This window comes from Haemorhous mexicanus, chromosome 19 (genome assembly GCF_027477595.1).
Source record: "Haemorhous mexicanus isolate bHaeMex1 chromosome 19, bHaeMex1.pri, whole genome shotgun sequence".
Lineage (NCBI taxonomy): Eukaryota > Metazoa > Chordata > Aves > Passeriformes > Fringillidae > Haemorhous > Haemorhous mexicanus.
The window spans coordinates 9,909,026-10,402,284 of NC_082359.1; the positions used below are offsets into that span (position 1 = coordinate 9,909,026).

The 493,259-nt window shown below is 51.3% G+C and overlaps 25 protein-coding genes across 54 annotated transcripts; 13 read left to right on the plus strand and 12 right to left on the minus strand.

The window, feature by feature from the left end:
- Positions 1-28,296: 28,296 nt before the first annotated feature.
- On the minus strand, positions 28,297-39,336 carry MVK (mevalonate kinase). Of its 6 annotated transcripts, none has more exons than XM_059863301.1 (10): positions 39,201-39,336; positions 38,971-39,118; positions 38,104-38,251; positions 36,968-37,123; positions 35,044-35,147; positions 34,183-34,228; positions 33,274-33,364; positions 32,770-32,886; positions 30,078-30,231; positions 28,297-29,759 (listed from the first exon to the last, which is right to left on the minus strand). In XM_059863301.1, exons 1-10 carry the CDS (start codon positions 39,276-39,278, stop codon positions 29,608-29,610), a joined length of 1,194 nt encoding a protein of 397 aa, XP_059719284.1. In that variant the 5' UTR covers positions 39,279-39,336; the 3' UTR covers positions 28,297-29,607. The 6 variants fall into 6 exon arrangements, with proteins under 6 accessions (XP_059719284.1, XP_059719285.1, XP_059719286.1 ...); XM_059863302.1 differs by having other exon boundaries at positions 28,297-29,803; positions 39,201-39,318; XM_059863303.1 differs by lacking the exon at positions 38,971-39,118 and having other exon boundaries at positions 39,201-39,335.
- A 181-nt stretch (positions 39,337-39,517) lies between these two features.
- MMAB (metabolism of cobalamin associated B) lies at positions 39,518-42,614 on the plus strand. Its single transcript, XM_059863595.1, has 9 exons — positions 39,518-39,602; positions 39,716-39,774; positions 39,852-39,945; positions 40,051-40,108; positions 40,548-40,620; positions 40,779-40,876; positions 41,148-41,212; positions 41,806-41,865; positions 42,012-42,614. Exons 1-9 carry the CDS (start codon positions 39,520-39,522, stop codon positions 42,097-42,099), a joined length of 678 nt encoding a protein of 225 aa, XP_059719578.1. The 5' UTR covers positions 39,518-39,519; the 3' UTR covers positions 42,100-42,614.
- Positions 42,615-47,506: 4,892 nt separating this feature from the next.
- On the minus strand, positions 47,507-69,119 carry UBE3B (ubiquitin protein ligase E3B). 2 transcript variants are annotated; one of them, XM_059863588.1, is made up of 28 exons: positions 69,063-69,119; positions 68,508-68,590; positions 67,900-68,095; positions 67,443-67,563; positions 66,614-66,673; positions 66,174-66,278; positions 65,997-66,093; positions 65,252-65,337; positions 64,487-64,569; positions 63,848-63,953; positions 63,068-63,188; positions 62,291-62,468; positions 61,837-62,006; positions 60,869-61,036; positions 59,928-60,099; positions 59,229-59,347; positions 58,507-58,621; positions 58,047-58,146; positions 57,489-57,608; positions 56,992-57,168; positions 56,794-56,904; positions 55,873-56,010; positions 55,673-55,738; positions 54,262-54,320; positions 51,639-51,821; positions 51,089-51,200; positions 50,706-50,798; positions 47,507-50,098 (listed from the first exon to the last, which is right to left on the minus strand). In XM_059863588.1, exons 3-28 carry the CDS (start codon positions 68,058-68,060, stop codon positions 49,907-49,909), a joined length of 3,213 nt encoding a protein of 1,070 aa, XP_059719571.1. In that variant the 5' UTR covers positions 68,061-68,095; positions 68,508-68,590; positions 69,063-69,119; the 3' UTR covers positions 47,507-49,906. The 2 variants fall into 2 exon arrangements, with proteins under 2 accessions (XP_059719571.1, XP_059719572.1); XM_059863589.1 differs by lacking the exon at positions 69,063-69,119 and having other exon boundaries at positions 68,508-68,644.
- KCTD10 (potassium channel tetramerization domain containing 10) lies at positions 68,555-82,798 on the plus strand. Of its 3 annotated transcripts, none has more exons than XM_059863593.1 (7): positions 68,555-68,695; positions 71,681-71,894; positions 76,689-76,858; positions 77,341-77,427; positions 77,842-77,894; positions 78,668-78,863; positions 79,466-82,798. In XM_059863593.1, exons 2-7 carry the CDS (start codon positions 71,687-71,689, stop codon positions 79,682-79,684), a joined length of 933 nt encoding a protein of 310 aa, XP_059719576.1. In that variant the 5' UTR covers positions 68,555-68,695; positions 71,681-71,686; the 3' UTR covers positions 79,685-82,798. The 3 variants fall into 3 exon arrangements, with proteins under 3 accessions (XP_059719576.1, XP_059719575.1, XP_059719577.1); XM_059863592.1 differs by lacking the exon at positions 68,555-68,695 and adding an exon at positions 69,388-69,488; XM_059863594.1 differs by lacking the exon at positions 68,555-68,695 and adding an exon at positions 69,389-69,477.
- A 13-nt stretch (positions 82,799-82,811) lies between these two features.
- On the minus strand, positions 82,812-101,126 carry MYO1H (myosin IH). The gene is made up of 31 exons (XM_059863591.1): positions 100,974-101,126; positions 100,139-100,254; positions 99,609-99,807; positions 99,094-99,174; positions 98,503-98,682; positions 98,065-98,163; positions 97,350-97,463; positions 96,975-97,046; positions 96,195-96,314; positions 95,830-95,897; positions 95,404-95,509; positions 94,812-94,892; positions 94,417-94,508; positions 92,978-93,072; positions 92,527-92,573; positions 92,246-92,326; positions 91,507-91,612; positions 91,143-91,260; positions 90,766-90,879; positions 90,382-90,458; positions 89,833-89,901; positions 89,178-89,262; positions 88,511-88,670; positions 88,062-88,145; positions 87,519-87,612; positions 86,939-86,994; positions 86,332-86,467; positions 85,498-85,565; positions 84,962-85,059; positions 83,939-84,038; positions 82,812-83,395 (listed from the first exon to the last, which is right to left on the minus strand). Exons 1-31 carry the CDS (start codon positions 101,097-101,099, stop codon positions 83,372-83,374), a joined length of 3,066 nt encoding a protein of 1,021 aa, XP_059719574.1. The 5' UTR covers positions 101,100-101,126; the 3' UTR covers positions 82,812-83,371.
- Positions 101,127-128,898: 27,772 nt separating this feature from the next.
- FOXN4 (forkhead box N4) lies at positions 128,899-144,136 on the plus strand. The gene is made up of 9 exons (XM_059863741.1): positions 128,899-128,981; positions 138,416-138,579; positions 139,343-139,452; positions 139,541-139,681; positions 139,830-139,957; positions 140,704-140,800; positions 141,454-141,661; positions 142,913-143,272; positions 143,886-144,136. The coding sequence occupies exons 1-9, from the start codon at positions 128,899-128,901 to the stop codon at positions 144,134-144,136; spliced, it is 1,542 nt and encodes a 513-aa protein (XP_059719724.1).
- A 1,909-nt stretch (positions 144,137-146,045) lies between these two features.
- Positions 146,046-167,891, minus strand: ACACB (acetyl-CoA carboxylase beta). Its single transcript, XM_059863307.1, has 53 exons — positions 167,723-167,891; positions 166,890-167,335; positions 166,097-166,223; positions 165,576-165,714; positions 165,201-165,310; positions 164,959-165,040; positions 164,438-164,536; positions 164,058-164,167; positions 163,696-163,806; positions 163,329-163,538; positions 162,849-163,019; positions 162,454-162,615; positions 162,105-162,268; positions 161,432-161,582; positions 161,250-161,353; positions 160,598-160,679; positions 159,909-160,054; positions 159,682-159,832; positions 159,471-159,605; positions 158,909-159,055; positions 158,644-158,832; positions 158,239-158,339; positions 158,071-158,159; positions 157,870-157,994; positions 157,478-157,591; positions 157,282-157,395; positions 156,837-156,926; positions 156,625-156,743; positions 156,258-156,395; positions 155,766-155,844; positions 155,567-155,674; positions 155,332-155,388; positions 154,714-154,755; positions 154,430-154,645; positions 154,191-154,346; positions 153,688-153,891; positions 153,073-153,228; positions 152,695-152,817; positions 152,102-152,371; positions 151,681-151,778; positions 151,416-151,536; positions 151,126-151,236; positions 150,773-150,916; positions 150,572-150,692; positions 150,330-150,426; positions 150,080-150,176; positions 149,739-149,874; positions 149,256-149,433; positions 149,031-149,143; positions 148,368-148,522; positions 148,049-148,219; positions 147,418-147,554; positions 146,046-147,296 (listed from the first exon to the last, which is right to left on the minus strand). Exons 2-53 carry the CDS (start codon positions 167,324-167,326, stop codon positions 147,170-147,172), a joined length of 7,134 nt encoding a protein of 2,377 aa, XP_059719290.1. The 5' UTR covers positions 167,327-167,335; positions 167,723-167,891; the 3' UTR covers positions 146,046-147,169.
- Positions 167,892-168,154: 263 nt separating this feature from the next.
- UNG (uracil DNA glycosylase) lies at positions 168,155-172,925 on the minus strand. 2 transcript variants are annotated; one of them, XM_059863310.1, is made up of 7 exons: positions 172,768-172,925; positions 171,933-172,127; positions 171,762-171,857; positions 170,923-171,020; positions 170,516-170,604; positions 170,019-170,197; positions 168,155-169,450 (listed from the first exon to the last, which is right to left on the minus strand). In XM_059863310.1, the coding sequence occupies exons 1-7, from the start codon at positions 172,855-172,857 to the stop codon at positions 169,310-169,312; spliced, it is 888 nt and encodes a 295-aa protein (XP_059719293.1). In that variant the 5' UTR covers positions 172,858-172,925; the 3' UTR covers positions 168,155-169,309. The 2 variants fall into 2 exon arrangements, with proteins under 2 accessions (XP_059719293.1, XP_059719292.1); XM_059863309.1 differs by lacking the exon at positions 172,768-172,925 and having other exon boundaries at positions 171,933-172,308.
- Positions 172,926-173,002: 77 nt separating this feature from the next.
- On the plus strand, positions 173,003-175,879 carry ALKBH2 (alkB homolog 2, alpha-ketoglutarate dependent dioxygenase). 2 transcript variants are annotated; one of them, XM_059863201.1, is made up of 3 exons: positions 173,003-173,311; positions 173,934-174,132; positions 175,115-175,879. In XM_059863201.1, exons 1-3 carry the CDS (start codon positions 173,098-173,100, stop codon positions 175,449-175,451), a joined length of 750 nt encoding a protein of 249 aa, XP_059719184.1. In that variant the 5' UTR covers positions 173,003-173,097; the 3' UTR covers positions 175,452-175,879. The 2 variants fall into 2 exon arrangements, with proteins under 2 accessions (XP_059719184.1, XP_059719185.1); XM_059863202.1 differs by having other exon boundaries at positions 175,128-175,879.
- A 766-nt stretch (positions 175,880-176,645) lies between these two features.
- USP30 (ubiquitin specific peptidase 30) lies at positions 176,646-190,253 on the minus strand. Its single transcript, XM_059863200.1, has 13 exons — positions 190,236-190,253; positions 189,667-189,776; positions 188,537-188,722; positions 187,344-187,447; positions 185,940-186,038; positions 185,203-185,245; positions 184,855-184,949; positions 183,711-183,770; positions 182,624-182,710; positions 182,066-182,146; positions 181,072-181,291; positions 180,383-180,506; positions 176,646-179,652 (listed from the first exon to the last, which is right to left on the minus strand). The coding sequence occupies exons 2-13, from the start codon at positions 189,764-189,766 to the stop codon at positions 179,415-179,417; spliced, it is 1,437 nt and encodes a 478-aa protein (XP_059719183.1). The 5' UTR covers positions 189,767-189,776; positions 190,236-190,253; the 3' UTR covers positions 176,646-179,414.
- Positions 190,254-190,423: 170 nt separating this feature from the next.
- Positions 190,424-209,535, plus strand: SVOP (SV2 related protein). Its single transcript, XM_059863547.1, has 16 exons — positions 190,424-191,390; positions 193,507-193,667; positions 194,959-195,044; positions 195,955-196,053; positions 197,333-197,404; positions 197,757-197,881; positions 199,324-199,387; positions 199,932-200,057; positions 201,071-201,199; positions 201,536-201,609; positions 201,904-201,980; positions 203,137-203,244; positions 204,543-204,654; positions 204,901-204,982; positions 205,212-205,301; positions 205,737-209,535. The coding sequence occupies exons 1-16, from the start codon at positions 191,356-191,358 to the stop codon at positions 205,923-205,925; spliced, it is 1,629 nt and encodes a 542-aa protein (XP_059719530.1). The 5' UTR covers positions 190,424-191,355; the 3' UTR covers positions 205,926-209,535.
- A 1,642-nt stretch (positions 209,536-211,177) lies between these two features.
- On the minus strand, positions 211,178-219,959 carry DAO (D-amino acid oxidase). Of its 3 annotated transcripts, none has more exons than XM_059863548.1 (11): positions 219,868-219,959; positions 218,048-218,301; positions 217,798-217,912; positions 217,392-217,468; positions 216,919-216,984; positions 216,529-216,583; positions 215,991-216,095; positions 215,433-215,515; positions 213,860-213,977; positions 213,226-213,324; positions 211,178-212,894 (listed from the first exon to the last, which is right to left on the minus strand). In XM_059863548.1, exons 2-11 carry the CDS (start codon positions 218,239-218,241, stop codon positions 212,760-212,762), a joined length of 1,047 nt encoding a protein of 348 aa, XP_059719531.1. In that variant the 5' UTR covers positions 218,242-218,301; positions 219,868-219,959; the 3' UTR covers positions 211,178-212,759. The 3 variants fall into 3 exon arrangements, 2 of the variants coding, with proteins under 2 accessions (XP_059719531.1, XP_059719532.1); XR_009488829.1 differs by having other exon boundaries at positions 212,760-212,894; positions 213,860-214,030; XM_059863549.1 differs by lacking the exon at positions 211,178-212,894 and having other exon boundaries at positions 213,174-213,324; positions 213,860-214,030.
- Positions 219,960-220,837: 878 nt separating this feature from the next.
- Positions 220,838-254,825, plus strand: SSH1 (slingshot protein phosphatase 1). 2 transcript variants are annotated; one of them, XM_059863296.1, is made up of 15 exons: positions 220,838-220,947; positions 225,382-225,422; positions 238,219-238,322; positions 240,043-240,107; positions 240,833-240,954; positions 242,253-242,321; positions 242,717-242,782; positions 243,962-244,156; positions 244,469-244,562; positions 245,613-245,741; positions 246,372-246,418; positions 247,605-247,751; positions 248,342-248,542; positions 249,268-249,862; positions 250,294-254,825. In XM_059863296.1, the coding sequence occupies exons 1-15, from the start codon at positions 220,882-220,884 to the stop codon at positions 251,563-251,565; spliced, it is 3,213 nt and encodes a 1,070-aa protein (XP_059719279.1). In that variant the 5' UTR covers positions 220,838-220,881; the 3' UTR covers positions 251,566-254,825. The 2 variants fall into 2 exon arrangements, with proteins under 2 accessions (XP_059719279.1, XP_059719280.1); XM_059863297.1 differs by lacking the exons at positions 220,838-220,947; positions 225,382-225,422 and adding an exon at positions 235,491-235,729.
- Positions 254,826-257,892: 3,067 nt separating this feature from the next.
- On the plus strand, positions 257,893-261,810 carry LOC132336388 (uncharacterized). Of its 2 annotated transcripts, none has more exons than XM_059863823.1 (2): positions 257,893-259,983; positions 261,759-261,810. In XM_059863823.1, exons 1-2 carry the CDS (start codon positions 258,606-258,608, stop codon positions 261,788-261,790), a joined length of 1,410 nt encoding a protein of 469 aa, XP_059719806.1. In that variant the 5' UTR covers positions 257,893-258,605; the 3' UTR covers positions 261,791-261,810. The 2 variants fall into 2 exon arrangements, with proteins under 2 accessions (XP_059719806.1, XP_059719805.1); XM_059863822.1 differs by lacking the exon at positions 261,759-261,810 and adding an exon at positions 261,513-261,728.
- Positions 261,811-266,440: 4,630 nt separating this feature from the next.
- Positions 266,441-305,495, plus strand: CORO1C (coronin 1C). 3 transcript variants are annotated; one of them, XM_059863824.1, is made up of 11 exons: positions 266,441-266,552; positions 283,165-283,364; positions 292,611-292,733; positions 297,675-297,804; positions 298,547-298,728; positions 299,256-299,375; positions 300,229-300,333; positions 301,204-301,349; positions 301,854-301,911; positions 301,995-302,240; positions 302,959-305,495. In XM_059863824.1, the coding sequence occupies exons 2-11, from the start codon at positions 283,170-283,172 to the stop codon at positions 303,076-303,078; spliced, it is 1,425 nt and encodes a 474-aa protein (XP_059719807.1). In that variant the 5' UTR covers positions 266,441-266,552; positions 283,165-283,169; the 3' UTR covers positions 303,079-305,495. The 3 variants fall into 3 exon arrangements, with proteins under 3 accessions (XP_059719807.1, XP_059719808.1, XP_059719809.1); XM_059863825.1 differs by having other exon boundaries at positions 266,548-266,568; XM_059863826.1 differs by lacking the exons at positions 266,441-266,552; positions 283,165-283,364; positions 292,611-292,733 and adding an exon at positions 295,792-295,931.
- A 929-nt stretch (positions 305,496-306,424) lies between these two features.
- On the plus strand, positions 306,425-309,007 carry SELPLG (selectin P ligand). Its single transcript, XM_059863827.1, has 2 exons — positions 306,425-306,888; positions 307,617-309,007. Exon 2 carries the CDS (start codon positions 307,622-307,624, stop codon positions 308,828-308,830), a length of 1,209 nt encoding a protein of 402 aa, XP_059719810.1. The 5' UTR covers positions 306,425-306,888; positions 307,617-307,621; the 3' UTR covers positions 308,831-309,007.
- Positions 309,008-310,954: 1,947 nt separating this feature from the next.
- TMEM119 (transmembrane protein 119) lies at positions 310,955-315,100 on the plus strand. The gene is made up of 2 exons (XM_059863762.1): positions 310,955-312,130; positions 313,757-315,100. Exon 2 carries the CDS (start codon positions 313,779-313,781, stop codon positions 314,523-314,525), a length of 747 nt encoding a protein of 248 aa, XP_059719745.1. The 5' UTR covers positions 310,955-312,130; positions 313,757-313,778; the 3' UTR covers positions 314,526-315,100.
- Positions 315,101-316,329: 1,229 nt separating this feature from the next.
- On the minus strand, positions 316,330-318,455 carry ISCU (iron-sulfur cluster assembly enzyme). Its single transcript, XM_059863763.1, has 5 exons — positions 318,305-318,455; positions 318,118-318,231; positions 317,795-317,905; positions 317,106-317,184; positions 316,330-316,731 (listed from the first exon to the last, which is right to left on the minus strand). The coding sequence occupies exons 1-5, from the start codon at positions 318,386-318,388 to the stop codon at positions 316,637-316,639; spliced, it is 483 nt and encodes a 160-aa protein (XP_059719746.1). The 5' UTR covers positions 318,389-318,455; the 3' UTR covers positions 316,330-316,636.
- A 459-nt stretch (positions 318,456-318,914) lies between these two features.
- On the plus strand, positions 318,915-333,530 carry SART3 (spliceosome associated factor 3, U4/U6 recycling protein). Of its 2 annotated transcripts, none has more exons than XM_059863760.1 (19): positions 318,915-319,126; positions 319,596-319,722; positions 320,371-320,475; positions 321,434-321,618; positions 322,626-322,731; positions 323,477-323,601; positions 324,017-324,172; positions 324,970-325,108; positions 325,466-325,573; positions 325,966-326,043; positions 326,249-326,307; positions 326,758-326,867; positions 327,080-327,192; positions 327,686-327,762; positions 328,145-328,310; positions 329,063-329,505; positions 330,161-330,313; positions 331,395-331,487; positions 332,459-333,530. In XM_059863760.1, the coding sequence occupies exons 1-19, from the start codon at positions 318,959-318,961 to the stop codon at positions 332,534-332,536; spliced, it is 2,589 nt and encodes an 862-aa protein (XP_059719743.1). In that variant the 5' UTR covers positions 318,915-318,958; the 3' UTR covers positions 332,537-333,530. The 2 variants fall into 2 exon arrangements, with proteins under 2 accessions (XP_059719743.1, XP_059719742.1); XM_059863759.1 differs by having other exon boundaries at positions 318,916-319,126; positions 331,395-331,585.
- A 479-nt stretch (positions 333,531-334,009) lies between these two features.
- Positions 334,010-339,313, minus strand: FICD (FIC domain protein adenylyltransferase). Its single transcript, XM_059863761.1, has 4 exons — positions 339,264-339,313; positions 338,461-338,790; positions 336,784-337,231; positions 334,010-336,005 (listed from the first exon to the last, which is right to left on the minus strand). Exons 2-4 carry the CDS (start codon positions 338,738-338,740, stop codon positions 335,393-335,395), a joined length of 1,341 nt encoding a protein of 446 aa, XP_059719744.1. The 5' UTR covers positions 338,741-338,790; positions 339,264-339,313; the 3' UTR covers positions 334,010-335,392.
- A 10,527-nt stretch (positions 339,314-349,840) lies between these two features.
- On the plus strand, positions 349,841-361,851 carry CMKLR1 (chemerin chemokine-like receptor 1). Of its 12 annotated transcripts, none has more exons than XM_059863242.1 (4): positions 349,841-350,102; positions 354,611-354,779; positions 356,722-356,812; positions 357,256-361,851. In XM_059863242.1, the coding sequence occupies exon 4, from the start codon at positions 357,335-357,337 to the stop codon at positions 358,421-358,423; it is 1,089 nt and encodes a 362-aa protein (XP_059719225.1). In that variant the 5' UTR covers positions 349,841-350,102; positions 354,611-354,779; positions 356,722-356,812; positions 357,256-357,334; the 3' UTR covers positions 358,424-361,851. The 12 variants fall into 12 exon arrangements, with proteins under 12 accessions (XP_059719225.1, XP_059719221.1, XP_059719220.1 ...); XM_059863239.1 differs by lacking the exon at positions 349,841-350,102 and adding an exon at positions 351,253-351,673; XM_059863245.1 differs by lacking the exon at positions 349,841-350,102 and adding an exon at positions 351,253-351,673 and having other exon boundaries at positions 357,259-361,851.
- A 2,168-nt stretch (positions 361,852-364,019) lies between these two features.
- WSCD2 (WSC domain containing 2) lies at positions 364,020-387,053 on the minus strand. Its single transcript, XM_059863234.1, has 9 exons — positions 386,829-387,053; positions 377,732-378,652; positions 374,916-375,030; positions 373,494-373,678; positions 372,639-372,760; positions 371,345-371,519; positions 370,202-370,366; positions 368,366-368,566; positions 364,020-365,612 (listed from the first exon to the last, which is right to left on the minus strand). Exons 2-9 carry the CDS (start codon positions 378,105-378,107, stop codon positions 365,260-365,262), a joined length of 1,692 nt encoding a protein of 563 aa, XP_059719217.1. The 5' UTR covers positions 378,108-378,652; positions 386,829-387,053; the 3' UTR covers positions 364,020-365,259.
- Positions 387,054-401,341: 14,288 nt separating this feature from the next.
- RPH3A (rabphilin 3A) lies at positions 401,342-423,996 on the minus strand. Its single transcript, XM_059863618.1, has 19 exons — positions 423,843-423,996; positions 423,444-423,458; positions 422,464-422,598; positions 414,925-415,054; positions 414,657-414,743; positions 414,157-414,319; positions 411,620-411,757; positions 411,425-411,517; positions 411,173-411,250; positions 410,915-411,115; positions 410,197-410,276; positions 409,578-409,652; positions 408,641-408,750; positions 407,953-408,079; positions 407,473-407,529; positions 405,950-406,101; positions 404,885-404,966; positions 404,304-404,400; positions 401,342-403,979 (listed from the first exon to the last, which is right to left on the minus strand). Exons 1-19 carry the CDS (start codon positions 423,917-423,919, stop codon positions 403,849-403,851), a joined length of 2,028 nt encoding a protein of 675 aa, XP_059719601.1. The 5' UTR covers positions 423,920-423,996; the 3' UTR covers positions 401,342-403,848.
- Positions 423,997-456,900: 32,904 nt separating this feature from the next.
- PTPN11 (protein tyrosine phosphatase non-receptor type 11) lies at positions 456,901-477,500 on the minus strand. Of its 2 annotated transcripts, XM_059863128.1 has the most exons (16): positions 477,343-477,500; positions 472,964-473,086; positions 471,683-471,877; positions 470,479-470,671; positions 469,299-469,415; positions 468,693-468,806; positions 465,972-466,068; positions 465,382-465,461; positions 465,131-465,289; positions 462,255-462,386; positions 461,062-461,216; positions 460,440-460,507; positions 460,158-460,309; positions 457,796-457,908; positions 457,466-457,567; positions 456,901-457,145 (listed from the first exon to the last, which is right to left on the minus strand). In XM_059863128.1, exons 1-15 carry the CDS (start codon positions 477,354-477,356, stop codon positions 457,498-457,500), a joined length of 1,782 nt encoding a protein of 593 aa, XP_059719111.1. In that variant the 5' UTR covers positions 477,357-477,500; the 3' UTR covers positions 456,901-457,145; positions 457,466-457,497. The 2 variants fall into 2 exon arrangements, with proteins under 2 accessions (XP_059719111.1, XP_059719112.1); XM_059863129.1 differs by lacking the exon at positions 457,466-457,567.
- A 262-nt stretch (positions 477,501-477,762) lies between these two features.
- On the plus strand, positions 477,763-481,672 carry RPL6 (ribosomal protein L6). The gene is made up of 7 exons (XM_059863440.1): positions 477,763-477,902; positions 478,465-478,713; positions 478,805-478,903; positions 479,279-479,422; positions 480,312-480,360; positions 480,876-481,060; positions 481,476-481,672. Exons 2-7 carry the CDS (start codon positions 478,465-478,467, stop codon positions 481,626-481,628), a joined length of 879 nt encoding a protein of 292 aa, XP_059719423.1. The 5' UTR covers positions 477,763-477,902; the 3' UTR covers positions 481,629-481,672.
- Positions 481,673-493,259: the final 11,587 nt, after the last annotated feature.

The following is a 493,259-nucleotide window of genomic DNA, read 5'->3' on the forward strand; positions in this document are numbered from 1 at the left end:
GAAAAATTCAACCTATTTCACCAAAATCTTGGGTGAAAGCCCTTGTGAGCAGAGCTGGGAGCTTAAGGAGTAACCAATTCCAGCCTGTGGAGCATTTTCTATCCCTGTTAGTCCTGAGGCTCTGATGCCACCCGAGATAAGGTGCTGACTGACAGGTGATTCGGTTTTATCTCACTGTCTCACTGGCAATGTTTCACATCCTGCACAGGGCTGTCCCACAGCCTGTTTGTGCTGGAGTGCTCAAAAGCATCACTGTGTGGAGGCAAGGCCAGGAGGTTTCAGGGGGTCCCCAGGCTCCAGCTGCAGAGGGGACCCTCTGTGGGCAGAGCAATAGTGCCACTCCCAGGGAGGGCTCGGTGGGCACAGCTGGATGCTGTCCTGTGTCTGTCACCTCCTCCCTGCTGGTCCCCAGGGTGCCAGGGCCATCACAGGGAATTCACCAGCTCCTTGGCAAAGCCTTTTGGCCCTGTGTGTGACCATTTCCTGGAAGAGGACACGATCAGGGCCAGGTCTGATGGTGCTGCTGGGCTCGCTCCTGCCCCATCCCTTGCACATGGTGCTCCCTACCTCTCCCACACAACAATATTTTATTTCCCTCCCATTGCTCTTTAACCAATTTCCTTCTGCCCCAAAATTCTCAGTTGGGGTGTTTAACTGCATTTATGGAGCAGTGCTGGGGTGTGCTGCCAGCCTGGGTTACAGGGTGGTCCCTGCCAAGGGGGCAGCCCCAGGAAGCTGAGCTATGGGAACAAAAGGAGAGCGAGCTGGAGATTCCCAGGAGATCTTCACCTTTAACTTATTTGCTTCTTTCTCCTCCAAATCTGCTGACATTTGGAAACAGGGAATCACAGCAATTTGCTTGTTTCAGCAGGTTCCCCCTCTCCCCTGTGCTGCTCCCAGCTCTGCCAGGCTGTCAGCAGCCCCAGCACTGTGGAATGCACCAACTGTGTTGGGAGAAGGAAGGTGAATGATCCCTGAACCTTCCACAGTGGGACAGAGCAGTGCCCAGGGCACCAATCAACACCCAGCGGCTCCAAGCAATGCCACGTGGTGGGACCAGAACCCCTGTGCCCCCCATCAGGGCTGCCAGGAGAGCTGGCACAGCCCCATGGCCTTTCAGCCAGGGAAGCACCTGATTCAATCCTCCTGACAGTCAGGAATTTCAAACGATTTATTAAAAATGTATAGAGCTGGGTTGTCGGTGTCGCTGCTCTGATAAGAGCTTGTCTCCCATGGCAGCCGCCAGGTTTGTGTTCCCCTCACTCAGCCTGCTCCAGGGGGAAGGATCCTTCCACCTGCATATTAATTTTTGGCACATTGCTGCAGGCAAACCCATCCAGGTTCCATGAGGTGCTACAGCTGAGCCATGACCTCTGGGAAGGCATCGCTGAGTCCCCTGCCCACACCTCTGCCTCTCCCCTGGCCAGCCTGGCTGTTGCACTGTGGCCAGGACAGCACCAGGCTCAGCTCTTCCTGCTCCCTCTGCCCCCTTTTGGCTCCTCAGGATCTGGGGGTCCCTTCCTGGTGACTCACAGCACCCAGGGAAGGTTAATGGAGACAGAGAGAGCACAAGGAACTCCATTCCCAAGTGGTGTATTCCAAAGAAGGAGAAACGGGACATCGTGGCAGCTCTGCTATCCATCCATGCCATCCCTGTCCCCGTTACCTGGCACTGGGACCTGCTCGTGTCCTCAGCAGGGTGTGCCCAAGCCCGTTGCCTCCACAGCAGATGATCAATTTAAATCAGGATTTTCTCCTGTTTTTTCAGAAAATTCTTTCTCTGCAGCACCCTGGCTTTCCCTGGAAGCCCAGCTGGCAGCATTGGGCATCCCCAGCCCTGCTTGGGCTGTGATTGTTCCATGGGACCACCCTCACCATCCTCACCATCCTCACCATGCTCAGCCTGGGGCTGGGGATGAGGCAGACGGGTCTCGGTGAGCGAGACATCCGTCACCATCAGCACGGCTCTGCCTTTGTGTGACACCAGGACTGTGCAAATCAGGCTCAGTGTGCCCCCGAGCCAGGCTCTGCGTGGAGCCAGCCCCAAAATCCCTCCTGGAAAAGGCACAGCACTCTTGGGCAAGAGCCTTGTTGTTCCAGGATAACGGGAGCCTGGCAGGGCTCCCACGTGAAGGCTGCCAAGCCCAGTCGATTGGCAGGACCACCCCACCTCCTGTGGCATCCTGCTCCCAGATCCCACTCCCAGAACCCTGCTCCCAATATCCATCTTCTGGAAGTCAGCTCCCAGCACCCAGCTCGCAGTGCCATGTCCTCAGGAATGTGCTCCCAACATCCCACTCCCAGCATCCCTCCTCTCATAGCCCAGTCACGCCACCCTCTCTCCCAGTTTTGAGGCCAATTATGGCTCAGAAACTAGCACGGTGCCCAGGTGTACAACCCCAATTAGGCTTTGCTTAAAACCAATTAACCACCATGATAAATTTTCCATTTCGGAGCAGGTTTCCATGGGACAGCTGCTGTCCTGCTGGGCCTCTCGGAGCTGGGTGCCGGCACAGCTGCCAAAGCCTGGGGCTGCCCTTGATGTGGGGGGGACACTCCCAACCCCACCTCTTCACCCCGGGGTGGCTTCCCAGCCCTGAATCCCTGTGGATGGTGCTGAGCAGTGGGGTGGTCCCTGTCCCACCCCTGGGGACGCATGGGGACACCCACATCGGGCTGATGGCTGTGAAGGGGTGCTGGAGGCCTTGGCTCCTGCTGCATCCCACAGCAGTGGGGATCCCATGGGAACGGGGAGGAGGTGGCAGCTCTGGATGGTACCGGACATCTCCGGGCTCTGGGGCCGGGGGGCCCCGCGCTTGGCTGAGCTTTCCGTGTGCTGCCGGTGCCCTCCCGCCGCGGGCTTTGATCCGCACGGCCAAAGAGCAAAGGCAGCGCCTTTGTGCGCCGGGAGGCTTTGAAGTCTCCCAAAATGGGGCACAGGGGAGTGACTGGCCCCTCTCTGCCGGCCCAGCCCCACTTTCACTCCCGTTTTATTTCCTTCTTCCCAATTAGGAGCCACCTCCGGCAATAAAACCTGTAAACTTTCCCTGGCTGGGGCTGGGGACTGTCACACCTCACAGAACCCCCTGGGGGTCCCAAAATGCTCCCTCCCACCCTCTGTGGTCACACTGATGTGTTCCCCCAGCACAGGACTTCAAATGACTTCCCCTGCTCTGGGAGGCAACAGGCAGGTCCTGCCCAGCGGGTGACACTAATTATCTCTGTCCTTAATTCTCATCCCGTTTTTAATTTCCCATTCCAAAAGCAGGCGCAAGGAGCGGCTCTTTTCCAACCCCCCCTTTCCCTTTCGGTGGCTCTGCTGAGCCCGGGAGGTTGAGCGGAGCCCGGTGGGGACGTGCAAGCCTGGGTTTTTTTGTGAGAAAAATGCGCATTGATCATTTCTGGGAATCAGGCTGTGTTTTTTACTCTGAAGCATCCATTATACACAGCTGCTTAATTGACGAGCGCTGCCGAGTCACCTCGGCTGCCGGAGTAAAACAGCCTAAAAGCTCCAGCGCAGAGGAAGTCCGCGCTTTATAAATTGATTCAGTGGGAGAGAGAGAGAGCGAGTGAAAAAAAACATTAATTACAGATGCTTCTGTGGGCACTGTTTTATGGCAGCGAGACCAGGATGTGGGCAATTCTCCTAAATGTGCTGATTAGACAGCACTTCATGTCTGGGAGCACATTAAATGGGCTCTGTAAAGCTATTAAAGATGCAGCGCCATAAAGAATTGACAAGAGCGAGCGGCAGCGGCGCAGCCCTGGGCTCCTGCTGGGCTCCAGCTCAGCTCCTACCCCACTCCTGCCCTACTCCTGCCCCATTCCTGCCCCAGGCCCCTTCCCAGTTCCTGCCCCACTCCCATCCTGGGTTTCTGCCCAGCTTCCAGGACCTTCTCCTGTCCAGAGGACAGACCCCCTGAGACCAAACAGGATGAAAGTCAGGGGGCTTTGGGTGCTGCTCTGGCTTCACCCCCAGTCTTTGCCCACCCTGGGGAGGGGCAGGAGCCAGAGAGGAGGGAGCCATCCGTGCTGTGGCTCCAGGATCTGCTCCCAGCAGGCCGGAGTGACCGCAGCGCGGTGGGCGCGGGGCCGGCCGGGCGTGCGATGTTAACACAGCTCAAATCAATTTGTCAGGACACAGCTCACCAATTAGCACTGCTGGGATTATTACTCATTTGCGCACTGCAGGTTTCAGGGAATTAATCAAGGGCTCACAGGTAGCTGGGACAGCCGGGGAGGGAAGGGTGATGGCAGCACCCAGCACAGCTGATGGTGCCTGGAATCGTGCTGGAGGTGTCCGGTGTTTCCCTGGAACCAGGCGGATTTAGCCCTTGGAGAACACCCCAAAATTACAACCATCCCCTTCCCTGGAGCCCCACATCCCCACCCACACCCCAGCGGCATCAGATCCTGGCTGTGGTGGGACATGGAGTGGAAAAAAGTGAGCCCAAGGCAAAATGACACTTCCCACATCATCCCAGGGAGGTGACACTGAACGGTGTCACCCAGCCACACCTGGCTTGGAGAGCTAGCAGGGCCCTGGTCCTGGCATGACAGTGGGGGTACTGAGGGAAGTAGGTGCTGATGCCAGGGGTTTTTGGCACCAAATGGGTCACCCAGGCAGGATTGTGAGCAGGAATGGAGTCACAACCAGTGAGCAAACAGTACAGGAATTCACAACCCAGGCTATCAACTAAAACAGTGTGGGCTGAGCTGTTCACTGCTGGATCCCACTCTCCAGCACAGGGATACCCACCTTCCCAAGGCCCCTGTCCCTGTCCTGCTCAGGGGCACACTGGATCCAGGTGCCCTGGGGGTTACCCCGGCTCTGGCCTGGCTGGGGCTGCCTGGGCTGCCTGGCTGTGAATGCCAAAGGGAGCTGGGAGCTGGGAGTTGTGTGCAGTGCCAGCTCCAGCCGCCGTCCCTCTGATGGATAATCGATCCCTCCGAGCCGGGGAGAGACACCCTGTCCAAACGCATCAGCCTCGAAATGCCAACCTCCCTAATGCGATTTTACAATCTCCTATAATCGAGTGGCAGCAAAACTTCCCCTTCCCCGGGCTCCCCTCCCATCACAGGACACGTGGATTGAGGCTGCATTCCCCTAGAGCCGTGCTCTCCATGGGGGTCAGCTCCCCTCTGGGATGCGACGTGGCCTTAGGGTGCCAGGAGCAACCTTCTGCTAGCCCCCAGGACTGATGAACCTCTGCCCCAAAATACGGCCATGCTGATCCACAGCCATCCCAAATCCACCTCCCTGGGGTCCCTGCAGCTGGGTGAGCACCCCTTGCCTTCCCAGCCCCCCAAAATTACAAATGAAGCCCCAAGCAGTGCCATGGGTATTTAAACCCCACCACAGGCTCCACAACCTCTCCCAGGGCCCAGGGGAAGGTGCAGAGCTGTCAGACCTGAGATCCCAACATTTTTTTTGTGGGAACAAAGCCACAGCAGCCCCTTGACCCCGTGTAAAGCCCAAAGTCAGGCTGGGGGCTGCAGGGGGGTCTGGCAGGACCGTGAGGCTGAGCCTGCTGGGAACCCCAGCGCAGCTCAAGGTTAGTGCCGGTAATTAAGGGCTGGGATTTGCATGCAGCAAATGACTCCAGCTAATTGCAGGTTTAAAAGGAAAATGATCGGAGAGAGGATTGTTTGCAAAATTGGGGCACAGCGGAGGAAGGGAGGTGGAGGAAGGGACGCTCTGCTCGGCTCTGGAGGTCACCAGGCTGGCTGAGCCATCACTGCTGGGGACAGCACAGCTGGGTGGCCGTGGCAGGAGCTGGCAGTGCCACGACGGCCCCGCAGGGTTGGACTGCCGGGTCAATGAGTCCCGAGGGATGCAGAGTGACCCCCAGCTCTAGAGCTGCTCCTTTCAGAGGCCCCCAGCCCCAGGCCTGGCTCCCAGACCCCCCACACGTGGGCAGAGCATGGCACTGTGGCTGCTGGGCCACCACCAACTTACACCCCACCCCTCCAAAAAAAAAATAGTTACAAATGCCAAGGTGCTGAATTGATTCATTTAATTTTCCCTTCTCATTTGATCAAGAGCAGGGTGACATTTGGCAAAAGTTGCTGATGAGGGATTGAATGATTAATTGTCATGACAACCATTCCTGGTTAATGACAGGGATGAGATTGTGCCGGCATAAAAGCCGGAGAGTGGCCTTGAGTGCCGCGGTGCTAAATTACCAGGCATGTCACTGTTTGTGCTTTTGGTAAAACGTGGCCATGCGTTTCTAATGAGAGGTTAACTGTGTCCCCAAAGTAATTACAACTGATTGAAGAGGTAGTTAGTAATTAGAGGATTAACTGTAATGAGTCTCACCTGCAGCTGTTGCCATAGTTACAGTATTTTAGATGATCGGAGTTAAAATAGGATGAGGTGCTGGCAGAGGTGGTTCTGCCCCTTGGGGCACCCTGGGGACTTGGGTGGGCTGGTGCCCCCCCTGCACCCACTGCCCCATGGGGTGTCCCATGGGCTGGGCTGGGCATGGAACTGCCAGGGAATCCCATCCCAAAGCCCAGGATGCCGGAGCAGAGCATCCCCCACCGCCCTGCCAGCCCCGGGCACCGGTGTGGAGCAGCAGGTGGGAGCCCCAGGGCTGGCTCTGCCAGCAGGAGATTTCCAAGGGCAGGAAAGTCACCAAAAGAGCTCAAATCCTCAATTTCTGATAGCCAGGGCTGGTTCTCTCTGGGAGCTGGGAAGGGGGGAGCAAAAGCAGGGACAGGGATGTTCCCAGAGCATCGCTGGCTTCCTCCAGGGTCCCTGAGCTCTGACTGCACCAAAGTTCCACCTCCACTGCCCAACCTGAGCTTGTTCCAACTCTCCTGATTCTCTGCTTCCACGGCTGACAATTTACAGGCCCATGTAAAGCCTCCAAGTACAGTATCTTTAATTATTCCATCCATAAATGATAAGAGCCATTCATTTCAGGGCTCTCATTACGAATTTATACCCCTGTTTAATGTGCTCACTAGCAGCAGACATCCCACAGCTCGCAGAGAAATATTGAACAATCCTTTCTGGAAGAGCCAAGCGGATACCAACGGAGCTATTTTGGACTTGGGAAGAGAGATGGGCAATGCAGGGGGGATTTGCCTTTAAAATCAAGAGTGAGCTCCTCGCCCCAGGGAGGTTTGGGGGCTCCAAAGTGGCTCAAAGCTTTTCATCCAGGTGCTTCCCAAGTGATTTATATACATGACTATAACTGCGGGGAGGCTTTTTGCAAAGGCTTAACTTGAAATTAAAAACAAAAAAAAAAAAGAGAGAAATCCCAAATATTCACATTTCCAAGCAAATACGCTGAGTTGCTTTCACCTTTCATGATTTTTTTCCTGGATTATTTTCCAACACAAAATCTCTGTGCTCCCAGGTTGGAATCAATCCTTCCTACACCGTTTGCCTTTGGGAGCTGCCACCTCTGTTGTTTCTTTTCCACAGGGACAGGGTGTTCCAAGTGCATTTGCCCAGTTTTCAGTTTCTCAGGATTTCAAGGCATTTCCCCTCCTGTCCTGTGCTGCTGGTGATGTCCTGAGTCCCACAGGTGGGACCACAGTGATGGGGAAAAGGAGAGGGCATCATCCCAACACCACATCCATCAGCCACGCTGGTGTTTTCCAGCCATCAGTGATGGAATCATGGAATCCCAGACTGGTTTGAGTGGGAAGGGACCTTAAAGCTCATCCAGTTCCCCCCCCCTGCCATGGGCTGGGACGCCTTGCACTAGACCAGGTTGCTCCAAGCTTATCCCCAAACTTTGGGCCAGGGTATGTCTTCATGGAGACTTTCAAATCACTTCTGCAAAGCCTAGAGAGAAAACACAGTGTCTGCTGTAAATTGGCAAAAAACCCCAAATGTAACCTAATTAATGGGAATATTGGCTCTCAGGTCTTGGGGTTTTATCAACAAATCTTAAATTTAGAAGCTGCCAGGGCTCTTTTAAAGAGGAATTAATCGGAGGTGCTGTAATTGCCCATGAGGAGTAGCCACTGTGAGAGATAAGCTCGTAATGAGCTGTCACTGCCAGGTGGCTTTGGAGTATGAACACCCAAATTAATAAACAGGGATAATTGGAAGGAATCAGGAAGCCTTGCTGGTCCCTGCAATCCCTGCTGGAGCTGGAGGTCACTGGGTGTGATGATGGATGGATGGAATGGGATGGAATGGGATGGGTGGATGGATGGATGGATGGATGGATGGATGGATGGATGGATGGATGGATGGATGGATGGATGGATGGATGGATGGATGGATGGATGGATGGATGGGGAGCTCTCCAGGTGGGATGTTCCGTGGAGGGGATGGTCCCTGGTTGTGATGCCTGGTGGGTGGGATGCAGGCCAGAAGCAAAGCCTGATGTTTGGGATGCTCAGTGGATGGGATGCCCAACAGGTGGGATATTCATGGGACTGGATGCTCAGTGAATGGGATGCTCACCAGGTAGGATGGGATACCCAGTGGGTGGGGCACCCCCTGGGTGAGCTGCTCTCCAGACAGGACAGCCACTGGATGTGATTCTCCCACAGGACACATGGAATGCTCACCAGATTCTCCTGGACACCATGGGATGCAGCATGCCCTGCTCCCCTCCCCTTCCAGCCCAGCTCCCACCCCTGCCCTGGGCTGAGCACCCAGCACCCAAAGCATCCCAGCCACGCCAGCTCCACTTTCCACTGAAATTAAAAATATAACTCATGGAAGCCCTTCCACTTGTGCTGGGCTCAGAAAACACCAGGCTCCCTCCCCCTCCTTTTTAATAACATCCAAACTGTGGAGCTAAACTACTTGACAGAGGCCTTTAAATATGTGCAAATATATATTTGGACTCAGTCGTTTTTTTTTTTCCCCCTTTTCCCGGAGGCTCTTCCATTAGGTAATATTTGTTGCCAACATTAATTTCATTAGATTTTCATGGCATTTTAATAGGAGCCCCGGTGGTTTTTTGCATATATTAGCATGCCGGAGGAAGGAGAGTCACCAAATTAGAGTAAAAAAAATCTGGTGTAGAGGCAGCGAAGGGAAATTCCTGGGAGTGGGGGAGAAGGGGAGCCGTGGCATTCCAGGTCTGGCATTCCAGGTCTGGCTCTTTCCTGTCGGCTCCAGAACCTGCCAGCCCTTAATGAAGACATTTCCACCCTGATTGTCAGCGGCGAGCGGAGCCTGATTAGAGCCCGAACCCGCGTGGAAGAGCTCGCAAATTAAGTACGTGTTGATTATGCAAACTCGATCCCGGGTTTATCCCTCATAAATAAGGCATGAGCCGGGCCCAGCTCTCCGAGGGCGATATTTATTGTATGCAAATCGGGCACGGGGCTGGGAGGAGAAGTAATCAACTGTTTATCAGGCGGGGATTGCCAGGAGCTTGGGAATAATCACCCGGGAAGGGCTGGGATGGGTGGAGGAGAGGTGGGATGGGGGCGGACAGGGGTGGCACCGGCAGGTGACCAAAATGCCCGCGGGCACCTGCCTGGCACCGAGCCCGGGGGCTGCAGGGGCAGGGTTGTGAGGTGGACAGGGATATTTTGATGTTTAAAGGGATATTTTGGGGTGTATAGGGCTATTTCGGGGGGTATAGAGATATTTTGGGGTGTATAAACTGGCACAAATCCGGGTGTCTGCAGGGAGGGATTTTAGGGTGGACATGAAGATTTTGGTGTCTAAAGGGATATTTTAGGGTGTACAAGAGTATTTTACTCTGCAGGGGGATATTTTACTGTGTATAGAGGTATTTTGGGGTGCAGAGGAGTATTTTAGGGTGTACAGGAATATTTTTGGGTATTTAGGGGTATTTTAGGGCACATAGGGATCTTTTGGGGTGCATAGGAATATTTTGGTGTGTACAGGAGTATTTTACTCTGCACAGGAGTATTTTGGTGTATATATAGTTGTATTTTAGGATACAAACAGGTATTTTAGAGAGCACAGGACACTTTGAGCGTGCACAGGGGTATTTCAGTGTGTTACAGGTACATTTTAGGGTGTGTAGGGGTATTTTACTCAGCACAGGGGCATTTCATCATCCACAGGTGCCTGCTCCTGTGCTCAGCTCTGCTCCATTCGATGCCATGCAATTCCCAGGAGCTGGGCTCCAGAATGTCCAGCACCTTCAGATATCCCATGAGCTTCCAGCAGAATGAAAAATGACATTTAAAGTTTTTAGAAAAACCATCCCTGGCAGCCTGTGTGGTCCTGCCCACGGTGCCCCTTCAGGGAGCTCTGGCAAGGAACCTGTGATGATGATAAATGCATCCAGGGCGGGTTTTTCTTTTTTTTTTTTTCATTTTTTTCCCTTTCCCCCCACATCATTTTATAGGAAATACATGTTGGAAATGAAATTGAAATGAAAATGAATAAATATTTCATAGAATACAATTACCGTGGCTCAGGACCAAGACAACTGCAGCAGCTCCTGCTGCACACAGCACGTTTGCAATTCAGTGGCAAAGAATTGCTCTCTGGGCTTTTAATCTGCTTTTTTGCCAACACAAATAATCCCCACAGCCCCCAGCAGGGAGGTGCCCATGGCAAGGCCTGGATCCAGGCATTCCCCACCACCCCAGGGGCACCTTGGGTGCACGCTGGATTTGCCACCCCATTAAAAAAAGTCAAGTTGAATTCAATCCTTCACCATAAAAGTGAAAAAGAGTGAAAACCCAGCAGGGAACAGCCTGGAAGGGCTCAGCTTCAATAAAAGGTGACTTGGTGTCTGCCCTCTCCCTGCTGCTGCAGCTCCCGCGGAGCCAGGGACAAACATCCCGAGCTCTGGGACACGGCGTGGTTTCCAGCCACCACCAGTCAATGGAGAAGAAAAAAAGCTTTTTTTCTGGAGCACAGCGGGAAGTGGAGGATTTATGGGAAACAATTTGGTGGCAAGAGCTGGGTTTGTTTGTTTGCTTTGGCGGCCAGGGCTGTGACAGCAGCTGGGGCTCGTCCCGAGGGATCCTGTTGGGATATCCCAACTTCTCACCAGTGGATGCCCCAGCCGGGGCTGGCTGGCCCTTCCTAGATCGCCAGGTTTTACATTGTGATTTCAAGGTTTACCCCAGAACCCCAGGTTTCTCCCCTGAAGATTCCCTCCCAGGTGTGTCAGTCACCTCTCCTTTCTCCACCTGACCCCTTCCAGCACTGTCTGTCAGTCCTGGAATTCCAGAAGGGTGTCGAGTGATTGGCAGATTCAAAGGATGCTCTCTACCCCCTGGGGAGCATTGGGCCATCCAGGTGTCCTTTGTCCCTTGAGACCTCCCTTCCTGTACCTGGTTGGTGGCTCCCTTCCCCTTCCCTGCCCCTCTCCCCGGGGTTAAAGGAACAGCAACCACACGGTTTGTGAGTTCTGTTGGAGCTGGTGCTGGATTCAGAGGCCTGTGCGCCAGAATAAAAACTCTGGATCCAAACCCTCCATCAGAACCGACTCCTTTCCTTCCCCATCACCTCAAAGCTTCTCTGCCAGAGGTAAACCTGAGGAGCGGCTCCTCTTAAGGGAGGAAGCTCCATCCCAGCACCACCAGAGCTCCTGCAAGCCTGGACTTGTCTCCACGTGCTCAGCTGCAGCACCCAGCCAGCTAAAAGTGTCTGTGGGGTGAAACACCACACACCCAGCCAGCCAAAAGTGTCTGTGGGGTGAAACACCACACACCCAGCCAGCCAAAAGTGTCTGTGGGGTGAAACACCACACACCCATGGCCAAAAGTGTCTGTGGGGTGAAACACCACACACCCATGGCCAAAAGTGTCTCTGGGGTGAAACACCGCACACCCAGCCAGCCAAAAGTGTCTCTGGGGTGAAACACCACACACCCAGCCAGCCAAAAGTGTGTGGGGTGAAACACCACACAGCCATGGCCAAAAGTGTCTCTGGGGTGAAACACCACACAGCCATGGCCAAAAGTGTCTCTGGGGTGAAACACCACAGTTGCCGCTATTTGGTTCAGCACCAAGGGCCAGACAAGCTGAGGCACGTCCCGTCCGGCTGTATTGGTAATATTCCATCCACCCATCCTCCTCCCTCTCCCGGGGGACACTCGGTGCTGTCACCCTGAGGGGAGGCTTTGCCCGGGAATTCTCCCCATCCCAGGCCTTCAAACCCAAGGAGAAGAACACAACCCCCGCACCCATCCCCAGTCCAGCCCCCCCGAGCTCCCGGTGGGGCTTTGATGCCGGCGGCGGCGGGAGGCGGGCGGGAGCGCGGGGCCGCGGCGCCGCTTTGAACAGGAATTACAGGGAAAACTCAACAAAATGGCACAGCCGCGGCGGCGGCGTCGTGTTCTCCCAAAGCAGGAATAAAACAGACGCGCAGACGGTGCTTTGCAAACAATTTAATTTGCCTGATGCTTTGATATAGATGAGGATGCGGCGAGGCGGGCGCGGGGAGAGATGAAACGCGCTGTCGGAGGGAGGGGGGGCTGCGCCGTGTGAGATGTGCTGAGCACCATGAGAGATGTGAGATGTGCCCGTGTGAGGTGTGCCCCTCTGAGGTGTGCCCCGCACGGTGTGAGAGGTGCCAGTGGTGGCCAAAAGTGCCTCTGCCCATCTCCCACCTGCTGAAGTGACCACAAGCTCCTGCAGGACTGGAGCATCATGTGGTGCAGGGACACCACTCCAGTGCCACTCAGGGACATCCAGTGCTGTTCAGGGACACTCTCTGTGGCCAGGGCAATGTGAGATCCAGGCTGCGACAGCAGCCAGGGCTGGGGCAGGTGCAAAACCTCATATCCTGTTGGGATATCCAAATATCCCCAGCTCTGAGGGGACATGAGCCAGTGTCACCCAACCCTGCCCAATGCCCACACCGGGCTGGGTCTGTGAGAAACCTCCACCTCCCACCTCCTGCCATCGATGCCAGGGTGACTCCAAGCTCCTGCAGGACCAGCACTGCACCGTGAGCATCACGTGCTGGGACACAGGTGCCACTCAGGGACACCCTGGGTGCCACCCAGCCCTGCCCGACGCCCACGCCGGGCTGGGGCTGTGGGAAACCTCCACCCCCAGCAGCTAAAGAGGCAGGGCTGGGAGCGTGTGAGGAGCACTGCTGTCAGATATGGGGCACGCTGAAATATTAATGGAACTAACATTTCAATTACCTTTTATCTGTACAGGCTCAGGCTGCGGCGAGGGGGTTGGGGCGGGCCCCCCCCGCGGGCTGTCACCCAGACATTCATGCTGTGCTGGTTCTTTTTATTGGTTTTCATCACTTTTGACATTGCCAACAATGAACCTTGAAGTAAATTTTCAGTAGTGACTGTGTCAGTGGAAAACCGTCTCCCTGTCATTTTTCTAAATTAGGCAATGATTCCAGTCCTTGGGGCTGGGGTGGGAGGGGGAGTGGTGGGGCTGAGCAGCAGGAAGGGGTGGCCATGGGGAGCCTCCTCCAGGCCCCCCCAGCCCCCAGCAGGACAGGGGGACTGCCACCTCCTGCAGATGCCCCTCACCTCCCTCCTGACACTGCCAAACCTGCCCTGAGCTGCCCCAGCTCCAGATGTGCCCTGAGCAGTGCCCAGATGGGCCCTGAGCTCCTGATGCTGCAAAACCTGCCCTGAGCAGCACCAGATGTGCCCTGGGGCAGGGCCAGCAGCAGAGCCACGGTCCAGCCACCCACCCTGGCCCCCCATGGCACCTGTGACCCCTTCTCACCGTGCCAGCAGGCTCCAGCCATCGGTCACCCCGTACCCTGGCAGTGCCACCCTGTGTGACAGCCCTCCCCAATCCAGGGCTGGCTCCCAGCATTTCCTTGCCTTTGCTGGTACTGGGAGCACTCAGGGCTGCAATGCCTCCTCTCCACCCCCACCCATCCCACCCCACACCCCTCGGTGGTGCCAGGATCGTCCTTCAGCCTGGCAGAGCCCTGGCACATGGGCACACCTCACCTCTGCTCCACCGTGGCCCCTCCTCGCCCCGGGGGGGGAACTGAGCAGAACTTTAATTTTAATGTTCATTGAGCATGTAAAGGGGAAAAAAAAAATCAATTTAATAACCTTTCTTCACAAACAGTGCCTGGAGGCTGCTCGGCACACGCGGCTCCGGGAACTTCACAAAGTCTTTTGTGCCGTTTTTTATGGTGGGGATTAAACGGAGCCGGGAGGGGGAGCAGCTCTGGCGTTCCCGAGGGGAGCTGGGGCGGCTCCAGCCCCACATTGGCAGCACCAGGTCCTGGAGATGAAACCAAGAGGGCGCAGAGGGGTGTGAGGGCTCATATACATCACCGGGAAAAACTCCTCCCTTGGCTTTTCCAAGAAGGAATGCTGCCCCTCCATCACCCACTCCCCAAAAGCAGCTTCAGAGTACCCCGAGAGTGGGGCAGGAGTGGGGGGCTCTGGCTGGACACCCAGGGAAGGATTTTTTATCGAGTTCAATGTGATTCCTGGAGAAATCATTCAGCAAATGTAGCTCGATGCAGGGCAGGAGCCCTGGGGCTGTGGTGGGAGCAGTTTGCTTCCCAAAATCCAGCTCCAGAGCCGTGATGGAGTGATGGGCACCATCCCCATCCCTGCAGCACCGTCCCCACCTGCACAGAAACAAGTGTTTGCCATCAGCTTTTGATTACAGCCTCCTTGTCTGCAAGTTTCAGCATGGTTACAAATCCCAGTGTTATTCAAATTGCATCAATTATTCAATTCCTGCTGCTGGGAGGGTGATGGGAAGGTGGCTGGCGCTGAGCAGCACCCACCCAGCCTCCTTGGAGCGATTTCTGATTCCCACGGGATCCCTTTGATCCCGTTAACCTGTGCCTTTGGCTCCTGTGGGATCAGAGAACTGCTCCAGAACCACTTCCAAGTTCATATCCAGAGGCAATTTGCAGTGCGAATAATTTGAATAAACTTTCTGTTGACTTTGTGAGCAATTTCCCCAGCCCAGCACCTGGCACCCACCTCGTATTGGGCTTCAACAGCAGGGGGGGAGCGATGCCAGGGTCCTGTTCCCCCCCATCCCATCCCCGTTCCAGCCCCAGGGCAGGGCGATGCTCCAGAATCACTTCCAGGGGGAAAATCCACTCTCACCACCAGCACCGCGAGGGTCTTGGACCCAAGTGCCACCAGCACAGGGATGCCACCACCAGCCCTGCCGTGCCACCCCCTCCCGCCCCGTTTGTGCCCCACCGGGTGTCACACAGACACAGAATTGTCGCTGTCATCACCCGTCCTGCCCTGAGGAGGTGTCCCTGGGGTTTATGGCACTGCCCCAGGCCCTGCTTGTCCCCAGGGTCGGCTCTGGGGACACCGGGCCTGTCCCTGCGGGGACTCTGGGTGCTGCCAGCTTTTCCTGCGGGGTGCTGGGGGCCAATAAATCACATTTCTGGGGGTGCTGCTAAAAAGGGGGCTCAGGGCTCCTCTGGGGTGATCCTGCTGCAGCATTCCCGGGAGAGGAACAATCCCGGATTCTGTGCATCCCCCCTCCTCACTGCCTCTATTCTCAAGGCTGAGATTCCCGGTGGGATTGAGGAGGAATAGGAGGGAATGCTCCGGGGAGCTGCGAGCTCCAGCATTCACCCAAAGGACCCACGGAGGCTGAAATATCCCCTTGCTGCTCCAGACTCTGCTCTGCACACCCCCCACTTCATTTCATTCTTCTGGAGGAAGCCAGAGGCAGGTTTTGCCTGAGATCTCCAATATTGGTTCTTTCCCACTGGGAAATTGTATAAAATTCCAGAGAAAACGCCACAGACCCAGAGCTGCTCAGAAATTGCCTCAGTTAAATGAAATCGAAATAAAATCAGAGACGTGGATGACATGCAAAGGTGGGTGATGGCACACGGGTCCCCCTCCACCCCCTCCCGCCCTGCTCCATCCCCATCCACCCCCAGCATCCCGACCCCTCTCCTGCCACCCCTGTGTCGCTGCCTCCCCTCAAATGGGGGCCCAGATTTCTTTGCTTTCGGTGACTTTTTCCAGGCACGAGGATGATTAACACATCAAAAGGCTGTTTTGCTTTGCTTAACAATATTATCTGCTTAACTGCCCCGTTAATTGAATCAGGCAGCGTTTGTTTGTGCAGGGGGAGTCACCCCAACAAATCTATTTTATTTTGATGACTTTTGTGTCCTATTAGTGGTTTTTAATGCTGGCTCTGCCTCGGAGCAGAGCTGGGCAAGGAAAGCAGGATGGACGTGGAGCGATCCCAGTGTTTTATCCATGAGATCCTGGCTGCTGGATTCTCTCCAGCACCTGAGGGTGAGGCCGGCACAAGGGGCAGGGATGGGACCTCAGGGAGGACAGAGCCATCCCTGCTGCCCTGCAAGTGCCAGGTGAGCTCCTCAGGTGCCCTGAGTGTCCCCAGCCCCTCAGTCCAGGCAGATTCAGTCCCTGTCCCAGGTGCCAAAATCCCTCCTGCCTCCACAGCTGGCAGATCCCTCCAGGGCCGGGAGCAGGGACAGGGACAGGGTCTCAGCCAGACTGGGAGAACGGCCCCGGGGGTCCCCCCCAAAGCACCCACTGAGGTTTCCCCCCGGGCCTCTGAGACCCCCCTGGAGCCCCCCCGGCCCGCTCTCCCCCTCCCCTCCCAGGGCTCCTACGCCTGAACTGCACGAAATCAGATTAAGGGCAGCAGACAAAGCCCCGCGCAGGAACAAACACGGCGGGGCGGGAAGGGTCCCGGGAATGCGGGGCCGGGGCCGGGAACCGAGCCCCGTGTCCCCCGCAGGGTCCCTGTCCCACACCGGGGGACACAGGGACATCCCCCAGCTGGACGCGGAGTCTCCCAGAGTGCCCGGAGGGTTCCCAGACCCTCAGGAGATGCGGGGATGTCTCAGGGGTGATGGGGACACGTGAGGGCAGCTGGGGACAGTGACCCCGGGGCAGGACCCAGCCAGCAGGCTCAGGAGCTCACGGCTTGGCCCGGGCGAGGCAGAGCCGGGGTTTTGTCCTTCCACTGCAACCGGGGCCGCCACATCCCTGTTCCCTTTTCCTCGGGGTCCCGGTGTTCCGGCCGGGCTGGGCTGGGACAGGCGGGGGACAGGCGGGGGACAGGCTGGGGACAGGCTGGGTGATGCTGGGAGCGGAGGAGACGGGATCGCTGGAGAATCCAGACAGCAAACAATCTGGCTCTGAAAAGAGCTGCTGATGCCTCATTAGCAACTTTGAAAAGCATCCGGTGAAAAAGCCTCTGCCCTTGTGCTGGGGGGGTTTCTGCTCATTCCTCCTCTTGTCCTTGATTAATAAGGACATTTGCATGTAAATTGGCTCCTGGATCCTTCCCAGCGGTGCCGGCTCGGGTCTGGCCCCACCTGAGGCTCTCCCGGTCTGCACCCACTGCCCTGGGAAGGTCTGGCACGGCACGGCTTTGTCCAGGCTGGCACATGGAGCTGGGACACGAATCTCTCCTCTGCTCTGCAGAAACCGGTTTGAGTCACCAGTGCCTGCAGGGCTGGGACACGGGGCAGGGACACAGGACGGGGACATGGGGCAGGGATGGAGGGCAGGAACATGCAGATGGGCAACAGGGTTAGGACATGGAGCTGGGACACAGGACAAGGACACAGAGCTGGGAAGCAGAATGGGGACACAGAACAGTGAGAGGGAGCAGGGACAGAGTGTGGGGACTCAGGGTCCCCTGGGAGAGCTGCCAGCCCAGCAGTGCCCGGATTCCTGCTGCTGCTGCCCAGCCGTGTGAGCAGCTCTGCTGTGGATCCTACAAAGGCTTTTCCAGTCGTTGGAAGTCGCTCCCTCTCCCGCCCGCACTCCCCTGGGATGGCATTTTCCAAAACAAATATTTGCTGGATGCATACGGGGAAGTGCCTCTCTGCCAGTGATCCCTCTGGCTGTTTGATGGCTGTTCCCACATCGTGTCGTTTTAAAAGGCAACTTTTTGTTCATCGAAAACACTGCCTGGCTCCTCCCTCTCCTCTCTCCCACCCTCATCAGATGAGGGGTAGGACAGAGGGGACAGGCCATGTGCCACCAGCGCTGCCCACGTGCCACTGCTGCTGCCACTTTCAGAGCAGTGGTGTGAGGAGGAGCAGAAACGACCCTGATGTGGGAAGGTGGCACAGGCAGCAAAGCTCAGCCATGGCAGGGAAAGGGGACAGTGGGGGCAGCCAGGGGACAGGGGTGTCACCTGCACCCTCCCATTGGGTACAGCCAGACCCCTATGGCAGGAGCTGCTCCTCCAGGGTCCTGCAGAGCTGGAGGGGGTCTCACACCCCCAGAAGGCACAGCCAGGCTCCATCTGCACCCTGACCCAGCCTCGGGGACCCCAGCACCCATCAGGGCCCGTGAGGGGCCGTGAAGCCACCAACCGTGTGACAGCAGTGCCAACAGGGACTGGAGGAAAATCCACAGGAGAAGGGCACTATTTCTAGCTGGGCACAGAGTGCACTGCCACTGCTGTCACTGTCACGGCCTGCCAGCCCCTGGGCGATGGATGGAGGGGGCCGGCTCCGCTCCGGGCGCGGCGCCGCGGGGATGGCCCGGAGCCAGCGCTGCCACCGCTCGCTCGGGTGACGCTGATTTCCCAAACACGGGACGGCGCTCCCCCGGCACAGCGAATTCCCCAGCCCCCGCTAATCAGCAGCCAGCGCTTAATTGGCACATTTCTGCCTGGCTGGGGTCTCTGCCAAGGAGGGAACCTCGGCGCTGCCGGCAGCCGTGGCCTCCCGTGCCCTCGCTTGGGACAGAGCGAGGACAAACCGGGATGACCGCGGCCACCCGGAGCGGCTTGGCTCGGCCACATCCCTCAGCCTTGGATGTTCCCGTGCCAGTGGCAGCACCGTGTCCCCCCGAGCAGCCGTGCTGCGGCAAGGGTGACGCCGGTGACGCCGGCGGTGGCGCTGGCGCGAGCCCCCGGTTGTGTCGCTCCCAACCTGCCAGCGCGAATCAAAGGAGCTGCCACGCACGCCGCAGCCCTTTCTTCTCATATCACTCACACCACTGCCACGCTGCATTGTGACAATGGGGTGTAATTAAGGTGTCAGCATATCATTTAGCCTTTTCAATATAAAACCGGGAGAGAGACAGGCTGGGAAATCTGCGGTGTTCTCTTTAATGAGGAATGTAGGGGGGAAAGAGGAGAAGTGGAGGTATTGGCTTGGCAAGGGTGGGACAAAAGGCACCTCTGTGGGGTGTGGGGTTCTGGAGGATGCAGGGCACTGGGCTGGCACGCTGCTGTGCCCTGCTGGTACCATCCTGTCTGAGAGGGAGAGGGGACCCTGCTAGGGCCAGGCACTGCCAAGGCTCTGGGAGCATCCCTGGGGGGCTGCAGGAGCCACCAGCACTTGGAGAAAGGGACTGGCAGTGCCATGCAGGGCATTCCAGGCGTGTCCCACCTGGAAGTTGTGCTCAGATGCCACTCCCACCCCGTGGGGGCCTTGCAGAGCTCTGTGGGACACAAACGAGCTCATGGCATGACCAGTGACAAGGGATGGAGCCACGTGTGTCATGAGCTCACTCTGGTGCCACAGCAGCACCAGGTTTGGTCAGTGCTGCATCCACCACATTGCTGGTGGGGCCATCCTGGCCCTGTTAATATCTTTCCCGATTCCTGGCAGTTCAGACCATGGCTGCATCCCCCCAAAAGTGACATGTCCCTGGTGTCCCCACCATCCCGTGGGCACCGCAGCGCTCCGGGGCCGGCTGCAATCCAGAGGGCAGCCAGCGAGTTCAACACCATCAATAATCCCTGATGGCTACAGAAAGAGCTTTCCCGAGGAATAAATTCTTGCTGCATCAAAAGGAAGCTGCAAATCAATGCGGGAATCGCTCATTCTGAACGATGGGAACTCGTCTCGCTACAGTGGGAAGCGTTAACTGGGAACGAGGGGGGGACACGGGGCCGGAGCACCAGTCCCCTCCATAAAGTAGGAACAAAAATTAATGATGGGCTGGAACGGGAGCGGGATGATCCATCCCGGTGTCCCTGCACATCCCGCCGCCGTGCCAGCCCTCGGAGCACGGCTGCAAACTCCTGACCCTGCTGCCTACGGAGCAAATTCCAAATTCCATTAGGATTTTTTGTTTTGTCTTGTATGATCCCTGACAACTTTTCCGTGCGGCGCATCCCGCTCGGGCCGGGCGGTTCAAAGCCGCAGCGGTGGTCCCGGAGCTGCCTCCGCCTCCATCCCCGCCTTTGTCTGCGCCGGCTCCGGCTCTCAGGGCACTTTGGGAGAGATGGATGTGCGGCCCCGCCGAGGCAGACATGTTCCAGGCGAGATCCTGGGAAGAGGTTTCCTTAGCAACAATAATGAAGTGTGAGCGAGAGAAAAGCTCTCCCGGCTCTGCTCCCTTGTCTGGGGATTCCCAGCAGGTTTGGGGACCCCAGGAGGAGGCATTCCAAGTGTCCGGGATGAGTGCTGGAGCGGAGTGGAGCTGCTGCAGATCCTGGCATCGGGATCAGCCGGCAGAGGGGATCTGGGTGCCAGCGCTGTGTGTGTGGAGAAGCCAAACCAGAGCAGGAGTGGTGACCCTGGTACTGCCTGAGCATCCCATGGAGCCTCCTCACCTCCCAAATCTCTGTGCTGCCTCTGCTCAAGAGGATGGAGATGTGCCATGGAAGCAGCCCCTGAATCCCAGCTCCGGTGGGAAACCCTGGAATGTATGATCCCATCCCTGGCGGCACCAGGAGGCACCACCTGCCTGGCAGCTCCTACTGGGGGGCTTGGGAAGTGGGATGTGCTGTCCATACTCCAGGAAACACCTGCTGGAGCAAGGGACAGGGGTGGCTGTGCCAGGACAGCCCCTGCTCCATGCCCCAGGTCCAGCGGGACCCTCCAGACCCCTCAGGGAGCTCCAGCCTGATCCGTGCTCCAGCTTCAGCTCCACGCCCCCTCCTCGCGGCCGGCGGGGCCGGGGATGGCACTGTGCCTCGAATCACAATTACAGTAAATAAATCCTATTAGAAGGACTTTTACTACCGCATGCTCCTCATTACAATCTGCCCGAACCCCCGGCTCCTGGGATCGCCCTGGTAATGAGGCCGGGATGGATGGATGTGGGGAAATTAACGCTGCTACAAGTTAATTTGTTTTTATTAGCACGCGGCGGCTGGCAGGGGCTGGGGGGTGGGTGCCATCCCGCTGGAGCAGCGCAGGGATGAGGATCCCTCGTGGCACCTGGATCACTGCGTGTCACCGTCCCCTCAGCCACAGCCTGGCTGCCCTTGGCCTTGGGGACAGCACTGTCTCACACCAGGGCCGGACAGGCAGATGGCAGTGAGGAACCAGCTCGCTGGATGAGGTCACATCTCATTAATAAAGGCTAATTAAGAGTAAATCATCAAAAAGAGGGGTTGGAGTTGTCTGAATAATCCACGCAGGTGCTGCTGGTAATTAACTCAGGGCTGTGACAGCTCCTGTGGCACTGGGGGGTCACCAGGAGCATCCCCCTCCCCATCCTCTGCCTCGTGGCCACCAAGTGTCCCCTCGTGCCCCCTGTGGCAGCGAGAGCCATTCCTGTGGGAACAGCTGGGCCTTCCTTGGGCTTGGAAAATATAGATCCCACCGTTAATAATACATACATTTATTAAAATTAAACCACAGGCAGATATTACATCCAGCGGCACTGAATTATGGATAGACCTCAGCCCAACCTTTGTTTTTAATTAAAAAGCCCCTTTCAGTAATTCCATTAAAGCAGCAGCTTATGTTTTCCTCCTCTTCCCCCCTTTCAAGCGCAATCCGGCAGCGTTCGGGTTGCGCTGATGAAACGGCTTTGAAGTTTCATGAATTGCTGATGTAATTGAATAAAAATAATATTAAGGGGAGAGAAGGGGCGGGGGGAGAGACAGAGACAGAGAGAGAGAGACACTTTTCTCTAAACCTAAATCCTAATGAAATCACCTTAGTGCTGTGCCTAGCGGAGTGACAGCGAGCCGCTGGATTTGCGCATATTCCCGTAATCCTAAACCCATTAGCCAGGAGGCTCCGTGCAACCACATGTTGCGGATTACAGCCGGGAAAAAGGCCCCCACAAAACCCCAAACCTGCCTTTAATTGCCAGGGGGAGGTGCAAAGACCCCCCCGCCCCCCGAGGGTGGGAGGTGCAGCTCAGATCCCCCTTGCCAGCAGCTCATGAATGCTTTTATTAGGGAATTAAGGTGGGGAGATTTCCAATCATTTTGCTGTGTGCTGTCATTAATGGAAATGGGAATTTTTGCCATCCCTCACCTGCTTTTGGAAGAGCAGCTGTCCCTGGGATGCCCGGCTGGAGGGGATGTTTGGGATGAGATCTGGTGGCTGCTGGTGCTTCCAGAGGCCAGCTTGGAAGGGGACCACAATCTCTGGGATTGGGAAGAGAAAGAAGCTCTCCTGTCCATGGGAGAAGAACCTGCTCTAGTAGAATGTCTCTGTCCATGGCATGGGGTTGGAACGAGATGATCCCTAAGGTATCTTCCAACCCAAACCATCCCAGGATTCCGTGATCCTATGACAAACTCGCCTTTCCTTTCTTCTCTCTCTCCTAACTCCTTCCTTCCCAATTTAAGCTCCTCTCCAGGATAATGCAATAAAGACATGAAGCACCTAATTTTCGGTGGGGGACAACAGACGCGACGGTGTATTTACCCAGTCAAACCATTATGAAATCCTACAATTAAGGCTTCAATCAGATAAATGCAATTACATAATACGATCTTATACGATATAATTAAAAACATCTGCAATCAAACCGAAGCCGATGGTACAGTAATCCTTAATCAGAAATTACCCAGCTCCAACAGAGAGGTTCCATCCCAGAATTTGATGGGACAGGGTGGTGACGGTGCCATCCCTCACTGAGGGAGGATGATGGTGGCCATGGGGAGCTGGAGGGACCTCTGGGCTAACCCATCTGGTCCCTGCCATGCTGTGCCCCCAAATCCATGCCCACCTCCCCTGGGACACAGGCTCAGCAGGCACGGTGGCACACAGAGGTCGTGCCACAAACAAGAAAGGTGTCTCCAGCCCTGCGAGGGTCTCAGGCTGGCAGTCCCTGCCTGCAAAGTGACCAGGGATTTTCACTGGGAATGGGAATGGACATCAACATCCACTTCTGGTTGTGCTGGCCATGCCATCCCCCATGCTGCTGCTGGCCAGGATGCAGCTCCAGGGCGTTGTGCCCAGCCCTGGCGAGTCCCCACAGCCGCCGGCTGGCACCAAATGAAGACAAATGGGTTGGGTGACACATCAGCATCCATTAACGGCAGCGCCGTGTCGGGAACGCTGGGGACGTGCCAGCACCAGCAGGAGGAGCAGCAGCGCTGGGGCCAGCACCCCACCCAGGGGTCACAGGGGGTCAGCAGGGTCAGCCTTGGGCTTCCACACCCCCAGCTCAGCTCTGCCCAGAGCCCACTTGGAGCTGTTGGCAAGAGGAGCTGGATGGGATCCAGCCCTGGCAGCACGGCCCTGCCACGTCCCCAGAGCTCTGAGCTCCTCACCCCTGCAGCCCCAGCTCCTGCCCTCCCTCACACCTGCCTCTCACAGGGAGCTTTTGGGGATGCACACAAGAACCCTCCTTGCCAGTGCTGACTCATCTCTCAGGTGGCTTGGGCATCCCAGAACAGCACACGGTGGTATCCCAGCACTGGAAGGGTATCCCAGCACTGGAAGGGTATCCCAGCACTGGAAGGGATATCCAGCCCATGCAGTGCCTGTGCTGCAGTTGTCTGGGGGGGTCAGGAGTAGCCTCAAGATGAGGCTGGAGCACCGACCCTGCCAACCTTTTCCACCCCCTGACCTTTCCCCAGCCCCTCTCGGAAATGCCACGGAGCTCCTCACCCAGCCAGACGAAATGTCAGGGAAGGTGGATGGAATATTTCCAGCCGCTGAGCTGGGTGCTGCGGGGGGTTTTCCCCAGCACTGTGAGTGGCTCCAGAGGGAGCAGCGGCCGTGCTCCAGCCTGTCCCCATCCTTGTCCCCATCCTCATCCCTGTGCCATCCCAGCGCAGGGCCGAGCCGCGCTCGGCTGGCTGCGAGCGTTTAAGCAGAATTGAGTGTGTGTTCAGGCACTTTCAAACACAAGTAATCTTCATCTGGGAGACGGGAAGTGAAATATGTTATTGCCGAGCACAGTAAATTACCCGTGCCAGCCCCGGCGGATAAAACATCGCCGTCGCCGGCCGGCGCAGTCACTCACCCGCGCTGGGCCGCCACCGCCCCATCAATTACAAAACAAACGGCTGCTGGTCAGCCTGGACACGGCACCGGGACTTGTGTGGCCACCGTGGCACCGGGACCTGCCCCAGGACCAGGCAGGCACCCGGAGTTGGTGGATGGATTCCTCCTGGAAATCAGGGGAGCTAGGGATGGACTGGCTCTTCCAGCAGCTCCTCCAAGCAGCTTGTGGCGGCTGGCTCAGCTCCTGCTCCCCGGAGTGGCCCCAGCGGGGTGTCCTTGTCATCGTGGTGATGCTGCTTCGTCAGGGCTAACGAGCTGCCGAGCTGCCGTGGCGGAGGAAGCACCCGGGGAAGGCGGAAGGCGGGAGGCGAGCTGGCAGCTCCCTCTCCTTTATTTTCCTGGGAAAGACCTTCAGAAAGCCAATCCCGAGCCCATAAAATAAATAAAATAAATTCCTGCAACTTTAACAATCATTGTGTTGGATTTGGGAGATGTTATTCCTCGTGACAGACAAGGGCAATTATCTGCTATCCGCCAGCAGTTTTAGCCTAATTTCATTACTGCTGTGCAATTCTTCCCGAGCCGCCAGTCTATCACTGTCTCCCAGAAAGGATTAGCCGGCACTTTCTTCATCTTCAAATGAATTTTAGCTGTCATGCCCTTGATGAATAGAAGAGGGAGGACGGTGAACCCACGCCGGTGAGCAGCAGCCTGGCTGTGCCACGGCGCCAGCACCGGGACCGTGCCGGAGCATCACCAGAGCTGCCTGGATGTGCCCTGGGATTTCCTGCCATGCAGGATGAATCGGCCACAGGGTTTTCTTGGAGGGCACCCTGGAAATGGGCAGGGCTCAAAGCTGGTGCCCGGCATCTAGGAGGGATTAAAATGACAGGATCTGTAATACAAGGAAATAATGAACACGCCATCCTTCCCCCTCGCCAGGAGATGCTTATCTGTCAGCCCGGGCCACTGAGGGATAGAGAAAAGCAATTTCAACTTCAGAGCAGAAACTGCAGCGGATGTTGCAGGGAGAATGTCCAGGAGATGGTGTCCCAGGAGGATCCACCATGGTCCTGGAGCTGACGGGAGAATTGAGGCTTTGTTTCCCTGGCCAAACTGGAATAAAGCACACGGATCCCAGCTCAATGTGTGCTGGGATGCCTTGTCCCCATGGCCTCAAGCTGTGCCAGGGGAGGGTCAGGAGGACACCAGGAGAAGTTTCCTGATGGAAAGGGTGGTCAGGCCTTAGCAAGGGCTGCCCAGGGAGGTTTGGAGTCCCCATCCCTGGGGAAGTGTCCAAAGGTGGCCTGGATGTGGCACTCATCGCTCCAGGCTGGTGACAAAGTAGGGATAGGGCACAGCTTGGACTCGATGCTCTTGGAGGTCTTTCCCAAGCTGAATGATCCTGGGATTCTGTGAAATAACAGAGCCCACCAGTAAGAAGAGCCCAGCTGGACACCCAGAGGGGGCACAGAGCCCATCCTGGGTCCCCCCAGGACGTGGGACGTCACCTCGCGTAAACGGAAGCTCCGGAGCCGGGGGCTGGCACCGGCCCAGGGCTCCGTTATTTTTGTAAACGTTCATTCCCACCCGGCACAGCATCCTGGCAGAATATTTTAGCACCTTTAATGCAATTTCCTTCTCCCTCTGAAATATCATTTTAATAGAACCCAGCCACACCGTGTACCTGCTCCCTAATAAACCTCTGCGACTTTAATGAACTAAATAGCAAATTACTTTTTTATTCAAGAATGAAATTTCATCATATTCATAATTCATATTTTATTTCAGACATCTGCTGCTGATTACATTACATTTAACTAAAATTAGATGATGCTCAGAATGTAATTAAGCCCCTGCCAAATTCTCTGGCCCACCAATACCAGCCTCGCTCAGCGGGGGCCGCTTGGAACCTAATATGTAATTAGGAGCTATTTTCTAGCTGTTTTTAAAGTCTGAAAATTAGCTGCCTTTATTAATCACACAGACAAATATAAAGCAGAGCCAACGCTTGCTGAAATTTCTAAAAAGGATTTTTTTTTAATTATACACCACATAGCGCTGAGACTCATTTTGAATGTTGATTTGTTGTGCACTGACATTTTGACAACTAGTTCTCAATTTGTCTGTCGTAGTTAGGCAACAACAAAGCAGACGGTAATACTTAACTTTCAAAACCTTCAGCGTGCTGGGAGGGGAGAGGGATGGGGGGGAACAGGGGGGACGGGCTCCACACAAGCCCTGGGAATGGGGGAGCCCCAAAATCCCTAGGGATGGGAAGCAGAGAGGGCAAGGGAGGTGCCAGCTGCACAAATCCCTTAAAAAGGCTCTTGGGGGGGGGGTCCCTACTCGCCCCGGGGACCTCCCAAACCCTCCAAGTGTGTCTGAGGACATGGCACTGGCCCTGCAGGCCGTGCAGGGGGTCCCAGTGCCACCTCCTGTCCCCAGGAGGGACCCCTGAAGCAGCAGGAGCCTGGGGGTGTGAGCAGCCCCAAGCCCCGCGTGACTGTGCGCTGACATTTCCTCTCTCTCTCCCTGACCCTGTTCCTGCTCTCTCTGTGATCTCCAATAATGTCACTGCCTCCTCAGCATCTACTCAGCGGAGCAGAAAGAAGGCACTGCTGACACCGAGTGCAAACAAACAATAATACCATCTGTGCCTGCCAGGCCGGGCGGGGAGTGCCGGGGTCCGGCTCAGGGGAGGACGTGCGGAGGGGGCAGGAGCCCTTTGGGGCACTGGGACATTCCCCAGGGATGGGGGCAGACAGCCCAGCAGAGATGCTGCCCCAGGCCCTGGCTATGAAGGACAAGGACGATTTTAAAAGGTATTTTTATTCAAAGTGTTCTCCTTTTTGTTGTCACTAAACACCAGTGACCCCCAACTCTCACCAGACCCCCACGCTCTGCAATTCCTCAATCCCTCCTTTAAGCTGGAGCACAGCCTCCCCTCCCCGTCCCTGTGCTGGCTATTAGAGGCAAATCCAGGCTCGTTAGTCTTGCTGCAGAGCTCGTAATGTGAAAAATGAAGCTCAAGAAAAATTAGCCAAATTACCAGGCTAATCCTTCAGCAGCAATCGCTGCCCTGCTGCACATCCGTCCCAAGGGGTGCCTGCGAGAGGAGGGGCTGATCCGTGGGGAGAACACGCTCCACAGGCTTCAGTTTTGCTTCCAAAGCAGCAAAACACACAAGAGACATAGCTGTGTCTCCTTCTGCCCCACTCCGTGTCCCCGTGGGGCACCAGTCCCATGGCAGCAGCTGCTCCTGCCTCGGGATGAGGAGGGGCAGGGGTGCTTTTGTGTGTCCCAGGGCTCAGGAGTCACAGCAGGAGGTTGGAACTTGGTGTGAGTGAGGGGTGATTCCCGTGTGGAAGGTGGGGTCAGGAACATCCCAGCCACCCCTCGGGTTATCCCTCTGGGTGTAGCAATGGCCCTGCAGAGCGTTTGATGGAGCTGGTGAAGGAGGAGTTTGGAAAGGATGGAATGGGCACTCCCGTGCTCACAGATGGATGTGAAATCTGTGCTCACTCCAGACTGGGACTGGCTCCAGCTGCTGACTTCGGCAGATCTGGTCCCTGTGGCACAGGGAAGGCAGATCCCAGCAGTGCCTGTGTCACCCTGGGCCCTTCCTGCACATTCCAGTATGGGTCACCCTCCTGCCATGACACTGCCACTAACCTCCCTGCCCCGGAATGTCACCTTCCACTCTGCCACAGAGCAGAGCGGGATGAGCAGTCAGGCTGGACATCTGGAGGAATTTCCTCATGGAAAGAGTGGCCCATTTTGGGGAGTTTTGAAGTCCCCATCCCTGGAGGCATCCAAGGAATGCCTGGATGTGACACTCAGTGCTCTGGGCTGGGTGAGAAAGCGGGGGTTGGTCACAGGTTGGACTTGGAAAGCTTTCCCAAGCTGAATGACCCTGGGATTCTGTGAATTTCCCCTCAGTTCTAGTCCCCAGCCCTCAGAGCCAACAAGGCTCAGCCCCAGACATGCTGTTTTGAAGGGAAGTTCCCCGTGCTGGATCTGGCATCTCTTTGTGCCAACATCACAAAGTCGACACATGTAAGTGGTTAAAGTCAACACGCTCCCAGATCTTCACATTGATTACACTGTATTAGAAAATGGTAAATTATTTATCAGCCTTTCTGACTTGTGATTAGTGTAAAGCAGCTCTCAGATGCAAATTGGAATTGTAATTAGACATGTAGAAAGGCAGCATCTGAGACCTGCTTTCCTGAAGCAGTGTAAGGTGCTTTTTTCCTTTTGTATCCAGCATAATTATCAAAGAACACTTTGCACATAAAAAACCCATGGATTTATTAAAACCAGAGACAGTTTTACATGGGATCAGGGAACTAAAGCTGGTCACCATGATGCTGGGAGTTTAGAGCTAGAACATCTCAGCTTCTCACACTTGATTTTTTTTTTTATCCCTGTGCTGGAAGTGGAAGGCAAATTCCCTACCTCTGCCAATTCATTACTCAGCTTTGAGTGAAGCGATTCTTGAACACAGCTACACTTAAAAACCCACTTAAAAAACCCACTCCAGACAAACTGAGTGATGATAAAACCCCCTTGGCAGGTACAGCAGAGACCACAGTCCCTCAGAGTCAGCTCATGACTCCCAGAGATTCTGGCCTCAGGCACTTCCCATTTGTCCTGTGGCACAGCTCATTAAAATTTCAGGAGTAAAAAATGCATTTACATTTGTGTAATAAGTGTAAATGCATTTAGGTTTTAGAGTTTGTCAGCTGCAACTTATGGTGAGCTTTTGAGGACGTGGTTTGGGTTTCTTTCCCCTACTTAATTACACCAAAGTAAACCCAACACCAGGCAGGGTCAGGGACATGCTGGTTCAAGACTGAAGTGTGAGAGAACAGCTTTTACAAGGAGGAATTTTAAGCCTGCCCTTGGCCTGGAGCTGCCCTCCTTGCAGGTGCTGTTTGAGCCAGACTTGCACATGTGAATAAAAACCAGAGCCTGACTACAGGACTCTGCTTATCAGCCCAGACAGAGATTAAGGAAAAGAGTGAAAATCAGTAATTTTACTAGAATTGTGCTTTATCTCGCATTTTAATTACCCAACACCTAATTAATAGCAGGGAAGAGCTGTATTAAAGGTTTCCTCTTCACTGGGAATATAGTCCAGAAGAAACAGAGACCTGAGCATAAAGCCCTGAGCTGCCAAAGATGCTCTTCACCCAAAAACATCAAAGCACCATGCACATCCACCTTGCCAGCTCCCACAGGACAGCAGGGATGAGGGAAGAGACACCACATGCATCTGAAGCAGCAAAGTGTCATTATCCACCCTGGAACCCAGCCAAGCCCCTCTCCTCCTGCCCCTTGGGATCAGCACAGCAGTTGAGGAAGGAAATTCAAACCAGGATTTTTGAGAGCTTTGGTCAAACACCGCTGGGTGGGTGCTCCCAGGTCCCCACTGCAGCCCCAAATCCCAGTAACACCAGGCCCCAAACTGGTTCCATACCCACATCTGGAGGCCCTCAGCCACACAGGAGAGGGGGAAGAAGTTTCCAGGCATCTGGGCACACAGAGCTCCGAGGAGGTGGTGCCAAGAGCTCAGGGCTGCCAGAGGCAGCAGCTCAGCTCTGGGTGAGCGCGTGCAGCACTTGGGCACTCAGGGAGGAGCAGGAGTGCAGGGTCACCCCGGGGGCCCCAATCTTGGTCTCCCAGCATTCAAATCCACAGGCACACAAGTCTTGCTTGGCTGCTTCCACGGCCAGCGGGGAGGTGTCTGCCAAGAGCAAGGCAAGAGCAGCCAGCGAGTCAGCTCGGCCACTGCAGGGAGAGGGAAAGGGCCATGGCTCCTCCAAACACAGCCCCTGGCATAGGGCCAGTGCCCTCAGGGGCTGACACACATAAATGAACACTCTGAATCGGCCCTGGATCACACACTGCAACCCACAGTGCCAGGCAGTGCTGGGACACATCCCACCCATCCCTCCAGAGCCAGAGCAGGGCTGGCAGTGATTCCTCTGCCCCCAGACCTGTCCCCCCCCCCCCCACCCCAGAGCTGTGAGGAAGAGGAAGATGCCCAAGGGGCTGTACTGACCTGGTGGCAGCAGGGTGATGCCACAGCCACCCCCACCAGCCCCAGTTAGTTTGCTGTGTAGGTTGTGGGATGCTGTCACCTGGCACAGCCTGTCCAGGGAGGGGTGGCCCACTCCGAGCACATTTAAGTGGTGTTGGTTTATGTCAAAGAATTCCTGAAAGCAACCACAGAGAGAGGAGATGAGCACACATAGAGACAGAGGCTCTTTACAGCAGTGGCAGCCCTGCCTTCCCAGCCAGCCCTCCACAACCACCTCATTTCTGCAGAAATTTGGCCACTAGCACCGAGGAGCAAGGTCAGGCCAGAGTCTGAGCTCTGAGCTGCTCATGTGCCCCTGTTCCCCATCACAACTTGCACAGTGACAGGGGTACAACAGCTCCTGCACCTTCCAGGAAAATCCTGAACACTGCAAGCTGCCAGCAGGAATTTTTTCCAGAGCTCTCCAATGCCTCCTGACTGCTTCTCCTCTGCCCTGTCACTGAGTGCTGTGCAGGAGGCTGTGCAAGGCCCCTTGCTGGCCGTGGGAAGGGCACTGAGCCAGCAGCTCTCATCCCTGGCTGTCACCCTGCCCTGCTCTGCAATCCATCCAGCAAAGCCAAATCCAGGGACTTCTGACATGGCTGAGGTGTCGCTGGGGAGGTGACACAGAGGGACATCCCTTGGTTTGCTCTGTGCTGCACTTCTCCCTCCTCACGGGCAGGGCCTGGGCTGGGAGCCAAGGAGCAGCACCATGCTGGGAATCTGGCACCCAGCTCAAGTGGGGTCGAGAGGGTCCGTCCCTCTGGGAGCAGCACAGGCCCCTCTCTGAGTGAGCCCACCCTCCTGGCAGAGCTGTGGGAGCATCCCTGCCAGGCTTCCCAGCCAGCCAGACCTGCTACTCCTGGAGAAAGCTGCCCCAGCAGCAAGGTCCAAACGGCCCGAGGGATGGACAGCACGGCACAGAAGTGGAAGTCACAGCTTCTCCCCTCCCATCAGGACAGTGAGGAATTCAGGAGCAGAGGGAAGGGCTTGGCCTGTGCTTGAAGCAAGTCTGAAGCAGGGCCAGGAGCATACACCCTGAGCACCACAGGGCCCTCCCAGCCCTGTGCTCTCTACCCCAGCAAGCAGCACTGAGCTGTTCCCAGCCTGCAGCTCCCCGTGAGCCAGGAGGGGCTCTGTGCACAGGGAGCACAGGGCAGGTGTCAGCCACATCCCCTTCCCTCAGCTCCACCCAGGAATCCTGCCAACCCCACACAGGAGGGGACACTGCAGAAAGAATCCCTCTCCCTCCTCCAGAGCATTTCTGTCCAGTGTTTAAGAACTGTGCGAAGAGCAAGGAGTGGGTGGCAGGCAGAGCTCAGCCACCACCCACTCCAGGCTGGGCAGGACACACGTCCATCCAGAGGCCTCTTTATATGCCTGAGTGAGGGCACAGCACTGCCTGTGATGATCCAAGACACCTGTCATCTCCTGATCCAAAATCTGCCAGGAATCCGATGACAGCTTATGACACACTAGACTAGTTCCATGGTTCAAACACAGCGCTGGCCAGAGCTGCACATTTCAGAAACAGCCCAAAAGATGTATTTATATATTTGTGTGCTGCATCTAATCAGCTGGGCCTCTCTGGGCTCTTCAAGCACAAGACAAAACAAGAAGATTCAAGACAGGAACCTGCTCACCGCAGTGCTGCCTCCCGGGTGTGGGACACAAGGATGCTTTGGCATTTTCCATGTGAGGAGCTCAAAGCACAACTCAAATTATCCCCTCTCTTCCCTGTCCCCTGACACTTCTGACAGCCTGAGGATGTGGAATTAAGATGAGTTGTGTGAAGCTGTGCTGTGAACAGACCTCCCTCAGCTGATGGCAGCTCAGTCCACCGTGAGGAGTCCAGAATCCCACCATCCCCCTGGTGCCAAGGGAGCAGGACTCTGCTATGAATCCCACGGGAACAACCCAGAGCAAGAGCAAGGACAAGCAGAGGTCCTCCTGAGAGCCAAGGGGAAGCATCCAGATGCCAACAAGGACGAGCATCAAATGGTTCCTGAGTGTCCAGGTTGGCTCCCAGGGCCAGGCCAGGTTTGCCTCAGCTGGGACATGGCCACACATCCTTCCCCCACGGTGCTGTGGAGCAGCATTACAGCACTCTCAGCACTTCTTCCACTCGGAAGCCTGTTCCTCCCCCCTCCCCAGCCTCTGCTCTCTGAGCAAAGCCAAGACAAACAGATCTTTGTGTGCATCTCGTGCATCAATGTCAGGTCAGCTCTGGGCACAGCTCTGTCTGTGGCTCTCTGGAGCCAGGATGAGCCTGCAGCACCAGGAGCTGGCTGGGAACCAGTCAGTCCATCACAAACCAGCGGCTCTGGGCTCTCCTCACCCCAGCTCTGGCAGTGACAGAGCTGTTGATTCACAGGCAGCGACTGCCAGTGCCGTCGCACTCAATGTAAGAGAAACAAACCCTCCAGAGCCACAGGTCTCCAGAGCCCCAGGCCTGCCCCTCCCTCCCTGCACACAGCTGGGAAGAGGCACCAGCAGCAGCTTCTGTCTCCTGGCTCCAGGAAGGGCATTAAAAGCAGCACACCCAGACCATGGTTTCACTTAGAACTGAACATTTCCTGCTATCACTTTTTTTTTCAGACCTAATGTTCTTTAAATGACATTTTGATGTTCAACAGTAACAGTGGCTAAAAATACTGGCGAGCAAGCCCCTTACCTCCAGCACAGGGTAATGCTCTGGTGATGGATTTGCAGGCATCGCTTCCAGAACACTTTGGCACTCCTGAGAAATGGCATCGATGGAGTCCAGCACCGGGTTCATTATGGCAGGGAACTGGAAAGGGGGAAGAAGGGATGTCAGGTGCCTGCTTGCTGCTCTTCCAGTACCACTGGGAGGAAACTGGTCCCAGTCTCTTTGAGCTGGGCTATTCCTCACTCATTCCCAGAGCAGGGCGATGGTAACCTGCTCCTGGCTGCAGAAAAGGGAGGAAGAGAAGGCCAAAGGAAGGAACTGCTCTTTTCATGGTTGTAAATTGGTGATTTTAACTCCTGTTAAACTGGAGGAAGGGAAGAGATGAGCTGAAACCCCATTCCCAAGCAGCTGGGACACAGGAATACAGTGGCTACAGGAGAGATGTACCAAAAGATCCTGTGGAACCTGCAGTCCAGGGTTATCTCCCAAAGGTTATTCCCCACATCTCCATCCCACAACCAACTGCACCTTCAGGATCTTCTCCTTTACACCAGCCACCAGGACCTTGGTGCTCCGAGGGACTTTGGTGTTGGTCAGCAAGATCCTCAGTGTGGGCACCCTGGAAGCAACAGGAGAGAACCCCAGAGTGCTTTGGATTGGAAGGGACCTTAAAGCTCATCTCATTCCAACCCCCTGACATGGGCAGGGAACATCTCCTGGCCTCTTTCCTTCACACTCCCCAAGGCTATAGCTTATTCTGCCTCAGAAGGCCTCTTTGAGCAGCAACCCAAGATAAGGAGTCCCATTCATTTTACAAAACTTCAGCAGGTGTTTCAGTGCTGGCTGGGTTCAGGCTTGTTCCTCCTGGATACAAGGAACAACTGTACTAGAGCTATAAATAGGACTGTAATGTATTTACTAAAATCCATGTTTTTCAAGCAAATTTTTTCCTTTGAAATACTCTCTCTACAAGAGTAGCCAGCAGTGGCCATTAACTGCTAATAGAGCAATTTCATGCACTGTGAAAGATTTTAATGGAGTCAGATTATACTTCTCTGGCAGGAGGCAGATGGAACACTCAGGACCCAGATTTCTCTCTGCCAATGGGTTTTCCCACCACCAGGTAAGCACAGAGTTCCCCCTCCCCACAATGTCATTTGCTGCCAGGAGCAGATCCATTCCTGCTGCCCATAATGCCATGAAATTAATATTGATCCTTTGTGCTGTGTTCATCTAATGTCAGATAATGACCAAACACTTTATTGTCCCCATCCATTCCAACAACTGAGGGCTGCCCACACCCAAAATGGGGCTGCAGAGCCCTTCCCACACTCCAGCCATCTCCCATCATCCTCATACCCTCCAACACCCACCCAGAGCCTCTCTGACATGTTCCACCCACCGTGTGTGAGGGTTATTTTTAAACTCCAATATTACCTCTTTAACGGTGTGATTTTTCCTGCTTGGTATCTCAGGGCTCCACCTAAAGTAAAATACATGTTATTGTCTCAGTGGAGAGCGAGCTGAGAGATAACACAGAAGGTCTTTCATCTTCAGAACCTCACCCAGAGCCTGTGACAGTAATTGCAAGAAACACCAGCTAAATGAACCATGTTCTCCAGCAGCACAGCACTGCCTCACCCTGCTGCCTTAATGAGAGGGTCTGGCTGGACATGCTCAACCCAAGGCCTTTCCTTTTGCTCTCCTCTCCTCCAGGATCACATCAAATAATTTTTGAAAAGGCAAAGAGTTTGGCCAGCATGAAACCTTCCCTGAGAAAACAGAATCCAGCAGAGCAAAGCACATGGGATTCATGGACTGAACTGGTGTGCACTGGTGCCAGCAGCCATCCTGCAGCATGGAATTTCATTGTCCAGAAGGAATGTCTCACTTGGCTCCTACCCTCACCAAGGCACTATGATTAGGTCTCATTAGAAAGATTATTAACAGTCTACAAGGACACTTTCAAAACACTGGGAAGTCTCTGCTAATTGAAACTAAATGACAGCTGTCCAACTGCATTTTCCCCTGCATCATGCCTGGGACAGGATTAGGTTTCTTTGTTCACTGCAGAATGTTTAAATATCAGTTATTTGCAGCAAGGTCTCTGCCCTGTGGTACCTGCCTGGGCGGGACAGGGCTCTGGTGCTCCTGCAGCCCATTCCCAACATTCCAGCTGGCTCCAGGCCCAGCTCACAGATGGGGCTGACTGAGACAGGGGAAGGATTTCCTGTGCACAGGCCAGAACAGGGAGCTGAATTTGGGAGTTTCTGCCCAAGAAGCAGCAAACACACCTACCCCAGGTGCCAACAGCATTGTCCACACCCGATGGATTGCCATGGATCACCTGCTCCCCTCGGAAGGCCCAGCTGTTAATCAGTGTCAGCTCTTCGTCTGTCCACCTGGAAGGCAAGGAAATAACTCCAACCAAACCACTCCAAACCAGTGGATAGGGAGGGATCAGGTTCAGGGGAAGATCCCAGCTTTGGCCTGGTGTAGATCAGATTTAATGGAACTCAAGTCCAGACTCATCCCCACCTCACCAAACAGGGTGTGTTACCACACACACTGGAAAGGCTGAGGGAGCTGGGATTGTTCAGCCTGGAGAGGGGAAGCTTTGGGGTCACCTAATTCCAGTGCCTGAAGGGGCTACAAGAAAGATGAGAGAGACTATTCACAAGGCCCTGGAATGACAGGACAAGGGGGAATGGCTTTAAGTTGACAGAGATTGACAGGTTTAGATTGGATACAAGGAAAAAATTCCTCCCTGTGAGGGTGGTGAGGCCCTGGTTGGGCAGGGACACCTTCTACTCTCCCAGGTTGCTCCAAGTCCCATCGAACCTGGCCTTGGGCACTTCCAGGGATGGGGCAGCCACAGCTTCTCTGGACAGCCTGTGCCAGGGCCTCACCACCTTCACAGGCAGGAATTCCCAGTATCCCACCTAATCCTGCTCTCAGTCTGAGCACAAAAACACACCTCTGACCCTCTCTGCACACCACAAGTCCATTCAACAGTACTCCATGCTGGGGCAGAGGCATAAATCCAGATTTTGAGAAAGCCTTGCAGCATCTTGCAAGGCAAGGCAGAAATTCCAAGAGTCACCTGCTATCCAGAAACTCTTCACCTTTACTCCTGCTTCCCTGGGTCTTGGCTGAATGTCCTTATCCATGTCCACACACCTTGCATTCCACCTGCCAGGATTTAATCTGGGAGCACTCAGCAAACAGCTCACAGCAGCAGCCTCAGGAACAGGAGTAAACCACTTGTTTTTAATCCTCTTTGAGAGGCTGCAATTCCTCCCGACACAGGAGCCTTTCTATCCTGCTGTTCTTTTCTTGCCATGGGAAGCAAAACCCTTCTGAAGTCTGACACCCCCAGCTCTCGGCATGCCAGCTGGAAGGCAGGAATTATGCTGGATCCATGCTGAAGCCATGGAGGGTGAGCAGGGAATGAAGACATCCTTGCTCCAACCCTTGCAGCTGCCCTTTTATTCCCCAGTTTGGGAGATCTGCTCAAGCACAGGGGACAAAGTGCTCCCAACAAGAACCTGTTTCTGGGTCAGGCTGCAAGTTCTGGTTCAGAAGCAGAACACAGAACCACCCCCCTTGCTGTCTCACTCTCAGCCCCACACAAAATCCCACACAAAAGAGCTTCTGCCCCTCCAGCTTTGATTTTTAACAGCTTCAAACAGAGCTCCCTCTCACAGGGGCACAGCACTCCAGGCTTCCAAAGGGGAGCTCCAAGGGCAGAAGGAAAGAAACTCTCTTTCATCAGGTACTGATAAAAGGGAAAGACAGGCAAGAGATCAGGAGAAAATGTAGCACATGCAGAAAAGAATTCATGGGAAATGCAAAAAAAAAAAAAAAACCCAGAAAGGATCCTCGAGAACTCAAAGCAAAATCTGGAAGATGCTCAGAGCCAGAGGAAACTGAGGTTGAAAAATTTCAGTGTGTTTTATTAGATTGAAAAAATAAGCCTTCCCCCCCCCCCCCTTTTCAGGTATGTTTATCTTACACTAAACAAGGGAAACAGGGGGAGTTTTACAAAGTCTGGGACAGGGCTGGGAACACTGGGCATGGACAGGAGATGGGCTCAGATGGGCTCACTTGTGGTGACAGCCAAGAGAGACCAGCAGAGGTGGCAGTGCCAGAATTCATGCAGGCAAAAGGAAAGGTGGGGCACAGGGAGCAGAGCTGTGCATGCCAGGCTGGAATTCCTTACCTGGCTGTGGATTCTCCCTCCTGCAGTGGGCAGGAGATGGCTCCACACAGCATGAGCAGGGCTGCAGCCAGGCACACAGCATAGGCAGCACTGGATCCCAGCCCTGCTCCCGTGGGCAGCTCTGACCACACCACGATATCCACGCTGGGAACATCCCTGGAAAAACAGACACACAGGGACTGGCACAAGCACCCTGAATTCCACCTCCAGACACAGGGACTGGCACAAGCAACCTGAATTCCACCTCCAGACAACATTAAAAAGGCAAAGGAAGCCAGTTAGGACTGATCACAGGGAAAGGTGGGTGAGAATTGGCAACATCAGCACATGCATCTGACACACTGGGGCTGCAGGAGGGCTCATTCCTGAATGGAGCCCTTGTGCTGGAATAAAGCCCTCCTGAGCTGGATCCATGACTGGCACAGCTTGTCAGGCTGCTAGAAGGGGCTCTTGGTAACTAAATACCTGAGCAGCAGCATAAAGAGCCCCTTCAAATGTTGTTATAAATATATTTCTGAATGAAGTGCAAACATCCCAAATCTGTAATTGCACAGCCACATCCCACTGGAGCAAGAGGCTGGTGGGGAAGATGGAACAAGGACATATCCACGTCCCTTTGCTCCACTGAACACACCTGGGTTGTGTTACTGACCCCAAACTCAAGCTCAGAAGCTTTTCATGGCTGCTGGGTGACAGTCCCAGTGCCACCCTGACACTGCAGGGAAATCACAACCCAGCTGCACATCCCAGCTCTTTATCCTTGGATTTCTTGGATGAGAAGATCAAAGTTGGGCTCAGCTTTGGTTTCTGACACTGCCCTGAGCACCCATTTAGTCACTGGGGCTGGGCAAGGCTGGGAACTGGAACAGCCCCAAGTTCTCAGAGTTTTAGGCAGATTCAGCCCATAAAGAGATCAGACTTAGCTCAGACAACAAATTCACAGTTTATTTCTGTTTTCCCAGCCTAAGCCAGGATGACAGGAGCTGCCTGCTGGAGGGAGGGGTGTGTATGTTGTGACTGTGGCATGAACTGCTCTGGTTTCAGCCCTCAAAACTAAGTGAGAGCAGAGACTCCCAGCTCACCTGCCTGAAGCACCCACCCACCACCAAAATTTTGGGGCAGGAGCAGAGCCTTACCCATACTTAGCAGAAATAGCCAGGCACATATACAGGAAGGCAAGAGTAGCAAGACTTTCTGGAGCTGAGGCCCCAGCAGGGATTCCAGCAAACTCCCTCAGTGCATCCAGCTGTTCTACGCTGGGGGACTTGGACTCATCACCATCAGCTATGGAAGCAAGCAGGGGAGAGTTTAAACACTTAAAAACCAGGGAATCGTTACACTGAGAGCAGTATTTACAACAAAACCTTCTGTTACAGCAGGCAGAAACAGCTGGGGCCAATTCCAGGTTCTACCTGAGCATCTGTGATAAAACAAAAGCAAAATCTCCAACAGGCACTCTGAAATCCCAGGGTTTCCAGACTCCATATTTCCAAATGTCTCCCTGCCTACACCTGCCATTGCATCCATCCAAAATCACTGTGGAAAACATGGCAAGTCACAAACTCTTCACTAAAGGATGTGGATTTTGGAACTGGGATATCCTGGGGCTCCAGCCAGTGCAAGGTGCTGCAGAAATTCCTGTGAGGCCTGGTGTGGGACAGACAGGCAGGAAAACAGGCCCAAGCTGGCTCGAGACACAACAGCACCAGAACAAGTCCCTGGAACCCAAACCAGGAGGGGACAGGGCCATGCACGGACACCTGAGCATCAGCGGGGTCACAAAGTGAATGTAAGTAACGGAGAGGGGCAGGGACAGGTCAGTGAGCAGGGTCAGAGACAGCGAGGCCCCGAAACACTGCAGGCGGACAAATAACCCCACTGAGGTCCCTGCAGAGTCACCCCACGGGGGGGTCCCAGCACGGTCACCGGGGTGTGGCAGGCACCGAACGGTACCGAGAGCCCCTCACTGCCCCGGGGCAGCTCCTCTTTCCCCCGGCCCTTGCCTGCGATCCGCCCCCGCAGGGCCCGAAGGCTGGGGGTGTCCCAGCTCCTCCGGACGCCGACACCGGGCAGGGAGACGCTCAGCCGGCCCTCAGCGCCGGGCCGCAGGCGGAGAAACGTCCGCAGGTCCAGCGCCACGGCCAGGGCCACCTGCGGGTGGAGAACGGGGGTCAGCGGGGCTGGGCAGCCCTTACCGAGCCGGGCAGCCCTCATTTCCCCGCCGTGCCCTCACCTTGCCCAGCACCACGGCATGCTCCCCGTGCAGGATCACCTTCCCCGGCGCCGACACCGCCAGCTCCCGCGCCCACATCGCCTCACAGCTGCCTCAGAGCCCGCGCCGACTGACAGCCCCACCCACCAATCGGGGCCGCGCCCTGCCCCGCCTCCCTGCGCTCAGCCAATAGCCAGGCGCCCTGCGAGGGCGGGACTTGCGGGCGGCCAATGGGAAGGGGGCGTTGCGGGGTGGCGCGGCGCTGGGGTGACAGCGTGGGCTGAGGGCGGGACGGCGGCCGCGCGGGGTCACGGCGCGGCGGCGACGGCGGCCGGCAGGGATGTGGCGGCGGGTGGCAGTGGCGGCGGCGGGACGGGGCCTGCCGGGGATGGCGGGGCGGCGATGGCGGAGCGGGGCGGGCAGGTGAGCGTGGGAGGGCCGGGACTCTCTCTCGGTGTCGTTAAATCGATTTCCTCACGGTGTGCCGCCCCCTCACAGTGTCCCCCGGTGTCCCCTCACGGTTTGTGCCTCCACAGCCCCGAGCGCGCCGCTGCCGAGCGGGCCCCGAGGATCTACACGAGGACGGGAGACTCAGGTAGAGCCCGGGGGGCCCCGGGGGCCGCGGGCAGAGCTCCCCAGCCGGGCCCTGAGCGCCTCCCGCCCTTCCCAAAGGATTCTCCAGCACCTTCACCGGGGAGCGGCGGCCCAAGGGCGACCGGATCTTCGAGGCCCTCGGAGCCACTGACGAGCTGAGCTCGGCCATAGGGTAAGGACCGGCTGGAAGTATCCAAATCACGTGGGAAAAAACATGTTTGTTATGATTTCTTCATTCCCAGCTAACTCTGTTTTGGTTTTTTTCTCTCTACCCAAGGCTGGCTGGTGAGTTTAGCAGTGAAAAGGGTCACACGTTTGTTGATCAACTTCATAAAGTGAGTATTAATGATAATCTTCATTCAGTGCAATCCCTTACCTGTGCTATTAAAACATGAACGCCTTAATTTTAGCCACAGCGCTCCCACTGACACACAGGAATTCAATACATTTAGTATTTCAATATATACATCTTTAAGACTCCCTTGATTGATTTCTTAAGAGGCAAATTGTTTTAACCTAGAAGGTAGCTGGTAGATCAAATTATTAGCTATGGGCAGACAGATTCATCTCTAGGTTTATTCTAAGTCAGATTCACATTAATGAACACAAGTTTTGTTGTAACAAAGCTCCAGGTTTGAAACTGGGACACAAACCAACCACAAGGGCACAGCAGTGACACAGGTCCTGCCTGTGAGTTTGGCTGATCAGCTCTGCTGAGCACAGAAATGCCAGAAGCCACGGCTGGGAGAGACAGGAGTTGTGGGTTTTGTCCAGGTCCAGTGCATGCTGCAGGATGTGGGCTCCAACATTGCCACGCCACTCTCCTCAGCCAGGGAGGCTCACCGCAGTAAGTCCTTCCTTTCCTGGGGTGGCACAGCCTGGTCTGAGTGGTGGGATGCTGAGTATTTGGTTTCTTAGGGCTTGCTGATGCAAGAAAGCAAAATGAGAGCTCAGCTTGTTGTCTGAATCACTTTTTTATACCAAATTCTTCTCTCCCCTCTGTAGAACGAACATTGTTCAGTGAGAAGCCCATCCTGGAGCTGGAGCAGTGGATTGACAGCTACTCAGAGCAGCTGCCTCCCCTCAGAGCCTTCATCCTGCCCGTAGGTGCTGCCTGTGCCACTCACCTCCGTGGGGTAGCCCTGCTGCCCTGTGTACCATGGGAAGACAGCCTGGGAGGCTGCAATTTCCATGGGCAAACACCAAGAGAAAAGCAGAGACAAGGAGCTGGGAGTTACATCTGCCCACCCTGCTGCACTGGGACGTCCCTGCCTTGCCTGGCCATGGCACAGGGATCAGTTCCATGTGTGTGGGAGGGCAGGGGGGGCTGTCCCTGCTGGTGCAGACCCTGAGTGTGTTTCCTTGCTGTTCCAGTCTGGAGGCAGGAGCAGTGCTGCTCTCCACTTCTCCCGAGCCGTGTGCCGCAGGGCTGAGAGGTGGTGAGTGCTGTGCTGGGATCACCCTGAGGAAAGGGCATGGGGACACCCCAGTGACCGCAGACCAGGGCTGGGCTGGGACTGGGGCTCCAGCCAAGCTTTTGTGTATTTAGCCCAATTCCAGGAGTGCAGGAGGCACAAAGCCAGGCTCTGTTCTTCCTTCCCCAACCTAAACCTTCTGGGATTCTGCAGCCCCATCCAACCTGGCCTTGGACACTTCAAAGGACCCAGGAGCAGCCACAGCTTCTTTGGGCACCCTGTGCCAGGGCCTCACCACTCTAACAGGGAAGAATTTCTTCCCAGTATCCCATCTAACCCTGCCTCTGGCAGTGGGAAGCTGTTCCCTCTGTCCTGTCACTCCAGGCCCTTGTAAATAGTCTCTGTTCAGTGGTTCCCATGGATGAGTATCCTGAGAGGAGTAGAACAGAGGGCTTCCAGGACAAACACAAACATTTCTGGCATCATTTACCCATCCCAGATCCCCCTGGGAAGCAAAAATCCTTCACTTCTGCAGGAGTCAAAGTGGGGTTTGGAGTGGGAAGAGGCTCCAGCCTTCTGGAAAATTAAACACCAGCATTTCCCTTTGCTTTTCCCAGCGTGGTCCCTTTAGTCCAAGCAGGGGAAGCAGATCCAAACGTGGCCAAGTATTTAAACAGGTAAAAAAATAATATCCCAAACCATTCCCCTGTCCTACTGAAGCATTCCCTTAGTTCTGGGAATAAAACTGGGGAGTTTTGCTTCTCAACAAGCTTCTCTTCTGGAATAAGATCACTGGTTTTCCTGCTTTTCCCTTGCTTTCCAGGCTCAGTGATTATCTCTTTGTCCTGGCACGTTATGCTGCAATGAAGGAAGGGAAGGAAGAGAAAATCTACATAAAACCTGAGCCCTAGCTGGGAGCTGGAGTGTTTTTCCCTTGATCGTGGAAAACTAAATCCAGTTGACTGCGTTTGTCCATCAAGGAAGGGAGAGAGAACAAGCCTGGATGGGAAATGGGAGCTGCCAAGGATTTCCATGTGAAAAAAACAGGACCCTGTTGATAAATCCTGAGAGGAACAGAATCACAGAATATCCTGAGTTGGAAGGGACCCAAACACACCTGTTCCATTCCCTGGGCCTGGCCCGCACATCCCATGTGGGGATGGCTCTGGAGTCACTGCTTCTCCCTGGTGGGAGTTGAGGCAGGAGAATTCCATAACATTTTGGAGATGCCTTCATTTCCCTGGGCAGCAGCAGGTGCTGTGGGAAGGCTCTGACAGGACTCTGAGGGATGATGAAGGGAAAACAATCAGGAAAACAATCAGCTCCTCCTTTGAAGTCACAGTGCTCGTATGGAGCAGCAGCTGGAGGCATTTGGGAATTGTGTCCACAGCTCTGAAATAATAAATGTGAATTTCCTTGTACCAAAGGGCCACAAACTGTCACATTTTAACACCGAGCCCCGTGAGCTTTGCTGCTCCAAGTCCCTTCCAATCCATCAGCTCTGGCTGGAGCTGAGCTGTACAGATTTACAGGAATGCACCAAGAGTTCCTTGGCTCTGGCTGCCTCTTGTTGTGCATGTGAGGAATGTCCCTGTGCTGACAATCCAGGGCATCCTCTGCCAGGAACGGGGCTCACAGGATGGAGGGGGTGAAGCAGGAAAGGCCAAATCCCAGGGTCCTTGTCTCCATGTGGAGCTGTCCCTTGGGATGGTGGCACCAGCTGCCCCTCCAGCTGGAGGAGCAGAGCCCAGGGTTTGGGAGCACCCAGGGCACTGAGGGTGCAGGAAAAGGGGCTGAGGTGAGGAGCAGGGCCCTGCTGGAGCTGGGTGAGAGGGGCAGCACCCCGAGGGCTCCTCCCAGGATGTCTGTGCTGAGCCTGGAATTCTTCTCCACAGAGCCCTTGGCAAAGCAGGCTGGAGAGAGCTCACAGCCACATCACACACACAATTCCAGATTTGCACTCATGTCCAAGCTGTTTCCAGCTTGGAAATACAACTGGGAAATACCCATGTGAGCCTTGCTGGTGTAATTTTTACCCCCTGGGAATGCTGTGGGCTTCAAGGTGGTGATGCCCATCCAGGGCTTGTCCTGCTTTTAGTGGGGCAGCTTTTAAATCCATCCTGCCCCTTTTCCCATTCAATTATTTGAGCAGAACCAACCTTAAACTTGTTCTCCAAGGAATCTCTGGCTCTCTGTCCCTTTTTGGGCAGTGAGGAATGCCCAGGAATGAGTGAGGAGTGCCCCGCACTAACAGATCCCCTGTCTCATCACTCACCTGGGTTTGAGGCAGATATTTCATGGCTCTTGTTAATGCACATTTTTCATGGAGTAATTTTCCACGCCTCAGCCTGGAACACATCCCAGTGACAAATGCTCTGGATTTGGATGGTCCCATCAGCTGCAGTGTCACCTCAGCCATTCCCTCTGCCTGCTCCAGCCAGTTTTACGAGAGCTCTGGCTCTGGGACTGAACCTCAGGAATCAAGAGGCTTTTCAAGTTTAATTTAATAAAATCCTTTGCAATATAAATTCTTCATGAATGCTCCATAAATCAGTTTGGGGAGGGATTTATAGTATTTCCTTTTTTTTTTCCAGCTGGGGGGAAGAAATCTCACTACTGTTTTGGGACCAAAGCTGGCATTGTTTGGATTGCAAGGAGAAATAAATCAAGCTGCTACACTTAACATGATAGAGAGATTAAATTTACTGGGGTGCTCCCAGCTGCCCCCTCCCTCTCCACCCACAGCAATTGTTTCTGGAGGGCTGAGGCAGAGGGAGGTGCTGGGGTGACCCTTGGTGTGTCACTAAGCAGGGCTTGGCTTTAGGAGGGAGTTGAGACAAAGCTGCAGCTCAGCAGGGCTGGCACATTCTGCCCTGAGAGTTGTCCCCAAGGTCACAGGACAGCCATGGGCTCTTGAGCTGGGGGGGCTCACCTGGGGAAAAGGAGGCTCAGGGGGGACATTGTGGCTCTGCACAGCTCCCTGACAGGAGGGGACAGCCAGGAGTGTCAGGCTCTGCTCCCAGGGAACAGGGACAGGAGGAGAGGAAACTGCATCAAACTGTGCCAGGGGAGGGTCAGGTTGGACAGCAGGAGGAATTTCCTCATGGAAAGGCTGGTCAGGGACTGGAAGGGGCTGCCCAGGGAGGTTTGGAGTCCCCATCCCTGGAGGTGTCCAAGGAATTCCTGGACGTGGCACTCGGTGCTCTGGGCTGGTGACAAGGTGGGGATCAGGCACAGGTTGGACTCTATCTTGGAGGTCTTTTCCAACACGGATGATCCTAGGAGTCTGTGATCCCTCAGGCTCTGGCGCACCCTCCTCACCAGGCTGGAGTAGAGGCACAGAGCAGCTGAGCTGCCCCTCCTCCCGACCCCACAAGGTCAGCCATGCAGCACCAGCAGAGTGACCAAAACAAAACCCAGCCTCTAAATCCAAATAAACCTCCCTTGCTCTGGGCTGGCAGTTGTTTTTCCAAGCTCTTTGTCTCTTCCCAGCCCTCCCAGCCATACAGCATAGGGATTCCAGTGCCTGCACCTCATTAATATCACAGGGGAAGGCAGATGCTTTGTCCAGGCTGCCCAGCTCCAGCGCCCAGCAACATTCCTGCCTCGCAGGGTGCCTGATCTGGGACTGCTCTGGAGCTGCCAGCACAGCCATATGTTGCTAAGGGTCGTTTATTCTTGTTTGTAAAATGTATGGCTGCTCCCAGCTTCCACACTGTCAAAACGAGAAGAACTGGCCCCAAAATCTCTTGCTGCATGATTGGATCAGACGCCTGTACATCTGTTAACGCTGTAGGAGCTGTAAAATGGAATAAGTTGGGCTATAACTCAAGCACCTCGATTACCACCACGATGTGGGAGCAGCAGAGCGGCTGCTGCTCTGCCAGCAACGACACAAACATCCATTGTGCCAAGTCAGATGTAAATTTACACAAGGCAGCATTTCCTGGGCCAGGGCTCAGAAGGGAGGAGAGGGATGAGAGCTCCCACCTCGACAGGGTGTGCTGGAGCCCCAGTCTGGTGAGTTTTGGGGTGCACAGCCCTGGCAGTGGGGAGCCAACAGCTCCACTGGAGATGCAGGAGCAGACAGGACAACAGGGCAAGTCCTGTGGGTTCACAAGCTCCTGAAATCCCCTTTCAGCCTGGAAATGGACAAGGAAAAACCCTCCCCACCCTGGAGCAGCCCAGGGCAGGAACCATCACCTCTGTGCCTGACAGGAGCAGGTTGAGCCTGTCTGTGGAGGAAGGGGCTGTCTGGGACCCTCAGCTCCCCCTGTGCTGCAGCCTGGCCCAAAGTGCCCACCCCAATGCCCACCTCACCCCAGTGCCCCGTCCCTGCCTTGGCAGGGCAGGCACAGAGAGGCAGAGGGAGGGCTCAAACCACCCCAGGGAAACTGGAGAGGGTCAGGATTGAAGAACCTGACCTCAGAAACAGCCACAAAAGCAGCTTGTGAGCACCAGTTCAGTGCCATTTACCCAGGTGGTGACAGTGCCAAGTGCCACATGGTGTGACCAGTCCAGCACCTGCTGCAGGAGCTGCTGCACCTCTTGGCAAATGGGAGCAAACACAAAAATGAGCTGCAGAGACATCAGGGATGTGGAGACCAGAGCATGGCACAGCCTCCTCTCCATCCTAACCTGGAATCTAGCATGGGGCACAGGTGCAGAACAGAAGGATCATACAGAGGGAACACCAGCCTGGGTGTGAGCCAGGGGTTTGGGACAGCCTGTAGGAGCAGGAGAGGGGCAGCAGGAGCTGCTGTTTGCTCCTGAACACCCCATGCCTGCAGCAGGTTGGGACATCCAGCTCTGCTCTGTACCAGCACTGAGGGAGCAGCAGGCTCCAGGGATCTCTCCCATCCTCCAGAGATCTCTCTCATCCTCCAGAGATCCCTCCCAGCTCCTCACCCCACAGTTCCCAGTTTAATGCTCTCAAGGCCTGGGGTAGCCACAGCCACATCTCACCTCGGTGGCCCCGAGTGATGAGTGCCCAGATCCCGGCCCATGCCAGGGAAGCTGGGGCTGTGCAGGCCTGGCTGCTGCCAGCTCTGCCTTGGCAGCATCTGCTCTGGGCTTGCTTTTTGCTGTTCCTGACAGTGCCAGATGCCTCTGTGTCAAAACAGTGGCACTTGCACACTGACTGGGAGCCTCTCCCTTGCTCCCACCGCGCTCCCGCTCCCAGCAGAGCCAGAGAGGGCTGGGAAGGGCCAGGGGGCAGGAGGGCTCCAGGCAGGGATGGAGGGGCACTGAAGGGCTCCAAACCCAAAGTCAGAGGGAAGCAGCAGGCACAGCTCTCCTCCAAGGAGCCTCCAGCATCAGGCTCAGGAGAAACAGACAATATTATAATATTGTTATTAATATCAAAGCCCGTGTCAGTTCCCGCAGCTGCTCCTTGGAGCTGTCCCCACTCCTGCACTGGGGGACCCCACTTGGATTTCCAGTGTGTTTCCCTCACCACCAGTGGTTCCAGTCATCATTCCCAGATGTGCACTGAGCATTGCTGATCCCAGCATCCAAGGAGCACCAACACCCTCAGGTGCCTTTCCTGCCTAGGGTTAGGGTTAGGGTTACACCTAGGGTTAGCGTCTCGGAAACCACCAAGCCCAGAGCTCCAGGTGCACTGCAGCTGTGAAAGGCACCCCAAGGGGAGAGCAAAACTGCCCCAAGATGCCTGCCTCCAGGGCTTTTTCCTCGGAAGCAGCCCTAACCCTAGGCTGCTTTTCCTGCCTAGGGTTAGGGTTAGGGTTATGCCTAGGGTTAGCGTCTTGGAAACCACAATGCCCTTGGAAGCAGGTGCAGGACCAGGCAGAGCTTCTCCAAACATTTTCCAACATGAGCAAATCCTGCTTCAAACAGTTCTGCCAGGTCCCTTTGAGCTCAGCAAGCCTCGTATCCTCCCATCTAGAGACCCAAGAGATCCCAGCTCTCAGGGGCACCAGGAACCAGCCTGGCAACAGGAATTCCCATGGGAGCAGCAGGCTCCATGCCCAGCCTGGCAGACTCACAGAATCCCAGACAGGTTTTGGTTGGAAGGAACCTCAAAGCTCATCCCAATCCACCCCCCTAAAATGGGCAGGGACACCTTCCACTATCCCAGGTTGCTCCAAGCTCTGTCCAGCCTGACTTTGGACACCTCCAGGGATCCAGGGGCAGCCACAGCTTCTCTGGGCACCCTATGCCAGGGCCTCCTCACCCTTGGAATAAAGGCAGGTGCTCTCTGAGAGAGGCCAGGGCCCCAATGCCTTGCTCTGCTCTGCCAGGAGAATCCCACCAGCACATTCCCTGCCCTAGGAAAGGACCAGGAGACATCCAACCACCTGAACTCATCCCAGCTTTATTTTCTCTGCAGGTCAGACACACAGGGATGGAACCAAGGTCTCCATGACAGCAACTCTTGGATAGAAAAGATCCTCATGAATCTCCTGTGGCAAAACCATCCCTGGGCAGGATCCATGGAGCTGGCAGGGACTGACACAGCCTCCCTGGGACACAGGAATCAGTCCCTCCACAGGAATCCTTGCCTGCATCCACTGGGAATTCCCCAGACATTTATCACATTTTCCACACCAGCTCCAGCATGGGAGCAGTGTCTGTAGTGCAACATCTCCAGGTTTGGAGGGACCAAGCTAAGTCTGCAGTAAGATTTTTTCTAGGAATTGTACTCCTGAGGAACAAAGGGAAAAGGGGAGCGAGGATTTGATCTCAGTGTTTGACAACTTAGTTCACTGAATGCTCATTGTGCTCTAGTCAGACACACTGCACTTCCTAGAAGGAAAAAGGAGATTTTGAGTGATATTTAAACTCTGAGAGGTCCAAGGCAGTGCCTGAACCTCCCAACTACACAATCACCAACTGGTTAATGCCAAAATGTTCTACGTATTAAAAAAAAAAAAAAAAAAAAGAAATTTACTATCATCTTTAATTTCTGTGACTCACAGCCCAGTGTCCTGAACCCTCTGGATGCAGACATTCCTGTCCACACCAACACTTCCCATCACTCCTGTTTAATCTCACTGATTTGACAGAGAAAAAGGATCCTGACACTGCTTTCCAGATGCATTTCCAGGCACTGGCTCTAAAAAAAGGGTTATTTCTCTGAAATCCATCTGAAGCACGACAGGAGGAGGATGAAGCCAAGGCCATCTCGCTGCTCAGTGCCGAGGGTTTTCCAACCCCTTGGAAATCTTGGGAAATCTTGTAGTTAAGGGGGATCTTCCAGAGCCCAGGGTGTGGAGACCTGTGCTCTGCTGAGCTCACCTGGGCACAGGAATCCCATGGGATAGACCAAGCAGGGCAGCAGGAGAGGTGGGATATGGCCAGGGAGAGGAATGAAGATCCCCAGTGCCACAGGGAGGGAAGGAGGGAGAGAAAACCCTGGGCAGAAGCCAGCAGCCTGTGCAGGAGCTTGTTTCACCAGTGAGGTGAAGGGGAGAAGGTGACTGGTTTTTAACCCTGTCCCCAAAAGGGCAATGCCATGGCTCTGCTCTGTGCCAGAATCCCAGCAGGGCCAGGACAGCCCAGTCTCTCCTCCCTCCAGCCAGGGCCAGGGCAGGACTCACAGCAGCTCAAGGGACCAAAGATGGGAAGCTGCAGAGACACTTTATGAGTGTCTCAGAAATGGCAGGAAGGATCCACACCTTCCCAAGTCACCCCCTGCAAAAGCTGCCTGCTCCAGGCAAACACCAACTGACAGAAATAAGGCCAGAAAGAGACAAAGCAGCCAAAATAAAGAGTTTGGCAACAAAGTAAATGTGGCCATCACACAGAGAGCCTGCCCTGGGTCCAAACAACTCCCTAAGAAAGGGCCTGCAAGCAAAGGGAAACTTGCATCCCAGAGGGATTTTGCCAGTGGAGGTTTCCAGAGGATTTGACACATTTCCCTGGCTCCAGAGAGGGACCTGCTCCACCTGAGCACCGTGCTGGAGAGCCCGAGTGTGTGCCAGCTCCTGTCCTCTGGAAACCAAGGAAAATGAAACCTTTCCTGGTCCTGAGAAATTGAGACATGACTCTTTCTGTCCCAAGGCTGGGTCTGGCAGGAGCCTGGCAGAGGCACAGCTGGCTGAGCCCACTCCTGCTGCTCCAGCCCTTAACTAACCTCTAGCATTCCAAAGCCTTCCCAAGAGCCACAGGGTCCATCTGCTCCTGCTGAAGCTGCTGCTTCCCTATGACTCCTTCTCCAAGACACACCTAAGACCCTGCAGGAGCAGGGACACCTGGAATTCCCCCATCCTGAGAGAGCAGTGCCCATCCAGGCACTTCCAACACTGCCATCTCCTCATGGGCTCTGCCATCCGTCTGCCTTTGTGCAGCTTCCCAGACTCACTTCCAGCCAGCCCAGCTCCTGGGGAAGGAAAAAGCAGCACTCCCATGGCAGCAGCTGGTCAGCCTGCTGGGGGTCTCACTGTCACTAATATGAGTGGCACTTGGAGCATTCCTTCTGTGCTCCCCCGGGGTTTGCTTTTAAGGATGATTTCCGTGGGTGTCAAGTGAAGGGCTTAAAGTCAGGCCCATCCCCTACTCCAGCCTGGAGTTGTGCCTAAGAAAAACCAGCCCTGAGCCCAGCAGCTCTTCCCTGGATCCCTGTGAACCTCCACCAGCAGCTGCCTCTCCAGGCCTCCAGCGAGCAGTCAGCTCCCGCCGAGCTGCTCCGGGCTCCGTGTGGGAAGGGCTCCCCCTTCCTGCAGCAGCTCCAAGCCCCATCCCGAGCCCAGGCCATGCCTAGGACAGCTCGAAGCCGGTGTTCATGCTGATGGCGTAGCGCAGCTTCTCCCTCAGGATGCTCTTCTTGCTGTAGTTGGGGAGCTTGAGGAGGTTGAAGCACGTGGAGGAGGTCGGGAGGCGCCCGCCCGGCTCCTTCTTGCGGATGGTGAAGAAGCCGCGCAAAACGCTGCCCAGGGTGTCCCCTGTGTCCTGCAAGGGCACACAGCTGTCACCTCCCTCTGTGGAACGGGGCAGAGGTGCCAACACAAAATCTGGCACTGGGAATAGGGAGAGCCACAGCCCAAAGCTCAGTTTCCCACCCGTCTCCAAAGAGCTTTGCTGGTAACTCAATGGCTGACATGGGCAGGGTGTGCAGGGAGACAGGTGGGACACAGGGAGATAACACAGCCCTGGAGGAACCCAGGGAATCCAGGCAGGAAGAGTCTGGAGCTGCTCTGTGTGTGTGCAGCCATGAGCATCCTTTTGGGGTAGGGCTGTTTCCAGAAACCCAGAAAGGTCTGGGTTGGAAGGGACCTTAAAGCTCATCCCACTCCAATCTCTTGACATGGGCAGGGACACCTTCCACTATCCCAGGCTGCTCCAAGTCCCATCCAGCCTGGCTTGGGACTCCTCCAGGGATGGGGCAGCCACAGCTTCTCTGGGTACCCCGTGCCAGGGCCTCACCAGCCTTACAGGGAATAATTTCTCCCTGGTATCTAATCCTAACATCTCATCTCCCCACATTAAGGTTTCCAGGTGGGATGGAGGGGAGGAAGCTGGGCAGGGAATTGCCAAGCCCTGAGAGCAGGATGCCTACCTGGTCATCAGACACTTCCACACAGCGGATGGAGAAAGGAGGTTTGAGGTAGGCAAAGCCCAGAAGTGGAGGCCTGGAGCAGCTGGTGACAAACTGGAAAGAGCCACATGGTGATGATGGGAACACAACTGCCACACAGTGACACAGTCCCAGCACTGCTGGGACTGGCACTGAGCACCCCCCAGTGGGTGTCTGACAGCCTTTGGGGGGTGCCACCTCTGCAGGGCCATTCATGGGGATACCACAGCACCCACAGAGCTCTGCTGAGCACTTGCAGGTGTCAGGAATTCTGGTGCTCCTTCAGAGAGCATCCAGGTAACTGGAGAACAGCCCTGGCCCCACCACCCCAGATCCCAGCTGGGCAGGGATGGCTCCTCACTCACCTTGAGGAACATGGCTCTCTCCTCAGGGCTGAAGTCGTTGGCCAGGATGTCCCAGAGCCAGATGATGACACGGTGACTGCCATGGAAGCCCCCATAGTACACCGTGTGTTTCCTGGGGAGGGAAAGGCTCTGACAGGCCTGTCACTGCAGCAGGAGGGGCACAAGTGCTGGAAGGGTGGGATGGTTTGGAAGGGACCTTAAAGCTCATTTTGTTGCACCCCCAAATTCCAGTAGCCCAGGTTGCACCAAGCCCTGTCCAACAACTGCCACGGGTCAGGGTTCACTGCTGGGACTGAGCCCCCAGCACTTCCAGGGCACTTGATCAGAGGAAAGGGAAATGCAGAGAGGAATTCTGCTCCCAGGAACCCATGGAAGAAAGAACTCATCCCAAATTAGCCTTAAGGAACACATTCCAAAGCTGTTCCTCCAAGTAGGCGCAGCAGAAATTGTGACCAGGTCGCTGTCCTGACACCTCCCAGGAGCTTTGCAAAGGAAAAGCTCAGCTCCCAGGCCAGATGAGGGATGCCCAGCAGCCCCAGCTGTCACTTACTTCAGGTCCTCGAGGTCGATCTCGGCGTTGTCCCCGGAGATGAGGCGCTGCAGCTCGGGCGCGGAGAACATGCGGATCCACTCGGGCTTGATGATGGCCCTGAAGCCGCCGATGAGAGCAGAGGTCTGGCTCTTGATCTGGGTGTGCATCCGGAAATGAGCCATCAGGTGGATGTAGCTGATCCTGGGTGTGAAAAATGAGTGGTTTATGATTGGTTTTGGAGAACAAGCGGCTCCACTCGGGCTTGATGATGGCCCTGAAGCCACCAATGAGGGTGGCAGTCTGGCTCTTGATCTGGCTGTGCATCTGGAAATGAGCCATCAGGTGGATGTAGCTGATCCTGGGTGTGAAAAATGAGTGGTTTATGATTGGTTTTGGAGAACAAGCGGCTCCACTCGGGCTTGATGATGGCCCTGAAGCCACCAATGAGGGTGGCAGTCTGGCTCTTGATCTGGCTGTGCATCTGGAAATGAGCCATCAGGTGGATGTAGCTGATCCTGGGTGTGAAAAATGAGTGGTTTATGATTGGCTTTTTGCAAATATTAAAATGAGTATTACATGTGTTATGTTGAAACATTATGCTGTATTGATTTTTTTTTAGTAATGTGTTAAATATAGTTTTAGGTCGTAACAAAATGTTAAAATAGAAACTGTGCTATGTAGGATACTTTTTTTAAAGAAAGGACTAGCACCAGATAGCAGCCACAGGACACCTAAATCTTTCAGAGAAAGAGAATTTATTGCTCCATTATCAGAAGAAACGAACTCTTCCTGCCTTGCTCAGCCATGAAGATGCCGTCAGGATGAAGAGGAAGAAGTTGACACTGCCCAGACAGAATCCTGTGTTTGAATGGAATTTATGCCTCATGTATGAGGTGTATGAATATGTAACAGGCTGTTGTTGTTAAGGGTTAATCCTCTGTTAACATGGGTCCTTTCTCGGGCTTATTTTGCCCAGAAAAAGGTACCTGGATGTCCGTAACTCTTTGTTTTTATTGTCTCATAATGTCCTAATCCAAATTGTCATTCCTTTAATTATATTGCTATTTTTATAACCATTTTATTATCATTGAACTTTTAAAATTTGAAAAAACAAGTGACAGGCATTTTTCACACTGTGGGACAGGCAGGTGCCACGGGGGACACTGAGCTGACAGGGGCACACAGCACCCAGCACTGAACTGGCCCCGATGTGCTTCTCCAGCCCCAAAAGGACTGGGACAGCCTGGTCAGGGTTGTACTTCTCCCTCCAGTCCCTGCTTGTTATTTAAGCAGATGAAGGTGTTTTTCTGCCTCTTTCCCCACTCTGGGACTCTGCTCATTTCTCAGAGCTCCTGCCCAGCTCAGGGACTAATTGGCTTTAATAACTCCTTGATCAACCTTGGCTGACACAAATCCAACTCCTTTTAACAGCTCAGCTCTCCTCTAGGTCTGACCAACAACTCACTGGGCTGTGCTGCCCCATGGCTGGAGAAACACCTCACCAAAACCATGCAGCAGATCCCCACCTTCCTGCAGCATGTGGGAAAGGTGAACTTTTTGTTAGAGAGAGGCTCTTCCTCTTCTCACCTCCAGGCAAAAGACCTGAACTTGCTGATTCTTCTTCAGCAGCTCCCACACAGACCCCACCTCAATTCCACTGCCTGGGTTTTTGGCAAGGTCACCCCAGCATCCCCTGGCAGAGCTGTTTCCAGATTGCTGCCATTCCCAACACTTCTGCTCCCTCCCAACCCTCAATTTGGGTGCAAAAGCTTCAAATTTCTGCTATAAATTACTAGAGCAGCATCCAGGACTTTCAACTTTTTTCCCTGAGCTAACTTGTGACAAGCCAGAGGAAAAGCCTTTCAAATGCAAACTCCCTGGCCAGAGCTGGAGAAGAGAAAAGCCTGGAAATATCAGACTGCAAAAGCACAGATCCAGGTGGGATCCAGCTTCCATTTGTCAGGAAAGAGATAACAACCCCCAGATCACCAGTTCAAACACACATTTGCTTAATAGATATTTCATTCTGCTTTTATGAGCACTGAAGGGATAGGGAAGGGAAAAAAAAAAAGGAACAAAAAGATGGGGTTGGTTTTCAGGCTCCGGAGTTGACATTTCTGATAACGATCTAAAAGCCGGTTATCTGTGAAAACAGCCCCGGGGCTCGGTGTCTCCTCTGATTTCCTGGCTCTAAAGAACGACTGTCGAGTACATTTGAATTCAGCACTGTCTGCTCGGAACACGGTGCTTTATACAACTGCCACATGTTATCATTCTGAGGAGATCTGTCTGCTCCAAGGTGTCTTTGAGCATCTGTGCCCTCTGTGTTCACCACTGTGTGCCTGAATTGCTTTGAATCCATCTGTCTGTATCCATCACCATCATTAAATCCTGCAAAATCTCCCTGACTGGGTGCCTTTGACCTCAGAAGTGCTGTTTCAAGAAGTAAATTGTCAATTTTTATTTTGCAAATCAAATTTAATACAATTTCTGCCGATGAACTGTAACCAGAAAATTCTATTAAGATATTTATGTGCTCCTTCTGCTCCAATCTATCTCAATTCATTCCAGATGCAAGCCCAAGGAACCAGAATAAAGTATTGTGCAGTGGTGACCTTAAAAATCTAATTGCTGTACTTACTTATTTTCATTGGTAACAGGAATGGTCTTCCCTCCAGGAACAAGTTCATGGCAAACCAGCTGAGGGAAGAAATGATTGGATTGCTAATTACTGCCTGGAACCACATTGGAAGGAAATGCCATGCTAAGCTGTTACCTCCCCATAAAACATTTATTTTTACAATAAAACAGCGGGATTTAAAATTTAAGTAATAATCCTGCTTCTGCCTTGAACCAGTTTCACTTAACTATGAACAGAGTAATTGAACAGTAGGAGCTGCAGCTCTCCCACCAGTGGAGCCAGCCCTTCTCCAAGGAAGCCTCCTCTGCAGTCTGATCCATCACTGCTGAACCACACACAAATCAATTCCAAGAGCCCTGGGGGACTGTCACAATCCCAGAATCCAGAGGCTGAGCAAGCTCAGAGAGCTCAGCCTGACAGCACAAGCCAGAGTTGGCTGAGCCACAGGTCTCATGCAGGAGCTCTGTCCCTCCAGCTGGGCACTCCAGGCAGGAAGGCAGAGAGCCAGGAGGGATCTCCCAGTGCCTGGTGGTCTCCCCCAGCTCAGGATCCTCTCCAGGTGCCACCTGCAGAGTCCCCACTCCTCTTTGCCCAAGCTGAGGCAGCACATCCTCATTCCCACTTTACAGAGGCCTCTGTGCCTCGGCTCCAGGAGAATCCCAAGGTCAGACTGAAGGCCAGCACATGGAATGAGCTCAGCTGTGACATGGCTGTGGCTACAGGGACACAGAGCTCAGTCAGGGTGACCCCACCTGGCTCCTTCAGCATGACCAGAGCACTGGGAAAACAGGAGTGCCTGGGTTATTTTTAACCTCAGTGAACCACAGCCTTCAAGGTCTCATTGCTGGGCTCCATATCCCGCTCCCATCTTCATTTTTCACATGGAAGAACCCTCCAAACTGAAACCTCAGCAATCCTGAGGCAGCAGCAGGTGTCATAGATGGCTCCCCATGGAATTTGCAGCACGACACTGCCAGCAAAAAGCATTTTTTATCTTATCTCTCTCCAGATTTTCCAGCTCTGCACACACAACTTCACAGGGCTCAAGTGCAACCAAGTACCTCCAAGTCTTCCTAAGGGACTGCCAAACAGCTCTTCATTCTCTAGGCCAAGAGACCTCCTGACACACTTGGGAGTTTCCCTGACAGAAATATCTATGTGTGAAGAAAAGGAATTTCTCCCTATTTACAGGCTCTTCTTTTAAGAGGGGAACACCAGTTAGGCAGAGGAAGCATTAAACATTTTTTCAACCCTGGAAGCAGAAAAATTAAGGTTCAGAGGGGAGGCTTTTCTTGTGGAAAAAGCTGTTTTCTGCCCACAGGTAAATACTGAATCCCATGGCTGAGTTCAGAGAAGCTGAGAGGACAAAACAGAGGTAAGGTCCAAAAAAATCACTGAATAAAAAACCTACCTGACCCATCACATCTTCATCATAGGACAGTGTCAAGCCCAGGTCACTGATATCACCATCATAACGCTGGAGAACAACAGGGAAGAGGGAAAAAAAGGGAAAAAAGATCAGGGCTCAGCAGCAGAACCACCAGTCACTCCCAGTTTCTAACAAAAGGCAGCAATCAGGGAGGTGAATGACAGGAAAATTATTGCTCCAACCTTAATTGAAGTGAGATTTTTATAGAACTCTGAGTCCAAGGAGGGCAGTTCATCCACGGAGCTGTAGAAGACACTGTGGTGGTGCCCAAGGAGCTGACTCAAAAAGAAGGAAGCAAATGGCACATCCACAACTATTCCCTGTGGAGAAGAAGAATTCACAGGTAAGGTCCTGCCACACACTTGTGGTTGTGGCATCTTTGGTTACCTGCAAGGCAGATCTTGTGATGTGGAACAAGTGCAAAGAGCACTTTGCAAGGCACCAAAATCAGCTACAAACTCCACATCCTCTTAAAATCCATTAATTAGTAAGGCAGGTGCAAAAAGGCACTTGGGGAACTCCATGTGTTCTTTAAAATAATTGCATTACATGGTTTGAAGTAAAAGAGGGGAAATTTAGTGAGATACATGGAAAAATCCTTCCTGTGAGGGAAGTGAGGCCCTGGCACAGGTTGCCCAGAGAAGCTGTGGCTGCCCCTGGATCCCTGGAAGTGTCCAGGGCCAGGCTGGACAGGGCTTGGAGCAACCTGGGATAGTGGAAGGTGTCCCTGCTCATGGGAAGGGGGTTGGACTAGAAAGTTCCCTTTCAACCCAAATCATTCTATCACAGTCATTCTGTTATTTCATCCTCCTTTTTGCCTCATGTTCCTTTGAGGTATCCACAAATGGATGTTTGTAAGGTAGAACACAAAAAAACCAGGCTGGTGTCCCAGCACCATGAGGAACAATCAAGGCACGAGCCAGGTTGTACCTCCAAAATGATTTTTAATACATGCCTAAAGAAATTCCAGCCTGTTCCACTAAGAGGATCTTTATCCAAGCCATTTTTCCAAACTCCACTCTTCAACAACCCCCCCCAAGAAGGACAGATGCCCTCAAAGGCACCATCACTGACAAGATCCCAACCTGGTGCTCCTGGCTCACCTCATACACAGCCTTCCCAAGCATTTTCCCCACAAACTCAAAGAGCTGCAGGTAGTTCTCATGGATGTAGGATGTTGGGGATGGATACAGCCTCTCATCACCACTGGTGGTCTGTACAAAAAGAGAAGAGATAAGAACCCAGTGAGCCAGAATGGCTTTGCCTGCACCAGGTCACCTCAGGTGGCACCTGTGTCCTACCTTGAACAGGTTCAGTGCAGGGTCAAACACTTTTTTGATGATCTCTTCCAGGAACTCTTTGAAGACCCCATCTTGATCAATACCAGCCTCATCAACCCCCAGGTCATTGACAAACTTCACCCTGATCACTCCCTTCATGGCGTTCTGGGAAAGCTGCCGGAGCTGCTCGTACCCATCCTACACAGAGCAGAAAATCCAGAGGACAATCCCAGAGAGAGACACGTGAAACACCCACCCAGAGATGCAGCAGAGACAGGACACAGGCCCACCAAAGAAATCTGAATTTGTCATATGGTCTTGAGCTCAAAAAAGCAGCATTTTCCGAGTCAAAATTCCAGGTTTGCAGCAGCCTGCGCTGAACGAGGGTCCAGCATTCTCTTGGAATGTCAGCTCTGGGAGTGGGTCCCTCAGCAGTCACAGAGAAGGTAAAATCACACCCTCTGCCCTGGTTTTGTCAGACCAGGCTGCTGCCCCGTGGGCTGGCTCGTGTCCCTCACCTCGAGCATGCGGGAGCGGCGGATGGTGATGTGGGTGACGTGAGGGGACGCCGAGCTCGTCTCCACCAGCCCCAGCTTCTCCTTCTCCTTGGTGACCATGTTCCGGAAGAGCAGCACCCTCTGCAAAAAGAAAACAAATGGACAATCCATGGGGATCCCCATCCTGCAGGGCAGCAGGGATTTGGGAGGCTCCTGACACACAGAACTGCTGCTGGTTGTCCTGATCCCAGCTATTCCCAGTGGTGCCACTGTCACCCACTCACTGCATGCAGCTGCACACACACATCAGGTCTGTCTCAACACAGAGATCAAGGCATTTGAAGGAAAGGCACTAGGAAGGGGTGAGGACACAGATCAGTCCTCTCTCAGTGACAGAAATCAAGACATTTAGAGGAAATCTATTGGGGAAGGTGAGGATGAAGGAGAAGACTTTCATTCTGCTGGCATTTCAAAAAAAGCTCCACGTCACAAAATGCTCCAGACATGTGTGCCTCCCATCCCAATGGTCACCCAGGCTATTGATTCCCAGCCTCCACCCTCTGCCCCCATCCCACTCACATTCTTGTGGGGAATGACATGTGGGATGTACTGCAGGAGCAGCTGGGCTCGTTTCTTGTCCTTGTCCAGCTCCTGGAAGAGCACGCTGGGTTTGAGGTCCCTTGACAAAAAAAGGCAGAGATTCAGAGATCCCTGAGAAATACCCAGGTGTGCGAGAGAGGGAACAGGCAGTGATTCCAAAGATGACTGAAGTGCTCAGTGTACACACTAAGAAGGTAAAAGGGGCCAGGGACACCCAAGCTCTCGGGTGCTGAGTCAGTTTCCAAAGCACCACCTAAACCTCCCCCCACATAGAAAAGCACAACATGAGGGGCGTCCCTAACTGCAAACACAGGCAGCAGTTCCACCTCAATCCCAGAGGCAGAATGCCAATAAGGAATCCCAAATCGGGCTCCCCAGAGGATATGGGGCAGTGGGACAAGCCTACAGCTGCCCAGGATCCCTGTCCTGGGCCACTCACTTGCGCAGCCAGTGATCCTCGGGAGCGAAGCGCCGGCGACAATCCCGCTCGTACAGCACCATGAGCCAGCCATGCACAGAATGGAACAGCTCCAGGGTCTCCCCTCGGGCATTCTCTGCACAAAAGGAACAAGGCAGCAAAGTCCAGGCACCCTTGGCACCAGCAGGATTCACACCTTGATTATCCTCCCCACAGTTACAGCACTGGGGTGCTTTCCTGACCTGCACGGCCTCTGGAGGGAAGGATGTTGTGCCTCTGGGAAGAGAGATGGTCTCTTCTTTAAACAGAGCTAATCAAAGCCATCTCATTTCACATCAGAGCTGGACTATCTCAGCTAATTACCAGAGAGCTGAGCTCTACCCAAATTATACCAGCAGAGAGATTCACAGCAGATTCTACAGAGACCCAAGCAAGCTGCTCTGCCTGGTCACAGCACTGCCCTGCTCTTGTCCAACACATGGCCCAGCCTTGCTAAACCTCATCTCTGCCAAAAACCAACATGCCCATCATGTCTGTTACACAAATCCTTACTGGAAATAGGGAAGTCTCTGGATTTGGCACAAAGCATGATCGTGGCATCTGGACATCAAAAGACTGGGACATATTCCCACACTGAAGTGCTTTTTGTGCCAAGGAATAATTAGCAGAAGCTTCAAATTGCAAAATTAATGCCATTTGTGGTTCTAAGAGTAACATCAACTCAATCTACTAAAAGCACTCACCTACAATTCCATCCCAGATCATCTTAAACACAAAGGAATTCAGGAAAGAGGAGATGGTCACCAGCTCTTCCAGTTTGAATGAAATCTGCTCTTCGTAGACCTCGATGTCATCCAGAATCCTGTCAGAGCAAACAAATGCAAATGCACAAGTGTAAATTTAATTCCCTGTTGAAATTTTCATAAAGGCACATTATCCTTTAGCAGCAGCTCTTATTTCTATGACAACTGACACCCATGAGGATCTTAAGTCATAAACAACCAAACCTTATTTATGGATTTTGACTGATAGCAGATCCTAACAGAAGATGGTATGAGAGGCTGAGATACAAGCAAAGTCAGTGTTTCAGGCTTAAAAAAACCTTTTCCATTCCCAAGAAAATTATTGCCTCATTCAAAAGGAGAGAATTGTCTCTTGTGACCAGCAAGGGCAATTCTCCACCCCCTTTCCCATCTTTTGTGTTGTTTCTTTTCCCCCTCCTGCCCAGTGTTGGCACCAGCTGCAAGCAGCACGTGGCTGAGGGGAAAAAAGTTATTTTGAAGCCTTTTATTTTTCAGGAATCAACCCCAAAAGCTTGCTGCTTTACCCTGCCTACTTATCTTCATGAAGAGACATAAAACATTAAATGTTTCTCTTGAACCTGAAGAAACACAACAGCTCCATGTCACAAGTCCAGGGATCCCCATCCATGAGCTACCTACGTGATGAGGTGACGGGAGCAATCACAGAAGAGCATCAACATGGCCAGCAGCCTCTTGGATTCCTCTGTGTCGTTGTTCAAACACTCCAAAAAGAGTTTTAACCCTCCCTGTGGTCCCAGCTCACAGATGAAAGCCCACAATTTGGGCAGCAGGTCATCCAGGTAAGTGAGACCTATGAAAATATAAAGTGCACCCAGTAAAGCTCATTCTGCTGCTTGTGAAAGCTTAGAGAGGTGAGACTTGAAGCTGAAAGAGCCTTTTGCAAAGCAGAAGATGAACATGAGCATCCCATTTGGCTCCCAGGCCTGTCTGCATGAAAAGGAGAGGGACAATCACCAGGAAAGCACAAAAAAACCCCCCAAGTTTTTAGTGAGGCATCATTTGCACATCTTCAACCTTTTCCTCCTAATTCTTTTGCAACTTTAGAAAATATTGAATTCCTGTGATCCCATATCCACCTTAGGGATGAGAACACAACAGGGCTGCACCTATGGTCAGCACAAAGCACCCAAAGTATGGACTCACTCCCTGCTCTACCAACCAGACCAAAACAGTGATTTCCTCCTCCACCCCTTCCCAAGACAGGCAATTTGTTCTCAAGATGTATGAAAGCATTCAGTGTTCCCACCACAGAAAGATTAATATTGCCAGGCTCCCCCAAAAACCCTGACTCAGGTTGAAGATTGAGAGGGAGTAAGCAAGGTTTCATGAGAGGAAAACTTGCTTTAATCTGTATTCTTGAGAGTTTGTGCTTGATCAAGTGGTGCTGAATGTTATTGATCCCACGGATGATTCAGGATGGAAGAAGCCTTCCCCAGCCAGTCAATAACCTGTTGGCAGTGATAAAACTCCCAACAAATCAACAGAAATAAGAAAATCTCTTTTTTTTTTCTTTTTTCTCTCCACTGGAAAAGATTTGAGCAGCAGGGAGGTGGCCTGACCTGTGAGGATCTGCAGGCGGATCTGGGTGAGGGTGGTCAGGGTGGTTTGGTACAGGACACAGATGCTGCAAACCTTCTGCACCTCGGCAGAGTCCACGCGCTTCCCTCCCACCGGCTTCAGGATGTTCCGGACTGAGGCTGACTTCTGGAAAGCTCTCTTGAACAGGTCTGGGGGCAGAAACACAGGAGGAATGCCAGAATGCAGGGGTAGACGGGATTTTGGGAAGGAACCCTTCCCTGTGAGGGTGGGGAGGCCCAGGCACAGTGGCCAAGAGAAGCTGTGGCTGCCCCTTGATCCCTGGAAGTGTCCAAGGCCAGGCTGGATGGGGCATGGAGCAGCCTGGGATAGTGAGAGGTGTCCCTGCCCATGGCCCCAAATCCCTTCCAATTCACACCATTCCACAGTTCTATACATGCTCCACAGGACAAGGTGAAAAGGATGAGCTCTAAGTGCTCTTCCAATCCAAACCACTTGTGATCCACAGTCCTGACTGCAGCAAATAATGATCACAGGATGCTGTGTTATGGGCAACAGCTAGAAAATATCAGATTTACAGTTATTTTATCCCAAATCCTTTTCTGCAGAACCACCACACCTCACAGGTGCAGGATCCAGCTTCACCTTGCTTTCCACATGGGAAGCCGAGCTCTCATCTTCCCTTGGAAGTTTAAGTTTTGCCAAAATCATTTCAGCTACTTGAGAAAGAGATGAAAAGAAACTGCTAAAATAAGCAAATATTTTTCTAGCACTAAAGAAAGAGACTTGCCCCAGGTCACAGAAGCATTCCAAGGAGGAATTACAAATAGGAGGCATCACACCTCCACCTAAGCAGCAGCAGCTGCTGCAAGTAATTATTCAAAGCTTTTGGCATAAGTGGAAAAGTCAAAGCCCTGCAAGTCAGGGAGAGAGATCCATGTAAACACACACACATACAGACAAAAAAATCCCCAAACCCTCCAGAACTGACTTTTCATAGGAAGGCTGTTCTGAGGGGAGATTGGCTGTGCTGGCAGCTGAGCTATCTCCTGATTTTCCAGCAGTTTCTTGCTGAGCACATCATTGAAGAGGATCCGGATCATGTGGACCCCCCAGAGGTGCTGCAGCTGCTTGGTCAGCAGGGGCATGGACTCGTTCAACCTGGAAGACAGAGCAGGGGGACAGCTTAGAAGGGAGCTTGGAATAAAACACCAGGCAGTGATACTGATCCATTTAGCTCATAATCCCAACTGGAATATGCACCCACCCACAGAATAGTCTGTGCAGGAATGCTACAGTTTATTGTGCAGCTAGAACTTGAAATAGCTGAGAAATTATTCTCACTGCTCATATCAAAATATGCAACACTTTGCAACATATAAAAAAAAAATTAAAATAAAAGGAGAGGCTTCATCATCTCTCCCAGGGAGGTCCTTCCCACTCACCCATAATCCACAGTCTGTGAGAACCAGCCCAGCACAGGGTGCCAGTGGGTGAGGTTGGATTTCTTCTGGGACACGTACTTCTGGCAGTAGGAGAGCATGTGGATGAGCACCCCCACAAAATGAGCCGTCTCCTCCTCCAGCACCTGGTCATTCAGGGAGCCCAGGAACACCAGATTGCCTGGAGGAAGGACCAGCAGAGCAAGGCTTAAGGAGGAAGAGATGGTGTGGGACAGGGGTTACAGGTGAAGTGAATCCTCTCCCAGTTCCAGGAGAGGATTTGTGTCAGCAGTGATCCCAGAGGCCACCCTGCAGGAAGCCATTTCCAGCACACATCAAACCTGAGGTGACATGTCCCTTCGGCCACCTTCCCACCAACACCTTCTACAAACTACTAGAAGCTACAACCCAGGGTTATCTGAGAGTCCCAACTGGTAATCTTGTTACTTTTGCAGAAATGTGAATTTAAATTTGTAGCAGCATTTAGGGGAGGGAGATCCAAGCCTGCCACACTCCAAGACTTGCTCAGAGTCCAAGTGAAAAGCTGGCAGAGATGATGCATGACATGGATACAAGAGCAAATCTCTGGCCCTTCTTCCCTTTGCAAAGGTCTCAAATCTTGTCTGTAACATCCCAAAATACACCTCAGTCATTATTTAGAGATAATTATTAAAATAACAATTAAAAATTATGAGTCGGAGGCATCTCTGCCCCACGAAAAAAAGAAGATCTGAACCAAGACTCTTTTTCAAACCCAGCAGAAGAGGTGGAGGTGCTCACCCAGCAAGCAGAGGGTGTGACTGCCCTCCAGGCACACGCACACATCCCGGCACTGCGACTCCCGGCTCAGGAACAGGATGAACTTCCGGAAGAGATCGTGGGATTCCATCACTGCCAGGCGCTGGAACACAGCATGGAGGGGCTACTGAGCCTGGGAAGCAGCACAGTCCCACTCCTGACCTGCCAGCAGCACTTGGCACTGGCTTTTCTTCCCAAATGAAGCAGCAAGTTGAGGCTGCTTTAGTGTCAAACACTCTGTCCCACAGAATGTTTGACATGGAGCTGGGCTGGGAAATAAAACCCCTGGCAGGTGAACAGGTCATGCTGGAGATAGAGCCAGACCTTTGCAGTGTTCTGTCTGCAAGAACACAGAATTTGCCCATTTGGCACAAAACCTGCCTGTCTGCACCAAGCAGACTGAATTGGATTAGTGGGCAGCACACTTGTCACCCCCACAGAGCCTCTGCCACATAAAAGGGTGATTTTGGCTTTGGCTCTGTCTGTGGGTATGGAAAAGGAAGAGCAAGGACATGAAAAATTCAAGCTGTGAGTCGTATATGCCTTTATTATTTATTTATTTAGGTATTTTAGGGCAGATCAGCCCATCATCTCACTGGTGTTAACAACTTCTGCATTAGAAATCCAGAGTATTTGTAAGGCTTTCACAACAGAGAATTGAAACAGGCAAAGAGAAATGCCAAAGCTCTCTTCCAAGAGCTGGTAAAATGGAATAACAAGTGTCCTGGTGTGATAATCAGTCCTCTGAGATCACCCGCTTACCTCAGGGGTGAGAGTAGCAAGGTGAGTCATTATAGCAGGCACAGACATGACATGGATCAGGAAGGACCTCAGCAGATTGTCTGAGAACTGTGCAGCAACCACAGGGCTACAGAGAGAGAGAGAGACTTCAGAGCTCAACCCAACCTGGGAAAGCAACACAGCCTCCAACTGAGCCATCCAGAACTGAATCCTGGGAATTCCCCCAGCAAGAACCACAGACACAGCGAATGGGTTGGGCTGGAACTTAAAGCTCAGCCCATCCCACACCCCTGCCATGGGCAGGGACACCTTCCACTATCCCAGGCTGCTCCAAGCCCTTTCCAACCTGGCTCTGAAGCACTCCAGGGAAAAGAACATTCCCTCACACCTCTGTTCTCAGAGCAAGCTCATCCTGAACTGAACTGCACCCTCAAGTTTAGGCACACACTAACTCCTGACTCAAAGCCACTCTAATCTGAAAAAGGGTGACAGCAAAGTGAGCCATCTGCCTAAAGCAACTTCTTTCCTCAGGATGATATTCTCAATGGCACAAAACCACTGAAAGAATGAGAAGAATGAAAGAATGAAAAGTCTTGAAAAAAAACAGTAAAAAAAGACAAGTTTGGCTGCAAATCCCCCAGGCAGCTCCAGCTGACTCACCGCAAGGCGAGGGAGAAGATGGCAGTTAAGGAACCTTTGGACAGGGAAGGTCTGGATCTTGCCAAGCCATTAGTTAGCAAAATCTGGAATGGAAAAAATATATCAAAATATAAAAACCCTGTAGAACACAGAAGAAAAATACTATTACTCCTCAAAGACATTAAGGTTATTTAATGCAGAGAAAAAGAACATCAGAGCAGCCTAAAATCCAGTTCTTACAAGTTGTTTGGCAGAACTAGAAGGGCTTCAGGTTAATAATGGCAGAAGAGAGATACTGCAATGAAATCAGACACTCTGCAGGACTTATTTCCCTAGAACATGTGCTCACAGGCTTTAAAAATTAACAGGCAAGGCTCAGAGTTTGGTAATGTAATTCTTATTTAAAAGATTCATTACATCAGTTCCTTTTCCCAGCAGAGCAGCAAACAAACCCAACCAATACAATGTGGCAGCTGCAAAGTCTGGCAAAATTATGTAGGACTTGTCCCTGTCCATCTCATGATGAGGTGATTGAGCAGGATTTTGGCTCAGCACCAGTGACAGAAGGGGAAGGGTGGATTTGGTCTCAGGTGGGGACACTGAGAACTTTTACTTGAGAAACTTGAGAGATTTTTGCTTTGCTTGAGAAAAATATAATCATGCACAAATCACCAGCAGCTCATCCCTGAGACCCCAACACAGACCCAAAGAGCTCCTCAGGAACAGGGCACAGGCAGGGCTGGGGCTGGTTTGGGTGAAGCTGGGGCTGTGGCAGCTCAGACTGACCTGCAGCACGGAGTAGAAGCCCTTCTGGTTCAGGTGGCCCATGATGTTGGCACAGATGTGGTTCATGGCAGGTCTCAGGGTCTCACCTTTGGGTTAAAGCACTGATGTCACTCCCACAGCACCACAGCCCCACTCTGAATCCCCCACAGGAAGGTTTGTCACTGCCTAAGCCCTCCTGGCCCAAAGTCCTTGTCCTTCTACACAAAGCCATCATTCTGGTAGCATTTCACACTGTACTGTTTAGGCTCTAAGAGTCTCATTTCCTCCCACTACTTGTCTGCCTTTTCCACACCTATTTCCCACAAAACCCCAGAGCTAAGAGCACATTCCCGTATCCTCTGAACACTTCTTGTGTGGGGGTTTTTGGAATATTATAAAAATGCTGTAACAAATGTTGGAGCCCTAAGGGAAACATCCTAATCCCAAGGGGAAGAGTCTAATCCCAAGGGAATCCTTGTTTTGGGCAAACACAGGAGCAGAATGAATCTTTGTGAAAACCAAGGTGCAGAAATAGAAACCCAGAACAGTTTGGGTTGGAAGGAATGTTAAGGATCATCCCATCCCAAACCCCTGCCAAGGGCAGGGACACCTCCCACTATCCCAGGTTGCTCCAAACCCTCTCCAACCTGGCCTTGGACACTTCCAGGGATGGAGCAGCCACAGCTTCTGGAACTTGTGCCAGAGCATTCAGCAGATTTTAACACCAAGTCCCAAATCAGTGGCTTAAAGATTTGGATGCACCAACCTTTTCCCCGGAGGATTTTCCAGGTGGAAGTGTCTGTGAAGGTGACCAGCATTGTGAGGTGCAAATTCACCAGTCTGGAGTCCTGCAGGATGTCAGGCTGGGAAAACAAACAGCAGAGTTAAATCCACTGAGCCCTGTGCCAAATGCAGGGAAAGAAAACACAGGAATAGTCCTTACCTTGAGCTGCTTGAGGAATTCACAGCAAAACCACAGGATGTCTTTGATCTGTTTGATCCACAGGAGTGTGAGGTCCTTGGAGAGTGCCAGTGACACGTACCACACCTGAGCAAGGGGGGATGCACAGAGGGATCAGGGTTTGTGCTACTGCTGGGCAGAGTTTGGGGACTGAACCCAGCAGTGGGACCAAGATGCTCCTCTCCCCAAATTTCCATATCACCCACCCCAGAAACCAAGTGTCCTTCAACTCCTGTGATTGCACAGAATAAAAATATCCCAGGAATACTAAAGGACTTGTTCAGACTTTCCCTGTGGAATCTCCACAGTGCTCAAGGGCTTCTGAAAGCTAAAAATTACATACTAGCAAAGTAAATCCCCACACAGAGAGTTAAAAACAACCAGCAAGCCCTCCCCACTTCAAACCAAACCCCCCTGCTGACCTTGGGCTCGTTCTCCACATCCATGCTGTTCAGGATACAACGGCACAGCTTTTCAAACCTCTGGGAAAATCCAAAGGTAGGATTAGTTCTAACTACAGGAAGGGCTGGAAAAGCACAAGGAACAGCTCAGCAGAGGGAGGAAGATCTCTCTGCCTCAAATCAGTGAATGTTCCCAGCACATTCCCTACAGGAATCCTGATGGCTCCTTCCCTGGGAGCACACACATCACACTGCTGCTGCTGTGCAGGATTCCCTCCTTGAGAACACAGGGCTTTTCTGGGGTGCTGTATGTACAGAAAACTGCATTTGAGCACAGATTTCCATGGGACAGAGATTAAAAAATCCCTCACTGCTGCTGCCATTGGAACACAGCTTTCCATCTTCCAGCTGGTTTCCTTCCAGTCAGCCCTCAGAGCCTCCTGGGATCATCATTTCAGGGCTTCAGTCTGAACCCACAAGCTCAGGGCACGGTGAGAAAAGCTGTTGAGGGACAAACAGCCTTCCCTGTGCCAGCACAGATCTCTGGGAGCTGTCCCAATGTACCTGCCTGGGGAACTGGGGTGTGCCAAAATCCCCAGGCACTGCTCAGCTCCTGCAGCTGGCACAGTCACCAGGAAAAACATCCATTAAAGGATGTCCCAAATTCAGAACCACTGCTGAAAAATTCAAGGCTTCTCCTGTTTCAATCCTTCAGGAAGGGCCAGGAGTCAGAGAGAACATTGCTGAAGGCAAAATATATTTTAAGAACCCCCAAGATCACTGGGTAAGGAATTAAACATATTTAACCTGTCCCCAAAAGCATGGCAGGATGTCAGGGCAGTGTCCTCACCTCCTTGTCCTCCTTGGGATTGAACACAAACAGCAGCTTCCTGGCAATCCTGAACACAGACAGGGCACTTCTTTTACTTGAGCCACTATCATTTGTCCCAAAGAAATCCTCCACCTCTCTCCTAGCAAAGAGGGAAAAACAAAGAGTTAAAAAGAAATCACAGAGCAAAGAATTCCTTCCCTGAAGGGCACCACCTGGAAGATGCAGAGAAAGGTCTGGAAAGACAGGAAAAAGGGGAATAGACTCAAACTGACACAGCACAGGGTTAGATGGGTTATTGGGAAGAAATCCTTCCCTGTGAGGGTGGAAGAAGCTGTGGCTGCCTCACCCCTGGAAATGTCCAGGGCCAGGCTGGAGCAACCTGGGCTAGTAAAACGCGGCGAGGGGTTTGGAATGAGATGAGCTTTAAGGACCCTTCCAAACCAACATATTGCATGATGCCATGAATGCCACACACCTGATGTCCCTCTGCAGGCGGCAGCGACACAGAAACCTCCTGACCAGAGCCTGGAGCTGCACTGCTGCTCTCTCCCTCTCCTTCAGCTCCCGCCGCTCCTCCCGCGCCTGCCGCGCCTTGTCCAGGAACTGCGCCCTGGAGGATTGGCTGGCACTGAACATGGCTGGAGGGAGCAAAGGATCCTCACAGCAAACACCTGGAAAACCAAAGCAGAGTGGAAAAAACACTCAGAGAAGGGCAATTCTTGGCTCCCTGCAGGGGAGGGAAGAAACTGACAGCAGAGGGAAAAGTGGGATGGAAAAAAACCCCCAGTGACTGTCACGGGGCTGCAGTAGGGACACAAAAGCACTGGCAAGGAGTCCTTCCAGCACAGCCCACAGCCTGCTGCAGGCTGGGAGGTTTTAAGTGGAAAAATAAACAAATCAGTGGTTTTGACACTGCGCTCCACCTCCCCTCTCCAGCCTCTGTTCTTTCCTTGGTAACAGATAAGAACAACTCCCCAGCAGGGACAGGAGGCAAAGGGCACAAGGGACACTGATTTATTGCCTTTCACCAGATAAAACCCCCAGGGCCAACCAGAGCTTTATAAACGGCAACAAAGAACTCACCTGAGGGGTCACTTCTTCAAGGGAAGCGCGTGATGTTCATTCACACACGCACATGATCCCAATCCAGAGGCTTCGGGCAGCTCCTGCATGGACAAGCACATTCCCTGCCGCTGATTTGGGCACTTAGACTTTCCCTCCGCAGTCCCTTTGGACCCGATTTACCCCTCCCTGCACCCTCAAGGAAAACGGTAAGTGGGAGAAGAAGCAGCACCGCGGCTCGGCGGCGGTCACCAGCACAGGCAGCTGGAGGGGAGGGACAACTCCGTGTGTGACAGCACGGAAGGACAAAGCGACCCGGGCCGCCGGGGACCAAAGCAGGTGCCACCCCCGAGTAGGACCCGAGAGCCACCCAGAGCCCTGGAGCTGGGCTGCAGCTCCCAGGACTCGCCCACGGCGCAGCCACAGAGCCCCCTCAGCCCCTCTGACAGCCCCCGCATCCCTCCCGCAGCCCCCGTTTGCACCCCCAGCCTCCCCGGGCCCAGGCTCCCACCGCGCCGCTCACCCCGCCGGGCCCCGCCGCTGCCGGCAGCCTCCCCGCAGCCCCCAGGCGCTCACCCTCGTCCCGGCGGACACCGGGCCGGGCGGGCCGGGCCGAGCGGCCCCGGAACCCCCCGGTCCGTCCCGGTTCCCCCGCCCAGGCCGCGGCCGCAGCCCCCTCCTCGCCCCCGTGTCCGCGCTCCCCGTCCGGCCGCCAACCCGCCCCGCCGCTGCCGTTCCGCCGGCCCGCTCACCGGCTCGGCGCAGGGAGAACAGCCAGCCCTGCGTCCCGGTGCTGCCGGGAAGGTCGAACCGAGCCGGGCCAAACCGGGCCGGGCCAAGCCCGTGAGGTGGCAGCGCAGCGCGGCAGCGGACGGGGGGGCCCGGCGGGCCATCGGACGGGTTTGGGGGCGCACCCGGGCGGCGCCGGAAGCGAGGCGAGGGGCGGAAGTTCCCCGCCCGGCGCTCCCGCTCGCTCGGTCCGAGGGGCTCGGTCCGTTCATGGTGAGGGGGAAAGGGCGGCGCGGGGCGCGGGGGACGGGCCCGCAGGGCGGGGATGGGCTCTGGTCCTCGCGGGGGAGGAGGGACTGGAGGGGTGAGGGGCTGATGGGGGCGGGGGAATGGGGAGGGTGTTGTGAGCTGCGGGGCCTCGGCGGGGCAGGGGAAGTTGAGGGGGCTCCGGCCCTCGGGGGTGGGGGGGGGGGGTTAAGGGACTCGGTCGGGGGGCTCAGGGCCATGGGAGGGGGACTGAGAGAGGCGGAGGGCCCGGGGATTGCGGGTAGCGGTCCTGCCCGGGGGTGCGTGCGGGGGCCGCTGCCCTGGGGGGTGTCGGGATGAGGATTTGGGGGTTCGGCCCCCGAGAGCGGTGCGGGTGTTGAGGAGCGGCAGCCCCCAGGGCCGGGCTGGGCCAGCCGTGAGGTTGGAGAGGGGGGTCTCGGGTCTGATCCCTGGTCACGGTCTGGTTTGCGCGTGTCCTGTCCCCAGCGTGGTTTGGGGACGGCAGGGCTGCGATTTGGGGTCTCTCAGTGGTGGGATCGATCCCCTCTGGTAGTGCCAACCCATTCCTGCCCAGGCTGGGCTGTTCCGGTGCTGGAGGGAGCTGGAACCTGAGCTGATGTTGCTGCCGGTGATGATGGGATCACCTCTAGGCTATCGCTGCCCCTCCTGCTCGCTCTCCTGTGCCGCACAGCTCCGGCTCCTTTGGGAGTTTCATGGCGGTGAAGCAAAAATCCTTCGGTTCGGCTCATCCCGGAGCTGCGGGAGCTGGAGGAGCAGGGATTGAGGGGGTTAATTATCCCACCCTGTCCCATCCAGAGGAAAGGAGGCTCCAAGTGATTAAGGATTTATCGGCTCTGGGGGCATTTGTGGCTAGCCAGTGTGACCTCGGTGACAAGAAGGTGACAGGAATGTGGCTGGAGGCTGATGTGTCCGGCTGGATTTTGGTCCTCTGAGCAGTGTGGGAGGGCAGATAGGAGCAGGAAAAGCTCCTGTGTGCTCCAAGGGAAAAAAGCCTTGAAAACCTGCAGATATTCTGCATTTTAGCACTGGGGAATCTGTTGATTTCTGCATTTGAACTCGCAGGAATCATCTGCTCCACTTGTGTGTGTTGGGAATTGCCCAATTCCATCCCAGATTATTGATGGAGTAAGAGCTTTAAGCTGTGGAGTTGTGTAAGAAATGAAAGCAGTTGTTGTGGGAAAGCGTTGGCTTTGCAGTGCAAAACCCAGCTCAGCATTCCCAGGGCTTTTCCCCGGGAAAAAACCAGGGGCTGTGTCCACGAGTGACCTTCAGTTCCTGAGAGTGAAACATTTAAAACACTTGAGAACTTCACACAGAGCCAGGGGAGGAGCCGAGGTGTGAAACACCCGGTGGGAACGGGGTGTCACACTGCCAGGGTGGGGATTGTTCCTTTGAGCTGGGAGGTCCTTCCTTGAACTGGGAGCTGCTCCTTTGAGCTCGGAAGTCCGTATTTGAAGTGGAAAGTTTTTCCTTGAGCTGGAAATTGCACTCTTGAAGTGGGACCTCCTTCCTTGAGCAGGGAGCTGCTCCTTTGAGCTGGGAATTCCTTCCTTGAACTGGAAACTCCCTCCTTTTACTGGGAGCTCCTCTCTTGACCTGGGAGCTGCTTCCTTGAGCTGGGAGATCCTCCCTTGAGCTAGGGGCTGTTCCCTTGAGTTGGGAACTGCTCTCTTTAGCTGGGAATTGCACTCTTGAAGTGGGACCTCTTTCCTTGAGCTGGGAAGTCCTTCCTTGAACTGGAAAGTTTTTCCTTGAGGTGGGAGCTGCTCCCTTGATCTGGAAATTGCACTCTTGAAGTAAGACCACCTTCCTTGAGCTGGGAAGTCCTTCCTTGAGCTGGGAGGTGCTCCTTTGAGCTGGGAACTGCTCCTTTGAGCTGGGAGCTGCTCCCTTGAGCTGGAAATTGCACTCTTGAAGTAAGACCTCCTTCCTTGAGCTGGGAAGTCCTTCCTTGAGCTGGGAACTGCTCCTTTGAGCTGGGAACTTCTCCTTTGAGCTGGGAGCTGCTCCCTTGAGCTGGAAGTTGCAGCCTTGAAGTGGGACCTCCTTCCTTGTGCTGAGAACTCCTTCCTTGAGCTGGGAGCTGCTCCCTTGAGCTGGGAATTGCACTCTTGAAGTGAGACCTCCTTCCTTGAGCTGGGAGGTCCTCCCTTGAGCTGGAACTCCCTTCCTTGCAGGAAGAGATGTCGGGAGAGAGCGTGGTGAGCTCAGCAGTGCCGGCGGCCGCGACGCGCACGACGTCCTTCAAGGGGAGCAGCCCCAGCTCCAAGTACGTGAAGCTGAACGTGGGGGGAGCCCTGTACTACACCACCATGCAGACCCTGACCAAGCAGGACACCATGCTCAAGGCCATGTTCAGCGGGCGCATGGAGGTGCTCACGGACAGTGAAGGTAAGGATTGGGATGTTCCTGGTGTTCTCAACGTCCTTCCTGGGCAGGGAAAGTCACAGGGGTCACAGGAGGGTCAGGGGAACTTCTGTTGGTAGGGTTGGAAGGATGGAGGATCTCTCGTGGGTTGGGATTGTTCAGCCTGGACAAAAGGCAGGTTTGGGGTGACCTAGTTGTGGCCTTCCAGTGCCTGAAGGAGCCACAAGAACCACAGAGAGAGAATATTTGTAAGGCCCTGGAGTGGCAGGACAAGAGAATAGGTTTGGATTAGATATTGGGATGAAATCTTTCCCTGTGAGGGTGCTGAGGCCCTGGCACAGGGTGCCCAGAGAAGCTGTGTCTGCCCCATCCCTGCAAGTGTCCAAGGCCAGGTTGGACAGGGCTTGGAGCAACCTGGGATAATGGGAGGTGTCCCTGCTCGTGGCAAGGAGTGGACTAAATAATCTTCAAGGACTAAATAATCTTCAGTCTTCCAACCCAAACCATGCTGTTGTTCCATTATTCCACGATTATACAGCTGGGGAAAATGTGGAACAAAAGACAAGGGTGACCTCAGTGGTTGCCTGAACTAGCAGAAGGACACTAAGAAGTTCCAAAGGTCCTGTCAGGCCCAGGTGACACCTGGAGCATCTTTTCCTTTCAGAAATCTGACACTAAAGCTCTGAAGTCCATAGAAAAAGGTGGGAATAGTGATCAGGAATCTTTGAGTTGGGACTTTTGTGTCCTCTTGGAAGCTCAGAGTGCCATTCCCTCTTCTTGTCTCCTTGCTTATAAACAAAATATAAAACATGCTCTGAACATAGGTATAAATGAGTTAAAAGCTGATTTTTTTAAATGAAACAATTTTCTTGTGGGACTATTGACAGCTGATTTCCCTCAAACAGAACCAGTTGCAGAATTTTCATAAAATTTGGAATTTTATCTCCACATTCCCACATTGTGGGTGTGCCAGAGTTTAATTGGAAGCTCAGCTTTATTTTCACTCTGATGTTTTACCCATAACAATATTTAAGAACCTTTGTATTTAACTGCAGCCTCTGCAAAGCTGAGCCTGGAGGTTCAAACACCTCCCTGGGGATCAGTTAATTATTATTTGAAAATTTTGTTTGAATTTGCTGAAAATAGAGAAAATATAGTACAGGGTGGACTGAGTTTTGAGTGCTTTAAAATAGTCTGTTTAGAGGTTTATGATAAGCTTTCCTGAGATAAAATGAAGTGGATTTGAAGGGAAAAAATGTAAAAATACAGCCTGATTAGCTGAATATTCCTGGTTTTGCCAGAAGTCTTTATATTTAAGCTGGGGGAAACAAAGCTGTGTTGTTCCAGGTGTAATCCTAGGCCAGGATAAAGCAGGAATGTGGATGCTGTGATTTGGATCAAAGGGTCTCTGGGGTACTTATCCTGGACACAGACCATAGAGGTTGCATTGAAAAAGTCAGTCTGTGGGTCAAATTTGGAAAAAAAGTCAAATGGGAATCAGCACTGGGTCCAGTTTGGCAAAACCCCTGTCAAATGGGAATCAACACCTTGACTGGGAGCACTGGAGGAGTGGAAATGTTGTGAACATTCTCCCTTTGCTAAACTTGGGGTGGATCTTCCTGTCCCTCCCTGAAGCTGCTGTGCTGAATTTGATAATTCCAGACTTCCTGTGGTTGGAAATGGATTGGAAATTCCAAATTCATTTTGGAAACTCACCCTGGCCTGTTCTCAGTGTCCTGGGCAGGTACAGGAGGGTTGGGATATCCCATTCTCAGGGCTCAGAGGCTCTGGAAGTGCAGGTGCTGTTTGCACCCCAAATATGAGGATAACTGGAGTTTCTCCCACTAAAATACCACGTTTGGGATGTAAAATCCCAAGTTTGTTTTGCTGTGACTCCCACAGTGTGTGTGTGTGGGATTGTTCCATGGAACCAGTTTGTGTTTTAAGAGGAATTTGATACTTCCTGTATGTTGTAACACAGACACTCCCATTGCAGCAGTTCTTGCTTTATCTCCCCTTGCCTGGAAACTGGGACAATAGCACTGGGGCTGCTAAAGGAAACACTTTTTATCTGGAATTCTTCAAAATCCTCCTAATTGGTCCCACCCAAAACCTGGCACCAAACAAGATGTTTCTTAGGAAAAGAAGCCAGGCTTGGGGAGCAACTGGAAGGAGTTGGGTTTAAGCAGTCTGGGATTTGGGTCCTGCTCTGTGTCTGGGATTCAGATCCCAGCTCCTCCTCCCAGCTGAACAATTCCAGCCTGCTGCTCCTCAGGCTGGAGAACAGTCTGGGCTTCTCTGGCTGTGCATGGTAGATGATTGTTTTCAGCTTAGAAATTATTGATGAACTGTAGCAAATCAGCATATTTGGAACATTTTCTTTGGATGGTAATGAGGAGGGAGAAGGATGTGAGTTTTCCAGGTGCATCCACCTGTTTCCAATTCTCTTTTTTTCCCCGACTCCCTGCTGCTGTTTATGGGGAAGCTGTTCCTGGTCCAGCTGCTGATAAGAGAGTGGCAGTGTCCAGTGTCAGGCTCCTGTTTCACCTGCCAGGGCTTGGTTGGAAAATTGGTTTTAGCTGGAGTGTTTGGATCCTCTCCCTGAGAATTCCTGTAAGACAGAGGTGGATTTCTAAAGGTGTGATGTGTCTATGGACAAAGGCAGTGAGGGGAGGGGGGCTCTGCCCCTGTGCCCAGGTGAGACCCCACCTGCAGAGCTGCCCCAGCCCTGGGGCCCAGCACAGGGAGGAGCTGGAGCTGCTGGAGAGAGTCCAGAGGAGACACCAGGATGATCAGAGGGAAGGAGCAGCTCTGCTGGGAGGAAAGGCTGGGATTGTTCAGCCTGGAGAAGGGAAGGAGCTGACAGAAAGCTGGGAAAGGACTATTTGCAAAGGCCTGGAGTTACAGGACAAGTGGGGGTGGCTTCAGATTGCCAGAGGGCAGGAATAGATGGGATATTGGGAAGAAACCCACCTTGTGAGGGTGGTGAGAGGCTGAGATGGAATTCCCAGAGCAGCTGGGGCTGCTCCATCCCTAGAAGTGTCCAAGGCCAGGGCTTGGAACAGCCTGGGATAGTGGAAGGTGGCTCTGCCTATGGCAGGGGGTTGGAACTGGATAAACTTTAGGTTCCCTTTCAACCCAAACATTTCCATGATTCTATGTTCCATACAGCCCATGGATTCTGTGTCCCTTCCTAAATGGACCACAGGATGTTTTTGGAACATTGCAATTAAAAAATGACTCCAAAAGACTTCAGCCCACTTGTTGGCTCTGCTATGGCCGTGTGGCACCGGGGTCACTTCCCTGTGACTCATCTCCTTTGGGCTGTTTGGGGGAAGCAGAAGGGTTTTTAAAGCTCTTCTAGTGGTCAGTCTGATTTTGCAATAGTACTAGAAGTGTTTTCTCATCCCCACATGAAAATGAGCAACTCTGCTTCAGTTTCACCATCTGTAAACATGAAGTTGCAGCAGATTTTTGCAGCCTACGAGGAATCACAGAGGAGTTTGGGGATGGTAATTCTGCTCTCAGCTGGCCCTTTGCCTTCCTGTGTGCTCCAGTGAGCTTGGGAAGCAGCTGCATTTGTGGAATATGGATGTTCTGGTTTATTACCATGGCTTGTGCTTCCTCTTTATCACAGAATCCCAGAATGGTTTGGGTAGGAAAGGACTTAAAAACTCACCTTGTTCCACCCCTGCCATGGGCAAAGACACCTTCCACTAAATCTCCCACTAAAATGGGATTTCTTGCTTTCCATAGTCTGCACTGCCATATGGGCTTTTTTCTGCTCTAGTTGGATTAGCCATTAGTCTGGATCAGTCCTTTGTTCCATCCTTTCTTTCTCTAGCTTGTTGTTCCAGCCTGTAAAATCACACTTGGAGCACACTTTGTGTTGTCTGTGGACAGCAGGAATGAGGGAGCTGGGAAGCCTGGAGTGAGCTGCTGCAGAGTGTCTCCTTTTCCCTCAGAAAGGGCCGTGCTCCCTCTCCAGAATGAACCAAATGTTCAGACTTTTCCTCGTAATTCCATTCATGCAGAGCACACAGGGGCTGCTTTAACCTACTTTCCTTATTTGTCCAAAATATGACTCCTTCCCCACAAGCGTTTCCTCGCTGCATTCCTGAGCCTCAGCCTGTGAGAGTGGCCATCTGTTCACTCAGGGAAACTCCAGCCTTGGCACTGCCTGACTTTTCCAGGGTCCAGCCTGATCCCAGCAGTGAGTGGTGAAATGTGGATCCTGCACCCACAGCTTTGGTTGTAGCTCTTTTCTTCCCTGGAGAAGAGAAGGCTCCAGGGAGACCTTGGAGCACTTTGCAGTGCCTAAAGGGGCTCCAGGAGAGCTGGAGGAAAGGCTTTGGGCAAGGGCATGGAGGGACAAGACAAGGGGGAATGGCTTCCCACTGTCAGAGGCAAGGCTAGATGGGATATTGAGAAGAAATTCTTCCCTGTGAGAGTGCTGAGGCCCTGGGCTGCCCAGAGAAGCTGTGGCTGCCCCATCCCTGGAAGTGTCCAAGGCCAGGTTGCATGGGGTTTGGAGCAACCTGGGATAGGGGGAGGTGTCCCTGCCCATGGCAGAGGTGGGACTGGATGGGCTTTAAGTTCCCTTCCAACCCAAACCATTCCGTCATTCTCCTCCCACCATGGTCCCAGGCTCCAGCTGCACTCTGCTCACATTCCCCGTTCCATCCTCACACTCCCAGTTCCATCATGTCCTTCACCAGTTTGCTCTGCCAAGGCCTACAGAGCAGGCCTTGGCAGGCCTTTGCTACATTCATCTCAGCTTACATCACAGTCCTTACTGTGGCCTTCCTGTGTCCCCAGGCTGGATCCTGATCGACCGCTGTGGGAAGCACTTTGGGACAATCCTGAACTACCTGCGGGACGGGGCCGTGCCGCTCCCGGAGAGCCGCCGGGAGATCGAGGAGCTGCTGGCTGAGGCCAAGTACTACCTGGTGCAGGGGCTGGTGGATGAGTGCCAGGCAGCCCTGCAGGTGGGCACGGGGCTCAGGGGCAGCTGGGGGTGGGCAGCAGCATCTGGGCAGAGCAGGATTTTCTCCTGGTCTTCGTGTGGTGATTTTGGAGGCTGGGATGGAAATGGGAGTAGTTCATGTTGTCATCTGCTGGAGTCTGGTCACATCTAGGAGAACCAGCTTCTTCCCAGAGCTGCTGGAGTCCTGTTGTGTTCTTTGTTATGCTCTGAGGTTCCCATCTTGGGTTTGATACCACTGTCACTGATGTCCTGTCTGAGAGAAGCCCCATTCCAGATCCTGCTGTTTAACTGGGCACAGGACATTCAGTGGTGGAACACAGGAATGGGCACCTCAGGTGCTCCCTGAAGAATGCTGCCTGGCCAGCCACAGCTCCAAAGGGACAGCCTGGACACTGACCCCTCAGCAGAGATGATTCCCAGGAAATGTGGGTGTGCCCTGGGAGCTGGTGTCACTCAGCTGCTGTTTGGTTCTTGCTCCCACAGAACAAGGATGCCTATGAGCCCTTCTGCAAGGTCCCAGTGATCACCTCCTCCAAGGAAGAGCAGAAGCTGATTGCAACCTCCAACAAGGTGAGAGAGACTGGGATGTGCTATGGGGAGAGCTGGGGGTGTCCAGCTTGGAGAGGAGAAGGCTTTGGGAAGAGGTGCCCAGAGAAGCTGTGGCTGCCCCATCCCTGGAATTGTCCAAGGTCAGGTTGGACAGGGCTTGGAGCAATCTGGGGTAGTGGAAAGTGTTCCTGCACATAGCAGGGGGTGCTGATAAGACAGAGGGAAGATAAGAGTAGATAAGGATCCAGTTCCAGAAGAGGTCAGGAGGGATTGCAGTCCCACTGCCAACCTGTGCATCACAGGTTTGCAGCAACAGCAGTAACACCACTGAAATCCCACTGGGAATTTGTCATTGCAGCTTCTCTGTGGGGCCTTCTCTGAGGTTCCAGCTCAGGCTGTGCTCCCTGGAACTCATCTGTGCTTTGTTTCTTACAGCCAGCAGTGAAGCTGCTCTATAACAGAAGCAACAACAAATATTCCTACACCAGGTAAGTGATTTCAGCTGGAATTATTGAAAGTTTTTCATAGACTAAAATCTACTATAAAAGCTTCCTTTTTCTTCCCCGAGACCCAATGACAGACTGGTGTTGGCAGGCACTCCATTTTTTCCCAATTAATTTCAAACTGGAGTCAGAAGGGAGTCTGCTGCCATCCATGGAGGCTGAGCCTGTGCTATTTCTGTGCCAGAGGAGTTCCTCTAATCCTTAGGTGCAGCTGGCAGAGGCTCCTGGCCAAGTGCTGTCTGCATTCCCGTGGACTGCAGTGTGGTAGTTGAACACAGGGAGCTCAGTGAGTGGTGAAATCATCAAACTGGGGAGCCTTGTCCTCTTTCCCCTATTCCCTTATAAATTTCATGGCATAACAGTGCCCATCCAGGGTGCTGAGCTCAGGAATGGTTTGATTTGGCTGATAGGATTTTGCACCTGGGTGAAGTGGCCTTGGACAGTTGTTCACGGGGCTGTTGCTGTTGTATTGCTGCTGCTTCAGGTTTTCCTGCCTGTAGTAGTGAAATAATAAGAATTAATTACTTTGGTGTGCCCTATCCCTGGAAGTGTCCGAGGCCAGGTTGGATGGGGCTTGGAGCAACCTGGGCTAGTGGAAGGTGCCTCTGCCCATGTCACAGGGTTGCACTGGATGGACTTGAAGGTCCCTCCAACCCAAACCATGCTGGGATTCTGTGACACAGAATTCTGTCAGGGCCCACTGCTCCCACTCTTTCCACGTGCTCTGTAAATTCCTGCTGCTGCCTCCATTCCCACAGCAACTCTGATGACAACATGCTGAAGAACATTGAGCTCTTTGACAAGCTGTCCCTGAGGTTCAACGGGAGGGTGCTCTTCATCAAGGATGTCATTGGGGATGAGATCTGCTGCTGGTCCTTCTACGGGCAGGGCCGCAAGATCGCCGAGGTCTGCTGCACCTCCATCGTTTATGCCACTGAGAAGAAGCAGACCAAGGTACAGGAAAACTGGGAATGCTCCAGCCTGGCACCCTGACAGCTGAACAGGCTGCACTTTGTCATTGTTCAGCACCTCTGGAGGGTAATCAGTGCATTGAGAGTGGGGCAGCAGCTGGAGCTCATCCTGGGGGTACAGCAGGAGCTGCCTGCACTGGGCAGTTGGGGTATTCCATAAAGCCCTGTGGTATTCCATAATACATCATGATATCCATAATGTTCAGTCCAGCTCTATCTTCAGACAAGCTTGAGCATTTAGCTACATTTGGGTTTGGGAGTTGCAAGTAGATGATCTAGGGATGGAATTAAATTATCTTTAACCCAACCCAAACCATTCCCTGGCTCTTTGTAAGGAGGGATCTAGCAATGGCACACCTTCCCTGCATTCTTCCTTTTCCCAGGAGAGATCTGCCTGGTTCTGGTAAAAACCCAACTTGTCGTTGGACCCAAAAGCTGGAAGCAAAAACTGGAATAGAAAGGACTGTGCCTGAAAGGATTTCTGTGGCTGGGGTGCAGTTAAGGAACTGTAACGCCGGTGTCAGGAATCCAAACTGAGGTAACCTGGTGCCTGCCGTGATTGACCTTCTCTTCCCTCCCTGCCAGGTGGAGTTCCCAGAAGCCCGAATTTATGAGGAGACCCTGAACATTCTTCTGTACGAATCCCAGGATGGGAGGGGGCCGGACAATGCCCTCCTGGAAGCCACGGGAGGGGCTGCAGGGCGTTCCCACCACCTGGAGGAGGACGAGGAGCGGGAGCGCATCGAGCGCGTGCGGAGGATCCACATCAAGCGCCCCGATGACAGGGCCCACCTGCACCAGTGAGCCTGGGGACCCCCTCAGCTCTGGGGAAGGGGCTGCCCTGCAGCAGGACCAGGCAGTGCAACTCCTGTCCAGCACAGTCTGTAAATTGGGATTTGTAACAAACTCTAGGTTATTTGGGGTATTTAAATGCGGTAGTTGTAGGGCGAGGATCCATGAGGTTACTGGGCAGCCTGGAAGGGCCTGTTGAGCAGCTGGAGAAATGCCCAGAATTTTTAGCACTCTTGTCGTTGCTGTTTTGTGCTGGAGAGGAGGACTGGCTTCCTGTGACTTTGGTAATGATCCTGCACTTTAAAACCAAAACAACAAACAAAAGGTCAGCCAGCCACCCTCCTTCCCTCCAGGCACTCCCTGACTCTCCTGGGCTGTGGGGAAAGGCAGGGACCTGGACCCAGGGCTGCTGCACAGCTCCCTGGCTCCTAGGAGTGAGCTTGGGAGTGCCTTGGGTGACTCCCCAAAGAACAAATGGCACAGGCTGATGAGATTCCTGGAGTTCTGGGGGCAGAGGGTTCCCTCAGAGCAGTGGGAGGGAGCAGGGGCTGCTCCCTCAGGTTCCCCACAGCTCTCAGGATCTGCTCCTCCAAGGATTCAGTGGAGCTTCTGCAGCTCTGAGCCAGGGACATCCATCCCTGTTTTATCCCTACAGTTCAAGGTTAAAATTCCTCCCAAGGGAGGAGAATCAGGAGCAAACTGTCCACGGTTGCTTTCCCTAGGAGTGGTGTTGGTACTGGTCAGTGTTTAGAGCTTCTGTCTGAGCCTGGATCTCAGCTGGGGGGTTGGTTTCCAGCAGCTCCCAGGTACCAGGAGTCACAGCAGGTTCAATCCCCCCATGCTGAGGGGTCTTGGTGGGGGGCAGCAGCCCTGGTTCCCTTCTGGAGCTGATCCAGGAGCATTGCCTTGCTCTGAGTGAGGGGAAACAGGAGCAGGCAGTGACCCAGAGGCAGATATTCCCTGTTTGACTTCATCCTGAGGCTGTTCCAAGTCCTCCCAGCCATGGCAGCTGTGTGTGGAAGGGCAGAGCATGGAGAAGGCCACTGCACTGTGGTTTTCTACGAGTGCTTTTCTCTTTCAATGAATATTTTATCTACCTCCTTGTCTCCTGTTGCCTGTTGTGGAGTCAAGTGACAGCAGTGGTGGGAGGTGGGGTGTCATTCCATAGGGCTGAGCAGAGCCACAGCTGTGACAGTTCAGGTCACCAGTCCTGGGAGGGAGAGAAACCTGAGGTAGGAAGTGTTAAACTTGCACTGCAGCAGCACCCGTGGGTGACACCAGAGCACTCTGCCCTGGGCTAGAGTTTCTTTTGACCCTTTCTCTGGAATATTTAGCACTGGCTTTAACAGCCACACTCCTCTGGAGCAGCAGCTCTGTGTTCCTGCTCCAAGGATCCCCGCTCCTGGCTCAGGGCTGCTAAGGACGTGGGAGCAGTGTGAAACCAAAGGTGCTGCAGCAGCACCAGCCACGTTCTTCTGTTCCACAGAGCTCGGTGGTAGAGGCTGAAACACACCAGGAAGTGGCTGTACAGTTTTGGATCATCAAGTAAAGCTCAAAGATTTCCAATTTAATCTGAGGCCATCTTTCTAGTAACCAAAGACTTGTCCACATTGCAGGCAGCTGCTGGCTGGGGCAGGTGGGGGTGTTACACCTGTCTCCTCTCCTCTTTCTCCTGCAGCTGCTGATTGTTCACTGAGAGCTCCACAGTCTCCTTGGGGTTCAGCAGCTTCAGCTCTGTCCTGACACTTCAGGGCTTCCAGTTTGAGTTGTACTTAAACCTGTTTGCAGCACCCTCTAGGGCTGGAGCAGTGCAGAGGGGGAAGGAGCCACTGCCTCTCCCCTTGGGGCTGGGCTGAGCTGAGGGTGAGGCAGGGAAGTCCTGGATTGCTGTTTCTCCAGCACTGTGTACTTTGGCACTTACTGGTGATTACTGGGCTGTCACTGGGCTTCTCAGCATGTGGAGCAGCCTTTGGGGGTGGAGGCTGTCCCAGCAGAGGGGAACCAGGGACCAGCACCAGTCCTGCAGCAAACCCTGCTCACTCCAGCTGGGAGCTGCTCTCCAGCTCATCCCTGGCTGTGCTGACCTGCAGACTCCAGACCAAATCCAGTCCTGTGGGGCAGAGCAGCTTCAGCCCCAGGAGGTGACACCAGTACTAAGTACCTGACAGGTCACAGCTACGTGATTAACTTCTCTGTAAATAGATCCTTAACTGGCTTCAGGCTTTTCCCTTTCAGGTTATGCAAACTAAGTTCTTAAAAATCAGGGGAGGGCTGTTTTTAATCTTTGTACAGTGCTTTGTAGAGCTGTTGGTTTAGCAAGTCACTCCAGGAAAGTTAAAGTTTCCATTTCAGTTTTGTTACTGCATTTGTGGGCAAAATCTCTCTTGACTCACTCCTGAGCTCACCCTCAGGGGGTTGGAGTGGTGCAGCCAAGCTGTGCTGTCCTGGGGCCTGTCCTTTACCTGCTGTCCCTGTCCTTGCTCTGGCCACACCCTGGTCATGCCCTTGCACAAATGCTCTCAGCCCTGAGCCTCGTTACTCTAAGTGGTTTTACTCTGAGCTCTCAGGTGCAGCTGGGGCTCAGGGCAGGTGTCCTGGGCACAAGCAGCTCTTCAGATTATCCTTCCCTGCCTCCCAGTGCCAGGGAGAGCAGAGCTGGCTGCTTCCATCCTCCAGCACCAGCAGTGCCAGCACAGCCCAGGGGAGCTGAGGGAAGTTCCCCTGGGGAAGGGATTTTGTCCCCTCCCAGCTCCTGACACAGGTGGGGCTGCACGAGGAGGGGACAGGGACCAGCCCTGGTGTCCCCTTCCCACCTCTCTCCCTGTAGCACCAAAGCAGCTGCTCCTGCACTTGCCCAAGGCAGGTTTGGATCCCCTGAACAGCACCTGGGCAAGGCTCCAAGCTCCCATCCTACCTTAGAGCAAAGCATAGGTAGAACCTTTCAGTCTTAATGGAATTGTTTCATGGACAACAGCAAATTCCTGTTCTGTACAATCATTCCCACCTGTCCAGACTTCTGCACAGAACAAGCTTCAGCTGGATTTCAGTGTATGGTTGATGTTTGCAATATGTACTTTTGTTTTTTTTTTAATATAACACAATAAATTAGAAGATATTTCATATTTACATGCGTGTCACTTTATTACTTGCTTGGAGCTCAATATCCTCATGGGCTGTGTGGCTGGAGGAATTTGTGGGATGAAATATCAGATCTCCATCCTCATTAATGTCAGTTTGACCTCCCAGCCCTCCCTGTGGGAGAGGCCCCAACTGTTGGGATTCTCTCTGGTCAGTCTGCCTTGAGAAAAGCTGGTTTTACACCAGTGTTAATACTGCTCTGCATTTCCTGCAGTGCTCCTGAGCAGTGAGTCAAAGTACAGCCAGAGAAGCCTTTTGGCTAATGTCCTAATCCTTCCTGACCTCTCAGAGATGGAAATTTTACCTTGGAACTTTGGGGATAAATGTCCCTGTGACCATGTAACGAGCATCTCCTTCTGGAAACGTTACAGCAACATCAGGGATTTTATTTATCTATAGTTGAATAGTTTTAAGCTATAAAAAAAGAGCCTAAAAGATGCAAACAAACTCTCAAATCACAGCAGCCCTGTGGCATCAGAGATTCCAGGGGAGATGTGAGGGCTGGTCTCATCCTGCAGGCTCCTTTCTGTTCCCAGCCAAGGGAACAGGAACTGGTTCTCATCAAGACTTTCTTGGGGTTGACACCTGGGAGGAGAAGAGGAAGGAGCCATTAAATCAAGGATCCTCACGGGGCCTGGGAAGAGAGGTGGTGGTGGAGTTTCTATTTGCCCACTGGTACATAGAGACAATTCCCCCCATCTCATCTGCAGGATGGAGAACTCCACTTGGAATTCTTCCTTGGAGCTGTCAGCTCCTCAGAGGACCTGCTGGGGTGACAAGAAGTGCCTTCCCTCCATCCCCCAATCCATTTCAGACATAAATTGGTTGAGGGAGGTGGAAAACATCCCCTGAGGCCTCATTTTGCTGGAGCACACTGAGTTTGGGTCAGATTAAATTCTCCTAGTCTTGCTCCCCCATCCCTGGGCCAATTCCTGCACAATCCCTGGAGCTGCAGCTCCCAGCACGGTCGTGGATCACCTCATGCAGGTGACAATGCAGGTCACCTCCTGCTTTGGGAGGGGACTCAGGCCCTCCTGGACTCTCAGGAAGGGGGGGCTGGGCTCTCTGCAGGTGGAGATCCAAAGGAGGAAGCACCAGGTGCCTCCCTGGGCTCAGCTGAGGCCTTACCACTGTCAGCTGTCCAGTTTTGTCCTTGAAGACCTGAGGCTCTGGCCCCACGGTGAACACCATGGTCCCCTCCTTCCCGGAGCCCACGCGGAACCGGAGGCTGGAAGCACAGGATGGCCCTGGAGAGCTCTCCCCACAAGAGGCTTTACTCCAAACCCCCTTTATTTCTGTTCCCTGGGCAAATCTTGTTAGAGGAGCAGATCAGAGCCTCCAGCTTAGGTGAATTTCCTAAACAATTGCATTATCCCAGCGAGCCCAAGGGGTTGATGAATGGAAGGCTGCCCAACCTGGGCTTTTGAGTGTTCCTGGTGCAATTAAGCACTGGAAGCTAAGCAGATCTGACCTGGAGGAAAGCACTGAGCACACCAAATCTAATTAGAGCTGAAAAGCAAAGGCCAGGCTGGAAAGCTGGAGCAGAAGTGCAGGTTTCACCTGCCAGCTCCAATTCTCAGAGAGGTTGGAGACATGGACTGCATCCACCTGCCAGGAGCTTGGGGCTGGCACTGGGAGGAGGAATCACATTTTGGGCCTCCTCAATCCTTCTGGGAGAGGAGCATTTGTCCTGATGTGACCCACAGCTTCCCAGCTGGCTTTCCTGAGGCTAATGGGATCCCCTGTGGAACTACTAAAGCCACGACCTCATGCCCAGGTCACATCAGAAAACTGAAAAAATAAAAGTGGGTTTAAAGTACAATCACCTAGAAATAAGTTTGGTTTAGGCAGGTGAGGCATGAGCAGCTCTCAGAGCAGAGCAGCACCCCTAGCAAGGTAAAAGGACTCATTGGAATGATTTTTAATACATTGTAATGATTTTTAATACATTTTCTCTCAGTGCATCCCATTTCATCTCCCTGTGCCTCCGATAGTCACAAAAACAGAGATGCTGCTGCACCAGACCTGTCCAGCTCTGGGCCCTGTCTGCTGGGGTGATGTCAACAGTCTTGACCTAGTCCAGGGCTAAAAGGTTTTCCCATAAAATTGAGCCTGCCCAGTGCCACCCATCCACCTTACTGCCTTCCTTACCTTCCCTTCACCACTTTAACGAGGCTTTGCTTGTTGGCCAGTATGCAGAGCTTGGTCACTGTCTCAAAGATGTGCTCACACTGCAGGATCACATCTCCCTGGAAACAAAAAAAAGAGGGATAAAGTCACCTGGCATCACCCCAGCACCTGATGGTGCAGAGAAACTCCATTGAAATGACTACCAGGCAGAAGTGACCAATTTAAACACCCTCTCCAGGGATTATTTAGGATTTATTTGGTCTAAAAAAAGGCAGGAGCATGTCCAGAGAAGGGGATGGAGAATCAGCCACACCAGGAGGGGCTGAGGGAATTGTGGGGAGCTCAGCCTGGAGAAAAGGAGGCCCAGGGGGGATCTTCTCATTCTCCACCAGTCCCTGGTAGGTTGGGATTCCAAGTGAAAGTTTTCATGTTGAATAGCAAGGATGTAAAGGCTTGGCTGATTACACACTGAATAACATCAGGAATTGTGTCATTCCAGAGTTTATAAGATGGTATTGGAGGCATCAGCCCCATGAACCACCATCCCCATTTCCTACCTTCTGCTGCTTGTCCTCAGGAACATGAATGACCACAATCCCATCACTCAGGTTACTGGTGGAGATCCCTTCAAAAGAAGCCCAAATTTAGAGGGAAACCTACCAAACCCAGCTCCACCCCAGCTCCTTCCCCCAGGAGAAGCAACTCCAGCCCCACATGGTCACAGGGGAAATCAAATTCCTGAAGGAGGGCTCTGTCCTTCCTTAGAGTGAATATTCCCATTCTTAGAGCAAAACACACAAAGCTCCTACTTTGATTGATTAATTAATCTGAATTTTCAAAATATCTTCTGCAGGTCCCTTTATGTCACCCATTGTGCATAGCACAATTCCAACAGTGGTGATTTAAACCCCTGCATGAGTTGTTGCCCCAAACCTTTCCCTGGTGCCTTGTTTTTGGTAACAGAAGAGAGAGAATTATTCATTCTGCCCCTGAACTGCAGTTCCAACAGTGCCAGGATTAAAAAATACCCACAAACCAGAGCAGGAAGGGCTTGGGTTATTTTTTCTCCCCTCTATGTCAGCAGAAAGTGATGTCCTCCTGCATTTAGACATTTCAAGGAACTCTTACTCATAAAATCATCCTTCAAGGCTTTGTCCAGCCCCCAGCAAAAGAGGGACAGATCATTCCAATATCTTTGCAAGACAAAGTTTCAGAACATCATCTTTCCTAAAGGATGCCTGGCAGGACAGGAATCCCCACAACAACTCACAGAACCATCACGGAATGGTTTGGGTTGGAAGGAACATTTGGGATCATCCCATTCCACCTGTCCCACTAGTCCTGGCTGCTCCTAGTCCCACCCAGCCTTGGACAGGGACTCTCACAGGTACCTTTCAGGGTGGAATACTCGATTTTCTGTTTGATCTTGGCCATCTCCACCACGTAGGCCGAGCTCTGGGTCAGCACCAGGAGCCGCTCCCGCGCCTTGAACCCGTTCCTGTCATATTTTACCACGGGGGTCACATACTGAAAACAACGAGGTGGAATCAGCATTTCCACTCCTGCAAGCTCCTGCTCCAGGGGTTTGGATTTTCCTGACTGGAAGCAGCTCAGAGAGGAGCAGCTCTGCCTGTGGAGCTGCAGGTGCCAGCTCACAGGGATCTGGATTCCCTACACTGGGAAATTCAGGAGGCAGAATCCTGGGAATGATGGGGCCCCTGTGCCTCTGTGCCATAACCATGGGAAGTGCAGGGACACTCCAGCTCTGCTCCTGCCCTGGACAGGGCTAGGAATGTTCTTTAAGCTTTCATTAAAAGGAATCTTAACTTTTAATTAGGGTTTCAATTATTTCAATTATTTTTCTCAATTATTTTGAGACCTGTCTCAAATTTAAAAGCAAGGAAATGGTGGCTCTGCTGCTCTTCATCAGTCCCTGTGTGAGCAACCAGCTCCAGGATTCCAGTGAATGTAATTCCAGGAGTTCTGTCCTTCCCTTACCTTGATGTTCTCCCCACGGATGAGCTGCAGCACTTTTGGGTTTAGGTCATTCTCTTCTGAGGAACAAACCAGAAAGAGAAACTGGGTGTGGGTGCCAGAGCCACAGCCCCAGACAGACACTCCCCACACCCCAGCAAACTCCAGAGAGCTGGTTTAGCTCTCTTCATCCCAACTGCCTTTTCCCCCTTGGAATGCTCCCTCCCAAACTGAGGGTGGTCACCTCCAGCTGCTCCCAAACCCATTCTGGTGGCTTTTCCTGCCTGACAAGCAAATTCACACCGGGAGTTTCTGCCTGGTTTTGGGTCTGCTGTTGGTTCAGATCCTGGTCTGTCCATCCCAGCCCCCATGGAATGCTCAGGTTTATGGCTTTCTGTCCCAGAGGGATCCCAGTACCCCCAGTTTGAGAGCAATCCAGCAGTGATATCATGTCACCCGATGTGACAGGGAGGAACTCCAATGGCAGGTGATGCTGCCTCTGCCAGGAGGGAATTTCTCTTGGAAAAAGACTCTCTTTGGTCAAGCAGGAATTTACAGAGCCAGGAGGATGTGGCTGAGGCCTCCAGGGGTTTGCTGCACTCACTCAGGCGGGTGTCCAGGAAGGGCTGGCTGAGGCTCTCCAGGTACCCCTCCTTCTTCCCACTGAAAACAGCACTGGTCACCACCTTCTGCTGCAGCTGATGGGAGAAGGAACAGCCTTTACCCTCAGAATTCCACCACTGGGAACACCAGCAGGGACAATGCAAACACTGCCCCTCCACAGCATCCTTCTGCTCACACACTGCCCACCTGACCAATGGACTCTTGGAATTGTGCTGCATTTCTCCTGGCAGCTTTCTTCTGTGAAAATCCTACAGATTTTTTTATATTTATAGATCTTTTCCAATTATACGGAGAGCAGATTTCATGCCATAAATTAGGCTCCACCTGTCTGCTCTGTCCTTTATGAGGGACACTGCAGGAAACCCCTGGATCCAGGAATTTGCTCTCCTATGATGACAAGTTTGCTCTTATCCCTGAGGGACTGATTGGAGCAGCAGGATCAGAAGGTGCTGCCTGTGTGCCAGGTGGTCCTCAGGGATCACACCTGTTTGAACTGCCACGTTTGCATTCCAGGTGTTGTTACCTGCACTTTCCTCTCAGCAGTGAGCCCTCGGCAGTATTTCCTCACCAGGTTCCTCACGCAGATTTTATGGAGCATCTCAGATGTCTGCAATAAAAAACCCAGGAAAAAATAAAGTAGGGAAGTTACAAACAGCTCTGCCTGTGCCATGAGCCTAGAATCCCGTGGGATTCATTTTGTCTTTATTAGGGCTTGTGAATTCACTCTGTCAGTGCATTTTTCCTTTTTATTGCTTAAACCAACAGGGAGCTTCCTCATTTCTCTTGGAAAGACCCAGCACTGTGCTATTCCACCCATTCCCACCCAAACACAGCAGATCTTGGGGTTTTCCAAAGGCTCTGAACAGAGGATGAGCCAGCAGCAGATCATTTACTCCCACCTGGAATATGCACACACATGGCCACCAAACAGGGGCCACCTCCACCTCTCCCAAAGCCTCCAGGACCCCTCACCTCTTCCAGGATGGAGGGAGGCTGGAGCCAGCTCTTGTCCAAGACATTTTTTGGGAGGTGGTCTCGGAGCTTCATCAGGTAGTGGTACTGTGAAAGCCTCACAAAGTCCCTGTTCTCTGCACAGAGGGGTTTCTTCCGATTGATGAAGCCGTTTATGAACCTACAGAAAATATCCCATGACCTCCAGAAATCCATGGAAATGAGGGCAGGGATGGGCTAAGGATCACTGGTGTTAGCTCAGGTGCACTGAGGGTCAGCCATGGAAATCTCAAGTTTTAGAATATTCTAAATATTAAAAGGTTTTTACCAAGTTCTGTTGGCCAAACCACAGTGCTTTGGAGCTCAGAAGGAATCAGGTCTGCTTCAGGGCTTAGGGGAGTGGAGAGGGAGGATGAAGAGAATGGAGAGGCATGAGAAAAATTAGGATGAAATTCTTCCCTGTGAGGGTGGTGAGGCCCTGGCACAGGTTCCCAGAGAAGCTGTGACTGCCCCTGGATCCCTGGAAGTGTCCAAGGCCAGGTTGGACAGGGCTTGGAGCAACCTGGGACAGTGGGAGGTGTCCCCTTGATGTGGGAGGGGACTGGATGGGCTTTGAGGTCCCTTCCAACCCAAACCATTGTGGGATTCTGGGGATTCTGTGGCTGGGCAATATGGAGGGGGTAGTTACTTCCTGATGGTCTGCACTGCCCACGTCCTCTTCTTGGCTGCCCTCCGTGCCAGGGCTCCTCTCCAACAGGCCTCCAGCTTGATTGCTGCAAGAGGGAATCAGTCCTGGGCTTTGGCCTTCACATTCACCCAGCAGCAGCTAAAACTGGTTATTGTGCAGCTCTAAAAGCCAGCTGGTGGGAACAGCAAGTTTGGAACGTTTTCTTCTCCATGGTGGATCAAGCTCCACCTGGGCTCAGCATCAACCAGCCCTTGTCCCTGCTCTGCCTCCTGCTGTCCCTGCCCACAGCCCAAAAAGCTGCTTTGAGCCTGCACTTTACATCAGCCTGCTGTGATTAGAGGGGATTTTCCCCCAGCAGCTGAGGATCAATCCCTAGGTACCCCAGAATGCCCCCAGTGTGTGACAGAAGGTGCTGCTGCTGCTCAGAGCTGCTCCCATAGCTGAGGCCAAGAGCAGCTCGTAGTGTGAGGATCCAAACAGAACTAAAGGAACCTCTGGAAAAGCTCTGGGAATGCTCTGGGTGCAGCTGCCACCTCCTGGGACCCCAACAGCCCCAAGTGCTGCTCACGGCACCAGGGATTTGGGACCTCCCAAGGCTCCAGCCCCTGAGGAAAGACCCCAGCCCTAAGAGAATCCCCCATTGCAGAGCCTGTACCTGCTTTCCTCTTCTTCTGGTAGGCTCTTTTCCCAAGGAATCCTTTGTATTTGGCCTGGAGTCTTGAAACTGGAAAGAAGGCAGAGACATCACTGGCACCTGCAGGGTCAGGGGGGCGAGGAGCTGAGCTCCTGCCCTCCATGGCACAGGGGACAGAGGGGACCAGAAGCAGCCCCTGCAGGTACCATGCCCTTCTGTCCTGCTTCTCAAGGAACAGATACCCCCAGGATGAGGCAGAAGAGACCCCCAATCCCAAGGGAAAGGCACTTGGTGCATCTGGGCATGGACAGGGAGGTACTCATAGGACTGAGGAGCTCCAAAGGAGCCACATATCCACAACTCAAGGGATTTCCCCCCAGCCTGGAGCAACTTTACTGAGTTTCCCATGGATTCTGAGAGCTATGCAGACCAGGGTTGGGAGAGACCTTAAAGCCCATTCTATTCCACTCCCTGCCATGGGCTGGAACACCTTCCACCATCCCAGGCTGATCCAAACCCCACCCAAGGCAGAGCCAGGAAGGTCCCAGACCAAGAGAACTGGAACCTTACTCAGCAGGTGCTTTCTGTACTCAAAGGCATCTTCTGTGGCAAACAGGGTCTTTGGGAAACGGATGAATATTTTGGTTCTGAAAAAGAGACCAGGATCAGGTTATCCATGGTGAGCCATCCTTCCTGAGCAGGCTCAGAGCCCCCCAAACAGCTGTAATGCCACCCAAGCCTGAGCTGCCCTGGGTTGCCCAGGGAAGCAGGAGAAGCTGGAGTCCTAACACAGAAATAGAATAAATGAGGTTGGATTCAAGCTCCCATGGAAACAGGTAAAAATAATGAGGAAATGTGTGCATCTGGGGGTTTTATCTCTCTCCTTGCTCCTGTCACAGACAGGACAGAGGATCCAGGACAGCAAACACGGAGCAGCCAGAGCAAGGACTTTACCTTCCTAGTTTGTACTCCTCAGGCTTGTAACCAATGTGTTTGATGAGTCTCTCCACACCCTCTGCTGCTGGCCCATGCCAGTTCGGCCAGGTAGCTGGGCAGAGACATTTGTACCTGAAAGTTCAGCAGGACATCAATGCAAACAACCTGAGCTTTGAGGAACCCCTTCCTGAACCACCCCTGAAATTCCCTCTGCTTTACTCAAGGCAGGAGACGCCAACGCAGATCAAAACGATGCAGACACGAACAGGCAAAGGGTATTTTTAAAGAAGAAGGTGTTCTGCTGACAACTCTCACTACTGGAAGGGGAGTTTTGCTTGCTCTGCAGCCCTCAGGAGGGCAGGATTACCTGGCCAGAGGGGAAGCAGCTCTCTCACCTTTGGAGGAAGAGCTCGTACTTGCGGCGGTAGGCGAAGCCGGCGCGTCTCACCCGCAGGTGCTCCATCAGCCCCAGGTACTTCACCTGGTGTCGGATCAGGAAATCATCAAACTTCCCTGCAGCAAGAGCACACCTCCACTGGTCACTTCTGCCTGGGGAAGCTCACTCACATCCCCATATGTTGGGGGAAATCAGGAAGGAACCAAATCCCCAATTACCCCCAATTACCCAAATTTCCTGCCTGCTTAATCAAGGTGTTTGAACGCAAACACCTCTCCACAACATACACACACTGCACCCTGCTCCAAAGAAATCCCTCTGCCCATTCTTGGACTCAGCAGAGCCTTCAGGCCCAGCCTTACCAGGCTCCTTGTTCTCATTGGGTTTGATGCAGCGGATGTAGGAGGGCTCCTTGGACATCAGGATCTCGATCAGACTCGTCAGACTGTTCTTGAACTGGGTTGCAACCTAGGACAGCATCAAGAGGACTTCCTGAGCTCTGGAACTCCTCCCTGCAGGAAGGGAAATCGACTCCCTGCATCCAGCTTAAACCTGGAAGCAAAAGCTGATGGTGCATTGGTAGCCTGGAGTTTCTGGAGTGTGGTCAGTTGTGTCAGTGCTGAGCTGGAGCATTTGAGCCCTGGCCATGCAGCTGGACACAGCAGGCAGCCCTTCAGAGCCCCCTGCTCCTTGGGGATGTGCTATGGGATGACACTTTGCTGGCTGCTGTTCCTCTGCCAGGGAGATCTCAGGGGTGGATGGCAGCAAAAACATCCACCAAGTGCAGGAATCCCAGAATCCCACAATTTATAGGGTGGGAAGGGCCCTCTGGAGATCACACAGTCCAACCTCCTACCAAGGCAGGGTCACCCAAAGCAGGTGACACACAGGAACGTGTCCAGGTGTGTTTGGAATGACTCCAGGCTCTCCCTGGGCAGCTCCATGGAAAGCTCTTCCCCAGGTTGAGGCAGAACTTGTTGAGTTTTAGTTTATGCTGTGTTTTAGTTTATGGCCATCAGGACTGAGGAAGGGATCAGGGATTAAACCAAGGCTTGGGAAGCTGAGTAGATATTCAGAATTAAGAGTAAAGACAGAACTCACAGTCTCTGGTCTCCTCCTGTTGTCCAGCTCTGACAGGAGGAAACAATCCCTCATGATGCTGTTCTTAGAGTTGCACAGCACCTAAAACAGGAGGAGATAAAAGTTGTCCTATTGAGCTCCTTGTACTCCTCCTGAGAGCAGCACAGCCCTGAGAACATGCACAGTTACCTAAAGATCAGTGCTAAAGAGAAAAGGATATTTTTGTTTGCTACAGAGAGTAAATAAATCTTCTGCACCAAGCAGGTGATGTAAAAGAGCAGCATCCCTTTTTTTGTGCTTACCTCCTTCAGGTTTCTGTACAGCAGATCATTATTCTTCTCCAGAAATCCTGAAAAAAAATTGAATCAAAAGAAAATAAAAAAAGAAAACAGGAACATTCACATCCTCAAAATTCTCACTGCAGCCACATTTAAGATTTCCAGGTCAAGTGTCTGCAGAGGGCAGGTACTTGGTAATTCCTCTGCCCATCAAGTCACCATCACCCACAGCAGTTCAGGAGCTCAGGAGCTCCAGCCTGGCCATTCCCACTCACCCACAGCAGGTCAGGAGCTCAGGAGCTCCAGCCTGGCCATTCCCACTCACCCACAGCAGGTCAGGAGCTCAGGAGCTCCAGCCTGGCCATTCCCACTCACCCACATCAGGTCAGGAGCTCAGGAGCTCCAGCCTGGCCATTCCCACTCACCCACAGCAGGTCAGCAGCTCAGGAGCTCCAGCCTGGCCATTCCCACTCACCCACAGCACAGTAAGTGACCTCTCCTGCGTAGTGGAGGAGGCGGAAATCCACCCAGTCGATCGATTTCCGCGTCTTCTGATCCGCCAGCTTGCGCCTGCCAGAGGGAAAACCCAACAGAACACCAGGAGAAAGAGCAGCAAAGAGATTCCCTCAGCTTGGGGACAGCCACAGCTGGGGGACAGCTGGAAATGTGGTGTTTGATCCTATTGATGGGGCTCTGACTGTGGAGTTATGGCCTTCGAGCAAACCATCATCTCTCCCTGCTGGCAGCTCCCATAAACTCCTCAGGATACCTGGGATCTACTCATGGCCATTTGGCAGTGATCACCCATTCCAGAAATATTAAGATTTCTTCCCATAACATCCATTTAAATACATTTTTACTGCTTATGTGGGGGAAAAACCACCAGCATCCTCAACCCCAAAGCAAACCCAGGGGGGAAAGGATTTCAGACATTTTGCCCTAGAGCAAGAACCTAAGTACAAAGGAAGAATCCCAAATGTTCAAGAATAGCAGGAATATTTCAGAAAGCAAGGATTCCTGGGGGGAAAAAAAAGAACCAAACAAGAAAAAAAAGAGCAACTTCACAGCTGAAGTTTCAGCTTTGTAAGCAGTCACAAACAGCAGAGCTGAGTGTCACAACAGCACGTTCGTGTATCGAAGCTCCTTCCAAGAGCAGATCCCGTGGAAGCAGCTCCAGCACTTCTATTTAAAGCTTTTAATCAGGCAGAACAGCATTAAGGCACATTGTGGTGACAAGGAAGTTGGCTACAAATTTTCCACTTGGCTGTGGTGGAGTTCAGAGCTGCAGGAACAGTGACAGCTCAGCACTGTGACTCTCAATTGATGACTTGTCACAGCCCTTCAGCAGCTCCTGCAGGGAAGTGCCAGCACAGCTCGGCGCCAACGCGCTCAGCTGCCACCAAAATGGGATCCAAACCCCCTCCAAATGGAGTATGAACCAAAATGTCACTCATCTGAGGGAGAGGAGCACGAGCATTTTCTCTCCTTTTCGTACTCCATGCTCACACAGAACAAGATGGGTGTGAATATTTACATATCCCCCCTCAGCCTCAGGCATTTGGCTCCTTGTCACAACATCTTCAGCTTTTCCTGGAGTCCCTGGGGACCAAAGCCATCTATGGCCAAAGCCATTTAACCTTCCTGGGCTAAAATCTTGGGCCAAATCCCAGATTAGGAGCCCCTAATTTTTGGTGTGGAATGACAGACTCAAAGCTCAGCATCAGAGCAGTGAAGAGACAGAGCCCTGCTCACACCTCCCAGCACCCCACATCCACCAGTGGAGATTTCCAACATCAGACACTGGATGGGCTCTTTGATTCCCTCTGAGACAAGGCAAAGATTGTCCCCCCCCAGCCCTGGCATGGATTTGGGATGGGAAGGGTCTGGGATAGGATACAGAGGGTAAATGCATACGTCACGAAGTGGGCATGGTCTCCTACTTTCTCTTCCAGCTTTTCCAAGAAGCTCAAATCAGTCGCTTCCCCAGGCCGTAAGCACTCCTCATCCTGGAAGAGCAGGCACTGGATCAGAGCTGCTCTGAGCTCATATTCCCCCCTCAACAACAACATTTAGGACAACTTTGCTCCACAAACCCAAAGCTTCATTGCAGGGGAAGCAGAACAACCCCCACCTTCAACTCCCCCAGAATCAGATCCTCTGCCTCATCCTCTGGGTGTTTGTTACAGGAATTTGTGTTTATGTTCTGGATAACACAGTCCCATCCCATCATTAGAGGGGAAAATGTGATTAAGAACCATTAGAGCAAGGCACAGGCCTGCATTTTAATTTAGTACAAACTCTGTTCTTACCAGGATGGAGATTATTCCTTTGTGCTTCTGCTCAACCAAGTCACAGATGATTTTGTTGTTAAAATATGGGATTGGCTCCCACTGGAAAAGGGAAAAAGGAAGAGCAGTTTTAGATTAAGACCTTTTTGAAATTTTTAAAGTTCTTTGGAACTTAAATAAGATACAGCCTCAGATCCCACTGAAATGAGTGGTGTGATTAGGATCCACTGAGGGAAAAGGTGACAGCACAGTGATCCATGATCCCACTCCAGAGTTCTCCTGCTTCCAGCAGCCCACACCATCCTCTTGTTCTCTACATAAATCCTCTCCAGCTTCCCATGTTTTACACTGCTGGAATCCCTCATTCTCCAGGGACATTGTCACTGCTCAGCATCTGAGTTTTGGGGAAGGTCCTACTTCTTCCTTAAATGATGTCAATTCAATCTGGGCTAAATTGCACTTCAAAAGGGCTACAGAAAGACCCCTGCAAATCCTACACTTCCCATGGGAACAATAACAATCTAAAAAAGCAGGATGACTTTCACACTGCTGATCAAAAGCATTCAGTGCAATGGCAGTTCAAAGGGAAAAGGGAGGGGGAAATATAATTTACCTCAATGCCTTCCAGTTCATATTCCTCCTGCTCTGCCTTCAGGGTCATCTCAATCAGCAGCTGCTGCAGCTTCTCATTGCAGTAATTAATGCAGAACTGCTCAAAACTTCAGGGAGGTTAAATGAGCAGCAGGTTTCATGTGATCCAGGGGCAGTTTTGCTTCTTCCTCCACCCATTCCCATAGAGAGACCAAGCCCCCATTTCCACAGGGACCAAATTCCCCATTTTTACAGGGGCCAAAGCCCCTATTCCCACACAAACAAACCTACCCCTTGCTCCCACACTGTTACACCACGGCCCAAGGCAGAGCTTTTCCTGGTTTTAGTGCTCTGTACCCGACCCTGCTGGGCTGAGGGCACTCTCCAAAATTCATGCAGGAATGTCCTGTACCCCCAGGTCACCCCAAATCCCAGGAACAGCCCTTACCTGTTTGTGTCCAGCACTTCAAAGCCATAAATATCCAGCAGGCCAATAACTGTTTTCTGAGTGGAGTCCTGTCAAAAACACCCCTGCTCTGCCATTGCTCCTTCCCTGCAGGTGGCTGCTCTCACCTGAACTTCAAACTTTCCCTTTCAGAGAAATCTCAGTGGAGAAGCCACTTTAAGGCAGGTAATGAACTGCTAAAACTCTTTAACAGGGAGTAACTAAAGGATTTTCCAGCTCAGGGCTGGGGCATGTCCCAGCAGCAATTATCCAACATCCCAGATATTTGGTGATGAGGGTTGTGGGGCCTCTCTGGAGAAACTGCTCAGCATTTTAGGAGCATTCAAGACCCCAGACAAGAAACCAACCTTGTTGGCAAGAGAGCCATTGATTTTGTTGACCAGCCATGTGAAAGTCCTTCCATAAATTGCTTTTGCTACGGCGTCCCGGGCGTAGAATGCCAGATCCACGTTCAGTGGGCTGAGCACCTGGAAATAAAGATATCCCAGAGAGCATGAACACCACGGGGGATCAGAGCAAACCTCTGCACAGCCAGGTCACCTCTGTGGCCTGGAGAAGCAGCCACATTGTCCTACAGCACAGCACAGCCACCCCTGGACTGCAGCTATTCCTGCAGGGGGTTAGAATGGGATCATTTAAGGTCCTTTCCAACCCAAACCACTCTGGAATTGCCTGATTCTCCCTACAGCTGTATTTTCCACCAGTGTTCCTCCAGTCTGCTGTATCCCCACCTGCCAGCAGGTTTGGGGCACTATGTTTTGGTGAGTATTAATTTAGACAAAGCAGGAAAATATTCTGATCTCCTTTTACTTCTAAATTATTAAAATAAAAATATAAAATGTTCAAAGAGTGGTTTTTACCAGTATTTTTCTCTGTGCAGCCCAGTTTCCCAGGAAGCCTGTGGCCTGGGCAAGGGGAGATTGTTTGGCTCATATACAATTCCCTCCCTTGCTCAGCAATAAAACTCCAATATATTTTAGTTTAATGTCTCAGGCTGGAAGAAGGGGATGTGGAGGAGGAGAGGGACAGTCAAAGGGATCTGGTTTACACTCAAAACTGGCTCCTCACCCACCCCCCAGCTGGGGGTCTCCCAGATTAATCTGGGACTGTACAGAACTCCCTGGTACCTCCTCGGATCTGGCTTCGATCTTCCTGTGGGTGAGAGCTTCCTGCAGGATGGACAGGTGAGCACCCAGGAGCTGCAGGGAGAGAAATATCTGCACTCAGAGCACAGCCACAGGTCTCTGTTCAAATAAGCAGCACTGTGTGATCAGCAGGGCACAACTCCCACCCCATCCCCAGCCACCCCCATCTTGAAGCCACAGGAAATAAGGAAATTTCAGGGAGAAAACTCAAGGTTTTCTCAACAACAAAAGCTGGGTATTTTTAGAGTTATCCTTGTGCTTTTGGGAATAAATATTTTGGACCAATAAGAAAATCCCAGCAAGGTTTAGGTTTTCCTCCTAGCACTGAAAATTCTGAGCCCATCTGGGCAGAGGCACCTTGGAAATCCACTTGATCTGGGAGCCGTCGCGGATGATGGCGTGGCCATTGCTGTCCTCCTCAAACTGGATGTTCCCAAGGTGCAGGACACTGGCAACGATTCCAAAGAGATGCTGATAATGGGAGATATTCCATTAGAACATGGCTTCTCACAGCCCTGTGGGGTGGGGCTGATATTTCCTATCATTAATTCACAGAATTTTGCCCAGGATAAGGAGGTGAACCAGAGGATCCAGTACCTCCCCTGGCATCGTGCTCTTCACCACCCACTCCTTCAACCCCACAGAATCATGGAATCCCAGAGTGGTTTGGGGTGGAAAGGAACATAGAGATCATTTAGTTCCACCCCTGCCAGGGCAGAGACACTTTCCACTATCCCAGGTTGCTCCAAGTCCCATCCATCTTTGGACACTTCCAGGGATGGGGCAGCCACAGCTTCTCTGGACAACCTGAGCCAGGGACCCAATTTCTTCTTAACATCTAATCCAAACCTACTGTGTGGCAGTGGGAAGCCATTCCCCTTTGTCCTGTCACCCCAGGCCCTTGTCCAAAGTTCCTCTCCATGTTTCTTGTCAGCCCCTTCAGTCCTGACCACCCAAGGTGTGTCCTGTTCCACCTTTCACCCTTTTCCAGAGCTGCTCCCATCACTTCAGGAAAAGAGCAGTGCCCTCCTCTCTGAAATCCCTTTGCTCAGCCCCTTTTAAGCAGCAGTACCTCGAGATCTTTTTCAGTGAAGTCAATGATGGAAAAAGCTTTCCGGACTATTTTCCAGTCATTCTTGTCATTGATAGAAAACACTTTGGCACATCGACCCTAGGCAGCAAAAGATGAATTAATACAATTAATTGGTAAAGAACTTCTATTATCAGCAAACAGACACTTCTGGGCACACTGCTTCCATTGCCTGCTCCCTCAGTGAGTTTTTTCACTGTTATTAATCCTGAGCATGGCTCCTTTGATCAAATCTTTCATTTTATACTGGAAACCCCAAATAAATCCAACCCCTGAGTGTGGAGAGCACCACCATAAATTGGCTGAAGCTGTGCAGAGCTTGATCTTCCAACCATCCCTTATTTTTAGGGTACGAATACCTTCTGCCCAAGCTGCATTTTCCATCCTTACAATTCCTGATGAGCTGCAGCTCCCACTGACCTGGATGAGGTACGTGTACTTCTGGGGGTTACGCTCCAGCCCGAGCCAGCAGAGCAGATCCTTGTCTCCCCCCTCCAGCAGCTGGTAGAAAATATGGAAATTCCTCTCTCCGTGGTTTTGGTGGACAACTCGGGATTTCTCAATCAGGTAGCTGAGGATGTGCCCTCCCACTGGAGCTCCCTGGCAGAGCAGAGCAGGCAGATCAGCACCAAAAATACCAATAATCCCTGTGATTGCTGTTTCTTTACTCCCAGGAATGAGGAACAGGAAAAGCCAAATTCTGCTGTCATTTATCTGCCACCTTTTGTTTAAGAGTGTCCAGCAACAGTGCAAGGATTTGCTGTCCTGTAAAAGTAACCTGAGCTTTAAAACTCTATCAGCTTTCCATGGAGCACTGCCAGGATTGCCAGCAAGGCTGGAAGTTTTCAGGATGGATAACCAGTGACCTCACCTGCAAAATGCAAGGTCTGCAAAAACAGGGTCAAAAATATGCAGGGTAAGAATTAATAAATCCTGGGCTGCCTGCTCAGCATCCAGGAGGTTTCTCAGACACAGCTCCTTTTCCCAGCGCTCCACTGAGCTTGTTCTCACCTTAAAATCAAACTGGATGTCCATGTACTTCCCAAATCTGCTGGAGTTGTCGTTGCGCAGGGTTTTTGCATTCCCAAAAGCCTGAGGGCAAGCAGAGAGGGAAAGTCACTCCTCACCTCACTGGGACCAAGGAAACAGGACTTGCTGCTTCAGCCAAGTCCCATTGACTTTAGTGGGATTAAAGAAATACAAACGAATGCATTTCCATAGCTTTAAAGTGGAATTCAGCTAAACCAATTACTGATTTTTCTTATCTAACCTATAACTGAGGCCCCAAGGAACTGCTGCACAGTGCAGTTTTCTTTTATTTTCTTATAGTTCTTCCAGGTTTCAAATTAAACCCCCAAATTCAAATTTTCAAACATTAAATGATATTAAATCCCAAATATTCTTTCAGAGGCTGTGCCAATATTGGCCATTCTTGCTCAGAGCTGCAGATTTGCAGGGAGTCCCCGAGCAGTGAGGCCACCAACTCCAACCCCTCTGCACTTTTGGGTTTTCCTTTGGTTTCTCACCTCGAGGACGGGGTTGGAGAGCAGGAGCCGGTCCCGGACAGTCTGGAGCTGCTCCGTGGTGGGACAGGTGACTGCATAGTACTGCAGGATCTTCTTGGATGCCTCTGTCTTGCCAGCCCCACTCTCCCCAGAGATGAGGATGAAGTGGTTGTTGTACTCATTGCACATCACCCTGTAGGCGTTGTCAGCTATGGCATAGCTGGGACAGGCACAGGAGGGGAAACATCCATTGGGAATGGCACAGGAGGAGGAATAGCAAATGTTTCCAAGAGCTTTTACTCCTGGTTCAATTTTACAAGTTTTGGACAGGGTCATAGAATCCCAAAATGGGTTGGAAGGGATGGTAGGGATCATCTCATTCTGAGCAGGGGTACCCACTGTGAAAGCTGGGCTCAAAACCTGAGTCTGACTCAAGGCCTGACAGTAAAAACCAGGCCTGGTGACTGTGGACACCCCCCGTGGTGGCAGGAGAGCATTACAGGGAAATCTCGAATTAGGAATACCCACAGGGATGCCAGGGGAACACTCACAGGTGCGGGGGCAGCTCAAAGAAGTTCACGCCCCGATAAAGCTGCATCTGTGACACTGTGTAAATGTCCAGCTCCTGGTAGGGGTTCACAGACACGAGGAGAGAACCAATGTAGGTCTGCAGGGAGAGAGAGCCTGGTGGGACACCTGCTCCACCCCAAAATCCCAAAGGAGGAGCCAAGGGACACCTGCTCCACTCCAAATCCCAAAGGAGGAGCCAAGGGACACCTGCTCCACCCCAAAATCCCAAAGGAAGAGCCAAGTACCTGAGGATATTATCCACAAACAAATGCCAAAACTGGTACAGAGCTTGTTATGGGAGAACCAAACCAGCCAAGCAGAACTCTTCCCAAACTGATAACAAACTTCTTCCAAACTCCCCTTGGTTACGAGTAAAGCTGAACCATGAGAGCAAGCTCAGAGCCTGACAATTTAAATGCAAGGATTTGGGATCCCTTGGTGCTTCCAGGACCCTTTTCCTACTAAAGTTAACACAACACAAAATAAAATCCTCAGCCCTTCCCAGACAAACCTTGTCCTGCCTTCCTTCAATCATAGTGTTCCCATTTCCATTCCCTTCTTATTTACTGCACATCCTTTAAAGCTTTGCAAAGCAGCTCAGAGCAAGCTGAGATTTATTTTCCCAAGTTCAAGCAGATAAACTACTCCTGGGTGATCACTCTGCTGGGCACTACCAACACCTTGTTAGATACACAGAGGATACTCAGCTCTTCCTCCTGGACCTGACCAGCAAGGCCACCTCAGGGATATCTCAGCAGCCACATGGCCACCTCAGGGACATCTCAGCAGCCACATGGCCACCTCAGGGACACTTACATAGATGAGGTTCTCCTGGTAGCGCTTGCGCAGGTTGTTGAGGAAAGCAGCCTCGCTGGTGTGGGAATCCAGAAGGACAAAATCCTGCACCCCGACCTTGTCCCGGGCTATCAGAGCCCCTTCCATGTTGGCCTCGCCGTTCTCGTCCACCTCCTCCTTCTACAACATAAAGGTTGTGGGGTGCAGGGTCAGGAGGGGGCAGAGAGGGCTCTTCCCAGGGACAAAAATCAGCCTTGCACAGGTAATTCCAAGAGATCATTATTCCAGCTTGTCCAAGGATAGCAATGCCATCCAAGCTCTTCCCAGCCCAGATGTCCCAGACTCGCTGCTGTGAGCAGGAATATCCCAGTTTCCTTAAAAACTGAGGCAAACCCAGCTCTGGAGATGCAGTCAGGATCTGAACACTCAATAACTCAGTCTAGACAGAATTTTCCAGGCATAAAGTTGGACTAAACTGTGGAAGGCACCAGAAAAACCCTTCGTTTTTCTCCTTTGTACAGGTCTAGGCATGAAAATGGAGAATCCCTGGAAAAGGCTGGGAGGGGTTTGACTTGTAGGCAAAAAAGATGAATCCCACAGCACCACCCTGCACAAGGATGGGATTCCCAGTGATTCCCAGCAGCAGCTCCATGTCAGCTTTCAGTGCTGGCAGCAGATGTCCCCACACGCCAGCGAGAGGCACGGCCACTGCTGACAAAACTGATCAGAGAGGGACCTGGGGATGGTTAAACCCTGCCCAGCATCCCCCTTCCTTCTCCAAAGGCTGAGAGGTGCAAAAAAGGCTGTCCCTGACACAACCAAATCCTCTTGCACCCTCCATTTCTGATTCTTCATGTAGAAATTGAATTTATCTGGGAAATTCTCACTGCTGAGGGTCAAGCTCGATTGCCAGGCTATAAAAATAAACTGTGCTTTTTATTTACTTAAACCAAGCTGCTGATTTCATGCTAGCAAATAAAAAACCTTTTTTGTCTACCTATTTCATACACATTATGGTATGACAAATTATGGTATGACAAATTATGTCTACATCACACATATTATGGTAATATTGTGCAAAAGTTGGGTTTTCAGGGTTTCCTTTTGTTTTTACAGACACCAGGATTACCCAGTTCAGAGACAAATTCCTATCCTAAGGCAGAAATGGACAGAAATTAATTCAGTACAGTTGGAGCAGCTTACCTTGGAGTAAATTGCCTTGGAGTGAGCTCCCTTGGAGGGTTCCAGGCTTGGAAAATTAAAGGAGGAACGTGGCTGAGCAGCCAGAGCAGCTCCAGGCTGTGCTGGCCAGCCCAGCACCTTCGCTGTTCCCCTCCTGCCCTTGGGGACATTGGCTTGTCCCTTTTTGCTGCTCCACTGCTCATGGGGACCTCGTGGTTGTGTGTAAGGTTTTCACCAAGCACTGAAAGGATGGTGATGCTCTGTTTGTGCAGGGCCACGTCAGGTTCTGCCCCCTTTTTTAATTTAATTTGGATTTTTTTCCAAAGCAGAAGCTTTGCAAATTGGAAATAGGCACCAAATTGAATGTTTCTGCTGGGCTCTGGCAAGCCCTGACTCTGGAGGGAGGATTTTGGGATGAGCCTGAAGGCACTGGTGGATTTTGGGGCTCAGTGGATTTGGGAGAAGGGTTGCATAAAATAAAGAGCAAAAGACTCAACCACACAATAGCCTTTATGAATGTGGCAAACTCAGAAAAGTCAGCTCTTAAACAAGAATTTTAAGGTTGTTCTCATTTTGGTTCAGCCTATTCTTTGAATTTGTCTCTTTGAGAGTGAGCTGAGTTTTGAGATTTATGCTCAGCAGCAACAATACCACAACACTCCAGAGAGAAAAATCCCCTGAAAGTAGGTTATTTTTATAAAAAATAAAGAAATCACACCTGCACTCACTTCACACACAAGAAATGCCATTTTTTGCTTTGCTGACTGTCCCCAGCCCCAGGATACAGAATTCCTCATTTTCCTTAGCCAGGGCATGACCTGATTGTGATGACTTTTCTGTCAGAAAGTTCCCTTTTTTTTCCTTTTAATATTAATATCCTTTCTTCCCCCTCCCCTGCCTATGACCACTCTCATCCATTTGTTGTGCCTGTCCTTAGCTCAGGCTCCATTGCTTTGGAAGACAAAATAAAGGATGATTTTTGCTTCTCAAACCAACACCTTGACAGACCCCACTGCCAGTTCAGGGAGGAACATGGAAGGGGGAGAGAAAAAAAAAATTAAAAATAATAATTTTTTTTTTATTATTAATTTGCTTCTGACAGACCTCTCAGGAAAAGCCATTCTTCCTTTCTTTCCCAGCTGGGAAGCAGGAAAGGATCAGCCTGACTCCCTCTCAGCATCTGCCCTGCTCAGGTTTCCTTAACCCACTTCTCTCACGTTTATGTTAATGAGTAAATGGCACTGCTCCCCACCAGACAAAACTCCTGAACTCTTTTTCTGGGCTGTCTTGTGCCCAGATTTTCTCAGTATTTTGCCGGTGCTGATAATTTTATGATCCCAGCACATTTTAGTGCCCTGTCCCCAGCCATTTCTGGAAGTTCACTGCAAGTTTTGTGTTTCCCTGAGTAAGAGATGCCCCAGGACTCATCAGTGCACGTGAGCCCAGCAAGACACTGCTCTTTTAAAGGATTATTTCCCTTCCCTCATCACTCAGGAGCCAGGAGATTTCTTTCTCTCCTAGAGACATGAGCTTGATCAGAAAACCTCTCCCTCACTACAATGAAGGGTTTTGCTTTTCCCACAGGGATTTGTCTGTCAACAGGGAAACTGCAAGGAACTCTGTGGGATCACAGCACAAATTCCTGAGCTCTGCAGCTCCTGAGAAAGAGTCAGACAGAACAGGCCAGTTCCTTTGACAAAGTTTGTACCACTTTGAAGCATGATCTGTCAAGGAAACAACTTTAAAAAACAGAAAGATACTTTGTAAAATTATTACTTATCTTCACCGGAGGATCAAAACTTCATTTTTCAATTGATGCTCCATAGATATTTCTTTGGTTTAATGTCATAGAACAGAAGAGATGAAGGTGCAGGGGGTAGGAGGATCACTTGTGAGGCCACAGCTATTTTGGAAGCACTGGAAAAGCCCAAGCCATGCAGGTGAGAGCCCCATGGGCACCAGCTCACCCCATGGACCTTTGAAAGCTTCATAGCTCCCACCCAAGCAGGGAACTGCACCATAAGGTCCAACCCAGCAAACCCAGCTTTACTGGGGCCACCAACAGCAGAAAGTCTCCTCAAGGATCCTCCAAACCCCAAATCATCCCAGAGCTGCTGGATTTCCCTTCCACCACCCTGCAAACCCCGAGGTGGTTTAATGTCACACCTGAGTCCTGCTTTACCTCCACCCTGCCCTCACCTCCTTGTCCAGCCCGTGCTGCTTCCACAGAGTTCCCGGGGCTGGAATTGAGCCCCACGGACACCCAGGATCGTGTGTCGGGCTCTCTGCTGCTCCCTCCTTGGGCAGGGATGCGCCATCCTCCCTCTTTAATGAATTATCCAAGAGCTGTCAGCGCCGAGCCCCGGGAACTGCCGGCAGCTGCTCCAGGAGCTTCTGCCTCCCACCAAAGCACCCACGGCTGACTCTGGGGATGAACCCATGGGCTCCGACCTTCCTGATGGGCAATTTGGGCAAATCCGGGCACAAAACACATCCCATCGCTCCTCTGCCCCTTCCCACAGCTCCCGGCTCGCCTCCCACTAGAGGTCACTGCAAAACCCAATTTAAGCCGCAGTTTACAGGGATTTTCCTTCTTTTTTTTTTTTTTTTTTTTCATACGCAACAGGCAGTTTTCTCCAGTCAAAAATTATTTTCCTGCTGGACACCAAACCCCACTTGGTGCCAAATCTTCCTGCCTCTGCCCAGCTGTCAAGGACAGCAACAACAGAGATTTCCCCAATTTCCAACAGGATAAAACCCATCCATCTGGGAAATGAGCAGCACCAAATGATCTCTCCATTCTCCAGATGATCTTTCCATCATTTATGAGCTCTGTATTTAAGGAGTTTCCCACCCAGGCCCCACCTCGCTGGATGAGGAGCTTCTAAAGGGCTCCTCGTGGCAGGATCATGTTCTCCAGAAATGGGAGAGCCCTTCCTGTGCCACAGGACACCTTGGTCTTACAGCAGCACTCAGGAATTGGATCTCTTCCCTTATGCCTCAGAGCATGAGCCAGGCAAAGGCATTTCTGTCTTATCCTCAGCCAATAAATACTGGGGATGAACAAAACCTTTCAAAACTTAGAATGAAAAAGCCCTGAGTAAGGCACACTTTCACAGAGAAGTGGGAAAAGCACCTCTTTATCAGCCAGGTTGTTTAGACCCCTCTGTTTCCCTGCGGAATCAGGGTTTGGTATCAGAAACAGGGCTTGGTAACAGAAAGATAATTTTTCCCACCCAGAGGATATTTTTGTTCTGATCTCTGCAAAGAACTCTCCTTCCCAGCCCCTTCAACACTTCAAGCCTTATCTAAGGCTAAACACAGAAATCCTAAAGCCCAGTTTGGCCTGTTTGTTCAGCTCTGTCTCCACCTGGCACCACAGAATCATGGAATATCCTGAGCTGGAAGGGACCACAGGGATCATCATCCAACTCTGGCCCTGCACAGACACCCCAACAACCCCACCCTGTGCATCTCTGGGAGTGGTATCCAAATTCTGGAGCTCTGGCAGCCTCAGGGCTGTGCCCATTCCTTGGGGAACCTGGTCAGTGCTCAGCACCCTCTGGGGGAAGAAGCTTTCCCTGATATCCAACCTAAACCCCACTGACACAGCTCCAGCATCCTGGAAATTTCTGTGACACCAAACTTTTCATTTTTGCCTTCTCTCTGCAGTTACAGCCCTGAGATAAAAGTGGTGCCACAGGGAAGTGCAGCAAGTGAACACCCCTGGACTCATATGGTTCTAAAAGAGACACGAGATAAAAAATAGACATCAAACTGAAAATAGACACATGATTCAAAATGGACACAAGATTCAAAATGGACACAAGATCTAATAGAGAGCGTCAGGCTGGCCCAGCACAGCTGAGCTGGGAGCAGCACTGCTAACACACATTCCCTCAGGAACGTGGGAGCTCTGTTTTGGAAATACTCCTTTTCTGAGAGAGGCAGCAGCTTCCTGCCCCATCCTGCTCCCCTCGTGTTCTCCAGGAATTCGCTCATTAGGAGTCCTGGGCTGCAGGGATCACAACAAGGAACCCCCCAGCTCTGCTCCACCCTCGGCTCTCTGGAGGAATTGGCCCAAGGGGCCGTGACCACGGAGAATGGAAAAGGAAGATGTTCTGCCAGAGGCACTTGGCAGGGTCAGCGGGGGAGCACGGCCACGTCCCGGCAATCCTGGATCTTCCTCCGGCCGTGACCTCGGGGTCAGGACTCCAGCACTCCACAGGGATGCCCTGTGTCTGCTCCAGGAGCAGTCAGGACTCATCCAATTGTCCCCAGAGGAAATTCAGAGTGTCAGATCTTGGCAGCAGGACTTGGGGTGACACATCCCCACCCAGGAAGAGCAGCCAGCTCAGGGCAATGGGAATATTTCCCCTCTCCTGAGGAAACCTTGGTGTGGCTCCTGAGAATTCATCTGCTAGGCTTAGTTTTCAGATAAATGAGAAGCCCATAAAAAAGGGATTAAAGCAGAGCAGATCCCACCACAGGACCAAGTTACGCTCGTCCTGTCACAGCAAAGCCAACAAAACAAGATGATTTTAAGATATTTCACTGAGACTTTTCACAGATCTCTGGAAACCTCGTTCAGATTTCTAGCAGAACTGGAATGCTGAACATGGACCTTGCTCGGGAATGCAGCAGCCATGGAAAAGGGATATTTTGTGTGTGCAGGGAGGCACTTGGACTGTCTGGCACTACTGTACATGCTCCTCTAGGCAGGAGAATTCATAAATACAATTATACTGTGGAAAAATTTACACATTGTAACCTAATTTCTTTTCAAAAGAATACAGAATAAGAGGGTTTTAAGGTTAATCAACAGCCCAGGGAAACGCCAAGAGTTCTTAAGGCCTCTTGTCTGTCTCCAGGGCATGGTCTGCTATAGACTTGTTAAAGGGTGACTGTCTGTCTTTCTCAATAGAGGAGAGGTCGAGGTGAACCACTTCACTTTCATAAATCAAAAGAAAGAAAAAAAGTGAGAAAATCTCCCGAGTTCAAACATTTCTTTAAACCCCAAACTTTAAATACTAAATGGGCTTCATGGCTGCCATTTTGAAAAACATTAGTTTGCCAAAGGACCCTTTTGATTCCTATTGGAAAAGCGAGCGCTCACAGATAATCCATTGAGAATCCAAACCCCCACAAAAGGCTCCCTGAAACAATCGCGGCGCTGCTGAAGGACAACATTTTTGTGCCCAAAAGAAAACATTTTAACGCGCTACAATCCATGACACATATATTCCTCCATTTCCTTTCAGTAATTATTCATTAGAAAACATTTAACGTCACTGCGGATTTCACACTGGGCAGTCTGCACACAAAGGAGAAGAGTTGGCCCATTTAGAAGGGGCTGAGGCCGCCTTTTCTCATCCCAGGAGCTCCAAGGCGGAGGGGGCTGCCGGACACAAGGGGCCGGCTAAATTGTGCGGTTAACGGTCAAAGCCCCCCTGCCTACTTTGACACTCATTTAAAGATGACGGGGAACAATAGAGATTTGTTCTTAGCAACTCTTTCTTGTGCCACGGGGTCCCCGTCGGCCGCGCCGGGCGCTCCGAGGCCTGCGAGCGGGGCCTAGGCCCGGGCCCACCTGCCCCCGGCGCTCCCCACTTTAACACAACGAGACAGGTAAAGAATATCAGCAAAAAAAAAGAGCCCAATTCAGCACGTCAGCTTCAATAAAACAATGGCCTGTCAGGTTCATGCCAGCAGCTCGGAGTTTGGGTGGGTGCCAGCAAGCCCGGCCCAGGTTAGGCAAAGGCTTCAGAATTGCCAGTTTGTATCTGTGCTCCCAGGTTACAGCAGGCAGCCAAGCGTTCAGGCACCTGACTTAGAGCATAAAACATTTCTTTAGAGGGTTTTTTTTCCTCGTAGGAAGGGCCTTTTTGCTGTCTCAGCTTGTTCCACACGCACAGAGGTGCTGCCCAAAACTCCGTGCTCATCCCTGCACCCCAGACACGCTGGGTGAGCGAGGAAAGCAGCAGCAGTTCCACCTCCCTTGGGAAATTTAGGAAAAACCAGGTAAAACCCAGCTCAGATCCTGTCAGGCCAGAACACAGACACTGAAGTGCTCATTCTCTCAGCTGTTGGCTTTTAGATCTGAATTTCGGAGTTTCCTTCATGCTTAGATTTACTGGCCAGAGACAGCTCCTTAATGAATCCTGAATCCTTATTTATTGCAGAACAGGATGGTTTATTAGAAAACATCAATTACTGATAAACTCCATATCTAGCCTCTTTATGCTCCAGAGCATTCCCCAGCTGACAGAGCACAGGAATTTCATCTGAGAAACTAAAATTCAGAGTTAAAAATCCTGGGAAAACAGCAAGGCAGATTGATTCAACTTCTAGGAAAAAGAAGGATGGTCCTGGAGTATCTGACAGTCCCTAAGGTACAGGGAGAGCAGTATTTAACCAGAGTAAATTCATGTATTCCAAGTTCAACACACCTCCAGGGTGTTTACAAGCCTTCAAGACAGAACAGAGAAACAGAGGAAAATGGCCCCAAAAATCACATTTATGGACACAGGAAGAAGGCCACTGATAAAGCAGAGATTCCCATCTCCCATAGGAGTGTTCCAACACCCCCCAAGGACCAAACCCTTTGGGCACCAGGCAGCAGGAAGGAGCTGCCTGTGTGAGCCAGCATCAGAACTGAGAGCAGATGAGACAAATGACACCTGGGGCAACAAATCCCAGCCCAAACCCAGATTTCAACTCCAGTTCCCACAGCAAAATTCAGTTTTTATCACTCCATAAGAGCCCCCCAAAGTCAGGGGCTGCTTCCATGACATCTACACACAGGAGACTTGCAGAGGCTGCAACACAAGGTCTGATTCAGAAACTGCAGCCAAGGTCACCCAAAGCTCTCTGTGATTTAGGACAGGCCTTGCTGTGGCTCTGCTCTGTCAGGGTTGAGGGGACAGCAGTGCCAGGGCTGCAGTTTTGGGTGGGAGGAGCTGGAGGGGCAGCAAAGAGGCTGGAAGGGCTCACGGTCAGGCTGAGGATTGACTGGCAGGGTAGGATTTCAGCTGAGCCTGGAGATGCAGCCTGGTTTTTGTTCTTTATTTCATGATGGGAATAAAGAGCAAAAACCTCCTGCAAACCCCTCCAGAGAACACCTTCATCTGCCTTTCCCTGGGCTCCTGGCACACAAAGCACTTCAGTAACAAGTTTTAAATTCAGAACAGAGACATTATCAGAGGCCACAGCAGTGTTTCACTCTGGGAACTGCCACCTGAAGCCACACAATAGCCCCTGGTCTCCACCTGGGAGAAGGGCACCAGACCAGACCTGCAGCTCCAACCAGCAAAGAGTCTCAGTACAGGAGTGTCTGTAAAGGAAATAATTTATCTTCTCTCCAGAACCATCCCTTTCCTACCCCTCAAGGTAGCTTGCAGTGCACCAGAACTATTTTTGGGAGTGGGAAGGGCCTGGTTGTTGGCTCTGTGGTCATCCATCAAGGATGGATCACCATCCATCAAGGGAAGGGAAAGGGAACACTCTGCTCTTGGCTGGTTACAGCCACAGGGACAGAGGAGGGAAATGAAGAGCCACAGTGAGAGCATCCAGGCTGGTTCTAGAAAAAGAACCAACTCCAGCATTCCAAGTGTAGCAGGACCCACCCATCAGGGTCACCTAAGGGCAGCTCCTCTGGGTTTGGGTTTAAGTAAGCATCAAGATTATTCAGGCAGTCATAGGTTCCCAGGCTCTGGTGTTGCCAGCCCCTTTCTCCCCTGATCAGGAAAAAATCTGTTTTCTTCATATAGGTGAAAGTCAGCTCCTACCCTCCTCCTTTGGTCCCACCATTCTCTCCAAAATACCCCAAAACTTCTCGCTCTGTTCCTTGGAGAAGGACAACAACCACTGCTCCCAGTCAGGTCCCAGTTTGCCATTACCCAGAAATTCCTATAAAACCTAAGGAAGAGCTCTGAACTTACCCCACTTTTCCACATTTTTACAAAAAGGCAGCTTAAGGAAAGCCAAGAATGAAAGAGGAAAAAATTAATCCCCCCCCCAAAATTACTCATTTCATGTGGGATCGAGGGCAGGGCAGAGCAGGTGGAGGCACAGGAGACTCAGCTGATTCCTAAATGGCTTCTGGATGGCTGACAGAGGGAAAGGTCATCCTCTGAAACAGGGAAAACCTGGTCAATTGGTCAGAATAGCCACATTTTATTTGATTTTGGTGCATGTTTGAATCAGAAAGAGTTGCTATTCTTCATCTTGAAATTTAAATGTACCTAAAATTTACAAATTTCTTTTAAAGAGTCTCATAATTCTTTATGCATTTTTTTTAATATACTTACAGCTAAATGTTATTTGAAGAAGTAGAAATAACTGCAGTGATTTAGATGGAAATGTTTTACCAATTAAAAATAACACAGAAGCTCTTTGGAGGAAAGGGATGTGTCACCTTTATGAGACTTCCCTGGAAGAATTCCTCACTGAAGACTATTTACAGGGAATGGAAATTATCCTGGCAGTCAGACTGAGAATTTCCCTGCTGCTGGATGAGGAGCAAAGAGAGGATGTGGGAGGAAAGCAGGGAAGTGGGGAGAAAGGAGAAGGCAGATCCTGCAGCCAGTGCTCTGCCCACGTCCCAGCTCTGCAGCAGAACAATTATCCCAGTAATTATCCCAAATTATCCCAGCAATGAATGTGCTCATCCTGTTTGCTGGAATTCTGCCTCGTGTCATTAATACAGTAAATAGCCAGGCAGGGATTCCCATCTGAGGGGGAAAAAGGCCCCTCCAAACCCAATCCTTCTTGAGGAGGAATTATTCTTGAGCCTCCTGCAACCATGAGTGAAAAGAAATTCCCTCATTCCTCTATCAGCTCCAAGCCTCAGTGGCAAAGTTCTTATCCCAGTGGATGGACCCTTCTGCTGCTGAATTTTGTGTCATTGAGCAGGGGGATCCACCACCCCTGACTCAGCCAGACCATGCACAGAGCAGCACAACATGCAGAGTAAAAATCCCATTCGTGCTGTAACAAGGAAAACTCCAGGGATTTCCCAGGATTGTCCCAGAGCCAGACACCCCCAGCAGCTCCCAGCTCAGCCCTCAGGACTTCAGCTCCCTGAGAGACCCCTTTGCCTCCCTCTCTGCTGGGACCACCAAAGCAAACCCACCTTTCACTCCGTGTTCTCACCAGACTTCAGATGTGGAAGGAATTCATTGTGGCTGATTAAAAATTAAATCCTCCCTTGCCTTCGGTCACTGTATTTCTCTCTCTGCCTCAGCCTGTCACACTTTGCCTCTGCCACCTTCTCTCTGGGAATAATTTCCTTCCTTCTCCTTGGCCTCTACATCCAGCTCTGCCATCTGCCCTGAGGAGCCTGGCTCCTGCTCTGCTCCCAGCTGACCACCTTGGCTGCAGCTCCTCTGCCAGTGCCTCAGAGTCACTCCTTCCTTCCCTCCAGCCCCCCCAGCTGCAGGGCCTCCCCTCCTCCTGCCTCTTTCCAGCCCAGGGAGCAGCTCCCTGGGAAGCTTTTCCAGCACACTTGGAGCTCCCAGCACTGCTGCAGGACTGACCTTCCTGGGCTCTGTGTCCCGCCAGTTTTCCATGGGAACAGGAGGACAGGAGATGCCCAGGGAGCCTCTTGCCTCTGAGCAGGTCTCACCAGACCAATGCTCAATAAATAAACCAAGGATTAACCAGGTTATTTGCAGCAGGTGGAATGTTTGCCGAGGAGACCACAGGAATTTCAGCCTCATCCAGTTCTTTAGGAGGCAGCTCTGGACAGAGAATGTGTCAAGGTTACCTGGATGTCCATCCTGCAAAAGCCATGCCCCGGTTTTGTGATGGGATTTGATGCACATTGCAGAGCACCACACCAAAACTGTGACCTGTGTCCAAGGAGCTCAACTCCAGAACCTCAGGAGCATTTAGGAAAATTAAACTGGATTGTTTAAGAGACCAGCCTGCAGCCATGTCAGTGGTGCAGTACTGAAGAATTTCCCCTGGAAGTTTTCCTAAAGTCTGTGATGAGAGAAACTCATCAGCAGAAACCAAGAAACCTGCACCTTAATTAAAATTTGTTATGAACCTTCCCATTTTAGTATCTTCTTGGAAAAAATAAAAAAGCAGCTGGATAGATCCTGGAGTTCCATCTGTCATCTCCTCTGTCAAGACTTCATTACCATGCAAGTGAGGTGTCATCCCAGTCCCAGCTTCCAAGATATTTCTGTGCTGAAGTCCAAAAATGCCATTAGCCAGCAGAGAAGGAAAGGGAGCCTTTAGGAGCACACAGGAATCAAGGAGAAAAGTCACTCTTGCCCCATATTGTCCAGGATAAACTCAATTATATTTCTGCACCAGGAAGTTTGGGAAATGAGTCCTGATATTCGTAACTGAATTGCATCAGTTGTGTGCTTTATAAAAATATAATTTTTAGATCACTACCCCATCAGTTAACCTATAGAAATGCACCACTCAAATACAAGTAATACAGACAATAGGAATCTTAAAATCCCAGAGTGACTGGGTTAGAAGGGACCTTAAAAACACTCCAGTTCCAACCCCCTGCAGGAAATGCCCCATGGAATAAATCTCTCTGTTAATGCATCTCCCCCTAGAGCCACGATAATTTAAGTTACCTGGGTGTCCATCCTGGCTGCTGTTACCAATTATTCCAGGGAAACCATTCACCAGGGGCTTTGAACCTGGGTAAGGTCTCTCAGAACTCTGGGCAGCTGGGCAGGGACAACGTCCTCACCCCAATTGAGCACCTTTAATAATTTACTGGCACCAGGGACTTGGGCCTATGGCACTTGCATCCACTTAGTGGCCACTTTTCCAAGATAAGAACTAGAAACTGTATCTTCCTCCAGATTAGGTTGCACCTGGGATCCTTGAGGAGTCAGGGTGAGCGTTCTGTGTTAACTGCAAACTACCCAAATTAGGGAGGGCATCCTTTGGGTGTGTTGAGCTGGAGCCACCCCAGTTTGATGCCACCACGGAGCAGGTGGTGGGTGCTCAGCTGCTCCTTCAGAACCCACAGTGGCTGAGGCTGCAGGAGCTGCCTGGAGCTGGGAGCTTTAAGGTTAATAATGTATATTCCCTTGGTTATAGGATCTCCCTTCCCCAGGCTAAGACGTGCTTAAAAATTAACAGTGCAGATATCCCACAAAGGAGGAGCAGGTGCTAAGACTCCACATGAATCTTTCATGTGATTCCAACTCACAGAGGCAATTTTGCAGCTTCCCTGCATTGCTGCAGCCTTTGGGAGCTCCCCACCTCACTGGGACAGGGCCCAGGGTGGGTACAGATTACCCTGAAGGAATTGGAATAAAACTCTTGTGGAGGGTGAGGGCCCCACTCTCACATGCAGATATTGAATTCTGCCTTTTTCCTCCCCGGGGTCCTGACGTGGTGTAACCAGATCTGGGGAGAGGCTGCTCCACCTGCACCTTGCCAGCCTCACTCAGCATCAGCTGCTGAAAAACTACACCCCGAGCTCTGAGCCATTCCTACAGCTGCTTCCACAGGGAAAATATTCATTAAATTCATTCAGGATTTATCCCATTCATTCCTCTGAGGTGTGGGGACACGTTGCTGTGGGTGTTTGAACTCAGAACAGAGGGCAGGGAGCACTTACAGGACTCAGCAGCACCAAAGCTTTGGGGTAAAAATCCCAGGGATGAACTGGGAAATGCATGTTAACACTGCCAAGCCACTCAGTTTAGATCCTGAGCACCTTCCAGGAAAAGGGAGAGGAAAATAGATAAATCAATATAATATGAACTGGTGTAACACAGAGATGAAAAGCAAATAAATGTGTGTTATTGACTCTGGGGCAGAAATACTGAGGAAAACTCATTAATTCATTGAGGGATGTGTTGGAGCAGAGCTGAGGGTGTCACTGAGAGTTACAAGAAATGGAAAACAAAGGGTGCTCGTGGCCACTCAGATTCTCCAGGCAGGTCCAATTTATCCCTCCCAATCCCTTCTTTTGCTGACAGAAAATCCCAAAGTCCCTGTCAGCTTCAGGGACAAGGAGGATCCTTTCAGTGAGCTGGCCTGGACTCTTGGATGTGCCATGGACATCCCTTGTCCACCTGGACTCTTGGACATCCCAAGAAGGTGTTACCCTGTCCACCAGCACAGCTCTGCTCTCTCTCACACATTATTTTTCACAAATTACAACTGGAAGTTGCCACCAGCTAAAATAAAATCCCAAAAAGATCTTTCCATGCCATCAGTGGAAAGGGGATTGATTACTCAGGGAATTGCTTTGCACAGAGTGAGAACTGCAGAATCATTTGGGTTGGGAAAGACATCCAGGATTGAGTCCAACATGATCCTGACCTTGTCCCCAGCCCACAGCACTGGGTGCCACATCCAGTCCTCCCTTTGGCACCTCCAGGGATGGGGGCTCCAAACCTCCCTAGGCAGCTCCTTCCAGTCCCTGACCACCCTTTCCATGAAGAAAGCACAGGAAAACCAAACTAAAAGGAATTAAAAGAGAGGCAGAAATGTTGTTCTTTGCTGACAAAAGCAAAATGACAACTTTGTAGCTGGAGCCGGGGTGTTGTGATGGACACATGGAGCTTTTCAAACACTCCTTGCACCTCAGGCTTGAGACTTGAACCCAGAATCCTGCTTTCCTCCAGCAAAATCTTTTGTTTCTAACCCACATTCTTCCTCCAGCTGGTGGAGAGGAAACAAAAACAAAGCAGCCAAAACCCTCAAAAAACCAACACCCCAAAACAGCACAGAGGGAACAGGAGATCATTTGATCCTGGTAAAATCCATGGAAACCACAACCTGCTCATTTCTATGGACAGCTCATGGGATGGCTCCCAAGAAATCATTTCCCTGTGTCCTGTTCTCCCTGGCCTTCCCTCCAGCACAGCCCCAGCTCCTGGCCTGCTGTCAGAGGGACATTTCAGCAGCTGGCAGTGGCTCCCTGTCACAGCTCCTTTGTGTGCAGAGATCACCTTCAGCGATTATTTATTGCAGGAGTTCAGATTCCTGCCTTCCTGTGACATGATGAATGACTTTTAAGTAACATAATATCTGGTTTCCTCCTCTTTCACACACCCATTTCATTGCCAGGTGTCTTCAGTGACCAGATCCAAAGGGATTGGTTGCAGTCAAAAGGGAAAGAGAAATCCTTTACCACGTGTCCAGCCTCCTCTTGTTCATATTTAATGGAATTCTTGCTTGGGTTAAAATGATTATTAATTATTCACCCCCCATCTCAGTAATTCCAAACATCCCAAGTAATAAATAGCACTCCTCTACTGCTGGTAAAAATTCCCAAATATTTTGGTTTTCATTTTTTATGCTCTTCTCGAGCAAGCTGGCCAGTGAATTATAGAATATAAATGCATATATTAATTAAAGAATAAAGCAGGTTAGCAGGCCAGGAGTGTCAGGGGGCAGAACCATCAGCTCAGGATCTGAGTGTCTCATTGCTGGGAACAGCACTGGGAACAAAGTCCTGTCCTTTCAAAGCAGCCCTCAGACCTCTCTTTCAGCCTGCTTTAACATTTGAAAAGAGTATTTTTTTTGTCTGGCTAAATTAAATCCTCGACATCTTTTGTTTCTAACCCACATTCTTTCTCAAGCTGGTTGAGAGGAAACAAAAACAAAGCAGACAAAAAAAAACCCAAAAAAACCCAAAACACCCCAAAACAACACAGAGGGATCAGGAGATAATTTTATCCTGGTAAAATCCATGAAAACCACAACCTGCTCTCCATGAGCCTCTCCAAACCCTGCTGCACCTCTGGAACAGAGCAGCCACACATGAGGAAATTCTGCCATTGTAAGGTTGGAATTTGAGATTTTTACATTGCATTTAAAACCCAAACAAGTTGGGGAACAATCACATGTTGGACTGGATGGTCTGGGAGGTCTTTTCCACCCTCAGTGATTCTGGGATCAATCCAGCACAGCCATAATCCCTGAGCTTCATGTAGCACCAAGGTGGTGTTGCACAGGCCATCAAATCATGAATTTATCCCATTAAAAGTTCATATTCACAAGGCAAACGAGGAATCAGGGAAATGTGAACTTCTCTTAAAATGAACAAATCCTTCTCTGCACTTAAAATTGGAGTGGATTTTTCAGGATGAGGATTTAAAGTTTCTTCCTTACAGGAAAAGTTCATGGAGCCAGCAATGCTGTGCTCTGACTGGGTAGCTGCAACTTACAGAAATTAATTACTACAACAAATATGGGAGTAATATTTTTGTTAACTCACCAACAGAAGGGGAGACTGAAAGCCTTTAGCTCAGGTGTGAATTTTCCCAAAAAATGCTGTAGAGAACAAGTACATGTATAAAACCCAGCATCCAAACCACTCCATTCTCCCTCACCACAACCTTCCCACAAAAACACCCCCCCAAAACTTCAGCTCCACACCCACAACAGGGATGACCATTGAAGGATGACAATCCTTCCTCTCCCTGGTGTGGCTGCAGGGAATATTCCCAGCAAAGCCTAAATGCTGATGTGCAAGAGGCATAAAAATCCCAAATTTAGACCCATGGGATCATGGAAAGCTGTCATAAATCCCAAATACTGACATACAGAGGTGTGGAAAGCTGCAATAAATCCCTTTCAGGCTCACTCCTCACACAGGTCACTAAATCTGGGTTTATTTTTGGGAGGGTGCTGCTCACTGGCCACAGGCTGGACAAAAGCCTTTTCTCTCCAAGTTCAGTCAAAAGGACAACAGCACATGACAGAGCCCTTGGATCTCCTGGGATTTTAGGGTCACAGCAGGGACCTCCTGCAGGGCCAGGGAAGGAGGGGGGTTCTTAGCCAGGATAAAGCAAAAAAAAAATACCTAATGAGTGGAAAAGCTGGGAAGTTCACGCAGTTGGTGCTGTCTGCCTGGAATAGCATTTCTGGGCTGGCTGTGGGCATGGAAAATCATCCCCAGAGGTGCCATCACTTCAACTCTCAAGTGAGTGGTTGGGCTGAAAAAAATAGCACAGTTTTGGTGCTGGTTTTGGAGCTATTTTTGCTCTCCCAGCAGAAGTGATAGCCTCTGTGTGCAGCAAAAGCAATGCCAGGGGAAAAGCTGGATATACAGCATGGACAGGCAGCAAAGGAGCTTCTCCTGGCTGCAGGAATTCCCTGCTCCAGAAAAGATGCCAAAGCCAGCAGGAGAAGGGAGGCAGGACTCAGCTTGGGCTGGGAAGGGTGGCTGACACCAAGGAGAGCATTGGGAAGGAGCAGGGACTGGACAAACATTGGGTAATCCTTGCTCATTTTCTCCAGGACAATCCCAGTCTCCAGGCCTGATGTCATAGAGTTCCCATGATTAAATGTCTGTTAATTAAACACACAATATAGAATTACTAATGCAAGCTGCCCAAACCCCTAAGAAGAGTAGAGATCCCACTGTTCCAAACTGAAGGATCCTTGTCTTGGATTCCTCAAGATATTTTGGATGTGTTACTTCTCATGGGAGAGGTGCTGTAGTTTGTTTGTTTGACCTTCAAGCAAAGCTGAAGAGGAAAGTACAGAAAATATAAATATATTGAAGGAAATGTCCTTTGAAATGAGTGTTTAACCTCACCTGTGCAAAGGAAAATCCAGTATTTAATCAAAGCCTTGGTTCCATGAGTAATCCAAAGAGTTTTGTGAGGGATTAACTGCTTTGAGAACTCTGGCAAAGTTAAAGCTTCAATAACAAATGACTTGGTCTTGCAGCTGACTCAAACAAAGAGCACAGGAAATGATTTACCAAACTGATTTTCCATCTCTTGTGTGGCTGAAAACCACCAGAAAGGTGAAACAACTCCTTCCTCTGCACGGACTGGAATGTTCCTTCCCTAAGAAAATCCAAGACATGAACATTTATAATATTTACAGCAACAGGATGGTTCAATTCCATCTTTATCCAGAGGTGTCTTCACAGAAAAGCCCCAGTGATAAAAATGTTGCTTTGTGGCAGAAAAAAAACTGTGAATGGAACAGTAAAAATGCCCATGTTGAGATATTGAGAGGAATCTTCCCTTTAAATTCTGAATAAAACATCCTGCAGGAATTTGGGGAAAACTTTCAGCAGTTTCTCTGTTTGCATGACACCTCTGCAAATCTGTTTAAAACTGCCTGAACCATGTGAAGCTCTCACAGGCAGTCTGGGCTGATTAAAGAGATTTTCATCACCACCCTGGGCCCACGTTTGGATTTTTGGTATAAAAGTCTAGAGAAAAGGTCCAACAGGTGCAGGGCCAGGTCAGGTTCTAATTAACAGGAGTGTCCTCACAACCCAGGCAGGTTTTACACAACACAGAGCTCAAAGCAGCAACACTGCAAAAAGCAAAGCCTGCAAACAAACCCTGTTGTTCCATGAAACTTAAAATACAATTTGACTCTGTCATAGCCATGCAGATGAGCTATCTGCATTAAATTGTGTTTAATTTAACTCTAGAACTATAGGGCCCAATTAAAAATAATGAGGCCTGTCTCCAACTGTCAGGCTTAATTAGAGATAATGGGAAGTGATAGTTCCTGGAATAGATTCATTTTTGTCTGATAGACGAACTGGGGCAGGGGTCTTGGCAGGGGTCAGTGGAATAGACCTGCCAACAAAACACGGGTCAGTCAAGCTTAAGGAGTCTTAAGGAACCTGGTTATTAAATAAGGAAGTAGGAAGTAAATCAAATCCAAAAGCACATGAATAACCCCAACAGATTCTTTTTTGTTGTTGTTGTTTTTCCTGTTACATCCCCATATATCGAAATTCATCTGAGCATTAAAGTGCCCATTCTGAAACCAAATGTAGGACAAATAAAGGTTAAAGCTGTTTGGCAGAGCTGAAGGGAACTCAGAAAAGAAGGGCCCAACTTCATATCCCAAGAAATTCAGCAGAATCAATATTATCCTGAGGCAAAAAAAAACCGTAGCAAAACCATGGAGCTTTTATCTGTAGAAAACAACCATCAGCAATGATGATTTGGGTGTAGAAAGAAACCAAGATGTTGAAGTAAGAATGTAATAAATCAAGCAAGGCATTCTGTGGGAAGTGGATTTGTAGACAGTTTTTAGGGAAAACCCTAAAAACTCTCTACAAATCCAGTTTAGGGTTTGATAGAAAACCCTAAAAACTCTTTACAAATCCAGTTTAGGGTTTGATAGAAAACACTAAAAACTCTCTACAAATCCAGTTTAGGGTTTGATAGAAAACCCTAAAAACTCTCCACAAATCCGTTTCCCACAGCATTCTGTGTGATGAATTGTTTGCTTTGGGCAACAAAAACTGGAACAATTTGCCAACTTTTCCTTCCAAAAACTCAGCAGAGCAGTCAGAGCAGCTCAGAAGCAAAACCATTCACCCTTGAGGAAGCTCAAATGGGTGACAACTCTTGGTCACCAGACAGTGGCTGTCATTTTGGATGAGTAATTGATCCTGAGTGGGGAGGGAGCCACAAGCCCAGGGACATTCTGTGTGGGACATTCCATGTGTGTCCACACTCCAGGCACTGCAGGAACAGAACCCTGTCCTTGTCCTTGTCCCAGCAGAGCCTCTGGAGCTCGTGTTGGATAATCCTGATGCTCCCACCCAGCCTCTCCTTTTGTTTGTGTGGGAAGACACTTTTTTAATCTAATGATATCTCTCTCCATGTCCAACGCCGCTCGTGCACCGTGCCCGCGGCTCCTCATCCCTGCTCCCCTCCCCCTGTGCAGCCCAGCCTGCAAAGTCATGCTTTGAATTTAAATCTCTGCAGTGGGGCTTCTGAGGAGAGAAAGAACAGATCAGGGTCTGAGCTTCTCCCCAGCTGTTCTGGAAGAAATGGGCAAATTTCTAATTAAAGCCGTTGCTTCTCCTTGTCCTTCCCTTCTTGCTCACCAAGAACCTCTGGAGGGGACACAGAATGACAAATGTGTCACTGCTGAAATATAGCAAAGGGTCACTGGCAACACACAGGATCAATGTTATTCCCTTCCTGCAGGGTTTTATCAGGTTTGGAGGCTCTGACAGACCCTCACCCCAGGTCTGGGGGAAAACCTTCCTGAGCTGCCCTGATGGGAATCACCACGGGCAGGAAGAGCTTGGGAGCCTGAGCCACGACTCTGCAGCTGTGTAAAACTCAGAAAAATGGAGTCAGTTCCCTTAGATGTGATCTAGTTTGAAAAATCCCTTTAGAGATGTCTCCACTTCCTCTGAAGGATACCCAGCTCCTGCCATGCAGCACTTGGGATTTGGAGAATTCTGATGTTTGAGCTCAGCACAAAAACTGCTCCTGGGATTCAGGGCTGAGCTCCTGGTGGGAATTCAGGTGTGTGAGTAGAATGTCCCACCCCTGGATGTGTCCAAGGCCAGGCTGGATCAGGCTTGGAGCAACCTGGGATGGTGGAAGGTGCCCCTGCCCATGGCAGGGGGTGGAACTGGATGAGATTTAAAATCCCTTCCAACCCAAACCATTCTGGGATTCTCTAAGTACAAGGATGTTTGTCCTTAAAAAATCCCTCCTGATTAATTCATATCTTAAGATTTTAAGTTTGGAGCACTACATAAAATCAACTGAAATGTTTTAATCTGTACTAGAGACAGTTCCAGTCATGGAGCAATGACCCTGACCTTGTGTGTCGTGTATGTGGCAAAAGGAGAAAAGCCAGAAAAATCAGATTTAATGTAGGGATTTGTAAAGTTGGCCAGGGAAAACTTTTTGATGATGAGTAGAAGAAAATAAAATCAATTTTTCCATGCAGCTTCTGAAATGGTAGGAAACCCCTGTGCTTACAGAGCAAATAAAGTGTTTTTACTGTTTTTATTGAAGTAAAAGCAAAACCAAAGATTCAAATTTCCAAATCTCAAATCTCACAAAGAAGAGAATTTTATTTATTGCTAATTCTGCCTCCCTCATGAAGCCAGAGCTTGTTTTACCTTCAATGCCCCAGAGCAGACTCTTGCTTCCTTTGGAATCTCACAATAAAATCAACTTCATGGTGAGACCTCTCCAGAAGGCTCAGAAGGTTCCTCCAGCAGGTGCATCCCACTGCTCCACAGAAAACCCTTAATTTGCTATAAAGACTGAGATGTTGCTATCACTTAAATCTGAAGACTGTCACCACCACAATAATCAGACGTTTATCTTACGCTGCCGTTTGCAGAGAATTCCAAATACAAAGAAACCCAGCAGGCAGCCAAGGAATCCCCACCCCCGGCGCTCCTCTGATTAAAAAAGAACCTTATGGGGAGGAAGAGAAAGAGACACATCATTCATCCTGAAGATACCAGGGGGTTTTTCCTGCTGAGTGGCCCTGGTTTTGCCCAGGAGCCCAGGGAAGCACCAAGGTCGTTCAGTCGCCCCTTGGTCACTTGTTACTGTAGCAGAAAAATCAGTTTATTCTCTTGTGACAGTAACCCAGGGAACAAATCCATGATGACACCGTTCCATGCATTGGTGAACTTGGTGGCCTTGTAGGTCACTGGACAAATCTCTCTAAACTGAACTGTTGACAGCTCTTTGCAGGGTTCCCCCCAGGAAACTGAAGGTTAATTGACCATTCTTTCAAACCATGAAATGCTTTTGAAAATGTTAGTTTTAAGTCTCGTAGCCTAAAAGCTGATGAAGCAGTGTGTTCTGTACTGGGGTGTCTTCTAATTGCTGGAATGAAGAGTTATGGCCAGGGAAGGTGCAGAAATGGTTTAATTAGACTTGTGTGTCATGGAAGCAGGAAACAATATTCACTAAATCATGGGGCTGGTCAGGGCAGAGCTGCTGAGGGAGCAGGAGAAGCTGCTCATAATGGAGCTGATGATTTCTTGGCCATGTTAATTTGGTGATGGCCTTATTAAGAGAAGGGATCTTAACTTTTCACTCTTAAAAACCTCAGAAAAATACTCCCAGGCTTCTCTTTGCTCACTGGCTGGATTCTGATGGATGCTTCCACCCAGAATAGTTACACAAATTCTCAGAACCAGGGATCCCTGAAAACACCCAACACTCTGGAGCACAGGTAGGGGTGATATCCCTCTTTTCTGAACCAATATTCACCAAAGAGTTACAGAAACCAGGAAGAAAAGGGAAATGAAACCTGTCCCTTCTGAAAGGATTTGGGCTGCGCACACTTGGATGTTACTCTGACATCCTGTGGGGGCTGTTTTTTATTTGAGATAAAATGTGTCTGTGATACACGGAAAATATTGCAGAAATAAAAAACCAAGGGAAAAAAAACCTATGTGTTTGTTATTAACACTTCTCCACAAACCTTGAAGGATGTTCTACTTGGGCATCTCCAGTCATGGTTGACAACCCTGATGCCATCAGGAATGTTTGAGCTCTGCAACATTTCCAGTCCCAAACCAGACTTTGGCATTCTCTGTCATCTCTGTGGTTTTGTGTAAGAAATATCAATTTAACCATGGCCAGACTGGGATCCTCAGACCATCCCTGTCCCTGTGCCAATGGAATTCTCTTGCTGGGAAGCAGAAAGGATCTCTGAAAGTTGAGCCCTCAGGGATGAATTTACCAAAATATTTCTGTAGTCACTCAACATTCATTTGCCCAAAGATGGATGCAAAGAGCTCCAAAATCTCTTTTTTTTCTTCTTTCCTTTTCACCTACTAAGACAAAAAGTTTCATGTGAGCACAGAGACAGAAAAAGCACTGATTGCCATCATCTGCATTACACAATCCATGGGGATTTGCTGAAACAATGAGGGATATTAATTAAGGAAAAGTTAATTACTATGATGAAGGAATAGGTGAGACCTACACAGGATTCTCAGTTCCTCAGTTGTAAATAAACCACAGGCTACAAAAGAGCAATAAAGAGATCAAAAGTGACATTTTGTGTGCTCTGGGGCTGAAGTTGTTTCTTCCAATGACAAACTAAATTAGAAATTACATCCATCAGCCAACAGCATATTGATAGCCCTCTGTTTTGGGGAAAAAATATAATTTCAGAAGTATTTATTTCATCCCCTAAATGCAAAATAAAAGTATTCATTCTATGCTGCCATGATACACAGATTTGTTCTAATTTCATTGCTTCATATTATTGTACACTGCACAATTATAGCACCTATAAACTCATTTTGACCCAGACTAGACATGAATCAGAGCAAAATGCTCTTGTAGTGCACTCACAGAGGTTAAAATTGTGCTAAGCTTAGGTTTAACTGGCTAAATAATAAATATATTGTCAGGCTTTGTGTGTCCTTGTGGGTTGGGTTTGGGGTTCTGCCAGCTCTTAAAGCACAAACAGTCCTGCCCCTGCAGGATTTCTGTTGCAGGGGCATTTAGAAGCCCCAGGCCCATTTTTCCAGGCAAATCATGGAATCCCAGAAAGGTCTGGGTTGGAAGAGACTTAAATCTCCTCTTGTTCCACTCCTGCCATGGGCAGGGACACCTCCCAGTATCCCAGTTTGCTCAGAGCCCCATCCAGCCTGGCCTGGGGCACTTCCAGGGATGGGGAATTGCCCTCACACACCTGAATCCCCACCAGGAGCAAGCAGCACGATGGATTCTGTCCCTAAGAAAGAACAATTTCACATTAAAATCAGGCAGTGGCTCAGCTGGCAGTTGGAATTTCAGGGCTGTGCAGGGCAGCAATGTCATTTCACAAGGATAAAGAATCATTTCTTCCAGGCCAGACTTCCAGCACTTCACAAGCAGGACACCATTTTCCCTGTGGGATTGACAGAATTAATTTTGGGAACAAGAAGCTGCCAGACTCTGAAAGGAACCCCCATTTGTTGGTGTTTGCCAACTAAAGGTGCAATAAAACAAAACAATGAGGGGGGAAAAAAAAGGAATAAGAGAAGTAGCAACAGCAGTAGGAAGTAAAAATGGGATTTAAAAGGGATTTTAAAGGTTTCCCTTTGTTTGGGAGACAGTGCAAAACTTTTCCAGGGCAGATTTTCCAGGACAGCTCTCCCAGCAGGAGGCAGGCTCCAGCACCTCCGGTGTTTTCCTCACCTTGGCCATGAGGAAAAGCTTTCTGTCCGTTACATCCATGCATCTAATCAGGGATTGTGCCTTTTGTCCCACTCCCAGGCACCATCTGTGTGCTCCCAAGTGGCCAGACGAGGGCTAAACCCCCAGCCCGGTGGGATTAATCTGCAATTTCACACCAAATGATTTTTAAGGATAATTTGTTAGGATACAGTATCCCGAAATAAAACAAACGGTCGGTGCTTTCGCAGGGGGATAAAAGGAGGGAGCTTGAGGAGTTTCCTGTTTCCAGTGGCTTGGACAGAATCCATTTGCACATTTTTATTCCCATATGAATGCACAAATCCTGGGAAAAGAGCCTCTGGGTAATGGGAAGAGCTGCTTTTGATTTCTGGGGGTGAGGATAGAACCCCAAATCTGGAAATGGGATGAAGTGTAACCAAATTCCCATCTCCATCAGGGACTGAGAATCTGAGCCTGATCTGAATAGAAGATCTGAATATATAAGATCTGAATCTTATTTCAGTTCTCCAGAGGTGCCTGATAAAGGCATTGATTCATAGAAATATTGATTAATCTCCACTTCTATTGACAGCAATTAACAGAGAGAGATTTGATGCTCATCAAAGTGAACAGCTGCAGTTTAAAATGGGAATAGAATATTTCATTTCTGCAGGGAGGGGTCTGGAGGGATAAATTAAATTTGGTAAATAAAGGAAGAGCTCAAAAATCCAACCTTTCCCATGAAACAAAGCTGGCTTGATGTGTGCAAAGAAATTATTCCTCTCTAAGAAGCTCTAAATGCTTTCAGAGCTGAATTCACATCAGTATTTCCCCAAAATGTTTTAGGTACTCTGGAGGAGAGAGGTGAAAACCATAATCAGAAAAATAAAAAAGCCAAGGGAGGAGCAGGAAGATCCAGGGTTGGGACATCCCAATGTGCTTTCACAAAAAACAACAATGAATAAACATGAAGCTGCTTTGAATGAAGCCATTCTGGGTTCACCACAAAAACCACAGGTCCCAAACTGCCTGGGGTGGGGGAAATATTTTGATTTTCCAGCCTGATGCAGAGGTCACCAAAATTTTCACAGAGTTCCCATCAATCTCTGCCTTTGAAGGCTTCTCAGCTCTCTCTTGCTTCTTTTTTTTTTTTTTTCCCTACTTTTCTCCTAAAGCAGTAGAGGAGTGTGGAAAACAAACCAAACTTGTTTTATGATGACCTCAGCTGGTAGCAAAATGAATTCAGTTTGTCATCCAAAAGAAATTCCTACAGTTTAAAAGAAAATCTACAGAAATTAAAGATATTTCAGGAGAAGCTCATACAAAAGAAAGTGCATGCCTTTGAAAAACAAATCCCTATTTTACTTCTGTTGTTGTGTTGCATTATTTGTTTATTACAAAGCTGTTAGTGCAAAGAAAGGAAGAAGTTAATTGCTGAACAATGTTAATTTAAAGGCTATATGGGATTTTTCATGCCACCAAATAAATCAGACAGAAATTGGACCAATAGAAAAACCTAATGTACATTTCTCTGCTAATATTCACTGTGAAAATAACTTCAGTTGTGACAGGTGAATTTGAGTCCTTCCTTAACTGAGATAAGGATAAATACAAATACAACCAGAAATCGTCCTTATCTCGTGTTCCTGTATTTTAAATCACAGAAAGAAACAGAGCTGCTGGATCCCAGGAGAAAATACACCCCAATATTCCTTTCCATGGCATTCCCACGGACAGCATCACTTCTCCAGCCTGGCAGGAACTGGTAGAAAACACCAAAAACAAGAGGAAAAACCGCTTTTTTTAAAGTCCAACCATCAGCCTGCAGTTCTGCAACTCCAGCTTGGAGCTGACCTGATGGAACATGGAACAGCTGGAGCTCCCTGGGCTGTGGAAGGGACTGAAACAAGATGAGCTTTAAGGTCCCTCCCAACCCAAACCTTTTTGTGACTCCCTGAACTCCTCAGAGCTCTGCCCTGTCCAATCCCAGTCCAAGGGCAGGGACCCAAAACCTCCCCAGTGCCAGCTGCAGTGTGGGACTTCCCCCATTGTGAAAAAGCTCCTTGCACCAATTAACTGGAATTTGCCTTGTTGGAACTTGCTCCTGCAGGTTTTGGAGAGCTAAGCCCTTGATCCCTCCCCGTGGCAGGTGAGCAAACGGGGCAGGAGCCACCCTTTGCTCCTCACCTGCTGCAATCCTGCCCTTCACAGGCTTGCAAATCACCTGAGAGGGGAAACCAGCTCGGGCATGGAATGTCTTCCTGCAAGGAAAGCAGCCAGGGGGGAAGCTCAGCACAATGTCTTGAACAGGCTCCAAGGAGATCTGGAGGGAACCTTGTGTTTTATCCTCACCTCTCCTGCAAATATTCAGGCACAGGAACACATTCTTTAAAGTGTTTTCTGAGTCACCAGCTAAGGATGTAAGGATCTGAGATGACCTTTTAATAAGTTACAGCCCAACATTAATTAATGCAGCCTGTAATTAAGGGAACCCTTGCAACTGTGCAAACTCCATGCCTGAGGCTCTGCCAGTACTGACTTTTCCTCTTTTTTCAGTTCTTCAGAGCTGCCTGATAAAGGTATTGATTCATAGAAATATTGATTAACCTCCACTTCTATTGACAGCAATTAACAGAGAGAGATTTGATGCTCATCAAAGTGAACAGATTCTCATTAAGAGCAGAAAAAAAGATCTGCCTTCACATTTCATCCCCTCCATACTCTGTGGTAAACTGGCAAGCACAAGGAAATACATTTATCACGGATCTTGTGGGTTTTCCTTGTGCAAGGATATTGGGAGCATTTCCACATTTCACATTTGCTGTGCAAAGGACCCAGGGTCACCACAGACTTCAAACTGCCCCTGCTTAGAGGCCACTTTGCTGACAGAAGGTTGGTCCCTGTTTTGATGATGGATTTATAGGAAATACAATGTGGTCTCAAGAAAAGGCCTGGACAGTCCAAGTCAGTATTTTCTGGGGCTGGATCTCTGCTGGTGTGGGATTTGACCTGGTGTGGGATGTTTGATCCACGTCTTTCTGGTACTTGGAGGTAACACTATCCCAAATTCATGTAATTATCATCAGACCTCACTCTCTGATGGCTGAACCACGCTTTAAAAGTCACTGGTGAAGGAGGAGGCAGAATTATGGTGCTCAGAATGAATTATTCTCTTTCCAGCCTGATCCAAACCCTGTCCAACCTGGCCTTGGACACTTCCAGGGATGGGGCAACCTTCTCTGGGCACCCTGTGCCAGGGCCTCAGCACCCTCCCATCCTCATCCCTCACCTCCCGCAGCGCTGAGGCTCAGGGCGCTGCCTGCCCGGGGCTGTCCCGGCTCCGTTCCCGCTCCCGCGCCCTTTCCCGCGGCCATCCCGGCACCGGCGGCAGGGACAGGCGGGGACACCGGGGACAGCCGGGGACACCGGGGACAGGCGGCTCCGGCCGCTGCCCCCGCTCCGCTTCCCGCAGCGCCGAGCGGGGTACCGGGTACCGAGCATCCTGCCCCGACGCTGAGCATCGGGCACTTAGCACCGGTACCGAGCATCGTGTACCGGGCACTGAGCATCGGTACCGGGCACCGGGCGTTGGGCACCGGCTCCCCCGAGCCGCCCCCCGCCCTGCTCCGCTCTCCTCCCGCCGGTGCCCGTTTGAGCGGGCGGATCCCTCCCCCTCCTCCCTCCGGAAAGTTGCACAAAGTTGGGTCAATCCGGGCTTTTCCCCCTTTTTATTCGCCGCTCTCCGCTGGGACGCGCTGCCCGCCCGCCCTGCCCGGGCCGGTGCCGCGGGGCGGGGGCACCGGGGGCGAGGGCGGCCCTGCCCGGCCCTGCCCCGGCGCTGACCCCGGGCCGGGCCGCGCATGCTCGGGGCTGGACAGCTCCGGAGAGGGAAATTTAAACCGGGGCCGGAGCGCGGCCCCGCCGCCGGCCCCGCGCACCGAGCGCCCGCCGAGCTCCGGGCGGCCCCGGGGCCCCGCCCGACAGGTTGGTGCACGGAGCGGCGGCAGCACCGGGCGGGGGGTCGGGGATGGGGACCCCCGGGCTCCCTCCGTGCCGGGGCAGCGGGGATGGGGACCCCCGTGCTCTCTCCATCCATCCATCCATCCATCCATCCATCCATCCATCCATCCATCCATCCATCCATCCATCCATCCATCCATCCATCCATCCATCCCCGAGGCAGCGGGGCTGGGAATGCCAGGGCTCGCTCCATCCTGAGGCGCCAGGGCTCGTCCATCCCCGGGGCAGCGCGTTTGGGGAGCTGGTGTCCCCCTGACCCCCCGAGACTGCGGGTCTGGGGATTTTCCGGGCTCGCTCCATCCCCGCGGGTGCGGGGCTGGGGTTCTCCTCGGTTCCCTCCATCCCTGGGGCAGCGGTTTTGGGATTCTCCCGGATTTGGGATTCCCCTTCCATCCGCGGGGCTGGGAACCACCAGGCTCCCTCCATCCGTGGGGCAGCGGTGCTGGGATTCTCCAGGGCTCCCCTTCCATGACTGGGAGTCCAGGGCTGGGGTCTCCCTGTTCCCCTCATCCCCGCGCTCGGACCGCTGCAGCTCCCGCAGCTTTTCCACCCAAAATGCGACGGATGCTGTTCGGGGGATAAGAGCAGCCCAAGGCGGGAGCGCTCCCGGCTGGCTCGGTGCTCCCGGTCCCCTCACCCTGTCGGTAGCTGTCCCTCCCTCAGGGGTCCCTCTCTGAGATGGGATTATCCCCCGGGAAGTGTTTTCCTGCCTTTCCCAGCGCCAGCAGCGCACCTGGCGGTGCCGGTGCCCGGGCCGGGCTGTGCCGTGCCCGGTGCCGGGGCTCGGGCGGGGTCGGTGGCTCCCGCCGCTGCTGAAGTGCTGGATAGCTACTGCTGCTGACCGCTGCCTTCTGCTGCTTCCCCAGGAGATGATAGAGAGCGATATCCCGTCCATAATGTCAGGAATCATTAGGAATTCAGGGCAAAACCACCACCCCTCGCAGGAGTACAGGTGAGGTTTTATCCGTCTCAAAAACGTGCACTGCACTGGCACAGCTGCCAACTCCTGCTGCCTCCTCCTTCTTCCTAAGAAATCCTTCTAGCATGTAGAAATCCACTTTTCTTCTTCTTCTTTATTTTTTTTTAAAGCTATCTGAATTATTCCTCCACTCTAAATAAGATTTGTAAGGCTGATGACCAGTTACAATGCATTCCTTATTCAGAAACATTCCTGTTTAAAGTATTCACAATGGTGGCATTTGGATGAAGGCTGCACTTGATAATCTTGGAGGTCTTTTACATCCATAATCATTCTGTGATTCTCTGATTTTGATACTAACCTGTATTTGATAAATACACCTCCAAAACCTTGGGCTGACCTCTCTCTAAATTCTCTGTCCTGTGTGAGTGTTGCCACAGAAGGAGATTCTCGTTAAAATATAATAATTTAAAAGTTCCCTTTTGCATTGTTATGGAGCAGTCATGGAGAGACAAAACAAGAGACACTGGAGGAGTTTTTAATTAAAACAAGCATTTGTTTAGCCCTCCAAAACACTGACAACCTGTCAAAGACCTTTTAATATGGGTGGGAAGAAACCTGGCTTTGCCAAGAGCCTTTCATAATTTAATTTACCTGCACCACCGTGCTTCCATTTATCATTTCAAAGCATTGTTAGAGGTTACAGGAGGGTTCTGCATGAGTTACAGAGCCCTGGGTTATGTTAGGTTACATTTTGTCAAATGATGCAAAGCTCCAAGAAATACAGAACACACACGACACGTCCCAGTTCTCACAACAAAACAGAAAGCAAGCCAGAAGAAAATTAATTCCTTTTTTTTTTTATTAAATATAAAATGAGCATTGGGAGACTCCTTCCTCCCAGCCTGAGGAGTTTGCAACCTTTCCTGGGGCTGCTGCAGGTATTCTTCTCCTGGCCTCTCTCTATTCAAAATGCAAAGGCTGCAGCTCAGCCTCTTGCAGCTCAACAAGGGATTTGTTTTAGTCCCTGCAGCCTCTGGGGAAAAGGTTTGTGCCTCTGCTTTTGCTCTTTACCCAGGCACTGTTTGCTCGGGGCATTTTTCTTGGCTACGTAAATATTGGTGAAGAAATTATTGGGGATTTAAGGAAGGGTGTGGGTGAGAGGGACTTCTGGGGATGTGGATTTAAGGCTGGCTCTTCAGAGCCCTGCAGAATTCACCACCTTAACAAAGCCCCTTTTTTAGGGAGAGAACTGCTCTTTAACTCCGAGCTGCAGAAAAACAAAATTGCTTTTTGGGGGAGAAAGATAGAATTTCTCTTAGTGGAGTAAAAAGAACTCATAACTTTCTTCTTTTCCTCTTCTTAAAAACCAGCTTTGGGTCCTCTGTGAAACATTTTGAGCTCAGTTCTCTAAAGTTTTTCACCCATTTGTGATTTTTTTTACTACGGTTTTAAAACAAATTATTTGACCTCGTTTAATAGTGGCAAATTCTGATAAAAATGCATAAAATCTGAACTGCACCATAAATGCAGAGCAGTATTTGTCCTACTTCATGAGAAAACACTTTGGATTATGTAAAAGAAAATCTTTTAGACTGAATGATTTTAAGAAAAGAATAGACCTGTCAAATTCTATCAGCTCTGTTTACTCTCCTGCTGTCACCACAGTCCAAGACTGGAACCCACAGTCCTGAGTTCTCCATGGGGGAGCATCAAGGCTCCACAAAATGGGGAATGGCCTCCAATTAGCGAGTGGGAGGCTGGGGCTGTGCTGAGAATACTCTTCTGTCTCATTTGGAATCTTTCAATGGGACAGTTGGACTTGGAGGAGCCCCGGCTCGGCTGCGAGCAGGAAAGGCTGGGAAGGGAGGGGATCAAACCCCCAGACACCCATCAGTCTGCAGGCAGATTGTGCTTACAGCTGGAAAACTTGGGATTTTGGAACTTTTAATTATTTTTTATTATTATTTTTTTAAAGGAATGTGGGAAAAATCTGATTTTAACAGATCTTTGAATAGTGCAGCTCCAAAGCACCTGCAGTGAATTTGCTGTGCCTCGGGGTGGTGATGAGGTTTTGGCTGCTCTGTGAAATCCCAGGACTTTTTGCACCCCAGTAAAATGATTTTAGGCAAATATGTCTCCCAGCAGTGCAGCTGTGGGATATAAAACAGCACAGGGATGATTAAGAGCCATCAGATCTCCTCCTCTGCCCGTTTTTATGGCACTGTCACTGCCTGGCTGCAATGCAAATTCTTTATTTTAGCAGCTGCCTCTCTTAGTTTCCTACAGAAAATACCACCATATTCAGTATGTTCACCCTTGTAGGGCTGGCAAATATTTCCAATAATTCCATATTGCATTTAAGGGAACGAAAGTAGAGAACTTTAACACACACCAAGATTTTTTAACCCTTAGCACTTCATCCTTGTTAATCATAATTAATAATTTAACATGTTTTAGTGCCAGTATTTTGATTTTAAATCACAGCACAGGCAGACCACACATTTTTATGCAGTGGTGGCTCATGGTAGCTCCAGCACAAAGCTGTGCAAATTATAGGAGCCAGCTCCAGGCTTTTCCCATGGGATTTATGAGCTGATTCCTGGGAACCCAGGTTCTTCAGCTCCTGGGTGCTGTGGCCTTCAAGCAATATTTTGAATTGAAATATGGAATCTGTAATTTTGATTTTAAGATCTGATTCAACAATATTTGGTGTAAGGACCACATTTCTATTTTTTTGTGTTATTATGTATTTCCAGGTGACAGAAGCCTTGTGGAGAGTTTTGAAGGTCATGCAATGCATTTTCTATATGTTAAACAGGAATTAAGCTTTAAATTACCTATTTTTGATCAAAAGGTGTTAATCATTAATAATTCAATAGATTAGTGAATTATGTCATCCTTTAACCCATGTTAATTATCTCTTTGATTCTTAAAAAATTGTCTATATTCATTAGCTCATTAGTCTGATCAATTTTTTCCTTAATTACTTTATGTTCTCATAGTATAGTGTAAAATCAGATTAAGAGGCACAAAACCCCATAAATTCCAGACATGACAGCATTCCAGTGGGGGAAAAGATGACAAATCTCTAATTTGAGCACATTTGTTGTGCTCTCATCTCTGGGGTTTTTTTTTTTTTTTTTGCACTGGGGTTTCTGGAGAGGAAGTGACACCTCTGTCCCCTGGGATGGATGGATGATGGATGGATGGATGGATGGATGGATGGATGGATGGATGGATGGATGGATGGATGGATGGGAGTGTGCACACAAAAGGTTACAAATGCATCACTAACAACACCCTAATTGTTCCTGGAGAAAATGCCAGTGTCCATTCCTGTGACATTCCCGTGGTGTCTGACAGGCAGTGAGATAATGACTCCGAGGGCCCCAGGAATTCCAGCACGGGAGTGGCTTCATTCTTCCCCCCCCCCAAAAAAAAAAAGTGAGAAACCTCCAAGGAATCAGTCAAACTGGATTGATTTAAGTGGATTAGCACAACTGTTTCCTCAGCACTCCTGAAATGTGCTGATCTGGAGCAGTAAAAATTTGTGGCTTTTGCTTCTCCCGGAGCTGGAGGGGCTGGTTTGGAGCAGCACCTCAGGGTCCTGTGAGAGCAGAAGGGGCTCATCCCTTACCTCAGTAAGGCCAAAACGGGGAAAGAGAAAGGGAATTGGGATTTTTCCAGCATTCCTGGGGGATCCCAGAGGCTCATTGCAGCCCCTGACACGTGCAGGAAGAGGAGCTGCTGCAGGCCCAGAGATTCGGGGGGCTCTGAGAGCCCTGCCCAGGGACAGGTTGGAGAGCTGATGTCCCCTCCACCCTGCTCTGACACCTACACAAGGCTCCAGTGCTAATGAACAGCAATTCCCAAGGAAAAAGCAATTTCCCAGTCTGACCATGGTCCTGGTTTTAATATAAAACATTCCTGTAGTGCCTGGTGCTTCAGCACCTATTGCTTGTTCTGACATCAGTCAAAGAGCTGATTTTTGCGTTGTTTGGTTTGGGATTTTTTCCCAAACAGGTTCCAGAGTCAGATCCCAGCTGTATTTGGCAAATCCCAGCCTAGGGATGGTTAGGGCAGAGCAGGGAATGAGAGGCTGGGGGTGCAGTGCTGCCATCACCTCTCGTTTCCTTTTGGGTTTAAGCATTTCACATTTCACTGTAATCCAGTTTCCACTGCAAAGTGGTGTGATGGGGGCTGTAAAACGTGAGCTGGGATGGATAAAAGGCTCCAGGAGTGCAGCTGTAGCCAGTTCTTAGTGCCAAGCATCTTTGCAGGAGATTTTCAGAGAGTCCAGCATGGTGCAAGGAAAGGAGACCATCACCACCTGCCAGGTTGATGATGATTTTTAATTTTTCCTCACTAGTTTTTGTTCTGATAATACAATGTTCCCTGAGTTGAAGATAAGGAGGGACCCTCTTTATCCGTGGAAAGCTGCTTCATTTCTGTTCTGATTTCCAGCAAGGCCAGAAATAACTCAGAGATCTTGAAGACAGAGAGAGGGGTGGGATGATGGTTTGGGACTGGGTGTGTGTTGTACCTTCAGGGAGGAATCACAGACCAAAAACTCTGGGAGCTGCTGGATAAAGCAGGAGAGGAGCTGGGGCAGAAACAAGTTGGAAGGGGCAGCTGTTTGTGAGTGTGGAAACCAGAAAATAGTGGGGGGAAAAGCACCTGGGAGGCAGGAAAAAGGAGGGGAAGGGCATAAAGGGAAGGAGCAGAGCAGCTGGAATAAAGAGCTGAAGGAGATGGGGAAGTTGAATCCCCCAGTAAAACAGAGGACACTTCTCACCATGGACACAGCTGGAGAGCCACAATATAAATCTTTTCCTTGTCTTGCACTCTCTGTGCTTGCCCTGAGGATTTTGTGTAATCCCAGACAAAGGAAAACACTTCTAGAAGAGGTTTTCTTTGGACTCTTCCTGTCCAGTTGTCTCTGACTGGATAAACCATTGCAAACAGTTAATTAAGAACCCATCACCCAATTCCTCCTGCCTGTTGAGCAGTTGTGTCACCTAAACCTGGGCTAAGAACTCAGGTGGCAGTGCTGAAAATGGGAAAAATCCCTGTCCATTGAGTGAGACTTAAAACCCTGGAATATCCCAATGCAGCTGTGGGGTTTTGGCCTGGCTCTGTTTCAGGTGGAGGTGATGAGTTATTGAGGAGATCCTTACAGTCCTCAGGCATGAGTTCAGCACCCCATGCAATGTGGAGGTGGATAATCCATGGATAACTCCCCTGGCAGTGGTTCCTAAGGTGAGGAATCACCTTGAGCTCAACCTGAGGGAAGGTGGCAAAGCCCCACTGGTGAGTTCAGACTCAGATCCAGCTCTGGTGTTGAACTCCTGCAAGGCCAGGCCAGGAATGGCTCCAATTCCACCTTGTGCCACAGCAGGATGCTCTTGATGGGGGGGAGAAAAAGGTGAAGATACCTCTAGGTAGCTGTGAGTGGGGATTTTGTGCTGCTGGCAGGCTCTGGTGAACTTTGCCAGGATCAGATCCAGAAAAGGGTCTCATTCCAAGGTGTTCCTGATCCAATTACCCTGATGGGATAAATATTTTGGGCAGATTGTAAAGACTAACAGTGCCAAGGAGCATTTCTCTATCATACCCAGTTTTCCAGGCACTTTTCCCAGGATCAGCATCCTGGGATACACAGGAGAACTGGGCTGTAAACCCTCAGCACCTCTGGATTCTCATCCTTGCAGGAGAGAAACAGAAGCATGGGATGTTTTACTGCAGAGTTGGAAGCAGAGGGGTAAAAGTGGAGTTGCATCCTTTCACCACCCCCTGAAAAAACACCACCACCTTTGCAACACCTCTGGTGGGGCTGCAGCCTGTCCTTGCTGGGGTTCAGTGGCTCAGTGGCTGTTCCAGGAGCCCTGGGAATGAGCAGGGGAGGCTCAGCAGTGCATTAATTACAGCCTATCACTATTTATCTCATTTACATGCACTGAAAGGCTGCTTTTATCACAGTGCCCCATTGTGCCAGGGGCTGTGAACACCCAGCCAAAGGCAGGAGCTCTGACTCCTGGAGTTTGTCCTCCTGGAGTTTATCCTCCAAAGTGAGATGAGCAGGGTGGTGGTGGGGAACTGAATCCAATCCCACCTGGTATTCCAGCTTATGGATCTGTAGCTGTCTTGGCACTGGCAGTTTTCAGGTCAGGAAGATTGAGCCCCAGGAGATGACAGTGTTGCTTATTCCTGTGCCTGGCTCTCTCATTTTTTTGCAGTTAGATTAGAATTTCTTCACTGGAAGGAGGGCACACATTGAGCCCGTGGTCTGGGAGATGTGCTGGGTTTATGCTGCAGAATATCCCCAGACTTTTAAAACTCCTCAGCCAGGCGGCAATGGGAATTCTGTAAAATTTCACCTTCTTTAAGACATGAGAGATCTCAACATTGGTTTTGAAGGCAGCCTGAAGAACAATCCTTAAACTTGAAATAATGGAATATTATTATAATAATTATATGGATAATTCTTATCCATATAATATGGATAAGAATTATCAAATCATGGAATCACAGAATCCCGGAATGGTTTGGGTTGGAAGGGACCTTAAATATCTTGCTTCAACCCTCTGCCATGGGCAGGAATGTAATTCTGATTGAATTTGCTTTTCCCCTCATTTTTAACAGAATGCAAATCTGATAACTAGCAAACCCATTTTAAAAAAAAAGTATAGTGAACAGGCTGAGGTGGTTTTAAAAGAACTGTAAACTCAAATAGGGAAGGGAAGGGAAGGGAAGGGAAGGGAAGGGAAGGGAAGGGAAGGGAAGGGAAGGAAGGGAAGGGAAGGGAAGGGAAGGGAAGGGAAGGGAAGGGAAGGGAAGGGAAGGGAAGGGAAGGGAAGGGAAGGGAAGGGAAGGGAAGGGAAGGGAAGGGAAGGGAAGGGAAGGGAAGGGAAGGGAAGGGAAGGGAAGGGAAGGGAAGGGAAGGGAAGGGAAGGGAAGGGAAGGGAAGGGAAGGGAAGGGAAGGGAAGGGAAGGGAAGGGAAGGGAAGGGAAGGGAAGGGAAGGGAAGGGAAGGGAAGGGAAGGGAAGGCCATTGACTTGGAGAAAGACCCATTTTGCACGCTTCTCTAGTTATTAAATACTATTACATCTTCATATCCATTTAAAACAGAGCCTCAAACAGTAACAGCAATTTCCCAGTCGACACCAGAGCCTTTCCTCGCCCCTATCCGTGTCCCTGGAGCGGGACACGCAGTCCCACCTTCCCAGGGCTGGGAGCATCCCGGGTGAGGGCTCGGCAGGAGCCGCGGCTGGCCGGGAATGCGGCCCGGGGGAGGCTGCTCCGGCCCGGGGGAGGCTGCTCCGGCCCGGGGGAAGCTGCTCCGGCCCGGGGGAGGGCTGAGGCTGCTCCGGCCCGGGGGAAGCTGCTCCGGCCGGGGAAGGGCTGAGGCTGCTCCGGCCCGGGGAAGGGTTGAGGCTGCTCCGGCCGGGGAAGGGCTGCTCCCTCACAACCCGCTGGTTCTGCCTTTCCACGATGCGGGCGCTGACCCCGTTCGTGCCGCCTGGGCCGGCAGCGCTGGCGGGGCGCGGGGTGCCAGATGGCGAGGGGACGTGTGTTGTGTGTCGCCTGTCACTCGGGGCAGATTAATGGGAGGTTTGTAAAAAGGGAGCGGGTGGGGGGTGGGACAATTAAGCGGGGTCCCCAAAGACAATGGGGCCACGTGCCGCGGGCGCGGGCGTTGGGCGCACAAAGGGCCCGCGGCTCCCCCCCCACGGAACCAACTGTTGCGAACGACCCCCGAGCCTGCCCAGTTTTCAAATCATTTCATGCCCCTGTTTTCTTCCAATCCAGCCAATCTCCGAGCCGGCAGAGCCGTCACCTGATGGGGTTTGCTGCTTCTTTTTTTTTTTCTTTTTTTTTTTTTTCTTTTTTTTTTTTTAATGGATGGAAGTCCCCAAGCCTCGCGAAATAACGGCGTAACCATGGCAATGCTAATTATTGCCCTATAACTACAGTAGGAGAGAGAACGCGGGGTAGGCTGCGAGGGAGATTTGAAGAGGTTTTTTTTTTTCTTTGGCTCTCGGTCCCGTGTTGATTTCCCCCCCCTTTTCTCCTAAACAAAATCTTTTTGCAAACAAGTGGCATTTCGCTTTAAAGATCTCCCCTGCAGTGGTTCAGGGAGCCTTGATAGGTGTTTCTGGAATTCCTGAATAGAGGAGCTGAAAGCTCCAGGGCAGGCAGGCACGGGAGTTCTGCCTTGTACTTTTAAGCTGATTTAGAGTCGTGTAAAACATAAAAGATGCTTCAGCAAGAGACCAGATTTATTTAAGGTTTCTGCAGCATCACTTGGCAGCAAACACACATCAGCAGCAGACACCACTTTAACACATCTCTGAGAGCTCTTGAAAGCAAAAGAGTTTGAAAGCAAAATCAGCTGCATCCAACTAAATTCTGTTCTTCTGAGAGATAAAGATGTTTTCCTGGATCTGAATCCCTTTAGGTTTACCCTGGGTGTCCAGTGACAACTTCCTGACGTGTCCTAATTATTGCTTCACTCCTCAAGGTACCAGTGACTCCTGCAATACTGTTCCACATAAATTAATTAATTTAGCCTTTCATTTGCAAGAGTTCTTTTATCGACTTTAACGGGGAGTTTGGACCACACAGGAATTTTTGAGTACTGTAAATATATTCTAATATTCCTGTTTTGTACCATATGCTCTTATCAGAAGCAAAGCAAAACAGGTGATCAGGAGCATGTAAAAGGTGTCAAAAGCAGAGCTTTAAACCAAAAGCAGCCTGTCACAGCTGTGCCTGCTGTTGTTGCTGGTGCCTGGCAGATGTGGTGCCTCCAGTCTCAAACCTTTCATTTTGGTCCTTTACTCTGTCAAAAACTGCCTAAAAATTGTTTTTTTAAGTATCAATAACTTCATGTGTCTGAATGGAAGATATCAGCAGTTCAGTCTGTGAAGTTCTTTTTATGCAGCTGCTGATCTGTCACCTCTGACAGGATCCAGGGGCTGGGAAAAGTTTTCCCAGGTGTTCCAGCAGCAGCAGCACACACATTCCCCAGGAGCTGGGCACAGAGCTCCTTCCAAGGCTCTGGATTGCAGGGTTAGTGCAGAATGATCAGGTTCTAAGTCCTGGTTTCTCCCCCATCAAAACCAAGCAAGTGCAAATTTCTGACAGATGTGAAAATAAGGAATCAGTCGGGATTTGTTTCCAGACAGTTTCTCTGCTGGGTTCCTGGGCCTTCTTCCTCTGCAAATGCTCCACAAGAGGTTTTCCCAACCAAAATGTTCCAGACTGGACAAAAGAACACAAGAGCAGGTAAAGGGTGTCAGTAACCAGCTGTGAAACCACAGAGCACATCTGGATTTGGATACAGAATTCCAGCTTGGTGGTTCTTCCCCCTGACCTGCAGGAGCTTTGGCACCCATCAATCTCTTTCCAGGGACAATGCAGCAATTCCTGCTCCCTGCTAACCTCCCCTGCTGCTTTGCAGGCTCCTGGCCTCAGACCCATCCCAGCTGAGTGAGGATGAGCTCCCAGGGGATTTGCAGTCCCTGTCCTGGCTGACATCCGTGGATGTGCCTCGGCTCCAGCAGATGGCCAGTGGGAGAATGGATTTCAGCCTGGGGGCCCAGAGTGCCATGCTCCAGCAGACAGGTACTGTGGGATGGGAAATGGGAACTGGGAATAACTGCTCCTTCAACAGCACAGCCTGCCCTTGCCACTCCCCCTCAGGCTCCCTTTTCCTATCCTTTTACATTTTGCTTCCTGTCCAAAGACCTGGAGCCTGTTGGCTTCTCATGAGGGCTCTGCTGGTGCCTTCCCCCCCTTCCAAGAGGGAGAGAGCTCCAGCACTGGCAACACTCAGATCCCCTGGGAATTTCTGTTCAGTGCAGCTGCTGGTGCCCTGTTGGGCTGAGGTATTTTAAGTCCTGGGTTTCAGAGGTTTTCAACAGCTCTGAAATTAGATAATTAATCTTTTTGCTTTGTTTCAACACTGATAAAACAACGAGCACCTCATTTACCTCACGCCTCTTTCCTTCTTGCAGCCTTGCAGCGTGTGTTGGTTGAACTCCTTTCTTTCCCTTGTGAACATCCTTTAGGTAAACACACATCACAGAGCTCAGAGTGTCACCCTGCCTGCCTGAGAGCACAAATCCAGCTAATGCTGAACGTGTTGTTTCTCTTTTGTAAGACTCAGTGTCTGTGTCCCCACCGTGGGCTGTTAAACAGCTGCCGCCTCTCATTGCCTGCCTAACGAGTTTTGGGAGCAGCTGATGTCATCTGGGCAAGCTGTGAAAAGCCAGAGAGGTTGGATTCTCCACTCCAGAGCTTCCCTGTGCTCAGCTGCATCTATTAACCCCCTTCCCTGAGCTGTGCTTCCATGGGAGCATCCCTTGCCTTCCTCTCTCCACGCCAGGTGCTGTGGGGAACGCGATGCACTCGACGCCCGGAGCGATGATCCACGTCCAGGCCAGCCTCCCCCAGGGAATCCTGGGCCTCAATTCCATTTCAACACATGGAGCCAATGTAAGAGCAGGCCTTGGAGGCTCATTATTGCCCCAGCTCCCGGGACAAGGAGGTGGTAATTCCTTGACTCTTGTGTTTCTCTTAGCAGATGAGCCCCTACGCCGTGGGTGGGCAGCTGTCCCCTGGTTTGCAAACCCAGCAACAGCTCTTCCCTCCTCCTCCTCCTCCTCCTCATCCTCCTCCTCCTCACTCCCAGCAGGTGTTTGCCCTGGCCCAGAACCCCCAGCAGGTACTGGTATGTGCTTGTTGTCTGTCTTGAAGTACCTGCCAAGATCAAATCTAGATGTCTTTTAAAAGAAACCCAAAATGTCCCTGAACCCACACACCCACTGGACATTTTGCATCTGTCATTTCCCTTCTTTTCCCTGTGCACACAGTGTAACCCAGCAGCAATCTACAACACATCCTATGGGACACAGCCACACTATTCCCAGCCACGCCTGGCTCCCCACTCTGCCCAGGAACTGCACCCAAAGCATTATCCCAAGCCCATCTATTCCTACAGGTGAGTGGGGAGCAGGAAGCACATTGCCTACAGCCTGTCCCGGGATGGCTGTGACACTGCAGCGGTGTCTGAGTCCTTTGGGAGGGAACAAAAATCCCCTCATCCATGCAGGAGTTGTATGGAAGCTGCCTCTGAGGGGTGGCAGGAGTGAACAAGCAAAGTAATTCCTGGAGAGCAGCACAGTGGGGGAGTAACAGCACAGAGGAGTAAAATCTGAGGATCACGGGGAAGTGGTCACAGCACCAGGCCTGGCAGAGCCCCAGAAGAAGGGTTTGGAGAATCCTTTTGGGAATGTGGTGTGACTCTTGGGGATGGGGCTGTGCAGGGCCAGGAGCTGGACTCAGTGATCTTTGTGGGTCCCTTCTAAATCAGCTTTTCCTGTGATTCTGTGACTTCTGAGCCCTTAGGAACAGGAATCCCAGGATCCCAGCTGTCCGTGTCTGAAGAGGTGGGTGCAAGGTTGCTAGACCAGAAGGAGGTATGGAGTGACAGGAGGAGTGAGTTCCCAGTGCCAGAGGCAGAGTTAGATGGGATATTGGGAAGGAATTCCTCCCTGTGAGGGTGGTGATGTCCCAGCACTGGCTGCCCAGAGAATCTGTGGAAGTGTCCAAGGCCAGGCTGGACATGACTTGGAGCAACATGGGCTAGTGGAGGGTGGCAGGGGGTGGAACTGGGTGAGCTTTAAGGTCCCTTCCCACCCAAGCCATTCCACAATTCCAAGCCATTCCCGGGTTTCCTGCCCGCAGCTGTTTGATTGCCATGGCGCTGAAGAACAGCAAGACCGGGAGCCTGCCCGTGAGTGAGATCTACAGCTTCATGAAGGAGCACTTCCCCTACTTCAAGGTACCTGGGCATTCCCCAGCTTGGAAGTGCCACATCCCAGCCCCCTTTCCCCCGTGGTGTGGTGGTGTTGGGTCCCCAGGACGAGGTGAGAGATGAGAATTTGACTCCAAGTTCTCAGAAGGCTGATTCTGTTCTATTCTATTCTATTCTATTCTATTCTATTCTATTCCATTCCATTCCATTCCATTCCATTCCATTCCATTCCATTCCATTCCATTCTATTCCACTACATTCCATTCCATTCCATTCCATTCCATTCCATTCCATTCCATTCTATTCTATTCCATTCCATTCCATTCCATTCCATTCTTTGTAGTGATATACTAAAACTATACTAAAGAAAGAGAAAGGATACATGAGAAGGCTGGAAAAGGATGACAATCAAAACCCATGACAGACCAGAGAGTCTGACACAGCTGGACTGGGATTGGTCATTAAATAAAAACAATTTTCATGGAACCAATCAAAGATGGACCTGCCACATTCCAAACCAGCAAAACACAGGGAGAAGCGATCAGAAAATTATTGTTTGCATTTCTTTTCTGAGGCTTCTCAGCTTCTCAGGAGAAAAAAACCCTGGCGAAGGGATTTTTCAGCAAATATCCTGGTGACACCCGTGGCTGCTCCCATTAACCCCTTCCTGCCCCTCGCAGACTGCCCCTGATGGGTGGAAGAATTCCGTGCGCCACAACCTGTCCCTGAACAAGTGCTTTGAGAAGGTGGAGAACAAACTGAGCGGGACCTCCCGCAAGGGCTGCCTGTGGGCCCTCAACCCCGCCAAGATCGACAAGATGGAGGAGGAGATGCAGAAGTGGAAGAGGAAGGATTTGGCTGCTATTCACAGGAGCATGGCTAACCCAGGTAGGGCCCACATTCCCCATCCTGCACATCCATGGCACCACTGCTCCGGGGTTACTGTTGGGGGAATATTTTAATATTGAGTCATATTTAATGCATTTTTCAAAGAGAAGCATTTTAATGCTGTTTCTTGCCTGTTCTTCTGCAAAACTCTCCCTTTCCTAAGACATTTTCTTATTTATAAAAGAGAATTTAATATTATTTATACTATAATATTATAAACATTTTGTAGTTATATCTATTATCTATATCATCTAATATCTATATATATAGATATATATCTAATATCTATATATCTATATAAGAACATATTATATTATATTATATTATATTATATTATATTATATTATATTATATTATATTATATTATATTATATTATATTATATTATATTATATTATATGGTATTATATTATATGGTATTATATTGTATTGTATTATATGGTATTATATTATATGGTATTATATTGTATTGTATTATATTGTATTGTATTATATTATATTATATTATATTATATTATATTATATTATATTATATTATATTATATTATATTATATTATATTATATTATATTATATTATATTATATTATATTATATTATATTATATTATATTATATTATATTATATTATCATCTATATATTATCTATATATCTATACCTATAGATTTGTATTATTTCTAATATTATCTATAATATATTTATTATTTATATCTTATTTATTTATAATTCCCCCCCCCTTATTTATAACATTTCTTTTTTATAAAGAAACACATTTTCTGAGCTTTGATGAGCTCAGTATTGACAAAATCAACTGGAGTTTTTTGGCTACAAAATCAGTAACATGCAGCCAGTGATAAATTACATGTTATTTGTTTAAAAGCAAAAGGGCCACTGCAACAGTCAGGAGTTTTTTGTAGTTATTTGGGAGACAAGCAGATTTTTTTTGTACTTATAGATGAGCAGAATTCTGAGTGTTTCTCTGACCACAGAGTTCTGCATTTGGGGGTGAACTGACACCAGGAGTGGCTGGGCTGCTCTGCAGTTTCATGATCATTTCTTTAGCTCAGACAGGGATAATCATGGAAGTGGATCTGGGGAAGGAATTAGGTGGCATTTCTTTGCTTCCCTGCATGGTCACAGCAATGGGTCTCACATCGTGACCATCAGTTCATGCCATAAATGCAATTGTGCTTTGGGCACTCCCTGCTTGAACAAACATGCTAAAGCATCTCTTTTCCTCCTTGGAACGGGCAGAGGAGCTGGACAAGCTGATCACTGACAGACCCGAGAGCTGCAGGCGGCCCCACAAGCAGGCAGAGCCCGAGGGGCCCCCCCTGGGCCAGATCTCCGTGTCCCAGCTCCAGCCCCAGCCCATCATGACGCTGTCCCTGCAGTCCCTCCCGCTGCACCACCAGCTCCAGACCCAGGCTCGCCTCGCTCCCAACTCGCCAGCACCTGCACAAACTCCTCCTCTGCACACCCTGCCTGACATGAGCCACAGCCCCCTGCCCCAGCACGCCATGGGACGCGCCCCGGACTTCCCGAACGTGGCGGTGGACATGAGCACGGAGGTGGATGCTCTGGATCCCAGCATCATGGATTTCGCACTGCAAGGTACGGGGCGAGGCACTGGGGGAGGGCAGAGCTGGGGTTTGTGGGTGTGTAAATGCTGAATAAACAACCAGGATCCTCAGTGGGATGTTCTGGGATGGGGCTGGGTGTTGGCATCTGCAGGGTGACTTTCCGGGTTGCCCTCAGTGGATTTTGTACCTGTGCCAGGTGGGACAGCAAAGCACCTTCCTGGCTCCAGTGGGGGGAAGCAGGGGTGTCCAACCAGCTGGATCTGGGACACCACATCTCTCTGCCCCTGGGAAAACAGAGCTCTGCTTGTGCTTTGGGGTCCTCCTTCTGTGCAAGAAGAACTTCTCTGGTTTGTGGCAATGCCTGACATGGTCCTGGGTAGAGCACAGGTAGAGAGGTGCTGTCTGGAAAGGTCTGTAAGCAGAGGATTTGGTGATAGACACACTTGCTGCCCAGAAAAACATGGAATCCCAGGAACTGGGGGGGCTCAGACACAGAAAATCTGGAATCACAGGATTTGGGGGATCAGACTTGCTGCCCCTTGCACCACTATGGTCCCACCCTCGAGCATCAAATGAAGCCCTTTCGTCCCGGCCCCAGGGGACCTGGGGATATGCTGCTGTGAGCAGGATTCCATCTTTTCCAGGGAACATTTGGGAGGAGATGAAAGACGACAGCTTCAGCCTGGACACCCTGGGTGCCTTCAGCAACTCCCCCCTGCATCTCTCCGACTGCGAGCTGGGCACGCCCGGCCTCACGCCCGTGTCCAGCGGCAGCGACCGCTCCTTCTCCGACCTGCAGGTCACTGGCCTTTACACCACCTACACCACCCTGGACAATGTGGCAGCTGCTCAGTACATGAACCCCCAAGGCAACAAACCCATCCCTCTGCTCTGAGCTTGGCACCGTTCCACGGATCCCAAGGGACGGTTCTTCCCCGTGGTTAAAATCCGACCGGGAAGCTCCAAAGGGCTCGTCCTGCTTTGGGATGTGTTGGCTGCTTCCAGCGTGTGAGGCCAAAATAAATCAAGCTGGGACTTGTAAAACCACTTTCCCCCATGGCAAGGGCATGGACACTTGTGTTGTGGGACTGGGGAGCTCTCCAGAAGGACCTGGAAAGCAGCAGGAACTTTCACTGGAATGTAACTGAGCTAAAAACCACCTAGTTAAGGGAATTAAATTTATTCCACACCATGGTGGAGATGCTGTGTCACCACTGTCACAGAAGCCACCACAAGCCAAGGGGCTGGCCAGCCCCAAGTTGGTTGATTGTGCCCCTGGTGTGTAATTTTTAATTAATTTGCCAAATTGGACAAAGACCTCCCCCAGTTCCTGGAGATGTTTGCACCACTAACACTTTTCTGATGTAACTGTTGTTAATTTATTGTTAGGAGGTAGGAAAACAGAGCAAAACCGCTAAAAAAGGAAAACTCACCTCCCTAGCAGACCACTGTTATATCTAGATTTGTAAAAGTCCTCACCCCTGAAGGAAGTGGTACTACTGAACTATTAAACTGATCACTGGCTAGAGGATTTTAGGAATTATGCCAATTTTTAGGATTTTTTAAAAAAAATAGATTTATAGTCTTGTGTATTGTGCTTCTGTCTATTCTTGTGCTAGGCAGTATTACTATTTGTAAATTTATTTATATTTATTGTTATGAAAAGAAATTATGTGAACTGAGCACTGTTCAATTTGTATAATGCTGCAGTAACCTGTTTTTCAGCCACTAAATTATTCATCATCAGAACCACAACCATCTTATCACAGTTTTTACACTACATTTCTTTAATAAGCACTTTTGATACTGTGAAATTCATGCTTTTAAAAAATTCAGAGACCAAATATTGTCACTGTACCTTTCATAATAGTCTTTGCTAATTAACTAAAAAACCTGATTCCAATGTAGCTTTTAAAAAAATATTTCACACCCTGCTTTGTACTTGTTAACATACATTGCAAATAATGTGATGAAACATCTGAAATATGTTGGAATTTAGCATTTAGTCTACTTATACCTCTGTGATCAAAAAGTGATATTTATATCTTGGGTTTTGTCTGTTCCCGTGCATTCAGAGAATTTCCCGGTGCCGTATCCAGGTGCTCCCAGGCTTTTCTCTCCCACACCCATCCATGGATTAAAGCTGGAGGGTGCAGGATGCTGGAGTGGCCCCAAAGGGCACTTTCTTGCTTGAAAATATGAAGATCAGGGGCTTGGAAACATCTGTGCCTGTATCCTCCCAGTGCATCCCTCCACAGCAACCTCTTCCAAAGGGCACCATGATGCTCCACGTCATAATTTATTGTCCAAGGACAAATGTGATGAATGATCCTTTGCTGTGACCGGTGTCACCTACAATGTCTTTGCTTTTTTAAATAAACATTTCTTAGCACTATGCCTGGGGCATTCTGGATGTGCTGTGTGGTGCCTGCTCTAGTGTCATGCTGGGCTTTCCCAAGCTTCATTCCCTTTACAGACTCCATGGCCAAGTTGAAGGTGGATCCTTGGCTCAAATCCTCCAGGAGAGTAAGAGTTTACAGGTATTTACTGTAAGAGTTTACAGGTATTCACTCTAAGAGTTTACAGGTATTTACTCTAAGAGTTCTTCCTCTGTGGTGTCACCCTGTTCCTGAAACCCTCTGAAATGCCTGGAAAAGCTCTGGAGTGGGGACAGGGGCTGGCAGGAGGGATGCTCAGAGCTGCCCTACCCCAAACAGGTCCTGTGCCACAGAAAAGGGGCTGCCCAGTGCCAGAGACACCAGGCCCTGCTCAGGACAATGACAGAAGACACAGAGGTCAGGGAGTGACCTGGGAGCTGAGCTCACTTTATTGCCTGTCAGCAGTGACACCTTCCAGCCAGGAAGTGACTCACAAGACCCTTCCCATCCCCACCCCAGGACAGGGAGACCTCCTGCAGACTCTGTGGGATGCTCCAGCCCCAGGAGGTGTCCAACACCTTCACCCCAGGGCAATACCAGCACTGCACTTGAGCCAGCTGTCCCACCTTCCATTGCCATCCCACCTCCTCCTTTTGAGCCCAAGGTAAATCTGTGCTGGGGAAATGACACAGCCAGAGGCACTGGAAAACTTCAAATTTCCCCTCCATGACCGAGATGATCAAAGGCTACCTGAGCAGCAGGGTACAGGTCCCAGCAGGTGACAGCTCCCCCTGGCTCTGCTGCTTTCAACGAGGAACCAGGTCACTGGGCCAGGAGCACCTGGAGGCATCCTCCCTCCTCTCCATGCTCTGCAGGAGCCAGAAAGGACATGAGATGGGTGAGAGGCACAGCCAGGTCAGCCAAAGCCTGGTGGATCCTTGGACATTCCCATGGGAGCAGCTCCCAGATTAGCTCATCGAGATCTTTCCTGGGCCATCAGCTACTCACAGCCACATCTACTCTTTGCCCCCCAGTGAGGGGAAGGATGACAGAAATTGCTCTTCACAGTTTATAAAGCATCACTTGGAGGCTGCTTCTCATTTCCTGATCTTGCTGCCTGGTCAGCTTGAACCCAGCCAGCTGGACACTGGCCCTGGCCAGGGGTCTGTGCCTCCAGCTCTGTCCAGTCTCATGAGACGTGTCTGACCTGGTGCTTGTTTGAAAGACCAAGGGCTGGCAACTAAAACAGGAAAATATTTTGGATTCTTTTTAAAACCAAGTTCTGCACCAGCTCCAGATTCCAGGCTTGGCTCGGGACAAGTTCATCTTCTGCCAAGCTGCCCCTCTGGCAGCACCCCCAGTGCCAGAGGGGACTCTGCATGGATGGCAAGACCATCTCCATGGCTTAAAATACTTAAAAGCACTGGTGTCCTTTATTTAGGCACATGAGCAAGAGTCCAAGGCTTCAGTTCAAGGGCTGAGGAACCAGGGGGGCAGGTGAGGTCTGGCTGTGTCCTGGTACTTCTCCTACCCTGTGGTGATTGCCCAGCTCAGGAGGGATCATCAGTGTCCACCCTGGACAGGAGATGGGCAACCTGGGCCTTCTGTGGGCCGGTGATGTGCTGAGCCATCTGCACGATGCAGTCCATGGTCAGCTCGGGGTTGGCCTGGAGCAAGCTGCAAGGCACAGGGCAGAGAGAGGTTTTCTGAGATGCTAAAGTAAGAACTGCCTGGGCACCACCACCTGTTGTTCCCATCCCAGAGACCCCTTCTCATGCCAGCTCCCACAGGCACTCACCTCCGGATGTGTTTGAGGATGTAGTCCCGCCTCAGGTACTTGATGTTCTCCCTGATGGCTGACTGGGTGCCATCCTCCTCCTGCATGTGCTTCTCCAGCCACTCCACCACCACCTGGTTGTTGTCCCAGAGGTAGCCCTGGAGAAAGCAGCACTGTGGGAAAGGGGTTCTGCTGCCTGCAAAGCCCAAGCACCCCTCTTCCTCTTGGAGTCTCAAATCCAGGCCATGGGATTTTTCTTCCCTGTCCTGCACCTATCTGCAAGCCATTTAAAAAGCAAAAAGGTAAAACATGGTTCCTTTGCAGGTCCTACTTCCTGAGGCAGGCACAGTAACATGTCTTTCATTTGAGAGCAGCTCAAATGCTAAAAATTCCACTTTTGCCCTGGGAAGTAAAAAATGTTTATTTGGGGACCATTTTGCCATTGCTGAGCATCAGCACCCAACTGGAGTCACCTGATTTGAAGAGCCAGCCCCAGCTCAGGGCTGCTTCACCACCCATCCTCACACATTTCCATCACACACTGAAACACCACTGAAACCTCTGAATGGTGGCAGAGCGAGGTGAGATCCCTCGGGATCCCTCGGGATGCCCTGCCTGCGGAGGTGCCTCAGGGAGCCGGGGCTGGGGGTACCTTCTCAGCTCCTTCCGTCTCCATGAACCAGCGCCGCAGCATGGACTGGATGTGGATGTGGCTGAGCTCGCTGTTGGCCTTCAGCACCTCCCCCTTCACCACCTCCTCCAGCAGCAGCCGCCGCAGTCGCCAGTAGAGGAAGGAGCGGGCGCTCTTCCACTCCAGGATGTCCTGCGAAAACCGGAGCACAGCCCGGATTTGCCGGCGGCGGCTCCAGCTCCGGCGGGATGAAGGGCAGAGGGCAGGGATGTCACAGGGAAGGGATTTTCCCCCCACCTTTGCCTGTCACCTCAGAGCCCCTCCCCTGCACCCGGCTCACCGTGATGACCCCTTTCTCCTGCATGCGGCCCGGGGTGTCGTGCAGGTCTGCGAAGCGCACGGCCACCTGGTGGTACACGGGCAGCAGCAGCTCCTCCCGCGCCTTCAGCTGCTTCTCCAGCTGCTTGCGCTGCGCCTCCGACAGCTCGGGGGACCCTGCGGGACACAGCGGGCTGAGCAGCACCCCGGTGATGCCACCAGTGCATGCCCTCTGTGCTCCCATATCAGCCACCACGCCCAGTGCCACGGCTCTTTCCTTGGCACACTGACACCAGAGCCATACAAGCCACAAAGAGGTCACACCACGCTCAGTGCCTGCTACATGAGAGGAGAGATGGCATTTGCAAGGACTTTGTGGGACCATGTTGTAGCAGGCTGGAGGGACATGGGGGAAGGGAACTCCCAATGCAGCAGGAACAGTTCAATGTGGCCATGGCCATCCTTCATCTCAAAGCATGGGAAAAGACCCCAGCCCCATTGAAAAAGGCCCCAGGAGATACAGGTGTTCTAAAGCACCACCACATCCTCTCAGCTCCACCAACAGAAAAGACAAAGAGTTTTCACAGGACAGTAAAGGACCCCTGGTGGTTGCCACCAAAGTGCTTGAGCCTCATGTTTACCTTACCACCACCAATGTCCACAACTCCAAACTCCCCTTCCTTACCCAGCTGTTCAACAAGCTTGGCATAAACTGTATCAATCCTTCTCATGGTCTTCAACAAATCCTTCTTTCTGAACTTGATCTCCACTGTTCCTCCAGGCTCCAAAATGCCTCCCCTGCAAGGGAAGTTTGGTAAAGCAAGGACTGGTGTGCATGGGAGAATAAATCCTAGGCGGCTGACACACATGGATGTTTTGGATGACACACACAGGTGTTCAGGATGCTGACCTGCTCTCCTTGTCAGCATAGAGCTCCACGTGCAGGGGGTTGATGGTGGAGTCGATGACCACCCAGGAGCCGCCGCGTAGCTCGGCGTGAGGGGGGATGTACACCAGGACAGGCTGCTTGAAGTCCCGCAGGCTGTCCACAATGAAGGCACCGAACTTCAGCATCTGGTCATACATGTCTGAAAGCCAAAGGGACTCAGAGGCTGGGTGTCCCAATTGCCACTGTCCCAGCCTCCTCCCAGCTGCCCAAAGACACCTCGTCTATTGGAGAGACAAAGCACCCTGCAAAACCAGCCAGCAGGAAGCCACCAAGCCCTGGGACCTCTGCCCTGTGATCCCTCATGACCTCCCCAGCCCAACCCCACATCCCAGAGTGGTGCATACCCTGGTAGGCTGGGCCATGCCAGGACCCTGTGGTGTGGCAGAGGTGACAGAGGTTTGTCCCACCATGTTCCCATGGTGTGTGCATCCCAAGCACAGGTACCTTTCATGCCACTGGAGAAGCCTCTCCAGTTGGCAAAGATCATCAGTGGGAGGTGCTCCCGGTTGAAGTCCCGAATGGCCTGGGCTGTTTTAAAAGCAGAGTCTGGGAACCAGACCTGTCCAGCCTGCTGGATTATCTGGAAAAGACAGGGAGCAGCTGAGACTGTGCCAGCTCTTCCTGGCATGCCGCATAAAACAGCTGGAAGAAAACAAACTGCCCCAGCACCCTTGATTTCACCTCAATTAAGGAAAATTATGCCCAAGGATCATGCTGAGCTATTACTCCTCCCTTCCCTCCAGTTCCTCTCAGATGCCACCTGGCCCCAGCTGTAGCCCACTCACCTTTGCCTCTGAGTCCAGGTTGGCAGGGTCAGCGGGTATTGTCACCTCCACGGTGCGGGTCTCAACAGCGATGACGCCCACAGGGAGACCTCCCAACCTATGGCAGGGCAGGGTGGGCTCAGCAAGGCCAGTTCCCCTCCACCCCACCCCACCAGAGAGCTGCTCCCTCTCCACCATCCCAAAAGCAGTGCCACAGCCAGGGCTTGAAGGTGAGGGGCGACTCATGCAGGATCCCTGCTCTGGGCAGTACCTTGCTCTGCCAACCACCACGGTCTGAGCCCATGGCTTCATGATCTCCATGAAGCTACCCTGGTCGAAGAAGCCACTCTGCCAGGTTCCTTTGAGAGCTGCAGAGCACAGGAAAACATGGAGTGGTGCAAGGGCAAGCCCTGAAAGGTTCCTGAGCACCAACCCACAGCCAAGAGCATCTTCTGCATCTACAGGATGCATTTGGGAGCAGTGCTGCACTGGCCTTGGGTTGTTCTCACTTACTTGGATGGGGTCTCCCTGCCAGCATCCACCTGGGGTCATAGGGGACTTTGGAAGGGACAAAACCAATTTCTCTTTCAACAGGGTCAACTATGGCAGTGACAGGCACTGGGCTCTGGTTATCCTGTAAGGGAGACCCCGAGGGCAGGTCACCAGCCAGGTATGGGTGACATCCCCCACCTCCCCCCTGCAGCACCCTCCTACCTTGGGTATGTATGAGAGCCACTGCAGGATGGTGTAGACCCCCTCAAAGTCATCTGGGACAGTGACATGGGAAACACCATTGTTGTGCATGATCTGTACTCCTCCCAGCTGGTTGTTGGATGTGTAAACCTCCCGTCCCAGCACCTAGGGGAACACATGGGGCTCTGCTGACACAGGACCTGCTCCATTGCTCTGTCTGTCAGCCCAAACCTCTGCACAGCCAAATTCCCTCTAGGCTGAGGCTGAATCTCCACCTCTGTCCAGGCTGATGTTCCATGGGACAGGGAAGGAGCCCACAAAGGTAGTGGTGAGATGGACAGTGCCATGGAGGACATGCAGCCAGAGATTGGTACCTTGTTGAGAGCTGTGACACCCGTGAGGATGATGTGGGAGTTCTCCACCTGGATCACACGCTGGCCCAGCCTCACCAGGTAGGCACCGATCCCGATGGAACGACAACTCACCTGGGCAGACACAAAGGGACATGTGGGTCACTGGGGCTGCAGCACAGACCATGAGCACCTGCAGAAGGATGCTGTGAAGGGCTCAGCCTCCTTGTTGCATCCTGTTACCCCTCCCATGGTGACTTTAAGAGCCAGCAGGAGAGAGGAGAGGAGCAGAGAGGGGAAGGGCCCCACTGTACCATGCTGATGGTCACTATTTCGTCATAGGCACGGGAGGACTCCCCAGCAATGGTACCAGCAGCTCTCAGGTTTTCCACCCCAAATCCATTGTCCTTCCCAATGATGTCCAGCAGGACATACCTGCAGAGAAAGAGGAGCTGTGGTGTGGGAAGCACTCACCTGCACTGATGCGCCTGGCAGGATGCTGAGGTGGGAACTGCATCCTGGTGAGGTTAGGGCAGAGCTTGGGGTGGCTCTGTGTGTGTCATAGGATATGGGACTCACCTGGACTCTCCACCTTCCTCCACGTGCTCACAGCGCACCGAGTTCATGCTGCTGATCCTCGTGTAGTCCTGGGGAGTCAGGTACAGGTACCTGAACCCCTGCAAGGAAAGAGGAGAAGGATGACTTGAGGAGCCCCCCACCCACATGTTCATGTGGTGGCCCTTTCCCAAATCTATCCCAAATCATGCTGTGCAGCAGCTCAGGGACCAGAGCTGGACAGAGCAGCCATGCCAGCACTGACACCTTCACCTCCATCACCTGGGAGAAGCCAAAGGAACCATCCCCATGGTGCTGGGCACAGGTATGGCCTCACTCCTGCTCTAATCCCACAACTTGACATCCCAGTTTAACTCTGCTCATCCCTTCCCCAGCTAGATCCTCTGTTGTTTCCTGTGCTGCAGGAGGGGAGGTGCCCACACACCTTGTAGGGCTCAGCTGGGTCCACCCAGGCCACCTGGAACATGTGCTTGATCTCCTCAGCGAAGCCGATGCGGGCGCCGCTGTTGGCGGCGATGTAGATGCGGGGGATGCCCTCGGCCCGCGCCAGCTCCGAGGCCCTCAGGAACACCAGGTCCTCCTCAGGCCCAAAGGAGCCAATCTTGTGTGTGATGTCATTGCAGATGAGCACAATGTCCCGGCCTTTGGGGTACTCGGGGGTCTTCAGCTTCATTTTGAAAGCAACCATCCCCACCTGCCTCGAAACAGCACAAGGTTACAGGGAAGAATCTCCAGAGAATCACAGAGTCACAGAATCATTTACAGAATCACAGAATTAACCAGGTTGGAAAAGACCTCCAAGATCATTGCGGCCAATGCTTGACTGATCACCACTTTGTCAACTAGACCAGCGTACTGAGTGCCACGTCCAAGAGACACAGGGGCTGAGCTGCAGGTGGCATTAATCAACAGCCAAAATGGTTGACGAGCATCTCCCAAGCTTTAAACACAGCCAGACAAAGCCACCAGCCATTCCCACCTGCTTCCTCTGCCCAATTCCAAATCATTCCCTGCTACCTCGTTCCCTCCAGGGACCCTGTTCATCTGCACGAGGTGCCCCTGAGAGTCCAGGACCAGCTCAGTGTAGGTCATGATGTCCTTGGGATACAGGTCCGAGGAGCCCCACAGCTTGAAGAGAGCCTGTGGAGACACAGCACATTGCTTGGGATGGTTTGGCTTGGAAGAGACCTTAAAGACCATCTAGTTTCAGGAATTCCAAGAGCTCGGAATTGGTTTAGAAACGTTTCATACAACAAAAATGTTGGAGCTTGGGCTTTTTTTGTTTTCTCATTCGACAGCCCGAGAAGAGGGACCTTTTCCTCAGGTGGGAATATCTGGGGAGGGTGGGGATAAAGAGCAGTAATTCAGAGTCTCTTTCTGCTCAGCCAGACTCACCTGCCTGATCATCTCTGGGAAGTCGTACACGTAGGTGGTGCCCAAGGACTGTGCCTGGAAGCGCTTGGCCTGAAGCAGGTCCTTGGTGACATAGGGGGTGTTGATGAGCATCCCATGCTGCGGCCCCTGCTTGTCCCCATACGACTGGAACATGATCTGGAGAGAAAAGCAGAGCATTGGTTGCCTTCCCTGGATGTCATGGTGACTCTTTTTCTGGAGCACTGCTGAGCCCTGCTTGGTCAAGGCGTTTTCCCACCCATTTTTTCACTATTGAGGGGACTGTCACACTTATGTGCTGCCAGTACTAGTGACACCCTAACACTGACCATAACCTCCAGCGTTCAAAACTGCCAGCTCCACACCAGCATGAACCCAAGGAACCCAACTGGATGAAGCTCAGCATATTTTGAATAAAGCACCACCCCAACTGGATGCCGAGATATGGATGAAACCAATCCAGCTGTGGGAATGCTGTTGGAAGTCTGGGGGCTCTGGGCAGACCAGCACTGTGGGTGCACAAAGAGTTTTGCAGAAGCTCCCCCAAAGCTCTGCTGGAGCTGGCAGCACTCAGGCAGCCATGGCTGGGTTCCTGAAGTCACTGCTGGGGTTACTCACGCTGCCAGTGCCAGGGTCCCTCACTTCCTTGTAGAGGCTGATGTCCAGGTAATATCCGGACTCATTGGTGAGGAAGAGGCGAATGGGGATGGCAGTGGCAGTGGGCGTCAGGCGGATGTTGATCTTCACCTCAGCCTGCAGCACCCGCAGCTTCCAGAGGCGGTTGCCATAGCGCATCACCATGGAGCGCACCGACTCCTCAATCTGCACAGGGATGACACATGGGGGTTGGTGACCCCAGGGACAACGCTGAGCACACAATGCCACAGCTGGAGCAGCCCTGTTGCATGTCCACCCCAAACAGCCACTTAGGATTTGCTTTGGGTGAGCCCCCTCTGTCTCTCCATGCCTCCTGGTTGGGCCTGGTGCTGATATCCACCCTCTCCACTGGGGACAGGGAGAGGTGGTGGGGGGAGGCTGCCCATCTGTGCAATGGTCCTGAACACAGGAGATGAAAGAGCAACTTTTCCAGGACAGAGGAAGCAAGACCCCAAGAAACACACCTTGGACGGGTCCATGATGACAGTGGGCACAAAGTTGAGGAAGATGTGGTTGCAGTCAGTGCGCACGATGGTGTTGTTGAAGGCCACCTCCAGCTCATCCATGGCCTCCAGGAGCAGCCGCTCGCCCTCGTTCTGCAGGTACTCGAAGGAAGCCTCCTGTGATGGAGCAGGTGGCTCAGCAGGGGCCAGGCCACCCCCGCACCCTCACTGTGCCCCCGGGCGCCCCGGCGCCACCCTGCCTTGGTGATGAGGTCGGAGTGGCGCACGATGGCGCGGATGAAGAAGCGGTAGTCGGTGGCCTCGGTGCCCGCCTGAACCTTGGCAGCCCCCAGGTACAGGTGCATCTTGTGGTTGGCACAGGGGATGGCCGTCAGGTCGAAGTTGCGCATGCGGCTCAGCTCCAGCTGGAAGGCGAGCGCCGGCTCCAGGTGCCGGTAGATCCGATCCTCTGCGAACTGCCAGGCACAGCCGTGAGCCAGGGCCGTGCCCGCGCCGCGCCGGCACCGCTCCCACGGGATCTTACCTCGTCCCTGGCTCTGAACGTGAAGAACTTTGGGAATTCTCTCTGCAGCAAAAAGGAGAGAGAAGACAACGTGAATAGGCTTAGCCTGCAGAGGATTGTTCTGATTCTTCATGAAAAATAAAAAAACCTTGCAGGCTTTGTTCTCCCCCAAAGGAGAAAAGGGCTGCGAGGGATTGATTAGATTGGATTTTAGGAAGAAATTGTTCCCTGTAGGGGAGGTAAACCCTTGGCACAGGCTGCCCAGAGAAGCTGTGGCTGCCCCATCCCTGGAAGTGTCCCAGGCCAGGTTGGAAAGGGCTTGGAAAAACCTGGGAGAGTGGAGAGTTCCACCCCATGGCAAGGAGTGGAACAGGATGAACTCTAAGATCCCTTCCCACCCAAACCACTCTGGGCTTCTACTCTGTGATGGCTTCTAAAGGCACCTTAAAGCTATGGAGTGGCTCTGCAGGAACCACGTTACTGGAAGCATGAGCAGGATAAAGGATGATACAGGAGATGAATCACTCGTTGAATTGCTCATTAATTAATTCCCAGCTCCTGAAGCACAGTGGGTCTATTCATCACTCAGTGCTGTGTCTGTAAGGTATTTATAGACATCAGAATCTCAGTTGCACTCACCTGCTGGGCAATGAGGAACGTGATTCTCCGGAGACCATGTTCAACGAGGATATTTTTCTACACAGAAACAGAAGATGCCACCAGTTGAGAGAGCTTAAACATCTTCACCAGGGGAGCAAACAAAACCTAAACTGCAGCACTTTGGGGTGCACTACATGGAGAGGAGGCAATGTCTTGGAGTACAGTGTTCTGGCTTGCAGGGTTTACAAAAGAGGGTCCAGCCCCAGCAACAGACCTTGGACTGGGCAAAGGCTCTGAAGATGGGCACCAGCTTCTCATCTTCCATGTGGTCAGCTGAGCAGAGTGCAATGTTGAGGATGTGGATTGGCTCCTCACGGATGTTCTGGTAACAAAACCCTACAGTCAACCCTGGCCAGCAGCATCAGTGCTGTCCCAACACCACCTGGGGGTACCAGCAGCAGCTTCATGCCTACCTTGGTGTCCTCCTCATCACTGAGGAGCCCGCTGTCCGACGAGGAGTTGGAGAAGCACGAGATCACTTCATCAAAGTTCCTGCCCAAACAGCAGAGGTGGGGTCACAAGACAGCACATTGTGCCCACCCCCTGCGTGAAGGGACAGCACCAGGGACCCACTGAGACAGGGACACAGGTACCAGCACAATGGCCCCACCATCCCACAGCAAATCCACAGCTTATGAAATGCAGCTCTGAGCTCTGCTGCATTAATGTGCAGAGGAGTTTAACCTGTGCCATGCAAGCTTTTCCCACATTCCACGTGTCCTCAAAAGCCACCTCATGTCCCCACAAGGTACTGTACTGAGAATACCCAGTCTGCAGCTATGGTGGGAAATGGAGCTACCTCTAGCACCGCCCAGCTGCCCCCAGCTGTGGCTCTTCCACACCATTTTGCTCTCCAATGACCCAAAATGCACAAACACTGGTCAGGTGTGTCTCTGCACCCCCACCTTGTGAAGTCCTCAAATCTGCGGAAGGCCACCATGACTCCCATCCTCTGGCTCGTGGGGGAGAAGCCACTGTCCATGAAGAGCTCAGTGCTGTGCCGGGCCAGGTCAGGGTTGGAGATGCTGATAGGGACGGATATCCTGCCATGGGGAGCAAGTGTCAGCTTTGGGGAAGGCACCCTGTGGGACCACACAGCTCCCACAGGGAGCCATGACCCGGAGAGGACTCATCCTGCTCCACTGGCAACAGGACAGTGTGGTGGCAGCACCCACTTTGCACAGAGGGGATGATACAAACCCCAAAGCTTTGTGAAAAGAAAAGCTTTGTGTCCAGGGGAGCAGGACAGGTGTGTGGGAGGGACCCCTGTACCTGTTGGGGTGGGAGGAGGGCAGCATGAACTGGAACTCCACGAGGCAGATGCCATCAGAGAGCTGCCGGTGCTGCAGGCTGTGCAGCTCGTAGGCGATATAGCCCCGCCGCACGTACACCTGTGAGGGGACACAGGAGGTGCCACCTTGCCCCTGCACTCCTGGGCCCCCCCATGCCACCCTCGGGCTCCCTCTGTGCCCCTCAGGCCTCACCTCCAGTGCTGCCATGCGCACCACCTTGTTGGTGTGGTAGAAGAACATGGGAAGCACATCAAAGATGGAGGTTTCTGACAGGATCAGTTTCTGCGGGAAGAAAGCAAAATTTAGGGCAAGGATGAAGTGAGACCTCCCTGCTCCATTTAGGGGGACCCTCAATGTGGAGCTGTGCAGGACTGGTCACCAAGGTGCCACAGAACACCCAGCCCACCATGGGGAAACCACAAGAGCCAGACATGGATCCACACATCTGTTCCCTCCCAAATGGAACATGGAGCAATGGATAGGGACTGGCAGCATTGGGGTGCACCCCCTCCTCTGCTCCACACAGCCACTAAAGCAGGGCTTTGAGTGATTTTGTTTTTAAGACTAAACCACTTGCAGCCAGACCCCCTCCCCAAAGCCACCCAAATTCCCTCTGGAAAAACACATAATTCCCAACCTTCAGGTTCTCAGGGCAGTACTCATGTCCGTACATGTCGATAGCAGAGATGAAGATGGACTCAACCTGGTTGTGCCGCAGCTCGTAGGAGGGCATGTGAGAGGCAATGAGCACCTGCCAGGGGAGAGAGGAGCTGGGAGCCTGGGGGACAGGGATGGGGACAGGAATGGGATGGCACTGCATGGTGCTGGCTGACCTGCCGGGCTCTCAGAGCCACTTTGGAGTGCTCGGTCTTGCTGAGCTGTGTCAGCTCATGGAGGATGGTCGTCAGCTCATCTGTCAGCGTGGGGTCACGGCCACACAGCTGGTCCTGCAATGTCACAACCACCATGGCTCAGCTCTGGCTCCTCACTGTGTGGGATGGCTTCATCCTCCACCCCAGCCCCATGCAGCCAAAGGGGACAAGATCCAAGGCACTAAAATGGGCTCTCTTTGACCCAAGCATAGTCAAACAACACCACAGAGGGAAGATAATTAAAATAAAGCGATAAGGAGGCAGGAATGGACACTTAAGAAATGCAGAGCTGCTTTGACTCTTCCCTACCACCAGCTTTTGCTCCTGGAGTCTCAGGCACAAGTTGTACTCACAATTAACATGATCACCAGCTGGTTCTTCTTGGCCACCTGGGCATGGGAGAAGATGCTCTCCAGCACAGGGGTCATGTTGGGTTTGCACTGCTCCCGCAGGCTGATGACACACTTGTCGTAGTGAGCTGTGGGGCAGGGTCTGGTGAGCTCTGCAGCTCCTCCAGAGCCCTGCAGCTCCCCCAGAGAGCCCTGAGCCCTCACCATGCTGGAACTGTGTCTCCACTTGCAGGTAGCGCCTGAGCAGGTCCAGCACCACTGCCTTCATGTAGCCCCGGATGCCACTGCGGTACCTGGGGAGCAAAGAGCCCATCATGCTGTGAGGAGGTGCCCATGGGGGGACATGGGGGTCAGAGACAGCACGGGGCTCACCTCTGCACCAGCTGCACCAGGCTCTGTGTGTTCATGAAGAAGACTTCCCGCTCAGCCTTCCTCTGCAGCGTGGCTGCGTGGGTGTCCAGCACGTTGGCGATCTGTGGGGAGAGGGGACAAGGTCCATGGTGGCTCAGGGGCACAAGGCTGCCAGCTACTCTTTTGTTTACTCCACCCAGAGCCTTTCCCTTGTTGTTTTTTTTTCCCCAAAGTGAAAAATGCAAAGTGACAAATTAATATAAAAAAGAAAGGCACACATAGAGAAGCAAACACACATATAAAATATCAACCTCCACATATTTCCCTTGCTCATTTCATTTGTTATAAAATCTTGGCAGCACAAATCAAAGCAGGAGCTCCCAGCTGGCTCCAGTGAAGAGGATGTGAGCCCCTTTTGCCACTGACCTGCTGGCTGGGGAAGCGGCAGAGCACGGAGGTGATGTTGCTGGCGTACTGCGCCATCACCTTCCGGATGGACTTCTCCACAGCCAGCGGGATCCGTCCCGAAATGCTCGTCATGATCTCCTGCAGCTCCAGCAGGGGCAGGGCAGGGTCCCGCAGGGTCTTCATCAGCTGTGCCACCCACTCCTTCACCTGCAGGAGCAGAAGCTGGTGCTACTGAACTTGCCCTCACAGCAACTGGGTGGGACACCTGGAGCCTGGCACCCACCTTGGTCTTGAAGTAGGGCTCAGGCAGGCAGTAGCCGTTCATGATGTTGGTCAGGTTGTCCAGAACGTTGCGCAGAACCTGGTGCTGCTTCTCACCAGTGATGGGAAGGGTCTGCTGGGCTGGGAGCCCCCCTGTGAATGGCTGTGCCTGGAGAGGGCAGAGGGAGGTGAGCTGAACTGTTGCTGTTGGCAGAAACAGAGCTCCTGAGAGCTGCAGCTGCCCTAGGAACCCAGCATAACCCATGCTTTGGGTCAGGTATGAGGAAGCACCTGACATTGAGCATAGTGGATCTGCCAGAGTCTCATGATGAAAATAACATGGAAAAACTGGGGATTTTAGTGCTATAAATGCACTTTTTTAGTGCATGTGAGCTCCTGCACATCGAGAAAGCAGAGCAATCCATGTGAAGCAGCACTTGAACCCAAAGACAGCCCAAGGACGTGACAAGACCTTCACTGTGATGCCACATCAGGGCAGCTCCTCCATTTTGTCCCCTAGGGAGCACTCCCAGGGTGCCAAGTGGGAGCTGGCAGGAAGGCACGGCAGCCCCTAGGAGACTTACAGGCTTCACTTTGGAGGGATCATCGAGCTGGAGGCGGGCGATGATACAGCCGGCCTCCAGCAGCGCTCCCGGCCGCTTGACATAGTTCAGCTTCCCCGCCTCCTCCACCGCCAGCGTCATGACGATCTTCATCACCTGGGGAAGAAGGGACACAGTCACCAAGCCAGCAGCCCCAAAAATGTTGCTCCTCCAGCTCTTCTGCAAAGCTCACCTCGATCTCCGCATAAACCTTCCCCTCATCCACGTGGCCGCCGTCCTCCACCATGTATTGCAGCAGCTTCCCCGCGCAGGGCGAGCGCAACACCGTCGGGTCCTTCTCCTTCTCAAAGGTGCACGTTTTGTTGCCAATGGTGATCCGGTACCTAAGGGACAGGGAAAGGTGTCACCAGCTGGCTGGTGGCCATCGGGAAGGGGGATGGGGGCCCTGGCAGGGGGTACCTGTCGATCTCCTCTTTCATGTAGGTGGTGTAGCTGCAGCCGTCGTAGGAGAGCAGCAGCCCCCCGTCGTTGAGCCGGTGCACGTCGATCTCGATGTGCGTGCGGTTCATGATGACCACGTAGGTGGTCAGCGACTGGCGGGCCACCTGCGGGCAGGGGACACCCTCAGTGCAACCCCAAACCACACTGAACAGCGAGGCTGGGAGCTGGAGGGGCACCTCCCCATGCTCAGTGCAATGGCTGCTGCCATGGGATGGGGCTGTGCTGGGAAGGCAGGAGGCACAACATCAGGCTGCACCAAGGAGCTGTTCAACTCTGCCCAGAACTGGTTTAACTCAACTCACAGCCCAGAACTCGTTTAACTCACAGCCCAGAGCTCATGCTATACATGGCCCACCTGCCATTTTCATTGTGAGTAAGGAGTTTTGCATGAACTCCAATTAATTTGGTTTAAAAGCAAGAAAATGAAGTTCCTTAATCAACTCAGGGCAATGGGGTGTATGAAAATGTCTGTCAGGTTAAAATGAGGTTATTAAGGTTATGAGGTTATTAAGCTCATTTTTATGCTGCCCATTTTTAAAGGACAGCTTTGTATTTTTTTCAGTTTTCTCCCTTGGGACAGGAGCATGTCCCTGACCCCTTGAGAAGCACTGTGGCTGGTTTGGGGGGGAGCACAGCCCTGCCCTCACCTGCAGAATGTACTTCACACCCTCATAGATGAGCTCCACATCAACGATGTTCAGCAAAGAGGCTGCTGGCAGCACCTGGCCCCTGAAACACAATGGAGGGATCAGGCCCCAGGGCATTCCCAGCCTCTCCAAGTCAGCAGTGCTCCCAGTCCTGGTGGGAGGGCACAATGGTGACCAGAGGGGACAAGTGTCAGCTTTAAGTGACCCACATGAGCACCATGCACAGCCAGATCTGGAGGGAGGCCAGACACTGGGAAAACACTCAGATAAGGCACATGGGAGAGCCCTGGGAGTCCTCCAAGGCTGGAGGAATAACCTTGATATTCAACAACAAAAGCAAACTGCACAGCCAAGCCACTTCCCCTTGAAAACTGCTTTCCCAGCCATGGGAAGCCTTTCCTACTGTCGAGACAAAGTGACAGCTGAGGATCCAGATACCCCTGTCCCTGCCTGTCACAGCACTACTGTCACTAAATTTGTAAAGCAAAACTGGAAGGAAGACACCCCAGAAGAACAACACTTAGGTCTCCATTGTTGCTGCCCCAATCCTGGAATTGCTCAAGGCCATGCTGGATGATGCTTGGAGCAACCTGATCTGGTAGAAGGTGCCTCCCACATGACTGAGCTTCCCCAGGCAGCCCCCACTCCTCACCTCTCCAGTGTGTGCAGGAAGTCACTCATGCACGTTCTGAAAGCAGCATCTGCCACGTTCAGGGCACCACAGACAACCCCCAGCATCGTGTCTGGCTTCTCTGCCTGTGGGGGAAAAAACATAACAGGGTTTGGGTCTTAGTCCAAGGGAGGGGAGTGGTGATCCCAGGGTATCACCCCCACCTGCACTTTCTCAGCAATCAGGTGGTCCAGCCAGCCTGTGTGTATCTCGTTGTTCTGGAAGCTCTCTGTCTCCAGCAGCTTGATCAGGTACTCCACCGTGGTCCGGAAATCCCCACGGATAGACAGCTCCTTCAGGGCCACCACCATGTTCCTTTTAGGGAGAAAAGCCCTTCATTAATGACCAAGAAGGTGGCACTTGGCTCCAAGCAGAGGGAACTGGGGAGCTTCAGGACCTAGGGCAATGAGCTCCTGAGGTGATGAGCTCCTGAGCTCCCAGCACCTTTATAATCACTGCATGGTTTGGGTTGGAATCGACCTTAAAAATTCTCTTGTTCCACCCCCTGCCATGGACAGCTACACCTTCCACTAGATCAAGTTACTCCAAGCCCCATCAGCCTATCCATGAAACTGCTGCTCAGTTCCTGACAGACACTGCTGCTCATGGGCACTAAGCAATGCTCAGCAGATGACTTCAACATGTCCTTGAGGATCAGGTGGATGAACTGGGGCCGTAGCACCACCACAGTCCCAAAAATTCTGGCTTTGGCCAGGCAGCCAGGTGCTTAGCACAGCAGCACCGTTCTGTCAGATAAAAACCACTTTTCCCAGCTCACACACCAATTGTGACTCTTCCCAAGGACACACGCCCTCCAACTCATCCCGCCACACTCACGAGGTGGCCTCCTCCCGGTTTTCTCCCCATGAGAAGCAGTGTCCAAACTGGGAATCAGCAAACTCGTGCAGCCCACCGGCTGCTGCCACACTGAAGTACCCCCACACGTTCTTGCTGCTGCGGAAGTTCAGCTCCTGCACCGTCCCCGAGCTGGGCTTGAAACCCTGAGCCAAAACAGAGCAGAGATGGAGGAACTAGGACTGAGACTCCTGCAGCAAGACAGGCAAGGGGAACCCCCATGGACTGCAGCGATCCTGTGAACATTGTCTGGCTGGGGAGGACCATGCCCAGGTCAACCCCACAGGTGGCAGAGTCCCCTCGTCCCCACCCCGACCTGACCCCAGCTCACCTCCTCGGGGTTCTCGCTGGTGATCCGAGCAGCAATGACGTGGCCCCTGGGCACGGGGGGGTTGGAGGGGCTGTGGAAGGAGATGGGGGTGTCCCCCCAGGGGCTCTCCCCATACAGCACCCGGATGTCTTTTATCCTGTGCAAGGGGATGCCCATTGCAATCTGCAGGAGAGACAAAGGCCTGAGCTGCCAGGGAGACACCGACAGAGAGTCTGAAAGGAGAGTTTCCAATGGGAAGCCAGAGTAGAGGGAAAGCTGCCACACCTCTTTCATCTGCACCCTCCATGCTGGGATATGGGGCAGCTTCCCTCTGCCAGGCTCCAGCCCAATGCTTCTTCCTAAATGCCCAAACTGCCTCCTCCAACACCCCTGGAGAGAGCTGTGTGTGCAGGTACCTGCAGCTGCGCAGCCGGGAGGTTCACGTCCGCCACCATCTCCGTGCACGGGTGCTCCACCTGCAGCCGGGGGTTCAGCTCCAGGAAGTGGAAGTTCCCGTCCTCCTCGTACAGATACTCCACGGTGCCTGCACTGACGTACCCAACCATCTGCGCCAGGCGGACAGCGCACTGCGGGAGAGGGAAACCCCTGGATCATGGAATCCCGGCTTGGAAGGGACTCGCAGGATCGGCATCCCGCTCCTGATTGTGTAGAGGATACCCCCAAAACCCCACCGTGTTCCTGAAAGTCCAAACGCTCCCTGGACTCTGGCACAGTTAGGGCTGTGATCGCTTCCCTGGGGAGACTGATCTTGCGCCCGACCACCCTGGACAAGGAGTCCTGCTCAGCTCAGGGATCCCTCCCTTCTTTACAACCCCAATAAACCCAGCCCAGTTTCCCACTAAAACCTCGTGCTGTCCCTAGATTAGGCCACCCACCTTCTCCATCATCTCAGTGACAGCGGGGGCAGCGATGGTGGCAGGTGCCTCCTCAATGATCTTCTGGTGGCGGCGCTGGATGGAGCAGTCCCGGCTGAAGAGGGAGATGGCGTTGCCGTACTCATCTGCCAGGACCTGCACCTCCAGGTGCCGTGCGTGCCGCGCCAGCTGCATCAGGAAAATGGGAGATCCGGGCGCCTCCGCCTGCACCTGCGGCGGGGGAGAGGGTCGTGCTCCGGCATCAACCCCCAAAGTTCATCCCAGGATGGAGACAGAGCTGCGGCAGGAAGTGGGAGGTGCCCCGGGTGGGAGCAGGACCCTGCCGGGATGGGACAGAACAGGGATGGGGGTTCCAGGCACCTCTCACCTGCCGGAAACAGGCACTAAATTCCTCTGCTGCCTCCACTTTTCGGATGCCTTTGCCCCCGCCACCTTCTGCTGCCTTGATCATCAGGGGGTAGCCAATCCTCACAGCCACCTGAGAGGGTCAGAGCTGGGGTGACTGTAGTGTTCTGGCCCCAGCACACCACCCTGACAGCCCACACAATTCCAGGCATCCCTGAGCAGGATTATGTCAGGTGGCATTCATTCAGTGGGACAAACTGCTGCTGGCACCACCTTGTGTCACTGTGGTGTGTGCTGAGAGGCCAGAAGGGCCAGGGCAGGCAGGCTCTGAGGAGGAATCATGGTGGGCAAGAGATAAGCAGCTGCCTACAGGCTCAGCTTTACCTCCAGGCCTTCCTCCACGTCCTTCACGCAGCCCTGCGCGTACGTCTCCAGGGGGATGCTGATGGCCTGCTGATGATTCTGGTCCTCCTCAGACCACTGAGCCACCAGACCTGCAGATTTGGCCAGGGCTGTGGTCACCACCAGCTGGGATGCCATGCTGGGTGTGCCCAGGGAGCTGAGGATTACATCATTTCTCCTGTTTCCATGCACTCCATCTCCAAAATCCCCCTGCCCAAATCACCTGCTGCAATGGGGTCCCCAGTACGTGTGGTCAGATGGACCAAGGACCCCAATCCTGGTGCTTGTTTTGGGGGAAAGGAGAGGCAGGGAGGAGGAAAGAGGGGAGCAGGGAGGGTGTGGGGGCTGTGAGGAGGACTCACCACTCCCACTCCACGGCAGTGTGGGGATCTCCAGGGTCTGAGCCACGATGGTGGAGGCAACTTTGTCCCCCAGCGCCCACATGGCATCACTGGGGGGACCTTTGGAGAGGGAGAGAAGGACTGAGGGGGTGCTCAATCCACCAATCCATCCCCACATCACTGAGTCAGCCCCACCAGCCTTCTGCAAGGACTGGGGTTGCAAGAACCCCCCCAGATCCACTGCCCAGCTCAGGACAAAGCTCAACCCTTCTCCAAGGGGAGCTCAGGCTGGGAATCCCACAAGGTCTGCTCCCACCCAATGTTCCTCTGTGAACACTGCATCAGCCTGAACATTACAGGGAAAACCCAGAAAACAGCAGGATTCCTGGGAATGCCCCAGGAAACCAGCCTGAGGACTGCCACTCCATTGGTTGGGCATGCCAGAGGCACCAAAGGGGCATTCCCAGTGCAGTGTCCCTGGCAGTGACTGTGAGGGCACACACCAGCCCAACAGCCAGCACGGAGAAGCAGTGAGACCTTACCTAGGAAAGCTATCCCATTTTTCTGCAGCAGCTCTGGCAGCTTGTGGTTCTCGGAGGCGTGTCCCCAGCCAGCCCACACCGCCTGGCACAAGGAGAAGCAGCAGTGGGAGCGTTACCCCTGTGCTGGCACCTCCCACCATGCCCAGCTCCTCAGCACATGGACATCACCCCCTTCTGGGGTGACCCCTCTGCCCAGGAACTGCCCTTGGCAAGGAGGTGGGAGACACACAAATGGCCAGTACCTGGACTGGGATCCGTTTGGAAATGTCCACGATCAGCTCCACGTTGGCGTAGTTGTTGTTGTTTGTCCCTCCAGGGACAGGCACGTAGTGATCTGCCATCTTGATGTACTCTGCAAGACAGCAGGGGGAGTGATGGGAGCCAGATCTCTGTGCCAGATCCCTGAACCAGATCCCCCAAGCCAGATCCCCTTCCCAAATCCTCCATCCTGGGGAGGCTGGAGCAGGGAAAAATTATTTACTCCTGGATTTGGCTGTGCAGGAGTGAAGTGTGTGACGCCAGGCTGTGCAGAGCCCTCATATGCCAGACAGCAAAGGGCTGCCCCAGCTCAGCCCCAGGTAGGGAACTTCCTTTTTGGGGATATTTTCAGGAACTACCTGCGTTAGCCTTGAGGTCCTCGGGGGTGACCATGACCACGAAGCGAATGGCGCGCTCGTTGCGGAACATCTCGTAGGCCCAGCGGCGGATGGAGCGCATGCACTTCACAGCAGCAATGCCATTGTTGGCAATGAGGACCTGGGGGCACAGGGACAGGGGGTGGCAGGGTGAACCCTGTCCTTGCTACCCCAAGGGACAGCAGTGCAGTGGCAAGGGATGGGTGTGGAGCAAAGCAGGAGGGATGGGTTAACCAAGAGATTTCTGACTCCTCAACAACACTGCCGATGTCTGGCACTGGGGATAACCAAGGATGGGGTTTTGGCCGTCGTTTGTGCCAAGCTGCTGCGTGGGGTTCCCCCTCCCAGCCCATGAGAGCGAGTGAAACCACGGAATGAACAGCTCTAGGCTGCCATTGCTCCAAGCCTGGCAGACACAGGAGATTTGGGCAGTGCTCGAAGATGTCCCTGCGAAAAGCAGTGACCCCCTAGCCAGGCACAAGCAGGGACATGTGGGGACAGACCTTCTCGATGACACGGTTGCCCCCAAAGCGGGTGACGAACTCGGCTGGGGAGGCAACGGAAAAATCCCGCTGCAGGTCCATCTTCCTGTGGCTCCTCTTTGCCAGGTTCAGCCCCGACATACTGGGCCTGTGGCGGGATGTGGTGGCTGTCACTGAGCCCAGGGTCACCCCAGAGAGCCCAGAACCACTCCAGTGAGCCCTCCCCCAGCCCCAAAGCCCTTCAAACCCTGTCCTGCAAAGGTCACCAACCATATCTACAATGTGACTCAGGAAATTCCTTATTTGTGTGGAAGGATGGAAGAGCAGCACAGATACTGCTGGCAGCACCACCTCAAACCCAGCGTTGCAAGAGCCACCGTCGGGCTGTCGAGTGTCACAACACGTCCCTGCAGCTAAAGGTTTGTTATTTTTAGCCAGAGCAGAGCAGCTGGAGGAGGCAGGCAGCAGCACTTGGCTTCCAAGTTGTTTCTTCTGGATATATCAGCTGTGCTCTCATGGGAGCTGCCCGGTGCAGCCAGCAGGGAGTGAGCTGCCCCACATCCAAACTAGAGATTTCGGAGGCACTCCCTGCCCGGGTTGTTGCAGGTGGCACTGCTGTCGCACAGCCAAGGACACTGGCTCTCCCCCTTCAAAGGGAGCAGGATTGGGGGCATCACCTTGTGGTTCCGAGAAGCACCAGCACGTGTGCACCCCAATTTTACCAACAGCAATGTACCCACCACAAGCACCCGCCCTCCCTAACCGGGACATCCCTACCCGGCCGCGCTCCGACCATCGGGGTTGCCATCCGTACCTGATGCCAGCATTGGGCTCCACAAGGGCGCTCACGGTGGGGGGCTCGGGGACGGTACCCGCCACCCCGGCCAGGCTGCTGCGCCGCCGGCCCACCCTGAAGGCCGTGGCCATCAGCTCATCATCGGAGGAGTTGTCGTCGAAGGAGCCCAGCACGAACTTGGCGAGGGTCGGGCGGCGCAGCGCCGCGGGGTTGTACACGGCGAGCTGCTCCTGCTCCGAGCCCGCCCGCCCGGCCCGCGGCGGCCGGCCCGGGGGGCTCTGCCGGCCCGGGGGGCTCTGCCGGCCCGGGGGGCTCGGCCGCGCCGGGGGCCCGGCTGTGGGGGGCGGCCCCGCAGGGCTCTCCTCCGGCTCATTCTCCTGCTCGCACCGAGAGTTGGACATTTTGGCCCAAAGGAGCAGCAGCACAGCGAGCAGGAGCAGCGCAGCCGCCAGCATTCACGGGCCCTGGGGGAGACGGAGCACGCCGGTCACGGCTGTGCCGCTGAAAACACGGCCCCGTCCCGCAGCGCCCGGTGCCGGCCGCACTCAGCCGGAGCTGTTTCCCCTGCTCCGTGAGGAGCCGGGGGGTGACACGGCCTCGCCTGCCCGGCCCTCACGGCACCCTCGGGATGGCGGCTCCCAGCCCGGCCCTCACACCGGGGGGCGTTGAACGGGACCCCCGAAGCGCGGTAAGTGCGGTCGATTATCCCCGTCAGAGCTGGGCATGGGGGCGAGGGAAAAGCGCCACGGCCTCCTCAGCCCCTCACCTTCCCCTCAACCCCTCACGTTCCCCTCAGCCCCCCACCCTCCCCTCAGCCCTCCCCACTCTCCCCTCAGCCCTCGCCCCCTCACCATGGCTACCAGCCCCGTGCCCCCTCCGCGCCAGGTCACGCCGGGCTCCCGGGTCACTGCGGTGTCACCGGTCAGTCCGTGTGTCCATCTGTCCCTCCCCGCTCCCCGGGCCGGAGCCCACGCGGTGGCAGGGCCGCCCCCAAGGGAAGCACGGGCCCCCCCTCTCCCCGGTTGTTCCAGTTTGGTCTCACACGTGACGGTCACGTCAAGCACAAATATTTCCCTGCTAACGTGTCTGGAAAACTTCTGCTGGAGATGAGGGTGGAAGGAGGGAGGGGGACACCCGATCCTTGGGGGACAAAGGTGCCCTGGCCCTGTGCCTGGTCACGGGGACGAGGACAAGGACATGCTCATGGGTTTGGCTCCCTGGGGGAACAGGGACTCCCCATTCCACCCCCCTCTCCCTCCCTGTGTTAAAATACCAATGCAAGATCATGTAAACAAAGTAATTTTTATTTTAAAAAACACACTGGGGGACAAAAACCCAAGCAAACAAGATATACAGCAAGGCCACAGACAGTGTAAATTCACTGGTGATAGTGTTAGCTCAGAGAGAACACCAGAGGAAGGGTTATAAGGATATTCTACAAAAACTGGTGTAATTTCCAAAAAAAAAAAAAAAAAGAAAAAAAAGGCTCTTTATTTCCATTAAAGGAATTACAAAGTCAAAGATGGGCTGGAAACCCAGGAGTATGAAGTCAACACCTCTTCCTCCTGGAAATCCTAACAGTTATTGCCAACAGCAGGTAGAAACTTTAATTTGCTCCCAAGGTGGCAAAGCACAAAGTTCCCTCTTTTAAGATCTTAAAAAGATCTGAAGTAATTTGCTACTATCAGTCCCTGAATTGGGAGATGTCAATGAACAAACCTTCGCTGCTGCCATCAGCAAGTACTCCCAGGTCCTTGGTCAGCACAGCTCACCTGTCATCCAGGTGATTCCACACCCAGGAAGAACCTAAAACCTTTTGATTTTCCTGCATAAATGCCAACAAAAAATTCAAAAGCATTACCAAGGGTCTTGGTCACAGCCTCCCTGTGGCTGAAGGGAGGATTTATCCCAAAATCTTGAGATCATGGATACACCAAGCAACACTCCTGACCCTGTGTTTTTGTTACAGCCTTGAGAAGCCATTTTTGTAATAAATCTGTAGCAAAAAGCTAAAACCAAAAGCCTTTTCCTCCCATGGAGACAGCTCCATTCCCCCTAAATAGGCAAACTGGATTTGTGTGGGAAGGAGGCAGCAGAGCATGCACAAAAGCTGAGCAGCTCAGAAAGAACTGACACCCCTTCACCAGAGTCTGAAAATAAATTCCCATTGCCACAACGACCACAAATTAATCCAGAACTCTGCTGTCTGGGGTCTTGTTTTTTTGCTTCAAATCAGGCTAAGATCTGTTCCAGCAGCAGAGCTGTCCATCAAACACTCCAACACGCTCTCAAAAATAAACTTTTAAAACAAAAATATAACCATCTCTGAAAGTTTGGAAATTGATCAACACTCAAAGAGCGATTCTCAGGTCAGCAGGAGTTTCTCAGAAATGCCCCAAGCCCTGGCCCAAGGGCTGCTCCCAAGCCTCAGCCCCAGCTCAGAGTGCTTTCCAGTCAATGGGCTTCTTCCCAGATTTCTTGAGGAATTCATTGGTCTTGGAGAAGTGCCGGCAGCCAAAGAACCCTCTGTTGACAGAGAGGGGTGAGGGATGAACCGTCTGCAGGACGTGGTGACGCTTCTGGGGACAGCAGAGGAAACCATTTGTTATTCCTTCTCCTCCTGCTCCAGGGCAGGTGATGTATCCCCATTCCTTCTCCTGCTCCAGGGCAGGTGTGATTTACCCCATTCCTCCTTTTCCTGCTCCAGGGCAGATGTGATTTACCCCATTCCTCCTTTTCCTGCTCCAGGGCACGTGTGATCTCCCCTTACACCCCCTCCTCCACCAGCCTGAGACCCAAAGAACCAGCCACAAGGACCAAGACTTCTGTTCCACTAAGCAAAGACATAAATGCCCTGGCATTTCCCAATTGCTGTCATGCCACCAGCAGATTTCATATTGATTCATGAGCCCTCAGCTAGGGAAAACAGCTCTGTCCTTGTGAGACACTGCTGACAAGAGAAGCTCATTGTTGCTCCACTTTTCTTGCTTAATTCTGGCAAAGGCTAAGCTGGAGCAGAAGCAGAGCTCGATCTGACAGAGTTCAGGCAGGGAAAATTCCCAATTCTGTAAGGGAAGTGCCCTCTAGTGTCCACCAAACCGAGGGAAAAACCAGGGAGAGGGAAGGGCTGAGGAGAAGGAGGTGTACCCTGTCGATGGAGCTGCCTTTCCTCTGGGCATAGGCTCCCCAGAGCATGAAGACAAGCCCGTGCAGGTTCTTGTTGAGCCAGGACACCACAGCATCTGTGAACTGCTCCCAGCCCCTCTCCTTGTGGGACGTGGCCTGGTGAGCCCGAACCGTCAGCACCGCGTTGAGCAGGAGCACCCCTGGCAAACAAAGCACACCCAGAGGGTGAAACAAGGGTTAATCCATCCCTGCACTGCCCAAAGCTGGGCTGGATGGAGCTCTGAGCAACCTGGGGTAGTGGAAGGTGTCCCTTGGGTAAGCTTTAAGCTCCTTTCCAACCCAAACCATTCTGGGATTCAAACTTCTTTTTTTCCCTGTTGAAGCAAATTTTCATTTTAAGGTGCTCAGAAGTGATTTTCTCTCCTAGAGGTGGATTATTTCCAACCACAGGGCTGGTTTTTAGATAAATTTCTTTCCTGCTCCACAGGGAGTAAATCACTGAGTGTCTCTGAGCTCACCTTGCTTGGCCCAGCCCGTCAGGTCCCCATGGCCAGGGTGGGTGAAGCCTTCAATGTCCTCAGAGAGCTCCTTGTAAATATTCTCCAAGCTGCAAACCAAACCAGCAGAATATTTTTAATATGACAAGAGCAAGCAACACCACTCATTGCTCTAAGCAAGAAAGAAAAGCATTGATTTTAATCTTATTATTTAAGATAATAAAGCCATTTGCAGAGGCAGGGCAGCAGAGACTCTGTGTGTCTGCCTGGAAGCTTTAATGAGACTGGAAGTTAAAATTTACATCCAGAGTGTCACCAAAACTACACAGAATTATCCTTCCAGGTGATGCACAACTCAAATTTAAGCAGTTGCAAAGCACATCAATTTTCCCAGTCCTGAGCACCACAGATTTTGTAAATTTTCATACCTGGGGGGTGGTGGAACAGGTTTCTGGACACTGAAACAGAGCCCATGAGCTTGCTTAGGTCCATGATATGGATCTTGTCCCAAAATAACAACCTTTACCTGAAAGCAGACCTTGGTTAGCACTGAACTGTAGTCAGTATTATTCCCTAAAGAGTGAGGAGAAAAAGGCTTATAAATGAGCTTTATCCTAAAACAGAGACAAAAAATGCCACAAACCAACCCCTCCGAAAAACTGAAGTTAAATCCCAGATATCTCATTGCTAAAGAGCACAGAGCCCACCTAACACTAGGGATTAATATTCCTATGGCTTTGCTGCCAAAATAATGAATATAAGTAATATAATTTGAGAGCAGAAGACCAACATTTCCACAGTCACAAAAAACAACCTTGTTATTTTCCAAGTAAGTTTCATCCCATTTCAGCTTTATGCCACACTTGTTGTGGTGTTTTTGACAGCTTTTATTGGAAATAACATTACCTTGTGTTGTCTTGTTTTCTTTAATAGTCCTTTACCGATCAATTAAAATAAGAAATGTACAAGATCAAAAAACTATGAGCTAGGTTAAGCTGTTAACACCAGAAAAAAGATCAAAAGGCTCAGAGGAAGTTCTGTGGCTTGTGAGGGTAATAAAAGAATAAAATCAAGGTTTGTTATCAGACATGAAAGAGAAGGCTGGATTTATGAGTTAGGTGAGCCAAACAACAGCACCCACATCCCACTGGATCCAAGTTTAAGGGACCAAACACTAAAGGAACAAGTCTGTGCACCCATCCCGCACCTTCAGGGTTTTAAACAGCCCGGAGCAGCTCAGAGAGCCCCCCACCACGACTCTACTCACATCCCAGATGTCGCACATCTGCGTCCAGGTGAAGACCTGCTCGGGGGGCGGATACACCGTGTAGCGCTTCCTCTCGTCGGCCACGAACGCCATCAGCTGCGGGGGCAGCGGGGGCTCAGAGGGGGCTCAGCGGCCGCTCGGAGCGGGGGGGGATCGGGGAATGCTGCTCACCTCCATGAAGTAGGGCTTGGAGAACTCCCCGGCCAGCTGTCGCCGCCAGCTGTCGCCGAAGCCCGGAGGCACGTTCCGCTCCGCCAGCAGCTGCCGCGCCGCCTCCTTGTTCTTGCGGATGCGCTCCTGCTGCTCCGCGCTCAGCGTCTGGCTCGCGTTATCGCCGGCTCCCTTCGCCTTCTTGGCGGCGCTCACCTGGAAGCAGCGGGCAGGGGGGTGGCTGCGGAGGGTGCGGGACGGCAGCGGGCGCAGCGCGGAGCGGAGGAGCGGCCCGATGCGGGAGGGCAGCGCGGGGCGAAGGAGCGGCCCGGGGCGGGAGAGCAGCGCGGCCACGGCGGCACCGGCCACGGCTGCACAACGCGCGGCCATGGCGGGACACACCCCGCCCAAGGGGCGGCCCCAACGCACGCGGCTGTTCCGCGGCAAAACACAAAGCGCGCCCCCATTGGCCACCCACAGCAGCGAAAACAAACGCCTGCTCGTTATTGGTCAGCGGGAAAAACGCTCGCTTCTCCCCATTGGCTCGCGGCTGCTGGAGGGGAGGTTTTCACCTAGCAACTGTGACGCCAGTGAAGGGCTCAGCGCTCATTGGGCGGCAGCGAAGCGTGGCCGCTTGATTGGCAGCTCAGCCACGCGTGGAGCCGCGCGGGAGTTTGGAAATTGTGCCCCCCCCCCCTCCCCACCGCAATTCCCCTCAGAAAAGGCCGCCAGTGCCCCCAGCCCCCTCAGAGTGCCACACAGAGCCAGGCACGCACGTGCCGCCACCAGACCCCTCTCCTCCCTCCCTTCTCCCCTCCTCCGGAGCCGCAGGCTCCCTCAGCCTCCCGATCGCTACCTCAGAATCGCCGTCCGGCTCCGGGGACCGCCCGCGCTTCTTAGCCGGCGCGGGGCTGAAAAAGGAGTGCAGCGTCCTCTGCCCGATCATGGCTGCGGCGGAGCGGGGCAGGCAGCGAGCGAGGGTGGCCGCGCTGAGTGAGGGGCGGCAGCGGCGCGGAACGAGCGGGAGGGCGGGGCGGGACTCGGATTTGGCGCCAAAACCGCGCGCGTGCGCCTGGGGGCGTGGCCAGACGGAGAGGGGGCGTGGTTTCGTGTGCTCCCGTTTCCCGCGGGATCGCCGTTCCCGTTCTTTCCCCCCCGGGCGTCGCTCCCGGTCCCGGGTCCGCCCATGGACAGGTTCGTGGTTAAGTTGCCCCGCGGGCAGGCGGGGGATGGAGGCAGCGGCGGAAAGAGGCCGCGGCTGGAGAAGCCTGGCCCGGAGCGGCCGCCGCCGCGGGAGATCCGCGCCGAGGGGCTCAGCTGTGATTACCGCATCCTCTTCGACAAGGCTGAGGCGGACGAGATCTTCCAGGAGCTGGAGAAGGAGGTGGAGTATTTCGAAGGTATATTCCTGCCCTGTGAGCGTGCCGCAGCACGGGCTGTCCAGGGAGGCTCCGGAGGCCTCCCGAAGGGCCTGGACAGTGCTCTTGGAGACCCTGCTTGGGCAGGAGGGCGGCCTGGATGACCCCTCCGGTCCCTCCCAACCTCAGCCTTTTTTGTGTCCAGCTGTATTCCCCTCCATATTCCTCTTCCTAGTGAAGCATTTCCCTGGCCAGCCCACCCAGGTGGGTCCCAGAGCAGTTCCCAGGACCCGGGCACAGCTGGTGGGCACTGGGAGGTTCCTGCAGCCACCTGGTGTTGGCACAAGCTGGCCCTGAGAAACCAAGGACGGGCAACGGGTCTGACCCTACAGGGTTGGTTTTGCTGATCTGGAAGTGTTTGTCGAGGGATAATCCTGGAGTGGTGACTGGAATTTGTTGGAGATGCAGTGTATGAGGGATGTGATGGGGGAGGACAAGACAGAGTCCAGCTTTGCTGGGACACAAGCCCTGGGGACAGGGATAACAGCTTTTGGGTTGTCATGAGCCTCCTCATTCCCGTTTGGAGATTCCCAGAAGCTGCAGATCCAGGAGAATACCAGAGTGTGCAGACACAATACAAACCCAGGTTTGATCCTTCCCACAGATGAGATGACAAAGCTGCAGGTGTTTGGCACGTGGCACAAGATTCCCAGGAAGAAGGTGACCTATGGAGACCCTGGCCTGTCCTACACTTACTCAGGGGTCACGTTCCACCCCAAGCCCTGGATCCCGGTGCTGACCCGGATCCGGGAGCGCGTCACCGCGGAGACGGGACACACCTTCAACTTCGTCCTCATCAACAGGTACAGCCCCTTCCAGCTGCACCCAGCAGCTTCGTCTTCAAATATAACAAAATAACCCCAAATTTATATGCTGGAATCTGAAATGCAGGCGACTCTCAGGGCTTTAGCCTGTAAGATAAAGCTTAGAATTAAACACAGGGTTTAAGAACTTAGAAAAGGCTTCCAAACTTAAGTGCTAGAAGCAAGAATGTGGATTTGTGGTTTAAAGCACAGACACGAATAAAACTAAGTAAAACTAAGTTTAAAGTAAGGAAAAGAAAGTTGAGAATTTTAGAGTTTAAAATACAGAAAATATAAAAGTAGTTAGAAAGATAAACAAGAAGTTTAGAATGCAGCACTATAAGTTTATTATTATTAAATTAATCAATTTAATAATTTGATAATTAATGAAATTATTAAAGTAGTTAATTTAATTATATATCGTTAAATTAATTAGTTTAATTATATAATATATATAATTTAATTAAGTATAAAATTGAATATAAAATGTAAAATCCACATATAGTTATAATATAGAAATATATTAAAAATATAAAATATAGATATATTAAAAATAAAAATAGATAATTAAGTATAAAATAAATATATATATAATATATATATAAATATAAAATGTAAATATATAAAAGTATAAAATTAAATATAAAATAAATACATATAATATAGATATAAATATAAAATGTAAGTATATAAACTATATACATTTATAAATATGAAATATGAATATATTAAAATGAAAATATATAAGTATGAATATATAATCAATAAATAATTATACTATAAAATTATATTTTATAAATATTTTACATTGTTTTATAAAATATATGCATATAGAATTATGAAATAGAAATATATACATATAAAATTAAATATAAAAATAATACATATAATACAGAAATATAATTAAATATTAATTTAATTACGACTATTAAATTAATAATAATTCATTTAATAATTAAAGTTAAAATAACGACAAAGCCAGAGTTAATTCCCAGGTACAAAGATGGCCTGGACCACATCGGGGAGCACCGGGACGACGAGAAGGAGCTGGTTCCCCTCAGCCCCATCGCCTCGGTGTCCTTCGGAGCCTGCCGGGATTTCGTGTTCCGGCGCCGGGGCCGGCCCGGGGCTCAGGGCCCGGGGAGGATCAGCCTGCAGCTGGCCCACGGCAGCCTGCTCCTCATGAAGCACCCCACCAACGTGCACTGGTACCACAGCCTGCCCCCACGCAGGAGGGTGCTGGCCCCCAGGGTCAACCTCACCTTCAGGAATGTCCTGCCCGTGTCCAGGAGCGGAAATGTTCAGCCTTTGGGCACTGAAAAGTGAATTTAGTTCCTGCTGGAACTGTGGATTCATCTATTCCAGCAGGTGAATGCTGGATTCACCTCCTGGTCCATCACCTAATGGACAAAATCTGGTAATTTTGCTGCTGAAGCCTGTGGCCACTGATCTCTCTCAATGGCAAGGTTCTTCCCTCTGGGACATGTTGCTCTGGTCCTGCTGATCCCTGTTTTTGCTGATTGCTCCCCTTGTTTTGCTCAGGGAGAAGTTTGTTCTCAGCTGATCTTTATCTAAGCAGTGTTCCAAGAAGATGAAAATGCTCCATAGCCTGCAGGCAGCAGTTTGCAAACACTGTGAGCCACAAGCTGTGATAGTTTAAAGCTGATATTCTACAGGTGGCACTTTCTGTCAATGAGCTCTGGTTTGCTTGGGGATTTTAAATTAAAATAAAGCAAAATGAGCCTGACGTGGAGAAGGGGAGTGCTGAGGTGTGAGGACAGGGTGTGGCTGGATGAGTGCTTCACTGCTGTCTGCTTGAATTCCTCTGCTCCTGAAGGAGGCTCCTCTTGCAGGAGAAGCACAAGATTTTTCCTCCCTCGGGTCCTTTGTACAAAAACCAGGCAGCAAAAAATGCCCTTGTGGGGAAGAACTGGGTTGTCCCATTTCCATCTGAGAGTGTATTTTCCTAAATAATTATCCCTAGGGATCCCCTCCTGACTGCCTGAAAGCCATCACCTCCCACACTCACAGGGAATCCTGCTGGAAATGAGGGAATTCTGTCCAGTCTCCTAGAGATCTTGAACCATCAAGGAATGGTAAGTTCTGGGTGAGAAAGGGAACCAAATCCTCTGTAACCTGGCTTCAACCACTGGAATTACTGCTGGGCTCTGGCCTTCAGTGGTGGGTCCATTATTCCTGTGCAGAGAATTGGGAATTGATACTTCCCACTCTCTGCCACTCTGAGATGCTCTGTGGAGCTTGAAAATCTTTCTTATCCAGGGCTTGTGAAGTATTGTTTCAACCCCTCTAGCTCCCAGCTTGGTGTTTGTTTCAAGACATTCCCACACTGATTTTTCTACCAAGTTTGTTCTTTTATTGCTACTGTACAGTTACAAAAATACCCTGAAGTGGAAAAAAAAGCAACTTCAAACAGCAGTGCAGTGCTTAGACTGGAAAAGACATTTTTAAATTAACACACAAAATAAGACAAGAATAACCCAAACACAGAAATGTCATCTTGGAGCTCTTAATTCTTTACAATTTATTAACATCTTCTCCACCATGGCAGCTTGGGAGGGACGAGTTCCAGCATTTGAGCCTTGTGGCTGCACGGAGCCCTCCCAGAGGGGAGGTTTGGCTGGAAAACAGATCCCAGTGACCTCCAGAGGGGAGGTTTAGCTGAAAAACAGAGTTCTGTGACCTCTGGAAAGACAGTTCCCAGTGACCTCCAGAGGGGAGGATGAGCTCCCAAAGCTCTGCACAGATCCTCAGCTCACAGGGGGCTGGCAGGATCTGGCACAGCTCAGGGCCAGGACTGAGGTGCTGGGCTTTGCTCCCTTCCTCATCTGAGGGTTAAGCCAAGCCCATTTACCCCTCCCCACCAGGCAAAGCCAGAAAAAAGGCTCAACCCTTCCCGTGATAGCCCTTGAGGGAGATCCATAGCCCAGAGAAACAGCTCTTGGCAAAGAAACCCAGCTGCCAGATTTCAGTCCATTGTGTGCGTGTCCTCTGCCCCTCCTCCAGCACAACTAAGCTAAGGGGCTGCTCAGCTGAACCCCCAAATCCAGGAAAAACCCCCCAAATCCAGGAAAAAACCCCAAGCAGAGCATTGAGCCTGGAGAATGCAGGACAGCCACTGCAGGCACTGGAAATGGGTTCAGTTCTGAGGTGCAGGGGCAGATCTGCTGGAGGGAGATGTTGGGGTGATGGTTTTAGATGCCTCCTAGTAGGGAGGGCTGGCTCCTTCTCCAGCTCTCTCAGCTCTCCCTTCAATGGCCAGAGCAAATTTTTGGCATTTTGCATCCTTCAGGGTTTTTTTTGTTTGTTTTCTTGGTTTTCTGTAAATTAAAACAGGTTAAAACCAAGCTACTGCTTGTGCAGCACAGCCAGGAACCAGGTCCCAGTCCAGCAGTGGATTTATCAATATTTATGTACTATGAGCATTACCTGGGCCAGGAATTGTGCTCCAGACTCTGGAATGATGAGTTGTGTAAATAATTTTGCATATCCACCCATTTTACCACTCCTGCTTTGGCTGGTTTGGAGCCTCTCCTGAGGAAGTGTGAACACCCCCGAGCTTTGGGCAGCACTATGAATTCATGAGGTACAAAGTTGCCCTAAAAAAACTATTTAAGACAGTTGTTATTTGAAAACTTCACACTGAAAAAAAGCTTGTCTGATGAGGGATTTTTCTCTTCCAAGCTTACAAGGACAGAAGAGAGCTAAGAACAACCTACATATTTTATTCCTGGTCATTTAAAAGCAGGTTTTTAAAGGAGGATTTTTGCTGCTTCTCTCCCTCTGTGCTTTGGGATTTTTTTTTCACATCAAACAATCCAGAGCAGCAGAATTCCCCTCATTTCTATTTACAGGGCAGCCTGGAGCTGATGCAGGATTCCCAGATTTCTTCATGAGACCAGTAAGTGCCCACAAGTCCTGGCCCTCTTGTTTATATTCCATTTAACAAGGCCAGGGGCTGCTCTACAGCTGAGCTGCAAGCCAGGAGCATGGATCCCAATGCTGGGAATAGCAGATTCCAGCAACAAAATGGGAAGGGCAAGTCTAGAACAGTTACAGCAGCTTGGAAATCACAGCATTAAAAGTTGCAGTTGATGCTACAAAACAACTGGATTCGACAGTGCTGAAGGAAATGACAACACTGAGCACTAGCAAACACTTCCATGTGCTGATTCCAGCTAGATTCCAAAGGTATGGAGCAATAAATTAAGGTTTCAGCTCTTAATAGATACAAAATTATCTCCTGGATAAAGCAATTGAAATCAGGAGGACTTTATATTATAAAGAAGTAAAGTGGGAGGAAAATTGTGTGAACAGGGAAATCTTTTGAATGGGGGCAGTTTGTGGAGATGCCTTGACTTGATGGGTCAGGAGAAATGGGATTCCATGGGTTCATCCCATGGGTGTGAGGCATTCCCAGGACACAGTGGGCATGCAGAGGGCTGGGCCAGTGGCAATGCAGCTGCTCAGGGAAGCTCAAGGCACTTTGTGTCTTAAATCATTGCCAACAGCAGCTTCCCACTGCCCCCTCCCAGGGCTCCCCCACTGGGAAACATTGGGAATAGAGCCTTGGGATAAAATCCCTGCCTGACAGACAAAGGCTGCTCAACACATGCTTGGGGCTGGAGCAGCTCTGGGAATTTTGGACAAAACACAATTCCCAGCCATTGCCACAGGGAAGGGAACCTGGAGGGGCTGGTGCATCGTGGAGAGGTGCCAGGGGAGGGAATGGGATGGGAGGGGCTCCTCAACAGCAGCTTGACATCAACCCTTTCCAGGGCTCCCCCTTGGGAAGTGAAATGTGTGGGATGAAGCATCTCCCTGGGAAAAGTGCAGTGTCAGGACATGGAACAGAGTCTTGGGACAGGCAGAAAACACTTCTCAAACACACACCTGGGGCTGCATGGTGCTGGAACAGCAGGATCTGGGTACAAACCACAATTCCCAGCTGCTCCCACGGGGAAGGGAGCCTGGAGAGGGGGAGGTTTGCATAATGGAGAGGCTCCATCTGAGGGCTGGGATGGTCCTGAGGGCTGGGACCATCCCAAGGGCTGGAACATCCCAGGGGCTTGGATAATCCCAAGTGGCTGGGACCATCCCAGGGGCTAGGACTATCCCAGCATCCCAGGAGGTGGGATGACCCCAAGGGCTGGGATGGTCCCAAGGTCTAAGATGACCCCAAGGGCTGGGATGGTCCTGAGGGCTGGGACCATCCCGAGGGCTGAGATGACCCCGAGGGCTGGGACCATCCCAGCAGCGCTGGCTCAGCTCTGGGCCGGGCTCTGGGGCTGGGCCCGGCCGTGCACGCGCTCGTAGAACAGCAGGTAGGCGCTGGCTGCCAGCACCTCGTGCAGGCTGGCCCTGCGCACAGACTCGTCCGAGATCCAGAGCCACTGGCTGCCGCGGGCGCCCGGCGCGCGCCGGAAGGTGACGAAGTGTCCCGAGTGCATGTCCCCGTGGTGCACCACCACGGCCATCAGGCGGTACAGGTACAGCGGGGCCCTGCGGGGACACGGGTCAGCCTGGCCACACACACCAGAGCAGCCACAATTCCTGCCTGGAAAAAGGGTGTGGCTCCCCGTGTGGCTGCTCTGTGCCTGGTCTAATGGAAGGTGTCCTTGCCCATGGTAAGTGGTGGGATGGGATGATCTCCGAGTTCCAACCTAAATAATTTTTTAATCCAAACTGCTTTTTCCTGCTGCTCCATCCCTGGACGTGTCTAAGGCCAGGATGGACGGGGTTTGGAGTGACCTGGGATAGTGGAAGGTGTCCCTGCCCATGGGAAGGGGACTGCACTGGATAGTCCCTAAGTTCCCTACCAATCTAACCCATTCTGGAATTCTATGGAAAAGGATTATCAGCAGAAGACCCCAAGGGTGATTTATCAAGCGGAATCATGGCAGGTGCAACTGAAACCAAAAATGTCTGAGAAACAAAAAAAATCCATGGATTTCTTACATCCATTTGAGAATGAAGGAGAAGAAGGGCTGGAGGAAACCAGCAGCAGTGAGATTATGGCTGTTCAGAAGCACCATGAACCAGAGGAAGGAGATTTTGAGTTTTGCTTGTAACTTGCCCTAAGCCCTTTCCCAGGACTAAAAATCACCCAGAAGACAAACAGAGGAGCTGGGACAAAGGTCACATCCTGTGACTGGGCAGCCTCAGGACAAGGAAGAAGAAAGGAAAACCATCTGAAGGACAGAATTGAACAGGGTACAAATCTCTAACTTACCTGCACTCAGGGAATGCAGCAAGTGGGAAAGTTCCTGGGGACATTAAAAATGAGGGAGAGGAGGAGGAGGAAGAGGAGGCACCATTCATGAAGAGAGGTTTGGTACCAGCTGGTTGTTCTGCATCTGCCAGAGGAAGGAGAAATTCAGGGATTTAACCTGAATGCTGTTGCTAAGAACTGCATCTCTGCTCTTCATCACAGGATATGAAGGTTTTTTATTGATTTTTATATCCAAAGGCAATGGATATTTTATTCAAATTCATTTTACATGACAAATACGGAAACTGCCATGTGTCCAAAATCCCAACTAAAGGAATATTGAGTGCCTAAGGACAGACCTCCTACAGATGGATTTTCCAACTGTTTTTGACAAATTCACTATTCCCAGCATTCCCTCTCTGCTTGTCCTGAAGCCTTGGGAGAGATCCCTAACAAGAAAAACCCTGGGACATCCCAAGTGCAACACTCCTTTGGACATAAAAACTTATTTTTATGTATATATATATTTAGCAGGATCAAAATGAAATTTTCCAAACTGAACTGAACAAATAATTTGAGAATGGCAAAGGGATTTCTGTCCTCTTTGCAGAGCCCCATATCAAGATGCTGCTCATGGCTTGATCCTGCAGAGACCTTTTGATCCCTGACATGCAGAAAGAGCTGAACCATTTTATTGGCAAAAGAGGTACCTGAAGATTTCCCTGCTCTCCCATCCTTTATTCCAGGGGTTGTCTCCTCAGGGTTTTTCTGGCTGAGCTGCTCCTGGCAGGATTTGGGACCAGGAACTCGATATTTGTAGATGTCCATGACCAGGAACTCGTTGAACTGGACGTGTTCGTGTCTCTTCAGGGGAGTGCCTTGGTTTGACCAGCTCAGCCTTTGCAGGTGGATGCACAAACACTGGGGCAGCTTCAGGAAAGGAAAATCCACATTTTTCATGGAAATAAACAGCTGGTAAGTCCAGGGAATAAGGAAATGCATTTGCCTTATCCCTGTGTAAACTCAGTGGCAACAGTGTCCTTAAAATGTGACAAGAATTCTTGTGAGATTCCGGGTATCTCCTACTCCCCAAAAATTAATGGCTTTGCACAGGGGAAAACAAAAAACATTAAGTGTTATAAAGAGCTAAAATTCAAAATCATTGCTGTAGCAAGGAGTACAATATTATTATTGTTATTATTACTATTATTATTATTATTATTGGCACCTGAGGCTCCTAATTACACACCAGTGCCCTGCTGGCCTCTGCATGACAGGAATACAGAACAAAAAAAAACCATTAGTTTTCTCTTAGAAATCACACCTGATGTTTACTCACTCAGAATATTTTAATTTCTCTGAAATGAGGAATTGCTAAGGATGCTACAAACCCTGTAAATATAAATCAATTTGCTCACTGAAGAGCAAATGTAAAATTAATGTAAAATCTAAGACACGACACTGAGCCAAATTCACATTTAAGTGTTTTGCTAAATAACAGGAGAATATTCACATCCTGTAAGTGTTTAATGTTTGATGTTTTGCTGAGTTGAAGCCTCAATGCCCACAATTATTTGCCAGCTGAGTTTACTTTGAAGAACAAAACATTTGTGGTCTAGCAGCAAGAAATGGACACAACCAGCTCCAAGGGAGAAGTTACTGTGACAGGATTTAGGAGATCTGGAGGGGTTTTTTTTGCCTCACCTTTCCTAACTTTAATTGCTTAACAAATGTTGTTCTCTGGTTTTCTATGTTCTGTCCATTCAGAATTCCTTGTGCCTGGATCTGGAATGAGAAGGGAAAAGAAATGAAGGCACCTGGAGACAGGAGCAAATAATTGTCTGGTTTATGCTCAGTGCATTAATCACACCTAGGAATGCTCTTCAGAATTCCTAAAGGATCAAAATTCTAAACCAAAATCAAGCAGAAATGAGCATTTAGAGATCTCCATTCACTCAGAACTGCACTCATTTGCCTCTTCTGTTGATTTTTAAACAATACCAGAGCAAAAAAATTATCCCTGGTGATACCTGGCAACTACAGAATAAAATATTTGTAGATTTTTGTAACAGCAGTGGCAAGTAAAGCCTCAAGTACTTCATGAGGTAAGAACTCCTTGTTAAATATCTGAAATCCCAGAGGCTTTCCCCAAGCCCTGAAGAAAAAGGAGGTGGAAAGTGAAACCAGGATTGTGTCAGCAGGCTCAAAACTGAGCAGGGAGGTGAAAGGAATTAAAGTGACAGGAAAATCAAAGGGACCTACTTTGGTGCAGTTGTCACACACAACATCCTTGACAGACTCTGAGGAGATGAAGTGATGGAGGCAATGGTCCAGTGTCATGGGACGACCCTGAGTGCCAAGAAAAGCCAGAATTATTTGCAGGAATTTTAGGGTGCATTCCACTGGATTCTGGGAAGGGATTTTTAATAATTCCTTCCATAGAAAAACTACAGAACTGCAAATTTGTTTCATGAAAGAACGGAGTAAATGGCTGTGGGTGATCATGGAACTGTGGGGATTCTCCTTTAGCCTGGATTAAACATGGAAAACTCTGCAGCCTTTTGATAACAGCAGCAGTGATTCCCTGTGTGAGCCCTTCAGTGGGGTTTTAAACCACAGATTTCTGTCCTGTTCCTATTTATCTCCCAGCACTTCAGGGGTCACTTCATGCTCTCTGGCCCTCTCCATAGCAGAAATACAGCTTTAAATGGGATTTAGGCCTCCTTGCTGCCCTTCCTCATATCCTGCCCTGCCAAGGATTGGATAAAACAAAACACAAAGAGCAGAAGATGTGTCCAGATTTCAATCCTGGCTGTCCAGGAGGGCACTGCAAACAGGAATCACAGTTTCCCTGAGTTGTGGAAAGAAATCACTACCAGACATGAAGTTAACAAATTCTTACAGTCCAAAAATATCCTGCAGATGTTGCCCTAGAAATCCACAATGTTTTGTCATTTTGAAGTTTTTCAGAGCCAGAAAGAAACGGAAACAATTCCCAGTTGAATTCACCCCCTGGAAAAGCCTGGATGGGGTAAGGTGTGAACTGCCAGCTGAAGATCACCTTCCCAGGATAGGAAGCAGCCCTTGGGATATGATCTGGGCTCTTCAAATTTGTAGAATTTGTGGAAAAGACCAAACCCTCCACCAGGAGAAAAAGAAAGCTCTGGTGGCATCACCAAGTTCTGCTTGTTGGGCTCATTGGAATCTCACACCACCCGTTAGGGAGAAGGTCCTGCAGCAGCACAGGATTTTAACAGAGCAGGAAAATCAAGTCCTGAAGGAGCTCTGAGTGTCTTCTGCACCTGAGGAAGGCCCTGGGAAGGGCAGGGTGGATCAGGAGGATACATACCCACACAGCTGCTGGAATGCTCAGGGAGAGGCTGTCAAAGGTGTCAAACCTCACAGGGCTCTGCAAGAGAACATTCCAGAGCCAGCATTTATGTCAGTGATGCCTTCAGTTTTAGCTTTCATATTTTTCACATTCTGCACTGCATTAGTGTGTAACTCTGAAATTCATATCAAGTGTTAGCAAGTTCTCCTCACAGTTCAGTCAGACAAAAGAATCCTTCTCCAGCCCCAGAACCAAGGACACTGCTGCAGCTCCTAAAAAGTGTAAACAGCAAAAAGGCCCAAAAGGCTCAAAAAGTGTAAACTGAGGAGAGCAAACTGGGAGGATGGGATTTAATAACCTGAGGCTGTAATTGGACAATTAACCCCAATATGGAAATGGACCAAAAATTATAAAAGTATGAAAACTCATGACCATCTTGGGTGTAGCCCTGGCCAGGCTCTTGTACTGCCCAAGGTGTATCCTGTGAAGCCTTTTTAATAAATATCCACTTTATTCTTTAACACTCTTTAGCCTCTGTTCAAAGTAGCCTCCAAGGGATCATCAGTCCCCCAAAAATCCCAACCCAGTTCTCCCAAGGTGAGCCTGTGCCCTGTGCTGTCCTCATGGACATAATTCCCTCATGGAACAGGATCCAAACCCTTCAGTTTCCCAGCTGGGCCAGGGAACATCAGGAATGTTCTGCTCAGCCTATTCCTCCTCATTCCAATTTGTTTGCAAAGTTTTGAGAAGTAAAATACAAATGTTTTCTTGGTTTGGGTTATAAATGAGGTTTATTTTCTGGATTTTTTTCCACTGTTCAGGTTGTCTGCATCTCCTTATTTGGGATAACTGGACTTTGCAAAATGTGCTCTGCAGAATGAGCAGCGAGTCCTAAACTCACCCAGGCGAGTGGATTTTCAGGTAATATTATTAATCAATTAATTGTTAATTCATTAATAGAATAAAACAACCATTATTCTGGTTGTTGAGGCAGCTGTTACCTCCCACAAGGTGCATCACATGGATTTTTTTTTAGTCTATTTAGGGATAAATCCTTGATCATGACCAAGGGATGATGGTTCCAGGAAGCACTCTGAGTTTTGGAAATCCCTCCTCACGTGACACAGATATTAATAATAATATAAAATATTATCTATTTTACCTGGTGTTCACAGTGTTTGCAGACCATGTTGCTGGTCAGCCTTCCATGGAAAGGGTGCTGAGATTTCCAGTGGTTGGACACAGGGGGAAGACATCCTGCAACACAAAAATTGCCCTTGGATTTTCCATTCATCCACTTTCATCATTCCTATCCCACACTTTTGCCCTTCAGATACAAAATTAATGCCTCCACAGCACACTTTTGTCTCAGTGATTAATAATTAATTGAGGTTTATATATATTTTTGATTTCTATTTCAGTTCAGTACAAAGATCAATTAATATTATCCCTTTAATAAACAAAACTATCCTATGAATATTCAGAATATCCAGAAGGGATAAAATCCTACCTCTTGTTCTGCAGCTTATTTGCTTTTGGATTATTTCTGGTTGCTACAGAGGGAAATAAAAACATTTCATTAACCCTACCTCAGCAACATAGAAAAGACTCAGAAATTTAATACATGAAGTATTAAATGTGCTCCTATTTCATCCCTAATTGGCTTTTCTGGCATTAGAAAAATTGTGGCTCTTTATATTTGTAAGAACAAAAAAACCCGGTACAAAACAAATTTATAACTGACAATTGCTTGTAAAAGGAATCATTAATCTGCAGGACTCTCTGCCTCAGAACACTAAAATAGGAGATTTTGTCTTTTTTTTTTTTGGTCTATATTTTAGGCAAAACCAGGTATTTTCTATCTGCATCAAGTTTATCAGCAAGCTGGAGGATAAGATTAATTTTACCTCCATAAAACTCTTCCAGAAATGCCCTTTTTGCAGTTTTCAACCCTTTTTCAGGTGGGAACTACAGATCACAGTAATTGTCTGGAGGGACTAAATTAAATCCCTACATCCCATGGATTTAGGGATGCAAAAACCCTCAGGAAAGCAGGAACACTGGAAATTCAGAGATATTTTCCTCAGAAAACCTGAGAATTCTTTAAATTTGACTTATTGATGAGTCCCTCTCAAAGGATTAAAGAACACCTTTGAGAAGAGAATCAAAATATCCTAAATATCCACTTTCTACTTGGGAATCTGGGCAGATGACAGGAGTTTCTGAGTAGGAAAGAAGTGGGATCACCTCCAGGGAATGCACATCAAACAGATGGGTCACACGGGGCTGCCGGTCCCGCTCGTCCTCCAGGGAAGAGGTCAGGACATGGAACAGCTCATGGGCATCCTGGAAATGGAGGAAAAAGGGAAAAAAGACATCAAAAAAACACCCCAGGAGGGCTGGAATTGCACAGGAAATTCAGGAAAAATTACAGCTCAGAGCCTGGATTCATATTTGTATTTATAGTTACAACTTTATATATAATTTTTATATTTATATTTTATATTTCTATTTAAGCACATCTAAAATTTATAATATACATAATATCATATATAACATTATATATGAATATAAAATATGTAAGTACATACTAAATATAAATAATAATGAAAAATAAAGTTTCTAAATAAATATATTAAATATATTTACTCAATTATATATATGAAGTATATATTATATTGTATATAAATTATATGTAGGTATTATATGCAATTACTAATATGTATAACTTTTATATAGATATGTGTATTATTATATTTTAATTATTAGATATAATATATATAATTATTATATAATTATCAATATTATTATATACAATTACTATTATATATCACTTTTATATAGATATATATTATTATTATATATTGTAATTATTATATATAACATATATAATTTTTATTATATTGTATGATTATAGATATTATATACAATTACTATTATATATCACTATTATAGATCATATATATATATATACACACACTTTTTTTTTTAATTATTATTTGTGTTTATATTGAATACATTTTGTTGTGCCCAAAAGCATCCTAACAGCTCAAGGTACTCAACACATTCTGGGCCATATAAACTCACAAAAAACCTAAAACACTTGGGAGGAAAAAATACCTTCAAATGAATTCCCAAATCCCTGTTTTCCTGGATTTTGAGGGAAACATAATTGAAATCCATCCTTGGAAATCAGGAGTATATTTTAGGAGTGGGATAATTGATGGAGTGCATTGGAAATACTGACAAAAATTGCAAATAATTAGGATTGCTGAAAAGATGGGAACAGATCCATTATCCAAAATCAGGGATCTGCTCTGCTTTAATATTCCTGGCCCTGTTGGTAAGGACAAGGTTAGGAATTCCCTGAGGAATTCCCAGCCCACTGAAAGCCCCATTCCCAAGCTGGGGAGTTTCCCATCAGTTTTTGGAGCAGGATCCAGGTCTGAGAGCTCCACCCTGGGGGACTGTCCCAGATTGCTGCACTCACCTGCTCCTCAGAGGAGGAGATCTGCTAAGGACAAGGTTTGGAATTCCCAGCCCACTGAAAGCCCCATTCCCATTCCCAAGCTGGGGATGTTTCCCATCACTTTTTGGAGCAGGATCCAGGTCTGACAGCCCCAGCCCTGGGGGTTTTCCTGCTGCACTCACCTGCTCCTCAAAGGAGGAGATCTGCCACCTGTTCATCCTGAGCACCTCCAGCAGGCAGCTGGCATCCAGGACATCGTCCTCTGGCACCTCCTGGCAGGACAGAGCTGGGGAGGGAAGGCAGGAGTGTCAGGAGGAGCCAAAAACGGGGAAAAATCTGTATTTTATTGGGTTAAAGCAGCACCAGCATCACACCACTTCCACAGGAACATCCCAAGGCAGAAATTTCCTTGAAAAACAACCTGAGAGGGAAGCCAGGGGGTCACTTGAGGGTGTCAGAGATGAATTTAGCCCAAAAATTAATCACCTTGAGCTTAAAATCTTAAGTATTTTCTAATAATATTTTGTGTTTTACATAATATTTATTATATAAATTTATTTATATAGTTATTTATTTATTAGGTTATTTATTTATTTTACTATATAAGTTTATATAAAATTCTATTATTTAGTTTCTAAGAATAGTTTATATTCATATAATATTTTATAGTTTATCTGTTATAATATTTTATATGTTATATAATATCTATTACATAACTTTTTTGATATAGTTAATTAATTTATTCATGTAACTTATTATATAAATTATATATAATTCTATTATTTCTTTTATGATAGTATTTTACATTTTATCTTTTCTATTTTATAATAATATTTTGTATGTTATATAATACCTATTATATAAACAGGTATCAATATAATATAAATAATAATTATATAAAGAAATTATTTATATAGTTTATTGATTAATCTATTTATATAATTCATTTATTATAGAAATTATTATATAAAAGTATATTATTTTATACTAATATTTTACATTGATATAATATTTTATCTTTTATAATAATATTTTAATTTAATTTTTAGTATTTAAAACCTTGCAAAGTGAGGTTGAATAGTCTCAGGTTTTTGAGAAAATAGTAAGCTGGGGAAAACAAAAAAGCTTAAATTATTTGCTAATATTTTTTAATAGAATTCTAAATTTCTTTAATTCTATGGAACTCAACCATTCTGTGAAAGGTGGCTGAGCTTTGCCCAAGGCATTTCAATTAATCTGAAAATTAGAGAAGGAAATAAAATAGGGAATACAAACCCCCATGAGCTTCTTTTTTTCGGAAAAGAGCCTAAAAATGCCAACATTTCACCTCAAAGATTTAACCCTTGGTTTGCCACAAGAGGAGATGTGCCAGTACCTCTGAGGAGCTGCAGCAGAGTCACTGAGAGGTGCTGGGGCTGCTCCTGGGGCTGCTCCTGCTCGGTCCTGTACTGGGCTGTGAACTCCTCCAGCCACCTGATGAAGGAGGGGCAGGAGGACAAGCCCTGCAGCAGGGAATTCATGAAGCACGTGTTGCCCAGGTTCAGGAGGCCTGGCACAAGCCCTGCAAAGGGAATTGCAAGAGTTTCCACCATAAAATCCAGGGCAAACATCCTGGTTTTCAGTAGGCATGCTGTGTAATTACAGAAAAATGGGTTTCTGTTAGTTCAGTTTTCAGGTGTTTGAGTTGATTTTTGGTCTTTGAAAAATTCCACAAATTTTTTCAGTAACCATATAATTAATATATGGTGTATATATAATTAATATGGTGTATTTGTGTATAACATGGTGTATATCTGTAGTAGGTCTATAATTAATATAGTGTGTATATATAATTCATATATGGTGGTATTAAATATTATTTAATACATATAATTAATATATATAATATGTATAATTAATATATGGTGTATATATAATTAATATTGTGTGTATGTGTAATATGTGTATAATTAGTATGGTGTATATATAATTAATACATGATGGTATTATATACCAATTAATATATATAATTAATTATGATCTATAATTAATATATAATAATATATATAATTAATATATGGTGTATATATAATTAATATGGTGTATGTGTGTAATATGTGTATAATTAATATGGTGTATATATAATTAATATACGGTGGTATTATAGATTAATATAATTAATATATATTAATATATAGAATAAAATATAACTAATAATATCTATTACTATAAAATGTTATAATTATTATATGTAATGACATAATAATTATATATAGTTAATAATAATGTATTAATTAATAATTGAATAATTAACGTAATATAATTTAGTTTAATAAAGCAGTTGCTCAGCATTCTGAATCGATGCACTCAGATGCCAATCATTCCCTTCCTCGGGGGTCGCCCTGCATCCGATGGAATTCCTTCCCAAAATCCCACCCAGCCAGCTGAAAAAACGGGATCAAGGCGGTGCCGGGGTGGTTCCCGGTACCGGTACCGGTACCCCCAGCCCCCCCAGCCCCCCGGTACCTCTCCGCCGCCGTTTCCTGCCGCTGATGGGGCCCCACAGGACGTAAATCCCGGCCGCCAGCGCCGCCGCCGCGCCCCCCAGCACCCCCCAGCTCCGCATGGCTCGGTGCCTGCCACGGGAAAAACGGGAATAGGGTCAGGGGCTGCGGGGAAAACGGGAATAGGGTCAGGAGCTGCGGGAACACCGGGACAGGGTCAGGAGGTGCGGGAACCCCGAGAGCCCTCAGCCCTCAGCCCCCCCCGGCCTGCCCCGGGAACCGCAGCGCAAAGGGAATGGGGATATGGGAAAGGGGAAATGCAGCAGGAAAAGGGCAGGGGAAAAAGGAAGAAAGAAAGGGAAAGGAAAAAAGAAAGATAAAAAGGAAATGAAGGAGGTGAGGGAAGAAAGGAGGCGCTCGGCCGAGGCTTCGCCTTGACCAGCCCGAGCTCCCCCCACCGCCCTCCCCTCAAAGCCGGCCCCCTCCCGGCTCATTCCGAGCCCCTTCCCGCTCCGTCCCGACCCGCTCCGGTGGCAGCCGCCCCCTCCCCTCGGACCTGGCCCCCTCCCCCGCCCGCAGCAGCCGCCGCACCGGCCCGTCCGCCAGCATGGCCGCGCCGGAACGCGGGCGCGCGGCCGGGCGGAGCCGGGGGGACGGCAGGAGCGCGCGGACCGGCCGAGCGGCGGTGCCGGAAGTGGTGCGGGGGGGGCCGGTTATGGCGGGGACCGGCCATGGCGGCGGGCGGTACCGGGGGCGGCACCGGGGGCGGGCCCGGAGCGGTGTGGGCGGCCCGGAGTGGGGATAACGGGCCTGTTCCCGGTGTGATAGCGGCTGTGCTGGGGAGCCCTGTGGGTCTCAGGCTGGTCCCGGTGTGACGGGCCGGATCCCCGCGCTGCCTGGCCCTCACGGCCCGCCCGGGGTGTCCCGGGGCTCAGAGCTCCGGGAGAAGAGCGGGACACCGCAGTCCCGCCGCTCCCGTGGCGCTCTAGTTGGGATACTGAGGGCAAACACTCCGGAAAGGTTGTGCAGCCCTGGCAGCGCTGCCCGGGGCAGGGCCGGGTGCGGTGCCCGGGGATTCCCGGTGCTGCTGGATGTGATCCCCGGGGACACGGCCCGGGGCGGCCTCGGCAGCGCTGGCAGCGCCCGGGCTCGGGGCTTTGCCCGGCACAGCCCATCCAGCCCAGCTCGGGCAATGGGGGAACCGCGGCTGAGCCGGGCCCCGCTGAGCCGAGCTCAGCCAAACCGAGCTCAGCCAAACGCTGCGGGCCGAGCCGAGCTGTGCTGAGCTGAGCCCAGCCGTGCCAAACCCCGCTGAGCTGAACTAAGCCAGGCCCAGCCATGGCCAGTGCGGGTGAACCGAGCCGAACCCAGCTGAGCTAAACAGAGCCGTGCCAAACCGAGCCGAGCTGAGCTGAGCCACGCTGAGCTAAACCGAGCCGAGCTGAGCCAAACCAAGCCGAGCCACGCTGAGCTGAGCCAAAGCAGCCGAGCCGAGCCAGGCTGAGCCAAACCATGCTGAGCTGAGCTGTGCCAAAGCAGCCGAGCCGCGCTGAGCCGTGCCGTGCCGGGCTGAGCCCAGCAAAGCCGAGCCCAGGCGCGGCGGTTCCTGCGGAGCTGTCCAGCCTCTCCAGCCTCTCCAGCCCTTCCAGGCGCTCCATCCCGCATCCCGAGCCCGCCATGCGGGAGCGATGAGCGCAGCCGCCGCCCGGCCATGGAGGAGGATTTGTTCCAGCTGAAGCAGCTGCCGTGAGTAGCTCCGGGGGGGCTCCTGCCCCTCCGGCCGCGGGGATCCCGCCGGGGAGCGGCCGATTCTGCCGGGGAGCCGCTCACAGCCCGGCGGGCAAGGCCGTATTCCCGCCGGGGCTGCCCGGGTGGAGCATCCCGAGGGATGCAGGAGCCGTTTGTTACATAAATTCACTCATCTCGTTTGGTTTTTGGGGTTTTTTGGTTGGTTGGTTGGTTGGTTGTTTTTTGGTTTTTTGCTCGGCGTGGTTTTTACCACCATTTTTTTGATGGCAGTAAAAAGCAGCAGGGCTTGGGATAAAATCATGGGGATTTTGGGAGAGGAGACGTTGGGATCGCCTTTGCAGGGGGGTTTGGCTGTAAATAACGTTGAGCTTCCTCGCCATCCTCCTCCTCCTCCTCGTCAGGGAGGAATCGCAGAGCAGGACCTGCCCTGCCAAGGTGGGGTGGGGGGGACCCCAGAAGCCCCGTTGGGATTGGCAGCGTTTCTGGAAAGCTGCACAAGGAAAATCCTGATTTTTGGGATGTGGCTGCTGGATCTGTGCAAAAAAAAAAAAAAAAAAAAAAAAAAAAAAAAAGAAGGGCAGAAACCCAGCCCCAAACCTGATAAAATCTTTGGTGCCTTTAACCCCAGGAATTCCTTCCTTTCCCCTCAATTCCAAATGCTTCCTTTAAAACCAACCTGCTTTTTCCTAATGCTCCATTCTCAGGTGTTTTGCAACATATTTCCTATTTATAAATCATGGGCTCTGCCAGGCAGGGAAGGAATGTTTCAAGTTGGTGTTAAATATTCATGAGCTCGTGTCAATGACAGAGCACCCTGTCCCAAAACATTCCTGCTAAGTTGGACAGGAACTCCAGCTCTTTTCCAGTCCTTGGTTAGGATTGAGCTTGTCAGGGAAAAGAATCTGAGGTTATTTTATCAGAGGTTATTATTTTACCAAGTTTTTTTTTCCATTTTTAAGACCAAAACCTGGGAATAAATTCCAAAGTACCTTCCAGTGCAGCTGTTTTGGTGCTGTGAGATTTTGCAAATAAATGCAGCAGCTCCCTGAGATGTCCCAGATGTGAAAATATTTCCAAGTGTGGAACTCCCTGTGGAGTTTTTTTCCTTAGTTTGTATCAGTTTGTTTCATCTATCCCTAAATTATACACCTATATTTTTATTTTCTCTGTTGAGGAATGTGGCAATCCCTGCCTGGATTTGTGATTCTCAGATTTTGCAGGATCCATCATCTCCAGATCTGGGATGATCACAGGTCCCTCCCTGTGATTCTGGGATAATTTAATTTATTTCCAAAACTATTTCACTTAAATCCAAGGGATTTTCACTTTCCAAAGGGGAAAAAAGTTCTGCTGTGTTGCAGATAAAGTGAAGGAACTTTGAGGATCTGTTCCCAAATCTTTGGCCACAGAAGTCTTCATAAATGGGAAAAGAACCTTCTCTGTGGGAAGGGAACAAATCCCTCTGACCAAAACATCAAAGCTGTGTCAATTTAGAAAATTCTGGTTTTAAAATACAGATATTTCATTAATGACATGATATTAAATAATTCTGTTTAAGATGAAAGCAGAGTCACAGAATCATCATCCTGCTGGAAAAAAATCTGTCTATTCCCTGAATGAGCTCAGTAATTGTATTTCACTCAATAATATTTCAAATTCTGGTGCATTTCTGGAGTTTCTAATCACGAAAACAACTCAGGAAATGGAATTTGGGCTCTTCCTGCCTGGACAAAACCCCCGAAATTCAATGACACAGCAATGCCTAATTCCCATTAAATCCAGTTCCATGACACAGCAATGCCTAATTCCAATCAAACCCAGGCACACCAAACATGGATCTCATTAAATATGCATCATTCCATCATATTTTCATGACCTCAGTGGTTTTATAACTTCGTGGATAGCACAACAACAACCTCTGTGTCCAAACCCAAGGATGAGATCCCATCCCGGGGTAGGACACCTCGAACCAGACCCAAACCCAAATCCCAGCGTTCCCAGTGGAGAGTGGAGACAGGAAATGAGGAGAAACCTTGATGCAAAATGGATTTTAAACCTCCCCAGCTGGAAAATCCTCCCGGAAGGATCCATCCCGGTTTTTTTGTGCTTTCAGGGTGGTGAAGTTCCGCCGCACGGGGGAGAGCTCGAGGTCGGAGGAGGATGGAATTTCTGGAGAGCACGAGGTGCAGATCGAGGGGGTGAGGACGGAGCTGGAGCCCGTGGAGCTGGGGGATGGAGCTGCAGTGCCCAAGGAATTTGCCAACCCCACGGATGGTGAGCAGGGCTCGTTTTCCTGCAGGGAGAGCCTCGTGGGATCTCTTCATCTCAGTCAGGCTGGGTACAGGGGGTTTGGAATTTGCCAACCCCACGGATGGTGAGCAGGGCTCGTTTTCCTGCTGGAAGAGCCTTCTGGGATCTCTTCATCTCAGTCAGGCTGGGTACAGGGGGGTTGGAGAAGTTAAGGATGCCCAGATATAAATAATAACTCAGGGAAATTGTGTTAGAGCTGAAAATGGTGGTTTGATCAGCCCATTGCCTGTGGGGTGCTTTATGTGCTCCTTTTTGTGTCCCCCTGTGCTGGACACTCCTGTCAGGGAGTTGTGGATCCAGCTGCCACAATTTGAATTGTGAGTTCCCTCAGGAGCTGCTCACAGCTGGCTCTCCTTCAAGGCTGAGATGAATCTGCAGAGTTCCTGGCTCCTCTTTTCCTAGAGGACATCAGGAATGTCCATCTCAGCCTCTGCTTCCTGCCTGGAGGCATCACTGCTTTAGGAGGGAGGAGAAATTTTTGGGTTTCTCTTAGCACAGTGTGAAAATTTGGTGTTAATCTTGGTTTTGTGCTTTATCCCTTGGATTTTGTTTGGTTTTCTCCTGGTTTGTGTTGTGGAGATCTCACAGCTCTGAGCCAAAGCTTTTCCTGAGGAATGTCCTTTCCAAGCTGATGCAAGTTTTAGAACTGTGAGACTGAAATTGATTTAAACAACTCAAATATCAAAATGTGCTTTTCTTGGTCATTTCATTTTGCGTTAGAGCAGAGGAATTTGAGACGTCTCAGCACCTTCAGCTGGGACAAACTAAAGAGGTTCATGGCAGTGGGTGGGAAAAAACCAGCAGCATTTTGAACAGAAGCAGGGTTTAAGATTTGTGTGTTTTGGAGAAATTATTGATTTAAATAATAAGAGGTTGCACTGAAATATTCCCTGCAGCTCCCAGCACTGCAGTGGGCTGGGGCAGAGCTGTTTCTCCCCACAGAAAGCTGCACTCCAGTGGCTGCAGCAGTCACTCCCAGGAGGAAGAGGAGGCTGAAGATGGGCTGGATTTGTGGGTGCCACACTGATTTACCTCCACGTGATTAAAATATTCTAGGAATAATTCAAATTATTTTGGCTTTGGAAGAACACAGAGATTTTCCTGAGTAGGAATTGTATAATTACAACTAAGTAGCTTTGTTATAGATTTGAGATCTCATCAGATTAGCCAATTAATTAGTAATTAAACCAGAAAATTCTGTCTCAAGGGCTGGCTTTTCTCAGGAAAGAATCCACTGGAATTGTTTTCTTTGCAGATACTTTCATGGTGGAGGATGCAGTGGAAGCCATTGGATTTGGGAAGTTCCAGTGGAAGCTCTCTGTCATTACTGGATTGGCATGGGCAAGTAATTGGGATCAGGATCAATTCATGATCATCACTTAGAGAATCTCAGGGATTTCAGATAATGGGGGCAGAGAGGCTCCAAGCAGATAAATGCACAATAAAGCAGGAATTTCACTGGGATTTCTAAACCACCAGCAGCACTCAGCCTTGTTGTGAGGGGTAATGATGGATTTCTTTGTCTCTGAAGTTCTTAGAAATCAGGCCTTGGAAAACCATTTCAATTCTCCACTTCAGTTTGGATTCAAATGAAAGAGGTTCCAGGCTGCTCCTGCAGTGATTTTGCCACATTCCTCCCATCAGCTGCCACCTCAGTTGTCTGCATCAGTCAGGATTGCTGTTATCTCAGTTTCAGAGGAGCAGCAGCCCAGCACTTCCACACAACAAAAAAGTCTTGGTTTCCATTTTTCTGCTCTTTCTGAAGCTTTGTGTTCCACCTCCTGTGGTGTATTTCAGGATCCTGATACCTGGAGCTGTATTTACTGGCTTTTTTCCATGTAAAAAGCTGGAATCTGCCATGGTTCAGATCCTAATCCAACTGTGGAATTTGGTTTCCAGGAGTGCAAATCCAGGAATGTTTAAGGGAATAAGTTACAAGGTATTAAACACTCCTGACTGAATCCACGTGTGAAGGGGCTAAAAGCTGGAATTTGCCCTAAGGAAGTGACTGAACCTGTGTCACTGCCCAGCCAAACCTCCTCAAAACCTTTGGATTCAGCTCTTTGAATCCTCTCTGCCAGAGTTCCTAAAGTGCTGACAATCAGAAATGAGTTTAAATGTTAAATATTCAACATTTTCTTCAACCACAAGGTGGGAACATCACGGAAATGTCACCAAGGCCTATTATTGACTCCTAAATCCACCTGATTTGCAGGCACTTGTTGATTTTTGCTTTCTCTTCCCCCTGCAGATGGCAGATGCCATGGAAATGATGATTTTAAGTATCCTTGCTCCTCAGCTGCACTGTGAGTGGCGCTTACCCAGCTGGCAGGTTGCATTGCTCACCTCGGTAGGAAAAATACCTGACAGCTCCTGTCTTCCCTGAGGTCTTGCCATCATTGTTATCCAGATATTTTGCTTTGTATCCCTAAAATTAAATCTCCTCGTGGCTTTTGCAAGTGGCCTTCAGCTTGGAAGTTTTAAAAAAAGATTTATAGGAGTTTTTTAAAGATTGAAGTAATGAAATTCAGTGAGAACTGAGGGCATTTTGCAGATTTCAGGCTCAAAGTTTCATGTAATTTCCAGGAAAACCTATGAATTCACTCAGATTCACCCTAAAATTCAAACCATCTGATTAATTTTTTAAAAATTGGTAAATTTTTATTATCATGCTTGCAAATCTTTCTCTCTCCCCACATCTAAGCTCTCTGACATGCTGAGAGCTCTGAGGGGGAACAAACAGTTGATTTTTGAGGTTGGACTCAATGATATCAGAAATCTTTTCCAGCCTAAATAATTCTGGGATTATCCAGTGATCTTTGGAAGCAGAGATCTTACAGCACCACCTCCAAGGATGGTGCTGTGATGCTGGAATCCTGCAGTGCCTTTAGGAATAAGAAAACAAGTTTAGGAACCCTTTTCTCAGCACAGGCCGCTGCTGAATGCAGGGACTTTTTTCCCTGAATTTCTCTCTCCTTTGGTTGTTAATGCCCTTTGTTTGATTGTGTAAAATGCTTCAAGTGCTCAGCAGTTTGAAATGGTGTCCTTGAATCCCATGAATGTCCCATCCCTGAGTGCACCTCAGCACAAGAGTGTCACCTCTGAAAAGGCTTCAGGGGTATTTTCTCTCACTCTTCAGACTTTTGTAAACTTTTAAGGTGTAACTTTATCTCCATTCAAACCTGGGAGCTGCTGAGGATGGTGGTAGGAGGCTGGAGGAGAGCTCTGTCCTGCAGATCTCAACCAACAGCTCCTCAGCTTTTATTCAGGAATATTTTCCTTGGAGCTGGAGAGCTCTGTGTCCTCCAGGGCTGGACTCACAATGGGACAATACCAGTGTGCCCAGTCCAGGCCAGACTGGGATTGTCTGGGTTGTCACTGATGGATTTTTTTAATGCAAAGCTGGCTTGAGGAGGAGCCTTGTTACTTCCCTGCTCCAACCCAGAGAGAACTGGATGATCTTTAAGGCCCTTTCCAACCCAACCCATTCTCTGACCTCCTGCACATCTCCCTCTGTTTTGGGCTGAAATGTTCTGGTTTCACTGGAAGTTTGTGTTCTGTGTTGGCCGCACTGGAATTTTCACTTGTTAAGGGAAAGGTTTTTTTTTTTTTTCCCTGCTGTTCCACAGGTGGTGTTTGTGGGAATGATGTCCAGCTCCACGCTCTGGGGGAACATTTCAGACCAGTATGGGAGGAAAACAGTAAGTCTGCAGCTCCTGCTGGGATCTATCCCAATATTTCTGCAGCATGGACATTTCAATGCAACTGGCAGGGGGTGCCCAAAGAAGCTGTGGCTGCCTCATCCCTGTAAGTGTTTGAGGCCAGGTTAGAGCACCCTGGGATAGTGGAAGGTGTTCCTACACCTGGAATAGGATGAGCTTTAAGTCCCTTCCAACCCAAACCCTTCCAGGATTCCACATTCCCAAATGTCCACGTGTACAAAGCTGCACTAAGCACATCCAGAACTGAGCTCCTATGAAACAGAAAGCATCTGAAGCTCTGTTTTACACTTCAATTTGTGTTACAGTGATTTTTAACTCTTGCTGAACACAGGGCCTGAAGATCAGCGTGTTGTGGACACTCTACTATGGGATCCTCAGTGGATTTGCTCCCATTTACAGCTGGATCCTGGTGTTGAGAGGCCTGGTGGGATTTGGGATTGGAGGCGTGCCTCAGTCGTAAGTAAATATTCAGCACTCCACACTTCCTCATTTCCCTTTCTTTCTTATGAGGTTCTCCTGTAGGACTGAAGTCTTGTTTCTGTTCAGCCACCCCAAACCTTGGTCTTTTTGCAAAGCAGGTTGTGCCTTGACCAGCAGGATTTAGAGGCAGAGCTGAGCCCTGAGTCTGATTGTAAAACCCCAGATTATTGTTCAGTCAGAGCCTGAACTTCCCCATCTCACCCTGAGCTGGAATTTCAAACCCACACAGCCCAGACCTGGAGCTGTGGAGATGCTGGGATGGCTCAGAAGGAAAAGGAAGTGTCAGGATATTTCTCTTACCATTGTGTGGTTCCTTTCACTGAAGAGAGGGATCCATAAATTTTCCACCTGCAATAAATAACCCTGCTCTAGGCTTTTAATTATACATGTAAAGGGAAGGGTACAGCCATTCTCTCTTCTCTCTCTGTAGTCTTCCATCCTTACCAATAATTGATTTTTTTTTTGCCTTCTGGAGGTGCTATTTTGGAGCAGGCAGAGCCTGGCTTGGATTGATGGCTCACAGATTCCTTCCCAGTGGCTTCCATGGCCACTCCCAGATAAAAACCCAGAGCTGCAGGTGCAGCCCAGCCAGAGCCACTGGACTTGGCTCACTGAGGATCTGTGGCTTCATGAGAGAAAAACCAGAGCCAGTTACAGATCTCAGAGTGGATCCCATCCTCCCCGAGTCTGTTTCCTGTTCTGACTGTGACAGGGGTTTACTTGACAGAGGGGTAAACATGGATGAAGCAGGAAAAGTAGCTCCTTTCTAATATCCTTAAGCTGTGTGATTTTGGAGGTGAGTGCCTGGATCTCCATGGAGTGAGTGAAATTTCCTCCTCTGGACTGGCTCCAACAATTCCATGTCCTTCTTTTGCTGGGGTCATTCACCAGCTCCTGTTTTCTCTGCACTGCAGAGGGATCTGAGCTACACTTGAAGATGTGATTTGAGTTCTCTAAATCTCTGCTTGAATGAAATATTGTGTGAAACTTCCTGCTTTCCACAACCTGGGCAGCTCCTCAGAGATCAATCCACTTTTTAAGTTAGTAGGAATTTTGTCCCAAACCTCAAAGGAAGCAGGAACAGACTGAGTCAAAGGAATGCAAACAGAGCAAAGCCAAACCTTTCCAGTTTGAAAGAGATGACAGAGCCTGGACTGGCTGCTGCCTGAATTCCTCCTCAGGAATTCCTTCTGGAGAAGCTTTGCCATCACTCCTTGGCACAGGCATGAAACAAAGCCTCAGTGGTTGCTCTTTGAATCCCACAATAAAAGAATGCAAATTATTTTATATCAATGACATGAAAGTATTCCCCTCTTGGAGAATTGAACCCTGACACAGGAGATGGATAGGAATTCATGTTTGAACCTGTGGCATTTCCCTCTCTGTGCTGACATTTTCCTCTCTGTTCCCTTTTTTAGGGTAACTTTATATGCTGAGTTCCTTCCGATGAAAGCCAGAGCAAAATGCATTTTATTAATAGAGGTGAGTGGGTGTACTCTGATCCTCAAGGGACAAATCCTCTGGTGGTCACATCCCTTCCATCCTCCTGCCTGGAAATCCCCTCAGAGCTGCAGCCAGGCCTGGCCTGTCCATCCTGGTGGAGCTGAGTCACTCCTGAGCTTTGCTACCAGCCCAGCTCCAAAAGCAGCAGAAACTTTTCCTGTCACACTCCGCTCTTGGTGTTGAATTTTCTTTTTTCCAAATTATTTTGCACCCAGAGCTGCAGAGTGAGCACAAGAGGGGCATTGGGTGACCATGATTTTGTGTTGAAGTGCATCTCAGTGATGGATTTGGAGAGCTGACAGCTCCACAAATTCAGTGCTAAATTCAGCTCCACATCTTCATCCAAACCTGTCAGAGTCACTCAGGGCAGAATTTTGGCCTTGGAATATTTTCAGGCAGAATTTGCACCCCTGGAATTCCTCTCTCCAGCCATCCCTGGTGAGCACAGCCTGGAATGTTCCGAAGAAGAGGCCTTGGGATCACTCCATTCCTCATTTTTTTCTGTTGGTTTTCCCTCTTCCAGGTGTTCTGGGCCCTTGGGACTGTGTTTGAAGTGCTCCTGGCAGTGGTGGTGATGCCCACGCTCGGCTGGCGCTGGCTCCTCATCCTCTCTGCCCTCCCACTCCTGCTCTTTGCTGGCCTGTGTTTTGTAGGTATTCCTCATGGATTCATGTGAATTCCTGCAATTCCCATTCCTCTACCCCATTCTGTGACCCAGCTGAAGGAAATCAGGGCAGTTTTGAGCTCTCTGGTGGTGTCTTCTGTGAAATGACTGAAATAACGACCAAAAAATGCAGTGTCAACAGGGTGCTGGGAAAAACATCCCAGGGAAAGTTGTGTTGATGTGACTGTAATTGCTGGAGGACAATGCAGGGCTGGAATTTGGTGAAATCTGACCTAGAACCCTCTCCAATTTAATTACTTTGTTCCAACTAAGCTCAGTGGAATCAACATTTTATCAAAAGCTGTTGCTATTTCCTGAAATTCTCTTGAGATTTTGTCACTTCTAGAATCAATTTCCACTTAAGAATCCTCCCAAATCAGGGATAGGATCTGCAGAGTGCAGGTCAGATTCCAAAATAAGTTAACCCTGATCTCCAGTGATTTATTTTATTATTTATTAGGTGATATCTTTGCCAATGACTCAGTCTCCTCGTAGATAAATGTCCTTGTCAGGTGGTTTAGCAGCCTTTTTTATTCCTTAGTTTTTCAGGAATACCTGCAGTTATCCAGGTGATCACAAGCTTGTTCTAAATTAAAAGGAGCCTAAACTCATACATTTTATTCCATTTTATTCCAAAAATTCCATAAATTTTGGAATGCCAGGAGCATCTTGTTATCTGCCCTGGATGCTTTGCCATTCCTGCACAGAAGGGATAAGGAAAAAAACCTGCAAAAATTCCCAACAGCTCTCAGGGAAAAACCCAGAGGAATGGAAGGGAAAGAGTTCTGAGTGATGGGGAAAGTGGGGGGTTGCAGTTTTTAAAGCCTGATGAGATGATCCTTGGAATTCTTCCTTGGAATTCTTCCAGTTTAGTTCTGTAATCCTTTGTTATGTGAGAATCTGCTGGAGTCGCTGAGTTTCCCCCAAGGAAAATCCCAGATTTATTTATTGCTGGTTGTGACACCCTCCTGTATGTGTGACCTGCTCTGCTCCCTTAGTGGCTGCCAGAAAGTGCCAGGTATGATGTGTTATCTGGGAACCAGGAGAAGGCTCTGGCCACTTTGAAGAGGATTGCCACAGAAAATGGAGCTCCAATGCCCTTGGGAAAACTGGTGGTTTCCAGGCAGGTATGTACAGGTCACAGAACAGTGAAACTGAGGGGGTTTGTGAGCAAATCATCAATGTGCTGTTCAATTTTAATGTCTCAGCTAGGCAGAAAAAAGTGAGGTTTGATCATTTAGTCCTCTTTTCCACTGAGGAAGAGTTAATTTCTCATTTGGAAGTGAAAAGCAGCTTTAAAATGGGCATTTAATGTTATTTAACCTCACTGTTATTAAAGAAAACCAAACCTTGAGGTTGTTGAAGAGCTCAGGTCAGAATTCCTGGATCTGAATTCATGAGACAGGATGAAATTTGACACTTTAGCTGTCCCTCATCACCCAACTTCTGCTTGTTCCCAACAGGAGGACCGAGGCAAAATGAGGGATCTTTTCACCCCCCATTTCCGCTGGACCACGTTGTTGCTCTGGTTTATTTGGTAAGACAAAACCTAAAGGTTCAGTGCCAGCACAGCTCTAAATGGGTTTTACTGAAGGGATTTTACTGAAATACAGCAACTTCTTCCTCAGAAAAAAAAAAAAACCAAACAGAAAAAAAAAAAAAACCCCAACCTGTATTGATTTGTAATTTATTCAACCACCCAAGCATTCCAAATCAAATTGCCCTTTAATTTTCTGAATGCTGAAATAGCTTTGAGGTAGGACTTTTGATTGGTGGTGTTTCTTTTAAGTTGGACCAGCTGAAACTTCCTCTCTCATTTGCTTCCTTGCAGGTTTTCCAATGCTTTTTCATATTATGGGTTAGTTTTATTAACTACAGAGCTCTTCCAAGCAGGAGATGTTTGCAGCAGTGAGTATTGCTCCATCTTTTCTTTTTAAATATGTCCTCTTAAAACTGCTGGAATATCTTTTATTAGATCACCTTCTGCTGGTGGTTTGGAAAAGGAACGTGGCTGAGTTTTCACTTTATTTTAAATTTTTCATCATCTCTGCCCAGTGCAGAGAGGTCCTGCAGTGGTTTTGAGCCCAAAATGTCAAACAGGAAGGCAACCTTCAAGGCAGATCTGTTATCTGTTCCTCTTGATTTAAAAAAGTGATTGAATAAATACAATGACAGGTCTAATTAGTTCTGAGAGAGAGAAACTGCTGCTGTGGAGCTCCTGGGTTCTCAAGATGGGAAAACCTGCTGAGAAAAAAGATAATGGTGGGAAATCGACATCCTTTGTGTGGCAGATATTTTTTGGGGGAAAAAGAAGGTGCTTTGACTGAGTTAAGAAGAGGCTTGAACAGTTTGATTCCCCAGGGGAGGAATGATTGCATTCAGAACATTTGTAATTAGGGAAAACTGCCTGGAAGTTGGGAAATGATAAAAGGTGGATGGGGAGTGTTGGAGCAGCCCCAGCTTCCAGGGCTGAGCAGCAGTGATGAGCTCTGAGAGCTCTGACTCAGGTTTGCCTCCCCAGAGGAGGATGTAGCCCTTAAAAACCCTTGTTTTTATAAGGACATAGGGTTTTCAGTATTCTCAGAGTGTAGGAAGTGTTGGGATCCCACTTTGTGTTGGGAGAAACTGAATTATTGGAGTTAATTCTGTCCTGAGCCCTGGACTGGAAAATAATTCTGGCTGTACAGCTGATAAGGAGGTGGAATTTTCACTGAGCTGAGACATCCTGTCACAGAAAATGTTATAAATGTTCAGTGTTTTCAGGCAAAACCACCAAGCATTGCTCTTCAATGCCCCTCTGACTCTGAATTCCATCCCAGCAGCACTGCAGGCATTCAGAAGAGGAATAACAATTAAATCCAAGGGGCAGAATCACTTGAATTTCTATTCCTAAACAAACTCCCAGAAGTATTTTAAAGGATGGTGGGTGTAGTGAATCCATACCAGTCCTTCCAGTCCATCCCTTCCTAAATTTCAGCAGTAAAAATGAGAGACCCAGCAGGAAGGCTAAATAGGGAAGAGTTTGCTTCAAATATATTGAATATTTGTGCTTTTTTCCCTGCAGTATCCAGCAGAAGGCAGGAAGTAAAAGCCAAGTGCAGCCTGACCTGTGAATACCTGACAGAGGAAGATTACACTGACCTGCTCTGGACAACCCTGTCAGAATTCCCTGGTAAGGAGCAATGGGAAGCTCCAGTTTTTCCTTGGGATGGCTCAGGTGTGGCAATGGGCTCAGCAGTGGGACTGGGATGTCTGGTCTGATGCTTCCCACAGCACTCAGAGCTCCTTGCTGTAGCTGTGGATTCTCCCTGCCCTGGGATCACTCCAGAAAAAATCAGGCATTGCTCTGGAATGGGCCCTGTGTGTGTTCCAACCCAGCAACACTTCAGGAGGAGGAAAACCTCAATCAAAGGGGCAGAAACACTGGAATCTCTATCCATAAGTGACTTTCCAGAAGTGTTTTCAAAGGATAATGGGTGAAGTGAATCCATGGAGAACTTGCTCCCTAAATCCCTGTGTCCAGCCTCAGTCCTGATCCCGTGATTTTCAGGCAATTCCAGCAAATTTCAATGGACAGTCTGGCACAGGACAAGCAAAGTAGTGTGAAACAGCCATTGATCCTTCAGCTGGAGGGGATCTCCCAGTGTTAATCTGATTGAAACAACACCAGAGACAGGGATCAGGATGTTTTCACTCTCCTGGATCATCATCTCAGGGCTGAAAGCTCAAGGAGAAGTCATTTAATGAATGATAATTTGCAAGTATGACTGAGAAATATGCACAGTCATTGCTAAGAGGAGTGTGCTGCCCAACAGGAATTTTGGGAAGGATACCCAGGAAAAAAGAGTGGGTGCCTGGAGTGGTGCTGTGGCTGCAAGGTCTGGTTTGATCCTCACACACACTGAGGTGGGAGTAAGAAATGTTGACAGGGTACCTCTAGATGTGACACTGATGCTGGAATAATCCCCACTCCTGCTGTGCATCAGCTTTCAAAAGGATCTGGGAAAATTGCATTGGAGGGAAGACTTAATAGTGAGATTTACTGAGCTTGATCTATTTCCTATCAAAAATCAGGGGAGAAATAATTTGGTGAAACATCTAAATAACAGAACAGAAAGAAAACACCACATTCTAAAGAGCCCTTAAATCCAGCAGGGAAAATGGCCAGAAGTTGAGCAGAAGTTCTTCCAGTGAGCCATGAGCAGGTGTTTTAGGCATTCCCATCAGTAATCCCTGGATGGGAGTGTGGATTCATGGATTTGTGGAGCATGTAGCAGGGCTCTGCAGCTTTGACACAGAATTCCTGTTTTCATATGGCACCAGCAGCAATCCATCCCACAGCCCTGCCTGGGGCCACAAAGGCTTTGAAAGAGAGGCCAAAATTTCCAATCTAAACCACCCAGGCTGTGTTAAATCTGCTGCAACCCCTCTTTGCTGGATTCCCAAGGCTCTCCTGGTCTCTTCCCACAGGTGTGTTGGTGACCCTGTGGATCATCGACCGCATCGGCCGCAAGAAAACCATGGCCCTGTCCTTCCTTGTCTTCTCCTTCTGCAGCCTCCTGCTCTTTCTCTGTGTTGGAAGGTGAGTCCAGCACAGGGAACAAGTGGAGTAAAGGATTTCTCCATGTCCTCTCTTGACTGTGGTGGGAGAACTGGGAGTGGTGGTTTGAAAAACCGTGGGATGGTCGTGGCTCAGCTGGAGAAGGATTTAAGGCTGGGGTTGGGTTTTCTCAGCAGAGTTTGGGAGGGAAGTAAAAGTGAATTCCAAGTGAACCCAGCAGATTGTACTTAACACTCCCAAACTCTGCTCTCCTCTTTCTCCTCACAGAAATGTTCTTACTGTGCTGCTCTTCATTGCAAGAGCTTTTATTTCAGGAGGATTTCAGGCTGCCTATGTTTACACTCCTGAGGTAAGGGGGTTGTTGTGGTGATGGGAATATTCAAGGGGAGTGAGAACAGGGTGGGAAAGTCATTTTGATGACCTGTTCCCAATGGACCTCACCCCAGACTGCAGCTGTAGATCCCATTGTCATTGTCTGACAGAATGTGCTGTAGCACCATTTATTAATTCCCATTGATTTAGGAGTGGAAGGAGGAAAATTCCCACTGGGATTGATGGGATGATTTTTTTTTCCACAGGTTTATCCCACAGCCACACGTGCTTTGGGCCTGGGAACGTGCAGTGGAATGGCCAGAGTGGGAGCCCTCATAACCCCATTCATTGCACAGGTAAATCCCTTCTCCTCTGAGATTGGACACACAGGAAGCTTGGATTGATGATCCTGGAGGTCTTTTCCAGCTTCAGGAATTCCATGATTCTATGAAGGTGGTGTAGAACCTGCTTTTCTTCCACTATCTCAGGTTGCTCCAAGTTCTGTCCTTGGACATTTCCAGGGATGGAGCAGCCACAGCTTCTCTGGGCAACCTGTGCCAGGACCTCCCACCCTCACAGGGAAGAATTCCTTCCTAAAATCCAATCTAATCCTGCCCTCTGAGAATTTAAAACCACTGTCCCTTGTCCTGACACAATCTATAAAATCTCCCTCCTTTCCAGAAACCTCAAGTTAAACTTTATTCCCAATACTACAATTAAAATTGCTGTTGCTCCACTAGTGTATTTCCATGCTGAGGTGCTGTTTTGCATTCCCTGCCTTTCTCCTGCAGGTGATGTTGGAATCTTCAGTCTATCTGACTCTGCTGGTTTACAGTGGCTGCTGCCTGCTGGCTGCCCTGGCCTCCTGCTTCCTGCCCATCGAGACCAAGGGCCGTGGCCTGCAGGAGTCCAGCCACAAGGAATGGGGCCAGGAGATGGTGGGCAGAGGATCTCATTCCCCAGGGGAATCACAGGAATGATGGGACGTGGAAACCTGCTGGAAGAATGAAGGATAGGAGCAAGATGTCTCCCAAAACCTCCGAGCCTGAAGCATGGAAAGCTGACCACCATCACTGCCATCCTCACGTGTCAAACTGCAGGAGTTTGGGGTTGAACCTCAGCCAATTGTGTTTCTGCTGCTCTTTGCTCATACTCATAAAAACTTTTTTGGATGGAGAGGCCTTTGATCCAGATATCCTTGGAAGTTTAGCAGGAGGGGTTTCTCTTCAGTCTGTTGTGCTTGCATGGTCAGCTTTTCAGCTTAAAATGTCCTGTGCCAAGCAAATGCCAAGTGACTGCAGCCCAGCATAAGCTGTCATTAAAACATTGAGCTCTTGATGCCTAAAACCAAGAGGTTCATCTTTAGTGAGGCCCTGGCCTGGCACAGAGTGGATTCCATCCCTACCACTATGGATTAAATGCCTGCCTTGCACTTTTAGCCATCAAAACCATCACCAAAATGTGATTCTGTCAAACCAACCCAGGTTTTCCAGTTGGATTTTGTTTCTGGTGAAAACAATTTCGCTTGGATTGCTTGGAAATTGATTCCTGACTGTTTCTCCCATCCCAGGTGGGTAGTTGGAGCAGGGAAGGTGGTGTTTGCTGCAGAGCTGAGACCTTGTAGCAGAAATGTAAGTCACAGAATCGTTAAGGTTGGAAAAGACCTCCAAGCTCATCGAGTCCAATGCATAAATCCTCATGTTTTGGAGCAGAATTGGACTTCTCTGGCATTGCCAGGGACCTTGAGCTCTCTGTCTGTTGCTTGGAGTGAGGAGGTTCTCACTCTTGGGGATCCAGGTGTGTCCCTGCTCCATTACCTGGGCACATCCTCATGGTGGGATAGCCCCAGCCGGAGTCAGGAGCTGCTGTTGGGATGGAGCCACTCCCTGACAGCTGGGCAGGACCTTTCCTGCTGATTGTACCTGGACTGGTGACAAAGGAATGTAGCTGGAATAAATGAGCAAAACCATGGGAAGAGCTCATCTGTAATGCCCTTGGATGAGGAACATCCCTCCTTCAGGTGTGGCTCCTCAAGGGATGATCCTGCTCTTGTCAGGGAATGTAACAGAGCTCAGGTGAGGACAGGCTCATCTGGTTTGTCACAAACCTGTCCCTGGGCACAAGTCAGGTGGCACAGTCTGTGGAAATGTGTAGAGATCTGAGATGTACCTCAGTGGATGTTCAGGATTCCAGACCTTGGGACACACAACCAAATGTGGGTGAGATGGACTTGGTGAGGCTGTGGGAGCAGTGGGGGTTTGTGGTCTGAGCAAGTGACTCACCTGAACGCAGGTAAACTTGCAACGTGTTTTTACACTTGAACATTTTAAGTATCCTGGGAAGCAGGTCCCATTCCTGGGGTCAGGAATAGGTCTCCAAGTCCATGTTTGGTGCAGTACAAGTGAGCACTGTGGGGCACAGCTGTCACTGGGGGTCACGTCTCTGAGGTCACTGCAATGCTCCACCACATGCCAGGCTGCTTGTTTGGAGACTGAGGGGAAAACAGAAGTGGAAAATTCCTTAAAGAAAGCCAGGAAACTCAGGCTGATGGAAAAGGCCAAAGAGGTTGAAATTGTATGAGGGGGGATGTTCTGCTGAGAGCAGTTTGCCAAGGCACCAAGTGTCCATCCAGTCCCACTGGAGGATGGTGACTCAGTGAAGGATTCCAGGAATGGTTGGTGGAAACAGGCAAGCTTGGCTTTTCCCAGCGAGATGAAAATGAATTCAGCTCCCAAGGGATCCCTGGGATCCCTGGGCTCAGCTGTGGGTGGTGGCACAGAACCCTCTGTCCTTTCCAGCTGGGTTGGTTCCCTTTGTGTCCCCTGTCCCTGTGTCCTCATGTCCACCAAAATCAAGCTCCAGTTGATCCCAGTAAACTGACAGGGCTCTCATAGCACTGATACCAACCACAGCTCATTTTTTTACCTCCTTCTGCCAGGCTGGAGTTGGGTCCTTCTCCCTGTGTACTTAGGGCAGCCTGGAGCAGAGCCAGAGGGATTTGTTCCATGGAGTGCCAGAATTCCCAAGTGATTTGGGTTGGGAGGGACCTTAAAGCTCATCCAGGCAGGGACACTTTCCACTAGACCAGGTTGCTCCAATCCCCATCCACATCTGACCTTGAACACTTCCAGGGATGGGGAACCTCTCTGCTTTCACTTGGAGTGTCCCCTAATGTGCTGGATATGGGACACAGCAGTGAGGAAGCAGATCCTGGATGGGTTTAACCAGATATTACCCCACATGTGTGGCCAGAGAGCTGGAAAAGCTGCTGGAGCTGGGATCTGCTGGAGCTGGGTTTGCCTGTGCACAGTCAGGCTGTTCACCCCTCAGTGACACTCTGACATTCCATCCTCATCCTGCTGCTGCTGGAGGCCCTCGAGGCCATTCCAGTCCCCCAGGTGTTTCCATGCTTCCTTCCTTGGGCTTGCCATGAGCTGTGTTTGCATCCCAAAACTCTGGAATTGAGCCTGGCTAGAGGTGACAGAGAATCCAAAGTGCAGGACAGGCCATGGCCCAGTTTGTTACTCAATGCCTTGAGTTAAAATTCTGCTTCCCTGGGGTAATGTTCACATCTCACTCCATTTATTTTAGGTGAATATTCAGCAGTTTTAAAGAATTGCATCCAACGGCCTTTAGAGAGTTTTAGGTGAAGTTTCTCTGTTCATGCACACCTGGATCCTACAGATAAGCCACTTCCCAGGTAAAGATTTATAGGGAATGCAACATTTTCCATGCTGTGGAATAGATCAGTTTTAACCTGTGACATTTACAGTGTTAACCAAAAAATGGAAGGCGTTTTTGCTTTTCACTTTTTATGAATTCTGCACTAAAAAAAATCTATTTAATGATAGGTATACCAAGATTGGTGTTGCTGGATCTTTGATTTTGTTGAAGCTTGATCCAAAGCTCACTGAAATCTGGGAAAATCTCCTGTGGATATCCACGGGCTTTGGATCAGCTGAATAAAAGGGAGAGGTAGAAGCCTACCACAGCTGATCCCACCTGGCTGAATTCAGCAGGAGCCCATTGGGCACTGCAGAAACAGAGCTGGAATTAAGGATTTGCAGGAATTTGCATATAATTAATAAGAGAAGGCCATTTTAGTTTGTTCACTGAGAACACTGGGGTTGACACACACCAGTTCTAAATCACCACTATAGATTTTATCAGTAGGCCAGCACCATTTAGGTACAAAATAAACTTCCAAAGAATCCTTTTCCACACTGAGTATTTCTCACTGGTAAAGGAATTATTGCAACTGCTTTGTTTCAAACAGGAAAGTGAGATCCTTTGGAATTTAAACAGAATTGTGGGATTTGGTTTTGCCAAGCTGGTGTGGGAATGTAATTCCCCAAGTGTGGATGGGATGATTTGTTATTCCCAAATACTTGCTGAAAGAGCAATGAATGTTTCCATGTCTGAATGTACAGTTTCTAAGCTGGATTTACATTTTAATGTTGAAAAACTTGGTGTATCTCAAGCTTGTTGTAAAATACTCCTCTGGTTCCTGTTCCTGACATGGCATTGGAGAGTTGAAGTCCACATTAGATATTTTATGTTAAACAAATAAATAGTTTTTTCAGGAAATAAGTTTTTGGCTCTTCTGGGGGATGTTTAGGAGGAATCAAAACTTTGCTTTTTTTCTTTTGTCTTGGTGTTCAGAGGTTTGAGCTACTGTGCTCAGCACTCTGCAGGTCTGACTCATTTTCTGTTTTGTGTATTTAGATGTAAAGAAAAGTCACAGGACTCCTGCTCCCATTGTAAGTGACCTCAATACAGCAAAATATTGTGGATGCTGCATCCCTGGAAGCGTTCCAGGCAAGGTTGGACAGGGCTTGGAGCAACCTGGGATAGGGGAAGTTGTCCCTGCCCATGGCAGGGGTGGGACTGGATGAGCTTCACGAACCCTTCTCACCCAAACCATTCTGGGATTCTATAATTTTTTAAATTCTCTTAAATATTTAATTGATTTTCATATTTAATTCAGTTTGGACACTAAACCCCAGCTAGTTTGGCCTCTTCCCTGGATGTGCTGGCATCAGGTGGCTGCACATGTGTCTGGACTTTGGGGCAGGGAGGGTTCCTTCTACTCATTTCCATTTCAATAGAAACCCTTCATTTCCCTATCACTTTTCTAAACCATAATTAAGTGCCCAACCCTATTTTCCTCTACCCTGTCACTGATATTCTTATTTTGATGCCCAATAATTTACAGGCAGGAGGTGGTTGAAGGATGAGTCAAAATGACTAAGGATTTGCAGCTCCTCTCATGCTTATGCAGGGTGTTCTCATCCCAGAGTGCTTCCATCTTCCTTCTCCCAGCCTGGGCTGCAGAGCCTCCTTCCTGGGAATGGAATTACTTGGGAACTAGAGGGGTTTGTGTGGCTGAAGCTATGTTGGGGGGAATATTCTTTCATCTGTGGTAAGTTTTTGGCATCCTCAGGCATTTCTAAAGCTCATCCTTAGGATCATGGAATATCCTGAGCTGGAAGGGACCACAGGGATCATCATCCAGTTCAACTCCTGGCCCTGCACAGACTCCCCAACAATCCCACCCTGTGCATCCCTGGGAGTGGTGTCCAAACACTCTTTGAGCTGTGGCTGGAGTTTTCCCAAATGCCAGAGCTGCTGTTTGCTGACTTCCCTGATACTTGATGTGCTTCCAGCTTTGTTCTGGGTCACAGGAGATCCTTGTGGAGAACTGGGAGTTTCTTAAATGTGCTGACACTGGACATGGGAGGTGGTGCTTTGTGTGTGTCAGAGGACATGCAGGAATTGTCCAGACCCCATTCCCTGACTCCCTGGCCTCAAAATGAATTTCAATCCCTCAGTGGGGAATTTGCCCAAGGAAGCTGTGGCTGCCCCATCCCTGGAAGTGTCCAAGGCCAGGTTGGAGGGGGCTTGGACAAACCTGGGATAGTGGAAGGTATCCCTGTCCTGGACTGGATGATCTTCAAGGTCCCTTCCCATCCAAATCCACGATTCTGTGATTTCTGTGAGTTCTTCATGCCCTGGGGAGTGTCAGCAACCACAGATCTTCACAGGATGATATTCCAGGTTTCCTGGTCTGCTTGGAATCTGGACTGATGACTCCTACTCCTCTAGGATGAAATATTTAGGAAAAATGTGTGTGGAGACATGGAATGATGATCTCCTGGGACATTACTGTGGAATCAGCATTTGAGGCCCTTCCTGTGCCATCACTAAGAGGAAGAACCATCATGCACAAGAGATTTGAACATTCCCTTTATTGGTCACACAGATTAAATTGAGGCCTTTAGAAAATAAACAGAGTTAACCTGCAAATGATATTACAGATCAGCTCATTCCTGTTTGCCAAGAGGCCACGTGAGATCCAGGGCTCCTGGAGGCTCTGAGATCAAAGAATCAGCTGCTTCTTCTCAGGTGTACAATGATTTCCTACACCCCTGTTTGTCCAGTGGAATTTTCCCAAAATCACCAAAGTGGGGCTGGATTTACAGCAGAGAATGAGCTCCTGAATGTCTCATATTTGGAATATGAGTGAAACCAAGGGGCTCCAGTTCCCCTGAATGGCTTTTCCTGAGGTGGGATCACAAACCATTGAGTTCACAATTATTAATCAGCACGGAATTTTCTCCAGCCTTTGTTTTCCTTTGACTGACTTTACCCAGTGATTGCAACATTTCCAGGGAAGCTGGAAATTCTTTGTACAGTCTGGGCATGGCAGTGGCTCCCATTTTCCCCTGCCCAGCTGTGTTTGCTAAGCCCAGCAGGGAGATGCCCACGCTGCTGAGCTATTCCTGGCACACAGAGTCAGCAGGAGAGAGGAGCTGCACCACGGATGAGTAAGGAGCACTTGGCTTATCCACACAGGAGACTGAGCCAGGCTCTGTGCTGGGCTCACAACAGCCTTTGGATCTGAGGCTTCCTCACCATCTGGGAGGGTTTGTAAAGCAGGAAAGACACGTGGCATGGGAAGATCAGCCAGGCTGTATGTTCAGAACAGTGTGTTGGGTCCCCAACAGCATCCCTGATCACCCCAAAAAGTCCTGCTCCTCCTCTGAGAAGCACAACCTTCCCCAAGCCAGGCCCTCTCTCTGAGTTGTGTCCCACAGCTGGGAGGAATGGGAAGCTGAGGGGCCCGTGGGAGTTTTAGGGACAAGAAGAGCTATTTTCTTGTGCTCTCTGCTATATATAGAGTCTGGCAAGCCCACAGGGATGGAACAAGTTGCTTTTGTTGCTAAAACATCGTTTGGAAGGGCCATTTTAGGCAAGTGCTGCTGTCTGGTGCCAGCTACACTAAGCAGGTGCTGTGGCCTGAGCTCTGTCCTGGCAGGAATGTGAGGAAAACTGGAGTGAGCCAGGCACGTGCTCCCAGAGCTGCTGTTACTTCCCTGGGAGCCTCAGAGCTTCTTCCTACTAAGGAGCTTTTGCCTCCTGGGGGGGAGCCTGTAAATCTAATTACACACTGGGTGTTGGAGCAGCCAGCAGAGACCTCAGGTGTCCCCAGCTCCGTTTCAGATCCTGTCCCCTGGTGCAGATGAACTGCAGGACTGTCCAGGGTTCAGCTGAACCCAGCCTGCCCTTTGCAGCCTGATCCCAGACAGCACTTGGTGCACTTTGCCACGGATGATTAGTCCATATTTGAAAGCCCTTCCTGCAGACAGGTTGTGGAGGGAGTGGAGCCATCTGGAAAATGGCAGCAACCTGGAAATGAGACGCTGAGAGCCAGAGCTGGGTCGAGCAGCCCGTGTGTGCATCCCTGTGCTGTTCCCATCCTTCTGCTGTGATTCCTAAGTCACTGTTGTCACGTATTCCAGGGAAGCAGGTGCTCACAAGCGTGGACCTGGGGGGGTGGCCAGCTGCTTCTTCTCCTGCAGGATGGTCCCAAAGAGCCGAGCTGCTGCCATGGCACAGCCCCAGTGGATGGTGATCCCAAAGCCGCCGTGGCCGTAGTTGTGAATCACCTGGGGGAGAAGCACAGAATCCCAGCATGGGCTGGAGGAATCTCAAAGCCCTTCTTGTCCCATCCCCTGCTGTGGGCAGGGACATCTCCTACTAGCCCAGGTTGCTCCAAGCCCTATCCAGCAGATCTCTGAGCACTTCCAGGGATGGGGCAGCCACATCAATCATTTGTTTCAGTATCTCTGACATTTAGCCCTGGGCTCAAAGATTCTCTCGCTGTTGGTGGGAAGAGCAAGAGAGGGATGAGCACAGAAACAGGGCTTGTTTATCACTGCCCCAGGCACAATTAGCACGGTGATTAATTACACTCAGCCCCCGGGGCTGGGCGGGCACCTCTGCCTGGAGGTTCCCGAGGCGGATGCTCTCCCTCTCCAGGCGGACCGAGGGCCGGGCTGGTCTCAGGCCGCTCCACTCCCCGACGATCTTCGCCTTCTGGAAGCAAAAGCACATCAACACTGCACAGCATTCCTTGGAATCCCACCAGCCAAACCTCACAGCACCAGGTGAGCCCTGAGATGAGCAGGGACAGGGGGCTCCCTATCCTGCAGCAGCTCCAGGCAGAACGGTTTGGGATGGCAGTGCCAGCCTGGAGCTGAGGCAAATCCCTGTGCCAAAGCCCATGCCACCTTTCCTGCTAATCCAAGGAATAACAGCTGCACTGGGAGTGGACACAACCCAGCCTCACCCCACACAACCCTTCTCTAAAGGTGTGGGGATAAAGGATTGGAACCTCCCGAAGCTCTGGTTCCACACATGAGTAATTATTATCCCTACAAACCTTGTCTCAGTGCCTGCCCCAGTCTTGCCTGTCCCTCAGCCAGGTGGAAGAGCCCTGGGTGTCCATGATGGACACACAGAAACCCTGACTCATGGAAACACCGAGCTCCTATGGTTTGTCCCAGCATTCATTCCTGCATGCTGAGCCCCCCAGCTCCCTGTGCTCCATGCTGGCAGTCAGGTCACCCACCTGGAGAGCCGGGAGCAGCTGGCAGCAGCTGTCCCAGATGGATTTGTGGTCCTTGGCACTGTTCTCCTCACTCCAGTTTCCGTGCTGGTAAATCCCTCCCAGGACTGTGAACTCGCTCCTGCACCAGGAGCCAAAGGAGACACACGGTGGTGGCTTGTCCCCAGCTGTCCCCTGTGGGACCACCACGTGGAGGGACACTATGTGAGTTTGATGTTGGGTCCTGCTACACCCTGAGCCTGCAAAATATTCCTGTGGGAGAAACTCCCACATGGAGCAGGCAGAGAGAGGAGCCTGCACGTCTGCTCGTGAGCAAGTCACTCATTAAATCCTGTCAGCCCTGCCTTGGCTGGGCAAAGCAGAGAGATAATTCCATCCTTATCAAACAGGTCTGCCCCTGCCTGGCTCAGGAAGAGCTGGAAGGAACAGGATGGCTCTGGAGGGGAGCACCGAGCTTGGTGCTGCTGCTGCCTCAAAATCCTGTGGATTAACAGAGGACAAGAGGCAGGTTAAGGCTGAGGGGGGCCTGGAGGGGTGTCTATGGCTGGACCCTTCCAAAACCTTGCTTGATCATTGGGAAGCACAAAAGCAAAAGGAGGGATCTTCCAGGGATGAGCTCTCCAGCAGGGAAAGGGTGCCCTCCCCATGAGAACTGGATCCAGCTCTTCCTTTGGGATCAGCCTGGTGCCCAGCCCTAACAGCTCGAGCTGAAACAAGCACAGGCAGAGGAATTCATCTGGGACTGTGATCAGGAACACTCAGAATATGCTGCATGGGGGCTGTGAGCCTGCAAAGCTCCTGTTTCCATCCTGGCTTACTGCCTAAGCTTGAAATATTAGGACAATAGGAAGTGCCAGAGATGCAGCATTCAAATTCCAGCTTAAAGACCCCTCTCCACTGCCAGAGCAGGGCTGCTGCAGGCCCTTGGGATGAACAGCAGATGGATTTATTTATCCCATGGTGTAGCTCCCTGGGCAGAGCCAGGAGCTGGACTCTATCCTTGTGGTCCCTTCCAGCTCAGGATATTCCATGATAAACCCAATGAGATGCCCCCAGGCTCAGCAGCATCTCAGGGGACAGTGACCCCAGGCTGAGCTTTCCCAGGGAGATTTTGATGAAGAAAAAGAATTCCTGCCTTATTTATATGGGAGCATGGATCAGCAGTGCCTTTCCCCACCCTGAGCTACTGCACCACAGTTTGGTTGACACCGTTGATGATAAAGATGCTACAGATGTGAAAACAAAAGATCTCCCACAAAATATCCACTCCACTGTCAGTGTTTGGCTGTTTGGGGACTTGGCCAGGATGGAGTTTGCCTTGGTGGGATTTGGTCCTTGGAAAAGGACAGGACATGGAAGCACCATGGTGCAGGATCCTCTTTGTGCTGACTGGGAGCTCCCTCGCTTTGCTGCCCACGTCCTTCTGCTCTCCTCCCACAACAGCCAAGTAAAGCACCAGGGATGAAGCCAGGCCTGGCAGAAACAGCAGAAGCCATGTCCCAGACCAAGCTTTGGGGACTCTGACAGAGGAATGTCACTGGTGCCAGCCAGCCCTGCCTTGGCCATCATCACCTACCCCGGGATGACGTAGGGCGAGTTGTAGATCCCGGATTTCAGGTCGTGAGTGATGATGAAATGCTTCACCCATGGGGCCAGCACCTGGGACATGAAGGGGAGAGTCAGAGCTGGAGAGTGGGTGCCAGGCTCAGGGGACAGTGGGAGTGACACAAGGGTCCAGATACGGGACCCTCCCTTAGCTCGGTGTTCCCTGTGCTGGCTTCCCTGGGAAGATGGGAAAACAGGAGTGCAGGTAGGGAGGAGCTTCCTACTCACCTGTGTTTCTCCAAATAATCACCACTTTCCCCCAAAGATTTTGTCATTTTATTATCAGAATTGTGCCTCTGACCTCCCCCAGCCCTCACCCTATGGAGAAACAGGCTGGAGACTGAGGGCATTCCCACAGCTGAACCAGGAATGGGATCTGGTTGGTTCCACATCAGCAGTGTTTGCTGGGAATCAGGACCTGATCCCAGTGTGGATCCAGCCACAAGCCCATGGTTCTCCCCAGAGGGCACAGCCACTCCTCTTGTTATTACTGGGTTTTTGGGAAGCCCCCAGGCCTGCCCCAGCTTACCCTGATGATCTGGCCCCGGCCAGGCTGCAGCTCTGGGTCGGGCTGCAGGTCCCCTGAGCGTATCCCACTGCAGTTTAGCACCACATCCACACCCTGGGAAAACAGCTGAGGAGAGAGGGAGCAGCACACAGGGATGTTGCCACAGAGGCACAACATTCCTGCTTCCAAACAAGCCAAGTGCTCTTTCCAACACTCAGGAAATGGATAAACCATAAGGGCCAGATCCAGGGCACAGCTTCTTCCCCAGCCAGCTCCTGCTGACATCCCATGTGTGCCACCAAGCCATTCCAGGGAAAGCTGCCAATCCAGGCTGGATAAATGCTCTACCCCATCCTCTGTCAGCCATCCCTCAGTACCCAGGACCCTTTATCTTTCCTGGCAGGATTTATTTCCTGGATTTTGGCATAGTCTTGCTGCTGTTCCCTGTCCCATCACTCATGCCAAGGAATATCCCAGAGCAGCACCTGCCTGCTGGATGCTGCTTCTCCACTCTGGGATGGGGCTGTGCCCTCTGCCCTGGCTCTACATCTTCACTCACCTCCTGGAAAGACTCAACTTTCTTATGGAAAAACTTCACTCCCCTCTGCATCAGCCTGGGAAGCAAAAGTTCATTTGTTACTGGCAAATTAAAAGCAAATATTCAATACCAGGACACCTGCTCAGCATTAGAAATTACAGGAATAAAATCAAGCCCCAAATTCTTCCAAAGCCAAAAGCACTTGGATGCAGCTCCAAGTATCCTAATACTTTAATTTTTGTCATGCAAAAAATACACTCCTGGGCTCAGTGTTAATGTGTTACCCCCCTGGGGCAATGAACAGGAATTCCAACGCCTCTTCCCATGGATGCATCTCTGCCCACCCTATCCTGATGTGCAGGATGAAAATCCACACCTGCAGCCAGAGGAGACAGGAGCAGCTGCACTCACCTGTTGGTGAGCCAGGGCAGGTAACTTCTGCCCTCCAGCATCAGCGCCGTGTTGAACCAGCCATGGCTGAAACAGGAGGAGAGGAGGCTGTGAGGACCTGCAGGAGCCTCCTGCCCCAACATTCCTGACAGCCACTGTGGATCTGGGACCCCAGTTCCCCCTGGGACCCTCCTCACATGAGTGCATGATTTTCCCTCCCTTTTTACAGCATAAAACACCTTCTGGTTTTCCTCCCCTATTTTGACATTGAGGTAAGGTGAGGTAAGAGAGGAGCTGGAATGGTTTCTGTGCTGGGTTGCTGCTTTTTTGGCCATTTGAGCTGTCTCCTACTTATTTGAAGGGAAGCAGTTTTAAAGAAGTGAGGACATTTCTACACCTGCAGTTCCTTGTCCCACAGCCTCATGCCAGGGCTGTATTCAGGAGGTATCCAGGACTGTCCTACCTGAGTCTCCAAAAAAAAACCTGAAAAATACCTGTAACCAGGGAAGAGTTCAAGCTCTTTTGGTGTCAAGTTCCTGAATCCCAGGACAATGTTCTTCCAGGATGGGTCCTGAAGAGAAAGAGCTGAGATCATTCATGAGCCGGGATCACCGTGGGACAGGAGCCGTGGGGGGATCATGGGGCACACCCCATGGGACAGTCCATCCCAGGGAGACACAGCTGGATGTGCAGCTGCCAGCACAGCTGGAGAAGCTCTGTCACTCCCACTCTCCTATTGGATCTCACACCAATATTGCCTCGGGAGCACAGAAAACACCATGTCCCAAGGCAAATTTGGAAATATTGGGAAGCACTGGCTGGAAGAAGCGCAGCCCCACCCACAGCCGGCAGCTGCTGAGCTGTAACCCTTCCCAGCCCCGGCTGGGACCTGCTCCTTACCGGCGCCGGCTCCGTGAACAGGTTGTAGCCAGAAATGAGGAAAAGTCCCATTTCCTTGGCTGCTGGGGAGTGCAGCTGCCCGAGGAGGTAATCGAACGTCTCTTTATTCCAAAGCCTGGGATGAGAATGGGACAATGGTGACTCTGCCAGCCCCATGGAGCTGTGCCAGGGCAGCTCATGGCACACAGGGAGAGGGACAGGCACCATCCTCCTCCTCCTCCTCCTCCTCCTCCTCCTCCTGCTGCCTTACGTCTCCTGCAGGTTGCCGTGGTCACTCACGTAGGGCTGCCACAGCCCGGCCGCCCCGTCGCTGGTGGTGTTGGGGGTGAAGTGGTCAGCGTAGACCTCCAGCTCCAGGGAAGGCAGCAGGCTCTGGAACTGCTCCTGGATGCACAGGGCGCTGGAGAGCCCGATCACCCCGGCCCCGATGATGGCTACACGCATGGCTCCGGCTCTTGCGGGGGATCAGGGCTCCGAGGGCAGGGCTGGGGCTTGCTGGACAAGCTGGGGACACCACGGGGGAACTTCAGCTCCTGCAGGAGCTCAGCTCCACTGCCAGAGCAGCAGGGAAGGGCTGAGTCCTCATGGTGCATCTGCGTGCTTTTCTTGTAAAGCCTCCCAGCCCTCCTCAAGCTCTGGTCCAGGAATCATGGGTGGGGGGTTGTGGTTCCTCCCAGTGGCCTGGGAATGTGCCTCCACCCCTGGCTGTGCCAGCAGAAAAGCTGCAGCTCGGCTGGCACGGCTGCACTGCTCACCTGGCACAAGGAGCTCCGGGTGTGTCCTGCCCTAGGGATCCTCCTCTGTCCCACCTGCCACAGGCTGAGCAATCAGGAAGATGCTGGAGCACCCTCCACAGCTCCATCTCCCAAGGGACACTGTGAACCCTCCACTCCCAGTGACCCAACCCTGCTCTGAGCAGTTCACACTCCTTCACACTGGCATGGGCTGGAGGCACGAGGTGGGCACAGATGAAAAAGATGGGAAGCAGCAGGGGTTTCCCAGGAAGCAGTTCCAGCTGTGATGAGTGCAAGGTTAGATCTTTACACCACTGCCATCCACAGGGCTGCACATGAGGATGGCTGTGCCACCACCCCAAACCCTTCCAGGCACAGCTGGGAGGATGGCTGTGGGTAAATTCTGGCTGCAAATCTCAGAATCCCAGAATTCACAGAATCACAGGGTTGGAAGAGACCTTCAAGACCATCAAATCCAACCCAGCCCCAACACCTCAACTAAACCCTGGCACCCAGTGCCACATCCAGGCTGTGTTAAACACACCCAGGGATGGTGACTCCACCATCTCCCTGAGCAGCCATTTCAGAACTTTATCACTCTTTCCATAAAAAACTTTTTCCTGATATCCAACCTGTATTTCCCTTGGCACAGCTGAAGACTGTGCCCTCTGGTTCTGTCAGTGCTGCCTGGAGAAAGAGCCCAGCCCCAGCTGAGCACAAGCACCTTTCAGGAGCTGTGCAGAGTGATAAGGTCACTCCTGAGCCTCCTTTTCTCCAGGCTAAACACCCCAGCTCCCTCAGTCCTTCCTCACAGGGCTTGTGTTCCAGGCCCCTCACCAGCCCTGTTGCCCTCCTCTGGACACTCTCCAGAGCCTCAATGTCCTTCCCAAACCGAGGGGCCCGGACTGGACACAGCTGCAGCCCCTCTCCATCCTCTGGTTCCCTGCTGACAGTGCTTTCCTGCCTTGGAAAAGCCCTGAGGCCACTGCCCGTGCAAGGGAGTGGGCAAAAACCAGTTTGGGGAAGGGCTGGGGGTGCAGAGCCTCAGCTGTTTCAGGGAGCAGGAATAAATTCCAGCCTACAGGTTTTTTTTGGACAAGGTGAAGTCCAGCATCTCTGCTGTGACAACAGGGGGATGACATTTGCCAGGATGGAGGGATGAGTCATTGGAACAGCACAGTGGGAGCTGCTTCCCATCTGCCATGGTTTTATAACCCTCAGAAACCCGGGTCACCTCCTCCACCAGGGACAGGGACTCGCCCCAGCTGCCCCTGCAGCACCAGCTGAGGAGGATCTGCCAAAAAATAATGGGAATACACATTTCCCACCAGTTTACCTGTGGAGTGTGAGGTCCCCGGAGCAGCCAGTGTCCAGAGGCTTCAGAGTCAGAGTTGTTCCAGCTCAGCAGGGCAAGGTCTGAGTGTCCAGGGCAGCAGGGCCAAAGTCTGCTCTCGCTCTGGGAGGTGGAGTTCCCACGTGATGCCACTGGCAGGAGGCCCCAGAGTCTTGGAAAACGGGGTCACCACCATCGGTGGCAAAGTGCCACCCCTGCCTCTTGTCTCCATGGTGACCACTGGCAGACCAGGACACAGGGATGTGTTTATGGGTATGGTCCTGGAGGTCTTTTCCAACAGCAGTGATTCTATGACTTCCCAGGGTCTGGATTTGCAGAATCCCTTAGATTGGGAAAGACGACTGAGGTCAGTCTTTGACTGATCACCATCTTGTCAACTAATGTCACATCCAGTTGCTTCTTGAACACAAGATTCCTGTGGGATCTGAAAAATTTAATGCTTCTGGCTCAGTTTTCAAGTAGGAAGAGAAGCTGAGGGCATCGGGATTGTTCAGCCTGGAAAAGAGAAGGCATCAGAAGGACCTAATTGTGGCCTTGCAGTACCTGAAGGCAGCCTGATGGAAAAATGGAGAATGACTATTTTCAAGGGCCTGGAGTGACAGGACAAGGGGGAATGGCTTCCCACTGCCAGAGGGCAGGGTTAGATGGGATATTGGGAGGAAATTCCTCCCTGCGAGGCTGGGCAGGCCCTGGCACAGGCTGCCCAGAGAAGCTGTGGCAGTGGATGTGTCCCAGGCCAGGTCGGACGGGATTTGGAGCAACCTGGGACAGTGGAAGGTGTCCCTGCCATGGAATGGGATATTGGGGTGGGACGGGGTGGGATGGGCCGGGAAGCCCCGCCCACCACACCAGGCCCCGCCCATACAGCGAGCGAACCGCGCCCTCACAGCAAAGCCACTCCCCTTTCAGGCCCCGCCCTTTCCCTCACAGGCCCCGCCCCAGCCCCGCCCCTTCCCGGCGTGAGGGGGAGGCGGCCGCAGCCCCGCAGCTGCAGCCATGGCGCTGGTCACCCTGCAGCGCTCGCCGACCCCCAGCGCCGCCTCCTCGGCCAGCACGAGCGAGGTGAGCGGGGACGGGATGGGCAGGGACGGGGAGAGAAGGGGAGGGTGAGCCCCGGGAGCGGCGGCGGCGGATGGGGATCGGGGAGGGGCGGGGTGAGGCCCCGCTCGGGGCCAGGCCCCTGCAGCCCCCCCAGCATCCCGTAACCCAGAGCTTCTGGCTCCATCACCCTCACAGCCCAAGGTTCCTCATGGTCCCGGCCTCACGGCTTTGGCCCTTCACAGTTTTCCCCCTCCAGCCCCTGGTTCCACCCCCTCGCGGCCCCTTGGCCCTCCACAGCCACTTGTTCCCTGTCTTCATCCCCCCGCTGTCCCCATGGCCTGACTTCCGACAGCCCCCTGGCACCAGCTCAGCCCTCACAGTCTCCCCAGGCCCTGGTTTCATGCCCTTCATAGGCCCTGGTCCCTCATGGCTCCCAGCCCTACAGCCCCCTGCTCCCCCATAGCCACTTTTCCCCAGCCTTCCTCCCCTTACAGCTCCCATGGCCCCCCTTCCTCCCCTCACAACCCCCACCAGTCCCCGGCCCAGCTCAGCCTCTCACAGCCCCCACCATCCCAGTTCCCTTTCATAGTCCCCAGTGCTGCCCAGGGTTAGATGGGACATTGGGATGCTTTTGATGCTGCCAGGCTGAGCCAGGCCTGGCTCTGTCCTGCCATCCCCCCATTCCCCTGTGGCTGTCCCCCATTCCAGCCCTCAGCTGGCAGGGAGCCTGAGCTCCCTAAACCCTAGGGCAGCCTGCTTCACTTCTCTCTTGCCAGGTAAATCTCTGGGCAGAGTGCTGGGCCTGTCTTCATGGAGCAGTTGTGCTGGCCCTCGTCCCTGCTTGGCATCCCAGAGCTGCCACCACCTCCTGTCCCAGGGATGCTGTGCTTTGCCCTGTGTTAGCCCTCTGTCCATGGCACCGCCTTTCCCTGCTGCAGCTCCTGCCCCTCAGGGAGCTCACACCAGCCCTTCCCCAAGGTGACCATTGTCACTTCTCCAGGAGCAGCTTCCATTCTGTTCCACCCCATACCTGTGCCACTCCTCACACCTCCACCATGCTGCTGCCCTCTCCTTCCCCCAGCTCTGCTGCTCCAGGACCTGGACTTGCCACTTCACCTGCACCATGGTGCCATCCGTGTCCTGCTGGCCTGGCACTCTGCCTGTACCAGTTCTGCTGCACACCTCCTCCACTCCTGTGCCCCAGAAATGCCCTCTCCTACATCTGCCCAGCCTTGGGCTTCTGCTTCCCCCACAGAGCTCCCATGTGCCATCCAAACACAGCTGCACCTCCAGTTTCTCTTTTTTCTCACCTTTTTCCCTCCTAACCCATCTCCTTTGTGACCCTTAAAGACAGGCCTGCTGTTTCCCTGCACATCCTCCCCGTGCATCCCTCTCTCCCCACCTTTCCTTTGATGTTCACTGCCCTTGGCTTCGCTCTGTCCCCACTCCTGCCAGGTAAACAATCCTATTTGTCACCTGTCAGGTCCCTGTGACTCCCCCGATTAGCTGGGCTGAGGGGGGAGCAGGAGGGGGGAGCCACAAAGCTCCCAGGTTCTCCCTGGCTCCAGGGGCTGCAGGGGGTCCCTGGCTGCAGGGACCCAGTTTGGGCCATGCTGTGCACACTGAGGAGCTTGGAGATGTGAGGTGCACTTTTGAAGGAGTTTTCAGAAGGAATTTTGTGGGATCTGGTTTATACAGTGTCTTAAACAAGACCTAGTGGCCTCCCAATCCAGAGAGATGAAAATGAGCTGTAACCCCGGAGCAGGCAGTGGAATTAGACTGGATTTAACTGGTGCAGGTGGGAGAGGAGTCAAGCAGGCCTTGCCATGTACATCTGTCTTAGGCATTGCTTTGTGGCAGAGCTGCTGCTAGTGATTGTATTTTCTCTTGGGGGACCATACAATTCTCCTTTTTCCTCCCCAAAACTGCTGCTCCAAATTTGCCACCAGGTGTTGTCCGTGCCAGGGCACTTCTGCAGCACCCACAGCTCAGCTGTGCTGCAGTGGCTCCCAAAGGAAGACATTGAGTCCTGTTAGAATGGTCTCTTCTGCCATGAAATACCATAAGATTTCCCGATTTTTTTCCAGGTTCAGCATGTTGTTTTTTGCAAAGTTAATGTAAAGAAAGATCCTATCAAAAACTGCCAGCTTGGTCCTGTTCTTTTAGGATCTTTCTTGCAAGGAAGATCAGGGCTCTTTGGGGCTTTTAGCAGAATAATTACTAGAAGATATTTTAGTTGGAAATGATGACCACATGTCCTTGCTAATTGTGACTGTGCTACTGTGGCCTCTCCTAACTCAGGAGCCCAAAGGAATTTATAAATGGATGCTGCTGCCTTGACATAGTGAGCCATAAATTCTTAGGTGAGAGTGGTTCACACACACTTGCAAACTTGCATTGCTTGTGCATCTCCCTTCCACACACCTCCCACTCCCTGTGGTCCTTCAGAGTGGCCACACTCAGCACAGTCCCCAGGGAGGGACAGGCAGTGGCTGGTGGGGTCTGGCCATGGTGGGACGAGCAGCTGCAGCTCCAGAGCATCACCACAGTGTGTGGTGCACCCCAAACCCTGCCAGCTCCCGGGGGTGCTCTGATCAGGACAGGCCAGGTGGGCTCAGCGTGGCAGCCTTGCTGCTGCCTTCCTTTGGTTTTCCTGCAGTTTTTAGTAGAAAATACAGGGAAAGTCAGCTTTGGGAACAGCTCAGCTCCTGCAGGAGAGGAGCCCACAGCAGCTCCAGGCCCAGCCCTGCTGCTGAGCCCCAGCTGACGACATCCAAGAGTCGTCATCCTCACAGTCACATTTGTTTAAAAAGGAAAAAAGTTTTTCTCCCCTTTGTTGCTATGTGACAGCCCCAAACAAACAGGAGAGTGACCCTGCAAAGGTCCCAAACCTGCCAGACCTCCAGACCTTCCCAGGGCTGGGGGATCTGCCAGTGGGGGCACTGGAACTTGGGGTGCTCTGGGGCCCTGCCTGCAGCCCAGCTCTGCACTGTAAACAGACTAAAAATAGCCATGGTATGCTCCTCACCCTCTGCTGGGTCAGTCAGGACAGCCTTGTGCATCTCCCTTCCTCCAAATGGCCACAGTTCCAATATCCGGCCTCTGCTGTTGTATTTGCAGGATTTTTTTCCCCGGCTTTACTTGGTTCTCACAGATTGTCAGCAGAGCAGCTTCTGTGCCCTCCAGCCTCCCAAATCCTAACTTGAGAGGATGGGGAGCAATCCAGGTCCCCTCATCCCTCCAAAGCTCCAGTGTTGAACATTTGAAGTGATGCAGTTTGCTAATTTTTAACTCGTACAAAACCAACTGGAAACAAGTAACTCTTACAGGGACCTTTATTTGAATCCTTTATTTATGGGTTCTGAACAATGCTGTAGGAAATACCAGGATGTTCCCCAAGTGTCAGCACTGATGGAGCCTGATTCCTGCAAGGCTTGTGTCCCTCCAGCTTTATCAGGATCAAGTGTGTTGTGAGTGTGAAGGATTTCATGTAAGGTCCCTGCTTTGCTTTTTGGGCCCAAATCTTCTCCCAGCACAGCCCTGTTCTCCAGGGGATGCTCCCAGCCCTTTCTCCTCTGCACTCACACAGGACCAAAGCAGAACTATATCAGAGCCTGTTGTTTTGGTTTCTTTTTTTTTTTTTTTGTCAGCTCTGGATTCAATTAGCCCCAACTCTGCTTTTCTCTAATAAGGAATTTTGTCTAGAAGCTACTAGGGAAGTTGAAGGGGATGACTGGAAAACGTGATTCTGTGAAAATGCTTGGGTTTGGAAAGCAGGCTGAGGTCACACTTCCCTTTTGAGGAGACTCAATATAAGTGTAGTGTCACCTGAGCGGCCAGATTTGCTTCCAGAGGAACTTTCCCCAAGTGCCTGGTGCAAAAGTGCCCATTTTAATCCACGCCTGCCACCAAAGCAGTGTGTTCCCCTGGAAGGCAGCAGGCAGAGGACATGCATTGTCCCAGCCTGGGGACACGTGTGCCAGCACCAGGTGGAGATGGCCTCCTTGTCCTGCCAGTGGGATCCCTGGAGCTGCACATCAGGTGCTATAGCTGGGACAGTCCCAGGGAGCACTTTTGGCTGTGTCCTTGTGCTTGGGACATCCCGAATGCCAGTTATTTGTGGCAGCCAGCTGCTGCCCTCACGTGTGTGCGCGGTGGCAGCGAGGTGTGCGCCCGGTGACGTCGGGGCTGGCGCTCTTCAAAGCGCTCTGCGCTCCAGGACCAGCTTGCAGGATTAGGGCCTAATAGCTTTAAAATCCCCGTGAGCCCCTTTGTCACCCGGCGCCGGGTGCTGGTGCCATACAGGACTAGGGAGTGTCATTTATCCCTGGCCCCTGGAGGAAAAACCCCGTGGAAAACAGCTCCTCACACCCTGTTGGTGCAGGGATTTTATTTAAGGATGTCATGTGCAAACAACCAACATGTAACTCTCTTGTATCTTTTTCCCCCCCTCAGGCGGAGGTCGGCAGTGATGAAGAGCGTAGACTAAATGTGAGGTAAGCTGAACTTTTGGGCTCTCAGTTTGCCCTGTTGTTAATTGTCTGCCAAGCATCCGAGTCCTGATCCCACAGAGGTCCCCTTGCCTGGAGGGGATGGTGTTGTCTGCAGAGAGCTGAACCTGGTGATGCTCTTTCCCTCATCAGTTTTAAGATGAGCGTTGAATGAGATGAAAGAATAAAAGAGAGTTTGTGATCCTTTTTCCACTCCTGAGAAGACACTGGAAAATTACTGGTTAGCTCTGGCCACAGCACTTTAGTGTTATCACAGCATCTCTGGTTCTGCTGCTGCTCCCTGAGGCTGGGGCACTACTCAGGAAGAGGCTCTGCTCCCAGGGTGGGGAGAGGAGAACTCTGCTCATTCCTGGCTATTATCTACCAGGAATTTGCCTCCTTGGCGTTGTGCAGAGCCACTGTGTTCATGTGAGGGTAAGAAAGGGCTGAGCTGTCCTGCCAGAGAAGAGAGAGGCTCCTCTTGCTGACACTGTGCAGATCTAAAGTGGTGACACAAGCTCATGTGCCGGGGCCCTGGATAATGGGCTCTGAGTAATGCTGTGGATGGCTCACTCTAAGCCTGGCTCTTGCAGGCAGCTCTTACCCTCTAACCTGTAAACCACAGCCCAGGGGAGCAGTGTAAAGGCACAGCAATGGTTCAGCACTCAGTCTCTTCTCCCCATCCCTCCTTCCTCCTTTCCTTATCCTGGCTTCAGGAAAAGCAGAGCTGCTCAGGCTGTGTTTGCCCTGCAAGTGAAGTCAGAGACCAGAAAGCAGGGCTGCTCGTGGACAGAGAAGGAAATTGTCGGACTTTTTTGTTTCTGAGTTCTGGGATTGTGTCTCCTGGCTGCAGCCTGCCTGGGAGGCCATGAATTCCATGGCTGTCCTGTCTGCACACACATGAGTTGCAGACAGAAGTGCTGTGTGTGTGCTCTGTGTGCTCTCCTGTGTGTATGGGCATTTCATGGCTGTCTGTAATGCCATTTGAGAGCTGACTGTGTGGGGAATGGATTTTGTGTTAATGAAATCAAAATTCAGGGTTCCTTGTTCTGCTCCTTGTACAATGCAAGGCCCCAGCAGGAACCTGCTGAAGCCATGAACAGCCACAGAACCCTAATTCTTGTGCTTTTCCCCATGTGGTATTAAACAGTTACATCTAGCCAAGCAGGATGGCAGCCTCCTCTTTTGTGTATACAGTTCTGTGCTGAAAGAGAAAATACAGCTTTATCCTCTTCACTGTAAATGTTGTCAGTGTACAAACAAATCCTGGTGAGACACTTTGGTCTGTCTGGCCTCTTTGCAAGCTGTTCATATGCATCCACCACTGACCAGAGCCACCAGGAGTATAGATGCACTTAGACCAGGCTTAAAGGCTGATGCTTTTCTCCTGGCTGTTGAAAAATGCTGCAGCACTGACGTTGGACACTGAGATCCCATGAGCTTCCTCTGTCCTTCAGTCTCCTGGGGCTGCTCTTCCGTATACGATTGTCAGGATAAGAATCTGGTAATTAAATAGCCAGACAGAGCTCAAGAATCAGATGGCTCTCATGCACAGCCTCTGCTGTCCTCAGGGGGAAACACTGCCAAGAGCTGCAGGAAATATGCAGGCATAACTCAGAGGATGAATGGAGCTCCTGTTGGTTTGGTGGGTTGATCCTGTCCCCTTCCCACTGGCTGCTGTACCCTTCCCTGCTCTGGTTCGAGCTGCTGAGACTCTGCCCGGTGCCCAGGGGGTGGCAGAGTTGTTCAACTTCATTGTGCTGCTTCTCCTCTGAAAAATCCCTGCAGGATGGCCTGTGCTGGTGTTTGTGCCTCCTTCAATCCTGGTCTAGCCTTGGTGACAGCTGGGCTTTGTCACACATGCCCTGAGCACGGGGGTCAGTAGTCCAGCCCCTGGCTCTGCAGACATTGGAGATCTAAGGGTGAAGGGAAAGGAAGGATTGTTGGAAACATGTCCCAGCGTGCTGCCAGCTCAAGCTGTGTTTCATCAATACAGGATGGCTGTGCTAGTACACATTTATGACATAATGTATTCATCTGCCTGGTGAACAATTATTTTTGTTCATTCCAAAACATGCTGGGATTTTCATTTGAGGTTGCATAGTTGGATCTGGTTCCATGAGCCATCTGATTGTTTTCTTGGAGGAGCTGGTCTCTATCATGGTTTTGCACCCAGCCATGTCTTGCTGCTCCCTGGTCATCCTTCCTTATGGTTTCTGTCATTCCAAACTGCTTTTCTTTCTCCCTGGAACAGCTTCTACCCCAGAACAGACCAAGGGGACATGCTCTAGGTTCAAAGATATTGCTGCTATCTGCATTTTCTTAGACATTAATCTGCTTTAAGTCATTTTGTTCTCTGTTACCAAAAATTTTGTGGAAGTTTCGACAATATAACATCCACACTGCTCCCAGCAGGCAGCCAGGAGTTTGTTTGCTCCCTGAGGGTAAAGACTCAGAGCAGTAGGAAAAATAAGGGATCTGAGAGCCCTTTTGGGCTCAGTGGAGCCAGAAGCTGCACGTCTGAGCTGTGTTATCAGTGTCTGCTCAAACCTTCCCTCCTGGATAACCGTCAGGGAGATGCTGTGGCTTGATCCCTTTTTTCCCCTACTGGTGCAGTGCACCCACAGCTCACCCAAATCTTTGTAAAACTGCTGTCAGGGCTAGGCCAAGCTCATGGGAGGATGTGTTAGCCTAGACTTAAGCACAGCCTTGAGTTCTCTGAGATCGAGTTCCGTTTGAGCCTCGTGCGTGCGGTGCCTGTGGCCTTATCTCAGCCCCAGATCCTGCTGCTCCGGCTCCGAGCAAACTCTGAGGAGATGCTATCAAGGAGGAGGCAGAGCAGAGCCCAGCTCTTTCCCAGCTGCCTGCTCTGGCACAGGGCTGGATGTGCAGTTTTTCCTTTTTGGTGTGACCCAGTTGATTCTCACTCCTGGCCGTGTGCTGGCTCTGTCACAGCGAGGCAGAGGAGATGTACAACCCAAATAGCTCTGTGAGTGTTGGCTGATTCTCAGATGTGGTTGGCAAATACAGCAAGATAATCACTGGTTTTAATTACAAATATAAATAGGTTTGTTTAGCCAGTCATCTGTAATCTTTGCCATTATTGGCTTTTCAGTCACAGCCTGAATGCAGGGCCGGGTGAATGCTTTCAGTCACCTTCTGCAGAGATAGAGGTTGAACCACTGCAGAAGGCCTGGAAGTTAGTTATCTCCAGGCTATGATCAAGCCTGAAGATGGTTGTGGAAAGAATTGTTCTTGTTTGGCTCCTCTAAACCAAATTTTAAGAGCTGGCAAGAGCAGCTGTGGGAGGTAGAGGTTTACAGGGCTGGGCTCATGTACATTTGCAGATCAGTGATCAACAGGAGGAGTCATTGGTGCAGACAAACTCTTAACAGAGCAACTGCAGGTTTAGATTGGATATCAGGGAAATTCCTTCATAGAAGGAGTTGTCAAGCCTTGGAATAGGCTTCCCAGGACAGTGAAGGACTCCTCATCCCTGGAGGAATTGAAAAGCTACATGGATGTGGCACTTGGGGCATTGTTTAGTGGTGGCCTTGGCAGAGCTACAGGAACAGCAGGACTTGATCTTGGAAGTCTTTTCCAACCTAAATAATTCCATGATCATCCCTCTGGCACATACCACAGGACACCATTGTATCTTATATCACATATGTATATATTTTATACACTTGATTTACATTTAATGTCTGTTATATTTTAGTGCACCAAAATGCCCTTTTAACACCTTGATCCTTAATTTCTTTAGGGATTTAGGAGCATGTTTTGCTGGAAGCAGCACTGAGTGAACACCTTGTACCCACAGTTGTGTCCACGGTGCCAGGCAGGCGCTCAGGCAGGGGGAGCACAGGGGCAGCTGCCTTGAGGATTTATTTGTGGGGACAGCAGCTCATTACAGCCTTGACAAGTCCTGCTGGCTGCAGATTGATTGTGTCCCGTGGAGCTGGTGGGAGATCTCGGGGCAGAAGTTGCTGACTTCATGAAGTGTTCAAAACAGGACGCTGAATCACATCCTGGCCGGCGGCAGCATCCTGCCTTAGCGTGCTCCGTACAATGGGGAGGCACCGGCCCAGCCCTCGGCCCTCGGGAGCTCTCAGCCCGGAGGCGTGGCCCTGGATGCTCAGGAAGGTGTAATTAGACCTTTACATTTTGTGGTGGGCTGTGTGTGGATGTTCAAAGGCCACTGAGCTAGGGAAACGTTCACTTATTTGACACTTATTTAAGATCTGGCCTTTCCAGGAAACTGTTGCTGACTTGAAATTGAGCAATATTTCCTTGGATGTAGGTAGAGCAACAGCAGGAGAGCTGCCAATTTAAAGATGTGATGATCAGACTCTTTTGGAATTGTATCTAAATCTTTTTGGGTTTTTTTTTCTTCCATGAAACCTCAGCAGTTTGGCAGATCCCAAACCATGAGGCCCTATTATCAGAGGTGCTGGCTGTGCACTGAGCACTTGTTTCTGTAAAAGGCCAGTGTGGTCACTGTTTATTTAGGTGTTAGAGCTGGGTCAGAACAATATTTTGGTTTCAAATGCCTCTAGATTTTAAATATCTTAATCTTTGATAATTGTCTGCCAAGGTCTGTGAGTCAGGCATTTCTCATACAAATCAGAGCTGTTGCTCTGCCTGGCAAATGGTCCTAAGATGTTTTTGGAATGGGGAATGGACATAACACCTTCCCAGGCCTGGTTTTAGTTCTAATGAAGAGTGTTGAGATTATTTCCTGAGGACACTGATTTTTTTCCCAAACATTTACACATCCCTTTGCAGCATTAAAATTCCTGATGCAGAATCACTTTACCACTGCACAAAAATAAGCCCAGATTCAAACAGATTAGGGTGCACACCACATCCATCAGTTTTTTAGGTTTATCTGGGATCAGGACTCTCCTCTGCAGGGCTTGTCTTCCCTCTCTGAAAATTTTAGTTTCTTGAAGAAATCCTTGCTGCAAGAAGTGCTGGTGAAGGAAACCTTCATATCAGGGACCAAGCCGGCCAGAAATGCGGGGAATGGGACAAAACGTCCCGTTCAGATTTCCCAAAAAGCTGCCAGGTTCCTTGTTTGTTCTGTCTGCCATCCAAATGGTCACATCCAACCGTGTCCAACACTTGCATCCCAGTGGAGACTGCTGCCCATGGCTTGGCATCTCCCTCCCAGCCCTGCAAAACATCCTGACCTCCAGCTGTCTGCTTCCCTCTGCAACACCATCCTGCTTGGAAAAGATGGCTTTGGAGTGGAGGGGGAAAAGAAGGATGGTCCTGGGGTTTTTACAAACACTTTTCCATTGTGAGAGAGCTTTGCCCCTGCCCGGCACTCTCCTGATTTTGGGAATGCTGGCTGTGTACCCTCAGGGGGCTGGGAAGGCAGGCTGCAGTCCAGTCAAACACTCGAGGTGTCAGGGCTGAGCAAGAACTTTTCTCACTCTGCTCTCGCCGCGCGTGATCCGCCTGGATTTATTTTGTTGTGTTTTTCCACATTGCCAATGTGTCAAGTACTCCCTGGTCTCTGCTGCCTTTTTTGGAGCCGTTCTGAAACCTGGCAGCTCAGCTGGTTTTTGGGTTGCTGTGCCACCAAGATTCCCAGCCATGCTTCCGATGCCATTGTCTGTGTCCTGGCTGACCTTCACTCGCACCGCCTGGGAGCTGCTCCCTTAATCCTTCAAGCTGTTATTCACCTTCCTTTTCTTTTCCAGCGGCACCTTTGGAGAGTTTCCACTCGTTTCTCTGGGAGACACTGCTGAGTGGGTGAAGTGGGGTGACTTAATAAAATAGTTCCACGGATTAAAACAATGGGCTGACAGGAGGAATGCAGGAGGATGGGCCCATGTGCTGACAGCTGAGCTGGGGAGGAGGACAGGAGCAGGATCAGCTCCTGCCGGGAGCGCGGGTGGAGGCTCTGCCTCTGGCATGCCCTCCTTGGTGGGCATCATCCCACGTCTCCTTCAGCTCAGGCACTGCTCTGGGGCAGCTCCAGGGCTTGTGGCCTGGGTCCCCCCTTACCTGTGGTCATGGAACAGCAATGGCAGGAGCATGGCAGCACCCAGAACAGTGACTTGTAGGAAAATAGAGGGAGCCAGTGTTTTGGGAATAGCCAGCTTCCCTTATACCACCAGGGAAATCCATGTTGTTGCTGATGCTGGGATCTCTGTGTGTTCCCCAGTGCCAGCTGCTGCTTTCCCAGGCCTTGCCCTCCAAGTCCATGAGTCCAGGTGAGCATGAGCTGCTGTGTGGAGCAGCTCTGCCCAGCCCCCACGGCAGGGTGGGTGGCCCTGGAGTTGGCACAGCAGGCTGGGGACAGTCCAGGGCATGCACTGGGGACACCAGTGCTGGGGGGCTCTGCAGGGTTAATACTCCTTTTTCAAGCAGCTCGTGCAGGCTGAGGTTTGGAGAGGATCTGGCCTGGCCTCCCGAGACAGTGACTGTCACCAAAATGACATCGTGTTTCAGTGGGAATCTCAGAAATGCTCCTTGGGATTCAGGGCGAGTTCCAAGCCCATGGCGTAGCTGGGTGATGCTGGGATCAGCCTCGTGCCTTTTTGAACTCTGCAATTAATGGGATGAGCAGAAAGGATTTCTTCTTCCTTGTGAAACAATCTCTTATTTTATTTGGCTTTTCACCATCCAAGTACTAGGGATTCCTAGAATTTTCTCATTCCTGGCTGTTTGGGAGCAGTTCTGTCAATTTACTTTGCGCAAGTCTGCTGGAATGGGGAATGATCCTGCTAATTTGTTTGTTTCCCTCTTCCTGCCCTTTCTCTTGGAGGGTTTATCCCAGCTGCTCCAGGCTTGTCTGCAGGCACAGCCTGGATCCTGGGGTTGCCCCCAGGGTGGGATACTCAGAGCTGAGCTGGTTCTGCTCTGTGCAGATCTGGATCCGTGCTGATTGCTGCTCCAGCCCAGTGCATCCCAGGAGTGGCTGGAGGGACATCATCAGCAGTCTATTTCTGTTGGGAAATTGGCTTTTGTGGGCTTCATGATTGATTTCATTTTTGTCTTTTTGCCCTTTGTGCCAGAGGAGCATTTGTGTGTGAATGGCCTGCAGTGTCTGCAGCCCTGTCAGCATTCCTGCTGGGCTGTGGCCCACAATCCCCACGCCTCCAAGCCCAACAATGCACACTCACACTCCCCTTGGTCCCTGCTCTGCTGAGAACAGCAAAGCCTGTTGAGTTTTTTGGTCTCCCCAACATCTCACTTCCTTCAGAATAGATGGGAGGGATGTTTGCTCCTGCAGGGAGGCTTTGCAACCATCACCCCCAGCTGGAGCTGCTGCCTGGCCCCTTCCCGGCACAAAGGTGCCCTGGCTGTGTCTGAGGAAGGGGAGATGTTCTTCTTGAAAACCTGCAGCCCACATTTTGCTTTTCTTCTGGGAGTGACTTGTCTTCAGGTCAGGAGGTCTGGGAATGATGACTTTGGGTGTGGAAGTCATGGGTATGGAAAGAACTTTCCTGCCTTGCATTTCTGGTAGTAAAAACACCTCAGTCCAAGTGGTCCTGAGCAGATCTCTGACCTTGCCAGGTGTTCTGGGCTCCTGCAGTCGTGACCACAGGTCATTTTGTCAGCATATCCCAAATCCTACACATGTGCAATAGCACTTTGTTCTCTTGGTTCTAAACCATCTTTGCACGTGCTGGAACTGGGCTTTTCCAGGTGCTGCTCCCTGGGGGGCACACTGCTCCTGTGGCAGCCCTGCTCCATGTGGGGCTGAGCTGGGATGCCTGTGCTGATATTCCCACCTGTGTAAATCCCTTTAATCTTTGTGTGACACGGAGCAAAGGCCACTTGGACACACTTCATTAAGAACAGGAGAAGGGACTTGCTGCTGCTGGAATCCCTGGGGCTGTTCCTGGGGCTGTGCAGTGCCTTGGGAGGGAGCAGCTTTGAAGTCCCTTTTTCCCCTCTGCTGTTTTGTGTTGCTCAGGCCCCTTCCAAAGGCCCCTCTGGTGCTCAGGAAGCGTTATCAGATGTGCCTCTATCAGGCCAGAGCAAGCGGTGCCTCCGCCTTAACCGTCGGCTTTTTTGGGGAGCAGGAGCCACACAGCTGCTCTCAACTCTTCCTGTTTCTCTCCTTTCTCTTTGATGTGCTCCTTCCCAGCTTGGGTTGTGTTGCTGTTGTTGGTGTGGCTGTGGGACAATGCCAGTCCCCTCTGGTCACTGCAGTGTCCTGCCTAAAATCCACCCTCTGGAGTATGGAGGCTCTGGCTGGGCTATGGGAGCATCCAGCAGGGCTGACTCACTCCCTCTCCAGGGCTGGTTTGTGTTCTTTCTCAGTTGCCTCAAGCTTGTTCCAGACCAAGCAGCAAAGGGGGGAAGAAAAAGGGGGAAAAATCAGTTCTCTTCCTTCTTATCAACAGGGCTATAGAAAAGGGAAGTGTGTTCCATTCTGTGGTGCTTGGGAGGCCTGTTTTTCCCTCACCTTATCAGTTTGGAAATGTTTTGAGTAGAAGATGCCATGAAACTCAAAGACCTGGGAGGCCTTACCATGTTTGCCTTTGTAAAATCATGACCAATTTTGAGAGAAGTGAATACTCCTTTTCTTGTGGGGGTTTGGGTTTTTTTTTCTTCCTTAAACACAGACCTGGTTGCAGGAGGCTGCTCACTCACCTCAGGCTTGCTTGGGTCTTCCCAGGAAAAGTGATTTTCTTTCTCCAGACTCTGTCTGTGGATCTCTATTTTGAGATGAGTTCTGTAGCTATAAATGTGTTAATAGAGTGTTTTCCTGTGTCCTGCAAGATCATTATGACTTATGTGAGATTCCCCATTAAAACATGGAACTCAAGCACATGAGGCGTGCAAGGATTCCTCCTGGGACACCTCACAGCTGGAGCCAGGATGGCAAAGCAAACTGCCTGGGGCAAACTGTTGTGGGACTGGCATCTGGCTGCCCAGGAGCATGAGCAGCTCTGTCTCTTTTCCCAAAACCCAGTGTTTTTAAGGGATTGCTTACTGGCATTCCTGGCCCCGGGGGGTGGCAGTTTGTACCGCCGAGAAGGCGCTGCTATTGTATTCTTCAGCGACTCGAAATGGGGTTGATGTGTGTTGCAGCCACGCTCCTCTGGAGCTTTCCCAAAGGGGAAGAAATATTTCCTTTTCAAGTTGAGCAGCACGGAGCCAACGGATGGAGCAACAGCCTCTGGAGCCGGCTCTCAGCAGGGCTGTGGCCATGAGCACCCTGTCCTTGCCAGCCTCTGGGGGCAGGAGGGACTGTCACTGTCTGTACCCTCCTCCTGACACTCCTGGCATTTCCCAGGTGTTGGAAGTGTTGGTTTTTCCCTCTTGTAGGGTAATAATTTCCTGTGTTTGGTAAGTTGAGGTCAATGAGTGGGAGGAGAGCTGATCTGATCTGATTGGAGCATCAGGGTCCTGGCGCTGTGAGTGGGCTCTGTGTTTATTCAAGAGCCTGAAGTGACTCCTTGTAGAGAAGTTTGTGCTGGTCAGGATTCCTGGAAGGGCATCCAGGGATTGGGTGGTTTCTGTGGTGTGTGCCAGTCAAACTGGGTGAAAGCTGGCTGAGAATGCACAGAGAGCTCCTCATTCCCCTGGTCAGGCTGGTGGGACCAGAGTGGCCTTATGGTGCGTGCCTGCAGAAAGAATTTGGGTTTGTAAGAAACAAATATTCAGGGAATTCACACATTCCCCAGCCCCTAACACACAAACACCGAGCACCTGAGGGACTCCTTGTCCAGCAGGAACTCAGGAACTTAGGAATGGCTCTGAAAATCCAACTGGGGAGCTGTACACTGAGGGAAGGACCATTTAAATTTCCTGTATCTGTATTAAAGCATGGCTTTACCTGTTAAGGAATGAACAGGCATCAGTCCATAGGATTCTTTTCCTCTAGTCCTGTCCCTCCCAGGGAATGTGGACTTCCCGCAGCCAGGGGCTGTGTGGGTGCTGATAGGAGCCTCTGGAGCACGAGGGGGGAAGCAAACAAACAAACAAGTCTGGAGGAGGGAAACGATTAGCCGAGCCTCAGCTGGTTGTTTCCCCTCTTGAATGGCTCTCTTTCATCAGGATGTGTTGGGACAAGTGCTTTTTCAAGCCAGGATATCAGTGGAAGACACAGTGTTCCCTAAAAGCCATCCAGTTCCCGGGGAGCATCAGCAGCCGCAATTCCTCTGCTCCGCACAGAAAATACACTTGACCTTTTCTTTGCCTTCTGGTGTTTTTTATGGGTTTACAAGCAAAAGGATGTGAGTTTTCCAGCTGGTTATGAATCTTTGCGATTTCTCTGACTTCTGTCTGACGCTGGGGCCACCACGATGCTGCCGCTGTGCAAAGAAAACCGGCCTGAATTAGTATGTATGAGCCACGGGGTTGTGCTTTGGGGCATCTGTCACCCCTGCCGAGGGGCAGAGGGTGGGGATGTTCTTTAATGCCAGGACTTGGGTGTTCTTTAGAAGTTGGGTTTTTTTTAAAGAAAAAAAAGCTCGGAGTTTTAGTTGTTTACTGGGAATGCAGGATTTAAAAGGGAGTTGTGCCTTGCCTTTCTCACTGAGCTGTGTCCAGAGCAGTTGTGAGAAGTGGCAGAGCGCAGACAGTTCCCAGAGCGGGAGATAAGGGCTGGGCTTGGGTAACGTTGTTGTTACAATGTGGTGTAAACTGTGAGCAAAGAGGCGTTTGGGTGTGTTCCCTGTGTCTGGCACCGTGCTGGGCACATGGAAACCGGAGCTGGTGTGGAGATGGGGAATGCTGGGGGTACGGGAGGGTTTGTGCCTGGTTGGAACGGGCATTTCAGTGGAAATGGAAACGTTGGTCTCAGCAGGCTCCTGGCTTTGCTTTCTGGTTCATTTCCATGCACATGGATACACGGGAACAAAAATTTTTGCTCTGTGAGTTGTCCTTTTCCTGGACCTCTTGCTGCTCCAGCACACAGCTCTCCCTTTTGCCTGCAACTGGGAATATTCTGCTTTATTGTCACAGATTTCCTGACTGCAGGAGAGGAGAACATCTGTCAAGACGTATCATCAGAGCAGGAGATCCTGATGGCTTTGGGAAGGAGCTCTGCTTTTTCCAAGTTTTTTTCTGCTGTAGAAATCCTAGTCAGTACTTTGAGATCAAAGATCTTTTGGGGTAAAACACTGGAGTAAAATATCCTATTTCAGGATATATTTTTGCTTTCCCAAATAAATTTTTCCCCAAATTCTCAGGGTGGGAATGCTGTGAATTATCTCCTGCTGCATGATCTAAGCATTCCCTGCCTCTTGTGAGTGCTGAATATCCCATACATTGTGTGGGGGTCGCTGCCTTTGTGTCACTCCTGGCCTTTTTTAACGCTTTCCTGTGAGGTCTGGGGTGAGAAGGAAGCAAGGCTCTTCCTGGCTGGCTCCTGGAAGGAGCCACGTTCCCATTTGTTCCCATTTGCAGCCGTGAGTGCCGTTATCCCGAGCCAGGCTGAGCTCGGATCCTGCTCAGACCCAGCCAGTGAGGTGAGGGGGGAGTGCTGGAATCCTGTGGGAATGGAAGTGGAGAATTGTTGGAATTAGAGTGTGCTTCTCTTGCTGTGTTTTATTGATCTTGTGGAACCTGAAATTCAGGCAAAAATTTTAGTTCACTTTTTAAAAAGTGAACTCAAAATTCGAGAAATCTCAAATTTAAATCTGATCCAGATTTTTCTGTGGAATTCTTGAAATTCAGTTGAAACAGGAGGAAGCTTTTCCTGGGAACTTGGGCTGTGTTCTTAAGAGATTAGAAAATCTGAAATGACGTGGATTTCATGTCTGTCCTCACAAAAATGCTGAGGTAGAACAGAGCATTGGGAGCATTACCACTCACTCCTGTCTCAAGGCAAAGACCATGGATAAAATATGGAATAGATGAGTGCTGGGAGTAGTGACTCCAGTGGGATCATTTGCTGGAGCATAAGGAGCTCCTGTGTAGCACAGTCTCATAATGGAGCATTTCTGTTTAGTGGATGCAGACAGTAATTAATGGTGATCTATGGCTGCGAGCATGGGGCGGTGGAAAATTGGGCTTTGGAGCAACAAATGGCTCTTGTGCTGTTTGGGGAGCAGAGCAAACACATCCCAAGCAATTCCTGTGCAGCTGAAAGGTGCCTCAGGAGACAGGGATTTCCAGCCATGTGGGAAATGCAATTCACTGCTTCTGGCCAAAGCTGCTTCTGAAGGATTTCCGAGGTTCTCATGTGAAATCCGACTGTGCCGGTGCTGTTCTGCCTTCTCCTCCCTTGTGCTCCAGCCCTGGATGTCATTTCCCTCTGGAAATGTCATTGTGTTTGCCCAGACTCTATCCCAGGATGCTGATCCAGCCACAGCAGAGCCAAACCTCTGCTCTTGTGCTGGTTGTTTTTCCCTGAGGGTCCAGAGCTGTGTCCTTTCCCTTGGGATGTGCAGGTTCCCCATCTCCCTTCCCCTTTAAAGCTACACAGTTGCAGGGTCTTGTTTTTGCATTCCAGAGAAATGTCAAGAACTGCAATCAGCAGGAAGTAATGGGCTCAGAACCTGCTCTCCAGTCCATTGCAGGTCTCAGCCTGTAAAAAGTCCAACCCTTTGCTTCTTCTGAGTTGCAGAATTCTAGAATCAAGTGATAAAGTCATTTCCAGCCCATGACAGCTCAGGCAAGTATCTCCTGCAGGGGCCAAGTAATAAAACAGTGCTGGAAAATGACAGATGAATAATCCATGAATAATCCCAGAGTCATGCTGTGCAAGTGGCTGTGGCAAAACCCTACTATTTTAATGAGGAAAGCACTTCCTTTCCCAGATGTGCACATTTTGCTGCTCTTTCCTTTCAGCTGACTCCTGTGTGGTTTTTTTTTTATTTTCCAGCCTCAGCGAGAGCTTTTTCATGGTGAAAGGTGCAGCTCTTTTCTTACAGCAAGGAAACAGCTCCCAGGGCCAGAGAAGCCTCCAGCATCCCCACAAACATGCAGGTAATGATTCTGTCCCCTCTGGAGATCCTTTTTCCCTCCCATCCAAAGGGACAGGCTGATGGCACAGGTGGGTGACACCCCAGGTTGTCCTGGTGAGCCTTGTACAAGCTGCTGAACAAACCCAGGATTTCAGCCCACATTCAAATTACTGAGTTTTTTATTGGGATCACTGAGTCTTGGTTTAAACTTTTATCATTCTCTTGGAACTGTGACTGGAATAGAAACTCTGTGAAAATCATGGCATTTTGCATGGCTTTCTTTAGGCAGGGAAGGCTGTGCAGCCAGAAGGGCTGTGTGGAATATCTCTCCCTGTTTTCCCCAGTCACACAGGAGGAAATGTCACTTGTGCTTCAGTGAGTTAATCTTTGCCTCCCCTTTGGCTTGTGGCAGGGCTGAGTCACAGAGCTCAGCACCCCTTGGGCACTTGTGGATGTCCTGGACATTTCTCCAGGGGCTCTCCCAGCCTCCAGTCATCTGAAGCTTGGGACTTTTTGCTTTGGAACTTCCTGTTGCTAGTTTTGTTTGGATGTTGCTGGTCAGAGTGAGGGGTGTTTGATCAGGATTTGGGTGTCTGGACAGATATACATTTGTTAGCCCCTCATATCCTGGTTTCAGGAAAATCCCCTTTCCTATCAGCTCACCACAGTCTGTTGGAGTTTATCATGGTTTAAGAACAGACTGTCCTGCTTCCCCCAGTCCTTTCCAGTTGCCAGCTGTGGGAAGAAATGGCAGGGAGTGGTGTGGTGAGTGTACACACAGATTTGGATGCAGATAAGGGCGTCCAGGAAAGTTGATTCTGCTTCCCCAGTGTTTATACCCTCTACCTTTGGCACTTTGGGAACAGGTGGGCGCTGGGCAAGAAGAACTGGGATTTTGGGGCCTTTTGAGAGCAGGAGCCTGTGGGAAAGGCACAGTGTGGTACTGTAGGGTGCTGCTTAGCAAGCACTCCAGCACAAAGGGGGTGTTTGAGTGCCAAGCTTGGCTTTGGGTTTCTTTAACTGTCAGCAATTCCACATACCCAGCAAACAGCCTACGGAAGGAATTTTATCTCACATGGAAAGTTATGAGTGCATTACTGAGTTATTAGATGGGAACTTGGTTTGTTTTCCTGTAGATTCCTCGTTCCTTTCGTCTGCTTTCCCCAAACAGAAATGTACCCACAGGACTAGAGCTGAGGGGACTTAGTGCATGAGCAGAGCTTGGAGACAGAAGGGCTCCATCACCCAAACCAGGTCATAGCTGCACCCCTTCCCTCTGGAGGTCACTCATGCTCAGTCACACCCTCTGTAGGGCTGGTGGGGCTGATCCCACCATGCTGGGGGTGATTCACAGCTCAAAGTTCTTCTCTTCTCCTTTGTTCCTGTTTTTTTAATCAGTTTTCCCTCCTCTTCTTCCTCACCTGTTCTCATGGCCAAACTTTTCTGTCCTCTCTAGGGTGCTGTGACAGGAAGAGAATCCTCTCTTGTGCCAGGCACAGGTGGTTTCAATTCATTTGATGGCTTCCAAATACTGTAAGGTTGGGTTCTCACCCATCCAGGAAATGCCCATCCAAGAATCTCATTGCTCTTAGTGTTCTCTGGGGCAGCAAAGTTAATTGACCTCCCTTAATTTTTTTTTTTTTTTTTACTTAAAAGCATCCAATTTCTTAAAAGGTCAAGACTCTGCTGATTCCTAGTGCAGCAGGAGCCCCTTTGTGATGATTGCTGTGCTTTCTGTGCAGGTGACTTGCCCCAGCACCTCCAGGTGATGATCAACCTCCTGCGCTGCGAGGACAGGATCAAACTGGTAAGGACAGGTGCATTTTCCTGCTCTCATTTCTCTTGGAAGTGTTTGCAACAGACCTGTAGAGGAGCAGGAAGAGCATTGGCAAATCCTGGATTTCAGAGCTGCCTTAACTCTGTGCTGGTTTCCAGCCCTACCCCACTTTCCTGACCACTCCTTTTGCCCTGTTCCTTGTGTCCAGCTGTGAGTTGGGTCAGGGAACTGCTCTGCCTGAAATGGATTATTTTGTTAGATTTAATTTTCCATCTAGCTGACAAATAGTAATACAGGAGGAGAGACAGGACCTTGCTGGTTCTCTTGGACACTTTTAAGTCAGCCCTGAAATTGCATCAGCTGGGCTGGGCTTTCTTTTGAAGAAATCTGCAGATAAAAATCTGCTGTAGAAGTCACTTCTCTGCAGAGAAGTTGATGCCAGTTTTGCCTCCTGCAGGACTGAGCTATTTCAGTGAAGGTTTGGGAGTGGGAGAATCCTCTGAGTGTGCCTGTTTTCAGTTCAGTGCATGATCAATGTTTTTACACTTCCTGCTTGAAACTTCAGAGCAAACCTTTGGGTTACATTTTGTAACGCTTCCTCAACCTGTAATCTTGGCTCATCTTCCCCTCACCAAAACAGCAAAAAGCCTTGCTGTCTCTTCCATACTGCACTAAATAAAGCTTTTGGGGGTAGTCAGAACTTCCAAAGCCTTGTGCAGCAGTGGCAGCACTAATGAGGCAGAGGTGGTTTGCAGGCCGTGCGTTTGGAGAGCGTGTGGACCGACCGCGTGCGCTACATGGTGGTGGTGTACAGCAGCGGGCGGCAGGACACCGAGGAGAACATCCTGCTGGGAGTGGACTTCTCCAGCAAGGAGAGGTAGGTCTGAGCTGGCAGCCAGGCAGGATGGGCTCTCTGGCAGCACCAAACTGTCCCCAGGCAGTTGGGTTACCTGCATCTGCAGATTCCAGCAAGAGAAAGGACATGGGGATGAGTCTCTTTCAGTCTCTGTGGAATCAAAGGCTGTGGCATCCACCTCACCAGTGGGAGTTTGCTGCCTGCTCCCTGCAAAATGCTCTTGCAGACACATTTCCAAAACTGGAACTCATTCTCTCCCCCAGACTCCAGTGTGTTGATGGAATGATGCAATGGAGCTGCTTTTGTAGTAGCTTTGTTGCCAAATAACGTCAAAAAACAATACTGCAGAAGTGGCTCCAAAACCAACAAACAACTGTGTCAGCAACGAGCTGTTCCTTTTGTCTGACTGATAAGAGCACGCAGTATTTGGAAAAGCAAGTGAAGTATTTTGTTATTGCAGCCTCTCTCAGATTATTCCAGTTCTGGTGAGTAAACCAAGGCAGAAAAGCTCTTGGCTCAGGGAGAAGGGGCTGGTTTGGCAGAGCTGGAGTCAGAGGCTGGAGCTGCCAGGCTGTTGTGTGTGTTCTCCCAAGATTTAACAAGCTGCCCTGTCCTTGTGGTGCAGCTTCTGTGAGTTTTGTTTCATTCTGGAAAACCTTAGTGGTGGTTTCCCCTGGAAGGTGGGAAGGGGAAGCTTTGCACAGCAGAGGGATCTGTAGGGAAGCTCCCAGCCATGCCTTCCTTGTCAGATTATTGTCATTGGCTTTGATGCTGCCTCTGTTCTGCTCTGGAATTCCCCTGTGGTATTCTCTTGGTGTGCCACAGCAGGGGAGGTTTGCCATGTCACCTCCACTCTGAAACAGCCTTGCATTTATTTGCTCCTGGTGATTATTGATGTGAGGCAAGAGGAAGGATGGATTTCTGTTGCTGTCTGCATCCCAATTTCCTTTAAAACCTGAATATCTCAGTAGCTTAATTATTTATGGCTGGAAGTTCCTGGCCTTCATTATAGCAGGGTTTTCTTGCCAGATTGCCTGTCTGAACTGAAAGTGTTCTTTTGGGTCAGATAAACCCCTAAAATCCATCTTCATCTGTTCCACCTGTTAGAGTGATCCCATGGAGCAATCACCACGAGTTTTCACCTTGTCAGACCTTCAGACTCCAGCTTCCAGTTTTATTTAATGGCCTGAAATATTACGAGAGATTACTAGAGCAAGGCTTGAGGATTTTAAAAATTAAAGAGTATTAATAATTTAGGCTATTGGCATGACCACATTGTGGCCTATATTTAACTTCCTGTCTCACCATCTCTCTTCCAGTAAAAGCTGCACTATAGGAATGGTTCTTCGCCTGTGGAGTGATACTAAAATCCACCTGGATGGGGATGGGTAAGAAACCACATTGAAAGGATAAATGTGAATGTCCTTCCCTACCTGGGGGCTGCTCTAGCAGAGATTCTCCATCACCTTGCAAATGAAGTGCCCATTTTGGATTCATGGCTGCAGAGTCCTCTTACTCTTATTCAGACGGTGACTTCTTGTCTTGCTGCCCTCACACTGCTCCTGTGGTTCCAGGGAATGCTGTGAAGCCCCACTGAGGACTGGAGCTCCCATTCCTGGCAGCCTCTTGCCATTCACACTTGGGAGGTTGGAAAATCAGTGAGAGAAATTCTCATCCTGATTCTTTTGGCCTATGGGTGCCCCAGTGCAGTGGCTGTTTGTAGAGAGCAGGTTGGGGTGCAGAGAAAAGCAGTTCTTGACTCCATTTTCCCTCTCTCCATCAGTGGCTTCAGTGTGAGCACTGCAGGGAGGATGCACATCTTCAAACCTGTGTCGGTGCAAGCCATGTGGTATGTGAGGGGCTGGGCTCAGGGAGACACTCTTCTTTCTGTCAGTAAATTAAAAAAAAAATCAGCTGCATTTTAGCCTTCTCCACAATGAGTATTTAGTGGGCTGCAGCAGAGATCTGCTTCCCTGTGTCAGCAGAGGGGCAGTGGGAATCCTGATCCCAAAGCAGGATCTGCTGCTTCAGTTCAGAGCAGCTCTCTGTCCTCGAGTATGGGGAAAGTGGCACCAGGGAAGTGAATAAATATGAAAGATGAGCTCGAATTCCTGGAGCTGCAAACCAAGAATTTCCTCTCTCTGCATGTTTCTCTCACTGGCTGACAGAGGAAGTTCAGGGCCCATTGCCAGCCTGTGGCATTCCCTGTGTCCTGCCCCATTCCTGGGGTTCCTGCAGCCCCAGGTCCCCATTCTCCTTCCAGCTCCTGCCAGCCCTCCCCTGTGCAGGGATTCCAAACCCCTGAGCCAGCAAATTCCTCCCTGAAGAGGCTGCTCCACATGGAACTGCATCTCCCTCTGCCTGGGCAATGCTCCCCTTGGAGCCTGGAGAGATCCCTGTCCCTGTAGCATCTCCTAGGGAGGAGATACAGCTGTGGAGCAGAATGTTGTGTTGGGGAAGGTTTGGTACAGAAACAAAACTCCTGTTCCTGTCAGTTTTGAATTTGGCCCCTCCTGTTGCCAGCCATGGATGTGATTGATGTGTTCAGTGCAACAGCTTTGGAGTAGAGCCTTAAAGAAAGGAAAAATTGAGGAGGGAAGGAAGGAAAAAGTAATGTTAGGATTTGCAAAAACAAATGACCCAATCTGGGCCTTGTCCCTGGAGCCTGTCAGGGGCCTGGAATGCTGGTAAATATGCATCAGGCTCCTTGCTGGAGGTGGTTGGAAAATTGTCCCTGTTCTTTATCTTCCTTTGGCTGTACAAGTTGGTTAATGAGTAGATCCCAGAGCAACTTGTGCCCCCTCCTTCCCTGTTAATTAGGAGAATATTTCAGCCCCTGCCTCAGCCCTGCTGTGAGAAGTCCCCAAGGTGCAGTTTGTGCCTCTTTGAGCTCTGACACCATAAATTTCCTGCTTTCAAAGAGCAAACTGCAACAGCTGATGCTGAAAATCACTTTTCCTCTGTGAAACTCTCTCAGCTCCTGCTTTGTCTGCTCACAGCTGCCCAAATCTCTTCTCCCACCCTGCAGGTCTGCTTTACAGATCCTCCACAAAGCCTGTGAAGTTGCCAGGAGGTACAACTACTTCCCAGGGGGGGTGGCCTTGGTGTGGGCCACCTACTACGAGAGCTGCATCAGCTCGGACCAGAGCTGCATCAATGAGTGGAACGCCATGCAGGACCTGGAGTCCACCCGCCCCGACTCCCCAGCCCTCTTTGTTGACAAGTCAGTGCAGCATTTTATTTGGAAAAGTTTGCTTGGCTCGTGAAGGAAATCTCCCCTTCTCCCTGTTCTTCCTGACCTGGTTCATTTCTGGGGTTGCAAAAGCAACGAAAGAGAATTTGTGTGTAATAGTCAGACCTGAAACTTCAGCTTATGTAGTGTATAAGCACCAACAAACTGCTTTTTTTTCTTTTTTTTTTTTTTTCATTATTCCCATCAAAATTCCCTTTAACACAAGCCTCTCCCCTCACTCCTCAGTGCTGTGCAGGTGCTGCCAGCCTGGAATCATCCTCTCCTCTCCCTGTTCCTCCCCAGGCCGACGGAACGGGAACGAACGGAGCGGCTCATTAAAGCCAAGCTCCGGAGCATCATGACCAGCAAGGACCTGGAAAATGTGACTTCCAAGGAGGTAAATAGAAGAAATTCTCACTCTTGTTCTTCCTGCCAGACTCCCTCTCTAGAGAGTGGTGAGCAGGCACCATATGCCTGGGTGTCCCTGGCTTTGGAATATGCATTTCAACCATCCTGTACAGGCTCTGCTCTGGCTTTGCTGCACCTCCCTCCTGAGAAATCAGGATAATCCCAGCATCACAGCTGCCTGTCAGGACCTCAGTAACAGCTGTGTGACTTTCAAATTAGATTTGAAGGTTTTATTTCCTTTTTTTTTTCTGGGACAAATGTCAGAGGACCTTGCAGACAGCATTTTGCTGGTGAGTTTATGGATGGAAAATCACAAATCAAGGCTAGAGCTCTTTTGGATCCATCCCCCAGGCTGGTGTAATCCATCCACCCACGGTGCAGACGTGATCAGAGTGGGAATGGTTCTTTTTGGGGTTGGTTTTTGGTTTTTAAGGGAGGTTATTAACATGCAAGTGGTAGGAGGAAGCTGACAACGTGTCTGTCTGTGGATGTGTTCCTCCTCCTGCAGACAAGCTCTTGTCTTTTATTTCTCAAATTACTATTTTTAAGAAGCAGGTACCCCAAAATACTTTTTTTCCTTCAGATGTTATCTAAAGCTTTATTTATTTTTTAGCTTCTTAGTTTGGGGATTTAGGATACCAGGATGCCATGGCAAGGGACAGTGGTTTTAAACTGTCAGAGGGGAGGGATGGATGGATGGATGGGATATTGGGAAGGAATCCTTCCTGGTAAAGGGCTGGGATGGAATTCCCAGAGAAGCTGGAATCCCTGCAAGTGCCCAAGGCCAGGTTGGATGGGGCTTGGAGCAACCTGGGATAGTGGAAGGTGTGGAATGAGATGAGCTTTAAGCTCCCTTCCCACACAAACCATTCTGGGATAATTGGAGAGATGCCACACACTGAAATTCCTGGTCTCCAGAAGGCTGAGTCCCTGTTGCTGTTTTTAATGAAAAAGTGAAAAGTGTTCTGCAGGGAAGTGCCCACAAATGTTTCTGTTGGACACCAAGATTCCAGTGCCATCCTTTGTGCTTGCTCTGCAGATCCGAAACGAGCTGGAGAAACACATGAACTGCAACTTGAAGGAATTCAAGGAATTCATAGACAATGAAATGCTGCTGATCCTGGGTCAGATGGACAAACCATCCCTGATTTTTGATCATTTGTACCTGGTGAGTGTCAGGAGCTCCAGGAGAGCTCTGCTGTGCTGTGTCCAATCCTTTGCCACTAGATGGTACTCCAGGCAAAACCAGGCTCTGCCTCTGGAACAAAGACTTCCAGAGATGAACACTTTGTGCCCATTGGGTCTTTTTGTTGTTGTTCTGGATAGAGTCAAAGGAATTGCTCGTGTTTCAGGGCAAAATCTGCTTTTTAACAGTTTAAAGCTTTCTCTTGTGAAGGTCTGGGGAGAATCCAAGATGTAACTACCCCCAGAGTTTCAGGATTTGCCTCACTTCTAATGTGTGGCACATCTGGGATCGCAGGTGCATTCACTTCATTTCCCTGAACTATTTCTCCCTGTGTTTACAACTGCAGAGTGGCCAGGGACAGTGATTTGGGATGAGCTCAGTCTCACCCTGGCCTAGAGCTAGCCCTGTGGGCTCCAGACCTGGAGCCCTGGTCCCTCCTTCAGCAGGTCCCTGCCTGCTCAGGACAGGACATCAATGCCCTGCTCCTGGCTCAGAGGCTGTTCCCAACATTCCAGTCAGCTCAGGAGGGTGGCTGGGGCTGGGGGATTGCAGAACCTTATGGAAACTGGGTGTTTTGGGCCCCTTGGAAATGTGTGTTTGTGGCTGTTGCAGGGCTCCGAGTGGAACGCTTCCAACCTGGAGGAGCTGCAGGGCTCGGGGTGAGTACTGCTCCTCCCAGCTCCAAACCCTCCACTGTGTGCCTGCAATTCCCCCAGCACCCTGGAGAGGACATTTGCAGGCTCTAGAGATGATTTTACCCCTCAGCCATGTGGTAACTTCCCACCAGCAGCTCTGTGGAGAAATCTCTCCAACCTCAGAGAGTGAAAATAACAAAACTTGTTGTTGGTGAGGTCCATCAGGATCTCCATCCCCCAGTGTTCCCAGTGCTGTGCCAGGTGTGAATTCCTGCAGGCTGCAGAGGAGCAAAGATTGCAGCACTAAGGAAAAAATCTCCATTCAGATGGAGCAGAGCTGCCTGTGGATGAGCAAACTCCTCCTCACCTGCCTGGACAGGCAGCTCCTGGTATCTCTCCCATCCCCATGGTGCTGCTTGGCTCCATTCCCTGCCACACTTTTTAGATCAGGGAGAATTCTGCCTATAAATATTTGCTGCTCACTCAAGGCCTGCACCAACCTTGATGTAAGGAACTGAAATTCTTTACAATTTCAGCACAGCTGAAAATGTTTCATTTGGAGTCCTTGGGAGCAGATGTCTGCACATCTTGGGACAAGGAAATCAAGCAGGGTGTTAATGATTATGTCTTGCATTGGGATATGCAGTGTCCAAAGGCAAAGCTGGACAAATTCTGAGACAAATATCCTGTGTCCTTGATTTTTCTCAGTGATAGGAGGTGATAAATCAATCTGGACATTCATCCTCAGGTATATTGCTATCCCTGCTGTGATATTTGGCAGGAATCGAGAGATAACATGTGACTCTCATGGTTTTGATCAGAAAGATGGGAAGGGATGGGATTGCAGCTAAAACCTGCAGCTGGAGATGGCAATTCCAGGGCTGTGTTCCCAGATGATTCACTTCTTTCTGCATCCCCAGAGCTGTGTGGCACAGCAAGGAGTTCCTGGTTGGATTACACAGACTCAGAGACAATAAAAGAGATAAAGCAAATTTCTCCCTCCTGTGCCCAGGGTGTTTGAACACTTGGGATGTGCTGGCAGTGAGAGGTGGCAGAACAGCCCCTGTGTGCCCTGTGTACCAGGAGTTTAGGATTAGGGCTGTAGGCAAAACCTTACAGCTTGTGTTGGGTTGGATTGCATGGATCCACAGTGTCCCTCAGGGCCTGTTTGGTGACCATGGCAGCTCAGGGTGTCTCTCCTGTCCCACAGCATTGACTACATCCTGAATGTCACCCGGGAGATCGACAACTTCTTCCCAGGCCTGTTCGCGTACCACAACATCCGCGTGTACGACGAGGAGACCACGGACCTGCTGGCACACTGGAACGAGGCTTATCACTTCATCAACAAGGCCAAGTGAGTGCTGGGACACCTGGCCCTGGGGAGGGCACATCCCAGCTCTCTGTGTCTCATCCTGGGCCCTCACAAGGCCACAGGAACTGCAGGGCCTTGGCATCATCATTCCGTGTTCCTGGAGCTCCCTTGTGCCCTGTCCCTTCCCGGACTGGCATTAACCTGTTCCTAGCCCTGCTTTTTGTTACTACTTTGTTTTGCTTCCGAAAGGAAATGAGGATGTTTCCTCTTCTGGAGACACTCTGGAGCTGCTCCAGCCGTGTCTGTGTTGGATCTGCCCCAGCTGTCTCTGCAGACAGAGCCTGTCAAACCCTGTGGAGCCTCTACACTCAGCCTTTTCCCAGTGATCCCAGTTTCCAAAGACTTAGATGGAGGCAGGAGGCCTCATGGTGGTCTCTGAAATGAATGAGGCTGCCCATCTCTAACTCCCAGCTTTTCTGGAGAGGGATTCTTCTCCTGGCCCTCATCATTCTCCCCTCCAGAGCCATGGTGCAGGGTGGGCAGCGCGGGGAGCGCTGTCCCTCTTCTGATGAAGCCATAACAAATCCATAACCGGTGACATTGGATTTATTCTCCTGTTTGTCCTGCTGCAGGAAGAACCACTCCAAGTGCCTGGTGCACTGCAAGATGGGCGTGAGCCGCTCGGCATCCACCGTCATCGCCTACGCCATGAAGGAGTTCGGCTGGTCCCTGGAGAAGGCCTACAACTACGTGAAGCAGAAGCGCAGCATCACGCGGCCCAACGCCGGCTTCATGCGGCAGCTGCTGGAGTACGAGGGCATTTTGGATGCCAGGTAAGGCTCGGGATGAGTGGGAAGGAAAGGAGCTGATTGTGAATAACATCACTAAGGATTGCTGGATCTCTGTGGGGCTCTGTTGGTGTCATGGCCACAGATGTGTGAGGGGTGTAGCCCCTTTGAGAAGGGCACAGGCAGAATCCTGGACCAGTCGTGCTTTTCTTAAACCTTCCCTGTGCCAGGCTCCCTGCATGGAAATTAGCTGGGAGAGCTGCTCTGGTGTAATTCAGGGAGGGTTTCTTCGTGCTTGGGAAGCACGTTTGGATTTCTCAGCAGCCAGTGCTGCTCAGCACAGCATTGTTCTTGTTTTATGAGGCAGAACTGAGCTCGGGCCATTCTGGAGGCAAAGTGTTCGTGGTTCTGTGCCAACCCCAGGGCTCTGTCACTGCAAGGGCTGTAGTATTTATCTTCTAAGGACAGAGGAGAGAATTCTGTCCCCTGGTTCAACAGGAGCTGTGCCACAGGACATGCATAGGGATCAGTTTGGGGTGTTGTGCTCTGAGGGGGCTTCTGTGCCCTGAGGGGTCTCCCAAGGTTTGATCCCACCACAGCTGTACTCAGGGCACTGCTCTGGAATGGACAATGGGGGGAAAAAATCCCAATGCTGAAGGTGGTTTGTCCAAGTGACCCAGCCCTTGAGTTCTGGGCTGTGGAGATGGAAGGAAGCTCCTGGCACTGGGCATCCTGCAGGGCAGTCACTCGTGTCCTTGTCCTCTCCCCAGCAAGCAGCGCCACAATAAACTGTGGAAGCAGCAGGCAGAGAGCAACCTTCCCCAGAGCACCGACGGCACCACGGGCTCAGGAGACTTCTTATTGGAGAGCTTGGACATCGACCTGGAAAACCGCCTGGCTGACCTGGACATGCCTTCCCAGTCTGCCTACCTGGACAACCGGGCCGGCTCCGAGGGCTTCGGGTACTGCTTCCGCCGCCTCTCGGACACGCTGCTGGAGAACAAGATTCCCGGGGACAGGGAGGGCTTCTTCCACATGGAGCAGCTGGAGCGGGATGCCATGGTGGGACAGCCTCCATCTGCACCATCCCAGGGGAGGCTGCTGGAGATGGAAAAGGCCCCGGAGAGAACGGAGCCACTGGCAGAGCTGGGCGGCTTCTGTGAGAAAGAGGCAAAGAAGAAACTGGACTTCAGCCCCAGGAAGGGAAGGATGGTCCTTGGGGAGCCAGGGGAGGACGGTGTCAGGGAGGAAAATCCCATGGAAAAGTGGAAGCGGCGTTTGTCCATGCACAAGGAGGAGAGCAGGCTCAATAGGGAGAACTTGAATAACAACAACAGCAAAAGGAGTTGCCCAGAGGATTTTGAGGTGCGTATGGAGGTGAGATGGAGGTGATTGGCATGGCTGACTCTGCTGCAAGTGAAACTGCTCTTCTCATCCTCATAGCCCAGTTTCATTTGACTTGGATAAAGCCTTTCATTCCATGATGAGCTTCTCCCCTTTCGAGGCGCTTCTCACCAGGGCTTTGCTTGCCCGAGCTGTGGATGTAGATGCCAGAGAGTGCCCAGTGAGTGCCCTGTAAAGTGCTGTGGGCAGCTCGCTTGCATGACCCTCGCTTGGCACGGTAGGTATTCCTTGGAGACACTGTCTGCTGGGAAAGCACGTGGCTTTAGTTCCTGCTGCAGGGCCTGAGGTGGAAATGGGCTTTGTTCCAGATCTCTTTGGCCGTCCCACACCTTGTGGGCTGTGCTGGTGTCTGTTCCATGCTCGTTGATCTGTCCCTGTTTTCTCTCCTGCAGCACGATGCCGTGTTCGGGATCCTCAGCAAGGTGAAGCCTTCCTACCAGTCCTGCACTGACTGCATGTACTCCTCAGCAGGGTTGGCCCCCGACCCCTTCGGGGAGCAGTGCGAGAGGCTCGGCGCCGGCGCCGCGCGGCGCAGCAGCACCATCTGCACCCAGCCCCCCCTCCTGTCCCACCTGCACTCCCACCTGATGGAACACCTGCCCAGCAGGGCCCCCCCTGAGGAGCCAGGCAGAACTAAACATAACGAGGCTCCGCTCCCTCTGGCACCAGGAGCTGGGGCTGTGGAGGTTGGCACGTGCAGGTCACTGGATCAGCACTGTGGCCTTTTGGAGAGAGGGAAAGATGCGCCAAAAACCCCCGAAAAAACTCTGCTGCCCAGGAGAAACTCCCACTGTGACAGGAGCCTCCTTCACGCAGAGATGGTGAGGGAAGAGTCTCTGGCCAGAAAGGACCCCAGACCTACCAAGGACCTGAAGTACCTGTTGTTCAGCAAAGACTTGGAAAAGCCGAGCGCCAACAGTTACCTGATGCAGCACCAGGAGTCGCTGCTCCAGCTGCAGAAAGCAGGGTTGGTCAGGAAGCACACCAAAGAGCTGGAGCGCCTCAAGAGCCTGCCCTCAGATGCCTCAGCGCTGCTCAGGGACAGCCCCCTGGGCAGGGTCGACTCCAGCATCGTGGAAGAAAATGAGGACTTGATGGCCCATCCTGGCCTGGTGCCTCTCCTGACGCCGGCCCCACTGGTGCCCGGAGACGCCGAGAACGACGTGGAGAAGCTGGGGGTGAAGCGTGTCCTGGAAGGGATCTCCCAGAAAACCTCCACGCCGGCCGGGTGCCGCATGGAGCACACGAGCAGCTTCACCAAGGACTTCCTGAAGACCATCTGCTACACCCCCTCCTCCTCCCGCAGCTCCAACCTGACACGGAGCTCCAGCAGCGACAGCATCCACAGCGTGCGGGGCAAGCCCGGGCTGGTGAAGCAGCGCACGCAGGAGATCGAGACCAGGCTGCGCCTGGCTGGCCTCACCGTGTCCTCACCCCTGAAAAGGTCCAATTCCCTCGCCAAGCTGGGATGTCTGAACCTGTCCTCGGAGGACTTGTCGAGTGACGTGGACGTGGCCACCATCACGGACTCCAAGGAGGCCGTGTCCAGCGAGTGCTCCGTGCTCTGTGAGCCCCCGCTGAGGAGCGCGGACGGCACCTCCAAACCCGGGGTGAAGCCTCTGACTGGGAACTTGAAGAACACGCTTTGGATGGGCAAAAGTTGATGTCTTGCAGGGGGAGGAGGGGGCTGGAGCATTTGGGGGTTTGCAGCATTTATTCATTACACCAGTGCTGTTTTATCATCTGATAGTTGCAGTAGCTCATCTGGTGCCACCTCCTCGTCCCCTCTTTGTGCTCCAAGAGAGGAGGAAAGAACCACGATGGGTCACAATGAAGGGCACAAGGGAAATAAAATGTGTTGCATGGCTTAGAGGAGGACTTGGTGTGTGACTTGCCTGTTGTCCTGCAGGATACTCTTCCTAGTACTGTTTGCCAAGTGTAATAATGTGGATTTGTGTGTGGTTATGGATAGATATTTGTATCTCTATCTATATCTAAAATGCTGAAATATTCTGTTTCAAAGACTCAAAATAATTATTCATGACTTTTTTTTACAGAACAAACACAAGTCTCTGTTTAAACAGGGCACTTGTGGAAAATCCTTAAAATGGTGACACGCACACTACCTCTGTTCTCGCTGGCTTTTTGTCCTGGTTTATTGTTTGGGGCTTTTATCCAAAAGGCTTTTCCCAGAATTCTTGCTGTTATTTGAAGGAATTCCTTTAGCTGTAAAGGCCTGGAGGAGTGTGGACACAGAGGCTTCCCCAGGCCTTGCTGGGAGGTGACAAGAGTGCTGAGCTGTGTCCTTGGGGACACTGTGACCTGATGTCACCCTGGCTGTTGCTGTCACAGGTGTTGTGTTCTTGGGGTGTTTTGCTGTCGTTGTGGTTGGTGTTGTCCCAGTGCTGACAGAGCCTGGCCAGTGGTTGCCTGTGGACCCTCGTGATGTGAAGCTGTGTCAGTGTCGTGGGTGCTCTGGGGACCCTCTGTCACTGGGCTGTGGGTGACGTGAGGTGGCCGAGGAGGGGTGGCTCTCCTGGACCCCGGTAGGTGACAGTGTTTGTGGTTGTGCTGTCGGTTTTGTAGGATGGTCCCTGTGCCCAGGGAGCTGCTGGAGGAGTCCTGGGTGTTGTTTATGGTGGGCATCAGGAGTTTGGGTGCCACAGGCAGGCTGGGGCTGTCCCAGAGCTCGCAGGGCTGTGTGTGAGAGCCCTGCTGGGGGAGCAGTTGGACAGAAACACGGACACGCTCTTAGAGAGGGATGTTGGAGGAAGGGTGGGCAGCCAGGGGCTGTCTGTGCTCTCAGTCCAGTGTTACCCCCTCCTGCCAGGGCTGCTGCTTGGATTCCCTAGGGAATTCACATTTTCTGTGAATACTTTTGGCAGCCAGCCTGGTCGAGAGCTGCTCCGTGCGAGCCCTCACTGAGTCCAGAGGGAAGAGCTTGGGAAGCGAGCAGGGGATGTGCTCCAAACCTCGGTGCCCCCAATCCCATCTGAGGCCTTGTGCCTTTGGGTGATGTTTTGAAGTCGATTTGGGCGGTCAAAGAGGTGGATTTGCTCACCCTGGCTGTGAGTGGGAGTATTCCCACATTTTAAAATCTCCATGGAAAGGCTTCCTTGCAACTCCCCTCTGAGGTGGGGCAGAGCCAGGCTGCAGCAGCTGCTCTGAACTGTATTGATTGAAAATCCAGTGTCTTGAGGAAGGGAGCTGTGCATTTTCCTGCCCTGAATGCCTGGAGTTCCCTTTTTCCCCTTAAGTATAAGATCCTGCATGTTTCATTTGTGTGAGGAATTGTAGGGACAGGCAATCAGTGAATAATTGTCCCTCCTGAAAGAGTCTGAATTTGATTTGCACTTGCTGCACCCGGGAGAGCTGGTGTGGAGCAAAAGCTGCTTTGGGAGGGAAGTTTGCAGGAAGTACCTGTTGTTTGGGCTTGTTTGGGCTGAGGCAGCGCTGGGTCATGCTCAGGGCAGGATGAAACCCCACAAGCCAGGGCCGGATCCATTCCCTGTATTTGGATCATCTTTATCCTCCTTTGCACCTAGATTCAGATTTGGGAAGGGGCAAACAGGAGGTCCCCGGGCTGTTGGGTGCCGCAGGGTCGGAGCAGCACCTGGGGAACCTCCCTGTCCCATCCCCGGGACAATTCCACCGTCACCCTCGGCTCGCCAGGGCTGCCCGCAGGTTATTGTTCTCTGTGTGCTGCCGACCCTTCCCATCACTGCCCGGTTGAGGGAGGAGGTGCTGGGAACGGTTTGAATGAGTTTGCAAAATTCCGTGAACTGATACAAGTGAACATCTGATTTCCTTCCTGTTTCTCGAGTGCCTGCCGAGTTCTGCCGCGTCCAACCCGCCGCGTTCCGGGGCTCAGCTCGGCACCCTCCGCCTTCCCCTGCTGCTGCTCCCGCCTGGCTCTGGCTGGATCAGCCCCAGGCTTCACTCCGGGCTCGGGGCTCCTTCCGTGCGTGCTCGGGATGCAGACACGGCTTGGTGGGAGCTGCTCCGGGAGCTCCGCTGTGCCATTCCCGGGGGGTTGTAGCCAAACTCCCCAGTCCCGTCGGGTTTGTTGCATGACAAGGTTGATGTGCTTGTCCTCCCCACGTGTCGTACGTGTCCTTACGATGGAGTGCCTTACTCATAGTTTACAAACACTGTGTATCTGCTGAGCTGTTGGACTCTGCTGTTTGCTGTTCTCTAGGGAGTTTTTGGTGCTTTTGGTGTTTCCGATGGCAGTGAGGCCGTCCCTCCTCCTGTCCTGCCCTCCTGTCCCCGCCGAGCTCGGCACGGCTCACCTGCTACCGCTTCCCTCTGCTCTGGGCATGGCAGAACCAAAGGGCTCCGTGACAGCCGCGGTGCCTGTGGCTGCTCCCGGTGTCCCCATTTATCCCATGTATCTATGCATCGCTGCCGGAACGCGGGCGGGGTGTGCAGGGACACATCCCATCACCGACCACGCTTTGCTCGGCAGACCCAAACCCTGTCCCGTCCTGCCAGAAATCCTGAAATGCACAAACCGGCACCTTATTCCCGGTCCAGGTGGTGTCGCTCCGTGTGGCAGCAGTGCCCGACCTCCCGGGAGTCCTTCCCGTGCCGGCGGGGTTTGTCCCGGCCGTGTCACCGACTCCCCGCGGAGCGGTGGGGACAGTCCCGGTCAGTCCCTGAGGAGGGGGTGAGTGACGTGTAGCTGTTCTGTGCATTGCTGTACTCCATAACAACGTTCCTTTATTCCATGGTATTTCTTATCCCAATTTTATATGGAAATCTGCAGGATTTTTGTACTGTATGCCCGCGGGAGGGATGCATCATGCACTTTTTTTTTTTTTTTTTTTTTTTTTTTTTTACTTTTGTTTGTAAAAATGTCCTGGATATTTTATGTTTATCTTGTGAGGAAAAACAAATAAACTTTTTTTTTTCCTTTTACAAATGAGTTCTGTAGCTTTGTTTGGAGGTGGGGAAGGAACAGATGCTGAAGGGGTGGAAAGAAAAGGAGGGAATGGGATATATCCCAGGAGCCACTGCCTGCCCTGTGTTATCATTGCCCATCTATCCTGGCTCCACTTCCCTCGTTTTTGGGTCCTGGCTGTTTTTCTGATGCTCCTGAAGGCTGGATCCAGAGGAGCAGGATGGAAATCAGTCATTCTCTCCTGGTTTCTTCAGAGACCCTAGCCTGGGTTCAGGAGAAGCCTCTCACCTTCCAGAAAGGATTCCAGCAGTGGAGCAGTGGCACATGGAAAAGTGACACCTGCACCTTGCTGAGCCTGGAAAATCCCACCTGGGAGAGGGCCCTGATGCTGCCACAGCAACGTGGGCCATGGGATTCCACAGGCCTGTGCTGCTCTCCTCAGCAGAGCCACATGCAAGCCCAGGAGCCCCCACAGGGACTCGCAGCAGCTCCCTGGCAGGGGAAATCATCTGCAAACGATCAAGGGCACTGCCCTGGGCTGCTGGGGTGGGTTTGGAGCATTTGGGTTTCCTTCACCTGAGGATATCCCCAGGGGAGGGATGGATCTGCAGGTGTGGGAGCAGCTCTGGCACGGCCTGGGCAGGTGAAGAGCAGCTTCCTGCTGTTGTTTGAGGTCCTGGAGCACAGCCTGCCCCTCAGCCAGCACCGTTTTGGGGGCAGTGTTTGCTGTTGGCTCATTTAACTCACACATCCCTTGGCTGGGTCGACAGAGGCATCGCTCCCTGCTCAGCTCAGCTTCCCGAAGATGGAGCCTCCCCACGGAGCAGTTCCTGGCTCCAGAGGTGGGTGTGAGTTGGATATGGGGAACCACAAGATGGGACCGTGGAATGGCTGGAGCATGCCCAGGCTGCCGGTGAGTCCCTGGCTGTTTGTCTGTTCTTGTTAGGATTGGAAATTGGTCCTTTTCGGAGCGGTTCCTCACGGCTGAATGTTACATCCTGTTGTGATGTTGCCATGGCAAAACCAGGCAACATCTGGAGCAACACAAATTCTCTCCGGCGACCAGGGAGGGTTTATTTATAGCCTCGCTGACCAGGGGAGATGCCTGAGCCTGGAGCTACCATGGGCAGGGGCAGCCTGGCACTGGGTGCCCTCCTGGGAACTGGGGTGGTGGGAAGGTGCAGGGTCCAGCTGTGCCCCTCGTCTCTCCCCCATGGAGGAGCTGCAGGTGCTCCAAAGTTGATCTCCTCAAGGGCCCTCTGATGGGAGAACAGTTCCCTGGCAGCATTTCCCAGTTCCATGTGGAGTTGGGGTGGTGAGCAGGTATTCTAATGGTGGTTTTGGGTGAAAAGATGAGGTTTAGCAGGAGAGTGAGGCTGATTGTAGCACACAGAGAGGCTGCAGGAAGGACTCCGGGGGCTGTGGCTGCATTTCCACACTGGCAGAGGAGAAGCTGCTCTCTGGCAGTAGTTCTCCAGCTGCCTGCAGCCCCAGGATGATGCCTCTACATCCATTCCTGCTGGGCCGTGGCTGAACAGCCGCTCTGGCCTCTGGAAAGGTGGAAATGTAAATATTTTTCTAAGCAGAAGCTGCAAGTCAGTGCTGCCAAGGCCAGAGGAGCCAGTTCCTGCAGCGGGCACAGGCCGAGCTGTGCTGCCAGTCAGGTTTGCTCCCGCCTCGGTGTGTATTCCCTAAAAGTCTCTTCCTCCCTCTGTTTGAAGGACAGGACAGCAGCAATGCTGCAGCAGCTGCCTTTTCCTTTTATGCAGAGGGTTCAGGAGCAGAACTGCGTTGGTGCCATGTCAGAGTTCTGAGCAGCTCCCTGGAACATAGGACACAATGCCCAGGGCAGGTCCCAGGACACAGTTGTGTCCCTTCCACACCAACCCTGGGCTCTGCAGTCCCCACACAGGACAAGCCCAAACCACCACAACATCCCCAAATTGTGAGGGTTTGTGAGAAGCATAGAAGGAATTTGGTTTTGTCACAAGGGCTTGAGGGGAACACCCAGAATTATTGATCGGGTCACAGTGCAAATGTTGAGTGAGTTCATCCCATGGGAGAGGTGACTTGGCTGTAAAATTCCTCACTCCTGCACCTGCCAGCACACTTTGCTCAGCATTTCTCTACCTGTCAGGACTGCTGCTGCCAGGTGCTCCTGTTGCTGTTGGCAGGAGCAGCAGGAGCCCGGCCACCAGCCCTGATCCCACTGGGAGTTGCTTGTGTTTGCTCTGGGCAGCCTTGGTGGAGATTTAAGACTTCCAGTGGAAATAAATGGGGTTTTGTCTGTGCAGAGCAGCTCTGCAACGTGCACTGATAAAGAGCAGTCCCAGTGAGGGGCCAGGCTGGCTCCAGGCCGATCAGGGCTGGAATAACCCTCATCCCTCACTCCATCCCCTCAGCAGTGGCCAGGATTCACTCCTGACATGGGACACAGGATGAGGTAGTGGCATAGTGACCATGGTCCAGGGGCCACCCATGCAGCTGCTGTGTGTCTGTGGTGCCCAGAGGTTGTCTGGGTCCTTGAAGTCTCTGGATGAGGCCCTGTAGCATTTTCCAGCCTCATGGAATATCAGGGGCTGCCTTTGAGCTGGGGTCAGGCTTTGTTTGCCAGCTCTTCAGGTGACACTGGGGTAACTCAGTCCCAACACCGTCAGGTGCCTGTGCAGGCACCTCGTTTGGGCTGATTTAGGTGTTTTCCTGCATCCTGCCTCGGGATGCTTCCCGGCTTGGGGAACCATAAAAGGCAAAGCACAGGGCAGTGGCTGGGCTGGGAGCTGAGCTGGGAGCTGCGGCTCACTGCAATGCCAGGCATCCCAGCTGTGTACAAACGGATTAGAGCCCTCCAGCTCTCCGGCTCCACCGCCATCCAGAGGGTTATCCAAAGGACTGCTCAGAGGGTTATTTAGAGAAGTGCCCAATGCATTAATAGGGATTTTTGATAAGTTGTGTTTTGGAGTTTCTACAGGGAAAGTTGTGTCTCAGGCTGCTGTTGGGCTCCCGTGTTTATCTCAGGCAGCCGGTCTCTGTCACAGCAATTCCCTTTTCCATAACGTATTCCCGCAGATCGTTCCAGCTCTCCGGCTCTGCCCCGTGCTCTCTGTGCAGGCAACATCTCTCCCTCAAACTCTGGGACGCAGCCCAAGGCTGAGTGCTGCTTCCAAGGAAGGAGCACTGGGGGAGCCGCTCCGCATCCCACGGGCACAGGGCAGGGAGGAGGGAACAGTGCCAGGGGCATGGATGCGGGTTCCCTTCTCTCTGTGGAACCCCCAAGGAGCTGGCAGAGGTGATTCTGCCCAGACAGCCTGGCAGTAAATCCCTCTGGAAGCTGCAAAATTGGAGGCAAGCCAGGACTGCTGCACCAGGCTGTGGGGAGCTGTTGCTGGAGTAGGTTGGGGAAAGAGGAGAATCCCTGGAGAAGGATGCAGATGGGAAGTAAGTCCTGACTGTGAAGTGCCATGGACCAGCAAATTAGCAGCTGGAGGGGATTTTTCCAGTTATCCAGGTGGGATGTGTTTGGGTAAGGAGCAGGGTGGCATCAGCTGTGCTGGGTGTGGTGTCAGGAGTGGCAGAGCACAGGCTCCATCGTGCCAATGGGATGTTCCTCTCCGCTGGCCATGAGGCCAAGGAACGCCGGTTCACATGACCCAGGCTCCGACGCTTCCAAGTGCCGCCGTCTCCCAGAGCAGAGCGAGGAGGAGGCGGTGCTGAAAGCCCGCCGAGACCCAAGGTGGGAAAAATCTTGGCTGGCCAGTCCCAAAGCACTTGGAACCAGGAATTATAGTGACAGATCTCCCGGCCATGGAAGCCTCCACCTGGCAGTACCGTGGATATTTACGGGATGACACAAGTAAGGCGAGGGGGAGAGACTGCCCAGCTTCCCGGGGAGACTCTGCAGGCACCTGTGAGGATTATCCACTGCTGCAGCTCAGCCAGGAGGGCCTGGGACACAGCCGGGAGCGGGGGGACCGCCCCGACCTCCGCAGCGACACCGCAGGCCCGGCCAAGAGGTCAGAGATGAGCAGCAGCGGGCAGAGAGGGCGGTGGGGGCCGGCAGGGGAGCTGTCCCTGGAAGAGCATCCCGTGTCCAAAGGGTGCAGGAGAGGGCGGGAGGGAGAAGCCCCTCCAAAGGTGTATGAGCTGGAGGTGGTGCCCAGGCGGGTGGGCACGGGCAGGACGGTGAGGCCGGTGGTCTACAGGCTGGAGGAGAGTGAGTACCGGCGCCTCATCCAGGAGGCAGAAATGGAACCTGAGGAAGAATGGGAAGAGGCAGAGGACACACTCCCCTTGATTCAGGAGGGCTACACAGGGGATGGAAAGGTGGCAAGCCCGAGCCTCAGCAGGCTCAACTCCTTGGAAAGAGTCCTGAGGAGGCAGATGAGCCGCTCGGACTCGGAAAGCAGCGTGGAGAGCAGGCAAGTGACCAAACTGAGCCCCAAGAGCCCCTCGGAGGGCAACAAACCGACCGTGCCTGTCAGGTCCGACAGCTTCGAGCGCAACGCCATCCTCATGGATTACATCCTGCAAAGCAAGCAGGAGGCAGGCACACCTGTCTCCTACATCCCCAGGGACAGCAGCAGGGACAGCCTGAGGCAGGCACGGAGCTTTGCCCCCGAGCCCGATGGAACACTTGACCTGTGTCAGAACGGCCAGGCCAGCGAGGAGGATCCGGCCAGGAAGCCCGAGCCAGACCAGCAGGTAGTGAAGAGCCTCGAGAGAACGGTGCCTGCGGTCACAAATTATCCCTCGGTGGCCAGAGACACCGGGAAGCTTTCAAGACAGAGCAGCAGCCAGCTCCCAGACAGCCGGGAGCAGCTCGGAAGTGAAGCTGATGAACTCGATTCCTACATCCAGAAAAGAACACCCCCGGCCCCCCCTGTCAGGACCCACAGCAAGGAGTGCCTGGCTCTGAGTATGAGCAAGGCTGTGGCGCTGACGGAGGCGCTGCTGGAGCCCCTCGGCGATGAGGCCAAGGCTGGCAGGGAGCAGTGGGCAGCGGTGGGCACGGAGCTGCTCCCTGGAGGCAGGACTGCGGGAGGAGGGGGCTCGGAGGAGCCGGAGCGGAAGGGGAGGCAGAGTCAGGAGGATGAGAATGTGCTTAAAGTTGCCGATGCCAAGAAAACCTTCGAAAAGCCCAAGGCGTCGGAGGGGACGGCAGCAGCACCAGCGCCCAAAAAAGGTGAGGAGTGGGGAGTCCCGGCTCTGCCGTGGGGCTGGGGGGTCCTGGAGGTCGAAGTTCCAGGGCAGTTGGGAACATTGCCGTGGATGGGAAATCTCTGCCGGGAATAACCAGGTGGCAGACGGGATGTGCTCAGGGCACATGGAGTCTCCTAAGGAGGCAGAATGGGAATCAGGTGTTGGTTCAAAACCCTTCATGCTGTGAAGCTGTTTTGGGGAAAGATTTGTTTTGTCAGACTCCTGCGTAAGAATAAATACAATTTACTGCTTCTCACAATGCAGCAGTGTCCATAGGATGCATCCTCCCGCTGCCATGTGGGATTATTTGCCTCTATCTCTCCAGGCACTGGGTGAGCCAATGTAATTTTATTTTAGCTATAAAAAAGCAGCATTATTTTCTCTAAGTTCTTTTTCTCCTGCACTGTGACTTCACTGAATAAGCCATTCAGGAGAATGACATCAACTTGGAAACACTTTCACTTAAAAAAATATGGAGAAGTGAACTCTGTTGAAATTTTCCTGGTAAAACAGCAGTTCTGCAAAAATAGGAAGGATAGAAATGAGTGTTTGTATGAGAGTTTGGATACCGCAAGGAGCCACCCGACCCACGCTGCTTAACTCCCATCTTCTGTTCAGTGACAATCTGCAATTGTGCATTTCCTTATAAGGGAAAATAAGTGTTTTAAGGCACAGGAAATCTGTGGTGGCTTTGAACTGAGTTTGCTTAAAAAAAAAGGTGTGATGGGTTACTGTCGCGACAGAGTCGGCGCGTGAACGTGGCACAGTTTGTGCGTGTCAGGGATGACAAAACCCCTGCAGGGATGACAAACAGCTCCTGTGCTCTCAGGAAGCAGCTGAGGACACACTGCACGATGTAAGGAAGTAGGGGTGGGAGATATTTGTCACTGCAAGCACTGCCAGGCTCAGAGCACGGAGCAGGGTGGTGGTGTCTGTGTAGATCTCCACAGCCCTCGAGAGAGAGGCTCGCTGGTGTCACTGGCACAGCTGAGCTGGAGCGTTCCCCTCAGCCACACCGGGCACTGGGATGTTTGATCAGCTCATCCTTCCCGGGATGAAGGAGCAGGTGGATGGAATAGGTCTGGCAGAAGAAGGGGGTGAGAAGGGATACAAGGAATCAGCTCCCTCCCCAAGTTAATACCAGCTGCAGCCCAATCCCTCCTGACACATTTTTACCTCCTTGTTCTCCAGAAGAAACAGGGAGGGAGGGTTGAGACAGTATTTCAGTGCTGAACGGTGGAAATGTTGCAATAAAAAACCACAGACTCATGGAATTACTCTGGCTGGGAGGGACCTCAAAGCTCATCTCGTTCCACCCCCTGCATGGGCAGGGACACCTTCCACTGGAGCAGGAAGAAGAGCAGGAACAGCTTCCCATTTTGGTCTATCCATAACAGTCTGTTGGGGTTTTAAAAACTGGGTTAAACATTGATCTTCCCAAATCTCAAACACAGACACCTCACCTGGATTTACCCTTATGTGTTTCCTTTCTTATATCTCTGATTTTTCCAGCACCTTTGGTCCAACCTGATCCTAGACAGCAGGGAGAGAAACAGAAGGAGATGGCAAAAGAATTCCAAAGTGCTTGAATAGTGAGGCTCTGTGATCAGTGCCCAGGAACCCAACACCCAGCCCTGGCTTCTTCCCTGATTTTTTCCTGCTGTTCAGGATGATAGGAGTTGTCAATCCCAGCATATTCATGTTGTAAATAAAATACAGATTGCTTTTTTTCTTTTTCTTTTTTTTTTTTTTTTCCAGTTCTGCTTTCTTGTCTCTCTCCTCCTCGTTAATCATCCGGAGACAGCAACAAAGGAAATCCCATCTGTTGCAAGCAATTGCTTTGGGTTTATTTGGTGGCCCAACATTTTAATTAGGTATTGGGACCTACCTCCTTTTCTCTGCAGAAATAGAAAAGAAATGAAAATATATTTCACAATCCTGTCTAATGATGGAGAAAAATACATGAGGAAATAGATTAGCTTGAAATTAGATGTTTCTTTTTGCTGTAAAAGCTCATTTTTTGGTGCCTTTCTTTCAGCTGAGTTGGGAGGGATGTGTCTGACACCGATATTGCTGCACAAAAGGTGTGAGAGTGGGGAGATGCAGTAATAGATGTACTGGATGAAATCTATTGTAAATCATTAATAACAATAGCATCAATTATTAATGCACATCCTGGCCTAATGTTCACTCATTCCTTATCCATCTCCAGCATCCTCCAGCCTTTCCAAGTGGCTCAGGAGTGATGTCAGCACGGGCCCTCATTCACCACAGTGGATTTTATTGCCCTTTGGGGAGGGGGGTTGTGAATGAGCCCAGTTCTGGGGTCTGGAAGCAGCACAGTGATGGTTCCACGTCACACAGAGCTGGCAATAAAGCTCAGGGGTGGTGGCTCCCGGCCCTGTCCTTTAATCCATGTTTTCCTCTTTCCTTGCTGCCACAGAGACACTTCTCCCTTCCTGGCTGTTGTTTCAAAGCTTCTGATGGAACATTTTGCTCTCCTTACCTTCATTCCCTAATTCTACAGCTCCCCTTTCTGGCCAAGGATTGAATAAGGCCAGTCCAAAAGGATTCTGCTCTCCCTGGCTCTCCAGACAAACCCTTTGCAGGAGCTGGGGAACACTTCCCTGGGCACAGCACATCCTCCCAGCCAGACACAGAATCGATTTTCTGTTATCCGGAGCCCTTTGGTGGTGGCTCTGAGAACAATTTCATCTTGGCAGTTGCTCAACAGTTGATGATCATGGAAATGTCTCCTAAAAATCAGGATTGGGAGTAGTTTCATAAAGCTGCCCCTGGCACTTGCTCTGTGCCCATGGACATGGAGGAATCAAGGCAGAGAAAGGAAATTAATGCTGAGAATAAATCTAATTCCACACAGGGAAAGTGGAGTGGGGAGGATTTGTCACTACAGTCAGTTCAGAGCTTCCCAGAATGGTTTGGGTTGGAAGGGACTTTAAAGACCATCTTATTCCATCCCCCTGCTATGGGCAGAGAACATTTCCCTGCACTAAAAAAATCACTAAATCAGAATAATGTTCAGTGAAATGTTCACATTCCTGATTTCAGCAGGAGCAGCTCTTCCCAATGCCACTGGGCCTGGCCTTGATGGGAACCCTAAATGATGGAAGCCATAGAAGAGAAATATAAAAATACTCAAATTTCATGTGGGAGAACCTAGTACTTCCTGGTAAAGAAATATTTATTATTATTCCTGGTAAAGAGTATTATAAAGTAAATGTAACAATAACAATAATAATAATAATAATAGTAATAATATCATCATCATCATCAAAAAGCTTCAGGAAACAAATAGATAAACAGGGACATAAAAGTCCTTGGAAAGCTATATAATTTGGATATTGCAAAACCAGGGTTCAAGATGGTCCTGTCTGGCATATTTTGCTTGATTTAGAAGTTAAGCTGCAAAATAAGAGGACTTTAAATTGCTGATCTCTCTAAGCCCTCCCTAAGCCATTTCCCTCCATTCAGAATATATTTAGCAATGAGGATTTCAGCAAAACAAAATGCTTGAGACAAATTCATCCCTCCAGTGACCTCACTGGATCCAAAACTGGAGTTTGTCACCCCTTTGGGATGGCTCAGAGACACCAAACTGAAGAAATTAATCAAAATTTCTCCTTTAAAAAAGGTGCCTCAGGTGTTTTTTTCCTCTTCCAACTACAAACACGGCCTTGGTGGGGAAGGCTGTGGGACACACCTGATGTGGGCCTTGTGAAGCATGTCAGGCTCATCCCAGGAGCAAAGCTGGGGGATTTATTGCAGGGATGGAATTGATGCATATTTGCAGGAGGCTAAATTTAGCAGCTGACATAAGTTTCAGAGGTGGAGTCTGTAGCCACGGTGCTGTTTCCCTATAAAGGCTGTGAGGTAGTTTGCAGCAATCCTGCAGTGATGTAGCTGAGGGAAAAATATGTGGGATGGCTAAAAGAGGATTTTTTAATAAATCCTGAATTTCTGCAATATGTACTAACCAGGTGCTGGTAAAATAGGGCAATTTTTGGTGTGTTTCTCCTAGTAGCTGTAAGGGTTTGGTGTTTTTTCTATAGAAAAATTAGGATTTGGGGCATATTTTGACAAGTTGTTTCACTTGCAGCACTGTGGATAACATTTAAATTGTTTGTTAGGGTGGTTTTACTCATCTGAAGTGATGAAAATTAGTGGTTACAGCAGAACCAAAAAGCACATGTAAAACCTGAGCTGTTTCTTCTGTTTGTTGGAGAAGTCAGCCTAAAATTCCTGTAATTTCTTCATCACTTTGTGATCCAAACAGCTCATTAATCCCAGACAGGATCTGGGTGTTCTTTGGAGTGTTTCCATCCAGATTTTTTAGGAAGCTCTGGTAAAAATTCCCCAGGTATTATTTCCACCTGAGTCCATCTTTAGCAGCTCTTCCAGCACTGTGTTGAGCAAGGAATTTTCATCTCTGCAGGATCCACCCTTCCCAAGGCAGCTCTTGAGAGGATTAGGCTTCAATCAGATTTCTCAGGACAAATTTCACTTTTGAGTCCTCTGTGTGCCACTTTCTTTTCAGTTGGAGGCCAAAAATCTTCTTTGGCTCCCCTTCTGAGCTGGTGGGCAGTGCTGGGTGCTGCTGCCTTCATTCCTGTTTTCCAGTCCAGGCTAAAGCATCTCTTGGTACATGATTAAAATATTAGTTTTATAAAATTTAATTCCCCCCACAGTTTTGAGACTTCTTATAAATTAAGGATGGGCAAGCAGGACTCTCAGCTCTATCACTGACTCATTCTGTGGCCTTCAACACATCATGTACATCCATGGAAAATGTGAATCACAACCAAAACTCCCTAAACTCTGGGGTACCTGCAGCTCTGCTCCAAGGCTGCTTTAGTTTTCTTCTCTTTTAGCTTTAAAGGGATTGTTTGAGGGAGCAGGGTGGTGTAACTGTGCTGGGCTGGCTTTCAGAAAGAAGCTATTGGTTAATTTCAGGGCAATTGTTGTCATGGGCGAGGGTGCAGCCTTGCCACTCCAATCTCTGTTTGTATAATTTTTTTATCAAGGAGTTGCTCAGTAGGTGAGAGAGGCTTTCCCGCTTGTTGGATCAGCAGTTACATTTAGTGTCAAAGGTTAATAAATGCAGGATAACATTTGTTTAATCTGTAGCTACTGATGTTTCCATCAGCTGTGACAGTCAGACCAGGACAAATGTATCTCCCTGAGTTTTTCCGTGGGTTTTAGCACCAGCTATCACTCACAGCGGGTAATTCATGGTCCTGTCACAGCCCCGTGGGGGAAGAGCAGGGCTCTCAGCTCAGCTCATCACGACACATATTCCTCCAAATTCTGAAGGATTAGAAGAGAAATTTGCCGGGTGATGCTCCCCTGAAACATCACCCCTCCCTTAAGCATCAAACCACATGCAAATGAACGTGCAAACGTCGGCCCAGGCGGATGAGGAAGCTCGAGGAGTTTTGGTTTTGGCCATGTATGGTAACACTGAAGGCTGTGGGCTCTGCTCGGGTGTTGCTCACCCGCCCCTCGGGCTCCCTGAGGCCGCAGTGGCCCCGAGTGTGGCGGTGTCACCTGTGTGCAGCCAGGTGCGTGTGCAAAGTGCTCTCCTGACGTGTCACAACAGATACACACAGATGCAAACCTTACACCTCGAAGCGCAGCATCCCCAACTTGCCTTTACCACAGTGCAATGGGGAGAACCTCTGGTCTCAAACCTCTGCCATGGGTGTTTTGCTGGAGTGTGGTTCTTAGCTGGGGTCGAGCTCTGCAGTCTTTAGCAGGGGTTTTTGTCACTGTCCTTTTTTCACCACAGCCACTGTGATTTGGTGTGACAGTGTGAGGTGACACGGTTGTTCTCTTGTGGAACTACTGGTTCTCCCCAGGGTTGCCTCTGAGGACAGCAGGCTCATCTCACCCTCAGGGCAGACACGGCCGATCCCTCAGGGATGTCATGACCGGTGCCTCAGGGAGGACACAATCGGTCCTTCAGGGATGTCATGACCGGTCTCTCAGGGAGGACACAATCGGTCCCTCAGGGACGAGGCGATCCGTGCCTCAGAGATGACATGATCGATTCCTCAGGGCAGACACGGCCGATCCCTCAGGAATGGGATGACTGATCCCCAGGGATGACATGACCGGTCCCTCGGAGAGGACAGGACTGGTTCACAGGGAGGACGTGGCCGGTCCCCCAGGGCGGACACGATCGACCCCTCAGGTCCCTCATGACCTCCCGCCCCCACTCGCCGCTGAGGGGAGGAGGGGCGGGGCCCGAGAGCGCGCGACGGCGCGTGGTGGCGAGAGCCACACGACCATTTGCTGACCGAGCCGTCACTCACATTTTCGACCCGCCCCCACAGAGAGGTTGGAACGGGCGGGGCCAGATCAAGGGGGCGTAATGATTTGTGGGCGTGGTCACCCAGGGGGCGGGACCCGCGGCCGCTCTGCCCCGCCCCGCCCGCGGCGCTCAGTCGGGCGGCGGCGGCGGGCGGAGGAGGAGGCGGAGGCGGCGGCTCCGCCGGGCTGAGGAGCGGACGCGGGAGGCGGCTCGGGATCGCGGTGCGGCTCGGGGGCGGTGAGGGCGAGCGGGGAGAACTGGGGAGCACCCGCGAGCGGGGCTGCTGCAGGGCGGGCGGCGCGGTGCCCGCGGGAGGGAGCCGGGCAGGGCGGGGGTCCGGCCGGGCGGGCCCTTCCCGCGCGGGGCCGCCGAGCCCTCCGTGAGGCGGCGGCCGCTGTCAGCGCGGGGCCCGCGGCGGCAGCGCCCTCTCCGCACCGCCTCGGCCCCGGCCGCTCCCCGCTCCCTCCTTATTAGGCAGCGGCGCGGGGTCGCCGCCGCATCCGCATCCGGCCGGGGCCGCCGGGCAGGGCAAGCCCGGGGCGGGGCGGCGGCGCCGGGCGCTCCCGCCGCGCACCTGATGCCGCGGCGGGGACAGCGCTGGGGGGCTTTTGTTCGGCACGTTTTCCCTTTCTTTTTTTTTTTTTTTTTTCTCCCCTCCCCTTCTTTTCCGCCCGGCGATGCAGCAGCCGCTCGGTGCCACCGGCGTGTGCCGCCCCCGGAGCGCCCGTCCCCGCCGTGCACCAATGCAGAGGACAAAAGATGAGCGCCCTGATGGGGGTTTAATTTGGGTTTATTTTTCGGAGGCTCCTCTAGAGCAGGTCCTTGTCACGCCGTTATTAGGGGCTCTTTGGAGGCTGTGCAGATGTGTGGACTCCTGGGCTGTGTGACATGTCATTGAATCACCAGGGGATCCCAGAATGGTTTGGGTTGGAAAGGACCTTAAGGACCATCTCATCGTATCCCTTTGCTGCTGGCAGATGTCCCTGGGCTTTGTTTTCCTATGCAGGAAGCCACGTTGTTTAACAGTGATATGCCAAAGTCTGGAATTTAAATGCTGGTCCATGCCTGTGCTTTATGAAATTCCCACCGATTCTGTTAAAAGCACGAGGGAAGATCTTGGACACATGGGCAGGTGTCTGACACCACCACACAGAGGTTCAGCTGTAGGACATTGTGATGCCTTAACTGACTGATTGCACAGGATACAGGTCTGAAAAAAGCAGAAAATAAAAAAAGGCAGTGAAAGGTGCCAGGAAACAAAAGTGAACCCGATGGAAGCACTTTTATTGTTGAAGATAAGTGAGATGCGTTAGGGTTGGGGTTTTTTTAGCAGCTGGAGTTGGTCTGAGCACGTCTGTTCGTGCAGATGTGCGTGGGGATTACTGGAGCACGACCAAGGACGGTGGCAAAATCAGAGAGGGATGTTCTGAACACACCATGTTGCAGCTGATTTTTCAGTTCGCTGCTGAATTTCCCGATTTTGTTTTAATTTTAGGCCAGGCTGTTCCTAAATTACCTGGTTCCATCCTCTCCCTCTGTGTGCCTCCATGGCACGCACGAGGGAAGCTCTGGAGTGTGGGAAAATGGTGTGAACTGGCACAGCATGTCCTGGGAGCAGCGTTTGGATGTGGGGAAAGCAGCGGGTGTCGTGTGCGGGAGGCAGGAGAGCGTTTATTCCATTTTCATTTGAATAACGAGCATTGAATCATCTTTTCTGCTCAAGGAGGGGGGGGAAAAATCCAGATGGCTGTGTGCTTGCAGGAAGGTTTTATTGCAGCCAATAGTGGTGTTTGCTAAGGACTGTGTACACAAAGGTAGAAGATCAAATACTTTTGTGGCAATGCATGTTTATTTTGGGTATATGTGTTTTGCTGTGTTTTCGGTAGCCCCAGTAAGACCTGACACACACGGGGACACGTCAGGCAGCATTTGCTTGGTGTTTGTTTCAGTACAGCTCTTCATAATAGTAATTTTTCAATGGTCACTTGTAGCCTTTTATCCAGATTGCTTTAATCAGCATTTGTGTTCTCTGTTGGCATTGCACTGTCTTCTCCTGAGCTGTCTTTTCAAACATCATTGGATTTTTTCAAGTGAAATCTTCATGCTTATTGCATCTGTCACTTCTGGGATTCACTCCAAGCGAAAGACAGGGATTCAGTTTAATGGCAATGAGGAGGAATGTGCAGAAGGGGGAAATATCAGCTTTTCCCTGGGTGATGCAGCACAGGGTGCCGAGCTCTGCCCTCAGTGACATCGTGGTGGCCATGTCCAACATTTGACTTTAATGACTCATTAAACAAAACCTTGTGTTGTGATGGGGAGGGGATTTATGCTCCTGGGTTTCATTTGGTGATCAATTCTGAGGAATATCCCTGGGATGCCAGCTTCCTATTCTGAAGACACGAGCAAAACACTTCCTGGCCTGAGTTTGCAGCTCGGTGAGGTCATCAGTGCACCACTCCCAGGGCCAGGAATGTCCTCTTGGGCAAGCTCACAGGCACATTTTCACTTGACTTTTAAAGTCTGGGTTTGTTTGTTTTGATTTTGTTTTACTGAGGGTTTTGTGATAATCTCAGCCCTTCTCCGAGGATGTGTTGGAACAGAAACTCACTGAGGATTTGAAGTGCCCCAGTTTAAGCCTTTGCAGGGCATAGGAACAAGAATGAAATGTCTGTGTTCTCCTCTAGCTTGCTCCCTGTAGTCTCCCCCACTTAATATTTTTGGGCTGGCATATTCTGGTGGGTAACTCTGAAATTGGTATGAATAGAAACTGCTTAGAGCTTTGGTTTAGGCAGTTCCTGGAGCCATGTGTGAAGAGTCAGGCTGCTGGTGGCTTGTGGCTGACAAGATGGGCACTGCTGAGGTTTTGTCACATTCTGCACAGTTGCTGGTGGTGGTGAACACCAAGTTAAAATGAAGCAGAAAAAGGCTTTGGGTTTAGCTGAGTGACTCAGGAAAGCAGCAGTGAAAGTTCATTTTTCTGGATATGTTGGCTCCACCAGTATGGTTGGGAATTGTTTACTGGGCCCTTTCTTTTTATCTGTTAATGGGATTGCTTTGTTCTCCTTTTCCTCCTGTGAGTAACTGTGCAAAAAAAAAAAAAGGATTATTTGTTTCTTTTTGAGGTTATAATTGTTCAGGACATGACTTTTTGTGGCTTTTCTCATCTCAAACCACACATAGGCATGTGAAATACCAGCGTGACACAGAACTTCTCAGCTGCTCCCAGGTTCCACTGGCAGCTTTGTAGGGCTTGTCCTTGGAGGAACAAATTGTCTGGAGAGGATCCTAATGGAATATACCAGCCATTAGTTGTATCACTAGCCATTAGTTGTGTTCCTGGGGTTGTGTAGGGAATATAAATTCAATCAGGATTAATGGCTGGAGATAATGGTGTAGCTGGAAAGTAGAAGGTGGCTGTTGGTGTGGCAAGTGGATAATTTTACTTTATTTCCCTCCCATGAAATTCCTGATGCTAATAAGACAGGGGGGATCCCTTGGAGCAGACACCTTCCTAAGGAATCACAAAGTGCTCCTCAGATGGAAGAGGATTTTGTGATGGAACATCCTGAAAACTTTAAAATCCTGCTCTGTAGGTCAGGAAATTGACAGAGAAATATTGAAAATGCTGCTCCCTCCAAAGGGGAAAACCTGTGGGCTTTCAAGATTTCTGATGTGTCCATGGTGGACAGAAGAGATCTCCTTGGCCTGGAAGTGACAAAACGTGGCCTTTTGGACCATTTATCCTCTGTGCTGATGATTTAGAGAGAATCAAGGCAGAATCACTGCACTAGGGAAAGGACAATTTCTTCAGCATGACCACTTTGCTTCTTCAACACCACTGGCTTTGTTGGTGATAACAATAATGATCTCTAATCTGCTTTTTGCTGAGCCTGTGGTGACGTTTGAGGTCTGGCTCTTGGTGGGAGAAGTTGCAGTGACTCTGACATTGAGCTGGGCCTCTCAGCCCAGCATAATTAGGTTTGTCTTGTTTTCCTTTTTTAATAATTGAATTTGAAAGAGCAATGGAAATAAACCAGTGGTGGGATCTGACTTAAAGTGATTAAGGCTCAGCCTGATGCTGAGATGAGCTCACAGCTCTCCTTGGAGTGTTGCTGAGCTGTGCTTGAAGCCAAATGTTCCCCTTAGGAAGGACCAGGGTTTCCCTGTGGTTTTCCAAATTTTGGCTGCCATCTATGTAGGAACAAGCACATAGGTAATAATTCTTCTGAGCTGAACATTAAGGCACATTTCTGCATTTTTAGCAGATGTGTCTGAGCAGGATTTCATAAAACTCCATGGGAATGGTGTGCCTGAAACTATTCCTTGTCTGCATCCCTGTATGAACCTGGGCAGTGCATTGCACCTGCAGTTGCTGGTTTAAGTAATCCCTGGAAAATGGAGTTCAAATCACTCAGTTCTGAGTATTTGGAAATATGGGAACTTCCCCTCCCTCCCCCCTGGTTCTGCATATAGTTGCCATGGCGACTGTGTTCCGGAGTCCTTGAAAATCCATTGTTTCTCCCAAATAAACACCAAAATCTGCAGTATTAAAGCAGCACATTTTGCATCATCCCATTCCTAAGCACTCCTTCATCAGGAACTGTTGTGTCAGAACAAGGAGCAATGGACTCAAACTGAAAAAGGGGAAATTTGACTTAGATTTAAGAAATTCTTCCCTGTGAGGGTGGCAAGACCCTGACACGGGGTGCCCAGAGCAGCTGTGGCTGCCCCATCCCTGGAAGTGTCCAGGGCCAGGTTGGATGGGGTTTGGAGCAACCTGGGAGAGTGGAAGGTGTCCCTGCCTGGCAGGAGGTGGAATGGGTTGGGCTTTAAGGTCCCTGCCAACCCAAACCAGTTTGTAAACCTGATGGGGACTTGACATTTTTCAATGTGCCAGACCTGGATGCTGGACAAACTGATAATGGGTGTAATTAGCAGCTCCAGGGATTAGCAGGCAGTAACAAATTCAATCCCTAGGAAGCAGCGTGTCCCTTGGGAACTGGGCAAACTGGCCATGCTGGGCAGATGATGGCTTGATAGGGAAGACTGTCATCAGCAAACCTCAGTGCTCAGGCACCTGCTCAGGGCTGGAATTACCTCCTGGAGTAGCTTTTTTTCCTCCCCTTTTCACTTTAAATACTTAAAAAGCCCTCATGCTTTGTTGCTTCCTGCTGGAATCTGGATCCCCCAGCTGACTCAGGGTGTCTGCTTGGCATTTCCTTGGCATTTTTCATCATACCTCTGTGAAACAGATTGGTATCCTTCCTTCCAAGCTGGGAATGTGAGGTGACACATTTTACTCAGGGTCTGGCAGGTCCTAGGCTGGGAATACTTTTAGCATGTACTACTAAGTGGAGTTGTTGTTTTACACAGGCTTCAGGTATTTGCCCCAGCACACATAGTGGGATGTGTACATGGGATAAATGATCATTGTTACACTTTTAATTTCTTACTTAGTTCCCTTCTGCAGTACTTTTATAATGATACCATATCTTGGAGGCTGGAGGCCCAAAGCTGTCTCATTCACAACAGGAGGTGTACTGCATTTTTTTAAAGTTTTCAGTGATACTTTTTAAGGTTTATTTGAATTTTTGGATCTGCTGAGATCAATTTGCAAGGCAGGAGAGAATCCTGAGCCAACTTAGGCAAACATAAGTTGCCAGACATTCCTCTGCAATATATTCTGCTTTAGCACAGCCTGAAGGGTGGGCACAAAACTCTTCTAGCTCAGTGTTGCTGTGCTTCCAGCATCTTTTTCTTGGCCACTGCCAGGAAAATTGCTCCTTTCTGGAACAATTTGTTCTGTGTGGTGTTTTAAGGTGCTGCTGTTTAAGGTGGGTGCCCCTGGTTAGGGTCAGGCTACCCTGGGGTTATCTCTCTGTTCTTCCCTTGGCTCTCTGATGTTTCTTTGGGGGTAAAGGTTATCTTTTTGTTCTTTGTATCCCTGCTTTGCCACATCCATCTTCTGCTCTACTCAGGGTATTTTTAAGTGCTCTGCAAGCTCCCATAAAAACCAGCTGGGCTTATCTGGGTGTAATTCTGTTGTTTTGGCTGGGCTCCTCTGGAGCTGCTGGAAATGCCACAGGGATTCCCAGAGGACTGGAAGTGTGGGCTGCACGTGCAGCAACGTGACTGTCAAACCAACAGGTAAGTAAAGCTCAAAGGTCATCAAGGCACAGGCTGTAATTCTTCACTGGAAACCAGTTCTCCAGCTGAGAGCAGCCAGCTGAAGGTCCAAGAATTCCCCAGGGAATCAGCCTTTGCCCAGTGTTGGGGTAGGTGTGATTCCCTCTGTCAGGGAAGCTCAGAGGTGGATGTGGGGCCATGGAGGTGTGAAGGACATGGGTAGAAAACCGAAATCTGTCTTGACAGCCTAGAATGTTTATTAAATCTTCTTAATAGACTAAATCCACTTCCCTAAGTTAATTTTTGCTTTCTTGCCTGCCCAGAGAAGTGAGAAAGGTGCTTTGTGTCACCCTTATGGTTTGACACCAGGTTGTACCCCCTCATTGTCATCCCATGACAAGTCAGTGAGAAAGAAAACATCTGTAGGACAGAGGAAATGTGTTTGAACTTGGAAGCCTCTGCTAAAACAGATGTTTGGGGTGCTGTAATTGGCACCACGAGACAGGGATTTAAAATCAAGTGAGCAGATTGAACTATCTGGATTTGAGTTTCAGCCTCCTCCAGCCCCGTCCTCCCTCCCCCAGCCCTGATTTCAAATTGCACGTTACGGAAACAGGACGGAATGACAATGGTGCTCTTGGAATTATAGGCTGCTTGGCCAGAAGAGCTGGCAGGACAGCAAATGGAAATGTGGAGAAACACACGCCAGTTCCAACTGGGAGCACTGAGATTCATTTTGCAGCTTGTTTGTACTGCATTAAAATCTGAGATGTTGGCATTGTCCAGGCCAAACCTCCCACGTCCTGGGGTGAGGATCTTGTCTTGTCTCTGACAATTCACTGTTGTTTGGGTTATTTTGAAAACATTAAAAGCAGTTCAGTATGGGGGCCTCACCTGTTGGGTGGGTGTTGTTGAGGAGTGGAAGAAGGTGTTACTCAGGATGTGGCAGCCAAGCTCCTTGTCACTTTTTGGAGCACAGTGTGTCCACTCAAAATTCCAGTGTGATGGACCACGCTGCTCTGTGCTGTACCTCCAATCTACCTGAGATGTTCTCCAGGACTCCAGCCCATCCTGTTAGCTGTTACAGCAGGAGATGTGGTGCTATCCATGAGGTGCTGCCATTGCACTTGGTCATCCTGCTGCTCCCAGGCCACATTCCCCACGACAGCTCTCCTTCTCCACAGGCTCCCAGCAGAGTTGGAGCTGAGCTTGGCCCAGCAGAGCTCAGAGCCACTGTGGTCAGGCCGGGTCATGTGGAGAACTCTGCTCCTCACTTGGTCAGTCTGACTCACTCTTGGCCAGGCTCTTTGGGAGCCTTGGTTGTGCTGATCTGTTGTTTCTGCCTTATTCCAGATTTGGGAGGAATTTTGTTAATTTGGTGTTTGGAGCAGAGGGTTCTTCAGGTCCTGGTTCCCTGATGGTGCAGTGCTCTGGGAGAACTGGGACTTGCAACCTTTTTTCTGTGAGACTGTTTATCTCTTAAAACACCTTTAATGTTTAGAATTTTTTCCTATGGATGCCAAGCGATGTTGCAATTGAGGAATAAAAACCAGCTTATCTATTCCTTTGGGGATTGGGCTGGAGGCCCTCTGCCATGGAGCCAGGCTGGGAGAGCTGGGGGTGTTCATCTGGAGAAGAAAAAGCTCCAGGGAAACCTCAGAGCCCCTTCCACTGCCTAAAGGGGTTCCAGGAGAGCTGGAGAGGGACTTTGGACAAGGGACAACACCTTTTCTGTTAGAAAAAGGTGCTTGCTTGGTTGGTTGGGAATGCTGGAATCTGGTGGTGATTTGAGAATTTCATGAAGCTGTGCCGGGGAACAGCTCTTTTTCTGTTCATAACCACCAACCTTTCCCCCAAAAAAAGAAGAAAAGCCTCCAATGTATCTCAGGAATATGGTCTGGAAAACGTTGGCATGTAACCTTTGAGTGAGAGAGGAATCCAGCGGGCAGCAGCTCTGACCAGATTGCTACTTCCCTGTTAGCTCTGATAAGAGAACTAGGTCAGTGCTGGGGAGAAGCATTTTATCACTGGATTCCCTTTGCTGGAATCCTGGGAGAGCCTTGCACTCCTGCTTATGTTTCCCTTGGGATCACGGTGTGGTCTGGAGCCCTGTTCTTCCCCCCTCCCCGTGGGTGTCAGGAGCATCCCTGGGGCTGCTGTGGTGTCTCTGGCTGCAGCTCCCAGGGCTGTTGTTCAGGATATTGCTCTGTCTCTTGGCAGTGGATGGGATACAGCGTGCAAAGAAGCTTCTCTGGTGTTTATTCCAGTGGAAAAGAAAAGGAAGGATTTTTGCAGGGGATGATGTGAAAGGTCACGGCCTTTTGTGGTCGGCTGCTGGGACAGCGGTGTTGGAGGTGGGAGTGTGTGGGAGGCTTCCCTTTCCTTGTCCAGTAAAAAGCTTCTGTGGTGTCCAACCACTGTGCAACTGTCTCTGCTGGCAGCAAAAGCAGAAGCTGAAATGCAGGGATCACAGAATCCCAGAATGGTTTGGGTTGGAAGGGACCTTAAAGCTCATTTCCTTCTCCCCCTACCATGGGCAGGGACACCTTCCATGCTCCAGCCTGGATTTGAATGCACTGAGGCACCTGGAATGTTCAATCCCTATATTTTGTATGCTACTTGCCTTAATGAGGTTTTGTCCTGAGATTTAATTCTTTATTTTTATCTCCACTTTGCTCTCCTCTTTTCATTTTAATACCCTTTTTGTCCAGCCTGTGGTAACATCCCCCATCACCTATGAGGTGGGGCAGCTTTAGTGCCAGCTGACAGAGGATGCTCTAAAAGATATAAACCCAAAAGAAGAGATTGTCTGGAGGCTGCTGCTCCAGGGCAGCAGAACTCCCATTCCTGCTGGTGTCTCCCTTTGCTGGTTCCCCATCACTCTATGGCTCCTGCTGAATTATTTTGTGAAATGATTTTTGTGTGCATTCATTGCTCTGCCTTTCTGGTAGATGACACAGATTAAATGAAGCCAGACAAGGCTCTCAGTTCAGGGTAATGACTTTAACTGCAGCGTCCTTTTGTCACTGCAAATTATGGTCAGTGATGTAATGCTGGATGTGGAGATACAGTGACACAGTGTGGGAGTGGTAAGATCATCCCAGAAGGGTTTGGCTTGGAAGGGAGCTTCAAGCTCATCTCATTCCACCTCCCTGCCACAGGCAGGGACACCTTCCACAACCTGGTGATTCCCCAAGAAGATGAATTGTATCCCTGGAAATCTTGAAGTGAAAATAGCCCCGGGGGGAGATGTGAGACGAGCACACACAGGTAAATCCTGAGGAAATAACGAGTCCTTGGTGATCCTGGGAGATTTGAGCTCCACAGGCACTTCTGTCTCAAGAGTTCTTCATATTCTGAAGGTTTTCATATGATCATTTCAGGTTACAGCTCTGAAATCCAGAGCTGTATCAAGTGTTTCACAGGTTGCAGCCAACACCTTGCTCTTCGTCCAGAACAGAAATTTCAGCTTATTCAAAGTTTGGGTTATGTTACATTTTTGAATGTGCTGGGCTCCCCAGTTGAGATATAATCAAATTCCCTGGTAGTTTGTGGTTTAGGTTCCCATCCCAAAATAGAATCTTGCCAATGGTAGAACAGCTGGAAATTTCAGTATTAAGTTCATATTCCAGCTTTTTGTCTTTAAAATGAAGTGAAATCAGATGGCAGGGTCTTGCTCAACCTAGGCTCAAGTAACCAAAGACTGAAAATAATCTGCACACAAATATGATGTGTTTTGGAATTGTGACCATCTGTAGTAGTGTTCACCTTTGTTTTAAATAACTCTGAACAGCTGAAAACAACAGTTCTGTCAGCAATGGGCTGGATATGGATTGATTGGAAAAGGGATACACAGAGGGAACAGAAATGTGTTTAAAAGCACAGAAACTGCATCAAGGCATTCGTGGCTGTTCCCTTTTTCTGCTGAGTTTTCATGTGAAGTTGTGGGGTGAGCTGAACTTTTTGTGGCCACGTGACATTTCTTCCCCCCACTTCCTTCTTTGCCCAAGTCTTGCAAGACTTCGAATCACGAGACTGTGTTCTTTGGTTCCATGGATTCTTGGAGAGGGGGATGAAATTTTCCAAGAGCATGGAGTGACAGGACAATAGGGAATGGGTTCAAACTGAACAAGGGTAGGTTTAGAGGAGATATTAGGAGCAGTTGTTCCCTGTGAGGGTGGTAAGACCCAGGCTGCCCAGAGAAGCCATCCCTGGAAATGTCCAAGCCCAGTTTCGACAGGACTTGGAGCAACCTGGGCTAGTGGAAGGTGTCCCTGCCCATGGCAGGGGGTGAAACTGGGTGACCTTTAATGCCCCTTCCAACCCAAACCATTCTGGGATTTTATTACACTGATTCCTCCTCCAGCCTTGCTGGTGACATGCTGGTGACAGTGGTGGTAGGATCTCCCTGGAATAGGTGTGCAGCTGGACTGAGTCCAGGGCAGTGTGTGTCCCTGTGGCTGAGCATGGCCCTGGGTCGCTGAGAACCCCAGAGCTTGCACAACCAAGGCTCTGGAGTGGAAAAAAAATGCCAGAAGGAGGGATTAGGGAATAACCTGGAGGTCTCAGTGCCTTTTCTCAGTGGGTGCAGCTCTTGGCTCAGTCCCTGCTCCCTTGGGCCCACAGTGGTGGAGCCATCCTTGCTGTGAGGAGCACGAGGGGATGGAGGTGTTTCGATGGCCTCAAACCCCCTGAATGCCTCTGCCCTCCCTTCCAGTGTGGCTCTCTTCCATAGGATGTTCAAAGTGCTCCTAGGAGGGAATTAGCAGATTCCTTGTGGGCTTTTCTCTGGTGCTTATCTCCGTGATGGCCAACTGCTCTGCAGATGTGGCTCAGCCCTGCTCCCAGAGGGTGTTCTCTCCATGCCAGGGGCAGCTTGGAACATCCATGGCCTGGTTTGGGTTTAGGATTATAACACACTTCCTAGATTTTTTTGTAAAACCAGCTCTGAGCACAGAGATGATTTGCTGATGAGGTTTTGCTGATGAGGCCACTGAGGCCTCACAATTGGTACTTGGAAATCCTCTGGGCTTTCCCATGTTGCAGTTTCACCAGTGGGACCATCCCCTGTCCCTGCTGACCCCAGCACCCCATCCATCCCATAACACCATTCATAATTGCTGCTGGTGCACTGCCTGTAGAACCATGGAATTATTGAGGTTGGGAAAGACCTTTAAGATCATCAAGTCCAACTACTGACCTCTTAATTTTTATTTTTCTTAATCTGCTTCTCATTTTTTAACAATTAAGACTGGACCTTTATTTCAAAGCTCCTCAGCAAGGCTCAGACTGGGAGTTTGGGGATTCACCATCAACAGCTGCAACTTGACTTTTTCCACTTAAGGAAGAGCTTTTCCAGTCCCAAATACCAACCTTTTATAAATGCTGCTCTCCCTATCCACTGGATTTGTATCTCCTCACCCCCCTTAACAGTAGCCTCTGGCTGTCTGACTTAACTGGCCTTTTATTCCAATGCCTCCCTTTCCAGAAGGGATCACAATCACATGGGCTGAGCAGGATTTTGCCATTAGTGGGGGGTTTTCCTGTAAGTGTTCCCTAGCAGGATGCATTTCCTCTTGCATAAGCAGGCTGCAAACCCTCCGAAGCCACAGAAATCCATCTGTTGGATTCTTGAGACAGATAAATCCTTTATAAACAGGAAAATGGGCAAACTCATGGTAGCTCTTGTGACACATCGTGATGGGAGATCAGAAAGGAGTGGGATGAAAAGTGTCCCTGTGCGAGCGCGGCCAGAGGCTTCCAGCCTTTCCAGGGTCCTTTCAAAAGCTGCCACAAGGGCTGAGCTCTTCAGGGGACACACACTGGCAGATGAACCCCAAGTTTTGGTAAAATTCAGCTGGAAGTCACTCAGGGAGGGAATAAATAAGAGGTTTGAAGGCTCGTTGCTCTGTCCCCACCAAGATGCCGTGTGTGGCCGAGCAGGATCCAGGAGCTCAGCAGCCGTAGATCTGTCAGCACTTCTATTGTGGAGGCCTTTGCAGGGTGCCCAAAGCTTCTGTTTTAATTTTGCTGAGGGTTGTAACTCTGGCAAAATTTAAAGGCCTTTCAGCTCTCAGTCAGTAGGTTTTAAATCCTCTAATTTTGCACTTTACCCCCCAAAAATATATTCTGTCTAGCAAGTGGGTAGGGAGTTCCTTAGCCAAGGTTTAACAGCATAGATAATTATCTAATTAACTTATTTTTTTGAATGCTCATGTTCCAAGTCCACTTCCTAAGAGAAAATCCCCAGCACAGCCCCATTAGCCATGGATACATTTACTTACCCACTTGGGTATTTCCAAAGTCACTTCCCAAGGTTCCCTGAACCACCCAGGTCATCCTTTTGCAAGTGTGATAGAGGCTGAATCAGCCTTTCCTTAGGGTGAATCATCTCAGGTGTTGGTGTCTCACCTGATAATCCTAAAAGTGGCACAAAAAAGACACGGACCTGTTAGAGCAGGTCCAGAGGAGACCATGGAGCTGCTCTGAGGGCTGGAGCCAGGCTGGGGGACCTGGGGGGCTTCACCTGGAGAAGAAAAGACTCCAGGAGAGCTGGAGAGGGACTTTGGGTAAAGGATGGAGTGACAGGACAAGGGGGAATGGCTTTAATACAAAAGAGGGTAGATTTAGATGGGATACTGGGAAGAAATTCCTGTCTGTGAGGGTGGGGAGGCCCTTGCACAGGTTTCCCAGAGATGCTGTGATGCCCCTGGATCCCTGGAAGTGTCCAAGGCCAGGTTGGAGGTGTCCCTCCCCATGGCAGGGGGTGAAGTGGGATGACCTTTCAGGTTCCTTCCAAACCAATCCATGAATTGGCCAAGCCTGGAGCTCCTGCCTGTGACTCTGCTGAGAGAACCTGCAGCAACCAAACTGAGCTGTGGATTTTCTTGGAGATGGATGAGGAGGAAGAGAAGGGAGGGCATCCTTTGTACAGCAGAATTGAGAAGCAAAGAGGAAACTTAACACTCTTCCCATTTAGGGACAGTCTGTGGCAGGGACTCTTTTTGGGGTGCTCAGGCTCCCCCTCCCCCCGTTGGGTTTTTCACCTGCTCTCCCTGGTGAGCTGAAAGAGCCACAGTCGCTGCTCCTTCCAACCACAACCAGCACATTCCCCCCTCCTTCTCCTTGGAGAGCTGCCAGATCAAAATGGCTCTGATCCAACGCCAAGAATCACTCCCTTTGCTATGGAAATGAGCACTTGGAGGCTGCTCACCATGTGTTGATCAGAGAGTTCCTGCTAAGGATGACGAGCTGTAGGTGGGGAAGAGGGCAGGGAAGGTGTGTTCCAACAGATCCCTTTGGAACAAATAAGGATATTTTTGGAGGCATCTGAACTCTCTGCATTTTTAAAAAGTCGTTTATAGAAAACCGAATGATTGCCCTTTGCATCAGAGGGTGAAAATGAGGGAAATCAAGTAGAGGTATTTCACCATGGGGTAAGGAGTTTCTCTTCTGTGAAAGTGGAAGGGGTGACAGATCCCCAGCATCTAATATTTGAAATTTAATATTTTTTTCCTGCTGTTCTGGTATTGATCAAGTGTAGAAGTGATACAATTATCCAAGTGATTCAAATAATCCTTTGTAACCATCACACCTGAATTGCCAGCACTGGAGCAGCCCCATTCCCAGCCCCCTGGCTCTGTGGGATGTGATTCCAGGCAATTTGCTGTGCTGGCTCAGCACGACAAGTTCAAACCTTCTCTTTACCTTCTTCCCAGCAATCTGATTTTAATCTGGATTCACAGCGGGGTGGGAATGTTGCCAGGGGGTGAACACTCCTGGAAATCCACCCTGCACAAATCAGGAGCCTTTTCCCTGCTCCTGGATGAGTTGTGCAGGCAGATGATGAAAAGGGTTTGCTGCAAGGGGTGGCAAAGGGCTGAGGTGTCACACTGGGCTTGGGAGAACATTCCCAATATCCTGGGGGTGGCCTGGGGTCACCTGGAATGGTGGGAAGATGGGAGTGATGCTGCTCTTGCATGGTGCTCACTGCCAGACCTGGCCATGGCCTCAGAGGTTCAGCTGAGCCTTCCCAGCTCTGGGAGGAGCCCTGGGGATGGAATTGTGTGACAGGGCTCGGATGAGTCGACACAAATCAGTAACTGGGTGTGGAACTGCATTTTTTATGATGTGTCTTAACTGAACCTTGAGACTTCAGCATTTCTTGTCATTTGGGCACCTTGGAGTTGAAATTCACTTTTTCTTTGTGCATGATTTGGTGAGGCTGGGATCGTGCTGGAAGTGTCCAAGGCCAGGTTGGATAGGAGTAGTGCAAGGTGTCCCTGCCCATGGCAGGGGGTGGAACTGGATGAGTTTTAAGGTCTCTTCCAACCCAAACCATTCCGTGATTTTGTTTAGTGCTCTCACCTGCTGGCTGGAGCTCCTGGTTTATGACTTCCCATCACACTCTGGTGTTCCGGGGTGTGTCCAGCATGGAACAGGCCTGTGATTTGTGCTCTGAGGGAAACAGTTGGCAGAAAGTTCATTATACTATTCCAGTAACTAATGGAAGTAGGGAGGGAGCCTAAGTTTAGCTTCAATAGGACAGAAATCATTAACAATTTCCATATAGCTCTTTTCCGTGGACATCTTAAACACCTCAGTTCTTCCCAAAATTTTGCATTTAAAACCTATTATTTTCTTAAACAGTCTTAATTCTCTTTAAAATATCAGTATTGCAAAGGTACTGTGGGGAACCCCTACCTGCTCTCCAGGGCTGGGAATGACCATGGAGCATGAAAGTGTTCGGTGGACTCCACCCCACACCTGGGACAGGTGTCCCCACCACAACACTGATCCTAAATCCATATGAACTGGGCACACTGGTGGCTCCAGTGGCACTGGTACATCCCTGTCCCAGCAGCTGAGCCACTGTGGAAGTGATCAATGCCAGCTCCCAAATGGGCTCTGGTGCAAAACAAATCCTCTGCTCCTTCTCTCTTACCTCTGCAGAACTGGAGAGTTTCACTGCAGAGCTGTCTGTTCGGTTAATTGGAGCATTTCCCTCCTCTTCAAACACATTCCGTGGCATTTCCCAGCTCTGATGAGCGCTTCCCTGCAGTTATCCTGCTTTTTGTCGTGGTTAATTTTTTATTTCACCTCCCAGACTACAAAACAGCCATCAGCGCTCGCTCGGCGCTTCCCTGCGAAGCCTTTGCAGTCCCAGACAGCCCTGGGAGCTTTCATCACGTTTGCAGCAGACAGCCTGGGAGCAGGGATTTGGGATAGAACCACATTCCCAGTCTCTCACTCTGGAACATTGCACTGGAGTGAGGAACTCCAGGGACTGGGCAGTTTTTCCCAGCCTCTCCATGTGCTTGGGGACCTTCTGGGAGGAGAGATAGGAGGTGGACTCTGCTTATTTTTATTTTTTCCTTTTTTTTTTTTTTTTTTTTTTTTTTTTTTCTATCCCTAGAGACTGGGACAGAAATATTTTTCCCATATGTAAAAGCAAGATGCTGTATGGAGGCTCCTCTTCTGCTCCATCTTCTCTGAGGGAGTAAGTCTGGGATGATGGGAAAAGCCCTTCCCAGGTGTGAGGGCTCCATAGGTTGTATCCCTAGTCCAAGGGATTGTGTTGTGCCTGTGTCTTCTCCCAGGTGCTGGAATTTTCCACACCAATTCCCTTTCCCTCTATTCTAACTCCAGCATTCCTGAAAATATTTTTTCTCAAGAAATGCTACAGACACACCAAGTTAATTGGAGTCATTAACTTGTTTCCATTACTCTTTTCTGCCTAGGAAACAAATTTTTTTAGGGTGATTTTGGAGTTAGAAGAAAGAACTGGAAGCTAGGGAACATGTGGAACCACTTCACAGGAACACCGGATTTTGAGAGCTTGCATTTTTATTTACATCTTCTGGACCCTGTCTGACTTGAAAGTAAACAAGTTCAATCCAAGACTAGATTTATCCCTGAAAATATGTGGAGACTTGTCTAAAAACTGCTTTTGGGATTAGGAACTTCCTTTACTGCAGTCAGGGAACACATTTACAGTGGGGAAAATAATGCTTAACTGGCAAATTCTGTAAAAGCCCCCTGGAAATGCAGTTGGATTGGGTTGGGTGCAAAATAACATTAAATTTTAGTTAATAAAAGAAGGAAAAGGCAAAGCTGGCTGAGAATTTGGCGGGTCTTAAGGTGGAGGTGTCCAAGGTCAGGTTGGATGGGGCTTGAACAACCTGGGATAGGGGAGAGTGTTCCTGCCCATGGCAGGGGGTGGAATGGGATAAATTTTAAGGTCTTTGGTGCCAAGAAGACAGTGCCAGACTCTTTCCAGCAGTGCCCAACAACAGGATGAGGAACAATGGCCATAAACTAAACCATGTGGAATTCCCCCTCAACATGAGGAAGAACCTCTTCCCATGGAGGGTGGCCGAGCATTGGAACTGCCCAGGAAGGGCGTGGAGTCTCCCTGTCTGGAGAAATCCCAAACTCACCTGGATGCATTCCTGTGTCACCTGCTCTAGGTGACCCTGCCATGGCAGGGGGGCTGGACTGGGTGATCTCCAGAGATCCCTGCCCACCCCAACCCTTCTGGGATTCTTCCAACCCAAACCATTCCCCGATCCTACGAACAGCGAGCGAATCTGTGTTTCAGCGTGGCCGTGGAGCTGACGAGAACATCCAGTGTTGATCTTTGTCCAGGAATCTCCTGGACAAGCAGCACATCCTTTCCCTGGAACTGACCCTCTCCTTTTGCAGACACGATGAGGCGGGTGGTACGACAGAGCAAATTCCGGCACGTCTTCGGCCAGGCGGTGAAGAACGACCAGTGCTACGACGACATCCGCGTGTCCCGCGTCACCTGGGACAGCTCCTTCTGCGCCGTCAACCCCCGCTTCGTGGCCATCATCGTGGATGCCAGCGGTGGGGGAGCCTTCCTGGTGCTGCCTCTGCACAAGGTAAGTGCTGCTGGAATGTTTCTGGAGTTCCCTGCTCGGCTGTGCTGTCATGCCGGCGTTTCTTTGGGGATAATGAAGGCTGTGGTGACAGCGGCTGCTCAGTGGTGCCGTGTATGAATGTGTTTAATGTCTGTAATCAGTCTGATGCTTTCTGTACATTAAACACAACAAACAAGCTGTTTGCTTGACTCATCTGAGCTGATTCTGGCAGAACTTTCCACGTAGAATCGTATTTTAGAAGCCTTTTTATGATCAAGTGTGGGTTTTTTCTACTGTCAGGGATTCAGCTTTTTTTTTTAAACCACCTGAATCCAACTACTCCTTACACAGGTAAACCAGGAACCACCTGAGCCCAACTGCTCCTTGAGACTTAAACCAGGAACTATCTGAATCCAGCTGCCCCTTGCAGAATTCATTCAGGAATTCATCTGAGCCCAACTGCTCCTTGCAGAATTCAGTCAGGAACTATCTGAGCCCAACTGCTCCTTATAGATTTAATTCAGGAATACACCTGAGCCAAATTGCTCCTTGCAGCCCCTCATTGGAGGGATGCAAAGAAATGAGCTGGTTCCAAGAAGAGCATTCCTGTTGCCCCTGGTCCTGCATGGAAAAGTCACATCCATCTTCTGAAGGAGATTCTTCTCATCTCTTTCTGTAATGCTTAACCAGCAAATTCTTGTGATCAAAAGACTTTTTTTGCAACATTCTTTTCTCTGTGACCCTCAAACTCCTCTCTTAAGCCTGTGGTTAAGTTGTCCTCAGTCTGTCATCAGTTACCAGCTCCACTTCCAGATCTGCCCTGTGGAATAGAGAATTAGTGCCCAGGATTCAGCACAGCTTCCCTCCCAGCCAGGGCAGAGCGGAGGCAGTGACATCCCCATCGTGTTAAGCAAAGCCAAACCCCAACCTCCCAAAATAGCTCAGTTTGCTGCTCTGATGAGCAGCCCTTCCCTGCTTAGGGCTCATCCTCAGGCCACGTGTCCTCCTCCTGCCTGGGCCATGCGTGGTGGCACTTGGTGGCACTGCCCTGGATTAGGAATTCCTCGTTCAGCTGCATCACAGCACAGATGCTGACAGCTGGGGGTGTGCATCTCTCTTTTCCTCTCTTGTATCCCAATGTTTGGAGCACAAATCTGATGAGGGAGACTGGGAGCTCAGCATGGAGAAAAGGAGGCTCAGGGAAGACCCTCTGGTTCTCCACAACTCCCTGACAGGAGGGGGCAGCTGGTGGGGGGGTCAGGCTCTGATCCCAGGGAACAGGGACAGACCCAGAGGGAACGGCCTCAAGTTGTGCAAAGGGAGGTTTAGATTGGATATTGTGGAAAATTTCTTCATGGAAAGGGTTGTCAGGCATTGGAACAGGCTGCCGTGAGCAGTGATGGAGTCCCCATCCCTGGAGAGATTTAAAAGCCTTGTGGATGTGGCACTTGGGGACACGATGGCCTTGGCAGTGCTGGGGGAACAGTTGGACTCAGTGGCCTCAGAGGGCTTTTCCAGCATTAATGATTCTATGATTCTGTGTTTCCTCAGTCCCTGGCAGAAATTCCTGTTATTTCTGAGTGCCCTTTTGCATTTTTAAGTGCCATCTTTGGCGTTATGTTCACATCCATTCTGTTCTTCCTCCCACCCTCTGATTTATCACTGCCTTGGTGCCCTCAGCTCCGTTCCTGCCTTCCACAGGCATTTAATATCCACATCTGAGGAGGTTCCATGAGAAGCTGGAGGAGCTGTGGCCCTCACCCCCAGCCTGACACGTTCTTTTGCAATGCAGTGCTTTGCTGGCTCTGCTCTAACCAGTTCCTGTGTTCCGCATTTATTTTTATAGCCTGGGCTGATGAAATTGTTCCTTTAGTTCCTTCAACACCCTAAATAACATTTGGATTTCTCTTTTGAGCCTGTTTAGTACAGATACTTATTAAGCTCCCCGCAGCAAAATCCTTGTTGTTATAGTCAAGGGGAAAAAAAAAAAAAAAAAAAAAAAAAAAAAAAAAAGGCAATTTTCAGCCATGGGATTGGGCTGATTTTAAAACTGAGCCATAAAAATACACTTGCTGCATTTCTGCAGGGGAAATGTCCTATAACGACATCGTGGCTGCTCAATCCCAGCGCTTTGCGGCTCACTGGGAATTACCTGGGATGTGGCTGACCCTTGGTGCGGGAGCACAGAAAAAGGGAGATTTTATACGTTTTAATGTGCTTTTCTTGCCAATTTTCAGTGACATTACAGGGTTTTGTTGTGGCCGGGCTTTGTCGCTGCCGGGCTGGTGGCTCCCAGCTCCTTCCTGGCGCTGAGCGGGAGCTCTGGGGGTGTTTTTGGGGCGAGATGAGCCCCCCAGGACCCCGCTCCCCGCACCCATGTGCTCGGGAGGGGGTGGACGGACACCGGCGGGAGGGGAGGCCCCGCCCCTCCCGCAAGCCCCGCCCCTCCGCGCGCGCGCACCCGCGCTCGCCGCAGCGGCACTGCGGCGGCCGCGGCTTTTTACCTTATATGGTCATGGCAGCGCTCGCGGCCGCCGCGCTGATTGGCGGGGGCGGGGGCGCGGCGCGGCAAGTGCGCGGGAATTAACCCGTGAGCGCGGGAATGAATTAACCCGTGTGTGTGCGCGGGAACGAATTAACCCGTGTTCGGGATATAACCCATGTGTGTGCGCGAATTAACCCCTGTGCACCCACGTCCCCGCCGCTTTCCCGGCTCCCCCGTGCTGCCGAGGGTCACTGCGGTCCCCCGCGCCAATGAGAGACCCAGGGGCTGCATCCTCTTTCCTCCCTGCATTCTCTTTCCATCCCCGCAGCTCCCGGAGCAGCCGCAGCCGGCGCGGCCGAGCCGGCTTTGCTGCCTGTGGAAATGCTTTGTCTGAACTTCCTGTTTTCTTGCACGCACATGTGCAGGGGCTTTGCCAGGAACTCGCCATTCCCATGCTCCGGCAGGAGCTGCTGAGCATCAGACAATCTAATTCCCACAGGTTGCTCGGTCTGGGGGGGTTGGCCTCTGTTGGAATGAGCCACATAGTTTGGGAAAGCTGTAATTCCTCTTGGTCAGGGTTGTGTAGGTGATAAGAGCCAGGGTAATCAGCATTAACTCTGCTCACCAGGGAAGGAGCTGGAAACTTCCCTGCTTGTTCTGGGCTGTGGTTGTGGAGTTGGTTTTCTCTGAGGCTTATCCCAGGGAAAGCTCTGGGTACACAGGGAAGGTACCAGATAAAAATTCTCTGGATTTCCTGATGTGTGTTGGGCAGGATGACTTGGAAACACCTGGGTTCAGGGGGTGGTTCTGATGCTAGATGTGTGCTCCAGCAGAACTGGAGAAAAATTTCTTTTTTCCCGTCCTCAAAAACTCTTTGCAGTTTTTATCTGTGCAGAAAAACCTGCTGCAAATGTTCCTTTTTGTTTGAGTTCATGCAGAAAGATCCATTTAGCCACGAGTTGTGTTACATAAGGCCTTTACCAGAGGTTTATTCAGTCCCTTTTGGATATAGCTTTTATTAGATTTTCCATTTTCCTGATCCCTTCCTGCACCCCCTTCACAGCAGCAGCATTCCTGCAGGATCTGGGATCAGATGGTGCCCTCAGAGGCAATTAGCATGTGGGTGGGGGCGTGCACACCTCGGGAATGATCTTCTCCAAGGAATATGTTGTTCTGCAAGTGACAGGCCTTGGTGTTCATCCATGGCATATGAGAGCTGTTAAGCAGCTCTTCCCAATTCCTATTCCACCAGGAAGGATTTGGGGGAAAGAAAATCATCTTTTTCTGAACTGTGTGTAGAATAAAATCAGGAGGTTTTTGCTGTGATGGGTTTATTGAGCCTTTCCTGCCATTTTAGGGGGAGTGTGATGGATTTTGTCCTTTTATTTCACCTTGGATTTTTCTCTATAAAAAGAAGTTTATATTTATCACTGTCAGCTTGATTCCAATGGATCATCAGGTTCTAATGCAGTAGGGAAGAGAGGGCAGCAGAGGGGCTAATGGATCTCATTCCTCCGGGGAAAAAAGCAGCAAATTCCATCCCCTGTCTTACAGAGGTTTGTACAAGTATCTTTGCAATTTTAAAGCTTTGTCCACTAATGAAAATGCAAATTGTACTTGGTGGAACCCTGGATTATCTGTTCCCAGCTCATGGGGATGATCCCTGTGGATCCCTGTGGATCTCTGTGGATCCCTGTCTCCTTGTCCAGCAGCTCTGCTCTCTCTGGGTGGATGCTCATCCTCTGAAAAGCAGCAGTTTTACCACTTTATTCACAGCCCTCAGCTTCTGGGATACCCACTGGCTTTCCTGCAGTTGGGAAGGAGCAGGGGGATGACCTGCTTTGGAAATCATATTTTAGAGAGGGGAAAAAAACACTACCTCTGTTCCTTTTAATTGTAATGTCATTTCTGGGACAGATATCCATGGAAATGCTGGAGCTGTGCTGCACTCCCAGCTCCTAGGGATGGGATTTTGCAGGTTGGGTTTGCTGTGAGGGCTGTTTGTGTTGGTGTTTTTTGTGGGTTTGTTTAAACTTTTTAAAGCCATCATGTGTGCATTCTGTGGCAGCCTGGGATGGAATCACAGAATCATGGAATCCTTAAGGTTGGAAAAGACCTCCAAGTTCATCAAGTCCAACCTTTAACCAAGTGAACCACATCACAAAATGCCCCAGCTGCTTGTGTTTTAACTCTTCCAGGGATGGTGACTCCCCCACTTCCCTGGGGAGCCTCTTCCATGCTTGACCACCCTTCCAGTGTGGAAATTCTCCCCAATATCCAATGTCACAGCCCTTCAGCTGCCAAAGTGACAACAGGAGCACTGCTGGGAGATTCTTGGAGAGCACAGTGGCCTCTTATTCCCTGACTTTCCAGTGGATCTTTAGGGAATAACACTTCCTAATCTTCCAGATTAGTTCAGGATGCCTGGACTGGGCTGTGGGGTGACTGATGGCTGCTGGGCATGAGTTTCCATTTCAGCCCAGTTTTCTCCCAGTTGCCTCCTCCAGGCCCAGCTGCTGCAGCCAGAGATGGAGGCTCAGTGCTCAGAAGTTCCCTGGATGAAACTTAGGAGTTTTTTTGAGGAAAATCCACAATTTAAAGAAAAGAGGAGTATTTTGTCTAGCAGAGAAAAGGTGCAGTCGGTTGGGGTTTCAAACTTTGCAGTTGTGACCTGATTTCCTTCCTCAAACTTGTGCAGAGTGAGGGGGGGGAGCTGCTTTGGCTTGTGCAACTCCATGCCACTTCCCTAATTTAAATGGAGATTTCAAGGAGCACAGCCATGGGCTGGGGAAGCAGCTGTTCTCCCTGATATTTTTACCATAATCCATGAGCTGTTTCCTGCCACCAAATGCCCTTTTCTGGCAGAGAAACGATCACAAGACACTCAAATTAATTCATAAAACTCCCACTTTTAGGAACAGTTTTCTTGTGTTGCTTATCCATCCCTTTTGGATTTAATAATATCTTTTCTTCTCATCTGTCACTTTTTTTCTGGTCTGGGTTTAATATTTCTGATGATTTAACTTTTTTTTTTTCTGATCTGCAATACATGAAATACATTAAAATTTAATTTTAATAATTGCAATTAATTTAATAGGGTTGATTTGCCCCTTGCTGAAACACCTGAATATTGAGTGTGTATTCAGACAACACCAACTTTATTAAAAAATCCTCAAATTCACCTTTTTGACCAGCATTTTATAAAATACAACTCCAGATTTCAAAAGTTATCAGGGGTGTGTCAAACCACAACCCCAGTGGATTATGAGAAGGATTGAATTTCTTGAAGTTAATTTTAAGCTGTGTATCAGCACTTGAGATTTATTTTAAATCCTCTCCTAATTATAAGATTACATTTTCCAAATAAATAAATAAATCCCCAAACCTGGGAGCATTAGAGTAGCATGGAAACACACCCAGCTGCCAAACCTCGTGGTGTTCTGGTTGCAAAGGAATTGTGTTGAAAACCATGGGGTTTGGTGATTTTGCAGCCTGGTGGGTTTTTATAACCTTACTGCAGCTTTCCCTTTTGGCAAATCCCCTAAAATACTGATTTTTCCAGCTTTTCTGAGCACAGTTCAATGCTGGGAATTGGGGTTCCCTGCTCCAGGGGGCTGAATCTGATGGGGGAATCTCCGGGAGGAGAAATCCGATGGATGGAGTTTGCAAAAGCGATGCTGAGAGGTGGTAAAACACAGCCCTGAGTTCAAAGCTGCTCATTGCTCACTCTGAGGGGTCAGCCCTGGGGTGCTGCTGGGGGTGGCTGTCCTGTGCTGTCCCCACAGTGCCTTGGCAGGGGCTCTGCTGGAGGTGTCGGTGACGAGGGGCGGATGTGGCACCGAGCTCTCAGAACGTGCTCAGGAAGACACTGTGGTTTCCTCTGCTCTGCAGAGACTGTTTGGTGCCTCTGACCACAAGGCAGGAGCTTCTCTCCGAGGGCTGGGGCTTGTGCTCGCCCTGCTGGGGCCTCCTGCAGCACTTTTATGTCCTTATTTAGTCTCGTTTTGATGTTTGCTGCTCATTTTTGTACATCCCCAGAGGCGGCCAGGGAAGGACCGGACGTGGCACTCGGGGCTCTGGGCTGGGTGACAAGGTGGGGATTGCTCACAGGTGGGATGATCTCAGAGGTCTTTCCAACCTGAATGATTCTGGGATTATTCCTGAATGATTCTGGAATTATTCCCAACCTGAATGATTCTGGGATTATTCCTGGTGAGCAGCAGAGTCTCTCCTTTCGTGCCCAAGTGAAGATGTTGATGCCTCTGGGCTCTTCATCTCCCTGGGATTGTCTTCCTCTGCCAGATCCCAGGGAGCTGCTGTGTGGGACATCTCCTGCTCTGCTTTGTCCTCTCTTCCTTGGTTTGATAATTCTTTGTGGATAAACAAGCTTGAGGTTGCTGTCTCTCCCCCACTGCTGCTCAATAACATCTCCTTTCCCCATTGTCCCTCTCTGTTCCCTGTTGGGAACGGGGTTTGGTGTCACTCTCCTGGTGCAGGTGGGGACAGGGGGTGTCTGTAGGTGATGCACAGGGAATTCTGTCCCTCTGCCCTGCTCAGGTGAGACCCCACCTGCAGCAGCTCTGGAGTCCCAGCACAGGAAGGATGTGGAACTGTTGGAAAGAGTCCAGAGGAAGCCACAGAGATACTCTGAGGAGCCAGGCTGGGGGAGCTGGGAGTGTTCACCTGGAGAAAAGAAGGCTCCAGGGAGAGCTCAGAGCCCTTTCCAGTGCCTAAAGGAGCTCCAGGAGAGCTGGAGAGGGACTGGGGATAAAGGATGGAGTGACAGGACAAGGGGGAATGGCTTTAAGATAAAAGAGGGTAGATTTAGATGGGATTCTGGGAAGAAATTCCTGTCTGTGAGGGTGGGGAGGCCCTGGCTCAGGTTTCCCAGAGGAGCTGTGGCTGCCCCTGGATCCCTGGAAGTGCTCAAAGCCAGGCTGGATGAGGCTTGGAGCAACCTGGGATAGTGCAAGGTGTCCCTGACCATGACAGGGGATGGGACTGGATGATCTTTAAGGTCCTTCCAACCCATTCCATGATTTTGGAAGTTCTGCTCCTTATGGAAGTGCAGGATCCTGTTTGGGGTTTAATTTGCTCAAATGAATTTATTTTTGGCCTCCCCACAGTAATAAATGACTGTAAAAGCCTAAAACTGAACTGACAAGTGCTTGTGCAGCCTGGAAATAGTTACCAGGAGCTCCTCCTGGAGGATCCCACTGATTCCTGCCAGGGAGCCAGAACAGGCAGTCCCTGACATTTTGCATTATTATTCCTATTTTTCCTTTTTGGTTCAGGCCTGTATTTGTCTGTGGCCTGTCATGTGCCTTCTGCAGTTCGTGTGCTCTGCATGGTTCTCCTTTTAATTGGGTAAATTAAAATGGATGAATTCTACATGGCAGTTGAGTGTATTAATTTTTTAAATCCTATTTCACATTATGGCATCCAAGAGGGATTACACAGGCTTTAATTTTTGAATGGCAGGTTTATGGCTTTTCATCTACAACTCTTCCCCTTTTAATAATTCCAAAAGCAGCTGAATCACTGAGTCTTTTTTTTTTTTTTTGAAGCCTAAATTTGGCCTCTTAGGAGCTAGTGGGATCTTTGGGGATCAATATCTTGTTTTGCTGTTTGTGGAGGGCTCCAGGTCAGTCATCCTCTAAAGCCAATGTCCAGCATTATTCTGGTTATCAGCCTTGAATAGGAGCAGCCTCCCACACGAAGCAGAGTGGGAGGCATAAATTAAGGAATGTCACCTCCAAGGTTGGGGAATGCTCCCATCCAATGGCACAAGTGAAATTCCAGCCATTTCTTCTGCATGTTTAAACACAAAAGAAGATGACCCCATCCCAGACCTTTCCCTGCTGTGTCTCTTCTCCCATCACTCATCATGAAAAGGTCATTCCCTGGAAACAAAACCCCGTGGAGCAGGACCAGGGGTGTGGCTGTGGAAGTGGAGGAGTCTCCTCCTCACCCTGCTGTTATTGCTGTGCATCTTCAGTATTGTAAATATTGCTTCCCTTGTGTGAAAGGCTTGGCCAAGAGAGAGAAGGATGATGAGAGCCATTTTCCTTTTCCTTCTTTGTGGGATCAGGTGCTTCAGGATCTTCAGGGGCTCCTCAGCAAAATGTAGGCCCAGGGGCAGAGTTGGTGTCTCAGCATCAGCTGGGTTGGCATCACTGGATTTGTGCCAGTTGAGGTTTAAGTGGCTCATTAGTTCATTTTCTTGGAAATGTTATCCCTGTAGGGAGCTTGGCATTGGTGGCCTCGGTCCTCTGGCCGTGGAGAGGCAGGTGTGGCTGTCACAGTCCATGTTGGCAACTTGTATTCCTCAAAAAAATTTTCCTCTGCACAGCTGCATCCTAGAATCTTCCCATCCAAGCAAAATCCTTCTGTTTTAAGAAACCAGGGAGACCTGGTAAATTCAGTGACCAGCAATGCCCTCCAGTGACATTTTTAGCTTGGTTGTCTTCAGCTGTCTCTGTTGGGAAGAACAGATGAAAACAGAACTTTGCTCTTCCCAAAAGGTTGGGGTGGAAAAAGGGATGGTGTGGCAGCAGGTGCTGAGATGTGGGATCACAACCCTGCTGTGCTGGATCTCTGAACCCTTTCCTTTGCTCCATGGGGAGTTTCCAGGTTGTTGATGCTGAAGAAGAGCTGCTGGTCTGTTCTGCTAATCCATGAGTTCAAATCTCATGGAATTCTGGATAGGAGAGAGCAAATGAAGGGTTGGGAAGCACCTTCCTTCAGGATATCACAGCTCTCTTTCTTCTTCTTCCCTCCAGACAGGCAGGATTGACAAGTCCTACCCCACAGTGTGTGGTCACACGGGGCCGGTGCTGGACATCGACTGGTGTCCCCACAATGACCAGGTCATCGCCAGCGGCTCCGAGGACTGCACTGTCATGGTGAGTGTCCCTTGTGGGGTGGGCTTTGCTCCCTGCTGCAGCTCCTGCTCCAAAGGACACTGGAATTCTTGGAGGTGTCTCCAGGAACCTTTTGTTCCGAGATGAGGTGAGGGCAGAGTCGTCGTGGAAGGGTTTGGGTTGGAAGGGACTTAAAGCTGATCCCGTTCCAACACCTTCCATAGACCAGGTTGCTCCAAGCTCTGTCCAGCCTGGCCTTGGACACTTCCAGGGATGGCCAACCTGTGCCAGGGCCTCACCACTCTCACAGGGAAGAATTTTTTCCATTTTTCCTTCCCCTGGGCATTTGTTTGGTGTTTGGGAAGAGGAATGAGAGTGCCAGTCTGTGGTGAGGTGTTCTGATTTGTTGAGCTTTGAGAAGACACTTGGTTCCTTACCTCAGATATCCCAATGGATGTAGAGGTGTGTGTTGGGAAGAGGTGGGGATTGGAAGGGAATGAGCCCAGCAGGTTCCAGGATTCCTTCAACCCTTGATTTAAGGAAATCACTTGAAATTTTCCCTGTATCTCCAAGTTTTGAGCAGGTGTCAAAAGGTCTTTTTTTTAATAAATAAACAAAAACAATCTCACAAATTCTGCACCTGCCAACCTTGGATTGAGACCTGTTTTAAGTCAGTGATGGCCCAGCCAGGCTCACTCCGTGACGGATGTGGAATCCCATGTATGCAAACACAGCAGAATAAGTGAAAGAAAATCCTTGGAAGATGAAATAATGCCAAATAACTCCAGGGATCTTTGGCCATATTTAGAAATGCTGTAGGCTGAATGTTATATTGAAATCTTATTATAGATCATGTCAGATAAATTCCTTTGCTTCTGTTCATCGTTAAAATGTTTGGGAGGGGATTCATCCCAAGAGGCTTTTCCTGGGACAGCTCTTGCCTGTGATCTCTCAGTCTTGGAAGCTGAAACATGTTAACAAAATGGGCTATATTTAATATTAAACAAAACAACAACTTCTGTGTTAGCAACTCTCACTACTGGGCTGGAACTGAGCTTTGGAGGGGTGCAGGAATGTTTCTCCAACCAGAGTATAGAAGGGCTGCACATTGGGAATGTTTCTGAAATGTGAGCATCAGTGAAAGCCCTGAGCTGCCTCCTTGGAGGCAAAATAAGTCTGTAATCCAAGTGCAATGAGAAATATGTTTGAGGCTCCAGAGGGACTGAATTGTGGAGAAAAACTGACAGGGTTCAGTTACAAGTTGTCCAAGTGGACAAGTTCTCTCCCTCACATCATCCCAGATCCACTCTCTCCCTCACACCATCCTGATGGGGACACAAACTGCAGGAATCTGCACCTCCTGCTGGACTCTGGGGGTTCTCCACACATCTCAAGGGGGGGATGTGCTTCCCATCCATCCCTGGAGGCAGCAACTGTGTGGGAAGGAGGGTGGACCTGGGTGGGGTGGAGCAGGGTGGAGCTCTCTGGGGGTTTTGCACCCTCATGGTCCTGTTTGGTGTGGCCTGTCTGGAGTGGAAGGGGAAATAGGTGAGTCCTTGCTGCACTTCCAGGATCAGGGATGTGTAGGGTTTGGAAGATGCTGGGGGTGTGTTAGCTGGAGGTTTGGAATGGGAGATGATGGATCCCAAATCATTCAGGACAGTTGGGAACCACACCGGTGTGTAAAGAACACCCCTGGCTTGGACTTTTGGGAGTGAGCTAATGAGCTTTCCCAATTTTAATTGCTTTTCTGGCTTGGCATGGACAGTTCAGTGTCCTGTTTTCCTGGACAAAGGGTTTTGGTCCTGCTTCCTGAGCAGAATAAACCCAGGGAGGTTTTCAGGACACGTGGCTGCTCGTGGGCTCCGAGCTCTGCCGGGGGGAGACACGGAAAAGTGATGTGGGGGATTCTGTGCAATTCCAGCTGCTGGAGAAAAGACCTTGTTCTTAAAGACCATCTGTGCCCTGGCACTCAGGGATTTAGGATCTCACCCTCTGCCACAGGAAATCTCAGCTACGTCAGCCAGACGTGTATTGAGGGAGAGAATGTGGATTTGAGATTGTATTCAGGGAGAGAACATTAATGTGGGGTGGTATTGAGGGATAGAATATGGATTTGGGATGGTATTGAGGGAGGGAGGGAGCATGGATTTGAGGTGCAAACCACTGTCTCCAGGTGGACAGGGCTGATTCCCTGCAGCCATAACTCTGCAGTCCCCTGTGGCACAAGGAAGCTTCACTTGGCCCTATCCAAAGCCAGGAACCTTTTCCTCCAAAGAAATTCCCAGATCTTTACAAAACCTGCCCATAAACCTTGAAGAGGCTTGGTTTGGGAATACCAGACAGCATTGGAGAGGGGACTGGGAAAGAGAGGACCTGACATCCCTCTCCAAAGGCTTTCTTGCAAATACCTTCTGTGGCCTCTTCCCTTGGAGGAATTGTTTCCTTGTGCCAGCAAATGAGGAATTACTCAAATATTCCTGCTTGATGTTGTGCTGAATGGCTCTGATGTACTGCAGGCTTTTTGTTCAGCTGGAAAATGTTTTAGTGGATAAAGATTTGTGGATGGTATCGGGGCCCTTCCTCAGATATGGAAAATTTTCTTCATCAGAAGGTGGATTTTAAGGAATTTGTGTGGAAAGTTCGGAGCAGAGCTCATGTGATGGAGCAAATTCCTTTAAAAATTAAAGAGAGCCCTTGCAGTGACCAGAGCCACCAACCAGGACAGAGAGAATGAGGAGAAGGTCTGACCCTGCAAAAATGATGCACCAAGAGCATCTTCCTGCAGGGATATGGGAGTAGGGCCATGGATAAATCCAGGCCTCAAATTCAGTTGCTTCATTATTTAAAGTGACAAAAATTGATATGTATGATGTAGGAAGTAGTGTTTTTTATAGACATGGATTTAATCTTCTTTTCAACTTGTGCAGAGCCAGAGGAGGCTGGTTTTGCTTCTCTTTAAAGGGGGTGAAAGAAAAGTTTGCTTTGTTTTCTTTCTCACATGCTGTTTGTGCAAAACCTTCCCCTCCTGCCCTTCCTGCAGCCCCAAACCTCTCCCTCAGCTGTGCCACCACTCCACTTCCTCTTGCACAAACAAACAGCCTTGATAACATCAAACCCCCCAAAAAACAGCCAGACACTCATGGGAGGGAGAGCTGACCAACCCTTCCTAAAGCCCAAGCAATCCTGCAGCAATTCAAGGTTTCCTTGGAGTCATCCCGAGTCCTCCCCCTTGGCAGGGTAAGTCCTGCATCCAGAATTCTCTAATTTCCCTGTGAACCTGATTTGATCCCAGGCTGAGGCCAGACCCCCACCCTGTGCAGGAACGAGGGGCTGGGCCAGCTGGGACCCTGCCCTGACCTTTCACATTTGTTTTTTTATTCTTTTTGGGAATAGCAGGCAGGATTATTGGGTCAGTAGTCTGAAATCTGCCCAGGATTGCAGCTGCTCCCAGCTACCAGGGTTTTCTTTACCTGACAGAAAATTCCATCTGTCCTTCAGAGGCTTTTTAAAAAAAATCCTTTTTTTCCACTGGGATTTTGCCTCCCTTTCCCACCCCCTGCACTTGCTGTCTTATGTTTAAATTTGGTTCTGGAGTTTTCTGGCTCCTTTGCACTTGCTCAGAGGGATCTCAGGATCCTTCCTGGCTGAGATGGTGCAGAACAGAACTGAGTCCACCCCTTGGCAGGGTAAGTCCTGCATCCAAAATTCTGTAATTTCCCTGGTTTGATCCTGGCCCTGCACAGACATCCCATGTTCCCATTGTGGTCATTCCTCCTGGGACACTGAGGGTGCTGGGAAGGAGGGCACTGGGAGCTGTGTCCATAAAAAACTAAATCAGTTTTGGGTTATTTAGAAGTGAGATGGTACCCACTGAGAATCTCTGTATCTTGCTGGGCTTTTTTTCCAGTGCCAGTCATTCCTTTGAGAAGGGGAAAAACTGGGATTAGCACAGAAATCCACGTGTCCATCTCAGTCTGCCTCACTTCCTAAATCCACTCCCTCACATCCCACAGCTTGTGGGGCATGGTGGGCAGGGGCTGGCAAGCCCCATTCTCCCAACTCCAGGAAAAGCAAACAATGGGAAGCAAAGCAAACGTGCTCTAATGCTGCCACCTACCTACAGCAACTCCAACTGCTCCCCGAGGAGCTCTCCCTGGAATTCCATGTCATTTTTTAATACACTCTATGTAGGTCAAATTCAATTCCAAGATGCTTGTCCGGTGCTGAATTGCAGGAATAGTTTTGGTGGGGCTGATCCTGCCCTGGGGCTTTGGGGTGATGGGTTTGTCTGTCTCATCCCTGGCTGTTGCCAGCTGCAAAAGCCACCTCCCTCCTGCTGGAATTCCAGTGCTCTGGCATCCTTGGGAGACTGTTCCTCCTCCTGGTGGCCCTTCCCTGAGGAAGTTTGCAACAGAAGGGTTGTGTAACCAGGCAAGAAGTGAACAGGCAGTGCTGATTTGGGCTGCTCTGGCTTCTTCCAGGACCAAACAGCTCTTTCCTGATTAAATGGGATCCGGAAGGATCCTGAATCTAACGAGAAAACAAATTGCTGGTGTTCCTACAGTAATCAAAAGTAGGCAGTGGTAGAGCTGCAGCATCATCCCTGTGAGGGACAGGCATGGTTTGGAAAGACAGCAGCTCATTCCCATGGAATTGGAGCTGCAGGAGAGATTTTCCAGACTCCTTGGGGAGCAGGAGCGGAGTGGGTCTGTGGACATGGAAATACAGGGGTTGCACCATGAGGAGCTGTGGGTTTGTGCTGGCACAGGAGTGAGGAAGAACGTTCCTCATGGATCAGCCAAGGGTTTATTGACAGCTGGGAGTGATTCCCTCTCTGATTCCCTCTCTGATTCCCTTCCTGTTTACACGAGAAGTGACAGCTCCAGCGGCTGCGGGACGTGGGAAGCAGCCAAGCCACGCGCTCTCCAGGGGGGCTGCCCTTGTCTGAGCAGCTTTCCTTTCCTTTCCTGTCCCTCCCAGGTGTGGCAGATTCCTGAGAACGGGCTCACCCTGTCCCTGACAGAGCCTGTGGTAGTGCTAGAAGGCCATTCCAAGAGAGTTGGCATCGTGGCCTGGCATCCGACGGCGCGGAACGTGCTGCTCAGCGCAGGTAGGAGCCCAGGAGTGGGCAACAGCTCCTCTCCCTGCCTTCCTTCCTCTCCAGCTTTTCCTCCTTCCCTCTCCCAGCTGCTCAGATCCCTCTGAATCACAAGACCTGTGGCAGTAGTTGGGAACACTGAGACACGTGGCTCACAGCCAGCCCCCTCTGTATCAGCCTTTTTTATCTTCAGTTTACAGGGATAAGCACCAAGGAATTGTCTGGAATCGGAGTATGAAAGTTGTTCCAGACTTTATTTGATCTGCAAGAACAATTTACATCTGCATTCCCCACATCCCTGCTCTCATATACTTTTAGAACAGGGCCAAGCGTTTCTCTTTTCCCTTGATCCCTGCAAAGTATCCCAGAGTCCAGCTGTTTCCCTCACAAGCTCTCATGGTCAGCATTTTCAAATTGTCTCCTTGGCCAGTACAGTCCATGGAATGAGATTCTTTTGACCACTGAAAATCAGTCACATCATTATGGAAATAAATTGGATAATTCATTATCCATTGATACCATCTGAGACTTCCATGGGTTGGGTCCCAAGGAAAGAAGTGAGACCTTTCAGCTGGATTGTTGGCTGAGCTGGATGTTTTCCATTGATAAAAATCCCTCCTGAGCTCCCAGTCTGGGTTTTGGTTTCCCCACAAAGACCTTTGGAGCTGCAGGGGGTTCATTCCTTGTTCCCCACCTCTGGCTTTGCCCCTGTGTACCCCAAAGCTGTGACTGGAGCTGTTATTTCCCATTTTAGGCTGTGATAATGCCATCATCATCTGGAATGTGGGAACAGGAGAAGCCCTCATCAACCTGGATGACATGCACGTGGACATGATCTACAATGTGAGCTGGAATCGCAACGGCAGCCTCATCTGCACAGCTTCCAAAGACAAAAAAGTCCGAGTTATTGACCCCAGGAAACAAGAAATTGTTGCTGTAAGTTTGTTTAATCATTAAAGAAATAACTGGATTCACTCCAGCAGGGAGTGAAGAAAATATGGAAGAAATATGTGGATTTTACACACCACGTTCAGTCATTTTCTTCAGAAATTACAGGAGGAATAGTAGGAGTTGGAGGATTTGTCTGGGTTTATTGGGATTAGTGTTTGAACTGGGATTTTAGGGCTCAGTTTTAAACCTGCAGGAGTGTAATTCCACATCTAATCCTTTTGTATAATTACAGTTCCAGAGTTGTGCATGCAAAGCAGAGCTTTAGTTGTAGCTTACAAAGAGGTTTTCCTTCAGCCTTGCAAGAGTCCGATTGGCAAAGCTGGAATGAGCCAGGAATGTCCCCTTCTCCTGTGGTTCAGTGCTTGGGTTCTTCCCTCAGGCAGCAGGGAGGGAGAGCTGGATCTTGCTCCTTGGATCTCTTCCTGCACGGAGGAGCAGTGTGTCCAGAGAGGAGCCACCACTCCAAGGCTTTTTCTGTTCACTGCTGATCCTGACCTGCTCCTCTCTTCCAGGAGAAGGAGAAAACCCACGAGGGAGCCCGGCCCATGCGAGCCATTTTCCTGGCAGACGGGAACATCTTCACCACCGGCTTCAGCCGCATGAGCGAGCGGCAGCTGGCCCTGTGGAACCCGGTACGACCCCAGCCTGGATCCCTGGGCTCCTCACATCCGTGCCCTGCTCCTGCCAGCCCAGCCCTGCAGCCATGGAATCGTGGAATGGGTTGGGTTGGATGGGGTGTTAAAGCCAATCCCATTCCAATCTGTGAGCAGGGACACCTTCCACTAGCCCAGGTTGCTCCAAGCCCCGTCCAAACCGGCCTTGGGATGGAGCAGCCGCAGCTTCTCTGGGCCCTTCTTCTTCAGGGCCTCACCACCCTCAAAGGGAAGAATTCCTTCCTAAATTCATAGTTTATATACTTGAGGTTATTCCTACTCCATCTGCTGCCTGCTCCTCCTTCCATGATTTTGGCTGTGTGGTCGCTCAGTGAAGGAGCTGAGCAGGAGCAGCGATCAGCTGGGAGCTGCAGGTTGGAAGTGCCTGGGAAGATGCACAGGGAGCAGAGGGGCTGTGGGAAGGTCACTTCTCTCTGTGCATTGTGGAGAGCAGGCCAGCAGCAATCCCAGGAGGGTTCAGGGTGGAAGGGACCACCTGGATTGTGTCCAGGTGGCTTTTGAGTGTCTCCAGGGAAGGAGGCTCTGTCCCATCATCCATCCTACTGACACTAACTCACTGTGTCACATATTTCCCTTGACTTGGTGAATTTTCCTGGCTCCTGTTTTTATTTAATTTAGTGATTAAAATGCCCTTGGGGAATGAATCAGTTCATGAACATTCCCAGCATTTCTTGTAACACACGGATCCTTCTGGGTGGTGCAGACACCACTGGGAGCTCACTGCCTCCAGAGTGTTAATAATTTAGACCTTCCCTCTATGAACAGAAACTTTTCCAGTCTTTATTTACATCCCTGGCATTTTTATTTCCAGAAAAACATGGAGGAGCCAATAGCCCTTCACGAGATGGACACCAGCAACGGGGTCCTGCTGCCCTTCTACGACCCAGACACCAACATCATTTACCTGTGTGGGAAGGTAAGGAGAGGCTTTGGAGGCACCTGGAGGGAGTGGGGCCTGTGAAATGTTCCCCAAAATATTAGTGGGGCTGCAGAGAGACCAGGCTGTTCTGGAATGGATTTGATCCTCACTGCAGGACCTGGGAAGGACCTGGATGTTTGTTGGAGATGGATTAGGTAAAGCTGCTCCTAATGCAACAAGTGTTGCCAACATTGTTGCCAAAACATTTCTTACTGGTGTTGACCTGGATGATTTTACACTGGTATGAGAGGAAGATACATTTTGGGGGTTGTCCTCCTTGTCCTCAGAGATGCTGGAGCATGTGGCGACTCTCTGTAATTTTATGGGTTAAATAATAAAAAACTGGAATTGGGTGCTCCTTTCTAAAAGCAGTTTGTAGGAATTTGGTGCCCACGTGTGATGGACTCCTACAAGTAGGAGCCCAAGCCAAGATGAGCAAGGAATTACAAAGGAAGATCCATAGAAGTATGTTCATGAATCCCATCTTTGTAGCAGCTGATGAGGAACATTTGGTCTCTATCTGCCACTCCTCCTGCATTTTCAGAGACAGCAGTGTGGTGGAGTTGCTTGGAATTAAGGATAAACTGGTTTATAGCCTTTCTGCCTGATTGTGGCAGGAGGTTTTTCCACAAGAGGTGAGGAAGGGGCCACTCCCAGCCTGGAAGCAGAGCTCAATCCAGGTCCCACAGCGTTTGGAACAGGACTTGGAGGAATTGTTCAGTTGATGGACTCAGGTTGTGGAGGGGATCAGCCTTGCTTCAAAAACAGCTGTGAGCTGTCCATGGCAGCATTCCTGGAAGAAAATGGGAGCAGCAGTGTGGGGACAGGGAACAGAGGTCTTGCAGCTTCTCCTGGGGTTCCTTGCAGGGTGACAGCAGCATCCGCTACTTCGAGATCACGGATGAGTCCCCGTACGTTCACTACCTCAACACCTTCAGCAGCAAAGAGCCGCAGAGGGGCATGGGGTTCATGCCAAAGAGGGGCCTCGACGTCAACAAGTGTGAGATTGCCAGGTGAGGAGAGCTCATGCCAGGGCTGCGAGCAGGCTGGGAGCTGGAGCTGGGGATTTCAGGAGTGGTTAAAGCAGCAGAGCAGTGAGCACAGGGCAGCCGTGGTTCAGAAAACCTGGGAAGGGCAGGAAACATCTTGGGATGTTGCTGCAGTGGCTCCAGAAGGAAACATCACTGCTGGTTGGGAACATGAGCCATCTCTTTTCCCAGGAAACAAGTGATAGGACAGGGGGAAATGTCCTCAAATATTAGGAACAATTTCTTCATGGAAAGGGGGGTCAGGTATTGGAAGGGGCTACCCAGGGCAGCGGTGGAGTCCCCATCCAGGGGGGAATTAACAGCCATGTGGATGTGGCACTTGGGGACATGGGTTATGGTGGCCTTGGCAATGCTGGGGGAATGGTTTGACCTGATGGTCTCAGGGATTACTGTGGTTCCTTGGGGTTTCCCATCTCCTCCATCTCCCTGATCCTCACTCCCTGTCCCACCTCTCCTTTTCCACGGCAGGTTCTTCAAGCTCCACGAGAGGAAGTGTGAGCCCATCATCATGACGGTTCCCCGCAAGGTGAGCACTGCCCTGGGGCCGGGCTTTGGAGCCAGCTCCTGCCTCCCAGAGCTCCTGACTGATCCATGTCTCCTGCCTTGCAGTCTGACCTCTTCCAGGATGACCTGTACCCGGACACAGCCGGCCCAGAAGCAGCTCTGGAAGCAGAGGAGTGGTTTGAGGGGAAGAACGCTGATCCTCTCCTCATCTCCTTGAAGCACGGGTACATTCCAGGCAAAAACAGGGATCTCAAGGTGGTCAAGAAGAACATACTGGACAACAAACCTGCTGGGAACAAGAAGAGTGATCTCATAAACGCTCCAAAGAAAGCAGCGGATGCCTCAAACTCCGTGAGTGAACTCCAGGAATTTTGGGGGTGATGGCCTCAGGTGGGAATGCCAGGGTGGGACCAGTGACAGGGCCTGAGGGAATGGCTGGAGCTCTGTCAGGAGAAGGTTGGGTTGGATATCAGGAAAAGGTTCTTCCCCCAGAGGGTTCTGAGGCACTGACCAGGCTCCCCATGAGATGCCACAGCTCCAAGGCTGCATTTGGACAACACTCTCAGGCACAAGGTGGATGGGATTGTTGAGGTGTCCTGGTCAGGAGTTGGACTGGATGATCCCTGTGGGTCCCTTCCGACTTGGGATATTCCATGATTCAGTGATTCTAATGCTTCTGTAGATTGGAAGATTACTTGGAATTGCTTTTTCTAAATCACAGAACCATTAAGGTTGGAAAAGACTTTCAAGATCCTCAAGTCCAACCCTAACTCAAGATCCTCAAGTCCAACCCTAATTCAAGATCCCCAAATCCAGCCCTAACCCAGCACCAGCACCTTGTTCACCACTAATCCCTGTCCTTTGGGTCAGAGAGGAAAGTATGGCTTAAAGAGCAGGTACTGGTCCTGGCTGGGTGCACTGGTGCTGCTGGAGATGCTGCTCCATGCCCTGAGCATCCCAACTGCTCCAGAGTCTGTCACACCCTCATCCCTCCAACAATCCCACTGGGAGGAGCCCTTTCCTTGGAGAACCCCAGAGCTCTCCTCACTCATCCTTTCTCATCTTCCAGCAAAACGACGCCAAATTGGACGAGATTTTGAAGGAGCTGAAATCCATCAAGGACACGATCTCCAGCCAGGACGAGCGCATCTCCAAGCTGGAGCAGCAGATGGCCAAGATCGCGGACTGACGGGGCCGCCAGCCCAGGCACATCCCAGCTCCCAGTTCAGCCAGCAGCAGCCTGCAGCATTCCAGTACGAGCTTTCCTGTTCTCCTAAATCCACGTCAAGAGAGCCGATGATTTCAAGCCAAGCTTTTTAGTGAAAGATCTTTTTCGTTTCCCGATGTTCCGATGAGTTTCTGTGACTGTGTCAAAAACAAGAAGTGCTACTTTTACAGTTTTTTTGGGTTTTTTTTCCCAGATGTTATTATGAATCCTTGAAAAACTAATCCATTCTTGAATTCCAATGTCATGCCCAAATATCTTTTTCTAGATTTAGGGACCAACGCCACATTGTTCTTAAACCTTTTTTTTTTTTTTTCTTTTTTTTAGAGTTGCCAAAAAATAGAAAAAAAAAATCGCTTTTATTTTTCTTATTTGCCACTTTGCAGTATTTGTGTTTCCATTCCAAGGGACAGGGGGTGTGGGAGGTGTTTACACTGTGCAGAGAACAAAGCTGAAGCTATTTTGTATAAATCCTCCATTTGGAACAATCAGGTGGGTTCCCTTCCTTTCTCTTCCCTGTGGAATCCCCTTGGAGATGGGATCAGGTGCCTTTCCTGCTCCACAACGTGTCCCCAGCCCTGTTGGCTGACAGAAAAATACAAATATATCATTCTGAATGAGGGGATTTATTTCCTACTGAAGTTTTAAGCCAGCACCATGTTCCCATTTTCCTACAATTCCAAGGTTTGGTTCCATGACCAAACTCACTCGTTTTACTTGCTCATTTTTATTTCCATTTCAAGGCAGAAGTGACTTCCATGCAGGAATGTTTTTGTCCATGGAGCATGGAGTTCCAGGTGAGCTGTGGGATGCCAGCAGTCATTGCTGTAAATCCTTGTTCCTGCCCCCCAACACTCCTGAGCTCATGGATTTTAAGGAGCTTTTGGAATCCATCAGCCCTTCACACCAGTGCTGATAATAGGAATTTTCTGTGCTTCCAAAGCAGCATTAGCAGCAGAAAGGTGATTTTTCCATGAGAATTCTCCACAAACAAAATGCCTCTGTTGCTACTTTTTATCATTTGCTTTCTCCTGTCCATCATTCCCATTCCTGCCTCCCACCCTTCCCTGCAGGAAAGGATTTGTTCCCAGATCAAATGAGCGACCTCCAACCCCAACTCCCCCACCCTGCACTCCCAGCCCTTCAGAGCAGAAGGGACTGGGAGGGTGGATTTGATCCCAGTTTGGAGAACTGGTTTCTCACACAGCTCCTTGGGGATCCTTCAGGGAGAAGCCCTCTGAGTGCTCTAGGCTGGCGAGCTCCTCCTGGAATTCCAGGGAAGCTCAGCTCAGCAAAGCTCTGCTCAGGCAGGCTCTGCCCTGTGGAGGAGCTGTCAGGGATGGGGCAGGCTGGCTCCCTGCTCCCAGGCTGTGTCCTTGTGCTGGGAATGGGATCCAGGACACCCCACAAAGCTGTGCCAAGCAGGATTGGTGCTGCCATTCCTGGCACAGCCCATCCCTGCAGTGCCAGGCAGTGCTGATAACCCATCCTGAATCCAAAGGTGGGCAGAGACCATCAGGTGTCTGAGAGCTCTGGATCTTTATCCCAGCTGGATTCTGTCCCTGTGGCAGCTCCATGTGCTCCCACCCGGAGCATCCCAGTGGACACGAGTCCCTCATCCAGGCTGAAGTGATTGATTTTTTTAATTTTCCATTAGTTTAGCTAGGAATTCTCTGACTTTCCATTTTTCCCAGTGTTTGCATGTTCAGAATTCCAGGTTAAGGATTCCCCGCTGTGGAGGGATGTGTGTGTGGAGGCAGAATCGGCCGGGGGACGTAGCTGGAGAGGCACGAGAATGGGATGGAGGAGACAGAGGATGTGGTGGGATTGCAGAGCAGGAAAGCTTCAGAAAAGTGGGATTTCTGTGTTTTAGGGACAAGTGGCATCCCCTGCCCTGTGCCCGTGGTTCCACAATCCGGCTGCTCCAGGTTCTTTGGCTGTTTGGTGACGTTTCTGTATTGCAGTAAATGCCTGAGATGTGTATTTTTATGGATTTTTTTTTTCTTTTGGATCCCAAACCCGAAGGTTGTTCTCCCCACAGTGGTGATTTCTGTGTTGATTTGTACGTGTGACTTCAGGGTTGTGTGCTCGGGGACCTCGGGTTTGTTCCTAACATTGGAGGGAAATCAGTTTTGGGAGCCGCTGGATTGAGGTGCCCGGGGGTGGGGGTGTGGGAGATTTTAGTTCCTAGCCTGTATTTTATTTAAATGAACTGATGCCTCGCCAGGCTCAACCGGAGTCAGTGCCTGAAGCTTTTTGTAGCCGTGATATCCCGGGAGAGAACCAGCCCAGTCCGGAAAGACGCGCTCTTATAGAGCGGCCAGAGTATCTGTCCAAATATTTGCTTCCATTTTCAAAAGATAAAAGTCATTGATTATAAACTGCCTCTGCTTGGCTTTTCCTTTGGCTCTCGGCATTCCAGGTCTGAATGATAACTGGGATATGGAATGATGGATGCTTCGGTGGGGGGCTGTGCATGAGGGGATCCTTGGGGACCTGCTCTTGTCCCAGGAGAGCCAGGGCCTGTTCCTGGGGTCACACGTGGAATTCCCCCCTGGTGATTCCCAGTGATGAACCCAAGAACTTGGTGGGATGTGATGGCACAGATGGGCTGGGGGATCTCGGGGTGGATGGGGGTGATGTGTTCCCAGGAAGGAACAGCCCTGCTTGGGAGCTACCCTGGATCCGGGGCAGGCTAACTCTGCTCTTCCACAGGTGAAATTTGTTTCCAGGCTGCAGGAAGTCTGAAATGACACAGAGCCCGGGCTGGAAACAGCATCTCTTACTCCACCCAGGTTTGAGCTTTCTCAGGGCTGAGGCGTTTCAGGGGATGTTGCACAACCACCGCCAGAACACCCTGACCCCGGTGCCGCCCCAAAGCCGTGCAGGGATGCTCCCAGAGAATCAATGCTCCCTGGGCACCATGGATCCATCCCAGGGATGCTCATCCCACAGACTTGAGCCCCTTTTCTTCCCTTTTCCAGCCCCCTGGCCAGGTGTTTCGGAGCAGGGACGGGCCGGGGTTTCCGAGGGCGGGGGGTTGTTGACACCCCGAGCCCGTTCCTGCGGATGTGCCTCTTGCAGCACCTTCCTGCGGCTGCGGCTGCGCCTCCCGCCCCAGAGCCTGCGGTTGGGGCGGGGGCTTTCCTGTCGTGCCAATGCCACGAGGCCGGGGCAACACCCAGGACAATACCAGGCAGGCCTCCCGAAAGCCCCCCCGAGCTTCTTGGGGATGGTGCAGGGAGAAGGAGCCCGGCACAAGGGCTGTGCAAAACATCAAGTCAGGCCCTCACCCTCCTCCACCTCGTGTGCTAAAGCGTTTCCCGGCGCTGAGGTATCTCAGGGCCCCCTGGCCCCCTCCCTGGCCATGCCCAACCGTGCCCGCGGGGGTGGCAGCCCTGGCACCAGGTTTGCCGTCACTTCTGCTTTCGGAGCGACGCGAGCCCCTGCGCGCAGCTGCTCCGCGGGGCCGCCGGTGGGGCCGAGCCCTCCGAGGAAGCCCCTTTTTGGGGCGCAGCCCACACCCTGCCACCCTCCCCGGAGGTGCCCGCAGCCCCCAGCCCTCGCTGGCCCCGCTCTCGGCGTGACGTCCTTCCCCCGCCAAACCGCAGCCGCTTTTCCGCGCTCCCTCCCTTCCCCGCCCGGCCGGAGGTGCAGGCGCAGGGTGGCCCACGACGCCCCGAGGGTGCCGGTGCTAGGGCTGCCCTCGCCCCCCCGTGCCAGCCCTCGCCGGTGAGTCCTGCAGCTGGGATCCCACCGCGTCCATCAGCACAGGTGAGCCCTGGTGGGAACGTGCTGGATCGGGGCTCGGAGCCGGGGATGCTCAGGGTCCCTGAGGGTGCCACGCTCCCTGCTGGTCCCTAGGGGTCTAGGGAGGCGGGTGGGTGCTTTAGGGATGTGGGAGCCTCCTGGGGATGCTCGGAGCATTCAGCCGTGTCTGGATGCTCTTTGGTGCGGATCCCCGGGGACCGCGGTGGCTGCCGCCCACTGGGGCTGCCGAGAGAGTGAGGGGGATTGGTGATGGAACAGGGGGATTTGGGATGAGTTTGGGGTGGATTTGCCTTTCCTGCTCCAGCACAGAGACACAGGCTCATGGTGGCCTCAGCCCTGGAGCCCTGTGCCAGGCCAGCGGGTGGAGGGGGGGGACGGGCACCCTGGCAAGGGGTGTCTGTCAGAACGTGGGTGACATCCCTGTGGTTTCATTTCCACATGGAGACTCATCCCGTAACTGCCCCTTCCCGCAGCAGCCGCCTCCAGCACAGCTGATTTCCCATTTCCAGACACTCAACTTCCTTATCAAAACTTTCTCCTGGAGCAGAGCTGGGCTGAGCTCCCGCAGGTGGGGGCTGTGGCAGGAAGAGGTCGCTGGGTGCCTCCTCCATCCCCCCAAATCCGAGGGGGAAAGGAGGATCCTCGGTTGGAGTGTGATCCCTTATTGGGGTTCAGCATTCTCCCGCAGGGAGCAGGACCCCGATGTCACCTGCCCTTTCTGTCCCCTGCAGGTCCCATGGCGCTGGGCCGAGCCCTGCTGGTGCTGCTGGTGCTGAGCCCCCTGTGGGCCTGTGGAGCTGAGCTGCTGCAGCCGGGGCTGCCCTGGGGAGGGCAGTGGGTCTGGGGGGAGGCCAAGCCCCTGCCCCTTTCCCGTGGGAAGAGGGATGACAGTGGGCAGGAGCCCGGTGCCACCACAATGATCAACAGTGACGAGAGCGATGGTGTCTCTGTGCCACCACCAGCACCCGGTACCAAGGCCAGCCTGCTCCGGGTGCCAACCACAGCTGATCCCATGGATGATTCCCCCGAGCCTGAGCTGCTCCTGAGCTCTGCAGCACCAGTGCCCAGCACTAACACCAGCCTGCTCCAGGTGCTTGCAGTCTCCACCACAGCTGAGCCTATGGATGAGACAGATTCCCCTAAACCCGACCTGCTGGAGGACTCTGTGGCACCAACAGTGACCAGTGCCAGCACCAGCCTGCTCCGGGTGCCTGTAGTGCCCACCACAGCTGATCCCATGGATGAGACAGATCCCCCTGATCCCGACCTGCTCCCAAGCTCTGCCCCAGCACCTGGCACCGAGGCCAGCCGCGTGCTCGTGGTGCCAACCACAGCTGATGCCATGGATGAGACTGATTCCCCTGCTCCCGATCTGCTGCCAGGCTCAGAGCTTGGCACACCATCAGCAGCCCAAAAGAGCATCGCCGCCACCACCCCCAGCTGGCTCACGGCACTCCTCGAGGAGGGCACAGTGACTGACGACCTGGACAGCAGCTCCTCCACGGGGCCACGCTCAACAGCCCGCCCAGCCCCTGTCCTCACCAGCACAGGATACAAGAAACCCAAGAAATCCGGAGCTCCGCCTGCATCGACCCTCCCGGCCACTTGGGACACGACGCCGGTGAGCACCGCGGTGCCCTGGGAGCCCAGCGGGGTGATGAGCAAGTGCCTGCTGGCCATCCTGCTGCTGGGGCTGGTGGCCGCCACCTTCCTGGTGTGCACGGGCGTTCTGGGGACGCTGCTGTGGCGGCGGGCGCGGACGGGAGAGCGGCAGTTCAGCCGCACCGAAATGGTTTGTATCTCCTCGCTGCTGCCCGACGCCGAGGCGGCCGCCGGCCCCCGTCCTGTCCCGGCCCGGCGGCACAAGCTGCTGCTGCCCGACGGCAGCTCCGAGCCCGATGGAGACAACCTGACTCTCAGCAGCTTCCTGCCGGAGCACTCTTGAGCCCCAGGGATGGCTCCTGCATCCCGCAGCGCTGCGGGGCCGCGTGCCCGATCCCCGATGGAGCCGCGGGCAGGGGACCCCTGTCCCCCGGTGTTTTCGCTTGGACCAGTGAGAAGGAGCTGCTCCCCCGAGGCCAGCTCAGCCCTCGAGGCCCATCCCATTAAAGAGTTACCCGGACATGGTGGTCTCTTCCTGGCAGGGACGGCACCCGCCAGCCCCCTCTCGGCCCCGCCGCCTGCCCACATCCTGCTGCCAAAATTTCGCTTCTCCATCCTCCCCCTCAAGCCCCTGGGGGAGCAGAAACGAAACCCGCGGCCACCTCTCGCTGGGCAGGACCAGACCCCGGGACCTTGGGGATGGGACCGCAGCCCCCGGGACCTCCTGCCCATGTAGGCTCTGCCTCGTGGGAGCTGGAAGGGCGGGGGGGATGGGGCGGAAACGGGGGGGGACGGGGACAGGACAGGACGGGTGCGCTCGTGGCACAACGTGTTCCTGCCTGCGGTCGCTGCAGCGAGGTGGGGACGCCTCCGGAGCCGCCGCTGCCTGTCGGCCCCGGGGGGAACAGTGGCCGCAGGGTCTCGGCATCATCCAGCTGGGATTGGGGGGGATGGGGAGAGCAAATCCGTGAGAGGCCAGCGAAGGTCCCACCGTTTCACCCGCTCAGGCAGGTGTCAGTCACCCCTCAAGCCACCAACTGATCCCTTCCTCGGGGGAGTGGAAATAGGCCAGGACTGGCCCTGTCCTGCCAGGCTCAATGTCCCCATTTTTCCATTTTGCTCCACCCAGGCTCCCCATCCCCGCGTCCCCACATCCCCATCCCTGCTGTGGCCAGCTTCAAAGTCCCCATCTCTCCATCCTCCCCCATCCTGCCAGATTCAGCATTCCCATTTGCACATCCCCATATCCCTTTCCCCACATCCCCAAGCTTTCAGCCTCCTCGAAGGCCACTCTGGGCTGGCTGTCCAGGGGGAATTGCCAGCATGGTCATTCACCTGCATCCCGGCCCTGCTGCCTGTTTACATTCACCCTGAGCTTGGGATATTTTCCATCTGGATCTTGGCAGCTGCATGGCCCTGCTCCGGCTGTGAATGTAAATGTTTATGGGTGAGTCAGCCGGGCCAGGGGACTCACAGCCGGTGGCCGTGGCCGGTCCCCTTGCAGGACACCATGACCGTGGGCTCCTTGCTGATGCCACCCTGCTCTGCCCCACTGTGTCCCCACGCCAGTGCCCCGCCAGCCAAAGCAGCCATGGGGGAAGAGGGATGCTCCATCCTCTGGATTCACCCCACAGCAGCTCATCCAGCCTCTGCCCCCGGTGAGGATGAGGCCGGTGTGTCCCGAGGAACAGGATGGGTGCAGATCCGAGGGATTGCTCCCGCTCTCCCAGCCCTGGGCCGGCGCTCTCCAGCAGGAGCCCAACGAGCAGAAACTTTCCTCCACCGCGGGAGCGGAGCCGGGAGCCGGGAATCGCCCTATTTGGCACAGTCAGCAGGTCCTGTCGGGCTGCCATCGCCAGCCTCACGGCACAGGAATTCACGGGAAGCCCGCGCGGTGTCACAGCAGGATCCTCAGGGCAGGGTGTGGTGGGGTGGCACCGGGCCGTGGTGGGTGACAGCGGGCCGGGGGTGGCACAATTCCATGCACGACGCTGCACATGGAGCTCCACACGCCCCGTGCAGCTCTGCAGGACGGGCGCCCTCCGGGTATTTTGCTGGCACAGCAAAGCGCAGCCCCGGGAAGCAAATTAGAAGCAGAGCAAGGCTGAAATGCCTCAAATTGCCGGTTCCCCGGGCGGGCTGTGCCACCGAGCCCAGCCCAGCGCGGCCGCGCGTTCCTGCTGCCCCAAATTACACGGCGGGGCCGGGCGGTCCCGGCCCTGCCCTGCTCGGAGGGGCCGGGCCCGCGCCCGCTGCAGGCAAAAACGGCATCGTAATGGGATGGTGGGAGCTGGCACCGGGAACTGGGACGGGGATCCCGGCTGCGAGGGTGGGGACACTGGGCAGGGAGGGATGAGGACTCTGGGCGAAGCAGGATGGGGATCCTGGCTAGGGTGGGATGGGGCTCTTGGATGAGCGGCAATGGGGACTCTGGGCGATGTGGGATGCAGACCCTGGGCAGGGTGGAATGGAGACCCTGGACAAGGAAATTGAGCCCAGCACAGCCATTACTGGGTGGGTGGGGGGAACTCAGCCCCATCCCCACCTGCAGGAGCAGGGCCGGATGCTGCTGGAACTCCTCGCCCCCGGCCTCCCCTCGCCTTTCCCCCTTCCCCTCTAAGATTTCATCACTGAGCACTTAAGGCCGGGAAAAGCCCGGCCAGCAGCTGCAGGGAGCCGCCGGGGCAGCCGGACAGACGGAGCCTTTATTTCGGGGAGCCGCGACGCCGGTGGCGACGCCGGAGAAACCCCAGCGGCGCCAGCCCCGCTCCGGCCGAGGGGACAGAATCCCTGCCCCCCACCCCGAGGGGGTCACGGTCCCCAGGCGCTGGCCGTGGCTTTTTGGGGGGTCTGGCAGGTCCCCAGAGAGGAGCAGAGGAAAATAGCAACAGGATGAGGTCACACAGCGGCTGCAGCCTCTTGAGCAACCTCAGGCCAGGCGACCAGGGCAGGGGGAGAGAGAGCTTGGGGGGCTCAAGAGATGCCCCCAGACCCCAAGACTGGAGACCAGGCCCCGGGGAGCTGAGCAGCTGCTGTGCTTGTCTGGGGAACCAGGGGGAACCCTGCCTGTGTCCCTGCCTGCACCCCAAGGCAGATGGGCCCAGGCCAGAGCATTTCTAGGTTGGGATTTTAGGAAATGTTCTTCTGAAATTAAGGGGATGGTCCTAAGCCGTGTTTGCCCCACTGCCTCAATAATGCCAGGGCACTGAGCCCACATCTCTCACTGCCCCCCTTGGACCCTCAGATGGGCTTTACCCTCACCCTTGTGGATAAAAACAACATGAAAAGCAACCCCGTCATCCCCACTTGCACCCCAAACTGTGGCCCCTTCCGGGGTTGATGATGGGGGACACCGTGGCTCCTTTGCTGACAGGATAAGCCAGGAAACACCCCCAGCCCCAGCTGGATTTCATCTGGGAGGGGGCTGGGGGCTGCCTGCCTTTCCCTGGCCTCCCACACCCCCTCCCCATCCCGGCCGTAATGAGAACAAGCTGGTCCCGGGCTGCGACGCAGGAGGAGGAGAAGAAGGAGGAGGAGAGGAGGGAGAAGGAGGAGGCTCCATCCCAGCAGGCTGCAGAAAGGGGCTCGAGGTGTGTGGGACAGATCCCGTCTTCCCGGCTGCCTCCCGCTGGCTGCGGGCAAGGTGAGGATCCCACTGGACGTGCCAAGCTGCTCCCCAATTTTCGGGGGGCTCTGGAGCAGGGCACAGGCTGTCCCACAGCCAGGGGTGCTGCATGAGGGCTGGGCATGGTCCCCATGGTGGGACACGGGACGGAGTCGGCCACATGGCTGCATTCCCAGGCAGGAATCGGAGCGTGCTGCCTCTGGACAACAGCAAAATCCTGAATTTCTGGAGTGGTTGGGAAGTGGAGCTGGGAAGGAGCTGTGGGTCTGGGGGTGGGCAAGGAAGGGGCTGGAATGGGATTGGGATGGGGTGGAGGGCTGGCAATGCCCGTGGTGCCAGGCCCTGCTCTTGGCAGTGCTTTGGGCTTTGCTCAGCCCCTCCATGGCCACAGCTGCTCCTCAGCTCTGATGGCTGCCTGGGAATTGGTGCCGTCCCCATCCCGGGACCCCTTTCCCGCCGAGAGGCCCCTGTCTGGGGTGGAGAGGAGGATGAAGGGGCTCATCTCAGCCCCTCACACCCTTCATTCTCCCGGCGCTGGTCAGTGCTGTGACCCCACAGCCGCAGCAGTGCCCACGGGGAGCTGGGAGGGTTGGGGGGTCAGGGCACCTCCCACCTCTGCTGCCGTTTTTTTTTGCACTGGATTAATGGAAACCAGATTGTGCAGCCAGGAGAGAGCCTGGAAGCCAAATCCTGCTGCTGGAGTCCCTCTCGGTCTGTAGAGCTGCTGGCTTGCGTTTGTTTGGGGGGAAAATAGGATGTGGGCTGGGATTTGGGGACCCTGAGACTGGGGAATTGTCATGGGGGTTCCTGCTGATGTACCTGGGGAGCTGTTTCCAGAGACCCATGGAGCCGTGTGGAGGGGAAGAGCCCTGGGAATGGCTCGATGGCGTTACGTGGCGTGGCACACGCTGATGTCCCTCGGGAATGTCTCGTGATACGGTGGAGACGGTCACGTCCCTCTCCCAAATCCCGTGGGGTGCAGAGCCCGGCCAGGGGCTCACCCTGGTCATTGCTCCGGGCTGGGAAGCGCGTGGCCCATGTCCTACAGCACACTGTGGGCTGTGGAATGGGGCAGATCCAGCCCCATCCGGGTGAGGAGCACGGCACAGGGACAGAGAAAGCCTGTTCCCTTCACAGGGACACTCAGGCAGCTGGGACCCCATTCCCTGCACCCCAGCTCTGGGGCTGTCCCTTTGTCCCACTCCCCATCCCGGTTCCACTCAAGCACATGGTGGCACCGGGGTGAAATCCTGCCCCAAACTATTTTTAGCCGTGTTCCAGCTGGGAATTAACGGTCTGGGACGGCGGTTGGGAAATGCCTCTTGCGCCGGGCCCAGCCCCTTTGTAGCGTCGCCTGTGTCAAAGTTTCCACTGCAAACCTCCATTTTTCAGGAATTCTCTAATCAGCCAAATGACCGTTGTCTGGAGCCGGGCGCTGGCAGCAGCCCCGGTCCCCGGCCTTGAGCAATCCCACCCAGCTGGCTTCCAGCTGCACCCTTGGAAAACAAACGGAGCCCCCTGCTCTGTCAGGGCGAGAAAACCGGAGCTGCTTTTCCACTTCCATAAGGAAATTCAGGCGGGTGAGGGCTGGCTTGGGGGGCTCACTCAGTATTAACGCGTCCCCCACCTCTCTGCATCCCACAGGTCTCCTGCAGGAATCCTGGGAATGGCCTCAGCCATGGGCACGTGGTTGCTGCTCTTGGTGCTGCTGGTGGCAGCCCCGGCTCAGGCGGCAGCGCCCCGGCACCGCCCGGTGCTGCCGGACACGGCGGGCAGCGGGGACGGGGACGAGGCGTCAGCCACGCTGCCCGCCCAGCCCGTGACCCCCCGGATCAGCCCCACCGTGGGGGAAGCACCGGGGACCACGGTGACCAACAGCTCGGCGCCGGGCGTGCTGGACGGGCTGGTGGACTTCTTCAAGGAGTACCTGCTGCTGGTGGTGGTGGTGGGTTCGCTGTCCTTCGTCCTCCTCTTCATCATCTGTGCCGCCGTCATTGTCCGGCAGAAACACAAGGCCTCCGCCTACTATCCCTCCTCCTTTCCCAAGAAGAAATATGTGGATGAGCGGGACAAGTCGGGGGGAGCACGGGCCTTCAGCGAGGTGCCCGAGAAAGCCCCCGAGGCCGGCGCGGAGGAGCCGCTGGACGGCGGCCGGCAGCTCCAGGCGGACATCCTGGCTGCTGCCCAGAACCTCAAATCCCCCCACAAGGCGCCGCTGGCCAACGGGGCCCAGGGTGAGCAGAATTCCCCTCAGGAGGAGGAGAAGGAGGAAGAGGAGGAAGGAAAGAAGCTGGGGGATGAGCAACCCAAGCCCCCCACCCAAAATCCGGGCACAGAGGAAGCAGCAAGCGCAGGAAGCAAGGAGAGCCCTGATGTGTGCCAGGATGGCTCCCAGGCTCCCTCTGGAATCTGAGGCAGGGACATGGTCCCAGGCAAGCCTGAGGAGCTGCTGGCTTGGGACACATGATGGACATGGTGGATCAGGCTCCGTACGTACGTGGTGGCTCGAGGAAGCCCCGATGAAGATCCCATTCCCTCCCAGCTCCCCCGACCCTGGTGCTGATGGGATGCTCATGGGGGGGATTTGCCAGCTGGTGGTTTTCCCCAGCACTGGAACGCTGTCAGCCCCAGCTTCTGCTGCCCAAGGGGCTTCTTCCACCCCAGGCACTGGGTGGGTGCTTCCCCCCAGCTGCAGCTCTGCCCCCCCTGTGCCACCAGCTTCCTCCCAAATGTTATTTTAATCATCAGCAGCAGCCTGGTCCGTGCCGGGCTCCTGGCTAGGAGCTGTGTCCCTCTGGGAGAAGGGATGGGACCAGGGCTGGAGGTCTGTAGGACATGGGTCAGCTTTGCCCATGGCCGCCCAAAGGAAAGAGGGATGAGGACTTAGGGACAAGGACCCTTCTTTCCTTCTTCCACCCCAGAGCCCAGCTGGATTTTTGCCTCACTTCCTGAACCCCTTCAGCTAAAAATAAACATTTCCTCCGCACAGCTCCTCTCCCGTGTGTGTCTGCAGCCGTGGGGTGGCCAGGGGACAGTCCCCGTGTCCCTGTGCTCCTCCAGGGGCACAGCTGGATTGGACTCCAGGGCCAGTGGAACCCTGGGCAGGGTGTTATCAGTCCCCACATCAGCACATCACGTGCCCTTCCAGGAAACCTTTATCTTGTACCCACAGCTGTGGGGCTGAGGAGGGGCTGTGGGGACTCAGCCACGGCCCTGGGGTGCAGCTGCTGCAGTGGGGACAGCAGGGAAACCTGGAAGGTGAGTGAGGCTGTTCTGCCCCAAAAGCAGCACATCCCTGTATCCCTGTGTTTTACCCCATTATGTCCTTGCCTCAGGACAACCTTCCCTTGGGAAGCGTGTGCCACCACAAAGAGCTGGTTTTGCCCCAAAGCAGATGTGAGTGTGTGAAGTTTCTTTGGTTTTTTTTTTTTAACTGGGAAATAGCAGGATTGCTCCATGAGGGAGAGGCACTTTCCTCACTGCTGGAGGGTGCCAGGAGCTGAGGAACCACAAGAGGGACCATGTGAGTGACAAACTTGCAACAACGTGTGACCTCTGTGTTAAAAATTACAAATATTGTGCCCGGATGGAGCAGAACGAGACAATTTTTTTTTTTTGAATGTGGTTTTAAATGTTTAACAACACCCTCAGTATGAAAAACGGGAAGTGATGTGTCTTGTGGGGGGTTAGAAGGTTAAAAAGTGAAGTCTGCCAATGTGTTGTCTGCTCGGTTTGGAAATACTCCTCCAGAAAAGAGGAACTCTGGGAGCTCCCCCTCAGCTCTGCATGCCAGCTCTGCTATCCCCACCGGGGTTCCAGTCTGAGGGTGTACTTTAGAGAATCTTGGAGTAGTTTGGGTAGGAAGGGATCTTAAAGGTCATCCAGTTGCAAACCCCTTCCTTGGGCAAGGACACCTCCCTCTAGCCCAGGAATTACAGCTCTAAGAGAGTACCTGGTGAGTGAAGAAGTGAAATCTTTAGAGAAAACACCCCAAAATTCAGGCTGTTCCTCAAACAAAAGCTTCAAAAATTAAGTGGTGACAGGATGGGAGCAGAAACCACCAGTGTTTCCTGGTCACTTTTCCCTTTGGCACCTGCAAAAGGTTCCCAGAATTCCAAGAGCGGGAATTTGCCCCCGGATTGCGAAACCAACCCCGACGCAGCCAGAGCCAGGGACAGCCCCGCAGCTCTCACACACACATCCAAACCAGGGCAACATTCCCACTAAATTCCATAAGATATTAGGCAAAACTAGACATCTTCCCAAAATAAAAATGAAAAGTGCAGCCCTTCCAGTACCGGACAGCGGGGTTTGGTCTCCGGAGCGGAGTCTTCCCGCGGCATTCCCGAGGGGACAGCAGCCCCCATCCACGTGAGCACTACAGGGTGGCTGGACACCACAGGGACACGTTGTGCGTAACTTGTGCGTATCTTACAGCTTGAGTAGTGCACAGGGTCCTACAACAGCTCAGGAATTGCACTGCAGAGTGAGGAGGGACTGAGCAGGGGAAGCTGCGCAGGCGGTTCAGGCATTGTCGGCTTTTTTGTCGGATTCTCTGTTTGGATCTTGCTTCAGTTTGTAATCAGCCAAGGCAGCCTTGATGGCATCTTCAGCCAGCACTTCAAAGCAAAAAAAAAAAGCATTTTAAGGACAATTCAAGAGCTTTTATAACAAAGGATGAAGTAAAAACAAAAGCAGGCAGTGGTGAGCAAACAAGACCAGCAGCATTGACTGGTCTGAGGAGTAGAATCTGAATGGAATTCCTAAAATACTGAATTCCTACGATGCTGATTTCATGTAATATAACCTCAAATAACAGAATTCAGAATCTGATTGTTTATTATCAGTCTGCTGAGCTACAGGCTCTAAATATTTAAGTGATCTGAACAGACTTTCTCTTAAGAGCAACATTGTGCAGAAACTGTTTGGAAAACAGCATCCAGAAGCATCCGTGCTATTTCCATAGTATGTGAGATCCAGGGTTTTTACTTACTGGAGCAGTGCAGTTTGACAGGGGGAAGGCAGAGTTCCTTGGCAATATCTGTGTTCTTGATTTTCAGTGCTTCATCAACCTGAAACACAGGCAGAGGTGGTCAAGGGCCCTGCTGTTTGTGCTTGCTAAGAAGGTTTAATGCTCCAGAGCCAGCAGAATCCACAGGGGAGATCCTCTCAGCTGCCCAGGGCAGTGAGGGATGTGGGAATTAAGCCATGTCTGACTGACATATCAGTGTCACACACTGTCCTCACTTGGCCTGTTTCAAGTCTGATCCTCTATCACAACACTGAGGTGCATTTGCTGCTGGCAGAAATGATCTAAAGGTTGTCTATGATTAAAATTTCTGCCATCAGCCGGGTTTTGCTCATTCCATAAGACACAAAGTAATTTCCTGGTGGAATTGTTCCGTGTGGATGTGGCTCTTGGGGACATGGTGAGTCATGGAGCTGCCAGTGCTGGGGGAGTGGTTGGACTTGATGTTCTTAGAGGGCTTTTCCAACCTTAATGATTCTTTGATGGTTGTTGAAAAAGACAATTATCGCCCTTCAACTGAAACCCTGACAGTGCTGGCAGTCACTAATACAGCACAGAGCAGTGCAGGGACTCCCTGGAGAGCACTTCCTACGTGATCCCAACAGAGAACACAGGCACGTGGGAAGCCCTGCAGCCTCACGGAGCTCCCTCACCGTTTTCCCTTTGACCCACTCCGTGGCCAGCGAGCTGGAGGCGATGGCTGAGCCGCAGCCGAACGTTTTGAAGCGAGCGTCCACGATCTTGCCGTTCTCGTCCACTTCCACCTGCGGGAGCATTTTGGGGACACTTCAGTGCCCGGGTCAGCTCAGCCAGGTCCCCCCAGCCGGGCCCGCGGGGAGCGGGCCTGGCCCTGCCCTGGGCACAGGGCACGGGCAGGGCGGGCATGAGGGAAGCCCATGAGGGGACAGGGGCAGCTCTGACCCCGGCAACAGCCCCGTGTGACCCCACCCAGGTGCCAACGGGTCCCCAAGGTCACCTGCAGCTTCATGACGTCGCCGCAGGCCGGGGCGCCCACCAGGCCGGTGCCCACGTTCTTGGCATTGCGGTCGAGGGAGCCGACGTTGCGCGGGTTCTCGTAGTGATCCACCACCTGCCAAGACACAGTGTCAGCGAGGGTCAACCCGCGCTCCCCCGTCCCTCCCCGTGTCACGCTCGCCCCTCACCTTCTTGTGGTAGCCCAGCACGGCCGGGGCCGGCCCGGCCCGGGGCCGCAGCAGCGCCGCCCCCGCCGCCCTCAGCGCCGCCATCTTGACTGAGGGGAGGGGCGGTGTCCGCCTCCCTTTTATAACCTCTGTGTTGGTCACGCCCCTTAGACACGCCCCGGCCACGCCCCTTCGCCTCCGGAGCTCGCGTCTCACCCCGGTCCTACGTTGGCCGTGCAGACGGCGCGAGCGTTGGAGGCCGCGCTGCGGCCGCAGCGATCAGTAAATAAATAAACGATGGAAACTGCCTTTCAGTCGCGCCAGGGTTTCCATCGCGACAGACGGAGCCTGTGCGGCACGCGGCGCCACACTCAACATGGCGGGCGAACGGCGTCGCGCACGCCACGGACCCTCTCGGAGGCCCCCTGATGGCCTCACAGCGGGGTGCCCGCAGCGCTGCCTGCGCCGCGGACCAGAAGACAAAGGGTCGCGCCGCTACCGCACTCGGCGCAGCGCGGCCCCGGTACACGGGCGAGCGCGGAGCGGGGTGGGCTGAGGATCCAGGTTCTTCCCGCCCGGTTCGGCTGGTAGTGGGTTGGAGCAGCGGGACGGGCGGCGCGGGGGCAGCCACGGCGGCCGGCGGAGCGCGGCGGGCGGCGAGCGGAGCTGCATAAGATGGCGGCGGCGGGAGCTGAGGCGGCGGCTGAGGAGGAGAAGCGGCTGCCGGAGGGAGACCCCGAGTCGGGCGGGGACTCGGACGATGAGGGCGACTCGGACTCGTCTGGGGACGGCGAGGATGAGGAGAAGGAGAACGAGGCCGAGATCCAGCGGCTGGAGGAGCAGGTGGGCCCGGCGGGGCAGCGGGTGTGGCGGGAACGGGGATAATCCGTGTCTGCCCTGGCAGTTCGGTGCTGGGAACTGTCAGGGTGTGAATTTCCCTGCTCCTTGTGAGTTTCCTCCAAGTCGGGATATTCATTGATTTTATGCTGTGAATGTTTGGAGTCTGAGGTGGAAATTGACCAGCTTGGGATTTTTTTGAGAGGAGGGAAGTCCTAGTGAGCAGTTTGTGTTCATTGAGAAATCTGAGCCGGCTGCCCGCGGGTTTTTATTGCCTTTAAAAAAATTTAAGCATAATTCTGTGGCGGGACCCGAGGGAGCGGCCGGGCTGTGTCAGGGCTAAGGTTAAATCTGAGAAAACTCTGCGTTGTCTGGCTCTGTGATCGCAGCGCGAGAATTGTATGATTTGTTTTCTGACTTTTTCACGTCCATCACTCAACACGGCTTTTAAAATGGATTTTTTGTTTTTTTAAAGCTCTCCATCAATGCTTTTGATTACAACTGTCACTTGGATCTGATCAAGCTGCTCCGGCAGGAGGGAGAGCTGGTGAAGCTCCGCAGAGCTCGGCAGAAGATGAGTGAGCTCTTCCCCCTGACTGAAGGTACTGAGCATCCTCTCCACAGGTGAAGCATCGCCTGTGCAAGGTGCTTCAGCAGTGAAATAAGATATTTAGGCCAATTTTCAGCACCCTCAATCAGGGAATGTGATCCAGAGCTCAGCAAATTCCTGCTAAAAATTTCATAGGCAGGCAATAAAAAAAATTCCCTGTTGGTGGAAATTGTGGGTGCTTGAAGTGGGGATTTCTCTTTTTGCTCATAACTCAGAGGTGATGGAAATATTGCAGAGGCTGTGGGATTTTATTCTTGGAAAGGGATGGTACAGGGTGACCAGAGAAGCTGTGGCTGCCCCTGGATCCCTGGAAGTGCCCAAGGCCAGGCTGGAACGGTTTGGAGCACCCTGGGATAGTGGAAGGTGTCCCTGCCCATGGCAGGAGGTGGAATGGGATGATTTTCAAAGTCCTGAGAAATTCCAACTTCTCCCTGTAGTAAAAAGATGCTTGTTTAGCACCAATTTAAGAGGTCTCTGCCCAACTTTTATTTGGAATTAATTAGGAATTGTGGAGGTTAAAATCCCTCTCTTTGCCTTGCTCCCTCTCCTTTGTTTTAAGTCTGTTGCTAAAAACTCACCGAGTGGACATCACTTTTTATTTCTGAATATTAATGATGTGTTCTAAATGTTTTTCTTTCAGAAATCTGGCTGGACTGGTTGAAGGATGAGATAAAAATGGCTTCAGAGATCTCTGAGAGAGAGAAGGTTTATGAGCTGTTTGAAAGAGCTGTCAAAGATTACATCTGTAAGTCATCCAAAAATGTTCTAAAATGGTTTTTGTTGCATCCAGATTTGGCTTTGTAGGGAATTCGCTTGTTTCTGTTATAATGAAGAAATTGGGTCAAAATTTCAAATTAATTTCTAAAATCTGAGTGTGAAGTGCTGCAAGGGAAGGATGTGGTGTCTGGTCTCTCTATTCCTCAGGAGATGCTGCAGCTGTAGCTTAAAATTTTGGGGATAAATCCCTGAGTTCTTTGGGATTTAGGGTAAAGAGCTGGAAAAACAAAGCCTGAGGAAGTAGAGGGAATATGGAGGTAAATCCCCCTCAAAAGCTGTGTACAGAAAGTCACGTCAGTGACATTACCTGGTGTTGGTGATCCCTCAGGAAGAAGGAATGCAGAAGAAGGAATTATCCTGTGGATCTGCTGGATTGTATTTGGGATTTGGAGGCACCTCTGGAGGCCAGGGCAGTCTCATCCTGGGGGTCCCTAAATGGAATTTGGTGTTGGTGGGAATGGTGCCAGGCAGCCAGTGCTGTTCTCCCACCTCTCCTTCACCTGCAGGATTCAGCTGCTTCAGGAGTTGCTGATCAGGGAAGTTCAGGAGTTTGGAAAGAGGAAGAGGGGGAGGAGCTCCTTTAATCTGAATTATTCCAGAGTGTGACAGCTCTGTGGTCCCAACTCAGGAAACGGGAATTTGCTGTTCAGGCATCTTGGTGTGGTTTGTGTGGCAGAGGTGACAGGCAGGGCTGGTCCCTGTCAGCAAAACCCCAGGAGTGACACCATTCAGAAGGAAATTGGGGCTGCTGCTGCTGAACCAACAGCATAAATGCAAATATTTTAACTTTTTAGGATAAAAAAGAACATCTCCACGTGTTTTCCTATTTATATGCAGCACATCAGTCATTTGGGGAAGCAGAGCTGCATTTCCTCGTTATTATTTTTGATAAAATCAAATCACCTGGTTCTCCTAACCTTGTTTAGGTCCTGAAATTTGGCTGGAATATGCCCAGTATTCCATTGGGGGCATTGGGCAGGAGGGAGGCATCGAGAGGGTCCGGTCCATCTTCGAGCGGGCTCTGACGGCCGTGGGGCTGCACGTGACCAAGGGCACAGCCCTGTGGGAGGCCTACAGGGAATTTGAGAATGCCATCCTGGAAACAGCACAGGTGAGCCCATTCCCCTTTGCTCCTATCCCATAAAAGCTGTGGTGCAGCTCCTGGAGTCACCTGGAGCTGTCTCCTCCCTGTCACATCCCAGTTGTTTCTTCCCAGCTGTAGAAACCAGCCCTGTGCTCCAGGAAAACCATTCTGTGGGTTTGGCTGATAAAGTAAAGGATTTGTGTTTCTGTAAAATCCTAAAATCATCTTGAATCAAGGAGCAAAGTTTGGCTCTGCTGATGACTGAGGTGCCAAGAACAGCTTTAAATTGAAATGTTCCATTATTAAACAATGTTCTGTGGCTGTTTTAGCACAGAGTCAACCAAATTTAAATTCCTGGATTGTTCAGCTTTTAATTCATTCAGTATTCCACAAATTGTGGAGGAGGGTATTTTATCCACAGACTTTTGGCTGAGGGTATTTTATCCCTGGAAAGTACATTTTGATATCTGCAAAAGTCACCTTTCCAGGATAGCCAGAATGGGAATATTTCCTTATTTTTGATAATTTGCTACATAAGAGATGGAAATTTAAAGATATCCCTGCTCATGGTGGCAGTGGGAACTATTTGGTCTTAAAAGGTCCTTTTCAGCCCCAAACAAAGGAGTAACAGGAGGATGTTCTTTTATTCCCAAACACAATTAAGGCTGGAAGTTTTAGATCCTCTCTCCACACCCCTGGGATTTACTGAAACCCTCTTTGGCAGCACGATGGGGTTGTGAAATGGCACAGTCACCTGCTGCTTCCTTGTTCTCAGGTGATCATTTCCCTGTGCTTGTGTCAGCTTTCAGTCAGGAATGCTTTTCCCATTCATCCACCTTCCAAGGGCAGCAATTCCCAAGTTTTAACTTTCCCACCAGTGACCGAGATGCAGCTTGGCCCTGTGTGCCCTTCAAGGATCATGTATTCACTTGGATCTCAGTTCCCTCAGCTCATAAACAATTCCCTCTCATGTCCATCAGCTGGATGGACTGGAGAGGATGGATTGAATTTCCCTGTTTTCTTTTTGCTTGCAGCCAGCTCCTGGCAGCATTCCATCCCCAGAGCAGCAGCAGGTGCTGTGCAGCCAGCTCGAGAAGATCCACACGCTCTTCCGACGCCAGCTGGGGATCCCACTGCTGGGTAAGGGCTGCAGTGCTGGGACAGAGGGCCTGGAGCAGCTGGGGGATGCTCCAGGCATCAGGATTCTCCTGGCACAGCCACACCAAGTGCAGCTGGAGGTCTTGTGCTCTCTTGGATGAGGCAAAGATCCCTCTGGATCAGAAATGTTCAGATCCCTCTGGATCAGTGTTCTGAGTTGTTAGAACTTGGCTCACCGGGTTGGGAGTTTGAGGATGTTCAAAGTGCAAGCAAGGAGCACAAAATATGACTTAAAAATTAGTTCAGCTGTGATTGCTGCATAAACCCCTTTGTAGGGAGGAGTATCTGCCTTCTGGATTGTTGGAATTCTGCCTTCTCTAGTTCCTGCTTTAAGCTCCTTGAGTCCCTTTTTTTTTGCTCGTGGGAGAAAGTTAAGCACAGTTCTTTTGACTTCATTTCCATCTGGAAAGAATTTGGGTTCTCTTTTCTCTAAAGCCTTGGGGAAAATTTTGCCACTTTGATTTTCTAATTCCAGTTGAGCAGCTTTAATGCAACTTGCCCTGAGTTTGTTATAGGACATTGTGTGAGATGAAATGTCATATCCTTTAAGAATGCAGCAGTGGGACAGCAAGGACTAAAAGAGAATAAATATGTAAATATTTGTTCCAAATAAATTATAAATATTATATAAATAAAACTAGGAATTTGTCTTGGAACTGAATATAAGTGGAAATCTGAATTTTTAGTTTCGTAAGTGCATTATTGATGGAATTTCATGTTTTAATAGACATGGAGGCTTCATATGCTGAATATGAGGAGTGGTCAGAAGAGCCCATTCCAGAAACAACAATAAAGAACTACAAAAAAGCTCTACAGCAGCTGGAGAAGTGTAAACCCTACGAGGAGGCACTGGTAATGCTGGAACTTACACCTTCCTTCAAAACTAAGAGGGAATTGCTTTGAGGGGATTTGGGTTTTTTTTTTTTCCAAATTTAGTGTTTTTCTAGTCCCCAGCTGGGGGACTTTGTCAGCAGTGGGAATACTGACCATTATCTGCTGGAAATGATGAAAATTGAGTGTGCCAGACCACCCTGAGGTGCACATGAGGACTCTGGGTGTGTTTTCCAGGATTGGGTTAAGGGGAATAAACCCAGGATCTGACTGATTTCAGGCTCATTCAGAGGTGTATGAAAATCAACAGCTGCTGATTCAGAGACAAATCTCTTGTGTGAAATCTTGCACAAGAGCTGCTCTGAGGAGCAGCTGAACTGTTGGAGTCTTGCTTTGTTGAAGAGTTTGATGTTGTGTCTCCCTGGTTGTTTTCCAGCTGGGTGCTGAAACCCCAAAGCTGGCAGAATACCAAGCTTACATTGATTTTGAAATGAAAGCAGGTGACCCAGCTCGGATTCAGTTGATCTATGAGAGAGCTCTGGCTGAGAACTGCCTTGTCCCAGACCTCTGGGCACGCTACAACCAGTATTTGGTAAGGAAATAAACCCAGGAATGTTTGCAGATTTGTTTTCTTGTCTTTACTTTTGTTTGTATTGTTTTAATCTCAGTTGCTGATAAACAGCCATTAAGTTCTACTTCAGTCCTGTCCTTTAATCTGTAAATCTTCCAGAAACTGATGTTCACCTCACCTTTGGTTTCCTCCTGTTTTCAGGGATGTGTTTATTGCTCTTGTGAGCATTTCTCTCTTTTTCTCTGCTCTAGCTGTGTTTTCTCTGCAGAATAACAGGGTGTGGGCACTGATGCAAACCCAGATGTTCAGCCCCTGTTTCCAGGGGGGTTTGTTAGTGCAGTTTGAAGCTGATGCTGAGCTCCAGAGGCAGGACAGAAGGTGGCTGGATTAAGGGATCAGGGCTGACTCCCTGCAGGAGCTTATCCAGGCTCAGTTTTTCCATCATCTCTTTCTCTTCCCAGCTGGACACAGCAGGTTGCAGGTGGAACAACACCTCCACAAATAGGCTGGGTGTGCTCCTTCTTTGTATCCTTGACATTCTAGGAACAGTTGGAAATTCACTCAATGCCCTTATTATATTTATTTATTTGGCAGAAAACACCTCACTGGCCTGGTAGTTCTTTCCTGAGCATCCTCTTCCTCACTGGAAGGTGTTCACTGGGTATTTAGGAATACAGAATTTAAAATACCCATCTGAGCTTTTTAAATGTAAAATGAAAGTGCTGGGGTTTAGGTGTTGGCTCTTTATAAGCTGAGGTTTGTCTCAGGTGGTCTCTGTGGCTGACAGGAACTTCACTTTTCTTGTGTGATTCTTTCAGGACAGGCAGCTGAAGGTGAAGGAATTGGTTTTGTCCGCTCACGACCGCGCTGTCAGGAACTGCCCCTGGACTGTTGGGCTGTGGATTAGGTACCTGCTGGCCATGGAGAGGCACAGGGTTGAGCACAGCATCATTTCTGGTGAGGAAAGAACCAGCAATTGCAGTTCAGAACTGCTCTCTGCATTCCAAACAGCCTGGGACAAATGGGACTTGCAGGATCTCTTCTCATCCTGCTGCTGCCATGGGCAGCACATCCTGCAAGGGCAAAGGTGCTTTGGTTGAGCAGCTTCACCCTGAGCAAGCAATGAACAGCTTGGAATGAGTATTCCTCAATTCAGCTGCCTTTAAGTTCACTTCCCAAACCAATTTATTGTGTAGGATTTCTTTTCCTAGAAACCAGTGGTGTTTGTGTAGGTATTTCTTTGTGCTATCATTGCAGCTTGCTAATTTTGACAGTATATGGGAAGTAACTGGTTTTTCCCCATTTTTCTTTCAGAAATGTTTGAAAAAGCTCTGAATGCAGGTTTTATTCAAGCCACAGACTATGTAGAGATCTGGCAGGCCTACCTGGATTACCTGAGGAGAAGGGTGGATTTTACACAAGGTCTGTATGATGAATACAGAATAAATATCTGTACTCTTTTTCTCTGTACTTCTTGGATATTACATTTTTAAAGAAAATTAACAGCATTTTCATCTTGCACAGAAATTATTTTCTGGCCAGTTAATGTCTGTTAAAAATAGGAATTTGGTCGGTTTGCTATTGCAAAAATGCCCTGCCTTATATTTTTTATAATTTTTAAAATTATTCATGTAGTGAGTTTTACTCATTATAAAATCATAAACTTAAGCAATAATAACGACGAGGAATAATAAATTTAATCTCCCTCTGCTACCCAATAAATTCATTGTGGGTGTTAAGGAAATAGTTTTATTGGGTGGGAAATGAAAACTGAATTATTATTTTAAGGCTGTTCTTTCTTTTTTTCCCTGCAGACTCCAGTAAGGAGCTGGAGGAGCTGCGCTCTGCGTTTGCACGAGCTGTGGAGTACTTGAAACAAGAAGTAGAAGAAAGTAAGTGAAATCATCTCAAGTACTATTTTCTCCTCCTCAAAATCATTTTTATAAGACCAGTTCTCCACACAGTGTTTGTCTTCAAGAATCTTGAACATTTCAGAAAGCTGCAGATAAAGATTTCATCTCCGTGTGGGACCTGTTTCATGAACACTTTTATTTCTGAGAGCCAAGTGCAACAAACAGCCCTTGTTTTTCTTCCTAGGGTTCAGTGAAAGTGGAGATCCATCCTGCACCATCATGCAGAACTGGGCAAGAGTTGAGGTGATGTTTCTATCTGCTGTATTTAAATTGCTGAACCTGATAAAATGGATTTAAAACAAAAAGTTTTAACATTCCAACTGTGGAATGCATTCCTTTCCCAATCCATTTCCCCTCTTCCCCTGCTCCTCTTCCCAAACACAAACCAAATTCTCAGTCTGACATGTTATTCGGTACATTCATCAACAACAAAAGGAAAAATTCAGAAACAGCTCTGTCATTTCTTTTATAATGACCAAAATCAAATGGATGTGGGAGCCAGAGCCGAGACTAATGGGAGAGGTGGGCAGGGAAGGATTATTCAGCAGTAGGATTGTGTCAGGTGTTTATTTTGACCACTGCAAGGCTCAGATGTGTCTTGCTGGTCTGTCTGCAGCACTTGTGGGGTGTTGGTTTGGGGTTAATGATGTTGAACAAATAATCCTGAAGGATATTTTGGATGCTCCGTTGCAGGCCCGCTTGTGTAACAACATGCAGAAAGCCAGGGAGCTCTGGGACAACATCATGACTAAAGGAAATGCCAAATATGCCAACATGTGGCTGGAATATTACAACCTGGAAAGGTAATAATTCATTTTTTAGTTACCTCTTCTGTGGGAGAAAAGAGTTTAGAGCAAATGTGTTTTGTTTGGGTTTACAAAACACTTTTGAGCTTCTTGAGGTGGCTCTGCTGTGGCTTCCAGGAGTGTCACAGCAGCTGGGGAAGGAGAGGAAATGTTTGCATGGCTGGAATTGTGCGTGGTTTGTCCCCTCAGTGTCCTGTCCCCTCCTGCAGGGCCCATGGGGACACCCAGCACTGCAGGAAGGCCCTGCACCGGGCAGTGCAGTGCACCAGTGACTACCCCGAGCATGTCTGCGAGGTGCTGCTCACCCTGGAGAGGATAGAAGGTACCTGGGCACTGCCAGGGGGTGACTAAGTGACAAAAGGTCACTGAGTGACAGGCAGGAGGTAATTAATTAACAGAAGGTAACTCAGTGGCTGGCAGAAGGTAATTAATTACTGCCTCTCTTAGCCTGGTTAGGCAGAGGTGGCACACAGGCTTTTGATGCTGTGTTTTGTGCTCCACTGAAGTCTCACTTTTCACTGCTGTCAAATCCACAGACAGCTCTTTTCTTCCTTGCTTTTCTGAAATCACTGGATTTTTCCATGCCTTTTTGGAGTCTTGCATTATTAATGAGAGGTTTCTGCTCTGCTTGGCTCTTGGGGTTTTTTTTACCTTGCAGGCTAGTTGTTATAAATAGAATTTTCATGTGTAAAGTTAAATATGAACAGCCAGTGCCATGAACTCAGTGACTCTTTATTTTTCCAGAATTGTATCTTTGAATTACGAGGAAGCTAAATAAAAGGCTTTTAAAATTTATTTTTAATTTTATCCTTTAGGAACACTGGAGGACTGGGATGCAGCTGTTCAGAAAACTGAGAACAGATTAGCTCGAGTGAATGAACAAAGAGCAAAGGTCAGAACTTTCTGTGAGCTACCAAAGCGTTTTATACACCTAAATAAAGTCCATGCTTCTCTGAATGTCACATTTTTAATGTGGCTTCCCCCTAGATAAGCCTGAAATGCCTTCACGCCCTAGAACTATTGATTTTTACTTTAAAACTATGATGAACAACCTCTTGCTGATTTTTATCTTTCTCCTTCTGCCTCTTGGATGGCCACAAGAGTGATGTGCCCTCCAGGAAAGCTGTGAGAGCAAAGAATTGGGATGAGCTTTAAATGATGTCCCTGTTAGTGCTGGTTGGGAGAAAACCCTCTGGGCTCAGTGCTCTGGAAAATGCTCTGCAATCTGCAGCCAATGTAAAAAAAAAAAAAGAAATAAATCTTTTGTGTTTTAGGCTGCTGAGAAAGAAGCTGCTCTGGCAAAGCAGGAGGAGGAGAGAGCTGAGCAGAGAAAGCAAGCAAGGGCAGAGAAGAAAGCTTCCAAAAAAGCCAAAAAAACCAAGACTGGGGACAAGCGCAAAGCAGACGAGGATGACGAGGGTGAATGGGGACAAGAAGAAGGTAAAAATAAAATTAAATTGAAACTTCAGAGCCCTGGCAACAGGGTTATTGGTTGTCTTGTGGTAGAGGGAGCTGAGGAATTGCCAGCACTGGTGTCTTTCCAGGGCTGCTTTCTCCTGGGAAGTGTTCAGTGTGGGAGTGAAATGCAAACAAGGCTAAATGGTTTTTATACCAAGAGAAAAACAGGTTTATAAGAACTTCCAGAGTTTTCTTGGGGTTTCTCATTATGGATATTGTGATTTTGGTTTTTTCTTCCTTAATTTTCCTTTAAAGTAATTTTTCTGACTCATCCTATGATACTGAGCCGTGTGTCTAAATTGGGTTATTCAGAATTGTAGCAGCTTCTTGGAGGTGGGTACAGAAGACTTTAATAGGTTGTTGCCCCTGGGATTTTTGTGAGCTTTTAGATTTCTTTTTTTTTTTTTTTACATAAAGAGCCATTAGACAAAGAAAAGAACGTGAATCAGCAACTGTCAGTTATGACTGGCTGAGAAAAGGAACAAATATTCCAGTTGCTTTCATCTAAAGCTGTCTTGGTGGAATAATCTGTTGTTATTTGTTCTTTAAAACCTGGGGGAGTTTTTTTTGTGGTGTCTTTAAGACCTGTCATTGTATTTGTGCTTCCATGTGCCATTTCCAAGCTCCACAGTGGGAATGGAGGGCAGAGGAGTTTCAGTGGGGAAGGGAATGGGGTAATTTTTTCTAACAAGGGGTAAATGGGGTAATATTTTTCTTTCAATTCCATCAATCAGAGCTGCCCAGCAAGAGGCACAGGGGAGAGGGTGATGGAGTGCTCCCTGAAGAGGACATGGAAGTGGAGACTGGGCTCTTTGGGAGGAGTGAGAAGCCCGATGGCCCCGCAGCCCCAAAGGAAAAGGCATCCACCAGCCGCAAGGACATCCCCAAAGTGTTCCACGACAGCAGCAAGGATAAAGTCACTGTGTTTGTCAGCAACCTCTCCTACACCATGGCAGAGCCTGAAACCAAGCTGAGGGAGCTCTTTGCGAGCTGTGGGGAGGTCGTGGAGGTCCGAGCAGTGTTCAACAACAAGGGCACCTTCCGGGGCTACTGCTACGTGCAGTTCAGGGAGGAGGAGGCTGCTCGGCAGGCCCTGGCCTTGGATCGCACGGCCGTGGAGGGCAGGCCCATGTTTGTGTCTCCTTGTGTTGACAAGAACAAGAATCCTGACTTTAAGGTAAAGTTTTGGTGGTTCCTGTTGGACAGTGGATGTGGGGAAGAGAGTGGGTGGAATCCGTTGTGTTCAATCAATTCATGTTGTGCTTCTTGAAACTCTTTTTTTGGGACTTTTTGCATCTTCTGTTACTTTGCCACACATCAGGACTGACATAATTTACTCAAGATTTGCAGAAATCTGCTGATCTGAGTGGTTTAGTGGTGGGACCTACCCAGGTTCAACCTCTGAAGAGCTTTCTTGGTCAGCATTTGTTACCCAATCCCCTGGCTGGAGATGTTCTGTACCAGAACTCAGTTGTGTAATCAGGGGATTTCTGCATTCTGGAGTTCCTGCACAGTAACATTCAATGTTTCCATAGTGATAGCTGAGTTAGAAGGCAATATTATAAATACATTATTATAGGAATTGGGCTCCGATCCTTCTGGATCCCTTCCAGCTCAGGATATTTTATGATTCTCAGTGTCTGTCCTCATTGGGAAGGGATTTAGTAGCATTTAGTTGAAAGTCCTTGGTATTTATATGCAAATGTCTTCCAAAACACCATTCATGGCTTTGGGGCAGTTTTGGATTCCATAAACAGGAATTACTTTTTGGGGTGTGAAATCCTTGAGATTTCTGGCTGGTTTGTGAACCAACATCCTTTTTGTTCCTCCAGGTATTCAGGTACAGCACCACCCTGGAGAAACACAAACTCTTTATATCTGGTTTGCCATTTTCCTGCACTAAGGAGGAGCTGGAGGAGGTGTGTAAAGCCCATGGGAATGTGAAGGACATTCGACTGGTCACCAACAGAGCCGGAAAACCCAAGGTAGGCATCCTTAACATACTCCTGGTTTTAAGGAATCCTTCAAAAAGAAGCTTGTCATGGAGTCTGGAGACAAAAATGTTGGGTTTGTTAAGTTGCCAGTGTGGTGTTGTATTAATACTTGTGGAAGAGCTTGGATTTATACAGCCCACTGTATCTTTGTGAAGAAAACCGAAAGGAATTTTTCCAAAATACTTCTGAAATTGCATGAGAAAAATGGGATGGAGGGGGAAATGTTTACAGCACTTTCAGTATTGTAAAAACAGGCAAGTCTGTGAAGGATTGGTTTTTAAATAACTGGCTAAATGGGGTTTACCTGGTGCAACCAATTCCCATCCTCCTTTCCTCAATTTCCTGAAGCTTTTGTTCCTAACATCTGCTGCAGGAAGGGAATTGCCAGTGAGAAAGGAGCCCCCTCTCTGACAGGGCTCATTATTTCCATCCCTCAATAAATGACTTCTTGTTAAGAGAGGGATTCTGAGCTAGCTACTGCTCTGCCAAAATTCTATCTGACACCTGGGCTGTGTCTGTGTGGTGGGTCCTGTCCACAGGGACATCCTGGGAATGGTGTTCTTGGATTTAAATTGAATTTTCTTGCCCTCAGGTGAAGTTCCTGTGGTGTGCACACCTTGTAATGAGTGCTCTTGGGAACCCCAGCCCTTGTTCTGAGCTTAGCTTGCGCTGGGATTGTGTGTAAACCACACATAAATGTATTTTGGGAAAGTTATGTAAAACCTGATGCCTCTCCTGTGAAACTGGATAATCCAAAAAATGCAGCTTAAGGCTTTGAATGTCATTTAAAAGAGTAACAGCAGGGAGAGTTGATGCCCTTCTCTGTGTGAGCCTGCCATGGTACCTCATTATATTTGCTTTAATAGCATTTTTAGAGTGGTTCTTTCCTTTTTTAATACTTTTTCTATCATCAGGAGTGAGAGACAAGAAATATAGGTTGTAAGGAGAATGAGGATTGGGAGTGATGAACATTGGGACTGAGCCATGTTGAGTTTCTTTAATTTACAAATTCCTCATCAGCTGTTACAGAAACACTAAAACCTAATGTAGGTTTTTTATTTTCTTAATTTAGGGCCTGGCTTATGTGGAATATGAGAACGAAGCCCAGGCCTCTCAGGCTGTGCTGAAGATGGATGGGCTGACAGTGAAGGACCACGTCATCAAGGTGATGATCAGCAACCCCCCGCTCCGGAAGCTTCCGGAACGGCCCGGCCCCAGCTATGCCTCCCTGCCCCTGCCCCTGCCACGGCAGATCTATGGAGCGTGAGTCAGGGAGGGCCTGAGGGAGGGGTGCCTGGCTCTGCCTGGAAAGGAAATGCTGTGTTTCTTTATATGCTGAAGGTGGGGAATCTTAGCTGGAATATGGGGGTTTAGGAAAAGGAGGGAGAGGGATTTTTTTATATGGGCAAGGGGGAAGGGCTTCCTACTGCCAGAGGGCAGGGTTAGGTGGGATATTGGGAAGGAATCCCTGTGAGGGTGGGGAGCTCCTGGCATAGGTTGCCCAGAGAAGCTGTGGCTGGCCCTGGATCTCTGGAAGTGTTCAAGGCTGGGTTGGATGGGACTGGAGCAGCTTGGATAGTAGTGGGTGTCCTTGCCCATGGCAGAGGGTCTAACTGGGTGATCTTCAAGGCCTCTTCCAGCCCAAATCAGTGCAGGATCCTGTGAATCTGAAAGAACATGTAAAAGGTACTGCACCATAAAAAATGGGTTGTTGGATTGCTGAAGAAAAGCAGATTTTTCCTCTTTACCCACAGAAACAGCTCTGTAGCAACAAGAGGATGAGGCACTGGCCATCCCCTTGGATCTGATGTTGGCACTGATCCCTAATAACCTCCAGATCCTCTCCCTCTGGAGAAGCAGCCATTGTTCCTAGCGAACATTAAAGCTGCTCCTTCATCTTTTAGTGCTCCTGTATTGGATGAGCCCCTGTGGATAAACAGAGCTTCAGCCCTGGGGACTGTGGGGCAGTTTTTGTCTGCCAGAACCCAGGGGTGCTTCAAAGACACCCATGAAAAGCTTTATCCCTGAAACAAATGACAGGAGTGACACTGAAATGGGCATTCCTCATAGCAAAGAAGTCCTTGTTGTTCCTCCAAGCTAAAAGAGTGTTTTTAATGGGAATTTTTTCCCTTCCAGGCGAGGGAAGGGAAGGACACAGCTCTCCATGGTGCCCCGGGCGCTGCAGCGTCAGAGCAACCCCGTGGCCAAGGCTGAGAATGGGATGGTCCAGAACTCACCAGCAGCATCCTCTGAGCCCCCTGCAGAGCCTAAAAAGATGTCCAATGCTGATTTTGCCAAGATGCTCCTGAAAAAGTGAGCAAGGGTTGTGCACTCAGCAGGTCTGGTCCAATGTGAAATGCCTTTCTGGAAGCCATGTTGTGTCCTTAAGCTTTGCAAGGAGAGAACGCCCGTCCCAATCCCGTGTAAATACTGGACTGCTGCATTCCTCGGGATCAGTGGAGGATGGCACAAATCCAGGTGGTGGTTTTTTGTTTTTTTGGTTTTATTTTTTTCCTCTAAGAGCAAAGAGTTACACTTTTGTTCTGGTGAAATGGCGTTAATGTGATCCCTCATATTGAGGGTAACGAGGGGGGAAATATTTCCTGCACGGCTCGGATGCCACATGGAGTTTTTTGGAGTACTTTCCAACAATTTTCTCTTTCATTAACGAATGAGATGCCATGGGAGGACCTCAGCAAGCTCCACTGGTCAGCTCAGATTGGGATTGCAGACATTCTCTCTGCCAACAGCCCCATTCTTCACCCAAACCCACGCACGCAGGGACTGTCATCTCCTTCCATGCAGAATCCAACAGCAGATGCTCCAACTTCACCACAATGGCCTCTTTTAGTATTGGGAGAGTTTCTATACATATGTGTGTATATGTAGATACACAGATATACATATATATGTATCCAGTTCCTGTTCTGCTCCAGTTGACCTGTTTTTTATATGGTGTATTTGTAAAGGACATTGAGCTGATTCTTTTTAAGTGTCAGGAGCTGATCCTTAGGTGGTAATTTTTGTTTCCCATGAAGCTGGACGTGCTGTTGCTGAGGACCAGGTTTTTTGGTTGTTTTTTTGGTTGTTTTTCCTAGCTAGCTCATGTCTTTTTGCAGGTGGTTTCTGTATGGTTTTGTACAACTGTGAAGTGCAAGCTGACGTTTCTTGGTTTATTAAACTCAAGTTCTCAAAGGTTTTCTATAAATACTGTTGCTTTTGTTTAAATGTGGGTGTTGGAACTGCACTTCTCCTCTGGCAGCTGGGTGATAGTGATGTACCTCACCTCTCAGGTGTGCTCAGTGTCCCTCAGGCCTTGAAGCAGCTCATTCCATCTGCTCTGAATATCCTGAAATCACTTTAGTCATCACCTCAGACTTTCCAACAGTGGTGTGACCTTGGCTAGAAACATCCCTGCTTGTAAACTACCCTGGAAGTGACCCCCCAGAGGGGTGGATGTGAGGGGGGACCCCAGTGCTGAGTTCACTTGGACCACACGAACACTGCTGCAAATAAACACTATTTTCTGTGCTGATTTCACTTGGCTTTACTTTGAAATGATGACTCTGCTCCTGTTGGCACGTGGCTGAGGGAACCAGGATCTCTCCCATGGCCTCTCCTCCTCCACAATCCCTTAGTTCACTGCAGCCAAGTGTGCTCTGAGAACAGCCAATTCCAAACCCACACTTTCATATTAAAATAGTTTATTAATCTGTTACTAAAATAACATTTCCCCCCCCCCACAGAGCTCTAAAGTGCATTATTTATACTCAGGTTGCACTACAAAAATAACATGCTTTGTAAGGACAGGACACCTTTCCTCCTGTATTGTCTGCTTTTCCCTGGCAGCAGTGCTCAGAGAACTCCCAGTCTCATCCTGGTTCCTGCTTCTCTAAAACATGTCCTAAGCTCCCTGTCAGGTAAGAGAGAGTTAAAAGGGAAGAAAACCAAGCCTAGGACAACCTGGCAGCTTTTGTCAAGGGGTTAATTGCTCTAAATTGGGATTTTAAATGGAAGTTTTGTGAGCTTGGGGGTGGTGGGGTCAATGATGCTGTTACAGACCTGGCAGGTTTGGGGTAGGGAGTTCTGTGGGTACTTTTAAGATAAAAACCAAGGAAAAAGTGATTCTTTGAACTGCTCAGCAGCTCCAGGCACTGCACTGCCCCTGCAGCACACAGAGGCCTTGAGTGATTCTTGACACATTTACCAGAGTAATGACATGACCTGTGATTAATTGTGGAAGTTCCCTTACCTAGACTAAGGAAGTGGAAGTTTGCCAAAAATTTCCTGTACACGTTCTTCCCAAATTGGCCCAACTGGTGTCTCCTGGCTCTGCCTGATGACCTTTTCTGCCCACAGTTCTGCAGACAAGCTCCTTCCAACCCCTCCACTGAAATGTCTAAGGACAGTTGTGCTTTCCTAGGGCTCCTCTTGGCTGAGATTTTCTGAGTCCTCCCTCAAGTAAGTCAGAGCTTTTCTTCTCTTGTTCCACTCCTATCACCTGTAATCCCAAACCAAACACTTCCCACTTGTACAAAACTCACCCCAGGAAAGGCAGCTGAAAGTAAACATGCAAAGTGCCACAGAAACAGAAATGGGAGGGGAGAGATGCCTTGGGGCTGGAGTTCAGTCTCCTTCCTGTTCAGTACCTGTGTGACACCAAAGTGTCTGGTGGACGCAGCTGGGAGTGCTGTTCCTTCAGGGATGTGTTTTGGAGCTACAGGGAAGAGGCCACACAGAACCAACTCAGTTTAGGCTTTGCTGAGGTCAGACAGTACAGTTGACTGCCTGAGTGAAGGGTTGTAATTGAAGCAGCTCCTCAAAGCTTAGTTTTAAGGAGAAATTAATTTTCAGTTCATCTTTTTTAGCCCTCTGACATCTCTCCCCACCTCCTTCCAGTGCACAGCCACCATCCCCAGTTCCGTTTGGCATCACGTATATAAATAAATTATATTAATTTAATAAAATTTAAATAAAACGCTCAAGTGACACCTCCCATCCAGTCATTTCCCAGCAGGGAACAGCTTGGAGTTCTGCTCTCCCACAGCTTCCTGAGTTTGCTCAAAACCCTCAAGTCTTGACGGGGATGGTTTGTTTGCAGCCCGCCTCAGGCAGGCCCACGGAGTACTCGGTGGTGGCGATCAGCAGCATGTCCAGCGTGGTCTCGGCGCACTTGGCGATGAAGCGGATGAAGGGCCGCACGTCGCCCTCGTTGGCCACCTCCAGCACGTGGTAATACTCAGCCCGCTGCTCCTTGCGGATGGTGATGGGTGGATACCCCGCCTGCATCAGGATCAGGTTCATCAGCAGCCGCGAGGTGCGGCCGTTGCCGTCCACGAAGGGGTGGATGTAAACCAGCTTGTAGTGCGCCAGCGCCGCAAACTCCACGGGGTGCAGGCTGGTGGCGTCCTCCGAGTTCATCCACTGCACAAACTCCTCCATCTGCTTCTCCACGTCCTGCGGGTGCGGCGGGATGTGGTGGCCCACGAAGACCTGCGTGGCGCGGAACCGCCCGGCCTCCACGGGGTCGGCGTAGCCCAGCACGCGCCGGTGGATGTCCAGGATGTCCCTGCTGGTGACGGAGCCGATGCGCGACACCAGCGTGGTGTTGACGAACTTGAGGGCCGTGTGCATGCCCAGCACCTCGTTCTGCTCTGCCAGGCTCTTCCCGGGAACGGCGTACCTGTGTCACAGACATGGTTTATGAAAAATCCTTTCTAGATTTCCTTTTTGAGATTTTTTTCTCCTGAGAAGCTGAGAGGCTGTGGGAATTTGCAGGCAGCCCCGACATGGGAAGAGATAAGAATCTTGACTCCACATTTCGGAAGGCTGATTTATTATTTTATGATATATATTATATTAAAACTATGCTAAAATAATAGAAGAAAGGATTTCATCAGAAAGCTAGCAAGGAAAAGGAAGGAATGGAATGATAACAAAAACTCGTGACTCTCTGAGAGTCTGAGACAGCTGGACTGTGATTGGCCATTAATTAAAAACAACCACATGAGACCAATCACAGATGCACCTGTTGCATTCCACAGCAGTAGATAATTGTTTTCTTTTCCTCTGAGGCTTCTCAGGAGAAAAATCCTGGCAAAGGGATTTTTCAGAAAATATCATGGCTACAAGAGGCCTCAGAAACGAAATGTAAGCATTAATTATCTGCTGCTGTGGAATTCAACAGGTTGATTTGTTCATGTTGGTTGTTCTTAATTAATGGCCAATCACAGTCAGCTGGCTCGGACTCTCTGAGAGTCACGAGCTTTTGTTATCATTCTATTCTTTTCTTTCCTTTCTAGCCTTCTGATGAAATCCTTTCTCTATTCTTTTCATATAGTTTTAATATATCATTTCCTTTTAATATATATCATAAAATAATCAATCAGCTTTCTGAAACATGGAGTGAAGATTCTCATCTCTTCCCTCCTCCTGGGACCTCTGTGAACACCACCACGTACCTGGTCTCGATGATGTGCCGGATCTCGGACAGCGTCAGCGTGTTGCCCTCGATGGCCACCGTGTGGTAGATGTGGTGGTAGTAGGATTCCTCCATCACCCGGCGCAGGGCGGAATTCCCTTTGGGAATGGCCATCACCTTCTTGACCTTGCTGTCGATGATGCTGAAATACCTCTGGTCGATCTCCTCCACCAAGGGCAGCGTCCGGCCGCGGTTGCTCAGAGCCTTCTCGTTGTGGGGGGAGATGGTCAGAGCTTTGGAGTACAGGTAGTCGGCCTGGAGGATGTCCTTCTCCTCCTCTGAAAAGATCCCAAACTCGTTCAGGGCATCCACGTAATCCGGGTCCATTTTGAGGGCGTACAGGAAGAGTTTGTGGGCCTTCTCCCGCTTCCCTTGGCGCTTCATCTCCAGGGCTTGATTCAGAGCTGCTCTGGCTTCCAACTTCACCTCTGGAATGAAGTGGTAACAGATAAAGGGCGGCGAGTTCTACTAGAAACCTCTGGAAATCCAGATTCCGTGATCCTTGTGCCTCCCTTCCCACTCAGGATATTCTATGACTGTTCACTGATATAAAAACTGAAGAACTGGAACAGAATTTGTGTTCCAGGGGTTTATGCCACGTTTCCAGACTGAGTATGAGGCAGCAGAGCCATTCCTGGCAGCAACTGTGGGGAGGCAGGACCTGCAGGCAGCAGGCTCAAGGTGGGCACAGGTGGCCACCAAACTGCTTCATGTTTTAACAGTGTTCCCTTGGCATTCTTTTAGGTGAAATTATAATCTTAACATCACTATGTTGGCTGCCAACAGCACTTCTGTTTTTCCACTGTACTATCCAATGTTTTCCCAGCAGTAAGAGCTTTAATGCAAACAAAGATACAGTGCTGGAATTGTAATAATTCCTTTAAGTGTTTTCCAAATTAATGTCCTGGCTGATACTGGCCATGGCTATTGCCTGAAAGGCTGTTCTGTGCCAGGATTTTGGGATTAACGCTGTGTAACCCAGATTTCTGTGCATTAAACCACCTCTCTGTGTTCCAGTTGCCTCCACAGAAGTTACTTGTACTGAAAACACGAGGAAAGACTCTGGAGAGACGGAGCAATGCCAGCACAGGGCCCTGGAATGCAGTCAAGGAGTTGGTGAGAGCCTGGCTGACCTCGGGGGCATTTACAGCCAGTGTTAATTGCAGTTAATTACAGTTTGTTACCATCAGGGTCCAGTGTCACTGCCATCAGGGGTACAGGACATGGTCAGGAAGGGGGTGAAGGTCAGGGTTGGGAGGTCCATCTGGAAATCACCCACTCCAAGCCCCTGCCAGCAGGGTCACTTGGAGCAGGAAGGTGTCCAGGTGGGTTTGGAATGTCTCCAAACCAAATGGAGAGAGATTCCACCACTCCATGGGCAGCTGTCCCTCGTGGAAAGAGGCTGCTCCTCATGTGGAGGTGAAACTTGTGTTTTAATTTACTGCTCCTTGTCACCACTGAACAGAGCCTGGCACCATCCTCTGACACCCCCTGGAGACAAATTGCTGAGATTCTCTTCAAACTGACCAGGCCCAGCTCCCGCAGTCTCCCCTCATCACAAAGATCCTCCAGACCCCAAATCACCTCTGTGACCTCTGCTGGACCCTCTCCAGCATCTCCTTAACCCAAGGAACTCAGCCCTGCCAGCACTTCTCACCTGGGGATGCTTTTCCCTTCAGCACCAGCAGCTCCAGCCCCCGGGAGGTGACGCTCAGCTCCGTGCTCTGTCCCGTGAGCCTGCTGATTCCCGAGGAGGAGCCCAGCTTGTTCCTCAGCAAGGAGAGGCCCTTGAGCACAGCCTGGCACTGGTTGTCCAGGGGCAGCAGCAGCATCACCAGGGAGCTCAGCAGCAGCACCAGCACGGCCGCCCAGCGCACACGGAGCCACAGGGACACCCACTGGAGCTCGGGATCGGTCGCCATCGCCACGAGACTCATCCTGCGTCCAGCACCGACACCTGGAGCATCTCCCCTGTCACTGCTCCCACCTGGGAACGCACAGCTTTAGCCACAGCTCCGTGCCGGGTAAGAGTTGTGATGTGCTCTGGGTCTGGGTGATGTGCTCTGGGTTTGTCACAGCTGTCCCTGCCACCCCCTTCCCTGCCACCCCCCAGCACCGTATGGGATCCGCTCTTGCATCCACTCCCACGGATGCCCGGGAGCAGCGTGGGCACGGGGCTCTGCCAGCCGGTTCCGTGGGCACCACGGAGCTTCCCGTCCCTCTCCACCCTCCTCCAGGCTTGTGCCCCCCGCCAAGCCAAGGGTTCCTAGAATCCCTCCCCATGCTCCGCTTCTCCTTCAGCCACCGCTCCTCCCTCGAGCCCAAATCCGGGCCGGAATCCCCCCCAGCACCCCGGCTCCTCTCTGCCCAGTGCACCCCGGGCCTTCCCCCCAGTCCCCCTCTGCCCAAGACCTCCGGTGCTGTCCCGGCCTCCTGCCCGGTCCCCCCGGGTCCCCTCACCTTTGCCGCCTCCCGGAGCCCCCTGCTGCCGGCTCCCGCAGCCCCGCCCCCGTCCCGCCTCCGCGCGCTGCCATTGGCTGAGCCGCCCCCAAGCTCCTCTCCCATTGGCTGTCGCAGCGGCCGCGTCCCTCACGCTCCTCCCCTCCTCTTCCTGCACCGGCTTCCGGGTAGGGCCGCGCCCTGGGCGCGGGAGAGGCTCGTGGAGGGTGAGGAATGGCGAGCGCGCACGTCAATCATGTGGCGCGCAACCAATGAAAATATAGTACATGGACTGGGCGGGCCCGGTTGCCAAATAAGGGCATGGCGTTCTGTTGCTAGGCGATGGGAGCGAGACAGGGCTCGCAAAGGGTTAAATTCCATTGCCTTCAATTTCTGGCCATTTCCATGGAAAATCACCTCGTTCTGTTGATACAGAGTTCCCATCGCCTCTCCAGGAGTATCTCTTCTGGATATTTCACTCTTTATTTTTGGCTTAAGCAGCATACAATATTATATTATATTGTAATATATTATATTATAGTAATTTAGAAATCAATTATTTATTGATTTATAAAAGGAATACTTGAAAATTAATCAGAATCATCAAGCTGTGACATTGCTAACCTATGTAATGGGCAGGAACCCACTGTCCCTGTCCACCCGGTGGATTTGGGAGCGGCGGGGTCGCTGCAGCCGGCAGATGGCACTGACTCCTCTCGCTGCTCCAGGCTGTCCCAGCCTGCTGCATTCCCCGCCAGGACCTGCCCAGCACCGATCCTGGAAAACATATTTGGAGGTTGAGTAAGGCCCTGGCTGCCTTCTGGAACTGTTTGTGCTGGGATAAAATTCCCTTGTGCGTGCACTCAGGGATTCCTGGGTGTACCAGCAGCTCGGAGCTTGTGCTTCCCAAAGCTTGCCCATCCTCGGGAGGCTGAACCCTGGGATAATCTTCCCTGGCCTCCCTTTGGAGGATGTGATCAGGCAGACCCATCAGTGCTGCTTCTTTCAGGCCGGGTTGGAGCAGCCTGGGGTAGGGGAGGTGCCCTGGGATCATCTGGAAGGTTCCTTCCCACCCAAACCATTCCCCCAGAGGAGCAGTGGGAGCAGGGTGGGCGCCTCTCCTGCCACAGCCACACCAGAGAGGACATCACCCCGTGTGCTGCATCCTGGAGCAGCCACAATTCCTCCCACTTCCCACCTCCAGGGCTCCAGTGTGGGACAGGGAGGGCTAAAAGGGGCAGGGGGTGGGAGTGCTGAGGGAGCAGATTACAAAAGGAGCTATTTTTCCTTTCAGCTTCTCAGCTCGCCCCCTGCTCAGGTCCTGGCAGCTGCCAGAGCTCAGCAGGTGTCAGGGGAGATTTGGGAGGGCACAGAGGCAGCTTGGCACACTCGGGGGTGGCACTGCTGGTGGCTTCCCTGGGGCTGCCAGTGCCACCAGCCACAGGGACACTGCTGGCCCCACGATTTTCTATGCTCAAGGATCCTCTGCTGGTCTTGGGTGGCCTCAAGCTCTTCCCTGCTTGGATTTCACTTCAAACCCTCCTGTTTTGGTGGGTTTTGGTGGATTTTTTTTTCCTTGGTGATGGTCAGCTCTGGGCTGGAGCCAGCAGGGAATTCCTCATGGGCTGCAGTTCCTGTCCTGGGGTGTCCTGGGTGCAGGATGGGGCTGAGGCCACCTGGGAGGGCTCTGGGGGGACATTCTCCCTTAAAGGTGGCAGGAAAGGGGACAATGCTCAGTCACCATGGCAACAGCAGTGCAGGCATGCTGGGGACACAGCTGTGTCCTGGCAGAGGTGCTGGGGAGCTGCTGGAGCTCTCCTGTCCTGATCCTGGGCTGGATTCCAACATTTCAGGCAGGGTGGGCTACCTGGGAGGGGCTCTGCTCAACCAGGATTTGCAAACAGGAACAATTATACATATATTTTTTATTATATATATATTTATATATTCACACATATACATATATAATATATTAAATATATTTTATATATTTTAATATACACACAATAGATATATAAAATATATTTTATATATTATATTATATATTTTTCTATATACATATGTATACTATATATACACATACATAATTATAATATATGTACTATATATATATATATATATATATTCCTGAGATTAAAGAGCTATTTATGTTCCTAAATCCCAGGAAGAGAAACAGGAGCTGTGGAGCAGAGGAGGGCTCAGGAGCCACCTGCCACTCACATTTTGCTCCTCCATGGATCCAAGTTTCCAAAGGCTCCCAGAGGCTGGGATATGCAAATGACTCTTGATATGTGCTGATTGTGATAAATGGGAACCAAAGCAGGAATCATAAATCCCCTCTGTGGTTGGTGCCCTTGAGGAGATCTGGCCTTTGGAATTCTGCACCACTCTTTCCTCAGCATGTCCACTTGGGAACAGGACAGGAGTTGGGAAGAAATGGGTTTGCAAATGAAGAAATGGGTTTGCAAATGGAAGAAGTGGATTTGCAAACCTGTGCTGTTCAGCAGAGCTCAGAGAGCCCCTTTGGAAACGAGGAGACAGGACCTGTGTCATTCCCAGTTTTCCAGAGTGCTCTGTTCATTTTCTTGCATGCTGCTGGATAAAATGGATCCTCTGAAATTTCTCTAGGTTAAAAGCTCCCCTGTCAGCAGGGAGCAGCCCCTGTTTGTGGAACTCTGTGCTTATCAGGTGCTTCCAGCACTCTGCAAAAACTCAAGAGTTGGGAAATATTTCCCTTTTAAAGGCTGGGTTTAATTCCTTTGGAGCTGGAATGTCAAATTCCCCCAGCTGGGCTTTGCTTCCCACAGGAAGAGGCTGAGCTGGAGCAGGAGCTGGGAGGGGACAGTGCCAGGCTCCCTGTCCCTTCCCAAAAGGAATGCCACTGGCATTCCCAAAAGGAATGCCACTGGGGTCCCCCCAATCTGCTGGGTTTATTTCCAAATTCTGGTGCCGAACAGCAGCAGCTCCCTGGGATCTAAAGCAAGCAAGAGAAATCTCATTTTCTCCTGGAATTTCAGGGGTCTGAGCAGCAAACAGTGATTTCCCTGTGCCTTTGCTGGGTAGATCCATAATTCCTGAGAGACAGGGGAGCAGTGCTCCAAACACCAGCTGCTGGCTGGTGGAAAACTGGGAAAATGGCCCAGATAAATTGGGATAATGGCCCAGATAAATCAGGAGAGACCTGCAGGGCCTCCAGAGGTGCCTCCAGCCCTGCACTGGGAGCCCTGGGAGAGCAGGGCTGAGGTCTGGCAAGACAGGAAGGAGCAAAGCTGGGAAGGGAAGGAGAAGCAATTCCATGTTGTTCTCCCTTGGTGTGAAACCTGTTGGGATACAGGAACTGGAATTTTGGCTGGGATTTGGGCAAGGCAGTGCTGCTGAAGATGAATCAAAAGGAACTGGTGGTTTTTTCCGGCATATTTTGGATTTCTCCCTATTCCCATGGCACACAAGAATCCAAATGTTCTCCTGTTGGGAAGGAAAATTCCCTTTCCCTCACCTCTCACAGTCATTTCACAAACTGGAGATAAACCAAGGGATTCCAGGAGGCTGCTGGGGGTGGGAAGGGGCTCAGACCTCCCAGGGAATGGCTCCAGCTCCTGCCTCCAGCAGCCTGTGGCAATTTTAATTTCCATGGAAAACCAGCCCAAGCCTTCCCAGCTCAGCTGGCATTTTTCTGGTATCCCAGTGATGTTCAAATCAATTCTCTGCCTAATTAGCTAGTAAATATTATTTCAAGGGAGTTTTTTCCCCCTCTTTTTTGGTGTGTTAGGCTGTGGAAGGAGAAATGCACTGGGAAAATGACAAGGGAAAAGAATCTGCTTCTCTCTCTTCCAGCACAACCTGCTGCTGAAATGGGATAAAGACACAGCCCTGGAATTGCCTTTTCTTGTGGGAAGGGCAGAGAGACTCTTGGGGGTGTTGAAATCAAGATTTTTCTGGAGGATTGGAGCACCAAAAGTGTTTGGAATCAGAGGCAGAGGGTGGGAATGGATCCCTCGTGGCAGCAGGGAGGTTGTGGGTGCACAGGGCAGGAGTGGAACTTGGGAAAAGTGTCTGAGGGTCACATTCCAGCAGGAATCAGGGAGATGTCCCAGCATCAGCTGAGTTCCCTGTGCCTGGCATTCCTGGAGAATGGATCAGGATCCAGAGCCAGAGCACAACTTCTGGAAAAGGCACCCAAATAAAGGCAGCTTTGACAGCAGCATTGTTTTTTTTAGGCAAGTGTTTGTGGAAAATCCATCAGGAATTTGCCTTTCACTGTGATTTTTTTACTGCACCTTTGGGGTCTGAGCAAGCTGTGCCCTCTCTCCAGGACCTGCCTGGGTGGGATAAGATCCAGGGAAAGCTGGAAACTTGGCAAACTCCAGTGGCAGAAAGTGAACCTGGTGTTGCTTTTTAAAGGCTGAGAGTAAACACATCCTAGGAACTGCCAGTCCATGGAAAACTGAGATAAGGGACTCTCTGGGTGCCTCTCCTGGTTTCCCTTATTTATTTGATAACTGGTGAATGCAGCAGGCACTGGTGGATGAAAATAAATGAGGGAGCTGCTCCATGGGATCTGGGAGAGGCTGGATTGGAGGGGAACGCTCCTTGGTGCCAGCTCAGGAATCCACATTCCTGGTTTTTAACATGGATTTGCAGCAGGATCATATTCCAGGTCAGTGTGGGTGTGCCCCACCATGCTGCTCTTACTGGTGTTACTGGTCCAGCTCTTGCTGGTGTTACTGGTCCAGCACTCCTTTTGGGATCCCTGTCCTGGGATTGCTGTGATTCCTCTTTCCCTGGCACTCTTTGGAGCAGCTCATGGAGCCCACCCAGCCTCAGCACCATCCTGGCACTGGTTTGAACTGGAAGCACTGGGAGGGGGTGGCTGTGGCTGTCTGGGATGGGGTAGGGGCTGATCCATGAGCCTGGATGTACCTGGGGGACTAATTTTCCCTGTGGGAGTGATCTGGGTGTTGGGGACACCCAGGAATCCTTGGATCTGCTGGGGTGAGCTCTGGATCCTCCACCCACAGGGCTGATTCCCACCCAACACAGATCCCTGGACAGGGCCAGAAGCTTTTTCCCATTTTTTTATCAATTTCTTTCCCTCTTTCCATCCCGGAGCAGCTCTGGGCTCTGTTTGGCCGCAGGATCTTTTTGCGCTTTTCCTTAGCAAGGGATGGAAATTTTCCCAAAGGAAGAGGAAGGGAAGGGGAAAGCACTGCTGCCATAAATCCCAGGAATGGCAGGAGCCATGCCAAGAGCTCTCCCATGGCAAATCCACTGCCAGGGCTGTTCCCAGTCTGAGCCCAGGGCTCCTGAAGGAGGAGCTGCACTTTGGACGTGCCAACGTCTAATGAAGGAAGAGCCTCCAGGCTTCCATTAATTAACAAATTAGCTCATCAAGAGGCTCCCTAATTTGTCGAATATAAATCTGCCCTATTAATTAAACAAGAGGACAGATTTTAATTTGCCAGAGCACACATTTAATTGATAAATGACTCGTTTAAATCCTTCATGGTGGAATTTTCCAGGAGCAATGATGGGAGACGAGCAGGTGGGATCCTCAGAGCAAGGAGGGATTTGGGATCTCCAATATCCTATCACCTCTCTCTTAATTGATCCATCCACTAATTGGGTCTGCTTAAATCCAGCCTCTCATTCCTCTTCCCCTAAATCCCATTAGCTCCCTGTTTTCCACAGGGGAATTGTTTTGCAGGAGCTCCTCACCAGCAGAGCCGGGGATTTGCTGGGTTGGGAAGATGCCAGGGTGAGGGTGAGGGATACCCCACATTCCAGGTGGGATATCCAGGGAAATGCTTTAGTTTTAATCATTTTTTAGTTTTAATTCCCTTGGGGATTATGGCTCTTTGAAAGCAGCTTCTGCTGGTGTTGGAAGTGCCCAGAATTCCGTGGCCAGAATTAATTCCTGCACTTGAAGGCTGGGGATAAATGAGAGGTCCCCTGACATTCCAATGATCTCCACACAGAAATAATTCCTTGGACATCCTCTCCCCAGCCAGATGTGCCAGGGAAGCCACATCCAGCCATGGTACCCCCAATTCCCTTTTCCTAACCTGTTTTTTCCCCAAAATTCTTAAGGGAGAGTGGGTGAATGATGTGCCCAAAATTTTCAATTTATCCCCATTGATTTATAAGGTATTCCCAAGGTCTGAATCCTTCTGGGAGCAGCTGGATATGAACTCCATTCTCCATCAGCCAGGAACAGTGCTGGGGACTTTCTGCACCCACTCCAGGCCATGGATAACAGGGATTCCCTCTGCACTGTTTAGGGAATAAAAATCAGGAATTCATTGGAGTTAGTGGACCTGGCTTCCATCAACAGCATCCTCTGGACAGATCCCTACATTTCTGGATCTATTTAAATAATTCTGAGAAAACAGCTGGGGTTTGGGACTGGGCTCCTGTGTGGGACAGGGTTGTATCCAGCACGGGGCTGAGCTCTGGATAGTGGGATCAGTGATCCAGATCCATCCAAGGGAGATGCTGTGGGGATCCCCAATGAGGGCACAGGTACCCCCACATCTCCCTGGCACCACTGAGTGCTCCCTCATTTCAGAAATAATCCCAGCCTGGCAAAGGCTCAAGAATAAAACATATTTTGCTGTTATTTTTACAAATTCCAGGGCAATTGGAGCCCAGGGAACCTGCACCAAGGCCACCCCAAGCCAAAAAATCCCCGAAAAAGGCATGGACTGCTCAGAGCTGGCAGGAATGCTGAACCTTCCCACAAGGAGCTGCTTCCCTGCCCAGAGCTGGGCAGTCCCTCTGCCCATCCCAGTGATGGGGAGCAGGATGGGGCCATTGGCAAAGTCAACTTCAAAAATACTTGTCCCTGCAAAGCTCTGCTCCATGGAATGGTGAGTCCCCAGATGTTGATTGACAGGAAAACTGGGTTTATTAATGTAAAAAATCATAAATAAAGCAGGTTTCCTTATGGATGTTTGGGAATTTGAAGGAATCTGGTTTTAAGTTGTTGTTATTAGACAAATCCACTTGGTGCCTTAAAGGATTGGGAGTTTCCTGAGGGGTTTTATCAGCCAGATCCCACTGATTTTTTTTTGCTGGAAGATTTCAGGAATACTCCCCTCTATCCATGTTTGGTGTCTTCACTCAGCACACCAGCAGCAAGGAAAGCACATCCAGAGGATTTTAGGGTGATGCTGAAGAAATTCAGGGTGAAAGATGAGCCTGAATTCAGCTCCAGCAGTTCCCAGCACAAGGAATTGAAACCTGGAGCCCTGCAGGAACTTTAATGGAATTTCTTATTTTTAAAATGCAATTTCTTATTCCAAGGCCAGGCTGGATGGGGCTTAGAGCAACCTGGTCTATGGAAGGTGTCCCTGTCCAGGGCAGGTAATGGAATGGGATGGGTTTAAGGTTTTTCCTAACCCAACTACTCCAGGATTTGATGCCACCTGTGCTCATAAATCCCTGGGAAGGTGACATCCTGTCTGTCACCTGCTGAGGGGCTCCAAGGCAACAACAAAGTGTCCATGCCTGGCAATTCCTCATCCCTGCTCCAGGAGCTGTCAGTGGCCTTTGACAGCTCCAGCAGGAATTGGGAATCATGGATGAATCTCCTGATGTGGCACTTCCATCACTCCTGGGGAGCAGGATGGGGATGGGAGCAGGTGGGTGATACCACAGGTGGGGGAATCCATGGAACAGGGCCCAGCTGTGCCCTGGGAATGTTCCCATCAATCCTCCTCTGCCAAGGGTGGGGTTTGGGAGCTGAGAACTCGGAATTCTCCCCGGCCCGTGGGTGTGCATCGCTCAGATCCAGCTCCTGGCACAGCTCTGAGGGAAGCACATGGGAAAATGGGGGGAATGATGCAAGATTGGAGGTAAAGAGAGGCTCTGTGAGGGTGCTGAACCACGTGGAGATCCCTGACCTGCCCATCCCAGGAGTGGGATGCAGAGGGATAAGGTGCCAGCCTTAGGAGCACAGCGGGGTTTGGCCACTCCGTCCCAGCCCTGCTGTGTTTCTGGGGCTATTTATAAACTCGAGTTGCACAAGGTTGGGACTGGGTTTTTGGGTTTTTTTTCCGTGGTTGTATCAAATCAGCGAAAAAAGGGAACGGGAGCCGTCTCCCGAACATCCTGTCTGTGGCTTCTTTATTTGCGCAGGGAGTTTGCGCTCGGATCGGGAGGCGGTGACGGGACCGGAGCTCCGGACCGCAGCGGGTGTGGAGCCAGGGATGAGCTCCCTGGGGGAAAGGCAGGGCACAGTTATCCCTGGGCATAAACCCAGCTCTAAAACCCGGGATTTGGAGCTGGGATATGCAGTGGGAGCCTCCTGTATTGTCCTCGTAGCTGAGCTCAGCTCCTTTTCCAGTCATTCCCTTTTATCCCCACGGCTTTGCCCGGGGCGAGGGAAAGTGCTGCTGGATGCCTGAGAAAGCTCCCCCGGAGAGGGAAAACTTCCAAACTTCCTCCAATTTCTTCCCCATTGACTGCCACATCTGTTTCGGGATGAGTCAGGCGGGTTCCCAGGGCCTGTGTGGGAGGGAAGAAGGGCGAGGACCGGAGAGGTCGGAACTGGGGGGCTCCGGCCGCGCATCCCTGCCCCACCCGCGCATCCCGGCCCCACCCGCGCATCCCTGCCCCACCCGCGCATCCCTGCCCCACCCGCGCATCCCGGCCCCCTCCGCGCATCCCGGCCCCACCCGCGCATCCCGGCCCCACCCGCGCATCCCGACCCCCTCCGCGCATCCCTGCCCCACCCGCGCATCCCTGCCCCACCCGCGCATCCCGGCCCCACCCGCGCATCCCGGCTCCATCCGCGCATCCCGGCTCCATCCGCTCATCCCGGCTCGGCAGGGAGCTGCTCCAGGGAGTTTAATCAGCCCAAATCAATTTAGAGCTTTAATTGCTTTGCTCGGTGTGGGTGGCACTCGGAGCTTGCCAAGGACATGACAACTGCCAAAGGCTGCGGCGCCTGGAATTGCCGTTCCCGACGGTTGCTTCTGCCCGGATCCTGCTCCATCACCGGCCCTGGGAACGGGGGTTTGTCCCTCCGCAGGCGCTGCTGCCGGCAGGGCTTTGCTGAGCAGGCAGTGCCAGTGCCCCGGAGGGAAACCCCAACCCACAAACGCTCGGGATGGGAAATCGCATCCCAAGTCAGCGTGTTTTCCTTTCATCTGGCTAAACACAGAGATGAGTGTGAGACCAGGATCCTGCATCCTGCCTGGACGAGGGGAAGTGGCAGGTGCCTGGGAAAGGAGGCAGTGCCAAGGGATGGATTGGTTCTGTGGGGCTGCAGAGCTCGGCCTTGCTGGGAACACTGGGATTGTGCCGGGTCTTGGCTCTGGACCCCTCGGAGCTGCCGGGATTTTGGTCATTGCTCGATGTCCTGAGGTCAGCCCTTGGCAAGGCCACGTGCAGGAGCATCCATGGCCGAGCATTCCCCACCCCAGCAGGCCCTGGGGTGGTTTTGGGAAGCCCAAAGATCCCCACCAGGTCCCAGCTGGTGCCACCTGTATCTGCCTGGGCTGAGCATCTCTTGGTGGCACCGTTGGACTCCGGACACACAAAAGGAAATCCCATCAGTTTGCGGTTGGTTTTGTCCCTTGCTGGCTGGATTCAGGATGTTTTTTGCTCTGTCTATACAGCTGAGAGTAATTAATTAGCCTTAATTAGTATCCTGTGGTAGATGAACTTCCTTTCTGCTGGGGAATGGCTGGTGACAAAGTCAGGGCAGTGTTGCTTGAGCTGCAGTGTCCCAATGGGGCAAATCCTGCTCCTTTTCCAGGCTGGAGGAGGGTGAGGGGGCATCCCTGCCAAATTTTCTTGTGTTTCCTTGTGCTTCCTTTGCTCCCAACCCCTGCACTGGCTCTTATCCTGCTGGGATGGCTGCTGGGACTGGGATGGCTGCTGGGACTTGGATGGATGCTGGGACTGGGATGCCTGAGGCTTGGGAGCGCAGGATCTGCGTGGGGAGGAAAGGAATTTTCCCGGTGCCACATCAAGCCCGGGGTTATCCAAACCTCCTGCTCTGTGTGGGTGGGGGCTGTGCTGCTCAGTGCTCCCAATCTGGGGGCCTGCCCCAAAAACCTCTTGTTTGTCACCCTGAACCCCATCCCTGCATCCAGCCTTTCACATCCCTCTCACCCAGGGGAGCCTGGAGCCTCTCCCAGCCACACTGTGCCCCCCAAAGAACTTTTCTTGCAGGTGTCAAAGGGGCTGGGGTGACAGAGCTGCCACCACAGAGGCTCTGCGGGCTGGGGGGACTGCCTGGAAGCAGCTGCAGCATCCTGGTGGTAATGAAATCCATCGGGAAAAAGCAGCCCCTGAGCAGCAGGAGCGGCGTTTGGGAGCCAGATTTTGCCTGAAGGGAAGTGACTCAACGTCTTGGAAGGAGTTGGGGGCGGTGGGGGGAACAGAGGACAGCGGTTGACCCAGGGTGGGGACAGCACAGCCAGGGGGACTGGCAGCCACCTGCCTCCCGTTGTGCTCCCGGCTGGAGCAGCATCCCCGCGGAGCGCTCTGGGCTCCGTTATCCCTCCGTGGGACGGTGCGCTGCGGCCCGGGGGGCGGCACAGGAAAGGAGGCCCCTCGGGAAGCAGCTTGTTGCTTCCTCACGCTGGGTTGTGATCCAGGCCAGCGTTCCCACCTCCCGGCGTCACACCCTCTCCCAGCTGTTGCTCGCCGAGCATCGCGCTGCCAAGAAAACCTTGGTGATGGATGCAACTCCCTCCCCGCTCCCTTAAAACCGGCGGGGAGAGGCACCGTGCCTGGGTCTGTCCCGGCACGCCGGGATCCGCCTGGGAATCGGATCCCGCTGGCACCCAGGGCAGCCCGAGCTCGTCCTGCCCAGCGCGGAGCAGCGGGACAGCGTTGGCACCGCACGAGGTATCGGGAAAGGTCACTTGGTGGGGGACACTGGGGGAGCAGAAGGGACAGGATGAGGCGGCAGAGCGATGGGGCAGATCCAGCCTGTGCCACTCCCCAGCCGGCTCCGTGTTTCTCATGGTTTTTATAATCTTGGGCTGCATTTCCCACTGTCCTGGGGCAGCTCCTCTGCACCCTGCTGGGGACCTGCCACAGGTGCCACAAGTGTGGAATATCGCGGAGCTGCCACCCCATCCCGGGGGTCCTGGGAGAGAGGGACCCCGGGGAGACGATCACGAGTCCCCAGCCTGGTTCCACAGGGGGATTGGCACATCCCTGCCCGGTTCACACTTCTGGGGCTTCTCCTTTCCCCGTAGCAGCCCCACGAACCGGCACATCAGCATTTTTTCAGCCCTGATTCAGCTCGGGGATGTTGCGACACAGAGTTGTGCAAAGCTGGCGGTGCCTCCGATTCCTCTTTTTCGGCTCTCACGGGAGCTGCTCCGCGTGGGACGGGGGCAATGTCCCCACCTCAGGGGACATGGGGGCCTCGAGCTCCCTCCCACCTGCCACCACTCCCTGCTGGCATCACCCCCTGTCCCCTGGTGACACGTGCATGGTGCTTTTCCAGCTCAGAGGGAACTGGAATTTGTCCCCTGGATAACTCGTGGATCTTGGTGCCGGGGAGCAGGCGTGGGCTCTGGTGGAAGGTGAAGCTCTCTCACAGCACGGTGCAGCTTTTGCTCCAGGTGTTTTGCATCTCCCTCTGGATGAGCTGTCCTGGCTCAGAGCAGGGATTTGTGTCCAGGGATTTGTGTCCATCCAGGCTCAGCTCATGCAGAATCACCGGCTGCCACTGGCAATTTCCAGCTCCTGGCAGGCACAGGGCTGAGGTCAGGATGGCTGGGGACAGCTCTTGGCTGGTGACCCTCTCTTTGGGGGTACAAACAAGCCAGGCTGATTTCCTCACTGGGAATGCACTGTGGGATGGGCAGGACCTGATGAGCAGCTTCTCTTCTTCCCTGCACCCCAGGAATGGCTTTGGGTTCCTCCTCTCCTGCGTGTGTGAGGCCAGGAGCCTCCCAGGAGCAGGGCATGGATTTGGGGTGCTTGGGGAGCAGAAATGAGGGGCAGCCAGGCTGGAGGAGCCCGAGGGGACTCTCTGGCTGTGCTCACAATGAGAGATACCCAAACCCTTCCCAAAGGCTCCCAGGAGATTCCCAAGCCACTGTGGGCAGCAGAGGAGCCGTGGTGGACAGGACATGTCACTGCTGCCACATCCCCTTCTGTGTCCAGCTAAACTCTGCAAATTCAACATCCTCCCCCAGAGCTTCCCCCTTCCCCTTGCAGCTCTGCTGAGGCCAGCAGCTGGATTATTCCACGGGCTGCATTTATTTTCCTCATCCTCCCATCCCATGTGCTTCTCCTCGGGATGAGAACGCTCGGCAATATCCGTGTCAGCTCCAGCTGGATGCCAAAGCCACGAGCCCAGGGTGGTTCCCATGCCAGCCCTAACGGGGCTGTAGGAGAAGCAGAGATGGCTAATGCAGCCCCTAAATGCTGAAAATTCCTTGGGGATTTATCCAGCTCAGGTAAACACCTCTGGGTTTACATGTATTTGTTAATTTGTGTTTTTTATAGGGATTTGGGAGGAAGGGTTTGCTGGAGATTTGCAATCTGCTGAGGTTTTTTGCTGCCCTGTTGTTATACAGCGGGTTTGGGATCTCTGGGATCCCACTGCCCTTCACCCCAAACCCCCCAGTTTTCCCTAAAATCCCAACCTCTTTTGGAAGCTGGGCTCTGCAGCCTGCAGGGTGGGAAAACAGCACAGAAGGGAGAGGAGCTGGCAGTGAATTTGGGGGGGTTGATGCCCTGACAGTGTGGCAGTGTCCCCTGGCTGGGGACAGGGAGAACAGGGTGGCTTTTCTTTGCTGTGCTGATCAGCATTCAGCTGGGGACACAGAGCACAGCTGGGAGGATGCTCCCATGGATCCAGGGTGACTTCCTCACCCGGGGGGGTGCTGAGCCTGCTGTCCCCAGCCATGCCACATCCCCTGAGGGGTCACGTCCCTCCTGCAGCCCTATTTCTGTTTTCTTGGGTTTCTTTCCCTTTGTATGCCCTGAATCCAGAGCGATGTCCCCAAGTTTTTGTCCCCTGACCAAGCCCAAGCCGTGGTGAGGGACAGCATCACTGCACTGCTGGGATGTAGCAGGGAGGATGCTCTGACAAAGGGAGGTTTTATTGTCTTTTTATTGCCTGAGAAGTGCCAGGAGAAAACCTTGGATTATTAGAAGAGAGTAGAGGAGATGAAAGAACTTTCATTATCTTTGAAGCCAAGTCATTTTAAGCAGCTCAGAAGTACAAGCTGCCCCTTTTCAAGGAAATCTTTGCCTGTGTAGGTGCAAACGCCCAAAATTTTCCCCTTTAATCCTCCAACCTTCCCAAGAGCAGAACAGATGGAGCAAAAGGCCGGGATTTTACGATCGGGGTGGCTCTTTCAACACTTGGTGCCAGGGAAGGCCGAGTTCCTCTGCCAGAGTTTCACCCTGGGAGGGGCCCTTCATAACCCAAATTTTGAGGTTAAACCCCTTTTTCTGGCAGGATTGGGGTGCTTTGCCCATGAGTGTGACCCACACTGTGGCCAGGAGGATCTATGGGATCCATTCCATCCTATCCCGACCCGTCCTGCTCAGCCTGGCTGGCTCTGCCCAGATAAACACTGACTCATGTTTTTCTGTCCCACCCTGGGCACAGCAGCTTTTTTAAGGCTGCCTTTTCCAGCTATTTCCTTTTTCCTGTGCCCTTCACACGGGCGTGGGGCAGCCCCAGGGATGCAGGGACAGGTTGGAGATGCTGGAGGCTGCTGGCTGGGGGGGTCCCGGATCCGGGATGGAGAACTGGGATGTGTCTGAGTGGATGCAGGTAGGGATTAAGCTTCCTACTGCCCTCTGTGCCTCAGTTTCCCCCTTAGCCGTGCCTCCTCCCTTTGCTCTGAGGGTCTCCAGGTGCTGGGGGAGGTTTGGAAGAATTTCCAGCCTGGATCCTTGCTGGCAGGAACTCATTCTCAGCCTGCTGCTGCTGCTCCCATGGCATCCCACATCCCTGTGCCTTTCCCAGCCTGCTGGAGCAGGTCAGAGGGGTCAGGGGTGGTGGCAGGGCTGGAATCACAGCCAGGAGCAGCTTTTGGGCAGGCTGGAGCTCAGGTTTGGAGGTCTGAGGTCCCTCTTGATGAGCTGGTGGTCGATTTACACCGAGGAGTGGGGCTTCATCCCGGGTGTCCCAGTGGGGAGTGGGATGCTGGGCAGCCTCATCGCTGTGGCATCTGTTGCCATGGCAATCACCTGCTAAAATAAAGGGGAATTGGAGCTGGGTACCCAAAGCTGCTTTGCCATTTGGTGCCTTGCTCCCTGAGATTCCTGGGAGCTGGATCCATGCAGGGATGTCCCTCCTGTGTAACCCTGGGCTGGAAATATGTGGGGATTGATGGGGTGGCCTCGGGTGCCAGCTTGGGATGGGGTTTGCATCTGCCTTCCCTGGGCCATGGGATGCCATGGAATTCTCAGGGAGGCTGGGATCCAGCCCGCAAGGTGGGACTCAGCCAGAGCTGTGAACCCCCACGGAACTGGGACCAGCACCTGCCACATGTCCCCAGGGACATCCCTGCCCTCCAGGGACATCCAGGACTGTCGCAGGGCTCGGTGGGGGCTGGTGCCAGCAGCTCCAGAGGGACGTGGAGATCCCATTTTACCCCCAGCCCTTCCCACTGAGCTGAGCTCCAAACATCTGCCGGCAATTCCCCTCTCCCGGGAAGCTGCGCCGGAGCTGCCCGCGCCTCCCACGCCCGGAGGAAGCGGGTTTGGGGTTTGGGATGCGCTGGGAGCTCGGGAACCTCAGTGGGAAGAGGAGAGGGAAGCGCTCCAAGGAAGGAAAGGCAGCGCAGCTGCCGGGGAGGAGGCGGCAGCAGGGCGGGCACGGACCCGGCTGCTCCGGGGCGATTTGTTTGTCCCGTGCCGGGGACGAGCATTTTCCAGGGGGGACAAGCACCGACCCAAGGGCCGCCCCAGTTTCCCCAGAGCTGCAGAGCCAGCCCTGGCAGGTCCCAGCCCGGATCCATTTCATGATGTGGCTCAAAGCGTGATGCACTTTGACAGCTCAGGCAGGATCTGATGTACTCAAAAGCTGCTCTGCTGGTTTGATTTAATTTAATTTGATTTGATTTGATTAGGTTCTATCAGTTCTCCTCAACCTGTCCCACTAAAAGCCTGGCCGGCGGGCAGGAGGCGGTGCTGGCAGCCTGCCCATCCCTATAAACTCCTGGAGCAGGGCTCTGGCACCGCCCTGCCCTCTGGGATCGGCTGCCCGAGCATCCCCTGCCCTCCCCGTGTCCCCGGGACGCCGATCCCGCCGCCTTTCCCCGCTCACATCCGTCCCCCGCCCGTCTGCCTTGGCCAGGGCAGAGTTTTTTCGCCCAGAAACCTGGATTTGAACATTTTCTGCTGTTCTCTCGGTTTCCTGTTGCCTTCCCAAGAACAACATCCCTGACCTCATCCTCCCCGGTATGTGCCGGGATGCTGCCGCTGCTCGAGCCGCCCGTCGGGAATCCCACCCGGCCTTCCCTGGGTACCAAGACAAACACAGCTGCGGGAATGACGGAGAAAAGGCTATTTTGGGTAAATCCCCTGCTCCGTTTTGTTGAGGTAGGAGGACAAAGATGAATAGATTGAAGGGAGAACAGTGGTTTTGGCTTGAGCAGGGAATTTTCAGCCCGGAGAGGAGCAATGAAACACTCTTAGTATTATGTGTTTTTTTTTCTTTTTTTCTTTTTTTTCTTTCCTCCCAGACTTTGGAGTTTTTTTGCTGTGAGAAATTAGGAGGTTTCATGCAGCTGCCTCTGATATTCTCCATTTTTGGGAGAATTTTGGAGAGGCAGGTGGGAGTTTGCTGGATGATTTTCCAGCAGGTCTGGGCTCCTGGTGCCCATTGAGAATGTTCATGGTGGGACTGGCAGCTGCCTGCTGCTCCTGTGGAGTTTGGGATGGCTCCTCATGAGCCCTGGAAACAAACCCATCCTCTACCAAATCCCACAGGGAAGCAGAGTCCTGGTGTTCCCATTGCTGTCTGCCATCCTCATCCAGCTGGGAACAGAGACCAATCCCTGCCCAACCCGCAGAGCAAAATTAACAGAGAATTCAGATAAATAACCCAATAAAATGAGCTTTGGAACAAGCTGAAAGTCATCAGGCCCAGCAATTAATACTGAAGGAAGGATTTTACATTAAAAACATGGAAGTGGACACAGTGGGAAGAGGAGTGGGAATTTCTCCTGTCCCTCTGGAGCAGGGGCTGAATGTGGGGTAGGAGTGAGGGTGGGAGTGTCTCACTTGCCCCATGGATGACACCACAGTGGAAAAGGTGGCTGTGGAACAAGTCCAGGGAGCTTTGGGGTTCTCTGGGTGATGGGAGATGGGGATGGGATATGATGCAATGGGGTGTGGTGCAATGGGAGGCAATGAAGTGGGATGGGATATGAGGCAATGGGGTGGGGTGGGATGGACATGGGGTTCTGGGCTCCCTCACCTTTCTGGGGCTCTGCCTTTGGGAAGGGGATGACCTGAAATCCTTGTTCCATAAAGCAATGCCTCATTAATCAACATTAACATCTCTGGGAGAGTCAGTTCTGCTGATTCTGTTCCTTCCACCGGATCATTGACTTTAATTCATCTCTGTGGCCATCAAGGTTTTCCTGGGACAAGGCCTCTCCCCAGATCCAGCTCATTCCCAAACTTTGCATTCAACCCTCATTTGTTCTGGCTGCTTATCGTGCCCAGGAGCTGGGCCAGGGGGAGGTGACAGGGAGGGATTTCACCCCTGGCTGGGGACTCTGCAGCAGCAATGGCAGGAAGAAAAGCAGGAAAAGCCCAGGGAGAAACAATAGCTTCCAACACAAACACCATGGGAATTTCAAAGCAGGGCTGGCGGGAGGGTGACGCTCAGGGACCTTTGGGGTGAAATTCCTCGGGAAGAGGGAGGGTCCTTGGGCGTCCCCACGTCCCTCCTGTGAGGACACGTCTGGGTGGGATGCTCTGTGCTTCTCAGTCAGGCCTTGGGGGGGTTTTAACTCTGGATTCTCACAGGGGAGAGCTTGAACCCCCTCAATCCAGGCTCTGGAGCCTGGAGTCTGACACTGGCAGGTGATGCTGCTGGTTTACCACAATTAACAAGTTTAAACATACAGGGCATCAATTGAATCAGGAAAACAACCCTGTGAGAATGCAGGATATAAAATAGATCATGCAGATAATGTGCATCTCATTTATACCTTGAGTTAATTATTATTTAATTATTAGTAACCTGTGGTCGATTGGTTCTTTGTGTGCACCTGAGGATGCTGCTCGTGTTGGGTGCTTGGTCAGAGAGTACAGGCTGGGATTTCTGTCCTGGATTATCCCAAAAGCTGCTGGGATCATTGCAGGACCCCACCTTCCCCAGACTGGAGGCGAGGAGGGTCCCCAGGCCAGCACAGTCCCCCGAGGGAGGCTGCACAGGGTTAATTGTTGCCACAATCTGACTGGTTTTCCTCCCTTAACCCCACATCCGGGGATGAGTGGCCTTTCTTTGATCCTGGCTTTAATGTTACAGCTCATGCCTTAGGCCAGTGTGGAGGGAGCTGCCGTTGTGCCCTGGGACACTGAAGTGTCACCTGTCCTCCATCCCGACAGAGAGGAGAGAGGTGAGAGGGTGCCTGGTGTCAGTGGGGGGTGTGTGGGGAGCTTCCCTTTGGGTTTTCAGTCCACTTCAGTGCAAAAAAAAAAAAAAAAAGAGGAGCCATACTATGTTGCAGATTGGGAAGTCAGAGCTGTTGATGATCTGTTAATGAGCATTATCCCGGTTTTCCCCCTGGAAGTTGGCGGTATTCAACGATTTCTGCAGGATGAGGCTGCAGCCACATCCTGGTGGAGCTGAGGGACTGAATCACGTCCTGATGTCTCACGGATGGGGGTGGAAATCAGGGAGGAGCTGAGGGAGCATCTTGTTCGGGATCAGTGGGGTTCTCATGGGATTCCCCCATTCCTGTGTTTGTCCCTTCTCTCCCTGTCCCCAATTCCCACAAGTGTTGGGGGCCGTTGTCCCTCCCGCTCTCCTCACTGCAATTAACACCAAGTGTTTGCTCAGCAGGGGAAGATCCTTGGCTGCAGACCCCAGCATCCCAGCTCCCCGGGACCACACGGATCAGCTGCCATTCCCACGGACGATGGCGCTTCCCAACCTGTCCGATTACCTGGACGGCCTCATCAGTAACTACAGCGACTACCCCGACTACACCTACGAGGACTTGGACAGCGTGTGGGCAGACCCGGCCCAGGACTCCAAGGACATCACCAGGATCCTGTCTGTCATCATCTACACCGTGTCCTGCGTGCTGGGCATCCTGGGCAACGGCCTCGTTATCGCCATCATCACCCTGAAGATGAAGAAGTCGGTGAACGCCGTCTGGTTTCTCAACCTGGCAGTGGCCGACTTCCTCTTCAACATTTTCCTGCCCATCAACATCGCCTACACGGCCATGAGCTACCACTGGATCTTCGGCACGGTCATGTGCAAGCTCAACTCCTTCCTCCTCATCCTCAACATGTACACCAGCGTCCTGCTGCTCACCACCATCAGCTTCGACCGCTACGTGTCCGTGGTGTTCCCGGTGTGGTCGCAGAACCACCGCTCCACCAACCTGGCCTACGGCGTTTGTGTGGTCATCTGGACCCTGGGCATCGTCATGAGCTGCCCCTCGCTCATCTTCCGGGACACGGCGCAGATCCGAAGCTCCGTGATTTGTTTCAGCAACTTCTCCCTCTCCAGGAATAAATCCTACGAAGGGCTGGCTCTGGTGAGGCACCGCACCGTGAACATCACCAGGTTCCTGGCCGGGTACATCCTCCCCATCACCATCATCACCTTCTGCTACATCGCCATCGTCTTCAACCTGCGCCGCAACCGCCTGGCGAAGTCCAAGAAGCCCTTCAAGATCATTGTCACCATCATTGTCACCTTCTTCCTCTGCTGGACTCCCTACCACCTGCTGAACCTGCTGGAGACGGTGCCCAACGCGGTGCCCTGGTCTGTGTTTGAGATCTTCATCCCGCTCACCACGGCTCTGGCAGCCTCCAACAGCTGCATGAACCCCGTCCTCTACGTCTTCATGGGCCAGGACTTCAAGAAGTTCAAGGTGACCCTCCTTTCCAGGCTGGTGAACGCCCTCAGCGAGGAGACAGGACACTCCAGCATCGTGCACAGGAGCTTCTCCAAGGTCTCCTCCATGACTGAGAAAGAGACAACAGTTGTCTAAACTCAGCCTGCGGGAGGGACAGAATCCCCTGGTGTTGGCACTGTGATGGTGACCAGCCCTGGGGTGGTCAAACATTGTCCTGCACTGTCCTACTGCCCATTTTTGACTGGTGTTGCTGCCTGGGGGCTGGCAGGGGATGGAGACCTCCAAGGTGTGGAGAAGACACAACCACCCTTGATCCTGCGTGGGATTGCAAAAATCCGTGCGCCAAAATAAGAAAATATTTTTGGGCATTCCCATCCAAACTGTGCATTGCCTGACCCAGGAAGGGCTTTCCTGGTGTTTCCAGAGGCACCGTGGTGGGGTGCAGGATATAAGGAAGGCACCTCCTGTGCCCTGGCCAGATTGGTGACACTCCTCTGTCCCATGTCTGTGTGTGGCTCCTCATGGGAAATTCCTGAGGTATTTTGGTACCAGAACAAGGTGTTTGTGACTTTTTTTGGGAAGTGTCCTTAGGAGGGGTTGGATTATCCCAACTCAAAGAACTGGGAAGTCTCAAATGTCTTCTAAGTGATCCAGATCCAGGGCCACCTTCCAGTATGGGAATTGGGCTCATGCACAGGGTCACCAGCATGGAAAACTGGGAGAAGAAAGAGGGAAAGGTCAATTTGAAATGTCTTTTTAACCCTCCTTTTGATGGGCACATTCCACACGGTACATCCTGCAGGAAAGGTGGGTGTTTGGGACCAGGAACCGGCCCATGAGCTGGGAATGAGCTTCTGGGGAGGACCTGCTGTCCCCTCATGCACATCTTGGGACGCGCTGGGAATCTCCTGGGAGACTCTGCAGCAAAGGATGGGCTGAGCCACCACCTCAATCCGGTTTCACACCCAGTTAATTTGGGAGCTCCTTCTCCATTAGAGCTCCTTCACCACAGCCCTGGTGTCACCCTCATTTATGTGTCACTCCCAGGACAGCGAGGAATCCCTGGAGCTGGAATTAAGCAGTCCCCAGTGGCCCTGGGGACATTTCAGGAGCTCCCTCGGGGACCTTTGTGCAGATTTTGGCAGCTGAGAATCTGCTCCCAGGTGCCCACAGAAGCTGAAATATTTATTTATAGCTTTCCTTGGAATTCAGCGAATGGAAAATAAAATGGAGAGACATCTCCCAGGAAAAGGCAGGGAGCTATTTACAGGCAGCAGATCCAGAAATCCTGCGGCAGGAGCAGGATCTCAGGATGGCAGGCTTTCAGGATTTCAAGATTTCAGGATGCCAGGATTTCAAGATGCCAGGATTTCAGGATTTCAGAATGCCAGGATTTCAGGATTTCAAGATTTCAGGCTTTCAGGCTTTCAGGATTTCAGAAGGATTATCTGGCATCCTCTCCACCCCGGCACTGCCTCGCTGCCCCACCTCAATCTCATCACCTCCTCTGTGTGATGGGACACTCAGCACCTGGATTGTCCCTGTGTCTCCTGGAGTTGGGATGCACCCCCAGAGAGGCAGCAGGGCCTCTCTGGTGGTGGGAGGAGGCTCCTCTTGCTCATTTTCCCCAGTATTTAATTAATATTGCTGGAATGTTGCCAGGATCCCATTAGGAGTGGGATAAGATAGATGGGATGGACGGGACAGATGGACACACAGGGACACACAGAACTTGCAGAGGATCTGTTTAGGGAGCAGTGGGAATGGGATGGACCCAGAGCCAGCAGCCTCTGGGGCTTTTTGGGCTCAGGCTTTGGAGAAGGCCTGGATGTGGGAGCAGTGGGATGAAGCCTCAAGGACTGGATGCCAGCCCACAATCCCACATCTCCTCAGGTTGGTGCTGGGATGTTCTTAATGGATTCAGGATGCTCCTCCCTAATTCTGGTGTCTGTTTTTTCCAAGCCCATCTGTTATTACTCCAACAAGCTTTCCCCAAAAAAAAAAAAAAAAAAAAAAAAAAGCAGTGCCTTGGTACTTACCCTGGGGGGTTAAATCATCCCTGTAATGGCAGCTTGGCAATCCCAAATTTCCCAAATATTTGGGTGCATCTTTGTTGCTCTTTGCTTATTTAATAAAACCTCTGTTTTCCAGACAAATACCTCAAAGTGTGGAGTGGGGCAGATCCCAGGGTTTTAACCTGAGCAGCCACTTCTCCGTGTGTATTCCTGAGCCCTGGTGTCCAATCTGGAATTGTGGAAAGAGCTCAGGAGCAGAGGGATGGGGCTTGTGTGATTGAGGTGGGATCTGAGCATCTTGGGTGGGCTTTGGGAGGTCTCCCATGGATGATCCGAGTGCTTCACCCCAACATCCATCCAGACACCAGTGCTGCTGCTCTGTCCCCCCCTGTTCCTGATTCTCCTCATCCTGCCAGGGCTTGGGAGGAAAAGGGAAAAATCCACTGAGTTTTTTCCTGCTGGACCCTGTTAGCTTTGAATTAAGCTCCCCAAAGATTATCAGTGATTTCTGTTCCCGTGTCACCCACTGAGACAGGCAGCAAACAGCTCACCCAGGCAGCATTAAAAAAGCACATTTTTATATGTCTATAAAATAGAAGCAGGGGGAAAAAAAATAACATTCCTCAGAAAACTTCAGCCTCCTCAGCCAGGTTTTTCTTCCCTTTTTGGCAGAGTGGCAAAGAAATGCAGCTCAGTATTGCTCCAGTTCCTCTGATATTCCCAAAATACTGCAGGAGCTGCAGCTCTGGAATCTCCCAGGGGGCTGAGGATGGATCCTGTCAGCATTCCTTGGTATTTTTGCAGAGCTGGATATTTTGTTGGTGGAGGGGAGGGGGCTGCACTCCCCTAGAGCGTTGGGAAGCTCCAACACATTAAATCAAGGATCCTTGGATGTATCCAGGTGACCCCAATCCAACCCCTGCACTGCTCAGCTGGAGACATCCTTAGCTGTTAATTAACAGAGCCCTCTTGATTAACGGCAGCAGGAGGTTAATGACCACGGGCAGCTCCAGGGGAACGTGCACAAACTGGAATTAGCATCCAGGGAAAGGGCTGGGTAGGAGCTGCAGCCCCAGGGCTGGTGGTGCCGGGATCTGCTGCCTCTTTTGGGGCAGAATCAGTGAAATTGGGATGCAGCTGGGTTCAGCACCTCAGAGCCAAGGGGTGAGTTGGATGCAGAGCCACCACCATCCCATGAAATCTGGAATTAGGGCAGTTGTGGGGATTTCAGGATTTTAGAGTCAGTCAAGACTTGTGGTAAAGAGGAATAGCAGGTTTTGGAGCTGGAGCACAAACCCCCATCCCAGAACCCCCATCCCCAGCCTTGGAGCCCCAGCCCCTGTCCAGGCCCCTTATCCCAAACCCTGGGACCCCAACCTTCAGCCCAGCACCCCCAAACCCAAGGCTGGGTCTCATTTCCTGGGAGAAATTACTCTGGAATACATCAAACCCTGCTCCTGTGGAACGTGTTACCATCCTTAATGACAGCTCTTTTTCACTTGGCTGTCACGGCCCTAAAATAAAGCTGTGTTTTCCCTCTCCCATAAATCACTGCCTTTATTCCGAATTGGAATGAAATTTAAAATTAAGGGGGGAAAAAAAAGGACAAAACGTGTTCCCCTCTCCCTTTGCTCAGAGCCAGGCAGGTTGGAGCCAGGTTTAAATTATCCCTGCTGTGTTCAGACACGTTGTCAGCTGTAAATTTTAGGGGAAATAGCCAAGCTGACACATAAACCTGTTGGTTTTGTCAGGGATGGAGATGGCTGCTCTCAGATTTATGGCCCATCTCCCCATTCTGGGGTTTTTATGGAAGTTCTGCCGCTGAGGAGTGTGTTTGTGGGGGGATTTCCCTTTATTTTTTAACACAGCTTAATGAGATTTTATTTGAGAAGAAGGGGAAACTCCTTCTCTCTGAGCCCCCCAGCGTTGTTTGCATCACTGGGGGCATTGGGGGATTCCTGGATTCAGGAATTCCTGGGTTCAGGAATCCCCTGAATCCACCCCAAAGGAGCATCCAGTCCCTTTGCCAGGAAGGGATCCCGGACCCGAGCCACACTCGCCATCCCCTCCAGCATCACCGCGTCCAGGGAGCACAAACCCCACCCGGAATTGGGGGAAATGCGGGAGGTTTTGGTGCAGACGCCGTTGCCACGGCAACAGCTGAGCAACCCCTGCAGCCCTGGAGGGAGGAACGCTGCAGCAGCACCGGGAGGCAGGAAAACGCTCCGGGGGATGCGAGATTGCCAAAAATAGATGATTTTTCCTGCAGGAATCCAGGGAGGAGGAGGGGGGGTCACGGTCCTTCCAGCAGGGCAGGGCGGGCTGTGCCCACCCAGGGATGCTCAGGCTGAGTCAAGAGGAAAAATCCCAGCTTTTCAAATCCTCATGGAAAGGCTGAGTGCTGCCTCCCCCAGGCAGCCGGGCGGGCTCTTAAATGTCAAGAGCTTTTCCCAGGAAAATGATGCGGGAAGGGTGGTTGGCTCCTTTTTCCAGCGGGAATAGGAATTTCGTCCTTACTCGCCAGTTCCACGTGGTTAAAATACAGCCCAGCGTTTAATAAATAAATAAAAAATCGGAGTACGAAGCTCCGGGAGGGGGAAGCTGCTCCTGCATCAGTGGGATGAGGGGAAGGGGGATCCCAGAATCCAGATGTGCAGCACGCCCTGACATGGTCATAACATCTTCCAACTGCTCCATTTCGGTGCAATTTAAATGTGTTTTAAAAAAAAAAAAGAAGAAGAAGAAGGAACTGTGGTGCAATAAAAGCAGGGAAAATAAAAGAGAAGATGTGAATTGGTGCTGCTGCAGGCTGGAGAGATTCCCAGTTTTTTTTTTTTTTTTGTGGGGTTTGTGGAGGTGCAGATGCGGGGTCCCCTCCCCTCCCTCCTCCCAAGCTGCCGCCCAGGCTCCGAGCGCGATGTCATCCCTTAATTGTTTTATCTCGGCCATTAATTGGCTTTGAGGCGTTAATTACTTCCGAGGGGAGGGAGGGAGAGCTGCCCCTTGGGCGGCCGGGACCTGTCAGAACAAATCAAGGCCGAGGTGAGGCTTCATCCCTGCTTAAAAAAAAAAAAAGGGAATTTCACCAACTCCAGATTAGAAATAAGGGATAAATTGCACCCAGCTCTCGCTCTGGTGCTGAGGAAGGTCAGGAATAAATCCTGCAGTGAATCTCCCCCTTCCTAGCACACATCCCATTAAATCTGTCTGCAAGGACACTCTCAGGGTACTGAAGCTCCCAAAAAAGAGCAGCTTTGGTCGTGTTGTCAATGCAGAAATGACATTAATGGGATTTAAATACCTGTTAATGGGTTTAAATACAGAAATGGATTAATGGGATTAAAGGGGAGAGAAGCTGTTCTCCCTTGGCTCCCACAGCCCTTGTCTGGGATGGTGGGGAGTGCTCAGGTGGCCCCAAACACACAAGGCAGGGGGCAGAGCAGCAACAAAACTTCTCCTTTAATTGCTGGGTTACCCTGAGGGCTTGTTCTGACATGACAACCCCGGGGCTGCCATGACCAAAGAAGAGTGGGCTCAGCTCCAATCCCACTGCCATGAATCCCAAAAAAACCTCCAGCTGTTTACCAAGGGAAGAGTTAAAGAGTTAAAAAAGAGTTTAAAAGAGTTAAAAAGGGGGCAACTGCTTCCTCTGAACACAATTTCCCCCTCCTTCAAAAAAAAAACAAGGAGCAGCCCAGCTCTGCTCCACACACACGTTAGAAAAATAGATTTTTATTGAAATTCTCCTTTTTTCTCCAGGGAGTTTTCTTCTCTCTTGGAATAGAGACCAAGCAGGGTCTCTGGCTTGGACCTGTGCCTGCATTTCTATCAGGATCAAGAGTTAAAAGCCAACTGGTGAATCTCTAACTCTAGAAAAGGCTGCGTACAATATATGGCTTTTGCACCTACATCCAAGGGGTTTTGCGGGTTGGGAGCTTTGGGGAGCTCGTTTGGGACAAAGCCAGGATGGGGAGGGTGGCGTGGGATGAGGGGACAGCCAGGGACCACATGCAGCTGTGCACAAAGCCAGCCCGGGAATCGGCGCATTCCCGGCGGGTGGGATCCTTTGGTTTGGCTTGGGACACCCCAAAGCTCAGCCCCAGGGTTTGCTCCCCACGGGGGTTGGGTGCAGCTGGAATGCAGTGTGGACCCTGCTTCTGGTCCCCCAAACTGCTCCTGGCTCCCCAAAAATGCTCCTGAGGGGATGTTTTGGCTCGTGGGCTCTGAAACGAGGCCTGGAGGAGCTCGTGGGTCCCAGCGGCTCCAGGGAAAACTTCCCCCTCTGGAGCTGCATCCACAAGGAATGGGAGCTTCTACCTGTGGCCACACTGGTGGGAGTCATGGGCCCCCCCAAGGGCTAGAGCAGCAACTTTGCCTGGTGCTGTGGCTGGGGAATTCCAGGGAATTCTCAGGGAGCCATAGGATGGCTCAAGGGGCCACAGCCAGCAGGTTTGGGGACATTGCACAGCATGGCCTTGCCATCCCATAACCTCAGGCAGGATCCACACGGTGCCATGCCCTTGGTCCTTCCTCCCTCAGGAAGGCTGAAGATTCCATCCAAGGACAAGTGGAATCCTTGCAGGGCTGGGATTTTGGGGACACCCACCCCAAGGAGCTCAGCTCCGGGTGCATCAGGCACGGCCTGAGCAGCTCGATGTCCCCAGGAGAGCCTGAGGGGACACAAACATCCCACTGCACTTCCAGGAGGGCTGGGGCAGCCAGAACAGGAGCAGGGACCCCAGGGTGAGGGGGGAGCAGGGAAGGCACCCGTGTCCCCAGGTTGGCCAAAAAAAAGCTCAGCAGTGGCTGGGGACCTGTGGCGGCTCATGCGGGGAGTGACCGACAGCTACAGCAGCACACGGAGGGTTAAAAGAGGAGCCACCCACTGGGTGGAATTAGGCAGAATCTGGGAGGACAGAGCCACCCCTGGGCGCCATCCCCCCTCTGTGGTCACCATCATCTGGGGTAATAATCCTCGGGGACCCCCGAGAGGTTGCGGAGCTTCAGGGCGGCATCGACGGTGCGGATGTAGCCGCTGATGGCCTTCCTCATCTCGGCCGTGTAGGGGTCGTACTCCAGCTTCCTCAGCCCCGAGCGCTTGAAGTTGCCATCCTTCTGTCCCTCCACGCACAGCAGCCTGTCCTCGCAGGCCGTGACACCCAGCAGGGCCACCATCCTCTGCAGCTGCGCGAACAGGTCGTGCTTGAGGTCCTCGAAGTGCACCACCAGCACCTTCTTGCCGTAGCGCAGCCAGTCCAGGGTGTGGGTGGCCCACCACGGGGCGTAGTTGGCCACAAATTCCGGCCATTCTGGGGGGGGAAAAAGGAGCAGGGGATGTGTGTTGGGATTTCACCCGGTTAGAGAAAATGTCGGAGCTCAGGACAATCCTCTGGCTGCCCCGGAGGACTCGGGAACCCGACAGAGGGCTCGGAGACCTTGGCACGGAGTCAAAGACACCTGTGCCTTGGATTTTAACCCATGGAAAAAACTACCAACTTTGTGTGAAGGTGTACAAGCCACAAGGGTTTGAGTAGTGAATTTATCACAGGGTGAAAAATACAGAATTTTGGGGTTTTGGACACGCCCAAAATTCTCCATCCTGGGTCCCATGTATCACCAAAACCCCAAATCTGAGATTTTTCACGCACTTCTAACCAACTCCACACCCGGAATCCCAGCACTATTAATCCATTTTGGAAGCCCTCTCCACAGCCCTTCACTACTCAAACTCCACAAGAGTTTGAGCAGTGAATTTATCACAGGGTGAAAAATACAGAATTTTGGGGTTCTTAGAATGGGGCTTCAGGAGGCAAGATGGAAGAATCTGGGCGTGTTCTGTCTTTCTCCTTCTTCTTCTTCTTAGCTTCCATCTTCAGCTGTGGTGGTGGCACTTTTGGATTGGTTTAGAGTAGAGACAAACTGTCTAACATAGGTGATAGGTGTTGGAAAATTATTGTAAATAATGTACACGTAGTTTTTAGTATAAAAAGATAACACTGTCCTGAGGGTGGTCAGTGTGCCTCAGACTGACCTGCCAGACAGACCTCAGCAGGTCAGGAAAAGGAATGTTATGGGTAACAGAAAATAAACAACCTTGCAAACCACAGCTGAAGAATCCTGACTCCTTCTTTGGTCTCAGGTCTGGGAAAAAGAGACTTTCTAACACCTCGGGGTCATCTTGACCACAGAGACTCCGAGAAGGAAATGACCCAGATTTGTGAAGAAGAAGGTGCAGAAAAGACACCTAACCCATGCCCAAAATTCTCCATCCTGGGTCCCATGTATCACCATAGACTAAAACCCCAAATCTGAGATTTTTCACACACTTCTAACCAACTCCACACCCGGAATCCCAGGCTATTAATCCATTTTGGAAGCCGTCTCCACGGCCTCAGGTCAAACGCAGTGTTCTCGTGTGGGTCTGTGCCTTTCAGCACAGCAAGTTTAAAATTCTCAGCATCCAGGGTTCCAACAGATGTGAGTGGATGTTCCCTGCGTCCTCTCCCATCCCTGCTGGAACATCTCAATTAACCTTCTGGCTAATTGGTCCTGCCATTCAAATCAGGTGGCGGGAGGGATGATGAGACACCGATAATCAGCCGCCTCTCTCGTGGCAGGGCTGCATTAAAGCTCCAGCATCTCCCTGTTCCTCGTGTCCTCCCCACAAAACCCAGGCCTGATTAACAGCTGGACTGGGCTTAATTCCCTGAGGAATCGTTAACCACAGGATGTGTTCCATTAAACAGATCCAGGACAATTCACCTTGTGTAATCACAGCACATAAAACTTTGCTTTGGAGCTGCTCCAGGGATGTTGTAAAATTAATGCCACGGAACCAAACAGGAGTTTGGCCTCTGCAGGGCTGGGAGTGGGCTGGGGGAATGGGAAAACACCCCCTCAGCACTGGGGGTGAGGCTGGAGAGAGTACCTGGGGATTTTTTTCCCAATTTTGCCCCAAAATTAGTTCCTGGGAGAAGAAAATAATTTGAAGAGCTGGGATGCAGGCAAGGCCAGAAATGGGACCCTCATGCTCCGTGTTCAGGGGCCTCTCCAGCTGGGAATGGGGTCACCAACCATGCAATGGAAAATCTCCATCTTTCCCAGTAGTGGTTAATTAACCTGACAATTAACCCATCAGCTAATTACTCCACACATCCTCTGGAAAGAATTTGGTGATGTATTTGAAGTGCATCCAAACAAGGCTGTGCTGGCATGGTCCCCTCTGGATCTCCCTCCCCTTGCAGACACGAAGCCTGGGACAGGCTGGGGAGGGGGCTGGGATTGGGATGGCTCAGGGGGCTCCCTGGACAAGGACTGGGAAGGCTCAGGAGGCTCCCTGTGGTCCTGGGATACCAATCCTGGTTCTATCCACAGATGGATGGGGAAAAAATCAACCAAGAGGCTCCTGTGCCACCAGAGTGGGGACAGTGCCAGCCCAGGGACACTGGCTGAGGAAGTGGGGGACACCACGCCCCGCTGGTTTTATGGGATGGGGAGAGCAGGGCTGGGCTGTGCCCAGCACTGTGAGCACATGGAGATAACGAAATCCAGGCACATCCCAGCCACAGCAGCCAAAGCTCCCCTTAAATAAACTCAGAATTAAGGGTAGCAGATGTTCAATCAAGCTAAACATTTTAACTCTTTCCAATGAAGTCAATCCCACAACAGCAATTTGGAAATTGCTGTAATTAAGCAGCCTCTGGCACACGCCTGTGCGTGGGAAAGGTGGTGGCTGGGGAGCAGCTGGACACATGGAAATGACACCTGGATCCCACAGGGATGGGCTGGGGACTGCCACCACGCCCTGTGGCCACACTGGGGACAGGAGATGCCCATCCTTGCCCGGTCCTGCTGTCCTGTTCCACCCCTTCCCATCTTGTCCCACCCAACACGGGAACCCATGACCAAGAGGTGACAGTCACACTAAGAAACATCCCCAACATGGTGGCACAGCCCAAAATTTCCCCCATGGACACCCAACTCCAGCTCTGCTGGGCTTTCCCAACCAACTCCCAGCTCCAGCAGCTGGGCTGGGGCTTTCCCAGAGGATTCCCTGCCCTACCTTTGCCCTTCCAGTGGGCGTGGGCGGCGAAGCCGATGTGCCCCCCGTACTTGCGGTTGAACTCGGCCATCAGGGCCTTGTAGGGGTTGCGGATGAGGAGGATGGCTGAGTCGAAGGACTCGATCTCCTTCTGCCCACTCTCGTGGGTCTTGATGCAAATGGTCCTCCCACTCCTCCAGTGGTCCCGCTCGCCCTTGAATCCTGCCCGGGAAGAGATGGGATTAATGGGAGTAATGGGGAGATGGGAAAGGGGCTCAGCCTGGGGAAAAGGAGGCTCAGGGGGGACGTTCTGGATCTGCAAAGCTCCCTGAGAGGAGGGGACAGCCAGGGAAACCAGACAGGGTTAAAGGAAATGGCCTCAAGCTGTGCTGGCGAGGTTTAGATGGGATATGAGGGAAAATATCTCCACCCAAAAGGTGATCGATCCCTGGCACAGCTGCCCAGGGCAGTGATGGAGGTCCCATCCCTGGAGGGGTTTAAAAGCCGTGTGGATGTGGCGCTTGGGGACGTGGTGGCCTTGGCAGAGCTGGGAGAACAGTTGGATTCGGTCTCAGAGGGCTTTTCCAACCCAAAGGATCCCACGGTTCCATGAAAGGGAACATCACAGGGATATCAGGTTGCAAAATCCAGCTGGATGATGAAAGCAGCAGGGGCGTGAAGGAGGATTTGCATCCCTCCCCCAGATGGAAATAATTTATTTTCCCATGTTATGAGTCTCATAAAATTGATGAGTGGGTGGCTCACAGGAACAGGGGCCTCTCAGGGTGACATCTCCCTGGCCACACTCAGCTCTTGTGCCTGTTCTGAGGGGTCAAGGGCAGATTTTATGGCTATAAACTCCCTGAGCACAGCTGAAACTCTCCCACTAATAAATAAAGAGAGGGAAATCCTTGTGCCTGCGGGGCAGTGGATCAGCTCAAGGTGGGAGTGATGCCATGGGGGGTCCAGAGAGGGGACCCTGCCCTGAGCCTGGGGCTGAGCCAGCATCAATCCCAGCCCCTGGAATGCACCTGGAGTGGGGGATAAGCTGGAAGGAGCTGTATTCCATCAATTAGAGAGGTGTAATTGGCTCTCAGCAGTGGATAAATCTGCTGGTTGCCTGGATACCTCCTGGCCCCTCTGACAGGGAATGAACACAGCCCACGCTCGTGTGGCTCAGCAAAACCCAGCCAAGGCTTTTCCCACTGCTGCTGCCTTCCCTGGGATGCTGCTGCACCCTGGGGGCTGGGACAGTGCTCCCTCACTGAGCATCTCCCTCTCTGCAAGGCTGGATTTGGCAGGAATTGGGAAGGAATGGGGATTTAGGGAATAGCCTGGGTACAGACCCCACAGATACAGGTCCCAACTCCACCACAGCTGAGGAGCAATGGAGAATTTTCTCTCAAAGCCACAAAAAGTGAAAGAATAACAGGAGAAACCTTCAAGGTCTCCAGATAAAGCTGTTGTGAGCGGTTCTAAACTGGGGGAGCTGGGAATGGGGTGAGTTATTAAACCAGAATCCCAAAATGTTTTAGATTGGAGAGGATCTTACAGCTCATCTCATTCCAACCCTCCTGGAAAGGGACACCTCCCACTATCCCAGGTTGCTCCAAGCCCTGTCCAGCCTGGCCTTGGCCACTCCCAGGGATGGAGCAGCCACAGCTTCTCTGGGCACCCTGTGCCAGGGCCTCACCTCCCTCACAGGGAGGAATTCCCTCACCAGGACACTCCAGCCCAAACCACCCCATGGAGCAGCAGCGCTCACACCCAGCCCCGCTCCGCCCTTCCTGCAGCCCCTGGGATGTCACCAGCACTGTCCCCAGCTGGGGTGGCACCCCAGGAGGGCCCTCCCCTCACCTTTGTTGTAGAGGGAGCCATCAAAGTAGTAGCTGCCGGTGTAGAAGCCGGTGGCCAACTCGATCAGGTGCCTGGCCCAGGTGTTCCCAGCTCCAGGAAAACTGGCCAGAGCCACCAACTGCTTGGCACGGCTGGGCAGGAACCTCCTGTCCATGCAGCGGTTGTCTGCAGGGAGACACACCAGGAATGTGTCATGGAAACCTGCCTGTCCCACTGGGATGTCTGAGGAAACGCTGCCTCTGCCAGGAAAATGCTGGGGAAGGGGCGAGGAGGTGGCTGGGCAGGGAAAGGTGCCCTGCCTAAGGCTTAGAGGGACATCCCAAAGGGTCCTGGACACCTCAAAGAGTCCCAAACACCTGAAAAGTCCTAAGAGGATTTTTCCCAAGAGTTCTCTGTCATTCCCAGCTCTGTGCTTAGGGAAGAGTGACTAACAGGGATTCCTGTGCCAAGAAACGCTCCTGCTTTTTTGATGAATCAATGAACAGCATTTCCAGCACAGCCCCAAACACCAAAGGATCGTGACAAGACTGACCCAAAACCACCCGAACTTGGATCCTCACTTGCTCCCTTCAGCCCTTTCCTCTTTCAGGAAGAGTTTTCCTTTTTCCCAGTGCTTCCCTGGCTTCTCTGGCTCACTGCTCTCTCAGGAATGTTCTGTCTGATCACAGCCTTTTTCCACCCCACATTTTTCCCTGCAGCTTGTCTGGATAGCAGACTCCCATGGGATCACAGAGAGGTGGGAAAGCCCTGGGAAGGAGGAATCCTGCCAGAGGCAGAATCTGCTGTGCCCTGCAGCTGAGCCAGGCAGCAACCACAGCTCACCAGGGGAGCGCTGATTTCCCAGGGGAATTAAAACCCGCTCATTTTTAACGGAATCCTCACACTTGGGTTGTTGGCAATGATCAGGATGAGCACTGCAATTAGGAAGAATAGTAGGCAAGTGAAGAATTTTGTGATGTAAGAGTCTGAGGCTCTGAAAATTGTAGGATAGACCACGATATGAACGGTGCGATGGGGAAGAAGGTGAGTGAGCAGAAGTCTGGTTTTAAGCCGATGAAAATTCATTATAAACTTCAAAACTCCCGTTCTCAGAAGGAGAATAAAAATTCATTTTTGGGGGGGAAAAGGCCGGGAGAAGCTCACCCTGCACTTGTGTCTGGTAGACCAGCAGGAAGTCGGCGGAGCCGCAGCTCTCGAACTCCTCGGCGGCGCATTTGTGCGCGCAGAGCTGCTCGTCCTCGCGCTCGTGCAGCGGGAACAGCGTGCTGGGGAAGCCGCAGCGGCACGTGGTGCCCGCCAGCGCTGCCAGAGGGAATTCCTGCCGGGATGGGCAGAGGGAACAGCGCTGGCACCACCCCCCGGCCGTGGCAGAGCCTTCGCGCCCTGCACTCGCCGTTGCTGGGCAGCGTGGGGTGGTTTTTAACATCATTCCAGACCATTCCAGCATCCTTCCAATCCCAACATCCTTCCAGACCATTCCAGCATCATTCCAGACCATTCCAGCATCATTCCAATCCCAACATCCTTCCAGACCATTCCAGCAACATTCCAGACCATTCCAGCATCATTCCAATCCCAACATCCTTCCAGACCATTCCAGCATTATTTCAGACCATTCCAGCATCATTCCAATCCCAACATCCTTCCAGACCATTCCAGCATCATTCCAATTCCAGCATCATTCCAGTCCAAACATCCTTCCAGACCATTCCAGCATCCTTCCAGACCATTCCAGCATCTTTCCAATTCCAGCATCATTCCAGACCATTCCAGCACCATCCCAGAACATTCCAGTATAATTCTAGAACATTTCCAGCATTCGTCCAATCCCAGCATAATTCTAGAACATTTCCAGCATAATTCCAGACCATTCCATCATAATATTTCCAGCATGCTTCCAATCCCAGCATCATTCCAGACCATTTCCAGCACCCTTCCAATCCCAGCATCATTCCAGACCATTTCCAGCACCCTTCCAATTCCAGCACCATTCCAGACCATTTCCAGCATCATTCCAGACCATTTCCAGCATCCCAACATCGCTCCAGAACATTCCAGCATCATTCCAGACCATTTCCAGCATCCTTCCAATCCCAGCATCATTCCAGACCATTTCCAGCACCCACCCTCCACCAGTTCCCACTGCCAACCTTTCCCCTCCCTACTCGGAGGTGCCCCAGCATGAGACCCCTGGACAGAGCAGGACCCCATGAGGCTCCTTTAAATGTCCCTTCCAACCTAAACTCTAATTCTGGGATGCTCCTTCCCAGACTTTCCCAGGGCTGCTGCTGGCTCCACTCCCTCCCACGGCAGGGACACAAATCCATTTTTTGGATACACAAAAAACTGATGTTCCTAAACTGGGTTCAGATCTCCCGGTGTGACTCTGATGATGATGATGATGGAAACAAGGATGAAGAGGAGTTTATCCCAGTACCTTCTCTGTGCAGAAATCCACACATTTATCCACGGACATGTTGAGCATGAGCTGGCTGGCGGGCAGGGCTATGGAGACGTTTTCGGGCCGGCGGAAGCACCCCCGGAATATCGCGCTTCCATCTGGGACAGAGAGAGAGAGAGAGAGGCCCCAGTGACACTCCAAAAATGACACTGCTGCCATTCTGTGTGACATGGCATTCCCAACTGCTCCAGTGGCTCCTGGCCCCTCCAGCAGTGCAGCCACAATCGGAGCAAAACCCCAGCAGCAAAGTCAGGGATGTTTTATTTTCCTGGCTGTTTTTATCAGCTCTGTGTTCCCAGGCGTGGAACCAGGGAGGAGAGCAGGACCAGGTTTGGTCAGGCCTGGAATCCCATCCCTGGTCCTTGGTACCCTCAGCCTTGTGCATTCCTGGTTGTTGCCATCCCCTTGCCCTTTCCTTGGATGTGAGGGAAGGTGAGCAGGGAATGTGGGTAATTATAGAGCTGCCTAATTGGGAGCCAAACGAGGGAGCACCCTCAGCTCTGCCTGGAATTCCCACACATCCTCCATCCTGCAGCACACACAGGAGACACTGATGGTCCTGTTTGGCCATGGGGAAGGAAATCTCCACCCAAAGTCACCCAAAATTCCCTGAATTCCAGCAGCAGTCCTTGGGGTTCCTCACTCCACCCAACCCCAGCCAGCAGCATTCCCCACAAGGAGATTCCTGATGTTTGCAGGAGCAAAACTACCCCTGCTCTCCAAGAACTCCACGGAGCCACGACCTGGCTCGGGAATGCCAGGATCACCCCTCCAGCACCAAGAGAAGTCCCCCCCATTCCAGGGCTGAGCTGGGGTCAGCCTCCAACTTACACCTGCGGGCGGATTCCTGGGCCAGCTCCAGGCGGTAGATGGAGAGCCGGTTGATCCCGCCGCAGGTGTTGCTCCGCTCTCCCTTGCATTCCATGTTGCACTCGGACTCGCTGGCGTTGGACGCCTGGATCTTGTGCCCGCAGTAGCACTCGGCCCCGAATTCCAGCCCCGCGTACAGGTACCCCCTGCCCAGGGGAAACGGGATCTCAGCACATCCCCCCCGGCTCCAGGGGGTTTGGAAAGGAACATTCCTGCTTATCTGGGATCAGCAATGCATCCCCGGGATTTGTTTTTGGGTTAATGACCCTTTTAGGGCACTTCCAACTGAAAATATCAGATCCTATCCTATCCTTTCCTTTCCGTTATTCCATCCCATTCTGCAATTCTTTCCTATCTTATCCTTATTATTTTCTAGTCTGTTCTATCCTGTTATTCCACTCCACTCCATTCTATCCTATGCCATCCTACCTCCTATCCTACACTATTTTCCTATCATATCCTAATCCATTATGTAATATAATTTAATTCCATTTCTATCCTATCCTATCCATTATTCCATCCATTCTGCAATTCTTTTCTATCCTACCCTTATTCTTTTCTAGTCTGTTCTATCCTATTACTCCACTCCATTCCATCCTATCCTACCTTCTATCCTACCCAATTTTCCTATCACATCCTAATCCATCATATAATATCATATAATTTAAATCCATTTCATTCTATCCTGTCCCATCCCAAACCATCCCATCCCAAAAGATTGATGGAGCCAGTGTACAGGGATTCATGGACGTGGTGGAAAAGGACTGATGGAGCTGGTGTGCAGGGATTGAGGGAGTTTACAGGGATTGATGGAAAGGGTTGATGGAGCTGGTGAGCAGGGATTGAGAGGGGCAGTGTGCAGGGATTGATGGAAAGGACTGATGGAACTGGTGTGCAGGGATTGAGGGAGTGTGCAGGGATTGAGGGTGTGTGCAGGGATTGAGAGAAAGGACTGATGGAGCTGGTGTGCAGGGATTGAGAGGGGCAGTGTGCATGGATTGATGGAAAGGACTGATGGAGCTGGTGTGCAGGGATTGAGGGAGTGTGCAGGGATTGATGGAAAGGACTGATGGAGCTGGTGTGCAGGGATTGAGAGGGGCAGTGTGCAGGGATTGATGGAAAGGACTGATGGAGCTGGTGGGCAGGGGCTGATGGAGTGTGCAGGGATTGATGGAAAGGGTTGATGGAGCTGGTGTGCAGGGATTGATGGAGTTTACAGGGATTGATGGAAAAGGTTGATGGAGCTGGTGTGCAGGGATTGAGAGGGGCAGTGTGCAGGGATTGATGGAAAGGACTGATGGAGCTGGTGTGCAGGGATTGAGGGAGTGTACAGGGGCTGAGGGAGTGTGCAGGGGTTGATGGAGGCCCTGTCCCCTTCCCTACCGCTCGGCACAGTTGTCCTGGCAGCGGAACACCGTCATCTTCTTGTAGTCGAAGAAGGACATCCCGCGCAGGGTCCTCTGCCGGGTGTTGTCCTCGTAGCAGCCGATGTACCGGGCTGGGGACAGAGGGGACAGGGTCACAACCCTCTGATCCCACCCCTCCTGACTTTTCCCTAAATAGGGATGTGCAGCAGTATTCCCTGTTTGTTTTCTTTGGGAACTCTGGGTCCAAGCCAGGCAGGGACACCTTCCACTATCCCAGGGTGCTCCAAGCCCCATCCAGCCTGGCCTTGGACACTTCCAGCCACAGCTTCTCTGGGCACCCTGTGCCAGAGCCTGCCCACCCTCACAGGAAGGAATTGCTTTCACTGTGCCACTCCAATTCCAAGCCACACTCTGGGATAACCCTTCTCACCTCCTCCCTGCTTTCCACACCTCTGTAGTGTCCCTGAGCCAGCTCACCCCATCCATGGTGTGCCTCAAGCACAGATCCCCCATTCCCAATTATCCCAGCACAGCACAGACCCCACCAGTGCTGGAGCCACCTTCCCAAGCCAGCCTGGAGGCCAAAGAGGAGGAAGATGGAGAGAAATGTGCCAGATAACTCCAACCAGCAAAGCCATAATTCCCAGTTACTCCACACAGCATTCCCACAGGGATGAGCAGGTCCTGGCAGGTCAGAGGATTCCAGTGGGTGTGGGATGGCTCCAGACACTTGCACAGAGCCAGTGACTGATATGTATTACCTTCAACCCAGTGCTCCTGACATATGCGTGCTGCCACTTATTGGGAAGCCAGCTGGAATAATTAGGGACAGACAAGGACACCAGAGAAGGGGGAGGGTGGGACTGGCAGTTTGTAGGGAGAGCTGGACCTCTCCAGGAGGAATTTCAGAGCCTGTTGGGAACACAGCTGTGAACAGACACCCACATCCACCCAGTGATTGTCATTAAATTCCCCAAGCATCCAATTTTTCCCAGAGCTGGGAATACAGGGGTGGCTCCAGCTCCCTGCCTGGGGTGGCTGGTCCCTCCATCCTCATGGAATTGCTTGGTTGTGTATCACAGGTGGGAATGGCAGGAAGGCACCAGAGATGGATGTGGCTGAGGGTTGGGGTCTGTTCCTGCTTCCCTTGGCTTCACTGCCTAAAAATCCTCCCTGGCTGGAGGCAGGAGATGCCCCTTCCCACAGGAATTTGCATTCCCATGGGGATGAGGCCGTTCCCTGGCAGACAGGGCTGTTCTCCACCCACACCTTCACCTGACACTGCCGGCAGAGGGAGGAGGAGGAAGAGGAGGAAGAGAGAGCTGCACATCACTCTCTGAACCAGCGCTGATTTTTGGAGCAGTATTCCCTCTGGAATGATTTCACGTGGCACAGCCTCCGCAGCCACCTCGTTAAGCTGTCCCCACTTAATTACCAACAGCATTAAATCCACCTGTTCCTGCCAGATATCCCGGTGCTCCAGAGGAGCAGGGAAGCGAGGGGGATCTCTGCCAGCCACACCAGGAACACCTGGCACGTGGGATTTCTCAAGCTGCTGAATTTCTCTCCACACCATCCCACTCAGGAGCTGCCAAGATGCTTCAAGGGGAAAATTATATTCCCAGAGCAGCTGGGAGCGGATAAACCCGGGAATCCCAAGCCCAGCATCCCAACCCTGCTGGCAGTGCTGGATGAGGTTAATCTTGGAGCACTTGGACATATGGCCCAGGGCACAGGCACTGCTTGGGGTCTTTATAGGGACAGACAGCCTGGGCTCAGGGACCATCTGCTGAGGCTGCACTGAAGTCAGTTTGCATTAATGGAGAGATGTGGCCACCAAAACACCCCAGAGACCCCTCGGAGTGGGGTCACAATGGGGGAACCCCTTCAGCTCCTTTTAGCAGGACAAAATCCCGTGAGCACCACTTTTCCTTTGGCTTCCATGCCTGGACCATGCATCATTCCTGGAATGAACACAACCATGCCCTACTGGAGGAGGAGGAGCCCTCCATGCCCTGGAAGCAGCCCAGGTTGGGGGGATCAAACCTGGACCCCTGGGAAAGCCCCAGTTTGCTGTGAGGTTGGGGATTCCTGCTGGAGTCCAGCCACCCAAATCCCACAGAATGTGCAGCTCTGGCTGCTTCCAGGATAAATAAATGCCATTTAAAAAAAATCAATGGGAATTATTCCATTTTCTTATCCTTGATCATTAATAATGGACCCACTAGACAAGACCCCAGCCAGGCAGGGATCTCCTGGCTCCAGAGGCCACAGCCCAGCCCTGTCTGCACTTCCATGGGAATCACAACCAGCCCCTGCCTCAACACAACGCCCACACAAACCTGGATTTTGTGTTGATTCAGGCCAACAGAATGAAAACTGAATTTGGCCCCTGCCAGAGCCAAAGGGTGGGAGGAAGATAGGGCACAGCATCCCCCCAGCTGCCACCCCCAAAATCGGCTGGAACAGCAAGGGGGAGCTCAGAGCTCGGTGATGCACCAGGGGGAAAGAGTGAAGATGGAACAACAAAAGCACATTATTGGCACTTGGGGAGGGAGGAGAGGAAAGAGGGAAGAAGGAGGGAGAAGATCCTTCTGGAAATGTTCTCCAGAGCGGGGTGCTGCTCACCAGAGCATCCCCGTGGGATGTGGGAAGAAAACCTAGGTGCAGCGCGTGCACGTAGTTTATAAATAAATAAGCAAATAAATACACATTTCCTGGGGGGGATTGTGGTCCTGGCAGGGATACAAAACCCAAAACTAGCTCAGACACCACTTTCCCAACTCCCCCTGGAGAGGCAAAAAGCAGGGACCCCCCCCGCCCCGTTCTCACCTCTGTCCTCCTCCTTCTCGCGGCCGCTCCTGCCCCGGAGCGCCCGGCTCCGGGGGCCGCCGTTATCCCGGGATTTTCCCCTGTCCGACGGCTCCTTGGAGGTGCTTTTGAACCAGGGGCCGTGTCGTCGGCCCCCCGCCGGCATCGTCGCTGCCGCCTTGAAGCCGCGGCTGAGCTGCATCACCCCCAGGTAGGGCAGCCCCGGCCCCTCGGCGGCCGCGGGGCTGCGCGGGCTCCCGGGCACCGTGGGCTCCCCGGAGAAGCCGGAGTGCAGGAAAACCAAGCTACCGGCCGCCAGGTAGAGAGCCAGCAGAGTGAAGAAACGCACGGGTTTGCGCCGAAAATACCGCTGGAGTTTTAGCAAAAGCTTGGCCATAGCGTCTTCATCCCTTCCCCGGCAGCCGGCGCCGCGGGGAAGCTGCTCTGCGGCTCCAGGGATGCTCCGAGGAGGGGATTATCCCGCCTGGCTTGGAGGTGAATCCCGGCTAGCAAATGGGGTGAGGGCTGCAGGGCGAGGCCGTGCAAAGCTGTTGCCCGACCCTAAAAAGTCTTGGAGTGCTGGGGAAGGTGGATTTTGAGTCCCCGCGTCGTGGCCGGGGTGTTCCAGCGCTGTCACCTCCAGGCCCGGTTTATTCTCCTGCCGGCAAAGTCCCCCGGCTGTGCCCCGGGGACTGCGCTGATGGAGGGATCATGTTAAGGAAATCGAGGTTTGAAGGTGATTTGAAAGCCGATCAGCTGCCGCAGCTCCTCGCTCCCGGCGGCACCGGCTCCGTCAGGCATCGCTGGATTGGGAACGGCATCTCTGCCCTTTCAGACAAAGAATGGAAGGTGCCTGGACGCGCCTGGAGCCTGGAATGCTGCCTGGGACCCTTTGTGTAAGGAAACTCCTTTCAGCTCACTCCCAGGGCAAGAAATCTCCACCTGCAAGTCAAAGAGAGAGGCACACTCAGGAAAGCGTCCCAGGACACGGGAGGATGGCGGCACTGTCCCTCCAGGGGGTGAGGAAGGCCACCCGTGGTCTTCATCAGCTTCCAGCCCCGGGGAGGGGCAGTTCCACCTCTCCCAGGTGGGTCATTGGGTGCAGTGGGAGCGATGCTGGTGGGGTGAGCCCAAATCCCATCTCCGCCTCGTCATGCAGGAGGTGCTCCAGGATGGCTCTGGGACGTGGAAAATTTCCAGTTTCACCCCCAGGAGGATGAGCTGTGCACACAGACTCTGCGTGGACACACTGCACCCTGAGATCCAAACAACTCTGCAGCAGCAGATCCCAAGTGAAATCCATGCATGGGCAGCGGGGTGCTGCCAGTGGATATTCCAGCATCCCACAGGGTCAGGAGCATGACATCCCTGGGTGTCCCTCCAGTTCCTCAGGGCCCCAAAGACTGGAGATGGCCATGACATCCTCTTCCTCCAGCCAGGAGCATCCCCATTCCCACCCTGCCACCAGGATGGTGCTGTCCCAGGAACACCAGGACCATCCCTGGTGGCTCTTGGCACGGGAAAGGCAGAGATGGGACAGCCTCCTCCAGCCCCACCAGGCTGAACTTCCCTAGAAATCCAGCTGGATTTCTCTCCTTCCAACCCCCTATCTATGGAAGATTTGCTCCAGCCCTTCCTGGGAAAATGCCACGTGGGAAATGCCCCTGCTGACACATCTGAGTGCCCGGGGTGCACTGCCTGTCACGGTCTCCTCTTATTTTAGGAAAGGAGATGGAAATAAATGGAAAGACAAAGTGCCATTAGTTTAATGGCCTCTATGTTCCTGCCATCTGTCTTCAGTTGATTAAATAAAAAATATTGGTGGAACATATGGCATGAATTATACATCAATATTTTAATTTGGTTTCCCAGAGTGGTTATTCAGATACCTCCGGCTCTGCCGCGGGAATTTTGTGGAGCTCAGGGCTGGAGAGGCTGGGGCAGAGCAGGGGAGGGGCACAACCCCACACCAGCCCTCCCCAACACAGCTGGAGTAAAGGCTGAGTAACCTCGGAGTAGCAGCGGTTTGGGTTTTCCGTGAGCTGGACGTGGCACCTCGGCATGGCCACGCTGGAAGAGCAGCCCCCAGCCCGGTGGTCCCGGGGGTGTTTGGCTGCTCTCCTGCACTCCCCGACCAGGATTATCTGGTTTTCCCTTATCCAGAACAAATCCACCTTCGCGGGGTTGGGATGGGAGCTGGATACGAGGTGGTTTGGGGAGCAAAGGGAGCGTCCCCAGGGCTGTCCCTGCCCCCCAGTGTCCCCAGTGCCACCCCCTCCTCCTCCCCTCCCCGGCGGGGCGCTGCCAGGCTCTGGCACAGCATATAAAGAAGGGGCTTAAATTACTCTCATTAAGCCATCTGGAGCTCATCCTTCTCCATCATGAACTGCGGAGTCACAGGTCAATTACTGCGCATTTGCATATATTCCATTAATGCTTCTGCTAATTGTCTGGAGCAGATAATGGGCTCGGCTCCGGGCTCCCGGGAGCGGCGGGGAGGGCCGGCACCAGTGCTCCCAGTACGGACACCAGTGCTCCCAGTATCAGCTGGGGGTATCGGGAGCTGAGGGATGCAGGAACCATCCCAGAGCGCCGTTCCCTGCATCCCACCAGCGCTCCCTGGATTTTAAGGACGGATCCACCCGGTGCAGGAGCGCTGGGGTGAAGGAGCGGCCACCCCTGGTCCCCACCGCCGCCGTCACCCGCCACGGTGTCCCCAGGGGTCCCATGCTGTCCCCGACCCCGCTGTCTGAACCCCGCTGCGCTCGGTGCCAGCCCAGCCCGCGGCGTGGCCGGGGGACAGCGGTGACACACTTTGTCATCCCAGCTAATGAAGCGAACGGGGACAGTCCCCAGCCAGCGCAATGCAGCGGCCTCAGCCTGGCCTTCCCGCGGCTGCTGGGATGGAAAACTGCTGGGGCAGCAGGGAACGGAGGGAATTATCCGCCAGGGAATTATCTGTCAGCCCTCGCTCGGGTACGACCCGCTGTGATCCGGCCCCTGCTTCATCCCAGGGGAGGGATCCAGCCCTGGAGCTGCAGAGTTGGAAAAATCCCCCCGGCTGGCAGTGCCAGGGTTGGGGAATCCCTCCCTGCCCCCCCAGAGCCAAAGCTCGGCGGTTTCCCAGGATACGGGTCCAGCCGGGAGTGGGGAATTATTCCCTGGCTACATCCATCACCACACTCCCGCCAGGAGCCAAAATCCTCATCCTAGCGCCGGGATACCCGGCTGAGCATCACTCCACACCCAACCCACCTCCCTGAGCGGTGTCAGCTGTCCCCAGGGCAAGGAAATCCTCGATAATTTGCCAGCTTTACCCAGGTTTATCCATTCCTCTGCACCTGGAGAGGTGGGAACAGGTCCGGGAGAGGCGGGAGCGGGATGAATGAAGAGCCCATCAATTATGGATTTGGGGCTTGTCTTCAAATTGCTCTGCAATTATTGAGCCCCAAGGTTCACTCACCTTCAGGCACCACCTCTCATCTGAGCAGGGCCAAACACCCTCACGTGGCTCCCCCAGCCCGGGAGAACAATGGGCCCATTAAAACCAGCAAATTAACCACCACCAGAATTCCATTAGGAGGAGAAGGCCGCGGGAATATCCAATTTCACCCCCTCATTAACATTTCTTATCACAGGGACAGGGAGAGAATGGGGCTGGCAAACAGAGGGGTGGTGACATCAGTGGGGTGACCCCACGGGAGGGCTGTGACGCAGGGACTGACCTCGGTCCCACGCCACAGGACGTGGGGACAGCAGGTTCTGGGCACCCTGGGAATGCTGGAATGCCTCTGCCCAACCTGGAAATGCAGTGAAGGATCCAGGGGATTTGGGAAAAGAGCACAATCCATGGGATGCAGGATTTATGGGACGCAGGAGCCAGGGCATGGAGGTTCCCTGGTCCTGCTGTCACCAAAAGCCACCCACATGGGTGCAGGGACCACCAGAAATCCCCATGTCCCTCCATCCCAGAGCAGTTCCTGCAGCTCCAAGTCCTCCCCAGCACCAAACAGGGACACCAGCACAAACCCCCGGTGACACCGGGCACCCTGGGTGCTGCCATCCCTCAAACCCTTCAGCCTCCATCCCCAGGAGTGTCCTGCAGTGCAAGCCTGGAATTGCTGCCCTGGCAGAGTTTGGGCAGCCCAAGATTCCAGGTGGAGTTGCCCATCCTCTTTTCCAGCCCCATGGAAATGGATTTTCACCCTTTTCCACTTGTTAAGGAAGCAGCAAATTAGATGCATGGGGCTGAATTTAAACCCCATTATGGCTGGGAATGAAGCTGAGATAAACCAGGATTATTCCATCCTAGCAGGGCAGACCTGGAGCATCCAGAACCTTCCAGTGCCTCTCCCAGGGGCCAGCCGAGCACAGGGAGCTGTCAGTCGCCCTCAAATCAAAGCCAAGTTTATTTATTCAGCTTCTCTCTGCCTTCATTTTGCTGAGAAATGGATTTGTGCCTCCTCTCCGCTGGGGAAGCCTTAAAAGCAGCTGACTCAGCAGCTTCCAGACTCATCCCAGGGAGCTGCACTGGGATCAGATCCTCATGCTCAAGGGTGAGACACTTCCCAGGCCTGGGCTTCCCTGTGGAGCCACTAAATCCCTTCCACAGGCCAAAGCAGTCAGGGATGCAAAGGGAAAACCTCAACTCAGGGAATTATTGGCTCAATTTGAAGATCCAGGGCAGGATTTGCCCATCTGCTGGTGGATTTTTATGGGGGATTTCCAAGCGTTTGGTGGGGTTTGTAAATCCTCCTCCTTGCTGGGAGTCCATGGAGGAGTTTGGACTGGAATTAAGGAGCTGGTTTTGCTTATGGATAAAAACTGATTTTGAAATATTTTTGGGATTTATTGGTGGTCTCAGCACTTTCCCAGGGCATGAGGCACCGAGATCCAGAGGGATGCAGATCCAGGAGGATCCGGGATCCATTCAGGGCTGCCCCAGACTAATTGATCAAGGTCTCTAAAAGGCTCCTCTGAAATGAGGTCGTGTTAATTGCACAACCTCCTCTCAGTGCTCCCTGTGCTCTCCAGAGGACAGAGCCCACAGGGCACCAGCCCCGTTTCTGCCAGGGCTGAGCTATAAATAAACCCAGGAACATCAGGATGGATCCTGCCCTGGCTTATTCCAATCACTGGACAGAGCTACACGAGCCCAGGGCCTGCAGCCTGGCCCAGAAAGGCAATTTTGTTTAATCAAGTTATTTAAGGAAGTTTAACCCCATTTTTAATTATGACATTGAGCTGCCTGGCATGGCAAATTCCCATTGGTGTCCCAGAGCTCGACCTAAGGGATGCTGATTCCTGCCCAGGGGATGCTCATCCCCACCCAGGGTGGGATCATCAGGATGGTGGTGGGAATTTGCTGGGAGACTCCCCAAACCAACCCCAGCTGGGATGGGCAGGCTGCTCCAGCCCCCAGAAGCAAAGATCTATGCATGGCCTCCAGGCCACTTAATTCCCAGCTAATCCCATCTCCATGTCTCTGCTCCTTTCCCTGGGTATTCTCCTCCACAATGGCCCAAGTGGAGCTGAAAATGGGGAGTTTTTCCTTCACTGTTCTGCTCCTCCACCCACAATTCCATCAAAGCCCGTTCCAGGTTCTTGGAGGCTGAATTCCCCTCACAAGTGTGAAAAGCAGCTCATAAAGAAAAATGGTTTAAGTCATGAATCATTTAAAAAGCACCCGGCGCTGCCGAAGGCAGGGAAGGAAATAAGGGAGGAAATTGCCGTGGATTGCAGGGATTGGGGCAGGGAGGGGGTCCAGGGAATTGTGGGATGATGGAAATGAGGTGGCACAGCGGGGATCCAGCTGTGGGACTCGGTGTTCCCCTCCCAGCATCGTTAGCGTTTTCATTAATTAATTAATCTGCAGCAACCCCAGGGGTCTGGGTGATCCAGTTCTCTCCAGCAGCGTTATCCCATCTGCCCGGGGTATCTTGGGCGGGGCTGTGGAAGGAGCAGGAAGCTCCCTCCTTTGGGATCAGGGTCATTAAATTTGGGGTGGGATCCCCCACCACATCCCTGCCAGCTTCCAGCATCTCTCCCTGAGCATTCCTGCTGCCGGCATCAGCCCCATCCCTGCGTCCAAGGCTGAGAAACCTCATTTCCCCCGTTAATTCCCTATTTTTGGGCGGTATTTGGGAGAGGCCACCCCGGATTGCGGGGTCTCAGTGACACCGAGGGATGCTCCCAGACTCCCTCTCCCGTTCCTTCCCACCCTGCCGACACTCAAGCCCTTGGAAGAGGTGATGTAATTCCTTCGGAGGACACTGAGTGTCTGTGACAGGGTTTAACCTAAGCAGTTTTAATGTCTCACGTTCGGGGGGTTTCATGCCCAGCCTGCAAAATCCAGCCACGGATTTCAATCAGACTTGGGGAGCCGGGATGTGCATCCCAGGGAATGCGCTCCCACCCGGAGCCGGGAGGAGGAGGAGGAGGGGGGCGGGAGGAAGGCCGGGGCTGTTCCCTAGGGAAGCACAGCTGGATCGCAGCCAGCTGCTGGCTCAGCAAAGCTCCCCCCCGACGGAGCTGCCTGAATCCCGGAGGAGAAGGAGGTTTAGGACACACGGGATGGACTTTTCCAGAGACAGTGCCGGGGCTGGCAGCCACCCCCGGGGGATGCACGGCCCTCCCTGCGCTGCTCATCCTCCCCAAATCCTCTGGCCACTCCATCCACGGACACTTGCACGTCCCTGTGGCTGTGGAGAAGCATTCCTGAGCTGCAGCTGCCGGCACATCCCGAGCTGACAGCTCCTTATTCCAGGGAAAGCCAGGACGCCGCTGTTTTGCTCCTTGTGCTCAACGAGGAGGAACAAACCCCGCAGCAGCCAAAGGGTTTGATCCCGAGGTTTGGAGCACCAGAGCCCAGCCCTGGCTCCAGGATTCGTGGGAGGGGATGAGGAACACCAAAAGGAGATTGTCCCAAGGGAAATCCAGGTGCACCCAGCTGGACCTGCCTAAATCCCACCCCCATGGGATCCATGGGGACCATCAGGGGGGATTTGGGAAGTGTGACCCCTCATGGGTGTGACAGAAAGCTCTTCCCATGGGAGCACCCGGCACATCCAGCCCAGGATGGAGCCCTCAAGGACTCCCCAGGTAGGGAAGAGCAGAATCCAATCTCCCCATAAATCCCACGCTCAGGTCTGCTCCATGGAGATTTGCCTCAGCCCTCGTTAATCTGGGATTACAGCAGCACTGGGGCAATTAACTAACGAGCTTTTCCAGCAGCAGACAATGCCTTGCACAGCCCACAGACATTAATGGAGTGAGAAGGAGGATTTCGTGCAACACTTCCCTCAAAACCTCCTTCCCCAGGAGAGCTGGTTCCTTTCTTTCCCCCCATCCAGGGAGGGATCTGCCATTCCCATGGATGCTGCAGGCTCATCCCTCAGCACGGGCACATCCTCCTGTCCCACGCTCCTTCCCCAGCCCCAGGAGGAGCTCCTGGCTCCAGGGAGAGCCAACCCTTTGGGAAGGACAAATCCCCCTCCCAGAGCTGCCTGCTCTGCCCAGTGAGTCCCTGCAGGTCCAAAGGGGCTGGGAGAAGATTTTCCCAGGATCTGGACTGAGCTGGGGATGGTGCTGAACACTCCTGGATCCTGCCTCAGCCGTGGGAATTGTGACTCTGGATGGGAGCCTGGAGCTGCTGAGGCTTGGCCCAGTTTTCCATGGGGAAAAGATCTCCCAGGAAGAAGGAAGTGTTTTTCTGGGAGGGAAAATCCATCCCCAAGTCCCCCTGGGGAGCCAGGGCTCCATGGGGTGTTCCCATCTGCCAGGATCCCAAACATCAAGGACTCTAAAAGCAGGGACATTCGCATGGATGAGCCCCACTGGACCCAGGCACCTGCAGCCCTGATGCTGCAGCTGGACTTGGGTCCTTGAGCACCAGGATTTGGGAAAGGCATCCCAAAAAACAGAGCAAAACCCCCTGGGGAATTCTCCCTGGGCCTAATAACTGCAAAGAATACATGGAATATTATAATATAATGTACATAAAAATCATGATAGGGGCTAATAATATAGATAATAGAATAATAAATATAAAACCATAGTGTCTGCTAATAGTGTATTAAATAGATGTAATATAATCTATATAAAAGCACAATAATTGCTAATAATACCTATAATATAATAATATACATTAAAAAACCTAACAAATGCTAACAAGTCCTGTCTTGGAGGAACCCCTGGAGCTCAACAGCTTTGGCTATTCCGAGGGAGAGCTCTTTGCCAAGCCCAGAGAAGGGACAGCCCCTTATGAAGGATAACTCCCAGATAAATTCCCAGAGGAAGGAAGGATACAGCACTCACCAGATGAGAAGGTGCAGTGGGTCAGGGCCAGGCTGGGTGGGGGCACCCCGGGGCTGTAATTCCCAGGGCCAGGCTGGGATTCCCAGCTCTGGATTGCCAGGAAAGTTTCTTTAATCCTGCCTTGACAGAGGCCGGGGTTTACAAGGCTCAGCTCAAGGTTACCTTCACGCCGTTCTGCAACTGCCTCGGCTCTCCCTGCTCATCTTTATGTTAAATTATTCCCCGAAGTTGCCAGCATGGATGTGGGAAGAGGAAAATAAACAGGGGAGAGGCTTCTGGCAGGATTACGTTCCCTTATGTTCCTTATTTCGCCGGCGGAGATGTTCCTGCACAAAGTCTGGGAAGGAGGATGAGGATGGGGAGAGCTCTCTCCTGCCTGGCTCCCTCAGCCAAGCAAAACCCTTCCCAAACCAGCAGAAACCAGCGAAAAAATCCCTGCCGGGATGAGGCGGGAATCATCAACTCCCGCAAAGCCGCGGGGGGGACCCGGTGCCCCCCAGGTTCCCGCACCCGCAGCCGCCGCTTCCCAGAGCAATTCCCGGCGGGCCGGGGTCCTGCCGACCCCCGCTCGGGGAGCTCCGTGGTCCTTTTTAAAATTGTATTTTGCGCAAGGGGGGCTGGGGAGGAGGGGGGGCGGTGTTGTTTGTTTTCTTCTCTTATTTTTTTGGTTGTTAATTTAGGCTTTTTTTCTTTTTTTTTTCCCCTTAGCCCCGGTTTCAATGCTCTCCCCGCACCGGCAGCTCCTCTGCCCCCTCCCCCGAGCCCTTCTTCCCTTCTTCCTCCCCCGCCACCTCCTCCTCACCGTTCCCGGGCCCTGCTCCCGGCCGCCGCCGCCGCTCCAGCCGCTCCATCCCTCGCTCCATCCATCCCTCGGTGCCTCCAGCCGGGAGCGGCGGGGCCGGGGGGGCTCCGGGCGCTGCCCGCGGCCCGGCCCCGCTGCCGGGGCGGCTCTGACGGTGCCGGTACCGCCCGGGAGAGGTTCCGGTGATGCCGGTGCCGGCCGAGGAGAGCCCAGCCCGGCCCGGCCCGGCGGCTGCCGCTCGGCTCTGCCCGCAGCCGCTGCCGGGCGCCGCTTCTTAACGTCTCCATCCAGCGGCTCCGCTCCCTCCGCCGGCTGCCGGCCTTAACCCCTTCCCTCCCGCCGCCCCGATGGGATATTATATTTTTTTAAATTTATTTCTTGTTTTCCCTGTTTTTCAGGGATGCGGCAGTGCCGGGAAGCTGCTCTCGGGTGGCCCCGGCCGCGCTGCTGCGCCCGAAGCGAGGGATGCTGAGGATCTGGATCCCCCCGGGAATCCGGTTCCATCCTCCTGGCACTCGGGACCGGCCCGAGGATTATTGAATGGAGCCAGAGAGGATTAAACCTATATTTAAAATATAAGTAAATAAATAAAACTACATAGATAAACATAGATATGTATGGCTACATATAGAAATGTAAACACATATAAATTATCTAAATAAGTATATATTTATTATTAATATATAAATACAAAATAATATCTATAAATAATATAAAATATATTTATTCTAAATAAATATATCATAGCTAAATAGATCAAAATAAGTAGATATATAAATATATCATTGGATCTATCTGTGGGTATATTTGTTTGCATATGTGGATTTTTTTTTTTTTTGGGTGTTGTCAGATCAATTAAAAATTAATTCCAAAACTTCCCGATCCTGGGAATAAGAAAAAATTGCGACTCAAAAAGGATTAACTTGAGCGGGAATTTTTCCCCCACCCCTTTTATTGCCAATTTTAATCCTTGGGGGGAATTTTAGGGGGTGCTGGTGGCAGCTGGGAGCTGCATCCCCTTCCCGGTGCTGGCTCTGCTGTGATCCCAATCCCTCAGCATTCCCGGCTGTGGAACACAACGAGTCCCTCCAGGTGAGGAGAGAATTCCAAAGGGCTCCAGAGGAAACTCCCGAGGCTGATTAGGGCAGCACCTTCTCCCACATCTTTGGGAATCTCCGCTCCCAAAGCCACATCCAGGGATGCGGGCTGGGAGGGCGGAATTTTCTGGGTGCCAGGAGAACCGGGGGGTGTCCAACACATCCACAGGGGTTCCTTCATCCCGCGGGGATCTCCATTCCCGGTGGGAGCTCAGCAGCCGGGGGAGGGCCGGATCCTGCCCAGGGATCGGCCGATCCATGCGGGATTCGCATCCCTGTGCCCGGAGCCACCCGGGAGGGACACGGCTGGACCGCGGCGCTCGTTTCCATAGGAAACCAGGCTGGGAATGCTGCCTCAGTGCCAGCCTGGGGGCTGAGGAGTTGGTTTGTGCTATTTTAATCCTCCCGGGATTGTGTTCGGCCACGCAGCGCTCCCCCCCTCCGGCTAAACTCTGGGAATTGCGGGAATGGGGGGAGATGAGACCTCCCACGGGTGGGCCGGTGGAGGCCACCCCCCAAGGGCTTTACATATTCCCCCCAAACCCGGCGATTCTTCCTGTTATTTTCTAAAAACAGGGATCTCCCCTCCCTCCGCAGCTCCCCGGGGGGTGTTGGCCACTCCAGATGCAATTCCAGCTCTCCTGATGGGATCTCCCGTGCCCTCCCCTGGGAGCACCATCTGTTGGAATAAAGTTTGGCTTCCCAGGACCCTCCTGGGACAGCAAATCTATTTTCCTTATGGACCGTGGTGCAATGGAAGCCATTCCCAATCCCTGCTCCCAGAGATTCTGCACCAGGAGGACCCAATCCCGCAGGGATTTCAGGGTTGTTTTTATCCCAAAAACATCGAGGTTATTGACAAGGGACTTTTGACATTGGCCTGAAGTGTCCCCAGATAAATCCCTACGTCAGGGACGCTGGATTTTGAGCCAAAGGTGATTGTGGAGGCTCCTGGCACCAGCCTTATCCAGGGAAACAGAGCCAGTGGCTCCCAGTGCCCAGCACCAGGGTGGATTTCACTGGAAAAGGGCAAACACTGGGTCCCCACCCCAGTGGGGACACTGGAGTGACAGTCCCCTCCTCCCCACCCCTGCACCCCTCATTTATGGGCATTTAAAAACCTTCCAATTACCTGAGGGCTCAGGAAAAAGAGGATGCAGTGCATTATAATATTGAAAATCTGCATCCAATCTCATTTGGAGGATTAGGAGGTGCCAGCACAAACACAAAAAAAGCTGGAAACAGGAGGGCTGGAAAGATCCTCAGCAGGAAGGTCAGAATCTCCAGTTTAAATGGGATGCCTGGTGCTGGTGTGCCCTGCTCCATAACGAGCCGGGGTGTGGGAAAACTAATTTGGGATTGAAGCCACATTTGGGGCCTTTTGGGAGTGGAAATTCAACTTTTTTTTCAGCTGTGAGGTGCAGGGTACAGCTGAAAGAGAGTTTATCTCCTGCTGGTCCCTGCCATTCCCATGGCAGATGCTGGAGCAGCATCCCAGAGCTTTTCCAGAGGTTTTGCCTCCTTCCCAAGGATGAGGTTGTGCTTGTGCTTCCAGGTCTGGCTTTTTAGTGAGGTGACATCCAGGGAAGGGCAGGATAAGGGGCCTCATTTCATTTCTTGATGGATTTCTATCCCTGCTGACCTCCCAGGGCATTCCTCTGCAAGTGGAAAACGTCCCTGCAATCCTGGTTTTCCTGGGTTGGAGAGCTGGGCTGAGTTATCAGGGATTAAAAAAGTCAATAATGAGCAAATCTTGCACTCTCGGTGCCTCTGCTCCACCTGAGCCATGTGGGGCAGGAAAGGGAGCAAAGAATCAGGAAAGTTGTGGAATAAGGAGCTCCTGCTGGCCTTTCCTGCTCTTCCTTTCCAGCAGTGCAGCCTGGGCAGGAGCAAGCTGGAATCACTGAAAAAGGGCTGAGCAGAGTTTTCCCGATGGGTTTGAATTGCTTTTAAGGACAAATTTTGGGATCTGGAGGGGTTGGAGGCAGGAGATCCCTGCGAGACATCCCCAGGAAAGGAGGGGCCAGCCCCTGGCAGCCGAGGGGGAATTTTGGGAATCCTCTCTTTGGAATGGGAAATCCAACACCCTGTGATCCCCCTGGAGCTGCTGAAGGCTTTTCCTCACTTCTGGTGTTCCCCTGCTCCCCCGGGAAGCAGCCACGGTTCCCTGGGAATTCCGTGAGCCTCTCCCAGGAGGGATTCCCGGAGGGCCCCACCTCTTCTCCCCTGCTTTTCCTTAATTAACTCATTAGGATGCCACTGACAGCCACGTCTCCAGGGGGGAGCGCCTCTCCCGGAGCTGGCAGTGATGGATGTCCAATTCCTGCTGCCTGCAATCCCAAGAAACGCCCCGGGGCTGCAAATCCGGGGTCATTCTAGGGTAAAAAGAGGGGGGAAAAATAGGAATTGGGATGATGTAATGCTCAGGCTTTTGTGGATGCTCACGGAGCTGGGAGTTTGGACACGGAGCTCTGGAGTCTTGGTGTTGGTTTTGTGATTATTTGGAGTGGGGGGGATTAATAAAAAACCAAGCAAGAAAGAGGCAACCGTGTGGATTAAGGCTGGAAAGAAGAGGATTAAGGGATTGAAGGGAAAAGAAGTGCTGGGAATGCAGATGGAGGGGATGTTTCCCCTTTCATCCACCAGCCTGTGGGAAAAGGGGGGAAAAAAAAGGTTTTGATAAGCTCTTTTAAAAATTCATGAGGTTTCCAGCCCCGTGTTTGTTTATTTGTTCCTCAGGGATAAACTCCTGGAATACAACATCCCATTTGTCAGCAGGGCCTAAATCAGATTGTCCTGCTAATAAATTATAAAAACCAACACTTTGGGATTGTGCTGCTGGCACAGGGTGGGGGGAGGAGCATTTTGGGTCAGGAAAGAAAGATTTAGGGCAGGAGGGGATGCTCCATCCAGCCTGGCCTTGGACAATTCCAGGGATCCAGGGCAGCCACAGCTTCTCTGGGCACCCTGTGCCAGGGCCTGCCCACCCTCCCAGGGAAGGATTTCTTCCTGAAATCCAATCTAAATCTCTCCTTTTTTAGTTTAAAACCATCCCCCCCTTGTCCCCAGCGGCACAATCCTCTCCCTAAACACAAAGCATTCCTTAAGCCAGGCAGGAATTCCCAAGCAATTGGTATTTTGTGATCTATGTGGCTGCTTCCAGCTGATTTTGGGCTCAGGGCTTTGTTTTCCAGATCTGCTGAAAGCCAAAATGTGATGGAGATTCCTGTCCTGAGCATTCCTGGTGCTCCATGAGGATGGGAGGCACATCCCACCCCCCCAGCCCCCCTCACACACAGCACCTTCCCTTTACACCTCAAAAAGGGATCAAATTTCCATTTCTTCCCACTAATTCATGGATCTGGGTTTGTCTCTCACGTGTTGTTGTTCCAAGCTGCCCTTGGAGCTCTGCAGGCACTGGGATGAGACTGTGCCAGGTCCTGCCAGGAGAATCCATGGAGGCAGCCCCAAATTGGAATTTCTTCCTGCCCTGCAAACTCAGGGCTTTTGGAGGAAAAACGTTTGAAGGAGGGAATTTTTGGAGGGATGAGGGGCTTGGATCAGTGAGGGGATCCCCAGCTGCACCCCCCCTGGAAGGGCAGCGTGTCCTGGATGCAGGGAAATAAATCCTCCAGCAGTTCCTGGGAGCCTCAGGGATGATTAAATCCCTGGGATAAGGGTGATGGATGTGGGGAAGGGCTGGAGCAGAGGCAGGGATGATGATCTGCCCTGACCTGGGCAAGAGGCAGCTCTGTAAATCCTCATTTATGGATGGGCAGGACACATGGCAGAGCTGGGAGTTTTCCAGTGAACACTTGGAGTTCTGGAGGCTGTGGCTGCTCCTGGCATGGCCTCGGTGGTGCTTTTGGTCTGGATCAGGACGTTCCCAGCTGGAGCAGGTCCCCAAACCCTGGTGGCAGAGCAGGTGTTTGGCTGGGGGGGAGCAGAGGAACCATCTGTGTGCACAGGGATCATCCTCACGCTTCCATGGAGCTGTGAATCCAGAGGCAAAGCTGCTTGCCGTGGCTTTGCCACAGGATTTTGGCTCTTCCCTCAGCTCTGGCTGATAAATGAGCTGTGAGCTGCTCCTCACCCTCCCTGGGGCACTCCAGAGGGGGAAAAGCTGGAGAGCGGCAAGGCACATCCACATTTCTTCCAATGTGAAATGGAGAAACTCAGGAAGACCTTCCAAAATCCCCATTTTTGCCCCATTTTGCCATCCTCCCTTGGCAGCTCCTGGCAGAGGGATTTGCTCTGAGGATGAGGAGCATCCCAGGGCCGGGGTGAGGGCAGTGGGATGGTGGGAAGGAGGAAGTGCCACATCCCTGTGTGATGGCCCCAGGCAGGGGTGACATCTCCCACAAAGCAGGAGGAGATCCCAGGGGTTCCTGGGGGGATCCATCCCCTCCAACTTCTCCTCCCTGGATCTGGAACCCACGGAACCCTGGAACACCTGGAAAGCTGCTCCTGGCCAGAGAGCTCCCAGCACAACGATTCCCAACCCTGGCCAAAGGCAGGAGATTATGGAGCTTTGGAGCAGACACGTGGAATGGCTGTGTCCTACTTTTGGAGAGCAGAATCCAGTATTTAAAAGGAAAAAAAAAAAGAAAAAGGCACGTTTGTGGTGAGAGCAAATATAGCAACTGGATCTTGTGGAGTGCTACGAGTGACAAAGCCCTGCCAGGGTGACATCCCCACAGCCTGGCCTGTCCCCTGGGAATATGGAAAAGGGCTTGTTTGTCCCCCAGAGCCTCCTCTCCCCACTGGGGAAGCATCTCCAGACACATTTCAGGCTGACAGGAGCAGGGGCTCCTCTCCCTTCCCCGGGCATGAGCAGCCAAGCAGCTCCTTGGCAGTGTCCTCCTCTTTGTCCTTGTGATCCCATCCCTGCTCCTGCCCCTGTTCCTATTTATGGCCCCATCCCATTCTCATCCCTCATTCCCCATTTAATCCCATCCCATCCCTCATTTCTCATTCCCCATCCCATTTCATCCCATCCCAATCCCCATCCCCTCCCCTCCAGGGAACTGGAGATTCCCCTCCCTGCCTGGGAGCCCTCCCCCACCAATTCAATGCCCAAACTGGAACCAATTAACCCCTTAATCACCGAGTGGAGGCAGAGGGAGCTGGAGCAGCAGGTGCTGCTGGGGTGCATTCCCAACCTTCCCCCAGGAATTCTGTGACTCAGCCATGGATTTTCTGCCTGTGCTCCATTATCCCCGATCAATAGAACAGTTATTACTTAATGGGCTAAAATTGTCATTCTGAGGGCCCAGATCTGCCTGTTCTGGCACTGCTAATTGGGGGGGGGCTTAATGAAAATGTAAATCCAGGCCCATTAATCAAACAATTATTTGGGAACCACGAGACAGCCGGCGCTGAACCTAATTAAGAAATAAACAAAGTTAATCAGCGAGCAGAAAACATTTACTAATCAGAGAGGTACGTTGTGAGCAAGAAATATCAGGCAATCGTTTATTAAACATTCCCAAACCTGCTCCTCTCCTTAATAACCTGAAATTCTGGCTTCCAGGAAGGCCCATCCTGGGTTTATTAAAGCATTTGTTCTGCTTTAGGGTCCACTGGGTACTGCACAACAGAAACTTATTACTCTGCCAGAAGAATAATTGCATTAATTTCAAATAATAGGGCCAGGGCCCCATTGGGGACAGGGGGTGGCACCTGATCCTGGGGCTGTTTGGGTTTAATTATTGGCATTTAGAGTCACACAGCTCCAAAGTTAATTCTGATAAAAATAGAAGAATTGCAACGACACCTAAAGATGGAGCTGGTGACATTTCCTTTCCTGGAAAACCTGCTTGTCTGGGATAAATGGGAATACTCACTCTGAACTTCCTCCTGCCCAGGGCCACTTCCCATCATCTCCAATATTTCCAAAAATAGGAAAAGCTTCAGGTCCCTAAGCTGCTTTGCAGTTTCCCCTTTGACCTTGCAGCAGGGCTGGGGTGTGGTCCTGGGGTTTTATCCACAAATCCGTGGCTGGGCAGGATTCTGGTGCTCCCATCTCATTCCTGCTCCTTTCCACCTCCAGGATGGAGAGGGGTGGGGCTGAAAGCCCCCCCTAGAATTGGGGGGGCTGGGAGGAGACCCCAGCCTTGATACCCCCAGACCCCCAGTGCTCATCCCAATCCCTTTTTCCAGAGCCACAATTAAGCCCATTTTCTCCCCAGCCAGGCTTAGCAGCTGTTTATCCAAAACCTGCAGCATTAGGTTAATGATTCTCAGCAAATTATTTTATCCACAGCCTGGCTCATCTCGAAAAAGGAGCAGGAATGTCAGCAGCTCCATCAGGGGAGATGGACACCAGAACCATGGGACAGCCAGTCCATTATCCACCCCGGATATCCCACATTGTGCAACCTTCCAGGTGCTGCTCAGGACACCAGTCCCAGCTCCACTGCTGCAGGAACAGATCCACCAAGGACTAGAGATGGTTTTGGTCTCCATCCATTCCATCCATCTAATCCAATCCATCCATCCATCCATCCAATCCATCCATGGGACAGACACATGGAGGACACAAAGCTGCAGTCCCCAGGCTCCTGCTTCCCAGTTTAGTGACAAGCCCTCCATAGGGATTTGTCACCTATTCCTGCACCACACAATGCTGGAAACACTCCCTGGGAATCCACAGCCAAGAGGAATCCCCCGAGAGCAGCAGGATGCCAAGGGCAGGGACAGGAGCAAAGGGACAGGGATGCTGCAGGGACAGCCCGGGGTGTCTGGGCTCTGCTCCAGCCCTGGGGACACCTGGACACGGTGACAAGGACCTGGGGACAAGGTTTATTTGCCTAGCAGCTCCTGACTGCTCCTTGTCCTGGAGCCACCTCGTGTCCTCACTCGTGTCCCCAAGGCCACCGCACCACTCGCATCCCAAAGGAGCAGATTTCCAGCACCAGAGCCACATCCCGGCCCATCCAACCCGGCTCCAGGGCTCCAACGCGCAGCTTGGTCCTTCTGGGGAGTGGGCATGCCCCGAGGGTCGGGATGGCATCACCTGGAAGGGGGAAAGGATGAATTCCCGGCTCGCCGAGCCCAGCTCCGCAGCGCCGGCTCATTGCCATTCCCGGCGGCGGCTCCGCTGCAGAGGCTGAATTATTCAGCTCCAGGAGGGACCATTCGCCTCTGGAGCGAGAGAGGACTCGGGAAGCTGCACCTGGAGCTGGCTCCTGCAGCAGCGCCCTCCCTGCATCCCATCCCGGGGCTGGCTCACACCCCGAGCATCCCAGCGGCTCCATGGATCGGGATTTGTCCCCCGGATCTGCTGCCGTGAGCTCGGCAGAGAGAGATCCACGGCGCTGGTCACGCCTGCCCTGAGGAGTATCTGTCGAAAATATCTGAATAAAAAACTGGGGGGAAAAAATAAAAGTCAGTAAATTGCTGTTTTTGCTTTCCACGCTGAGGGACAAAGCTGTCAATAAATAAGTGGGGGTGTTTAAAAGGCTCCTTTCCACACTAATGCTGAAATGAATCTGTGGCTCTTCCACAAATTCACCGGCATTTAAGGGTTAAGGAGGTGCAGATTTGGGTCAGCGCATTCCCCATCAGGCAGGGAGTGATTTTCCAGGAGCTGAAGCAAGGGGATGAATTCTCACCCCATCATCCCTTAGCCGGGGCAAAAAAAAATGTGGAGGGAGGGACCTGCCCCAAGTGCCCGCGGCAGCCTAAAGAGGTGTCAGAGCCCTTTCCAAAAGCCGGAATATCTGGGGTGTAAATCCTCCCCATCCCAAGGACAGAGCAGCATTCCCCAGCCGCCGCTGTCCCAAGATCTTGGCTGCAGCTGGTTGGCACCAGGGAAGGAATTTTCAACTCCATTTCAGCGTAAATCCTCAAATCCTCGCCTGAACTAAATGTCAGCGCACTCCAGCCCCCGCGTGGGATCCTGACAAGGGTTTCAAGTCAGTCAGGAAAAAAACACGTGGAAAACAACCGGGGATGGATGAACGCAGCGCTGCCGCCACCAGCAGCTGACCCATGGATGGGTGGCCCCGTTGCCACCTCCTCCTGTCACGCCCTGCCCCGGGGACAGCAGCCGGTGGCCACTTCCACGAGCACAGGAGACTTCCCAGCACCACCTCTACAGGACCACGAGATTCCAGGGGTTGGGAAAAGGTGGAGTGACCCCCACGGGGCCCGGCAGGTTCCCAACCTGTGCATCAGCACCTCCCCCGCAGCCCCGGGATGATTTCCAGGGCACCGACGCCGTGCCCGGGTCATTTTTCAAACAATTAAAGATAAAGAGGCCCGAGCGCAGCTCATGTTTCAGTGTTACCGCTGCTGCCAAATATCATCGCGTCAGCGGCGCTTGTAAAACAAAGGAGATCGATAAGATTCCCACTCCGGGAAAGCAGCTCCGGCCCGGGGTTATCCTGGAGCACCGGAGCCTGCCAACTCCTCTGAGCCCTTCCCAGGGACCTGCTGGGCTTTGTTTTCCCTTTTCCCGGGTTTTTAATCCAGCAGCTGCTTGAAGGGCTTTGCTTCGTTCTTCTGCTTCCTCCGTGAATCCCAGAAAATATTGGGGTTGGAAAGGGAATTTAAAATCCACCCCATTCCACCCCCTGTTGTTTTCCACTGTCCCAGGTTGCTCCAAGCCCCATCCAACCTCACCCTGAGCCCTTCCAGGGATGGAAGGAGTGCGTTTTTCAGGGGTGTAACCTACCTTGATTACACCTGGCAGAGCAGCTTTCCCTCAGGCAGGTTTCCATTCCCACTCTTCCTGCCGGTCTCCAAAGCCTTGTTTCCCTGAAAACTTTCCAGCTGCTCGATCACAGCCAATTTGCAAGGCCAAGACATTTCAAACACCCTGAGAGCAGCTGGGGATGAAAGGTGTGAGCTCCAGCAAGGTGAGAGCTCCTGGAAACTCATCCTTTGGGAGAGTTTTGGAGATAAGGCAGAGCCTGAATTCCCCCTCTGGAAGTGCCCCCTGCCTTTAGAAAGGAGCAGGAGTCACACGGAGTTGAATAACTCGGATTTTAAAAGGAAAATACTCTTTGTGAGAGGCTGAATAAAGCCCTGATTTGCCGAGGCTCTGGAGATCTTGGCACTCAGGGTTTCCATGACAGGGCTCTTATCAGGGAGATACCGATCAGCTCCCGGGCTCTGCCCAGCCGGCCCTTAATTAACGATGCTGACCCTCATCAGGGAACAAAGAGGAGTGACAGAGACACCCGCGAATTTCTCAGGCTCCTTCCCTCTCAAATTCGGCCCATCCTCTTTACAAGCACCCCCAAGGCTTCTCAGTGGCAATTCCCTTTGACCTGAACTAAAGTAATTTTTTTTTTTTTTTGCTCCTTTTAGTCTGTCACAGCTTTTATTCCATGGTTTGCTCGGATCAAGGCGAGCCTTTTTGTTCAGACAGCTTTTGAAAGGAGTTTGTGGGGATTTTTTCCCAGCAAACCTGAGAAATCCGTTATCTCTGCAGCCCTAATGGATTCGGGGAGCTGCTCAGATCTCTGAAAGCAGAAAACTGCATTTTCCAGCCTCATTCCAGCTTGGAAGGCAGGTGCAGGCAGCCACTGCCTGATCTTCCCAATCCACCCCTGACCTTTGGTGGGGGACTCGCTTTCACTGCCCAGCATTCCCAAAATGTCCCCAGAGGAGCTGTGTCCGTGTCCCCCACACTGAGGGGGACCCCCACCCGCTGCTCCCCTGCTCCCATCCCACTCCTGCCAGGCCCATCTTCCACTCCCAGCTGATCAGAGCCCACCTGGACTCCAGGAAAATGCAGTTCTCCAGCTCTTGGTCAAGCAGCAGGATGGCAAGGGCTGGATGCACACGGCAGGGACTGGGGGAGGGAGTGATCCCCCTCCAGGGAATAACATCCCAGTTAAACCCACCCTCTCCCAGTTTAAAGCCATTCCCGTGTCCTGGACAGTGCTGCTCTTTGAAATGCAGTCCCCAGGAACAGCTGAGGGGAGCTCAGCACCACAGCCAGGCTGGGATGGAGTGGAGCTGGCTGGAAAACAGCAAAACCATGGAAGCAAAGCCAGGGGATGATGAGAGCAGGGTGGAAAAGGTTGGATTTGTGTGCTTGTTTCTAATGAAATGCCACTGTCCACACTGGGCAGCATGGGCAGGCGCACAAATGATCCCAGCTGAGCCTGGCATTGAGTTCCCATCTGCTGGAGATCCCATCCCATCCCATCCCATCCCATCCCACCCCATCCCATCCCAAACACCCCCACACAGGGTGCATCCCTCACTCTGACTCCATCTCCTGGGCTCTCTCCCAGTACAAACCAGTCACCATTGTGCCCAGTTAATATTCAAGCTGGGCCCAATCAGACTCCCTCTCCTTTTCCAATTCCCTTCCCGTTATCCCATGCTACTTTTCTTGGAGCATGGAGTCTGTTGGAATCTGGGATTTGTGGCAGCTGCAGACCACTCCTCCCTCCAATTGCTGTAAGTTACACTCCCATTCTGCACTAAAAAAAAGCTGATATTTATTGTATGGATTTTTCTTCCCCAAAAAAGGCAGGAAATTCTCAAACCACTCCAACACAGCTCCGTATTTCACTGGCACGGGAGGGGCTGAGCATCCCCTGAGGGTCTCCACTGGCTTCTCCCACTCAAGATCCAACATTCCCCTGTGGAAAAAACATCCCCAAACCCAGATTTTCCCCCCAGGAAAATCTCCATGGCCTCTCCAGATGCCATCAGGACCCTCAGCCCTGCAGTGGCCAGCAGCCCAGAGGAGGTGGTAGCCACTCTCTGGGCACTGGGGTGGGAACAGAACCATTTATCTGAGGCTGAAGACTGATGAGATGAAAGCCATTGATCCCAGCTGGTAATTACATTGTTATCTCTGCCCTGGGAGATAAAGAGATTTCTCCCTGCTGGCTTTTGGAAAAGCTGGGCTCCAAAGCGGATAGAGGAGGGATTTATTTATTTGAGCTCCTCTGTTTTTTAAGTGAAATGTTAAAGAGGAAAAGCTTGGTTTATTTATTTCATTTTTTTTTTCCTCCCCAGAGATGGGAAGCCAGGGAAGGTTTCTCTCCTGCTCCTGATGCCCCAGGATCAGGCAGGAGATGAGGAGAGCTCCATAAAATGGAATTTTTAATGACTTATCCCACAGGAGGTAATCAGGAAACAGCACTGCTGGGTCACTGGGGGCTGCTGTGACCTCCTGGAGCCACAGGAGCCTTGGAGAGGAGCCCCTTGGCCACACTGGGTTTCACAGGAGTGGGACAAGAGCCCAAGACTTTGCCAACACCTCCATCCCATGGCTTTTCTCCAGAGATGGTCCTGGCCCCTCTCCCAGACCAGCCAAGGACCTGCCTCAGGTCCTGGCAGCTGCTAAAGGTGCTGCTGCCATCCCCAATTCCCAGCCCCCTGGGTGAAGAACAAACTGGAACTGATTTCCCAACCAGCACCAGGATGAGAATCCAAATTTTGATTGCTCCAAAGGTTGCAAATCCAATTAGCACAGGAGGAAAGGGGCTGGGAGAGCAGAATGGTTCAGGTGTGCTGAGCTGGAATTAAAACTGGGAAGCCACCTCCAGAAGCAGGAGATTGAAAGGATGGTCCTGAAGGAGCCCAATTTGCAATTCCTTCTGGAGAGGCTGAGAAGATAACGGGAGGAGAAATAGGAATTAGAGGGAATAAATGTTTCTCTCTTATTCCCATGGATTTGAGCAGAATCCCTCTTGGGAATCATTTTCCAGGCAGGAATTCACAACCAACCACAGCTGGTGCTGCCTCATCCACAAACACCACAGCACCTTCATCCCAGGGAATCCTCATCCCAGCCTTCATCTGAGGCTGGATGGTCTCTGCTGGGACCTCCTGGGTTGGATTTCTTGGCTGGGAGTCTTGGATGGGACTGGAATTCCTCCCCTGGGATTTCTCTGCTGGCCACTCGCTGGGCAGGAAGTGGGAAAGAGGAGGGAAAATCAGTGAGAGGAACACAACGCTGGAAAACAAAAATATCAAAAACAAGTGAAAGCTCAATTTTAAGGCCGCTGGGAACGTTTTCCCAGAGAACAAAATCTCAATTCTTCCCTGCCGCTGAAGGTTTGAGCGTCAGGAGCGGCAGGAGCGATTGCCCCAAAAATTCCCCAAATTCCTGGAAAAATCGGGACATCCTTGCGGCACCTCCTCCCGCTCCATGCCTGGAGCTCCAGTGACATCTGCTGCTGTCTCTGGGCATCGCCACCGGCCCGGCCACCGCGGGGACACACGGAGGGGCCGTGTCCCCACCCAGGGCTGCGTCCAGGGGCTCCCACCCGTGGTGGTGTTCGCGGGGGTCCCAGGAGGAGGGAAGAGATGAGAATCTTCACTCCGTGTTTCAGAAGGCTGATTGATTTTTAAATTATATATATAAATTATATTATATTATTATTATAGTCTATTATAATTATATTATATATTATACATATTATATTAAATATGTTCTATTATATTATATTATGTTATATTATATTGTTATATTATATTATGCTATGTTATATTATGTTATATTATATTATGTTATGTTATACTATATTATACTATGTTATATGTTATGTTATGTTATGTTATGTTATGTTATGTTATGTTATGTTATGTTATATTATATTATATTATATTATATTATATTATATTATATTATATTATATTATATTATATTATATTATAATGATGTACTAAAACTATACTAAAGAAAGAGAAAGGATTTCATCAGAAGGCTAGCAAGGAATAGAAAGGAATGGAATGATAATGAAATCTTGTGACTGACCAGAGAGTCTGAGACAGCTGGGCTGTGATTGGCCATTAATTAAAAACAACCACATGAGACCAGTCAGAGATGGACCTGTTGCATTCCACAGCAGCAGATAATTGTTGTTCACATTTCATTTCTGAGGCCTCTCAGCTTCTCAGGAGAAAAAATATCCTGGCAAAAGGATTTTTCATAAAATATGTCTGTGACACCCACCAGCCCTGCCCTGGGAACTGAACCTAAAAACGCCCCAATAAAAGAAGGAAATCAAAGGAAATAAAAGGAAAGAAATAAAAGGAAAGAAATAAAAGGAAATAGTTGCTTGGTTGGAGCTGCCACCACCCAAGGGAGCAGCTCCTGCTCCCCAAACTGGGGCTGAGGGAGGGAACTGGGAAGGAAAAAATTCTCCCACCACCACTCCTGCTTTTCCTCAGGGCTGTCACTCCCAGGCACCAAGGGAGGGGAGCCTGTGGATGATTTAAACCTGCATGGTTTTACCCAGGATATTCCCAAACCCAGGAATTCCTGTTACTCCGAGCCAGGATCTCCCTCCCAGCCACCCCAAACTTCTCAACATCTCCAACCCAACCCAACTCCAGCAGCTCCAACCCACCAGGAATTCCCAGAACCAGGCCCTCTGTCCACCCCATGAGGTTCCTGTTCCCACAGGGAATGAAAGAAGCAAAAAAAAATCTGTATTTATTTTTGTTCTTTTCCAGTAGTCTCACTTTATTAGATACCACATCAAGAGAGGATGTTGTGCTGCATGCAGCGGAAGACTGGAGGATTTCTAATTCCTGTGTAAGGTTTTCTTTTTCTCTTTTAACCATTGTAAACTGATATTTGGCTGTAAAATCACTGCATGCGAGTCTGAATGCAAACAGCAGTAGAAGAGGCTTTTAATTTTCTTTTTTTTTTGCCTTTTTGTTTGTTTGTTTGTTTTTTCACCATTCCCAATCCATAGGTGCATGCTTTATTTACAACAAAAAGAAGTCATTCAGGGCAGGAATTACCATCAGAAAAACTGAGAAGGGGGATGGGGCAGAGACCAGGGCTGTGGTTTTGCACGATACTGAGGAGATTGGCAAGTTGCACTTGATTTTTGGAGGTGCAAAGAGATGATCTGAGTTTCCTTTTCCCGAAGAAAGCAGGCTGAACAGGGAATGGGAATACAGGATGGGAAAAGGGTAACCTTAAGTGAGTTGTTCTGCACGTACAAAGGAGGCTGGGCTGCTGCAGGACTGGGAGAAATGAAGGAATTGCTTAAATAATGATTTTAAAAGGGTTTTTTTTACCCTCAGCCCCACATTTCCCCTGCACAGCTCCGTGCCCAGGTGCTGCTCTGGGTATGAATAGGAATTTTTTGGACCAGGTCCATCCCTCTGGAAAGGATAGTGGCAGCTTGGAGTCATTAAGGTTGAAAAAGGGAGAGTCCAACTATTGATCCTGGATCCCCCCACCCCACAGCTCAGCTGGGCCTGCAGCAGGCAGGGTTCAGCACGGGGTGCAGAGGGGAACAGTCCAAAAAAAAGAGATTGTTTCAGTCTGGTCCTGGCCAGGGCAGCTCAGGAACATCACCCTGACTGGCATAGAGGAAAGAATTCCATGAAAAAGGGGAAAATTTCCAGGTGCCCTCTTCCATCCCACCCCAAGCACCATCGCATCACCTGGGGTGATGGAAGAGGATTCCCAGCTGGACCCTCTGGGGTGGGTTGGCTTGGCTTGGCTTTTCCCACCTGGAGATCCAAGGAGGGGAGAGCCTGGGCCAGGCTGGGCCAGCTCAGCACAGAGGGGTTTGTGTCACCAGGGCTGGGGACACTCAGGGCACACCAGCAAGTTCTGCTGGGGCTGGGGGGAGATAAGGAAAATACCAGGAGAACAGAACTCATCCAACTCCAAGAGAGGGCAGCAGCAGCAGAGGGTGCAGGGGGCTCGGGGGGAGGTTTCACACACCATGCTCAGTGTGACAAAAAATTCCATATATTCCATAGTGCTTAGTGTGCTCCTATCCACAGGGCCTGGAGTGTTCCAGAGCCAGGGAATGGTTCCAGAGCCAGGGAATGGTTCCAGAGCCCAGCAGCAGCAGCTGCAGAGGTCTGTGCTCTCCTGCTGTCCAGACCACTTCCAACAGCTCCAGGCCATCCTTAAAGTGCAGGCTGAGGGTTCTTGTGTGGAAAACTGGGAAAAATGAAAGAAAACCAAACCAAAACAAGCCAAGTTTGGAAGATCTCAGATTGTTCCAGCTAATTCCAGGAGCTGTGGTGGTTTAAAGCAATAATCCTTGCACACATCAGGGGGCTGGGGGGGAGCAGCAGCTCCCTCAGCTTCCCTCCTGAGGAACAGTAAATCCTTGGAAGCAGGAGGGGTCTGAGGGGACCTAGGAGCCCTTCAGGGCTCGGCCAGTCACTACTACACAGCTCAGAGGTGAGGAGGAGGTAGTCACAACCCTAAAACACAGCTGGGCTCCTAGACCAGCAGAGCCCTCGAATTCCTCGGGCGAAGGAACCGCCCGCGGCGGCTGGAAAGGACAAAACCCGACCCAAACCTGCTCCCCTGCCAGCACAGAGCTCCCTAAACCCTCCTTGTCGCTGTTATGGTGTTGGTGGTGGATCTTCTCAGCAAAGGATGTGCCACAACATTGCTCAGGTGGGCCAGAGCAGAGGTGAAGCTCAAGCAGGACTCGCGGGATGACGCCGGTGACACCGGAGTTGGCCTAACCACGACGACACGGACACCAGGCGGCGGTGACACCCACACCAAAGCCAAGGAGCTTTTTTGTTATTGCAACTGAGGTATTGAGATCACACAAGCAAGGACAGGCTGATGCTCCCAAGCCCAGCACTCCCATCTCCCCTGGGAGTAGAGGCTGGAGGGACACAGAGCGTCAGAAACGCGACGGGAACGGAGAGAGAGAGAGAGAGAGAGAGAGGGGGGAACAGTCAGGAGGGAACTATTGCTTGCCAAAATTACACACCAGGGGAACTGAACAGCCTCCCTCCCCCAGCTGAAAATAAATAAAGGAGAATAGAAAAGATTTGAGGGAGTTTCCAGGGGAGGGGAGGATGGAGGGGGCTTGGAGGAGGAGGAGGACCCTGGGATCAGAGGCTGTAGCAAGGCGTGGCTGCGCTGGAAGACGGGACACCAGGGACATCAGGGACCTACAGGGGCGTGGCAGAGGGCAGGGAGGGCTGGGCAGAGGCTCCCTTTAATCACTGGCCACGTGGTTCTCGTTCTGCAGGGTGTGCCAGCGCTCGATCTTCTTGTCCTTGTTCTTCAAACACTCGTACCAGTGTTTCAAGCGCTCGCCCTTGGCCGTGATTCCCAGCTGGCAACCGCCTGGGGAGAGGGGAGAAGAGCAGACTTTGCATCCAGAGGTGAGGCTGATGTGCCAGGAAATCCTGTCACAGGCACAGACCTCACACCCTGAAATGCCTTTTCCACCTCCTGGATGAAAAATCTAATGGAAACACCTGGAGATGGTTTTCCTACCCAGATCTCCCAGGATGCTGGAGGTAGGGCAGTGTGGGGGGGTGCACCCACCAGATTCCATCATCCCACCTGGGCAGGTGACCCAGGGCCCCCTCCCACATCCAGCAAACCCCCCCATGCCAGGCACCAACCCCTGCCCCAGAGGGCAGAGCCTGCCAGCTCATGGCTCACCGATGTAGTCGTTGGATTTCCCGATGTCGTAATCCCAGACGGAAATGTCCAGGGATTTCTTGGCCAGGTCGCTGTGTTTGATGTCATAGAAGAACTCCTGCAGGAATGGGAGCACCCACGTCACACCCCAAATGAAAACACACCCCAAAGGCTGCAGTTAAAGGGTTGGACCTGATCTCTGCTCAGCCTGGATTCAAAATCCAAGGAGAGGACAGTTAAAATGTAATTAACGAAGGAAAAACGCTCATTCCCTGCGGCACCTCTTTTCCAGGAGCCGAGCTCACCCCTTGCACCTACATGAGCCCTTTCCAGCTGTCCCATCAAAGCAGCACCAGTGGAGAATTTCCAGTTTCCACCCCCAGGAATGCTCATCCCACCCACATCCCCAGCTGGGATGCAGGGAGCCTTCAGGGTGTGTGGTGCTGCCATGGCAAAGTCATTCCCAAAAATACTCCTGGGCACAGGAGTGGGAAAGGAGCTTGAGCAAAGAGCCAAACCTTGGGGAGTTTGTCTTCCACCTCCTCCACTCAACACAGCATTCAGTGAATTGATTTAACAATATAAAAAATACCCATCCATACCTCGTTAAATTCAGGATTCAACGTTTTCTTCTTAATCTGTGTCTTGTGCTTGGCCTTTTTTCCCATGTCAGGTTTCAGCCAACTGGGGGCAACAGAAAACAGCTCAAAATTCAAGTGCAAGAACAGTGGGAGTTTATAAGCTAAAAAAGTGAGCTTCTGGGCTGGAAGAGATTTATTTAGGGCCAGTCTCTCTTCCCACCTTCCAGAGGATGTGGGAAAAGTGTGGGGCTGGGGCTGTGCAGCCTGGCTGCAGATCCAGAACTCAATTTAGGGCTGGGATTAATTAGATCTCTGTTAGAAGCTGATTTAAAAATGTAAAGCCACCATCTTCTGCTTGTGGAAATGGAAAATGCAACAAATAAAGAGAGACTGGGAAGGGAAACTGCTCAGCTCCACAGAGCTACAAAAACATGAGCAGAATATGTTCAACATGAGAGTCATTGAATGAGTTATAGGGAGAAGAGAGGTTTTTGTCTAAAGGCAAAGGCAAAAACAGCAGCAAAAATCCCACCAGGAATGGCTGCAGGGACCTCTCCAGGTTGGAATAAAAACCTCATTCCCTCACATTCCCAGGGGTCATGTGGGTTTATGGGGCAGCAAGCAGGGCACGGAGGGACACGGGGGTGGAGAGAAGGATCCCCTTTCCTCCAGCTTCCACTGTCCCTGGACTCCCACCACGCCCTTGGTGAGTCACGGGTGGGAATCCCATTCCTATGGATCCCAGGGAAGTTGGGCACCAGCCCCAAACCCACCCCCCATCCCCCACGTGCCCTCTGCTTGCAGGCACAAGGTGATCAGTCAAATCTTGGTCTTTTCCAGCCTTTAACAATGCTGGGATTCTCCACGGGGCAACCACAGGGATTTGGGCACTGGGGAGTGACAGACCCACGGGCTGGGCCAACACCACCCACACTGGGGACACCACCGGAGCTGAAGCTCAAGCAGGACTCGCAGGGTGACACTGGTGACACCAGATTTGGCCTAACCACGTGCTCCTGCCGTGCCAGGGCTCCAGGGGAAGGACAGCAGGTGTCTCCAGCCCGGAGCCGTTCCCAGCTCACTCACAGCTTGACGAAAGGATCCGAGTATCCGTTGGCGTCCATGGCCGCCAGGTGCACGCAGCGCACGATGCCCACGATGAGCCCGCCCTGCTGGGTGCTGTACATCAGGGACACCAGGATCTTCCCGCGCTCCTCCACGTCCCCACCGCGATCCACCTGCGGGAGGAGCCGCCAGAGTCACGGACACGCTTCATGGAAAATCCCTTTCTTTGGGATCTTTTTCTCCTGAGAAGCCGAGGGGCCTCAGAAGCGAAATGTGAGCAATGATTATCTGCTGCCGTGGAATGCAACAGCTGCATCTGTGATTGGTCTCATGTGGTTGTTTTTAATTAATGGCCAATCACAGCCCAGCTGTCTCAGACTCTCTGGTCAGTCACAAGAATTTATTATCATTCCATTCCTTTCTATTCCTTGCTAGCCTTCTGATTAAATCCTTTCTTCTATTCTTTTAGTATATAATTTTTATAGTTTTAGTATATAATTTTCTATCATATATCTGGTTTAGTTTATAATTGTCTTTTGATATAATATGTATCTATTCTCTTAGTATATCATTCTCTTTTAATATAATATAGATCATAAAATAATAAATCTGCCTTCTGAAACATGGAGTGAAGATTCTCATCTCTCCCCTCATCCTGGGACCCCAAGAACACCGCCAGAGGTGGGTGTCAAATGTGGTATCAATTTTCCTTCCTCATGCCCCTCCTCTGGCTCAGCTGTCTGAAACCTCAATGGTGTCATGGGCTGGGCGCTGGAAATGACCTGCTGTAAGTTAATTGTAAAATCACAGCTATGGATTGTAAAATCCTGGTGGGAAGGACTTGTAATCTTTTTTAACGGCATCTGCCAGACTGGGGCCCTGATCGTGGCTGAGGCCTCTAGATCCCAACCTAGGCTAAGGTAATAAAAATCATAATATTACACCTGGTATTCGTGTCATGGGAGCAGATATTTTGCCTTAATTTCTCCTTCTCCTAGCTCAGCTTCTGTCAGATCAGAGTGCAGTTTTCAGTCAAGGTGGTTTTTTTGTTTGTTTTAAATTAATTTTGTGTTCTACGAGACAGAGCAGACTGTGTTTTAATTATAATTTATGCCACCTTTGTGTGTGTGTTTTAATTATCATTTATGTCAGACTGTGTTTTAATTATAATTTATGCCACCTACGTGTGTGCGTATATATAACTATTTATTATTTATTTTTATTGTGGGTTATTATTGCCTATTTGATAATTCCATTCAGAATGAAGGTGCAGCAAACAAAACATTAAGGTCAGAGCTGGCTTTGAACATTACATTTTTCTAATTTTTCTCTTTCTCCCTGATCTCTTTCAGTTACTTCCCTCCAAAGCCATCTCTTGTGCCAAGGAAATTCTCTTGCATCAGGAGGGAAAACTCAGCATGGAGGAGGAGGGATGGGATGGATACCAGGGAATGTGGGATCTCCAGGACGGGGGGATAGTGGGGTTGCACACAAGGGCTGGTGGAAAGGACACGGGTGGAGCTTGTCCTGCTCCAAGGACTCACCTCCTCCTCGTACAGAGCCATCCCACGGGATGCGCCCGTTGTTCCGGCGCGCTTCGTCTGGGATGGGAAAGGGACAAGGAGAGTGCCATGAATGACTGGGAGAGGCACCATCCCACAGAAAAAACACCTGGGAGGGCATGCAGCACTGCACTCCAAAGTGGAAGGGCCTCAGGAATCTCCATCTGCTCCATCAACCCCCATCCCAGCGGATTCAACGGGGGACAGAGCAACCTGTCCCCTCCTCCATGGTGACATCCATCCCCAGGGGCTGGCAATGCCAACAGGAGCAGGTCCTGGAGTCACTTCCCATGGATTCCCACCAGGCTCTTATCTCCTGGCCGTGGGATGTCACATTAGCCCAGGCACAAGTGGGAATGCAACTCCTGAAGGTGCCAGGGAAGTCAGGCACCTCCAGCCCCTCCCTGCATCCCTCAGGCGCCATTTCCAAGGGGAGCAGAAGGAATTCTCATGGACACTCACTGGTATTACTCTCTCCAGGCAGATGTTGAAGTTCTTTTTCTGGTTGGCTTTGAGTTTTTTCAAGGCAACTCTGGTTTCTCCAATGAACTCGTTGTGGCCAAATTTGTCCTCGTCACACACGGAGATCCTGGAGGGAAGAGGGAAAAGGGAACATCAAACAGGCTGGAGCACTGCTTGACTGCAGAGCCAAACCCATCCCTGCAGGGGCACTGCTAGGGGGAGGGAAAAGCAAAGCCAATCCCCCCCAAACCCACCCTTGATCTGGATTTCCTCTGACCAAAAGCCAGTGACCCCAAATTTCTATCTTTAAAAAAAAAAAAAAAAAATCAACATCTTTAATATTTGCTTTTTGATGGGGCAAGAAAAGAGGTGGAAGTCTTCTGTGGGGGGAAAGAGCCATAAATTTTAAGAGATATTTATATGGACTTTTTTTCCTGGGCTATTGTCAACTCAGCAGAGATGCACATCTCTGTGATGATAAAAACCACAGCATAATCAATAATCTACTATTGAATGGCAAGGTCAAAAAGCCAGTTCTCCTCCCTTCAAACGACCAAATTCATGTTGATTTCAACCCAAATCCGCATTTCTCACATCCCTAACCCCCCTGCACTCCTGGGGGTGGCGCTGTGAGTGAGGACACGCGGAGCCCCAGCCCCTGGGAGCCCTGGGCTCCTGCTGGCCTTGCCTGAGGGTTTTCCTCTGCATGTCCTCGTCGGTGATGCCGTGGTACACCAGGGTCTCGTTCCACACCGGGTTCCTCGTGTTGCGCAGCGTCTTCGTCCGCAGCTTGTTGGACTGTGGGGTCACACAAACACGGGGGCATCACACCCCAGGGCTGCAGAGTGACTTCATGGCTTACCCCAGAACCCCGGGTTTCTCCCCTGAAGATTCCCTCCCAGGTGTGTCAGTCACCTCTCCTTTCCCCTCCCTGACCCGTCCCAGCACTGTCTGTCAGTCCTGGAATTCCAGAAGGGCCTCGAGTGAGCAAATGAGAAATCAAAGCAATTCCCAACATCACACCTGGGTTTCCTCTGAACAATCCCAATACCTCATGCATAAAGCAAAGCTGTAAAATCAATCCAATGATTTTATTATTGGTTTTCCCCTGGTTTTACTCCTGGTTCCTCTGAGCCAAACTCTGCTGCACCCTCTAAGCAAAGAGCCAGCACTGCTGGTGCTCATTCCTTCCTCAAGATTTGCCCACCCAGATCAGCTCAACTGGGCTGGGGAGGGAGGTTTCCAGGAATTTCCATGATGGAACCAGAGTTTCCCGCACGGTTCTCTCCCCACAGCTCCAACAAGAAAGTGCTGCACTTCCAAGCAAATGGATAATTCCAACCCTGGCCATAATTAGATTTTTGGGCAGATATTTTGTAATGCATTAACAGCAATGCCTCCTCTGGAGCTTCCCTCCATCCCTGAGCAGATTCCTGCCTGCAGGATGAGCTGTTCCTCGGGTCTGGGAGAGCATCTGGGAGCATCCTCCCTGTTCAGAGACACCCCCAGGGAAAACAGCAGCAAGCTGAGAAATCAACTGGGAAAATCTGATCTGAGGGAGGGACCTGAGGGGGATTTGAGAAACCTCTGCTCCATCCTCAGCACCAAACCTGGCAAAGCCTCACCTTGCTGGCTCCAGGCAGGAGGTGCAGCTTCACATAGGGATCAGCCAGGCCATTGGAATCCATTGGTTTTAAGCCCTAAAAAAGGATAAAGGAAACAGAGGATGTGAATCCTCCTTCAGCAAAGCCAAGGAAAGGAAAAATCTGCCCATGAAAAATGCAAAGAGAAAATGTGTTCAGTGACCCAAGAGCCTCCACCCAGAGCAGCTGCGGGTGCCAGGATGTGCTGAACCAACCCATCCCAGGAAAAATCAACATTCTAGATGGTTTGGGTTGGAAGAGACCTCAAATGGTCTTGGGTGGACCAAGTTCCACCCCCTGCCACAAGCAGGGACAACTTCCACTATCCCAGGCTGCTCCACACCCTGTCCAACGTGGTCTTGGACAGTTCCAGGGATGAGGAAGCCACAGTTTCTCTGGGAGGACTGTTCAAGGGCATCATCACTCCCACTCCTGGAGCCACACAAGGAAAAGCCCCCAACCCTCCCCAGCCAGGAGCAGCTGTGCCTGGAGCCTCCCAAGGGAGCAGCCTCTGCCAGCAGCCACATGGCTTCCTTCCCATTGTACCAGAGAAACTGGGAGCCAGATGGATTTAAATCAGGGGGAAAAGAGGAGCTCTTGCCTTGGCCTTGATGAGGGTGCAGTGCAGGGAGCTGTTGTCCTGGTCGTAGAGCAGGCTGAACTCCAGAGCTCCCAGCGTAGCTGACAAGGAGGGAGGAAGAAACAACCTCGTTAAAACCCCAGCCAATAACTGCATTTAATCATCCCCAATTAGTAATAATTAGAAAGATTTGCGGGTCAAATGTAAAAGCTGTTTAATGCAGTGGCACTGTGCTGGCAGCGGCCAAACCGCCACAAATCCAGGCGGATTCGGGAGTTCTGCACAGCTTTGGAGGGCAGGGACTGCCCAGGGAGAGCAGCCTGGGGCTCTGGAGCCGACTCCAATATTCTCCAGCAAGGGAGGAGTGACCCTACCAACCCTTCCCACAGCAATTCCACCCAGGATTGCCCTGAGGAGATGCTCCAGCTCCGGACAGCAGCTCCTCCCAAAGCTGGGCTCAGCACCTGGCTCCTGTCTTGGCGCCCTGGAAACCAGCTCAGGCTCGTGTTCCTTCACCCCAGGGATGAAGAGCAGGCACAGAGGGCATCAGCTGCTCCAATCCAAGCACCTGATCCCGACCCCAAACAGCTCATCCCACCCAGGATGTTCCACCACAGATCCTCCCCCTCAAATCCCCACCCATCATTCCCCAAGGACTTTCCCTGCTGGACGCCCACCCAGCAACCTCCTCCAAATCCCACATTTCCCAAAGAAACTCCCTCCCTGCCCGTCTACATACTGCCTTCATCCGAGTCGTAGCTGTTGGCGTCCTCCTCCTCCTCCTCACGGGGCTGCTGCTGCCGCTGCGGGGCCGCGGCTGCGGGCGGGGGCTGGCTGGCAGCAGGGGGCTGCCAGGCTGGCCTGTCCTCCCTGCCGGGGGGCGCGGCAAAGCCCCCTCCCCGCTCCTCCCTGGCGGCACCGCGGGCCGGCTCCGGGGGGCTCGCTGCGGGAGGGACCCCGTTAGCCCCCGGCCCGCGGTGCCCCCAGCCCCCCGCAGCCAGCCCGGGGTTACCTTGTCTCTCCGGGAAGCGGGCGGGACCCCCGGCACCCGGCCTTGCCGCTGCAGCCGCCGGCGCTGGGGACAGAGGTGGCATCAGCACCTGGGACATCCCCTGGTGGCCTCTCCCACCGGGCCGGGCCCCTGCCCGTGGGGTGTCCCCAGGGGCCGCACCCTTGGCCGCGCTCCCATCCCATGCCATCCCACCCCATGCCATCCCGCCCCATGCCATGCCATGCCATCCCATCCCACCTGCGGGTGCCGCTGCCGGGGCAGATCCAGCGGGACCGGCGGTGGCCGGCGGGGGTGGCCGCTGGCCTTGCACGGAGTTGGTTCTCTTCACACCTGCAAGGACAGGGGACAATCAGCAGAGAGCACCCGCAGACGGCTCCCGGTGTTGTGTTCCCATCTGTCCGTCCAGGGATGCAGGAGCAGCGCCGCTCTCACCGGGGCTCCGGCTGACGCCGCTCTCGGCTGCGTAGTCCCGGCTGTCGCTGTCCCCAGCGGTGTCCTCGCTGCCGCACGGACCCGGCCGGCCCTCGGCCGCTTTGCGGCTCCCCCGGGCGGCCGCTGTGCCCTCGGTGCCTGCAGGGAGAGGGAGAAAGGAGCAGTGAGGCTGGAAAAGCGAGTTGCCATCCCTGGCCTGGGTGCCAGCAGCAGGGGGACAATGGGTACGGCCACTGCAGCAGCACCTCTGAGCCCCGGGCACTGCGGCAGGAGGGCTCTGCACCATCAAACCTGCACACAGTGCCCAGGAAATCCCCAAGGACACGAGAGTCTCGCAGGAAAACAAGGCCTGAGGTATCCATCACCTGGTCCTCAGCACCCATTAGACCCCTGATGGCACCACAGCTCCACATTCCTGGGATTTGGATGGGGGGGAGGAATTCTATTTTCCTTCTGCTGATCATCTCCCATTTATTAAGGAGACAGCCGTGGCAGCTGCCTCTGCCTCTCCCTCCATCACCCAGCAGCCGCTGTCCCAGCGGATCAATCCCAGCCCGGCTCTCCGGGGTGATGGATTGCGACCCCACGGACGTGACGGAAAAGGTCTCGGCGCTCACCTGGCTGCTGCTGGAGACGCCAGGGATAAATCTTTGCTGTGACATAAATGGGCTGTTTCTCCTTGGCTGGGCTCTCAGGGTCACCGGGCGTGAGGACAAAGCGGAACGCAACAGATTGCGGGGGGAAAAGGAGGAGGGAGAGAGGGAAAAACACCGGGAATGCTGAAGAGCAGGGAGAGGGGGGGAAATGAGCATCCAGGAGCGGGAGCCCCGTGGTGCAGAGAGAGCCGTGCAATAAATAATTTTCCAAGGGAGCTGTAGGAAAATCATGGGCACGGCAGGAGCATGCTGAGCACCGGGAGGGACGTGCGGAGCTGGCAAAGCCTTCCCAACTCCAGGAGCCGTCGGGATTCATAAAAGCTGCCCTTGGAGCTGGGAGGTTTAACGGCACCGGCTAGGGGCGTGATTAAATCGCCTTAATTAAGTGTTTTCCCCAACTGCTGCTGCATTGGAAGAGGGAGATCGTCATTTGGGGGCATCAGAACCTGGGCTAAAGGAAGGGTGGGATGGAGGGGACCATTCCAGGTGGGAACTGTCCCCTCAGCCCCTCTTTGCCTCTTGCACGGAGCCATGGAAGAGGAGGGTTTGCAGCCACTGCACTGCTCCCAACTTAATGATCGCCCAAATGAGGAGCAGACGGTGTTGGAGGGGGATCAGGGATTCTCAGCTCCTTGGCATCCCATGTGGAAGGGTGAAAATGGGGGCTGTTACTCAAAATGAACTCCCAGAGAGATTTTCTCACTCTCCACATCTCCCTGACAAGAGCCATGTGGGGGTCGGGCTCTTCTCACTGGAAAGAAGCAACAGGACAAGTGGAAACGGCCTCAAGTTGTGCCTTGGGAGGTTTAGGTTGGATATTCAGGAAAATTTCTTTACTGGAAGGATTGTCCAAGCCTGACACAGCTGCCCAGCAGTCCCCATCCCTGCGTGGGGATATAACAGCAGTGTGGATGTGGCCCTTGGGGACATGGGTCAGGGGTGGCCTTGGCAGTGCTGGAGGAATGGTTGAACTCCATGGGCTTTGAGAGCTTTTCCAAATGGAACTGGAAGCGCTGGAGGGTGCAAGGAATAACCAGAACAAGCCACTGCTGCACCCTCACGCTGCTCTGCCTCCCGTGCACAGCACAAGGCTGGGCTGCTCCATCCCCACAGACAGGCACAAGCCCCCACAAACCTCCTCAACTTTCCCCGGGAGGTTTTCCAAGGACTGCCGTTAAATAACCAGAAAAGAAAAGAGAAAAAGCCCCAAAACCCCCTCCCAGCAGGACCCACCACCCACGGAGGCGGCTCCGGAGCGGCAGCGGCTCAGCCCCGGCGTGTGCGGGAGGTGGGGAAGCCCTGGAATAACCCGGGCCCCCCGCAGGGTGGGCGGCAGCAGCGGCAAGGAGCGATCCTGCTGCAGCATCCCGGGGGAAACTGGGCGGGAAAACGCCTTGGGAGGAGAAGGAGGCAGGGACGGGGCTCGGCACAGGGAGGGGACAGAGGCCGGTGCTTACCCTCGGTGTCCTCAGCATCCGCCTGGCCTTGGGGGCACAAACAGAGCGAGAGGGGGTGAAGCTGCGGCCCACGCACTCCCAACCCCATCCCGGGATGCGCTGCCACTGTTTTCCCAGATTTCCCTATTTCATCCCTATTTTTTCAAGGCTTCCCCATCACCACATCCCAACCCAGGCACTGCCCAAACTCTCAGCCGGGCCCTGATCCCCACCCGGGGCTGCTTCATTCGACAATGTCCTGCAACCCCATCCACCCCCACCGGGAACTCCTGGATCAAACACCCCCAGGCTCCACTGCTGGACGCAGGCAGCAGCCACACGACTGCTCTGGATGCTTTTCCCCAGAGTTTTCCCTTGCTGAGGATGGGGAGAAGCCCCAGAGCCTCGCTGGCAGTGCTGGGGGGCAGCCCCCGCTGTCACCTACCTCGGGTGGGTGCCCGGGAGGGGAGTTTGGGGTCCGGGGCGGGCGGCTGGGCCGGGCGGGGCTCGCTCGGGGGCTGGGCTCCCTTCTTGCTGACGGGCATCGGCTGCGGCAGCATCTGCTTGGGCAAACCCTTGAAGAACCAGGCACCGGAGCGTTTCCACACCTGTGGGAGCAGGGTGGGGCCTCTCAGGGCTTCACACCACCGTGGTTCTCCTCCAGCGACCCCACACACCCACCCTGCTAATTAATGAATCAATTAACCCCCCGGCTCATGCTACAGCAGCCAGTCTCTGTCTGCAGCAGCCCCTCGGAGCCCCAAAGCTCTGTTTTCATGAAATAAAACATCATTTTGTGTAGAAAACAAAACCATCCTGTAAGAACCACGCTCAAACAGCAGCTGGGTGAGGAGGCCCTTGGGAGGTTGAGTCAGTCCCGTCTCGGAGGTGTGGGGTGGGGACAGAGGGGACAGTAAGGACAGCAGGGACGGGGGCCACACGCACCTCCCGCTGCTCACTGCAGATCTTGCAGAGCCAGATGGCCTGGGGCCGGTTGTTGGTGGTCTGCACCCCGCACTTGGTGCACACGTTCTGCAGGCAAAACAAAGATCTGAGTGACGCCAATGCCACCAACATGTCCCCAACACCAGCAAGGAGAGCTCTGCCTGCACAACCACCAGCGACTCCGGGGGTGCTGAGCTATGAAAATGGGCACCCAAAATCCGCTGTGCCCCAAGCTCGGGGGGTTTGTGGGACTTGGGGGGGGTCTCACCTTCTTGCAGTCCTCGCAGACGACGCAGGCAGAGCCCCTTGTCCCCAGCTGCTCCCCGCAGAGGATGCAGCGGTTGATGCCGTCCCCCAGCACGCTGCGGCGCATGTCCTCCAGCCGGGTCATCAGGCGCCTGCAGAGAGGGCACAGGGATGTCAGGAAGGGCACAGGGAATGCCAGGAGAAGGGCAGGACACAGGGGCAGGCCCTGCTCCCTGGGGGTGGCCACTGCCCTGGGTCTGGTTGTTCCTTTTCCAGGTGTTGCTCCCCACGGAGCCTCTCCCTTTCCAGCTATGGGACAAAAGCACATCCCAGAGGGAAAGGAGATTCCATCAGGTTTATATGGTGCAATATGGACTTCCAGGGATGCTGCCAGAGAGGTGACACCGGCCCCACCTCCGTGGATATGGAAAATCCATCCAAGGCAGCAGCTTTGCATGGAGCAACTTGTCCCTAAATGGAAACCTTTCCACCCATTCCCGGCAGCTGCCCATGAAGAGCTGAAGGAGAAGATCCTGGAAGGGCTCTAATGAGGACTAAATTAATTAATTAATTAATTGTCTTATTGTTTGAGGGGAAAAATGTTGCACATATTTGATGGCAATTCTTGCAGTGAAATGAAAGCCCGCTGGAAATCAGGCTGTGAAAACACACCTGGTTCCTGCAAAGGTAAAAAAAAAAAAAAAACAAAAAAAACCAAAAAAACAAAAAAAAAAAAAAAAAAAAAAAAAAAAAACAAAACCAGCAGAGAAAGTTTTGGAAAGGCAGCATTGGCTGAAGGAGTCTGGAAGGCAGGGAGGAGCAGCCGGGAGCTGGCGCCGGCGTCGTGCGCTCAGCTAACCCAGAATCCTGGCCCTAAAAATAGCACAGCAAGGGGGAAAAAAAGAGCTGCATTATTTATGTCATTCAGTGAGGAAGGAATGAAGAAAGGGAGGAGGAGACCCGAGCCCACCGGAGGGAGCAGCCCCCCGTGGCAGCCTGACCCAAATCCGACGGAGCCGCGGCGGAAAAAAAACCGGCGGGTGTTGGAAAGGCGTTTTCCCACCAGGGGTGACAGCTTCAGGTTTGTGGTGACTCGGCTGCCAGGGCCTCTGAAATGCTCACAAACCATCCACAGGTTCCCTGCACACAAAATGCCTCTGGGGTTGGGGTTGGACAGCCAGAATTCCACGGGGGTCTGTGGGGAGAAGTTGAACAAAGGAACAGCAGCACGAGGAGGGGAAATTGTACGAGCATGGAATGGTTTTGGTTTGGAGGAACCTTAAATTCCACCCCTGCCATGGGTGGGGACACCTCCCACTAGACCAGGCTGTTCCAGCCTGGCCTTGGACACTTCCAGGGATGGGCAACCTGGGCCAGGGCCTCACCACCCTCCCAGCGAGGAATTTCTTCCCCAAATGAAGCATTTTAGGACGTGCAGCCCATCACAGCCCAAAAAGGCCTCGCTGCAGCCATCAGGGGCACCTCAAAGCCACCAAACCCAGCCACACTCAGGGATATGGATCCATAATTCCACCAATTATCCAAGCAAAGCCACCTTAACACCTCAGCTCTGCCAAAACCCAGCCAGGAATCTCCCACCCCGATCCCACTGGGCTCCGGCTGCCGCTGCGGAGCCGCCTCCTGCCACTTCCAGATGAACCTGCAGCCTGTTCCCAGCTGGAAGCTGGGCTGGGTGGGCAGCAGCAGTGCCAGACAGAGCCAGCAGTGGGGACAAGGCTCTGTTTTCACAGCTCTGGTGTCACCAGACAGCAGATGGGAGAGTTCACGAGTTCCTGCCAGCGCCAGGAGCGCGCGGGCTCGGAGTGCAGCAGTCGTGGTTCTCATCCTTGTGCTGACAAACACCCTCAGAACCACAGCCAGGGGATTTCGTGCTTTCCCACTTCAGGGAGAAGCTCCCTGCCAGCCTAACTCCCTGCCCTAGTGTGGGATGGGGCTTGGAGAAACCTGGGCTGGTGGAAGGTGTCCCTGCCCAGGGAATGAGAGGAGATTTGAGACCTTTCCAATCCAAACCATTCCGGGATTTGCTTGAGAGGTGCTGTAGTCCATCCCTGCCCTTCACATCCATAGGTGGTTCCTCCCTAGAGAAGAACCCAGCTCTGGAGCCACCATCCACCCCTGGTGCCTTCCCAAGCTCCAGAGCCTGTGGCAAACCCAGAAATCTCAGAGACTCCAGCAGAGCTGCATCACCCCACACACACCCAGCCAGCAATTCCAATTAAAACCTGGATCCTGGCTGTTCCCCAAGAGTTATTTAAAGCAATTAACTCCAGCCCACATCCCATGGAGTGCACGGTCCCCACAACAGCCAGCTTTTATCACCCCCCACCTCACCAAGGGGGAACATTTTAGGGGAAAAACCTCTTTTCTTCACGGACAAACCTCAAATCCCCTGCAGTTCCTCCTGCTGAGCTGCAGGAGCTCCAAGCAAAGCAGCTTCCAGTTGGAAATCTGCAAGCCCAAACAAACTTATTATAGAAACTGGAACAAATGGCACAATCAAAGGGAGGGGGAAGAAAAAACCAAAAAAGAGGAAAAAGCCTTTGCATTTCAAGAGATTCATTATCTAGCTGCAAAAATCTCTCCCAGGCTCTCATTTACCACGAGCTGCTCCGGGGTTTTTGAACCACTGGAAGAGCTCAGCAGCCAGGACACACCTGTGGCACCACTTGCAAGCCAAGAACATTTCCCTAATTAAAACATCCATTCAAGAGGGAGAAATTGGGCTTTTTTTAATTTTTTTTTTTTTTTGCCATGACTCAAACGCTGCTGAGAGAGAACTGTAGAAAAAGTTCAATTTAAAATCCTGGTGTGAACCTAGCAGGAAGAAAGGGGGGGTTGTGCCCAGCCCCCTGGGCTGACAAGCTCCTGATAAAGGCAACAACTGGGAGAAAAAAAGCCCAGGTTGGCTTCCAGCTCCATCCAGCATCTCCAGAGATCCAAATCCATCCCATTCTCCCATTAACATCCAAGGGAAGCCCTGCCCTCACCAGGAATGAGATTTCTTCCTTCCCAAAAGCTTTTTTCTCCACTGGAGGTAATTTCCTCCTCATTTTTATTGCACATAACCAGCCTCCAGCTCATCCCTCTGCCTTCCACAGCTCCAGCAGCACCTTCCTCCCCACTGTCTGCACTTCAAAGAGCAGGAAACATCCTTCCAAGTGTTAAAATAGGGAGAAAAATCAGGGAGTGGAGTAATTGGAGCAGGGAGCTGGCTCAGCCCAGCCCAGGGGTGGGAGAGATCCCTGACCTGCCAGGGAAACAGGGATTAGAGGGCTTGGGCACTGATGGGGGAGAGACAGGAGGAGCTTTATCTGCACCTGAGATGACAGCAGTGAGACAGGGCCCTGGCCATGGAAACCAGCCCAGTCCCAGGAATGTGGCTTGGGAGGGGGAAGGTGGGCAGTGAGGGACATCCCTGGGTGCTCCTGCCCCATGCCAGGGCCCAGGGGCACATCCAAACATTTCCCATGATTTTTGGAAGGAAAAGGATCCCACAGGGATGAGGGATGGCCTTGGGCTGGGTTCAGTCCTGGATGGGACAGAACCCGTGGTGGCTTTGGCAGAGCTGGGTTTGGGGTTGGATTCCAGCACTCCAGAAGTCTTTTCCAACCTAAATGATGATTCCAGGGAGCTCTCAGCATTGCAGCAGGAGAAGAGGGATGGGGAGAGGGACAGAGAGACCAGAATGAAGCGCTGATGATCCCAGGAAAGGAGGCTTAACAACAGAGCAGGGGTTTGCTGTGCTGAAATATTCATCAGCACTGCAGAAATGAGTGGCCAAGATGCCCTTAATGGGCTTGAAATTGTGGCAGGGAGGAATTTAATGCAGCAAAAAGGGTGGGAGAAGGACCTGATCCATGAGGAAGGACCTGATCCAGGCCTCCATGATCCACGTGCTCCTCAGTGCTGCAGGAGGCAGCAGGGATGGGCTCAGCCACCACATCCATGGCAAAAGAATTCCAGAGGAACACAAAGGAGGTCACCAAGAGCCTCCAGAACGAAGCCCAGCCTCATCTCCATGGGGAAATCGTGTGCCTTAAAGGGATGAATATTAAATTAAGGCTCATTTTCCTGGTGGAAAAGGGACAAGAAAAGCAGCCAAGCTCCAGATTAAGGGAAACAATTAAAATTGGGATGAGAAATGAGAAGCAATTTTCCTACCCTCCAAGTGGGCAGGGTGCTAAAGGTAAAGCCCCACTAGGGTTTTTCCAGGCTGAGGCCTGACCCACAGAGTTTTTCCAAGTTTCCCATCCCATGCTCATCCAGGTGCTTGCTGGGAATTTTTGCAGTCTTGGAAATAAGAGAGGAGGGATTTTTTTGGAGGGGAAAGCTCAAGCAAACCCCCACAAAATCTCAAGCAGCACAAGCTGTCCCCTGGCCACGACTGAACCTCATCTCCTCCAGAAATTGGCATCCCAGGAGACGCTCCCAGCTGTCTCCAGTGACCTCCCTGCCCTGCCTTGAGCCTGAATTTTATCTCAGTGCTGTCTGCACACAGGGATGAAGATCCCAGGCTGTGGTCCCCAGACAGCTTCCCTGCCACTGAGGTTAATGATTTAATCCCCAGGGACTTCCATCTGCTCCTGCATTATCCCTGTGTCATCCCAGCCATGAGCAGCCAAATTAAAATCCAGTCCTGCTGCAGAGCTGCCCCTCTTGGAGCAAAGGTGGCACTCAGGGGGACACAGCCAGGCCACTGCCCGTGGAGAGGGGACCTCAGGGCCATGGGCACAGCCAGGAGCCAGCTGTCACCTTCCCTCTGGGATGCTCTCCAGCAACATCCATTTCCACCCTGGGATGGTTTCAGATCTTCCCCTCAATGCCAGGAGCTGCTGGAGCTCATTAGGAGCAGAGCAGCCTGGCTGGGTTATTGATGGCCCCCAATTAGAGATGCAGAACGGAGTCAATTAGCGCCTGCAGGTGCTCCTGTGGCAGCTGGAAAACAGGATCCTCATGGATTGCAGCTGGAGCAGCACCACTGTCCCCAGAGTGTCACCAGAGCCACCAGAGAGACCCCTGAGCGCAGAGCGAGACGGGACAACAAAGGATCCATCCCTGCCCACGTGGATGATCCCTTTTCCCTGAAAACTTCCAGCCCTGTGTCCCTCATCCCAAAGGATGATCCTGATCACCCAGCAGCTCCAGCCTGACGTGCTCCTGCTGTGTCATGTTCAAGATGATTCCAGCTCCTCTCGTCGTCCTCTGCGCCACGAGACCAAAAACTCCCCCCCACACCAAGTGTCCCTGTCCTCCAGGCCTCATCAGCACCCAGCTCACGCATCCCACGGGATCCATCCACCCTCAGAGCTAAAAATACTCCTTGACAGGATTAATCTGAGCTGGGTTTGACACCAAGTCCAGCTCCACAAACAACAGCTCAACAAGAGGCATCGATTTGTTCCCAAGGCAAGGGGCTGGTGGGGTGGAGGATACAGGAGATGGAGGGCAAAAAAATTAAATTAGGAAGGATTTGAGGCATGAGGAGGATCATCCACGCCCTGGTTGTGGGATTCAGGATTCCTCAAGGATTGGGTGTAAGGATCAAATTAATCCCTCAAACACCTTCACTTATTGAGGCAACTCCAAGTATTCACCACATATTCCCCCCTCTGGAATCTCACTCCGTGTGAGCTATTCCTCATATTAACCAAAAGCAGTGTTTTCATGGAATAATGGAATGGCCTGGGTTGGAAAGGATCCCCTGCCATGGGCAGGGACACCTTCCACTATCCCAGGCTGCTCCAACATAGCCTTGGACACTTCCAAGAATGGGGCAGCCACAGCTTCTCTGGGTGAGTTTTAATGGATTTATTTTTCCCTCTACAGGAATAGAAAAACCCCAGAAAAATCCCAGAAAAATCAGGATTTCCATGAGCAGCTCCCTAAAGCAGCCTGGCCACCCGAGGGCCAGCCAGCACCGCTGCCTCCCTGCCAGAGGCCAGCCTGGCAAACCCGGATTATTCTGTAATGGAAGGAGCTATCCTGGATAAGGGATGATTCCTGATTCCCTGCGAGGCTGATCCAGCCGCTGTCCCACATTCCCGGGGCTGAACATCCTACAGCTCTTGTTGTGCAAGCCAACAAACACAAAGGGGCTGGCACGGCTCCCGCTACGCCTCCTCCTCCTCCTCCTCCTCGCAGGAGGGGAATCAGCTGCGGCTGCACACCCGCCAGAATTCCCGGCTCCCGGCCCCTCCGCCCGGCTTTTCATGAATGAGGATGATCAAACCTCCTCTGGCTCGGCAAAGGGAAGAGCTGGAAAACAGCTGCACGAAATAAATCTCTCCCCAAGACGATTTGCGGCTCATCCAAGGAGCATCGCCGTTGGAAAGGAATTCTTACCGGGCTGCAAAAAGGGAAACGCCAGGGAGAGCTGTTTGTGAGCTCTTCTGGGGTGTGAATCACCGCCACTCAGAGAGAGAGAGCCGCTCTCACCTGGCTCCTGCCAAAAAGCCTCGAGGGGGAGGCGAGGTGGAAAGTGATGCCAAGCCCCGGAGGCACCTCCAGCCAGAGGGAGCAGCACACCCATGGGGCAGGAGCTGAGCCCAGGCAAGGAGAACAGCCCCCGGAGAGGCAAAACCTTCCCAGGATGTTCAAATCCTAAGGAAAGATTTCTGAAAAATGAGGCAATAAATCCAGCTCTCCTCCACAGCCAGAGCACCCCAATATTTAAGGGACAGCAAACTGTCCCTGAGCTGTGAGAGGGAATTTGGCACTTCCCAAAGCGGTGGGGAGCGTGGCTCCTGCCTGGGGCTGAGTATTTTCCCTGCTAGAAAAAAAAAAGAGCAGTGGGTGCTTAAACTCAGTGAGAAGAAACTGCTCCTCTGTCAGGAAAACAGGATTATGGAGATTCCAGTGGGATCATGATCCCCTCTGGAAAAGCATTCCCAGCAGAGCAAGGGGATGGGTGCCTCGGCCTTAGCTCGTTTCACCTGGCAGGAAAGGAAACACGGGCACTTCCCACCCTCTGCACAGGCACTGGGAATGCCCCTGGTGAAAAATGAGGTACCAGCAGCTCTGGGGACCCCAGGACCCAGAACAGAAAAACCCCAGAAGATCCCAGAAGATCCCAGAAGATCAGGCTTTCCAGGAGCAGCTCCCTGGCCAGCTGAGGGCCAGCCAGCACCGCTGCATCCCTGCCAGAGGCCAGCCTGGCAAACCCGAGCATCACAGCCCTGGGCACCACTCAGCCCTCCTGAGCCTCACACAGCTCCTTCCAGAGTGGGATTAACCCATCCCAGAACTCAAACTCCTCCGTGCTCTGGCTCAGCACTGGACAAGCAGTGAGCTGCTATCAGCAATCCCTTTTCACTGATAAAAAAAAACCCGGGATGAGAGCAGAAGGCTCCAGCCCCCCGGAGCTGCTCCCTGCGCAGGTTCCTCCTGGCCGGGGCCCAAAGATGCCCCGCAGGCTCCTTCCAGGAGAAGCACCGCAGTGCAGAGGCTGCTGCCCAGGAAAGCAGCCAAGCAGAGCCTCCTGCCGCGGCCCCGGGGTCCCTCTGTCCCCGCCGCGTCCCTCGGTGTCACCAGCCTGCCCTACCCGATGCGCTCCTGCTCCATCTCCTCCATCTTCTCGGCGCGGGCGATCACCCGGTTGATGATTTCCTTCTCCTCATCCGTCAGCTCCTCGCCCTTGCGCTGCCGCTCGGGCTGTGCCGCCCATCCCGCCGGGAGCCTGCGGGGACAGCGGGGACAGGGATCCAGCCACGGATCCATCCCCACCCCTGGCTGTGCCCAGGCACCAAACCCAAACCCAGCTCACCTCCCCATCCTCCAGACCCAGCTCACCTCCCCATCCTCCACATCCCAAACCCAGCCCACCTCCCCATCCTCCACATCCTCCAAACCCAGCTCACCTCCCCATCCTCCACATCCCAAACCCAGCTCACCTCCCCATCCTCCAAACCCAGCCCAGCTCCCCATCCTCCAGACCCCAAACCCAGCCCACCTCCCCATCCTCCAGATCCCATCCAGCCTGCAATGAGCCCTCACCCACAGCTGGGAGCTCTGATCTCCATTTTTAGGGGGTTTCATAAGGAAATGTTGGTTTCATACAGAGGGAAAACTCCTTTTCAGCACCATTCCCATTATCTGCACGTTTCCTTCGGCGCCCCGGAGCACCAGGTCTGCCTGGCAGCCGTGGGACTGGGGTGGTGGTGCAGGAGTGGGTGGGTTTTTTTTGGGAACACTTCTCCAAACATGGGAGTGTTTGTCCCTCTAACATCATTCCCAAAGATCCCAGCCTGGGCGTCAGGCAGCGCTAACCTGGTGACAGGGTAACGTCTGCCACTCAGGGGTGCAAAAGGCAAACACTCCTCACTTCCTGCTCATCCACAGACCTTTCCTGGCTCTTTTCCCCTCTGGATTAACAAACCCACACGGCCCTGAGCCTTAAGTTCATTAAAGTTCTTAAAGTGTGACACTTCCCAGACTTAATTTTCTCTACATCCAAACCCAGTTTTTTCCTGACCATCAAAGTAGCAGGAAAAGAGGAATAAGTGACAAATAAAAGATACTTACTGCTCCTTCTCACTGCTGGGAAGCACAGGGAAAGAGAGGGAATAAGGATTAGGTGAGAGCAGGGATGAGGAGAGCCCAGCCAATGACACCTCCCACCTCAGGGTGACAGTCCCCAAATCCTGGTCCCTCCCATGGAGCCCAGGCTCCAAACCCAGCCCCCATCCTGGCTGGAGATGTGCTCCAGAGTGGATGTGGCATCACCTAGCAGGGTGCCAGGACAGAGGGACAGCACCAGGTCCCTGCACACCCGGCTCTGTCCCCACCACCTCGCTCAGGGCGTCGAGGAGCAAACCCAGCAAAATGTCCCCATGCAACAGCACTGAACCAACTCCTGGTGTCCCCACGGGAAGAACTGGTGTCACCACCCACCCTGGGACTGTCCCTGTGCCCTGCTGTCACCTGGCTCGGAGGGACATGGTCCTGTCACTGGGGCACATCCACCGGTCAGAGGAGCCGCCCAGCACCGCGTCGGTCATCGCCGGCCACCCCGGGCACGAGCCTGGGGACACCAGTGCCCTGCTGGCTGTCACCAACCTGGCACAGCAGGGACTTCAACCACTCTGCTCCCAGGTGCCAGTGAGGAAGTGGAGCTCCCAGCCAGGCTGTTGGGAAAAAACACAAAAAAAACCCCTAAAAATCACACTGGGAAAAGTTTTGTTGGTGGGATTCTTAGAGGGTTTGGAGCAAGGATGGCACTTCAGTCTGGATATTGAGCCACAGGAGCCTCCAGTCACCTCCTTCCCACGAGGGCAGCACAGCCTGGATGTAATTAATGAATCCCCAACCTCGCATTAATTATGAGGCTTCGGAGCCAGGAGGTAAGAGGGGGATCCATTCCAGAGAAACAGCTACAAACAAGGAAAGTTTCTCCCCAGATTCCAGCCTGCCTCGCTGTCCTTTCCCACACCACATTCCCCTGAGAAAAAAAAAAAAAAAAATAAAAAACACCTCCTCCTTTCCCATTTTGGTTTAGTGAAGTTTTTGCCAAGTGGATCCAGGAGGGAAAACACAGCACCAGGACTCCAACAGGAGGATCTGTCCACTCCTCTTCAAAGGTTCATCCAGAGAGGGTTCTCCAAACCCTTCTCCTTAAAATACCAATGGATGTTGATACCACAGCCTGATTGTTGCTTTATTCCCATTTTTTGGAGGGGTTTTGCCCCTCCACCCACTGCTCCTACTCACTGCAGGGGGGTGGGGATGGATGGATCCATTCATCTGTCACCTCTTCTGAGGGAAAAGCAGGGATTTGATAGATTAGCCTGCAGCAGAGCTTAAAAATAAAAAAGAAATCACGAAAAGCCCTCTGCAGAGTCCAGGCATGGACAATGAGGCTGCTCCCAGCCCATGGATCATTCACCTTCCCATCCTGCTGCCCTGGGATGATGCTGCCTTGGATTCCTCCCTGCCTGGAAGGGACCTCTCAGTTCCCCTCATCCCACCAGGTCCCAAAACCAGCATCCCAGCAGGACCAGAGCACTGTCCAAACTGGTAAATGAACTTTTGTAGGGCACAAAGCAACTCCAGCAAAATTCCAGCAGAGAAACTGGGGAGATGATACCAAGGAAATGATGGAAAACAGGAGCTTGCAAAACTGCCCCAGCTCCAAGCCAGGAAAAAACACCCAACTTTCCCAAAAAAAAAAGGGAAAAAATGCTCTGCAGGGTTCCTCATCACTCCCTGAGGAGTTGTGGAGGCTCAAGGCTCACCTTGGCTCCACGGAAAACTTGGGGATGCAAAAAAGTATTTTTGGAAAAGCAGGAGAAGTGAAGCACGTGGGTAATTAGTGCTCTGCTGGTGCCTGTTCCCGTGCCAAAGCAGGAGGCTCCAATTAACAAGGTCACTTAACGAAGGAAATTGTTCCTTTGAGTCCCCCCCAGCACCTCCACAACCCGCACTGCAGCACAGAATTCCCGCTGGGAATGAAACATCCCAGGGGTCCCGGGGTGGGCACAGGCTGAGCAGGGAGCAAGGGCAGCACCACGGTGCCCCCACCCATTTTTGGGGAGGTGCAGGTGGCAAAGGGACTGTCCCAAGGTCACACGGGGCAGGAATGTCCACCCCAACCCTGCAGCTGGGGAAAAGAGGGGAAAACCCCTGGCTTTTCCTAACAAAGAGGGATCAGGAAGGAAAACTCTTTTGCCCAGCTGGAACTTTGTGCTAATAAGAGAGAGGCCAGGAGCGTTGTGTTCTGCTTTTGCTGCTCCTGGAGGAATACAAATTCCCTTTCTCCACCTATAAATAATAGATTTGGAAAATCTACTTTGCATTACTTCCAGCAACTACCCCCGCTTGCCCTAATGCTTCTTCCAGCATTTTTAGCACATGGGAAAGAACAAAACAACAGCTCAGGGTGGCTCTTCCCTCCCCTCTGCCAGATCCTGGCTCCCCAGCAGCAGGATGTGGCCATCCAAGCGGGGATCGATGGGATGCAGCAGCATTTCCTTAATGAAATGGAAATATCCCAAACCTAGGAGGGTGCCAAGACCTTCCAGGGTTTGGCTGACCCCCAAGGGTCCCAGATCTGCTGCCCTGGTGTCAGAGGGGATGGGAGGAGCTGTCTCATCCCGAGGTTTTCCGAGGGATGCCAGCGTGGCACATCCTGGGCAGAGCCAGGAATAGCAGTGAGGTCTTAATTTCTGGCCTTGAGGAAGGAAGGGCCACATGACTCCAATCATGCAGCTCCATTACTGCTGTGTGACAGAGCCCGTGGGCTTGGTCACGCTTTAATAAAAGGACTGAATGCCTCCCGTGGATCCCTCTCACTCCTGGGCCCACCTCCAGCACCCAAAACCTGGCAGGTGCAGTGTCAGGAGTTAGCAGGTCCCATTCACCCTCCAGCAGCTGTGGGAGGGCTGGAAAGGCAGTGGGATGGCCATGGAATGAGCCCATCCCACCCCACGGCGCTGCAGGGCACAGAGCCACCCACAGCTGGACACCTGCAGGGAGCTCTGCACAAAGGGCTGCCCCAAGGCACCCCTGGAGCCACCTGGGAATGCCAAACCAGGGAAGAAAAGAGAAAAATCCATCTTTTCCAAGCTCCCAGGGTGAGGGTGAGGCTTTTCCAGCGAGCTCCACCCTTGCCAGCCGATGCCTGCAGAGATTGTCTCCAGCAGCAGACACTGACACAGGCAACCTATTTCTCCCTCCAGCCTCCTGAGCTCTGCAATGCAGCTTTCTTAAATATTGAATAAGTCTGCTGCTCTCACCACCTGCCAGTGCCAATGATGAGGTAATTTTTCCATTGACAAAGCCTGATGTGATTAATCCGGGTGGAAAAACGCAGATTTTGGGCATCATCCACTCACCTGGGACACGGAGCAGCAGCCAGACCCCAACCAACCAACCCAAGCTGCTGCTCTGGTGCCCAGTGGGAGATTATTGGGTGTCATCAGCAAGCAGGAGGTTTGGAAGGGGAATGGATCCAAAGTGATTCCCTGTTGGGATGGTGGGGTTTGCACGTTGGCACCAGAGCGGGTTTGTGCTCCACAGCTGGAGCCAGGGATGGAAAAATTGGGGATGAGGATGGAATTGCCTGGTGGGGCTCATTTTGGGGTGACAAGAACCCACTGAGACCCACCCCAGACGAGCAGTGTGAGGAGCAAATGCCAAAGCTGGAATTGTCTCCTCACCACTCAGGGCACACATCCCAAAACACCAAGATTGGCTGGAAACCCCTCCCAGCTCCTGGGGACATTTCCAAGTCCACCAGCACCAGATCCTGCCCTGCTCCATGCCTGGCACCCAGGAAGGGCTGCAAACCACAGGGAATTCCAAATCCTGCCCAGACACCTGGCACAGACAGCACACCTCACATCCAGGCTTGTCCTTTCCCAGGAAAAGGCCTTTGCCCATTCCCTGTGGAGCACCTCGGTGGCTACAGGGACAGCAGCAGGTCCTCACTGTCCTCTGGCTCCAGGCAGGATTTGGTACTGCTGGATTTATCTGCAGAGAGGGGGGAAAAAGGGAAAATATCCCCCCAGATCCCTGCAGGAGCAGCTGTGGAAGGCTGCAGGATGATCAGCAGGTCACAGGGAGGGGCAGGAGGGCAGCCCAGCCCCGGAGGGTCCCACACTCCCTCAAACCCCGACATTCCAGCACTGCTCTCATCCCACGTGCAAACTCTTTTAGAAAGTTCGGGCAAAACTGGGCAAGCTGCCCACGGGATGGTGCTCAGGGAACACCCACGGCCCAGGCTCTCCTGTGAAAGCAGCAGGGAGGGAGGCAGAGCTCAGCTGGCTGGAAGCTGCTGGGGCTGGAGCTCCTCCCAGACACCTGGGACAATCCCAGAGGTGTCACCCCAGGTGACACGGCCTTGGCAGCACACCCCGTGTGTTCCCACATCCTCCAACAGCCACGGGGTGGGATCAGACCCTTGGCTGCCCCACGGGAGCTCCTGGGAATGCAGCTTTTGGGAAAGACCCAGAGCCAGCGAGTCACAGCCCTGGGGTCACCTCATCCTTCAGCTCCACACCAAACCCTTGCAGGGAACAGCAGCCCCACAGCTCCCCTGCTCAGTGTGGTGCTAATTAGTTAATTAAACTCAGTGTGACAGCCTCAGTCCACAGGTGACAGTGAGAGACCCGAGACAGGAAAAGCAAAGTGATGCCTCCAGTGCCCTCCAGTTAAATCCACACCACAGCCTCGGGGAGTTTTTGAGAACACCAACTCCTTTGGGCCTGGCTAATGGCACTGCTGCCCTTAAATTCCCACAAGGGGCTGAGAACTGCCTTTATTCCTCCCCCTGAATTCCCAGCTCCCCATCATCCTCCAGACAAAGCTGCGTCCCAAGGCAGCTGAGCAGCAGCTCAGTCAATTTTATTTAAGCAGCACGTTGACATTTCCTCCAGCAGCTCCCTCTCAAACCAAACACTGGTAGGATGCTGTCACAAGGATTTACTCCCCTTGATTAATTACAGGAAAGACAACGGGAAAAAAAAATAAAAAAAATAACGCACTCCTGGGGTATCCACCTCACCCGGGGCTGCCCGAGGGGCAGATCCAGGTGAGGTCTGAGCACACCCCGAGCCCACCCGGGGCTGCCATCGCTCCTCAGGAGCTGCTTAGCAACGGGAAGATCCCTGCAGGGCTCGGGCACAGGGGGCTGGCGTCGCACCCTCCATGCCAGGGACAGGGAGCGTGGCCAGAGCCACCAGAATTCCAGCAGGGACCCTGGAGCAGCGACAGCGGCTGCGGGAGGGTCAGCCCTGCGGAAAGGCTGGGAAGCACCAGCCGGGTGAGCTCGGAGGTGGTGGCAGGTCCTGCTCGCTGCCAGAGGAGGGTGACAGTCCCCACCAGGTGGCCCAGGGATGGTGGAGGGCTGCGGTGTCACCCCACAGGAGCAACAGCGGGGGTGGCGTCCCCAGCCTGGGGCAGAGGAGCCACGCAGGGCCAGGCCTGTGGGGAGGGGTCCCAGTGCTGGGGGGACCCCTCAGCACCGCAGTGTCACCGTCCCCCAGGGCTGAGCACGCAGCCACCAGCTCAGGGACACTCTGGGCTCCCAGTTTCCCCCGTTCTCTCCTCCCCACACCCCGCTCAGTACCTGGGTTCACGGAGCCCCCACCAGCGGCACCCCAGATCCACAGAGCTGCGTCCAAACCTGCCAGGGCTGGAGAAGGGAATCGCTGCCCCCACCCGTGACCCTTTATCAGCCAGCACGGCCTCACCCGCAGCCACTCCCCGGCTTGAGGAAGGCGGGGGAATTCATCAGCCCGGCCTGGGGGAGCGCAGCCCCCTCCCCCCCTCCCTCCCTCCCCAGCCCTTGCGGGCTCGGCTGGGACCACCTGGAGCGGTTCATTACTCCCAGCGCTAATTAGCACTGACTGCAGTGACAGCGTCACCGGGCTGCGGGCGGCAGGAGGGCACCGAGCCGGGGCCACCGGCGAGCTGGCCCAGGGGTCACCGCTGCTGCCACCGCCCCGGGGCTCGCGGGGGGCACGGGGGACAGGCTCGGTGCCACCCCCACGACGAGTCCCTCCAAACTCGCGCACAGAGCCGGGCTGAGGCCCCCCACCCTCCCGCAGCAGTTTTCCACCCCTCGCCCTTTCCAAAGCTGGGAATGTTTCACCCCACGCAGAGCCCCGCAATGGGCTCCGGGCTGTCCCTCGCTGACAAAGGGGGATCCACACAAAAAAACCCTTTGCCACAGCCAGCAGGAGCGCAGAGAGAAGCCTGGGAAGGAGCAGGGAGCAGAGCTGGAGCCGAGCAGGGGCCGGGGTTTGCAGCCGAGCAGGGCTGGCGGGGTTGGCAATAACTGGATCCTCACCCTGCAGGCGACGGCCAGAGCTGGTGGGGTTGGCAATAACCGGATCCTCACCCTGCAGGTGACGGCCAGCAGCTCCCACCGCATCGCCCGGCGATGCCACAGCGCTGCCCGAGGCTGCTGCGGCGCTCCCCTCCTGCGGGATGCCCGGCGAGGCGCCCACGGGATGCGACAGCGATTCCCGGTGCCGCGAGTGGGGCTGAGCCCTCCCCACGGAAGCCCTGAGCAGGTCTGAGTCAGCCTCCAGCATCAGCTCGCTCAATCCCTCCCGGATGAATGATGCATCATCAAACAGAGCCCAGTGTCACAACATTAACAATATTTATTTTCAGGCTAAGCTGCAGCCTGGGCTTTTGATACCAGTAATTAAAGCAAATGGTTCATCTGTTCTCATCTCTGCATCCCTGGAGCCAACTGGCCGTGTTTGGAGGCTTTACCTCTTTTTTTTTTTTTTTTTTTTTTTTTTTTTTCCTTGCAACCTCATGGGAAGAGGGGGATCAGGCTGATCCACACACACTCCCAGGATCCCGGGAGGAGCGTGGCACGGCCCGAGCCCCGAGCAGAGGCACGGCCGGGGCAGCTGCCTCTGCTCAGAGCAGGGAAACCACGGAGTGAGTGTTCATCATCACACAAAGACAAATTGCTGCCCCAGCTTATAACCAGAATTATTAGAAAGACCCCAGCAAGAGACACAATCAGGCGCCTTTTCTGGAAGAACCCATCCCTGGGAGCGACAGCTTCCAGCAGCCTCAGCCTCATTCCCGAGGAGGTTTTGCATCCCGGAGGTTCCAGGCTACTCCAGAAAGGTTTTTGGTGCCGTTTGCATCACTTTGGTCCCTCCTGGGAAACGAGCAGCACCTGCCAGCGCCCGAGGGCCACCCTGAGCCGGGCAATGCTGCCCTTGCAGAGCCCCAACAGGGAGCAGAGCACCCCAAAATGTCCCGGCAGCAGGGTCAGGGCGCTCCCCCCATTCCCCCGCTGCCAGGATTCTGGGAAGGGGCTCAGCCTTGCTGCCACCGCAGCTCCCGCCGGGCACACTCCGGGGACGGGGAAAAACCCAATTCTGGGGGCTCCAACCTCCTCAAATGCCCAACACGCCTCAAAGTTGCCCGCACACGGCCGAGACGAGCAGCAGCACCCAGAGCCTCGCCCCACCCGCACCCACGGGCGCCGCCAGCCCCACGCCCCGCCGGGGACCCGCTGCAGCCGCTGCCACCGGCCACCCACGGGCGACACCGCGGGTCTGGGGTGTCACCCACCGCCCGCACGCTCCGGGATGCCGCAACTTTCCCCGGGCCGAGAGCGGGGTGCGGGGGCGAGGAACACCCCCGGACGAGCATCCCGACCTCCCAGAGCCGCATCCCGATCCCTGTCCCTGCGGAGCCCGCGGCACATCCTGAGACCCCCTCGCTGCGGCGCCGGGGGACCCCCGATCCCCCCCTTACCTGGGCCGGGCTCCCGGGGTTTGGGGCTCCCGGGGCTCCGGGGCCGCTCCCCGCGCACGGCCGCGCTGGCGCTGCGCGACTCCGGCGGCAGCACTGCGGAGGGCGCGGGGAGGGGACACGGGAGGGGACACGGGAGGGGACACGGCCGGGGCCGCCCCGCTCCGCGCCCCAAGGAGCCGCCCCCCTCCCAGGCGCAGCCGCTCGGCCCCTTCTGGCACTGCCCCCGGCTGGCGGGGGGGCATCGGGACCCCCTGCGCTCGTCCTCTCCTCCAGCCCGTCCCCTCTCCGTGTGTCTTCCATTCATTCTCCTCCCCAACCCTCTCCCACCTTCATCTTCCATCCCCCTTTTATCTCATCCCATCCCAGGTGAGCCCCCTCCCCCCTGCAGAGCTGCCCCCAGCTCTGGGATCCCAGCACAGGGAGCCCCTGGAGCTGCTGGAGAGGGTCCAGAGGGACACAAAGAGGCTCCCGAGGATGGAGCCAGGCTGGGAGAGCTGGGAATGTTCACCTGGAGAAAGGAAGGCTCCAGGGAGAGCTCAGAGCCCCTTCCAGAGCCTAAAGGAGCTCCAGGAGAGCTGGAGAGGGACTGGGACAAGGAATGGAGTGACAGGACACAGGGAATGGCTTCCCACTGCCAGAGGGCAGGGATGGGTGGGATATTGGGAATTGGGAATTCCTCCCTGTGAGGTCCATGGTGCCCAGAGCAGCTGTGGCTGCCCCTGGATCCCTGGAATTGTCCAAGGCCAGGCTGGACAGGGTTTGGAGCAACCTGGGATGGTGGAAGGAGTCCCTGCCCATGGCAGGGGTGGAATGGGATGAGCTTTGAGCTCCCACACCCTCCCCACCCGCAGCACCCCCAAAAGCTGTGGGATCTGCTGCCCCTCCCAGATTCCTGCAGATCCCACAGCCTGGCAGCCCTTCCCAAATCCTAGAGACCTCCTGAGCCCCAGGCACGAGCCAGGAGCACGCTGCCTCTGGCCAAGACCTTGGAGGAGCCAAGTTCCTCTTTCCTCCAGCTGGATTTCACCACTTCCCCATAAAAGGTTTTTCCCCAGCTGCAAGTAAACCCCCCCCATGAAAACCCTGCTTTTGGGGGGGGTGTAAACAGAAATCCCTGGAGAGAGAGATCCTTGAAGGATGGAGCTTTTCCCTGCCTTCAGCCAGGAAAGGATTGCAGCACTGAAGGCTGGGTGTTGATTGGCATCAGCTGGATCCTTGATGGACATTTTCTCCTCTTCCAGGCCCAACTCTGTGTTTTTATTTAGCAAAAGAATTGTCTCACTTATGCAAAGTACTTGGAGAGAGCAGCACAGGGGCTTTCAAGCTGATCTGTCTTGACACCTTCCTTGGAGATTCACAAAAAGCAGCAGCAATTTGAAAATCAGATCTAAAAAGTGGCTTTCCAGAAAGGAAACAAAGCAACACCTGCACTTGTCTGTTCTAAATCCCTGGCACTTCCACTCTCCTTTTTTTAACCCCTCTTCCTAAATAAAAAGAGCCAGCTGGAATTTTTTTTTGTGGAATTGGAAGTACAGTTTGGCAGTCTGGCAGATCCTCCAGTGGATCAAAGCAGGGAGGGTTATGTATTTATTTATATAGTCATTTTTATATTCATTTATACATTCATTTATTTATTCGTTTACACATTTATTTATATATTTATGTAACTATTTTCATATGCATTTATATATTTATTTTATATTCATGTTTATATTTATTTTTGTGTTCATTTATATATTAATTGATATTATTTTATATTTATTTTTGCATTCATATATATTAATTTATATGATTATTTTAATATTAATTTATATATTTATTTTTAGTCATTTATACATTAATTTATATTATTATATATTTATATTTATTTTTAACTTCATTGAAGGATGAAAAGAGTTCCAGTGGCAATGGATAAACTCTTGGAGCTCTGGCACACAAAAACCCTGGATAACTCTGCTGTTGCCGATTCCAATTCAGGGAAAATAAATCAGGAGCACCTCAGGCCCTCCCTGAGCAGCCCCAAGGAGTTAAACTCAAAACCACAGGAAAGATGGGAAAGGATCCAGAGTCCAGCACCCGAAATCCACCCCCAGCCTCCCAGAGCTGCTCCTCGCTGGGAATGAATCCTGGGAAAAGCTGGGGAGGAGAAAAGAGCAGGAGGAGAATGGAGAAGGAGTGATGGGAGCAGCAGGAGCTGAATCCACGAGGTTGTCCCAGAACTTTGGGGACCACAGAGTTTGCACCTCCTTTTTCCAGGAGAGAAAACCCCAAGCCAAGATTTAGGCTGGAGCAGGAGAAAACCATCCCCGGGAATTCTCCCTCGGGACCTCTGAGGGACACAGCTGGATCCCCCTGTTTCATCAACACCTCCAGCCCCTCCAGAAAACACCAAACCAGGCACAAGCCAGAGGAGCCATCCTTGATTCCTCCTCCCAGTGAAGGTGCTGGGATAAAAAAATCAATCCATGAAAAAAGAAGAGAGGAATTTCCCCCCTTTCCCTCCGTTCAGCGGTGCTGCAGGGAAGCCAGCAGCTCCAAGGGCTGGGGAAGGGATTTTCTCCTCTGGAGAAGCCGAGGAGGAGCAGCACCTTGGGAGGGTTCCAGGATGTTTTTCACCACCCCCTGTGCCTCCCCCCGGGCTGTCAGTTCCCTGCTTCCAACCTGCCAGGGATGCCGGGGAGCTTCTGCAGGGAGGCAGCTCCACCATCCCACCCTGGCTGAAAATTCCCCTTCCCAGGCCCTTCCTGCAGCTCCACCATCCCACCCTGGCTGAAAATTCCCCTTCCCAGGTGCTTCCTGCAGCTCCACCATCCCACCCTGGGTGAAAATTCCCCTTCCCAGGCCCTTCCTGCAGCTCCACCATCCCACCCTGGGTGAAAATTCCCCTTCCCAGGCCCTTCCTGCAGCTCCACCATCCCACCCTGGCTGAAAATTCCCCTTCCCAGGCCCTTCCTGCCTCACCCCAAAGCTGAGAAAACCCCCAGGGACCCCAAACCCCTCGGCAGCCCCCGCCACGTGCCCTCCCCGTGGTGGCACAGGCAGGATCTGGCAGAGCCCCGAGCTCAGCAGGCCCAGCTCGTTGTGTCTGCAGCTCATTACAGCCTTTTAATGAGATCTGTGCTGGTTTTACATCCATTTCCCATTCCTGATAACGCCCTGCCCTATAAAGCTACACTGTTATCCTTGCCGAGGTGAGGGGAAGGATGCATTTCCTAGCAGGCTGCCTGAATTAATTTTGCAGTGAGTGCCATCAAAGATTTAATCTCCAGCTCCTCTTTTGTTAATGGGATTAGGAGAACTTATTTACTGATTTAATTAATTGGCCTGTCTTGCACTCAGCTGAAGGCAGCGGCCCAGAACCTTCCTGGGTTTGGGGCTGAGGAGAGCTGGGCCTTGTTTCATTTGGGAGGCTGCAAGGAGCACGTACCTGTGAGCTTTAAATAATTGAAATTCCTCCTGACAGCACATTTAAAGAGAGGGGAGGAAGCAGCTTTCTCTTCAGCTTTATCTCCCCTCCCACCCCTCAACGAGGAGCATCAGCTCTGCCAAACCACTGCTGAAATATTCCATGGATGTATTCCATAACCCTCCAGAGAGAGGGACCCCCCTGAGCTGCTCCTGCAGCATCCTTGCCAAACACAGGAATTTATCCATTTCCACTCCTCTTATCCCCCTGAAACCCGCAGGGATGGTGCTGGGAGGGTCCTGAGCTGCAAACCTGGGGCTGGGGGAGCAGCACCCCTGACACCTGTCCATGGTTTAATTTGGGGGAGCAGCACCCCTGACACCTGTCCAAGGTTTTATTTAGGGGAGCAGCACCTCAGACATCTCTCCATGGTTTAATTCAGGGGAGCAGCACCTCAGACACCTCTCCCTGGTTTAATTTTGGGGAGCAGCACCTCAGACATCTCTCCCTGATTTTATTTAGGGGAGCAGCACTTCAGACACCTCTCCATGGTTTAATTTAGGGGAGCAGCACCCCCGACCCCTCTTCATAGTATAATTTGGGGGAGCAGCACCCTGACACCTGTCCATGATTTAATTTAGGGGAGCAGCACCCTGACACCTGTCCATGATTTAATTTAGGGGAGCAGCACCCCAGACACTTGTCCATGGTTTAATTTGGGGGAGCAGCACCCCCGACACCTCTCCATGGTTTTATTTAGGGGAGCAGCACTCCAAACATCTCTCCATGATTTCATTCAGGGGAGCAGCACCCCCGACACCTCTCCCTGGTTTAATTTAGGGGAGCAGCACCCCCGACACCTCTCCCGTGGCTTTATTTAGGTCACCCTGTGCTCGGCGGCCCCGCTCGCAGCGGGGGAGGTTGGACTTCACACTCCTGCTCCCGGAGCTGCTTTTCTAGGTCACCAACCCACAGCGGTGGTTTAAAATAGAGCCTCTCCACTTCCCATTCCCACGGCCGGGGGCTGCTGCCGTGCCCGGGATTGCAGCCGCCAGCCCGAGGGAAGGGATGGGGACAGGGCGGCTGCAATCCCGGGATTGGGATGCTGGGGGGGGTCCCCAAAATTGCCAGCCCCAGGGCGGGCACAGCAGGATGTGCCCGGGCTCCTGGGGGTGCTGCTGTCCCCAAGCGCGGCCCCTGTGGCATTGGTGGCACCTCGGAGCCGCAGCCGGTGGCCGAGGACAATCCCCCCGTGGCAGGCTTGATGGAAAGAGATCCCAGCTCGCAGCTCAGGCCGATTTTTGATCCACCTGCACCAATTGCCAGCTCCAGCCGTGTCCAGGCTGCATTCCCAGCGCTGGGAGCGCTCTCCCGTGGAGAGGGGGCGGCTCCTGGGAAGCATCGCCGGGCTCTTATCTCGCTCCCAAATGGAAATTTTACACTGGGAAAGAAGAGCCCGGCACGGCAGGTGTCTGCTGGCTCCCCATCCAAGAATATCCTCCCGTTCTGCCGGCACACGGAAGAGAGATCAGCCTGTACAGAAGAGGATTTCAGCTGGCGGCTCCCCCGCCCTTCCCAGCCCGAGCAGCGCACACGGATCACAGGGAGAGGCACCGAGGCTGCCAGGCTCTGGGGATGGCAGTGCCAGCTCTGCCAGGAGCAGCCCAGAGCTGGATCCATGGGATTCATCATCTCCTGGTTTTCCTGTCCTGTTGTTATCCCATGCAGACACTCCCTGGCAGTGCACAATGGGATTTGGGGTCCCCAATTTGTTGTTATTTCTCTTCTCTCTGATTTTTAGAGGGTCCCTTTTCCCACTCCCTGGGCATTCTGCTCTGCTTTCCCAGAGAAGCTGGGGCTGCTCCATCCCTGGAAGTGTCCAAGGCCAGGCTGGACCACCCTGGGATTAAAAAAAAACCATGAAAAAAGAAGTGTCCCCTGGGATAGTGGGAGGTGTCCCTGCCCATGGTGGGATGGGATGAGCTTTGTGGTCCTTCCAACCCAAACTGTTCTGGGATTCCATGAAAATGTCACTTCCCCATGGAGGGGGGAAACTCCCTGTTGGATCAGGAGCTGGCAGCAGCACACACCATTCCCACAAGGGAACCAGCAGGGAGAGCCTTGCCCAGGCTCAGGGGGAGCTTCACAAGCTCAGGGATCGATGCTGTCACCGGGCCCTGGCCAGCACTGCCCCTCAGGGGTTTGGCTGGTCAGTGTTTCCAGCATGGAATGATCCATCCCAGGGGCAAATCCCAGCCTGGCCAGGGAGGCCCAGGGCAGGAATAAAGTCCAGGAGCTGGATTTGGGACCCCAGCTCAGCATCCCACCAGGAACTGTCTCATTCCAAGGGCTGTTTTCTGGCTTGTTTTGTCTCCCAGCAAATCCTGCAGGATATTGATCCCTGCTCCAAGGAATTAAAGCAGCAGCAGCTGAAATTCCCACAGGAGAATGGAGAAGTTGCTGGGCCTGCAGCACAAGGCTTTAACTTGGGAGCTGGGAAAGGGCTGGCTGGGATATTTCCAGCTGCCAGAGTGCCTTGTTTTGGGAACAAACTCAACAGCTATTGCTCATCCCAGGCTGCACATCCTGGGATGCTCCAGCAAGGGCAGGGGGCTCCTCACAGAGCAATTCCCCAGCCCCTGGGAAGGGTTAATCCTGGAGGAGCTCTCCATGGATATTCTCTCCAACACCTGCATCTCCTCCAAGGGGAGGGAGAGGAGAGGGTTTGAGAGATGCCAGAAGCGTGGCTTTGATCTTCAGTGGAGTCACCTGGCTGCTGCTGAAAGGAAAAAACCTCTGGGCTTTGATATTCCTGAATAGACAGCAGCAGGAGAAAATGGAAATATTCCTGAATGCACAAACACTGGGGGAAATGGAAATATTCCTGAATGCACAAACACTGGGGGAAAACAGGGAAGGAAGGAAGGGAAGGAAGGAAGGGAGGAAGGGAAAGGAAGGAGGGAAGGAAGGGAAGGAAGGAAGGGAGGGACGGGAGGGAGGAAGGGAAAGGAAGGAAGGCTCCAGCCAGGACAGGAATCACCAATCCTGCACCACAGCTGGAATTTCACACCCTTTTTACCCCTCCACTTTCCCAAATGTGCCTTTCCCTGAACCTGCAGCATCCCAGAGACCCAAGCCCCACCCAAATCCCTTCCCAGGACCCTCTCCAGAGCTCCAGGCAGTCTGAAAACAGCTTCTCTGTCCTTCTCCCAAATCTCTGCCCCAGGAGGGAAGTCAGGAGTGCTGCCAGCCCCTTCCCAGCCACCCAGGCTGAGCCTGTTCTTCTCCAGGGCAGTAAATCCTGACACAGAGCTTTTTTCCCTGTTTTTTCCCATTTGGCAGCTGCTCAGGTTGTATTTGTGTTTTGGCTGCCAGCAATGCAGCATTTACAAACCTGCCCTGGATTTCTCCGCTGCAGAGTCGGGCTCTGTGAATCAACTGACACAAAAGTTTGGGATGGGGTTGGAAAATGCAATTTATGATTTAATTTAAAGCCAGGATGTGCTGCTGGGCCTCTCCCACCCACGTGGTGCTTCTCCTGCCTCAGCTCATTCCCAGAGTGGATTAAACACACATTTTCCTTTTCTTCCCACCCTCCCGGCTGAGATCTCCCCCTGTGGCATCTCCAGCAGTGATTCCCCACAGGTCCTCTCCTGATTTTGGGGTTTTCCTGGGAGAATTTGGGATTTTCCTTCCCATGGGGACACTTCTGTGGAGTGCTGAGTGGATCCTCCAGCGATTCCATGCTGGGAAGGGCTGGAAGGTGCTGCCATGAGTGGCCCCATCCCTGGTGCTCCCCATGCCTGGAGTTCCCCTGGAGAGGGAGGCAGGGCCCCTCTGTGCCACTCCCAGCAGGTGGAAGAGCCAAGGTGTGATGACAGCCAGGGCAGGTGCTGCTGGGAGGTGCCAAAGCTCTTCCCAAGGGATTTTCCCATGACAGGGATGCTCTGTTCCACTCCTCAGACCAGCAGAAATCCAGATTTCCAGATTTGGATTGGCTTTGGAGACATCCCTGGGCTGGGGTGAGCATCACTCCTGCAGCCATGGAACAGATCCCAGAGGGATCCAGCACCCAGGAAGGGCTGAGGAGCACAGCTGGACCAGTAAGGTAGAAAAATCATAAAGAAAAACTAAAAAATCAGGCCTGCTCTGGCTGGCCTGTCATTTCTTCCAAGTCAAGCTGGCACTTTGCAAGTTCCCATGTGAAAGCAATCCTGGTGTGAGCAGTTTGTTAACATAACAATCCATTCCTGGGTAAAAAATAAAACAATTTGCACCAGTATAAAATGTTTAGACAGAAAAATGAAAACTATCTCCCACAACCAACTTTTTCTGCTTGTACACACCAAGAGTTTGAGTGACCAATCAATGCAGAATAACAACTTGTTATTAATAATTGTTATTAATAACAACTTGTTAATGATAATGAATAATTGGCAAGAAAGCTCCTGACCAACTGGAGTTACACACGAGGTCTTGAAAATTGTCTAAAAAGGAAAATGTAAAACTGTATAAAAAGGAATTATGTGGATGAAGAAAGGGCTTTTTCACCCTGGACACAATGGTGTCTGTGGGATTTATTCCCACCATATCCCTGCACCATCCTGGCTGTCCCAGCTCCTGATCCCACATCCCTCCCTGCTGAGCCCAGCCTGGGGATTCAGCTCAGTCACTCTGAGTTTCTCCCTTCCAGTGATTCAGTCCTGTGCTACCAAAACTGGCTGATAAAGAGGATTCCTACCCAGAACTGTCAGCAATTCATCCAACCAGAGCCTGGTGACCCCAAACCAGAGGAATTCCCAGAGCCAGGCCTGGATCCAACAGTGCCACGTGGAGTTTGTGGCCAAATCCTGATTGGCATTTTGATTAAAGATTAAACACAGATTAAACCCCTGCTCTGGCATTTTGGGCTTTAATGGCTCCAGGAGAGAAATGAGCAGCACAATTAAACTCCACAGATAGAAAATGATGCTCAGAGCAAAGAGCACAGCTGAAATTTCGGGGCTGAAGCATTCCTGAGCTCCCAAACCCCCAGGACAAAGAGAACATAGATAATCCCAGAGGAGCTGGCAACGGGCAGGAGCCTCCCAAGGAGAATTGGCACCTCTTGTTCCCTAATCAGAGCTGATGGGGACTTTAGAGCAGGATTTTGGTGCATTCTCCTGCAGGACAGAGCCCCAGCCAGATCCTCCCTGAGTCACTGGCACAGGCTGAGGTGGCCGAAAATGAGGCAGGGAGGGGATTTTGGGGGCAGGGTCCCAAGGCACCAGAGACCTCAGCATCTCCAGCAAACCCGGTTTTTAACTCCTCTCTGAACTTCCAGGCCCCCCTCTCCCCTCTAGGGTTTAACTGCTCCAGCTCCCCTGCACATCCCTGGCCCTGCTGGTGGGAGATGAAGGATTTGGATTTAATTCTGCCCCCATCTCTCACCAGCAGCCCCAACCCAACGCCACCATTTCCTTCCCCTCGTTTCCCTCGGCATAATTGATATTCTGGCTCGTTAGGTTTTAAAGCGCAGCTTCCAGAGCTTATTGAAAATTCACCGACGCTTCCCCTCTCCAAAGGATTTAAGAGCCGGGCGGGGGGAAAAAAAGAAATCCAGAGGGTTTGTGGAATTCTGCACAGCCCCGGAGGCAAAGGACGGAGCGGCTCCGCAGTGCAGGGAAGGAGTAAATCAGGGCTGGCGCAGCGATCCCTCCCTCCCCTGGCAGCACCGCGGCTCCTCTCCTGCCGGGCACACGGAGAGATCCCCTCCGGCAGCGGGGGGAATTCCTGCCTCATTCCTGCCCCCATTCCCAGGGTCCTCAAAGAGGGAGAGCGGCAGCAGATCCCTGTCCTGGATGGAGCTTCCCTTCCCTTCCCTTCCCTTCCCTTCCCTTCCCTTCCCTTCCCTTCCCTTCCCTTCCCTTCCCTTCCCTTCCCTTCCCTTCCCTTCCCTTCCCTTCCCTTCCCTTCCCTTCCCTTCCCTTCCCTTCCCTTCCCTTCCCTTCCCTTCCCTTCCCTTCCCTTCCCTTCCCTTCCCTTCCCTTCCCTTCCCTTCCCTTCCCTTCCCAAACCTTCCCTTCCCTTCCCAAACCTTCCCTTCCCTTCCCAAACCTTCCCTTCCCTTCCCTTCCCTTCCCTTCCCTTCCCTTCCCTTCCCTTCCCTTCCCTTCCCTTCCCTTCCCTTCCCTTCCCTTCCCTTCCCTTCCCTTCCCTTCCCTTCCCTTCCCTTCCCTTCCCTTCCCTTCCCTTCCCTTCCCTTCCCTTCCCTTCCCTTCCCTTCCCTTCCCTTCCCTTCCCTTCCCTTCCCTTCCCTTCCCTTCCCTTCCCTTCCCTTCCCTTCCCTTCCCTTCCCTTCCCTTCCCTTCCCTTCCCTTCCCTTCCCTTCCCTTCCCTTCCCTTCCCTTCCCTTCCCTTCCCTTCCCTTCCCTTCCCTTCCCAAACCTTCCCTTCCCTTCCCAAACCTTCCCTTCCCTTCCCTTCCCTTCCCTTCCCTTCCCTTCCCTTCCCTTCCCTTCCCTTCCCTTCCCTTCCCTTCCCTTCCCTTCCCTTCCCTTCCCTTCCCTTCCCTTCCCTTCCCTTCCCTTCCCTTCCCTTCCCTTCCCTTCCCTTCCCTTCCCTTCCCTTCCCTTCCCTTCCCAAACCTTCCCTTCCCAAACCTTCCCTTCCCAAACCTTCCCTTCCCAAACCTTCCCTTCCCAAACCTTCCCTTCCCAAACCTTCCCTTCCCAAACCTTCCCTTCCCAAACCTTCCCTTCCCAAACCTTCCCTTCCCAAACCTTCCCAAACCTTCCCAAACCTTCCCAAACCTTCCCAAACCTTCCCAAACCTTCCCTTCCCAAACCTTCCCTTCCCAAACCTTCCCTTCCCAAACCTTCCCTTCCCAAACCTTCCCAAACCTTCCCAAACCTTCCCAAACCTTCCCAAACCTTCCCAAACCTTCCCAAACCTTCCCAAACCTTCCCTTCCCAAACCTTCCCTTCCCTTCCCTTCCCAAACCTTCCCTTCCCAAACCTTCCCTTCCCAAACCTTCCCTTCCCAAACCTTCCCAAACCTTCCCAAACCTTCCCAAACCTTCCCTTCCCTTCCCAAACCTTCCCAAACCTTCCCAAACCTTCCCAAACCTTCCCAAACCTTCCCAAACCTTCCCAAACCTTCCCAAAACCTTCCCAAACCTTCCCAAACCTTCCCAAACCTTCCCACCAGGATGGGCACTGGGATGGGCATTCCCCATCATTCAGAGGCAGCAGCAGCTGGGCAAGGAGCTGAGCTCAAAAGCTGATCCCAGGAATCCTGGGAATCCCTGAACCATGGAATGCTGGGGTGGTTTGGGACCTCAGAGATCAGCAGGTTCCAAGGCCTGCCATGGGCAGGGACACCTCCCCTAGGGATGGGGACAGGGCCATGGCCACAGGCTTCCATGGTGGGAACTGGGGTTCTCCTTTCTCCTTTTTCCTCTCCATTCCATTCCATTCCATTCCATTCCATTCCATTCCATTCCATTCCATTCCATTCCAGAAATAATTCCCTTCCCATGGGATTCTCCCCAGGATTTGGGATCAGCAGGGTCTGTCCCAGGCTCTCTGATCAATGGGGAGTGGGCACCTCCTGAGCTGCACAGCATCCAAGGAGGAAGGAGAGATCCTGTGAGTTTTCCTCTCTTTTTCCCCCCTAATTCCCACAGAACCCAAACCCACGTTCCAGGACAAGCTGTGAAATGCTCCAGAGTCAAGGAAGATGAGACCAGGAGCAAGAGGGGAAAACAAATCGAGTTCTTCTGCTGCCTGATACTTCTTTTTCTTCCTTTCTTCTTTTTTCATTCCCTTTTTTCTTTTATCTTCCCTTTCTTCTTCTATTTTCCCTTCTCTTTCCCTTTACACCCCCGTTTTTTTATTCCCTTTGTTCTTTTCCAAGGAATCGTTAAGGTTGGAAAAGGCCTAAGATCATAGGATTCAAATTTGCTTCCCCTTCTTATTATTATTCCCTTTCTTTTTTTTTTTTTTTCCTTTCTTTTTTCCCCCCTCTTTCTTCTTTTTCCCCTTTCTTCTTTTTTCTTCTCTGTCTTCTTTATTTTTTTTTTTCCATTTCTTCCTTCTTTTCCAGCCTGTTTTTCCCTTTCTTACCCCAGCTGCCTCCCAGCAACCCAGGAGCCTCTCACCCCACCGAGCCAAGAACCGGAGGCTCCAAGAGAGAGAGGATGGAAAGGGAAATTTAAAGGATGTTAAAATCCCCAAGGACGATCACGGATTGTGCATCTTCGCCCCCAAGGCTGAGGCATTTTCTTCCTCCTCTTCCTGCTTTTTTTCCACTCCAAAAGAAAAGAAAAATAAGCCGGGAAACGAACCGAGTGAATATTTGAGAGCAAATCCCTTGGCTGGGAGCCTCTCAAAGGAATTGGGTTTTTTGCTCCCGAAAATGATCCGCTAATGGCATTCCAGAGGCACCGGGAGAATCCAAAGGCACAAAACCCCTGGCCAGAGGCGGATTTGATGGGATGCGTTTGTCAGCAGCTCCCCCGCTGTGCCCACAGCCCAGCCTGCCCTGGAATTGCTCCGGGAATCCGGAATCGGGATGCAGCTGCTCCCCCCGGAATCCTCAGGACACGGGGTTGGATTCCTGTGCTGTTCCCCATGAGAGGAATGGGGGATTTGTCTTTCCAAACCAGCTGTGGGTCTGCTGGGAGATAAAACCAGCACTGGGAGATAAAAGAAACAACGGGAAGGATTCCACTGATTGATGAATGGAAGAAGATATTTGCTTTTACAAATAAACTTTAGGTTTGCTGATCAATGAAATCAGGCATTGAAAGGTGAAAGAAACAATGGGGAAGAAAAACCCCTAAATTCTGTAAGAATTAAAAATTAAAAGGGAGGGTTGTACATTAGAGAGAAATCTTTGGGATCAGGTGTATTGGGAAGTCTGAACCTCTCAAGTCCCTCAGAAAGGGGGAAAGAGAGAGGGGAAATGTGGCCAGGAAATTGGGATAAAAGGAGTCTGTGTCCTCCAAAATTTGGAGAGATCCCAGGGAAATGCCCCATGGCCTCTCCCTTTATTGGAATAAAGTCAAAGGGCTCCTCTGTCTCTTTTCTGGACATAAACCTCTGGTGTTTGTGGATTAGTTTTCCTAACACCCATCCCAAAATCCACACAGCCCTCATGAGCTTTCTGGAAAGCCCAAAAGGATCCCAAGGTCCAGCCCCTGCCCAGCCTTTCCCAGGGCTGCTCCCCAAAACGCAGCCCCTGGGAACCAACCCAGCTCCAAAAATCAGATTTAACCCCAGGAATCCAAGAGGGGAGAAAAGGAATCCAAGAACCCCAGAACGATTTGAGTTGGGAAGGACTTTAAAGCTCATCCCATTCCATGGGCAGGAGTAGCTCCCACTATCCCAGGTTGCTCCAAGCCCTGAGTTTTAATTTAAGCTCAGCTCAGGATCCCTCAGCTCCCTCCTCTCCCCCAAGAGAGAAGCAGGCAGGGACCCAAAGCCTCCCCACAGGGATCCCAAAGGATTCTGCCCTTGGAATTGGGGTGTTGATTGCTGGACACAACAAAGGCAGATCTGACAGAGCCTCTCCTCTCTGCTGAGAGAGAGCTGAGACACAAAAGCAGGAGGTGCCAGCTTGGAGAAAGGATTGAATGGAAAACAGGGAGAGCTGGGCACTGCTCAGGGACAATTAATTATTGTGAAAGCTGCAGAGACAAATTCATAGAAGCCCTGCTGAGGAGGCAGCTGTAATCAGGCTTAAAAAGATTGATTAAAAAAAAAATAGAATATACAGGACAAAACAGTTGCTGATTCAAAAGGGAGTGAAAGGAATGAGAGCCAGAGGTGCTTGGAAGAAATCCGTGGTTCCTGCCCAGCTCTGGAGCCAACAGGTGCTGGAAATGCTGCTGAAACTGCAGAGAAATTTGGGTTATTTAATTCAGGAGATAAAGACTGAGATGGTGCCTTTGTGCCAAAAGCCTGATGAGATGTTTTGTATTGCAAAACAAACCAAAACAAACCAACAAATGGAGATTATTGATGCCAAACTTCTCAAAAATCAGCAGGATCTGGAGCAATTGAATTGAAGAGGTTTGAAAGCGCTGGCCAAGGAGCTATTTCTGGATATTATTTCATTTTCCCCCTGCTTTTTAAGGTCTTTTTAAAAGCCCACTTTGAATTCCAGGGGGGTTATTTATCTCCTTGTGGATTCAAACAATCCAAGCTGTTGGGCTGACACTGAAGCCAGGCAAAGCCAAGGGAAGGTCTGAAACAGGACTTGCTTAATGAAGAAGTGGGATTTAATTAGTGCCAATCAGGACACGTTTTGGAAAAGCAGATTTCATCATCCCAGCTTCCCCTGAGATTCCCAAAGGAGTTTGGTTTGACTGTGGGTGATTTTTGGATGGAGAAGCTGGAACAGCCTAAAAACCAGCAGGAAAAGCTGTGGAAGCTCCAAGCAGCTGCTTCCCAAACACCAGGGAAGGGAAAAGCATCCTGGAATTACAGCTCCTGGAATAATGAGAGCAGATTTGGGGCAGCACCAAAGCTCAGGGTGAAAAATTCCTGAGCACAGAGGGTTTGGGAATGGGGAAGCAGAGCTGGAGCTTCCTTCTCCTTGCACCTTGTCTGGATGGACACACACATCCAGGCTGGGATATTGATGATCCCTGTGGCTCCAATCCAGGCTCCATCCCTGGGTCTGCCTGCTGGTGGTGATTTTGCAGGCTGGGTTTGTGCTCTGGCTCTTTTATTCCTCTCCTGGGAAATCAGCAGTGAGCTCTGCAACAGGCAGCCAGAAAAGAAAAATGAAAAAAGACCAAAAAAAGAAAAAAATCACTTATTAGGACACTGGGAGAAGGAGGGAAGAGCTGGAAGAAGGATAAAGGCTGGACATGCCCAGATTCTTCCATCTTTGCCCCTGAACCCCCATTCCAAAAACCCCAAAAAATCTGTTTTTCACCCTGTGACAAACTAATTATTATCCTGCTTAGACTTTTGTGGCTTGCAGATCCTCCTATAAGGTTGGTAATTTTTTCCATAGGTCATAATCAAAGTCACAGGGGTCTTGGGCTCTGAGCTCCCTGGCAGGGGTTTGGGCAATCCAGGACACCCTGAGGGCTGCAGTGTCACCTCTGGGCAGCTGGGGTGGCTGCAGTCTCATGTCCTGGAGTGTTGTGGTGTTTCCAAGGGTCCCAGGATGAGGGAAGAGATGAATCTGACTCCATATTCCTTAGAAGACTGATTATGATATATGATATGATATGATGTATCATATTAATTATATAATACAACATTATATTATATTACAACATATTATAAGAAATGGTATGCTAAAACTATACTAAACTACAGAGTAAAGGAGACATTAGAAAGGTAGAAAAGAATTAATAATAAGAGAATGAATAATAAAAGAATGAATAATAAAAGAATGAATAATAAAACCCCTGTGACAGACCAGAGAGTCTGAGATTGGTCATTAAGGAAAAACAATTCACATGGAACCAATCCAAGATGGACCTGCCACATTCCAAACCAGCAAAACACAGGGAGAAGCGATCAGAAAATTATTGTTTGCATTTCTTTTCTGAGGCTTCTCAGGGGAAAAAGCCCTGGTGAAGGATTTTCCAGAAAATATCCTGGTGACACCGGAGGAGACAGAGCAGGAATTCACCCTGGGAGCTCAGCAGCACCTCGGCTTGGCCAGGTCTGGGAGCTCAGGGATGCTCCAGGGTTCCCCTGGGGATGCATCCCCATCCTCTCCTCCTCCCCCAGACACCAATTCCTGCTCCAGACTCCCCTCCCAAGCCAGGATTGATTTCTGCCCATCAATTCCATCCCTGATGGATTCCAACACCTCAGCGCCGGCATCTCCCGCTGCCTCAGGGACACATCTCCTTCCCAGCCCATTCCCAAAGCACAGCCAGCCTCTGGCAGAGCCCAGACGCTCCCATCACACCTCCCTGGAGAGTTCTACACTCAGATCTGCACTCAGACAGCATCTCCTGGTTCACCTCCAGGCTGTGGCCATCCGTGTCCTCCCCCGCCCCTCCTCCAGGGAGAAGCCTGAGGATGGATCACAGCAGGTCTGGGGCTCAGGGACAATGAGCCAGGCTGGGACAAGGTTGGATGGAGCCTCCAGAGGTGACTCAGCCCTCGGGAGGACACCCAAGGATGCACATCCAGCTGCAGTGACCCATGGATGCAAGCTCTTCGCAAAAGCACGGATCAGTGGCAGCGGCTTTGCTGCTTCCAAGGCAGAGCAGCACAGCCTGAGCTTTCCTGGCCTTCCCAGGGATTTGCTGGATAAGTGTGGGGAGGGCACACACTGCAGGGAATTCCCACCCAGCAGCAGCCATGGAGAGGGCTCCCAGCAGGATCTGTCCTGGAGAATACAGGGATGAGCTCTGATCCCCTCGGAGGAGATAATTCCTGTGATCAGAGCTGGCCAGGGGGGAGAACATTACACCAGATACCAGCAATTATCCCATAAATCCAGACATGAGAATGGCTGCAATTAATAGGATCCCACACTGGCACTAATTACCCGTCTGTGGGAGGGGAGGAGGGAGCCTGGGACCCGCTGGAGCAGCAGATCCCAGCACCAGCTGGGAATATTACTGGAAATCCCAACAGGCCAAAATAGAATCATCAGGAGTGACTGGGGGGCTCCAGGGGTTCTCCTGCCAGTGTGTTCAGGGCCTTCCACAAAGCTCCTTAAAACTCCAGGAACCCAAACCCTCTCCTGGCAGCACTGTGGCACATTCCCAGCCCTTGGATGTGCTGGTCCATGGCCCTGATGTCACACACAGGATTTCATCCAGGGGAGGAGCTGATCCCATCCCCATCCTCACCCTCCCTGCCTCAGGGGTTGCACATCCCCCCAGGACCATCCCAAGGGTGCCAGGAGGATCCCAGGGGGTGCAGAGAGCACCGTGCCTGCTCCAGGCCTTGTTTTGGGAATGTGGAAGCACAGGGACACCAAGCACAGCCCGACAAAACCACCCAACCCCCTTTCCTTCGTGTCCCATCCCCATCCATCCCACCCCGTGGATCCCAGAGCCACCTCAACAGGTTTGAGCTGCTCCTCCCAACTTCCAGCTCCTCCAAGAGGGATTTTTCCCTTTGCAGAGAGCAAGGGCTCTGCTGCAAGCACTTCACTCCTGGAGTAACCTGTTGGTCCCTGCTCAGATCCGGCTGCGGAGGGCGAGGCAGCGCCACGGACGGGATGTCAGCAGGAATTAAATCAAGTGTCAGGAGAAAATTCCAGGGGGGAAGCCACTTTCCTGATTCATATTGCCAAGCAATTATCCCCATGACAGCCCAGACAGCAGGGCTTTGTCACAGCTGGGAGAGGGAATTGTGCAGATCAGCTCATCCAGGGCTCCTTTCCCAAACCCACTGCGGTGATCTGTGCCACTCACATTCTCTGAAAAAATCCCTTCTCCCAGGATTTTTCTCCTGGGAAGCTGAGAGGCCTCAGAGAAAAGGAAAACAATTCTTATCTCACTTGTTTCTCCTGTGTTGTGGTCATGTGGAATGTGTTTGGAGATTGTTCCATTGGATTCTGCTGTGAGGTGTTTCCACTCTTTGGCCAATCAGGGCCAAGCTGTGTCGGGACTCTGGAAAGAGTGACAAGTTTTTCATTGTTATCTTTTTAGCACTCTGTGAGTATCCTTTCTGTATTCTTTAGTTTAGTACAGTATGCTTTAATATAATATAGTATTATAAGGCAATAAATGAGCCTTCTGAGAGCATGGAGTCAGATTCATCATTCCTGCCTTCATCAGAACATTCCCAGCAAACACAGCAGTGATCAGCAGCACACGCTGCGTTTGTCAGCCCCCAGGGACACCCAGGCTGTGCCACAGCTCCAGGATTCCCAAGGAAAAGCAGCTCTGCAAGGGAAAGGGTGGAGATTTCTGCCTTCTGCCACCAGCACGAAGGCAGGCTCAGCCATCCATCCTGGGATCCTGTCACTCTCCTGGGATGCTGTCACTGGGAATACCTGTAGCACTTTGGGCAGGAGATGGAAAGCCAAGTTGGGATTCCATCAGGAACACAAAGGGATTGGATGTGGCTCCAGAGGGAGCACAGAGGGACTCGATGTCTCCACAGGCAGGGACACAGCCCCGGGTGCCCCCGCGGTGACACCGGCGCTGTCACCGAGGCAGCACTAACGGGGCCCAGCGAGGCTCAGTGGGTTTTGTTCAGGCACAGAATTCATCCCTGGTGTCTCATCAGCCATCCCAGGAGCCCACGCAGCCTCCAGGGTGGGGTCACAGAATTCACAGAATCACTGGGTTGGAAGAGACCTTAGAGATCATCGAGTCCAGCCCAGCCCCAGCACCCCAGCTGAGCCCTGGCACCCGGTGCCACATCCAGGCTGTGTTAAACACACCCAGGGATGGGGACTGCACCACCTCCCTGGGCAGCCATTCCAGAACTTTGTCACCCTTTCCATAAAAAACTTTTGCTAATATCCAACCTGTATTTCCCTTGGTGCAGCTTGAGACTGTGACCTCTGGTTCTGTCAGTTCCTGGAGAAAGAGCCCAACCCCACCATACCAAAACCACCTTCCAGGAGTTGTGGGGAGTGATAAGGTCACCCCTGATTTTACCACCATTCCCCAAACTTTTGGCCATCCAGAGGAGCTCCCACCACCACAAGTGTTGCAGTAAGGTAGAGAAATCTTAAAGAAAGGCTTCATAAAATCAAGCCTGCTCTCCTAAAAGCAGTGGCTGGCCTTGTCAAGCTGGCACTTTGCAAGTTCCCATGTGAAAGCAATCTTGGTGTGAGCAGTTCATTAACATAACAATCCATTCCTGGGTAAAAAAAACCAACTTGCACCTGTATTAACCGGTTTTTTACCCTTAGATAGAAAAATTAAAACTGTCTCTTACAAACAACTTTTCCTGCATGTACACACCTAGTGTTTGAGTGACCAATCAATACAGGATAACAACTTGTTATTAACCAGTAAAGTAATTAGCAAGAAAGCTCCTGAGCAATTGGAGGTCTGTAAAACTGTATAAAAAGGAATTCTGTGAATAAAGAAAGGTTTTTTCCCACCATGAAGAAAATGGAATCTGTGTGATTTATTCCCACCCACAATCCCACAGAGGCAGCCCTGGGTGCCCTTCCCACATCCCAAACACTCTCCCACCCCTTCCAAGGGGTTGGATCCTCAGCGGGGAAGGATCCCCCGAGCAGGGCTGGCGATGCCACATGACACAGCATCCAAAGGGCCTTAAAATAACCTCCCCCTCCCTGCCCGCGCCCGCCGAATTCCCCGCGGGATGCAGGAGGCGGCACGTGCGCGGCCACACCCCCGCGTGTGTTCCCAAAAAAACCCCCAAAAACCCAACCAAAAAAAAAAAGAAAAAAAAAAAAAGAAAAAAAAGAAAAAGAAAAAAAAAGCGTTTTTAGCAACAATCGCCATGGAGACCAATCACCGAAATCCCTGCGTTGCCATGGCAACGCCTTTCCCCATCCTGCCTGTTTATCCTGGAGCTGCCGCACCATTTATCGGCAGCGAGAGGGGGAGAATCGCAGAGCAGCCTTCCCTGAGTGCACGGAAGCAGAAAAATCCTCCGTGAGGAAATCACTATTAATAGAGATAAACCAGCTCCAGCAGGGATCAGCCCCGGCCTGAGGAGCTCTGCGAGTGTGCAGAGCTGCTAAATCCCAGGAAAAGGCCGGGAGAACACAGCCTCCAGCCACGGGGGAGGCAGGCAGAGCACGCAGGGATGGAGGACACGAACTCACAGCGATTTTTGCACATTTAAAGCAGAGCTGATTAACACCAAGGCGTGTGTGAGAGAGCTGGGCTGCAAAGGAATGGGATCCTGGCTTTGGGATGGTTTGGGAAATGGTACCAGGAGTTCCCCTGGAGTCTGTGGGTGATGCTTGGGGTTGGTAACACCAGAGCCCAAAATAATCTCCTTGGCTGCAAAATTGGAGCTCCCGGGGGGGGGTGGATTTGTCAATCCAGCACCTGGATGTCTCACTCAGGTTCTTATGGTGTCCACTGGGGTGAAGAGAGAGGTTTTAGATGGGATATTGGGAATATCCCACCCTGTGAGAGTGCTGAGGCCCTGGCTCAGGGTGCCCAGAGGATCCCTGTGGCTGGCCCTGGATCCCTGGAAGTGCCCAAAGCCAGGTTGGATGGGGCTTGGAGCACCCAGGGATGGTGGAAGTGGCAGGGGTTGGAACAGGATGAGCTGTAAGGTCCCTTCCCAAGCCAAAGCAGCCTGGAATTCTCTCTGAAGTATCATCCCTGCCATGGAAGTCACCACTCAAAGCTCTTTGATGGACTCAGCTGAATTCCAGGAGCAGCTCCCCAGCCTGATATTCCTGGGTGGATCTCAGCCTGGGAAATGGACCAAAGAGAGGAGGAATTCCTGCAGCCACTGCTGATTTGGACAGCTATGAGCTGCTGGGGATCAATAAGGTTAACTTCCAGCAGATCCTGGTGGGAGAATCCTCAGGGATTGATTCCAGGCAGTGTTTAGGCAGCAGCAGAGCACAGAGCTGGGAAGGCTGAGGTGAGGGCAGGACACTGGGAAGGGCAGAGATCCAGCAGGGATGCTCTGAGTCCTGCCTTCCCTCAGCTCAGCAGCCTCGAGGGATGGGAATCAAGGTGCAAGATCCCAAATTTGTGATGGGAAGGAGCCTGAAGGGCGGGAGCACATCCCACACCCACCCCAGCAGCCACTGCACAAACACAAAACATCAAATGCATGGAGATCAGTGGGATCAAGGAGTTTGGAAAAGCCACCACACTTCTGTGTTTCTCTCTCCTGGTTTTTATGCAGCACTTTGTATCCCTCAGCTGTCATCCACAGCAGGAGATATCCACGGGGCTGCCATCAAATTAAAAATTCCAGCCAGGAAAACAATCCCAAACTGCAGCTCAGACAAAACACTGTTAAATGAAAAGAGCAGAAGGAATCACTGCACTTCCCAGCCTGATTTCCAGCACAGGAGAGACCAGGGAGTTCCTCCCCCTCCCATTCCCAATGACACAGGTGAGGAGACTGAGGAAAGCACCAAAAACCCAAAGATTGTTCCTCCATCAGCAGCAAACCTGCACAGAGTCAGGAAAAGCAGGGAGCTGTCAAGATGAGATGTGCTAAAAATGTCACAGCTCTCCCAACACTTGAGGCATTCCTTGGGAGGGCTGGGGTTCTTCAAATCAAACCTTTTGATCTTGGAATTGTTCTGCTGCCTGGCTCCGTGGGGAAAATGGGAAGAGAGCAGCACATTAAGGATCCTTTGAAGGTATCCTTCCCAAGATTTACCAAAGAGAAAAAATAGAGACACAGCCAAGCCTCAGGCCCCTGTTCAAGGCAAAGGAAGATTTCCAGGAACTGAGGCACAAGAGCCACGTGCTGAGTGAGCTCCAGGGTGATCCTGAGAAAAAGTGAGCATGGGAAGACTCCAAAGGCACCACCAGGGACATGAAACAGGAATTGCCACCCTGCAAACAGAACCTGGTTTGCACCAGCTCTGCCAGGAGAGTTGGGCTGGAAAAAGAATTTCTCAGGTCACAGCAAAGATGTGGATCAAAGGACACCTTCCCCTTTCCTGCCCTGATCCTGCATGACTCAGAATTCCCCCACCCCAAAGTGAGCAAGAATTCCTCCTGGAGAAAAGTCAGCCAAAGTTCCAAGGGTTTAGGGAGATAAGAAAGTTGTCCTTGAGCAGTATCTGATCACCTCAGTTTGTCCAAACACCGAGAACGCCGGGAGAATAAATGGATTTATACTCACCTACGTGGGAGACACAGAGAGCTGGGAGCAGCAGGAGGGGCTGGAAGTGTCACCACAAAGGAGGGAGGGCTGGAAGTGTCACCACAAAGGAAGAAGGGCTGGAAGTGTCACCACAAAGGAGGAAGGGCTGGAAGTGTCACCACAAAGCAGGAGTCAAAGCCAGGAGACACCAAGTGTCACCCCAGCACCATCACTTTCAATCTTTGTCAAAGTTCTCAGATTGGAACAGTCCCTCCCTCCTCTCCTTCCCTTTTTCCCTCCCTCCCCAGCCCTGGCAGGGATTTTAAGAACTGCCAGAGATGGATGCAAACTGTTGGATGAGTTCATAAAAACAAATCAATCAATCTTCCCCTGTGGGATAATCTCCTTAGAGCCAGGCTGCTGCTCCCCAGAGCTCCCGGCCTCGCTGGGATCCCGGGCTCTGCCTCCTTCCTGCCATTTCACTGGATTATCCCTGGGATGGGCCTTTGCCATGAGATTAAAGCTTGTTTTACTCCAGATTCTGCTGCTGTTCCACCAGCACTGCTCAGGCTGAGCTGATTTACTCCCTGGCAAGTTTCAGTTCTGTTTTTAACGCTCGGCCCTGAAAGTGGGATGGAAGGAGAGGCAACACTTGGTGGGATCTCCCTGGAATTCAAACCCCTTTGTGCAGGCTGATTTCTGGGATCAACAACAGCAAGGACATCCCAAGTGGGGGCATTCCCAATGGATTTGAGAAGAAAAAAGCAGACAAACCAGTATTGATGGAGTAAGATATGGAAAACCTCAGGGCAGGCAGTGGCTCCTCTGCTCTGGCCCTGGGGAAGTGACACTTTGGGAAGTGTCTGGCTCCAAGTGTCTGGGATCAGGAATGCTGAGAGCTCTGGAAGTGTGGCAGGAGCAGCTGGCAGAGGAGCCTGGGACAGAATCCAGCTCCTGCTGCAAGCACTGACCCCTCCTTGGAGTCCCTGCATGGGGCTGGCCTGAAAAAACCTCGGAAACAGCAGAGCCCCAAAAACAAACGGAGCAAGAGGTGGAAGATGAAGGAAGGAGCAGCAGGAGGGGAGCAGCAGCTCCTCATCCTCATCCCAGGAGAGCTGGCTGTGGCTGAGTGTGATGTGGAGAGAGAAAGAACAGGATTGTCCTTCCTTCCTTCCCAATTCCAACTGATCCTACACAAAGAGCAAGAGGAGAGGCCAAGGCCCAGCCAGCCTTGAGCAGGAATCACGGAACCTTGGAATGGTTTGGCTTGGAAAGGAGCTTAGGGATCATCCAGCTCCATCCCCTGCCACCATCCCAGGGTGCTCCCTGTCCAACCTGGCCTTGACTCTTCCAGGGATGGGGCAGCCACAGCTTCTCTCAGAATTCTAATCCCACCCTCCCGGGGAAGAATTTCTTCCCAATATCCCATCCTTGGTGCCTGCAGCTGGAGAACACAGGGACTGACAAATCATGGTAAGAAAATGATTTTTATTTAATTTTTTTTTCTATTTTGAATTTCTTTTTTTTCCCTTTTTTTTTTTTAATGGAATTTCTGCTGTTTACAGATATGGTTTATTTCTGATAACACAGCTTGGCAGCAATTAAAAAAAAAACCAAACCAAACCCACTGCAACTGAATTAAACCCCATAAATACCAGCCCAGAAAACAATGGACAACCACCACTATTTCTATACAGGAACTATTATTTAATGTCACATTTTGACAACTGTAAATGGGCTACAGACTGTGGGCAAAAGGCAAGAGGTGAAATCTTTTTGAAACACCAGATGTAGAATAAACAGCTCATTTCTCAACATTTACATGATTCACATCAAATTGATGACATCCTAAATGTATTCCTTCTAAAGGATAGAAATTTTGCAATAAAATATTACATTTCATTTAATACTCTGGTACAATACTTCATACATTGCAGGAAAAAAAAAATAAATGCAAGGCCTATTCCACCTAATAAGATCCTTTTTCATTAGTCTTTAGTACTGCAATAAAAAAAAAATCACAGTAATGTCATAAATAAACAGGCTTGAAATTATTCATTACCTTTCACTATTGAAAAGGGAGAAATGAACAATTAATTTGAAATAAGGGAGTTATGGATAGAAAATCTAACCCTGACAACACATCTTAGTCCCAGCTGCAAATTTCCTCAGCCCTACAACAACAAAAAAAAAAGGGAACAGGTTGGATACCTTTGTTAGCTGTGTCCTGGTTAATCGTGTCTCAAACACATCTTTTAGGAGGAAAAAAGGAAAGTTTGGTCAGGATTAATAGAACCAATCAGGCCTAACAGGAGTTAGCTGAAATTAAAGTGTATTTCTCTAAAACATTCAGTAAATGAAGTCTGCAGCAAATTCACACTGGCATCAATCATTGTGCCTTGGGAGTCGGGGGAAATTTCCCTGGTGGGACAAAGGCTCCTCCAAGAGAACCCTGGGATCCCTTTTCCCTCCCTGCTCCAGAAGCAGCTCAGCCAGCACAGCTTCCAGCTGAATTCCCTAAACCTGGGAATCCCTGAATCCCATCCACTGATCTCCCCTGAACCAAAGGATGTTCCTCTCTGTAGCTTCATCTGTCAGCACCCCGAAGTTGTTTGCTGGAATTAGCACAGGAGGTGCTTTAGGAACCCTCCCTGTCTCTGGTGACAGATTTCAGGGTGCAGGGGCTCCCCTCTGGTGCCCACCAGGACCCAACACAGGTTCAGAAAGGAGAATTTATTCCTTCAGTCACAATCTTGCCGATCCTGCTCCCCCCCTCACTGACATTCCCCCACCATGTGCTCCCCAGGATTCCCACACATTCTGCAGCAAGAGCTCCCTGCTCCCAAGGAGAACAATTCCCAACAAAGCCCTCCAGAGGCAGGCTCTGAACGAGGTCAGGAGGCCACGTTGTGCTGATTGCTGCTTGCACAGGTCAGCTTTTAAGACACTTCACATGAAGTGAGTGCAGAGAGCTGAGATTCTCTCAGGATCTTTCCCTCCTTTCTCCTGACTCTTCCCCCCTGACTTCCCAGTTTGGAGCAGAGCAGCTCCAAAACCCCACCTGGGAGTGTCCCCACCTTGCTCCAACCTCTGAAGTGCAGAATTTGACTCTGCACAGAGCTTGAGGCAAATATTTAATTACTCCATGCAAATGTCAACACTTCCAAGTGATCCCTGTTCAGCAGGAGGGAGCTGGGAACAGGGACAGGCTGGCAGGGGATGGAGAGCAGGAATCTCACTACCAAGTCACCCCATTTCTCTCTCCTCACCATCTATTCCAATCTAGGAAGGGCACAAGGATTCAGGGCTAGAGCATAAGGCTGTGACAGTCACATTTATGGTGTGCTGGTGACAGGAGTTCCAAAAAAATCAAGTCCCAAAGCCCCGAAAGACAAAAAGGACAAGAGGCCAAGGAACAAAATTCTGCTTAATATTAATGAGGCACCTTCATTCAGTCCAAACAAACTGCTCAGATATTGGAATTTGCAGAGCACTCTGAGGAGCAGGTGATGGCACCTCCCACTCCACCTCTCCCAAAGCTGCACTAAAGACATTCCAGGCCCCAGCAGAATTCCACCAGCAAGGCCAATAACCCCATTCCAGCCACCCAGGAAGGTCAGACATCCTGTGTGGGGATGGGAATCACTCCTCAACACCACTGAAGTCCCAGAATGTCCCCAAAACCAGGCACCAGGTGCTGGGGAGACACCAGACCTGGGCCTGGTCCTGCCATCCACAGCTCCAAGGGGAGCTGCTGGTCCAGGACAGAGCCAGGGGAAGGAATTACATGGAAGCTCACCAGATCTTCCTTGGGGAGTCTCTGGAAGAGGCTCTGTCTCCCTGACAAGTGGGTCCAGGTGGTTTTCCATGCCTTGGGACAGGAAGGTCCAGGCAGCTCCCAAAGGCACTTGGGGTGGGACAGTGCCCCCAGTGTGGCCTTGCTGCTCCTGTCCCACCAGGAATCCTGGGATCCCTCCTTCCCTAAAAATCCAGGAGGCTCCTCCACAGCTTCCACTTCCCCAGCACAAGGGCAGGAGGGCTCCCTGACACCAGCAGTGGGTTACTGGTTTCACTGGGTTTAACATCCTGCAACTTCTTAATTCATACCTGAATTCTACTGGTTCAGTCTCATTTAATTGAGCACAAAGTCACCACAGAGTGTCCTCACAAACCACCCCCAGGTCAGAATCTCCCGAAGGACACAAGGACCTGCTACTCTGGGCACAGAAAAGAAACTTGGTTTGATGTAAAAGCAACTTTGCATAAATTCCTCCAAAACAGCCCATCCAGCCACACAGCAAAATTGGAATCAAAGCCACCAATTATCACAAAAAAAGCACCTTCATCTCGAGAACTGCTCACCCCAGGAAGCTCAGTCTGAGTTTGAAATGTATCAGGACTAATTTGATCATGCACTTGGTTCTGGTGATCCACTGTTTTCCACCAATCCACATTGTTCCCATCAGTATTTTACATTTCATGTCATGGATTTATCCATGGCATTGCTCTCCCACCACCCACCCCCCACCCAGTGCCCCCCAAAAACCCCACAACTGCTCAAATAAGGAGAAAAAAAACCCCACTAACAGCCATACTGTGAAACCAAAATACTATTTAAAAAAACAAATGGATGACAGTCCAACAGTTTGCAGGATTCAAAACTGATTCTACAAAGTAATTGTCTACCTTGTAGAAAGGATTTCCTTTTATTTGGAAAATGAGCAATTGGAAATTGGAGAGAAGAGATAAAAACAATCTTTAGATGCTCTGAAGTTTTGCCTACTGAAGGATTAAAACCGTAAATAAAAAGGTACCAAGCCCTCAGAGTTCACTGCTCACGTGAAGCTTCTTCCATCTCTTTCTTGATGTTTTTAAAAACCATTTTCACGTCTGGGAAAGGAAAAAAAATAAAGAATTATTGAGGAAAAAAAACCCAGCAGTTGTTTCCTATTCAGGCATTGTACAGAAGTGCTCAGTTTTGACTCAGTAAAGCTTAAACTCAACCCAAAGTCTCAACCCTGGCTTAGAAACTGAGTGGGTGCTTTGGCAGGAAAAGGTGAGATTGTGCATAAAGGTCATTAAAATTAAATTTAAATTAGCTTTTGGAACTCAGGCACCCTGTGGGGATCAATTCCAAGCATTCTGGGCATTCCTGGGTGCATTTTCTCCCAAGCCAGGCTGGACACAGCCCCTCCTCTGGCCATACACACCTGCCTTGGCCTGGAAGGCTCTGAACATCTTCTCATCTGAAACTCTTCTGCTGCTGCATCAGCCCCACATTTTCATATACTCTAGCACTATCTTCTCTCATTCTGAAATGAAATCAGGATTTAGAGTCCCACCAATCTCATTTGAGACCAAAAAAAAAAAAAAAATCCTATAATACACACCCCGTAATTCAGGGACAATTAATTTTACTTGATTTATTTCCAGAGGAAAGCCCAGCAGAACAGGGCAGCTTCTGGGGTAACTCAGCCTCATCTGAGGTCTCTGAAGATGAGACAGAACAGCTCAAAAACTGAGGGCAGGACTGGACTTACTCTGGACACGTTGGGGTTGGGGTGCAGGGGGGGAGAGGGCTCTGATCCCCGCTCGTCTGGTCCGATAAGGAATATTTAATGTTTGTGTACTCGTGACCTTTCCTCTTGCTCTTCTGTGAAGCAAAACACACAACAAAAAGCCAGGTTTGGGGTTAATGCCAGCAAGCAATCCTTGGGACAGTGCAGCAATTCCAAGAGGAGACACCCACGGGTGTTCTTGGGTTTGTCTGGGAGGAGAGAGCTCAGCCCTGCAGTGAACACATCACTGAGCACACCTAAAGCTTGGCTCCAGCTGTTGGTGAGACAAAACCTGAAAATCCCCATTTTCCCCCATCCCACCACCTCCAGCAGGACACACCAACCCTCTGAATGTACTCATCCCTCATCTCCTTGGCAGAAAACTTCCCAATTCATTCTTGAGCAGCCAGTGGGCTTCCCACTGACCTCATTTCCAGTTCAGAGCTGGGGCCAACGGAGCGACACCGTTGTTTGCAGGAGCTCTAATAAAACAATATCTGAGCCCATTAGGTTTGATATAAAAAGCAGCCAAGCTGTTATTTGGATTCTGCACATATGCTCCAGGCTGCAGCCAATTGTGCTGGCACCCAGCACCAGATCCTGCCAGGGAACTACGCCGGGAAAGAAACGGGAGATGGATTTTTCCTTTTCCCAGGCACCCACAATGCCTGCAAACACTGAGACCTACAAGGTAGAAATTGAAGTTTTGCAGAGAATTTGGGGTTTGTGGAGAGGGTTGTGGGTTTATCTGGGGTTTTTTAATGATGCAACAAGTCCTGAGGGCTGACCCAATCTCACAGCAGAGGCTGGCGGAGCCTCCGGGGAGTTCTGGCTCCTGAATTCCCATTAAGAACATTCCTGGGATTGAAGCTTTTCCAGGATGGCCTCCTGAAACTCCCTCAGCTCATCCTGGTGATTCTTAAATCCCTCTTAGCCAGGATTTATGACAAAGCTGTCCTGAGCAGTTTGTGGGAACACAGCTTGGGAAAAGTTTTGTTGAGCAAAACTTTGGATTTGCTTCATTGAACAAAGTTTGGGAGACAAAGATGGAGTGGGGGACACATGGAAGGCAGGATTTGTGGGATGGACCACAAGGACATTTTGTAGCAGCCAGCTGATAAAAAGGAACTAACTCAGTAAGTGTTGGAAAGTCCCCAGCAGGGAAAAAGACACTAAAAAGAGTAAAAATATGGACTAATTAGCATAGAAAGCAAAAGGTACAAATCCCAACTGCTCTGAGGTCAGGGCAGGGAGCAGCAGGGACAAGGAGAAAACATCAGCTCTTCATCACAAAGCCAGGAAACTGCTGTAAACCCCCCCAGAACTGGAGTGCAAGGAATTCCCTGAACAGGAAGGGGCAGGGGAAGGTCTTGTGGTTGTCACCACTTATTCCCAAACATTTCTGATCCCACCACACTCCTGGAAGTGCTTTTTGTTGGATAACCACACTCACCCTTTCATTTTCCACTCCAATAAACTGATTTCCTACCAATAAACTCCCAAAATTGGAATGATCAACATTTGATTTTCCCCTTTTAGGAATGCAGGGAACAAGCTCTGAAATCTCTTTAAAACACAAAGAGCACGAGGTTCTGCTTTAATCAACAGACCCTTATCTTTTATTCTTCCTCCACAGGAAATTTGATACCAGGAAGGAAATCTGAGATCTGGGGGCAGGGCTGGGGACAGGGAGGGTAGGAGAGAATTCCAGTTAAATTAAGGAGAGAATTCCACCTAATATTTTAAAGAGAAAGTTCCACTCAGTAATTTCAGGACAGGATTGCACTCAGTAATTTAAGGAGAGGATTCCACCTGATAACTTAAGGAGAGAATTCCACTTAATAATTTAAGGAGAGGATTCCACCTGATATTTTAAGGAGAGGATTCCACCTGATATTTTAAGGAGAGGATTCCACACAATGTTTTAAGAGGATTTCACCTGATATTTTAAGGAGAGGATTCCACCTGATATTTTAAGATATTTTAAGGAGAGGATTCCAATTGATAATTTAAGGAGAGGATTCCACTTGACAATTTAAGGAGAGGATTCCACACAATGTTTTAAGGAGAAGATTTCACCTGACAATTTAAGGACAGGATTCCACTTAATAATTTAAGGGGAGGATCCCATCCAATAATGTAAGGAGAGGATACTACCAAATTTAAGGAGAGGATTCCATCTAACCATTTGATTAATTCTTAAGCACAATGAACTAAAATACAGGAGACAATTCACACCTTCAGACCCAGCCTTCCTAGAACACAATCCCCTCAAAAATCCCCAGCACTGCTGCTCCCTGCTGGGATCCTGCCACGTTCCTGGTGGATCTCTGGGTGGACCCACCTGCTCCTCCTCGATCCTGCGCTGGAGGGTCTCGATGTAGTGCTGCACTGCCATGTAGATGAACCTGTACTGGGCCTCTGTCTGCACCATCCCTGAGCGCTGGGACCTCACCATCTGGATGGTCTTGGGGACATCGATGTCACAGTCCACCCCTGGGGACATCCACGGCATTGGGAAGAGCAGGAAAAGAACCAGGGTGAGGGTGGAGCTCACCTGAATGATCCATCAGCCTTCCTGGGGTGGATCCGTGAGCAGGCAGGGAAAGCAAAGGGTTAAAGGTACCTTTCTCCCGGATGATGTCAATGAGGATGTCAATGACAATGAAAGTTCCTGTTCGCCCAATCCCAGCACTGGAAGAAGGGGGGAAAAAAGGGAATGTCATTGTTTTGATCTTTCTGAATGCACAGCAAAACCCCAGGCAAAGGAATTCTGGCATTAGGAGACAGGAGGCTTCCAAATTACAGCCAGAGTCAAATGAGAGAGCTCAGGGAAGGCACAGAAATCAGCACTTCTGTCCCTCAGTGTTTATAAACAGCCCTGAATCAGAAAAAAACTGTAAGGCCAGATCTAGTATTTCCCTGCCTCAAAAGCATCTCATTTACAAGCTGAGAACACCCAAAAAGGAGAGGGCCCTCACAGGTGGGATGAGATGCCAGAACTCCCATGATCCTACACTTGAAATGCTCCAGCCAGACTGGTCCCATCTTCTCATCCAACAGCAGAAATTTTCATTTCTACAAAAGTTCACAGCCTGAAATCCCTTCCCAAGGGGACCCTGTGCCACCCACCCAGGATGTGACATTGTACAGACAGAAACCAGGGAATTCTGAGCAACTCCCAGGGAAAGCTGTTCTTTTTAAAGCTCAGCTCCCTGGGCCAAAAGGAGCAGTGGCAGGAGCCTCACCTGCAGTGGACCACGACAGGTCCTGCATCAGGGATGCTCTCCTGCTTGTGGTGCACCTCCTCCAGGAAGTCCAGGACACCTCCGGGGTCGCTGGGGACGCCGTGGTCGGGCCAGGTGCGGAAGTGGTACTGCCACACTGTCCTCTCCGTGTTCCCCTGCAGCCACAGGGACACAAACCCTGCTGCTCAACACCCAGCTCCTCGTGGGGCACAGAGGAGTCCCCCAAATCCAACCTGAGCACAGCAGCCACAGCTCCACAAATCCCAAAGGAGGGAACAAGGCAGGGCCTTCCCTGGCCTGGCACATCAGTCAGGAAATCCCCAAATTAAAATATCCCCCAGAGGCCAGGGAGCAAGACAAGATTCCTGTACTCCCCAGATTTTTGGGATGCACCATTGCAGGGAAAATTCCTCTTTGAGAACATTAAATCCTGCCAGGGCAGTTCCCAGCTAAGCAGCAACATCTCTGTGCTCAGTCTTATAAGAATTAAATCCCATAATTCTGCTTTTTTAGGGAGCTCCATCCAGGCTTGATGAGCTAAAATAAATGCCAAGTCTTCTGCTCCAGGAGCAGGGAATTTTTCCCTTCAAGCACCCAGAATTCCTGCTTGGCCACATCTGCCATCCCAGTGCCTCCTTCCCTGAGTTTGAAATGCAGAGATTCACATCCAGCAGTTAAAATTTCAGCAGGCAAACCTTAAGAAAGGGAGGCTTGATGTGACAGGAATCTACCCCCAATTCCCCTGGTTTGCTCCTCCTCCCTGATCCAAACTATTCCTTAACAGCAAGTGCCATTTCCACAGTTTCCTCACCTTTTCATCCTTCCCTTAAGTGAATTTTCCACACCCTAGCCCCACACACAACTTTTCCTTTCAACCATTTCCATGAGGGAGCAAACGCCAGGCTGGATTGTAGTGTCCTCAGTTAAAAGCATTATTGCTCCTCCTGCTTCCCTGCAAGCTCTGCAGCAGTTCCTCTCCTGCCAAAAGCTGCTTAGGTAGGAGAATCTTCAATTATGCCAAGGGCAAAGAGAAAGATGGGTGGAAGTGAACGTGGAGCTTCAAAGAAAGGCAGGGTTCCATTTATCCACCTCCGAGTGCTTTTATTGATTCCAGAGAAATGGGCTAATCCTGCCATTCTTCCTTTGGTGATCCACCAGCTGAGCTAAAAGGACAGAGCTCCTCTTGTACTCACCTGGCCAACTTTGGAAAGTTTCAGCTCTCTCAGGGTGTAGTCGTGGGCTGCACTCTCCTTCACGTTCCGGACACGCATCACTCCGTACTCCTTCAGGGAATATTCATCTGGCCAGTACTTGACACACTTACTCTGCAAGATTTCAAATTAAAAAGAACAAAAAAAAAAAAAAAACAACAACAAAAAGGGAAAATCAGGCAGGAAAAACAAAATAAAAAGGGTTGCTTTGCAAACTGGTTAATTCAACCCTGAAGCTTTTATTTCAGAGTTCACAGAGGACAATCAGCTGAGGAGGTAAAGAATATTTTAATGGGGAGTTTCTCCTCTCCTTAACAGCCACTGGATAATTTCAGACAGGTACAGGTCACCTCTCCTCTTGGCACATTTTGGGATATTTTGTGCCTGGATATTTTCAAAAGCTGGAGATTAAAATCCTGCTTTCAGTCCCACAGCCCAAACCCTACATGCTGCAAAAGAAGAAAGGTCAAAGGTATAAATCATTCCCAGTGGAAATAAAACTTGGATATTTGCTTTTCCATGGCTTGCAGCAGGAAGGGCTGACACAGCTCTGGTTCCATCACCAAAGAGGGTTCAGGCTCCTGCAAAGGGAGCAGTTCATGGGTCTGTAGCTTCTAAAATGCAGAGTTTTTGGTGTGCTGCTTCTCCATCAGGATTATCTCTGCCCAGGGATAAATTCCACCCACTGAGGAATGGATTCACCTATCAGCACTTGGATTTGGCTCCTGTGACAGGTCAGGAAAGAGCAACTCCTGGGAATGAATGCAGCATCAAAGCAGAAATTACTGCAGGAGCAGCTTCTAGCAGCAGCAAACACCAAGCCCTACAGAGCAAGAGGGTCTGTCTGCAGTTATTCTGAATATTCAGGAGAAAACATGGCACAGGGAAGCTCCTCCTGCCAGCCCAAGGCAGAGAAGATGGCTGAACACATGCCCACGTAGGCAACACGATGCTTTTCTGCTATTTTTGCCCTTCTTTCCCTGTCACAAGGGGAGAAACAAGCAAATACTCTGAAACTGGAGCAAATACACTGATTTTGGGGGGTGCCAACAGAAATAACTTTGCAGTTTTCAATGCAGAGCTCTGAGCAGTTGGTAGAGCAAGTCTGAACAGCAACATGATGTTAAAATAAGCTTTTCTCTGCTGGAAGGGTTGCTGAACTGCCTCCAAAAGCCCAAAACTCCTTTAATTTCTAAGGATTTGCTGCTTCTGCACTTTAGAGCACATGCAGGACTCGAAGCAGGGCTGGGATGTTCCACAGTTCCTCCCTTCCCCAGGCTATGGAGGCAGCTCTGCTGCAAAGGTTTCTCTCTTCCTGCAAACAGCTTGGCCTGAGATAAAAAAGCTTTGATTTGGTATCAGGCCTGGTATTTGCAATTCTGTAAGAAGTGAAATAGGCATCACAAAACAATCAAGGGTACAGAAAGAAGAAGCAATGCAGCACTGATGAATTAAAAGTGTTTTCTCCAGCAAAAGGGCTGAGCAAACTTTGGGAAGAAAAATGGAGGAACTGCAGAGGAGCAGAGGACATTCAGGAGGTTCTTAAAAAAACAATAAATAACTTGAAGGAAGAAAGGTGAATTCAAGTCAACTCTATAATTTATTTCTCCTCTTCCAAAACAAAGATTATCACTGGGAAGGGGGAGCTGCTCCCTCTGTCTGTGAATTCAAAGGAAGGAAACACAAATCCTGTCCCTTTTTCAGGGTGATGAAGTGGCAGAACTTTACAAAGATTAAAAAATGATCCACAAGCAAAGTCAAAGATAAAAAAAAATAAATACAAAAGACAAAGCCTAATGGCTCCAACAAACAGCACCAGTGGCAGCTTTGACATCTTAATTAGGGAGAGAATTCTGTAAAATTTTCTGTTATTTGTCCTCAGTCCCCACACACAAAGTTCCTGGGAGTGAGGACCCCCTGCAATCATCTGTCACCCACAGAAAAATTTCAGTTCTTAATTTGATTTTTTTCCCCCACAAGTGATGCTCCCCTAAAAAGGCAACAGTTTTCTATTCAGAAACAGAAAATGAGAATATGGAAAAAAGGTAAAAGCATGGACAATAGTGTGTGGAAGCAGCAGAGAAACTTTGAAAGAAAAGGACAGAGAAGAGACAGTATTTATCAAACAGAAAAAAGATCAGAAGCAACAAATTCCAAAGATAAATCCTGACAAACCCCAGGGAGCTCTGTGTGGCTGTTACCAGGATATCAATGTTCAACCATTCCTATTCTCTCCTGCCTTGTGTCATTAGAAACCAGAAACAAATTAAAATATCCCCAGGCTTGCCAGAGGCCAGGGAGCAAGACAAGATTCCTGTACTCCAAAGGTAGGTGGAGGTTTTAGGGATGCACCACTGCAGGGAAAATTCCTCTTTGAGAACATTAAATCCTGCCAGGGCAGTTCCCAGCTAAGCAGCAACATCTCTGTGTTCAGTCTTGTAAGAATTAAATCCCATAATTCTGCTTTTTTAGGGAGCTCCATCCAGGCTTGATGAGCTAAAATAAATGCCAAGACTTCTGCTCCAGGAGCAGGGAATTTTTCCCTTCAAGCACCCAGAATTCCTGCTTGGCCACATCTCCCATCCCAGTGCCTCCTTCCCTGAGTTTGAAATGCAGAGATTCACATCCAGCAGCTAAAATTTCAGCAGGCAAACTTAAAGAAAGGGAGGTCTGTGGGAATCTGTCCTCAATTCTCACAGACACCAATAAAAAAAGGACAATCAGCACCTTCCAGAGCTCCAAGGAATCCTGTGCCACACCAGATTCCAGCCATAAATCAATTTATCCCTGTCAGATCAGTTCCCACTTGTACTCAAAGGTCAGGGCCTTTCCCAAAGGCAGCTGCAGTCTGGTTTTACCTTTCCTCTTTCCACTTCTTTCGTGGTCATGACAATAACTCTGGAATTCTCCTGGAACACCATCCTCCAGAAATCATTCACTGTGTTCTGCAGGCAGCCTTGGGTAGCAATGTAACTTTTTTTTGGCTTTGAGTTGTTGCACTTGGTTTCAAACTCAGGCTAGAGGGGAGGAAAAAAACCCAGCAATTCAACAAATTGTGTGTGACAAGATTCCCTTGGATTTAGGGTAGAGGAGGTGGGGATACACTCACCATAATAATATTAGCATTGATATAGTCTGAAACAGGTTCATTGGGATCACCATCGTGGAGAACAACTCTGGTGTGATCAACTGCAAAAATACACAGGGATGTCAAGCACTTGCATTCCACAGTTGTGAACACATTCATTAATTAATGTGTTCAGCTATTAATTAATTAGCAAACTTTAAGTGATCAGAATATTCCAAAGTGCCTGTTTTGCTTTCTTAAAACAAGTGGCTGTGACCAGCTGACCAAAACATGTCCATGTCCTGGGAATTCAGGAACACTCAAACACCAAGCCAAGGCAAAGCCTTGGGATTTGCATGTTGCAGTTCTGTCCCCCAAATTAATCCTCTTAAATTTAAGCATTCCAGCTTGTTGAGGGATATGAGGCTTTTAAATGAAGATAAAAACCAATATTACAAATATCTACAAAGTGCAAATGTGTGAACCCAAATTGGAAATCACTGGATATTCCTGATAGGAGGGGAAATTATCATTAAAGAGAAGCCAAAGGCCAGTGGTACTTAATTAACCCTGTATTCATGAGGAAAATAAACCAGAGTAACACTAAATGGCAATGAGGGGTCGATACTTACAGGGTAAAATGTTTTTGTATCTATTTTTGTTCTTGTTTTCCTGGCGCTGCCCTTCCTTACGGCTGTAGAGGAGTTTGCACTCCTGCTGCTGCAAGGTCTGAGGGGAAAGCACAGACAGGGGGGCTCAAAAAAAGCAGGATGGACTGGCCCATGCTCACAGCAATCCCTTCTCCCAGAGAAAAGGGAGGAGAGGGGCATTAGGTGATGGGTTATCCATGATTTATTCATCCATAAATTATCCCAGGGAAGGAACAAGCTGGAGTGGGGATTTCTGGAACACAATGTCCCAGGGACAGCAGCAATTCAATACTTGCACAGCCAGGCTGCTCATGGCAAATCTCCCCATTCCCAAAGCTCCCTGGGGCTGGTGGCACCAGGATCCCAATGCTCTGCTCCAAGTTTTCATCCCCAGAGCAGTTCTGGCCCCACTAAAAGGAAACACTCAGGTTTTGGGAGCTGCTCCCCTCATCATTCCCACCCTCCAGACCATTGCTGTTACTTAACTGGCACATTTGCTCACTCCTGTCTCAGTTTGATACTCCCTCACTTAATGACCTTGGATAATTAGGCTGATCCTAAAGGCAGGGAAAGCAAAAGAAATGGAAGAGATGCAAAGTCTTAAGCTTGTGACAAAGTGCAGGAAACAGCCCCCAAAGCACTGCCTGTGGAATTCCAGGCAAAAGGACTGAGAGCCAAACTTTCCCAGCAAGTTAAAGAATTGGAGCAATTAAATGTGTGTGGAAACCACATCTTCCTTCCTTGAGTTAATGATCATTGCTTGGAGCATCCCTGAGGAGACATCCACGAGCAGCAGTGACTCCCAACAAGCCCATTCAGAGCTGGAACAACACAACCATAAATCTGAATATCCTCCTCCACTTCACTACAACATCCCAGCACTAAGCTCAGAAATAACCATTTTTCAGAAGGAAAATCACTACAAGGGCTGTCAGCATTCCTGTCTGGTGGTTCCTGGGACAAGAGGCTCATTCCTGCCTGGAGACAAGTAATTTAAATTCACCATCTGGGCTGGCAGCTCCTGAAGAGCACAGAAAGGGATCCATGGACAACCTGGAGTGTGCTCCCTCCTCCTGCCACCATGGGGGACAGCTGGAGCTTCCCTCAGGGGCATGGAAAACAGGGCACTAAAACTGCTAGGAGAGGGCTACACTCCCAAAAAAATGAGGGTTAGGTCTGACCTCACTGAGAGCAGCAAAGGGGAAAAAGAAGTGCAATGTCCCACAAGTAAAATCCTTCATTTATTTGCTTTTCCTGCTAGACTTTTCCTTCTGTAAGGAAAACACTAAAGCCACACTGAGAAATCCACACCAAGGGAAATTTCTTTGATATGTAGCAGAGGTCAGGAATGAACTGTGAATTAATAGCTCAGTTATATTTTGCCAAACCAACAATCCCTTCCCACACACACGACCTCTGCTGACTTCCTTCCCTCTCCAGATGGAATTCTGGCCATTCTGACCATTCAGCAGCCCTGGATCAAGGACTGTCCCCTCTCTCTGGAAAGAGAAAGGAGAAAGCTTAATCCTCATTTTATCATTTCCCAAAGCCATCACCTCACCAGCTGACATTCCCCTCAGACACCTCTGTGCTAATTCCTTCCCTTTCCATGGATTCATTTTCCTTCTCCTGACAATAATCAGAGCACACTGTACATTTAGCTAATGGACATTTCTGATCAGAGAGGGCTTCTCCAAGGATGGGCACTTTGCAAATCCATCACTATTCAGGAAGTTTCTCAAACCAGCCTCTCTGGAGCTCCCTGAGCACTTCCCAGTTTCCTGTTGCCATCTGCTGGTGGAATTCCAGACTCCACTGGTGGTTTTGTGTGTGTGAGGTACAAACCAGCCCATTAGATCCAGCCTGGAGTGCTCCAGAGCAGGCTGGGAAGCAACCTGGGATAGAGGAAGGTGTCCCTGCCCATGGCAGGGGGTGGGGTAGGATGGGATTTAAGATCCCTGACAACCCAAATCATTCCACTATCCCAGGCTGCTCCAAGCCCCAGCCAATCTGGCTTTTAACACCTCCAGGGATGGGCACCCACAGCTTCTCTGGGAAGAATTTCTTCCAAATTCTGGAAGGATTCCTTCCCAATATCCCATCTAAACCTCTTCTAGTTTGAAATCATTCCCCCTGTCCTGTCCCTACACACTCTTTCTGGAAGAAAATTGGAATTTTGCCTGCAGAGAGAAATGAAACACCAAAACAAATCAAAGATAAACCTCCAGGAGTCCAAGGAATGCATATAATCCACGTTGTTCTATCCCAGAGCTTTCTACCACTTAAATGGCTTTAAGATCCCCAAAAATGAGCATCAAAAAGCCACAAGGACAAGGGATGGACTGAGAAATGGAAGTGTCCCTAAAGAAATGATTCCCAACTTCCCAAAGAGCAGAAGGAACTGGAAGGATTGACCTGGTGGGACAAACAGAAGGCTCCCTCATGGTGGGAAGGACATCCAGGAGGATATCCTGGATAAAAAGCACTCTGAGAATCAGGGGAAAAAGGCAAATATTTCAAGCCACAAGAGTGGAGCTGGCAAAGCCCTGGAGATGGGAGCAACAGCAGGGATCTGAGGTGACAGAGAGGAGGAAACGCCAGGAAGGCAGAGCCCAACACGACTTTGGCAGTGTGAGAGTGAACACTGCAGGAAACACTGCAGGAAACACTGCAGGAAACATTCCTTGGAATGTAAGGAATTACCTCAAACTCTTCCCAGAAGCCCTGCTTGACTTTATCCGTGGTCTCTGCCAGTTTGCTGAGCTCCCTGACTCGGCTCTCGATCTCGGCAGCGTTGATCCGGGTGGTGTTCAGGGGCTGGGGACACAAACAAACAAACAAACAGCACAGGGTCAGCAAAGAACAGCCATGGAAACACAACTCTAACACAAACCCCTTCAGGTGAGGATATTTTAATGGGATTTTAGGATCCAGGCATCTTTTTGGATGTCAGTTTTGGAATTCAAGGAAAGGGCAGTGAGGAAGGGGATGGTGAACAGTTGCTTTTTAAAGTGTCACAGTTTTTATTTAATGATTCCTTTAATTATTTAATGTATTAAATTGTCTCATTTCTGGACATGCTCTGCAACTCCTACAGTCCAGGATGACACCAGGAAATTCTGCACATCAGAGACAACATTCTATCCCTTCACAAGCCTAACAATTGTTCCCATTGAAATGACTTTTTCATCCATTTCAAGTTCAACTCATTTTTTTCCTCAGAAAAGTCCTGCAGAACATATGGAAAAGCTGCACTTCAACAACATATCCTGGAGGTGGCAAAGCTCAGGGCTGGCCTGTCCTTCTCACCTGTTTGAGTTGCAACACAGTGCCCAAAGTCTCCACCATGGGGTTCTTCTTGTAATGCTCCACCAGATCTGTCAGAGAGTCAAACTTCTCCCCTCCACCAACATCATATTTGAGATCCTGAAAAGACAAATGCTCCTCCAAATAAATGCATTTCCCACCACCACAGCCACAGCACCTCTAGGCTGTGCCTTGCATCAGAAATCACCTCCAAAATTATGTGTAGAAGGCTCTACTGAAATCCTTCTGCTAAAGGATAGAACTTTAATAAAGAGAAACACAAAGTGCAGGGCATCCCCTTTTTTGCCATCCCCTTGAAAATTGGTTTATCTGCTTTTTTTAGAGAGCTGATTCCCTCTGCACCAGGGTTCAGGCAGCTCTGGAGCTACAGGATGAGAATCCAGGAATTAGGGATTTGAATTGATTTCCAAAATTAAGTGTGTGATTGGGTCCTGAAAGGCTCCTGCTGCCTGGCACCATCCCTATTTTAAGGAAGCAAATGCCAAATTATTTTCCTCAAAGGCATAAATGCTAACTGCAAATCAGAGAGGTTTTCTTGAAAAAAATAAACATATTCTGGTAATTCAGCATTTACAGTCCTGGTGGGTCATTTCTACCTCCAAACTATTTCTGTTACTGCTTTTTAGGTATTTTTATACAATTTAGTTATTGCACTGCCTTTACAACAGAAGTAAAAGAGAATAAGAAAAATCCATGGTTTTTTTAAAATCTATATTATTTTTTAAATAGCAGCACATGGAGACAGATTAAATATCAAAACTATAATTTAGTAATATTTCAGTGAAGAACTACCTTACAGTAAATAGAAGATTTAGATTTCAGGGCATTCCTTGGAGTGAACACTCATTTTCACAGACTGTTGATCATCCATCAGGTGTAACTGCCTGAACTGACAGGAGAGAGACATCTGTGGATGGATCTCCATTTATCCAATCACTCCTATTTTGACAGAATCCATCCAGGAGACTGCAAAGGCTCCCTGAGCACAGCAAAGTGTGATTTGAGCCAGAAGGTCCTGACAGGAGCCAGTCAGCCAAAAAATTTAGGAATTCTGATGCCATCAAAGGAGTCATTTTGATCAAAGGGATGACCTGCAGCAAGCCCAGGGAAAAGGGGGGTGGATCCAGAGCTCCTGGGCCCATGGATTCCCTGCTTCTCCTACCTGGCAGTGGATCATGACGTGTGTCACTTTGGATTTGCCATCGTTGCTCTCTCCTTTGTCATCCCCCGTCCTCACAGAAAGGACAAAGTCCCCAGGGTGGCTCTGGCTCTCCCTCACCAGGAAGCTGCCATGTTTTCCTTTCTCTGTCAAGAGTTTCTCAGCTTCTCTCCCAGAGAGATGCCCGTGAAACCACCTGGAAATGAAGTGACATAGAGGGAGACACCCTGCTTAGCTGATTCCAGCTGAATCCACTTGCTCCAGGTGTTTATTATGATATTGAATCCTTCTGCTCACTCAGCAACGGCCAAGTCTAGGGAAAACCTCAGCTGGTAAAAATAATAAATAAAATAAACTTTGGAAGTGTCCAGGTGCACACCAGTGAGGACAGAAACACTTCAAAGCACTTCCATGGAGTTTCCAGTGAAGTTTTGATTTGGATCCTTCACAACAATCCAAATAAACACCAGGTTACAGTCCAACCTTCCCCTCAGTCAAGGCATTCATTCTTCTTTTATTTTCTTCATTCAACTTCCCTGATAAACTTGGAGAAACCTCATACTTTTGAGACCTCACCCTTCTATCCCATTAGGAACTGGAGAGGACAATCCCAGCAATCTCAATTCTTCAGGAAATAGGGCCAAAAAACCATCAATCCTCCCCACCTCTGAGGAGTGAGAGAACTTGTTTGAATATTTTTTCACTTCTAGGAATAAGCAGGTATCTGCTGCTGGTTTAGTTCTGACCCCTGACATTTCCTCAAATCCAGAGTCCCAAATTCTCCTTATTAACCATACTCCCCAAAACAGGAGTTTGAGGAATCTGAGGATTTGTGCAGCCTTTACTTTCTACCAACTGCTAGGAAAAGCACAAAGTTATGCCCAGAAATATCCCTGGGAATTCCTTGCAGCAGCAAAAACATCAGAAGAACTTCTCCAATTAAACATTCTCCCAGTAAAAATAAAGGGGACTATGCCCTCTTTTTCAGTCCTGTCCCACCCAAGGAAGAATGCTGAAAGGAACAGGTTCTGAGGCTTGGATTCTTCACCTTTAACCACGTTTATTCACCTATTTTGCAAGAAACCTCCCTGAAACAAATCCAAGGCTGTGGCCACCCTTTTCCCAGAGGGAGGCTGAGTGTGAAGAGGGACAAACACAGCATTTATTAAGAAGCACAAGGACATTGAGGTTTCACCACTTCTCTGACCTTTCTGAGGTGGGATCAGCACAGTTGAGGGGATATTTCAGCTCTATGACATCTCCATTCTTTTCCTTGAGCTGCCCATGGTGTTCCATGTAGTACTGCACCAGCTCAGCCAGCGTGGCAAACTTCTCTCCCCCATAGAGGTCATAGTAGTCACCTGTGTTCTGGATCTTGATGTGGGTCACAGCTCCAGTTCGTCTAAGATGTGAAAGAGAGGACACAAAACCCCTTCCCAAGTCAGCTGATCAATCAATCAATCAATCAATCAATCAATCAATCAATCACTTTTACATTTGGTGATGCCTGAGGTGGAGAAATCCATATTCACAACTCCAGCATGGAGCTACTGCAGAAGAGCTGAGCTCCTGCTCCTCTGCCTCAGCTGAGCTCCTGCTCCTCTGCCTCAGCTTCTCTGCCCACCAGCCAGGGAGAACAGAACAGTTCTGTGCTGGAGGCAGCAGAAACCCTGCAGCCTCAGGAGCCCCACCAGAAACCCCTCAGAGCCACACAGAATTCCACACACAAGCACAAGGGTGGAGGGTGAGAGGAGCTGAATATTCTGGAGACCCAGCAGAGCTGGTTTGCTCCTTTCTCCAGAATTCCCACCAGCTCCCAAGGTCTCTCCCTCAGGAAACATTTGCCTTTGCCTGCTGCCACAGTCTCTGATATTAAGGAAGAGCAGCTCCCAGCAGGAATCCCCTCCTGTGCCACAAGGCCTGTTATCTCACAAGTATCCAAGCAGCACAACCCTTATCACCAATCCCACTTTTCCCTTTTCCTTTATCTACTTCCTCTTGCTGTCTTTTCCCCATCCCTACCACGCAGTGTCAGGGGACAACTGTCACAGAAGGCCTATTTTGGAAGCTGAAAAAGCCACAGTTGCCCTTAAAAACTTGCTGACTTTTCCTGTGCAAGGAGAGTCTGGATTTCCTGCTGGATCACTAATTCCCAATACCTCTGCTCCTTCCAGTTGGTTATCAAATGGATTTGTTAAGGGCTAAAAGCAATGTTACTATCAACCTATTTCTGCCTCCTCTGAGCATTTTTGTCCTGCTGTAAAATCAGAATTCACTCCCCTCCAATCCAGAGCTGGGTAAAAGTATTTGAGAAGCTCTTCAGGGAAAATGGAAGAAAAAGAAGAGGGGAAAGTGAACAACACTAAAAAGTGACCAGAGCATTCTTTCACCTCTTCCAAGGAGTTCCTCCACAGCTATTTCCCCAGAGGACAGCAGCAAATTAAGATTATTACCAAGCTGGGGCAAGACTGGGAAGAGCCAAACTCACCTAACAGAGAGTGTGAAGTCTCCTGGGTTACTTTTGCTGGGCCGTGCCAAGAAGCTGCCATCGACTCCTCTTGTTAACAGCAGGTTTTCTGCCTCCACCCCAGTGATGTTTGGATGAAACCATCTACAAGAGGTTAAAAATAAAGAATGTTAATAAATAAACAGCAGGTTTTCAGAGTTAACTCACACAGAGCAATCTGACAGCTCGCAAACTGAGTTTTGCACCTAAATTAATAAAATTTCATTATTAGTTTCACATTGCAACTTTATATATTGCAACTTTTTGTAAGCCTAAGAATTACACTTATCCCCACTCTGACTGCCTGGATTAAAATGATATCAAAGGTACACAACATAAACACAGACCAGAAGTGGTATTTCCTTACTCCAGCAAAACACAGCACACAAAGCAACTGAAAGACAAACAGGAAAAATACCTAAAAATAAAACAAAACATCCAAAGTGACACTTGACAACATTTTGAAGGTTAAAAACTGAACAAAACCTCATGGTTTAGGGCACAGCTGAGGGGGTCAGGAAGGAACTCCCTGCGTGGACACCCCTCTGCTCTTCCTCCCAGGGATGTGGAGCCGGGGTCGGATCTGTCCTGTTTAAATACAACCCCAGAGGAATCTCCTATTGATCCTCACCACCCACAGCCTGCCCTCAATGACTATCCCAGAGCCCAGGCAGAGCTGGGGCTGGGCTGTGGCCAGCAGCTCCGTGTCCCCACCTCTGGCATTGACTTTGGAGACTTATTTGGAGCCACTCGGTGTCACCGCTGCCTCTGCTCTTATCTGGAATTCACCCATTTTTATTGCAGCCCCGAAGGAAATTCTGCATGAAAGGGCTTGGTGAGGATTTGAGAAGGTAAATTCTAAGAATAAATCATTGGGTGTGAGCACCCCACCTCAGCTCTGTCACCTCTGCACTTGGTAATTAAAAATCATCTTTAATTTTCAGAGTTAAATCCTCATTGTTGTGTGCTGAAAGAACCCAGCCTGCTCCTCTTTGTTCACCTCTGGGTTTTTCCAAAGCACAACAAAATATATCCAAAAAACTCCAGAGTCAGGCTCATCACAGATATATCCAGAAAAATGGAACAGCATTCCTGATCCAGTCAGCATTTCAGGCTAAATTGCTAAATCAGCAAAATATGAGAGCACAGGTCTAAATTTAGGGTTATTATTTCAATTGTTGCAGCAATTCCTTCTCTACTGAAAAGTTGCCAGTATTCTCACCAAAGCCTTCTCCAGAGCATTCTCTTCAGAAATGTTCTGGAGTTTTAGGATTCTAGAAAATCCAAATCTCTTGCAAGTCATTCAAATGGGAATTAGGATTCATTTCAGAAGGAAACTGTGTGAATCTTCTTGTGAATCTTTTTTTCCCCTAGCAAATAATATTCTACTTGCACCATGAAAATCTAGTGAATAGTCCCCATCTTTCACCGAAGAACAACACAGAAAATATCAAATTTATGCACAGGACATGGAAAAACCATTCAAAAATACTTCCAAATTATCACAGCAAATGGGAATGAACAAATGAATAATGTTACATTTATCTAATGATTATTCAAAGGTCAAGGAAAGTTCTCACAAAAGAAACTGCACAAGCATCAGTACCTGAGATGAACTGAACATTATTAAATAACACATTTCAGCCCACAACAGGTTGCCTGGAGAAGGTGATCATATATCTACCACATTTCCACTCCCAAAATTTTACTTCCATTAGGAGAAAAGAAAAGTAAAAAAACAAAAAGCAAAACAAACAAAAAAATGTGCAGGAATAATTTGAACAGTTCACAAGCTTTTTAAATATGCACACGATTCAAGAGAAACTTTAGTAAGTTTTGGAGTTAATAGAAAAAAAATGTCTAAACAGAGGAGAAAGTATTGGGATTGCTTCTCCAGATTTATTATATTGACATTTCATAAACTTCAACCAATAGAATATCTTCTGTATCCCACCCTGAACCTTAAGGAAGTAGCTGTACATGAGCTGTTACAGCAAAGGAAAAATAAGAATTTATGCACAGAGGCGACTACAAATAATCTGTTATTTATCCAGCATTTAAAGGAGAGCTCAAACACACAATAGATGGTTCAAAAATCCTACAGATGGTCCAAAATCTCTCTCCCACATCCACACAAAGATGCCAAAAGCCAAGTGCAGCAAAGCCAAGCTACACCTGGGAGGGTTTCTTGCACTTTATGTAACTCTGGCTCTGCTGGCACCTCGTCCTCCTGCTCTCTCAGCTCCGTATTTTTGGCTTTGAGTAGGAAGCTGCATTTGTCAGGCACCCCAAATAGCAGAATGGGGGTGTCAGGGATCCCTGCCAGCGGTTCCGGCCGCCAGGAGGATCCTCCTTGAAGTGCTGCCATCCCTTGTGCTCCCAACCTTGGGGCTGCAGCCCTTCCAAACTGGGAGGGGACAGCCAAGGGCCAGCGCTCAGCAGTGACACCCCCCCTCAGCCAGGACCTGCTCTCACAGCTCCTTTTATAGGGATGGAATGCATTTTGGGCTTTTTGTCCTCTTTTCCCTGCCCATGTCCGTGGCAGCAGGTGCAGAGCTGCCCCGGCCAAGGGCAGTAAATACAATCCCAGAAGTCACCCAAACCCACGCCCTCGGCAGAGCGGCTCCTCGCCATCCTCCCGCAGCAATTCCCACTCAGGGCCTTGGAATACACCGCTGCCAGCCCATAATTAGCTGACAGAAAGGTGGAATTGTTGGTAAGAAAGGAAGCAGTGAAACAGCCCCATATAAAAGGGGCTCCAAACCAAGGGGGTATCAGCAAAGCAAGGAAACTTCTGATGGAAATAAAAAAAACAAACCCATGATGGAAAATCCACCCTTCCCACAATTATCCCTTTTTTGTTATCATGGTCCAGCAGGATCTGTGCTCCCTAAGTCACACACTGCCAGCATTTCTCTCTCACTAAACCAAAAGAAATAAATCAATACAATTTTCCATGCAGTGATTGGGGTTTTTAATCACCTTTACAAGAGCAAAGGAGAGATGAAATCAGTTCTGTCTCAGCTGTCACAGCCACAGCACTGGGGATGTGCTGACGGGTACTTTAATTACTCCTATTTATAGGATCATCAGTTGATATTTCCCAGCTTTTTTCAGTCTCCCTCACAAGTTACAGTTTAGGGCTATGAGCAGAGTAACAGGATTATTGTGGCGAGGAGAAAGTTCACAGTGTTGCCAAAAGGTAACTTGGAACCTTGTTCCCAGTGTGAGCAGGGACATCCAGAGAACACAACATAGACTAAAAAGCCTCCATACGGTTCAAAAAACCCCAAATCCTACTATAAATGGCCATGGATTGAAACCAATTCACCCAGATTCACCATCTTGAGAAGGAGAAAAGAGAGGACAACTAACCCTTGAAGAAATTGTAATTTAATAAGTATTACTTATAGAGGTGAATCAATTGAAATTGTGGCTGCCCCATCCCTGGAAGTGTCCAAGGTCAGGTTGGAGCAACCTGGGATAGTGGAAGGTGTCCCTGCCCATGGCAGGGGGTGGAATAGGATGAGCTTTATGGTCCCTTCCAACCCAAACCATTCCATGAATCTCAGAATAGGTCTGTTAAAAAGGATAAATACGTTTATAGCCTTTTCTAAGACAACAATTCCCTTAAATTCCTGCATTTACCCAAACCTCTGAGCCCAAAGGACACCGGGTACCAAACATCAAAATCCATTAAGGACAGTGAGAAGCTACAACAAAGAAATGGGTTTGGCTGTTTGTCGTCGTGCTTTAGCAGTGCCAGAAGGGTTTGCAATTAGAGAGAACGCTGATAAGTGATCAAGAACGCAGGTGCGGGGAGCTCAGGAACACTGGTTTTGTAGCTGGGCCGGGTTGTGGGGTCGGTAAATCAGCGGTGCTGACCCTCGATGGAACACGAACCCTGTACCCCGGTACTGAGCAGGTCCCACTCACCAACAATTCATCCCTCGCGCTCCGAGGGGACATTCACGTGAGCCCCCAAACCGGGGGCACCGGGGTAGCTCCGGCCGCCAACGGGACTCGGAGATACTCGAAGCCTCCCGATCCCTGCAGCCCCGGGAGGCTCCCCTGGGAACGGGCGGGGAGCGGGACCTGGGAGAGGGGACAGCCCACGGGAACGAGCGGGGTGGGGGCTGCGGGAGGGGAACATCCCTCGGGAACAGACGGGAGGGGGCTCCGGGAGCCGGGACATCCCCGCGGGAACGGGCGGGGTGGGCGCTGCCGGGGCGGCTCCCGGGGGTCCTGCCCGCCCGCAGGGAGCAGCCTGGTTCCCGCACCCCCGGGCGCGGAGGCGCCCCAGAAGCCGCGGCCCCTGCCCGCCGCCCTCCCCGCCGGCGCGGCCGCCGCTCCCGCCTCACCTCCGCGATGTCATCTTCCCCCGTGGCCCCGGCGGGTCGCGGTGCGCCGGCCCCCCCGCGCCGCCCGCCGCTCACATGGGGGTCCCGGCGGGGCCGCGGCCTTCGGGCGCTGCGGGGAGCGCGAACAACGGCGGCCTCGGGCCCGCGAGCGCGGCGCGGCCCGCCCCGCGTCACCGCCCGCGCCGTCATCGCCCCGCGCCGCGCCCCGCCCCGCGCCGCCGCTCCGCCCGGGGGGCTGCGGGACCCCCGGCACCGGAGCGCGGTGGCACCGGAGCCTCGCCCGCGTACGGGGCAGGGCGCGGAGCCGGCCGAGCCCCGAGCGGACGCGAGTTAAGCGGCGGCGACGCGGCGGGGCCGCTGTCCGGGCTGGGGGTCTCGCAGCCCCCGGAGCGGGCGCGGGGTCTGGTGTCCCCCTCGCCGGTGACCCGGGGCTGCCCCGGGCAGCCCGGACCGTCCCAGACTACGAGTCCCATGCTCCCCCGCGCGGCGCGTTGACGTCAGACGCCGCCTTGTCCTTAGCCCGCGCACCCGGATGTGAGTCCCTTTTGCTCCCCCGGAAGGTGAGGATGGCGGAGCTGCCGCCATCGGTGTCGGGCCCACCGCGCTCCATCCGCCGCCATCCGCCCGCCGGCGGCCCCGCTGCGGTCACAGGCGCGGCTCGGCAGCCTCGGGGAGCGGCGGAGGGGCCCGGATGGGCGCGGGGGTGGGGAGGAGCGGGAGTGTCGCCGGTCCGAGCGGGCCAGGCCGCGGCAGGATGCGGAGGCCGCGCCGGAGCCTCCCGGGAGCTGGGTTGGGGCTGGACGGGGGAGGCCGCTGGGGCAGGGCCCGGCAGCTCAGCGGTGCCGAGGCAATCCCGAGCCGGGACAGAGGCGGCTGCAGGCTCGGGATGCGTTTGCGTGTTCTCGGGCTTCCCACCGAGGAGTGCTTGGATGTGCGCTGGAGCTGTTGTAACCAGCGTGCAGGAGCAGCTTAAGTCGCGTAGAGGCGCACAGGGGACAGGGCTGTCAGCTACGCCCGGAGGAGGCGGCTGACAGCTACTAGAAAGGTGTGAAGGATGGTTTGTTTTATTTTTATATTCTGCGCTTTGTAACGAGCCCTAAACCCTGCTGTCCGTGGTCGCAGATGGCGGGCGAGAAGGCGCCGGAGAAGAAGCCAGCTGAGAAAAAGCCGGCCAAGAAGAAGGCAGGGGAGAAGAAGCCGGCGGAGCAGAAGCCAAGCCAGAAAGCAGCAGGGGACAAGAAGAAGAGGGTGAAGAAGTACCATGCCAGCCGTAACCCCGTCCTGGCCCGGGGCATCGGGAGGTATTCCCGCTCTGCCATGTACGCCAGGAAAGCCCTCTACAAGCGCAAGTACACGGCCCCAGAGACAAAGGTAGGGTGGGGAGCTTTGGGGGGGATAATCGCATTTATCATGGTGCCTTTGGTTTGAAATGTGCTGAGTTTTCCTTGTTCTTTGCACACAGATAGAGAAGAAGAAGAAGGAGATGCCCCGTGCCACCATCACTAAGCCAGTGGGTGGAGACAAGAATGGAGGCAGCCGGGTGGTTAAAATCCGGAAGATGGTATGGAAAAGCACCGGGATGCTCGTGGTTTGCTGCGGGGGGCTTTAGGCAGGGTGGTGAGCGTCGTGCTTGGGGTGATGTAGGGGCCTCAGCCTGTGCTGTGCTTTCTGTGAGTACAGACCCAGCGTTCGTGGGAGGTGGTGGGAATTCAGGTGGGAATTCTCTGTCCTGTGTCTTGCTGTGCCGAGGTGGAAGCACACACAAATACAGAGCTGGAGATACTAAATATTCCAAAATATTCAGAGTGTTCCCAAGCCCATCTGCAGCAGAAATCCTTTAGAAAACTGAACTTCAGGGAAACAGGGAGACCCTTTTTGAGGAGTTGCTGTGCTGTGAGACGCACAGTGGTACAAGATGTTTGTCCTGTGTTCCCAGCCCAGGTACTACCCCACGGAGGACGTTCCCCGGAAGCTGCTGAGCCATGGCAAGAAGCCCTTCTGCGAGCACAAGCGGCGCCTGCGGGCGTCCATCACCCCCGGCACGGTGCTGATCCTGCTCACCGGCCGGCACCGCGGCAAGGTGGGCGCTGCTCCTGCTCCCAGGGGTCTGCCAGCCTTTCAGACACCCTGAATCTCCCAGTTGATACTGCCTGACCCTGCTGGGTGTAAATCTGTGACTTCTGTCTGGGTGTGTTCCTTGTCCAGTCTTTAGGGGAGGCAGAGGTGAAATGTTTGTAAATTAGGATTGTTCTGAGCAGAGCTGGAAGTAAAACAGGCTCAGCCTGTTGCTTGGACACAATGCAGAGAGTTTTGCTGCAGAGAAAGGCAGCGCCTGTTTCTGTTGCTGCTCCTACAAAGACAAAGCTTTTCTTACAACAGTTACTGCAAAGGAAAAATTAGAGTTTGATTCTTAATCTAATTATCAGGGTATAATGGATTAATTTATTTGGTTGTCCATCCTCAGGGTGGTCACCAGCACTGGTGACCATCTGGTACCCTTTATTTTCTTGAATTCTCTGTCTTTGATGTTCATGGTTCCATAAAGAATGCTGTCAGAGAAGGAAACCTTGACCAGAAGGAACAAAACACAACTGGGGAATGGCTCTGACTGTGTGAAGTTACAGAGTCCTTGTGGTGTTTATCCAGTTCCTGTCTATAACTCACACAAAGGATTTGGGTGCTGGGATGGCTGTTGCCATCTGTGGGATGGGGAAAAAGTAAAACTGGAGTAATTGGCTTTGCTCAGCCTTGAGAGATAAAGCTCATGGAGAGTCACACTTGGCTGGAGAGGAGGCACCTCGAAGTGCTGGAGCTTGGATCACAAGGTGGCAGCTCCTCAGGTGGCACAGCTGACCCACACCTGGAGCACTGTCAGTGCTTGTACCAGTAACAGAGGCACAATCCCAGTTTGGCTGTGGTATGGGAGCACTGGGACCTGAGGATTGATGTCCCATCTCATTTCTTTACAGCGTGTTGTGTTCCTGAAGCAGCTTGATACTGGCCTTCTGCTTGTTACAGGTAAAAAATTTATTTAAACATGGTATTTTTGTTCTGGGGGGTTCTTCGGGTCTTTTAAGTTCAAGTTTGTCTCTGGGGTCAGTAGCACAATGGATCTGCATGTCTTTGGTTTGGCACATCAGTGGGGAATCACATTTTGTGGTGGAGTCACAGCTCCTGGGGGTGTCCGAGGAACAGCTGAATGTGGCACTCAGGGCACTGCTGTAGTTGACAAGGTGGTGATCTGTCAAAAGTTGGACTTGACAATCTTGGGGATCTTTTCCAGCCTTAATGGTTCTGTCATTTGTGACTTTGCAAGGAGGTGAAGGGGAGATAATTAAGCTTCAGGATCTGACTACCTGGAAGAGATCAGAAAGGAGATTTTTGTATTTCTAGAGGGCTTTGACTGTTGAGATTTTAGCTGTCAGCAACTCTGAAGGAGCTGGTCATCACATTGACTACAGAAATTCAGCTTCAAGGCGGTGGTTTTCAGCAGAAAAGCTGATCTTGTTCTCTCTTGTCTTCTCTGCCTTCAGGCCCCCTGGCTGTCAACCGTGTGCCTCTGCGCAGGGCCCACCAGAAATTTGTTATTGCCACATCCACAAAGGTGGATCTCACTGGGGTGAAAATTCCCAAGCATCTCACGGATTCCTACTTCAAGAAGAAGAGGCTGAGGAAGCCCAAGCACCAGGAAGGAGAGATCTTTGACACTGAGAAAGAAGTAAGGGACAGGGTGGTTCCTTCTTTCTCAATGCTCCATGTTGGGCTGGAAAGGGGGAATTAGCAAGAGAAAAAAAAAGGTGGATTTTAAGTGGTCATTAATAAAGTGAGGTGGTGCCATTAAAATGAGGTAATCCCCCCTTTTAAATTTGGGGATTTTTCTCAGAGGAGAAGGAGCTATTACTCTAGTTAAGTGTATTTTTGACCAAGAAATGCCATTCCAGTTAAATATCCTTTTGACCATTGTTTTGGCTCCAAGGAACACTTCAGTGCTCCACCATGTTCCCGTTATCGAGAACAAATGAGGGAAAGATTTCTTTAAAATCCCAAAACTCGGGGTTTGCCCTGAATTTCCTTCTCTCTCTAAAGGATCCCAGTTGCTCCCAGGATTTAATGTTGCTCTCTGTGCTTTGCAGAAATATGAGCTGACGGAGCAGCGCAAGACAGACCAGAAGGCCGTGGATTCCCAGATCCTGGCACGGATCAAGAAGGTGCCTCAGCTCCGGGGGTACCTGCGCTCCACATTCTCTCTCTCAAATGGAGTTTATCCTCACAAATTGGTGTTCTGAGCCTTCTGCAAGCACCACAATTAAACTCCAAGGAAAAAAAGCAAGGATTTGTGGTGTGTTCATTGCAGTGTGCAACAGCAGGTGTTACACGGCTCGGGTGGTGCTTGTTGCTCTGAGGGGCTGTAGGCAGTGACCAGAATTTGGAGAAGTTTGGGGTGTAGGAGTTTTGGCTGTTGTAGTTTTGTGGTGGTTGTTGGATTTCTTTTACTATTTAACATAAGTAGGAATTCAGTTTTCTTAACTCTGAGCGAGCGGGGAAGGGATCCTGAACAGATTTTGCTTTGGGAATAGTAGCTAATGCTGGACACAGTGCAGGATAAAATCAAGACAAAATACATCTGTACTGAACTTCAGCTAATAAATAACTTCTTAGAGGTATTTCAGGAGCTATGCTTTGATTTTGAAGTGGAAATGCTGGGAATGCTCCACAGTTTTGCAGAATAGTGTCTGAAAAGTGAGTGGAGAAGGTTTGTGCTGTTTTGAACCCAGCAGAAATCAATGCTCTTACACAAAGCAGGGATGTACAGTTCACCAAGTCTGGCACTCGGGAGCTCTTCCTTAGCCAGACTTCTGCAGGAATCCAGGTTTATGTAACTGCACCATCTGTCTGCCCAGTAATTCTGAGCTGAGGTAGCCAGCAGGGTTAGACTTGACGAGAAATAGAGATTTCAACAAATTCATCCAGGCTCCATGAAAACAGGATGGGAAAGAGAACAATGCAGCCCTCCCTGAGGTGAAAGCCATGCTCAGTGGGAAAGAGGAACTGGGGAATTGGGCTTGGAGTGCTCCAGAGGCAGTGGGAGAATTTGGGCACCTTTGGAGTACCTGGTTTGGACCAAGGGGTTGCAGTCTGGTGCTGGTGGGTGTTAAAGTGTCTGAAGTGAAACACTGGGCACTCCCACCATCTTCCTGTTGCTAATTACCAGGCTGGGAGAGCTGAGGGGTGTCAGCCTGCAGAAGGGAACGCTCCAGGGAGACCTTGAAGCCTTTTGCAGTGTCCAGAGAAGCTCCAGGAGAGCTGGAAAGGCATTTGGGACAAGGCTTGGAGTGACAGGACATGGGGAATGGTTTCCCTCTGCCAGAGTCAGGGTTAGATGGGATACTGGGAAGGAATTGTTACCTGTGGGAGTGCTGAGGCCCTGGCACAGGGAGCCCAGAGGATCCCTGTGGCTGGCTCTGGATCCCTGGAAGTGTCCAAGGCCAGGCTGGACGGGGCTTGGAGCACCCTGGGATGGTGCAAGTGACAGGGGTTGGGGACAGGATGAGCTGTAAGGTCCCTTCCAAGCCAAAGCAGCCTGGGATTCTCTCTGAAGTATCGGTGAGGCTCAGCAGAGGGGGGCAGTGAGCTGGCTGTGCCCTGTGCACAATTCCTGGCCTGGCTGCCAGGAGTCTCTTGCTGTGTGCTGTGTTCTGCCCTGTGTTCTTTATTTTCTGATGTTGGAATTTTATCTGTTACTGGTTATATCTTATCCTGTGTGTGCTTTGCTGGATAATGGGATTAGTCAGAGGTTTTTAAGTTAAAGGGAGTTTTTCCTGCAATTCTGGGAATGGCCTGTTGATGTAAATCAGGTCCAAAAAGATACAGAAGGGTTGTAGACATCTCCTTGCTACTCCTAAGGTAGGTCTAAGAAAAACCTTAACTAAATATGCTTAGAAAGTTCATTTAAATTAAAAATTGTGTGGGGGAACAACAAAATGGGTAAATCCCCATTCAGGGAGAATCAGAAGAGTTTGTGTGAGCACATGTTAATGTAAATTCAGTCACACCCTTGTGCTCTTGAGGGAAAACTGCAGGACATACTAATGCTCCAGTCATTCCCTTCCCTGGGGGAGTGGGGAAGTTGCAGTAATAAAACACCCCCTAAACCAGTTGGGTGTGGAGATCCAATGGTGTTCTCTGGAATTCCTGGTTGCCCTGACACATTCCTGCTTTGTGGATCAGGAGACACCTGGATCCATTAACCTTATTTGCTGGGAGGGGAGGCTTTGTCTGCCAGTGTGCTGTCAGGAAGTGATTTGGAAATGGGAGTTGGTTATCAACAGCTGCTGGTCGGGAGCAGTGCTGCCATTGCCCTGTTCCTGTCACCTGTGTGATGAGGTGGTGACAGTAACACGCCCTGCAAGGTGGGGAGGAAGGGAGGGAGGAATCTCTGCTCCTGTCAATGGCTGAGCTGAGTCACTGGCCCAGCTGGATGCCAGTGTCACACCAAGGGATGTGGGAGCAGGAGAAATTGGAACACCAAGTCCTGCCTTCCCGAGGCCGAGCAGCTCCTTGGGCTTTGCTGCAGGAAATGGAGATGGCAAACCCCTCCTACTCCAAAAGGAGAGGCAGCCAGTGATCAGCTGTGATGTGTCTGTCTCCAACCTCCCAAATATTTTCCCTAAATTCTGTGCAATCTGCCTTCTTTGAAAAGCTGCAGGGTGAGGGATGGAAAACAGGAAAAACGAGGCTGTGCAGGTGACCAGCACAGAGGGATTTTTTAAATCCAGATAATGCTGGCCCCTACCTGAGCACAACTTGCAGCACATAAAGAGCCTTTGTGTGTGTTCTGGCTGTCCCCAGCATTTCCCATTCCATGTGAACAGTTCTGCAGCTGGGCTCGCTGAGTCACTGCTTTTTCCTGGGCAGCCCCCACAGAAGAAGCCAGAGACATCCAAAGCCTCCATCACCCAATGAAAAGTGCTGGAGATGTGCAGCTCCAAAAATAGTGACAGCCTCAACCACAGCAGCACTTCATTAGCATCAAATGTGCTCTTTGCTTCAGCTGCCTAATAAAGTGATATGTAATTATAATAAAGCATCCTTTGGAGAGGAAAGAGAGAGGGATGTTGGCTTTCCCAGGGAATTGATAATAAGATGTGATGCCTTGTTATCTCCAGGCACCTACTTTTACCTGTCAGCTGTGCAGTGGCCTGGTGGCTGCAGCTCCAGCCCAGTGAGGCTCTGTCCAGCTGCTCAGGGAGCAGCCACTGCCTTTGCCTCTGGAATGAGAATCTGCTGGGACCAGGATCCTCAGGAGAAACTGAGGCTGATCTGCAAGACAAAGACAAAGTGCTTTCCAGTGCCAGGTTTGTAGAGGACAGTTACCTGTGGCATTTCAGTTGTGACACTCTTGGATGTAACCTTAATTAAGAGAGGATGCTCTGGCTGGAGTGTGAAGGTGCTTTTATGGGATTCCCACACCTTTTGGGCCAAGTGGTGAGGAAAATTTGCCAAATTCCCAGATGTCCAGGGGCTGGCTGCTCAGTTCATCTGTGCTGTAGGACGTGCCTTGTCATGAAGGAGAGGCTGAACCTTTTTCTCCCAGCCTATTTCCACCTGATCCCTGCCCTCCCTCTCCTCAGAGTTCAGAACTGTTGCCAATAAATTCAATATGGATGTCCCCACAAGCTCAATAAATAATCAAGCAAATGCCAATCCTATGGATACACCATAAAGAGCCTTGCTCCTGTCCTGGTTTGCGAAGAGGAACTGAGGTTCCCAGCCACTATTCACCTGTTAATTGGATTTCTCCAGTTCTCCTGCATTGCAGTCTGCACTGAGCACTTGACAACTCATTGCTTAAGCAATTAGAGCAATTAAATCCTTATTTTTATAAGGATCTTATTCATAATAGTCCTCGTTATGTTTTGCTCTGGATGCCACTGGTTGAGCGAAGTCCAGCAGTGCCTGAGTCACTGCAGAGGTGGGGCTGGGGTGGTTGCATGTGGAATTTGACATGGGTGCCATGCAGCAGCCAGGACATTTATCTTTATTTAGTTACTTTTTAATTATTTGTTTGTTGTTTGCGGTGTTTGGATCAGAGCAGTCTTAACCGTCTCCCAGCTATCAGTCAAAACCCCCATTTTTGGCAGCTGGCTGGCTTTTTTTTTTGCTCATTTTATTTTTCCCCAGTATTTCAGTGTTTATCTCAGGGGAAATGACTTTGCATGATGGATTGCACACAGAGCCAGCAGCTTCTCTGACCTAAGCATGGTTCACACTCCATCAGACATAAACACTTATTAGTTGTAATAGTGATGAGGAGAGAGGAAGCACAGTAGTCAAAATAGGACTTGAGATGAAAGAAATTCAATGGTTTTTCCTCAGCAATATTGATTTTCTGTGTGATCCTGAGCAATTCACTTATTTTCAGAGAGGTCTGTGCTCACATACTGCAGAAAGCAGAAATACTTTCTCATGTCTGGTCTCGAGAAGTGTTTTCAACTTCAGAAAATGGAAAATTTGTGTCCATTTTCTGAAGTACATAAAAGAATAAGCAGTCTCTGCTTGGCTGACACTGAGAGGGAACCTGATCCATTAATCTGATCTTCTCCTATGAGATCATATCAACATTTCAGACTAAAAAGTACAAAAGTTGTGCTGTGTTGAAGACTGGCACAGGTAGCACAAAGAATAAATGTTCTCATAGTCCTATTTATCAGTTTTAATATCATTTTTTGCAGAATTTAGGCTGTTTTATTTGTACAGGGCAGAAGAGCTCAAAGATTCAGAAACTCTGGAGCCATTGGGTGTTTCTTCAGTTGCCCAATGAGCAGTTCCTGGTGCTTTGCCTGCAGATTGGTTTTAATGATGATCATAACCAGCTTCTCATATTTTACATCTGCTGAGCACTTTGGCCTTGTGACACCCAGCACAGGTCAAAAACTGCCATAAGAACACCAAGAAACTACACAAAGGTAAAATGATTTCTCCAATCCATTGGAACAAGTCTGTAGGATGCAGAGAGCCACTCCAAGGAATGCCCTTAAATCTCATGGAGAAAATAAAGTTTAAACCAGAAGCAGTTTCATCTTCATCTACTTTGTCAGGCCTAGTGGATGTAGAGGTTTTCCACTGGCCTGACAGATGCCTTAGGATGTAACTTTTAAAATTAAGGCTTTCAAGTATCACCATGTGCTGTACATGGGATCCTATTGTTCAAAATGGCCATTTGGACAAGAGGAAATAAAGCCAAGATAAAAATGTACAAAATCAGCCCTTGGTTCACAAGGGAGGAAGTGCATTTTTCAGAATAGGGCCCTAAAAGGAGTGATGCACCCTCAAAACGATGGCACCATTCAAATTTCTCCTGAGAGTGTCCTGCTGAGCTGAAAGGAAAATGTCTTTTGTGGAATTTCATAGAAATTGGTGGGGAACCAGAATTCTTCCTTCAAGAAAACACAAAAAACCTGAACAAATGTCCCTGTGGAATCAAGGGACTGAAAGCACAGTAACTCCTGCTCAAAGGAGAGGCACATGGCAGAGCTCCTGTGCACTGAACAGCACCCACATGGCTTCCCTGGGGCCTGACAAGGTGCAAAAAAGGCCACTGGAAACCTGGAGCTTTGTGTTTGTGGAAGAGAAAAAAGCCAAACGTGCTCAGAGCAGAGGGAGAAAAAGGAAAACTGCCTTTTGAGGCTGCTGATGCAGGAGAAATTTCAAGAGGGTGGGGGTTTTTTTGTTCAAATCCTGGCTTTGGTCAAAGCACTGAGCATAAAAATGTGTGGTTTATTTAATCCAGCACTCCAGGAAAGACTTGCCTGCTTTGTAATTAAACAGAACTTCATCAAGGCAATGTCTCACATCTTTCTGTAACTGCCTTCTAACACAGACAACCCATTAATCCCCAAACTGCCTGACAGCTTGAATAAAAAACAGAATTAAAATAATCCAAATAACAGCACAAATTGTGTAGCTTGGGCTCCCTTGAAATAAGTGCTGATTTCACAAGTGCCTGAGAAGGGTGTCCCAGTGTGAGCCAGGCAGTGCAGCTGCTCCTGGGGATTTATAATTCTCATTAGAATTTCTATCACTCTTCCCATCCTGTCACCCTGAGCTTCAACTTTTCATGTCATTCAATTGCTACCACCCCAAGCCTGGGCAGACTGGATAATCAAGCCTAAAAAATGTCTTTTTGATGTGCTTGTCAGGCCCAATCAAGAGCCACATGATAAAAGAATGGAGCCCAGCACTCAAAATGTGGTCCCTGTGCTGCAGGAGGAGGGCTGGGCTGATGTCACCTCTCTGGGAAATTATAATCTCGTGAAGGGGGTGATGCTGGTGGCTTTGGGTGAGTGACAGCACTGCTCTGGTTCTCCTGTTGATGAATTGATTGTTTGAGGGGTTATTTTAGTTGAAGTTTCATTCTTCCTGGTTCTCTGTAAGCTCTTTGTGATGTTCTTTAAAGAAGCACTGTGCTATTGTTAAGCATAAAGTGAAGGTTTATAAAACAATTCCTATTCCCTGTCAGGAGCAGGATTTTATAATCACAGGACATTCCACTTCAGCACCACAAACTCACCTCTACCGCACCACTAAGAAAGAAACTCTCCTGTAGCAGCATGAAAAGATTTTCAACCACCCTGGCTTCACCCAGGGGCCAGTCCAGCCTAAATGTGGAATGATGAATTATTTGGCCTTTCCTGGTTTGTGCCATCTGGCTGGAAGGAAAATTGGGGAAAATAGGTGAGTGATAGAGAGCATAAGAGGACTGCACCTCTCACATAAATCAGCAGCATCCCAAACCACAGCAAACATCTCCAGCCTCTTCTGTTTGTTTCCCTCATATTTATATCCTGTCAACTTGTTCACTCCCTGGGACTTTATTGTGTAATAGTTATTTCTTGTTTTAAAATCAGATTCTCATTTGGAAATAGAGGAAAGAGACACTGCAAAGAACAAGAGAAATGCTGCAAGAAAGAAAGGAAAGGGAGGAAGGCTCCATGGGAAGAGCACCTTTGGAGATGGGGGTACTTAGAGCTGCAAGACAGCACCACACAGAGAGCAAAATTGTTCTTCCCAGAGGAAAACCATTCCACTTACTCCACTTTGCACAGCTTGCCTTCAGCTCTCAATTAGTGGCTTTCAGTTTTAGCTTTGTTTTGAATGCCTGTCACCACTGAAGAGAAAATCAGCACAGACTAACATTTGCTCAGGCCAGGGATTCACTGCCCTGCCTTCCTTTGCCAGGAAAAGGGGTTGGTAGTGCTGCAATGCCAGTGCAAACCTGCTAATTAGGAATTCACACTCTTGGATCTGATTTAGGAATTGTAAGTAAAAGACAGAGATGATGAAAGTTCAAGAAGCACCTCTTTTAAAATCCTCATTTAAAATCCTGTTTTCCCTCTTTGCTTTGGTGTCCTGTTGGTTCAGACTCTCCACTATCCCAGGTTTCTCCAAGCCCTCTCCAACCTGGCCCTGGACAAGGAAATTGTCCCAACATGGAATTTTTCCCCTGGAATGTTGCTCTGCAAATGTCAACATTTCAGCTTTTTATTCTGATTAGGATTGGACATTGTTAATAAATATTGTGTGAAGCTCTGCCCAGATCCCAGCTTTGACCAATGAGTGCATGGAGCTGTCTGGGTGGGGAGACAGAACTTTTCCAGGGATATCAGTTCTGGAATTTGGCCATTACAGCTCTTGTTCAGGGTGAAGTAACAGGAACTTCCCCTGTGTTTGAACCAATCCCTGTCTGAGGGAATCCCTCAAACACAGGGATTGCAGGATCAGTATTTCAACCAACTCACTTGGGAAATTAGGGGAAATTCTTGAAATACAAACATGGACACTCAAAATATTTCTTGATAGGCTAAGAGAAAACCAGCTTATGACACTTTCTCTTTCCAAGGGTTTTAAATAAAACTTTAAGTAAAATATGGGGTAAATATGAAGCCAGAGATGCCACCTTGTCACATTTATATGTTTACAATATTGAGCAGAATATTGTACCAGATTCTTCTTTTTCCATTTATTTATCCCTCGTGTTACTGCACCAGTTTTCAGAAAGGTTGAATTTTAAAACAGCACAGAATAGCTGTATTTAAACCTACCTATTTTTGGATAGTAATAATGAGTCTTCTGAGACATTCAAGATTCAAAAATTCAGGACAACCACTCAGGGATCTGCTCAGCTCCCAGCCACTCTTCCTCACTGATAGGCAGCATCTAGGTACTTCCAGAAAAGGCTACTTGAGTAAGAAAATGAGACCTGAAATTTGGGAGAGCACTGTTAAATGACAGCACCTCAAAGGAGCAGGAGATCCCAAAGAAAAGACCAGGCTTCCAACTTTCCAAGTTTGAAAGGACAGGGATGATTTAGTGCAGAGACGGTGGGGAGGAACTCTGCTCACAGCCCTCATGGGTGAAGACAACAGGAGAGGGAGGAAAGAAACTGTTCTCTGTGTCTGCAACAGCTGGGAAAGGAAATGGTTAAATTACAATAGGAATGGATTAGGAAACTCCCTAAAGCTAAAGACAATTCAACAGTGGAAGAGACTGAACAGAGCAGCTGTGGCTGCCCCATCCCTGGATGTGTCCAAGGCCAGGTTGGACAGGGCTTGGAGTCACCTGGGATGGTGGAAGGTGTCCCTGCCCATGGCAGGGGTGGAATGGGATGGGCTTTGAGGTCCCTTCTAACCCAAACCATTCCAGGATTTCCAGACTCTGTGATTCCATAATTTACATTTGTTTCCTGTCCAATTTAAGTAAGGCCATGTTTGCAAGGTAGTGACTCATACTCTTGTTTCCTATAACCCTTATTCACTTTAAGAAAAATATCTATTTGTTCTTCCTCCCTCAAGCCCACCTTGCAATCTTCAGCAATTATTGCTCTTCTAAATGAGAAAAATGTGAATATTTCCATTTGCAATTTAAATACATTTCTGAGGTTTGGAATTATTTTATTTCACTGTCTAGTTTCTTCCTTCTCCTCTGCCAAACACTGATTTTTTTTTTTTTTTCCTACTTCAGTCCTTTCTATGTTTTACTTGGAGAAACTATTTTTTAATCCCAGATAATGTGCCAAGAAATGCCATTATTCCTTGGGTAGTGGCTTTATTAATGATGGCATTTGGGCTCCCTAAATAACAAGTACCAGGCAGAGGAGCCAGGATTCAGGGTCTGCAAATCTGGTTAGTGCAGACCACATAAAAATAGCAGCTTGTTTTTCTTTTTCACACATTTCTTAGTGCCACAATGGTCACTGAAAGTGCCATTTCTAAATGAACAGAAAGATACACAGCAAAGCCTTGGGATTAAAAGAGTTCTCTCCACACATAATAACTGTTAATGTAAAATTAAACTGAAGGGTGAGACAATGCTGCTTTAAATCCCATTATATAATAGGCAAATTCCAAGCAGGAATAGGGAATTTCCATTTGCAGCTTGCAGGAGTGAATTTTTGCCCACAGCCCATGAGCATCTTCTGCTAAATCTCAGTATCTGTGATGTCCAGAGAAGCACAAGGACACAGGAGACCTGCACAGGAAGGAGCTGATCCCCAAAATCCTGCCACCAGAGGCAGAGCCAACCACAGCAGAACAAAGAACACACAACATCTGCTCCAAAATAATGGGAAAAAATGCAAAATAATGGAAGCAAAAGAGTGTTTTTCTGTAGGAACCTATTTACAAGTTGAGGGTTTTATTCCTTCAGCTTGATGATCTGTGTCACAAAGTTATTCTGGTCTATTTTTTAAGTCATCCCATAAAGTAGTCCAAGACTTCTTTGTAGTTGCTGCTGTACCCCTCTGACTGCACACTGAAGCTGACATTTGCTGGTGACAGGCAGAACACAAATATTGTCTTTTTTTCATTCCATTACACAACACTTTCTGCAGCAGATTCCAGGCAAACTGCATGGGGTTTGCTGCATCCAGTCCAGCCCCAGTGCTGAAAATCCCACGTAGGAAGCCACATCAGCATTCCATGTAATTTATAGATTGTACAACACACTCTTAATTCCTGAATGGCAGGCACTTCAAATAATTTAGGAAATTACATTTAGCAGTAATTATATTATTTACCTGCAGTGAGGCAGGACAGGGTACATTTCTCAGTTTTATTCCGTTGTTTTCATTCAATAACTGCTTTTTACCTTGGAATTGTCAAGTCAATAGAATTCAGAAGAACTCCAAATAAGCAAATCAATAACTATAAAATGGTGAATATCCCTTCTGTTCAGCTTGGGAAGTCTGCACAATGTGCAGGTCAGAGCCAAGGGGGGCTGTTTTCACTGGAGGCAGCTCAGGTTACTTCCCACAGGAACCCACATGGATCAGGATCCTTCCTGGGAGAAACTGTCCCCAGGCCCCAGACAAAGGACAAAGCACAGTCCCTGCCAGGGAATAACGTGGCCACACACCTCGTTCAGTGCCTCACCTGCTGTGGAAGCTTCCAGAGCCTCTCCTGGCTTTGAGTCAGCTCCTCATTCCTGTAAAAGGCCTTGGCTTGCATCCCAAGGCAGAGGATTGAATCCACAGCCACATCAAACATGGATTCTCCATCTGGGAGTTGCTGTGGCAGCCACATTCCTCTGGGATAAAGCAGCCCAGGAGGCCTTGGAAAGAGCTGCAGATGAAGCATTTGCAGCCTGGGTTACCCAGCCTGTGAAACAACCTTTTGGAGAACAGGTACATCCAAACCTCTGGGAAACACTGCAAACCCCTTCTGCTGATGTCCTTCACCTTGCTTGTGAAGGGAACATCCCACTTGACTCCCAGCTCTGCTCTGTGTGTTGATTTTGTGGAAGATACTCAACTAGCACCATGATAGTACCACAAGATCTAAAGATGGAATGATTTTTTGGTACTCCCACTAAAATGCACACACACTTTGTGTTTCTCTCCCTCTGTTCCTTTCAGGAGTGGATGAATGAAAACAATGTCAAACTCCCACTCTGGGAACAAAACAACAACAATAACACCCATAGCTGTCTCCCCATGAAATGTTGTGACTAATCCAACCCCAGGAGCTTTTCCCTTGCTCTGAGGAACCTTTGGAACCTTCGGGAGCATGGCTTATCTCCCCTGCCAGAACTCTGCTACCACGTCCCACCTGCCATAAAATCTTCCAATTTCAGCATTCCCTCTCTTCTGACTCCTCCCAGGGCCCCCACAGGAGGATCAGGGTCTGTCTGCAGCCGTTGTTCTCTCTGTCACGTCTTGACCAAAAATAACAGATGCCCATGAAGCCTCTCCCTCATAAAAATTTTTGATAGCAGCTCTGCACACTCTCCCTGATCAAAAATTACTGCTGCACAGAGGCAAATAATATCTATTTCTAGAATAAACCAAGCCTGGAGACTCTTCTGCTCTCCAGCACAATGAATAGCAGGGGTGTCCTACCAAACAGTGCACAGAGCTATCACACAGATCTCTAAATTACTGCTTGTTTGAACTTACCTGAACCCTGTGTCAACTGAACTGGCCTCAAAAACAAGCTACACAATGGTGTGAGTGCTCACACTGCTGAATCAGTGCTACAAAAGTGCTTTGCATGGGTTCTATGTTGAGTGGTCGTCCATTACATGGAAAAAATGTGTTTTTTCCTAACCAGATTTAATAGGATATAAAGCACTGGTGGTAGATCTCGTTTTACTCCAGCTCTGAATAAGCTTTTCATGCAATAGCATAGCACATTTGTTATAATGCACTAATATGTTAAATAATTTAATTTGATCAAACAGGTAAATAAATGCATAGAGCTCTATCTCTGCTCAGTTGTGCACAGCCACTGTTCCATGAAAAGCAGACACTTGCAATGGGAATCCCCACAGCAATTATCCACTAAAACTATTTAACATTTATCACCACGTCTCTCTCATTAACATGATTTGTCTCAGCAGCACGTCCTTTGCTGAACATCCAG

Bases quoted from the DNA above. Each gene is read 5' to 3' on its own strand.
- SVOP (XM_059863547.1), top strand. From the start codon at position 191,356: ATGGAGGAGGATTTGTTCCAGCTGAAGCAGCTGCC. The intron at 203,245-204,542 runs GTAAGGAGCAAT...CTCTTCCCACAG, and splicing joins AACCCTGTCAGAATTCCCTG to GTGTGTTGGTGACCCTGTGG. The intron at 204,983-205,211 runs GTAAGGGGGTTG...TTTTTTCCACAG, and splicing joins CCTATGTTTACACTCCTGAG to GTTTATCCCACAGCCACACG.
- RPL6 (XM_059863440.1), top strand. From the start codon at position 478,465: ATGGCGGGCGAGAAGGCGCCGGAGAAGAAGCCAGCTGAGAAAAAGCCG. The intron at 478,714-478,804 runs GTAGGGTGGGGA...CTTTGCACACAG, and splicing joins ACACGGCCCCAGAGACAAAG to ATAGAGAAGAAGAAGAAGGA. The intron at 480,361-480,875 runs GTAAAAAATTTA...CTCTGCCTTCAG, and splicing joins TGGCCTTCTGCTTGTTACAG to GCCCCCTGGCTGTCAACCGT.
- TMEM119 (XM_059863762.1), top strand. From the start codon at position 313,779: ATGGCCTCAGCCATGGGCACGTGGTTGCTGCTCTTGGTGCTGCTGGTG.
- CMKLR1 (XM_059863242.1), top strand. From the start codon at position 357,335: ATGGCGCTTCCCAACCTGTCCGATTACCTGGACGGCCTCATCAGTAAC.
- SELPLG (XM_059863827.1), top strand. From the start codon at position 307,622: ATGGCGCTGGGCCGAGCCCTGCTGGTGCTGCTGGTGCTGAGCCCCCTG.
- SART3 (XM_059863759.1), top strand. From the start codon at position 318,959: ATGGCGGCGGCGGGAGCTGAGGCGGCGGCTGAGGAGGAGAAGCGGCTG. The intron at 326,868-327,079 runs GTAATAATTCAT...CCCCTCCTGCAG, and splicing joins GAATATTACAACCTGGAAAG to GGCCCATGGGGACACCCAGC. The intron at 327,763-328,144 runs GTCAGAACTTTC...TTTGTGTTTTAG, and splicing joins TGAATGAACAAAGAGCAAAG to GCTGCTGAGAAAGAAGCTGC.
- LOC132336388 (XM_059863822.1), top strand. From the start codon at position 258,606: ATGGAAGCCTCCACCTGGCAGTACCGTGGATATTTACGGGATGACACA. The intron at 259,984-261,512 runs GTGAGGAGTGGG...TGATTTTTCCAG, and splicing joins AGCACCAGCGCCCAAAAAAG to CACCTTTGGTCCAACCTGAT.
- DAO (XM_059863548.1), bottom strand. From the start codon at position 218,241: ATGCGTGTAGCCATCATCGGGGCCGGGGTGATCGGGCTCTCCAGCGCC. The intron at 216,584-216,918 runs GTGAGTGCAGCT...TTTGCTTCCCAG, and splicing joins CTGCCCTGGCTCACCAACAG to GCTGATGCAGAGGGGAGTGA. The intron at 213,325-213,859 runs GTGGGTGACCTG...TTTTGCTTCCAG, and splicing joins AGCTGCTCCCGGCTCTCCAG to AAGGCGAAGATCGTCGGGGA.
- PTPN11 (XM_059863128.1), bottom strand. The intron at 462,387-465,130 runs GTAAAACCAGAC...GAAATCTTGCAG, and splicing joins AAGAAGTGGAAAGAGGAAAG to AGTAAGTGTGTCAAGTACTG. The intron at 460,508-461,061 runs GTGAGGCTCCTG...CCCTTCTTCCAG, and splicing joins CCTGTCGTGGTCCACTGCAG to TGCTGGGATTGGGCGAACAG.
- MYO1H (XM_059863591.1), bottom strand. From the start codon at position 101,099: ATGGAAGGGGCTCTGATAGCCCGGGACAAGGTCGGGGTGCAGGATTTT. The intron at 99,175-99,608 runs GTGAGAAACCAA...GCTTGCCCTCAG, and splicing joins TCTCCAACCCCGTCCTCGAG to GCTTTTGGGAATGCAAAAAC. The intron at 98,683-99,093 runs GTGAGAACAAGC...CTGCTCTGCCAG, and splicing joins ACATCCAGTTTGATTTTAAG to GGAGCTCCAGTGGGAGGGCA.
- UBE3B (XM_059863588.1), bottom strand. From the start codon at position 68,060: ATGTTCAGTGCCAGCCAATCCTCCAGGGCGCAGTTCCTGGACAAGGCG. The intron at 63,189-63,847 runs GTAAGCGGGTGA...GCTGTGTTCCAG, and splicing joins TTGCTACTCTCACCCCTGAG to CGCCTGGCAGTGATGGAATC. The intron at 51,822-54,261 runs GTAAGTACAGCA...TTTCACACCCAG, and splicing joins CCTGTTACCAATGAAAATAA to GATCAGCTACATCCACCTGA.
- UNG (XM_059863309.1), bottom strand. From the start codon at position 172,301: ATGGCCGCGCGTTGTGCAGCCGTGGCCGGTGCCGCCGTGGCCGCGCTG. The intron at 170,198-170,515 runs GTGAGCTCAGAG...TTTGTTTGCCAG, and splicing joins GACGGGCTGGGCCAAGCAAG to GGGTGCTCCTGCTCAACGCG. The intron at 169,451-170,018 runs GTACACCTCCTT...TGCTGTCCCCAG, and splicing joins AAGGCAGCTCCATCGACAGG to AAGCGTCACCACGTCCTGCA.
- MVK (XM_059863301.1), bottom strand. From the start codon at position 39,278: ATGTGGGCGCGGGAGCTGGCGGTGTCGGCGCCGGGGAAGGTGATCCTG. The intron at 37,124-38,103 runs GTAAGGCTCTGC...CTGTTTTTCCAG, and splicing joins GCTATTTCTGCTAAGTATGG to GGATGTTCCCAGCGTGGATA. The intron at 32,887-33,273 runs GTGCAGTTGGTT...CCCCCTTTCCAG, and splicing joins TAAAGGAGAAGATCCTGAAG to TTCCCTGCCATAATGAACCC.
- USP30 (XM_059863200.1), bottom strand. From the start codon at position 189,766: ATGCGGAGCTGGGGGGTGCTGGGGGGCGCGGCGGCGGCGCTGGCGGCC. The intron at 185,246-185,939 runs GTGATCCCACTT...TTCCCTCTGTAG, and splicing joins TTGATGTGCATTCCCTGGAG to CAACCAGAAATAATCCAAAA. The intron at 180,507-181,071 runs GTACCTCTTTTG...TTCCTCTGGCAG, and splicing joins GAGAGCAGGGAAATCTTCAG to ATGCAGAACAACCAGCTGGT.
- FOXN4 (XM_059863741.1), top strand. From the start codon at position 128,899: ATGATAGAGAGCGATATCCCGTCCATAATGTCAGGAATCATTAGGAAT. The intron at 140,801-141,453 runs GTACCTGGGCAT...TGCCCCTCGCAG, and splicing joins AGCACTTCCCCTACTTCAAG to ACTGCCCCTGATGGGTGGAA. The intron at 143,273-143,885 runs GTACGGGGCGAG...CATCTTTTCCAG, and splicing joins CATGGATTTCGCACTGCAAG to GGAACATTTGGGAGGAGATG.
- KCTD10 (XM_059863592.1), top strand. The intron at 71,895-76,688 runs GTAAGGATTGGG...CTGTGTCCCCAG, and splicing joins GGTGCTCACGGACAGTGAAG to GCTGGATCCTGATCGACCGC. The intron at 78,864-79,465 runs GTACAGGAAAAC...CCTCCCTGCCAG, and splicing joins CTGAGAAGAAGCAGACCAAG to GTGGAGTTCCCAGAAGCCCG.
- ISCU (XM_059863763.1), bottom strand. From the start codon at position 318,388: ATGGCGGCGCTGAGGGCGGCGGGGGCGGCGCTGCTGCGGCCCCGGGCC. The intron at 317,906-318,117 runs GTGACCTTGGGG...ATGCTCCCGCAG, and splicing joins GCGACGTCATGAAGCTGCAG to GTGGAAGTGGACGAGAACGG. The intron at 316,732-317,105 runs GTAAGTAAAAAC...TTTGCTTTGAAG, and splicing joins TGTCAAACTGCACTGCTCCA to TGCTGGCTGAAGATGCCATC.
- MMAB (XM_059863595.1), top strand. From the start codon at position 39,520: ATGTGGCGGCGGGTGGCAGTGGCGGCGGCGGGACGGGGCCTGCCGGGG. The intron at 40,109-40,547 runs GTGAGTATTAAT...GGTTTTGTCCAG, and splicing joins TTGTTGATCAACTTCATAAA to GTCCAGTGCATGCTGCAGGA. The intron at 40,621-40,778 runs GTAAGTCCTTCC...TCCCCTCTGTAG, and splicing joins AGCCAGGGAGGCTCACCGCA to AACGAACATTGTTCAGTGAG.
- ALKBH2 (XM_059863201.1), top strand. From the start codon at position 173,098: ATGGACAGGTTCGTGGTTAAGTTGCCCCGCGGGCAGGCGGGGGATGGA. The intron at 173,312-173,933 runs GTATATTCCTGC...TCCTTCCCACAG, and splicing joins GGAGGTGGAGTATTTCGAAG to ATGAGATGACAAAGCTGCAG. The intron at 174,133-175,114 runs GTACAGCCCCTT...CGACAAAGCCAG, and splicing joins AACTTCGTCCTCATCAACAG to AGTTAATTCCCAGGTACAAA.
- ACACB (XM_059863307.1), bottom strand. From the start codon at position 167,326: ATGCTGGCGGCTGCGCTGCTCCTGCTCGCTGTGCTGCTGCTCCTTTGG. The intron at 157,592-157,869 runs GTGAGTACAACT...GTGACATTGCAG, and splicing joins AGCTGGTGATCATGTTAATT to GACCAGCTGTGTGGCCGTGA. The intron at 152,372-152,694 runs GTAGCAGGGAAT...GTTTCGAGGCAG, and splicing joins GGGTCCCTGGAGGGAACGAG to GTGGGGATGGTTGCTTTCAA.
- RPH3A (XM_059863618.1), bottom strand. From the start codon at position 423,919: ATGACCGACGCGGTGCTGGGCGGCTCCTCTGACCGGTGGATGTGCCCC. The intron at 408,751-409,577 runs GTGAGGCTTTGC...GTGACCCCACAG, and splicing joins TCCTGCCTGGAGCCAGCAAG to TCCAACAAGCTGCGGACGAA. The intron at 407,530-407,952 runs GTGAGTGTCCAT...TTCCCATCCCAG, and splicing joins GCCTGGAGAGAGTAATACCA to ACGAAGCGCGCCGGAACAAC.
- CORO1C (XM_059863824.1), top strand. From the start codon at position 283,170: ATGAGGCGGGTGGTACGACAGAGCAAATTCCGGCACGTCTTCGGCCAG. The intron at 292,734-297,674 runs GTGAGTGTCCCT...TGTCCCTCCCAG, and splicing joins CCGAGGACTGCACTGTCATG to GTGTGGCAGATTCCTGAGAA. The intron at 299,376-300,228 runs GTACGACCCCAG...TTTTATTTCCAG, and splicing joins AGCTGGCCCTGTGGAACCCG to AAAAACATGGAGGAGCCAAT.
- FICD (XM_059863761.1), bottom strand. From the start codon at position 338,740: ATGAGTCTCGTGGCGATGGCGACCGATCCCGAGCTCCAGTGGGTGTCC. The intron at 337,232-338,460 runs GTGAGAAGTGCT...ACTTCATTCCAG, and splicing joins GAAGGGAAAAGCATCCCCAG to AGGTGAAGTTGGAAGCCAGA. The intron at 336,006-336,783 runs GTACGTGGTGGT...TCTGTGACACAG, and splicing joins CGGCACATCATCGAGACCAG to GTACGCCGTTCCCGGGAAGA.
- SSH1 (XM_059863296.1), top strand. From the start codon at position 220,882: ATGGCGCTGGTCACCCTGCAGCGCTCGCCGACCCCCAGCGCCGCCTCC. The intron at 225,423-238,218 runs GTAAGCTGAACT...TTTATTTTCCAG, and splicing joins GAGCGTAGACTAAATGTGAG to CCTCAGCGAGAGCTTTTTCA. The intron at 249,863-250,293 runs GTGCGTATGGAG...TCTCTCCTGCAG, and splicing joins GTTGCCCAGAGGATTTTGAG to CACGATGCCGTGTTCGGGAT.
- WSCD2 (XM_059863234.1), bottom strand. From the start codon at position 378,107: ATGGCCAAGCTTTTGCTAAAACTCCAGCGGTATTTTCGGCGCAAACCC. The intron at 375,031-377,731 runs GTGAGAACGGGG...CTCTGTCCCCAG, and splicing joins CGAGAAGGAGGAGGACAGAG to CCCGGTACATCGGCTGCTAC. The intron at 365,613-368,365 runs GTAGGGCAGGGA...TTCCCCCCCCAG, and splicing joins CGCCCACTGGAAGGGCAAAG to AATGGCCGGAATTTGTGGCC.